At 46.3% G+C, this 487584-nt stretch overlaps 6 protein-coding genes, 2 long non-coding RNA genes and 5 other non-coding genes across 16 annotated transcripts; 9 read left to right on the forward strand and 4 right to left on the reverse strand.

The window, feature by feature from the left end:
• Positions 1–24270: 24270 nt before the first annotated feature.
• Positions 24271–98560, forward strand: LOC131585391 (uncharacterized). Its single transcript, XR_009278938.1, has 3 exons — positions 24271–24378; positions 51266–51404; positions 98465–98560. It is a non-coding gene; the product is annotated as an uncharacterized LOC131585391 (long non-coding RNA).
• TMEM132B (transmembrane protein 132B) lies at positions 95298–308751 on the reverse strand. The gene is made up of 9 exons (XM_058851528.1): positions 308659–308751; positions 247758–248637; positions 210876–211016; positions 159343–159529; positions 132570–132713; positions 107519–107724; positions 100087–100360; positions 98447–98638; positions 95298–97201 (listed from the first exon to the last, which is right to left on the reverse strand). The coding sequence occupies exons 1-9, from the start codon at positions 308741–308743 to the stop codon at positions 96047–96049; spliced, it is 3264 nt and encodes a 1087-aa protein (XP_058707511.1). The 5' UTR covers positions 308744–308751; the 3' UTR covers positions 95298–96046.
• Positions 308752–322104: 13353 nt separating this feature from the next.
• Positions 322105–360088, reverse strand: AACS (acetoacetyl-CoA synthetase). Its single transcript, XM_058851705.1, has 18 exons — positions 359783–360088; positions 356573–356676; positions 353453–353573; positions 350443–350556; positions 344111–344208; positions 340345–340459; positions 339756–339837; positions 339498–339645; positions 335279–335359; positions 334000–334124; positions 331241–331305; positions 330937–331059; positions 329535–329648; positions 329262–329387; positions 327673–327742; positions 326936–326994; positions 326002–326204; positions 322105–323426 (listed from the first exon to the last, which is right to left on the reverse strand). The coding sequence occupies exons 1-18, from the start codon at positions 359898–359900 to the stop codon at positions 323289–323291; spliced, it is 2004 nt and encodes a 667-aa protein (XP_058707688.1). The 5' UTR covers positions 359901–360088; the 3' UTR covers positions 322105–323288.
• Positions 360089–360135: 47 nt separating this feature from the next.
• LOC131585324 (uncharacterized) lies at positions 360136–365434 on the reverse strand. 2 transcript variants are annotated; one of them, XR_009278928.1, is made up of 3 exons: positions 365149–365434; positions 364224–364350; positions 360136–361152 (listed from the first exon to the last, which is right to left on the reverse strand). It is a non-coding gene; the product is annotated as an uncharacterized LOC131585324 (long non-coding RNA). The 2 variants fall into 2 exon arrangements; XR_009278927.1 differs by having other exon boundaries at positions 364712–365379.
• Positions 365435–365475: 41 nt separating this feature from the next.
• On the forward strand, positions 365476–371806 carry BRI3BP (BRI3 binding protein). Its single transcript, XM_058851358.1, has 3 exons — positions 365476–365727; positions 366599–366701; positions 367349–371806. Exons 1-3 carry the CDS (start codon positions 365527–365529, stop codon positions 367765–367767), a joined length of 723 nt encoding a protein of 240 aa, XP_058707341.1. The 5' UTR covers positions 365476–365526; the 3' UTR covers positions 367768–371806.
• Positions 371807–372049: 243 nt separating this feature from the next.
• On the forward strand, positions 372050–390161 carry DHX37 (DEAH-box helicase 37). The gene is made up of 27 exons (XM_058851353.1): positions 372050–372240; positions 373093–373262; positions 374363–374475; positions 375047–375365; positions 375961–376109; positions 376369–376461; positions 376578–376674; positions 377703–377816; positions 378160–378261; positions 378733–378847; positions 379328–379423; positions 379760–379836; positions 380349–380487; positions 380709–380785; positions 381340–381572; positions 382040–382151; positions 382759–382865; positions 383242–383430; positions 384651–384775; positions 385010–385126; positions 385237–385409; positions 385790–385904; positions 386264–386401; positions 386639–386733; positions 387187–387260; positions 388903–389000; positions 389508–390161. Exons 1-27 carry the CDS (start codon positions 372138–372140, stop codon positions 389588–389590), a joined length of 3423 nt encoding a protein of 1140 aa, XP_058707336.1. The 5' UTR covers positions 372050–372137; the 3' UTR covers positions 389591–390161.
• Positions 390162–391818: 1657 nt separating this feature from the next.
• TRNAA-UGC (transfer RNA alanine (anticodon UGC)) lies at positions 391819–391890 on the reverse strand. The gene has a single exon. It is a non-coding gene; the product is annotated as a tRNA-Ala (tRNA).
• Positions 391891–392161: 271 nt separating this feature from the next.
• On the forward strand, positions 392162–392233 carry TRNAD-GUC (transfer RNA aspartic acid (anticodon GUC)). Its single transcript has one exon. It is a non-coding gene; the product is annotated as a tRNA-Asp (tRNA).
• Positions 392234–392538: 305 nt separating this feature from the next.
• On the forward strand, positions 392539–392611 carry TRNAF-GAA (transfer RNA phenylalanine (anticodon GAA)). Its single transcript has one exon. It is a non-coding gene; the product is annotated as a tRNA-Phe (tRNA).
• Positions 392612–392850: 239 nt separating this feature from the next.
• Positions 392851–392922, forward strand: TRNAD-GUC (transfer RNA aspartic acid (anticodon GUC)). The gene has a single exon. It is a non-coding gene; the product is annotated as a tRNA-Asp (tRNA).
• A 257-nt stretch (positions 392923–393179) lies between these two features.
• TRNAA-UGC (transfer RNA alanine (anticodon UGC)) lies at positions 393180–393251 on the forward strand. The gene has a single exon. It is a non-coding gene; the product is annotated as a tRNA-Ala (tRNA).
• A 2258-nt stretch (positions 393252–395509) lies between these two features.
• Positions 395510–396844, forward strand: LOC131585323 (polyubiquitin-B). Its single transcript, XM_058851359.1, has 2 exons — positions 395510–395700; positions 396074–396844. Exon 2 carries the CDS (start codon positions 396080–396082, stop codon positions 396767–396769), a length of 690 nt encoding a protein of 229 aa, XP_058707342.1. The 5' UTR covers positions 395510–395700; positions 396074–396079; the 3' UTR covers positions 396770–396844.
• A 3169-nt stretch (positions 396845–400013) lies between these two features.
• SCARB1 (scavenger receptor class B member 1) lies at positions 400014–419584 on the forward strand. Of its 3 annotated transcripts, XM_058851356.1 has the most exons (13): positions 400017–400240; positions 404098–404255; positions 405826–405967; positions 406407–406610; positions 406804–406899; positions 407486–407598; positions 409473–409639; positions 410248–410366; positions 411407–411480; positions 412261–412312; positions 412772–412918; positions 418470–418615; positions 418650–419584. In XM_058851356.1, the coding sequence occupies exons 1-12, from the start codon at positions 400121–400123 to the stop codon at positions 418587–418589; spliced, it is 1512 nt and encodes a 503-aa protein (XP_058707339.1). In that variant the 5' UTR covers positions 400017–400120; the 3' UTR covers positions 418590–418615; positions 418650–419584. The 3 variants fall into 3 exon arrangements, with proteins under 3 accessions (XP_058707340.1, XP_058707339.1, XP_058707338.1); XM_058851357.1 differs by lacking the exons at positions 418470–418615; positions 418650–419584 and adding an exon at positions 415198–415373 and having other exon boundaries at positions 400014–400240; XM_058851355.1 differs by having other exon boundaries at positions 418470–419584.
• The last annotated feature ends 68000 nt before the right edge of the window (positions 419585–487584 follow it).

The following is a 487584-nucleotide window of genomic DNA, read 5'->3' on the forward strand; positions in this document are numbered from 1 at the left end:
ACTACACCCAGAATAAGAATCAGCCCGGTGCAATATTGAAATGAGTGCCATTCTGGGTTATTTTGAATCAGACCATGATATGATTGAAATTCAATTACCTCTCCTGCTTTGAAAGGCCAGGTAGCTCAGACAACACAAAGTTAGACCATAAGGATTAAGAGAACAAAGAATCTGTGTTGGCTGTTGTTCTTGGTAATTCTCTTGTGGCTGGATGTAACCTATGCTGAGAGCCCTGGGGCTCCACACAGTAAATGTTGTTTGTGCCATGGTTGTGTTCAGATTTCCTGCTCAGACAGGCTGTGAACAGTTGATCTCTTAAGCAGCCAGCTCATTTTTGGTAGAACCAATGCTGTTTGTAACTCGCCCTGAATCTCTGATTTGTACTGAAAACTTGTTGAGTTAATGGCTTTAGATTTAGTTTGCATATTCTTCTTCTTCTTCTTCTGTTAGGCTGCATCTTCTGTCTGTGTTCAAAGGCTTTTCTCTTCTTTTGTCCTAATGTGAATCTTGCCATTAAAATGGGGTGTGGAGGTGTAGGGTGACAGCAGTCATGTGGTGTGAGCCCAAACCACACTGCTTTTATAACAAAATGTGTGAGATACTGAATGCTCAAAACTCCAGGGCTGTGGCCTCTGGCAGTGCTGGGTAAGACAAAGATCTAAGTCTGTTGGCCAACAGGATTCACTTTTATTTATAAGACAAATTGTTTTGTTAAAATTTTGCTATGACTTCTTCCAAACCAAAACATTTGGTTCAGGGTGGGACTGAGCCAGTGGCACCCTGCTCTCCTGGAAAATTCAAGAATCCTGAGGCAAAGTGTTGAGCTAGAAGAGAAATCTCCTTTCTCTTACACCGCTGTGCTGCTCTAAATCCAACTTGTCCTCAAAAGAATCCTTGTCCAGGAGTTCCACTCTGGTGCAGCCACAGGAGCCTGGCTGGGGCAGCACTTTGGAGCTGATTCTGTGCCTTTGTGACCAGAAAGAGGACAAGGCTTTACCAGCAGACTCTGCACAGCTCCTGGCAGCTCTCTGAACGCCTCTGGCCATGCTTGGCTGCTCCAGCTTCAGAGCAGGGATGATATTTCCCAATCATTCCTGACAGCAGCTGGCTCAGCAGCCTGTCTGGGGTGTGGGTCCTCCTGCTCTGATGTTCTCTGTCTCTCCCTGGACTCGGATTTCCCATCCTTCCACCCAATCTCTGCAAATTCCAGATTCCAAATCCTGACACGTTTGCACCAGGGTGGAGAAGGCAGAGCCCCAGTCTCAGTGTGGAAGCAGAGGCAATCTCGGGTTTGTAGCCCACAGAACTTGAAGAGAAAGCTTAAGCTGAGATTTGTGTTGCTAAGGGGATAATGCCTTTGTAGCAGATTTATTCTTTGCTTGCTCCTTTGGAAATATTTCCTAACTCACATTTTTAATATGGATTCTATTCCTTTCTCACACACCCTTTTAATGCAGAAATGTGATTATTGGTATTTTTAAAAAAATAATAACTTGTAATGATCACAGCACTATAATGGAAACAAACTGAATTTGAATCCCATTTTAGGGCTCATTCGGTGTAAAAATAGGCTTTAGGCATAAATGCAGCCTTTGCACATGCCCCCACACTAACAGAGATATAATGCAACATTTTGTTAATGACTCTAAAAGCAACTATAGCCAAATAAACCCCTTTAGGATAGAGAGATGTACATAATTAGGGTTGTAGATCTCAGATTATTCCATTTATCTTTGACTCCTTACGAGATGCATTGTCCTGTGCCTCTGCACTGAGTCTGGCTCCAGCTATTGCACAAAGGCAATTGTTATAAATGCCTTTGCCTTCTCTGGAAATTAGAATTCAAATTTTGTCCTTTCAAACACCCAGCAAAGAATGTCTCTGAAATTACCATTCAATAGGTAACATGGGATTATTGCCACATCCATTTCCTGCAGCTCAGCCTAAAAGCTGCTCCTTGGTCAGTTCAATCACCATTCCCCCTTGGAAACGCACAGCCTGTGGCTTGCTCCTCTCCCCGTATTACCAGAGCTTTTTATTTTTAAAGACAGTCACATATTCTGCAGCCCAGACTCATTGGGAGGCTGCTGTGTTGGAATAGACTGTGTTGTGGCTGAAAATTGGGAAAATAATAAACAGTGCTTCGCTCCAAGCTCAATAAGAACGCCTTGCAGAGGGAGCGGGACACAGGAGCAGCTTTCATTGGGGTTATTAAATTTAGATAGGATCTTAGGAAGACCTTGCTTCAATTTCCATCAGAGTCTGGCTCCTTCTGCCAGAAGTCACAGAAAATCTTCGAGAGCGAGAGCCTGAGCCGTTGTTTCGGAGTGTGAGCGTGTCGTAAGTGCTCCAGGTGATCTCTGACCCCACGTTGTGCTCAGCTCATTAGCACTGGCACCCAGGAGTTGCTTTCTATGCCTCAAACTGCTGTGAACAACAGATGAAATTGGAGCTTATTGGAATTCAAGTTTCATCACTCTTCTGTCCTTGGTTTTCTTTATGACCTGATGCTTCAGTAAGCTGCTTCCAAACACACGGGGGTTTTGCAGCAGCCACCAAGGCCCGTGGCATTGTTCTCAGCAGCCAAAAAATCCAACTTTCACGGGCTTTACCTGTGATTTACAGCATTTCCATCTATTTCTGAGAAATAAGGCTCAAAAGGGATCATGAAGAGAGAATTCCAAAGAGGATAGGATTCCACTCTCAACAGACTTCTTTTGCTGAGCAGATCCCAGTGTCAAACACACTCTGAAAGTTTCTGGTGTCTTTTACTGCTCTTTGTTCTTAGGCTCAATGAATGCATAAAACCCAGACAGGTATTCTCCTCTTCCAAAAACTCTGGGTGCACATCCAAGTGGACTAATTATCTCAAGAAAAGCATTGCTCCCTTTGTAGAAACTCCCAGCTATTGTTGGCAGACTGAGAAGTAATCCAGCAGAAAACTTCAGTGCAGCTGAATACAATTGATTTTGTTTCAAGGATTACAGGCAATTTAAGGCATGGCAGAAATGAACTTCCTCTTTTTTTTTTTCTATTTTCAGCTATATTCCAATTACAAAGTGCTCCTGTCCTGGCATGAACATCTGCATTCATTTGGCAAAAGACATATTTCTGATAGAACAGCAAATTCTCCCAGGGTATTAAAGCCCTGGTCTTTTTTTCATTCCCAAACTTGTACAGACAAGAGAGAAGAGGAAAATGATGTCATCTGTGATATTGCAATAATAACTTTTCGTCAGTTCTTGGTTCCTCTTGTAGGTTTAAGCACTGAGAAACCCAGCAGTGCCTCATGTCTGAAAAGCAACATTTCCACTGAGTGCAGGACTGGGAAGGACTTTGCATCCAGTTTCTCCCCCACAAAAATCCCAATATAAATACAAATACAATACAAATCCCAGTACAAATTCTTGAGCAATTTTTTGATGTCCAGGGGTACTTGTGTGAAGGGCCAGGAATGCTCAGTTCTCCCATGTGATAACTGGGACAGCCCTTGACTGATTTCAGCCTTTCTTTGGGTCAGTCTCCTTCATTAAGGACATTCATATCTCAGCTGAGATATGTGATATGAGATATGAGATATGTGTTTCTGTGAAACTCTGTCCCATTCCTGTGGGAATGAGAGAAGGTCGCAGCACTGGCACATTCCTCCTGCTGGGTGTGGATGAGCATCAGCTGGGAAGGTGATGTCCACAGAAAAACAGAATAATTCATTCTCTTTTCGTGGATTGGTATTCCCCTACAACCTGAAGATTTATTCAGAGGAAGGGAGGAAAAGGGAAATAAAAAAATCTTGGTTGCTTAAAAATAAATCGTTAAAAAATAAAAAACTTTTTAAAAATAGGAAATATCTGGTGAGCTCTAACAGCAGAACACAGCAGGGTAGGCATTAATGACCCATTAATGCACTTCTCAGGTGGTAAATGGCCCCATTAATGCTCCCTTGTCAGGTCAGCCTCGATAATTTATTCAAATTTACAGCCAGGGCATGGTGGAGGAGGGCAGCAGCCACAGAAATGGTGTTTGGGACATTAACACCACAGGTCTTGCTCAGAACGTGCCTGGCCACCCCTGTCCCCTCCAAAGTCCATCAGGGCTGAGCAATGAATCCCCCCTGAGGGCTCTGCAAGGATGATCTGCAGCTCTTTGCTGTGCTCTGCAGCAGTGGCAAACCATGGCTGGCCTGGGGATGCACATGAAATCCATTTGGGCTGAGGTTTTCCAGGAACAGGGATGGCTGACAGACACTTAGCACTCCCCCCCAAAACGAGCTCTTCTGCCAGCAGCAGGTTTGGAACTTCTGAGTTTAGATCAGCTTAGATTAAGATTTCCCAGATGAGCCCTGCCCTGTGGATCTCTTACTGTAACGCACACTTGGGATGTAAAATCCCGATTTTTATCAGTGTGTCAGCACTGTAGGTGACTGTTCCACCCCAAACCTAAACCATCAATCCCCAAATAGGTGTTTATACACGTGTGTGAGGGAGCTTTGGAGGGTAACCAGGAGAGCTGAGCTTTCGGGCCATCACATCCCCATCTTGTGCTCAGCATCTCTTTGTTCTCCTCTCCGTGGTGGTGGCAGCCAGGAGGGTGCTGTGACCCTGCTGGCATCTCCAGCGAGGTGACAACACCAGGATGGGCCCAGGGCAGCTCGGGGAGTGACACCCACACCCTCAAAGCCAGGAGGGCAAGCTCAGCTCCTTGGGGTGGGCAGCCAAGGAGAAAACAGCGTTGTCTGTGTGGGATTTCTGTCTGTGGGGGATTTCAGGCTCTGTCTGTCTGTCTGTCTGTCTGTCTGTGGGGGATTTGAGGCTCTGGCAGAGCTGTGCTTCCCCACACTGAGCTGTCCCATCTGCTGTCCAAGCAGAGAGCAGCCGTGGAGGTGGGAAGGGAAGCTCTGCTCCTCAGGGAAGCTGCTGGCCCCAGCTCCTGGGAGAAACTGTGACAGCGTGGGAGCTTCACCTCGTGTCCTGAAATGGGAAAGGAGCAGGAGGAAGGGTGATGGCGGAGGAGAAATGCAAAGAGCCAGCCCGGGGGGATCCTGGATTGTGCAGGAAACAGGATTTTCCCTGACCTCCTTGGAGCTGCTGCAGCTCAAGCGGAGCGGGATTCAGGTAGAAAAACCCCTCCACAATCCAGCCTGGGCCCACTCCAACTGCAGCCATCCCAGTGGAAGCCAAGAGGCAAATTCCCATCCTGCCAGCACCGCTAACCACCGACAAGGTGCCTTTTTTTAGGGCTCGGGGAGGGCATTGAGCCAAAGGCATCCCACATTCCTTCTGCCGAGCGCGAAGGTTGCCAGAATTAGCGCACGCAGAGTGCACGAGGAGCCACTTCCCGCTCGATCTGCCAAGGAGGCTGAGGGATCTGTGAATTCTGCTGGGGGAAGGAAGCACGTACCCAACATCTTGTCCATCAAAGCAGAAAACACCTCGGAACGGCGGCGGGAGCGAAGCAGCGTTTGAAACCAGCCGCAAATCAAGCCCCGAGCTGGCGCCGACAGCTCCTCGCCGCCTGCCAAGAGTGAAAAAGCAGCGCACGCCAGAGCCCAATCAAGCTCTTCAAATCCACCATGCAAGTGGTTCTTTCTCCGAGAATCTGAAATGCTGAGAGCTGTCTTGAGGGAGGCATTTCACACCCCTGCTCCTGGAGGTGCAGCAGCAAAATTACTTTAGCTGGGGCACGGCTCTTTATTCTGCTTTGCAGAGGTAATAAACATCAGCTGAATAATTTAGGCTGAAATAAAAAAAGGCCCCGTATTTTTTTTTTTTTTTTCCCTTTGACAAACAGTTATTTCTGTCACCCACAATAACCGTTTTTAAGGATAGCAGAGTGAAGCTGATTTTCCATTTATAAGTTTCATACTTTCTTTTGTTTAGAAGGCCTGATTTATTCACGTTTTTGCAACGTTTCACTGTGGTGGTATTTGAAGCCAGGATTTGAGGAAAAACATAATCCATTGGCAAGAAAAAGGAGAGAGGAGAGATGTAGCTATTTCTCAAGCAACTGGCCCATTGTTTTAACAACCAGGGGAAGAAAGGAACTTGATTTCTGACGAGAAATCTCTGATTTTTGTATATTCATGGAGAATATACACTGAGAAGTTCATGGAGGTAGAAGAGGTTTAGGGCCTACTTCTCACTCAGGTTCAGGTGGTCAGAAAGTTTCTCTGAGATAAAAGGATTAAACTTGTAAGAAAAGTGATGAAGGATCCAGGTTCACTGTGTCTGAGAGACACAACTTAGAGAATGTGAGACAAAGCAAGTTCAGAGGACATTTCTCTGGGCAGGTAAAATCCTGTGCCCAAACAGCAGAGGAGAGGTGTAGGCAGCTATTTGAAGTATGATGGGAAAATGACCATACACATTAATGTATGATGGACATCAAGGGAGCTTGGATGGAAAATATCCATCCAAAACAGTACAAAACCTCCTGTTCTGTTCCGGATTTGATCCTGCTTCACTCACTCCAGCATCCTTTCTTGCACTGCACACCAGAGCACGTGGGCTGTCACCTTGGTGTGACATTACAGCCAGGCTGGGGCTTGGCTTTGGCCACCCCGAGAGGATGAGCCATAATGATTAACATTATGTACTAATTCTTGGCTCTGCTTGTCCTGAAACTGATGACTCTGTGTATTCATCCCACAGCTTCTGGCGTTGGCTGTGACTTGAGGCCTCCTGGATGTAAACGAGAGCAGCTCAGGGCTCAGCAGTAAATATTCCAGGGCTCAGTAGTAAATATTACAGTGCATGGCTCAGTTTTTAGCTTAGGTGATACATGGCTGGAGATAGAAATGAAAAACTCGCAAAGAAAATGGGAATATCTGTTTGCAACGTTATCTTGAATTGCAGAAATCTAGTATCTTACTGCATCTTTATTTTCATGGGCATGAGCCTGGGGAGAATTTTCTTTCTAGGTAAGACCAACTGCTAGTGAGTCTGTATGTTATGGAAGTAGTTTCTTCACAACTGTCTTGCAATTGAAATGTTGTTAAACCATTGTCTAAATATAGACTAAAACTAAAACCCACAGCAATTTCTTCCTTTTATTTTTTCTTTCCCTGTGCAACACTTGGTGGTGTGGGTAAAAATCCCACCCCAGGTCTGCCTGCAGTGGGGTCCTGCCTTCTGGGTGAGAACAGCACTAGCAGGCAAAGCTGGGAGAGGGTGAATGATTGCTTTTTGGAAAAGCAGTGAAGTCTCCTGTCTGTGATGCTGAGTTTGCTGCTGCTGGGATGGTTTGTGATCTGTAGATGTGCTCCAGGAGCCCTCTGCAATGTAGTCAGGAAGCAGAAGGAATTCCATGGCATGCAGTCTGCAGCAAGGGCTTTAATCCATCCTGAAGTCACTTGAAGCTCTCTCTTTTTCCTTTTGATGTTCTTTCAAACATGAGCCAGCCAGCTGAACACACACACACACAAAATGTTAACTGCAATCTCTTGTGTCATGTCCTGTGGAAGTTTGGTGGCAAGGAGGCAGAGCTGGGGTGTGAAGGGCCTGGCTGGCCCTGTGCACACAGTGCCTGGCTGATGGCTGCCTCAGGATTTCAGCTTTTATTTTATTCATGTATTTGTAATCCTGCAGTTCTTTAGTGTGTAACTCCAAACTCCACGTGCAGTGTGAGCTGCTGTTCTCCCTTTTGGGTCAGACACAGCAATTCCTCTCCAGGCCTGGCAATCAGGGACACCTCAGTGCCTCAGGCCTGAGAGATGGAAACAAAAGGGAGCTGGGGGCAGCAAACTGGGGGTAAATTCCTTCATTAGCTGAAGCTGGAATTGTGGGATTAACCCCCAATGTGCAAATGGACCCCTTTTTTCACATAAAAGTGTGAAACCCATGACCTGTGGTCCATTTCTGGGTGCAGCCCCTGAGAGGGTTTGGTCTGCCCGAGACGTACCTGAAGGCCCTTCAATAAATACAAATAGAACTGCTTTTTATTCCCTAGATTTTGTCAGCCCTCTGTTTTTAGGTAGCCCCAAAAGGCACCATAGCCACAGAGTGGCCACAAGGCTCCCACTCCCAAGGGTCTGTGAGCCCGGGATCGCTGCACCCTGCGATTCCTGCAGCCTCACACAGCCCCTGGGCTCGAGGGGTGAAACGATGGCAGCAGAGATTTCTCTGGGTGCTGGCTGTGATCCTGGGACATTTCATTGTAAACTTGGCTGCTTGAATGAGCACGTGAGCCAGAATTCAGCCTCAATCCAGCCTGGATCCCCTGTGCACCCCTGCTGCCTCTCCAGGGCTGCAATCCCTCCCAAAGGTTTTTAGCTCGAAACACTTGAGGGGTTCAGCCCTGAACCCAACCCATAACCACCTGCCTTATTTTGGTGCCAGTAGACAAAAGAGAGAAAAGCTCTCTTTGATTATTTCTTTTTTCTTTTATGTGTTGCCTTGCAAGTAGTTTTCCATCCAATTAATCCCACTAGGTTTCTAATTGAAGTGGTGGTTTGCATAAATATTAATCAGTCACTAAGAAACATGGAGGGTCAGGGACAGGCCAAATGAAAGAGGGTGTTTGGTACCTACTCTGATTTATTTTTGCTGAGCTCTCCTACTGCAGAAGATGTTTAGATTATGTTTGTTTGCCTGGTGTGTTTTTGTTGAGTCTTATTGGTAACAGCAATACCGGTAAATAAATTACATGAGCATGTAACTTGTTCTTGTTGGCCCTTAATGCCATTTCAATGGGAAATAAGTGGCTGCATATTTTCTGTGTTGCTCTGGTCTCTCAGTTCCTCTCTGACTAATGAATGGGGAAATATTTCTTCACTCTCCCCAGTGTAATATGTTGTGAGGACAAATAAATTAAATGGAGTCTCTGTATGAGCAGTGGCCATATAACCTGCTAGAGAAAATTGCCAAGAAATGTTCTTGGTACTCACCTTGGCTGTGTAACTTGTTTGTTGCTGGCACAAATTCAGCTCCAAACTGAGACAGTTTCAGATGCTTTGCTCTTCAGGATTGTTTTCGTTTCAGTGGCCATGGGACCAATCCAACCACTTCATTAGACCCCTTTACCTTTGTTAATTCAGTTCTTAAAAATTTAGGAAAATGAAGGAACTACTTAGGAAGGTGAATTGACAATGAAGGCAAGGTACTGGCCAGATTAAAACTTCTTTCTTTGTTATGGATAATTAATTACAGGGGGATAATTTCCTGCACAGAGTGGGCAGGGCACTGGAATTGTGCCTTGCTCTCATTGTCCCTGTGCTGTCCCCAGGTGTCCAGGCTGGCAGCAGGAGGGAGCTGGGTGGGTGAGGACAGTTTGTGTTCTTCAGGGCTGGGACAACCTCAGCAGCAAGGGCAGCTCCATGTTCAGAAAAGCACAGAACCCTCCATCTGCCTGACAGCAAGAGAGAAAAGGAGCTCATTAAAAATCCTCCCTGGTTTGACACCTCTCTGTGCTCCTGGGACCAGGCTGCAGGGAGCTTGTCTCGCTGCCACGTTTCTGTGCAGTGGCAGGATGGCAGCAAGGGGCTGTGACATGCAAGGTGCAGCTTTGTCACAGGGAGGGACAGAGCTGGGTGCTCTGAGTCCAGTGATGCTGATTTTCTATGGATGCCTTTCAACAGCGTTGGACAAGGTGGAGAAAAGTGACAAAATATCAAAGCTGAAGCGTTAATACTGAAGTGATATCACTTTTCAATCCATGCTTGTAGTCCAGCACTGTGGGAAGTGCATTCCTATTGATGGATCCAAGGCACAGATCCCAGCCTTGTACCCATCTGGCTTTCCCTGCCATTGGAAGCTCAGTAAAGTTGCAAACACCGTTAAAATTAAGTTGCCAGAGGAAAATGTTTCTGATGCATCGGTTTTTATCAGTTACCCTGTGGTGACATCAGACAGCCTCGCAGGCAGCCAGGGAGCACAAACACAATTGGAAAGGGGATGGGGAAAGGAGTTTCAATTTTTCTTCCTCTGAAATGTAGGAGTTCTGGGGAAGCACAGACAGTTCAGAGATATTTGCCTTCCTTCAGGCGTGCCATCAGCTCCTGTAGAAGCTTCAAAACAAAACTCACCAAAATGACAGCACTTTGTTTGCTGCTGCACTGAGGAAGGAGGCTGTTCCTGAGGGAGCATTTTTTTAACATCCTTGCAATGCAAGGCTGGAGAGAAGCCTCAAACAATTGTGTGATGACAGCCATTCCACTCCTCAAACATGGGGATGCTCTTGTTGCCTGTCACCATGCAGCAGTCACCTGAAAGGCCATTAAAGTGGAAATTTTAGAAGAGCCAAAGAAATAAAGCCACAATATGATAGAGTTTGTCTGTCAACCTGATATCCACACACATACGTGTTGTGTTAAATCATTCTGTGCCAGAATTTGGCTGTTCAATAAAACAGTGTGTGACCATCATCAATAGACCAGCAGCAGTTTTCTCTTCCCCCCCTCCCTGATCACAGCTTCAGGTTATTATGGGAGCCCTTCACAGCTCAGCTGTTCATAGATCTGGGTAAGCTACCAGGTAATTTTGGTTTGGTTTGAGGTGCTGTGTGTAAAACCCTCCTACAAGCTGTTCCTGGCCCGTTAAACTCAGGCCAGAGCTGTCAGGGGCTGTTTCACCTGCGGTTCCAGCTCTGCACAAAAACAGATTCCCTGTGCATGCACTTGGGGAAGTTCACAGATCTGCAGCTATTTGCTTAATCAGGCCAGAACAGAATCTGAGCTGCAAAGGGAGCAGTTGTTCTGCTGGCTGGGAGAGATGAGAACAAGAGGAAAAGACAAAGTGTCAGCCTGCACAGACTGGGGACAGCACGGGGCTCCTGGGGAGGGCAGCTCCTTGGGGAACATGTTGGTGTTCCTGGTGAGAGATGGCTTGAAAAGCCTTTTCCCATGCCATGAAACCCTGGGACATCTGGAAAAGCCTCACTCTTTGGTCTTCATGGAAACATCTCTGGAGGAAGCACAGCAGCCTGGTCATGGGGTCACTCTCGAGGAGACCAAAGATCCAAATCCTTTAATCCTTGAAGAAAAGATTTCAACCTGGGTCTGCACCTGCTGCTCTCTCTCTCACATGCCCAGGGAACAATATCACTCCTGAAAACATTTTATGGCTTTGACAAATGTTCACTTATAGATGAAATATATTTTTGCCAAAAAAAAATAAAAAAAAAATCCTAAGCTCTTTTTCCCTTGGCTCTGCCGTTCTTTATTTTCTTCTGCTTTCATCTCCAAGCCTCCTACCCTTTTTCTGTCTTGTCTATTTTGATTCAGCCCATGCCCTGAATGACTCCTGTCTTGCTCTGTGCTTGTACAGTGTCTATCACCACGGCTTTCAATCTGTTAGCACCCAGAGGCATTAACATAATGCAGGTAATAAGGGCTAAATTTAACTTGCTCACAACTACTTTTACCCACTCTAATATGCATCACACCCTTCAGCTGACAGACTCAAATTGCATATAATAGCTGTCTGGCTACAGTACACAGACAAAGAAGGTGATAGAAAGCATTTGCTTCAATTAAAAAAAAAATATTTTTCCCATTCGGAAACCTCAGCTTCATTTTTTCCCATTGCTTTCAGAAGCTTCATGTCAAGATAGATTTTCCTTCCACTGATGACATTAAATCTCATGGCTGCTGTAAAATATGTTTTATGAGTTATTAAAGAGTGTTACAGCAGCTGAATTGGGCAATCATTAAATAAATATTGCTAAATAGTTTATTAAAAGAAAATTTAAGCGCTTGCCATTTTTACTTATCCTCCCTAGGACAGTTGATTTTATAGGTTTTCTTCCTTTATCTATTTTTATGATCTGGACTAAACTCTGCAAACTTCATCATTCATCCAAATATCTATAAGAGGTTTAATTGATGAAGATCCCATTTGAGTAAAAAATAACTAAACAGCAGTTCCTAATTTTCTGTGTTTAGTTCCATGAGTATCACAAACTGAGAGCTCCAGAAAATAAAACACTGAAGTTCTTTAGCCTGTAATTTTTCACTTTTGTAAGTTGTACTCACTGACTTAACCAATAGCAATCAAATTATGGATGGAAAAGTAGGAAAAAAGTAATTCAAGAAGCACAAAAAGACTGAGTCACGGGGAACAATTTGGACACTACACACTGGCTTTGGTTTCTTGGCAAAAATTTGTCCTCTTGCTCAGCTCAGCATTCGCTGTGCAGTGCCTGCAGTGAGCCCAGGACTGTCCCTGTGTGCACAGGAGAGGTTCTGCTGCCAAGTCAGGGACGGTCACTTCTTCAGCCCTGTGAAAACACCCCCTGTGCACATCACCCAGCTCCTTCAGGAGCCACGGGGAGCTCCCTGAAACAGGGATAACCCTCTGGAAGTGCCTCCCTCCTCTCTCCTGACTCTGGGGAAGGCTGGTGCTGGTTTGAGCTGGGTCCCAGCTTGGAGGACTCCAGTGCCACATCCCTGCCCTGCTCCCAGTGCCTGCCTGGAGAGCAGGAGTGATGCTTCAGCCTTCCTGAGCACATCCAACCTCCCAGCTCGCCTGTTCCGTGTGCTGGGAGCCTCACTGCCTGCACTTCACGAGCTTGGGAGCTGCCTGCAGGACTGCCTTGAGATCAAAAGAACTTCTTCAGCCAGGTTGTGTCTTCTCAGAGATCAGAGCAAAGCCCAGGAGCGGCCAGGTTGGTTTCCAGCTGCTGGAAGTGCTGAGCTGAGCTGAGCATTTCCCCAGCACTGTGAGCACTGCCCTGAGCTGATGAACAAACTGCCCATTGACATCAGGATACATTTCCCAGACCAGCAGCCACTTTCTGTGCCTGACAGACCCATCTGGACTGTCCCAACTGGCTTAATCGTCTGCTGCTGCCATCTGAAAGCTCAGGCAGTGCCACATCAGTGACAATGGGCTGGTAACAACCCCTGTGCTGCTTTCACAGCAGTGCCTCAGCACTAGGGCACCCAGCATCTCACCAGAGTCACCCAAAGATCTGCAGAATGCAGCTCCAGCTAGTGATTTTTTTGGGTTTTTTTCCCTAGGAATTCATGCTTATTCCTCAACTCTTCTTTCTGAAGCTCTCATGGCCGTGTGGTCCATTTGCAGCTGCCATCATCTTCGCTAACCCCATCTCTCCTTTGATTACATCAGTCTGTGGTGCTGAAACCTCTTAACATTTCCCCAAATCCCAACACACGGCAGCTGGGTCCATCCCCTTCATCCCCAGCTCCTCTTGTCCAGCTCTAACATGACTTAATCTCTCCTGGCTCTTTTCCATTTAATTGTCTCCATTTCAATAGGTTTAAAAATAGCTCCTGCATATTTAATTATGCTTCACTTCCCTCTGTTCCTTCCAGTGCATTCAGTCTCCAGTGCAGTGCTTTGCCTGCAGACAGAATTCCCATTTAGGCTGGCCCACGTTCAGCCCATTACACCCAGCCCATATCAACTGGAAAAGGCTTTTCTCTTGTAAGGCTGGGAGCCTCTGCAGCTCAGCATTGATCAAAATTAGGTCAACAATGTCATACAAGTGCCTTGCAGTTCATGGTAAAATTGGTCATTAAGAGCCATGAAGGCAGGGTATAACCGTGGACAGAGAAGCGGAGAAGTAATCAGAGGAATATTTCCCATTCCTCTTTTAATAAGCTATCATTTACCCTTGTTCTGTTTTGATCCCTTTGGGGCATATGTCTTGTGCAGGGAAAAGTGAAAAGAAATAGAGGGATAGAGGAAAGTAATAATGAAATAGCACATGTGTTTAAATATTTGCAGGAGAAAGGAAACAGCACAGAATTTCTCACTAAGTCTGTGATGAAGCAGAAGAAGCACAGGCTTGTCAAAGCAATAATTAAGTTCAGTTCCAGAGGGCTGTTGGTGTTAAATCTGCTGGGTTTTCTTGCAGGGAATGGTCTCTCTGGAGGGCTCTGAGACAGAAACCCACTGAGGTCAGACTTTCCCACTGACTCAAACAGTCTGAGAGTAAAACCCCAAAAGCAGCTGGAGCTTGGTCTGTGTCGAGGTTATCACCAGGATAATTTGACTTCTTGGTGTAACCCCTGTGTCTGTGGTCAGCTCCTGTTCCAGCTGAAGTAAAAGATGTACAAACAGCAAACAGGGGATGTGAAAAACATCCTTTTCCCTTTATTCTACAAACAATCCTGTGTTCATGAATCTATTTACCTCAGCACATCGGGATGCACGTCAGGGGAATTCCACCAAACACTTGAAGGTGCTGGAGGTGAAGTGAACCCTCATTTAGCTGTTTGAATATCCTCTGCAAGGCAAACACATTCATATTTCATGGCTTTGCAGAGCTCTGAGCCCCAGGTATTTGACCTGGCTCATCTCAGATGAGTGTAGCTCATCTGTTCTTGCAGCATCAATACGAGTGGCACTTTAAACACTGCTGGAGGTGTTTGTTTCCTCTGAGATGCACTCTTCATTTGCTGCATTAGTGGGAGATGAGTGATGGCACTTCTGTTAATGCAGGGATTGAGCACAGCATCGGCGTGGGGGAAAGGGGGGAGCTGAGACAGACTCTGGGATATAACAATATAATCAATATATAAACAATATAAATATAATAATATAATCAAAGCCCTTTATTATCCCATTGGATGAGTTCTCAGGGCAGAGAGAGGACTCCTGGGGGAGTCCCAGGCACCAAAGGGGCACGAGAGGTGGAAAAATAAAAAGATAAAAAGTCAGCAGCAGCTGAGTAACCTGCACCAGAAAAACCAAAGGGTTTTGTTACTGTTGGACACAAAATGATTCACAGACACTGCTGAGTGTGGGATAGAGGAAGAAGAAGGAACTTTATCCTGTCATTTCAGTATTTATAGATTCTCAACAACAGCCAGGGATAGTCAGGTTACCACCTTCCCAACCACACTGGTCATAAGACACATCCATCAAAAGACATTTCTTTAGTGGAATGGATAAATATCTATGTTTGTATTTACTTTCCTGGGAAAGTGTCTAGAAACTATGAAAAACAATATCAGAAGGCTTGATTCTCAGGGTGACATCTCACCCTTTTTGTCTTTAAAAAAGAAAAAAAGAAAAAGAAAAATGAAGAGAGAAAACAAACAATATTTTAAACAATTAAAAGGAAAATAACAGAGAAAACAAACCATGTTCCAAACAATATCAGGTTTTTAGTGTCAGGGTGACTTTTCTGTCCCATCCTGATGTGCTGGAGACACTGGGCACCCATCCAGGAGGCTCCATGGGCATGGCCTGAAACCTGCTGAACCCAATCAAAAGATGCTCATTGATCTCAGAGGATGATGAAGCAAGTTTGGAGTGGTTTTGTTCTGTTAAATTCAATTTTTATGATCTTGTCTTCTCTGTGTTTGAGCTGACACCGTTGGTAGGTGAGTGCTGAGCCTGGGGGATGTCGTGTCCATCCCCCCAGGCCTGGCAGAAACATCAGTTGGGTTTGGGATGCAACAAAAGTGGAGTGCTCAAGAGCCATCACATTTTGGAAAAAAAATGTGAGAAAATTAATGACAGACGATCCTTACACTTTTCTTTTTATTTTTTTTTTATTTTTAAGCAAAAAAGAATTTGAAGTAGAATTTGAAGTGCAAAACTTAAAAAATTGCTGCAATAGTATCAGTCTGCTCAAACTGCCAAGATGTGCAAAAGCTGGCGAGGTGCACACACACTCACACACACACAAAGACAAAAAAATTCTGCTTTTTTGTGTCCAGAAAATGTGTGGAGGGCCTCCATCCTGAAAAGATAATAACTGGGATGAATTGCTGATGCTGATTAATTAATTATCTTAAGAAATACTAAAGAGCACCCACATAGCTGAAGGTGTTGAGGGAAGCCTGTGACATAGATTTCCAATCTTTGACCTTCCTCAGGGGTCAGGCATATTCTAAACATTTCACAGGGGTTTCAGTGAAAGGCCTGAGGAGAAAAGCTCCAATTTCTGTGTTTGTGCTGCCTGTCTTGGGCTGTGCCATGGGCCTGGAGCAGAGGGGATGATCCTGGAGGTGCTCCAGGACAGAAAGATTAGGAGGACACTAAAAGAGTTTCATGGAATAAGGATTTTCAGTTGAATTTTGTTGGGCATTTTTCACCATTACTTGCTGACTTCTCCAAAACTTGAAGCTAATCTCTATTTTCTCTTCTGGCCCGTATTTCAGTGCTGTCACAGGAGGTTTTGGTGTCTCACTGTGCTTTTGCCTGGCTCTTGATGTCACTGAGGTGTGTTTTGGGGAGGGGACAGGCAGCAGAGCACCTTTGGGATGCCCTGGGTGAAATGGTGTGCTCTGGCTCCCTGCAGGTATCAGCACCATGGTGCTGGAAATGGAGTGGGAACCACAGGAAAGCAGATTGTAACTGCTGCCCTCTGCCCCACACAGCTTTACACACGAGATTTACACCGCTGGGGTTTTATTCCCTGAGTGATCATCCATGCCAAGTGGAGAAATGGCTGTGAAATGGGAGGGAAAGAGCAGAAAGCAACTGAAAATTCACTGGGCTGCAGCTCAAGGCTTTGGCCTGCCCATCCCCTGGATACCTGGAAATGTGAAGGGACAGAAAGCACAGCTGTGACAGAATCCCTTTATTCAGGTTCCAGGTGCCCTGGAGGGTGAGCCAGGCCTCTGAGGACTCAGAAATGCAAGAACTGAAATGTTCTCAGAGGAAGCAAAGCTGGCATTTGCTGTCCTGGTGCTTTGCCAAGGCTGAAATCTGATGCAAGCTCCATTGCTGAATTCAAGATCCTGGCTTTCTAATAATTTGGTGAAAAGCACTGCTATAGTTCCGATGTGTTGACATTAAATAGCTTTTGATTTCTGATTTGTTCCATGGTGCTAAGATGGTGCTGGAGGCAATTAGCTGCGTTTGGAAGTCGGGGAATGATTGATTGTTCTGCTCTCTCTCAGCTGCTTTGTGGGTTTAACTTTTATCTACAGTTTAAAATCAAAGGGTTTCTTTCTGGTTTTTTTTAAAATCAGTTTACAATCTGTTGGCAAAATGGCCCTCCATCTGAAAGGATCGTGTACTCTCACATAGCTGGATTAAAAATGACAATTATATTTCAAGCAAGATAATATTTTCCTGATTATTTCATTCCGGGGGAAAATATAAAAAGTCTTTATGGTGCAATTATCTGTTTTCATTCGACAACTTCAGAGCCTTTTTTTCATTTATAGAGTTCTTCACTCTGGCTCGGCTGAACAGCAATAGATCAGTATTTGTTTGATTTGGGTTTTAAGTGACTACAGGCTCTAAATTTACAAGTGGAAGAAGTCAATGAGGCTCTGTGCTGACTTAGGTTAGAATGAACACACAGGGACAGACTCTTTTTGGGTGTTTTAAGCCTATTTTCAAGCTGTACAGCAATCAAGGCAGTGCAGAACAGTTTCTTGTTCCTTTATTTGCAGAGCATCATTCCCTGAGCCTGATCAGGGTGTGAGAGGTGCTGACCCCACTGCAGGGTGCCTGTCCCAGCTCTTGCTGCCCTGCACCGTTGCAATATAAAGGAGTTTTTTCATGTAGAAAAGCTGCATTTTTATTGCTTAGTTCATATTTTTATAGGACCGTAGTTTTCATCGTGCCAATTCAGTGCCCAGGAGCTCTCAGCTCCCCTCCTGCAGCTCAGCTCCTAACGAGAACACCCCCATAAATTACCCAGGGAAGAGGGAGAGGCACGCACAGACAGGCAAGATGAACGGGGAGGAGGATCAGAGATTTTAAGGCCACGACAGAATTCTCTGTCTCATTTTGTGCATATTTATGACACAGAGATGGGAGAGGCCCACAGGGAGAGCACAGCTCACAAATCACATCCCTCAGCTCGCTCCAGAGTTCGTTAAAGTTCACTCGTGTCTCCTCTGCTCGTGCCCCATTCATCATCCCCGCCTCTGAAAACAGGGCTGAGCTCACATCCCACATCTGCAGTGGGATCGTGGCCATTCCCTCTCACCCTCCCTCCTCTTCCTCTCTGCCTGAGCCTCCCTCCTCCCCGGAGGGATTGGGAGATCACAGCTTGGGGACAGGAATGTGGCACCTGATGGAGCTTTCCCTCCATCAGGTTCTCCTCAGGGACCTGACCCCTGCCCCCAAAACTGTCCTGGGGGCTGTGGAAGGACAGAGCTCTTCTCTTTGCTCTTAAAACCCTCAGAAATCCTTAACTAATCCAAGAAATACTCCATCTGGAATTGGGTGATTGCAATATTTCCTCCCTCTGTGTTTTGACCTTGTGTGGAAGGGGAATCAAAGTTGAAAGTGTGGATTTTATAATATTTTTATAATTGACTTTTCTTAAAGAAACCTTTACTTTTGAATATGAAGGCTCAGACTGGGATTTTGTTTTTCCCCTTCTGAATGCAACAAACAGCAGATTTGAAGCTGGATCTAAGGGCTGCCAGTTTTACACTGATGGACATTTGCAGGTTTCTCTGATGCTGTCCCTGCCAGGGACATCAGGCCCAAACTCATGAAGTTGCCTCAAGTTTGTGAAAATAAACAGAATAAAGCAGATAGCCAGGAGCTGCCCAAACCTCTCTGCACTCTGCTCCTCTGCAGAACACAAATGCTACAAATGAAAAGCAAAAGTGCATGGGTTAAAAAACAGCCATTTGTTTTTCTCCAACACCTGCTGGCCACAAAAACTGAGATTCCCAGTTAATTTAATCTAATTAAACTTAATTCTGCCCCTGATTATTTGTGATTCTATCCAGAGTTTCTGTGTGGGTGTAGGAGCACTGCAGCTCTGCCCAGCTCTGCAATAAAGCTGTCTCTGAGCTCCAGCAGCTCTGGGAACTCCTCAGAGTGGTTTTCCTGCTTTAGCACAGGGGTTTGGGGCATTTTTTTACCAGTCCTCTGTCAGGTTAAATTCCCAGCCCATCCTGACCTTTCCACAGGAAGGGTTTTTTGGGGTTGCAGACATTATTCTCTGGCTGACATAAAGATTAGGTTCTGCTCTAGCTGGCTCTAGTGGCATCAGTATCCTCAGTGATAAATATTTTCGCTCTAATATTTGGGTGCTCAAGGTTCAAAAGTCCCTGCAAACCAAACAGAGGCTTGGTCATTATGAAGGTGTCGTGGTTTTAAACCAGTAACTAAAAAAAAATTACTTATTTCTTGCTGTGAGATATGGATTAGAATAAGAGCAAAACAGGCTTAAAACTTAAAAGGAATAAAGACAGTTTATTAACAAACTACAAGAATAAGAACACCAGAATAAACTTTCAGAAAACCCCTTTATCTCTCACTACTTGACCATTTCTTTGTACACATGATAACACAGAGACAAAAAACTTTAGAACTTTGGTGGTTAAAACCAGTTCTTATTCTTGTAGTTTGTTAATAAACTGTCTTTATTCCTTTTAAGTTTTAAGCCTGTTTTGCTCTTATTCTAATCCATATCTCACAGCAAGAAATAAGTAATTTTTTTTTTTAGTTACTGGTTTAAAACCACGACAGAAGGTAAGGAAAGCAAATCCTGAAAGAAATGGAACATGCTGATTTCTGCCCCAGCTGGGGCTTGCCTTTCCCAGCAGCTGCATGATTCCCAAGGTGGTTTTCTTTACCTCACCGTGTGTCCTGCCCTGGCTCCTGCACTGTGCTGGTATTTATAGTTATCAGAGATTATGGCCAAGTCTTTTCCAATTCAGCAGCCCAGCATGAAAGCCCTGAGAGAACAGGGATGGAGCACGAGGATGTAATGCCTCCTGATGGAGCTGGAGCTGTGGCATAACATCCTTAAAACCAAAACTCTTATAATCCAGTCAAATGTTTTTATTCCTTAAACATATCTGCTGTGTGCTACAGGGAAACGCTCTTGCTTTTAATATTCCTGCCTCATTTTGCTGTATTGATTTCATGGTAAGTTGCATGGCATTACCTGCAATTATTTGTCATTTTGCTCTTTAAAAAAAAAAATCATCCCAAGTCGTGGCCTGGGCTGCAAATGAGATGATCACTGGAGTGGAACAGCAGTATCCAAGTTACACTGGCTTGTGCTTAAGGGAATTCAACTTGCATATTTACAGCAGAGCCCTCCAAATTTCTGCCTAGTTTTGTTGGAGCTGGAAATGCTGAAGATTTTATACGAGAGGGGAAAAAAAAATATAAAGGACTGGTTGAAAAATCAGAAGCAATTCACTAAAATTCTTGTTAGGATTTGATCTCAACCCCCTGAAAATTTAAGAAGAAAAGTTTGAAAAAGGCAGAAGTTGTCACAAAATTGTTGGTAAAAATATTCAGAGGAAGTGTCAGCTCAGAATTCTGGATGGTGGTAATTTTCTCCCAAACCCAAATGTTTTTAGCTTTAAGGTAATGGTTTTGTTTTGATTAAAGGTACATCCATGGGCAAGGCCACTCCTAATTTCAGTGTGTGCCACAGAAATCCCCCCTGCTCCCAGTTCTTCCTCCCTCAGGCAGAACCAGGAGGTTTCCCACATCTAATCCCTGTTAGACTGCAGCCCAAACTGAGTCTGCACAGCAAAATAAATCACATTAACATGAGTTAATAAACCAGATTCATCAGCTGCAAACAACAAATACGCAATATGAACGAGGATATTGAAGTACACACGAGTCAGAAGTTAAAGCAGATGCTAAAATGCATTTTTCAGCATTTTCAGAGGTCTCACACAGGATGAGCCCTGAACTCCACTGCAGCAGAGGGGTGTGACCTCACCTACTCATTCACAGTCATGACAAGAAGTCACTCAATTTGATTTTGGTTTGATCATTTTTTAAAAAAAAATTATGCTAATCTTAGCAAACAGCTCTTTAATTTTTAGTATTCAGGCTTAATTAAAATGCAAAGGAAAGTTTAGAGGCAATGCCTCTCTCTCTCCCACGCCATCTACCACCTGCAAAATTTTATAGGAAAAAAGGGAAAAGATACCTGAAGTTTTTCAGTATTTCTGCTGACTGAGGCCCCAGGGCCCTGCTTTTTCACCCTGGTGTGGGTTTGTGTGACGGGCAAAGGGAACCTGAGAGCTCCTGCCACGTTTGTTATTGTTTGCATGGTTATTGTTTGATGGCTGGGAAGGTTTCTGGGCACTTGGTTGCACTTGGAGCAGGCAGGGATGGCACATGCACATCAGATTCAGAGAAGGATGTGTTTTGCTTCATCCTTTCTTTAACTTTTCCCATCCTGGTGACACATATTAGAGCTCAGCAGGAAATATCCGCCTTGGCTCTGCCAGTTCTGCCACCAGCCTGCTTTAAATCGGAAAAGCTCTTGGCAATGGGTCCCTCTTTGCATACTTTTAAGGAATAGAGTATCCAAATAGTAAAGAAATCTGACTCATGAGCAGCAGCAATGGAGAATATCAACTGACATAAAACAACAATGGCTTGTAAATCCAATCCTGTTCCCCCCGTGCTCTTCTGTTACACTGAGTTATGATTGGAAGTGACAGAAAGATGTCCAAATTTGTCAGCCCTAGTCCAGCATTCTTCAGTTCCTAAATATATCCTGCTACAAGTGATCTCTCCCTGACAGGAGGGATTTAAATAAAAATATTTAAAATGTTTTTGAGGAAATATTTGAAGAGTGCTTGTAAAGGCGTTGTAGAGATCAGCAGCGTTCATTTCCTTTGTGCACTACACAAGGCACCAGCTTGGCCCAGAATTAACTCCCAAATGTTCTGGTGACCTGTAGACAGCTCCAGAACAAAAACAGACTTGCTTGCATGAGGCAATAGATGACCCACTGGAGCAAAAACCCATTTGTGAGGCTCTTTGGGCAGCATTTTGGGTGGTGTGAGTCCCTTGGGAGTGGGTTTAGAGCCAGCTGTTCCTGTAATCCACAGCAAAGCAAAGCCTCATTCCAGTGGTTTTATGAGCCAGGAACACGGATCTGCTCTTTGTATTATTTCCAGTGACTCCTGTAGCTCTGAAGTGACATTTTTGTGCTGGTGACAATCACTGGGGTCACTCCTTGTGGAAATGTTTTAGTGCCAGCTGAGCAATCCTGGCAGGCTGGGGGTCCCAGCAGCTCCCCAGGCTCTGGCTCAGATTTTATTGCATTAATAGAGTTCCCTAAATTAACAATCAATACTTTCTTAGAGCAGTGAGATTCCTGCCTTCAGCCATTTGTTATGTATTGTGGCATTGCATGCTGACAGCTGGTTGGGTGAAGGTAATCACTTCCTAATTTACTAATCTTATCTTGAGGGGAAAGGTTGGCAACCTCAGATGGAAGATTAAAGGAGTGAGACTCCCAGAGATTCCTTTAGCTGGAGAAATTGATTTAGAGCATGCTGGAAAATCTTTCTTTTGGAAATGGAACGAGCAGGTGGCTGCAATTTATATAAATTAAACCTTGGGCTTGTTCCTCTGGCTTGAGTGGGTTTTTTCCCTGCTTTTAACAAAGCTACTGGTGCATAAATAGCGTTTGATTCTTTTTCTAAATGTTGGTTCTGTACAGTTGTTTTTAATCATTGAACCTTTTGGAATCAATTGTGGGATTAATCTAATTGCAGGTTCCTAATTCTGTGGAGCACAGTGCAAGAGAAAAAGCTTGTGGCCAGGGAGGGAAATCACAGCTTTGCATTCTTGTCTCATGCCACTTTTCTCAACCAGCCTCTGCTCTATCATTACAATCAAAATTCTTTATCCTGAAAATTGAGACACGAAATTTCTAGAGCTTAAAATAGCACTTCTGTAAGGCAGAGATTAGATTATGCAAAGTGTTAATGCAGCATTAACTGAAGAGTCCCAATTAAATAATTATAAATAGTTACAAGTCTAGTCTCTTTATTTCCAGAGCACTGGAGTTTAAAAGTTTTGCACTCTGGCAGCGTTCCTGCCAGTTAAGAAGGACCAAGACCTCTGCAGCATTTGCTTTTTATTTTTCCCTTTTATATTTCCCTTTTATTTTTCCCTTTTATTTTTCCTTTCTATTTTTCCTTTCTATTTTTCCCTTTTATTTTTCAATTTTATTTTTCCCTTTCTCTTTTTCCTTTCTATTTTTCCTTTCTATTTTTCCCTTTTATTTTCCCTTTTATTTTTCCCTTTTATTTTTCCCTTTTATTTTTCCCTTTTATTTTTCCCTTTTATTTTTCCTTTCTATTTTTCCTTTCTATTTTTCCTTTCTATTTTTCCCTTTTATTTTCCCTTTTATTTTTCCCTTTTATTTTTCCCTTTTATTTTTCCCTTTTATTTTTCCCTTTTATTTTTCCTTTCTCTTTTTCCTTTCTCTTTTTCCCTTTTATTTTTCCCTTTTATTTTTCCCTTTTATTTTTCCCTTTTATTTTTCCCTTTTATTTTTCCCTTTTATTTTTCCCTTTCTCTTTTTCCTTTCTATTTTTCCTTTCTACTTTTCCCTTTTACTTTTCAATTTTATTTTTCCCTTTTATATTTCCCTTTTATTTTTCCTTTCTCTTTTTCCTTTCTACTTTTCCTTTCTATTTTTCCCTTTTATTTTTCCCAGTGCCGGGGGACACCAGCTCAGCTGCCACACTTGTTCTGACCCATTTCATTCCAGCAGGAATTCCAGTCATCTGCAATATCATATTTCCTTTTCTGCAGAGCCAGGGGAATAAAAAATAACCAGCAGCAAGGGCTGTGATCTGTTTGTCCCCCACGAGTGTCTAAGTCATGCTTGAACAGTTATTTTTTGGCTGTGATGTGCCAAGTTAGCTCTGATTCACGCCTTGGCCTGGCAGAAGGCAAGACACTATTATTATTTTACTAATTACTAGTAATTTAATAATTACTAATTATTTACCTCAGCTGCTCCTTGCCTCATAATAATGCACTTCACAATTTTTTTGGGCTTCCTCCTCTCTGAAATACCGTTTTCCCAAGGCCAGCTTTGAGAGTGGAATCCCAAAATGTGCCCAAAGCAGGAATCATTGTCACAACCTTGCCACAGCCGGGACAAAGGGGAGAAATCCCATCTCAGAGGGGAGATGGGACAAAGCAGAAATGAAATTTGCATTTAGCATTAAGGAACGAGGAGGTAATTCCAGGTTGGTGGATAAAAGCAGAGGGATAAAGAGTGTTTGAACTCTGTTAAAGCAATCACACAGGCTGCTGGAACATTTGCTTGCTGGTGAGACATCTTGCTTAATTGCTGAATTGAAAACTATTTATAAAATGGCCCCATTCCTGGAGGCTCAGGTAAAGGAGAACAGCTGTTGTGCAGGAGAAAACCTCCCTTTTTTTGTGTGTTTTCAGAAGTTTCACCTCAGACATCCTGATGTTTATCTTGGTGAAGGCGTTGTCTCAAATAATGCAATCGGAGCAGGCAAAATCGGATTTTAGGCCTCCCCTCCTGGGGCTGTGGGAGCTGGGAAGGCAGGGATAAAGCAATGAGGTGTTTGTTCACTCAGTCCTGGCTGACATTTCAGTCAGGATGGATGAGTGAGTGTTTCCAAACAGAATCCAGTGGTTATTCCTGTGAAATGGTCAGAGCTGGGCAGTGAAGGGCACCCATCACCTTCCCTTTTGGAACACCACAAACTGCATTCTGACTCTCCAGGTAAATGCATTTAAAATGGCAAAAAGGCCTTTCTCAAGTCTCTACAATGGAAAAATTGATTAATCAAGTTAAAAAGTAGTGGGAGTGGGAGAAAAGAGGGGATCTTGTTTTGAAAAGCAATGCTGTCATTTCACTGAACTAGAATTTGATTGCTCTCAAAGCATTAAAACCTGTTCTTCTGGGGGGTGGATTCAGTTTTTTTAGTTTGTTTTCTTTTTCCCCAGATACCAAATATTCCTCAGGTCCTCTTATTCAGAATTTTCACACTATTTTCCAAATCCACATTCCTCAGGGGACTGCTGACCCCTTTCCTTCCTCCTTGCAGCTGGATCTCCAAGGGCAGCACATCTCTCTCAGCACATCCCTGCCCTTGACGAGGCTCACTCGTGACAGGATGGGGAATCTTGGCTCTGTCCCTGCTCCCTGCTGCTGCTGGGGTGTTCTCATCCCCTTACCCACAACTGGGGTCATTTCTGGAGGCTTTTCCTGCCTCTGCTTCTGCTCCCCAGCTGCTGTGGGAGCCTGGCTTGTCCCTTCCCTGCTCTGCCTCGCCTGCCCTTAACCCTTTAACCCTCACCCTAGGAATAAATCACGGTGGAATTGAGGTTTTTTGGGTCTGTGGGTGCTGCTGTAACACTGAGAGTGTGTGAAAATAGAGCACAGAAGGTGATTACACCTGAAAAATGAGATAAATGGTCTTGTTGGATGCAGCAAAAGACAATGCAATGATTGTGGGCTTTATAATTAAATTAACCCAGTGTAACTTTGTGATTTTGGGGGGTTATTTTGTGCAAGCAGTGAAATCGCTGCTGTTTGTTTCACCAAAACTTAGATGCTGCATCATCTTTCCCATTCCCCTCTCGGCAGGACAAGATAAATGCTCATAATGTTTTCTCTGGAGTGAAATTTCAAGATGCAGCAAAATATGCTTGAGGGCTGTGGGGCGATTGACCTCTGGAATACTGTTTTTCTGCCTGACCTTCTTCTTTTAAAAAAGAAAAAAAATCAATTCTGTTGTGTCTAAGCATCTCAAGTTTGAAGATCAACATTAGATTGTCATAATCTTTATTTAGTGCAGTGTTGTGTGGAGTTATTTGTTTAAAGCTGACGCTTCCTGACAGTATTAGGTTACATTTAGGGAGATTCTGTGAGTTGTGTTTGAAGCTGCATCTTGGATTTACTGCAGCTGCTGTAAATACCAGCTAAGCAACATTCATAAATTATGCTAAAGGTATTTCTCAGTTACATAAGAATTATTCTGCTACAGAACTTAATATCTGCCATCAGATACTTGCAGAGTGTGACAAGGCCAGGGGAAGCATGGCATTTAAAATCATATATTGAGGAGCTGCAGTTTCAGCAATATGAACACAAGTGTTGTGTTCTCTACACCCACACTTGGAACTGATTTTGCCAGTGGTGAAGCTGAGGCTGGCACAGCTCTGGAAGAAACTGGGCAGGTTTTGTAGCTCAGCTGGAGAAAGAGGCTCCCCAAATCTCTGTTCTGAACCTGATGTATTTACTGTGAGCACACAGAGGCAGCAGCTCAGCATTGAAACAAACAAACAAACAAACAGGGGTGAACTCAGCAGTGCTGTGGGGCAGAACCCAGCCTGAAATCACTGCACAGCTTCCCAAGGGTTTGGGGTGTGCATTTCCCCAAAGGAACTTTATGATCCCTCAGCTTTGGGGTGTGCATTTCCCCAACAGAACCTGTTCATCCCTCAGGTTTGGGGTGTGCATTTCCCCAAAGGAACCTGTTCATCCCTCAGGTTTGGGGTGTGCATTTCCCCAAAGGAACCTGTTCATCCCTCAGCTTTGGGGTGTGCATTTCTACAAAGGAACCTGTTCATCCTTCAGGTTTGGGGTGTGCATTTCCCCAGGAGAACCTGTTCATCCCTCAGCTTTGGGGTGTGCATTTCCCCAAGAGAATCTGTTCATCCCTCAGCTTTGGGGTGTGCATTTCCCCAACAGAACCTGTTCATCACTTGGGTTTGGGATGTGCATTTCCCTAGGAGAACCTGTTCATCCCTCAGGTTTGGGGTGTGCATTTCCCCAAAGGAACTTGATGATCCCTCAGCTTTGGGGTGTGCATTTCCCCAACAGAACCTGTTCATCCCTCAGCTTTGGGGTGTGCATTTCCCCAAAGGAACCTGTTCATCCCTCAGGTTTGGGGTTTGCATTTCCCCAACAGAACCTGTTCATCCCTCAGGTTTGGGGTTTGCATTTCCCCAACAGAACCTGTTCATCCCTCAGGTTTGGGGTGTGCATTTCCCCAAGAGAAACTGTTCATCCCTCAGGTTTGGGGTTTGCATTTCCCCAACAGAACTTGTTGATCTCGAGCAAGTTCTCCATCTGGAGCAGGAGCTGGTAGCCGGAGCCCAGGGCTGGGTGAGTGCCCATGGACCATCCTCAGCCTCCAGGGGCTGAAGCTCATTTCATGTTTAATATCCCTGGCACTGGTCTCAGCCTGGATTGCTGCAGGCACAGGAACACTCAGGCTGCTCTGAGTCGCTCCTGTGCTGCCTTCCCTGCTCATCCTCCCTTTCTGAGCAGGAAATGCCAGGAGAGAGCGAGCCTGGGCTCAGTTTTTGTGTGTGCAGACACATCTGGCAGCAGAGGGCCCCCAGATAAAACCCCCTGAGCTCTGTCCCAGAGGAGTGAAACAGTTTAATTTGGCTGCCCCAAGGCTTGCAGTGGCCTCAGCTCTTCTTCACAGGCCTGGGGAAGAGCCCTGGAACCCTGGTGGGATGGATTGTCCCGTTCTGGATGCTACAGAAAACACTAAAAAAATCCAGGCACCGGGTAACTGAGCTTAATAAAATACAATACTTGATACTTAATACAATATTGGGCCACCTGGGCATGTGCAGGGAAAGGATTTGCAAGGCCAAAGACACCTGCTAGTGGTGACAGGACCCCGTGACAGTCTGGGGGTGATGAATCCTGCCTGGCCCTCGATTATCAGAAAGAGCAGAGTGAAAATGAGCAAGAGATCGGAGCAATAATAGACTCTCCAGTGACACAGAAATGATGGCAGCTTAAAGGCAGCTGCTGGCTGGCTGGCCAGGAAAAGCAAATATTCCATAAATCACCTGGCTGCAGGGCTGGGCTGCAGGCTGCTCCCTCAGGCACTCTGCACTCTTTACTTCCCCTCCCACAAAAGCTGCAGTGATTGCACAAGAATGCACAATCCTCTCTTCTTGTCCATCCTTTTCCTTGGAATTTCCAAACACAGGTCGGTCTCTCCTCCTCTGCCTGCCCTGTGCTGCACCCAGAGCTCAGCACCGCGCTCCCCCAGGGGGACAGAGCAGCAGATCGGGGTCACCAGCCCCAGAGCCATCAAACCCCATCATTTTATTGGGATAAATGCCCTGGAGGGGCTGAGCTGCCTGTGCCTGCCCCTGCCAGAGCCAGGGGAGCTGGGATCCATGGATCCCTCATTCCTGCATTTCACAGGGAGAAATGGGATCCATGGATCCCTCATTCCTGCATTTCACAGGGGAGATCCATGGATCCCTCATTCCTGCATTTCACAGAAGTGAAATCCATGGATCCCTCATTCCTGCATTTCCCAGGGGAACTGAGATCCATGGATCCCTCATTCCTGCATTTCCCAGAGGAACTGAGATCCATGGATCCCTCATTCCTGCATTTCACAGGGAGAAATGAGATCCATGGATCCCTCATTCCTGCATTTCCCAGGGAGAAATGAGATCCATGGATCCCTCATTCCTGCATTTCACAGAGGAACTGAGATCCATGGATCCCTCATTCCTGCATTTCACAGGGAGAAATGGGATCCATGGATCCCTCATTCCTGCATTTCCCAGGGAGAAATGAGATCCATGGATCCCTCATTCCTGCATTTCACAGAACTGGGATCCATGGATCCCTCATTCCTGCATTTCCCAGAGGAACTGAGATCCATGGATCCCTCATTCCTGCATTTCACAGAGGAACTGAGATCCATGGATCCCTCATTCCTGCATTTCACAGGGGAGATCCATGGATCCCTCATTCCTGCATTTCCCAGGGAGAACTGAGATCCATGGATCCCTCATTCCTGCATTTCACAGAACTGAGATCCATGGATCCCTCATTCCTGCATTTCACAGGGAGAAGGGAAATCCATGGATCCCTCATTCCTGCATTTCCCAGGGAGAACTGAGATCCATGGATCCCTCATTCCTGCATTTCACAGGGAGAAATGGGATCCATGGATCCCTCATTCCTGCATTTCCCAGGGGAGATCCATGGATCCCTCAGTGCTGCATTTCACAGAACTGAGATCCATGGATCCCTCATTCCTGCATTTCCCAGGGAGAACTGAGATCCATGGATCCCTCATTCCTGCATTTCCCAGGGAGAACTGAGATCCATGGATCCCTCATTCCTGCATTTCACAGGGGAGATCCATGGATCCCTCATTCCTGCATTTCACAGGGAGAACTGAGATCCCTGGATCCCTCATTCCTGCATTTCACAGGGGAGATCCATGGATCCCTCATTCCTGCATTTCCCAGGGAGAAATGGGATCCATGGATCCCTCATTCCTGCATTTCACAGGGAGAAGGGAAATCCATGGATCCCTCATTCCTGCATTTCCCAGGGAGAAATGAGATCCATGGATCCCTCATTCCTGCATTTCACAGGGGAGATCCATGGATCCCTCATTCCTGCATTTCCCAGGGAGAAGGGAAATCCATGGATCCCTCATTCCTGCATTTCACAGGGGAGATCCATGGATCCCTCATTCCTGCATTTCACAGAACTGAGATCCATGGATCCCTCATTCCTGCATTTCCCAGGGAGAAATGGGATCCATGCATCCCTCATTCCTGCATTTCACAGAACTGAGATCCATGGATCCCTCATTCCTGCATTTTCCAGAGGAACTGAGATCCATGGATCCCTCATTCCTGCATTTCACAGGGAGAAGGGAAATCTATGGATCCCTCATTCCTGCATTTCACAGGGGAACTGAGATCCATGGATCCCTCATTCCTGCATTTCACAGGGGAGATCCATGGATCCCTCATTCCTGGATTTCACAGGGGAGATCCATGGATCCCTCATTCCTGCATTTCACAGAAGTGAAATCCATGGATCCCTCATTCCTGCATTTCACAGGGGAACTGAGATCCATGGATCCCTCATTCCTGCATTTCCCAGGGGAGATCCATGGATCCCTCATTCCTGCATTTCACAGGGGAACTGAGATCCATGGATCCCTCATTCCTGCATTTCCCAGGGGAGATCCATGGATCCCTCATTCCTGCATTTCCCAGAGGAACTGAGATCCATGGATCCCTCATTCCTGCATTTCCCAGGGGAGATCCATGGATCCCTCATTCCTGCATTTCCCAGGGGAGATCCATGGATCCCTCATTCCTGCATTTCACAGGGGAGATCCATGGATCCCTCATTCCTGCATTTCACAGAAGTGAAATCCATGGATCCCTCATTCCTGCATTTCCCAGGGGAACTGAGATCCATGGATCCCTCATTCCTGCATTTCCCAGAGGAACTGAGATCCATGGATCCCTCATTCCTGCATTTCACAGGGAGAACTGAGATCCATGGATCCCTCATTCCTGCATTTCCCAGGGAGAAGGGAAATCCATGGATCCCTCATTCCTGCATTTCACAGGGAGAACTGAGATCCATGGATCCCTCAGTGCTGCATTTCCCAGGGAGAACTGAGATCCATGGATCCCTCATTCCTGCATTTCACAGGGAGAACTGAGATCCATGGATCCCTCATTCCTGCATTTCACAGGGAGAACTGAGATCCATGGATCCCTCAGTGCTGCATCTCAGAGCTGCCCCTGCACCGAGGGAGCCACGAATCCCAGCTCAATAAAGGGACAAGAATTGAGTAATTAACTGCAGAGACACAACATGAAAACTTTGCAGTCCCTGTAAAGAACCAGGAGCCCTTTTAGCATCCTGTTCCCAGCGCTGTGGCTCCTGCAGCCCCGGGTGTGGCAGAGCTGCCCGGGTAAATGCCAGGACACACACAGATAAATGGGAGGAAAGGACGACACTCAATTATATTTACAAAGGGCCTGATCCCAGGCCCATTACAGAATCTTTCTATTAACTTCAGCACCGGCTTTGGACTGGGGCCAGGCGTATTTGCAGTGATTATATCAGTGTGAGAAGGAGAATTCGTGCAGTGCAGAGTGCTCTGAGCCATGGCAAAACCCTGTAATGTAGTTTTCCTATAATAAAAACAACAATAATTCTTCAGTCATAGCTTTATGATTAAACAACACTGAGGCTGGGCTTTTTTTCCCCCCTTCTTAATTTGCATAATTCCCAGGCTGCAGTGCAGAGAAACCTTTTGAGATATTAAGTAGATTATAAAAATGTCGTGTCAGATTTGAAACTGTCGCTAACACAGGACTTTTAATTATGAATAAATTAAAAACAAAAAAAGAGGCACCGCTTCTCCCGTGGCTGTGAGATTTTGTGTTATGCACAAAACACGAAAGCTTGGAAACGTTCAAAGGCTGAAAAGCAAAAGGGAGATAAGAGAATGGATTATTCTGGAAAACAGGCGAAAATAAAACTGATAAAACACTGCTATTGAAATGATATCTTTACAGGAGTCATTACAACAGAATTACTATTGTTGGAACGCAGATTTCTGTCAAGAAGTGACTCCTGGCGCTTGCAGCTGCAGGCGGTGCAGGAAATGCACGGGAGCTCCTCGCTGGCTGCAGGGGATGTTGGAGCTCAGGGATGGGGATGAAGGGGGGAATCTCTGGGTTCCCTGAGGCTCCTGGCTGTGCCCTGGCTCTGTCCTTTTGCTCAGGAAACATTTGTAATTGTTAGGATAACCTAAAGGTGATTAATTTAAAACCCCCAAATAAATAAAGTCGTTGGTGCCATCTCTTCTCCTGACAGAGATTTTTCACTGAGGCACTGAGCATTGGCAGCCCCACGTTCAGGTGGGAGCTGCAGGATCTGCTCAAGTGGTATTTCATGTTTAAACAGACTTAAATTTACCAGACCTAATGGATAACAATATTTCAAAAAGAGACTTAATCTATTTCATTGCATTTTATATTACTTTGTTTAATAAATCATCTTCCACTAGAAGCCCACTCTAAGATGAATTTAACAGACCTTATAAGTGATGGGTCAGTATCAGCTTTGTCATAAATTCATTTTTACTTTGGATACAGGCCTGGTGGGTGCATTGGTATTGCTTTATTTCAAATGATCCATAATTCACAGTTAACTTTGACTTTAAAATGTGACAACGTATTTCCTTTTTTCAAGAATGGGACTTTTCCCTTTAACTTTTCACCGAAGAAAAATTAATACCACTTTAATTAGAGGTTTAGATAATGCTAATTTCAATTTACTTTTCTTTGTTGCATAGGATGGCTTGAAATCCATCCAGCAGCAGAAAGAACAGGATTAATAATGAGCACTGGCAAAAACAATGCATGAAGGAACAAGGGTAATGACTGTCAATGGTTCAGGGAGCTGCAGGGGGAATTCGAGTTCCTTAATGCAGACAAAAATATTTGTTTCAGTTCTCTTATTCCTCAGCTGTTGGCTTTTGGAGGCATTTACAGCAAACTGCACCATTGCTGTGATTGCAAGGAGCTGAGGTGCAGCAGAAGGGTTGTACTAATTTGATAATAATAATATGATAATGATAATAATGAAGGGGAGAGAATTAACTGGGAAAATTCCGTCTCCGGGGGGCTGGGGAAATGGGCAGGGTGCAGTGTGGAAGGAAAGTCAGCTACAGGTGGAATATTGCCCTCAAGCATGTGCTGTACAGCAGTGAGGAATGGGAACAGGAATAAACGGGAAAACAACATCCAGAGACCCGGGTAAGGACACTTTGTCACAGCACAAAGTCACAAAAGTCACTGAAATGGGAATGTCCTTTCACAGGCTGAGTTCTGTGCCTGACGAGGGTGTTCAGGTAATTTAGAGAGCATTAATTACCACATCTGAGAGCAGAATGTGCTGCAGGTGCCCCCAGGTGAGGGGAGGGTGCCCATGGCACAGCTCACAGCTACAAACAGCCAGCCCCAAACTGAAATGGAAACAAAGCAAATACAGAGGGGCAGAAAAAAGCAAAGCTGGGAGCTGTGATCACCCTGCTGCACCTTGCTCTGCTCACAGCCACCCTCTCACCTGCCAGGTGGGCAATGGAAAACCCCAGAGGGATCTGTTCACACTCAGAGAGGGCTCTTGCAGGGAAATGTCTCCTCTGGGGTTGGGATCAGCTGTGCTGAGGCTCCTGGTGCCTCAGTGAGCTCCATCCCTTCTCCTCTCTGCTCTGCCCTGCCCAAAGGCAGCTCTGAGCCATCTCACGCTGTCCCAGCGTGGGAAAAGCCTTTGATGGTGGATGGTTTCAGGAGCTCTTTGATCACTTTTTGAGGTGGCAGCCAGTAGCACCTATCAGCACAGAGATGAGAGAATCCACATTACAGCTCCAATCTCTTTTTCAGGTCTCCTTTTAAAGGGTAATATATCTGCTTTCCTCTCTGACCTGAAACGAGAGTATTTTGAGGTTGCCTTACCTTGTTATCCTCTTTGGCTTTGCTTATCAGATCCCAGCCTGGGCAGGATTGTCTGAGCAGGTCTTTTGGAGGGTGATGGATGAGTTGCAGAGGGAAGGAGCAGGAATTTCCGAGGGGCTGGCCCTGCTGGGTGCTCTCCTGGCTCGGGCAGTGATGTGTCTGGAGCTTGGTCACAGTGTCCCAGTGTCACAGTGTCACCTGTGCCTGGTCACCGATGCTGAGCTCTCTTTTCTCTGCCATCCATCACCCCTGGCACATCACTGCCTTTTGCTTTTTGCCCCTTGTTCAAGGGCAGCCTTTTCCTGTGGCAGGGGAGCAGGGGCTGTGTCTTTCCTGAAGCTGAGTGAAGATTTGCAGCTTTATTCCTGAGCCTGTCCCATGCAAGAAACGTTCTGCTGTTGCAGCTGAGCCTCCTGCATGAGAAATGCATCACAAGCACAGCATCAGTCACTTTTCTGGGGGGGTTTTGCCCCAAATTCTTTTCTTTTCCAGGGGAAGGTTTGGCTGAGGTCAGGCTTTGTTAGCTGTGTTTGCTGGGATCCTGGTGAATCCTGCTGATGTCTTTTCAGGAGAACCTAAAACTGGTGCTTGTGATTTTTCATGTTTTGTATGAAAAATATAAAAGCTAAAATCCTGAGGCATCATTGCAAGAGCTCTGAGATGGATTTTCCCCGGTTTTCCTGTTTGAGTTGGATGCAGAAATACCTGGCAATGACCTTAGGTGCTCCCTTACTCAGGGCTTGTTTTATCCAGTGTTTGCACCAGCTTTTAATCCAACAACCCCAAAAATGCAGGACTTTAAAACCTAACTCAAGTTAGGAAAATCCCTTATCTTGGCCCAGGATCATTCCAGTCCTGTGATGACAGGATGCTGTTTAGATATTTCTGTTGTAGTCAAACATCATGAAAAAAAAAAGTGTCTAAGCAAACAAATAAACACAGAACCTTTATGATCCAACAAATAATATTACAAATATTATTTATATTATGTTATCTATGGTGTATTATTTATACATTTGTAGAAATACAGAAACTGATATTTCAAAATTCCCCAGGGAGTTTCAGGGAATGTGCTTCTTATCTTCAAAGACCTTTGAACAGAGCATCAAAACTGAGTCCCCGACCCTTTTCCATTTCCAGAAAAGTGTTGAGTTCAGATTCTTGGACAAAACCTCGGAGGTGCTGTTTTGTATCCCTGTCACATTTCAGACTGGCTTTGAATGTCATATTTAAACAGGAGTTTCATGTAGATTTGGGCTGGCTGCCATTCTCCAGGCAGAATTCTCAAGGATCTGAGAGGGAGGCCCAGTAGAAAGCTGCCAGGCTCTGTAGTTTTAATAAGTGACAGAAAACCTTTTTATTTTTGTAGCCTTTTGGAAAATTCAGACAACATTCTACAGCTAAAAAGTAAAAATGTTCTGCCTGATAACATAAACAATTGATTTTTCCAACTTTCCAGTTGTAATGGGGAGAAACATTTTATCAACAAGGGCCACGAGATCCTGTGGAGAACTTTTATTTAATAAATAACTCCTAAGTCAGGGAGGGTGAGGAAGGCAGGGATGAGATGTTGACAGGCTGGCACAAGTGCTGACCCGTGCTGAGGTGATTGTCATGCAGGAAAGCTTCAGAGCTTTTCTCTTTCATTAATATAAATCCAAAGCTCCTCAATGATTTCATCGGGATTTGATTATTCTTTGGCTGAATGAGCAGAGAACAAGTGATTAAATTAAATTCATTGCTGATTTTTAGGTACACAGCTTTCCTTGTGCATTGTCCTTCACTAACCACACTCACTCACCTCGTGGTGCTGGGCAAATCAAAAATAAATTAAACCAGAGAACTAAAAAAATCCTGTCAGTGGCTGGCGAGCTGCTGCATGGAGTTGTGAGTTGTAGCTCTGCAATTGCTCACTTGGGGTTTCATTGGGGTTTTCTGTTGTTTTCCCAATTCCAAAATCACTCCTGCCCTCTCTGGATTCAGTCTTTACTGGAAGCAAAACTGAGCCTGGAGATATTTGTACCACAACAGCTCTTTTTATCCCAAATCTCTCAGATATCTTGAGAGAACAGTCCTGGAAAGGAAAATGTGTTTCTAAAGTACAGGAATGGATATTTCAGACAGGGTGCTGATAATAATTACAGTAATAATAGTAATAATAATAATAATAACAATAATACTAAATTCCTTTTCTCCTGCCCCTGGGTGTTTAGGTAAAAAACTCAAGGGAATAAAAGTGTCTGTGGTTTTCTTTGGGGACTTTGTGGGATTTTGACCCTGGTGAGGCTGTGACCAAATAAAGGAAATTCTCACTCTGGTTATGTCAGTGGTGACTCTCAGCCTTGGACAGGTCTCTCAGAAGTTCTCTGCTTTCAGCTGCAGCTCTTCAAACCAAATGAGTGAATTTTACCTTTAATGGGCTATAAATGACTTCAGTGGGAAGTGAGGCCAGCTTGAAACCTGTTTAGAAATCCCAGTAGTGAGGTTCCACCAGCTCTCTTCTGAGGGACCAAACTGGGCCCTACTTGTAATTTCTCTTTCCTTGCCTCTTTTGGGCTCAGTTCTCTGTGGGTACAACTTTTCTCTGGTCTCTCAGCCTTCTTTGGGCTGAATTCTTCTGGGATCCTCCCTCGTGGGGAGTTCCACTTATCTCAGTCCTTATGATTGGAAGAAAACTCTCGAGCTCGTTAGAATCTTGTTTCTTGTGTTTATTGAAGGATCCTTACAAAACTTAACAGGTCTCTTCAGGCTGGTTACACAAGGTTAATCTTTGCAATTTGGTACATTTCTTTCTTCTGATGGTACAAACAAGGCCTTGTGGCACACTTCATGTCTGATACACAAAATGGCCCCGAACTGCGCAGTTCTTTTATCTTTATACCTATTTTTACCCAATTAACAATAGACACGTATATTATTTTTCTTAATGACCCAATGACCCATCACCTCTGTGATGCACTGCGGCATTTTCTATCCAATCACTCACTATTACCCAAAAACCCCCAGGAGAAGAACATGAAGAAGAAAGAAGAAGGACAAGGGACAACACCCTAAATCCTCCATCTTGTCTCCTGTTCTCTAAACTAATTTTTCACCCAGTGATTTAAGAAACTTTCTAATCTACACACCTACCTTTCTTATCTAACTTTAGCATTTGTTTTCATGTATCACTATGAAAACATGCTCATGAATTTCATATTATATGAAATTCAGTGTTTTCTTGAATCTTAGAACTAAATATTAAAAACAAGGGCACACAGTCTGTATCTCAGACTCCAACACTACTGGTTTTGTTTCCAGTGCCCAGGGGTGAATTTCCCTGTGCTCTGGTGTGTTGGACCCTGCAGGATGGTGGCAGCAGGAAGGGTTTGGTATTGCTTTATTTCAAATGATCCATAATTCATCGTTAACTTTGGCTTTAAAATATCCAGGAAGGACACAGGCTGTGGATTCAGGGCTTGGTCCTGATGGAGCTGATGGGAATCAGGTTTGAGGAGCACCTGCAGGGTTTGGGCTGCTCTGTTTGCCCCAGTGTTCATTTGCCCTTGTGTGCAGTAAGCAGTTTTTCACCTTGGGGTTTTGTGACATCTTGCCATGTCAGCAGAGCCAGGATTGATCCAGGAAAGGACATTTCAGTTATTTTTCCTCTGACTGTACAGCTCAGGAACCTGGCATTTCTGACATGAGTGAAAGATTAAAAAAAATGAGGAAGTCTACACTTTCACTCACAATGTGCTACAAACAGCAAACAGCAGAAAAAATTGACATATATTAGATTTCACAGTTAATCATATTCCTGGCTCTGTGCTCAGCCATGAAGAAACAACTGAGGATAAGGGTGACATAAATCAAATGGAATTTTGGCCACTCTGTACCTGTGGGACACAGGGGAAGGGAAGAGCAGGGGAGAGGGTGGGACATTTCCAGTGGGACATTTCCAGTGGGACATTTCCAGACTGGATTCTTCCCACTGTAGCTTTTGCTTCCTGGATTTGCAGGAGTGAGCTTGGGTCTCCCTGCAGTGTCAGTGCAGGCTGAACTTCACACTGTGTGATAAAAAGTGAGGGTTAGTTACTGGGAGAAAGGAACAAATCACATTTACCTCGTTCTGCTGCTGACCTTGAGAGCATCCCAAGGTATTTATAAGGTCATTTGGTCTCCCTCATTCCTTGTTTATCACCTCCTTTCCCTTTGCAACACAAATAATTAATAACTGCACTCTGGCTCCGCTGAGAAGTTTGGAATATTGCAGAGTAAATTTGTGCCCAAGGATGTTAATGCTGCAGTGCTGAGGGGCTGGGACAGGAATGGTTTTCTCACAGAATCGTGGTGTCTGTGGCATCATAATAATTATCTGGGCACCCAGGCATTGGTGTGAAAATCATTAGAATTTAGTTTTTTTCCTCTGGTGTGGAGAGTGGAAAGCATTTTGACAAGGAGCTGGAAGTGCTGACCCCAGTGCAGGTTCCACCTCTGGTGTGTGAACATCCTCCCCAGTTCTGTGTGTCAGTGATTTAATCAGCAGGGTGCTGTGATCTGTCCAAGGGGTGCTGTGATCTGTCCAGGGGGTGCTGTGATCTGTCCAAGGGGTGCTGTGATCTGTCCAAGGGGTGCTGTGATCTGTCCAAGGGGTGCTGTGATCTGTCCAGGGGGTGCTGTGATCTGTCCCAGGGGTGCTGTGATCTGTCCAAGGGGTGCTGTGATCTGTCCCAGGGGTGCTGTGATCTGTCCCAGGGGTGCTGTGATCTGTCCAAGGGGTGCTGTGATCTGTCCAGGGGGTGCTGTGATCTGTCCCAGGGGTGCTGTGATCCGTCCAAGGGGTGCTGTGATCTGTCCAAGGGGTGCTGTGATCTGTCCAAGGGGGTGCTGTGATCTGTCCAGGGGGTGCTGTGATCTGTCCCAGGGGTGCTGTGATCTGTCCAAGGGGGTGCTGTGATCTGTCCAGGGGGTGCTGTGATCTGTCCCAGGGGTGCTGTGATCTGTCCAAGGGGGTGCTGTGATCTGTCCCAGGGGTGCTGTGATCTGTCCAAGGGGAGCTGTGATCTGTCCAAGGGGTGCTGTGATCTGTCCAAGGGGTGCTGTGATCTGTCCAAGGGGGTGCTGTGATCTGTCCAGGGGGGTGCTGTGATCTGTCCAAGGGGAGCTGTGATCTGTCCAAGGGGAGCTGTGATCTGTCCAAGGGGTGCTGTGATCTGTCCAAGGGGTGCTGTGATCTGTCCCAGGGGTGCTGTGATCTGTCCAAGGGGTGCTGTGATCTGTCCAAGGGGTGCTGTGATCTGTCCCAGGGGTGCTGTGATCTGTCCCAGGGGGTGCTGTGATCTGTCCAAGGGGTGCTGTGATCTGTCCAAGGGGTGCTGTGATCTGTCCAGGGGGTGCTGTGATCTGTCCAAGGGGTGCTGTGATCTGTCCAGGGGGTGCTGTGATCTGTCCAAGGGGTGCTGTGATCTGTCCAAGGGGTGCTGTGATCTGTCCAGGGGGTGCTGTGATCTGTCCAAGGGGTGCTGCACATCTTGGGGTGCTGCAAGCAGGGGAACCCCAGGGGCTCCAGGCACAGCACTTTGGGTCCCCCTGGGGACAGGGGGTGACAGGAGCTGTGTCCCAGCCAGTGCTGAGGCACAATCTGCATCCAGGGCTGCTCCAGAAAGAGCAAACTCACTGTCCAAACTCACTGTCAGGGAGGATTTCTCATCTCTCTTTCCATCTCCTGGCATCCGAGGCAGCAGGAGCTCGGCTAAGCAGGTCATGGGTTTATTTAAGGGATGGGTTCCTCTGTGTCCTCAGAACATCTGGCTGAGCACATCTGTCCCTTTGCCAGAGGCTAGAGCTGGGCTTGCAGTTCCAGTTGTGAGCATAAATACAGCTCTAAATAGCATCTGGGCCCTGAAATCAGCTATAAACTACTGAATTGCAGGAATTTAGGGGGAAGGCAGCTTGACTAAGCTCAATAATCACCAATTCCAAATGAAACTCAGAAGGTAAAAAATAGACAAGAGAGATTGTGGAGTGGTTCTGAATTTCAAAGTAATTGTCATGAACACAAACTCTGGCAAGTGAATTCTGTTTGTGACTGAAATTGAAGCAAAATTAAAATTTGCTTCTAAAATGTGGATTCCTACAGCTTGCTCCATCCTCTTCCCACATCAATGCAACTTTCTGTCCTCAAGCTACAATCTTCCAAGCAAAGCAATGAAATAAAACTTGAGAGAAAAAGCTTATTTCTCTTTTTCCCAAAATCACAAACCCTGATTTTCAGAAGAAGAAGAACAAAAGCAATAGCTTTAGGACAAAGGTAGTTGAGATCAAATGAAGCCAATTTGAGATGTGATTAAAATTAAAAAAAGAAAGGAAGAAAGAGTGAAAAGTCATAATGAGAATATTCAACTTCTTTCCCAGAAGAAGGGTCAGTGGATTTAATGGAAAATATTTTCATTTTAGATCTTTGTGCATGGATATCAGTAATGCAGCTAAGCAGCAGCACCCACACATCATGGGGATGGCAGCAGCTGGGTAGAGAAACGCAGGAAAATTCTCTGTATGTGAAAGTTTGTTCCCAGTAATGTCAGGAAAACAAATCTTCAATCAGCTGTGAAGGAAAGGAGGAAAAAGATTTCATTTTTTTAGGGGCAAACCTATGAACAGTGCCATTAAAAGAAAGGTTTCCTACTGCTTATGCACAGTTTATGGAGATGGATTTTAAGAAATTAAATCTTAACTAGAAATATCAGCCATCCTTAAGGAACTGATGCTGAGATGCTCTTGTTTGAGCTTCAGTGATTCCACTAAAATTGTGGGTACTGCTTTAGTTTTACCCTGTGCTGCTGCCAGGGGAAGGAAAAGCATCTCCTCTGTTCCTCCTGCACTGCTGAGGAACAGGCAGTTCACAGAAAATCTCCTCCTGGACACAGCCAAATGGATAAACCTCTGCAGAATTTACACAGCCTTACAATATTCTGTAAAAAAAGCTGAATTTCTGTCGTGAGAGGCAGTGAAATATCAGAGATTTTCACTGGAGGTTAGGAAATGTGGCACCCATTGCTCTGAAGGACCACGAAGGAGTTTGTCTTTGAGCAGCTCTCCCTAAATCCTGGCTTATTTCCTTTTTCCAGCTGCAAGTCCCCGTGCTGAAGGTGAGGTAAATAAAATGTTTATTGACATCCCAATGTGCCCCTCTGGGATTTCCTGTGAACATTTGGGAAAGCCACAGAGGAGTCTCTGAGATCTCATGACATGAAAGAAGAAGTGATTTGAGTTGCAAGGTGTGATTCTATGGATGAGTGAACAAGCTTAGTCTGAACCGGTACCTTGGAAAAACAGCTTCTAAAAGCAATTAGTGATGAATTACTCTGAGCACTCAGGAAGGTCATTAAAGTGTGTTCCCGACATTAGAAGGAACAGAGAACATTCTCAGCTCAAAGACTGGGGAGGAAATCTCTCAAGTTTTTCCCAGCCAGGATTGTCAGCTCGGAAACAAAAACCATTCCCACATTTGTGCGAGCAGCACCGGAGTTCAAAGGGACCAAAACTCCAGAAAACAGCAAAGCTTTTCAAATCCTCCCACAGCTCTCAAGCATCGCATTCATCTTGAAAATATCTCAGGATTCTGAAAATTGAGGTCAGTTTTTCTGTGCCCCTCCAGCAGCTCAAAGCTCACCCACCTGCACCTTCCTATTTCGTGCCCACCTTGGCACTGCCCAGCCAGCGAGGAGAGAATGGGGAACAAAAACACAGAATAAATGAAATAAATCTTGGAAAAATAAATAAATAATCTGTGGAATGGAAGTTGGGGTGATGAGTTCATAAAATGGGCTGGGAGGGGCTCCTGGGGGGTTTGGAGAATGGATTCAGCTCACAGAAGTCACGGTGAAACGAGCTGGATGTGATTGTTGATGATGGGCTGCACACCTGACTGAAGATGCAGAATCAACAAGTTCACTGTGAATTAGCAATAGTTTTAATTAATTAAATTAATTAATTAAATCTATAATATAACATGGTGTAATATAATATGATATTCTATATAATATCATAATTAATACAATCACACCTCCTTTCAGTAGGATTTGGTTGTGGTAATTATTGAGTTAAGCTTAAAAGCAATCTGTGATTTGAAAGAAATTTAAAGTGAAGAGGCAAAACTAAAAGAAAATGCAGTTTCAAGGTAGATATCTCTCTAAAGCTGTGTTACCTCCCAGTCCAGCAGGCTGTAATGTTGAAAGGATGTTCTGACCACATAAAAAAGTTCTCATTCCTTTACAAGTTTGACTGAAATTGGCACAAAGAGAGGAGTGAATTTCCCCCCAAAGCTCCTGAGTGTGTGTAAACAACTCGGTGTCTAATTCCATTTGTACCTCTGACACTTGCTCTTGAAAGAGGCAAATTGGGTGGTTTTTCCTTAGGTAAAACACCCAAATAAATCAGTGTATGGAAGGCCCAGGGACAGGGGAAGGAATGAAAGCGAGATCCTTTGGGCTACAGAATATATGAATTCCTTTTAATGAGATTTTGATTACCAGCAGTAGTGCCTTGGAGCAAAAACTCCAGCAATAATCTCTAATGTATTATTTTGCAGGAGAAATTTAAAGATGATAATGTTAATCCAATGAATGTCCATTTAGGCTGGCTAATGATGAAACACTGGATATTGCACAGTGCTCACCAGGAATATGAGGAGAGATGTCCTTTATGGGATGATATAAAAAGAAATCAGTTTCATCAAGAATGCAGTTACTCACTTGGAAACCTTCTCATTTACTGACTCTCGAGAATCATGGGGGATCAAAAGCTGATATAATGAGATCATTTCCCCCAAGTAAAAATGCAATATGTGATTAGCCATTATTGACTATTACAGCAAATGAAAAGGACTTCAATCCCACATCCATATCCTCTCACATGCTGAGGTCTGCTTATAGAAAGAGGCCTATAAACAGAATTTTTTTGACTGGAGGATCTAAAGTCTTTCATTACAGAGTCTTATTTTTAATGGAAAGTGGTGTCATTATTGAGTACTGCTAGATTTTGAGGGAAAGGAAAGGAAAGGAAAGGAAAGGAGGAGGAAAGGAAAGGAAAGGAAAGGAAAGGAAAGGAAAGGAAAGGAAAGGAAAGGAAAGGAAAGGAAAGAAAGGAAAGGAAAGGAAAGGAAAGGAAAGGAAAGGAAAGGAAAGGAAAGGAAAGGAAAGGAAAGGAAAGGAAAGGAAAGGAAAGGAAAGGAAAGGAAAGGAAAGGAAAGGGAAGGAAAGGAAAGGAAAGGAAAGGAAAGGAAAGGAAAGGAAAGGAAAGAAAAGGAAAGGAAAGGAAAGGAAAGGAAAGGAAAGGAAAGAGAAAGGAAAGGAAAAGGAAAGGAAAGGGAAAAGGAAACTCTGCACGCCCTTCTCGCGTTCAATTCTAGCCTTCTTCTTTCTTTCGTCACTAGCTCTTCCTCGTGTTCTTCCAGTCTTTCCAAGCTGCCAAATGAAGTAGGAATACGAGGAAAAGACCACAACACCTGCCACAGTCCTGCCACAAGTCAACTCCCCAGACCATAGAACGAGCTGCTGCCACTTGCTGTGGCAGCAGCCGGTCCCAGACAGAAGCTGGAACAGGCCAAGGTGTGTCTGGGCACCCTGGGGGTGTGTGTGACATCCTGAGCTCTCTTTTCCATGGATTATGGTGTCCCCAGTGGCACAGGCAGAGGAGTGGCCAGGGGACTTTGCAGAAATGTTTGCTGCTCCTGTGATTTACTCTGATGGGGTTTATCTGCTGGAAAGGAGGGAAGCTGACAGAGTGTGCCTGTCAGAAGGCTCTGGGAAGGATGGGGAGCTCTCCTGGCAAGGCAGCAGAGTGGGAAGTGCTGCAGCCCTGCTCATTGCCCACATCACAGAGGCACTGCTGGGACCCAGACAGAGCCTGAGCTGCACACAGAGCTCCAGCTGCATCCCACAGCCCCAAATCCATCCACAAAAACACCTTCTGCCACAGCTCAGGGGGAAGGACTGTCGCTGCTGGGTGAAGATGAACTCAGAGACACAGCAAAAAACCCTCCTGTGCCTCTGGATAAATTAAAAACCAAAGGAAGACAAAGAAAAGCTTTGATTCTGTAGGCAGTGAATGCAGAAGGAGCGAGAGGAGCTCTGTGCCGAGCAGGAGATGCTGCAGGACATCAGAGGAGGCCATCAGTGATCTGTGACCACTGAAAGAAATGGAAATAATGGGAAGAAATAATGGAATAATAATGGACAGAAATGCTGGGGCAGTGGCCACGACATTCAGTGGTCAGGTCCCTGCTTCCCCTGAGAGGGGGCTCTGCTCTGGAGCTCAGGTTTGGGCTGGGTGCCCTCCCAGGCACTCTGCTGCTGCTGTTAATCCCATTTTGCAGCACTCTCCGGGCTCTCAGTCTGCTTTCTGCCCAGGTTTTAGCACGTGCAGTTGGTTTTGGCTGGAGAATCCTCAAGTGGGATCACACCTGCCAAGAGTGAGGCCGAGGCAATGAGCAGGCAGGTGCAGAGATGGGCAGAGAAATGAGGGATAAAACTGGAGTCAGGCACAACCTTGGCAGGTGGTTTTCTCCTAAAGCTCCCAGCCAGGGGCTGGAGATGCCTGCTTGTGATGTGGGGCTGATAAATGAGCCATGAGATAAATGATCTGGGCTGCTGGGGATGGGGGCTGCAGCCTGAGCTGGGCATTTTGCCTTTTCCTGCTCCAGCAGCTGGAAGTTGTGCATGGGATGGCATTTACTGGCAACGTCAGCTGATGTTTTTATGATATAATTAAATAGCAATTAACTTCCCTTCCTTCCTTCCTTCCTCTTCTGTCTTCCTACAGCACGCTGTGAATAGAGCATGGTGAGATCTATTCTTGGTAAAGCCCTACAGTTGTGCTCCTTTTTTTTAATTATTATTTTAGCAGACACTTTCTCTGCATAATTCCAAAATAAGAAGCTCCACAGCACGTATTTGAGGCTTCCAAAAATCTGATGTTGGTTTTCCTGGGTCAGCAGCAGTGCGTTAGTAATGACTGAAATAGATATTTGTTGGATTTTTTTGTTAATATTCTGTATCCTTTTACAAAAATAACAGCTAATTCATTGGATATTAACAGACTACTGTTTTTGGAATTTTGTTCTCTCTGTGAAATTAGTTTATTTGGGTTCACTTCCTGCCCAGTAGTGTTTGTGTTCAAAGTTGATGGAGATTTGTTGTCAGATGACAAATTTAAGGTAATTTGTGATGGTCAGACTGATTTGCTCATCTCCCACAAATGTTTCCAGAGATGCTTTTGTGTGTGTGTGACCTGAGATGCAGAACTTCACTCTTCCTGGACTTTATTCCTGGAAATTTCTTATCTCACAATTAGAAACAAGGAAATTTGAGATTATTTGTCTCTAAGACATTTAGAGTAAGATTGTTTGAACTAAGACAGGTACTTTCATTCTGAAAAAAAACTAAAAATAACACCAGACTGTGCAATGTATGAAGAGAAATGAAGCTCACTCACTATCACATCATCGAGAACCATCCCAACTGTCTCCTTTTCCCAAGAGTTAAATCCAAGCTGTTATTCCCAAACTCCCCTGGAGGCACTTTTGGTGTTTGGTGTCGAGGTTTCCTTTTCCATGCAGAATTCCCTCATCTCTCATTTGCACTTCTCTAACTGCACAACCCCTGTCCACAAGAAAAACATGAAAACAAAGAAGGTTCTTACATCCTCACCCTGGAGGGAAGAGCTGCAAAGGTAAAGCTTGGCCCAGCTGGGGCTCTGTGGTTTTCTTTCCCCTCTGTTTCAAAGTCGCATCAATTTCAAGTGCAAAGCATCAGTCCTGAATATTTTTAGCCAGAATAAGCTCGACATCAAACATTTCCAGCTAATTCACCTTTAGCAGTTTATCAGTGATAGCTGGTTTTGGTGCTGCATCCTGCCTGAAGGCTGGGTTTGGAGTCTCCTCTGTGCTGGGAACGAGGTTAAAATGAAATAAAGGGGCAAAATATCCTCAGAGCCCCTGGAGACTGAGCAGAGCCAGCTTTTTGGAAGGGTTTCTCCCAAAAAGAGATAAAAAGCACCTTTGGCTCGTGGCTGCACAGCTGGAAGAGCAAAGGGCAGAGGGGAAACTGAGGCACTGAAGCTCTGGTTGTGATTTTAGTCATCCCTGGGATTAAAAACTTCCCCAGAGGAAAAATGGTTTCCAGTTTTTTCTCTCAGCTCGTCCTTGAGTGCTAAAAGAACTTTTATTTTCCAAACTGCATCTCAGTGGAATGTGGGGAGGAAGGAAGAAATGCACTTCAGGTTCAGCCTCTGAAGGAAAAATGTCTGTGCCATGACTCAAAAACACGACTGTCCTAGACAGGTTTAGTGAGAGTGGGAAAAAAATCTTTCTTTTTGGTCGTTTACATTCCTGTTTTATGTCTGAAAGGGGTTTTTGTCTTCCTCTGCATCCAAGCATTTGGTTCCCTGTGTTTTTTGAGCTGAGCATGGTTTCAGGGAAGCCTTGGCTGTGGTTTTGTCTGTCACTGAGTGTTTGGGATTTCTCTGCCCCACCGTTCCTGCCATGGTCAATCAGCAGAGCCAAAGGCCTTGGGCACATCCGTGGATTAATTCCATTTCCTGCACGGGTTAGAGGGAGTGAAACAACAGCAGGATAATTCTGGCAGCTCTCATCACACCTTCAATCAGAGTGAGCAGAAATAAATATAATGTAGATTGTTCAATCAGACAAGAGCAGTGCTAATCCAGCACGAAGATTCCTCATTCCTTAATGACAATCACACCTTGCAGGTACCATGGATACATCGCATTACACTTGGGACAAATACATTTGTTTGCTCTGCTGTAATTTCCCAAATTGGCAGATTCTAGTGGAGGACAGAAATTATAGGTTAGGCAGACGTGCTGTTTAAGGCATTGTCCATGGAAATGCAAAGTGGAGCAGAACTGAAATGGGAAATTTTTTTAGCTTTGTGGAAATGATGAAATTCAGGGTGAAAATAATTGATTTAAACTTTTCTTTAAAGCTGCAATCAGGAAATTGAAATTTTTTTCCTCATCAAGGTTTTGTTTTGAGAAGATTTCCTTCTCTCATGTTTTCTTTTTCTCTTCTTTTTTCTCTTTTTTTTTTCTCTTTTTTCTTTTTTTTTTTTTTTTTTTTTTTTTTTTACAGTAAAAAAGGAGTAAATGAAAGAGCCAAAATAATTTCAGAGCAAAATGGTAAAATTTCAAAATTTCACTAGAATACTTTTGGAAGAAGCATTTTGGCATTTTCAAAAATAACTTAAATGTGAAATTTGGCAGAACATTTGAAATTTCCCATCACTGTTATGGTGTGGAATCAGCGTGTTAATTCTCTGAACAGATCTTATTAAAAATTTTGACTGGCCAGGTTTGATTTTGTCGAAATACAAAGAGAGAAAGAGATCCTTGACAAAATTATGTCATCCCAATCCCATTCCCCCGAGAATTCCTTGCTTTTCTAACCCTTCCAGACCTGGTATTTAACTCCCATTTCCCTTCCTCCCCCTCACCCACGGCTGTAGTTTGGCACCAGGGGAAAAAAAAAAAAAAAAATTAAAATGTTTGGGAGATGATAAAACTTTAAAAATCTGTTCATAGGAATAGTTCAGATGACAAGAATAACTCGGCACAGAATGTTCCTGAGTGCAGGAAACAGAATGCAAGTGGAGATTGTGGGGTTCTGGGATCAGGAGGAGGGATTGATGCTGGAGGGAGTTCAGAGGGAAGAGGGAGGACACATGAAAGGAATCCACAGAGTTTGGCTGCAGACAGAATGAAACACGGGTGTTTGAAGGGACTGAGCTCCACAGTGGAATTCTGAGTGCTAAAAAAAGGGGATTTTTCATGAAGTAATGGCTGTGGATTCACGCAGCACTTCAGGGAAATCTGAGAGCCCTGGGCTCGGGAGTGCTGGGGAATGAGCACACCCATGGAGCTCTGAAAGTGAGGAGCTGCTCACTTTGGTTTTCTGATGGGTTGAGTGGTCTGGGTTTCATCTGTTGCTCAGTTTTGGGAGGGATAAATGGGGCTGACGCCTCAATAAGCTTTTTTAAAATTTATAATTATTTTAATTGTGGAGTCTGTACCTCCATTAATTCCAAAGGAAACCGCTTTGGTGGGGTGGAACCAAAAGAGTCTCAGAGAATCCCTCCTGCTGTCCCAGAGCAGGACACCATGAGGAGCTGCATTAGGGATGCACAGGAGCACCTGAATTTCAGGATTTCCCTGGGGGATGGAGGTGAAAGCAACCACCTGCAGCCCATTTTAGACAGGAGAACACACCAGAACCTTCTGAGCTGCAGAGATCCTCCAAGCCTCGAGGACTTGACCTCAAACTGAGATCAGCATAATCTGCACTTTGTAGAGTTTCTGGGGAAGGGTTAACCCCCCTGACACGGTTATTCTGTTTATTGAGCCATCCATAAAACCAGAGAAAGCCCTGAATATCCTGCTGGACTTGTTTTTGTTGTCCAAACTGTCCCATCTGATTTTTGTGTGTGTGATGGACGTGCAGCTCTTTTTAGCAGGACATTTTCACAGGCTGGATAAGATAAAAACTTGCATTGCTTCAATGGTTGAATTAGCAACAATTTGGCAAGTGAAGGAGAGCAGCACTTCATTGTGAAAATGCTTCTGTAACCATTAGCAACTCTGATTTGGTGTCAGGCTTAACTGTTCCTTGAAATTGAAATGACTTGTCCTTGGAGATGCTGAATAATAGCAGGTGTCTCTGGGAGTAAACCATGCCTGTCTGCCCTGGAATTGTGTCTCGTTTAAAGGTGGAGGGATCCTTGGGCATGGTAAATACCGCAGAAAAAACACGTGCAGGAGGAGAGACAGCCCCAGATAAAAATATAAATATAAATATAAATATAAATATAAATATAAATATAAATATAAATATAAATATAAATATAAATATAAATATAAATATAAATATAAATATAAATATAAATATAAATATAAAATAATATATTTATATATAATATAAATATAATATAAAAATAAAATTATAATTATAGAATATAATATAAAAATATAAACAGGTTTTGCTTTGATCCTCCCCTCGCTTTCCCAAGGCAGAACAATGGATTCATTAACGAGGAGGGTTTAATGAAGGAGATGCAAAGTGCCTGAAGTCTCGGGAGAGAGAGATCAGTGGAAATAGGTGGGATGAGGATTTAGGAAATAAAGCAAATATCCAAAGGCACGCAGGAGAAACGCTGCTCTGCTGCCAGAACTTTCCATGGAAAAGGGCTGATGCCTTTCAAAGGGAAAGTTTTGCCAGGAAATTCCAGGGAAAAGTAAATTGCATTTACAATTCAGAGTAAAAGATAAACCACTGAACATGATATAATAACCACCAAATATAATAATATAATAACCACTGAATATAATAGTATAATAACCACCAAATATAATAATAACCACCAAATATAGTAATATAATAATCACCAAATATAATAATATAATAATATAATAACCATCAAATATAATAAATAATATAATAACCACCAAATCTAGTAATATAATAATCACCAAATATAATAATATAATAACCAGCAAATATAGTAATATAATAACCACCAAATCTAATAACATAATAACCACCAAATATAGTAATATAATAACCACCAAATATAATAATATAATAACCACTGAATATAATAACCACCAAATATAGTAATATAATAACCACCAAATATAGTAATATAATAACCACCAAATACAATAATATAATAACCACTGAATATAATAACCACCAAATATAATAATATAATAACCACTGAATATAATAATATAACCACTGAATATAATAACCACCAAATACAGTAATATAATAACCACCAAATATAGTAATATAATAACCACTGAATATAATAATACAATAACCACCAAATATAGTAATATAATAACCACCAAATATAATAATATAATAACCACCAAATATAGTAATATAATAACCACCAAATATAATAATATAATAACCACCAAATATAGTAATATAATAACCACCAAATATAATAACCACCAAATATAATAACCACTAAATATAATAATATAATAACCACCAAATATAATAACCACCAAATATAATAACCACTAAATATAATAATATAATAACCACTGAATATAATAACTGCTGGGAGCAGGACTCCAGGAAAATGGGAGTTCCACCTGTCTGGAGTGGAAAATGTCTGGAACAAACTGGGCTTGGGTCAAGGAGCTTTGGCAGGGCAGTTCTTGAGCTTCCACCTTTTCTTTTGTGTAGCACAGAAAACCTGGAAGTTGGGCAAGGAGACCAACTTAATGAGAAATGATTTGCCACAGATATGACTTCAAGTCCTTTTTATGAGTGTGTCTGTAGCTATCCTATCTCTTCTTCCTTAATAGAGGTCTCTCACCTCCTTAACTTTTACTGGGAAATAAATTTTTTGGAGGAGAATCAGCTTTTCAAATAAAAAAAAAATGAATTTAAGATGATGATTTTATTTTTTAATGCCCCAACTTGCCCGTTGAAAAGTTGAGAACATAATTTGTTAGCTAAAAGCTATATTTTCCTCATTGAAAAATGAGTGTTTGGCATCATTTTGGCTTGTGTTTTCATCCACAAATGGAAAGACTTCCATTGGAAGCTTTAGGGACAAAACCAGAAGTATTTAGAAGTTCTCTTGGAAAATGTTATGTGTTGCTTGGCCAGAAGTCTTATAATGCAATTAAGACAACTTGTTCAGGCAGAGAATTATAAATGCTGATCTCTTCATGGTTTTGTTGAATAATTATAATATTGCCCTGAGGTTACTGGTTAAGTTTAGCTAAATGTTTACCCTTTTCTATTTATTTCTTTTTTAGAATGAAACTTTCCAGAAATAGAGAGTGATGTCTAAAACGTGTTATCTTTAAAACTCTATTTATAACACACATAGAAGTGTATTTATAGCCTTATAAACGCATCTGGAAATAAACATTGTCCTGAAAAGAGCCCGAATTTGATTTATTCAGGGTGCCCAGTGAGGAGGAAGATGCATCCACACCCCCTTGGGAAGGCACCAGGGATTTCTCATCCTTGAGGAGCGGAGCCAAGGGCAGGCAGCTCCTGGGAAAATCAGGTGTGGAGCTCAAGCCTGCCTGCCCTTAGCTCAAAATCCAGGGGAGAAGAACCTTCCTGAAGGTTCTCTGGAGAGAATCCAGAGAGGAACCTTCCTGGCAGGTTTGGTGGTGGAGGATGGGACATTTCCCCCGTGCAGATCCAGGGTTGTGGCCATGGAGAAGGAGATGGGGGGATCAGGGGGTCACACACGGCTGGGAGAGGCAGAGAGGGGCAGAACATCTGCACAGGGCACCAAAATCATCATCACAGGAAAAGGAACCACAGCTCTCACTGCAGGGCACACAGAGGTCACACAAAAAAGGGATGGAAATGTGGGGAAAGGAAAGGAAAGGAAATGTGGGGAAAGGAAATGTGGGGAGGGGAAAGGAAAGGAAAGGAAAGGAAAGGAAAGGAAAGGAAAGGAAAGGAAAGGAAAGGAAAGGAAAGGAAAGGAAAGGAAAGGAAAGGAAAGGAAAGGAAAGGAAAGGAAAGGAAAGGAAAGGAAAGGAAAGGAAAGGAAAGGAAAGGAAAGGAAAGGAAAGGAAAGGAAGAATGGAAAGGAAAGGAAAGGAAAAAGGAAAGGAAAAAGGAAAGGAAAAAGGAGAAAGGAGAAAGGAAAAAGGAGAAAGGAAAGGAGAAAGGAAAGGAGAAAGGAGAAAGGAAAGGAAACAGGATAATGCTTGTGGTGATCTTGTCTGGCAGGTGTTTCCTTGGGGAAGGTCACGGGTGTTTGGATTAGTGGCTGAACACTGAAACAAAGTCAGAGAGCCTTGGCTCCTCTCCTCAAGCTGTTTCCAATCAGCTGGACATGTTTTCCCCAGCCTGTGGTGTTCTTTCATTTTCACTCTCACCTGCCTTGTGCAGATCTCTTGGGGAGGGTTGATTCAGGTGGCTTCAGCCTTGGCTGGGCCTGGAAAGTGTTATTGTAATACAAACAACAGCTCATAATGAAGAAATCCAAGATAATGATGTGGTAAAATTACCCTGAAAAATCTGTCCAAATATCAAGATAATATGGACAAGTGAGATGAAACTTTTTCAGAGAATGTGATAGATTTTTGAGAAGGAAAGGAAATGTCTTGTAAAGTCCTGTTTGCCATTCTTTAACTCCACAGCTGGCAGAAGTTTGGGCATCTCTCTCATGAGATGACACAAAAATGTCATAGACATGGCCAGCTGCAACCTGTGAAGTGAAACTCATAAAGTTTAGGTTACAGAATTTACCACACAGACTCTTTTATTTATTTTTTTCCTTTAGGTGTGTCTCACCTGGGGATCCTAAAGGAGAAAAGAATTTCTGGTGCAGATGGGAAGGAAGTCCTGGAATCCCAGTGTTTCCTGCAAGCTGAAGATCCTGGAGTGTGACTCAAGTCCGTGGTGCTGCAGCCCAGCACAGGGTGAGTACTGCACGTTCCCAGGCCAGCATGTGATGCTTTCCTAACCATCCAAGCTATTAGCAAAATATGAAGAAAAGAAAAGTTTAAGTTATGAAAGAAAATGGGCTTTGGATTCCTATTAACGATAAAATTAATTTTATACCCAAACCATTGGACAATGGCCCCCTGGAGAACAATGAAGAGAGTGCAAATCCCTCAGACAATGAATGTTGAAAGCTGCATAATAGTCTTATCATTTCTGTACAGCCTTGCTTGAGACAGCTGTAATTAATTATAAGAAAATGACAAATGGTCAAGGCTGTGCTGAAGGCAGTGGCCCTGGTACTTGACATTGTAATGCAACGGGGGAAAAGCTTGTCAAATCAAGGTTGTGCTAATTTATTAGGCAGCCATTTGTGTCAAGTTGAATAAAAGGGAGAAAAAAACAAGAGGTGAAAAGCAAATATGAAGTGTTTGGGTGGATTTTCATGCGCTGTGGGTTTTAAGAACGCCGTCATTTCGTTCATCTGACTTCTGCTCCAGCTCCTTGTTTCCTTGTCACTCTCACACTGGAAACCCAGCCAGCACTTTGAGTTTGCTGTACCCTACCGAGGCAAATCTTAGTTTGGGACTCCACTTCAATAAACTACAACTCCTTCCCACTCTATGGAGTTTAGATCTTGTCAAAAGATGCTTCAGAATTCTCCCTTCAGCTCCTGGGATCCCTCACACTGGTGGCTCAGGGAAGGGGCATCGCAGCCCAGCCTGGGCTCCTGACTTCTCATGTGCACTTTTTGCTTTCTTTCTCACTTTTTCCAGCCATAATTCCTAAAATCACAGCTTTCTGTTAGCTCTTCAATGCTTTGAATAGGATTAAACTGAAGCAAAAGATTAATGTTTGCAAGTAAACTGAAATTTGCTGTTTGCTTTCAGCACAAACCCATAGGAGAGGTTTGGGGGGTTTTTTGGAGTCACTAACAAACACTGGCTGCAGCCAAGTGAAAAACACGTGTCAGGCAATGTCCAGGAATCCTGGACTCCTTCCAGCATCAAAGTGCAGGCCTTGGAAAATGTCCTTGTGCTGCCAGTCCCTAGAGAGCATCGTGGTACTGCCCAAATGGGTTTGGGTAGGAAATGGGCCCTAAAAGGCTCCAAATCCCACCCTGGTGACTCTCCCTGAATATCAGCACACGGGCATTTAGCACAGATGCTGCTCTAATTATGATGCATCAAGAACTTTGTGTCAGTAGTCCTGAACTCCAGTCAGACAAGGGAGTGTAGGGGACAGTTGTTACAAAACCCAAGGATTCTTAGGAGATCTCTAATCTTCATTAATCTCTGCATTTGGGGTGGTTTTTGAAACTAGAAAACGCTGTAAGGATAGAAAAGAACCTTTGTAAATGAGAAAACACTTGAAATTGTTCTGTTTTTTTTCCCTGAATGTGCCTTTCTGGCTATTTAACCAGTTCACTCCCATTTGAGCACCCAGAGCAGGAGGGGTCAGACGGGGAGGATGCAGCTCTGCAGGTGCCTGCACCACTCATTAAATTGTGCCTGGAAGAGGTGATCTAACAGTGAAATAACCCCTCCTCCCAAAATCAGTCATTTTTTTATTGCTTGAGCAGTTGATTGCTGAGACTTGTGTGGTTTTGTAGCGTGGATCTGATTAGAGACACCTTTGGCTGAATGTTAAGCATTTATCTGCTGGGATGCAACTCCAAGCAGGGCTGTAAATCTGTTTATATCCAGATGTCTCATGGATGGCTGGCATTTAAAACTTGTTGGAGGTGGTGAATTGCCAGTTTGACATCCTTTGGTGTTCGGAGGATTCGTCTTCCACTCAGACAGGGCCTGGTGTGGGGTAATACAAACAACAGCTCATATTGAAAAAATCCAAGATAATGATGTGGTAAAATTACCCTGAAAAATCTGTCCAAATATCAAGATAATATGGACAAGTGAGATGAAACTTTTTCAGAGAATGTGATAGATTTTTGAGAAGGAAAGGAAATGTCTTGTAAAGACATTTATTTATTAAATTTATTAAAGACATTTATTTATTATATTAAAATATAATAAATATATTTTAGATATTTACATGTTTGTGTGTGTTATGGTGCTTTGGGCACACCAAACTGGGATGGACTGGTGGTGGCACAGCAGGGAATGGTGTCACTGGGATGGACTGGTGAATGGTGTCACTGGGATGGACTGGTGGTGACACAGCAGGGAATGGTGTAATGGTGTCACTGGGATGGACTGGTGGTGACACAGCAGGGAATGGTGTCACTGGGATGGACTGGTGGTGGCACAGCAGGGAATGGTGTCACTGGGATGGACTGGTGGTGACACAGCAGGGAATGGTGTCACTGGGATGGACTGGTGGTGACACAGCAGGGAATGGTGTCACTGGGATGGACTGGTGAATGGTGTCACTGGGATGGACTGGTGGTGTCACAGCAGGGAATGGTGTAATGGTGTCACTGGGATGGACTGGTGGTGACACAGCAGGGAATGGTGTCACTGGGATGGACTGGTGGTGACACAGCAGGGAATGGTGTCACTGGGATGGACTGGTGGTGGCACAGCAGGGAATGGTGTCACTGGGATGGACTGATGGTGTCACTGGGATGGACTGGTGGTGACACAGCAGGGAATGGTGTCACTGGGATGCACTGGTGGTGACACAGCAGGGAATGGTGTCACTGGGATGCACTGGTGGTGACACAGCAGGGAATGGTGTCACTGCAGCACTCAGACTGTGACACCAGGACAATTCTGGACGTGGGTATTAGTCCTGGTGTGGGACAGAGGCATCTCCACACCAGTGGTGACATTAAAATTGTCCCTGAAGTGACTGGTGAGCTCCATCGAGGTTTATTTCCTTCATCCAAGTTTTGTGACTGAAGATGATGAGCCTGTGACTTTATTTTTTGTTGTTGTTGAGGCTCAAGACATGAAAATGTGTCTGAAGTCTTTCATTTCCACCTATTGAAAGTGCTTTAAAAGGGAAGGAAACAAACAGATGGCTCTCATTAGCACAAGAGCGCTTTAATCTTTTGCACATTTTAAATTTTATTTCCCTTTCAGGGTTTGTAAGTAAATTGGTACAAAATTAAGACTTCAGCAGAGAAGAATTGAATTTCACACATTTCAGGCCCTGAGAGGAGAGGTGGACTCCATCCAAATGGTGAGGAGTGATGAAATCCTGGCACCAGGATTATCTGTGCTGCCCCATCCCAGGTGAATGAGACACACGAGGATGGAGTCACACATCTCACCCCAGCACAGCTGGGCACCTTACCCTGCCAATCCAGCCAACAGCTTCTGTTTGGAGCTGGAAAAACACAGAGAAACACAGAAAAATAATACAGAAAAATACAGAAAAATACAGAAAAATACAGAAAAATATAGAAAAATACAGAAAAATATAGAAAAATACAGAAAAATAATACAGAAAAATACTACAGAAAAATACAGAAAAATAATACAGAAAAATAATACAGAAAAATAATACAGAAAAATAATACAGAAAAATACTACAGAAAAATACAGAAAAATAATATAGAACAATACAGAAAAATATAGAAAAATACAGAAAAATACAGAAAAATACAGAAAAACACAGAAAAATAATACAGAAAAATACAGAAAAATATAGAAAAATATAGAGAAATAATACAGAAAAATACAGAAACATACTACAGAAAAATACTACAGAAAAATAATACAGAAAAATACAGAAAAACACAGAAAAATACAGAAAAACACAGAAAAATACAGAAAATGCAGAAAAATACAGCAAAATACAGAGCTGGCTGTTTTGAGGAGCATGAGCAGGAAACTGGTGCTGAAATAGAACCTGGGTGTGAATTGCCCAGGTTGGAGGGACACTGGTGGAGCTCTGCCACTCCCACTGCAAAATAATCTCCCAGAAATGTGCTGGGTTCTGCTTCTGTGTTACAGATAGAATATATAGAGATATATATAAATATATAAATATATATTTATATATATTATAAACTATATATATAAATATACATATAATTATAAAATTGTATATATATATAAATATATATGAATATATATAGATAGATATAAATATATAAATATATATTTTCATATATTACAAATTATATGTATAAATTATACATAAAACTATAAAATTGTATAGATATAAATGTATATATATGAATGCATATAAATGTATATATATGAATGTATATATATAGATAAAAATATATAAATATATATTTTTATATATTATAAACTATATATATAAATTATACTTATAAATATAAATTTGTATTTATCTAAAAATGTATATATATTAATATATAGATAGATATAAATATATAAATATATATTTATATATAATTTTATATTTATATATTATAAATTATATATATAAATTATACATATAAATATAAAACTGTATATATATAAAAATGTATATACATGAATATATAGATAGATATAAATATATAAATATATATTTTATATAAATATATATTTATATAATATAAATTTTATATATAAATTATACATATAAATATAAAACTGTATATATATAAAAATGTATATATATGAATATATAGATATAGGTATAAATATATAAATATATATTTATATATATTACAAATTATAGATATAAATTATACATATAAATATAAAAATGTATATATAAAAATTATATATATGAATATATAGATATAGGTATAAGTATATATTTATATATATTACAAATTATATATATAAATTATACATATAAATATAAAATTGCATATATGTAAACTATGTTAGAGATGAGATATCTCTACATACTTGTCTGTAGTGAAAGGAGGTTTGGGGTTATTTTTATACTTAAATATAGAGGTTTTTATAAAAGAATTGTGTTTAATTGGTCAGCAACTGGTCACTTTGGTCAGTATATTATAGATCTTTATGTGCTGGTGTTTCTTTGATATTGATTTGTTTGTATCTATTTTTCAGTGATTTAGGATCGTTTTTAAAAGTGTGAGTAAATGTCACAGCTTTAGGATTTTTTTTTTCTCATGAGAACAAACTGGTTTTTACTTTTATAGGATTCTGTTCTTAGGAAGAGTTGGTTTGGAAGAGTTTCCCACGGGTATTTATTAGGTTAGATATTAGTTTAATAGCAATAATAAGGTTTGATTTTGTCAGGTCTCTTACGAGATCTGCCTGAGAGCTGTTCTCGTGAACCTCCAGCTTCAAAACTTGGCATTTTCACCCCATTCTTCCTCACTTTGCTTAGAAAATCCTGGCTCAAACCAGCATCAGCTTTGGATCCAGCATCAGGTGGAGTTTTTTCCCAAATCTCAGTTGAATTTCCAGGGGATGGGCAGCATCAGGTGGAGTTTTTTCCCAAATCTCAGTTGAATTTCCAGGGGATGGGCAGCATCAGGCAGAGGTTTTTCCCAAATCTCAGTTGAATTTCCAGGGGATGGGCAGCATCAGGCAGAGGTTTTTTCCCAAATCTCAGTTGAATTTCCAGGGGATGGGCAGCATCAGGCAGAGGTTTTTCCCAAATCTCAGTTGAATTTCCAGGGGATGGGCAGCATCAGGCAGAGGTTTTTCCCAAATCTCAGTTGAATTTCCAGGGGATGGGCAGCATCAGGTGGAGTTTTTTCCCAAATCTCAGCTGAATTTCCAGGGGATGGGCAGCATCAGGTGGAGTTTTTTCACAAATCTCAGCTGAATTTCCAGGGGATGGGCAGCATCAGGCAGAGGTTTTTCACAAATTTCAGTTGAATTTCCAGGGGATGGGCAGCATCAGGTGGAGGTTTTTCACAAATCTCAGTTGAATTTCCAGGGGATGGGCAGCATCAGGTGGAGTTTTTCACAAATCTCAGCTGAATTTCCAGGGGATGGGCAGCATCAGGTGGAGTTTTTCCCAAATCTCAGCTGAATTTCCAGGGGATGGGCAGCATCAGGCAGAGGTTTTTCCCAAATCTCAGTTGAATTTCCAGGGGATGGGCAGCATCAGGCAGAGGTTTTTCACAAATCTCAGCTGAATTTCCAGGGGATGGGCAGCATCAGGTGGAGTTTTTTCACAAATCTCAGTTGAATTTCCAGGGGATGGGCAGCATCAGGTGGAGTTTTTCACAAATCTCAGCTGAATTTCCAGGGGATGGGCAGCATCAGGTGGAGTTTTTCACAAATCTCAGGTGAATTTCCAGGGGATGGGCAGCATCAGGTGGAGTTTTTTCCCAAATCTCAGCTGAATTTCCAGGGGATGGGCAGCATCAGGTGGAGTTTTTTCCCAAATCTCAGTTGAATTTCCAGGGGATGGGCAGCATCAGGTGGAGTTTTTCGCAAATCTCAGTTGAATTTCCAGGGGATGGGCAGCATCAGGTGGAGTTTTTCACAAATCTCAATTGAATTTCCAGGGGATGGGCAGCATCAGGTGGAGTTTTTTCCCAAATCTCAATTGAATTTCCAGGGGATGGGCAGCATCAGGCAGAGGTTTTTCACAAATCTCAATTGAATTTCCAGGGGATGGGCAGCATCAGGTGGAGTTTTTTCCCAAATCTCAGCTGAATTTCCAGGGGATGGGCAGCATCAGGTGGAGTTTTTTCCCAAATCTCAGCTGAATTTCCAGGGGATGGGCAGCATCAGGCAGAGGTTTTTCCCAAATCTCAGTTGAATTTCCAGGGGATGGGCAGCATCAGGTGGAGTTTTTCACAAATCTCAGCTGAATTTCCAGGGGATGGGCAGCATCAGGTGGAGTTTTTCACAAATCTCAGCTGAATTTCCAGGGGATGGGCAGCATCAGGTGGAGTTTTTCCCAAATCTCAGTTGAATTTCCAGGGGATGGGCAGCATCAGGTGGAGTTTTTCACAAATCTCAGCTGAATTTCCAGGGGATGGGCAGCATCAGGTGGAGTTTTTCACAAATCTCAGCTGAATTTCCAGGGGATGGGCAGCATCAGGTGGAGTTTTTTCCAAATCTCAGTTGAATTTCCAGGGGATGGGCAGCATCAGGGAGAGGTTTTTCCCAAATCTCAGTTGAATTTCCAGGGGATGGTCAGCATCAGGTGGAGTTTTTCACAAATCTCAGTTGAATTTCCAGGGGATGGGCAGCATCAGGTGGAGTTTTTTCACAAATCTCAGCTGAATTTCCAGGGGATGGGCAGCATCAGGTGGAGTTTTTCACAAATCTCAGTTGAATTTCCAGGGGATGGGCAGCATCAGGTGGAGTTTTTCACAAATCTCAGTTGAATTTCCAGGGGATGGGCAGCATCAGGCTGAGGTTTTTCCCAAATCTCAGTTGAATTTCCAGGGGATGGGCAGCATCAGGCAGAGGTTTTTCCCAAATCTCAGTTGAATTTCCAGGGGATGGGCAGCATCAGGTGGAGTTTTTTCCCAAATCTCAGTTGAATTTCCAGGGGATGGGCAGCATCAGGTGGAGTTTTTCCCAAATCTCAGTTGAATTTCCAGGGGATGGGCAGCACCTCTGAAGGACTGGGAGGTCGTGATTTGTTCAGTATTTAAGGCTGGGCCAGAGGAGTTTCCTTGTGGCACTGAGGAAATCCCAATGTTTGTGAGAGCAGTGGCACTCAGCTACAAATCCTGCGAGCAGAGGGCTGCTGATGCCTCCCCCTGTAAATAGAATTACATTTCTGAGGTTTGTTTTGTATGATAGAAATCCAGGTCCGATCCTCTCCTATTTATTTTTGGAAAAAAAAGGAGGAAAATTGGGGAACTGCTGGATTTGCAGCATCAGAAAATGAAGGCTCTTGGGGGAAAAAAGATTTTAATTCTGTTCCTCCTAAAGCAGGATTGTGTATAAAGTGGCTTTTCTACTTCCTAGGAGTTTTCTTGGTTTCTGAAAAAGAATGTTTATTTTTGGTGGCAGTGTACAGCATACTGATTAAAATAAAAAAATAAAAAAAAAGGCTTAACATTTCAGTTATGTTGAGGAATTTTGTTTTGAGCCTAACCTTTTCAAATAGTAGATGTTTTACCAGAAAATGGAATACATCTCATTCTGGGAAGTTATTTTTAAGTGGAAGAAAAAGGAGCATTCTCACTTGGCTAATATACAATTTTTCAGGTTTTCCTATGTAATTTGGATGAGGGAAAGTGCTTCAAAAAATAGTGTGACAAAATCTGAATAAGTTAAAAGGACTTGGTGTATTTCTCCTTGGCAAACTTTATTTTCCTTGATATTTAGGGAAAAAAAAAAAACACATGTTCTGTCCTAGATGCTTTGCATACACTTCTCAGGACAAAGTCAGCTGCTTTGTGTGGGCTCCTGGGAGGCCAGAGAAAAATCAGAAATTTCTTTTTTTTCTCTCTCAGGATTTCGATTCAGAATGATTCAGTCATGATTCACACCAGGAGAAATTATCTTTGCTGCCTTCTTCCTGTTAGTTTCGGTAGTTGAAGTCAGGTGTAAATGACTCTGCTGCTGGCATTTTTCTCCATGGGAGAAGTTCAAAAGTCACCTTGGCCGTTTCCTGGAAAAACCTGGGAGTTTTATGGATGCCGAGGGGTCTTTCCTGGACGATCCTTGGGCTTTATGGCAGCCGAGAGAGAATCCTTTTAATTTCTTATTCCTGATGCTCTACAAAGGTGAAAAGTCCACCCACTCTCCAGCCAATTTGTGCTGAAATAATCTTACATTTGAAAGCTCTTCAAGCTCTCTGCCCTGCAGCTCCCTGCCTCCATTTTTTTTAACCTTATTGCTTTTGTTTCATCTTTCCACCGCTTGCAGATTTATTGAGCGGGCTCGGAGGAGCAAAGAGAGGAGGAGGGACACAAATGAGATCCTTAAGAATCAGAATTTCAATTGAAAAAATCGATTTTTTTTTTTTCATTTTGTTTGGGAATTAAAAAAAAAAAAAAAAGGATTTTGAAAAATTTTCTTCCATTCCTCCTTCCCTGCTCCTGTTAACAGACAGAAGGAAATGACTTTGATTTCCTTGGAGGTGTCTATGAGCTCATGAGTTCATGAAAAGGTAACTGAGATGATGACACAAAAACCTTTAAGTTTAACAATTTATTAGACCTTCCCACAAAGGTCTGACTGTACCAGTTGTATTTGTCATAGATATTTATAGAGGGAATTTTTGGTGGAGTTTAAAACATGCCAAATCACAGACCCACATGTGTTTCAGGCACGCTTTATTGAGGGGAAAATGTGCCCCAAACTTTGCAAATGTCACAATATTTTGAACATGTTTTCCAGATAAATTTCATTTGTGAAGGGAATTTGAACCTTTATTTGAATATCACACTCGATAGAAACCATCTATGTTTCCTTTGACCTTACTGAGAGGAAAATCTGAATCCTGAAATCTGGGAAATGGCCAAAATCTCAACCCTGGAAAAGTTCTGGCTTAAGCAGCTGGGAATGGTGACTTGAGAGTCAGTCTGGAGCAGGATTTACAGCGGTGGCCTCGTCACCCTCCTTCAGTCATGGTCAGGAAATTTGGCACGGATGGTTTAAGGCAGGGCTGTGCTCACATCTGAATTGTTTGCTGCTGTCAGCTGGATTCCAGCAGGCAGCAGAGGAAGGGCTGGGGAGAGAGGCTGGAGAAATCTGAATTTGGGGCAGATTCCCTTTCACCTTTCCCCAAAACTCAGAATTAATTCCAGCCTGGATGGTGGGGCTGGCTGGGAAAACACTGCTGATGCTCTGGAGAGAAAAATGTGTCTGCTCATCCTCAGCCAGCACATCTGGGAACAGGAGCACTGGAAATGTGACAGGGAACACTGGAAATGGAACAGGGAACACTGGAAATGGAACAGGGAACACTGGAAATGGAACAGGGAGCACTGGAAATGGAACAGGGAGCACTGGGAATGGAACAGGGAACACTGGAAATGTAACAGGAACACTGGAAATGTGAAACAGGGAACACTGGAAATGGAACAGGGAACACTGGAAATGGAACAGGAAACACTGGAAATGTGAAACAGGGAACACTGGAAATGGAACAGGGAACACTGGAAATGTGACAGGGAACACTGGAAATGGAACAGGGAACACTGGAAATGGAACAGGGAACACTGGAAATGGAACAGGGAACACTGGGAATGTGTAACAGGGAACACTGGGAATGGAACAGGGAACACTGGAAATGTCTGCTCATCCTCAGCCAGCACATCTGGAAATATGGAACACTGAAGGAATGAACACTGGAAATATGGAACACTGAAGGAATGAACACTGGAAATGTGGAACAAGGAACACTGGGAATGTGGAACAGGAGCACTGGGAATGTGGAACAGGGAACACTGGAAATGTGGGACAGGGAACACTGGGAATGTGGGACAGGAACACTGGGAATGTGGAACAGGGAACACTGGGAATGTGGGACAGGGAACACTGGGAATGTGGAACAGGGAACACTGGGAATATGGAACAGGGAACACTGGGAATGTGGGACAGGAACACTGGGAATGTGGAACAGGGAACACTGGAAATATGGAACAGGAGCACTGGGAATGTGGAACAGGGAACACTGGGAATGTATAACAGGGAACACTGGGAATGTGGGACAGGGAACACTGGGAATGTGGAACAGGGAACACTGGGAATGTGGGACAGGGAACACTGGGAATGTGGGACAGGGAACACTGGGAATGTGGGACAGGGAACACTGGGAATGTATAACAGGGAACACTGGGAATGTGGGACAGGGAACACTGGGAATGTGGGACAGGGAACACTGGGAATGTGGAACAGGGAACACTGGAAATGTGGAACAGGGAACACTGGGAATGTGGAACAGGGAACACTGGGAATGTGGAACAGGGAACACTGGAAATGTGGAACAGGGAACACTGGAAATGTGGAACAGGAGCACTGGGAATGTGGAACAGGGAACACTGGGAATGTGGGACAGGGAACACTGGAAATATGGAACAGGGAACACTGGGAATGTGGGACAGGGAACACTGGAAATATGGAACAGGAGCACTGGAAATGTGGAACAGGGAACACTGGGAATGTGGAACAGGGAACACTGGGAATGTGGGACAGGAACACTGGGAATGTGGAACAGGGAACACTGGAAATGTGGGACAGGGAACACTGGGAATGTGGGACAGGAACACTGGGAATGTGGAACAGGGAACACTGGGAATGTGGGACAGGGAACACTGGGAATGTGGAACAGGGAACACTGGGAATATGGAACAGGGAACACTGGGAATGTGGGACAGGAACACTGGGAATGTGGAACAGGGAACACTGGAAATATGGAACAGGAGCACTGGGAATGTGGAACAGGGAACACTGGGAATGTATAACAGGGAACACTGGGAATGTGGGACAGGGAACACTGGGAATGTGGGACAGGGAACACTGGGAATGTGGAACAGGGAACACTGGGAATATGGAACAGGGAACACTGGGAATGTGGAACAGGGAACACTGGGAATGTATAACAGGGAACACTGGGAATGTATAACAGGGAACACTGGAAATGTGGAACAGGGAACACTGGGAATATGGAACAGGGAACACTGGAAATGTGGGACAGGGAACACTGGAAATGTGGGACAGGGAACACTGGGAATGTGGAACAGGGAACACTGGGAATGTGGAACAGGAGCACTGGGAATGTGGAACAGGGAACACTGGAAATGTGGAACAGGAGCACTGGGAATGTGGAACAGGGAACACTGGGAATGTGGGACAGGAACACTGGGAATGTGGGACAGGGAACAATGGGAATGTGGAACAGGGAACACTGGGAATGTGGAACAGGGAACACTGGGAATGTGTAACAGGGAACACTGGGAATATGGAACAGGGAACACTGGAAATGTATAACAGGGAACACTGGAAATGTGGAACAGGAGCACTGGGAATGTGGAACAGGGAACACTGGGAATGTGGGACAGGAACACTGGGAATGTGGGACAGGGAACACTGGGAATGTGGGACAGGGAACACTGGGAATATGGAACAGGGAACAATGGGAATGTATAACAGGGAACACTGGGAATGTGGAACAGGGAACACTGGGAATGTGGAACAGGGAACACTGGGAATGTATAACAGGGAACACTGGAAATATGGAAGAGGGAACACTGGGAATGTTGAATAGGGAACACTGGAAATGTGGAACAGGGAACAATGGGAATGTGGAAGAGGGAACACTGGGATGAAGCCCCCACAGCCCTCACAAGGAGCACAGCCGTGCTGGAGGAGCTTTCTCTGGCAGCGCAGGAGGAGGGAGGACAGGAGGAACCCTCAGCTCCTGAGAGCGCAGGGATATTCCTGCAGGGATACAGAGCACCCTGACCCCAACACTGCCCTGGCCAGGGGAACAGGGCATCACAAATGTGGTTTTGGCACGGGGCAGAGGCAGAACCGGGCAGGAGCAGGAGCAGCATCCCTGTGGCTGAGGAAAGGAGCCAGCTCAGGACAGTGCCAGGGGCAGCCACGGCGCCCCAGCCCTTCAGATCGCTCTAAAAAAAGAAAATTATACGTAAAAAATAACAATTTAAAAGGGCTTGTATTGAACCTGTGTTCAAGTTCAGCCCAAACTGGCATTAGCTGTTAGAACTTTTATTTCAGGCAGCATTTTTTGCAGTAGCGGGTCCCTGAGAGCAGGGACGGGAGGCCAGGGGAGGAAATGAGCACCAGGAACAAAACACCAATCCTACCTCGTCTGCAGGAGTTTTGAGTGTCAGAAAACAGCTCCAACCACATGTACAGTTTGCTCCATTGTCTCCAAGCTCACACTAAGCAGTGCATTGCAGTAATGTAATTTTCTGGGCCCACCTTTGTGCTGTGTCCTCTCCCAGCTCAAACATAACGTCAGTTATGGTTTGTGCTGGAGGCTATGATTACCCTCTATAGATAGAAATGTTCTATTGCCTCAGACAAAGGCGTTGAGTTCGTCCAGAGAAGTTATTGTTTGGAGGCCAAAATGTCTCCAGTTCATATCCTAGTTCTTGTTTCCATTATTGTATGTGTGTGATATTAATTTCTGTCTTTGAGGGAAAAAGAAACCCATCCAGTGCCCTGAGATGAGGGCAGAAATGAAAGGGAATGTCTGAGACATCTCCCCTGCCATAACTTTTCATCTTGGCAATTGCATATATTGAGGGGCTCCATTTAAATTCATAAATAGCTTTTTTAAAATGTTGGAAGGTATCCCAAATTCTGTCTGGGATAACTTTGTTTTCTTCACTAGGACAGGACTACTGTTTACCCTTGTGTTAAAAAAAATAAGAAATTAAATAATATTAATTTCCTATTTTCCAAAAATCCACCACGATGCAGGGAACCTATGAGAGAATTAACTTGCTGTGATGGGGCCTCTTCTAGAGGTTTAATCCAAACAAAAACAGAATTTTGCTACAGGAGTTGGTAAACAGAAACCAGGAAACAGAGAAGGCAAGTTCCAAAACAATTGCTATGATTTATATTTACTTAGGGAAATACATTATAGCCATCATTGCCTTTTATCTCAGCCACAGTGTAGAAAATTACCTTCCAGTGTCACAATTTATAAAATACTCCTGGAATGTTTATCACCAGTGCACAATCACAACAACAGCGGCAAATGGCAGGATTCTTTTAACAGCTCTGGAGGAGACTCAAGGAATCTGCACGAGAGGTAATTGGCAGAGATGGGGGAAAAAATCGTAATGAAGTTGTTGGAGTTACTTTCCACTAATAAAAACTCCATTACTTAGGGAACTCGAGACTTCCTGCAGAGGGTAGCGCCTGTGGAGAAGGTGTGAACACTCAGAGAGGAGTGTGAGACAGGGGTCCTGGAGCTGCTCATGCTGCCAGACTGAGCAGCTGCACATCCTCTGAAGTCCAGTCCCAGCTCCTTCCTCCAGCACACTCCCCTTGCCATCTCTCAGCCTTACTGGAAATAAGATTTTCCTTCTTTCCCCCCCAGTCATATTTGCACTTACAAGTTTGCAAATTTGGCCTCAAGTGTTGCGCCTCTGCAACACAAACCTCCCAGTCTGGCGTCCCTGCCCCTTCCCCATCCCCATTTAGCAAAAAACACACACCCAAAAACCCAGACTGGGGGCAGGGCCACCCTCCCCTGCCTCTGTGGATGGCAGCCAGGTAATTTATTTCAAATCACAGCATTTCAGGCAGCTGGATCGTGGCACTCAGCCTCCTTGGCATTTACTTTTGCCGTGGGTAAGGCAAGCACTGGAGGTAGCTGCTCTCCCTAAGGCTGTACATGGAATTAAGACATAAAATACCCTGGCAACGAGGAGTTCAGCACAGGAGACTCAGACACCCCAGCCTGACCCTTCCTGTTGAAGCCAGAGCGTTTGTGCTGCTGTTGGAGCTCAAGGCACAAACCCCTGGCCAGCCCCAGCTCCTGTCTGAGGCTGGAATTGCTGCCTGAATATTCTGTTCTCTCTTGCTTTGTGCATGGACAAGGCCAGGCAGAGCAAGGATTCCTGTTCTTTAATTATGGGATTCATGACAAGGGCTCCTACCTCGAAAAGTGCACCACAGCACTGGAATTATTTAAGTATTATCCCTATTTCTTCTGTTCCTCAGGAGGAATTGATGTGTTCAAGGTCAGGACTCATGCTGCATCGATTTCTTGCCAGGGGATTTAAGTCTTTAAGTGATGGATTGTGTGGTGAACTGATAAATTTTTTAAAAATTAGTAAAACTTCCCAGTGTAGCTTTAATTGTTAGGATTTTCTGAGAGGATACATCACAGCTCTGAGCTCTGTTACTGCTTCCCTCTGCAGAGAACATTTAGAAGGCCAAAGCCAGTGGCCTCCCATCCTGTTGGGGAGCCTGTGCAAGGTTTTGAAGAATTTTGCAGGAATTCTGAGTGTGGTGGGCTGGGTCTGGAGCTGATTTCCATCCTTTTCACCGCACTGGTGCCGCTCTCCAGAGATATCCTGAAGAGCATCCTGAGCTCTCCGTGGCTCTGCACGACCTGCCCCGCCTGGGCTGAGTTTGCAGCTCAGTTTTTGGGTGCTGGGAGGATTTGTGCACCCCCAAACAGGGCCAAACACAGCCTGAGAATGCTCAGAATGCTCTCAGGTGGAAATCAAGCAGGAGTGAAAAGCAAAGTCTCGTTCTCCTGCTCAGCTCCTCGCTGCTCAGCATTCACCACCACGCGTGGCACTGCTGAGGCTCCAATAAGATTTCATCACTCATGGTTTTGCTAAAAAAAAAAAAAATTCAAAAAATAGTTCAGATTTCATTAAACAATGCTGTGCAATGAATGAAAGGGTAAAATTCAGTGAGATGAACTGGGCTGTGTTTTAGGTGCCAGTCATCTCCAGAGCAATGAGCAATGTCAAGATAGATGGAATAGGAAGCACTGGAGAAATGTCACCACTGGCAATGAGACAGAGACTTCCACCTACAGAGAGGGATGTATATATTTGCTTTAGTGATGCCTAAATGAGAATCTCAGATTTAATTTCTCATAACATCATCAGGCAGATTTTGAAGGCTGATGCTGTTTTTTAGAAAAGGCTCATATCTCTTCTTCTGGAGGTGAGCAGCAAAGAAACCCTTCTGCAGCCTGCTCCTGTTAATTGTAATATTATTCACATGCTCTTGTAATTATTTCAGGATCTGTTCCAAATATTTTTTAGCTGGAACCTGATGATAATGAACTTGCAAGGCCTGTTTTCCTCCAGCTTGCAGTGTCATGCTAAATGGACTGCAACAAGAAGTGTTGCTGTGCCTGAGCTGTACTAGAGCCAGATCATAATTTGCAAATGTGTTTTTTGGGAGCTGCTGATATTTCTCACCACCTCCTTGCAGAGTGAGCAGAACACTTCCCACTGCTGAAATTGAAGAGTGAGAACTTCTCAGGCTGACAGTGACCAGCAAAGCATAAACCAAGGCTTTAAAAAGGCCTGGGGAGCCCAGGGCAATGCAGCTCCCTCTTGTTCTCTGGCAGCCGCTTGAAAATGCACCTGGTATTTTGGGAGGACAGAATATCTGCTTTCAAACAGAGACCCCACCTTTGGTATCTCAATTTCCCCAGAAAAAGTGTCTCCAAGCCCAGCAGTCATGTAATCACCATATTACTGCATTATTTAGTGCTTGCCTAGCCAAGTGGGTGCCTGTCTATATATAACTTTTTATTTTCTTTTTCACACCAGTTTCCCTCTGTTGGCTTAAATTAAGACAGAAATGGCGAAGAGTCGAAGGAGGCAGCTCAAGGATTAGAGCAGATAGATAGATTCATAACAGGGATGTTTCAAAGCAGATGGAGCCCAGGAGGCAAATCCTGAGCTGGAGCTGCAGCCAGGGCCAGGGGAAGGCAGGAGGGGAAGGTTCAGGGGTGCTTCAGCATCCTCAGGATCGGGGCACACAGGATGGGTTAAATTGGCAGCACTGCAGGAGCTCAGCTTTCTGCAAGGAGCCTGGAAAGCTCCATTTGCACAGGAGCATCTCAGATTCATTTGGAGGCAGGGTAATTATCTGGAATGTCGTCGGTTTTTTGTGCTTCTGAGGTGGTTGAGATCTCACACATTTCCAAAAAAAAATAAAAAAAAAATAAAAAAAAAAAAATAAATGGAGCCAGCCAGGCACAGAGAAAACAACTTGATTTAGTCTGGTGATATTTGCAAAGTAATAAAAGCAGCAACATTCTTAGGTGAAGTAATATAATTAACATATTCTTTCTGTGTGAGGACAGTGTGTTTTTTCTTGTAATGATTTGGGTTGCTTGATGGCAAAATTATGAGAGGAAGGTTTATTCTTGTTCTTCAAGGGCAACACTGTGCTAGAGTGAAATCATGCCATTATTAATTTTTTTTTGTCCCCCTTATCAGACATTTTATTGTTCAAGAAAAAATGTTTCAGGGGGAAAAAAAACCCAAACCAGTGTAACATGGGGTGAATGAACAATGCTGTTTGTGGAGATAAACACCAAACAGACAGAATGGAAATTAAACACTCTCATCACAAGTGGCACTTCTTTATGACTGGAAATGTTTTCTTCAGCACCATCATAGAAATTCCTGATGTCAAATATTAAAAGACTCCCTCAAAAATAAATTCCAGTCACTTTGCAGTTAGGTGTGGTTTGATGGCTCTCAGCACATGGTCCAAAAATGCTCTTTATTGTCACTAAAAGCATCTTTCCCATCAGCTTTTCCTGTGGATCTCACTCCCTGTCCCTGCAGTGGAGCCATGCTTTGGGATCCACCCTTCTGGATTTCAAATTTCCAGCAGGAAAAGCAGGAAAAGCAGATTGACAGCTCTTGTTTTCAGCACTGCTCTATTCTTAGAGAAGAGCTACATGAGGAGGATGAGTCGTTTTAAAGGCTTTGCCAGCAAATGATAGATCCTCTTCTGGGTCACGAATTCTCCTCACCTTGTGTATTAATAGGATGTGCCAAGGTTTTTTCCCCGAGTTCCCTTGCTTGCAGTCGGTGACATGGGGAACAGAGCCACAAAGAGCTGAGCATCTGTGACCCATATGCTGGGGAGGAGAATAAGGACACGGGGCTGGAGTCAGCTTGGCTTGGCAGGAACGTTCCTGCAGAGAATCCTTTGGGAATCCTGCAGTGGTGGGAATATTGGGAGGTGCCACGTGCTGCTCGTGCTGCAGGGCCTTTGGGGTGTTGTTCTAATTGGGAACGGCAGGAAGAATGACACGGACTCTCAAGGGACTCAGAACAGGAGAGAATCTCTAGTTTATTGCTTTAGCCATGTTATATAGACTAGTTCATGGGAAGTACAGAAAGGAAACTCTTATTGGTCAGTAAAGTACTACATTACCATCATTGGTCAGTGGGGTTCACCACCCCCTGACTTTCTCCTGCAAGGAAAACACGGGAACAGACAAACAGCACCTGCAGGCTGTTTTCTGTCTTTGAGGATTGTTTGGAATCCTCCCATGAAATTCCCAGGCTGGCTTCTCAGGCAGGGCTGGCAGGCCATGGGGCCTGCAGCTTGCTCCAAAGCTAGCCTCCACATTGGGGATCACCACACTCAAAGCTGGTTCTCCTCCACTCCAAGAAGCAGGAATTCACAAAAGCTTTTGGCAGAGGCTGTGCTCGCTGTGTGTGCTCGGGTGTGAACCCAGCTCCCCGCGGCGCTGATCCCTCGCCGTGCTCCAGGCGTTGGATGCTGCTCCTGATGAAGAGGAAAGTTCATTTTTGGGTGGTGCCTGAAGGGTCAGAGAGCAGCAAAAGTCCAGGGCACGTTCAGTGCCAGCTCTGCTCCCCCTGGGCAGCCAGAACGTTCTGTACCATGGAGGGACACAAACAGGGACAGGATTTACAGCAGGGCCACCCTGCAGGACACAGCCAGAGCACAGGGCAGGCCTGGGACCTGGAAATGTGAGCGTGTGGCTGAGCCACTTCCCAAACTTAATGGAACCAGCACAGTCTGCCCAAGCCAGAGGTTTCCTCTGCTAGAATATGAGATTTCCTGTACTAGAATGTGAGTTTTTCTGTGCTAGAGTGTGAGTTTTCCCGTGCTGGAATGTGATATTTCCTTTTCTGGAATGTTCTCCTGTGCTAGAATGTGAATTTTTCTGTGCTAGAGTGTGAGTTTTCCCATGCTGGCATGTGAGTTTTCCTTTTCTGAAATGTTTTCCCGTGCTGGAATGTGAGATTTCCTTTTCTGGAATGTTTTCCTGTGCTGGAATGTGAGTTTTCCTTTTCTGTAATGTTTTCCCATGCTGGAATGTGAGTTTTCCTTTTCTGAAATGTTTTCCCGTGCTGGAATGTGAGTTTTCCTTTTCTGGAATGTTTTCCTGTGCTGGAATGTGAGTTTTCCTTTTCTAGAATGTTTTCCTGTGTTGGAATGTGAGTTTTCCTTTTCTAGAATGTTTTCCTGTGCTGGAATGTGAGTTTTCCTTTTCTGGAATGTGAGTTTTCCTTTTCTGGAATGTGAGTTTTCCTTTTCTGGAATGTTTTCCCGCGCTGGAATGTGAGTTTTCCTTTTCTGGAATGTTTTCCTGTGCTGGAATGTGAGTTTTCCTTTTCTAGAATGTTTTCCTGTGTTGGAATGTGAGTTTTCCTTTTCTAGAATGTTTTCCTGTGCTGGAATGTGAGTTTTCCTTTTCTGGAATGTGAGTTTTCCTTTTCTGGAATGTGAGTTTTCCTTTTCTGGAATGTTTTCCCGTGCTGGAATGTGAGTTTTCCTTTTCTAGAATGTTTTCCTGTGCTGGAATGTGAGTTTTCCTTTTCTGGAATGTTTTCCCGTGCTGGAATGTGAGTTTTCCTTTTCTAGAATGTTTTCCTGTGCTGGAATGTGAGTTTTCCTTTTCTGGAATGTTTTCCTGTGCTGGAATGTGAGTTTTCTCGTGGTGCTAATTCACATGCTGCTGAGTGTGGGGACAGATTCTCCCCTGTGCCCCACTGCATTTCACCCTTTTAAATGATGGGATAACTGAGGCTGTCCTCTCCTCACCCCTTGGCACCACCAGGATTTTTCCAAGCGCTTCAGCTCCAGAGATGGAATTTCCCTGGTGCAATAATTTCCAGCTGGGGCTGATTTATGTTGGAACCCCCTGCCAGCCCCTCCTCAGCAGCAGGAACCAGAAATCTCACAGATTTATGGACTGCAATTTATGGATCACCACCTAAAACCTCTCTCCATGGAACGAGGGAGCTTTGGTGTGCCCGTGGATGGCAGTATGTGACAGCTAGCTTTTCAATTAAATGCTAAAGAAACAAATGAGTAATTAGCAGATAGATAATGTGAGTTAGCCCTTATGTTATACTTAAATTCTGTCCCAGTTATTGGACTGTAGTGCACTGTTGCAAAGAACTAAGCTGAAATCCATGCCCTAATTATTTGCTGTGATGTGAGTGTCTCAGCTTTTGTACCAAATGAATGTAGGTAAAGATAAAAACGTATTACAAAAAGCCAGGATTCTAATGTAAGATAGGCCACTGCTAATTACTGGCTAATCATTGTGTTAGAGTAATTATATTATGTGCTTTCAAAGCCTTGGTTAGTGCCAAGCTGAGCACTAGCATATAATTTGTCAGATAGGAGTTAATTTTTCTTGTTACCATAACAAGAGAGCATTTTCCCTTTCTTTCTCAATATTTTTCAGGAATGTGTGAATTTTACCACCATTCTAAACGTTTTTCCTCTCTTGTTAGTCCTAAGGAACTGCTGAACAAATGCTGTTGGGGTCTGTTTTAGGGCAGGGTTCCTTCTCTGCCACACTAATGGGAGGCAGCACCACCAGTCCTGTGGCTGATCAGTGCCATGGATGTGATCATTATATTTTTTCAATGTGATTATTTTCACTCCTGTCCTCCTTGCTGGAGAGCTTTTCTCAGGCAGGTACAATGGCAAGGAGTCCATTTTTTGCAAACCTCTCAGGCCTCTTTCTCTTGTCCCGTGCTTAAAACACACCCAGCATCCTTAAATACCCAAAATAAACACAGTCCTGAGAGCTGAGAGCACTAAAAGTCAACGCAGTATTTTTAAATAACTGTTTACCATGATAGCAATTATGGGAAGATGGATGGTTTGAATCTCCAGAGCAAGCAAATAGTTAGAAATAGCTATATTCTTTGCTTAACTTCTGTTCCCATTATTCCACAGACATGTGGAATATATCATTAATTTTAAAGAGGGAAATAAAACCAAATTGAAGGGCTTAGATTCAAAGGCAGCACCTAAGCATCACCATTTATTCTCTCTGTAATGGCTTGAAAATCTGTGTTGAGCTTCCTATGACAGAGCTGGCAGAAGAGTGCTTCCAATTAAATACAGATTTTGTGTGGATCAGATTTAGAAACTTTTACTAGTTGAAGGTGCCTGTTAAACTTTGTGGGGACAAATGGTTCTTGGATCCCTAAAAGTTACACTATATCTGCTTTTTATATATTTATACAGGCAGTTCTTTCTGTCTGGCTCACCTAATATAAAACCTATTTTTTTTTCCCTCTTCTCATTCAAAAATAATGATTTGATTTGGTTTAATTTATTTCCTGCAAAAATCTTTCTGTCTTTGACACGCTGAATCCACTTCCTGATTTAGACCTCTGTGATCCTGGAGACATGGCTGGCTTTTGCTACACTTTTTCCCAGTTACAGCTATATCTGAAAAGTAGCTGTTCTTCTGAGGATTTTTGGGAAGGTTTTGGGGCAGGTTTTCTGTATGTTGCTCGTGATGTCTAATTGGAAATAATCTTCAATGTCTGGCACTCTTTGATGAGGTGCTGCTCCCTTATTTTAGCACCTGGGAAGATGAAGAGCCCTTTTGGGAAGCCCTGACTGCTGATCACATCACAGGCTCAGATTTGTTGTTTTCCAGCCTGCAGCCAGTGAGAAAATTGAGATAATTACCTGTTCCTGGTATTAACAGTGAGGCCACCCTGAATGTCCCCTGCTGAGCTCGGTGTCACCTGCCCCTGACCCACACGGGACCTGCTCCCACTGTGGACAAAGCCACTGCAGGAATAAAGGAAATTAAAATAAATAATAAATAAATAAAACAAATCAATCAATAAAAATAAAGGCATTAATTGTAGGAATGAGAGCTTAGGGTGAGGGGAGCAGAGAGAGGAGGGGAAAAGGCAGGGTTTGTTCGAGCTGGTATCCAAAATCCAAACAGGCTGATGGATCAGCCAAGGAGCTGACAGGGGCTGCTGCTGCTGCTGGAGAATCCTGAAGTGTGATTTAGCTTTATCCACTCATAATGATCGATTCCTTTGGATCTGCCTCTTCCTGGATGATTTGTTTTTTGTGAGAGGAAAAGGCAGCTGCCTTTGGGGATGTGTGGAGAGCACAGGTCCAAAGTGATGTCCCAAAGGAGGCTTTTGGAGGCTGCTCCTCGCTGGGGGAGGTTTCCAAGCCCCCATGCCCAGGGTGATGAGGAGAGCTGCAGAGGAAGCTGGTGCTGGTGCCAAGGATGTCACTGGAGGTGTTCTTGTGGCAGGCAGAGTGTTGGAGCTCTCTGTGGCTGATATTAATGCCTCCACTTTGGGAGAGACGGGGCAGGATCCAGGCTGACAGCAAAATCCTCCCCCTTCTGCATGTGCAGGGTCTAAAGAGCTGCCTGCACCTGTTAATCTCATTAACAGGGGAAAATACCACACCAAACAAATCTGTGCCAGGAAATCTCACCTCTCTCTCGTGTTTGTGTTCTGGGCAAACATCACCACAGAGACACCACAAAGTTCCTGCAGAGACATCAGAACCACCCTCTGTGTTATGGGAAGTGTGTGATGAGGCTCAGGGACTGAAGGTTTGATTTTTTAAGAGCCAAACACTTGCCATTAAGTGTGTAGCCCCATTAACTCACAGGCAGGCGTTCAGCGCTGCCTCTTCCTCGCTCGACCCTGCTGATTGCAGAAATTGTAGCAAAACATGAAGTGGCTCTTTGTGGAAACAAAGGCAGGCCCCGAGACAGGCAGAGCAAAGCAGTGATTACCGTGCTGGGAAAGGCTGGGTTGGAGCCCTGACCTGCTGCAAATTCTCAGACAATCCTCTCCCACTTTGAGTTTCTATTTTCTGTCTTCCAGAGTTTGCCTGCCTGGATTGCCGGGCTCTGCAGGGCAAGGATTGGTTCTCATCATGTTTGCTCTGCCTTTCATAATAGAGTCTGGCTCTCAGGTGGCTGCTATTAATCATGAATTATGTATTAATGGTAATGCTGTGGAGTCAGCTCACACAATCTGATGATAAGTGACGGAGATGAGGCTCCCAGGCTGTATTTTACAGGTGTGTGAACTGTGCTGGGAGCGGCAGAGCTGGGGGATTCCAGGGCAGGAACAGCACAGAGGGAAGGCAGGAAAAGGGGCTTCATGTTTTATGTAGCCACTTTCTGTGCTCTGTCACTTGAAGAGGGGTGGAAGATCAGTTAATCCACTCTGCAAGGTCATTTTAATAATGATGGAGGGAGCAGGGAGGAGAAGGCGACTCCTGGGGTTGTGACTTTGAGGAGTTGCTCCAGTCAGCTCTTCTGGGTCTGGCTGTGGAGCTGCTGGCACAAACAGGGCAGGGCAGCTCAGGAATGGCCCTGGCACATATGGGAAGCTCTGGGGGGGAGACAAAATGCAGAGCAGTGTCTGGAGTTTGACACAGATACCGAAATAAGGGAAGAGAGAGGACACACAGCACAGGGGGAGAGAAAAGGAGAAACCTGCTCCTTGCTGTAGAGTCCTGACATCTGTGGGTAACTCCATCAAAATTCTGATTTAGATTTGGGTGTGAGTCTCCTTTACCGTGGAATTGATGAAAAGTATTATAAACAAGGAAAAATGTAACAATGAGCAAAGATGACAGCATTTAATACAACATGGAGGCAGATGCAAGGCAATCAACAATATTAGCAAGGACATTAACAGGATCACCTTTTCCTGGAAGAGGTGTCCTCTTTGACAAAGTGGCAGAAGATTTACAGCTGGGATGAATTCCCAGTGCAGGGCCCCAGAGCTTGTCCAGGATTTCCCCTGGAAGGGAGCTGGGCTGGATGGAGGAGCCCCTCAGGCTGCTCAAGTGCAGGAGAATGGAACAAAGCAGTACCTGGTGTTGAAAACGTTTGGGAACCCACAGCTGAGATTGTGCACGTTCTCGTGGGTCAGTTCAATCCTTGGCAAGGTGTGTATGAGCATATATAAAGATACATCCTGCAGAATTCACACCTTGACAAACTTCACAAGATGTATTTTCCAGATTTCTCATCCTAAATTCTCATCTATTCTTCATTGTCTTATTAACACTTATTCTTCTCCATATCTTTGGTACTATTAATACCATTAATACCACTATTAATACCAGGAAATTATCTCAGTTTGGTACAAGGACTGATGCTAACTCAAAGCCTGGGTTGTGCAGCCCTCCCAAGGAGAAGCAAGCCGTTCTCCAGCAGGACCCCATCTCTGCAGGGCTGCTGGGACAAACTGGGCAGGACTGGGGGGCTCTGCAGGACTCCCAAAGGCAGAATTTGGGGCAGTGGAGGTGCAGGACAAGCCCTGGAGCCTTTTCCCCCAGGGAAGCAGCGATAACCCCAGTGCTGTGCCCCGGCTCCAGGCCAGCCAGCACTCAGCAGCCAGCTGATGGCACTGTTGTTGCAAGGAAACTTGGAAAAAAAAAAGGGAAAAAAGGAAAGAAGTTTAAAAAAAAAAAAAATTAAAAAAGAAAAATTAAAAAAAAAAAAGCCACTCCAGAACTGTTTGGATGGAAGCTTTCCATTGAAAACAGTTTTGCCGAAATGGAAATGTTTCACGGCACATGTCTGTTCTCCATGAATTTTTAATGGAGAAAAATGTAAATTAATCAGTTTGACTTTATAATTGCGATACAGCTTGGTTTTCCTTGTCGTAGTGAGTTGCTTTATTAATTTATATGGTTACACAATTTCAATATAATTCTTAATTTTATAGGGTTTTGTTTTGGTTTTTTTTTTTTTTATATCCTAGCCATTCAAAATCTAAAAAAACCAAAATGGAATTGCATCGTGGAAAAGGAAGACACATCTTGATATTTTTAGAAAACAATAATACCAACAACTTTAAATTGATAGCCCAAAGAAAAACATCATACTTGAGGCTCAATGTGAGACAAAAAGATGTTTGTGAAGGGTTGGATTTTGTATGGGCAGGGTGCTGTGGGTTTGGATCTGCTCTGAGTGGGTTTTCTTGCCCAAAAGAAAGCACTTGAGCTGCTGTTCCACGGTGGCACGAGGGTGGTGGTGCTGCCCAGGAGGAGATCTCAGCATCTCCATCACTCCCTGCTGCCAGGCAAGCTGCTCTGGGAGCTGGCCAGGGCAGGAAACGGGGCAGCAACTTCAGGGAGTTGTTGCTTTTTTAAAAGGAAGAAGTCACTGCTTTTTTAAAAGGAAAAATCGTTGGTTTTTTAGGAGGAAATGTTGGGGAGTGAGCAAGAGCAGCTCTGCTGCTGTGGTGGAGGAGCGAGCGCTGCTCCAGAGCACCCACAGGACAGAGAATTGTCTCAGTGGAGAGGGAACACCTTCCCTCCTGTCCAGGATTAATTGAATCTTAAATGAATCCCCAGTTTATTCCTCTCTGGTGTGTTCTGGCCGGGGTGCAGAGCACAGGGCTGCTCTGCACAGGCAGGGGGGTTATTCAGGGACTGCTGAGCCAAACTGGGGAGCCCAAATTCCCCGTCCTGCCTGTGCAGGAGCTGCCAGAGCTGTGGGCAGCCCTGAGCAGGAGCTGCCCCAGCAGAGCACAGTGACCCTGAGATCCCAGCAGGACAGGGAGAGGCTGCAGGGGGAGCAGAAATGCTCTCCCCTCCTCGCTGGGACTCACTGGGGCCATGCCAGCCCAGGCTCTGGCCCTCTGGCCCTCCAGAACCACTCCTGGGAGTTTTCTTTATGGCACCCTGCAGAAACCCAGGCTCCTGCTAGGGCAGGAGAAATTCCAGTGGGACATTCCCTTTATTCCATAAGTGTTGTTCCAGCCCAGGACCTCTGGCTGTCCCAGAGGAGCACCACAGCTCCTGTGCTCCCCTCAGGGCTGTGCTTTTGCTCCTGCAGGAGCTGCTGGGAGCCCTTTGAGGATGCTCTGCAGTGAGGAGCAGCACATCCTTTGTGGATTTGTCTGACACAGCTACTTTGGTGACTGTGTCAACAGTGGAGACAGAACCAAACCGTGTCACTGCCTCTGCCAGCTCTCAAACAGCACTGCAGAGTCCCCTCTGCTCCCCAAACCAGGGAGAGAAATTCACACTGTAATATTAATAACTGTGGGGGCCTTTAGCCTTTAATAATTAACAAAGTGCTAACTGTAGCTGCATGTTCCTTTTTCTGATTCCAATTACAGAGCCATTTGGCCCAGGCTCAGCTGAGGGAAGTGGCTGAGCAGCAGTGTTATAACACAGACCCAGAGCTGAGAGAAATGGTTCTCCTTTGGCCCACACAGTAGATTAAATAAAGCTTTGGGCTCCAGCAGTGGAGTGCTACAGGTGCTACAGAAGAATAAAGCATTTCTGTACCCCAGCCAGTCCAAAAGAGGGACTGCTTTCAGTGCAGAGCCTGACAAACAGCCTCACCTGGTCTGAGGCAAAATGCAATGTTCCTTTCAGCAGGTGACAGCCCTTGACACTTTCCCCCGGTGCTGTGCTGAGTAGGAGTCCCCTGCTCGTATTTTCTGTCTGAAATAGAGATGCTAGTGCAGCTCTAAGGAGAAGTTCAGCATTTGGAAAGCCTGCTATGATCTTTGCAAGGTGATTTCCAAGCCTTGAATAAATGCTGTGTTTTGCTGCAGCACGGTGCTGTTCTGGCAGCGTTCCTGCTCCCCCAGACACTGCTGCTGGCAGAGGCCACTCAGCCTCAGTGCTCCTCCAGCCCTGCTTCCAAAGGGCTCTTATGCAACCAGAGGGGAAGGAACCAGAAAATTCCAAATTGTGGTTACCTAGCAGCTAAAGCTGGGTGATGGAGACTGCCGTGGGTTCTGTCTTCTGCCTCTGCTTGTACAATCTCACCCTTTCCTTTCCTTTCCTTTCCTTTCCTTTCCTTTCCTTTCCTTTCCTTTCCTTTCCTTTCCTTTCCTTTCCTTTCCTTTCCTTTCCTTTCCTTTCCTTTCCTTTCCTTTCCTTTCCTTTCCTTTCCTTTCCTTTCCTTTCCTTTCCTTTCCTTTCCTTTCCTTTCCTTTCCTTTCCTTTCCTTTCCTTTCCTTTCCTTTCCTTTCCTTTCCTCTTTCCTCTTTCCTCTTTCCTCTTTCCTCTTTCCTCTTTCCTCTTTCCTCTTTCCTCTTTCCTCTTTCCTCTTTCCTCTTTCCTCTTTCCTCTTTCCTCTTTCCTTTTTCCTTTCCTCTTTCCTTTTTCCTTTCCTTTCATTTTTCCTTTCCTTTCCTTTTTCCTTTCCTTTCCATTTTCCTTTCCATTTTCCTTTCCTTTCCCCCAACAAAAATTAAAACAATCACGTTCTGTTGGTGTGGATTCCCACCCATGTTTAGATCAGCTCAGGCAATTACAGAATCATGCCCAGAATTAATCAGAAGAAGCCTGGGATGGATCTTGTCACATCATGGATTTATTTTGAACAATTAGAGCTCTCAGTGACAATATCAGTCTTGTCTAGTTCTTGGTTGGGTCTCGTGGTGTGGTTTGGCCATTGCTGTGCTCTTCCCCAGCTGCCTGTCAGCAATTAATGAACCTCTCAGGGGAGTTCCTGATTTTCAAGTTGTTTTCTGACCACTTAAATAGGAGGAGTTGTGAGGTAATTCAGGAAATTCTCCTGAATCACTCCTGAGTAGTGAGGGGTTGTAAATGGGATTTTACCTGGATGCAGGAAGGGGAATTCACCTTCCTTTGCAAGCATGGGATTTTCAGTCAGAAGCTGGAATCAGGTATTTTGTCCCTATTATTTCTATTTTAGTTTTATTTTTCTAGATAACTTTCTGTATTTCATGGCCATCCTGTCTCAGTTTGGCACTGCCTGCAGGGTTTGTTCAGGGTCAGGCTGTGCCTCCCACGAGGGATCCCTGCTCACAGGGAAACAAATTGTGTTTGCCAAATGTCCTGGAAAGATTTGGGCCAGGAGAGCTCCAGCCATGGAGGAGAGCAGGAAAAAAGCAAATAAACCAAAGTTCCCAAAGGCATAATGGCAGCATTTCAGAAATAAGATATACTTCATTTTGGTGGTTCAGCTTTTCAGTGAGAGAACAGCATTTTCTGCAGAAATGTTGCTTGAAACTGAAATTTCCATTGGAAATCTGGCTCTGATGGAAAAATCTCTGATGGATCTGTGCTTGGTCCTTCTCTGTGTTTCTTAAAGAAGAACTGAAATCCTTTCCAGTTTCAACAACACAGAGTGCTGCTGGCTGGCTCAATCTGTAAATACAAATAAGAACTGCAAACCCAATTCTATTTTGTGGAAATATAAAAACCATTGGAATGGACGAAAATTCAGGATCTGGGAAGGGTTAAGCTTTGAGGATGATCTGAGGATTCCAAGAGGACACTAAAAATTTTTAGCACTTGTGCAGAAAGTGAAAAGAAAAGTTTTTCAGATGTTTTTTATTAAAAGAATTCCAGCAAGCTCTAGTTAGGAGAAGTGGGTTCTCATATTTATAGGAAACATCAAAATCAAGACAGGATTGCTTCACACATCTTGGATATTTTGGTGAAGATAATTTTTTGGTTTCTCCAAGCCTGTTCACCCATCTGTGATCTCCTCAAATGCCATTAATTGAAAATGTTGCACCAGTAGTGAGGAAAAAACCCAAAAAACCAACAAACCCCGATTGGTTTTGAGGGCAAAAGCAAAAGTTGTTTGTCAGAGTGATAGAGCAGAAGAAATGTGACTCTACAAGAGTGCAGGAGATAACAAAACTCAAGCTCAGAGCTCCCCTGAGTGCCCCAGTGTCCCTTTGCACAGTCCCACTGCTCCTCCCACCACTCTGGATATTCCCCTAAAACCCATCAAACCAGCCTGAAACCATTCTGAAAATGCTTTCTGTAGGAAAATACTCAACCAGCTTCATGCTGGGTGCTGTGGCACCAACTGTAAATAATAATTATGAGGAGAGGATTTAAAAAATCTCTGCAGGTTCTGATCAGGATAAAGACCTAGATTAAACTTGCCTGAAAAACTGGAGAACTGTGGTTAAATTCTCTGATATGCTTTGTTTTGTCGTTATGGCTGCTTGAATGACCCTAGATAAGAAGGGGATTAGCAGAAAATGCAAACCAGAGGGGGAAAAATTGCTCTTTAGGGGAAATTTGAAATTGTTACACCAAATTTACCCTTGGTAAGAGCGGAGCTGCCTTTAACCTTTGAGATATTTTGCCTCAGTTTTCATCCACAGCTTTTCAAAAGCCACAAGAAGGTGCAGGTCACCAGCAGGGAAAGGCAGGAGACTCCTGAGGAAAAATCAGCAGACATTTTTAAGATAATCAATGAAGAATAATCCATTTACAAGTCCCATAAAAATGCCCAGGAGGTGGAGAGTTCATCTTTAATACCGATCTCTTCTCCCTGCAGAATCTTGCTCCCACCTTATCAATATTTTAGGAAAGAAAGAGAAACCTTGTGCAGCTGCAGAGGCAATTTGGAGGGATTAAAAATTTATCCTGTTTTGAACAAAGCTTTCAGCAGGTGCTGGAATCACTTAATCACAGGTGGGTGACCTGCACAGCTCCCCTTTCCCAGGGCTGAAACTGGAGTGGAGATCCTGGGAATTCTTCTGTCGGAATTCCAGCCACACACTTTGCCTAGAACAGCAAAAAAAAAATAGGGAAAAGTGACATTTTTCCTTCTGGTTTCTTTCACTTGGTGATGGAAGAGAGTCAAGCAGGTTATATCAGGTTTTGGGTTTTTTCAATAAATAAAACAGCTGATTAACACCAGCTGAAACTCAGAATTTGGGCTCTGCAGGAAATTTGGACAATTCCACGTTGATTTTCACTCTAGAGTGGAAAGATCCATGTGGATGAGGAATTTCTCTCCAAAATATCCTCCCTCAGCAAGAATTTCATTGAAGTGAAGAATGAAAATAGGAAACCTCCAGCTGACACACAGAAATCAACCCAAAACTTTAATTCCTAAAAGCCTTTAAAACATATGGGGTTTTTTTTTCCCCATTGCTAAATGAAACCTAATTAAAACATTTCCAGTGTTTCTCAGTGAAATTCCATTGTGATTATGATGTGGAATGGAACATTTTGCTTAAACAAACCAGGGGTGGAGACTCCACCTGGGAGCTGGGGAGATTTTTTTCCTTCATTTACTTGATCTGTTTGACATTTGGGGCAGAACAAAACAGGGAAAACAATTCCCAGCTCAGCTTGGCCCCAGTGGAGCCCACAGGGAAAGAAATCCCTTCCCTAAACCCCAAAATGTTCTCCTGGCCAAGGGGAAATGCTCTGGGGTTCCAAAATCCAAACTGCAGATGGATCCAGCCCGGGGAGAAACAGACAGTGAAGGGGGAAAAATCCAAAATACAAAATGAATTTTTCAGTCAGAAGGTCCAACTTTGGGCAGAATTTGCCACAGGTAATAGTGGAAATCTATTCCTGACTAAACTGTGAATAATTGCTGCCAGAATGCCATCGTGGTGCTGATGAATATTTCTCCAACAGAAGAGAAACAGCATGTTGATTCTTGAACCACAGAAAGCTATAATTGTAATTTAAAATCTGGCGTGTTGTTTAAAATACTAAATTCTTTATCTTTCAGAATCTTTATAATTATACATCTAAACCATCACTCTGAATACATTTGCAAGTGTTGTTCCATTTTTAAGATCTTCCCCAATTTAAATATCAAGGCCCGAGAGAAAAATGAAATTAAAAAATCCTACCTGCGCAGAAAGCAAAGCCCATTCTGTTTCAAAGCTATTCATTCCTGTTATAGTTATAAGTAAAAAAAAAAAGAGTTACAAAATTATAACACTTATTTGAAATGTCTTTTCTCACACAATAGCAAATGTTCCTGCTCCTCCTCTCACTATAAAACCACCATATCTAATACCTTTTTCTCATGAAATTATAGAAGTGCTGGGGGAAAAAAACCCACAGAATATTAAAACTTCTCAGCTTCAGAGATGCCAAACTGTTATCAAGGACTGTGAGAGGGTATAAATTTTCAGAAATATTGAAAGGAGAGAGGGGGGGGAAAAGCCCAAGCTTTGACATTAACAAGATGATAACAGGCATTGGCTCTTGTTCACAGCCCAGAATTTCAGCAGTGAGATAATCAGGCGTTGCACTCGTGTGGAGATGGCTCTGCCATGGATCACACTCTGATCTTTGGCCTGGCTGTTATTATGTGGAGTTGTGCGCTGGAAGAGTTTTGACAGAAATAAAAACCCCCCGAGAGGGGTTTGAGGAGCAGGGGCTGTGGCAGGCAGGTAAATCCCAGCTCCCTGAACCAGCTCTGCTCCCGTGGGATGTGGGGATGTGAGCAGAGCTCTGGAAAACGCAGAGCTCTGAAAGCTGGGGAGGCTGCAGGATCCCTCTGCTGCTGATCTCAACAGGGAACAAAGGAATCACACATTGCTCTGCTCTACAAAGGGCTGTGGCTTCAAGCTCGGAAATGGGATTGCAGGCATGGAAGATGTTGTCAGAACTCGAGGGTTCATAAGATGATTTTCATGTCATTTCTACCAATGGCATCCAGGAGACAAAGAGCAGTGGGGAGAAGAGCTGCAGATGTTCTTTCAGATCTTTTTCCTGATCTGATTTCTGACCCCATGGGTTCTCTACAACCCAGGGCTTAAATGGGAACAGTCAAAACAGCGTTGGGTACCTCTTGTTGTAAATAATTGACACACTGGTGCATATTTGCATCTTAAATCAAAAATTCCTGGTCTTGAAAACTTCCTCAATGCAGCAACGCCTTAGTGATGCTGAGTTAATTAATAATGATGTGCATGCTCTGTATTCAGTGATTCTTGAGCAAGGAAATTCCTGGAATTACAAACCCCTAAAGTTTTCTCTTGCTGCCTGTGTTCTGTGTTCTGACAAAGCCCTGGGATGTGCTGGTCCATCCCTGCCCTGCTCCCCATTTTCCTTATCATTTATTTAATAATGATAGTTAATATTATTATTATTAATAATATTATCAGATACTTTATATAATGTATAATATATAATATGTAACATATAATGTATAATATACAATATATAATATACAATATATTATATATAATATAATACATACAATATATAATATATAATGTATAATGTATGATATATAATGTATTATATATAATGTATGATATATAATGTATTATATATAATGTATTATATATAATATATAATATATAATATATAAATATAATATATAGTATATAATATATAGTATATAATATGTAACATAATAGATCATATATCATATATTGTATATAATATATTATATATATGTATTATATTATATATATTCTATGTAATACTAATAACATTGATGATATTGATAATAATATATATTGATTATATATATACTATATATTAATAATATCATATATTGCTAATAATAATAATAATAATAATTAATAATATTTAAGTTATTCCCTGGAGAAGCCTCCTGTTCCCTGGAGGAGCAGTTTGGGTTTTAGCTGGGATCCCCCTGAGCATCAGCAGGGCTCAGTTTCTGCAGCCTGACCCGGTTATTTATCAGCAGCTGCAATTTGTGGTGCCCAGATCAGCGCCAGGAGCTGCTCCCAGGACGTGCCTGCAGACATCCCTGTGTTTTCCCCGTGGGAATTTCAGTCTCCCCTGGCCCAGCGCTCTGGATCCTCGGTTTGCAGGGCAGGACAAGGTGCAGCCCCTGGGGAAATCCCATCAGTGCTGGGGAGGAGCCTCGGTGCCACATTTGGGGTCAGGGATATCCCAAGGGATGTTCCTGTGCTCCTGGGGCTGCCCTGCCTTCCTGGCCAGGTGGAGGAAGAGAAAACACCACCACACTTTGCTTAAAGAGAAATTCCATCCAAGTTCTGGTGCACACAGTTCATGGGAAGGAATTGAGCTGAAATAGTCCTACAGTGACATGCCTGATTGCTGAGGAGAGGAGATGTAATGATTCTGGACAGCAACTGTCAGGGTTAAGAAAGTTATTTGTTCCATTGCTTTATGGCACAGACTAGTAGTATTTTATTGTCAAGCAGAATTAGTTTTATATCAAGAAGAGTGATTACTTGGGTTCACTGTGCTTGAGATTAAACTTGATGATTTCATGTCCATTATTGATTTAGGCTTTACATTCAGAGGAGTAGCGGTTTATATTTTACTTAAGGGGATTTGATCACAGTAGATGGAATCTTCAATGGTTTCTGCAAATAAATTAGTAAAGTTGCTGTGCCTTTTACAGTAACTGCAGAAGAAAAGTGAAAGGGGGTTTAGCTCAACAGAAAAAGTGCAGAAAGGAGATGCAGAATTGCTGCTGAGCTTTGGCAGAGTGCAGGGATGTGCTCACACCTCAGAGCGGGGTGCAGGGATGCAGGAAGCACCCAGAGGATGCTCAGTCAGCGGCACACGGCAGCTCCGGGGCCAGGTGATGCCAAAACCACTTTATCTCCTCTAATTTAGCCTGAAATTGCACCAAAGGAGAGAGGGACATCCAAGGAACATTTGCAGGTCAAAGGAGGGCAAGGTGTGGGCGGGATCTGTAGGAGGCAAATGTGCAAAGTGAAGAGAGCCTGTCACTGAAAATCTCCCCTCCTGAAACCCCAAAATCAGGCAGGGGCTTGGGACAGGAGGAAGCAGCCAAGGATCTGAGTCCTGCTCTGCTGCTGACGATCTGCAGCCAGGAGAAGACAGCTGCTTTGTGGCCAGCAGAGCTTTCCTCCAGCAGGACAGGGAGGATTTCATGGCAGCAGTGTCAGGAGCAGCCCGTGCCAGCATTCCCCAGGGATGGGGATGTCACCCCTGCCCCTCTGGGGGGCACAGAGCAGTCCTGGCAGTTTTATTTCGAGCTGTCCCATGCAGCCCAAAGCTGTGCCCTGCTGAGCTCAGCTGGCACACAGCTCTCACACCGTGCTGGGCTTTGGGAGCACCGAGCTGTCCCCACTGCCTTCCTCTGCCACCTCTGCCTTGTGCCTTGCCCTGTGGCCCAGGCACTGTGAAAATGCTCGATTTTAAAGGCATTTAGGCTCCCCTGGCAGTGCTCTGCACAGATTGTCACCTGCAGGGTTACAGGGCCTTGACCTTGCCAGCATCCCCCTGTCTGCAGCCAGGTGTGAGCCCAGATGGGCTGTGCCTCAGTGCTGCCTTCAGCCCAGCTCCCAGCAGCTCTCCTGTCTCCATCCAGGCCCAAAATCATCTGCTCCTACGAGATGGTGATTGAGGGAACAAATCTTGTTTGTGTTCTGCACAAACACCCCCTGGAACCAGCACTTGTTGCAGTTAAACATCCCCAGCCACCAGGATGGATGGATGGCAGCTGAGGCTGCCCAGGGCTCAGGTAATGATGTTTTCCCTTCTGCACCTTGGGTCACTCCCAGTTCTTGGCTCTCTGCGGTGTTTGGTTCATTAGGGACACAACAAAGCACATTTCTGCCTCGTCTGCAGTGTCCCCCAGGGTCAGCTCTTTACTGCCTCATTTTTTTCTGAGTTTCAATTAGTGCCCTTTGCCTTTTGTCCTTTTGCTGAAAGACACGGAGGAAAACCTGGCTCCATTTCCTTTGCTCCTTCCCCTGCAATAGTCACAAACATTGTTCAGGTTTCTCCTGAGAGCCTGAGCCTGCTGGAGGCTCACAGAGCAGCTCTCAGCTCTGCACATGCTGCAGTCCCTCCATCACCTCCGAGGCCATTCCCTGACTGACCTGTCTCACACTGGGGCACCCAGGGCTGCAAACACTTCTCAGCTGGGGTCTCACCAGTGCTAAGCAGCTTTTCCAGGCTTCAGAAAGATGTGTCCATTCCAGTAGAGAGAGGAAAAATGAGGAGGGAGCAGACGCATGGCTTTAAAACTTATGGGACGCGTTCACTGAGATGGGTGTTAAAAAGCTGTTGCCAAGAGCATTTTTGAAATTATTATTATTTGTTACTAATATGGGAGTTTGTTTATCATTTCAGTTTCTCTGTCCAGTGAACTGGTTCATATTTAATGGCTCACTAGGTTGTGCCTACAATGGAAATGACAGAGCATGTGTTTTCTGATTTAGGTGTATGGACAAGAGCCCTTTTTTGCTGGAAAGAGAACAGAGCTGCTCAGCAGCGAGTGCTGCTGGGGAGGGCTGGCAAAGTGAGTGGCAGGTGTCTGTCACAGTGCTCTGTGCTTGATCCAAACCCTGCCAGAGCCACCAAGCTGTGCCACAGACGGGCAGGACAAGGCCATCAAACATTTGGGATGCCGTGGGGGACGTCACCCTGTGGCTTTCCAGGGAGGTTTCACCTTCTCCCCACCCTCAGGGCTCCTTAAAGGGATTTGGGTGCTGCAGGAGGTGTCACAACGTGTGCAGGTGCCAAGGAGTGTTTGGAAATCTGAGCAGCTCTTTGCTGCTGCCCCTCTGCCAGCTGGGCTGGAGCCAGTTGTTATCTCTGCTCAGGGCTCTGCTCTCTGCTCATTTCTCTCTCCCTGGTGCTCCCCATCCCTCCAGCAGCAGAGGGGCCACGGCTGATTCCTTTCTCTGCAGCCTGGGGAGGAGCTGGCACAGCTTTTGTTTGGGAGTTCACTTTTTTCCTCACTTCAAAGCCAAACCTTGAAGACAAGCCAGGTGTTAAAGCAGGCAGAAACAGATGCAAAGCACAGAGCTCTAAGTAACGAGGAGATGTGGCCCATCTCTAAAACATTTCCCCCATTCCCAAAAACCCCCACCCTGTGAATCCATCCTTCTGTTTTCTTTCTTTCCACCTGCAGGTAATTGCATGATGTATCATTTACAGGGGATGATGCTGTTTCTCAGAAAATGCCAACCATTCCCAGCTCCTGTACTGATGTTGCTGCCTCAGTGTTTCCAGCTTGCATTTTTCCTGCCTTGGCAGGAAGAAAAACCCCGCTTGTCTAGTGATACATGTTATTACCTTTCACAAAAAGAATTTCCAAAAATGATGGCAGGAATTTTTTATTTTTTTTTTTTTCCCTTTCCTTCAAGTCCATGGAAATTGCCAATCCTTTAACTGCAGAAACACCTGAAAGCTACATAACCTGCAAATATGAGGCATTTAAATGTGAGTCACAGCAGCTTTCCTAGCACAACCTGTCCTCTGGCTTGAGTTTTTGAATCTGAGGGATGTTGTTTGTTAGAGACTACCCCAGCTCTTAGGGAGAGGGGGATTTCTCCCAGGGAAGAGTCCTTGCTAAAACAACAACCTGTGAGCATAAGCAGCAGGGGATTAATTGTAGGGAATAAATCCAAATTAATGATCAGTTTGGATGGTCCCAAGGGCTCGTATGAGGCCACATCAAAAATTTCATCTTTAAAAACGGTGGAAGGCGGAGGCAGCCCCAGGAGTGTCTCAGGGCAGGGACACTGCCAGCTCCTGGCAAGCAAAGGGAAGCAGCTCCTTTCCAAACCCCAGCACACTCCTGGTTTTTGGGTTCTTGCTATGCACAGAGCTGCCTCAGATCACTGGAATTCTCATTTAAATACATCCTCGTGAGTTCCAGTGACCAAGGGCACAGCAAGGGAAGACACAGAGTCAGGGACAGCTGTGGATCCTGGCTGTGCTCAGAATTTGTGAGCACAAATTCTCAGGAATTTGTGAGAATTTGTGTGTTTGCCTCAGAATCACTGAGCCAAGTGTCCTCCCTGGAATGAACTTTGTTCCAAGCAGAAGCAGAGCCTCAGGGATGCCTGGCTGGCTCCTGGGTGCCTGAGAAACTCGGAAAGGAGGGCCTGGCTGCTTTGTGGGTTGTTTCTCAGCAGCACAGGAGGTTTCTGTGCTTTGGGCAGGGTTTGTTGTCCCCCTGTGCACAGGTGAGTGCCCTGGGATGCCCAGCTCCTGCCTATGGGAGAATATCAGGAATTATTTCAGCTGCTGGGAACCCTGCCAGCTCCCCTTGCTGATGCTCTCTCTGCTGGGTGTGTCAGTGGAAGGAAACACAGCCAGAGAGGGTGAACTCCTGTCAAATTAGGGGATGTCCTGGGAAACATTGGCTTTTAGGAGCCTGACCTAGAGGAAAGCAGCTTCTGTGGGGCAGCAAATTAAATGGCTTTAGCAATGTGCTCAGGTTCTTCTGGCACAAGCCCTAAAAGCCTGAAATCTTTTGCTAGTCTGCCTTTTGGTGATGTGATGTGTGTGGTGGTGCTTTTAAAGCATTTGTTAAGTTCCAACGATGCATTAGAGATGGCTGAAAGCCAGAACAGAGCTCGAACAGCTCTGTCCTGCACAGGCCAGCTCTGAGAGTGAACACAGGCACCTCACACCACCATTCCTCACTTTCTGAGTTTATTTCCAGTAAAGCTGGACAAGAGGCTGCCCCTCCAGGCTTTCACAGGAGGAGAGGAGCAGCAACTGCATTTCTGTGCTGAGGCACAGCCTGTATTTCCCCAGCCCTGCTGCAGACTGGCTTTGCAGGTTGCTGTGACAGAGCTGGCACTGCACAAACCCTGCTGCAGCTTTGGGGTCCTTTACTGACCCCCCTCACCCTGCTGCAGCTTTGGGGTCCTTTACTGACCCCCCTCACCCTGCTGCAGCTTTGGGGTCCTTTACTGACCCCCCTCACCCTGCTGCAGCTTTGGGGCTTTTTACTGACCCCCCTCACCCTGCTGCAGCTTTGGGGTCCTTTACTGGCCCCCCTCACCCTGCTGCAGCTTTGGGGCTTTTTACTGACCCCCCTCACCCTGCTGCAGCTTTGGGGTCCTTTACTGACCCCCCTCACCCTGCTTTGGGTCAGGGCTTGGTGGCCACTGCCAGGAGCCAGCAGCAGTTCTCAGGTTGGATTTTTTTTCTCTCTGAATCCTGACTTTTCTGCTGTTCTTGTGTCACACACAGGGACCTTCAGGACGCTGAAATAACATCAGTTTAGGCAGAGACCAAGAAACAAAGAGCCACACCATGGGAGTGTGTGTGTGTGTGTGTGTGTGTGTGCCCTGGGTTTTGTTTTCTGTGGCACCATCACACCGTGATCATCACTCAGTGGCACCAGTCTTTGCTGAAATGGCTGAGGACTTTTCATTTAAAAACCATACTGATTAAAGAAAAAATTCCTACAGATAATTCCATGGTATAAAGAGTGTATTCTTCTCTGCCTACCACAGGTTTAAATTGGAGGATTAAAAATATCCATTCTTCATTTCCACTAAATCCTAAGCTCCTTATTTGGCTTTTGTATCATCAGATCCCATTGTTTTTTAAATAGACTAACCCAGGATTATCAGAAGGAATGAGACAAGGCTTCATCTGCATTGGTTTGGAAATCCTGATGCTGATACATATGTTTTTGGAAGCAAGTAACACTCTGATGCCCTCTGAGAGCTTCAGAACAGGTCTCAAAACATCACCCACTTTGCTTTAATTTCTTAAGCCAGCTGCCTCTCTCCATAAGAGCTCCATTTTATTCCCTCAGTAACCAAACTTTTGCAGTAACTGGCCAAATGGATCGCTGGAATGGAAAGGGAAAGGAATTCAAAGTTATTCTGCAAGGACAGCATGGGGAGAGTGCAGAATTGCTGATTTTTCACTCTGGCTGTGCTTTCAGTGCCCAGAATCTCCTGAGCCTGACAAACCCTGCAGTGTCCCAGCCCCAGGAGCTCTGGGCAGCATTTGGGGCTCTCTGGAAGCAGCTGGAGGTGCTGCAGAAGGGGCTGGGGCTGTGCAACACCAGCACTTCCCCAGCCTCAGGAGCCAAACCCCGCTGGAATCGTCTGTCCCAGCTCAGTCCAGCTCTAACAAGAGCAGTGGGAGTTTCAGCTGAGGCAGCCTTCAGGATTTGGCCTATTTAATTTGTGACAAATACCACTCTGCAGGTCTCCTGCCTGCCAAATCCTCAGGGCTCCAGTTTTTGGAAGGAAAAACACACTTGTGTTTGTTGGGCTGTTTCTCTCCCACATCAATGCAGGTAATTATTTCCAGTGCACAGGTAATTATTTCCAGGTATTGGTAGTTCCAATGCACCCCTTGTCAGGTGTTTTGGGCAGCTCAGTGTGTGTTTGGATAAAATATAACTAATGACAGCTTTTCTCTAAAAGATTTTGATACTTTCAGTTATCCTGAACAGAACTCTGGGTGTGAGAAAAGCCACTGGCAGCCCTGAGATGCTGCTATGGGGATGGGGTGTCCCAGCAGTGGCCAAACAGGGGCCAAGCAGAACTGCCAGGACACAAAAAGTGTCATTTATAGGAAACATTTCTTATTTCAGTGTTTAGAACACCAAGTGGGGACCGACTGGAATCTGTGCCCAAAGAATTGGTTCTCTGAGGAACTTCCTAAATCACATTTTTCAATCCATTTGTCCAATAGACTCTATATAAAAACACATTTCAGTACATTAGAAATTCCAATAGTGCTCATTAAATCATTCAGGTGCTGTGAAATTGCTCCCATTATGCAAAGGCAGCCCTTGGCTTGGCAGTGGCTTTGATCTCAGGTGTGGGTCAGCTGGAACCAGCAAAAGGATGAAGGAGGCACCTCCTGAGGCTGATTCCCAGTGCCTGGAGGAATTGCTGAGCTGCCAGGAGCTCTGGGTTTCTGGCTCTGCCAGAATTTCCAACACCTGGAGCGAAAAACTGAGGCTCAAATTCCCTTTTTTAGCATTAGCAAGACTTTCCTGCAGCTCTTACACCGTGGTCAGTGGTCACTCAGGAATTTTGAGGCTCTTGGAGTCTAAAGGGAACTTTAGAGAATCCAGAAGAATCCAAAGTCTGAGCTGTGGTGATTCCCACTGGAGAGCTCAAGGGACAGGTTTGGTTTGTCACCTTTTCCTTTGCACCTGAGCGTGTTCCCTGCCCATTTGGGATGTTCACTCTTCGCTCCTGGTGCAGGGGAAGGAGGACAGAGCTGGAGCAGCCTTTGGAGGGAGCGCTTGGCTGTGAAATTCAGGGATTTGTGTTGCTTTGGGGAAGGAGACACACGAGAAATGCCCACACTGCTGGCTGTGCTGGTTCCTGCTCACCTGGCAGGGGACATCACCCTCATCCCAGCCAGCAGCTCACCCTGAGCAGCAGGAACACAAAATCCTTTAGGCAGCCTTAAAAAAAAAAAAAAGCAACCAGGTGAACATTAGGTTTATTTCTCCAGCAAAATCTGTTTCTTTCAGTCTTTCATTTGCTTCTCTTCTGAAGACTCAAGTCTTTATTTCAGACATCTGCCTATAGAAAATAAGTATCTTTTTTAAAGGGCACATTAAAAGATGAAAACTGAAGCTTGAATAACTTAATCAGCATACAAATTACACAGATATAAAAGTTCTGTTTCATTGTCTTAACTTACAGTTTATTTTGTACAGAATTCATTATGTTATACATCTAAGACTTATTATATTGTATAAATATCTGGGGTGTGATGTATATACATATCCAGTGTTATAATTCAGCAGTTAATGTATGCATTACATACACTATCGTGTATTTCAATGTAGTGCACATGATTTATATTCCATAAAAGAGCACATCCGCTATGAAAAATCAGCATTTCATTCGGAGGGGTTTAATTCCACCTTGCAATACAAGGGTTTTCTCCATTTTATAATGGACTCTTTGCACGGTGTATGGCTGTAAGGTCTTGTTGTACATTCCCCAAGATGAGTTAAGAACCAGCAGCTCCAAACATGAACGTGGGAGGAGAGTGGGGCAGGGTCCCAGCCAGCCCCAGGGGTGGGGCAGGGTCCCAGCCAGCCCCAGGGGTGGGGCAGGGTCCCTAAAGGGTGGGGCAGGGTCCCTAAAGGGTGGGGCAGGGTCCCCAAGGGGTGAGGAAGGGTCCCTAAAGGATGGGGCAGGGTCCCTAAAGGGTGAGGAAGGGTCCCTAAAGGGTGGGGCAGGGTCCCTAAGGGATGGAAAGGGTCCCAGCCATCCCCAGAATGGGGCAGGGTCTCTAAAGGGTGGGGAAGGGTCCCTAAGGGGTGAGGAAGGGTCCCCAAGGGGTGAGGAAGGGTCCCTAAAGGATGGGGCAGGGTCTCTAAAGGGTGAGGAAGGGTCTCTAAGGGATGGGGCAGGGTCTCTAAAGGGTGGGGAAAGGTCCCTAAGGGATGAGGAAGGGTCCCAGCCAGCCCCAGGAATGGGGCAGGGTCCCTAAGGGATGGGAAGGGCACATCCCCAGGGGTGAGGAAGGGTCCCCAGGGGGTGAGGAAGGGGCACAGCCCCAGAGCTGGGCACTGGGGATGAATTAAACAAAAAGTTCTGCACACTTGAGAAGCTGCAGCTGCTCCTCCCTGCTCTCTGCCCCCCTGGCTCAGGCTGGCAGGGGCTCAGGGCTGGCAGCCCCTGCCCCCCTGTGCTCACGGGGCTGTTCCTGGGGGTCCCCCAGGGATGAGTTCACACCTCCAGAGCCCCCAGGGTCCAAAGTAAGAGAGGATGTTTGTTTGGTATTAAATTACAGGTATTGCTTCCCTAGGCACCTACTGAAGCATAATTAATGCTAATTAATTGGACAGAACAGTTCCTATTTTTCAGGCAATTCTACTTTCCTGCATACATACTTACATACATACATTTTGTGCCTTTTGATCACTTGGCTACCATTGCTTTGTTCTCTCAAAAGCAGAGACTCTTTTATCAATGTGTAAATGCTGTTCAGTTAACAGCAAAGTGGAATTTTCTATAATCCATGAATAAAATATTGGATTTAACAGCGTCACTGAAAAATATTTAGGTGAATGGGAAAATGGGGGGGGGGGGGGGGGTGTTTAAAATAATTCAGAATTTAATTTACTTAAATTTAGAGTATGCCATCATTTTGAAATTAAAATTTGAGATATTTAATTTAAAAGGAACTGATCAACTCAGAGCTGTTTTGCATCAAATATATTCATGTTGAATATATTTTCCTTTCATCTTACGAGAAGCAGCGTAAATGCTCAAAGCAGGATAAATCCAGAATAACTCCACTTTATTGGTGTTAGCCCAGTTTTACTGGAAATAGAGAGTTCTCTCTTCCCACTTCTTTTCTTTTTTTTATATTGCTTTTTTTCCATGGTTGTATTGCCATTTTCCATGTAAGAGCTTTCATGTAATGACACGTGATGGAAAAGAAAAAGAAAATTTGTGAACCTGCAGATCTTTCTTTTCCCCCCCATTGCAAGATTTGGGGATTGGGGTTTTTGGAGCTCAGCAGGAATGGAAGGAAAGGTTTCCATGAGGAAATGGAGCTCAGTGGGAAGGAAGGAAAGGTTTCCATGAGGAAATGGAGCTCAGTGAGAAGGAAGGAAAGGTTTCCATGAGGAAATGGAGCTCAGTGAGAAGGAAGGAAAGGTTTCCATGAGGAAATGGAGCTCAGTGAGAAGGAAGGAAAGGTTTCCATGAGGAAATGGAGCTCAGAGCAATGGAAGGAAAGGTTTCCATGAGGAAATGGAGCTCAGTGAGAAGGAAGGAAAGGTTTCCATGAGGAAATGGAGCTCAGAGCAATGGAGGGAAAGGTTTCCATGAGGAAATGGAGCTCAGCAGGAATGGAAGGAAAGGTTTCCATGAGGAAATGGAGCTCAGAGCAATGGAGGGAAAGGTTTCCATGAGGAAATGGAGCTCAGAGCAATGGAAGGAAAGGTTTCCATGAGGAAATGGAGCTCAGTGGGAAGGAAGGAAAGGTTTCCATGAGGAAATGGAGCTCAGCAGGAATGGAAGGAAAGGTTTCCATGAGGAAATGGAGCTGAGAGCAATGGAGGGAAAGGTTTCCATGAGGAAATGGAGCTCAGTGAGAAGGAAGGAAAGGTTTCCATGAGGAAATGGAGCTCAGCAGGAATGGAGGGAAAGGTTTCCATGAGGAAATGGAGCTCAGCAGGAATGGAAGGAAAGGTTTCCATGAGGAAATGGAGCTCAGTGGGAAGGAAGGAAAGGTTTCCATGAGGAAATGGAGCTCAGAGCAATGGAAGGAAAGGTTTCCATGAGGAAATGGAGCTCAGAGCAATGGAGGGAAAGGTTTCCATGAGGAAATGGAGCTCAGCAGGAATGGAAGGAAAGGTTTCCATGAGGAAATGGAGCTCAGTGAGAAGGAAGGAAAGGTTTCCATGAGGAAATGGAGCTCAGTGGGAAGGAAGGAAAGGTTTCCATGAGGAAATGGAGCTCAGAGCAATGGAGGGAAAGGTTTCCATGAGGAAATGGCTCCGTGCTCTGCTGTGAGACCACAGCACACAGAGAGGTTTGCACTCAGGCTCAGCTGGGCTCTTTGCCCTCTGCACCTGCCAGCAGCAGCTTGGTTTGATTTCAAGACTAAATCAATTTGTGGTCAGTTTATAATGTGCAAACAACAGTAAATAGGGTTTTTTTTGTTCTGCTCTCTGGTTGGGCCAAATACAAAATAACACATTGGGAAGAGAAGTTAAATTCTACAAAAGGGTTTGGTTTTTTGTTAGTTACAATGATCATTGCAGGAATTCAGCTTTCCTTATTTCCTGGATCATTGAGAGGGGAGAGAACATTTGTTAAACAACCCAAGACTTCATCTGACACACAAGTGCTGCATCCCTTATGAAACAGAATCTGTGCTCTATTATTTTCTCTCCTCCAAATTAGATTAGAACAGATGCCATCCCTTCCCTGTGCACTTCAGTGCCAGCAAAAGTAAGTCTCTACTCACTTATATAAGTCTGGTGTCCTCACTTTTCATCTCAGTGTTAAAATTCCTGTATTTTGCACAAGTTACATTAAATATGCTCCCGGTTGTGAATTAGGACCCAAACTCAGAATTTCCCAATTTTCTGCTTTGTTTGAGTATCACCACTGAAGTACAAATTCCAATCTTGCTTTGATCTACCTAAAAGATGGGAACTCCAGTTTGTAAGGCAGCTGTCATTTGGCTCTTGTGGTTATTGCACAGGATCCATCACAAGAACGTGTGCTTTACTGGGGGGGGTTTAAATATTCTGTGGATTCAGGTTTTTCCTAATTGTAATTTTCAACTTATCTCAGTCATCCTTCAGTAAAAAAATACATGTGATACACATGAAATGGCAGCTTTGAACTTCCAGCATGTTTCCCTTGATAAAATTGGATAGTTCCTTGTGTGACTGCAGACCCAACGTGGCTTTTCTTTTTAATGAACCATGGTGGAAAGTTTTTCTCTTTAATGCCTTCGTGGCATTTTAGATGTTTTAGACAAGTTCTGGGGCTGTTGAGCATGAACTTCTCTGGCCTGCTGAACTCTACCACCAATGGATTCACTGGTACAGCGTGACAGTGACTCCAAGCTTTGCTCATTTCCTGGGAAATTTCCTCCCTATTTTATGTTTCAATACCACATTTGACTTTCTCAGACAATAAAATGTCTTGTCAGCCAAGCTACTGTTTCAGCAAAGCATTTCCCTTTGAAGAATGTGCTGGGTTTTTTTTTTACAGGTTATTTTTTTCATATTTGCAATGACAAAAGTGAACCCGGGGCTACTCCTTGATTTTTATTTTCCAGGGTTTATTATTATATTTACAGTTCCCTGTAAGAAGACACAACCCTTTCCCAGTAAGAGTTTTAATTCCTTTCTATGTTTCAAATACTAACGACCCATATGGAAAGGAGGAAGATAACCAGCAATGAAGGAGGTATCTCTGGGGGGCTGAAGCAGATGAATAAAAAACTCAAATCATTATAAATATTACTGTACTACACTTTGGTACAACCAAAAAAAAAAAAAAAAAAAATCAAACCCCTTCAAATAAAATATTTAATGTTCCCTAAGTCAAATAAAATTCACAAACAATATAAGAAGAAATTAACCACATGGGGGTTTTTATATCTGTAAAAAATAATAAGACTAGTTGGCTGCATTGCACATAGGCAATAAAATGAGATTCATTCCGATCCCTTTTTCCGTGAGCCTCCTCTCAGGCTGTAAGCAAGAAATGTCCACTGTGCTTTACAAAGGACGACGACTAGAAAAAATCAATGCAAACAAACATCCCTTTCTTTTCTGATTTACCATTTATCATGAGAGATGGCAAACAAATGAAGTCTCCTGTGAGCCGGAGCGCAGTTGGATTAGCATTTTGCTAGTACCAGGCAGTATACAAAAACAGCCATCGTGTGTGTGACACCTCCAACACCTACAGGGAGCTGTTTTAGGGGCACATCCTGGTTTGTGGTGAAACAGGATTAACTCAGCCAGCCTCTTGGACCTGCTCTCTGATATCAGGTTATCATCTCAGTACCTCCAGGGTTGGACTGTCTTGTTCCTATTGCTGACTGGACTGACTGCTCCACCATCCATAAACAGAAGGCATAAAGGTGATTACAAACATAAGAAAGTAGTTTTACATATTGTCTTGCAGTCTTTCCATATAGTCCCTAAGTTCCTTGGAATCGCCAAGATTCATATCTTGGCATACCCATTTAATATTATCATCACTGTCAAATAGAATTGAGTTGGTGTAGGGGCCTCCATCCTCCGGCAGTATTGTTGTATATGAAGTGAACTTTACTCGCTTCTGCTTTGGCCCAGAAGGATTTATAGGTTCACTTTTAACTTCTTTTTCACAAAGGTACTCAGAAGATCTGAGGATATGATTGTGAAGAGTCTTCTGAGAACTCCCATTAAGGAGAAAGTTGCTTTCTTCAAACTGCATCCCTCTGTCAATCATGGTAGTGCACTCCTCCGACGGGAGCGAAATGTCCACTGGGTTTTCCAGGAGCTCCACCTCATTTCCAAGCCAGACCCAGTCATGGGAATGGGGGATGTTGCCTTGCTCACTCACAGCAAACCTTTTGTGCCTGTACTTCCAAGCAAATGCCACACAGTTAATCAAAAAGACCAAGATTGCCAAGCAGAAAACACAGAGCAGCGCGTACATGCCGATCTCCAGGTCTGTCAATCCTCTGGAAGTCAATGAGAGATCGCTGGGATTGTTTTCTCCTGGAATTTCTACTTGTGTAGGGAAACCTGTGAAGGCAGTTGGGTTGTTTTGAAGCTGGCCATCCTCCAGGGACTCCTGATCAACGGGAGATATGAAAGTTGTGCTTTTGTTTGCATTGTCCTCAGGACCGGACACATCCTCGTGGTTTTTGGACCAGTCTTGTGCTGTCCTCTCTTGTTCTGCAGCTTTCTCTATAGCGTTGCCTGCGTGGCTTTTGAAATCTTTCTCCAGGTCATCGATGTCGTTGGTGCTCCCTTTTTGGTCCAGATCTTTCTGGCCAAACTTCACCTTGACGTTTCCTTTCCCGACAGCCAGGACGCTCTTGCGCTTGGTTTTCTGGCAGGTCTCGCTGATGACCATCTCGATTTTAATCAGAGGCCCCTGCCCGTCCCCTTCGGCCACCACGACGGGCCAGAGGGACTGAAGGCTCTGCTGGGAGGACACCACCATCTCATCCAGGGACGTGATGGAGATGGAGAAGTCCTTGGAGTCGTAGATGTCCAAGGGCGTCACCGACCCGTCGCTGAACAAAACCCAGGCACTCACCACGGCCTCCTGGAGAGGATGAGGGGAAGAAAATACGAGAGAGAGAGAGCACAAATCAGACACTTCGTTGTTAAACTCTGAAAAAAAACTCTGAGTTTTGCTTTGGGGTCTCTTTTTGGTTTGGTTTTTTTAAAGAAAATGGAAATGTCTACTCTGCTTCTCATTTTCTTGCAGGCTTGTGTTCTCTAGACCATTGAGGCATTTACCTCACCTTCAGGAACTATCAAAGAAACACTCAGATAAATTTAATAAAAATGCTGGAAAAAACAACTGATGATTCTTTTTTCTCAGTCTGAAGTGAGAAGCCTCTTTTGAATGCCAGAACCTCGTGATGAAAATAATCATATTTCCAGCATCACAGTCAATTAGGTTTATAAAGGACTTTTTTCCCCAATTCTTTTGGAGAATTTCTCTAATGCTGCAGTTCCAGTGCTGTGTGTAATAGAAAGAGCAGAGCTGGAATGTGTCAGGCCAATGAGCCCATCCAGCCCATGGAACAAACTGGGAGAACACATCTCAGTGCAGTATTTTGTCTTTTCTGTCATGCTTTCAAATATTCTGGACTTGCAATAGGCAAAAGTGATTGTGGTTTTTCCTGGGAACTATAGAAACAGTCATAAAAAACACAATTCTTATGTTTTGACCAAACCAATTTGTCTTCTTACTGAGAATTGCTAGTGCAAAAAATAGAGTTACACTTTTGTGCACTGATGTAGGACCACAATTCTATACAATCTATTCAAAAACCACATACAGAATTCACTCTGTGGTCTCATTAAAAGCTGTTTAATTCCTCAGACTATATGGTTCAAAGTAAGCACAAATTCATCAGTTTTCAGCAAAAAAAAAAAAAAAAAGTTGTGAAAAACTTCTGTACCTGCAGCCAGAGGTGGTTTTGGCTGAGCTGACTTTGTGAGACTATTAAGGAACGGCATTCCCAGCTCTGCTTGCCCAGCCAGGCTGTATTTTCCCCCAGCAAAAGTGGTTTTTGTGGCACATCCGTGCTTTGCTTGGCACTGTGCACTCCCAGACACGTCCATCCCTTTCCCTGTGCTGTGCAGGTCCCCAGAGAGTTTAAAGGTCCCTGTGAAGGGCTCTTGGCACCGTGGGGTTGGTGAGGAAAATGAACTTTACTACGAGAAGTGGCTGCTTTTCACAGCCACATGGTCATTACAGCTGCTGCCTAAAATTTCCAGCAAATGACTCTGGCAGAGCAGAGGGAACACATCAATAATTTGATGTATTCTTTTGTACCTGTTTGGGGCTGCGCAGGATGTCGTGGGCAGAGGTGGTAGCAACGAGGGCTCTCTTATTTCCTTTGCTGCTTTGGAAGGACACAGACAAGCCTGACACCAGCTGCACCCCCAGCTCTGAGATGGTCACCCGGTCATCCAGAACGATCACTGTCTTCTCTGCCAGGATGGAATCCGAGAGAGGGGACAGAACCTGGAAAAGAGAAAGGAAACACCTTGTGTGAAACAGCCATGAAGTATTGCAGAGCAAGGCTGGCCTCTAACCAACACTCCAGATTAATCCTGGGTTTGTCACATCCGTGTCCAGGCCAGAGCTGATGTTTCCCCTGACATATTTCACTCCTTTGCCGCTAAATTATCCAGCAGAATAATTTAATAAAACAAATAATTTAATAATTATAATTAAAACAAATTAAATTAATTAAAAACAAATAATTTAATTTAATAATTTAAAAAAACAAATCACTCCAAAATTGCAGCTTAATCTTGACAAAATATATATCATATAGAATAAATTTAAGGGATTTGTTGGTGTTTTAAGACATTTTTGTGGGGTCTATAAAACTGCCTGTGAATGCAGTGCAGCACAGGACAGAGTGTAAGACACTGATTAACACTGGAACTCAGGGAGGGATAAATAAGTGTTCAAAGCCTGGCTGATAGGAACTTGGCCTGTTGCCTTTCTAGGGACAGAGGACCTGAATGAAATGAAAGTGAGACTTGCAAAAGAACTTTGAAAATCCCACTGGGTGCCTGCCTGCATTTGTCAATGCCAAAACATTCCTGCCAGTTGCTCTGAGACCTCGTTTCCAGCATGCTCAGAAAGAGACTCATCTTTATCCTGGTGACAGAAACAGCTGGTTTGAGCCCAAAATACTGGAGGTGTGATTTGTCTAAAGCAACAGGAGAAACCTGCAGCACATCTCCCTGCACTGGAGCTTCCTGCTCTTCTAGAGCCACTGGAGAGAAAGAGACATCTGAAGGGCAGAAATCCCTTGAACTTTCTATCCCATTTATTTCAGAGTTGAAGGGAGCTGAGCCCTAAATTCCCTGTTTGTGTTGACTCCAGAGTGTGACCAGAACATTACAGGTGTTTGCAGGCCCTGAGGAGAGCCCAGTGCTTCTATTCCTTTATTTTGATTAAGGAAGGTGCAAGGATTTGGACACAGAGTTGGGTGGGAACACAAACACTATGAAAGGCATCCGAAGATTATTTTTGTGCCCATGGTTTGTGATCGATTTTGGGAACATAAAAGGACTAATTTTATGTTTCTCAATAAGAATTTAGCTTTTTTAAAGGCTAAACTAACCAATCATATAAAGGTGCATGTAGATATTTGGTACAATTTCCCAACAGTTATGTTCCTATGGTCCCACTGAAGTTAAAAGGAGCTGCCTGTGTGCCTCTTGTCACCTCTTTCCCCAGCCACAGAAACCTCCCTGTGTTCCAGTCACACCACGATGGACAAATCCCTTCAAAAGCTCCACCTAAGGGCACTTTGTGAAAGTGACAAATAACCACAATGAAAACCCATCCAAACTTCCTTTTCTCTTTAGCATGGCCATTTTTTCAGCTGGGTTTTCTTTCTGAGATCAGTGAATTTTCCCCAGCATCCCCCAGGGTGTGTGTGTGAGCCGTACCTGCACGGTGGTGATGCCCTGCTCACGCCCAGCCAGCACTCGACCCTCCTGGAGCTTGGCAACCTTGGGCTCTTCCACCTTCATGAAATCGGCCACCAGGTCGGTGATGTCGAACTGCCACTCCGAGCCCAGCAGGAAGCTCAGCTGGCCCCCAAACTCTGAGGATTCGGCCACAAACTGGGTCAGGACCCTCACCAAGGCGTGCTGGTACTGCAGGGTGCAGCCTTTGCCTTTCTTCTCGTCATCCTCCTCATCCTCGCTGTCGCGGGTGGGCCTGTGAACACATCCAGCTTCGTTACTGCCCCAGCTGCACCTCGCTCCCATCACTGAGGGGATGTGAGACAGGAGAGCAGGGCTTGGGTGGGCAGCTGAGGAAATCCTGGGAGAGCTTTGTGCAGCTTTTTGTGCCATTTCAAAGCTACCATCGCTCCCTCCAGCGTGTCCTTGGTTTGTGTGGGACCTCCCAGCAGTGTGCAGATGTGTTCCTGTCATTGCTGGGATGGAGTGGAGCCCCTGCCCCTGCTCCAGGCAGCAGGGAAATAGTGCAGAGGGCTCAGGAAATGTTTAGGAGAGGGCAGCTGTGGAACAAAGCCCTGTGGCAGCTCATCAGGGGTGGGAGAAGGTGTTTTACCATCTTTTAACATTTGTATTTCTGTGCTTTTCCCTCCTGTAACAGCTCAGGGTTTCCAGGCTGAGGCAGAGCCTCCACCTGGTGCCCATCCCTGCTGTGCTTTGTTGATTCCTCTGCTTTTGAGAGCACACCTTGACTCCACCTCACATCTCACACAGCTCATGCACTGACCTCAGGAGCCTTCCAAAAACCCAGATTGGGCATTCAGGCTCCCACTCAGGGCAGGATGCTCAGATTTCACCGTGCAGAAACACCTGCAGCATCAGACACACTTCCTTCAACATCTTCTATCTGTCCCCCTCCCAAAATATAACCTGTGAAATAAACCAGCTTTTCCTAAAGCTCAGAGAAGGCACCACAGTGATTTGTACGTGATAGCTCTGCTGTCACACCTCACGGAGTTTTGTCTGCTTAAAGGCCCAGTTTACCACCAATATTATTATTCTTTTTCTCTTGTTTATTGCCTGGGACAAACACATGGATCCTCTTATCTCTTCCAAGTCAGGTATTAAGCAGTGGGTGGTCACACTTTTACTCATTGTGCCCCCATGCTGTGGATTCATTGCTCAGAAATAATTTCCCTCCCTCCTGTATTTATTGAGCCCGAAGCCACCTCTACATCAAGGGTGGGAAATACAGGGTAAGTCTCTCATTTTTCAAAGTATTGCAGGAGGTAGTTTTGTGGTTACTGTGTCCCTTTATCTTCTCCTTTGAAACAGCAGCTATGAAAAACTATTATAAAACAGAATTGTTTTTGTTATAAATTGGTTTATGACAAAGTTGGCAGCCAGTAAGCTGAAAACATATCTAAGAAAAACCCTTGTGCTCTTCAAAATGACTGAGTTACAGAACCTGATCCACTGGAAATGCATTTTCAATGCATCACCTGTTTGCTGAGTATTTACATTCAGCCTCAAGTAAAAGGTCTGTGGTACCTTTTGGTTTTGTGTGTGTAAAACAAGTGTCCATCATTACCTGCTGAATGAAACATCACTGAATAACTGGAATTGTTAGGGAAAAGGCTACTAAAATAGGATTTAGATTCCCCAAAGAAATTAGTCTTACAGAGTCAGGGAAACTTTCATTTCTCTCCTTCCCAATGCTGGTGGCAGTCTGGAGTCAGCTCAGTTGGCAAAATGACCACAAAGAAAGTTCTAGAAGGGAGAATATTCATGAAGCTTTTATGCTCCACAGCCATCTGTGCTGTAAAGGAATTCATGAACTCCTTCATGTTCCCACTTTCAATTTATTCCTGTGTTCTGACCCTCTTCAACCCAGCTAAGCCACGTCCCAGCTCTGAACAATCTCAGACTTTGGCAAAACCAAGTTCAGCTCTGAGATTTTGGGATTTTCCCCTCTCTTAATAACACAGACAGTAACGTTAGTGCCTGTGCAGAATTGGAGCAAAATGTGCAAAAGCTGCTCAGGCAAGGGGTACTTATGGGATTTGGGGCAAAAGAGCACAGAATTGATGGGATCCAGCCTTGGAATGGGAAAAGAGACCCAAAACCCAGGAAATGTTCCCACATTCAATATCCACAGCAGCATCATTTTCCACAACTCCCTTTCTGTCCCTCACACACAACCTGATGTTTGTCCCTGCCCAGGGCAGGGGTTGGAACAAGATAATCTTTATGGTCTCTTTCAACCCAAACCATTCTGTGATTTGATGTTTTATTCAGATCCAATGAGTTGCTGTTATATTTATTTATGTGTTTGTTTATTTCTACTTTTGCTGTTTCAAACTTTGCCCCGCTGGATTGTCCAAGAGGAAATCCATTCAAAACAACTGGAGGGAATTCTTTTTCAGCCCCAGCTCATAAATATGAGCTGAGGAATGAGCAGAGGGAAGGATTCTTGCACAGGAGCACAGAGGGAGCGCTCCTGTTCTTATTTCCAGGACTGTGTGGGCAGCCAGTATTTACCACAACAAAAAGATGATTCAAGTCCAGTCCATTCCTTGGGGTATCTTAAATGCAAAGGCTCCATCTCAGCACAAAAACACTTAGAGATGTTTATGTACTTCTCCTCAGAAACATGTTTTCTATGGCAAACAAATGTGGAGCATCAGAAAAGCCTCTCCAAAGCCCAGAAGGAGCAGGGCACGTTCATTGTCAGTGCAGAGGAGAGGGAGCTGTCTGAATTTTCAGTACAAGCTTGCAAATCTGCTTTGTCAATTCAAGTTCTTTCTGGTTTTTTGTTTGCTTGGTTTTGGGTTTTTTGATTTATTTTTTTTTTTAAAGGATATAATTTTTCCACTTTAAAGCCACAAAATCAAGATTTAGGCAGTAAGCCAGTGTTTTGTCTCCATGCATGCAACAAAATGTTTGGGATCCAGTGAATTGCACAGTTCCCTTTAAACTCCTCATTACAGTGTTTTCAGTGAGCTTAAAATCCTTCATTAAGCAGGGAGCTCATATTCTGCTTAAGACAGGTCCTGCTGAATATAAGCTATTGCTGCATATTGTGCTTTTTTCCCCTTGGTCATCTCTGAAAATCTCTCAGAGTTCATCTTACCCTATTTCTTGCTGCTTGGCAAACTTGCTTGGAAGGTTTGCTGCTTTTCTGGAGCGAGCCAAGGTTGCCAGAATTCCATTTAATTTACATTTCACAGAGAGAGAGGCTTTGCCAGGGAGCTGAGTTAAAGCAGCAGCCTGTTCCAAGGGTGCCTGTGAGCACTGATCTCATCAGTGATCTGTCAGCTCCACATTACAGACATTGTCTCTGAGCAGTTCAAGTGTGTCTCTTTTCATCTGCACCCCTCTCTAAACAGGCATCACCTTCTTTTTTTCTGTTAAAAAAAAAAACCCAACCCTTAAGAAATCGGTTTTGCTGGGTTTGGATTTGAAATACTCATTGCAAAGAGTCGTATATTTAAAAACATTTGCAACACCCCTAATTGAAAAAAAGAAATCTCTCTGGGATACAAATTACAAAGCACTAGAAGTTGATTTAGTGGAAGCTACAGAAATAAGCTGCACATAACTCCACTCACAGTTCAAGAAGAAAAGTAATTTGGTGCTTTTACAGATCTTGAAAATACAGCCTACCTATTAACAAAAATCTCCAAGGCCTTTTCTCCATAGGACATTAAAGTCAATTAACTAAAGGAGCAAATTTACAGCGTGTTCCAGCTTTGTGCAGGTGCTGTTACCCACAAATGGAATGGTTTCAATCCAGTGTCACATAATTTGCCCTAAAGCACAGCTTTACTTCTGAGGGCCAGCACTCACTGAGGGTTCAGCCAAAGCAGTTTATTTTGTCCTGCTTTTAACTCAGGCCAACTTTCCTGCTTTTGTCTCCAGAACTGGACAGGAGAGAGCTGCTCAAAGCCCAATAAACTCTGCCTGAAGTGAAACCCATGCTGCTGGTGTTGGGAGCCTCCTGAAAACAATATCCTATCCCAGCTGCAAATATTTACTGAAATTAAATTTCCAGTTTGTTCTGGGAGACTTTAGCCATGCAATTCTTATTAATGCAAGCTGAAGCCACTCATGCCATGTAAATATGTGTGCACAGAGCTGGTGCAGGAACCTCAAGAAGAAGGTAATTATTTTGCAGATGCACGAGGAATAGAAATAAATGTTCTTGTTAGACTAGCAGAGTCTGCCTGGACCTCTTCTACACTCTAATATTTGACTTTAATTTAAATATACACCTACTGTTTGCTGGGGCTGGGGGTTTGTACAGCCTGTGCTGCCTCAGACACAGCTTTTCCCTGCATCAGGAGATGATTTTGGAGCTGAATTTCACCTGCCCAGGGAGGCTCTTCCTATCTGCAGCAGCTCTCACCAGAGATCAAGTTCTCCACTTGATAATATTAAAGATTTGCCATATACTGCTGGCTGATCTGGTAAATTGCATTGCTGCTTTTACACTGGGGAGATGAATTGGGTTTTTTTTCCAGTTTCTGACACAAAAGCAGCCTGTCTGTTCCTTTCTGTTCTCCAACAAGCTCCTGCTCTTGCAGCAGCTCAGACCAGCTAAAAACCAACACAGCTCAAACTGTGCATGGGGAGTTCGTAAAAGTTCTATCAAGACCCTGTTTTCTTCACTGCTTTGTGGAAATTATTCAAGAAGTCAGATAGGCTAAGATGTCTGTAATCACACTTATTTTACAATGACAAACATAACGGGGTTTATAGGGAGAAGCAAACATTTCACCAACAGCCACCTCTGGAAAGAACAGCTGGGATCTGGGCAATAAACTCCTCCTCAGGTCTGACACAGAGCTGCATTCAGATGAAGAGCAGCTATGCTGATGCACAAACATTTCTTTTGTTAACAGCACCAATAAAAACGTTTAAAAGATCATTGTAAGCCCAGTTCTCTTTTGCCATCTGGCTCAGCCCCTCAGACTGTGGGAATGAGGCCCTGGGGCAGCCACAGGAGATGAAAGGAACTCTGGAGGTTGCTCAAGTGTCTCTGCACAATCCCTGTAAAAATACTCCAACATTTTACCTGCTGTATATTGAAGAATAACTTTATAGCAATGTTTGGTTCCTGCTGAGAAGACAAGGAGTGGTGTGAGGACACCAGCCCTGCAGGACAGGAGGAAAGTGGAAAATTATTTTGTTTGTGGTGAGGTGAGAGAAGCCACACTGCAGTCCTGCCATGACCAGAACAGTGACACAGCTCCAGTTGATTTTTGGGCTAAGTTTAAGGTGCCTAAGCCTGTTGTCAGGGACTTTGGAAAGAGTTCTTCAGTTTCCTTCAAGGACAAATATCAAAAACCTCATGCAAATTGCCAATATTGGCTCTTACATGAAGGTGAAGTTGAAACAACACAATGCTATGGCTTCACCTGCTGGGAAATGCTTGGATTTGGGGTTTTTGCAAAGATAAAAGCACCCTGCTCACTCTCAAACCTACAGCTCCTGACTGCAGTCCAAATGTTTTGAGTGCTTCAGCTTATCACTTCAAAACTCCTAAAAACTCCCCCATGTTTAGGATTTTGGGAAACACATAGGAGGTGGAGGTATAAGCAGATTAAAAAGTAAAGAGAAAAGTCATAATAATAAAAAAGAACCAAAATGAAAAGCCACTAAATCTCAGGTTAAAACCATCCAAATCTAAAAATAAAGGAAACGTAAAAACCTTATGTGCAAAGTAAATGTCAGAGTGAGCACAACTAAAGCTGGCTCTGAGCTATTGATTCAGAATAGGGCTGCAAAGTTAAAAAGCCCACATGAATGCTCAATAAAACAGGAGATCATTTCTTTCCCGTTGAAACCTTTGCTGTTCACGTGGGCACAGACCTTGCAGGGGTGTCCACACTTTCCCTGCTCCACGGAAGATGCTGGCAGGATCTGTGCCAGCAGCTCCAGGGCAATCCAAGCAGCAGCAAATGCTTTGCACCAAAACTCTGCAAAGCTTGCCAGCTTGCAAGCAGAGCAGACTCTCAGACCGTTCCCTTCATTTCAGCTGGCCAAATAAATCAGGAGACACCAAGGGGGAAATTTCCAGCGCTGCCTGTAGCGGGTTTGAGAGTGCCCACGACTGCTAAGCAGGGCTCAATGTCTGCTCCTGCAATAAACACCAGCCTAATCCTGCAGCTGTTTGCTCAGCAAAAAAACCCTGCTTTTAGCAGGATCTGTGCCTCAGGGGTGGGACAGCACAGGCAGGAGGAGGGAGGTTCAGTGAAGATTTAAGCAGTCAGCTTCAATCCGTTCATTCCTCACCCAGCGCTGCTCTTCCTGCCTCAAAGAGCAATGCTGCCTTTGCCACTGAAGCAAACACTCTGATTTCTCATCACCTCTTCTGTCATAGCCAAAAAAATACCCACACAACCAAGAGGTCAGTCACTGCCCTTCTCTGGAGCTCATTATCTGACTGTCCTGCAAATTGGGTCCTATTCTCCTACCCAGTTCTGTGCCCTTATGAAGTGTTGGCTCATTCTCCTCCACTGCTGTCTGGGCTCTCCAGGCCCTTCAGCAGCTGAGATGTTCTCCTGGGCACTGGAGAGTTTCAGCTGGAGCTGCCACAGTGTTCAGCACCCCTCTTGCTGCTGCCAGCAAGGCTTTTTCACCAGGTTATAAATCCCAGCTTGTGGCACGCCTTTTCCCCACTAATATTTCTCAACTTCGCCTGAAATCCACCAACAGAGCAGCGTTCCTGGAAGTTCTTAATCTTGCAAATGGTGTAAATGATGGTTATTATAGAATGAGCATTTTCAGCAGGGAATGGTGGGATCAGAGCTCAAAATCCCCACTCTCTTCCCCCTCCTTTTCTCCCTGTCCACTTTGGACATGGTCTTCAGCAGGAGCTGTTTCTCACTTAATTCAGAGCTGCTAAGGAATGCAGCAGCCAGCTCTGCTGTTGGGTACATCTGCACAGCCTGAACAACCACCCAAAGTCATGGAATCACAGCAGGTTTGGGCTGGAAGGGACCTGCACTGGCCACCTGCTCCAAGACAGAGGCAGTGACACCTGGACCCTTCCTGGGCCCTGTTGTTTGTCACAGCAGACAGGATTGAGGTCTGGCAGTGCTGAATCTCTCTCTCACACACACAGGGCTGTGTTACACCAACAGGAGAGCCCCAGCTCCTTCTCCTCAGCTCTGCACATGGGAATGTGTGACACAATGTCCTGAGGTTGTGTGGAATTGATTCATGCTCCAGGCAAAGGCACTGACTTTTAAGCTGTATAGATCAGGATAAAATGCAGCGACTGTTGGATGCTTTAATGAAGGCTGAGGCAGGCTGTAAAGCTAATGGCAAACAGGAGAGTTTAGATTCTGAGGAATGCTCTAAAATTGGCTGTCTAAAAGCAGAGCCCTGGGCAGGTGTGCTGTGAACATACCTTTTGTTGGAGGTGACAGGAATCCTCCAGCCTTTGATCTGGCTGAGCTCTGTGTCAGAGATCTCAATCTGCAGCGGGAGCCTGGGAAGCCAGACCGTCACTTCCAGCTGGGTGGTGAAATGCTGGTAAGTGAAGTTAACAATCGTATCCACTTTGCTCTTCATTTCCTTGCCATTAACGAAGATGGAGTCACAGCTGTCAGAAACCTTAAAAAAATATACAAAGAATTAGGAAATGAATAAAAGTTCCTGGGGAAGAACAAGGATGATACATCAGTCCTAAGACAACACTGCAAATGTAAGTCATGCATATTGCATTTTCAGTTTTCTAATTAGAAGCAAACAGTGATAAATGGACCCCAGGGAAAGAGTTGTGCTTTCCTCAAAGGATACTACTCAAACTACAAAAATAATTTAATGATGTTATATAACCTGTGTGAATCTTTTATATTAGGCAAATTAAACTCTTCATGAATCAAATTCCATGTGCATCAACGTTTATGTTTACAACTTGCTTAAAGAACCAGGAAAAAATGGGGCCATATGTTAGTAAGAAAAAGTCTGACTCAGAACCATAAACCAGAATCCTTTCCCTTTTCCTTGAGACAAAGATCCCCTTATGGCTCATGAGCAGAAGTGCAGCTGAAGCATTATTTTTTTAGAACTTCTCAGTAATTGTTTTAACAAAATGCATTCAGAGTTGCTTCGTGGCATTCCATGAAATCACTGCTAAAACGAGCTGTGTACTACAGCTCATCTTCCCTCTGGGTTCCAGGGATCTTCTGGCACAAAACCCAGGTCCTGAGCACAGATCTTATTTCTATAAAACCATGATGTAGCAGCTAATTCCATCTGCATCCTGGAAGACAGGACTGTTTTGTCAGGAAAGGGTTCCTGACACATTTCTATGTGTGTGTAGAGTTTTAGATTTCACAGACAAATCCACAGCAATGTATAACATTCATGTCCAGTATTTGTGTTTATGTATAACATGAGTTCTACACCTGCACACTGCATTTTTTGCTCTGTGTCTGGTTTCATTCTGTTTTGAAGAGAGGGAGGTGTACAGAGCCCATGAAGAGTGGTTTCCATGGTCTGAAGGCACAGCTGGTGCCGTGTGGTTGTGTTCCTGAAACGCACTTTGTCCTCCTGTCAGGACTGCTCTGTGTCACTGGGATCCAGGGGGATCCTCCCTGAGCCCGTGGTTCAGTTCTGGTTTCCTGGAATTACTGAGATAACTCGTGTAGGCTTCAGTGGGGAATACACTGAAACACGGGTTGAGTTCCCTCTGCAAACCTCTCAAATCTTTTCAGATATTAACAGGGATTAGGGGTTACTGAGCCAAGAAAAATTAGAGAAAAGTCTCTGGCAGTTGCTTTGTTTTGCTCAAAAAAATATGCAATATTCAGATATGAAGTAAAAGATCTGTCCTTCCATATTTACCATTTTCAAGTCAGTTTCTCAGATCCTTCTCAAGGTTCTGAAAGTACAGTTTCTGATTTACAAAGGAGCTAATCCAGGTGATGAGGCATGGGGCAAAGGAAACTAAGTCACTCTTCTGGAGAGAATACTCCCTCCACATAAATGCTTAATGAGCAGAAGAATATAAAAATAATAAATCTAGATAATCTGATAAAGAGCTTAAAATGGACTTCAGGCTCAAGAGTACCACAAATGATTTGGAGCAAACTCGGAATCTTTTTTTCCCTCCCTCATAATGTGTCACGAGTGTCTCTGGAAAGTTTAAGCACATTAAGCAAGCCCATTAATTGAATGAGCAGTTGAGATTCTAAACCATAAAGCTTACATCTTGGGAGTTATGTGAGAATTAATACAAGACAGAAATAATTAAGAAAACTCAAAGAGGGAGGGATAAACATCAAGGCTGGATCAGGGGAATAACTAATATCTGACAAGACAGCAGCTAATTTTTCAGATTCTCTTCTTGCTGCATCAAATGTTCTTGTCAGCAGGCAAGAAAGGTGCTAAATTAGGGAACTGAAAGATGGACATTAATTGTAGCTATAAAAATATCAGTCTAGGCTTACAAATTCCACAGATTTTATGTCTAGACAGAGGCATCCAGTCATTTATACACTGACCAAAAGGTAAGTACAGAGCAGGATATATAACCATGCTGTAGTTCACCCAGTGTTCCTGTGTAGCATTCAGGATTCACTGAAGTGTATCTTCCAGAAAATAATCCTGCCTGGATAAGAAAACTTGAAGAGAGCCACTGTTGTTTCAGTTCTCTATCTGGAATTTCAGTTTACTCTATTAAGTACAAGCATACCAGGTAATTCAAAGGAAAATCCAGCTGAATCCTGTGATAAAGCAGGATAAAGCTCACATGAGGAAGCCTCTATTTCACCCCCACATATTTAATTACTGCCAAGTTTCTTTCATTAACCTCACTAGAGCTGGTGTTAGAAAGTAGACTTGGCTCATCTGAAGGAAATGAGAACCTTGAGCATGGACAGAAAATGTCCAGCGCTCCTTTTTCACCTGGGACCCCTTCAGAGCCAGGACAAAGATGTGATTCCATCCTGGGAGCTGGGATTCCAGGCCAGCAGCACCGTGATGCTGATGAGGGAATGAAATCACCTCGGGCCCTGGGTTCTCTGTGGCCTGCAGCAAGGTCCCCCTGCACTTTCTCTGCTTTGGAGTCTCCTCCACACCTTCCCAGGCACAGCCTGGCTGCCAGAGGGGCTGGAGATGCTACTGGGGAGGAGCTGCTCCCATGGAATGTGCAGGGTTTGCCAAGGGGCAGCGCTGCCTGAGCAGGTGACTTCACACAGAATTCTTTTGAGCTGCTGCTGCTTTTGAGGGAACAAAGAGGGAAAAAGCTCTTAAATCTCTCCTGCAAACATTACACAGCGAGAAGAATCAGCAAAAGCTTGGAATGGCACCCTCTCATGTGAAATGCAGGGAGCAAGGCTGTTTAAAGCAGACTGTCCCCATCCATTGTCAGCTGCCTGGCAGCTCCAGAAAGTTCTGTTTGAGACAGTTTGCAGGGGAGCAGGCCAGCCACCGTGTGCTCACATATGCAGGTCAAGAGAAAGAGGGCTGCAATTAACCTCTCTGGGCTTTGAAGCAGGTGGTTGGCTCCAAACCCCACAAGTAATTGTAAAAAAGCACAATTTGCCCTGTACAGTCTGTGACAGCCTCCTCACTTTAGGCTAATCCAGAAGAGAGGGAGATAGCAGCTGAGGAGGAGTAATTGTGAAACCATTTGATGTTCAGGTCACAGAGGTCTCTGCACCCTTTTGGGGGAGCAGGTAAAACACAGGGAATGTGAAGTGACAGGAAAACAACTGATGTCTGCTTGTGGCTCATCTCTGAGTGCAGGGTCTGCTCCCAAGCTCGTCCCTCACCCTCAGCTTCGCTCCCAGGGGACAGGACAGTCACAGTCCTCATGGCTCTTTATTCTTCAGGAGTTCTTGGTCATGCTTAGACCCTGCTGGGCACAACCATTTGTGTCCACACCCTCTTGTGTGGGAGAGCAAGAGGCTTCAGCAGAGATCTGGCCACAGGGGAATCCATCTCCTGTCTCAGGGCCTTCCCAGCCCACACCTCATCTCCAAGTTCATCTTTCTTCACCTCCAGGCAAACACTTGTCACTGATATTTACATACATCTGTGTATGGACATGGATAATGAATTACAAAGGAGAACTCCTACCCAAAATAATGAATTCTGTGTAATTCAGTGCAAAGCAAAAGTGACTGAGAGGATATAAGTGTGAGACCTAGCACAGTGCAAAACTGTCCTGTGGCACTTTTCACCTGTGAATATTTGACATAAACCCCAAAGGGATGGTGCTAATTTTACAGCCAATTTAAAAAACCTGAGGCATACACCATGTGCATTAGAATTTGGTCTAACACAGAGTCTTTTCAGCTGAAAAACTCAGCCTTTGGTTATCCAGTCAGGTCCCCAGATGATTTAAATATGAAGTTCAAATTCACCCTTGAAAAGAGGTGCTTGCTGCCAAAAGACCCTTCACCAGTGCTTCAGAAACACTGGATTTACAAGAGGAGGTTTTTGCTCGGTGTCAAGATCTCCTGGTCTTTACAAGCAGAGTTCAATGGGATGGGCATGCAGACTGGAGTGTTGTAACCCTGATTCTCCTCACTCATTTCTCATTCCTTGCCTGCCTGAGCCCAGAGCGGGGCTGGCTGCAGCCCTGCATGCCCTGCATGGCTGCCCATGCAGCAGAGCTCTGGGAGCTGCTGAGGAGGGCAGGGCAGGGCAGGGCAGCAGAGCACAGCCCAGCCAAAGGGTGCAGGATATAAAGGCTCATTATTGTACCTGAGGCTGCGAAGAGAACAATTCTAACAAGATTATAGAGAACAGGGTGAGAGTGAATGGCTCATTCTCATAATAATCTCACAGTGGTGATTCTGTGGTATTGCCTGAACTCTGCCTTTCCAACCTTTCCCATGCCATTGTTGCTGACATTGTTGTTACCACATGAGGAAGGACTTGCTGAGCTGTTTGCTCGCTCCTCAAACCCTTTCACTGTGTGTTTAACTTCTGCCTCTTGCATCTTTTTAAATGGCTGCAGCATGGCCGGATCATACTCCTGTCTGCTTTGGGTAACTTTCTACTTTATTTTTATTGTTGCTATGTTTGCTTTAGAAACCACAGAAATCTCTGAAATCACTTCCTCAGCCTGAGGAATCTGGCCTAGGCTTTGAGTAACAGCTGGAGACAAAAAGAAGGATTATTCTTCCCATCCTTTTATTTCTCCCTCTACCCAAGAGCTGCTTACTCCCACGCCTTCCTTGGCTCCTGTCCTCTTCTGCACCTGAAGACATTGCTGCAGCCTCTCCTCGACCAGCAAGGGGCAGAAAGATGTGCCTCATGTCTTGAGACAAAACAAACAAAGGCCATTCCCAAACCCTTTTCTGATAAAAAATGCTGGGTTTATTTTAAATTCAGAATCCTGCCTGACAGCAGCCAATCTAATAAATGTCAGGCTTCTTGTTTTGGCTGCAGCTGTGTGTTATGTCATGACATGACAATTATCCAAGTGCACAGGATTCGCCCATATTCATGTGTTGAGTGATAAAATCAAATTTTTGCATCAGATTTTGTTACCCTTTTAAAACTGAAACAAATTGGTCATTCATTGTTTGAATTCCAGCTCTGCCCCTGCCCTGGCACCTCTGCCCATGCTCCTCACAAACCACGCTGGACCTGGCCTCACAAGGATCTCTTTCTCTTCCACAAGCACTTTTCCTGCATTTTTCCATGCAGATAATTCTCACAATAGTTTTGTCTCCCCCTGCCCCAGCTCTGTGCACTGGGGTCTGCAGATATTGGCTGTGAGCAATTTGAGGCAAATGGTAGATTAAGAACATACAGAGTAAAGGATGGCAAATGGCATAATGCTGGAATTTAAACTAATAAAACAAGAGGTTTTATTCCCTTTTAATCTTCCACATGTGCAGAATAATCTTGGAAGTGTCATTTTTGAAACAATTTTTTCCCGTTAATTTGTTTTTATTGGCAAATCAGTTCTCCAAGTACTGTTCTCTGAAATAGCTGCTGTAGTTTCAGATAGAAGTGTTGGCTTTAGGAATCCCCTGAGATACATTCTAAGGTTCCTTTCCTACTTAGAAACGATAGCAAGAGTTTAAGTCGAGTATTCCCCATCCCATGTGTTCGATATGTGTTTGTTTTTCATCTTATCATTGAATAATAATGTTACCCAGGAACAGGATACAAACTACTCACTTACAAACAGGATTAGAATGATTTCCCCCATCCCTACCACCAGCTTTCACTGGAGAAAAGGTAAAAAATGAGACATGTCAAGGTGAGCCTGAAGCAGTTCCAGTGCTCTTCATGCTAAGTAGTCTTTAATTGCAACATCCACCAAGAATTAAATCACATCCTTTGCACTGAAACAGGAGCTGTCCTTAATCTTGCTGTTTGGGGAAATTGGGATTGAGGCAGGGAAGTTTGTTCAGCCCCCTCAGCACTGTGGTATCCTGTAAAAACAGGCTGGTCACATCATCTGTCAGCAGCAACAGGGCTGTGTTTGGCTTGGTTATTTTCAGCTACATTTGCTCTTTTTCTAATTACCCAAAGGTTAGATCTTAAAGCTGTTGAAATCAATCCAAAGGAATCAAGTGGAGGATGATGAGTATCAGAGGCCAGCACTGGTTAGGCATTTCCCAAACTACACAATCAAATCCCTTGGGAAGTCCAGGCCATTTTGAAATGATCATTTTGTAATGGTCTCTTCCCTGTTTTATTGTTCTAAAGGAGTAAATCAGGAGATCCAGAACTCAAATCTGGACTTTGAGTGTCTCTAAAGAGGGACAGAAGCACGGGTTGGCTTGTCCTGACAGTGAGGAGCTGGAGGGAGCACACAGCCCCCAAAATACACCCCCCAAAATCATCCCCACGGCTGCAGTGAGCTGCAAGAACATCCCAGACACAGGCAGGAGCAGCACAGCTGTGTTTGCCACACGGGACCTGTCCTGCAGAGCACTTCTGGCAAAGTGCAATCCGTGATTTACGCTCAGGCCTGACGGTAACAAGGAGCTGGAAGCAAGATTGAAAGGAAGATCCTTCATCCAGGAAAGCACAGATCTGGAAAAGCAGAAAATTGACTGAAGTGCTGCGTGTCCAAGAGGCCAGGAAAGCTCGATGGTGTGAGCAGCAGCAATGGGCACCACAGAATTACTGCCAACTCCTTCTTCCAGCCTGGGAGCTTCTGCTCGTTTTCTCTGAGGATCAGCCTTTAACACTGCTGAGGAAGAGAGGCAGGAAATTGAGGGAGGAGGGAGATGAGCCCAGGTATAGCCTGTGATGATGTGTGTTTGAAGTTTTAGAGTGGTTTTAGCATTTAACCCCCATTGAAACGCACTGAACTAGAGGGAAGGACAGCATGGCAGACATTAACATTTGGGTTTAACAATGCAGACAATTGCTGAGGCTTAGAAAAGGTGCAGTGATCCATGAATGCACGATGAGAGTTTAAAAACCTGCTCAACGGAATGGAGTGTGCACTATTCAAAAACTGTTGATCTGTGCAAAATTATTAAACGACACTTGAGATGTGCCAGGATTCCAGTCCCAGCGCAGAGCAGCTGCTCCTGTTCTCCTTCCAGCCCCTGCAGCCCATTCCTGCTGGAGAGAGGAGCTTGGCAGGGACACAGGTGGAGAGAGGAAGGTGATGATGTGATGTGCACTCAGACTGCAGCTGAATTCCAGCTCAGCAGCAACCACTGAGCACCCACAGCAAGGGCAGAGGCTCCAGCATCTCCTCCTTACTGATTATGGAGAGGCAATACTGAAAGCTAAAGGGGATGCCAAAATGTTCTCTGCTTCATGTAATCAGATCCTTGACCCATCAGCTGAGCTTTTAGTTGCAGGTTTTCCACAAAAAAAAAATCAAGTTGAGGAATTCTGTTGGAATTAAAAGTCACTATTTCTGCTCTGCCCACTGGTTTCTGATTACCATGTGCAGCCTGAGAAAGAGAGATCATCTGCATTCGGTGAAATGAGAGGAGACAGGAGAGGAGAGCCTTGTTCAGGTACCTGGGACAGGCTGTGCTTGGTCCCCCAGGATTGTCACCTGCCCTGCAGATAAAGAAATGCTGCTCAATAGCAAGAAGAAGTGCTGGAGGTGCTGCTGTCAGTCTGAGCAAGGCATTCTGCAGTGGGGACAGGCTCTGCTGTGATGGGTGAAAGGGAGCAGGGATGGCACTGCAAGGGGACACTGCCTGCCTCTGAAATTTCATCCAGCCCTCGCTGAAGTAAGTGAGAGACTTTCTCCTGCTTTACTGGCCCCAGACCAGGAGCTTTCAGGGCTGTGAGGACTTCACTGTCTATTGTAATGCAGTGACAGCCAACTGTGACACAAGCTTGGAACAAAGACTTGTAGGCAGTGTGGTTTTGGAGGCTCAAGTTCTCTGGTGTGTCACACTTCAAGTTGTTTGGACAAACTGCAATTATCCCTTGATGGAGCAGCAGTTCCAGTGCCAGGATGCAGCAGAGCAGGTGCACATGAAGTAAGTTCAAGCTCATTTCAATCTCAGCACAGTCTGTGTTTAGGGAAAGCTTCAGGAATACTTTTTTCCCCATTCAATCACTACTTTTGTTGATAATGAGAACACATGGAGCAGAACTCAGAGCAGGATCTCCTTTCTTCCTTATCCACTTGCAATCAAAATCGTGTCAGTCCCATTCTTGCTGGGTGAGTTTCTGTTTTTCAGAGCAGTCTGGCTCCTGCTCGCCTTGTCACCGTGATGCAGTGCCTCTCCTGGGCCAGCATCCTCCCCAGCCAGGCCTGCTTATCTCCAGACACACATCTTCATTCTCCCTCGGAGATAAAGCAGCTCTCACCAGCACAAATTCCAAGCACACACTCTCGTCTGAGGTGGATTTGTTTAAATATTTTACCCTTTCACTCGTTGCAGATAAGGCATTACCAGCACTTGTTAGTTTATGTAAACATCCACATTCTTCATATTCATCAGCTGCTATCCCAGAAGGGCTTAAGAGCTGTTTATGTGGTGAAACCCCAGCAGATGGTACCAGCTCCTTCTTGCACCCATCTAATTGCAAACACTGAACCTGCTCTGTAAAAGCTGTTAATTAGGTGAAAATAACACATATGTTTGAGCTATAAGCTAAGGTGGGTTTTTTCCCCCCCTCTCTGTTTTCCCCCAGTTGAAATGCTCACACAAATGGGGTTATAAACTGAATATAAACCAATAATCTGCAGATGGGTGAGAAAAGTAAGGGGGGGGGGGGGGGGAAATAGGCAGCATCAGATGTAACGTTCTTTGTAAAATAAAGGGCTTTAAAAGTCATTTTTAAAAAACAAAGTAAACTTAGTGTTCATGACTCATGGCTGTAATCCCTGTGACTGAAATTTAAGATCTAAGGCTCCATGAAATTAAAGAAAAAGAAACAATTACATGCATATTCATTCAATTTCATGTATTGCGTATCCTTCAATTCTTCCAACAAAATTTTAACGGGGGAAACAGGGGTTTCTAAAGGCTCTGTTTGAGAGAACCCTGGTGTGCCTGCTGGCTTCTCAGCGTTCCTGGGGAATGCAAATATTCCACAGGTGTGACAAGAGAGAGCACAGAAAGCTCAAGGACAGGGAGTGTGCAGAGCCCTCGTGGCCCAGTGTTGGAGTCTGAGATACAGACTGTGTGCCCTTGTTTTTAATATTTAGTTCTAGGATTCAAGGAAACACTGAATTTCATATAATATGAAATTCATGTGCATGTTTTCATGGCGATACATGAAAACAAATGTTAAAGTTAGATAAGAAAAGTATAAATGTAGATTAGAAAGTTTCTTAAATCACTGGGTGAAAAAGTAGTTTAGAGAACAGGAGACAAGATGGAGGATTTAGGGTGCTGTCTCTTGTCCTTCTTCTTTCTTCTTCATGTTCTTCTCCTGGGGGTTTTTGGGTAGTAGTGAGTGATTGGGTAGAAAATGTCACAGTGCAGCACACAGGTGTTGGGTCATTGGGTCACTAAGAAAAATAATTGAGTTGGCATCTGTTAATTGGGTAAATGGACATATAAAAGACCTTGAAGAAGATCTTTGTTAGCCATTTTACCCCTTTTCCATCATAGTGCACATAGGTCCCTTGTAATGCTGATAAGAAAAAATAAACAACTGAGACCGAACGAGAGAAAACTGCCTCCCTCTCATCAATCTTCAGTTCAAAGGGAAAAAGAACCCAAATCTAAAAGTCCAGTAAAAAGACAGCCCAGGAGGGCTCAGCCTTCCCCAGCCACACCAGGGCCAGAGCTGATGCTTTAAGCTTTGGCTTTCATATTTTCCAGATTCTGTACTGGTACCTAACTCTGAACTTCACATGGAGCATCAGCAAGTTCTCACAGCTCAGGCACACACAACAATCCTTTTCCAGCCCCAGAGCCAAGGGCACCTCTGCAGCTTCAGCCCCAAAACCAGCAGCGAATTGAGGAGAGCAACCTGGGACTGCATCACCTGCAGCTGGAACTGGACAATTCACCCCAAAATGGAAATGGACCAAAAATGATAAAAAACTCCTGACCCAGGGCCCATCTTCTGTCCACCTTGGGTCCATCTTGGTGCAGCCAAAGCCAGGCTCTTGCACTGCCCAAGGTGCATCCTTGGAAGGGCTTTTAATAAATCCCTGTTTTATTCCTTTAGCTGTGTCCAGCCTCTGCTCCAGGAGCCCCTTGAGGCATCAGTGCCCATCAATCCCTGTGCTGCTCCTGGATGAATCCTGCAGGAAAAGGAACCCCAGGTGCTGCTCCTGGATGAATCCTCCAGGAAAAGGAGCCCCAAGTGCTGCTCCTGGATGAATCCTGCAGGAAAAGGAGCCCCAGGTGCTGCTCCTGGATGAATCCTGCAGGAAAAGGAGCCCCAGGTGCTGCTCCTGGATGAATCCTGCAGGAAAAGGAGCCCCAGGTGCTGCTCCTGGATGAATCCTGCAGGAAAAGGAGCCCCAGGTGCTGCTCCTCCCACCACACAGAGCATCCCTTCCCTAGGGGTGCCATGGGAACGTGTGCCAGCATCCACACCGTAAAGCCCCCAGGAGCAGACAGACAAGCTCTAAAGCTTGGGAGCTTAACAGTATTAAGAGGGATGTCTTAAGTCATGAATATTTGCCACACTAATCTAGCCTTTAATCTTCTCCCAGTAACACAAGGATACACCATCCTTATCCCAAAGGATCAACAGAAAAGCAGAAAAAAATCCCCAGAAAGCTCTTAAGTACACAACAGCACACTTTTGTTTTGTAAAGAAAACTCTGGTCCTATGCCTAGACCGTGCTGCATCGACATTCATAAGTCTTCCCAGTTAGTTTTTAGTCTCTGAGCAACAAATAATTCATTAATTAGTAAAAAAGGGAAAAAGGGACTTTCAGACAGCCAACCCAGCCAAGAAAAGCAGCCCTTGAACTGCATTCATTCAGCCAAGTGCTTCAACAGAATTATTTGGAGAGAATGTCAAGAGTCTTTACCTAAAAATTACTTTTCTTCTCTGGTCTTCTGAGACTGGACTAGAGTGGACTGCCTTGTTCATCTGCTCCAGGATGGCCCAGAGGATAAGCTTTAGGAGAGGCTCCCTGGTCAGAAAAGGGCTCTGGAATTTCCCTCTGGACTGTGCCAGGACAGCACTCACAGGGAATATTCCTGGGTACCCACGCAGGAAAACCAGGGGAGCTCCTCTGGATGAGAGACTGGAAAGAAAAAGTCCCCGTGTATCAAAAATACAGAAAATCTGATCTGCTCCCAGCCTTTCTGTTTTGCACCTGGAGCAGGAGTGAATTGTCCCTGTGATGCAGAGAATGGAACAGAACAAATCCTGCAGGAACAGCCCTGTTTAGGGAGAAAGGTCAGGGTGATCTCTGCTCTGCTTTCTCTGCTCTTTCTCTGTCATTGTGGCAGTAAAGCCAAACTCCAACAAGGGTGAAAGAATCACATCCCAGCCTCTGCAGAGCAGATTATCTTAATAATTACAAACAATTATTTATAATTACATATATTTCTAATTATAAATGTAATTATACAGCCGTAATTACAAATACCTGGTGCAAGTGTAATATAAATGTTTGGCTACTGCAGGACTAGCAGTGAATGAGCTGCCCTGAAATGGGAATGTTCTGTCACTGCTGTGCACTGATCTGTGTCCCCATCCTAAAGCCCTGAAGGTGAGGGGACTCTGACATCCCCTAACACCTCCCACATTTATTTCCCCTTGCAGTGACAATTCACTCCTGCTCCAGGTGCAAAACAGAAAGGCAGCTGGGAGCAGATCAGATTTTCCATATTTTTGATACATGGGGATTTTTTCTTTCCAGTCTCTCATCCAGAGGAGCTCCCCTGGTTTCCCTGAGTGGGTACCCAGACTCTGACATCCCCTAACACCTCCCACCTTTATTTCCCCTTGCAGTGACAGGCTGGAGCTGTGGTGCTGACCTCGAGGTGTTGGGGACATGGCCTTGCCAAGGGTGGCATCTTTCCCTGCACACTGCTGCCCAAATCCCTCCATCCACGCCCCGCCTCCAGTCACTGAGGGTGTTCACATTCCTCTGGAGGTTCTCTGCCAGTCATCCCAGTGGATTTTACAACAGAATTCATTGGCACAATCCTTCTTTTTCCCAAGAAGGGAGCAGAGCCTGTCAAACCCCTGAGCAGGAGAGCTGAGGACATGTCGTGGGGCTCAAGGGGACACGGGTGGCCTCTGGACAGGTGGCCCCAAACTGGCAGCATGGGGGTACCAGGTCCAAAACTCCCAAAATCACAGAAAAATTCCCAAAATCACAGCAAAATTCCCAAAATCACAAAAAGATTCTGCTGGGGGCTGAGACCTCATGGTTATGAGGGTCTGCAGAAAACAAGACACTTTTAAGGAGAACTTTTAAAAAAGCCTAATCACAGTGAGAACAAATGTTAAAATGCCACACTCTGGGTGACACAAAATTTGCCTTTTTTTCCACAGAGTTCTTCAGAAACCACAACTTATTGAAATCAATACTTTGCTATTGACTTTCACTTAAAGGCAGAGATTGAATTATCAGAAAATTCAGTGCAGAGCTACCTGACTCCTCCACTGTGCTCTTCAGTGGATCATTTGTAATCCAAAGCCTGTATGACACAGGCAGACTGGGCTTCTCTCTCATCCAATAACACCCTGTTAAAATCCATTTACAAATGAGTTGGCCTCCCTATCTGTCAGTCTTTCTGCCATGGACTTGTATGAACCCTGTCCAAATGCCAAGACAGATCTGTAAAGTTCTTGAGTTTCCCCCTCGAATCTGGGCAGAAACAACCGTGCCAAGCCATGCATGAAAGGTAAGTGACAAACTGCCATAAGTTTTCTGTTGTACTTTAGGGTTTTTCTCTTTTTGTTTGTTTTTCAACATCTTCCCTTAGGGCTGTGTGGATACAGAAAAGCCACAGTGAAAGAAGAGAAAAACATGGGAAGAGGAGGAAAAGGTTTCTACCTTCTCTTCATCACAAGAGAAGTTTATGTAAAAGTTTTGTGTGACATAAAAATATATCCCTAAAATCACAGAAAACCTGTACATCTGACCTTTTTACTAGAAATTATGAGTTCTCTTTTCTAACCAGAAAACTTACAGGTGCCACACAAACAGAAAATACTTCCAGCTTGTGTCTGGAAAGGAAATTATGTCATTAAAAATGGTGCTTTGTTAAAAATCCCTAGGAGAACAGACAGGAAAAGCCAGTGTTAAAAATACCCAGAAGAAGAGGCAGGGAAAGCAAAATGAAAACAAAGCAGGCAGAACACAGAGCAGGCTGAGAGCAGCAGAGAATGCACCTGAATGAGCTGGTCAGCCTGGGCTTGGGGAAAAATGCAATTTCCATGTGCTGCAGGCTCGGGTCCATCAGCCCAAGGTGAATTCTTTGCTGTGGTTTCCACCCCCGCTGGTTAAAGAGACTTTCTGTGAATTTTAGTCACGCTGGAAGCCCCAAGAGGGATTGCTCAGAGGGACAAGATCAGAGAGCAACCACAGAGGTGCAATCCAGGTGTGAACATTCATGCACAGATACAGAAATTACTCCCCCATGAAACCCTAGGTCCCTCTCTTACTTTCATCTCCTTGCTAGAGCTACAAAAGAACAAGTTAATGTGAAAAGCAGATTTAATTTCTTAATGAATGCACATTTTTTCTTTGTACTGCTGTTCTCTGGAGACACTTCCACCCCCATCCATACAAACCAAACAGAGACAATGCAAACCTGTGCTGTGACTGTCACATTTCTGCCCAAGCAGAACACAAGTCCTGGGCAACATTTGCATCCCAGGCATCCCTACTGCAGGTGCTTCACTGTGCTTTTATACTCTGTGCAATCAGCACTCAAGGCTGAATAGATTTTGCCTTTATTTTCTAGAAGAAACTCATCCTCCCTGTCTTCTTTTAAGTTTTTTCTTAATAGTAGCTTCTCAGCTGACATCACGTGGATTTTTTCCCCGTGTTTGTGCTGCAGGTGCACTTTGGAGGCTGTGGTAGGACAGTTTTCATCTCCTCCTCTGCAGCTTCACTCCTATTTTGTCCTGAAATCTTCAAATAGTTCCTTGCCTTGATCTCCCACTTCTGTGGCAAAGGAGGGTTTGGTGAAGTTTTGGTTGGGAATTTAACCACACTGGCTGCCAAACCCATACATTTCTTTCTGTCCATTCACCTTATTCCGAGCTCATTTCATATTCTCACCAGGATTTCAAGGAGGGCTCATTCCATAAGGAAATCCTCTCTGCCTGCAGCAGTCTCATCTCCATGGCACAACAGCCCCTGCAGCAGGCGGCTCTGAAGTCAGTTTGTGGTGACCAAAGCTGTCAGCTCTCAGAAATAACTCCATTCAAGTCTGCTTTTATGGCAGTCAGAGATTATTGCACTTGAGACAGGAGCCTTCTCTGTGGCACTGAGATGTTTGCTTTGCCTGTTGCCCAACACTGCATCCCCTGCAGCTGCTGAAGGTCTCCAGCCCTCGGTGAGCTCGTGCTCATCTGCACTTATTGATATGAGCCCTTCTCATGCTGGTTCTGCCTTCCAGTGCCCACCCCGCTGCATTTCATCTCTAGCCACACACTCAGCTCCAAGGGGATGATGCAGCAATTATTTTATTCAAACCAGAATAACCAAAACTCATTCGGTGCTCCCACACTGCTGGAAAACACCCTGGCACTGTGAGGGTGCATCTCCCACAGCTGGCAGCACCTGCAAGGAGCTTCCAGGAGCCACAGAAAGGATTTGCTGCAAAGATTTGTTTCTCACGAGGTCAAAGAGCCCCACAGTTGTGGCAGGTTGTACTCGTGGCCATCTCCTGCTCCTGGAGAGCAGCACACACACGGTGCCTGCAGCTACAGGGCTGAGGAAAGGCTGCACTGACATTCTAGGAAGGGATGAGCTGCTCCAGGAAAATTCCTGCTTTACAGGATACCTCCTGTTTCTTTTCCTTATTTCTCTACTTACCTGTCAGTCTCATCTCAGCCCTCTTTATTTAGAATCACCTTCATTTTCAGGTACCTTGAGCTTGCTGCAGCTCCTCCTGAACTCCCAGTGACAGACAGAAGAGGAATTATGTGAAAGACAGGCAGCAGCAGCCCCTTCAGGACCTCTTCAGTCTCACCAAACAAAATCCCTGACTCACACAAGGTCAGCAGCCTTCTCCAAGGAGCCACACTCCTGTACAAAACCATCTGTGCATTCCTCAAATGGGCCAAAGCTGGAGGCATCTTCTTATAAGAATTAAGGGGATCAAAGTTGGCAATAATATCTTTTTCCTCAGCAGAACTGGTTACACAAGATGAAAATATCAATAATAACATAAGGCGATGAGACAAGCCACGCTGTCAAGTTAGTGAGGAACAGAAGGTCTTAGCAAATGGCTGTCTGTGAGACTTCAAACTCACCAGCAGCACTGCAAACAACAAACAAGCTGGGACTTCAACAATTCCAGTGGCATGGTGTCCACAGCCAGAAGAACATCCCCACTGTGCTTGCTCTGGGTTTGCTCAGTGCCAGCACAGAGGAGAAGCCTCTCAGGGTCTCTGTGGTGCTGCATCTCTCCAGCTCCCCAGGGAAATGGGATCAGGCCCAGCTGCAGCCCTGGGGTTTCTCTCATGAAGAGCCCAGAGATGTCCCTGGAGCAGGGCAGGAGCAGGGTGACACCAGGATGGCTGTAAGGAGACACAGCCCTGCTCTAAGGACACAGGAATTGCTGTTTCCCTCCTACCCTTTCTTTCCTTCAGTGTCACTTTGCCCCTGCTTTTTGTCCTCAGATCCTCATCTTCATTTCGTAATTTTGAAAACATTTGCTTGGCATTTATAGTGCACAAAGTGTGCTTAAAAACACAGCAATGAAGCATTTACTCCAAGGAAGGATTTTCTCATTTCACTCCACTAATCCCTCATGCTAAACTCACTGCAGGTTGGGGAAATCTAAAAGTCTCCAGCTTCTGTGTGGCAGGAACTATTTAAGTCTGCAGATTTCCAGTATGGGTGTTTTGAAATCTTTTATATGTGGGGTGGCAATAAAAGATGTGAAGAGAAAATCTCCCCTGGCAACATGTACTCTTGAAAGGCCCTTTCAAAGCAAACATCCCAGCAGTAAGAAATACTTCAGCACGTTCCCATCTTCCCCCTCCCTCCCTCTCCGCCTCCCCAGCCTGTGCTCTTTGCATTGGAATAATAAATTTCTTTGTGCCCCATCTCACAGAAGTGTTTCACATCACCTCTGTGCACTGGGCTGGGGAAGACCTCGCAATCTCAGGTTATTTTCTCTCACACAGCTCCGCGAGTGTTTCGTGTTTCTTTTGCAGAGTTATCAGCTGGCCGTGTAACGTTCAGTTTTGGGGGGGAAAGATGATTGTATTCTGAAATACTGATTGCATCAAATGGCAACTAGATTGTGAGACAGTAATCATGCTGAGCTCAGGCGATTAAAAACTCACTTGGAAAATTGGTGCTTGCTGAGCCTTTATGGAAAGAAATGAATTAAGAAGGGAAACAATAAGGAAGGGCATACATTAATTTGGCTCTGCAGTGCATAATGCTGATTGTAAGAGATCTAAGGAAGAGCTGAGTGTCTTAAGGAATTCCTCTTCTGTTTTCAGAAGGAAACCTGAGAGCCACCGGAGAGGGACTGCAAATTAAATCCTCACAGCAATCTCAGAAGCAGCACATAAATAAACGATATAAATAGGAGCTAGCATTTCCTGCTAGGAACTTCTCTTTTGTGACAATGCCTCTCACACAAAGGAGTCCCTGTGCTGGCAGGGAATCTCCAGCCTCTCTCCCTGGCTGCTGCTGCAGGTGCTGGGTGTTTGCACCAGGGCTGAGGTGAATATTCTGTATTTCTGGAGAGCTGCAGGGTGGGCACTGTGTGCTGCGCTGGCACGCAGGGCTCAGCACACTGCGGGCACTGCGGCGATAATCCATGCAAATAAACACCCAGATCTGTGCCAACAAAACAATGTTCACTTCCCAGCCTCCTCCTGACACCTGCACCACTCCAGCTCTCTCTGCTCATTATTCCTCTGCCTCACAAGGGACTTTGGGCCGGGTGTTGGAGGGAGATTTCACCCTGCAGGCTCCGTACCCACACCCGTGGCCTCGGACACACCGGTGCCTGACTCTGGTTCTGTACCATGTTTGCTTTGGAATCTGAACTACCATATTTGTGAGTGAAATCAAGATTTTGTCATTCTGCTGTGCACAGAGCCGTAGCACATGTGAGCTCAGAGTGCTGATCAGCTGTCTGACACAGCAAGGTGGCTGAGGATGCTGCTGCTCTCCAGGGCCTGGGCTCCAGGAGATGGCACTGCCCCAAGGCTGGGAGCTGACTGCTTTAACACAAACACCACACATATTTGTTCTGGAATCGTGGAGCACTTCCAGGGCTTTTCCTCAGGAGAAATTCATCAAAGGAGTAAAACTCAACAACTTAATATTAACCAAAAGTCATTCATTTTCACAGTGGAAAGCTGCTTAATTCCCCAGCCAAGAGTCACAGAATTCCAAATCTGTCCCTCAACTTCTGGTTGAACAGATGCAAACTTTAAAGTTTAATCACTGCTTAACACTTCTGATATTTGTGAAGATATACCTGGACCATTCTCCAACAGCCTGGCTCGACTCACAAAAACAACTCTAGCAATTCAAGAAGTCTTAGATGTGGGAGTAAATGTCTTGGTACAGTGCCATGAGTATAAATCAGACCTTAATAATTGACAACACAAAACAAAATGCTAAATCCTGACATTTAGTTAACCACTGAAGCCACTGCTCTGACTGAAGCTGAGGGAGCCTCTCCCTGGAGTGTGGAATTAATTGGGAGAAGAGAAAAACCACACCCCAATGCAACTCTTCCATACTTCAGGTAAATGGAAAAAGAAATCCATTTTTAACTTCACTTTGTTCTTCATCCTCATTTAATGAGTTGTCTGATTCATTAATCCAGCATTAAGTACTATTCTTTAAGGCTGGGTTTCCCCACTCCCCTCAGAATCCCAGATACACCCCAACCCAACCTTTGTGTTAATTCTCCTCCTGTTCCTTATCCTGTGAACACCAAACCAGTTTTCACTCTGAATTCCAGTTCCATATAATGAGAACACAAAAATACAAATAATTAAAAACCTAGCTAGAAAAAGCCTGTCTTTGCCCAGAGAGGAGAAAGGGAGCTGGTTACTGTCAACAGTAGGTGCTGCTTCTGTCAAATAAATTAACTGTACTTCAAACTGATGGAGCTGTGTCAGCCTCTCCTCATCTCCAGCTCCAAATCTGTATCTCCAGGGAGTGCATCTCAGAACACGTTACTAAAACACAGGTGTGGGTGAGCTAAACCACAAAAATAAACACCCAAGCTGCCTTCAGAACCCACCTGTGACCCACAGAGCAGGGGGAACACAAAGCTTTGGCTGCTGCCAGTTCAAATCACTGCTGAGCTGCCTCAGGGTTGCAGACAGGTAGAGATATTATAAAAGAAAGGTCGTGTAAAATATGGTTTGGGCCCTGCTGCTGTAGCTAAACTAACAGCTAGCTTGTAAGTTCCCATGTGACAAAATCAGAGGAATGAGAATCAGTTTGTATAACAATCCATTCTTGTAGAGAAAAATAGGTTGCACCTGTAATAACAAAAGATCTGTCCCATGAGAATCCAGGAAGAAAATATGTAAACTAACCAAAAATAGAGATTTGATGGATATACACACGGGCTATTTACCAGCGAGTAAACGGAGTTTCAGTGTATTGTTAGCTAATTAGATTTATCACGGTGCCTTCTGATATTTCCTATAAATATGAGCTTTGTGAGTAAAGAATTGGCTTTTCTGCATGAAGGGATGGAGTCTGCCTGTTCCTACTGTGACAGCTCAGCACGGGGTCTCTGGAAATGAGGGTGCCTGCAGTGGGACCAGTGCTGGGTGTGAATTTTCAGCTCTGTGGCTGCTCCCCCAGCCCTGCCCCAGCTCAGGAGGGGATGCTGTGATGCTGTGGCACCCGTGTGCTCCCAGCCCCACTTTCCTCAGAGAAAGGCTTTGCTCTCCTGGCAGGGCTGGCAGCTGATGGATGCTTTCACTCCCACACCAGCAAATCCTGCCCTCTGTAACGCCCCTGTCACTCCGTGCCCGAGAGCACAGCCTGGCCCTGGGCTCTGGGTGACAACAGCAACCTGAATTCATTTGCCCAGCTGGAATGATGGTTCAAGAGGTGGAAAAGCCTCAGAGTCCTGAGGTTCACATAGCTGCAATTGGAATATTTAAATGGCCAGCTAGGATAACGTTTACAAAGCAGAGTTTATGTCCTATGGAATCTAGAGAAAAAGCCTGTAGAAGTTTGTCATTTTTTCCCAACAACAGCTATTTATTGCTGCCTTTGTTGAGCCTGGACTGAGTTATTTATTTACTCTGTGCATTTCTTAGTATAAAATATTCAGAGTTTATCCTAAGCAATGCCGTGGTTTGGGTAATGATTGTTTCCCAGGACTGGGATCCGTGCCCTTTGCATTTCTGCTCTCAGAGCAGCCAAATGCTAAGCCATAGAATTGTTTTCTTCCTCTGAAGTAGCAGCTGGTGCCTTGGAAGACACCATAAGCATCTCTGCCGAAATCTGTGTAATTGCACATGTCGGTGTGGTCTGTTCTGAACGAATCCTTCTCCCAGACAAAACACTGTTTTCTCAAGCTGGCTTTGAAGACTGTGTATGTTCAAAAATAGCTTCAGGAAAGCACACACATATATTTTGCTATAAACTGTGTACAACGTGTGCTGTATACAGATTATTAATTCCTCAATATGTGATTTTGTGCGACTGCCTCGCTGCCATCGTTATTGCTATACATGGAGCTGGTTTGTGTGCAAATATAACTCTAAACACAAAGTTTTAGCTTGGCACAATCCTAAAACAATATAGATTTCCACCTGTTGCTGTGTAACGAGAGTGTTTTAAGCTAAATCTTTAATATGCAGTAAGTGGCTGTGGTCCTCTGTTCTGATCATACTTTGTCAAGCTAGAAAACTAATTAGCAGAATCTGGTGACCTGGATGTCAGAACCTCTGATATTTCAATAAAGAGCACAATCCTTAATTCAACAGCAGACACATTGTAGAGAGATCTGATGTGCTCTCCTGCCCATCCCTAATGACTCATAAAGATGAACTTTGTATGGGGACACAGAGAATGTGCTTTTTATCCAAAATAACCAGAAATCATAAGAAGCTCTAATTTATAAGTTTGATGAATTGCAAACAGCTCGATGATAATTCATTATCACCCTAACTTAGGCATATCTGACTATGGAGACAAAAGGCAAGATGTTAAACAAGACAATTCATTCTCACCCTGGGACAGGAGCGTCCCTGGCATCGCCACGGCCCTGCTGAGACAGAGACAGCAAAGCCAAGAGCTAAACCACAACTCTGAGAGCTAAACCACAACTCTGAGAGCTAAACCCCAACTCCTCAGGCCCACAAAGACTCCTCAGCTCCTCACAATCCTCCTGCTCAGCTGAGGAAGATTCCCTGGCACGGAGCTGCCACCGACCTGGGGCTGCTCGCTGCTGGCTCCATCCCTGCCACTACCTGGTGACATTCAAAGGATGGCATGGACAGGGAGAAGGACTCACCAAATTAAACACTCACCCTTCAAAAGCTTTTTCAGCCTCACAGCCCCAGCCCAGCCCCTGCTCTCACATCTCCAGGGCTGCCAATCCTCGGCCATTTCACTGAAGAAAAAGATCACTTAGAAAATAAGATCTAGTTCAAAATTAATAGTGCAACAAGCCAAGTGGCACCAAAGTAAATCCATCATATAAACAAGCAGAGAGGATTTTCACTGCTTCCAGAAAGAGTGTGGCCTCCTGCAGGAAGGTAATTTCTGCACGAGTGACCAGAAAATAAAGCTGTTGGGTAATACAGTGATAGGTGCTCAAAAATATGATAGATGGAGGAACAAGATTAGCTCTGCTTTATGCACAAGTCCATTTCATTCTTGATCACATATTTTAATGGCAAAGCAGCTGCAGAACTTGCGAATTACAAGCTCTGGCTTTGTTTCCAGAGCTGCTGCATAAATAGTTGTATTTAACAACTCCAGGCAGGCGCTTCCTTCTGTAAATTGTCCTCAGAATGTGCTGTGAGTCTGCAGCAAAGAATTGTTCTCAAAAAATCAGTGTCATCTAAATTGGAGAAGCTCAGTGTGTCCCTCCATTTCCCTGTTTGCTTTTTGCCCCTGGATCCTTGCAGCAGTTTTTGTGCTGGGGTTGGAGATCTCTGTGCCCAGGGCTGTTGGACAAGGTCCTCAGTCACTCATTGCTTTGTCTGGAAGAGGGAAGAACTCTCCTCAGATTTAATCTATTTCAGCTATTACCTTTCCTGTCTTTGTTACACTGGTTTTTTTCTACACATTAGATAAAGCCTGGCTGGCTGCTGCCAGGAAAATTAGGTCTTCTATTGTTTTACCATTAATTATGGAGAGTTCAAGATAAGGTTTGTGTTCGAAAAGTAGAGGGCAGGAGCAGTTTGAATTTTACTTTCATTATAATTAGACAGGAAATTATGAAAAGGTGAAAAATAATTCATTGAAGAGCTTTCCTCCAGCAAGATAACAAGGAAGGCACATTCTGGCACAGATGGAGTTCACAGGATAATATTGAACACCATTGTTCTCAGCGTGCTGTGCTGGGCACAGGAATGCTCCTACTGCATTCATGTGGGGCAGAAATGGGCAGGGGGAGGCCCCTGACTCCCTGCTGTTCTACTGAGGGCCTTTTCTCCTGCAAAAATAATCAAAATTAGGCTAAATGAGTCCATGGTGTAAGGCATTGAGTGACTACAGAGATTAACTGGAACACCCAGTCACTTTGTGTGTAACTTGCAAAGGACACGGAGTTATGAGAGATCAAAGGATGAATTAATTGGGCAGCTGTCTCACGTTCACTTACTGAGATAAACAGTTGGACTAAGAAGCTGTCCTCATTAGAATTTCTCCATTTGATGCTGATGGTGATTTTTACAGCTACCACGAAACTCCAGAGTCTTCAGAATTTTCCTTCATGTGGAATTACTGCAGTTCAAGCTTTTAAAAGCACTTTTACAAAGGAGGGCATGAACCTCACCAGGAGCTTCCAACTAAAGGCTGGCCATGCCAAAGCCCCTCAGGGTCCATTTCCTTCTACAAAAAACCTTCTGGAACCAACTTCTGCCAAGTTCCCACCATTTCTTTCCTTCCAGCTTCACAACCTGATGTATTTATTTAGGGTTTGCAGGAAAAGCAGGACACAGGGAGAGAAGTCCTGGAAGAGAGGAGTGTGTGGCAGAAGACCACTGAGGTTATTGAGGTGAAGATGAGGATTTTTGGCCATCCAGATCCAACAGAAGCTTTAGAAACCATATAATGCAGATGGAGGAGGGGAGAAGGATTCACTTCTTTCCTTGTTGGCAGATAAGGAAACAAGATTCCAAGGGGAATGAGTGATTTACCCACAGTCACACAGGAAATCAGCAAGAGATATGGAAATTAATGCTGAGAAGCATTTCAGTGCCTTAATCATAAAGTCAATCTTTTCCCTCAAATGCCAACAGCATTAAATGTTCCTTTTAAATAATGGAATAAGCATAAGACTTCCATTGACTTACAGGAATGTTTCCATCAAAATATTTTAGAGGGCAGCCAGTTCCATGGAAGGGGACTTATGTCCAAATCTGGGAAGCAGGGATTGGGATGAACTAAAGCAAGTTCTGCTCTCAGGTTCCTTTGAGGATCATATGCTAAAAATGCAAGGTCCAAAAACCCCAGGTGTGTTTTATTATATTTACCAGTAATTAGGTAGGCTTTGGGAAAAGGGGCTGGAATATTCTCTGGGTGGGAAGCTGTTAGGCTGGGGGATAGAGGATGAGGACAGGGAAGATTCACATCTCTGGCACACAAATAAATCACTTGCTCATCTCTTGTGCCTTTGCCCATCTCAGGTCGCTGCCCAGAGAAACACATTTTGTATAAATACATAAGAGCCAGGGTGGAAACCTGTTTTTATTTAATCTAGCTTAATGTCTTAACTGAAAATAATGATGTTAGAGCAATGATCAAAGAATTGTCTCATTAATTGGCTATTAAATCATTAGCTATTAAACAGAAATAAAAGGTTAAGAATGCAACGCTCTATTCTGCCCAAAAGAATACAAATATGTCTCCAGCATCAAGGAAACAATAAAGGCAGAATTAATAGTGAAAAGAAGCTTAAGATAAGGCAATTAGATCCAAAATGCCTGACAGCTCTCATTAGAGGGTTTAGCACTACAACCTATATGGAAAAGGCAACAGAAATTCAGAAGCAAAGTCAATATTGACTTTACCAAAGGGGCTTGTAAACGCAATATGCATTTTTCTGAAAAAATATAGGCACATAAAGCCTGCACTAAATTTTAACTCAGCTAATTAATTGTTATGGATTCAATCTTGCAACCAATACATATATTTGCAGTTAAAAAATTATGCCTTCGGTCTCAGTAATTTGTGACTGAAATTATGCAAGTATGCTGCAATTTTCACAAAAATAACATTACTCCCAGTTTGTATCACCAGGATGAGGCAACATCAACCCAGCAAAGACCACGTTCAGTCCTCTTGGGTTTGTTCATTATGTCAAAATATCTGAGAGACAGGTTTCAGGTCTGGGAGAGGGTCCCAGGGGAATTGCCTACTGCCAGTGATTTGAGACCCAAATCATTTCCTAAGGCAGGCAAATGAAGACCTGAATTATATCAAATCATTAGCAGCAAAAAAAAAAATATTAAAAATAATAATAACAATAAAAAATACAGTGTATATCCTGTCTGGTTCAGTCCAGTACTCTCAAAGTACAGCAAGTCCTAGAAACTCCATTAATAAAAATAGTCCCCACACACCATCTTTTGGATCTGGTTTTCTGAAGTGCAAAAAGAAGACAATTTCAGCAATAAGTTGATGATCCAGAACTTGATGCTTGAGTTTATAATATCCAAGTCATTGTTCATGTTTATCAACTGATAAATAATAGTCACTAATCAGATAATAGCTGTATGCTACACAGAGAAATAAATATAAAAAACAGCAATATTTATCACAGCAGTCTTTTCCTTTGACAATTAATTTACTCATAAACAAAGATATTCATCCATGTTCCTCTGGTAACGACCTTCAAATAAATTTGGTTTCCAGCAAAAGGAAATGGGATTTTTTTCTTTCCCTATCTGATACCTAAGGGAAAATATGGAGCCCATAAATAATACCAAAAACCCCCAACCTGCACAGAATTCTCTGCAGTCCATTTTTAAGTTCATTTGAAACAAGAACACCCCCAAACCACATAAAAAAACCAAATTAATCTATTCAAGATATTCAAAAGCACCTCTTTTATGCCTACAAATAATAATAATAATGAGCTAAAAGCTGAAAGCCATGCAATGGTGTCAGAAGTCAGGCAGGCAGAGTCTTGATAAAGTCACATTAGCACAATTTTCATTGCCATGTCAGGGACACAGAACCACTTGAACATAATATTTTAAAAACCCCCACTAAAACACAGCACAACGTTGTTTAAAAGCTCGCAGCTCTCATTTCAAGACTTTTTGGAATACAGTTGTTATTTCCCATTCCTGTCAGCGCTCCAGATGTTGGGGATCTTTAATTGTAAGGAACTCTTGAGTGGTGATGCAGCCAGAGCACGAAGGGAAGTGCCTGCCCTCTGTGCCAATATTCTGCATTATTGCTGCTGGTGAACAGCCCCAGGGGAGCACAGACCCCACTGGGAGGAGCTGATCCCTGCCTGGGATCATCATCATCATCATCATCACATCCTTGCTCAGCAGCACTGGGCAGCAGAGGAGCACTGGGCAGCTCTGCACCAGCCCTGGGGCCGACCCTGCAGGACCTCCCTTGTCACCAGCACCCTCCACCACCAGCAGCCAGCACTGGGGAACGACTGGCCTGTGGAAAATCCCAGTATGGGGCTGCTGGAGGAGGAATAAATCAGATAAACTGCATTCTCCAGCTCATGCAGGGGCCTCACCTTTACGACGTCTTCGTCAGCAGATCTGCACTCGGTGGAGTCCGAGACGTCGACCACGGAGCCGTCCTCCTGCACTGCCACCACCTTGACTGGAACAGCCACCATCCTGCCCGTGAGGATGGCTGTGTTGAGGATTTCTGTGTCCTGGGGCACACACAAACACAGCACAGGCATCAGAGGAGCACAACACCACGGGAATGTCCCAGGGTTCACCACAGAGCCACGGGGATGGGACCCATCCCTCGCACCCCTCCAGCTCCCTGCAATGTTTCAGCCACTTTCTCAGCCAAAGGCTGCATCAGGACCACCAAAGCCTGGCTCTGACAAACGTGGCTTTGCTCCTTTTGAGCCCATTCACAGGTTTGGCTGAGGGCAGTGGGATCTCTGAGCACAGCCCTGCTCAGTGGGATCTCCAGGACAACTCCTCCCACTCCTCTGCCCCAGCTGGTGCTGGTGGTTTGGAGGTGATTATCCAGCATCTCTTCCATCCTGTTCCAGCTAACTCAGCTGTGAGTTGGCCATTTATTTCCATAAATACATCAGGAGAGAAAAACTGTGCATCCATATACAATTTTTTTAGTCTTTCCCCAACAAAATCCCACCTAGAGATGCTAAACCACATTTCTCTGCAATCCTGATGAATTCACAGTGCTGGCACTCTAATGACTCCATTAACACAGCCTTCCTTGGTGTGGCTGCAGCTTGATTAATTACTCCAAATGAGTTTCTACAGAGGCCCCTGCCTGGCATAAGCAGGTACAGGCTGGAGAGGAGCAGCCTCTGCAGAAGCAGTGCTGACTGCCAGCCCAAAAGTTGACACAAAAGCAGGGTAAGGAATGATCTGGGATTTCACAGGGATTCATTCTGGCCCTCTGGAAAAGCCTGGGATAGGAAATACTGCTCTGAATCAATCCCCTTTTCATTTCTCCACTTCCATAAATTAGCTTGCCAGTTGATTGGGGAGGGAAAGAAAATAAAAAAAAAAAAAGTTGCTTCGAACTAATCTGACTTTAAATTCCATTATTAGAATTGGTGGAAGAAGGAATGGATTTTAGTGAAAAATTTGATGGCAGCTAGCATTGGGAGATATATCCACTATCATTTACTCTGGCTGCTGCCTAGATTGATAGAGAATAATGGGCATTGACCACAAGCTAAGGACAGCTGGAGAAGACCAATAAATACTTGCAACTAAGATGTATTATTAATCAATATTCGGAACCTTCTACAAAAAGCGCCCTGAATTAAATGAGCTGCAGCACTAATAACAGCAGTGCCAGCTACCTCCGAGAGCCTACGAGATGTTTATGGGCAGCCACGGCCCAGAAAAGCATCGAGCACACACTCGAGTCCATTTCTGATCAGAACAGCACTAAAAGGACGTGCTCAGCCTCACACTCAGACTTCAATGTGATTTAAGAGTCATCCTGAGCAGAGAAGCTTTTTGGAAAAACACCTCAGGAAATAAGTGCAGGCTTTGCTCTGTTCTCTGCGAGGCACAAACCAGATGTTTGCCACACTAAATGACTGTCTAGTTTTTGTTTCTGCTGAATGGGCTCATTTATAACCAGCTGCCAGCCAGGAGAGAGGGACACTGGCAAAGAGATGAGTATGTGACAGAAGTGGAAGTGTGAGAACACAACTGAGAATCCTTTACAAAGACTGAGATTTGAACAAGGCAGAGGAGAAAATGCACTGCCAGGTGAAAGAAAGCACTTAGGTGCATCTCTGGTGGAAAAAGGTTTTATAAGACAAAGAGAAACTGAAGGTAATTCATCCACAAGTCAGAGAAGAGGTGGTTGGATTTCACCACTGAACACATCCCATATATCCTAAGCCCTCAAATAGCAGATATTTGATGAAGACCTGGTGGTCCTGTGTCAAACAGCTCATGAAGAGCATTTCTCCAACATCCTCCAACAACAGATGATCTTCAATGCAGCTGGGGGAAATCTATCTTGGCCAAGGTCACAAACAATGAGCACACGACCAATTCCATTTCCCAGCTCTGTGTTAGCACAGCTGTGAACTCCTCCAGGGCTTGTGTGCAGCCACTGCCCGACCCAAAGCACTTCGAGCCAGGGATTAAAGGCTTCTCTGGACTCTGCTGGACTCGGAGCCAGCTCCTCAGCAGCCCTGATGGATTTGTCGTTTGTTTTTTGTGCTGTTTGTTCTATCACCCGGCTGTTGACCAGCCTGAGTGGCAAAGCACAAACAAGCCTCCAGCCTCCTTTGAAGTCTAAGTGCTCTTTAGCTGCCAAAGCTGCAGGCAGGCTTTGATGCACTGAAGGACAAAGTAAAGTTTCTAAAGGCATTTGCATTCCTTTCATAAACTCCTGGTGAAGATGAGCAGGAGAAGAACAAGCAGCAGAACTGTCCTGAACTTTCCCAGCACATACAGAACCCCCCGTGCTAATTAGCTGGTGCAGCCTGACAAACCCTGCATTTCACTGGTAAGCAATTCCACCAGAGAAATCAATATTTCAGATGCCTGATGCCTGGAGTCAGTGTTACACAAATATAATGGGCTGTGTAAAGGCCTTTTTAAGAGCTGGCTATTTATAAACTGCAAAAATATATTTCCTCTGAGGAAGAAATATGAACTAACTGACTGTCCAGTAGCTTTATAAACAGACTTTTTAGTGCTTCTTCAACAAGTCATAACATTTCATCTGAATTCTGTAAAGCTTGGTTTCCATTTCCATGGTAGGGTTTACTGCAGGAAAAGAGCTCCTAAACTTTAGCCCCCTGTGCTGGTGATTACTGACAGCACCTGCAATGTAGAGAGGGGTCACTGTGCTGATTTACTTGGGAAAGTTCTCCCACGTGGCACAGGAAACATCAGCACCAACAGCCAGGGACCACCAGCACAATCCTCTAACTCTGGGCACTGCAAGGTCCCTGGGGAAAAACTGGGAATCCTTTCCCATTTCCTTTGTTGAGGGTTTCAGCTGTCAGATCTTGTCCAGCTCCTTCAGCTCAGCAGCCTGGGTTGAAGCTACACATTCATATCACAGGCTCCATCCAATAATAATAATAATAACAATAATAATAACAATAACAACAACAACAACAACAACAACAATAATAATAATAATAATAATAATAATAATAATAACAATAATAATAATATTGTTGTGTGTGCTTATCTGCAGCTCTCTCTGTACCTGAATGTATTTGCACTTCAGCAGAGCTCTTCTTAATTACAACTGTAACCTGCTAATAGCATTTCTTTGTTGTCTGAAGGAATCTACTTCTTATGCAGCCCAGGCCAAATTAAAATTTAATACAACATCAGGTCGCAACAGAACTAGGAAGCAAATGACAGCTGTTTAATTAAAACCTAAAGCTGATTAGATGGCACTACTGAGAGAAATACTCAAGAGGAAGAGCTGAAAACTACTGGAACTCAAGGCTGGGATAATGGCTTTATTTAAATATGAATAAATGCTGCACACAGCCCTAGTAAATGTTTGACAACTGGTGGGTTTGGACAAATGTGGATGCAAAGGGAATGGGAGATGTGTCAGGAGTCATGGGAGAGCTCTGGCTGCTGTTCCCTGCGGATGGAGCTGGGATTCCTGAGAATGAGCAGGGATAAATCAGCTGAGGAACTCCAGACATAAAGTTCCCAATAATTGTCCTTTAAACACCACCACAGTGACCTGAGTGCTCCTTAGGCAGGTGATTCTGTGGCAGCTCCCCCAGCTCCCTTAAGCACCACCACACAGCACTTCCACCCTCTTTGGCTGAAAAATAAAGACATGGAAAGAAATGGATCCTGTATCTCCCAAGAAAGCACCTGAGGAGCCAGGAGCTGCTCCCAGTTGAGCTGCTCCCAGTTGAGCTGCTCCCAGTTGAGCTGCTCCCAGTTTAGCTGCTCCCAGTTGAGCTGCTCCCAGTTTAGCTGTTCCCAGTTGAGCTGCTCCCAGTTTAGCTGCTCCCAGTTTAGCTGCTCCCAGTTGAGCTGTTCCCAGTTTAGCTGCTCCCAGTTGAGCTGCTCCCAGTTGAGCTGCTCCCAGTTGAGCTGCTCCCAGTTGAGCTGCTCCCAGTTGAGCTGCTCCCAGTTGAGCTGCTCCCAGTTGAGCTGGTTCCTGCCCCTGGGAGCAGCCAGCACCCTTCCCACCAAGGCTGGCAGCCCCAGCAGCCCAGGCTCCCCTGACAGGAATCATCCCTGTGATTAATGCACGAGCTCTTCTAGAGGTTAACAAAACATGCTACAGTACACTAAACCCAATAAACACTCAATTGTAAATCAGGAGGGAAACCTAAAGCCAACCCTATTCCACTGACAAATGCTACAGTTAAATGCCTTTTGGCATTTAGCTGAAATGACTGTCTTTAGTGAGGAAGGCAGAGAGCTGGAACATTTGTCTGTAGAATTGCATTCCTTCATTATTATTTCTTTCCCCAGAGTGTAGCTCACGAAAATACATTTGTAATATTAGAAGGAGTCTTTTAGGAACCAGTTCTTCTGCCTGGAAACGGCATCTCTTAAAAAATGTAAATTACAGGGCAGATTGTGACGTGTGGGCTGGGCTAGGGGAGGGTTTTTTATTTGATAAATTATTCACCACCTTTTGCTTCAGATCAAAGAGCAAGGCAATATAAATCCATTAAGCAAGCTTAATATATAAATTAGATGCTTTGCTGAAATTATTATAATCCACAGCAATTCTGTACTTTTCCCCCCTTGTGGCTGAATACCATTTTAGGTTTCCAATGCATATTAATGAAGCCTGGGTGTGAGAAAACTCCATTGTGTCAGGTGAGATGTAGCATTCTGTCACCCAAAGGCAAGAACAAACAACTGGGGTTACGTGTTTATGAAAGATTAGAAAATATAATCTTGCAAAGAGATGACATTTTCTGACCTTTTTTCCTTCCTCATTTCCTTTCCTTCAAGCATCATTTCAGAGCAGCCACTTGTGGAATCTCCTCTTTCCTGAGCTCTCAGGTGGCAGCACGAGTTCCCCTGCCCTGACCCCACCGTGCTGCAGGAGGATCATTCCCACTGCTCTGTTTCCTCACCCCAGCCTGCAGCATCACTGCCAGGAGGGGTCATCTCTGCCTTTGATGGACAATCACAAGCTCTGCAGCCTCTCCTGTCCGAGCTCAAGGTCATTCTCCATCTCCTCTGGTTACCTGCACAAAGGGGTCCCCAGGGAAGGACAGGCAGGTGCAGGAGTTCTGCAGGAGGAATTAATGCAGACTCCACCGAGCTCCTAATCACTGCTCCTCACTCAACAATGGAAGCAGCAGCCATTAGCCTAATTGAATATTATTCTAGATGTGTATCAGTGCTGCAAAAACAATTTGCTTTAGCACAAAAAAGCACGATCCAGAGACTCCAAAGTAGAGTCTCATTTCAGAACTTGTCTTTTTGCCATGGAGACACTGAAGGAAACTCTGATCTTAGCAGAGTGAACCTGACACACACAGACAGCGGGAGGGGTGATTCTGTCTTGGAGCTCATGGAAACTAAAGCTGAGGTTTACTCCATTTCATGTTTTTTTCACAAAGGAAACTCAGCTCATTGTGAGGTTTATGTAGGATGAATAAGCAAAACCTGCTGCTGAAGGTGAAACCTGATTAGACACACAGAGACTGTCATTTCTGTGACCTGAGGCAGTTTGGGGTTTATTTTTGTAACTCAGAACAGATCTGCCCCCATTAAGCAAAGGTTCAGAACACAGCCTGGTACACTTGGCAGAAATAATTGCAACCTGTCAGGCAGACTCCTCTGTGCCTTCTGCACGAGCAAAGCCCTTTCCTGAGCCTGGGCTCAGGTTATTTCTCTCCTCATGTCCAAACATGCTTTGTGACACCTCTCAAACACACACCTGAGGCTGCAGGAGCTGGGGAGCAGCTATTGTGTACCTGATTTTAAACATCTGCAGAGAGGACAGCCAGCAAGAGCTCCTGGCTCGTGTGTCAGGACCTTTTAGCCAAGAAACACAAGGTCTAAGTCAGCCTAAAAGTCTGGTAAACTCTGTCAGTCATTCACACTGGAATTTATGCTCTGTTCAGAAAGCTGTGCAGGATCTGAATGTTCTCCTGACACACTCAAGCCCATCCTTCTCAACAGCAGGTGACTGGGAACCACTTTAAAGCATATTTAGAGTTTCACAGTTCATTTAAAGATATTGTTTTTTCCTTTTTTGTTCCAGAAAAACATAATCATGTTCTGACTTAATAAAATTGTGGCTCTCCTCCCACTGAAATCAAACAATATCCCCCTGCAAGTGGACACACAATGGGCAGAGCTCTCTACTCAAGAGCAGGGAGTGTACAAACTGATCAGCAAAGGATTGTTTCAAATGGCCACGAAATCATTAATCTGAACATTCCTCAAAGGCATTGTTTTCTCCACAGAGAAGTCTAAGGAGGCCATGCCTTGCCATGGAACATAATTACCAGATCACCTTGAGTACCATCAGCAGTCACAGATACAATTTTCTGCCTCTGTGTGTTTGTCCCACAGGTTTGATAATATGTGATGACATCGGGGATGGCTGTTTTGAAAAGTTTCCTTCAGACACATCTCTAACTCTTCTCCTGCTCTTGACAATTTCTTTCAGACTGGGCTGGAGGGAGGTTTTCTAGAGGGAATTCTCTGCCACTGGTGCTGTGGGAGAGCTGGCAACTCAGTGGCTTGAAAAGGCTTCAGTTTCACAAGCACAAAACTGCAGACACTGAAACATAAGGTTGTGGATCACGTGAGTTTAGCGCCGCAATCTGTGTGCTCATCTTCTTCCACGAGCACTACCTGGGCAGAAATCCATGTCCTTCTGTAATAACAGCTGTTTAATGCTACAGAAGGATGCACAAATTAATTACAGCTTGTCTACACCACATCCCAACATGCTGCAGGAGCATCAGCACGAAGGGAGCGTGGTTCTCCCCTGCTCTGGACACGGTGACTTGTTCCCCTCAGCCATTCCCAGTGGCTGTGGCTTAGGAAAAACTATTGATGAGCAGGAAAAGATCCATGGGAAAGCAACCACTACATTGTGCAAAATCCTCTGAGTTCTCCTGATAGGAAACAGCTGCCCAGCATTCACTCACTGGGCAGGGGGTCAGAAGAAGTGGATTTTATGTTTTCCCCCTCAGCACAGCTCAAATACATTAACTGTATTTGAGAAGTGAATTATGGAGTTCAAAAGGAATAGAGTTCTGTGAGATGCTCACATTCATTGTCCTGCAAAAGGAGGATTTAATTATCCAAACAACACAGATCTGGCAGGAAAGACCTGTGCCTTACCCAGAGAACTCCTATTTTTTATTCTTGCAGTCAGGCTGTCCTGTAGTTCCCAATTTCAGCTCTTTAGCTGATTTCCTTGCACAGGGCTGGTGTGACACACTCCCCCCTGCAGGACTGGCTCTCCCCAGAGCCACTCAGCCTGCAGCCAGTGATTCATCCCTGCCACTCCACAGCCAGGACAGCACCACAGCTGCTTTGGAAGATTTATCTCTCTCCATTGCCTATTAAAGGGCTCAGATGTCTCTTTATACTTGAAGTCAAGAATTAGAGGAGAGAATCTCTATCCCTGGACGCTTTCAAATCTATAAACACTCAGTACCTACACACAACTGTTGGCTCCTTCACTCCTGGCAGTTAAAATCATTTTTACACCCCTGCACGATCCACGCAGTGACAGACTCACAAATGATGCACCTTTTGTCTGCTTCACTTAATAAAGTTCCCCACTGCTGTTTGGGATGCAGGGGGAATCAAAACACATCTGTAACCAATGCAGCATCAGCCTTTTCTATCCTTCCACACTCAGAGCTTCCTGCTGCTTTGTTCCCTGATTTTGGGAGCATCCATGAACTGCACACTGCTCATCCCTGCTCTGCCACCCCACTCAGATGAAACCTGTCATGTCAGCAGCACTGAGCTTCCACCTAAACAAACACTGAAGATCTCACCTGGCTGTGCTTGGCACTGCCTGAGAACGCTTTTGGTTTGGGGGAAACAAATCAGCTTCTTGACAAAAATCAAAGAGTGTAAAGAAGACAGCTTGGAGAATATTTTCTTTTGAAAAAAAACCCTAAAATTAAAAAGTGGGATTTTTTTTCAAATCGGAGCATTGATTTATTTGAGGTGAGTTTTTGAGAGTTTTCTGACTGATCTGAGAACTACTGGAGGATTTTTACTTCCTTCCTCTGCCTTGTCTTGGCTTGAGTTTTGTTCTTGACTTTAATTTCAGTCTGCTCACCTTGAGTGACGTTCCACCTTGTTCTGACATGTCCCTGTGTCTGATTATTTCTTTTCCTGCTCAACTTTTACAAAGAACAACCTCTTTTTTATTCAAGTTCAGAACAAAATCCCTTTTTTGTTTTCATGATTGAATTTCTCAGTGAACTCTTGTGCAGTGTATTTATTTCCTGCAGACTAGGACAATATCATCTGTGTTTCAAAAGCTGAGCTGCTGCTGTCAGAACATCAATATTTTTCCAGGGTCCATCAGTTTTTAGGAAACACAGACCCTCAAATGAAAGGATGTGTTAAGAATCTGTGAGAAGGTAATAAAAAAAGAGACTGACTGGAGGTAGTAACTACAATAAAGACCAAGTACCCACACAAATGTAAAACTTCAGTGAAATCAGCACCAAACAATTGGATTTTTAATCTTTTCCATCTGTTCTAAGAATTAGATAGAGTGATTTATTTAAGCTAGTGTTTCTAGTATCAAGTCTTCCCACAATATTTCCACACCAGTTCTCAGCTCTGCCAAGGACAACAGGACAGTTATTTTCATTCTACATCTAAAATAACTGAGGCCACCAGGCCAGTGACAGATGAGGATATATATTATATATATTATATATATTCCATGTTCCCAGTCCCAGGTCCATGCCTGTTCTGTGGTTACACTCAAACTTGCTGTCTCCAGGCTGTTGGTTCTGACCAATTCCAATACCAATTTCCACACCTTTCCTATTAAGTGACATTATTATATATTATGTTATTTTTGCATAACAAGTAAATGAGGATTTTATTGGCAGCTTCCCTGAAATTCAGCTGTGCAACAAAGCAAATATCAGTGACTGCAGTAGAAGGCTCCAAATGCAGCAGCAGATGAAAGGAAAGGAAGAAATGCAGTATTACCTGCCACCCTTCTTAAGTGGAAAATAATAATGGGATATGAGTTTATAATGCCACTGGCAGCTGCAGGAAAATCACAGACTCTCTTAATATGAAACAATTGCAAAGTGTCCCCCTCTGAGGGGGTTCCAGTGCCAGCTCCCAGCTGGTTTGAAATGGGGCAAGGGAGATGACAGCAATGTTTCTCAGGAATAGACAGTGACAGAGTTATTGGTTTTCAATAGAAGCATTCTGTAAACAGACAAAGGTCTCCCACTCGTTATTCTATGGAGGCAAATAAATATCAAAATCACAGCACATTTCCTTGATAAAGGATTTTAACACTGGTCCCTTCTTCTTACACCTCAGCACCAAGCTCAGACCAGGCTGGCATTCCAAGGTGGTTTCAAATTTTTTCATTTTAAGCTGTTTGTAAACGATGTGAAAGAGTGGCTGACTTGGTTTTCAAACAACAGGCACTGAGGGAAAGTGAAAAAAGACTTCTGTCTTTGCTTCCAAAGTACTGTCTTCATAATTAGCCTTTAGAAGTCATTAAGATACAATTTAAATTCACACCTCCCAGTCTGTTTCTTTAGAACCTGTTCCACTATGAGAAATGGGAAAAGCACTGATTTTCCAGGAGGATAAACTGGGTACAGCAAGAGAGGGAAAGGAGAATTCCCCAATTTGTGTTGAAGGACTCATCTACAAGAGCTTTGTGAGTGAAGGAAAGCCTCTCCCATTTTCTGCCACGTCCCTAAGGAGTGACACAGAAATACACCCTGAGCTGCAGACAGAAATCAGGTCAGCCCTGCTGGACTGCTCAAATAAAAGGAATATTTGCAATTCTCCTCCATTAAGGATATTTATCTCCCTTAAAACTGGCTGCGTTAAGCATTCATTCTTTACTTTCCCTCTGAAAATTGGCAAGTTTTCAAATGATAATAAATTTCTTTCTTTTTTGCACTGCCAGTTTGGAGCTGTTGACTGCTGTAAGGTGGGAGGAGGGCCAGGGTGAGGCCACGTCCCTTCTGTCCTGACAGGGTGCCCTGGGTGCACATTGCTCCTGCTAAATGGACAGACAAACACAGCACAAGATGCTTTTTGCAGAAAACACAGCTGAAGAAAACATCTGGCTCTCTGGCATTTTGACACATCATTTTAGCAAAGAATTGATAAAGGTGGACAAAGCTCTGCACGTAAAGTCCTCCAGAAACCTGACACAAAATTCCAGCTGCAAACACAATTACCACACAGGACAGAGCAAGCTCTCCTCACCTTCCACCTCTGAGCCCTTTGGCTCCTCTCCTTGCTTTTCCCCACCTTGGAATATTTATCATTGTCCTCTCCTCCTGGGGATATTTCACCCTTGCTTGGCACAGATGTGGGGCAGTAATTCTCACAGTTTGTTTTCAAAGTGTTCCTCCAAAAAGGGAGGCTCTTACCTAAATCAAATTAGACACGGTGATTAAAGGATCTCATTTAAATTACTGCATTTTCAATTTTTCCAGGCAATAGGAATGATCTGGCAATGGATAAATTGGACCTTGACACACAAATCACATTTCTCTATATCTTTGGTCCTTTGGTACGATGCAAGAATTTTCCAAAAGCCCAGAAATTACTGCCAGAAGGTTCCTCTACCAAAAAAGCAAAACAAGGTAATCAAACATTTCCCTCTGCATTCTCTTGTGTTCTTGCAAGTTTGTTTTCATGGCCAATATGACACAAAGTGGTCAAGCAGGGCCAAGCTTCTCAAGTCACAGCAACTACATCCAACACACCTTTCTATTTGTTTTTGATTTTTGTGTCAAATGACTCTGACATTCAGCTACCTGCCCACCAATTCCACTCCCTCAAATGTGCCACTTCAATGCTGGTTTTATTCCTCTTTGTTAATGAGAGAAGTTGTGCAAGTTGTTGATTTCGTTTGGGATTTTTCTCCCAGCAGTGTCGCAATTAATTCTGGTACACAGATCCAATGCAACCTGACAAAAGCCATTATGGAGAACAACCTGGAATTAAAACTGCACTTCTTCCTAAAGACAAGATGTGACAGGAGAGGAAGGGAAGATGAGGGTTCCTGGCCAGGCCTGGGACACGATGGGCAGGAGAACCCCTGAGGCAGCCAGGGCTGCTCCCTCCTCTGCAGCAGCATTTCTGCTTTGGTTTCCTTTGCTTTTCCTCTTTTCTTGGGCAAGAATCTCAAAACCAAAGTTTCAATCTAAAAAGCCTCACTCCAGCAGACACTGCAATTCAGTCCAGAGGGGAATAAACCTATAATCTGGGAAAATCAAGGCAGAGGAAAAGACTTCAGACTCTATTAAGCATAGCTGGGTGCAGCTGCTGTAGTCTGTATTTCACCAACTTTTGTGATAGCTCTTCCCACTTTTCCTGCATGGTCTCTTGGGGTAAACAAAGCCAGAAACCCTGCATTTGACAGAAAAAACATTGACATGAAAGGTGGGCTGGGATATGATATATAAAGATTTTGCTATTTTTACATGTGCAGTGATATTTAGAAAGGTTGGGAATGATGTTTAGATCTCATTTATTTCTGGTCAAATGGATTGCCAGAGGATTTTTCTGACAGTGGCTGTCTACAGTTCCATGGCACTGAATATACAGAAAATGTGCGAGGTCCTGGGATTTCATTCACAAAATGCTGCAAAATGAATTCAGCTGGGGTGGGAGCTGCAGCCTTTTTGTGTGTGTGTGTGATTTTCAGAGCACAACAGCCCTGAGAACTCACCTGTCTCTCCAGGGCAGAGTCACTGCAGATTGATGGAGAGTTACAACCACCAGCCCTGGGTTAATTTTACAGCTTGTCCTCACCTCTGCAGCACCAAGGGAAAAGGGGCAATGTGTGATTTCTGCTGCTCCAAGGGAAGCCCCCATTTATCTCTCCAAGAGCCAGTGTAACTTTACAGGGAGTTTCTCACACTAAATGTTCTGACAGGCCTTTCACCGATGACTACAACTTTATATTCAATATTTTGCTCACGTGCCCGCAAGGAACAGTACAAACATGATTATACATAAAAAAAAAAAAAAAAATCCACAATGATTAATTGAGTAGATTAACCTCTGAAACACTTGGACAGCTGTTTCAACATGCTGTCTTTGAGGGCAATATGCTGAAACAGCTGTTCTTACACATAAGGTAAAACTGTCCGCTTTGTTTTGCAATGTGAACACTCAGGGCCTGTTTGGTGTCTTGGTGACTTTAACCCACACCTGGAGCGTTGCCAAGGTTCTGTAGAACTTGCACACATCCCTTTTTTTATCAGCTTATTAGCAGCTTCACCAATGTCAACTCATTTGCTCAGCAATATGCTCAAACCCAGAGTCAAGCGGCTTTCTGTCATCTTTACACAGCATCTACACTCTCTGCAGCAAGATCCTCCCAGAGTGCATGAATGAATTTGATTATTTTTTTGTATGTGGTTTTACAATAGCACAAGTGTTCCTTAAATGGAAAGCATGTGCTGGTTCATGGAGCTTTCTCTCCTTGTTTCCAAGGCGACTCAATACACAGCCACATGCAAACACACGTGCGTGCTATTAATATTCCTTCTGGAGGGGGGAAATATCTTCATTTATCAATGAAACACTCAACAGCTTCTGTAGGAGTGAAAGACTCAGACAAACTTCTCACAGAGGAATTCACAGCAGGAAAACATTCAAGGAACTCTTCCCTTTGTACGCTTAGCCACGTGTTTTGGAAAGTTTTTGCACCAAGATCTCCCCTGGCCACATAAACCCTGAGTCCACCTTGGCACGTCCTTGTGCTGCAATCAAGCTTTCAGTCCAGCTCTTCCAAAGAGAAAGAAATGATCTGGGAGCTTGGGTAGCACATTCATGTCCCTGGATTCCCTCCTGTGGAGAAGAAGCTGATAAAAAAGTGGCACTTTGTGCTTCAGGAGAGGCTCTGCAGCTTGGCCAGAGCCGAGAGCAGGAGCTGCACCTGACACCTGGCACTGCACCACGGCTGAACCTGCAAAATGAAACTCACTGCACAACAAGTCAGCTTTGGGCACAGAAATGATTTGTCATGCTCAGCACTCCGTGCTAAATCACATTTATACCCTCTAATTCTCAATTGTAATCCTCTTTGGGACTGGCTTAATTGTTCTGCTTTTAAGAGCTGGGGGTCAGGTAGAGCCACTGAGTGCTGAGTGAAAACTGCACAGTCTGTGCCTGCCTGACTCTGCTGCTTATCAGGGAGGGGAGATGGACAAAGAAGGGAGGCAGCTGGAAATGGCAAGAGATGCTTTCAAAGAAAGTGCTTTGAAGCGTTGTTGGTTCATTGTTGTTTCCATCTACCTGGTTTTTCCCCTGGCATATGAGGCCTGATGATTGCTGTCACTGCCTGGGAGGTTGGACTTGGCATTCCCACACTGCTTTGTTGGGTTTCAGAGCACATCAGACCTTGAACCAGAGCTGGCTCTTGCCTCTCTAAATACCCCGTTAATGACAGAAGAATCTGGTCTATCCTCAGGGGTCAAGTGCCATGTCCAAAATAAATCCCACTTGCACAGTACAGCCCAGTATTTGCAATAATGCCAAATCCTGTGGCAGTGCAAGCTCAGGGCAAGGCAAGTTCAGGCAAAGGGTGTCCCACAAACCTCCTTACAGCAGGGATTTGAAGGGACATAAATGTGATTTACCTGCAAGCTTAAGAGCCAGCAGTTGTGCTGAAATGGGTCACTGCTTATACTGAATTCAGTTCACTTTGGGGGTTGATTTTACAAACAGCTGGCTGTGATTTATGCTATAGGGAATGCAGTAGAATTCCAGTGACATCAGCACAACACCTTTGCATTTCACTGGGAACCTGGACCTCTTTTCCATATCTGCATACAGGATGTTCCTACTCTTTCACATCAGTGTTTGAAGCTGTGCTTTACACAGCTCTGCTCTGGAAAAAGATTTGGGTTTTATGTCACCTCTTGTTTGTAAATGAATTTTTAAAAAGAGGAAAATCTTCAGTGGATGCTATGAGAAATCCCTGACTTCAATGGGAACTCCACCATCCTGTACTAAGGAAACAGTTTATGAACCCAATTCCCTTAATTCATGCACTCCCTAACTTTTCAACATTGCTCCCATTAACTTGCACACCATGTAGCCTTAATGATTTTAGGTTACATTTATACTACATGCTTCTATTTATAAATGGTTTATAAGGGAGGCTAATCAATATTTAATAGACATTTTAAGTGTGCAGCAGACACGAGCAGCATGTGTTAGAGAAGGTCAGAGGCACATCAACAGCAGGGCTAGAAACACCTATGAGCTCTGACTTGCAAATAACCCCCTGGGCCAACAGGATTCTGTGTTAATAGCAATTATCCAAATAGTAACAGTCCCATTAATAACTGAGTCTTTGTAAAGTATTTTAAATGAAATGCAATTACACAGGGAAGCAGTTCCTGTGTGTGAGGTGACCTATTCCATGGGAGAAATCTGTGGGTTGGGATTTAAATGCCACTCTTCTCCCATAAGCTTGAACTAATACTGTAACATTTCCAGTGTTAACAATTCCAATGCAAACACCATTACAGTGTTATTTTGGGATCTGGGCATTTTATCATACATCCTTGGGGTGAAACTCTGCTTTAAGACACATAAATTCAAGTCTCACAGGAGCCCAGAGCTGCTTGCTGTGCATATCTGTGCATGTAGGAGGCTACAACTTAGCCTTTTTATTTACAGAGCCATTAATTAAATTACTGCAATTAAATATCAAATCAAATTGCATTAAGATAATATTAAGCACACAGGAAGTCAGAATCAGAACTTGTATTAGGGTTAATGGGAGCTGTACGTGGATAGTTTTTAAGGCACTCTCTATAAGCCAGATCCCAAAGGATGCAGCTGACATACACAAAACCAACACTTTATGCAAATATTCTTTCACAATGTCCTAGTTTTTGCACCATTCCCAATTGTTTGTGTGGGTTTCCTGCTATTTTCCTCTTCAGACAAAAGCAGGATGGAAGAGCTTTATAAATGACATTTTCTGCTCAACTCAGAGCACCTGAGAACCACAAAATTCCCAACTCACAATTAGTCCACAGGGCACAAACCTCAGTAACAAATCCACCTGAAATTATCATGCTGCTCCTTTATTTTCGATCTCTTTTCTAATTAACTGTAACAGTAATAGAGATTTCTGAAAAACAATAATAAAGAAAATAGAAGTCAAGGGACTCTAAATCCTGTTTTCTACTTTGTCACACCCACAGAAGTGAGCAGCAGCTCCAGGCAGCAGCCACATTCCCCAGGCAGGGAAATCTCTCTCTGCAGAGGTCCTGCCCTGCCTGGAAAATGCAGGGAATCCTCCCCAAAATGTTGGTTTTTCGCCACAGCAATGAAGTGGGAGGACATTGCAGCAAACTGACACTGAGTACAACCACAGCCCTCCTCAAGGATCCAAACTTGCTGCTGGAAAATCATCACTTACACAGAAAATGTTCCTGCAGCAGGCTCCTTGTAGATTCTTGCTGGATTCTGAACTTAATGGTTTTACAGCAGAATTAAAAAAATAATAATAATAAAAAAAATGATGTTTGCTTATGCACTGATCAAACTAGCACAGAACTCTGTGTGCCTGTATTTTCAACTGGAGAAAAAAACCTGAGAAGATTCAATATTTATGTAATGTTTTATGGAAGTTCAATAGAAAAATCCAATATAATTTCCCAATTAAAATCACCTGCTAGTTGACTTACATCCATTACTATTATCTCAAGCCACTGTATACTGAACCTATTCACACAATAGTGTTATGTGAACATGCACAGGTTAAAAATTAGTAATTACTGTCTAGACAATTCACTGTTAGCTATAGTTGACTGAATATAATGAATAATTTATTTGATTAATTTTGTATTCCTTTTCCTCTTTGTGAATTGATCATGCCCATGGAAAACCTGCAAATGTACTCATTTATCAGAGTTATTTGCTGTGAATAATTCTTAGCCTGAACATTTTTCCACAAAACAAACTATTCTTACTTGTGGACTGAAATTCACATTTTGGGATAGAAATTATGGAGACCACTGTGATTGTTGTTCCTTTTTTCTTAAGCAGGTCATCATGGAAATATCAGCAGTGATAAAATGCTTTGACAGAAAGAGAACCCAAACAGTTTGATGCTCATTTTCTTGTATAAGTTACATAATTAAGAAAACTTATGCAACTGATAAGCAATAGCTAACACTTAATTTTAAACTACAGATGAAATGGGAAGTCTATCATCTTTAATTTGGGTTGAAAAGCCCACAAGGAAAGGGGAAAATAAGAAATAGCAGAGCTGGGAAGGCTGGAGGAAGGACTGGCAGTGTCACGGGGCCATCACACCTCACAGGGCTGGAGGGTTGCTTTGAACAGAAATTGCTGGGCCCTAGAAACCAGATAATGTTCCAGGGTAAATATTTGATTTGAGCTGGCAATCTAGAGGCAAGAGACTCAACAGCCATCACAGCTCCCTGTTCTGACATGGAATTTAATAGCGTGCTTTTCCCTTTGAAATTTGCTCTTCATTAGGTGAGCTTGGAAATGGAGGCTGAAACAATGAGGGGCTTTGACTGTGCAGCAGATCAAATGCATTTTGACATCCACACACTCAGGAATAAATGACACACTAATGAGACACAGAGATCAAATGCTCTGTTTGCCACTCAAATCTGCAGCAATATGAGGTACATCAAGGTTGTTAACCCATGCCTGGCACTCTGGGATGCTGCAGGGTCCAAATGGCCCCACATTTTCTTTCTATCAAGCTGAATTCTCATGGCTCCTCCTCTTTTACAGGGCCAAGCCAACACTATAGGAATTATCAGCTCCTGGCCACAAGGAAACAAGAGGAGGAGGAAGGGTATGTGAAGGAATGGGGATGAATGAAGTTTGATTTGGGGGTTGTACTTTCTACCTTTTTCCCTCCAATCTTTACAAAACCTTACAGGGACACAGCACAAGCAGCAGCAGCAACCCCTGGCTGTGATCGGTGTGTCAGGACAAGGAATTGAGGAGGGCAGGAATTGAGGAGAGCAGGAATTGAGGAGGGCAGGAATTAAGAGAGCAGGAATTGAGGAGAGCAGGAATTGAGGAGAGCAGGAATTGAGGAGAGCAGGAATTGAGGAGGGCAGGAATTGAGGAGGGCAGGAATTGAGGAGGGCAGGAATTGAGGAGAGCAGGAATTGAGGAGAGCAGGAATTGAGGAGAGCAGGAATTGAGGAGGGCAGGAATTGAGGAGAGCAGGAATTGAGGAGGGCAGGAATTGAGGAGGGCAGGAATTGAGGAGAGCAGGAATTGAGGAGGGCAGGAATTAAGAGAGCAGGAATTAAGGAGAGCAGGAATTGAGGAGGGCAAGAATTGAGGAGAGCAGGAATTGAGGAGGGCAGGAATTGAGGAGGGCAGGAATTGAAGAGGGCAGGAATTAAGGAGAGCAGGAATTGAGGAGGGCAAGAATTGAGGAGAGCAGGAATTGAGGAGGGCAGGAATTGAGGAGGGCAGGAATTGAAGAGGGCAGGAATTAAGGAGAGCAGGAATTGAGGAGGGCAGGAATTGAGGAGGGCAGGAGTTGAGGAGGGCAGGAATTAAGGAGGGCAGGAATTGAGGAGAGCAGGAATTGAGGAGAGCAGGAATTGAGGAGGGCAGGAATTAAGGAGAGCAGATTTGGGTTCTCTCCCAAGCTCCAGCACAGCAGCCTCACCATCACTGCTCTCATGGCCCTGAGGTTTTGGGCAGTGATATTCCCAGCTGTGGAAAGCAGCTGGAATGATGAGAGTTGTTGCCATTCCAATGCATTTACCAGCCCAGAATTCCAAGATCCCAGAGATGATGCAAAACTCTTTTAGCTTCTCCCTGTCCTTGTTCCCACATTTGTGGGATGCCAAAATTTCACCCCTCAAAACTCTCTGGATCTGTTTCTTCCCCTCCAACCACAGCAGTGGCTGCATTTATGGAACAGCTGGAATTTGCAATGCCTGCTCTCCCTGCCCTCCCCAGCACTGCTGCCTCTCTCCCACCCCACGAGTGAGTGTTCTCTTCTGCCTCTGATGGATTTTGAAAGATTCACCAAAAAAGTGCCAACCAGCACAAAATGCAGCTTGGCCTCAGCCCCACAGGCAGATCTGGGAAGTGCTAATTCCCAAACTCCAGAACTGAGCAATGCAGAATATCCCAAAGCTGTCCCAAGGCTCCGGGTTGGAGTGCCCTGATCATTTAATAAAGCTGCAGCTTAGCATTTTCACTAAAGCTGAGGCACCTTTGCAAGAAATTTCTTCCCCCACAATAGCTGTCTATAGCTGTGTTACAACTTCCAAAGCCCTTGGATTGCTGCTCTGCTCCATCTTTATGCTGCTATTTCAATTTAATTAAAAAAATAGAAACTACATGAAAAGTAATTCCTAAGCCTAACTATATTGGGGCCATGTAAATCAGACATAACTACACTGAGGTCAGTGACAGCTTTGAGCAGGAGCTGTGCAGAACACAAATGACTGTTTAAAAAGGAAAGCTTTCATTGCAGCATGTACATAAAAAATACTGTATTACATATACACATATACACACAATACAAAGTTAATTTATGTAGAAAGGACTCGTTTTGCTGTACATAATAAATGCAGGCTGACTACCAAATATTCCTAATAATGCTTCCTCTCCAGCTAGCAGAACAGCTCAAAAACAAACATCATTTTGTTCATGTGTGTCCATTATATTCATGTGCTGATTTAATTAACAGTAATTTCAGTATCTTGGAGATTTCTTCTCTGTTTTACAAATGATGCCCTTTTGATGAGGGTTTTACAGGCAGGTCAGCTGTGGACCAAGACTAGAATGCTAATTGGCAATAAAACCAGAGTGAGCACGCTGCACAAACTTACAGATCAACCAAATTATTGGGGAATTCTTAAGGAACACCAAGAGTTTTGTAGGCAGACAAAGTAAAAGCTTTGTACTTTTTCCTCAGTGTGGGTCCTGGTAATGCTGTGCACTGCTCCCAGCCCTTTGGGAGGCTCAGCTCATCCCTGTGATATCTCCCTGTCAGGAGGGTCACTGTCCTCACTCCAGCCCTGCAGGGGCTCCCACCACTCCTCATCCTCTGGCAGGAAATCCCTCCCTCAGAAAATCTCAACTCCCATCAGAAAATCTGTCATAAAAAGAAGCAAACTTAAGGGAGCAGAGGTATCCCCAGCTCAGCAGAAGACACCTCTTAGCATTTCCCTCTGCACATTTATTATTGGAAACACTTACTTCTAACAAGAATTTAGTGCCTGTGCACCCTGGAGAGGATTTTCTAGGAATAGTAACTGTCCACATGGCTCAGAGAAACCTGAGATCATTCTGGCTGCAGGAGTGGCTGCATGTCCTCCTACCCTTGATAAATGTTACCTCTTCCAAACCCAGCTTTATTTAGAGCCCCCTGCCCAAAGCTGCTCCAGATACTCCTCAGTGGGTTCCAAACCACAGCTCATTATCCAAAGCAGGCCTGTGTGGTGCAGAATTGAGGCACCCTGGGTGTGATCTCTCTGCAGAGCCCTGCACACACAGCAAGGCAGGGCAGGAAAAGCAGAGCCTGTGCCAAAAGGGTTAATCCCAGGAGCAGCCACAGCTTTGGGACAAGCTGGGGGACAGGACGAGGGGTGCCACCAGCAGGAGGGGGAACAGAAACCCCCCTTGTCTGACCCCAGTGTTGCTTGGCCATAAATGAGCTCCAAAACTGCATTTTACAGCGAGGACAAAGAGGAACAGCAAGGCCAGACTTAGGACAGCTTGGCCACACTTAGGCCACACTTAGGCCACACTTAGGCCATCATTTGTGAGATCAACACAGGGCTCCCATGGCACAGACAATCCTGCCCCATTCCTGTGTGGAAAATGCTCTAAGGACAAACAGGGGGTAGGAAAAGCCAGACTGCAGCGCTGGAACAGCCTTCATCCACAGGACAATCACTCACATTCATCCAAACTGCAAACAACTGACAATATGTGAGAAAATCACTGTAATTTGGGGAGATTCAGAGTGACTTCCAAGAGGTGGAATAGTGGGAAATGCTGCCTGGAGGACTCGATCCTAAAGGATCTGGAGCATTTGGCACCAGCCTGCTCTACATGTTCATTAATAATTTGGACTCTGATTGTAACGAGTATCAGCAAGTGTATCAAATTTCATGAAAGCAAATTATTGGTTCCCAGTGGAATAACATGGTGCTTTACTCAAGCAGGCATAAAACACGAGGATGAAAACCTCATATAATCTCCAGCTATTGTCATTCAATGTTTATCATCCAACACAGTAGAATACAATTCTTATCTTTGATGGATGTGGCACACAATAGCTGTTTTCTTGAGTGCATCATAAATATTAATAGTATTCACAGAGCTTCTTAAAATTTGTCATGTCACATTGCTTTCATGGAAACATTCAAAATGCCATTATTTTTGTCCCACCAATAGCAAATTTCCCTTTCGTTTCTTTCTTTTTCACTCTTGAAATTAAATGGTAGAGGATGTTTAACTGAGCAGAGGAAAAAAAGGGATAATGGTTCACATTGAGCCATTCCAAAAACCTACTTCAGATGCCCAGAATTAGACTGAAAGAGGAAAAAATGTGATATCCTTTGGAAAACACAGTCCAGTTAAAAATGAAACACTTGATGAAATTGAAAAGATTTGTCTGGAATTTCATTTTTGGAAGAACACTGAGGAATAATGCTGACATTACCAAAATGTTCCTAGTCTGCCATATTCAGAATGGGACATTTTCACTTCAGGAAGAAAAAGTGCTTTTTTCCTCCCAAAACAGAATATTTGTACACGATTGTGAATATCCTGGGCTGCATCCAGAGCAGTGTGGGCAGCAGGTGAAGGGAGACAGAGATAATTCTGCCCCTCTGCTCTCCTGAGATCCCTGGAGCTGCTCCAGGGCTGGAGCCCCTCTGGAGCCAGGCTGGGAATGTCCCCTGGACAGGAGAAGCTCCAGGGAGAGCTCAGAGCCCCTTCAGGGCCTCAAGGGGCTCCAGGAGAGGGACAAGGGATGGAGGGACAGGACACAGGGAATGGCTTCCAGTGCCAGAGGGCAGGGCTGGATGGGATTTGGGGCAGGAATTGTTCCCTGGCAGGGTGGGGAGAGGCTGGGATGGAATTCCCAGAGCAGCTGGGGCTGTCCCTGGATCCCAAGGCCAGGCTGGACATTGGGAGCTCCTGGGACAGGGGAAGGTGTCCCTGCCATGGCTGGGGTGGCACTGGGGGGGCTTTAGGGTCCCTTCCAACCCAAACCATTCTCTGTCATTTAATCAAGTTGAATCAGACACCTCAGTTCTACAAAGAAATGAGTTGAGCTGCTGTTAATCAGCTTTGATCACTAAAACAACATTTCAGGGTGTGTGATAACAATGCAAACTGAAATCCCCCAAAGCCCATGTGGGCATTCCTCACATCTGCTCCCAGAGTGCTTCAGTCAAAGCCTTCCCCTGATCAAACTCAATAAAACCTTCAGTGCTTTGTGTTTTGGTTGATGTGTTTCAAGAAATCTCTTCAAATTTCATCTTTCTCCATAAAATTCACCCTGTGGTTTTCAGAGCAGCCTGACAAAACAAAACCATTTCATTCTCTATGACAATTAATTTGGAGATGGTAATAATTGCACGAGATCCTATCTCTGCTACAGGGACATAAAACACTCGCTATGGGCATGGGAAATAAAGTAATACAAAAGAAGAATCTTTTTTTTCCTATTCTGTACTCTCTCCACAGTAGTTAATTTGCTCTGAGTATAAAATCAATCCTTCCAGTGTGGGATTTTAGGAAAGCTCGAGGCTTCAATCCCACTGCCATTAATCAGTGTTAAAATTCACACCAAAATCTGTGATCTGGGAGCCACAGATTCCAGTTTTATTTAAAAACAATGTTGATAATCCCTATAATATTTCTGGGATGAAGATCTACTCTAGATTGAATTTGCATTTAAATATTTTTTTCTGTGAAATGGTGAATGTTGGGAAGGACAAAATCCCATTCTGGGCAGGTTCCTTTGCATGCAAAGTACAACAGAAAGGCACTGTTAAAAAGGAACTGCAAAGCCAAAGGTCAGAATGACTTCAAGTAAGAAATATGCATTAAGTGCAATGAATAAACACATAGGGGACGATTTTGCACATAAATGAATTTAACCAACTTCTGAAAAATATGTAAATCATCTGGGTTTGCTGGAAATGACTGATCCTATCCTGGTTTTTATATTCCAGAATTAAGTGGGTTTGGTTTTTATGCCCAGCACCAGAGCAAGCAAAGGAAAAGCTGGTACAGCCTGTCATTTTCCCCTTTAGTTTAAGGTGCAGGTAAGCTGCTTTCTAAGTCTGGCTCAGCTTCCACCTTGGGCTGAGTGTGCTCCTTTAATTGGTGTCTGAATATAAATTCCATTAGCAAACCATGATTTCTGTAGGAAAAATAAATTCTTTCAAGTTTTTTTTCTTGAACAAATCAGCCAAGTGTTGCTCTCAGCAATCCCAGTTCAGCCTGAGTTACAGAAATGGGCACATTTAAGGACAATTTTTCTGGGTGTTCTTTATCCAACCTCCTATTTAAGTGATTCACAACATCAGGAAACCATTACTCGACCAACAGCTCCCAGTTTAGGGGGAGGAAACAAAATTCCTGAAGACACAGTTCAAATACTTGTAGGAAATAGAGAAATGTTTGGGGCTGAGGGGCACAGAGACCTGGGGAAATATTGATTGTTACATTTGGAAAAAGCTTTGGAATAATGACAGTCTGGGACTCACAATTCCATTCCTACACCAGAGAGGATTTGCAGCATGGACATCTAAAAGAGCAGCACTGCCAGTCACAGACCAAGCCATCGTTTTCCCAGATAAAAACACACCACCAGGTATTTTTCTATGATTAAATCTATTGTTCCTCAAGCCTTCAGCCTCAGCTGGAGCCTTCTTACAAAAACCAGTTAAAATAAATCTCTTCAATGTCTTGTTCTTTACTTTAACTAAGTTCCTGGTTGCCTGGAAACTCTGTAAAAAACCTGGATTTTAATTTTTTTCTCTTTTTCTTTATATTTTTGCCAAGTGTTGGTTAGATAACAGATTAATCAAATCACAGTTGTTTGTGACAGAAACCTGGATGACAGACTCAAAGCTGGGGAAGTGTTTGTTTTTTGCATCCCAGGAGTGTCAGACTCCACTGATGACCTTGCTACCAGCAACTCTCCACAACTATGGAAATTGCAGATGATGCCTGCCTAGATCAAGAGCAGTAACTGAGAATTACACAATTATATCATCACTGGACAGAACAGATTTATCTGTGCTATCAGTTTCTGTAATTAGCAGGACATCCACTTCCACTTTGCAAGATTATTATATCACATTTTTATATTAAGACAAATCAAGCTGTCTAGCTCAGATCCAACTTTAGAATGTTCTGCTGGACCTTCTGGATGCCTAAAACACACCTTCTGCTGCATCAGACATCAACCAGACTCACAACTCCCATCCTATTTCAGTGTCACAAGCCTTATTTTAAAATAATCACCTGCTGTGTTTAAAGTCAGCAATGGTAACAGCAGAAGAAGAAAATCAGATTTTCCCCCTGATATTCAGTAGCAGAACAAACAGAGGAAGCAAGAAGAGCTCTGGCTGTGCTTTCCTCAGCTTGGTCTGTTATTGTGTGGGGATCTCCAAACCTCCTCAGCAGCTCCCAGAGCCATTTCTAGAGATAAAATCTCTCAACAACTTTTGATCTCAAGAGGTAATGACAAAAAACTCAGATAAAACTAAATATTCCTTCCACTCTCCTCCAAAGAAACCTCCAGGAGTTAAATATTCCAGCTTCTAAGGAATCCTCCCAAACCTGCTTTTTTACCTGAATTAATTCAGCCTAAACAAAACAAGAGTTTAGGTGACAAAACAGCATTTACAGCCTTCAAAGCCACTCATCCCTGCTGCCACTTGTTCCTAAAGGTATAAATTCTACCTCTTTTCTAACCAAAATAGTTTTTAGAGATAATAAGTAAGAGCATTGTAAGCTTAAGTGTTTTGGAAAGTACCTTTAAGAATATAAAAGGGGACTTAGAAGTCATGCAGAAACAGGAAAAACTAAGTAAGTGTGACTTCATTTAATTTTCTAGTCTCATCAAGCTTAGTTTATTCAGGTCTGATTAATTAATGTCTGCAAAGAGTTCTGAAAATATAAAACACTACATAAATACTAAATAATAATAGAGTACTTAAGGAAAAGCTCATTTGTTAATTTGCACGGAGTTTTAGGAATTAGCATTTATTTATTTCCCCTGTGCAAGCAGGCCCGTTCAAACCCTTTTTTAGCAGAAAATACTTTGGCAGCTACAGGACGATGGATTTCATGTATTTTATGTGTTTCAAGTCACAGAAAATTGCTGAGACTGGATGTTTCAATTCCTGGGAGCTCAAGGAGCTGGGGAGAACTGTGAGGTGGTGCAGAAAGCAGGTTCTCCTTCAAAATGAAATTTTGTTTTAGTTTCTCTCATTATTGCAAAAGTTTTATTTATTTACATATGTGGAATTCACTGAATATGTCCATAAATACAACTGAGATTTATTATAGGAGGATCATTAAAATTGAAATGAATTATTTGAGAATTAAAGTTCATTTTAATTTGAAGGATTTTCCAGCTAATTTCTCCACTTTTCTTTCATCTCCTACATTCTTCAAAAAAGAAAAAAAAATGGGAATAGAAGAAAATTCTCTATTGACTTTTCTGTAATTTCTTCCCTATCACTGGGCTGCCAAGTGTAGCCTTTGGCAGTGGGAAATGGAAATTAAAATTATTTGGGGGCCTGGTTTCCATTACAAGCATCTTTCCTTGCTTCTGGTCATGCCAGTGGTCATGCAGAGGAAAACACCAATATTTTGCTGTTTATATATTGTAATAGAAAGAAAATCAGCACACATCGACTCAGACAGGAAGGGCACATGTTCATGAGGAAGCAAGCAAGAAAAGGGTGGGTGTTTCTGAGGGAAGTGCTGGAACATCCAGACTCTCTGGCTGTTTCTCTGGTTTTACACCTGAATTTCCCCACTGAAATCCTTGTTCATGTGTAAAGCTCTGGGACTAAAAAGCCCACCAGGCCCAAACACAGGTCAAAGGTCCCTTCTAGAAAAGGTGCCTCTGATTTTACCAGGAGATATTTGCATTTCTTAAATAAATCATCAGCTTCAAGCTTTCTGCACACATCCACCTTAAACCTGCAGGACACCTCCATCTTCAGGAAGTATTTTATCCTTTCTGTGTAACTCAAACCAAGCCTTTTATTAAACTGATACTTTGCAGCTCACTGGACTATTTGGCTCTTTTGGGGAAAATGAGCAGCAAACAGTCCAGTTGTTTGGTTTAGCAATGAACTTTCCCACACATGCAATGTTAATTTATTTCAATGTCCCCACTAATGGCAACATTTACCCTCAGAGCTGTGGCAGTCCCATTCTCACAGCACAAGACAACAGCTCCAGAGGAGCAATTTCCATGAACCAGGCCAATAACCCACAAACGGGAAAGGATTTTCACAAAAGACCCTAATGGTTTCCAAGGAGCCATTAAGGCACATCAGGTAAATAAAATATTATTGAAATGTATTTTTTTGCATTTAAATCACTTGCAGCAGGTGCATAGGAAGCAGCTCATAATAAAAAGGCTCCCATTCCCTGGAATACTAACGAGCATCAACAGAAACATCCAGGAAAAGGGAGGAGCAGTTCTTACCATGGCAAGGGGAATGATTCCTACAAAATCATTCAGGAAAAGGAACCAGCAGCAGGTTCTTACCATGGCAAGGGGAATGATTCCCACAAAAACCTCAGGAAAAAGGAGCAGCAGCAGGTTCTTACCATGGCAAGGGGAATGATTCCTACAAAATCATCCAGGAAAAGGGAGGAGCAGCAGGTTTTTACCATGGCAAGGGGAACAATTCCCACATTCAGGAAAAGGGAGCAGCAGCAGGTTCTTACCATGGCAAGGGGAACAATTCCTACAAAAACCTCAGGAAAAGGGAGCAGCAGCAGGTTCTTACCATGGCAAGGGGAATGATTCTTACAAAAACCTCAGGAAAAAGGAGCAGCAGGTTCTTACCATGGCAAGGGGAACAATTCCTACAAAATCATTCAGGAAAAGGGAGGAGCAGCAGGTTCTTACCATGGCAAGGGGAATGATTCCCACAAAAACATCCAGGAAAAGGAACCAGCAGCAGGTTCTTACCATGGCAAGGGGAACAATTCTCACATTCAGGAAAAGGGAGCAGCAGCAGGTTCTTACCATGGCAAGGGGAATGATTCCTACAAAAACCTCAGGAAAAAGGAGCAGCAGCAGGTTCTTACCATGGCAAGGGGAATGATTCCCACAAAATCATCCAGGAAAAGGGAGCAGCAGGTTCTTACCATGGCAAGGGGAACAATTCCCACAAAATCATTCTGGAAAAGGGAGGAGCAGCAGGTTCTTACCATGGCAAGGGGAACAATTCCCACATTCAGGAAAAGGGATGAGCAGCAGGTTCTTACCATGGCAAGGGGAATGATTCCCACAAAAACATCCAGGAAAAGGAACCAGCAGCAGGTTCTTACCATGGAAAGGGGAACAATTCCCACAAAAACATTCAGGAAAAAGGAACAGCAGGTTCTTACCATGGCAAGAGGAACAATTCCCACGAACATGGTTTGGCTGACGAAGATCTCGGACACCACGAGCTCGCTGACGGAGTCGTCCCGTGGATATTCCACCTGCCAGGTGATCTGCTGGGCCCCTGCCAGGCTGCTGGCATTGTCGATCTCAAAATCCATCTGCAGGATCTCGTAGGAGGTCATGTTTGCTCTGGAAAACAAGGCAGAATTCCCCACAACATCACTGGGATGTTGGTAACAAAATGGATTTTCATTTCTCTTCCCTCCTCACCAGTAGATTAAATTCAACGTGCAGAGTTGAGACTCTGAGAGAAACCTAAATAAAACTGCACATGGGCAACTGCAGAACTTTCTAAGTAAGATGAAACTGTATCTTTTAGTTTCCTGAAATGGAGGCATTTTTCCCATTAAACTCAGGCATTCATTCTCCATAATCACAATGAACTTACAGAATAAGCCACAAACCCTTGGAAAAGCATTGCACAGATGTCGCTAAATTATTTAATATACCATTATTATAATTTTGATGCTGCAAAACAACAGAATACTTGGCCATTCCTCATGTTCTACCAGAAATGAGCTCTTGTGGAGGGAAAAAAAAGTCTTTCAAACCCAAACTGGTCTTTATCTCAGTGAAAAAATGGATTTGCAGAAATTATACATGACAATAAATGAGGGGTAGATTATCCCTATTTTCAATTCATGACAACATTCTCCTCGTCAGTGGTGCAGACTTGTAATTATATGGCAATCATATATTTCTCATCTGGAAATAAAAGTTTAAAAGTAAAGAAATGGATATAAATGCACAGCATTGAGAACTGAATTTAAGAATTACTTCTGCTTCCTTTCTCAACAACAGCTCTTATCCCTTTCCTCAGGTCCAAAGCTATGCAAATATTAATAATTAATCCTCAGGTTAGAAAAACAAATCTTGTTTTTGTGTTAAGTGAAGCAAACAGACACCAAGATTTAACCAAGTGCACTTGGCGTATCCACAGCAAGGATCAGTTTAGAAAACAGACCTTTGCTCATCCAAACTTCCCCAAAAACTGACTTGTTTTACAAATCACACAAAGTTTACACACAAATATTTACAAAGAATACAGACAGACCCTGCAGTGTGGAGACCTGATGGAGGTCACAGGCACAGAGAGGGGATGGAAAGGCTCTGACTGCAGATCCAGCTCTTCTTCTCTTGGAGAAACACCTGATTTTATCGATACTCATTAAATTTTGGGGTAACATCTGAATTTGCTGTACATCAGCCCAATGGTACATTCATTATCTGTGTGTCCTTCCCCAAAGGAGCTGTTCCAAGAGCTGTGCTCACAGGAAGTTTCAGCTGCTGCTGCAGACAACAGGGACTTAAAACATCCTTCACATCTTCCCAAATGCACAGAGGCAGAATCTGGGTTTGCCATATGGTTTTGAAGGAGAATTGTAAAGGGGAAAAAAAAAAAAATCTGAGCAGGAATTATTGATTTTTGTGTTTTCTTTCTGACAACAAACAACCTAAACATATGCTTCAATGCCTGGAGGATAAATATTTTCCATGCTGACAGAAGATGATATCCACCTCCAGGCAAAACTAGAAGCTATTAAGGCATTTTTTGTGTGGCCAACCAGACAACCAGCAAAAACCTTTTAAGATAAATTTTATTACATAATAATAGGGATGTAATTAAACCATTTCTGTTAAAAACATAAACTCAGCTTCATAGTTTTCTGTGTATCACCTCCAGCTGTTTGTTCTATCTAAATTGCATAAAATTAATTTGCTCACAACACAGAACTAAAATTTAGATATGAGCTTTACACTAACTATGGATTTAGATATTTGGCCTATCAAGGTATTTTTAGGTCTGCAATTTCACTTCATTCTGTTCAGGCCAATAGTTGTTACTCACAAAGACAGCCAGGAGTGGTTTCAAATTGAGAACAAATCCACCAGTGGAGGATTTGGGTACAGAGACACCAATTAAATAATAGGTCAGGTTAGTCTGCAGTGATAAATCCATTCCATGGTCCCAGTGACTGGCACTTCTTTGAGTTCAGAGTTCAATTATTGCTTTCCTGTTTTTCTTTTTACCTATCCAGAAAGAAAGCACAATAGTGGGTTAATATTTTATACATAAAGCTCCCTCAGATGCAGCGACATTAACAGGGGAATTAAAATGAAGCTGCTCTCCCAGGTCTCCATCCTGCTTCCAAAGAGAATCCTTATCACCACTTGGAAAAACAACACCAAATTTGGTTTGTCAAAGGTTTTCTGCTCTGTCTCAATAGCCAATTAAGTATTATGACACATTAATATTGATTAAAGAAAGCTCCACTTCTCTCTTGGGCTCTGCTGAAAGAGATGGCCTTGAACCATCTTTCACCTCCAAAGCCCCCCCTGAGTGCACAGCTTTAGCAAACCAGGATTCAGCTTTCTGTGCTCTTATTCCCCAGCAGGTGAATGAATTTAATATAAAATCATGGTCTTCTTTTGTCCTCTTCAGAGACTGAGCCTGGGAGCAATGCCAGGTGCTGTGGTATCTGGGACACCGAGTACCCCACGGATGAATCCACCCTCTTTGTTCTGAGCTTCTTCCCAGGTTACAACTCTAACAAACTCATGATAAAACCTGAAAAGTGGATTTCTTTCATGTTCAGACTAGTGCTCACCTCCTGCCTGCTGCATCTCTTATCCTACAGAGGTTTCCTGGTAGAAAGGCTGGTATTACATTCATAATTCTTGCAATTTATTAACACTCCTCTGTAATACCATGTGGGAGACCACTGCCTTTTTCTGCTGAAATTGATGGAGGTTGCTAAAGTAAAACCAGAGATAAATTAAACCATAATCAAGACCTCAAATGTCAGCATTTACTTATGTCAGCTCCATTAGCTGATAAATTCCCATCCCAACACCTGCATTTCAATTTCTCTCCTGCCTGTGCAGCATTATCACTATAACCCTTTCTAAAAGCACTTGTTCCTGCTTTTAAAACCTTCAGCTCTTGGTGTGATTTGGATCAGAACCTCGCTCTTGGTAGCCACTGTCCATCTGCAGCTTCTTGGTGAAGACAAAATGCCAGCAGTGGCAAAATCCACGAGCAGAGAAGACAAGGACTGTAACTCATGCTGTTATCAGCCATTAAATCCCTCTAAACCAAACTTCATCCTAGCAAGATTTTTCAGCTTTTCCTGGAGACTCATTTCATTTTTCTCTTAAATAAGTTTGAACTCTTGGGGAGAGTCTGATGGAATCCAGGGACTATAAATCACTTCTCCCTTCTGTATCTTTCCACTCTTTTTAGTTAAATATTTCTATTGTCCAGTGAAGTTTTTTTCCTGGTTTAGGATTTTGCCAAACTCTAGTTTAGAGAAGCAATAAAAAAATAAAAAGTCAAAATTACTTTTATAAAAAAAGATTATTTCCTGCAAGCACAAGGAAAAGACCTTATAATTTTAGGCAGCTGGCATGCTTGCTAATAAGTCCATTTCTATGGAAATGAGTTCATAACTATTAATTTTGCCTGCTCCTGATCTATTCTTGATGAGCCTTTCAAATTTAGAAAAGCGCTTCATGATTCTCTCAATTTGGTAATTACTAACTCCCTTTGATGAATCCAGCCCAGTGTTTCAGACATGAGACATTCATTACACATTTTTCTCTCTGGTGAGAGGAGGAAAAAAAGAACCCCATGGGTCTTTTTGGATTTATTTCCTCTCACAAACTCCTGTAAGTAGGTCCTCTTCTTCAAATGGTGATTTATAATCCTATCTGCGTACCTTCACAGTCCTGCCTGTGCTGGGGCTGGAAGAATGCCCAAATCCTTGAGATTTCTGCACAATCTCCCATTGTCTGGCCTCGTATCTGTCTGATATTTCCACTGGGTCCCAAACAGCCCAGCCAGGCTTTGGCACAGCCCAGCCCTCATCCCACACCCAGCAGGTGGGAGCTGTGATCCCAGCCTGGAGCTGACTTTGAGCTCAGAATGGCAAATCCATCCCAAAGAAATGCAACCTCAGCTCCAACCAGCTCCAGAATAAGGGAGTTAGCAGGGCAGGAAAGTGTTGCTAAGCCCCAACAGACACATCCATGTAGTAGGTGGCTACAAGGAGCTGCAGTTCATTTTTACAAAATAAAAATCACTGTGAGGGTCCAGCACAGCTCTGATGGGAGAGGCTTTAACCAGCACCACGAAATCACCCGACACTGAAACAACAACAAACTGAATTTGTCTGAGCCCAGCATGGAATTATTGAATTCATGGAATGATACTCAGTGCCTGGCACCATGGCAGCAATAGCACAACTGCTTTGTATTTACCTTAAATAAACAAAATGATTGAGTGTTGAGGAAGATGTGCATTGCTCACCAAGCTGAAGGGGCTGCCCTGTGTGTTTGAGAGGTGCAGGGTGACATTTCAGAGCCACCCCCAGGCTCTGCTGGCTCCCACTCATGGGTCAGCAACAATTGAGTTGATAAAAGTCAGACCCTTCTATCACTGCACTTGGCTATTACAGGAAATCACGAGTTCCATTCACTCATAAAATAATGTTTTCAGTAAACAGCAATTTGGTTATGAGGCCCACAGCAGTGTAAACAATACCCTCAAAAACAGAGCAGATGTGAGGTATTGGAAAATAATAAATGTGGCGTATCGTGCTGCTTGAGAGTCTTTTCCAGGTTGATAATGGACAATTACAGCAAATTGTAACCAAATTCTATAAGAATTCAGTGACCTTACATTACCAAGGTACATTAGTTTATAAAATACCTCAGTAAAAAAGGTCTCACTCCTTTGATCCCAAGAGGATTAATTTTGTAATGATGGTTTACTGAAGAGCAAACACAAGTGGAGGCTTTTCAAAAACTGATTGGAAATGCTCAAGATCCTAATTTCCTGCAGAAGTCAAATGATGCAGCAGATGGCCAGGACCTGTCAGGGAAAAGATCCAGACTAAAGGTCCTGACCTCCTCCCCCTGAGGAAATGAAGATCCTAGCAGCCTGAGATGAAGGAAATGAAAGCAGATGCCTGGCAGGGGCAGCGTGCAGCTTCTGAGTGATGAAGATTTTCATGCTGAGCTCTGCCTTCCTGCCCAGGGAACCTCAGAACAGGAGCCTGGGGCTTCCCACAGCTCCAACATCCCCAGCCCTCCTCTCCAGGGTGGAGCACCACACACCAACTGAAGGATGTCAACACCCAAACCCTCTGCTCCCAGCATGAAGGATTCAGATGAGGCTGTAAGGACACAAAGCTGCTGTCTAACAGAGACCTTGCTTTGCTGTCCATATTCTCCCAAACATTTTTTGGTGCCTGATCTCGGTTTTCTTTCACTGCCATAAAAATTCATGCTCTTCACAGATGTAGAGTCAAAGAAAATGGCTACAGAGGATGAACCCAAGCTGCCAAATCCACTAAGAATGTATGGATTGACACAGCATGTTTTAATAATCCAGTAAAAGCCATAAAAACAACGAGAAAATATTTTTGTTCCAAACACGCCATCAAGACCAGGTATTATGATGTTATTTTGCTTAGCCAACATTTTCCCACAACTGAAAACAATAAATCTAGATAATGAGCAAACCTTTTAAGCTCTTCAGCTTCTCCACTGCCAATTCACAACTGTGCTGCTCACTAACAATGTGCAATAACTTCCACTTTATTTGATTTTATCAACATCATCATGACAACCCTGGAGACAACTGAGACAATTGCTTCAATTATTTTTATTTGCTTGCACCCTTGTGACAGTGCACAGAAATGCTTCTGGTAAAAGAGTCCTTAGATACTCTTTAAGTCAACCTTTAACAAAACAACTTTTAGGACTGAACTTGGGACGGGGGTAACTGGTGAGTTCTATTGGTAACATTTGTACCTTTGTCATTACTCTCCCCTTTTGGAACAGCATGCAATCTTTTGGGGCTTAAAAAAGCATTTTGATTGCACTGGAATATTTTTCTGACTACTATTTAGAACTTCTTTATTGCTGTGTTGTGTATTTCTTAAAATAAAGATTCTCTGTCAGGAGGAAGAGTCTTGTTGGGAAACATAACAAACACATCCAAGGCCAGGCTTTAGCTGATGTTGGATGCAAATATAGAGGGAGCTATTGTTGTTTAAAAAATAAGAATGATTTTATGATGAAAGACTTATGCTGAAACCTATCCAGTTAATAAATATCAACAGCCCAAATGGTGCTTGTAATTTTTCTTTAACTATTGAGAAATTCTTACATTTTTACATGCCATAATCACATGGTCTATTTTCAACGTTGCTGTGAGAGCAGCTAAAATATATTATAAAGCAAAGATGATTTTTTAAATAACCAATGACCGAAAATAATCAATTCAGTGGCACAAGAAGCTCTTTGCAGTGCAGGAACTCACATACAAAGCTCTCTGCAGACTCTCCAAAGGTCTCTAAAAGAGCCAGAGTGCAGCTCAGGGAGCCTGGATGGCCCAAGGGAACTTCAGCCAAGCTTTGTGTAAACAATGCAGCAAACATTTCACCTCAGGGGAGGAACAGGAGCATCCAGAGGCTCCATGAGATGGGAAATATTCCCTGGAAATCCCTGGTGACACTGGGCTGTCCATATTGCCACCACACAGGCAAACACCTGAGTTTCCTGCAGGTAATGAAGCCAAAAAAGAAAGTTCACACTTAACCCAGCTCCTCCCCATCCCCACACCAGGAACCAGCTCAGCACAGCTGGAGATGCTTCATTCAGAGCCTTCCTCTTCCCCAGTCAGCTGTGGAATGGGAGGCAACAGTTTGATTTCCCTGTGCCTCCTCCAGATTGATGGTGAGCCTCAGGAGGAGTGATTCCACACGGCAGCTCCTGCACGTGCAGGGCACGTGAGGCTCTGGAGTTTTGTATTTATCAGTAACCCCACAGCTTCCTCACCTTCCCAGGCAGAGATGAGATGGGGGAAGTGACCTGGAGACACCCTAACACACCTCAGATCACATCTCCAGCAAGATTCCTTGACATTCTAAGCACTTCAATATTTTAATTTCACTATTTTCACTATTAGCATGAGGTGATCAGACTTCTCCTTCTGCATCAATCCCATGAGAAAAGAAAAAGCCTACTCGAGCTAGGAGGAAGTTCCTTGTGATCCAGTTGCTGTTTTGGTGTCAGAATTACAACTGAAGCTGACAGCTGAATCTCCTTGGGGAGAAAAATCAACCAGAGGGGATCTAGAGATGCAAATTCCCCAGGCACTGAAATCCTGAATGAAAAGCAAAGGGAGCCAAGCTGCAGCCTGTGCCAGGAGCACACCTGAAGTGTGCAGGATACACCAAACAGACAAATGGGAATCTCCTCCTCAGTGTTCAGAGTCTCCTTCAACACTTTTGAACTTCATCCTTTGCTCAATGGGCACACTGTGTAAATGACTAAACAGCACAATGCCAAACAGCAAAAACAATGGGAAATGAAAAACCAGTCCACAGCTTGCTAAGGCTGCACAGAACTCATGTCTGCTGTAGAAGCTGCTGTGATGCCACCTGCATGAAATAATTAAAGAAGAAAATCAAAATAGGGGCATAGCAAGAATTATTTTATTCCTCCTACATTCTTTACAAGTTTAAGCACCTAATGAACTAGACTTGGCTTTCTTGGAATCCAATGTACTCTTAGATGGAGGGGAATGTGCAGGGTGTCCTGTGGCTAATTCACACTTGTGCTAAGAAATAAATGTCCATGGCAAGATGCTCAAAGTGAGGGCAGGGAGCAGGGCAGCCCATTAACATCACCACAAACGGGACCTCCTCCCTCCCTCCCTCCCCACTCCCCTGCCAGGCACAAAATTGTTTTATTTTAAAGGCTGAGAATTATGTTTTACAGAAGAATTAAGCTCTTTCTCTCGCTGTTGGTACCCACCAAACAGACAGTAAAAACATGAAAGTGAAACTGGCACAGAAACATCAGTTTCCCATGTTTTAATTAATAAACAAGATTAATTTATCCAGCTGAGCAAACACAGGGTGGCTCAGGGTCTGCATCCCGTGTATGAACAGAAAGAGCCATCTGCATTTAGTCTCTGTACCTCCACCCTTTGCTAGTTGAGCTTAAAATCCTGCTCTTCACACCAGAACTAAAAGCAAGAGGTAAACAAAGAGTTCCAATCTAAGTCACACTATTTTTATCCAAAAATGAATCCAAATTTTCCTAGTCATGCAAAGGTAACTCCAAATAACAAAATGCAGAGGGGTGGATTTAATATTTCTCCTTTTAAAAATCATTCCACAATTATTGTTTAATGGCAGGAAGGTGAGGTCAGCCCCACAGTCACCCCTGGACGTCTCCAGGTCACCTTTCCAAGGGGCAGCCAGGAGCTTGGCACGCTGGAAGACAAAGATTTCCCAGCACAGGGACAGCTCAAGGGGAGCTGCTGGGACACTGCTGAAAGCCAAGGTCATACCCTGAGCAAATGAGTGCAGGCACAAGTGAGGAAAAGTGAGGTTCATTCATTCAGCCTCTGAAAATGAATAATTTGGAAGGGAAGGGGAGAGGTGGTGTTCCACCCAGCCTGTCCCACCCAGTGTTTATCCCAAAATGCAATCCCAAAATTTGATTTCAAGGGATTTCCTCAGCAGTGAAGCCTTTAACAAGCTGAGATGGAGTGGGCTGTGTGTCCAAGTCACACCGAGGACATTTCCATCCCACCTCTTCTCAGGGAGCCTGAGCAATGACCCAAAATGGCAAAAATGACCCAAACTCAGCAGTGACAAAATCCCTGCTGTGGTGGATGTGGTGTTCCATTGGCTCCCTTGTTACCCCTGGAACAGTCTTGGTTTTGCTTTTTCATTTTCCTCGCTACTATGAAAAATTTCACCCAAGCAAAAACACCAGCTGTCACAAAGAACAAAGAGAAGGATAAAAGGATTCCTAGAAAAAGAAGGCAGGCTCCTGTAAGCGCTGCAAATCACGCTAAACTACATCAAATATCCCCAACATCATGGGTTAATGCAAAGCAGAATGTACAAAATCATTTTCCTTCTATTCCTCTCTTTTCTCAATCTCTCCAGGATTTCATAATCTCTTCCCTTCTCCCGCCCCCCTCCCAGCTCCCTTCCTCCCCATACAAGAATATGCTCAGCCCTGGAAAATTGTTGAGCTGAAATCCTTAGATTTTGTCGAGGCCTGGCATTCTTTGGCCAGCTGTATTTACACCCGTGGCTGCTGGGTAGTCATGCTGGAAGCAATTAGCTTTCATGCTTTTTCAATATCGCCTTTCAAAAACTTTGAGATCCCTCATCTCCACCGATTTAGATGTAGAGAAGCACAGAAAAAAAAAAAAAAAACAAAAATAAAGAAAAAAATTTAAAAAAGAGAGTTTATCCATATGCTGAGCTCCTTTAGTCTGATTCAAATGCAGCAACTTCAGCTCCCCAACACCTCATGAATGCCACCACAGCCACGTTCCCAGCCCAGCAGGGGAGATGCTCAAAGGCCATGGAAACCATCACCACAAGGCTCAAAGGCAGCAGCTTCCAGCACTGCTGGGCCCAGGGAAGGTTCAGCAGCCAGCAGCCATCTCTCATGGAGTGGGACAGGTCACCTTTGAGCACGTCTGTGGAGTTTAACAACACTTTCAAGTGTCTCCTTTATGTTTTTCTAAGAGGAAAATCTGTCACTGTTGGACTATTTAAAAAAAAAAAAAAAAGAGAGAAAAATAAAAAAGGAATGGAAAGAAAAACATAAGAGCGTAGCTAAATGTATACTGATTGCAGTAATTGCATCCATTCCTCTGCTGGAAAGTCTTGTATTGTATTTCTAATATGTGCTGATAAGTGCATTCACAACATGATTAACTGCCTCCAGACAAGAATGGCTATTATGTTTAACAGACTGATTAGCAAGTGACAGAGCTGCAAACTGTACTCCTGGTAAATTGGCTGCTTTTAAATTACAGCAACTTTTTTATGGTTCCATTTTTAAAATGCAGCGGCTTGTTACACATATGCAACGTAAATTCCTAGCTGACAGTAAGGGATAGAGGATACTGAGCTTTTAACTTTTCATCTTCAGATCTCAATTAAAGCATTGCTCATTTTCTTTTTAATTACACTGAAATCTGCACCGTACATGGCTCTCATCAGGCATCATCTCATTTTCAATACTGATCTCTCCAAAGCTGCCCTTAAACACAGGGACAGCGATTTCAGTCTGTCTCCTTCACAAGTTCTGCCTTATTTTTGCTGGTCTGTAAGCAGACAACTAAGATGGGATTTAGTGTGTTCTTCCCAGGATTTGGTTCATTCCCCATTCTCACAGCTCCAAGCCCTTTTCCCATGGATTCTCACCAGGCCCAGTGCCCTCGGAGCAAGGCAAAGGGAAGAGGTGCAGGGTCTGGCCCTGCTCAGCTCCTGAAGCTGAAGCACAAATCTCAAATCCTCCTCGCTTCAGACTGGCCACGGCATGAGGCTCATCCCTGCTACTGCCAGGACTGCTCCTGCTTCAAGTGAAACGAGCTCCTCATTAATTCCCTGTATTTTATCCCAACAAAGGGCAGGATTTGGGCACCCAGCTCCTTGCAGTGCTCCTGAAAATCCTGCCATCCAATGCACGGCTCTGCTCTTTTTGATTGCTCTTATTTTTATCTCTGTAATGTATAAGAGCAGCAGCCTTGGTCTGGGCCCCCGTGTATTTCATACAAACACAGCTATAGAGACAGTCACGACCCCAGAGAGTCTGCAGTCCACAAGACAGAGAGAAAAAAGAGATTTAACCATCAGCACCAATTTAAATTCATCCAGAAAGCACAAACCCTTTAAGTACAAATTTATCTAGAGACTTTCAAGCTCAATGACATCATGTACTTCAAACCAACTTATTTATAACATAAAGCTTAGTATAACTTGTAAGGAGATAGAATAAATCAATTTGCTCTATCACAGAACTTCATCAGATACAATACAGATGGCTCTGCTACCATGGTTAAAAATAACCTACACATTTTTAAATCAGCTCAAGGCATTTATCAAACCAGGAAACTGGTGGAGGAGGATGTTGTCTGGCTTGTACACAGGAATGGGAATATCCACCCAGCAGTTTGGGGCTTTTATTAATCTTATCTCAAGTGTTTATAATTTTATTCTGAACTGGGAGAATTCCGTTTCCAAAATCATTTATCTTTGCTAAATACCAGGACAGAGGAACCTGAAGTTGTCTATTGAATGTAGATTAAGAGGGGAGAAAATAATCCAAAGGGCAGCCTGATTGTAGAAGGGGATAGAAAACACTTGAGTAACAAACTCACTCTAAAGCAAACCTGGCTGAGCACCCAGCCCTTCCTGCTGGGTGAAAAAGGGTGCTGGGAATTACCAAACCCTGAGAGGTAATGATACAATAATAATACAATAATAGTACAATAATGTACAATAAAAGTACATTAATTGTCAGGGAGATGGCACCACAGAAGTGGCTGTGCAGATCTGGCATCCTCCTGCATGCTCCTCACCAGGTCAGCTTGTGATTCCCAGATATTCTGCACCAGGCAGGGAGACAGAGTGCAAAAACCCCACAGCCCTGCAAATAATGCTGCTGGATGAATGAAATTCATTTGTTTCTCAGCTTTCATCGCTCTTGTTCTCACGTTCCACCCACAGAGGGAAAATTAGGTGTTGGTGTTTGCTCAGGATTTATTTGCTAAAGGGTTCCCTGTGAGGTTTCCCAGGAGCTCTGTTCAGCTCTTCCCACTGGAAGGAAACCAGGATGTCCCCTCTGGAGAGAGGAGCCAGAGCCCCTGAACAAAGGGCTCAGGATGCCCAAAGAGCCAGGATCATTCTCTGTGCTGGGAGGCAATTCCAGTACCCCTGCAACCCCTGCAAAACGAGGAGGGAGAGCTCATGCTGTGACCACTTTTTTACTCTCTTTAAACCAGGTATAATAAGCTCCTGGGTCAGCCAGAGCTTTGACATCTGCTGCCTAAGATTTTTCTCCATAATGAGCTCCCTAAAGAAGACCAAAAGCCCTGGTAGCTCAAACAAAGGCGAATTCCATCACAATAAACCTAGAATATGTAACATTAAACAGGGAAAACTCCAAGCAACTGGATCAAACAGAAAGGAAATAAAAAGCCATGTACACAGCCCTCCCCCAGGCTGGTGTCACTGCAGGCAAGCCCTCCACACTCGTTCCCAGCTAACCTGGAGACTCCCTGGCCTGCAGCAGAGCCTGCCCCTCTCCTGCTGGTCCCAGAGAGACCCTTCATTCATCCCTCCATGTCCCCACAGCCACCTGTTCCTGCTCCCTGTGCATCCCTGCTTTTTTTCAATTTTAATTTAAAATTGAGAGGAGCATGTGAATAAAAGAGAAGGTATCTGAAGCAAAAACACAGATGGTTCTGCTTCCAGAGAAGTGCACAAAACTGAGGTTTATTACAAGCCTTTTATTTTACTTAGAGCCTTTTTATTTACTCTTCTTTCTCTCTTCTCTCACCTATTCATCTCCCCCTCAGAGTACTGAAAATTCAAGCTCCCGTTCTTCCAATTCAAATTCAAATTGAAACACACACAAGCACAGCACCGCTTTCAGCACAGAAGTTTGAAGGGTTTTGTTGCAGATTTTGGGGGCTTTTAAAAAAATTATTTTTAAGTGTCTAACAAGCCAATTAGAGTGGCTGAATCAGTACCTTTGAGATGAATACACAGGAAATGAGAGAACATGGCAGTGGTGACACATCTTGCAGCCTGAGCCCCCTGGAACATGTGGCATGTGCTATTTTATGTAAAATCTGTAACTTCCACTGTTTATCTCATCAAGAAAACCACTTTCCCCCCTTGCTTTTCCATTCCCTGAGTGCTTAATGAAGTGGTTTTGCTTTTGATGAAGGTAAAGGCACAGAGAATCTCTCCAGGAGGATTCCTGTGCTTTGCTCGTGGTCTCTGTGCAGGCACTCCCGTCCCTGGCTGCCCAGAGCCGGGGCTGCAGGAGCTCTCCCAGGACACAGGGCAGCTCCTCCCAGCCCTGAAGATGAGCATGAAGTTGTTTCATTTCTCTCAGGTCCCTGTTCAGCTAAACCCTCTGAGACCCCACTCACATGGCAACGTTTAATGGCTTTGTGGACTGGATTTCAGCTGTTCCAGTCCAATAAAATGAAATATTCCAGTTCAGAGCAAATTGCCCTGAAATATGGCAGTGCTTTAATATCATCCTGGCTGAACACTGAACACTTGCAGGGCAGCTGTGGTGTCCTGGATTTCCTGTTGGAAATCCTCTTGTTGAGCAGCTCAAGTTACCCTGGGAATGTTACTGAGGTGGGTCCTTCCTTTCTGTACCTTCACTTTTGGTCTCTAGCTTTTGGGGAAAAAATTATGTGCATTATAATTAATAAGAAAAGGAAAAAATAATTTAAAGCTAACAGGCATTGCAATCACCATAATAAATTTATAGGAAATACATTTAACTATTGCCATGGCAATCAGGAAACTGTTTTGTTATAATTAAAAGGATAATTACCTTTCTCTATTTTAACAAACTCATGAATTAAAAATTTAGGATAGCTTTGCCAGAGTAAATGTATCTGCATACATTACAAATAACATTCTCATGGCATTTTCCTCTTTAACTCATCGTGATTTTTGTATTTTATTTTATATGTTTTTTAGGTCTTTATGCCATGTTGCAGAATTCAAGGTTAGGTTGAATGGGGCTTGGAGCAACCTGAGATAGTGGAAGGTGTCCCTGCCCATGGCAGAGGGTTGGACAAAATCATCTTTAAGGTCATTTTCAACCCAAACCATTCTGTGATTCCAGAGTAAGAAAACTCTGAGTATCTTATTTACCCACAAATCTCCAGAACAAAGGAATCTCTGAAAGTTCCTTGGCTAATAATTTCAAATTACAATAACACAGTCAAATCCCACCGAGCCTGAGAACAAAGCAAGCAGAAGCAGAGCAAAGCTTTAGCTACAAATTGTACATCCAGCTCCAGAAATCAGGTTGAATAAGTCACTGTTATGTTTTGGTTTGTCACCTCTCATAATACAGCACCGAGCACAATTCCTTGCTGAGGAATGAATGGAACCCATTTAGAGCTCCTTTCAACAATGATTTTCTGTTGTTTGCAGGTGTAGGTCACAGGTGAGATACAGACCGTGATCCCTGTTGTTTGAAATATAGATCTCTCTAAACTGTCTCACAAAACAGGCACTGGCTGGGAAACTGCCTCTTCCTTCCATTTTTTGTTTGGAATAGAAAAAAAGGACATTTGCTTGTTACTTAGTTGAAATAAAGATGCTTCTGAAGACTGTAAAGGGAAAAAGAAATTGAAATTATAAGAAAACATGAGCTGTAAGGATATTTAGTATGTAATTATTTAAGTAGAAGGCCTTTAATAAACTGGATACTCAACCTCAGTTTACAAACTCAGTATTTAAAGACCAGTTCCATTTCTGGGGAAAAACAAACCAGGGGTGGTGTTGGATCAGTAATGTATTTTAGCATGGCTTTTCCTTTTCTACTGTAAAAATGTCTAATATTAAATGTACAGTATTAAATTGGAAAGGAAAGTAAACATTAGCCAGGGCAAAGAATGAGAAAAAAGCACCTGGAGAGATAATGCACATGGACTGTAGAGGATCACGTGGGAAACTGGAAATGAAGGTGGCACATCTCTGCTACAATAAAGTCAAGAGGTGCAGGGAGCAGCAGAAGAAATGGAAATGAGCTCCCAGATGGGATCTGGCAAGGTCTGGGGGAGACATTTCCTGGCTGTTCACAGCAGGGCTCTCCTGGGGGGCTCCTCTGGGCTCCAGCAGGCACAGAGACAACGCTGGGGCTCTTCTGGCTGAAGGATTTTAAACCCACACCCTCCTCCCTCTGTGACATTTGTATTTCAGGAAAGGTAAGGGAAGTTCAGGATGGAGAATCCAGCATCTTGGAAAACTCTACCCCGACAAATTTGGGTGGAAACAGGACACGGAGCTCTCTGGGAAAGCAGGCCAAAGGCAAACCTACAGACTCAGATTGCAGCCAGGATTGAAAGGTGATTTTCCAGCAGATCCAAAGAACGGATCAGCCTGAATTCCCTGATGACTGCCCAGGGCAGGGGGAACGGCCAGGCCCCCTGCAGGTGTGTGAGGAACAGGAACAGGAACAGGAACAGGAACAGGAACAGGAACAGGAACAGGAACAGGAACAGGAACAGGAACAGGAACAGGAACAGGAACAGGAACAGGAACAGGAATGATGAGACTGCACAGAGCTGCAACCAGAACTAAAGGCAAGCTGAGCCCTGCTGCTCTGCAGAGCAGCCTGGGTGCAGGGGTGCAGGAGATGAAGTGATGCAGGAGATGCAGGAGATGAAGGGATGCAGGAGATGCAGGGATGCAGGAGATGCAGGGATGCAGGAGATGAAGGGATGCAGGAGATGCAGGACATGAAGGGATGTAGGAGATGAAGGGATGCAGGAGATGCAGGAGATGAAGGGATGCAGGAGATGCAGGGATGCAGGAGATGCAGGAGATGAAGGGATGCAGGAGATGCAGGAGATGAAGGGATGCAGGAGATGCAGGAGATGCAGGAGATGAAGGGATGCAGGAGATGAAGGGATGCAGGAGATGCAGGACATGAAGGGATGTAGGAGATGAAGGGATGCAGGAGATGCAGGAGATGAAGGGATGCAGGAGATGCAGGAGATGCAGGGATGCAGGAGATGCAGGAGATGAAGGGATGCAGGAGATGAAGGGATGCAGGAGATGAAGGGATGCAGGAGATGAAGGGATGCAGGAGATACAGGACATGAAGGGATGCAGGAGATGCAGGACATGAAGGGATGCAGGAGATGCAGGAGATGCAGGAGATGCAGGAGATGCAGGAGATGCAGATGAGCAGCTGCAGGAGTGCAGCATCTCTGCTCCATCCAGCCCGTGCTTCAGAGCCAGCATTTGGCTGCTCTGCATTTCGGTGCTTGCAGCCTCCCTCATGCCACAAGGAACCAGAGAGGTCTCAGCTTTCCTTCCAGGGATTTGCATTAATCCAGGCATGCCTTCATCACCCTGCTTCTGCTTTAGAACTACAGCTTTGCCTCAGCAAAATTCAAATCCTGGGCCAGCACTTTATCAGGTGGCTTCAAGCTAAGGGACACTAAAGGACACCTGAGTCTGCAGCCAAGTGGCCACTGCAGGCCAGTGACCTCTACAGTATAAATAAATGTAAATGTAAATATAAATATAAATATAAATAAATATAAATATAAATATAAATATAAATATAAATATAAATATAAATATAAATATAAATATAAATATAAATATAAATATAAATATAAATATAAATATAAATATAAATATATAACCAGTACCCAGCCAGGCTGAGGGGAGGGAGAGCAGGAATCATCCCACATGGAGCACAATCTCCTGATTGCTGAGCTGCTCCTTCCTTCTGGAGCCACTGAAAATGAGGAACTGGATTTGGGAGGTCACAGCCCCACCTCATTCCAGCAGCTGGGAACAAAGGAAGACAAGGCCATGCTGAGCAGAGGAAGGAACAGGAACTGCTCCTTTTACCTTCTGCAGGTTTTTGCTGGTGTGGCTGCTCTGCCTGGGGGTGTCTCTGCCCTGCTGTGATCCCAAAGATCCCAGGGAAGGATTCCTGAGGGAGAGGAAGGTCAGGGAAAGCAAGCAGTGACACCCCTGGCCAGCCAGAGCAGCTCCCAGTGCAGGGACTCTGAGGGGAAAAAAGAGACATTAAAAAATAAAAAAAAAATAAAGTAATTTTAGTATCACTGAATAAATTTTTCTCGTGCAAAGATGCCCCTTTCCTTTCCAATCCCACATAAACTTTTATAATCCACAACATCCTCTGGCACGGACTCCCCCAGGGTGTGCAGCTGGTGAAGCAGCACCTCCTTTCACTTTGAATCTGCCAGCTGCCACTTTCAAGTGATATCACCAATTCTTGTTTGGAAAAGACAATAATTTCCCTATTCACCTGCCACGCTGGTAATTCCTCCAGACCTGGCTCATTCTCAGTGAGATGGGCATCTTCATGCCACTGGATATATTCCCTTTCCTGCAGGAGAACACAGATGTTGCCTTCCTAGCTGCTAATTTTTATCTTTTCTCTTAATTGAAATTACCTTCTGCATCCCTAATCTTATAACTGAATGTCCCATATGTTGGTTGTAGCGCAGCTTGCATAAATTCAGTTGAAGAAAGTTGGTAAATTTCTTTAAATAATAATTATTAGGAAAACAGCCATTAAGGTAAATTGAAACTACATTAGTTGGAAATTAAATTGTTAAAAATTATACTTTCTTTCACGTTCAGAAATTATGGCTGAATAATTCTTCAACCAAGCATTACAAGACAGGAATTCCAGGGCTCAGCACAAGGTAATTTTAGAGGGAAGTGGATATTCTGTTGTGACATAACATAAATAAATATACATGACTTAAACCTCTCTAACAACTCCTTAATAATGTGTATTAACTGCTTCGAGAAATTTCTTCAAGCAACAGTGGTTAAATAAATAGAAATAAATAAATAGAAAATGCTTTCAGATTTAAAAGTACATGAAACTCTGAGGATCAGGAAGGCAGGGACCCCTTCCCCTGTCCCAGGATGCTCCAAGCCCCAAAGTCCAGCCTGGCTTTGGGCAATTCCAGGGATCCAGGGGCATCCAGGGGCACCCAGGGGCATCCAGGGGCATCCAGGGGCATCCAGGGGCACCCAGGGGCACCCAGGGGCATCCAGGGAAGCTCCTCTGTGAGATCTGGCCCAGAGCAGCCCTTGCAGCACCTCTCAAGCATCATCCAGAGCTCCCCTTTCCTGCAGAGCTGCCCAGGTGTGAGGAGAGAATCCAGCCCCTGCTGCTGTTGAGTTGGGATTTTGTTTTCCTGGCAGCCCCACACCTTCCCTCCTCCTGCTCTTTGTCCCCTCCTCGCATTCTGCCTCACACCAAGTTTGCAAAAGCCTAGCAGCAGGGATAATATTTCTGTTTCCACAGCACTTGTCATTTATAATTCCTCACCTCTCCAAGGGTTTGGAAGCACTACCTGCTGTAAATACCAATTTCAATGATGTTTATTTTTTGTTACCATTACAGTTCTCCTTCTCCTCTGTGACTTTTTCCTTTTTTTTCCTTTCCAACCTCTTAAATTTCGTTTATTTTTTAGCTGTAGTATGTTTTCAAGAAAAAAAATCTGTATATTCTTTCAGATTAAGCCAGTCTTCTGCACTACAAACAGCAATTATTTCATGCAATACACACAGCAGCACACACTTATTTCTTGCCACCAAGTACCTGACAGCATTTCAAATGCTGGGAGAAGATTCTGCATTTAATAAATGGAAAAAACCTGCCACAGTTGATTTTATATAACTTATCTTTATAAGTTGAATCAAAGAATCCCATCCCACATCTAGACCAAGAAATTTGGCTGCCAAATATTTAAATTAAATGCCCAGTGGAGCTTTCTAACTGCAAAGCAGCAGCAGCTTTACTGAAAGAAGTAATGGTCAGACAGCCTGAGTGGGAACTTTTAATTGAGACTTATTAGAATTGGAGATTCAGGAAATGGAGGGCTGTGGATAATTTAGAAACAATTTTAAGAGCTGGAGGTTCTGACTGGCACACGTCACAGGCTGTCAAGGACTGGTGTCACTGCAGTTTCTTCCTGATGCCATCAGCCTGCACGAGCTCCACAAAGCTCTGAGCAACGGTGAAAATTGCAGCATTAAAAATGGGAATACCCCAAAAACCTCTTTGCTAAAGGGAAAACCTCTCTGACTTTTAGGATAGGCAATGAATTAATTTTTCTCTTTGCTCAGGACAGAGAGAAGCAAACTGGCAGGTCAAAGACCAAGGCAAGGCAAATGTTTTGCTTCCCCTGATCTGTGGCATTGGGATGTGCTGAGCCCTGAAATCAGTGGAAGGAGAAATCAGTGCCCAAATCAGCAGAACCAGCCCATGGCAGTGCCTCCTTCCAGGCTTGCTCCTCCATCCCCATCCCAGGACTAAACTTCTTCCTCTGGAACCTCAAACAAAAATCTGAGGTCCCCTCCTAGCCAGGCACAGGGACAGAGCTGGGCTCTTTAAAGATTCAACTCCACCAAGCCTGAGTGCCAGGGAAATAAATATATGGTATTTTAGAGGCACGGGACATAAATTCTGGCTTGGTTTAGAAGCCTGTGGGCAGTAAAGTGCTCTGCCCATTAAAACATAAATTATCATCTGAGTGTAGCTGATGAGAGGCTGGGACTAATAGGAAGTGGTGCTAAATAAGAATTATAGGAATGCTTTTCCCAGTCTGACTGCAGGAATTTACTCTCCTCCCTAGCACGCCTCAAGATGGCAGATGAAAATTAAGGCTGGTGTGTATGGGAGCTCAGAAGCAAATTCAAACACATCCTTATCAATCAAGCATCTTCTCAATCCCATCAGCTGTGACTGGAGAGCACCTGTTATCCCCAAACTTCCCAGTCTTTATGGAGGAAAATGCTCAATCTCAGCGTCGCCCCCCGAAGCAGGGAGCAGCAGCATTAACAGTAACAGGGGTGCACAAGGGAATGGAGCTGAGCTGGGCTCTCAAACAAATCATTCAGGGGCTGGCTCTGAATTTCCTGTGAAATCTGAGCCTGTAACACAACTGAAACCCTGGCCCTGTGCACAGCACAGCACTAAAGACCACGACAGACTCAGGAATTTCATCCAGAGCACTTCAACTTTTCTCTGCAGTTTTAGCCCAGACCAGCTCTGAACTCCTCCTCTGGGAATCAGGAAAAAGCGAGTGTAATAAGTTTGAAGTGCTTCATGAGCTCAAAACTGCCGGCTTATTTATGTTCTACAGATAAATCAATACATTCAGATAAAGCTTCTGATTGCCAGTAATATTTTCTTTTACTCCCGAATTTACCCTTTTCTCCAGATGCTCATTTCTCCAGAAACATTAACTCTCCTCACTTATTTATGGTCCCTCTCTGCCATTTTTTGCTCTGCCTCTCAGCAGGGCTCCCAGACCCACTGAGACAGGGCTCCTGGAGAATTCCAAGTGCTGGCAGTGTCACCAAGAAGGATTGCACCAGGTCCTGCTGCTGCAGCCCTGGGCATTACTGACAAAACAGGATTCTTGACACACATATCTATTTCTTAAATGAAGATTGAAAGCCAAAATAAATGGAATGTCAATGTTTAGGAGCAGGCAATAGCTATGGGTTCCCTGCACCCACGGCTCTTCTGACTGACTGGGGAGGAATCCTTTTAACTCCAGGTTTGGCCTCTTGCACCACAAAACTGAAGTTACTTAAACTCTGCTGGAGACCTATAAACAGCAGAAGAGCCACAAACTAAAGCAGATTACAATAGCTTCTTGTTTTTACCTTGCCAACAGAGTGATGGCCTATTGTCCATTCCAAATAAAGTGGAAAATCAGTCCTGCATTGAAACAGCAGCCTCTGCACCACGCAGCACAATTGGACTCTGTTTCCATCCCATCTCAGCTAAACAGGACTGGAATTGTTACACAAGTCCCAAGGTGCCCACTGATGTGAGATGTGGTTTTTATTTATTGGAGAAGACACTTGCATGCTCTGGGAAAAAGTTATTTGCTGGCCTTAAATCATCCATGCAGGAACAACTAAAGAAAGCCTGCAAATATATCAAGAAAGGATTTAGGATTGAACAGGGCAAGCCAGGAGTGAAGAGCTCAAAGAACAGGAGGGAAGATAGGTTTGAGAGCCAGGGGTGAAGAAATCCAGCTCTTTTAGGATGGAGGAGCAGTGCTGCCTGCAGAGCTGCCCTGGGCACTGCACAAAGTCACCTCCAGTGCCAGGCCAGCCCCAGGGGCACAGGGGACAGAGGTGCCCATGTCACCCCACAGCTGCAGGGGTGGCACAGGGGACAGAGGTGCCCATGTCACCCCACAGCTGCAGGGGTGGCACAGGGGACAGAGGTGCCCATGTCACCCCACAGCTGCAGGGGTGGCACAGGGGACAGAGGTGCCCATGTCACCCCACAGCTGCAGGGGTGGCACAGGGGACAGAGGTGCCCATGTCACCCCACAGCTGCAGGGGTGGCACAGGGGACAGAGGTGCCCATGTCACCCCACAGCTGCAGGGGTGGCACAGGACATGCCACCCCTAAGAGCACGAGCCTGGCCCTGGCATCATTCCCTTGTCATTAACTCATCCCCAGCACTTCATCAACTCCTGTTGTGAAGAAAGCATTGGGAGTGTGGAGGAATTGTGAAATTCAGCAATATCCAGGATCCTGAGTGAGGGAGACGTTGTTGTGTCTGTTTGCTGTGCTGAAGTGGAAACCCATATGTTACTCATATTAGGAAGATATTTAATGTATGCCCTTGGCAAATAACAGACTATGGAGCATCTCAAATAAACAGAACCATCACCCAAAGATGAGACATATTTCTGTTAAAATTTTAAAAAAAAAATGGTTTCATAAAAAAAAAAAAAAAAAAAGAAATAAGAAGCAGCTATTTACAGTAAATTAAAAAGATATCTATCAAATCTCACTTATGGTAATATAAAACTATTTCTGAACTTTAATTATTATGACAAACTGGTCTCCTGTGGCTTGTTCATTTCACGCAGCTAAAAAAAATTGTTAACAGTCTTCTAATTATATCAGTTTTCTGTGTTAAAAAAAACTGGCTCACACTTATTACTCCATCTAGAGAAGCTATGGATCATCTTGCTATTCACTTAATGCTTTCAATTTACATATCAGAAATACTAATAAGTGTGGTGTTATTAGATCACATTCCCTTTTGCTTCCAACCCAAGAAAATGGTTCATTTTGTTTGGCTGCCACAATTAAATTAATTTATTTTCCTATGGCATGGTTTTTGATAAGGGCCTTTATCAGAAGTTTGACTGTATTAAGCTTAATAGGACATCTCTCATTAAAATAAAATACGTTTCATTAAAATCAAACAATGGCTTTTCCCCCCCACCCCCATTTTGGCTTCATTAGCATATTTAATAGAGGAGATAATTGTGCTTTTCACTTGAATAAGAGCCTCAATCTGAAGGCCTGGATTTGTTTAAAATTCAGCAGATTATTTCAGCCCCACGTGATGAGTGGCAGTGCTTTGCCTGGAGGTGGCCAAGGCAGAAATCTGATAAAGAATTCAGATTGGGCACGTTCTGGGTCTGTTCCACATTCCCTTTCTGTGCTCCTCAGCAAAGAGCCCATGAATTTGCCCTTAAGTTCCTATAATATTTACAATATATCCAAATGATATCAATTAAATTACATCCTTTGACCCCCAGCAACCACTCCTGAAAGACACAGAAGAGTCTGTTTGAAAAGGAACTGCTCCATAACCTAGAAAATCAACCTCTAAACACTCTGTACTGGGAGATCTGGCTCCTGTTCCCAGCAGAAACCATCCCTGATGATCTTTGGGATCATTACTGCTTAGGCCTCCAAAAGGAACAGAAAAATACAAATAATTTCTCAAAAGACAAAAAATTCCCTACCTGAAAAAACCTCAAATTTCAGAAAAAGAGAGAGACCAAGGTTTTGACCTCTTGGTGTTTCATGTTCAGGCAGGGGGGACACAGCATCCCTGCCATGCCTGGCTGCCCCATGGCCTTTGGAGCTCCCTTTCCATTTCCACTCAGCCAGGTCCAGCAGATACTGACAGAGGGAGCAATAACATCCCCTGGGTTTGGCTTGGTGCTGGATAGGAAAGGAAAAGCAGCTTAACAAAGCCCTTGGGGTTGGTTCTGAGCCAGACAGGGATCCTCACACAAAGCCAAATGGCTGCTAGAGGGTCTGGGTGTAGGTGGAATTTGTGCCTCTCACAGATCAGCAGATGCTGCTCAGGAATCCAGCAGGAAACCCTTGGGACAGGGAACAGCCAGGGCTGCTGCAGATCCCTGTCAGCTCCACTTCCCATCCTTCAGCACCTGTGTGGATCCAGAGTGATTTTATCCTAATCACACAACATCCCTTACGATCATTCTTCTGCTCTCCTGGCACCTACTCCATTTCTTTTGTTCTTCTGGCACCTACCGTGTTCTTCTTCACAATTTTCTGTGGAAATTTGTCTACCCAGCTCTATTCCTGCCTCATATCCTCTTCAAACAGATTTCTGCTCACAGTTGAACAGACATTAGCTGCCGAAACAAAGCAGCAGCCCATATGTAAAGTTTGTTTATTTGCACCGTAGTGTCCTGTGCTTCAACTCAAAGCCAAAATGCCCATATGGCCACTGGAAAAAAAGAAGTGGGAAAGGAAAAAAAAAAAATAAAAAGGAGAGTAAAATATCGAGTTGTTTCTGCAGGAAGGAAAGGGGAGTTGTCAATACAGAAAGTGGGTTAACACCTCAGCAGTGTAAACACAGAGCCTGGCATTCTGCTGCACAATGCAGAGGACAGGAGCAGACACAGCAATTTCTTCTCGCTCCTTCCTCTGTCCTTCCCCTCTCTGGACCTGGCAGCCCTGCTGGGATCACAGAGAGCACCTGAGAGATCTGAGCAGCCCCCAGACAGCTCCTAAAGGCAAAGTGGCAGCCTGGGCTCGTGGCACTATTTATGTAAGGCAGAATTTCTCATCACGCTGCTATCAAAGGGCACACTTCATAAACTGCTCAGATATCACACAGGGTGCTGCCAAATAAAGAGGGTTGTCTTCAGCATCAAGATCACTTTTAGGGGAGAACTCAGGGTTTAAGCTAAACCAGAGCTAGGCTGAATTTTTACTCAGACAGCTGCTAAGATACACCCTTAAAATTCTATCCCAAAATAATGAAAAAACCCCAAATCTTTCTGGGTTTTCTGTATACCTGGGCATTTTTTAGGGCTGTCCCCAGAAGGACCCCAGTTGAAGGTGCAGCATCAGGACTGGAAATGCTGTGTTGGAGGGAGCCCTGCACTGGGGCAGCATCACAATCTGCCAGCCCCCGTGGAGAGAAGCTCGAGCATATGTTCAGTGCAGCATGAAAACATCTCTGATTGTCCCGGGCAGATCTGCCCACACGTCCTGAGCAGTGGGGAGCAGGAGATTGTGGCACGAGGCTTCTGTGGCTCTGCTGCTGCTGTCTGAGGTTATTATATTTATCATTTTCTGGATCATCACTTGTGCAGCTCTGCAGATCCAACGTGCTGGACAGGAACAGGAGTGTGGGGGTGTCCAGCGGGGCCTGGCACATGCAGGATGTTCCTCTGCTGCTGCTGCTGCACTTTTCTTTAGACTCATCTGAAAGTTATTTGCATTTTCACTCCTGCTGGTGTTTGTATTTGCTCCTGAGCCAGAGTGAATTCAGGTGCCCTTCCTGCCTGTCTGTGCAAGGTTTGATTGCACACAACCCTTGGCATTTCTTCGGGCAAACTTGACAGAAATTCCACAATTTCCTGTTGTGCCTTTGTTTCCTTCCCTAGGTGGTTCCTAAGCTCAGTTTTCTGAAGACAGACCAATAAATGTCCCAACTACAAAGAACCGTGCAAAGATTTATTTTTTTTTTTACTGTCATTGAATTTGAAAAAAGAAATGTTGCAGTATTTCTTCAGATCAGACCAGCCAAAATTAAAAATTTTGTGTCTTTCTTTCAAGGTCAGAACCTGTACATTCTAAAAAGCCATAGTAAAAATACCTTAAAAGAAAAGAACAGCTTCAAATGAGGATACTAAAAAGAAAATAAATGAACAAAACAAAAAACAACCCATCTATTTTTCCAGGTCTAGAGAAAACACGGGTCAAAAGTTTTTCCTTATTTATAGCCTAAACGGTCTAAATATAAAACAACTTTTGGCTGAAACAATAATTAACTTTTTTCAGTGAATAAATACATTTTTCTGCAGTTTCACAAATAACTACAGACAACTGAGGACTGATGAGACTGTTTCAAAACAAAGCAAGCAAACCAAAAAAAGCAAGGAAATGAGACTGAGCTTCTCTCCAGCTCCCACTCCACCACAGCAGTTCCCAACTCCTGCCATGCTCTCTCCATGCCAAATTTGGCAACCACAATAGCGAGAACATAAAGATATTTAGTGTCATTCACTTGCATTTTGAAATGAAAATTAACTTTGTAGCCGTCATCAATAGCTTCAGATAATTGAAACAACAATGGAAATGTTGATCTACAAAATGTGATTCCCCAAACCACAACTGGGCCAGGAGCTGGGGACTTCCAGCCACATTTCCGAGAAGAAAATGACAACTTCTGTTGTATCTCTAACTATTACAGTCTTACCTCTGACAGCAAAAATTAGCACTAAACCACTGTTTTACTTCCTTTTCTTCCCGAGAGGAAATGCCAGATCTTTTCCTGGTGTACACAGCATTCCCCTTTTTAGCGCTCATTCCATTGATTTTCTGAATCTTGGCAAGACACTAACCTAGTCTGTATAACCACAGGCTACAGTACTTCAACTGCCAGACATTAATACATCTGTTTTAGTCACTCATCCACCCCCAAAATTGACAGTTTGAAAAATATCAGCTTCTGATACATGAAATTTAACTAAGCCTGTGCAGCTGAATCAGTGAACAACGCAGATTTCCATGTTAATACGACCCTGCTCGACACAAAGCACTCGAGGTGTTTTATCAGTTTGTCTGTGAAAAGCATTCAATCTTTTCAGAGGTATAAAGCAGGGAAAGGAAAGCACATTTTGCTTAACTGTGAATCTCATGCATTGCTGAGATGCACAGCATCCATAAGTAAAATGAAATGGGTCTGTCAGGTGTGGATTGCAGGCACTGACCACACTCCCTTCTCTCTCCAAATGCTCCTCCAGTCTGCTCTCTGTAACACCTGGAGAAATAGAGAATGTTCCTCTGAGAGCCATTGAAAAGCCTACTAAAATAAACATAAAAATCTGCTCAAATGAGAACAAGGAACAGCCTTCACTTGTCACTCCCCCAGGCCCCACATCTCCGAGCTGATCCATCACTGCCCAAGTGGGAACTGCTCTCCACAGGCAGCTCCTGCTCCAGGCACACACCATTCCCAGCCCACACTGGCATTGATTCAAAGTTTGGTGAGGGTGTGAGAAGGAGAGAATGGGACACAGCTACAGAAACTGAGAAACAGCACCAAACAAAGCTCCCAGCTCAACCCAAACCTCCTCTACCACCAAAAATGGCCATCAAAAAAGGGTCATCAAAAATGCAGCTTCTCAGCAAAGATCACGTTCAACAACTGGGCAAGGCTGCAACAGGGCAGGGAGGCTCTGGGATCATAAGAAGTATTTGATAATGATGAAAATAAAAACTTAAGTGAAGAGGGCAAAGGAAACCAAACCAACCATCTTTTTCAGAAGTCTGTTTGAGGATGGTGAACTGATGCAGGGCAATCTGCAAGAGCAAGGAACAAGCAGAGCTTTTGGTGTAAGAAGTCAGAGAGGCTTTAAAGTAAAACCACAGAGCTGCAAATTATTGCAGAAAAAAGGGAAAAAAGACACAAATGCCTTGAGCAGTCACACAAAATGAGAGCAGGACAAAGGGTTGTGTGGCATCTTCCAGCATGCAGCACAAAATGCCATTATCTGAAATGGAATCTGGGCTGTCAGTGGGATCCCAGCACCTCAGGAAGAGCCTTCACTTTGGAGAGAAAGATCATCCCAAAGCAGGCAGGACAGACAAGCTGGAGAGGCTGGAAAAGAGGAGGGGTCAGCAACAATGGAGAAGGAATCTATTTTCAACACAGCTATGACCAACAATATTCTTGTTCAGTTGAAGGAGCTGAGACATTGACTTCAATAAAAATAAAATTTGGCCTTAAAGTTGCAATGAACTGTTTATTAATTAGTATGCCCCAAATGTTCAGAAAAGGCTATTATTTAAAGTGCATTCTTCCCCTCTCCAATCTCCTTTAAATGAAAGTTGATTGAAATGATGATAGGATTGAGAAATACAGACTCTTGCCATCTGAAGATGCTCTGTTACATCCTTTTTGCTTAAATTTCATCAAAAAGCTAGCACAAAAGGGATGTCAATGACACAAGAGCAGAGCCAAATGCATCTGGCTTTACTGAGCATAATTGTAGTATCAAGTGCCTTGTTGGGTTGTGTCTTTTAGAAACAAAAACAATCCATTGTGATACTTTAGAAAGGTTCCTTTCATCTGCATGGGACTCGTTTAGAAAGGATGATTTAAAACAAAAAGGTCATTATCCAATATTAGAAGTAACACATAGCAAGGCTCATTAATGCAGTGCACTGAAGTCTCAGTCTCTGCCATTCCACTGCACAGCTAAACTGGTGTAATTAAACCACAGCTCCTCTGTGTTATTTAGCAAAGTAACTAATTACACCGTGCTCCTGAGCTTTATTGTTCATTTGTAGCATCAGGCAGAAGCCTTTGCTGTGGTTCCTGAGGCTCCATTCCATGGGGCTGTGTCCCTGTGGTGCTGCCCTGTCCCTGCTGAATGTCACAGGCATTTCTGGACATCTCTGACATTCCCTGCACCAGCCCTGCCCTGCCTCACACTCCTGTGCCCAAGGCAGCCACTCAGCCCTTCAGGCAGCTCTGAAATACTCTGTGAGAGGGTTTATTCCACAGGGTGGGAAAGGCAGCACCAGAAAGGGTCTGGATTCATTCACTTACTGAAATTTAATTTTTTTTTTGTCCAGAAACATAAATGTCACCACAGCAGGACTACAGTCACTTCCAGCATCACTCCTTTGGTAGGTGTGGCTCTTCCTGCAATCCTATTATCCCCCATTGGAGAATACCCAGTTTTCTACAGCCTGCTTATGGCTGATTTAACTAAAGATGGAGAAAAGAGCCACAGGTAATGATAATTTTTTTAAAAAATAAATTCAATGTTCAACACCCCCTCTATCCCTGGAGATTTTAGGTCATGCTGGGGGCACATAGCTGTTCTGGAAGCCTCAGAACCAGAGCAGGGCTGGCAGGATTAGAGCTTCATCCCAGCCCAGCAGCTGTGAAAGGACTGGGAGTGCACAAGGTGAAAACCAGTCCATTTTTAATGGCACACTTAGACAAACACCCGACATCCCTGTGCACTTTGTGAGAATGGAAGGGGGAATCAAAAGCCCATTGCCCCAGTAATCTCAGATTCATGACCAAAAAATCATATTCACTAACATCCCAACAGATGAGACCAGAAATTCCTACATAAAATTAATCCAGGTTTCAGCTTTAGTCCCTCCAGTCTGGGAGATGCAGCGTTTGCTCTGAGGAGGAGGATGTGGTTTCCCTTGTTTTCCTGCTCCTCCCAGTGGCAGAAAGGAAAGGTCTGTCTGCTGGCAGCAAAACACAGATTTTCTTCCCTTCTCACTGGCCATTCCCAAAGTCTCCTTCAGCCAAAAGCCAGGAAGGGCTCATTGTGATGCTCTACATGGCCAGGATGAATCAGGAAAAAGCTCTTATATGACCATGAATTAATATTCCTTTGCCTTGAAAAGCCTGTGACTACATGTCAAATATAGCAAGAGTAGAGCTGAGGAAATAAAGGCATCAAAGATAGGGAAAACAGATTCAAGAAAGAAAGAACAAAAATCTTTCCACAGGATATTAGTTTTGGCTGAGAGGCTCATATTTGCTAGCATCTAAATCAGCAATTTGTATCTGCTTGTGCAGGACAAGAGATTCCATTTCACTCCCTCACAGCAGAGATTGAGAAGGGAAGCTGTTCCAAGCTGAGGGTGATACACACACACAGAAAACAAAGCCACACTGCCACCCCTCTGGGCTGTTCTGGTGAAATGAGAGGTTTTATAAATATATATGTGCTGAAATATATCCATATACTGCCCAGAGACCCTGCCAGCCTCCCTGCTGAATCCACATCAGCAAAAGGCACTTTGCAGGTCAGAGGAGGAAATGTCCAGCAGAACTTGTAAAGGATTTGGAGATCCTTCAGAAGAAATGACTGTAAGATCTGCTGTGGTCATTCTGGTGCACCATCATTCCTCTTAGGAAACACATTCTGATACTCCAACATAGGTAAAGAGATGAAGGATTGATTTATTTATTATTCAGCTAAACCATTTTCACCCAATAATTCAAAACTTAAAGTAAACAAAAATAGCTTTCCTGAACAATGCAACATTGACAAGAGAAAGACATCCTGTGAAATCTCTACCTTTCAACAACTGCTATTAATCCTGCAGGGCTGATTAGCACCAAACATATCCCACACTTGGCATCTCTGGCTAACTTTTGAGCTCAGTGATTCCTATATACCAAAATTTTACCTCTACAGGTAGGGTGTTGACTTATAATATCTTTACTTAAGCTGAAAAATGCAGCCACTGTTCAATCTGTCCAAAGTTTGCCACTCGTGACCTCAGACCTCTGTATTCCCCAAGACAAGAGAAATAACAAAATATGGGATGGCAAAAGACCACGTATAAGCTATTATTTGTTTTATAGTAATAGGTTGTTAGAGTCCTTCTTTCAAGGTTGGCATTTACTTTAATGAATCACCTTTCTCCACAGTTATTTTTAATGTACTGTGCCATGTTTCTCATGGAGCCTCTCTCTCTTTTTGCTTAAATGCCCTGTTGGCATTTAATTTACCGAAACGAAAGGATTATCACCATATCTTACAGTTAGATTGGGATGATTAAATGCCTACCACCATACTATTTTTAAGCAGCAGCTCATTTAGCCTCAGTGAATTGTCACATGTACAATCCAACTCCATTGTGTGTTGTCATTGGAGAAGTAAAATATTATCACTTCTAGCATAGTTTAGGACACTGAATTGACTCAGAGATTTCCTCATGCACAAGCAAGGACAAAGTAGGATTGGAGGTGACCCACTGGATCATCTGGGCCATTTGCTGCCAGAGCTGCATTTGTGAGCTGTGTTTTAGCACTGGTGCTGTGCCTGTTCTTCAGGGGCAGGGAATGTTCCAGAGCCTCGCTGCCAACAGGCACAAAGCTGCTGGACTGAAGTGGCTTCAGCTCTGCTGCCAAAATATAACACAACTCCCCCCAAAATGGCTTTCCAGTATAAAACTGCTTGTGAATCCTAAACACTCATGAAAAAGGTTGACATTTCAAACTGCGAGTGAATTCGTTCACTTTGAGCTGCACAAAGTGCACCTCTCACAAGATAAATCTCCAACAAATGCCAGCCCCAGCTATCTCTCACCTCAGGCAAAACCAGAGGCTATTAGAGAACCTGTCTGCATGCTGTTGGTACCACACAAAAACAAACATTGCCTTGGATTTTGTTCAGGGGAGCTCCAGAAACGCTTGGCCCTGATGCTGATGATAACTGCAAGCCTGCAGTTAAACATGGGCGCGTGTTTTCCTCACAGTTCTTTTCCACCTGGTCCTGCCCTGTACCAAAGTGTGACACCAGATTTCTACCACCAAAAGCCTGATCAAAAAACAAGAATTCAGGGAAGCTTTCCCACCAGCTTGGCTGGAGTTTGGATTAGGATCTTTGAAAGGAGGTCCAAACTCATCGAGTTTGGATGAATGAGCCACTTACTCTTGGCAATTCATGTCTGTTGCCACTGAAGATGAATAGATCACACGGACACAGGTCGAGGTGTGGTGAAGAGAAGAGAAAGTTTATTTTTCCTCCCAGGATTTACAGGTTTCTGACCACAGCCAGGGATTGGATGGTCAGGATAACACTTTCCCACTGCACTGGCCATGAGAGATCACATCACAAGACGTGGAACAGAAAGAATGTCCACATATCTATGTTTACAGTTCCTGTCCTGGGACAGTCCTTAGAAAACCATGTCAGCAAGCTCAGAAGCTGAGTTTTCAGGGTGACACATGTCCAGTCTCCAAAAACCACAACACTCCTTTTCCAAATGGTGGGATGGACTCTCCTCTCTTTCTCTGGCTTTCCTATCCTTTGCCATTGTCTCTTTTCAGAGTAAAAAAAGCTACAGAGCAGACAAAACTGATCATTTAGACAGCTGTCCCTCCAGCCTGGGCCCCAAGAGACCTTGGCACAGACCTGAACACAGCACTGCTGCTCCCTGAGCCCCTGACAGCTCCATCCCCACAGAGCTTCCCTGCTCCACACAAGACTCCAGCTCCATTATTCAAACACTTAACGCATCCTTTGCCTTACTGGTCTTGATAAGTCAGATTATCTCATTAGTGCAGACATTTCACTTTTCCTGTCAGCTTCTGATTTCGTTTCAGTAAGTGAAAGCAAGCTGAGGAGTTACATAAGGAAGGATTTGTCTAAAGAAGCTTTGCAGACAGCAATCCCTCATCTTGATAATTTTTAACAGGTAGTTGCTTTCTTTTTTTTTTTTCCCCCCTCCTCCTATCAGTTTCTCTTTTTATCAAAGTACAATTAAACAAGTTGACTGGCTTGCAAAGTTTTTATAAGAGAAACCCCACTTCTCTTGGATTTTTGGTTGATCTTTTCAAGCTTGTCCTTAAACAGTGCTTTTAAATGTTGTTGCTATTATGGAAAGAAAAGAGAAAGGAAAAAAAAGGTCTTGATAGGTTGCAGACATGGTCCTTGGAGGCTTATTCCCTACTTCAATCTCTTCAGAACTCAGCCCAACAATTCCTTTACAGCCAAGCTCTTTCCCCAAGGAACTGCAATATGCACGATATCTCTACTTTCTCCCCCTTTGTTCCCATTTCTATTTTCCACTTAAGCCCTGTGGACAGAAGCTTCTCAGGCACCAGCAGGAGGAGGCAAGGCAGCAGAAGTTCACACACCCTGCTAACATTTGGAAAAGAACAACATTCCCATGGCTGATGTGCACCACAACAGCAGTAGGCCAGGGCATAAAATTCTCACTTCTACAACAAAAATTGAGTGTTCTCCGTCTGAGCCATAAAAAAAATAAAAAATCCTTAATATGAAGCTTCCTCCTGGAGCCTGGCAGAATACCTCCTTGCCTTTTACACCCTCCCTGTCTTTGCCAAGTGCCCAAATCCATTACCTTGACAACACAGTGCATCACTGTAATAGCATGAGTCAGCCTCGCAGTCTTTGTGACCATAACAAAAGCAGATTCCCATCGATTGGCGTGGAGCTCCCTGTTCCAAACTATAATTTCAGAAGGATACTTGCTTTAAATCTCATCGCTCTGCGCTTTGAGTCTTGCCAAACTTGTCCATAGACCAAAACCAGTGGCTTGTTTTATGGTCTCATTTTAATGGGTTTGTCTGTATTCCAAGCCCCAGCAAACAAAACAGATCAAAACCTTTCCATTTAGGGTTCTCACTCACAGCTTCTTCCTCATCTCCATGTACCCAATCTTCACAGGCTGAGCTCCCAGAGTTTCCAAGTGATGGTCACAATGTTCTGCTCCAGACTAAAACCCAAGCATTCAGATGTTTCACTCAAAACCTTTGGCATCTGCACAGCTCCATCAAAGGCTTGGAGCAGTGAAGGAAGGGACGAAGGGGATAAACCAACATGACAGCACAACAGGTTTTCTATCAGAGAAACTACAGCTGCTATTGATCCAGAGATGGGGCTCTCTGCTGACCAGCACACCTGTGGCTGACAAGCCAAGAAAGCAAACAGGTTACAATAATGTCAAGGAATAATTGTCACCACAGCACACAGCAGTACATCTTCTTTTACAATAGCCAGGAGAACAGGGCTCACATTTCTTGTGTTTTGGTTTCCTTTTCTTGTCAACATCCGCTTCTCAGCAGCTTTGTTTATGGACATGGGGACACCTGTACTCTCCTGCTTTGTGCTACAAGAGGATATTCCTGAGCCTGTGGATGCCAGGCAAACAGCAGTGTCCTACTGGAAACACTGCAGGGAAATGCACAGCCCCCATTGTTGATGAGAAATCTGATTGCCATGGGATGTCCTGAGCTTTTCCCTGTGCCTCTTTGGGACAGCATTGGAGCGTTCAGCCAGAAATTCAGAGGTTTTCATTGGATTTCTCATCACAAAGAGATGTTTCTGCTAAGCCAAAATCCACTTTAAATCAAAAATCCTTGCAGGAAAGAGGGTCAGGTCACCTCAGCAGTTCCCTAGGGCTGCAGGGAGATGGGAAGAGTGCAGGGCCAGGGAGAGCCTGCAGCAGAGAGCACACACTGCCCTGGCACAGCCTCACAGGAACCCTCGATGGGCATCACTGCTTTGGGAAGGGGGAGGACTCCTCCTCAGGTGTCCCAGGAGATCCCAAATATTTCACAGCCCTCAGCCTTCCATCTGTTCCTGAGAATGGGATGAAGGATCTAATTAAGGGGAGATTAACATGATAGGCTTGAGGCAGCAGAGTCTCTGCTGGAGAAAACTCAGTTACCTGCTGGAGCTCTCTCAACAATTTAATGCAATAGCAGAGAATGGTGAAAGGCAACATAATTTCCTACAAGTTTTCAATAATGCTCCATGTAATAGAGCAAAGGCCCTGTCCTGTCCTTAGGGGAAACAATGAAACTCAGAGAAAAAAATGAAGGAGAAAAAAAGATAAATCAAAGCTAGACACAAATCAACTTCCAGCCCAGAGTTTTGGGCTACTTAGTGATATACAAGTAAAGCCAAAGCATCGTGGCCCATGCAAAGAAAGAATGTTCCTGGCAGGACCTCAGTGACCCAGCACAGCACATGTTCCATCTCCAGAGCACCAGGACACCAGTGACCAGGCTGCTCTGGACAAACCAGCCACTGCCAGGAAGGACTCAGAAGTTCTCCAGTCAAGCTCCAGGGATGAATAATGGTGATGCCAATGAGGATCATGAGGCAACACTGCAAGGGAATAAAGCCCTTCAGTAAAAATGAAAATAATTACATAAGTGACCAGAAGACAGAACTACTGAGGGCCTAGTAGAACTTTCTGCCGTACTGCTGCAAACTTCAAGCAGAGTTAGGTACAAACATTTCTAAAAATCTCAAGTTTATGTCCATTTTTAGGCAGAGGAAGAGAGTGTCCATTTCACAGCGTTCCCTTGGTTGTTTCTCTTTCTGTGGCTATCAAAGACTTCAGGTTCAGTTGGAGCTTTGCTGGGGAACTGAAGCCAGCACTTGGAACTGGTGTTTTAGATTCCCTCATCTGAGGACATGGTCCAAGCCTGAGTCAGACCCATGGGTGCTGCTCTCTGCCTGCCTGAGGAACACAAACCATTCCCCCAACACCCTCTGAGCGTTCAACTCCCTCTGATCACTGTGCTCCTAAGTCCCTTGGGAGAGAAGCAGATGTTAATATTCCCATTTTATGACTAGAAACTGAGGCACAGAGAGGCTAAGTGCCTTGGCCAGAGTCTCTGAGGGAGCATCTGGTTCAGCAGAGAGCTGAGGCCCAGCTCCCCAGCACCAGGCGAGCAGCCAAACTCCTGGAACAGCTTCTGTCAGGAACAATTCCCATATGGAAACATGCCACCAACACAAGGACAGCCTAATTACAATTAAAAAGGAATCTTCCCATACACAAATAGGGTAGCAGCGCTCAATGTATATTTAACCCTTTCCAGCACTGAGCGGGAAGGCCCTCACCATCCAGAAGGGCTTTGGGGAGCACCTGCTGCCAGCAGCACAGCATGGAGGGCACAGCCACAACCAGGGATGGTTTTCTGCTCAGGATGGTCCCACACCTGCCAGGCAGCCTCGCTTTTCCCTCTGCTTGGAGCCACACACCAACCCCATCAGAGAACTGTGTCCCAGCACAGCCCAGCTCACACAGAGCCTCCTCTCCTCCTGCCCGCCCCCATTTCCCTGCAAACACACTTGCTCGCTGTAGTTAAATCCCCTCTGTGCTTTCCCTCGGAAGGAAGGATTTCAAAATTTGATTTGTTTTAGTCACTAAGTAGTGTGTAGTATTCCCAGCAGATCCTTTAGCTGACAGGGTTTGTAGCTGTCGCTGCTTTGCTGTGTTTTATGGACAGGGCCCAGCACAGCCCCAGCCGCCGTTGAGAGCGGCACACATCAGTCTCTGCCCCGCGTGGAGCGGGGATGGCTCTGGCACCAGGGTTACACACAGAACGTCCCTGCAGGCAGAGCACTCGCTCAGGGAGGATATTAACTCACCCCAGCACAGCGTGAGACACAAATGCCAACAATCCCTGCAGCTTAAGGCACGGCTGGTAAAGCATTTGTGCGGATCAGAGCCGGTTCACGCCACGGTGGCCTCGCGTGAGGTTCCCCAGGATGACACAGGGAGTGTGGCAGTGCCCACCTCTTCACCTCCTCACACGCCTGTGTCACCCTGAAAACTCAGCTTCTGAGCTTGCTGACATGGTTTCCTAAGGTCTTTCCCAGGACAGGAACTGTAAACATAGATATGTGTACATTCTTTGTGTTCCACGTCTTGTGATGTGATCTCTCATGGCCAGTGCAGTGAGAAAGTGTTATCCTGACCATCCCATCCCTGGCTGTGGTCAGAAACCTATAAATCCTGGGAGGAAAAATAAACTTTCTCTTCTTTTCACCACACCTCGACCTGTGTCCGTGTGATCTATTCATCTTCAGTGGTAACACACCTGCTCTGGCCTTCCTGGGGCTTCTTCCCAAACCCCAGGCTGGACTGCCATCCAAGGGATGCTGCAGGGCTCCTGTTCTGTGCCTTCCCCTCACCTGCACCCTCCTCACCTCTCCCCACTGCTGGCCAAAGCATGTGATGAGATAGAAGGTTTGCTAAAATCCATTTCAACTGTTTCCTCGACTAAAGACACAACTGGGCAGTCCTGACTGGCCACCAGGAGTCAAAAGGTGTTTCACCAGCACAGCAATGGGATGGAAAAGCTGCAACAACCATCTCAGACAGTGCTGAGGAAGAGCACAGCCCACAAGGATGGTGCTGCCCCAGCAATGCATAAAAAGTTCATCCCAGAGCGTGATCCCCCATTGCAGGCATCTGGAGATGGCAAACAACAAAGAAACACAAAGAAAAGGAGCTGGAGATTTGAGCCAGTGTTCACCCAGCACATCAACCCATCTCCCACAGCAAGCATGGAATAAACCCCTGTATCAGGAATTACAAGAGCTGTTGTACAGTCTCTATCCTCACACTTCCACGGGGGAATATTTCACCCACATAACGCTGCATTCAAGGCTGGCAGCAGAACCAGCAGTAGGATTCCTTGCCCAAAGTCCTTAACAAAGTTTGCTGTCTTTGAGAGTGTATTTTGTAAATTCTGTTCCACCATGCTCTCTGCTGAGCATCTGTTCAAAGGGAAAGGCAGGGTGTCTGACAAACTCCAGGACTTCTGACCTTACAATCCTCCAGGTGCCTTCTATTACAGCCACAAATCCAGACAAAGCCACCCCCGCTGCTGCCTTGCACTGAGAAAATGTAACTGGACAAGAGAATTGCAGGTTATTCCAGTTCCCAATGAAATTAGCAGGAGTTTTTTCACTCACCTCCTTAGGAACAAAACCTCTCTGAATAATTCCTGCCTCCCACCAGTCTGCTGCTCAAAAATCTTTTTGGCTGGGATTCATCAAAGCAAGCCATAAAATTTCAGTGAATTTAATTTATCTTTGGGTCAAGAGTACAGCACCTTAAACCCCCAAGACTTTTACTTTATTTTCAACAAAATTAATTTTTCAAAGCATGTAATAAGGTGAAAGTAAGACCTTTCCAAGTATCTCTGCCTTTAAATTTTGTGTTGTATCATCTTCATTAGCATCTGTCACATTACACCCAGAGACAGAGTTTACTGTGAGTGACAGAACACGGCAAGTCAGGACACGCAGGTGTGTGACAAACAAAATCAGTGTAATCATGAGGCTCAGAAAATTGCTTTTAATGTTATGTTTATAGATGTAATTCTGTAAAATTACCTGGGCAGGATATAGAAGGATTTTGCTTTACACAACTGCCTGGAAATCCTAAAATTGCAGGTATAAAGGTGGGACTTCACTCACATTTTACTGCAAGGACATAATGCAGAACGTAAAGATGTGTCAAGCAACAAAGTGACATTTCAAATACTGGTAAATAAAATGACATTCAATTCTTTCCAGTCAATGGTGGGAAAAGGTTTTAAATACAAGTGAAGAGTTGAGGAGGTGACTGGGAACAGAACCTTCCAGCCCATCCCACAGACTGTCTAGGACCTACAGCAAATATGTTAAAAACATTGCATTTGTAACTAAAAATAAAATGCCACTTCATTTGGTGGCTGTGAATAGTGATTTTATACAGTGCCATTAAAAGTAAAATTCAAACAGGAGGAACTGCTGAGTGCTGCTAAACTGCAGAATTTTTAAGTTCTTTTGAGGCAAGAACATGTCAATCTTTTATATGTCTGCAAAATGCCACGAACATCTACAGAAGTCTATAAATCATAAAGGGAATAATACAAGCAAACAGGAATTATGGGATCTTATCTCTCTGGCAGATTTTGCCCTATGGATAAAGTAGCTTACAAAGCAATAATGGAATATTATCAGCAAAATAAAGTTTTAGTGGCTTTTTATTCTTAGCAGCATTTTCCTAGCACCATGTCAATAGAAGCGAAGCTTCATCTGGGACCAAAAAGTTCTGATTTGCATATGTTATCATGCAAAATGAGATTTTCTTCTGCCCTTGCCTTCAGAAACACTGAGCCATGCATAAGATCAGATCACAAAATTAAAACAATTTATTGTACTGGAAGTCTCTTCTGTTAGTCTTGGCCAAGTTCCCAGTTCAAGTGATTAGTGAAAGCACAGAAATACTAATTAGCAGGGCAGGCTCCTCAGAACCCGCCCCCTTTGTGTTCATGGGGTATTAACAGGTAGACTAACCATGCTCATATCAAAAATTACTGTCTGCTCCGTCATTAATCACCAAGACAGGAAATTCAATGAGAGCTTTCAGCAGACAGATAATTTGTGCCTGGAGTTGAAGCCCTCCCTCCCACAGCGTGGTCCTTCTGCAGGGGCCCCGAGAGCATCAGCAGCATGCAGACATCACACCCTGCACAGGCAGGAGCCCACCCTCAGCCTTCCTAAAGCTCTAGCTGCTCCTTCTTTGCTCTCATCTTTGGAGTCTCATTAAATTCTCAAGGCTTTTCATCAGTCAAAACCAGCAGAATCTTCCTTTTTGCATTCAAATGCAAGAGCGATCCTTCTGCAAATTCACCTGACTACAAAAGTCTGGGATTTCGAATGTAAATATTTGAAAAGAGGTGATAAAAAAAGTGACTTGTCAATATGCATCATCATCACTGCTCAATAAAACTCCTCTGAACACGAGTACCAGCACTGCCCTGGTGTTTTATGGTAAATAGGTGGCACCAAAGCTGAAATAACAACCAAATAAAGCTTTGATTAGCAGGAAACCAAACTGGATTAGCTGTGAAGTGTAATGGTCTTTCATGCCATCAGATAAAGAGTTGCTTCCTGGTTTTTGTCAAGCATCAGCTGCTGGTATGAATTCAGATTTTCCCTCTTGATCTCCCAAAATCAAATGCTTCCATAAACTTCAAGAAAGCCTCGTAGCATGAGATGACCAAAACCAAAACTTCCCACCTGCAAAAAGCGCTCAGGAAATAACATTAGAATTGTTATATAGAATATATCGTTATATAGAAAATAAATATTCAGAAAGCAATTAAAAGGCTCCTCCTGGACTGGGCCCTAACCCTGCCACATCCCAACTGCAACACTCACTTCATATTCCAGAAGGCAGCTCCCACATAATGGTTCAGCAACCTACACTGTTGCCAGGAATAGAAAAGTACAGCAGACTTAAGCAATTAAGTTTTTCTGTGCTATATAAGCCAGAGAAGAGCCATACAAAGAAAATAGCAGCACAGAAAATGAACAGGATGAATTACAGGCATCAGCAGTAACAGATAAAAGAATAGCTGCTTTCTTTCATTCAATAATGTATTTGGAGGAATAAAGCTTGTGCTGACAATGAAAAATGTAACAAGTGGGACGACAAATAAACGTGCAGTTAGCATTCATTTTGTCAGAGGGAGTCCAAAATTCAACTTAAGATTCACATTTTGTAGAAAATTTCTACCTAGGTCAAAGACTTATCCTACAATTTAAGGCCACAATAGACCTTGAAATTGAATTTTATTTGGAGTGGGAGGAGAAGATTGGGTTAAGGAAGGTCAGGCTTGCCAAAAAACATTTTAGTTTTGTATTTAACCATGAGTTATGGGGGGGGCCGGGGGGAGAAGAAAAATTGTAAAATATAAATGGGGGCTTTTGTGTGTTACTATGCTTTGTTAAAAAAAAAAAAAAAATCCTTATCTACAGTATAAAAGATACTGGAATCCAATCAAGTGCTCACAGCAGGAAGCCAGGAGTAGCACTTACAGAGTGCAGCAGACTGACATATAATCATGGCTGGAACAGAATTACAGCTCACAGAACCTCAGCGCTCCTGTTGATCTCTGCTGGAGCTTTGGGGTGGAGGAAGAGGTGGAGGGAAGAAGTCCAGCAGACATCCCCTCATCAAAAAAGGGAAACTAAAGAATTAACTGGTGCCAGCCCCAAAGCTTCACCAATTCACTCAATCACAAGAGGCAAAACCACAAATTGTCCCACTGCAGGTGATCAACTTCTCGTTCCATTCAGCCAGTTCCATTCAATTCCTGCTCCCACCCATCCAGTTCTCCAGCTCTTTATACTATTTATTGCTATATATATATATAAAAATATATTTTGAAAAAAGATCAGAGAGTTTTTTCTGTAAAACACCAAGAAAGGAGCCCTACAGTGGCTTTCAACCCTCATGCAAAGAATAAAGGTACAAATGCCTGGACAAATCAACAGACATCTGCTGGTATTTTCAGCTTCTAAGAAAACATTTGACACTTTTTTTTCCTCTCCACCACAGTATTTCCAGAACATGTCTACGTTCATCTGGCTTGGGGTTACCAGATATTTAAACATGAGTAATTGGAAAAGCTGAGCTAATGGTGGAGCAGCAAACAGCTGCTCAAAGGGGGCTCAGAGCTGCAGACACAGCCCTTGGAAATGCTTCTTTGGGATGGAGAATGCAGTCAGGGTTTGAACTTCTCTTTCCCCACCCTCTCATAATGCACTGGGAAGATAAATGCTCTAGGCTGTGTGGTGAGGAGCAGAGCACTGGTTTCTGCCCAAGTCAGATTCTGGGCTGGGACAGGTCCTGTTTCATGCAAGTGTCAACTTCTGGATGCTGGGGAACTGCAGAGAGCTCTCAGTGTGATATCCAGATTGCTGAGCACACTGCAGAGGAGCAGCACCTCCCATTTAGAGAAAAAGCTAAATAAAGGCACACAGAACAGAGAGGACAGCTGCTCCCTGGCCTCGTGAGCATCGCCTGAGGCTCTGGAAAAGCTCCCCAAAAGTCTGTCCCTGAAAGAAGCAGGAGTCTGCTGAGCCCTGGGGACAGCATCCTGCTCATGACTCCACACCAACACAGGTACCAGAGATGCCTTTTTGGAGCCCTGTGGTATTGACTAATAAACAGCTCACAGCAATAATAGGATGACAATTGGTAATCAAAGGAAAATATTCAGTATGAAAGAAGTCATTTTCTTCTACGAGGTGTTGTTAAGCAGCAGTCACAAGGTGTTGGTGACTGAATAAAATAACAGTTTTCATTTTTAAGGCATTCATAGTCAGCATGTTCCATACTCATCATTACCATTTTTATTAAAAAATAAAATAAAAATTTTTAAAAAACTGCTTTTCCTTTATGGCAAGGTTTGGGAATGACAGATGATCCATCAGCTTATCTGCTGATTTTTAATGACAGCATTTTGCATTCATTATTCCCTACTTAAATCACTCTTTTTAAAAGAGGAATAACTTATTTCCTCCTCTTGTCACTAGAGAAATTAACTGGTACACCATTAAGAAGTGCTTGTCTAACAAAAAGATACACCAGTGGCAGACTTAGAAAACCAGAATGGACATAAAGTGTCTGAGAGGGAGAGTGAAAATAAGAACCCATATATCCAAAAACCTCCACTATCGCCTCACTGCCAAGGTCAATACTTCCAGATTTAAATCTCTGCACTGAAAACTCCCAAGAGGAAAGATAAAATAATTCTTTTTGCTTGTGCAGGGTCGATCCCTCCCTCGGCTGAGGAGCTGAGGTGTGTGAAGCCTGCAGGGGAGGCAGGGTCCCCACTGTCCCAGCTGCCAGGAGCTGGGATATTTCCCTGGGGAAGCTGAGGCTCCAGCTCAGGCAGCAGAGCTGGAATCAGCTGTCAGGAGGGATGAGCAGTGCCAGCCCTGCTCCTGCCCACCAGCACAAAGAAAAGAACCCAAAACCTGCAGCACCCAAACCACGCAGGCAGAAGAGCAACCCCAAAGGATTCCAAATCCCAAAGTTCTCCCTGGGACTTGTACATGCCAAGCTTTTGAGCACAGTAAGCCCAAGAACTCCAGAAGAATCTAACCAGTTCATTAATTATACCAACAACAAAATAAAAGCATTTTTGCAAGATCAAGTTATTGGCAGTTGGTTTTAAGGAAAGCTTTTTTGCTAAAGCTTTAGTGATTTGCCTTAACGACTGCAATATTTCACAGCAAAGCCCTGAACAAGTGTCCTGGGAAAATGCACATGGACCAACCTGGACAGAGGGAATAAACACAGCTGCTGGCTGTGAGTTCCCAAGGACAGGATGCCCAAGTTTATAATAAAATGGTATTTTCAGCCCAGTGCCAAGGGGAGATTCCCCTGTTACAGGCCCAGGGAGAGCGGCTGCTGAACAGTCCTGGTGCAAAGTGTTTAATTCCCATTTAATGCTCTTCTCAAATAAACACTGGGGTTTACAAGAAACAAACAAAAATCACATGCTGACACCGACAAAAGCATCAGCCAATTTCATTTCTTTCATTCTACAAGAGTTTTTAACTTTTTTAGTTAACCATAAAAAACATAAACATAAAAAGTTTGTAACTTTTTAAGTTGTAAACACAGGTGAGGCATATTAATGGCAAAATGAGTGAAAAATTCTAGCTAAAGCAAAAAATAATTTATGCAAAGTTAATGCTGGGGTGTTTTATAATGTATTTGGCACGGATGATTCAAATAAATCAATGTAACAAACTTAATATTTGTCTGTCTAGCAACAGCACCTCCTAACAATAAAATGAGTTTAAGTTTTGGCTAAAAGCCTAATAAATGAGTTGTTAGCTTTTGTACTTTAATGCACTGGCTATTAAGTAAGCAAGTGAACACATCACGAATGGAATCCAAATGTGTGCAGTAGGCTTTGCTACAAGCCAAACTCATAAATTGGTAAAAGAGGGAATTAAACACACCTCAAATACCAGCTCCCCCATTTCACATTCATTCAGGAATTTTTTCCAGTCTATTATATCAAAGAACAATCCAATTATGGTACTTAAATCCCTGTGTACATTTGCTAAAAATAAATTCCTTAGCAACACTTGAAATACCCCCAGAAATGTTCCTGCTCTGGAGAAAATTCCAGTTTCTGATTTCCACAGTATTTCTGGTGTGACACACTAATGCCTGTCATTATACAGAACATGGCTCACCATCAAGACTTTTATTTTCTGCAGATTGGTGTCTCTAGCTGCAGGCTCTGAGTACCTCCTTTATCATCACACCTGCCACGCACAGAAACGAGGCAGCTACTTCAAGGCAAGTGGGTACTTAAGTGGCACCCTACATAAAGGGGCACTCCTGAGTCTGGAATAGGTCTGCAAGCTGTGATACATTAAAAAGTACAATATTTACAGAACAATCAGCTCATGCTCCTGTGGAATAAGGGTTTGGATCATGTCTCCTCTCTCCCTCTGGGTCTTCCATAAGGATCCGTGGAGATTTCCCATCGGTGAGGGGATGGGAGGTATCTCAAGGTGTTGCACAGACACCTAAACTGTGCAGACCCCACATTTATGAGATGAACTGTGCTAAGAGTTGTGTTTCCTGGGAATTCATCTCAGCAAACACCAAGGAAAAAGCTACTTCAAGCTATCAAGGGGAAAAGGTGATTAAATTATGAAAACAACCCCCCAAATTCCAACACAAAGCCATTTTGTTCCTGGAGTCAGGACATCTGTTCTGAGGGTGATGAGTTCAGCAGCCGTGGTTACCTGGGCTTTATCACTCACACTTCAGGTATCAATTAGCACAGCTGCAAAGTGCCCACAGAACTCTGCAAACCTCTAGAAACCCCCACAATTGGACAGATTTTCATCGTGGACCTCCTGAGGCAGCCCACGTGCCATCATCCCCATTAAAACACTCTGCACAGGGAAGAGCAGGCAGGAAAGCAGCAGAGCCTTGGAGAAGCCCATTGATTGTGAATATGTCATCATTCCCTTTGGCATGCAATGTGGAGAAAGCAAGCAAGCTCCAGTGGATGAATAACGATTTCAGCAGTCACTCACTCATCTGCATGCACTGGAAACTGGCTCCCAGCCTCCCTGCCACGTTCTTGCAGTCCTAATTATACAGACCACCCTACCCTGAAATTAAACTTTCCCAACTGTTACATCGATATTAAGCTTCACATCGAGGAATGATATACCCAAAACAGAGGTAATTAGGTCAAATTAAAAAACAAGCCTAATTTCAGAATTATTTGGTTTGCTTTTCTGTTGCACAGAATAGGGTTTGGATCAGGTTCTATGGACTGCACTCATGAAGAGTTTATTTAAGCTGCTCCTTTTGCATGTTCACCTCTGCACCAAGGAAGAGACCAAAAGGTCTGGAGTTCCAATGTTTGGGTTTTGTTGCATTTTTTTCCCCCTAATATTTTCTAATTCACCATAGACCCATTAAACAAATGCTGCCAGAATAAATTTTCTACATTTTTCTCTGGGTTTGCACAAAGCTTTCTACTGGTTTGGCAAGTCCAAAGATCATTATCAAACATTCATTTTCTAAGTAATTTTCCTGCCTCTGTTTGTATTGAGTTCTTCCAACAAGATGTTCCTTATTTTCCAGAATTTCCAGCCAACAGAACATTGACTTTGCTGGGGCTCCCTGCACTCCAGGCTGCTCCAGCTACCAAAGACACATTTGTTCAAAATTATTATTTTGGGTTATAACCCAGGATGGAATAAGATGGAACAAGAAGAGTGGTTAAGCCATCACCTTCCTGAGCTGGTGATCTGGGGCCAGGAGCAATTATCTGCTCTAGCAGTCACTGTTCCCTGTGACCCTGCTCTGCTGGAGGCTCTACCAGAGCAGCACTGAGCCCAGCTGAGAGAGAGGCACAAACAGCCACCCCAAAGAGCTGCCTGCCCAGGAGGGAATTCTTGTGGCTTCCAGGATATCAGGCTCACTACAGGATATGGACACAATTTCATTGTTCTTGGCCTTGAATGGAAAAAAAAGGAAAAAATTGAAAGAGGAAAAAAGACCCTCCAGAAATGATATTTGATCCTCGCACCACAGTTTTCTACAGTAAGCTGTCCCTCCTACTGCTCTTAATTTGTCTATTATTTTATGTCCTCTCTAAGCTACTGTGAGGTGTCAGTGCTTTCATCTAATAGGAACAGTGCCAAGCTGGCCTGGGTTCTTTCATTCAAAAAGGCAGAGATGTGAAGAATAAAGGTTAGTTAAAATTCTTCTAAGTCAGGTTTCCTTTGTGACTCAGTAGAGTCGTTTATGTTTGAAAATGTGTGTAGATGCTTCTCACTGGAACACTCTTTACACAAAGCAGAACAGGCTCCATCACTCACAATAGAGGTCACAGCCTGAAAACTGGTGCATTAAAGAGAAAATCCTCTTCATCAATGGCTCAGGAGACAGAGCTGTCTTGGGGGTGGCCAAAGGGCAGGAAATGAGCTCCTGCAGGATCTAAAGGCCATGGGCATCCTACATCCACAGCACATTTCTTTGCCGACCACACTCCTGATCTAAAGAAAGCAGCAAGTGCCTAAGAAGAGGAGGGAAACACTCAAATACACAGCACCACAGCAGTTGGGGCTTCTTCCCACACCTTAAGCACCCCTAATTTTTAATTCAAAGCTTTCCAAACCAGCTGAAGTCTGGCTTCATGGTAATACGGCTTTCATGGTGGGAAGAGTTCCTCAGGAGCTCCAATGTTCTCACCTACATCAGTCTGACAGCGGGTCACAGCAGTGGCTTTCCCTTCTCATCTCCCTGGCTTTCCCTTCCCATCTCCCTGGCTTTCCCTTCCCATCTCCCTGGCTTTCCCTTCCCATCTCCCTGGCTTTCCCTTCCCATCTCCCTGGGTTTCCCTTCCCATCTCCCTGGCTTTCCCTTCCCATCTCCCTGGGTTTTTTCCCCTTCCCATCTCCCTGGCTTTCCCTTCTCATCTCCCTGGCTTTCCCTTCCCATCTCCCTGGCTTTCCCTTCCCATCTCCCTGGCTTTTTTCTCTTCCCATCTCCCTGGCTTTCCCTTCCCATCTCCCTGGGTTTTTCACTTCCCATCTCCCTGGCTTTCCTCTTCTCATCTCCCTGGCTTTTCCTTCCCATCTCCCTGGCTTTCCTCTTCTCATCTCCCTGGCTTTTCCTTCCCATCTCCCTGGCTTTCCTCTTCCCATCTCCCTGGCTTTCCCTTCCCATCTCCCTGTCTTTTTCCCCTCCCATCTCCCTGGCTTTTTTTCCCTCAGCTCCTCTCAATTCTTTCCTGCTTTCCACACCTCCTCGTGTTTCTCTCCTCCCTCTGCTCCTCTTACTCATTCACGTTCTCGTACTCTGTGAACCCCGTGGCACCCAGCCCACTGCCTTTGCCTGGCCTAGAATAAGCTGGAGCAAGGCTGGCTGTCGGCAGCAGTTCTGCTCTTTTGTGCACAGCAGCACATGCAATTGATCTCCTGTCAGACAACTGCTGCTGCTGGTGGCACTTCACACACTCGGTGTCCTGGGGCCAGGCGAGCTCCTGTGCCAATAAACACATCGGGAAGTGTTTGAGTGCACGGCTTGATGCCTTCCCCAGCGTGGGGAATGCGCTCTGTGGTGTGTACAGTGCCTGCAGCCCGTCTCTCTGGGCTTATTTATCTTCCAGGAGCACCTCAGTGCAGCATCAGCCTGCCCTGTGCTGAACTGGCACTGGGTACAAGCACAGCTCAGCCTCAGGAGGCCAAATCCCTGCAGGGAATCAGCTCAGCAAAGCCCTGGGCTGCAGCAGCTCTGCCTGGGAGGAAGGGATTTGGAATCTCTGCCCCACAGTCCCTGTCTTAATGGCTTGGAGGCAACATCACACCCAAGTGTGTCATCCTGGAGCACAGTGGAGGGGAATTCAACACAGAAACGCCTCCTAAGAGCTCTGAGAGAGGATTTCCATCTGGCAGAGAGGGGCTGAGTAGCCCAGGAAGCCTCAGGTTCCAGGTGGAGCAGTTTTCTATTGCCTCATGAAGTGGGGACTGGAATGGGCAGTGGGGAATGTGATCCCCACGGGACAGGGACAGCAGCTCTGAGCTGCCACTTGTGCCACAAACTCTGCCAAAGTGAGCTCAGAGACGAAACAACCCCAGCTCTCCTTCTCAAGACACACCCAAAGCTTTGAAAACAAAACCAAATGATGCATCTTTGCTCAGCTGATCATCCATTCCTGTAACATATATTTACTTTAAATAAATATATGCACAAATCTTAACTGGCAGCAAATTTTACATCTTTCTTTTGGCTGATATTCTTGGTTCAAAGGGTATTCACAAGCACAGGAAAAGAAGTGAATTATTTGAAAACAGGAGGATGTATTTGCATGCCTATAAATACATAAAATTACTGCTTTTCTTGTTTTAAAGATACATTTCTTTTACAGTTTTATAAAATAAGTTAATAATTTGAATTCTGTAAACACCTCTTAAAATAGCAAAGAAACTGAATGATCATAATAGAATCTTAATTTTCCATTCAAGTTTAAAGACAGAAGATGTCAGATGTTAGAGCTGAGCTGGACTGCATCAATTTAAAAATATATATAAATTTCCAGGTAACAGAATAAATACTTCTGAGGACACCTGGAAAAAAAACCTTCTGAAGATTTCAGTCTTTCTACTTCTGCATGCTGAGTGCCCCTCATGCAAGTTTAATTTCTGCAGTGATGGATATCCTGAGAGACAGAAGCTGTATTATAGACATGAAGATAAAATAATCCCTAGGTGAGAAGAACCAGTTTGGTCTCAATAACGCTCTACTCAGCACTGCAGGTTAAATCAATTTTATTAACTTTGCTAGTTAGCATAAATATAACCTTCCTGATTAAAATACTAGTTTGTCAAGGATCAGCCTCTCCTTACCTGGTAATAATCCAATACAATTTAATGACTGTTCCTGAGGAAGGAAAATGATCTCTCAGGATATTCCCTTTCAGAGCTGTTGCAATTCTGGCCCAAGCTTTTGTGCTGGTGCCATCTCCTTTGCCCTGAACCAAAAGCTGGGTCACATGAAGTGTTTGTTCTTCAGCTTTCCAGCAAGGAGAACACCGAGCACCATGAATTATGTTCTGTTCTGGAGCCTTTCAAATGAGACCATGGAAACTCAGCTCCTGCTCAGCACTGATGTGAAATAACCTAATCCTGTAAAATGCTAAATCACTCTGGCAAAGCTCCTGGAATCCTGTTCCTCAGGATATCAGCCCTGAGTTATGGGGCACCACAGCTTGCCAAGATGGACCAGGAGCCCTCTTGCCCTGGTCCCACTGCAGGCTAATTGTGGCATGGTCCTGAAATGCTTCCAGAGAACTCTCAGGAGCAAAGGACACGAGAATTGCAAAGCTCCATCCATCTTTAGGCAAATGCAGGGAAAAACCTGCATGGTCTTTACAAAGTGGGATCTGTTTGCAGAAAACCTCCGAGGACTTGTGTCTGGTAGGCTCCCAAATTTTGGCTGTGTATTTCAAAAGCATTTCTTGCACTAATTCAGCATTGACAGCACTGGGTGAGATCCCAGCCCTTCAGCAGCTCAGCTCTTCTGCACAGAGGCCTGAAAACACCTGATTTTCAGCAAAGCCCACCAGCCCTGACTTCCTTGCAAACCTTCCTTCTCAAAGCAGAAATCCACACAGCTCCTTTCCCATGGAATGGAAGTGCTGGGTCCCAGCTGCAGGCACAGAGCAGAACTATTTGTGCTTGAAGAATAAACTGTTTCTTTTTGAACCAAAACACTGCTGCTTCAACTATCCCCATCAAAATGAGATTCTCAGAGCTCTGCCCCAAGGAAAGAGCTTGAGGGAGAAGAGATGCAAATGGCAACAACCAATCTCCTCACTCAATAAGCTACCAAAAAAAGTCCTTTGAGATAGCAAAAGTAAGGGCCAAGCAAGGCTCCACACAGATCAGAAAAGATGTGGGCAAATATATTGGTGTGTGTATATTTAAAATAAATCTCTTCTTTTTATGCTCTTTGTTCAACTGCATTATCAAAAAAGAGGTTTTAAATACAAGCTTATGGGACTACTAAAGAGGTGAATTTATGAATGTATTCCTAACAAAACACACTCTGGAAGGCTTTAATCTATGAATTGTGACAACCTTGGACAAAATGGATTTTTAATAGAATATAATGTAAACTGCCTGAAACACTGTGATAAGGAATTTTTTTTTAAGTAATGCACCAAAAAGGCAACGATGCACTCTGCATGAAAGGAGGAAAGGTCTTAATTTAAAGCATTTTAATGGACACTCCATTTGCGTAGGGAAATGTGAGAAATGGAGATGAAAAACTCATGATAGCAGTAACACTGCAGAGGGGAGAGGGAGAGAGATTAGAAAAGTAAGCAAATTTGGAAATGCTCCAGCTGATAAGCGGGGCTGAAAGGAAGGCAGACAGGATTAGAACATGTCACAGCCCAGAGTCACTGCTCCCCTTGCAGCCTTTGTGTGTCAGGGGCTCTCAGCAGAGCTGAGCCCAAGCCAAAGCCCAAGTGCAAAGCTGAGCTGATGGGGTGAAGGGCACTGGAGAGCCCAGAGCTCAGTCTGGGGGCTCTGCCTCACGGGGATTTCTCGGTGTCCCCTCACAAAGGCTGAGTGAGGCTCAGCCCCACCGTGAACTTGGCCAAATCTTCCCCAGAAATAAGTTAAGCTCGGCTCAGAGGCTCAGTGCTGGCTTAGCCGCTGCTCCTCTACCAGCTGGGCGAGTCAGCAGAAATGAAATTAATTCCAAGAATAATAGCATCTCCCCCAAGGTGGATGTGATTCTGTTCACTGCCACAAAAGAGGTGGGTCCTGCACTCAGACACAAACTGCCCTTACTGAAGCTCCTTGGACTGATAAAGTGAGGAACACATGAACCGGCTCTAATGACAGTTTTGTCACTTTGACCTTAATAGATGCAAGTTCAGGTCTCTGATCATTTAAATGCAACAAGAACTTCAATATAAACACTTGACATTCTTCAAAAGAAACAGGAGGGCCACCATTATGACCAAAAAGACAAATTAAAGGAAAGATCAAAGTTAAATATTTACTCTAAGCACTACAATATTTGCAAATCTGGAAATGATCTTTCAGCAGTTTCTATTTGCATACTTTAATTAATCCAAAAATATTAAACTAATCTCACAAAGGCAAGGGTCAAAGTATTAATTAACTTGAGATGCATTCCTTTTGTGCAATTTAACAGTTCAACACAAAGCAAAACTCAGTTTTAATAAAAACTAAGTTACTGTGACAGGTATAATTTCATGGATTAGTGAAACCACATACAAGGCAATAAGTTTGAGTGCTCAGGCTATTTTTTTTTTTTTTTGTCCAACTTTAAAAATAGTTCCTTCATTTTGATTTCAGTAACATCAGATGACCTTAATCTTCCTTTAACCTCCGTGTTTCATTTTCAGACTGATGGCTTTCCACCTTGCTCTGAAGGGAACAGAGGCCACAGTTGTTAGAGGCAAGAACCTGATGGGGTTCACAGACCCTGCCCAGCCACCTGCTGCCTTTTCTGGACTCCCTAAATACAGAGGCCAAGCAAAATTAATGGAATAAAATGTTTCAATGTTTATTGAAGGGCCTTCAGGTACATTTAGGGCAGATGAAGCCCCCCAGGGGCTGCATCCAAAAATGGCCCACAGGTCATGGGTTTCACACTTTTATAAGTTTGGTGCATTTGCACACTGGGGGTTAATCCCACAATTCCAGCTTCAGCTAATGAAGGAATTTACCCCCAGTTTGCTGCCCCCAGCTCCCTTTTGTTTCCATCTCTCAGGCCTGAGGCACTGAGGTGTCCCTGATTGCCAGGCCTGGAGAGGAATTGCTGTGTCTGACCCAAAAGGGAGAACAGCAGCTCACACTGCACGTGGAGTTTGGAGTTACACACTAAAGAACTGCAGGATTACAAATACATGAATAAAATAAAAGCTGAAATCCTAAAGCATCACACCACAGGAGCCACTGGAGCTGAGCCAGGCTGAGCTCCCTGCTGGAGCCACCGTGTCCCCTCCTGGCCCCAGGACAGGCACAAAGGTCCCCCCTGAGCTGCCACCCCCCAAAGGGACTCAGTGGCCTCAGCAGCAGCTTTGGGGGAGCTGGGACACCCTGCCAGAGGACAAGGGCTGGGAGACAAAGTGCCAAATGGAGCAGCCTGAGCTCTGCTTTATCAGCCCATGAAACCCCAGAAAATAATGATGGAAGGAGGCTGGAACTTCCTGCATCCCCTCAGAATTCTGACTTACAAATGTGCTTAGGAAATAAGAGGGGTCTTCCCCACCTCCCCTTCTGTTTTCTTTCCTTTTTACTTTTCTTTCCTATCAATTTATTTTTTCTTTAATTGAGGAACAAGTGCATGGAACAGCTACTGAAGGGAAATTGCCTGGAATTCATGCCACGAGGTTCTGTAGCACCTCTGAGACTCTGAGGAGGAATCTCCTCACTCCCCTTGTGCCCATCTTCTCCAGGCCAATGTCTGTGTCCCACTGTCACCTCCACTCTGCCTCAGCACTGGAGACACCCAGGCACTTTTCCCTCATTGTTCACCAGGCCTGCTTCACACAGCCAGGAGAACTCTCCTCAGCAGTGCCTGTTGCTAAAAAGTCATTAAATATCTTCCCATTTAATATCTTTCCACATTAAATATCTTTCCCCTCAACACTTCTATGGCAGGTGGTTGGATGGGATTCGTTTGCTTCTCAAATACAACTTCACAAACTAAACAGAGCAGAAACTCTCTCTGTACTCCAAACCTCTGACAATAACCTTCCTAGGTCTAAGCAATTACCAGCAGCTACTTTCTTCCCTTACAGGAGTTTTCAGAAAAAAGATGGATGCACAAGACTCTGTGAATAAAAATTTTGCCATAACGTTTTGTGATTTCCTAATTATTATACAGTTCCTAGCTAAATTTATGCAGGGTATACTTTAACTGTAGAGTAACTGCAGGAGACTGGGGAGAAATTGCTTGTTTTGTAAAATCCATAATTCTGACTAACAATTTCTCATTTCTTTTGAACCAGCTGGTGGGAGCATTCCCATCACAAATGTACAGTGCATTCCAAGGGTTCAGAGACACTCAGAGGTGTTTTTCAGCATTAATAAATAACAGTGAATAGCTGTTACTTTCATAGCTTTCAAATAAAGGCTCTATTGTCCTATATTGCTGTCGACTGCTCCCCGTATTTCTCTATTTTAGTTCATTTTTTCCTGTTGGCCCCTTGGCAACAGGAATTCTGCTGCCCTGCAGGGCCATGAAAAGCAGATGTGAGCCAGGAATGGGCGGCTGCCTCCGGTTTAATTCAATAACTGACTCCCAAAAGCTCGGGAGTGAAACAAAAAGGAGAACAGCTCTCATCAGATCACCTCTAGGTTTTCCAGGGAGGAATATTATGGCTCATGAGGGGAGTTTTGGTGTGTCTCTGGCTCACCTGTCCTCGGCGCCGGGGTCGTTGTGCACGCAGGTGAGCGTGGCTGTGGTGCTGGCGCTGTCCGTCTCCTCCTGCACACCCCACTGGTCGGCATCGCTGACCCTGATGTCCGAGATCTTCACCCCTGGGGCCGTCCTGATCCTGGGGGGGAACAACAAGGAGTGCCTTAGCTACAGACCTACACACAAAGCCCCAGATAAACCCGGGGGTGAAGGGAAACGCTCGCTCTCCCATCAGGAACAGACAGGTTCTGACCGCGAGTCACTCTGCTCTGAGAACATAAATCAGGCCCAAGCATTTTGAAGAGGTGAGGGATGAGTTTCATTATGTGCAAAACCAGTCAGCTTTAGCTGGAGCAATGTGGAGAGAACGAGAATGGTTTCTGCTGCTGTGGCACCAGTCTGATACAAATGAAACAGCTGTGATGAAGCATAAGGTGACTGAATTTGCTGTGTCTGTCCTGCAGTTTAAGATGGGGGAATAACAGCAATGTAATATAAAATACATCCTCCCACCTGCAAACCTTTGGGAGTGAGGTATCTCCTAATATTAGGGCCATCTGTGTGGAAAAAAATGAGTTTCATTGCTCAAAGACCATAATGCAGGAAGGAGAGAAAAGGAGCAAGTTATCCTGTCCTCCTGAAAGGAGTAAACTATCCTGAGGGAGGAAAATAATTATGTCATTGCACCAGGATCTATCAAACTGGGCACATCAGACTGCTGCTGCTGCTGAAAATAATATGATGCTGACATGGAAAACTTTGATTTCCCGAGCATGGCTAGAGTCTGGGAGCGGTGTGGTAGCTGGTAAATGTCACCGAATTTTTGGCTTAAAAAAAAAAAAACTTGCCAAAAATAAAAGTGCATGCTCCAGCGAGGCTCAGCGTTAGGAACAGATTGCTAAGGAATGGGAAACAAACTGCTTTTAATAGCAGGAACTTCATTTGTGCAGCTTGACTCCTGAAACAAGCCTGGGATTACAACAGGAGTGCTGCAAATATGCCTGGAGAACAATTAGGCAGAAAGAAACTGCTGCAGTGCCACGCTCGCCACCACTGTGACTTAATTAATTAAAAGCAAAGCCAAGAGGGACCTTTTAGTGATATGGTGGAATGAAACAGCACTGCTGGGACCTGGAGCGTTATTTAACAGTGAATTGTGATGGGTTTGCCCCATGCCTCATGGCCAGTTGGTGCTCATGTTACACCATTAAAAACTTCCTTGAAGCTCTCGCTGGGTTCGTGTGCTTGGATCAAAGGGAGTTCATGACTCCATGGGTGGTCTTTTCCTCCGAGAAGGAATTAATTCATCCTGCTTTTATGATATCCTTATTTTTGCCTGTAAGGCTTTACTGACTTGATGGGTTAAATCCATGCCTGGCATAACCAATGGGATGAAAACTATTCTCTGTAACAGAATTTTACCTGATATTTTTCTAATTGTCTCCTTCCTGCTTTTCCACAGGCATTCATCTCTCCCAACAGCACTCCTCAAAGCTCATGTGCCCTTTTCCTATCACCTCCTCTTTTTCTTTTTCAGCAGGACATTCACTTATTCCATAGTAATTACACTGGACCAAATTATTCCTGCAAGACACCTGCATGGCTTCATTTCAGACTGACTTGTAATTCACATGAGATAGAGAATTAGGCCCTCAGCAATGGATTCAATATTTTCTTTTATTAGACTTAGTCACTCACTTTTGAAGAGAATCATTAGGGCTTGACAAAAAAAATCCCAAAAGCCAAAAAACCCCAAACAAATCAAAGTACCACTTTTTAAATTTTCTCTTTCCCAGAAAAAAATTGTGTTTTTTAAAGAAATTCACCTCACCATTCTCTCAAGTTCTCACGTTTTTCTTGACAATGTGTCTGAAAACTTTGAACCTGACTTTTCAGCCAGGTCAAATCCTGGTTGATTAAAGGTTAATTGAAGGGCAGGAGATGCTGGGGGGACACGCACGCCAGGACAGTTGGATCTCATCCACGATTTCAGGATTCATCAGCCTTTTCCCATCTGCCAGAAGCTCGTTATGTCCTCCTACACAGCTTTTGCACTGCAGATATCTTCACCCTGCAGCAGCTACTTGTGTCTGTTCTGAACCAAATCAAGGGATGAAGAGGATGAGCAGCCAGAAAGAGGAGGAAGAGCTACAAGGATGAAGAGCTACAATGAGGATGAGGAGCTACAGTGAAGATGAAGAGCTACAATGAGGATGAGGAGCCTCAATGAGGATGAAGAGCTACAATGAGGATGAAGAGCTACAATGAGGATGAGGAGCTACAGTGAGGATGAGGAGCTACAGTGAGGATGAAGAGCTACAAGGATGAGGAGCTACAACGAGGATGAGGAGCTACAATGAGGATGAAGAGCTACAGTGAGGATGAGGAGCTACAATAAGGATGAGAAGCTACAATGAGGATGAGGAGCTACAATAAGGATGAGGAGCCTCAATGAGGATGAAGAGCTACAATGAGGATGAGGAGCTACAATGAGGATGAGGAGCTACAAGGATGAGGAGCCTCAATGAGGATGAAGAGCTACAGTGAGGATAAAGAGCTACAATGAGGATGAGGAGCTACAATGAGGATGAAGAACTACAATGAGGATGAGGAGCTACAATGAGGATGAGGAGCTACAATGAGGATGAGGAGCTACAATAAGGATGAGGAGCCTCAATGAGGATTAAGAGCTACAAGGATGAGGAGCTCCAGGACACAGTTCCTGCACACCTGGGCAGGATTCAGGACCCCTGTGCAGCTCCCCCTGCAGCTGCTCCCCTTTGCCTCCTCAGTGGTCCTCACACAGAGCGTAGGGATGCAAGATCTCAAACATTCCCTCTGCATTCCCAGCTGCTCCAACCCTTCCAAACCCCACAGGACCCCAAAACTCTGCCCTCCCTCTTGCCTCGACCCCTGAGCCAGGGAGCTGTGCTGCTCATCCTCGTGTGTCTGAGCGCAGGCAGGAGATGCTTTTTGCCATCAGCTGAGACTCCCCTGCTGGCCCAAGGCTGGATTTCCTTCAGGGTGACCCCTGACAGGAGGCCCTGTGTTTTTGGCCGCTCGCTGGGTGAGCAGGAAATGAACAGCGCTCGCTGCTCCCCAGCCACGTTTTCCAAAAGTGGCTCAGAATGCTGCATTTTAGGAAAAATTCCAGTCTAATCCCTTGCATTGCATCTGCTCTGGTGGGCTGAGACAAGATGTCATTTTGCATTTTTGGATATCAGTAGAGCCAGGAAGGTTGAAAGAAGGAAGAAACTACGTTCAGCTTCTCACTTAGGAAAAGTCAAGAAATTCAAATGAAAGCAGCCTACATATGGGAGGTTTGAGCCTACTGTTCCTCAGATAAGTGATTCATATCTTTAAATCTGCCCCCAAACTCCACAGGCACAAAAATTATTGTAAGTGTTGGGGACCAAAGCTTTGAAAAAGAGTAAGAAATTCCTACCAGAGCTGACATGAGCTGGAGAAAGGATGGTGAATGGCACGTGTGTGGGCCCTACGCTGTGCCAGGCTTCAATTAGAAGCTTGGGTGGATCATTTAATTTTCTTATACCTCCCTTCCCCACGAATAAAATACTGCAAAGTGTTGCTCTGCCAACTCAAAGGGAGCTGTAAGGATAAATGGAATTGCCTGAAAAAAATCTGATGTCCTTTAAATTTGCCAGATGACAAAAAAATTCTGCCATCTCTGTGCATGAGACTGTGGAAAGGAGCCACTGAAGTATTTCATAAAACCGTGACCCAATAAGCAACTGCTACCACTAAGATGGCTTAATTACTTTTTCAGTAAAGATAATTTTGAAATGAGAGGGCAAATAAAGAAAAAAAAGGAACAAAACATGACAGCCAATTGGAAATTTGGCAAAACAAACATTTCATTCCCATGAAATACTTGCTTTCTGAAAAGCAGAATTGTCAGACAGAAAAGTGTCCTGTTAAAAGCCCACCTTTAAAACACTGCAGCATCCATGGCATTTGAAAATGCAATTAGCAGGGATGTGAGGCAGGGATGCTGAGGGAGCTGGGCACAAATTCCCTTACAACAGGGCCTGTTTATTTGGGATATCTCTGCTTTAGGGGTGAGGGAGGTCCCACAGGAACGTGGCCTCTCCTTGCTGTCACTGTCCCTGTAAGATCTGCAGGGGATGCAGCTGGGGAGAGGTTCCAAAACTGCTTCAGAGTGAGCTCAGCCCCTCCTGCAGCTCCAAACTCCCAGAGAGAAGCTGCCTGCAATGTAGATTTTGGAACACATTTGGTAGTCCTGGCAGGACTTTCCCCTGAAGAATGTGTCCCTCTTTTACTGTGGAATATCAAGGTACAAACAGGATGGGCTGGGGGGAGCAGCATTCCCAACCTGGAACTCAGAAACTCTTCAGAAATGCAATCCCAGCCCAAAGTGTATTGAACCCTGTGAATTGAGAAGAAACTTAAGGGCTGCAGGAGGGATTTAAGCACAGAGAACTTGGTGTGGGGAATTCCACAACCTCCCCATCAATTAAGTGTAAAATCTGACAGGTAAATCCTTGCTTGTCACACACCCCAATCCTGGCAGCGGGAACTGGGAGGTAAAATCTTGGCAAAAAGAACTTTAAAATAGAAACAGAAGGAAACGATATTTAGGAAATAAAACAGAGATGTGCTCACAGCAGATGGGAAATGCTCAAAATGATGAGAAAAACTACTTTTTCAGAGCTATTTTAGAAATCCTCTTATCCCCTCCCCATTCCATTACAGGGGAAAGCATGATCTGAGTTAAATTCACTCTCAATGACGTAATAATAACAGTTATGATAAATTTCATTTGTAACTTCCAGCCATGTCTCTACTCAGCCCTTCCACATGCATTTTTAGCCCAATTAAAAATAAAGGCATTATCCTTTCCCTACAGGAAATCCAAGCTGTAACCAGTTTAGTCAACCTGCCCAAAATTATACTGTCTCTGCAGAGCCAGAATGAGAGTTGATCCATCCCAATTCCCAGCTAGACACCCATCCCCATCTTTAAGACAAAACCAGTGCAGAGCTGAGTAATCCCAAGCCCTCACAGAGCATTTAACACGTATGCTTGCACAAACAGAAAGCAATTAGTTCTGAACAGGGTCCCTGGGGAGTTTCTAGTTAAAATACATGTGTTTTAGGATACATTAAACCAAGCATTAGAAATTAAAATCATCACTGAACTCAGACAACATCTGGGGATTTCTGGGTGTGGGGAGATGGGCAGGGTTTCTGCAGAGGAAGGAATACAGGGATTCCTGGAGAGGTGGAGGAAGGAGAGGGAGCTGACTGGGAGATAGAAGCAGGTTCACAGTTCCCACATCCAGGGCACTCCGTGGCATTTGGGAGGGAGCCACAGCCAGCCAAGAGCTCATCCCTGAGAGCTGTGAAAGCAAAACCTTTTGGGAAATGCTCTTAGAGCAGAGCTGGAGCAGAGGGAGCTCCCCCAGGAGAGGCACCATCGCTCTTCCTGAGCCTCCTGGCCAGAATTCTTCATGGTAATGCAGAAATATGAGGAAAATGAGGTGATGTAAAGTCACACATGGCAGAACCAGGAATTAGACCCAGAGCTGCCAAGGAATATTTGGGAATCTTCACCCTCCAGCCAAGCAGCTCTCCTGGTCCTGCTGCAGACCCACTGACAACAGCCAGCCATGGGAGACCAGCCCCTGGCAAATGTCCTTTTTTCTGCTCTGAGTGTGTGAGTCAGGAATCCTGCACTGCCTCACCTCCCATGGAATTTACAGCAGCTCAGGGGATCAGGTCCTAAATCTTCACAAGCTAAGCAAGTGTTTATTCTTCAAAATATTTTCCTAAGAACTTTAGTTCTTTGTTCTTTTGTATTTTAAAAGACCTGTCACCGATTTATGTTCAAATTACTTCCCCATCAAATTCTCCCTAAAATAGCAGCACTGGGCCAGCTGTGTTTGCTTCTGCAATTCCATATTAATGTCACTAGAAGCAAAGTTACTTTTTCCAAGTATGTAAAATACACTTCAAAATACACAAAGATCCTGCAAAGACCTGATCCCTCTCTGAAGAGGTCACAGGAGTAGAAACACAAAGAATATTCTGCTTTATAGCAAAGTAAAGCAAGCGGCCTACGCAGCCCCATGGAGGGGTGTAAGTAGATGCTGAGCAGATGGCAATTTGGAAACAGCAACTGCCAGGCACCAAACTAAAGGAAACCCCAGGTAAAAGACTTTGACTGAAGGTACCAGCAGGCAAAGAGCTCAGCGTGGCCCTGGGAAAAAGCCAGTGCCAATAGGTGTTGCCACAGTCAAACAATGGTGGGACAAAACCCCCAGGTTTGCCCTTGGGGTTAAAGGCAGCTTAATACTCAGAGAAGTGCAGCAACTTCCAAAGTCAGCTTGAGATTTGTCCTCTGAATTTCATCCATGCTAAGAACTGCTCCAGTGACTGAGCCCTCAGTGCATAAATGGCTCAAATGTGTTTCCAAAACCAGCCCTGGGTGTGCTGTGCCCTGCCTGCCTTGGCCCCATTTGCCCCAAAACACCTCCCCAGGGCAGGCTCAGAGCTTTCCCAGCCCCACAACCTCGTGGGACTGTTCTGTGCCTCCTCACCTCAGCACTCTCCCACCTTTCCACCGTACAGGGAAATGTGCCTTTCCCTCCCTCGGCCATACCCCACTTCCCTCTGCACCAGTTATTTTTAAATAACCTTTTGTAGCTGCTGTATTTAACCCTGCCAAGCATTTGGGGCTGCAGCTTTTACTGTCACACAGAGCTCAACCCAACACTCTCTCAAGGAGGAAAGGCAATGCCAAAGCTCCAGCTAGGGCACAGCAGATAAAATAGGTTCAAGACCAGCACGGAGCAAGGAGGAACAAATCTGCTCAACACAAGTGGTGGCTGACAGAAAAAACAGCCCAATGACTCAGAGAACAGAAAACCCTCTGAAATTATGGAGGGGATCGATGCTGAAGATTTAGAATGATACAATTACCACTCTTCTATCCAAAAAGGTGAAGCTTTCAACCTTTTTTTTTTTCAGACATCAAATGTTTCAAATTATGTAAAACATCGAGCTCACTAGCATATTGGATTTTGAATAATGAAAAGAGTAAACAGGATTTTAATTTGGATTCTGACAGTAAGGTGCTTTCCATGTGATAAATTAACTATTAGGGAAGACAAATTAACACAACCACCCCTTGAGTATGATGGCTTATGATTTTGAGGAAGCTTTTACAGAAGCATGATAAAAATAAGGCAGGATGAAAAACAGGATATGACGATGGAGGGAGTATTTTACCAAAAATTCTTCCTCCTCCTTTTCACCAAACTGTGCTTATAACTTCTCTTAAAAAAAATACAGCAGCTTCTCTCAAGAGCCCCCCATTTTTCCTAAAAATGTCTCAACATTTTAGGAGAGCTCCTCAGCTGCTCTAGATGACCAGACTGATGAATTTTAAAGTGCTTGTTTAACACTGAGATGTTAAATTTGACATCTGTGAAGCAAGGTCACAAGAAGAGGCGTCACCCTTCCTTAGGATTTTTTTTGAAAGGGAAGGTGTCTTGAGAAAAATTTTCTAGGCATACGACTATGCTCATAAAAGCAGCAATCAGCAAAAGTTGATGTGATCAACTTCAAAGCAGCCAAGCATCATGTTATATTTCCATATCCAGAGGAAAACTCCCAAGTTTTTGTCATTTTTTTAAAGGAGAGAAGACATTTTAAGATTTCATCTTCACATTTGAGCAGAAGCTCCATTTTTCAATCTGCTCTCTCTCTCTCAGGTAAGCAAATACAGCTTAGATAAACAGCAGAAAGGCATCCTAATTGGCTTGAAATTAAAGCTATTAATTTTTATTCTTATTTATTCCTGTCACAAACCAGACCTGTTTTATATGGATTTCCAACACTGCTATGGAAACCTGAGAGGTTCTGAAGTCTTTATGTAACACGAGATGAAAACGCCGTCTCCCACAGTGAGCACTGTTTTCTTTGAAATATGTCAACAGTGCAATTTTGTCCCTCTGGGAGAAAAGGGGTTGCCAGGCACTGAGACAGGAGACATCAGGTCCAAATCTATTGACTCAAGACATGCTATTAACCATTTAACTCACTGGGCAGCTTCAAAATAAGGATGTTTACCCACCTTTGCTTGGAAATTCATGCAAGGAGAAAAAAACCCTACTATTTCTATGGAGACACCATGTACTTGTATCCCTGAAAATTGTACAGATACTGAATTTCAATATATTCCTGTAATTTTCCAGTAGTACTTCAAACTTCAGGTTAAAAAGTTGTGTAACAATTGGCATTTTCTTAATAAAATTAAAAGTCACAATTTCTTGGAGCACACTGAAAACATTGCTGTACCTTTGACATAGAATTCCTTTAATCCAAATATAAGCAAGTGTGGGTCTAGATTGTGCTGAAAGCTCCTGAGATCCAGCAAACTCGTGAGAGATGTTTGGGTTGCCAAGCCTGGCATCTCACTAGCCCAGCTCCAGAGAATCCAGCTACACCAGCACGGAAGGGGAGCAGATCCTCTGTCCTTTGCCTGCCTGGAGGGCAGGAAAAATTGCCCAGAATTTGCAAATAAATCCACAATTCCTAGAACTCACTGGACACTTTACACATTCAAGGTATCAAATAAATATGAATTAACCATTCCTACTATTAATCAGAAGGAGATGGGTCTTTTTCCAAGCCTAAATGATCCTTGTACTCCCAAAATCCCTTTCTCCTTAGGATGCATAAGCAGCTTGCAGCCTCCCCTGCAAGAAGAGAGATGTTTTCCTTTATCCCAGTGCCTCGGTGGAGTTAATTGAGCTGTGATGTGTGGATTGTTATTCCAAGAGCTGGGAGTGCCCTCACACATCTCCAGGACTGAACTCGGTGCCCTCTTCCCTCCAACACAACAATTTGTGCTAAACCTTCTCTGCAGAGAGGAGAGGTGAAAAGCTGGAGTGGTTTTCTGCAGCACATCTACAGAACAAAAATCAAAGCCCCTTCAGTCTCTTCAACCTTTCTCTGAAAGATCTAAAACACTCAGACCATGTCCTTTACCTTGAAACCAATGCAATGCTCCGAGAAATGAAACTCTTCCTTAAAACCTGGAAGTTTTAAAGGGGAATATGCATTACCAGCCTGAAGGAGTTCAAAGTATTTGAACTTGGAATTCTTGCAATCATGCAGAAACACAGCTTTGGAAACCATAATGGAAAAAATCAAAGGAAGGCAGAAGTTTCCTCCTGCAAAGACAAAGCAACTTACAGGTTTCTTTTTATTGAAAGGTTCCTTTCAGAGATCAGCACTGCAAAAACATTTGCAGCCTGAATAGAGTTCAGACCTCCTGGGAGACAAAGAATTTTTATAAAAGGGTCATTTTTCTGCCTCTACAAATAATAAAAAAAAAAAGCTCTGAAGGTCACAGATTCTGGAAGCACCTAAACAACAACAAAATAAAAACTTTCCATCCCTCTCCTTGCAAAAGCAGATAATGAGCTCCATGGCATTGGCCTGGTCAACAGGGACCAGGGTTTACAGCATTTAAAATACTCCATCACTGCAGCTGAATTTGCTCACCACACTCAGCCATTTCCTTTTAAAAGTTTATTAAATACAATAATATATTACTATAATTAATTCTCTTTTACCAGACATCAATATATATGACTTAGAGCCTAAGGAACCTTCCTGGGTTGCTTCAAGCTGCACCAGCAGAAAAATAAACTAAAAATGATCATTCAAAAGGGCAGATCTTTGAAAACTACACACACTTCTAATTCCACTGAACTCATCCCAGCCCTTGGCACATCCAGGAGTTGCTTGACAGCATGGAGTGGTCTTTAGGGGATCTATCCTACATTATCCCATGCTTGCTCAGCACTCTGAATACGAAAGCAGCACAGAACAGGTTGTTACCAGGACCTCCAGCCTGGCTGTGGCAAGGAGACACTGACCTGAGCACAAGGGATGGAGTTAGAGGGAAGTGGAAAAAAAAAAACAACACAGCAATGAAAATCCTCCCAGAATTAAAAAGACCACAAGAACTTTGCTTGAACTACTAGTTGTTGTTTTTATTGGAGTATTTTATGGGGTTTTATGTTGTTTAATCGAAGAAAGAAAATGGATGCCATAAAATATGCAGAGCTAACTGGGGCTGCAGAGTACATTGCTGAATATTGCTAGTAATGCCATTTCCCCTTCACTGTCAAAAAATAAAAATATCCTTCTTTATATCCCTGTCACATGGAACAGCAGTCCTCTCACGCTTGCCAATCAATCATCCTGGAGTGCACCTTTACCTTGAGCACTATGTGCTAGGATGGTGAATAAGGAAACCTTAGGAAATAATCTCCCTTTCCACAAGATAGAATTCAATTTCCAGTATAGCTCAGGCCAGTACTTCTCTTGAAAAGGTGGCACCATATATTACAGCAGAGAAGCATTTTTCTGCTGGTAGTGAAAACTTTAGTGAGCATTATGATTATGTGGTTTGTACTCCAGGCACCAATGACCACCGAGCAGGCGAATAACGAGCGAGTTCTGATGAGAACAGCCCTCCAGCTGGGATAAAACATCAAACACTTTTTTCACCCTGGGTTTTTTTTTTCCCTCCATTCTCCTTTCTTTACTATAAGATTTTTTTTCCCCCTAACCTGCAGACAATTCTCCAGGATTCTCCTCAGGAGTCAGCACTTTACTCTGGTGCTCAGGTAGCCCCAGTCAGCCCTTTGGCCATGGTGCCAACAGAATTTATCTTTGCCAGCTCAGTTTGGTTCCTTCAGAAGCTTCTGGAACACTCCCTGCAGATAGACTGAGCATTCACCAATGACACTTTGAATCCCCCTTTGGAACTCCGCAGTTTTGGGAAGGCTTTTGCAAGTCCTGAGCTTTGTCTCTGGTCTGTGCCCAGCTGTGCAGCAGAGGCTGGCTGGGCTGTAATCCACTGCAATAAAGTCCAGGGAAAGCCCCACCAATGGATGGTGCCAAGCCCTGTCTGCCTGGATTTGCCTGCAATCTTTCCAGCTATGAAGATGAACAGACAGTTTTTTGCCTCTGGATGCCCTGAAGCTCCAAGTCCCAGCTTTTGTTCTTCAGATCTGGCCAAAATATCATTCTGCAAGCTGATGCCTGACAGACAGAGCCCAGCAGCCCCAGAGCCAAAGATGGGCAAAGAGTTCAGGAGGATTCAGCCCTCCAAAGTGTGTTGCTCACAGTGCTGCGACAGCTTAGAAAGCTCATCCAGCCCTGCAAAGCTGTCAGGAAAATTTACCAGCCACCACACAAAAATGACTTGCAGTTTACCAGAGTGATTGATGGTAATGCAAGGAACTAATGGCATTTTACTTGCCTGTCGAAGGAAATTACTCACCCTAAACCAGCAGGATTGGGGAAGGATTCTTTATTCCTTACAATGATTTTTTAAATTAAACTCTGGTGTTCATAGGGCTGAAGATCGGTCACAGACAGCAGCTGGCTTCAGGATGGATTCCAACATGATCTAGCACGGACAGACAGGTCTGGCACAGCAATAAGCAGGGTGACAGGCAGCTGCATGCTGTGCTTCTGACTTCTTTTTACATTTGCAGATTTCAGGAGGCCAAATCCATTTCTAGATCATTAATCTCTAACAAAGACCTAAGTCCTGGCCCCGTGCATGTAATAAAAAGTTGGGGACACAACAGGACAAAGAGGCCATAACCAAAAACTGGAGGCTTCAGTGGCAGAGGAATGTGCTCCCAATTTGTCTCTGTGTTCAGAAGAGAATTCCAGGATTAGGGATTAATTATCTTCCTGAATCAGTAGAGGGATGGGACCATTCCCTCTTCAGCTCTCCCTTTCCTCCCTAACACCATCCTCAAACCTCCTTTATCTTTTAGCATTTTTCCTTTACCATTGCAGCTGTTGCCATCATGACTTCTCTGTTCTGGTTTCAGCTGCAGAACCAGCACTCCCCCTGGCAGGACAGCACATCCTCCACCACAGCTCAGTCACAACATCCTTGTTAAATGAGCTACTTCTCCACCTTGGAGGCAAACAGAATTCATTCAGGAGATTGCCAAGGGGGAAGGACTGAGAAAAGGTCCTTGAGCAGCAGCTGATTCTTACAAGCAGAAGCACAGGTGGCCTCAACACCCAGCACTGCCCTGGAGAACTTCTTCAAGACAAAAAGCAGAGGAAAGCCCAGCTCTTGAGGTTATGAACAAGCCAATCTCACAGCTTTGATTTTGGATAGCCTGTTTTCTTGACCAGTCTTTATGATTCAAACTCCTTACACATCCTCAGACACCAGATGAAAAACCATCCCTGCCAAAGGTCACAGTCAAAAAAGGGAGAGGAGGAACAATTCATGTTTTATGAAGACTGCACAGGCCTGGGTGCTGGATACCAAGAAGCCTTTTCAACTTTCAGCATGCCCAAGAAAACACTGTTTGCAATAACACTCCAAAACCAGGCTTTCCCACTGAGGGGGTTGTGGGGCACAGCTCTCAAAATCTAGGCACAATCCATTATAACACACTCAGTGATTTTCAGAGAAAAACACTCACAGTGAGACACTGTATCCAACTGAGCATTAAGCACTTCCCATTCCTGTTCTGCTTTCCCAATTCTACTAGTCCCTAACCCTGTTAGTCATGAATCCTTGATTAATGAGCCTTGTTTAGAGGATGTGAATACTGAAATTGCTCTGATATACAGGCTCTAACCACAGAAAGACAATCTAATTCAGCGAGGGAATCTGCTGTGCTTAGGGGGGATTCCAAACCTTCAATAAAGGAAATCAGCTGTTAAGTCATGCTAACAAGGGGCAGCACGCTGTGCTCTCAGCTCCCTGGTGCCATGTGATGGTCTCACAGCTTGGCATCTGGGGGCAAAATCATCTTCATGGGATAAGGATGTTTAACATCTGCTTGGAAATCCAGGGCTGGTCAAAAAAGGGCTGTGAGTGGAGCGAGGATGATGCCAGCGTGGTTTTACACCAGAATCCTTAACCAGGAGGAACAGGAACACACACACATCTCCTGAGCCTGTACAGCAAGGACCAATAACCCAGGGCTAAACTAATTATGGCTTGTTATGCTTGAGCAGGAAAACAGCAGCCGCTCCTCTCCTGCTTCAAGGGGATGTGTAAAACAAGTGTCTTCCTGGCTCTTCTTCCCTGTGCCTGCAAGGGAAGAGCTGTCTCTAGGGAGCCTTCAACTCCCAGGGTGTCCAGAGGAACAGATTTCCTCCAGAGCTGGGGACATGGGGACAGGCAGGACAGCTCTGCTCTCCAGCCTTGATAGCAGGGCTAGCCAAGGCCCTCAGCCTTCTTGTTGACTCTAACATAAAAATGTATTTCTCAGGACATGAAAAATCTGATATAGCAGTTTCCTTCCATCAGTTTATTTCATTAAATAATATCACTCAACACGTGTTCATGAATATTTGTAACAATTTGGGGGGTAGAAGGAGGGACCTTGGTGATACCTGAAATGGTTTATAAAATGCACCAAGATGGAGGAAATGTTCCTTGTTCTCCTACAGCAGGTCTTTCAGATGTGTTTCACAAGTCAAGTGCTCCTGACCAGGGGATTAATTCCTCAAGACAAGCCCTCTTCCCCCGAGCTCCTCCCCAGCTCTTCTCAGAAAATGACCTTTTCTGATCTTAAAACATCTTGAAAGAGACAGAAAGATTAATTATGCTCCTCCCTCCTTCATCTTCACAGAACATCCGAGTGGTTTCTACAGCTGCAAAACCTTTATGTCCACGGTCCTTTTGAGTGCACTGCTGAGATATTCAAAGACCCATTAAACCAAAGGGGAAGACCCATTCCCTGAGACTTTGTGTGGAAAGGAGGTGGGGAGGGAGGCTTAACATTATCTTCTACTAAAGTTAGAGACAGCTGGAGAAGATTTATTCATAATTCAAGCTCTCCCCTTACAAAAAGTCACCTGTTCTCGTGGTGCTCTGCACACAGGAGATGCTGCTGGGACTAAAAGGTTGAGAAATTCTGCCTGATCCAATGATTCTGCTTATTCCTGCAGCAGATCCATGGGATGAAGAAGCAAAATGGACAATTTTGCACCTACAAGTCACAATTGTTTTCCATTTGCAACATTAACAGCTGGAGCTGGAGCTCACCTTTCAGAGCAGTTTGCTGCATGGGTGATGTTTGTCAATTCCTGCCTGGTTGTGGTTGGAATTTTTTTTCCCCAGCAATTATTGTCACTGTATCAGACCTTAACCTAGAGCCAAGTGTGAGGCATCAAGGGACAGGGTCTTCCCAGCAAGTAATTGCTGATACAAACCCTAATTCTCAATTACCAATGTCAATAACTTGTGGATATTAAAAGGGGAGAGTGTTACTGGGCTGAGATTGCTTTCTGATCTCTGGACTTGATATCTGGACTATAAACCATCTGATTTGCTGAGAGAGAGCTCAAATTACAAAGTCACCATTCAAAAAATCTCTAAATATAAGGCTGACATCTGTTGATTTTCAGTGGTGCTGAGAGTGCTCCGTTCCTTCCTGGTGGTGTTGCCTTCCTGACTTGAATCTTCACTGTCAAGACATCGTCCTCAATTAACTTCAGGCACAACTATTCTCAGTCTTAACACTCTGCCCACCAGACTAGCAGTGGGTTTCAAAAGTGGGTCTGCTGTAATCTCAAGCTCATCTATCAGAAATACCAATATTATTCATATTTTCTATTTTTTTGGAACAGTGAAACCTCAGAAGTATCATTACATTCAAGTTTTGGTTTAGTCCTGGGAATATTTTATCTTATTTTCACTTGGGAAACTCCTTTCTTTACTGAATATTCTCACAGTGAAGATCTTTCTGCAACTTTATGTGAAACTAAGTAGCCAATGTCATACACAGGGTGCTGCAAAGACTAAATCTTGATATTAAGCAAAGTCAGGGTTTAATTTCCCTGCACGCAGCGGGTGAGATGGGGAAAGGCTAGATTTGCAGAAGGTAATAAGCAGTCACAGGTGAATATAAAATATAAATGCAAAATGCATTTCCTCATATTTATTGCATTTTTTACATCTAAATCAGGCAGATTTCATTCCACAGATTGAGACTGATCTGAAGTAATTTAGTGGGAGGCTGGTAGTTGAAACACATAATCACATTTCTAGAACAATGTAATTACATTGAATTTAATGTGATTTCCTGCCACAGGTTTAAAAGTGCAGCCTCCTCCACATTCTCAATTTATGCTGAACATGACACTTGATGTAAGACTACTTTCACATAGCCAGGTAGAGCATTGCATAAGGGCAGAAAGTACTCTGTGACCACTTGAATTCCCCATCAGACAAAGATGCCAGTCATGAAGCACCAGCAAGCTCAAATCTAAAATTTTAGGAAGATGCTGTTTCAGCAGATGATCATTGATTTTAGATTTCATTTTCATTAAATGGCTCACAAGGAACAATTATGCCCTCCTTATGAACTTGTGCACAAGTCTGTTCTGCTCTGTGGAGCGAAGAAATCTGATTGGAAGTTCATAGCAGAGGAGTTTTCAGGATTTTGTGGGTTGTAGATGTTTCAGAGAGTGCTATAATAAAGACTTTCTCTAAAGAGCAGGTTAATAAATGGATAGGGCAGGTCATACCTGTTAAGAACTGCTAGGAAATACTGGAGGGAAAACTAATCTCAACCTGAATGCAGACCAAGAGCTTGAATACTAAAATAAACACAAGGACAAAGGGCTGGAAATGTATCAAAGCTAGGAATAAAATAGCACAGTCATTGGTGTTTATTTAACTCCTACAAATTAGTTAAAAGTTGATTTAGAGAAAGTGTGCAAGCCAATGTATCAGGACAGCCCGTGCTGCCAAAGCACTGCATAAACAGGAGGGTTACTCTTAAAAATAAATAACACTAAGTTACAGCTGATCAGATGAAATTCTGCCTACTATGAGACAACTCAAAGAATCTCTTTGCAGAATAATTTCAAAGTTATACAAATGGAGGCATATTTACAAGCAATTTGCAAACAGAAAGAGAAATGAATACATTGATCAAAAATGCTTTTTACTGCTGGCAGTTCATTTGACTTTCTGTAGAATGCTTCAACATTTATATTCCTTCATTGGCATAAATAAGTATTGAAATATAATGGATAATGAAGCAGATGATAAAAGGCAAAGTGCACAGGATTTTTTTCCCCCCCAAGATCAATATAAATCTGAATGAAATAAAAGTTGAAAAGTGGGTTTTTAAGCTGGGCACTTTTATGAAAAGTAAACAAACACTGGATTTAAAGCAGTATAATTACTGATGAATCACAACACTATGGAAATGGCCTCAGAGAGCTCCAAATGCATTATACACTGTGGAGGGGGAGGAAGAACAAGGGGGAAAAAAGCCCCTAAAAGGAGACAACACTGAGCCCTCACTCAGCTCAACCACCCTGTACTGATGTCACAAAATCAGCTGCATTTAGGTGATAAAGCCAAATCTTGGGATTACCCCATGCATGGAAGTTTTCTTTGGCTTGAACAAGAAAACTCTCAAGGTGTGCAGGCTTGGAACAAACCAAGGAGACACCTCGATGTCTTGGAGTGGATTTTTGTCACTCCCTGCAGAGCGCTGTGCTGTGAAAGGCTCCCACGGCCAGCGACCGCGCTGCGCGACAAGCGCGGAGCTGCGACAAAACCAGGGCACGGGAAAGCTTTGTCCAGGAGATGACAACGTGTATTATTGATGGCTCAGCCACCTGCAGCCCTCAGTGCTTGGAGAGGATAATGGATAATGGTCCAGGAAGGATCTGAGGAGGGTTGAAGGCTGGTGTGAGTCCCACAGGGCACAGCAGGGCTCAGCCGCCACATGCACCCGCTGCCAACCCCACCACACAGCTCAGCTCTTCCTCCTGAGCCTGACAAGCTTCCCAACAGCTGCAGCATGTCCAGACTTCAAACCCTTTAGCAGGGTTCCTTCAAGGAGCTAATGCATTTGCTGAAATTAATTTTGGGCTGCAGCTCCTTAAAAGGTGCCCATTTCTACATCAGGCAGATTAGCGGCAGAGCCGGCTGGAAGCTGCAATCTTAATCAAAACCAAAAATGTACTGAGCAGATTTCCCCTTTTGTTTACTGGAAAGCCACTTTCTTCAAGGTCACTCAAGACAAGAGGCAGTTTGCTTAAACAAGAAGAGATTTGCCAGAGGTGCCCCTTTTCATCCCTGATCACTTCCTGCAGCTCAGGAAGAGAATTCTGCAAAGATAGACGGGAGTACAAGAGTGGAGTCAGAATTCACCAATATCAGTCATTCAGCTGCAAACCAGAACCAACCAGACACAAACACTTGGATCCAAACTTGGTCAAAAATGGTTAGAAATGAGAAACAATTCAGCTCCAGCAGGATTACCACTACATTAACTGGGAGGTCAACCCAACTTCTCAGAACTTCCATTATGAAACGAAAGGAATGCAAATCTCCTCTTACCCCATCACCACTCCAACAGTTACACATTCAGATTTCTTTCTAGAATAAGTGCAAATTTGCTTTGATTCTATGACATTTCATCACTTAATACATTTATAGCATGTCAAGGGAAAACTTGACTGAATTCACAATGCTGTACTGATTGAGTTCCTAATAGGAACAGCTGTCAGAAGGACTTGTAAGGATAAATTTCAAAATCACATTTCCTAGTTGGCAGAGGACTTTCTGCACTTTCTGTACCTATGTACAGAACTTTCTGGGACACAGAGATGGCCAGCCCCTCTCCCCAGTTTCCATCAGCCCATGACATGGCAGCTGATGCAGCCACACCAGTGCCTGCACAAAGTTTTTTCTCCAGAGTCCTGCACTTGACAGAGCTGTGGAGTCAGAAAAAGCTCTGCTGGAGATTCACAAAGAACCAGGGGGAAAGGAGTGAGAGATCAGTTGAGAGGAACCCACCAGAAGGTCCCCCAAATACAAACTACCCAAGCACAGAGCTCGGGTGGGAGCAGAGAACACAGGAGGCAGCAGAGCTGGAGTTCAGCATTTACCTGAGCTGAAAATGGGCAAAGATGACACAGAAAACCAACTCAATCCAAGTTTGAGCCCATGCCCCAGCCTCAGAGCTTCCTGCTCCTCTCAATCCCTACCTATGAATGGAAAAACATCTGGGGAGTTTTGCTCTTCTGGTCCCTCCTCAAAACCTTCACATTTGTTTAGAAAAGTCTTCAAAATAAAGCTTCCAAGGGAACCCCAGCATTTCCAAATTCTTCTCCCTCTTTGCAGAGACCTGCAAGGGCCTGAAGTGACCTACCCTGAGCACTCATGACCCTGTTTTAATTAGGCAAAGAGGAGGAAAAACCAGTGCTTCTCAATACTTGAAACCAACCAGTTTCAAATAAATATTTAAAGTTGTCCTGATTGTTAGATAAGCAGCTTCTGCAAAGAGATTGCAAACGTTGCAATTGTTTTGCCATACGGTCGCCAGCAGCTGGAAGCTTTGACATGCCCATTTCAATCAGAAATTTTCCATTTCAAATGCATTTGGCTGTTTGTTCATGGGGAGAAATGCTTCCCATTACAAGCCTTTCAGAAGACCACAAGGAGTGGAGCACAGGTGGCTTTTCTTAAAGTAGGGGCAAAGCATAGCTTTCTGTAAACATTCCTTTTGATCAGTAAATAAGTAAGAAAAGGTGCTGTGCCACACTTTCTGCACTGCTATTAGGCAGCTGAGGGGCTCCTGCTACACCAGACAAAGCCTTCAGTCAGCCCCACAGAATATTCCCAAACAAATGAAAAGAACGGTGGGAGGAATTCACTTTAAAGTGCATTCTTTGTACTTTCCTTTTCATTAAATATAATAATATGCAACAGCTCCTTGTGGTGTTGAACGGACAATACTCTTCACTCTTTTTTCATGCCAGCACTTCAACCACTTGTACTTACATTCTTCCACCTAATCACTACCTCGCTGTTGTTAAAATCCATCATGCACTAGGGGCCAAATCTTGAGGTCCCCACTCAAGCCCTCTCTTAAATGAGCTCTTAGGAGGATTTTTGCATGATTAAGCATCACAGGGTTTTTTCCCTAACTGATATTTGAATAAAGAACACAAGAATTGGCCTTGATCATTACCATAATGCTTTCATGTTTTCCACAATGCCACTCAAAGGCCTAAAAATATGGCATAGAAGCCCTGCAGGGAATTAATGCAAAGTGTCTGTATTTGCACCAGGAACCAATTGCTGAAAGGAAAAAAAAGGATATCTGAAATAAACCTGGAGGATGCATTAGCAGAAGCACTTGTGAGCAACTTGCCCTTTAAAGCACGCATGGGACAAATTCATCTCGAGAGTCACTTCAAAGGGAATGGTCTGTAATCAAAATTAATCACAATTAATTTGGCCTTAGGTTTCTGCCACAGAGAGCAGGCTCCTGCAGTCAGCGCTGCGGGCAGGGATCACATCCACAGCGTCCACCTCTGCTGATATTGCCAATTCTGCTCGGCTGGTGCCATCATCAAATGCTGCAACAGGATTCAGGCCAAATTTGCTTATCAGCTCTGAACCATGAGGCCAGCCAGCAATATGTGCTGAATGGCACTCTTTTGGAGGATGTCATCTTTCTATTTATATTACCTAATTCTTCTCCCCCAGCTCCCTGTGGCAAACCAACAGTTGAAATCAGCCAGTGGAAGCTAACAGGGTTATGTAAGTGTCCATTTGCTGTACATATGCTCTCCCCCCCAAGGCAGGCAATCACATGAGAGAGGTGCACCTTCCATTTTTGATGTCTAAGCACATCAGAGTTTTGGAGATGCTTCAGCCAGTGTCTCCACCCTTGCTGGGAGGAGCTCATGGGAGCTGAGCAAGAAGCAAGCAGCAGAGAAGTGTCACAGGGGCACACTCAGAGCCAGGAGAGAGGCTGGACACGGATCCTCATCTGCCCCACTAAACCAGGCAATGTCAGCTCCACACGAGGCTCCTCTCAAGGTATTGATGAGTAGACACAACCCTTAAATTTTTTTTGCCCAGGCTTAATCCCTAGCTCTGCCAGCACAAAAGCAAAACATTTCCTTGATATGGAAAGACGTAGCTTCTCTGTCTCTTCATCCCTCTCAATCTCCACCATCTGTTTCAAAGTAAACTGGGGATATGGACCTGGATAATTCTTTTGTTTCAAAAATATTTAACTTACACTTAAAAGGAACAACATTAATCCCTGTAATCCATTAATTATTGTACCCTTCACCCAAAGGTATGTAAAGATAGCCCAGACCTTGTAATATGAGGGACTGTTGGCACCAAATCTCTTGCTCTCTGGAAGTATCCAGGGTTTAAAACCTCAGGAAAACTGTCTAGGAAAGCTGAACTCCTCAACAGCAATTCAGTGTTAAGAATATGACATGAAGTTTAAAGTAGGCTTTTTAATTATGCATATTCACATTTTTTTGTTTGCTATTCTACCCTGAAATTTCATCCAAATAGAGCTCACCAATATACAGCCCTAAGGTTTTACCCACAGCCAGAATCTGTAAATTCAGATCCTACAAATGTTCAGTCATGTGAAGACAAAACTGATTCCCACTGCCCCTTCTCCTATCTTGAATGTGTATTTTGGGAGATTTATCTTTCCAGAATGTAGTAGAATCACTTCAAAAAACCCCCCAAGTTTTTGTATCTAAATTCCCATGACATATATCCAAGATATGTGAAATTCAGCAACAGCAACTGGAAATGCTGGATTCTTTTCCATGGAGCACTTGCTCCCTCCTGCCAGCAGATGGGCTCTGCTGAACCCAAAGAAGAAGATCCCAGCTTATGTCAGGCAACAACACGGCAGAAAAAGAAGGAGCCATCACAGCAAATGAGGAATGTGTCATTTTCCCCACCTTTTCTTGGATGGTGAAACAGAAGCACAAGGAAAGCAAGGAAATCACTCACGACCACAGCAAGAATAGCACCAAAGTCCCCAAGCACAGGACACGCTACATACTTGTAGTAACAAAAAATATATCTGTCACTGCATGTCACACGAGCTCATTCAAACTAAAAATTTATCACTTGCTTCGGACTCCAGCCAGGTGACAGCAAATATATCATGGAGCTGTCAGCAATCTGCTAATCTGGGCTGTGAAGTGTAGGAATACAAGAAGCTTAAAAATATACTGCTCCTTCAGAAACCATAAATTTTGCTGGCTCTTTCTCACATACCACTGGGTAATAGGTCTGCTCCAGCTCCTTCACTCCCACCTCCTGAACAGTTTCATTTTGCATGTCTATTTAGAGAGTGACAATCAGCCACACGAGGCAATCAGCCATGGGTAGAACTACAAACCACACAGAGCCTCTCTGGCTCTGGGACTGAGAAGAATCACCAGTGGCACATTTAACTGCAGAGCTGGTACAGAAATCCCAGGACAGACACAACTAGATTTTCAGAGACAGCTGGAATAAGATTCCTGCCCATCTGGAAACCTAAGCTGTTGTGCTCTTTGGAATAGAGAAGAAAGCAAAAAGAAGAGGAGGAAGACCTTTCCTCGTCCATCTGAAACCAAGCCAGGTGTTTAGGCTGTACATTTTTGGAGACAGTGCAGAGGATGGCACAGTCCCATGAGTGAGCACTCAAGGACTTCAGCTTCCCCTAGCTCATATATTGGAAAAAAATTCAAATTGAGGTCGGGGAAGGAGCTTTGATTGTAAACACAGGAGAAGTTTCAAAGAATACTTCACAAATAACAGCTTGTGACATTTCACACCGGGCACATTTCTGGGAGACTACAAACAAAAGCAAATTCCCTTGTCCAAGTCATGATGTTTTATGGGCAGCAAGCTCCCTAAGGACCACGTTACCCTGCTCAGCCTAAACTCTCTGCCCCTCCAGCCCTGTGACCTGGCCTGGCTGGAGAACACAGTTTGACTCTCTGCTCTTTGTGAAAATTCAGCTCCTTAACTGCATTTCTCTTCCACCAAACACCTTGGTGTACCTGCCATTCTTCATTTCCTCCTCCGGCCACAAACTTCAATTTTCTCTCCTCAGCTCTTAAACAGCGCATAATTACAACTAATTATCGATCACTGAGGGATTACTAGTTGACAAATCCAATTTCCACACTGTTCTTGAGCATGACTGACTGGGGCCTGGAGAGGATAAAGGTAGCAGAAGCTGCAGGTGTCTAAGCTGGGTGGCACCAGCGTTGTCACTGTCACCAGCACTAAACCCAGCGGGCTGAAGTGGCACCTGAAGGTGTTTAAGGACCTGTTACACGAGGTTCTATAAATCTACACCGAGTGACAGTCCTCATCTTGAAGAGATTTACAAGCCTGCAAAAGCTGAGCCTTTTACATCTGTAAATGTATTCAATTTGGCTGCATTTGTACCACTTTTGCATTCCATTTCTGCAAATATCCTCCCAAGCAAGCGAGCTGGCAGCGATGTTCAGAGGAACAGCTCATTTCAAGGCAAAAAACGCCGCTCAATTTTCCTCAGAGCAAATTTTAAATTTGCATGCTTTGGTGCACCTGCTGATCTCAACAAATTGGGTAAGGAAGGGAAGGGGAGCCCTGTGCAGTGCAGCCCATTAATGGCATTTGTGAGCTGCAGCAGGCCAGTTCCCCAGAAATCAGGAGTTTGCTGCCACGTGCTCTGGGTGTTGTACAATAGAGGCACTGTGTACACAGAGCCTTTAAGAAAAAAAAGGAATTAAAAAGAGAAATCTGAGAGAAAAATACACGGAGCTGCTCAAACATCATTGAACGGAGTAAAAAAGCAATGTTTTAATAAGAAGTCACGTGATGAATTTTTTCCCAGTTGTACTTCAATGGAGTTATTCACATAATTCAAGCAGACACAAATCCCAGTGTGAAAATATCTGTGCTCTTGTAGCCCAGTGGCAGCCCTTCCAGCATGACTTATAACAAAAGGCTGAAAAAGTCCACTCCCGTGGTACACACAAATTGGTTTATTATTAGAGCTCATCCAGCACCATTATTTTCTGACAGTAAATGTGTTTTTAACAGAATTGAAATTGCCGTGAAGAACATTTTTCTTGCAAATGTTTAACTTTTCTTTGGGGAAAAAACCACATTTTTGTTTCTCGTCTGTTTAACATTAAGATACATTTCCCTTTCCATTCTATTCCAAAGGAAGCACAACACAATTTAGAAAATACTGCACTAAATCTTCCTGGCTCCTAAAAGAAAAAAAAAACAACCTGAGAATAAGCTTTACATAAAGAAAGATTGCAAGTGCCTTACTAAGACTTTATTCATTAAAAAGGGCTCAAGTCTATTCTGCTTCTTGTCTATGGAAGAGAAATATGATTTTATTAAATGAAGCCCTTAATATGTTTGCTAAGACTCTGTCAGGCTGAACATTAACTACATTTCCATTGTTTTTCAAGTCCAAAACAGAAAGTTGTTGTGCTAAGAGACAATCTCACTTACAGCTTCTTAACCTTCAGAGCAGCAGGGAAATTTGCTTTATGAAGTGCATTAACAATATCCAGCTCACACATGGGGCACATTCATAATGAGAAAATGCAACAGAGCTCAGAAATTGTTTAAGGAGGGAGGGGGGAAAAAAAAGAAAAGGAATAAACCACAGTACAAGCATTTCATTTTGGGGTAAACTGCAGATCTGAGTCTGAGCCTGGGTGCACCCCAGGGTTGTGGACAGCCCTGCACAGCCCTGCCCCTCCTCACCAGGACACATCCCTGGGGCAGCCCTGCAGGCTGCTGGGGCTCTGCCCTTTGCAGGGGCTTGCACAGATGGAAAGTTCCTAAATGTCCCCCAAAGGAGGCATTTTGAGGGGAGGTGATGATTTGAGTCCTTTCCGAGGGATCACAGCCAAGACACAGCTCTTGCTCCCAGCCGAGGCTCCTGAGCCTTCACCGAGCCACGTCCTTCCCAAAGTGCTCCACAAAGCACCTCCCAAAGCTCCACAAAGTGTTCCTCAGAGCACTTCCCAAAGCTCCCCAAAGTGCTCCCCAAAGCACTTCCCAAAGCTCCACAAAGTGTTCCTCAAAGCACTTCCCAAACCTCCCCAAAGCACTTCCCAAAGCTCCCCAAAGTGTTCCCTAAAACCCTTCCCAAAGTGCTCCCTAAAACCCTTCCCAAAGCGCTCCACAAAGCACTTCCCAAAGCTCCACAGTGTTCCTCAAAGTGTTCCCCAAAGCTCCCCAAAGTGCTCCCCAAAGCTCCCCAAAATGCTCCCTAAAACCCTCCCCAAAGCGCTTCCCAAAACGCTTCCCAAAGCGCTCCCCAAAATGTTCCCCAAAGTGCTTCCCAAAATGCTCCCTAAAACCCTTCCCAAAGCTCCCAAAACGCTCCTCAAAGCACTCCCCAAAGCGCTCCCCAAAGCATTCCCTAAAACCCTTCCCTAAGCACTCCCCCAAAACGCTCCCCAAAGCGCTCCCCAAACCCTTCCCAAAGCGCTCCCCAAAACCCTTCCCAAAGCCCTTCCCGAAGTGCTCCCCAAACCCTTCCCAAGAGCTCCCCAAACCCTTCCCAAGAGCTCCCCAAACCCTTCCCGAAGCTCTCCCCAAACCCTTCCCGAAGCTCTCCCAAACCCTTCCCGAAGCTCTCCCCAAAACCCTTCCCAAGCGCTCCCCAAACCCTTCCCAAGCGCTCCCCAAACCCTTCCCAAGCGCTCCCCAAAACCCTTCCCAAGCGCTCCCCAAACCCTTCCCAAAGCGCTCCCCAAAACCCTTCCCAAAGCCCTTCCCGAAGCGCTCCCAAACCCTTCCCCAGCGCTCCCCAAACCCTTCCCAAGCGCTCCCCAAACCCTTCCCAAGCGCTCCCCAAACCCTTTCCAAGCTCTCCCAAACCCTTCCCGAAGCTCTCCCCAAACCCTTCCCGAAGCTCTCCCCAAAACCCTTCCCGAAGCGCTCCCCAAACCCTTCCCAAGCTCTCCCCAAACCCTTCCCGAAGCTCTCCCCAAACCCTTCCCGAAGCTCTCCCAAACCCTTCCCAAGAGCTCCCCAAACCCTTCCCAAGAGCTCCCCAAACCCTTCCCGAAGCTCTCCCCAAACCCTTCCCGAAGCTCTCCCCAAACCCTTCCCGAAGCTCTCCCAAACCCTTCCCGAAGCTCTCCCAAACCCTTCCCGAAGCTCTCCCAAACCCTTTCCAAGCGCTCCCCAAACCCTTCCCGAAGCTCTCCCCAAACCCTTCCCAAACCCTTTCCGAAGCGCTCCCCAAACCCTTCCCGAGGCGCTCCCCAAACCCTTCCCGAAGCTCTCCCAAACCCTTCCCGAAGCTCTCCCCAAACCCTTCCCGAAGCTCTCCCAAACCCTTTCCAAGCGCTCCCCTGTCCCTGGAGGCTCTCCCGGCTCTCCTGCTCCACACACGAGTCCGCTCTGCCCTCTCCTGGCCTGTGCCGGACCCGAGGGACACCCGAGCGCTGCCACCAGCCGGGCTCGGGCCATCCCCCCTTGGGGTACCCGCAGGGTGGCACCTCCCTGCCCACCCACCCTGGGGCATCCCAAATCCATCCGCCCTGCAGGACAAAACAGGAACGTCTCAGTGACCCCCTGGTCCTCACTAAAAATAACAGTTTGAGGGTAGAAGAGGCATTGCCTTCCTCCTTTTGGAAAGCATCTGCTCTTTGAGGTGTATCGCTGGAACATGAGCAATAAAAACAGTGACTTGTAAAATGAAAGCAATGACAGACGTTTCTTGTGCAAACACTGTGAGACATTACAGATAAAGTAACATTACATAAATAGGCAAAGCATTACAACTATTATCACCAACAACAGCACAGGGGACAGCAGTTCAGCAAAGGAAGTGAAAAATAGCGGATGTGATTTAAGAGGCAGAGAAAATCTGAGCCGGCAAATTGTAATTACTGCAGCTGAAATCCAGCCAGGATCCTGGTTGGCTGCCTCGAGGCTTGGGAATCTTTAAATGACCAAATAATTGGGACCTGGGTTTCATGTCCCCAGTGAGACACAGCCATTGATGTGGCCACACTAAGGGAGAGTTCCAGGAGAAGCACAAACACCGTCCTGCCTGGCACTCCTGACTGCAGATCCTACAACCAAATATTGACCTGAACCAGATCTGCTCTGCAAGGTCATTTTTCTTCCCACTGTGGTGCAGCTGCAGGGCTTTTTCATCCATTCTTCAGCTTCAGCAGCCTGTAAGCATCTAATGTCTAGTCAAAGGACATCATTCATCTGTTTTATGGTTCCCAGAATGCAAAGATATCTACCCAATTTCCTAAGAAACATTAATATTAAAGGATGGCTTTCTCAGCCCAAATCATGCAAGCTGAACAAAGTTCTCCTGACGTTTCATGACAAGGTGATTAATAATACCAAGAAGAAGAATGAAATGATACCAGATTATAAACTATTGTAAATCTTTCAGTCATCCCAGGAATAATGAATGTAGATTTCTTAGGAGAACAGTACAGATTTAAACAGAATCATTTTAGTTTCCTTGTCAATCAAGAGGCTATTTATGTAATACCAGAAAGAGACAATGAACTCCCGTAATCTTAAAAGGAGAGTGTAGCACATTTCTTTAAAAACAAAGGATTCCAAAGACCATTCTAAGCTAGAATTTTCAAAATTGTTCAAGAAAATGTTGCACCTTATTGTTGATCACTGACCTTCCCTTCTCCAAGCAAGAGCCACAATGATGAGAACGCAGTTGGACTTAAAATGCTCGAGTTGACAGGACCAACCTTGTTCAAACACTGAAGTTTAAGGGTATGGTCAAATCTGTCCTGGCCTAAGAACCCACCAGACCAAAATGCCCCAGATTTCCTTGACTTGGGTTTGCAAATGCAAACTCTCACAAGTTGTTCTACAAATGCTGTTAAATTTTCAACCCCCACCTCAAGACAAAGGTTATGGCCTTACTCTGCTCTTGGCTGCTTGGGAAACCCAGTGGCCTCTGACCCCTTGAGGCAGTAATGTCCTAGACATTACCTCAACACAATAATTAATAAGTAATAATACTGAATTTGAGCTCGTGGAATTTGCACAGGCTAAATGTTCCAAAGAAAAATGAATAATGCATGCAGAAGAGATTCATTTGGGGGAAAAAAAATGTAACTTCAGTTAGAAATAAAGCCCTGGTTGCCTTGGCAAAGAGGATTTAATTGCTGTAATCGCTACATCTCACATAAGGTCGCTGTTTGAGGGAGTCCACAGTACTGCTATTCATTCTGTGGCTGCTCTATGGCAAATAAAGGACTACTGGTCCCAAGAGCATCAGGGGAATAATTCTGAAAAGGTTTAAATTATTTTTAAAGGGTTATTAGCTTTGGCAAATGAGTCAAAAGTCATCTTAGCTGAGGAGCATAGGTACTTACACCACATTATGGAGATGACAGCAGGAAATGCCACAGTTAAGAGTTTTCTACTGGTGTTACTGTGTGCCATTAAAAACAGAGCTCCAAACATCACAATTCCCTCTCCATCTGTGTCCTGCCCACCCACCCACTCGGGGTTGCCACTGTCCCTAACAAATTTCCCAGAGAAACATGAAGCCAGGACACAGGCACACACACATGTGCCTTCACACAACCAAATCCAAGTAGTTTTACTGGCACAAATCCCAAGTAACCCTACGGAAGTCAATTAAATCACCCTTCTTTTCTGGGTAAGACTGAGAAGACTCTGGCCAGGCAAATTAAATTAGAGATGGGCCAGAGCCAAACTCTCAGATCCAAAGCAACCCAAAACTCACAATGCATTTGGATTCGGGTCCAGATTCTCACAATCTGCTACTGCTTCTCCCTCACCCTTTGCTACCTCCCAGGACAAGACAAGCTTTTCACACTGTCATCACTTGGTGCCATTTTATCACCATCCTCCACCAGGGATCAGCATCAAAGTGCTCATCCCTGTGCTCCCCGTGGCTGCTTGGAACATTTCTTGCCCAGACCCTCATTAACTCGAGCAGATGCTTAGAAAGCTCATGAACAAGGCATTACCTACCCCACACTTCTGCTTCTCTGCCTTTCCCACTTGCCATCCTCTAGGACCAGCACAATTAGAGATGGGGATTTAGTGAAAATGCATTTGAGGACTCCTTCATTAATACCACAAAAAGTTGGGCCACACAATGAGAAAAAAGGGAACTGAGAAAGTTCACTTGGCAGGACAATTTTCAAAAGGATGTGGTGGGGGGACAGGAAGGTACATTTTGGTCCCAGTGAGCCATTTAAAGGAAAGCATGGTGGGGGCAGAGGGAGGGTGACAAGTGTGCCCCACAAACATGGGGCTGCTTGAACATGGCTCTCCCAAGAGCACCCTCCTGGAAATACTGCTGCTCAGAGCAATTCCTCCTCTGCTGGGAATACCCACAGCATCTCCCCGGGGATCCTGAGGAGAACAGACTGGAGAGACATTTCCCTTTTGTTTAGGATGGAACCCCCACCGCAGGGTGAAGCACTGCTGCACCCAGGGCTCTGACACCCAGCACTCCTGCACCCAGGGCTCTGACACCCAGCACTGCTGCACCCAGGGCTCTGACACCCAGCACTGCAGCACCCAGGGCTCTGACACCCAGCACTGCTGCACCCAGGGCTCTGACACCCAGCACTGCAGCACCCAGGGCTCTGACACCCAGCACTGCTGCACCCAGGGCTCTGACACCCAGCACTGCAGCACCCAGGGCTCTGACACCCAGCACTCCTGCACCCAGGGCTCTGACACCCAGCACTGCAGCACCCAGGGCTCTGACACCCAGCACTCCTGCACCCAGGGCTCTGACACCCAGCACTGCAGCACCCAGGGCTCTGACACCCAACACTGCTGCACCCAGGGCTCTGACACCCAGCACTGCAGCACCCAGGGCTCTGACACCCAGCACTGCAGCACCCAGGGCTCTGACACCCAGCACTGCTGCACCCAGGGCTCTGACACCCAGCACTGCAGCACCCAGGGCTCTGACACCCAGCACTGCAGCACCCAGGGCTCTGGCACCCAGCACTGCTGCACCCAGGGCTCTGACACCCAGCACTGCAGCACCCAGGGCTCTGACACGCAGCACTGCAGCACACAGGGCTCTGACACCCAGCACTGCTCAGGGCAGGAAGGGCAGACCAAAAGCTGCAGGGAGAGCAGAGCCAGAGCACTCAGGGCTCTGGAAAGCTCCAGAAGAGCCCCTGCCCTGGTGTCCCCCGTGTCACTGAGCAGTGGCCCCACTGCAGGGGCTCTGGGGGCTCTGCCAGCCCGAGGTTTCCCATCCTGGCACTGCAGCGCTCCAGGGCTGCCAGGGAACGGTGCAAGCAGTGCAATAGCTTTAACTGTAAGCACCATTTGCTGTGCCTCAGAATGGCAGACTCATTTGTCACTGTTTTCTTCTCCTGCAGCTCTTTAGATTCATCTGGGATCCAATAACTTTGTTAATATGATTTCTTTCATAACCTGGCTGACTACAGCATCCAAGACAGACGTGGCAGCTATTTGAAGCATTAAATACCTCACACACAGCACAGCTCCCTGCTCTGCCTTGTCCAAAACCATTTCTTACGAGTCTTTTATTGACATAAATTGCAGGGGGAGCAGGAGCAGCACCCAAAACAAGAAGATATGCTGACACTTTTCTTGCAATATTTGGTTTCCTGCTCTTTCTGAGAGCCCTTCCTCCCCAAAGCTGTCAGCAAACTATCACACTGGCCTTCTTCTATCAGACCATGCAAAAACTCATGGGTAAACACAAGGACAAAAGCAACTCCCTGTTGCATCAGGGGGAACATGAAGAAATTGAGATCAATGTGCTCATTCAAAGCAATACTTCATCAGCTTCACGGGAGAGTAATCTGGTTTTTACCAGGATAAAATGACAGCTATGCATGGCCTAAAACATCTCAGGAGAAAAGGAAATTTCAAAGTAGTCACATTTTTCTACTTTTAATACTATTCATTACTCTGAATGTAATGAATAGAAGGAGAAGTAACTGCATCAACGACCGAATCACTGTTGTGTCTGACTTGTTTAAACAAGACTGTGATTTACTGCACTGCCAGCTAATGAAGAGCTGTACAAGAAGCTGATCAATGCCATCATTGTCTGGCAGCACAAAGCAGGGACTACTCAGCATATTGTCCAAAACAAAGGCTGCCCCCAAGCTCCCCGCCAGGGACTCCTTTACGAGGACACACAGTTTGCAGAGAGCCACAGTGTGCCCCAATCTTGAAATGATCACTCAAAGACAGGAACCTTTGCTGACCTGTGTTTCCAACTTGAGCACAAGGTAAAAAATAAAAGAAATGGATGAAGCAAATGCTTGTCTTACATCTGTCTTCCTTAAATTGCCCTTTGTGATACTGTGAACTGAAGGAGTTTTGTCACCCCAAGGCAGCTTTGTGTTCATTAACGGAGGTAACTGAACTCAGAGCAGGATGCTCACAGGCAAAACTCAGCTTCTAATTCCATCTTCTGTGGTTTCCCTTCCCATTTCAGAGCTGCACCAACATAAATCACAGCAAAGGTAAGACAGGATAGCCCCCAGCAAAAGCAGGTTCTGGAGAAGAGCAGTGGCAATGTCCTGAGCCTTTGTGGCCCCTCTGATGCAGCTCCTCATCCAAAGGGATCCCCACACTGACAGAGGATCCCCACAAAGCCAGGCTTGGTGATCCCTGCTCCAGAACCCCCTCCCAGGCAGGCTCAGCACCACAAGCTTGAGCTCACAGTGCCCTCGGTGGCAGGCAGTGCTGGCAGGGCTCTGCACACCCACCCAGCCCCGCAGCAAGCACCGAGCTCTGCACGAGCTGCCTGCAGTTCATTAGCAGGAGCTGCCATGGTGAAGCTGCTGGAGATGGGGTTCAGCTCACAACAAGCTTGTAGAACCTGAACCATTTAGAAATGTAAAATCTTTTTCCATTACCATCAACAAGGCAGAGTTTGTGTTGTCACGTGGCGTGTTGGCACCTTCCAGATCCATGGGAAGTGCTTTTCACATCCTCTGCAGAGCACAGCAATGCCTGCTGACGCTGGCAGACAAGAGATTGTCAGGGCTCCTCTCACAATCCTGTCCTGTCACTCTCGTGCCAAACGAGCTGGTGTCAAACGAGATGCAGAGCCAGTGGCACACAGCACCACCAACCCACAGAACAGCCACGAGAGCTGCTCGTGCACCCAACAACTTGGAATCTACACAGCTCCCTCTCTTCCTTCTGCCTTTGTGGTTCTGGATTTGAGACACTGCAATCTAATGTGCATGGCACTGCCGTGTCCCTGCTGCTCACAGGTGCAGATGGGCAGATGAATGAGATAGCTGAGGTGCTGGCAGGGATTGAATAGAAGGAGAAATAGGGTTTCAAGGCAAACCAAACACCTTTTCCAATGGGAAGTGGATCCTTGTTTCATTCCAGCTGTACTCAGTGTTCTAGCACACAACATGAAATATTCCCAAACCACCAAAATTCAAATTAACTGGCAGGCTCTTCACCTTCCCAGTGAAAATCACTGGTGGAATACACACACAGGCTAAAGATCTCTAATTAATCTAATTCTGCATTTTGATCCACCCTCCTCTCCAACTCTTATAAACATTTCCCCACTCCCATGAGAGAAGAGAACATCCTTGAGCCAAGGCTGTGGAGGCCAAGGGAAGGAGCAGACGGTGGGAGCACCTGCCACAGTCACCAGGACCCTGGCCCCATCCTCCTTCCCCTACCAACACCTTCATAACAGCACAGGAACTTGCTTTGGGCACAAAGCAGCACATCCAGGACCCCTTCTGCAGGGACACAGAGATTTCCATCAGGAAACATCTCAATTAAAAACCCCTGTTTTATCACCAAGAGGCTGCAATCCCATCTGGAAGCGCTTCCAAGCCAATATCCAACAATTCCCAGGGCTTCTCTCTGTCACTGGAGCTGCTGCTCTGCCTGTGCAGTGATCATGGACAGCTGATTATTGCAGCACATAGTTGACCTTTATCTAAAATGCCATTAAAAAGCTTTATTGACTGTAGTCATGCAGGGTCTTTCAGGATTCACTGGGTCATTTATTCCCTGTCGGAGATCCATTGCTTTCTAAGCTTTTAGAATTGCTCAAGCTCTAAGGAGGAGGAGTTTTTTTGTCATTTTGAACTGGTTTTAAGACTGTATGAGGGGGTGGTTTCTTTTCTTCTCCCTCTCCAGGGTGGCTAGGGCAGAGGAGGTTATCTTAAGGCACGTGAGGAGAGAGAAGCTGCCAGTGTGGCACAATTATTTCCAGGTTGCTTCATGGATACAGATGCAGCAGAGCCATGGACTGCCAGCAGCTCCCAGAAAAGTTGTTGGTTTTTTTTTCCTTTCTCAACACTTTGATTTCTGCTGAATGTTCATCCTAAAATGATGTTTCAGTGAATCATTTCTTTGTCTCTCCAGTAATAATCCCAGTGACAGTGCTTCCCCATTCCCACCAGCTTGCTTAGGAGCGATGAAGGCCATGTGGAGCCTCCTCCTCACAGGCAGCCAGGCTGCATTCCCCACAGTCTGTACTCTCTCATTTTCTATGCATTTCCAGATCCAAAACCTTCTGTTTTCTTTCCCTTGTTTGCTCTTGGCAGCTATTGGCAGGAGACATCCTCTTAATGATCTTTTTCTGGCCTTCTAGACGACTGCTCAGACTTCTCCAGATCTTTCATTATTAACGCAGAAGCCTTGTAAGTCACTTTTAATGGTCTCTGCAATTTTTATTCCTTAGCAGGAGACATCACCTCCTCCATATGGATATATGTTTATTAATATAAATCCTTAATATCATTTTGCCTAGTGAGAATAATCAGGAAGGGCCTCCTGGCATGTATTACACCTTGTCCTGGTTCATCCCCCAGTCCAAAGGCAATCTTTGCCCTGCTTTGTGTGGAGCAGGGCAGGGAGGAGTGGATAATCCTTCTCCTGAGGTTGCCAAGGCACTGAGTGACAGAGAGGTCCCTGAGCAGGGTCCTGCCATGTCCCTGCAGCCACAGCTCCACATCCTGAGCTGCTGCTGCTTCCCTTCCCAGCCCCTCGCTGTTATTCCTGGAATTTCTCCAGTCTCCAGTTCTGCTCTGAGCAGGGGTTGTTGGTGCTGGGGATGTGTAAAGGATGCCAACAGACCCACATTTTGTGTGTGACAATTTGCTGTTAATGCTCAGCTTTCAGGAGCAGCACTGACACTCACTCACTGACAGTTTAGATGGGGAGACTTGGAAAACAGGCCAAAAATCCATTGTTTACTCCTAAAGAGAATGTCCTCATTTCTTTCCTATAACCAAGGGGCAATTGTCCATTTATTTCATTAAACGTTCTCCTGCTGTACAAATTGAGTCCCATTTTTCTTTTAAATACATCCTCTGAGTCTCAAGATGGAGTTAAATAATAACAAACACCACAGAAGAAACAGAAGCCATTCCCAGTGCTATTAGATGAGATTTCTGTTCTTCCAGTTGAGCAGGAATTGTTTTCTCCTGTGTCTTTTATAACTCCTCCATGTATCAGGAGACTTCTTCTGTTTAGCAATTAGCACTAAAGTTACTGTTACCCCTTCTGTAGTCATGATTTCCATCTTTTCTTTCCTCATTTACTACATTTCATCTAAGTTTGTCAGTGAAGAAGGAAACAGAGATACTCCAGCATGTCAAAGGACAAAAAATGCCTGAAAATTTGTGACACTGAAGTCTGTGTGAGTCCTGCTGGAATCTCAAAGCTGTCCTTCATTTTCACCCTTATTTATTTTTTTTTTAACAAGGTGGCCCATAAAAGAGTTTAATCATGGCAACACAGCCCATTCCACCTGCCTTTACAGTTAAACTATGCTTAGTGACAAGCCACCAAACATAATGGGCAAAATTTATCTTCCCAGATGGTGAATTTTGCAGCACAGATCACACCAGCAAGGCCACAAATTAATCTCCAGTGTCACAAGCATTTCATGGCACACATGTATAGATCATCTGTCAACAGAGGCAGCAACACGAGTGGCAGGCACAGCAAAGGCTCTAAATGCACCCTTAGCCCAAATTCTGCCCCCTGACACATCCCTGGCCTTCACTGACACCCAGCCACCCTGGCTGGAATCCAGTAGGAAAAGAAACAAATGCATTTTATTTAAAACACAGCACCAACTCCACCTGAAATTCAAGTTATTGAGCGAAAACAACCGAGCAAGACTTTGCTCAAGGCAAGCCAAATCAGTTTGGACAGCTGGAAGGGGCTGGAGTGATAGCTGGAGCTTCACAAACAAGCTGCAGTGTCACCCTGTGAGTGACACGATGGGGAGGATGAGGATCTAACAAGCAGGTGTCTCTCAACACATTGCTGAATCAAGGAACTGCTTCCAACTGCTCTTCCGTTTCCAAGCTTGGTTAAGAATCACAGATTTCACCAAAACAAAAAAGAATCAGTTCCCATATGAGAATTGAAGTCAGTTCTGCTAGGAAAAATCCAGCATAAAATAAAATACTATGCAACACAGCATGAAATAGTAAAGAGGTGCATAAAATTGAGCATATCTGCTCCTTTGCATCCTGTCAGAGCTCAAGGCTGCCATCAAATGCTGTGCTGAGAATGACTTGGTTTTGATCTATCCTCTCATATGAGCCAGACCCTGCTACACTTACAACAGATATGATTAAAAACTATCAGTTATATTAGGCAAAAATATATTTCCCAAGGCAAACATTCACTTCAATGTATTTTTCTCTGGCTATAACACACACAAATTCTATGTATATAAGAACCTTCTGGTTTTTCACAGACATTAGCATTGAGCAGAAAGACAGGGAAAGCTGGTGAGGGAAACTGCATAAATTAGATGTAGACACTGTAGTGCTTCTCTTTCCCTCAGCATCATTCCCTGCCTTCCATGCAAACTTCAGCTGGAAAATCTCTCCCTGGACCCAACATATATCATTCAAACTAATCACAGCATCAGTTGCAAAGGACTCTTTCCATTCTGAAGGGCAGAATTGCATTCTGCCTCTCATTTTCAGCATTCAACTGAATGGGAAATAAAAATACTTTCAGGTTTCTCTGATGACAAGCACAATGCAAGCAAAGCCAAATAAAAACCCAGACAGGCTAGACTACAGAGAGCCAATAGTGAATTTTCCAAGGAAATATTTCTGGGCACGTAAAACATGCTGATTTATTGTAACAGAAACATTTCCTGGAGATGAACAGATTCCATACACTTTTCAAAGAAGGAAATCCCCATGGAAACCTGCCTGCCTTCCCAGCAGCTGGGGAGCACTGAGATGGACGTTCCACATGTTGGGAGAACAGCTGGCAGCTGGAGCCATGCAAATCCCATGGGCTGTGGGACAAGCTCAGGTCTCTTGTGGATCATCCCAGTCTGCTCCTTCATTTTCTGCTTCCCTGAAAACCCAGGTTAGTCACTTGCTCTGTGCTTCCAGGACCTGTTTTGCTTTTGAAAGACGGCATTTCAAGTGTCTCTTTTTGAAGAAGTTTTTGATTATTTCCTGGCCAGCAGAAATATCAAAACTTTACCCTTGCACCATTATTTATGAGGTAAATGCTATTTTAGAAATTCCAGTGGAAGGAAAACATCCTCGTCTTAGGCTGTGTCTAATACCTTGGGAATTTTATCTGTGGTGTGGGGAAGAGAACAAAACCCTGAGAATTAAGAGCTGAGGTTAAATCCTTGCAGAGCCTTAGGCAAATTCTATAATCTCTCTGCTATAGCACCGGGGATCAATAGATGCCTGCAGAAACCCGACTGCTCCGTGAGGCCAGTCCATCTACTGGTGATGGATGCTGGCCAAATCCATATTTAACAAATTAAAAACAGGAAATCCATGGAAAAGCACCAATAAGTTATGTTTAAAGGAAGACCCTTCCTGACCCAAACCTTTTAAAGTTTGGTTAAACCCCATTATATTTCTCACATATTTTCCCCTCTTAGCAGAGCTGTGCTGTGAACCACTTGTCCCCGTTCAGGCAGCAATCTGTAAGTTTATTAATATGCATGTGCTATTTCACAAATGCTGAATGATTTTAAAGTGCTGCATAAGGTTTGCTGTCTGTTTTCTCAACATCTGTCCCCAAAGTGCACTTCTGTCATGTTCTGCTCCTGTTGTTCCCGGATCAAGAAGTTGGAAGTAAGGCACAAATCTGCTCTGAGGTTTCCTTGCATGGGCTGCAGCTCCTCCTTTCCCAAGAGTCTCACATCCTTACAGCACATGACACTTTCCAATTACCTTTTGGCCCTTTTATTCCCCCAGTTTGGCTCACATTTCTCTCTGAATTTGGTCCCTGTGCAGCTCTGAACCCAGAGTCTGACAGCCAAGGACACAACAAATACACAGCACTAACCCTGGGGGTGGTGAGAAATGCCTGAACTCTCCTATTACAGACAGATTCACAAGGAAAGGTCAACAGAGTCCCCAAACTTAAAAAACAAAAATGGGCCACGAAACAAGCAATCAAAAGCTTGAATGATCTCACAGGAAAACTGAAGACAACTTGCAAAGTTTGGCCCCAAATCCTGGCTCTGCCAAAGGATTCCTACAGAGTCTGAGCTCATTTTCTCACCTCTCAGCTCCCCTCTGCACAATGCAACAAAAGAGTTCTCACCACATTTGACCTGTGCAAGATGTAGCCTGTACATTTTGGAAAGATGATGATAATAAAGTTGATAAAAACAGAGGAAACTTCACCAAAGAAACAGAAAACCCTCCTGCAAACTCTTCAGCAAAACACATCGCAGCTGTTGCCCTGGCTGACTTACAGAGGCAGAATTTAAGAGGCAGAATTATGACTGGAAGCAAACATTAAATTAAAACAAAAAATAATCAAACCAACATTTATAGCCCATGCTTTAAAATCAATGCCCATGTTCCAAAAAGTGTCATCCACACAGATAATTCAAGACTACTTACAGTTTTCCCTTACTAAAGAGGAAATGCAGAAGTTCTCTCATGAAAACATTAAACATAACCAAAGATTTACACCCAGCATTGATTTGCCCCTATCTGTTTTGCATACAATACATAAAAAATTCTCTTACCTTAATACAAACTGGTCTGCTAGTGAGTAATCAGCCAGGAAAACATGGAAGGTCACAATGTCACCCTCTCTGACTGGGCTGAGTGGCAAGTGAATAAGGATATTTTCATCCACCCTCAGTGAAGATTGCTTTAATTTGTCTTGATTTGGGTAAACAACGATGCTACCAATCCTCTCCATAGCTGACAAAGCTTGGTGTTCGTTCTCTTCACCTGCATGGATATTGTTTTCCCATTTTGCATCCTCTGGAGAGCATTCCCCATCCACTGAATAAATCTTATAGAAGAGCTCCACAGTAATCCCTTCCAGGGAGGATGTTTCCTCTGAAACCAGAGGTGGAGGGGAGCTGAACCAGCTGGGAGACAATTCCAACTCCACAACACATAATCCTAGGTGGCCTGTCAATCTACAGCTGGCCACCACTTCTCTGGACTCCAGGAAAGCAAACATCTTCACACAAGGCAGCATCTCCTCAGAGTCGTAGTCATCCCAGTCCTTCCCCGCAATATAGAACAAGGTTTGTATTTTAGGTTTGTTGGAATAGATTGAGCTGTTGATTATGTGGGATTTTAATTTCCAATTAAAAGTGAATTTATTTGTGAAACCAAAAGATGCAGAAGTCAGCATGAGGTCCAAGGGAACGGGTTGTTCAACAGAAAAGGGTCCGTACGTGGCATTTAGGACAGGTGGCTGCTTGGCTTTGTATATAAAGAATGAATCCACCCTAGACTGCAAACTGGAGTTCCTCATGATATCCTGGTTGGCTTCTTTGAGGAAGAAGAAAATATCAGCGTTGGAGACGTGAGGGCTCGCAGGGAGATACGTTGGCAGGTTTGAGAATCTCTGGATGCTGTCCATGATCCCTCCTCGGCTCTCCACCACTGCAGGCCAAAGAGAAAAGGAAACAGAAACACAACTCAAATGTTTGCTTAGCACGGCCTCAGTTTCTGACAAAAGCAATGGATTACAGGGGATCAATACTGCTGGCCACAATTACAGAACAATCTGACACAGGCACCATGGAATAACACTTTTGTTCAAAGCTCAGCCTGGAAACACTGCATCAGCTCTACAGCTCCCTTTCCACCTTCCCCAATCTGTTATCTGCTTGAAAGCCATTAATCAACTACTGGCTACCACAAAGAGAGGATTGATTGGCCAGATCCCAAACTAACTTCCAAAACTTTTTACTGGCACTCTATTTATTTATTTTTTTTTTATCATCAGATCAAACTTTCAGCTTCTCACCCCTGTTTCAATGTGCCTAAGAAACTGGCATATTGAATATTAGTAGCAGTAAAACAGAACAGTTTAAGCAGTAAAAACTGAACATTTTCTTTAATCTACCATCACTAACACACAAAGCAATGAAGATTGAACATCTGCATCACTCCCAATCCATTCTGCCAGGTCAGCAGCTTGGAAGTTAGTGAGAACCTGATAAAAACTTCATGTTCTTGAAACCAAAACTTTTCCCACTAAAATGTATGGGGTTTGATAGAGGTCTCAGTGGGATGGATTTAGAGGAAAGGTGAACCTGAAGGAGAGAAGGAGAAATCCTTCACACACAGAAGGTTCTCAGACACTTAGAAGGATTTTTTTGGTTTAATTCCTGAGGAGAATGGAACACATTCAGAAACCACTGAAGTTTCTCTCTAACACAATGGTCAATCCTCCAGCCAGCGCTGAGCGATTTTTCCCAGGAAAGAAAAGATTCCAGAGGGAGGGAGGGATCAAACAGACATCTTTGTTTGGGCTGATCTCTAATTAATAGTGAGATATATTCAGTCTGGGCTGTGATTCTAGCAGAAACAGTGGCTCTTTCAAACTAACAATTCGTACTCTCCAACAAAAAGCCGGTGAACCCGAGCTCCTGGGACTGCTCCGAGGAAACAAACACAAACCCAAGGAATTAAAATGCAGCAGTTCCATAATGCACAGAGATAACAAAGGCACAGTGACAGAGCCTAAGGTCAAAGCTCTCGTTGTCTCTCTGAAGCCCAGTGGTGATTTCAGTGTTTGTCAGGGCTGGGCAGAGCAGATACACAGCACACAAACAATTACACCTGCTCAAGCCAGATGACTCAGATACTTGCAGCCACAATTTAGCAGAGATAAAAGCTCTAATATTTAAGCTATTTTTTTCAGGTTGTGTATTTTTAAAGCCTACATTTATCAAAGACAGATTCTAAGGCAAATCCCATCCATTTGACTTTGTCCCGCTCTTGCTCTCAGCTGAAATTCTGCTCATTTGTTTTTTGATAGTTTGATATTATCTACAGGTGTTTAAATGCCTCTCATTTCACCACAATACTTTTGCCTTTACTTTTGCTGTATATTTACTTGTGTCAAGGGGCTTTTCTCAGCCATTGGAATATTCTTGGGAATGAGTAAACCTGCAAAAATATACAAAAGCTGCCAAAAAAAAAATTCTCAGCAGGAAACTCTCTACCAACAATCTCCTCTCTCAGCACTGCAGGTGGGGATCAGGTCAGGGCTTCCTCTCAGCTCCACAGGGTTATAAATCCAGATTGTGATATTGGCTTTTGCAAGTATTAAGATGAATGTTATGTGTTATATGCTTTTGCTATGTCTTTTTCTCCTGCTAGCAAATTTTAGGCGTGGGTCAAGAAGAATTTTAGACTTTAGGGGAATGTTCTGTACAAAGCAAAATAACCTCCAGGGAACAGATGATGTGGCCTAGGCTGCTATCAACACTGCCCACCTGTAGAAGAAGGAACCCCAGCCCAAATAAAAAGAAGATAAATGAGAAATTAAGAACAAATGCACGTGCTCTAAAAAGGCAGAGCTGGGGAGTGGCCACGCAAACTAATTCTTAGAAAAGTTTGAATATGCATTAAAACCCAACAGCACAATGGGGTAAAAGGGGTGTTCCAAAGATACCAGGTGTGCTCCTGGTAGCGTGCCAGGGCACCTGGCTGTTTTAACCATTTATTATCTTTGTCTCCTAACTGTCTTTTTATTTATATTAAACTTTTTATTATTTATTAAACGAGTGAACCTCGTTTTTCACAGCAGGCAAATGCAGCCCCACCTGGGTGTCCCCTGCCACCAGCCCAGCTCTGGAACAAACCAGCACAGCCCACGGTGAAATGCAGAAACCCAGGTGATGAGAAACATCAGCATCACACGTGGGAAAACCAATTTTCTAGTCAGGAAAACTGACCTAGGTCCTTCCCCTCCACATCTTTCATCCACCTGTGGATGATGGGCAGTGGCTGCTCTCCCTCCCCAGGTGGAAAGTCACCAAGGGACATTTTAGCTGCCCTGTTTGTGCTCTGTGATGTATTTATAGGGCACTATGACACATCCTGCCATCCTGCAACTTCCCAACTCAGGAGCAGAAAGTGGACTCTGATCCTGGGAAAGCTGAGGCAGGCAGGGAAGAAAAGGTATTTTTTTCTCTGCAAAAAATTCAAATGCAGACAAGCCCCTTTCTGGATTAATTGTAACTAAATTGAACCACATTTGAAAGTTTTTATTTATCATAAAAACGTGGCAGCTGTACAGATAAGCAGCCAAGCAGATAAGCAAGGAGCCAGAGCAGCAAGAGGACCCTCTGATTCCTGGAGCAAGAGCTAAAATCTCCTTCCCCCAAGGCACCCCAGGATGCAGAGGAGATTTAAACACTGACATAGCTGCAAACCAAAAACAAGACAAGGCTTAAATGCATTTGTGTTTACATTACAGGACTCCCACACACACTTTATGCAGATATTTTATCTCTCTCAGGCAGTGATTTACAGGAAGTTTAAAAGGGATGTTTTTCCCTTTCCTCCATTTCATTACAGTGGCAACTTTTCAGTGCCTCTGCTCAGAACTGGTACGAGGACTAGGATATCATCCTGCTGTAACTCAAACAAAATGAGATACAAATTTTGTCTGAAGGCTTATATGGGAAGTCATAAACATCAGTAGACAGGGCTGGGCTTTGTCCTAGAACCAGCCTGCAACAAAATATGATATCTGAATTTAGCAGCATTTTATGATGTTGTAGGAAGATCTAAAAAGAAATACTTCATATGATGGCAGGCCAACACCCCACCTTTTTAATTCAGCATGTCAGCACCATGGCATCAATCTCCTCACAGCAGCCATCAGAAACCAGACACTTTTGGAGCTTTCTGGTGTGCAATAATGCAATGAAAAAATCACCTGCTCCTTTAATAAGCAATCCAGCAAGATCAAAGAGGGCAGAACATTAGACCAGAACGTGGGTTAGTTCTAATTAGGTACCAAAAGAGAGCAAGAGCTGAGGAAAAGTAAATGGAGACCAAATGAGCATCCCCAGAGCTTTCTGACACAGAACAGCCTGGTTTGCTCAGCCTGCTGGGGCACTGGGGGTGTTGAGGGGAGATGTGTGGAAATCAAACACTGTTGGATGTCAATTGAGATATTTAGTTGGAATTTTGGAAAAACTTTGACCTTGTAACAGGTTCTCTCCAGGTGCCCCTTCCTGTGCCTGACCCTGCTCAGCTCAAATGAAGCTTCTGTTCTTTTCTCTTGATATTTTTTTTATCTAATCATAAAATTATCCATCATTTTTGGTTTTAATCTCACTTGACCCTGGGCTGCCGCCACAAAAAGTGGCACAGGACTAAAAGAGATGCAAAGCCACAGCTGCAGGTCAGACTGTGCAATAAAAATCTGCCATTCAAGGAACTCCAGATTTCATCAAAGCTACATTTCTCAGAATTCATGCTTTTTAATAAGAAATAAAACAAATATTCTTCTGGAAGGCAGTGGTGGCAGTGGCAGGGCGGTGTTAAAGACAATGCATCTATTTTAAGTTGTAGTAAGAGGAAATTCTTTTAAAACTATCTTTTTGTAGCTAAAAAGGAAAATAGCTCCTGATGGAACATAAATCGAAATTTCACACCTAAATCTTGTCTCTGCTTTAGCAAACTACTTAACAGGAGCCAAGTCTTCCATAAGCTATCAGTAATTCTGAAGCTGGAGGTGCAAGGAACAACAACTGTTTAAAATTGCAACTCTTTCAATATCCTTTTTCTCTGAAAACAAACAAGAAGCCAATCCTGCACCTGTGGAAAAACTGTGAAAATGTTAAAATTCATCTTTCCTGCAGCATCATCAGAACTGTACAGCGAGCTGATACAGACACTCCTCTTTGTAAAAGAGGAATAATTTCAAGTAATGTGGTGCCAGTAAGTGCTATGATGTTATCCATGACTCATAGAGGCAATCAATGGCTTGTCTGTACAGGAGAAAAATCACCAGCCCCTCCCAGCAGCCCTCACTGAAACACCATAAAGATCAAACTACACATGTACATTATTCCACTATAAAAATGGCTCTATTCATAATAATTATTTTGTCCTGGAATTGCAGGCATTAGCCTTGAATAAAAACACACTGTATCCCAGAATAGGCTGTCTACACAAGGAAAGCTATTCTGGAACTCATAAATGATAGGAAAATAATTCATCTGGAGCAGCTGTGTAGGTCACTGCCTCTGATACAGCCAGGGATGCTGCTCAGAGATCCCAGCTATGAGAAGCTGTGCAAGGGAGATTTGCCCTGGCCACAGCTGGGAAAGCTCTGACTCCTGAGCCAGGAGGAGGAGGAGGAGGAGGAAGATTAGAGAGTGTGGAAGTCTACTATGAGTTTATTTATCATTTGAGCACTGTGAGTAGGCTAAGCCTGGCTTGGAGAGGATTTTGGGAGCCTGGATGAGCACCCAGCTCATGCTCTCCCTGACTCACTCCAAGTGTAATGAAATGCCCAGGAAAGGAGGATGTCACTGTTTACTTCCTACATTCAGAGCCCATCCTGTGACTCATCTCCTCAGTTTTACATTCATAAGGAAAATGAGGAGAACCCTCCACAGTCCCCCTGAGGGGTAAAATTCCATCACCCAACTAAAGGAGGAAAAATTCCATCACCTTCCATTCACAAAGAAGCCTTACTCCTTTAATGTTTGCCTTGGTTATCCAGTGAGCTCCACTGGCACAGAAAAAGAGCCATAACGACAATTGGTGTTTTCAGCTGTAACAGAATAAATTGAAAATACAAATGATAATGAAAGAAAGAGTTAAGAGGGGCTCCCAGTATATTTTTAACATTAAAGTTAGACCAGAAGCTGTCAAGATATAAAAAATAATAGTGTGAGAAAAGATGATAAAATCCCTTAAAGCTTTTCTCATTCTCTCTTCCTCTTATCCTAATTTCATGTAAGGCTAGAACTTGATGTAGGACTTGCAACCAATTCACAGTCCTTAATTCAATCCTGATTGCACATTTGTGGAGACACTGATTTGCTTTGCAAAACATTGCTGGACCAGCAGCTCGTTTGGAAAGACAAGAAAAAGGATGCAATTAAGAAAAGAAACTTAATCCAAACATCTCAAAGTGAAGAGAGGTTAATTAACTTTTGTTGGCTTGGGACAGTGTCTCACATCCTTATCTCCAAATGTCTGAGTCAAACTTTCTGCTGCCCAGACTCCTCTGCAGCTGCACATTCTGGCCACTCTCTTCTGCAGCTGCCCCATCCCATTGCAGAATCCCAGGCACGCTCCAACCTCCCTTTCAGCAAATCAGGGAATGTGCAGAATTCCTCACCCTGTCCCAGCCCCTGGGATCTGCAGGGTGAGGGAGCAGCCCTGCCAGGAGCTCTGAAGGTGGCTGGGGCAGAGCTGCGTGCTCTTGGGAGCTCTTGGCTCCCTCTACACTAAAGCTTCTCCTCCAAAAAGTTTTTTAGAAGCTTTTGTGGCTCCCTCTGAACCTTGTTCAGTGGGAAACATAACAGAGACACCTGCTTTTATGGGCTGGAGTAACAGAGAAACCACATGCCTGTGTTTACCCAGCGCTCTGCTTCCAAAAAAGCTTTAAAGCAACATCTCTGGCCTCATAAATCTTTTGTCTACCAAAATACATTTTTAAGTGCGAAATTAAACCATGCATATGAATGAAATCCCTGACCAGGCTACACATTCAGCCATAAATTGTGTTATTGTGTTCCAAAGCAAGGCAAGTGCTTTGCCTGCTTGCCACTGCCAGCAGATTAAGTTGGATGGTGAAGTTTCTGAGCTGGTGCTTTCTAGAGTTTTTAGCTTGCCTGCATTTTGCACAGTCACCCATACTGAAAGACATATGTGCAGCAAGGCCACCTACAGATAGTAATAAAACCGTGCTGTCTGAAAGGCTGCCTATAAATCTTATTAAAGTAATCCCTTCCCTGAACCCAGATTATTACATTCACCTTTATGGTAGAATAAAAATTAATTTTCTCAGCTATAATAAGTGTATGATAAGAAGGCATCGCTTGGGACTAAATAAAGATTATAATTAACTCCAACTGAATAAATCTAAATTTAGCTTGGACTAGCAATTTGCTTTCATGCATTTTCCTCTACGACTGAGTGAATAGGTACAGAAGGATTAGCATCCCATGCCAGTTCCAGCACTGCTGTCACAGAAAGGAGTGGGACAGAGTGTAATCCAATACCCAAAAGGCCTGAAGATTAATTCAGGGTTCTCTATCAGCAAAAGTTTGGAAAACTGGAGAAAAACAAAAGGGCTCAAAATTGCCATTAGCCTGGCAAGGAAAACGTGAAGTGTTGGACTCCAGAGGGAATATTGCTCCCTCTGCTCCCTAAATCAGGCTTAGGCAAAGGCAGGAGCTCTGCCCCAGGCTGCTGAGAGCACATTTAGGGGAAGCTCAGGCTGTGTTTGCTGCATCTTGCTCTTTCCTACCCAGCATCTGCTCCTGGCTGCTGTTGGGAAGGGGCTGCTGGGCCCTGAGCTGCTACAGACACTCTTCATCTGCTTCCCCTCACCTGCCACAGGTGACCCTAAAGCAACTGCAAAACAAGATGCCACAACGTTAAACAAGGACATTCAAGCAAACAAAATAGGATGAAGTGAATGTGAATGCATCAGACAAATATTCCAAGCTTACCCTGACATTTTACTTAGTTGCAAATAAAAACCCTTAGAGCAGAGCTATACCCAGCAGATTAGAGATTTATCCTTTTCCAAGGAAACAAGGCTCTACTTATAAAGGGTTGAGGAACTGCCTCGTTAAGCCACTACCTCATTATTTGTGTTGTCTGGGAAGATGATAACAGTGTTATTACTGGGAAGGAGGAGGTCCAGCTTGTCCATCACAATGGCCCTGGTGTTTATCCTCAGCAGGGCACAGCCTGAGCAGTGAAGCTCCTGTGCCACCTCCTCCTGCCATTCCCTGCGAGCCCATTCCCCGAGCTGCAGCCCAGAATTCCTCCCCACATCACCCCAGCCCACCCTGGGGCACACAGAGCTGCTGTGGCTGCACACACCTCCCAGCAGGGAGGATGCTGAAGGAAGGATGGAAATCCTCTGTGAGTTTTCTCATTTATTGGGGCTGTTGCAATCGCTCAGGTTGCTCTGCTGGGCTGATCACTGGCCTAACTTGGCTTTTTTTAGTTTCCATAAGGGCTGTTAATACAGCAGTTAAAAGTCACAGGCTGCTCTTGGCAAGTTTCTCTGCATCTCTTACACAACAGCAACAGGGAAATTGTCCTGCCACTTACAATTAGAGGAATTAGTACAGTGGCTAAAGGTCACAAATTCATCAGCTGAAAGAACTGCACGACTGAGCTACTATTGCAAGTTAAACTGAAGTTTAAAAAACACCACGGAGGGGTTTTGTTCTGGTTACCTGGAGAGGAGAAACAACTGCTAATGCAGCTGCCAGCACTGACAAGCCCTGTGCATCCCTCCTGGCACCTGATAAATAAGGTTTGTCAGGGCCACTGGAGGTTCTCATTGCTAAGAAGAAGGTTAGGAGAGGGCTCCCTACCATTATCCAAAGCAAAACTCATTTTCCCTCAGAGATATTTCATAAACAACAGAAAATGAATACATGTATGGGAGTGTGTGGATATATTCGCCACATAACAGAGAGGCTTTACAAGGCAAACACATTCACTAAAGGCACCAGGTGATTGCAAAAGTAAATCTTTGAAAGATATGCTCTAAACCATTAACCAACTGTGAAATATTTGTATTCTGTGTCAAAACACCTAGACGTCACACAAAGCCAAGAGACTGACAGGAGAAAGGGCAGGATTTATGTTAGCTGGGCTCTATCTGTCATGGAGATAGGAAAGCTGAGAGAGAGTCCTTTTATTAAAATCACTCTCTGGCTGCAGATATTGATCTAAGCAGCTAAGGTTGGACAGAAATTGCATCCCCATTTCTCACCAAGTTCCTCCCTGGCACAGCAGGAAAGGACTGGGGTAAACACCCTCAACCTGCAGCAAATTCCCCCCAAAAGGATGGGCAGGGAACAAGGGGCACTGGAATAAACAGCATCCCACAACACCATGGCACAGCTGCCTTCCAGGAACCACAAAGTCCCTCTCAACTCCCACATTTTCAGGAAACCTCTTTTGCTCCCCAAATCACAAAGGCAGGTTGCCATTGCTCTTAAAACAATGCAGAGAAACACAGTGCTGAATGTATTTCTTGCATTCCCATTTTAAGGAGCAAATGTCATTTCAAAGGGATCCTTCCCTAAATCTGTTTCAGAATTTTCCATTTTTCCTCTAAGCAATCATTTCTCCCCTGGTTTGGGTGATGCCTGCCCCTCAGCCTCTGGAGGACACAGATTTTTGGATGTGCTTCTCTTTACAAACCCCAGCTTGTGACTGTAGTCAATGGCCTTGAGGATCACACCTAAACCCTAAAGGGAAGGAACTGGAAGTTCTGCATACTACAGACTTTCTACATTCCTTCATTTACACAGGTTTATCATTTTAGGGCACTTCTGATCCTCCCCATGTAAGCATCTCTCTTTGCAGATATTGAAAAATTCCTTGCATGAGCTGAAAATTGCAGGATAATAAAATGCTGATTCTCCAGAAGCACTGAAAGCAGGAAGGTTCTTCAAACACCTTTGTCCAGAACAATGGGCTTTCCCTGGATTCTCCATCCTGTTGATTCAAAGCCCTTGGAGGACACGAGCTCCGAACTGATGGGCCCAAAAAGCTGTGTGGAACCACAAAAGCAGCTTACAATAAACCCCCTGTAAAGTTATTAAGTTTAAAATTATTAAGAACAGAGATAGTTCCTGAATGCAGAGAAAATCCTCTGCCTCCCCAGCACACATCCATATCCCACTGGGACTGAAATCCCAGGGGGAGTCTGTGCCACACATGGCCCTGCTGGGGACCATGATAAAACAGAACAGAGACACCCACAGCAAAATGCAGCTGGGGTAGGAGCCCCACAGCTCTGAGCTCACAGCCTGAGCACTGGGAGCAATTCCCCTCTCCCTCCCCATCTCTGTTGGGTCACTCACTGGGGTGCTGACCCTGCCCACCCATGCTGGGTTTGGGCGCTGTCAGCAGTGCAGGCAGTGATTCCTGGTTAAACCTTTGCACTGTTTAGGTCTGTGGAAAGAAGTCAGCTTTCACTGAGGTCTCCCTGCTGAACTGCAGAGGTGCAGGCAGTTGCCTCCAGCAGGATTTGTCTCCATCCTGCAAACACACACGCACAGAGATCATCGCAAGCGTGTGCAGCTCGCTGCGTCAGGGAGTTTTCCCATTGGGAAATTGAAGCACAAGCTACACAATTCCAGGACACAGACCTGAGATGTCATGCAGCCTTTTAGCTGCTTCAAAAAAAAAAGCTCAGTGGCTTTAGAGATTCCCCACTATTAACTCAGAGATGTCTGGGCCTTTTTTCTCTGAACCCAGGCTTCAACCTGCACTTAGCATTGCTCTCAGCAGCAGCCAGTGTTACTCCACGCAGGCTCCCAGAGCAATATGTGCTCTCTGAATCCCCCAGGAGCAGCCACACAGGCCTCATTCTGCAGTTCAGCATCACTGACTTATCAATTCACGTCTGCCTCTCAAGGAACAGCACATGAAAACACAAATCCTTCCTTTCTAATGACAGCCTGCTTCTTTTTCCCTGCCCAAAATACCCAGAACAAAAGTTTCTGATATTTCTCCGATTTCTTTACTTAACTCAACATTTTATTTTTGGAATGACAACAGCCTCGAGCAACTCCATTAATTTGTTACAGAGCAAGAGAGCTTTGCATTCCAAGTGTGATTGCTGACCTGCTCCCCTGCTTCTCGAAACAGCCGTGCTCAAGCACATCCCGGTACCAGAACAAAGCAGAATTTCTCATGCTTGAATGCATTATTTTACTTTATGAATACACATTTGACATATTTTACAAATTTACGGCAGATGCTGTCAGAAAGGACAAAATAAGCCTCCCCCAGCAGCGCTTTTCTCTTACTACAGCAATCAAAGGCTGCAGCCTGTCACTCACACGTGGAGAAGGGCTCCTCTTGGGGCAAGCAGGAGCCTCACCCAGCAGCTCTTGGGTGTTTGTTTCTCTCTCTCTCTCTTGCAGATTTGCAATTTAGAGTTTGATTTTCTAAACACAATGAAAATTCCCAATAGTTCTGGAGGAGGCAGTTCAAGGAGATCTTGTCAAAATATTTGTGTATGAAGAGAGTGAAACCTTATTGTGACTTTCATGCTGTGAGGCACCACGTACAGTTACCTTGCTCACAGACAATTATTAACTTACAGGCAAAGAATAAAAACTCTTGAGCAGAACCCAAATCTGGATGAGGTCATACTTAGTGTGGTTCACTTATGTCAATGTATTAATGCAATAAAAGATAATGAGCATTAGCTGACAGCATTTTCAAACTCTCCAAGAGTCAAGAGGAGTAAATTAGACCAGATTTGAGATTGCCTGAGAAGACAAAAAGCTGGATCTAATTCTCTTCTCAATGACAGGGGAATTATAAAATTGAATAAGAGTCACAGGACATCACTATCACAGCCCAACGTGCCTGGGCACAGCATTTGGGTGTGCTGAGAAGGCAGCTTATCACAGCTCAGCATCAGCATCTGCCCATTTGAAAATGCCATCATGGGCAGTGACAGGGACAGCAAAAGAGCCGTGTTCACCTTCTGCTGCATGGCATCACCTCTAAACCTCTGTGTGGAAACATCACAAGTGCAGTTCAAGTTTGAGTCAATTCAACTTCAAGTCAGATCTTATTACATCCAGTACTGCTCACCTACCCACAGCCTAGAGAATGAAATTCTGCAGAAATTCAGCATCCAGGTCACTTCAGCACTCTGCTTTGTCTGGCATTTACATCTAGAGCCAAGCACATAATTCACACTGCATAATTTATCCATGGGATTTTGCCCATGGAACAGCCAAAGCAGATAACAATTTCTTCATACTTATTTATTTTTTAGGAAATTCAGTCAACTTCTCTGCTTCTGAACTCTGCAAAAAGATTATGAACCTCTGCTTTTACTCTTCCAGAGCTTGAGCTCTCAGCTAGCTGTGATCAGACAGATTAATTCACCTCTTGTTCAGTCTTCTGCCTTTAGCAATTCTTGTTTCCTGAGTGGAGGGAAATGTGTACAAGCACTAAATCTCAAACATGCTATTCTAACATTTGGATTCCATTATCCTAGAGATAACATATAATCCTATAATGATATGTAATAAATTAACATTTAATCTCATATCAGAGAGTTCAAAGGGATCAGAGCCAGCTGGTGCTAAAATAAGCATTTGCTGGAGGCTGAGGATGAGATGTAAGATCTGAGCTGCTCTCATGCTTTGGCTTGGCAAGAGAAGGATGGAATAAAGCCTGGACACGAAGGGGACCATCTCTGAAACCCCCCACCTGTGCCCATTCCCTGGCAGTGAAATCCTTTCAGGAGAGGAGGATTTCCCCCCTGAGAGCAGGGAAGGTGATGGGCACACAGGGGATGGGCTCTGGGGATTTGATCCAGTGCTTCACCCAGCCCCTGTTTGTCAAGGTCCCTTGAGATGTGGCGAGGCTGGGAACAAGCACCCAGTTCTCCAGCTGCAGAGAAGCACAAAAATCCAGTTCTTCTCCCTGGCCCTCCCTGATGCACATGCAGAACTGGTGGAGGACGTACAGTTTCAGCACAGAGAAGATAAAAATAATTTCTCATTTTATTTCCCTCTCACATGCCTTCATCACAGAGCTAATACACCAACCACTGCCCAATCTTCATTAATAATGACAGCTGTTAATAAAGTTGTATCCACAGAGACTTCCTTATTAAATGCACACAGTGAGTCTGGTGTGAGGGATTTGTTCCTCTGGAGACAGGCACAATTAAACCCCTGGGAGAAGACACAGCCTCCGAGCCAGCCGAGGGCTGCTGACCCAAACAAGAGCAGAGAGAAAGCTCTGATGGATTCCAAAGCTCCTCCAGCTTCCACCAAGCCCAGATTTCACTGAGAGGAAGGAGATAAAGAATTGCCTTTATCTTCCCAGGTGTTCCATGTCCAAGGCCTGGTACACTGCTCTGGAAAACTGCAGACCTTAATCTTTGTTTGTGGGCAGCAGCAGCAAAAAAAAACCACTGACATCAGTCAGATTCAGCTTTTGTGTCTGAATCCAAAGACACACTTCACTGCTCCATTTCAGACTGGAACACAGTGTAAAAAGACTCTGATAGCCAAGAGAGGCAAGAATCCATCAGACACAACAGTATTTTTTAAAATCTTGTCAATTCTCTTTGTTAGTTTTTAGTGAAGACACATCAACTTCACTGCCAAATTAACTTGAAAGCAAAGGCAGATTAAAAAAAGAGGGAAAAAAAAGAAAATTAGACAGGACAGCCAATAAAAATATACAGTGAGAGGAGTTTCACCACTTGACAGTGACCACAGTTTTGTATCTGAAGAAAACTTAATAAATAAAAATAACACAAAAATTTGAAGTGTTACAGAGTTATCTTTGCTCTGGCATTTAACACACATTTCTATTACCCTTTCTCGATTAGCCAAATGAAGATCAATGTATCTATAAAACTCAATGACATGTTAATGCAAACCTTAAAAAAGATAAAATGCCTTTTATCTCAGTCTTAGGAAAACCTAATAAAGAATTAACAGTCCATGAAGCTGTGGAATTTCACTCAAGGCTTTACTTTATGCCAGGACTTCCTACTCCATTATTTTTTAATGGACAGGTTTCCCCAGGCTTTGGGACATGTCAGTACAATTGTACATTGCCATTAAAATTGGTCCTGTATTTTCCTTCAGAGCTGGGATGGGAACTGCATTGTGGTATAAACTTAAAATACAGACAACACCCCCAATGGATCAGAAGTGCAAATCTAGAGCAAGTGTTAAATAAATATGGGAAAAAGTGTAAAAAGTAATGATTTTGATAATGATCTGACAATGAATGAATTTATGAAATAAAACTTCCACCTGCAGGGTGAGAGCACTTTGAATCAGAACTCATTTGGAACATCAGCATTTCAAATATCTATCAGAAGCAACAGATATTTTATTAGTAGATTCTGCCAGGAATCTACTAACATGACACTAGGTGTTGAATCTTTAAAGGGAAGAGGACAAATATTAGTGTAGGACTTTGCTCCAGACTGGTTCTCAGAATTAACAAGCCTTCAGTGAGTGACACAGGGAGCTGGGATCCACAACACCAGACACCCCCAGGCTCAGTGGGAAACTGGTCCCATCCAAGTTCCATCTACACTTATTTCTACTGACAAACACACAGCAGCAAGAGCACAAATCTCAAATTCCAGCACTTAAAAGACAAATCAAATCCAACACTTCTGCACACATTTAAAAAGTTGCCTGTTCTCAAAAGGGCCTGAACGCCTGCAGCTCCCACTGGGACTAAAGGAAATGCAGGTGCTTCCCACTTCTGCTAATTGAGGTGGGCTTGAGCTGGATGCCAAGGAAGGAATCGCTCCTTTCAGACACCCATGGGTGATCCTGAGGCCACGGGGCCCAGCTGCAGCAGGATGCTCGTCACGGGGGAGCTGCCAAGACAGGCACAACACAGAGCCTGAGCTCTGATACTCTTCAAGGCTGACAGGTTTGGCCTTGTGAATCAGCACAGGGAGAAAAGAGAAGCAGTAGGCAGGAAAAACACTCCCAAGGAAAAGCAGGAGGCAACAGTCCAGGAGAGAGTGATGGGAAAAGCAGTGAGCAAAGAGGAGGTGGCAGGAGCAGAAGTGAAGCTTGAGTGTACACAGACTGACAACTCACTATTTCCATTTAAAAAACACCCAAGCCATCAATGATTGGTCCAAAAAGCTAAAAGCCACTTTGAAACATTTCCTTCTCCTCTGGGATGAGGATGTCTTGCCCTTAACCCAGCTGGGTCAGGTAGAAAAGCTTTCCTGCCTCGAAGGTCCCTCCAGCACAGGATTCTCCCCCAGGAGCTGCACCACTTGCACCAGTTTACCTGGGACCCTCCTCACCTCCCCTGCTTCTCCCCCTGCTCTGGGAGAACAGCTGCTTCTCCCAGGCACTCTGAGATTAATTATTCTTGGCTCTTCTGCACGGTGCCTTGATCTGGAAAATTTATTTAGATAACTTCTCAGGCAGCATATTTATCTGCTGGCCTCAACATCTGCCTGAGCATAAAAGTCAACATCTGACCCATGACAAATGTCATGCCAGGTCGGTAGAAACTGTCCTCTGCCAACTGCACCACCCTTCTTCTGGTAGACTTGGGTCTCATGGCAAGGAGCCCGAGTGTGGTCCCTCCTCCCTCCCTCAGGGAGGTGTGGAATGAATTCCAGAGTGAGGAATCAGGCACAGGACAAGAGGAGAGGGCTCCTTGTCCCATCAGGACACAGGGACAAAGCTGTGCTCAGCCCTCAGGAACAACAGCACTGCTCTGTCAGTCTGATACAAAGAGATGAGACTCAATTTGGGACAAGAAGAAACACCCCAACCACTCCAAGTAGGGAAACCATCCCAATTTCTGCAGTGCCACCCCAAGCACCGAGGACATCAGACTCCCTCAGCACCCACAGCATCCCACCAGCACATTCCAGCCCTGTCCTGTTGGGAGAGGACAAGAACAAGGCTGATGTCTTGAGCCACAGGCATTTCTGCCTCTCTGTGCATGGATATGGAATAACAGCCCTGGATGCATCTTGCACTGCAAATTCAATTGTTGGCAAAAAAGATTATTTTGCCATCTTTACTCACCCATCCTCTCATACACAACAAGTACATTTGGATCAGCAAGGTGGGATGTTAAATTAATCAACAGGAAGCACTGCCTCCCAAAGGCAGTCTATTCCAGATCTATTCCTGGCCAGTCTTCAAGTAATATTCTTTTACTCATACACAAAATGTGTAAGAACTGCAAACACAAGAAAATACTGCTCTGTGCAGCAGGGTTCCAACCAGTATCCTTTGTTGCCTGATGTGGAAAATTCCATCACCAGACCCCATCTGACAAAAGTCCCTCCCTTCCATGAGCCACAATTTTCAAGAGTGCTTATAAAAGCCTACTGCAAGCTTGGAAAAACCAAACAAAGAGCAGAGAAATGAAGACTTAATAAAAAGCAAAAACTCCTAGCCCTTCCCTTTTAAATGCACTCTTTGAATCTCACCATCTCTCCTGAATTTTGGATGAAACTTAAAGCCAAATATTTACAGGCAGCCAAGTGTAAATGCCCCTCCCTCTTGATGTCACCCTCCTGGTCCTCAGTGCGAGGCTGGGCAGACAGAAACATGAAGATGGAGGGTGAATTAGCTCAGCAGGGGGAACTTGTCAGTCAAAGTTGCTAATGCAAGACCACAGCAAAACTTGGGTTTAACCTCAGCAGTGACCACCTGTCACAGTGTGGCACTTTGCTTGTCAGCAGCCTGTTTTCAAAAGAGAGGATGCTGCACATCCTGAAACTCAGTGAGGAAAAATGCACCTGTCTGCTGGGCAGCCAGCAAGGCTTCCCAAAGCCTGCAACCAAAGGAATTCTCAAATTCCAAGGAAATTATGGAGAAAAAAAATGTGCAGTATAAAGGGTTCATACAGATGGGGACTCCACAAAGTTCTCCTGTGCTCCTGGCACATCATTTCTCAGGAAAATTAGAGCACTTCTTGTATAACCACATCTGACTGGGGTACAAGGTTGCACATGAAGAGATCATGTGTGTTCTTCACATTTACCATCAAATTTAAAGCACTTCCACACAGGAAGTTGTGGTCCACATGGCAGGGAGCTCCCCAGCAGAAAATGGAGGTATCTGTGTGGGGATGAGGGATGGCCCAGAGGAGGTAACCTTCTTCCTCCTCTTCTTGGCTCATAGCTGAATTTTTTGGGGGTAACCTTCTTCCTCTTCTTCTTGGCTCACAGCTGAATTTTTGGGGGGTAACCTTCTTCCTCTTCTTGGCTCATAGCTGAATTTTTGGGGGGTAACCTTCTTCCTCTTCTTCTTGGCTCACAGCTGAATTTTTGGGGGGTAACCTTCTTCCTCTTCTTGGCTCATAGCTGAATTTTTGGGGGGTAACCTTCTTCCTCTTCTTCTTGGCTCAAAGCTGAATTTTTGGGGGGTAACCTTCTTCCTCTTCTTGGCTCATAGCTGAATTTTTGGGGGGTAACCTTCTTCCTCTTCTTGGCTCATAGCTGAATTTTTGGGGGGTAACCTTCTTCCTCTTCTTGGCTCACAGCTGAATTTTTGGGGCTTTGTCTCTCCATACCAGGAGCAGAGCAGAAGTTGACCTGGGTGCCTGACATGGGTTGCAAGCAGGTTTTGTCTCAACCAGTTTATTTACACTTAGACTCACCTTGATTTCCCTGTGACACTGCTGCCTTAGAGTCCCACTCTCTGAACATCAGTAACTGCAGGATTCACCAGAGATTATGTTTTAAACAGAACGTGTTTGAGGGGTTTTCAGGAGTATTAGTTTTCAGAAATGCTGGATGTTTATTCATGCAGTTAATTACATAGATCACGATAAAAACAAAAATGTCTGCTTTTTCTTCTAAGTGTAGGAATAAAAGGAAAAAGTTCAATTCTACCTAATCAACAGCCTTATCTTATTCTTTCCTCAGTGTTTAATCAAAATGTTTCCAGCATATACAGCTAGCAACAAAGACCCAAACAAGTTATTTTTCCTTAAGGAAGAAGCATTGCAAAACCCACAATGCAAATAAGCCAAGCTTCACCTTCTGAACAGAAAGACACCCCACAGCAGCAGGGAATTGAGTCCCAGGAATTTGGGTTCTGCCAGTAGCAGGGCTCAGTACTGGGGGTGCTGTGAGGGGAGCAGCAGTGGGAAGGGGCAGGGAAGGTGGGATCCCTGCCCTGGGAAGGGACAGGGAAGGTGGGATCCCTGCCCTGGGAAGGGACAGGGAAGGTGGAATCCCTGCCCTGGGAAGGGACAGGGAAGGTGCAATCCCTGCCCTGGGAAGGGACAGGGAAGGTGGGATCCCTGCCCTGGGAAGGGACAGGGAAGGTGGGATCCCTGCCCTGGGAAGGGACAGGGAAGGTGGAATCCCTGCCCTGGGAAGGGACAGGGAAGGTGGGATCCCTGCCCTGGGAAGGTGGAATCCCTGCCCTGGGAAGGGACAGGGAAGGTGCAATCCCTGCTCTGCCACAGCGATTCCCAGCCCTGGGACTGGGACTGTGCCTGTGCTGCCGCCCACAGCGCAGCCCACACCGGCTCCAGCTCTTGTCATTTTATCAATGGGAACCAGGAATTTGTGAAGAGCAGCTTTCACTGCACTTCATTATGTTTTTTAGCATAAACCAGAAATCGATTGTGTCTCGTTAATAAAATTCCACCACAACAAACTAATTAGAGAGCCTCATTAATTTTTTATGCCCGTTACTCCTGTGCATGAAGCCGCTGACCTTTCAGTGGCTGGTGTCGCATACATTACACACTTCATGTTTTCTGCCTTCTTTTCTGTGATTTACAGGAGTTGCAACACGTTTCCCAAAAAGCAAAGCCTGTTTTTTTCAGTGAAGCTCAGAGCTGGCTTCTCCCTCCTGCCATGTAATTCCTGTCACATCTGCCTAGTCCTGCATGGCCAAAGGATCAGGGAAGCAGAACATCTCCAAGCCACTTCCACCTGCAGAGCAGATGCAAGCAAAGCCTGGGCACACCTGAGGGTACAGGGGAACACAGGGATTCAGTGGGAATGGAGAAAAACCATCTCTGCAGGGACTGAGGATGTGCAGCCCCTGTCCTGCTCAGCCCCAGGATGATGCCAGCTTCCATCCCACACAAATACTCAGCCTGGTGCTTTCATAAAAAGCAGCCCAAAGGTCAGTCAGTCCATCCCAGAGCTGGCCTCAGCGCTGCCCAAAGCACAGGATGGAAGTGGCCATTAAATCCATAAAGCAGAAGTAAAAAAATTTAGGGATAAAATGAAATTTCTGCTTGAGTAAGGTCCCCTGGATCAGGCATTAAATCTGCCTGGTATCTCTTTCCTGTGTCATCACACACCTATTTTCTCCTTGTAAAGCACAGTATTGATTTTTACATGTTTTCATTCACACTTAGAAGCTTTCCAAGATTAGACTTTATTCTTCAATATTATCTGCTGAACAGTGAAACACTGGAACAGATTGCCTGGGGGCACCACAAGGTCTTCATCACGGGCAGGCCACAAGGACAGGCTGTTTGTAGGGGATTCCACAGGTAGAGCTGAGCTCTCCTTGGGACAGGGCTGTGCACAAAATGATCCTTTATGTTCCCTCCCAGCCCTGTTTCTCTACCAACACTCAACCAAAATAACCAGGGGAGTTCACCTGCCCTTTGGGACAGCAACAGCCTCTCAGCAGTGGGGAAGAAAAAAGGTTATCCTGCTTTATGTCATCCCTGGAAAATCCAGCTATCTCAGAGCTTATCTGTAAACCATACTCTGAATTTCTCAGACCTTACCAGACACTGCTGTGTATGGAGCAAAAAGAGCAGCGACTTCTCACAGCTGAACACTCATTTCCAACAGTATTTCCTGAGTCCAAGACAGTCTCATTCTGATACTGGCCCATGTTCACCATGGGCACCAGTCATGTTTGGAGGGTTAATTTGTTAAAATACAGCAAAATGGCAAGTACTAAGAAGCATTATCCAAGTGACAAGTGCTTATGCATATTTTATGAAGCATCTTCAACCTCAGTTCAATGTATCCAAGAATACTTCTGAAAAATGGCAGATTCTGGAGGGGATTTGGAGAGGAAATGACATATAGAATAGGAGGACAGATGTTGCTAATTTATGATGCAAAGGCCTTCACTGAAAAGTGCACATTTTGCTTAAGATTCTCTACAAATGCTATTTTAATGCTGATTTCCTCCTCTTTAGAATTTCACGAACTCTTGTCTGTAAGAACTTCAGCTTGGCTCAGAAGTTTAGCTTGGATCAAAAGCAGCATCTGTAACCAGCAATTAAACTGGGGCTTCAGTGCTGTGCATGTTTTTAAAGCATACCCACTCTTTAACACCACCACTTGGAAAAACAAGCCTGAGCTGTACATTGGGAATGTGAGAGTGCATTCTGCCTTTCTGTCTCCCACTCTTGCCAGTGTTATTGGGACTTTTTGACCCGGGACTAAACTCACAACAGCAACAGAGTAGGAACAGTGAGATGGATGGATGCTAATACCCAAAGAGGTCAGAAAGCAGGAGCTAGATCATCTGTTAAAAAGAGAAAAGCAGGATATATTGTCAGGCCCAAGTGCTTCATCAGTCATTCCCAATGCCTCATGCACACAATCTTGCTTTTCCCATCAACACCGAAGAGCATTTTCAACATGAGTCAGTTGCTTCTCCTCTCCTCCCTTTTTGTTCTACCTCAAAAGGTTTGGACTACAAAGGAGGAAGACGCTCATGTCCCACATGTACAGATCCTTTTCTGCTTACCAGCCCCTCCAAATGGATGTGTGGCTTCATGGCTTGTCTGCAGCTCTCCACAGACAACCATTACAGAGCAGATTATTTTCTACAAGGCTGCGACAGAGGGGTCTGTGAAATCCTCCTTGTGTGTAAATATCAGTTAAAAATAAAAAAGGGGAGCCATGCACTGACTTCTCCTTCTGGCATTCATTTCAGATACTGCTGGAACATGCCAAAGTGCAAATAAAAGGCAGACACCATCGTGTGCAGACACTTCACTGAAAAACCAACATCAATCCAGGGTTTTCGCTCTATCACAGGGCAATGTTTGCTCCTCAGTTAAGGCAGCATAATTATTTCACATAAGGTGACATTTAAAAATCACACACCACAAACCCCCACAACCTGACAGTTACGTAAGTCAGCAATCAAAAAATTTCAGGAATTGGGATTCCCAACCACACTGGGGATGGGAGCAGGAGGGTTCAGCTCCAGAGCTGGGACAAGGCAAAAGCCCAGAACTTCATCCAGCAGCCCAGGTGATTTGGGGTGCCTGAAGCTCAGCTCTTTGCTTGCACTGCACAACAGCACAAGCTGAAATCAGAGCCCTGCATTTCACTTCCAAGGGAGCCTCCTGGCCCTGCTGCGAGCCAGGAATGCCGGGGTGGGACCCAGGGAACAAGGAAAGGCAGCAGAGATGGCCGAGGCAGCGTGGGCTGCACCCATTTCCTTGGCACCACACTCCAACTCTGCAGTGAAGGATTCCTAATCCATAATTCAGTGGCAGTCTCTACGCCCATGGATGGTTGCAGCCCAAACAATTAATGACCGTCAGCGTTAAACGCTGCTGACGGCAGATCCTGGGGAGCTGCGTGGGGAAGGAAATGCTAATTATAAGCAGAGCTGATTTCTGGGCTTCCCAAAAGCAAAGAGGACTGTGCTCCCCCAGCAGCGCTGCCCATGGTGCACCATCCACCCCCAGGTGACACTGCCACAGAGCCAGGGCCACCAGCACAGCCCTGGGGATGAGGCTGGCACCCACCAGCACCAGCTGAAGGTGTTGCTGCTGCCAAGGTCCCTGTGCTGGTGGGGGCTCTGGGAGGGTCCCCAGGCTGAGCTCAGGACCTGGCCAGACCCAGCTCAGCCCTTGGCAGGCAGTACTTGATGCTCACACACACCCACGGTGCTGCTGGAGGAGAGTGATTATCCTGCTCAACACTATCTCTCCCATCCCAAGCACAATTTATTTACCTTTTTTGTTTTGTTTTAATCTGATAAGTTGAAATTTCAGTGCGCTTGTCTGCAAAAACACTGCATTACAAAGACATACAACAAATACCGACTGTTTATAGACTCTGTTATTTATTCCCAGTGTATCTTCCTACCTTTTACTGGCCACGTCTTTTATCAGCAATAACCAAGTACCTTTCAAGTTGACAGCCTGTTTGGTTTATGGCTGGAAAATGTATCCAAGTGTCTTCCAAGCCTGCTGCCACTTCACAGAATTCGAATAGCTCAATGAATGCTGTTTTTGCAAGGTTTCATTTAGATATTATTTACATTTTGCTTCTGTGTTGTTTGGGTTTGGTTTTTTTTTTTGTTAATCAGCATTGTCTTAGGATGGACTTTTTAAGGCCAAGCAAAGTTTTCAAAGTTGACAGTGTCAGTACCAGAACCAGGGCTCCCAGTCTACCTATCACCCAAAATTATAGTGTCTGAAAAGAAGAATAATCATAATCAAGAATTGTCCAAGCAATTTTGAGATGATAGGCCATTTCTAGTCAGCATTAAGGGTGCTGGACACAAGGATATAGGAAGAAAATCAGCTAATGAAGAGTGACAAAAGAAAAGCAAACAGTTACAAACTGACTTAGTGGCAATTTGCAGGGACACCCAGACTGCTGGGACCTGCAGAGCACATGCATTTCAGGGCAAGAGGAGAAAGCCCAATAAAAGCAGAGAGCACACGTGTGTTCTGTCTGGACACTTGGACAAGGACTCCAGCCATGTCCACTGAAACAGAGAAAATTGTTCCACTTGCACACATGACAAAATCAGCACTGGAGTGAAGGCCAGAGGCTCCTGGGGATGTGTGGTCACTCCCAGACCTGCTCCCCTCCCACACCCAGCTATCAGCTGGAAGGACTCTGCCCTCCTCCTCCTCCTCCTCCTCCTCCTCCTTCCCTGCCAGCCCTCCAGCTCCTCACCAAGGGCTTGCTTCACATCACTATTTCCTTTTGAAAGTGCTGTCTCTCAAGTAATAATCATATTTTTGTGTTTTAATGTTTTGATTGTACTCAGTCTCCTGCTCTGCCCTAAGCCCCCGCCAGGTTCACTGCAGTGACACCTTTCCCTTCAGATTCCCTCTCCAAGAGCCATCATTTCTCTCCCTAACTGAATTGTTGTCATGGAAATCATCATTCCTCCTCTCCATCTTCCTGAAAGGTTTTTTTAAAAACCATCCCCCTGCTCTAGCACCTCTCCAGCATCAGCCACCCCCCAGCTCCTCTCCGAGCACGCCCCAGCCCCAACAGCTCTGGGGAAGCCCCTCTCCCACCACCCCACCCCAGCCCAGGGAATATCTGGGCCCCAACACAAGGAATTACCTCCAGACCCCATTAGGGTGATTGCCAAGTTTGCCACAGCACTTTTGGTTTTCAGAGGTGCAGCCCCCTCGCAGCTCAGGAGCCATTAGCTCTGAAATGCAGGGTGCAGCCACCTGTTCCCTGTCTATATATACAGAGATGTGAACTGCTTGGGGATTTTGTATAAAAATGGTTCTGCTTACATAACAGACAGAAATCCTGCAGTCAAGAAATTCTCTTCTTCCAGGCTGGAAAGTTAATTACTGAAAATCACCTTTGATGAACTTCCAAGGCAAAGGCTGCTGTCTCCAAAAGCTGAGTTTGGCTGAGCTGGCTCCAGAGAGAGAAAGGAACAACCGTGCCCAAAATAAAACCCATGCAAGTCCTGCACTGGGCACCCATGGCCAGGAGCTGGGGGCCACCGTGAGGAGAAGCTGGGGCCACCAAACCCAGGCCACCTCCCTCGACTTCACTGGACTGACACAAAGCCAGAGGTGAGTGTGAGGCCAAGGACAGCTTTTGGCACTTCCTAATAGGCAGAGCCTGCACAGAGAACCAGGATTAAAATACCTTAAATCCCAGCTGGGAAGACACAAACAGGCATTCAGCCATGACTAATACCCAAATATTCTCAAGATGGAAAACAAGAAATTTCTTCCATGATCATTCACTGACAGAGTCCCATAAAGCTACTAATTAGAATGGTGTTTACAGTCCATATTTCATTTCATCTGATGTTTTTACTCTGATTAGTTATTCTATCACCTGCAGAGAGCTAGTTAGCTGAATGCAAAGATGTCATTGGACTTAATCAAGTAAAGTAGCATTTCATAGAGGGAATTCAGCTAGTTCCATCCTGCTCAGTGCTGTTACCCTGTTAATAACTTATTTTAAAATTAAAGTTGAATGAAAGCTAGGAAGAGTCAAGTTAGGCCAGTGCTTAGAAGAGTAACAAAAAAAAATGGGTGAGCTGCAAGACACAATTCTTTCTTCTGTGTAAAGCCCTCAGCCAGACAGCAGAGCTTCTGGAGGAATTACCAAACAAGCTTTAGTGGCCCCAGACCATCCCGTGCATCTCCTCGGAGCAGCAACGCTCCTCCCAGTGTCTTCTCACCCCAAGCCATCCAGACTCCCTGAACTGCTTTCAGATGTCAGATGTGATGGGAAGGTGTTCTCTCCCTCCCAGACAGGGTGTCAGAGATGTCAGTCTCTCACACTGTCCCACATCCCTCTGAGCCCTCCCTCCCCAGTGGATTCCCCACACACAGCCCTGCAGAATGGTTTTTTGTCACTGCATGGCACGATGTGTGTGCTGCTCACAGCCCACTGCAACCCTGCAGCCTCTGCCCAAAGTGCTGCCTCACTGCTCTTTGCTGCAATCCTCACCCCAGGCTATCATTTGGCCCTTTCATCCCTTGTTCCAGATCACCATTTCAATCTGTCTAGATTATTTTAAGAAAGCACTCTGGTTCTTCTTCCCTAAGCATCTGCAGTCTCTCCTGTCTTTACATCACCTGTCAGTTTAACAAACCTACTCTCCATTCCATTACCCAGATTGATAATGAAAATATTGAACAGAGATGGACAGAAGCCAGCCCTGCAGAGCCTCACAGATTTTTCTGGGAATTCAAGATAAATGGGCTGTTCCATAAAGCCCTCCCTCCTCTCTTCCCTCTGTTTTAAACCCCAGCAGCACTTCCATCATTATCTGTCTTCCAGGCAGCTCCCACCTCGCACACACACCTGACCCCCTGTCCCTCAGCACTGCATCCCTGGGGTACCTAAAGCTCCCAAAATGCCTGAAAATGCCTCCAAACCCAGTGGATGGGGAACTGTCCCCTTGCTGAGGGATGGTGGCACCTCTGGCCTTTCCCTGCCATGGAACCAGCACTCTGCCTGGGGAAAAACACAAATAAGCTTTGGCTTTAGAACAAAAATTGTTGCTTTTTTCCCTCCATTTAGCTTCCTAATCACAGTTAGCCAAGCTTGAAAAAGCTATCGTGCATTATGCAATAATCCACCCAGAGCAGGGGATTTTTGCATAAACTGCAGTGCTCTAATGAAAAGCATTTTCCCACCTCTGCCAAGGGGCAAAAAACCCCCAACCCACACAAAACAAACAAAACCTCTGTCCTCCAAGAGACTTTTACCAGTTCTTTGTTCCATTTGAGTCATACATCTAGTGACAATACTTCTGACAAAAGCAGAGCAGAAAAAGCTCAGTTTGTAAAGAGCTGAGCTGTGTTCACCTCTACAAAAGCCGTACACTGATTTGCCCCAAATTCCACTATAAAAACCTAATAAAGGCTGCTTCTCCAATTTAGGGGCTGGGGTTTCTTTTCTGAAGGAAAAAAAGCCATTATTTAGTTATTAGAGTGGAGAAATCTCTCTACAAGACACAGAGCGCTGAAATGTTCTAAAATTAATAAACTGCTCTACTTGGTGCATTTTAAAATTAGATTTCCTTTTTCAGAGAACCTGTATGCAAAGTTGCAGCCTGATGCAAATTGAAACAGTAATAAACACTTCAAAACCACGTTTATAATAGAAATGCTAACAAATCCTTAACTATAATGATAATGGCTTGCTAGGCAGCTCTATAATGTAAAATTAATCCTTAACATGTCTTAATTTTTTTTCCACTGGGTCATTTAATAATGTGATAACTCATTTCTTTCCTCTGCCTTCATCTCTCACATTGCCATGGAGACAATTGTGAATCAGATATAAATAAAAATACTCTAACACTGTGGCACCACATGTTCTTTTGATCCCTTGCCAACACGATTTTAAAATTACAGGAATTTACAGGAGCTCAATAATTAACAATTCATTTGCTAAGAAATCACTTCTTTTTAGCCAGTTTCCTGGTGATTTGCTAACTCAGGAATGCTCACAAACATGAGCAAGAAATTAAAAGTTGTGTATTTCCTTTCAAAGATCTACCTTGCATTTCAATCAGCAGCTCAGAGGAAAACAACTATTGCAGGCCAGAGCCCAGAAGACAACACTGCATTTCCTTCTGTGGTCTCATCAGTCTCGGTGTGATTCCTAATGGGAATCATTTTTAAGGTAATTTTTAATTGTTTGAGCTCAGAATTTACTTACAAGGAAAGGCAGGAGTAGGCAGTGAACAGGTTTATTGCTGGCCTCTATTATCTGAAGTGTCAAAGCGAGGCCACGGATCCCTGCTTCTGTATTAGTTTGTTAAGTACATACAGCAGCAGAAAGATTAAGATTAATTATGCATTAATGATCTTGACACCCCTTAATTGCTACCCACTGATAGAGGCCACAATCCCTGATATTATCCATGTTCTCTGGAATTCTGGTGCAGAGCTCTCCTCTGCCACAACACAGCCGTGGATTTTCTCAGGGCAGGGCTGGGGCCAGCAGCTCCTGGAGCAGAGGTTGCTGAGTTGGGTCCATGCTGAGGAGCCACGAGGAGGGAAGGTGGCCTCCAGCATCACACCCGGCCACTGTCACCAGATGTCCCCTGCAACAACGCCAGCAATGCCTGGGGCTTCACAATTAGGGACTTCAGCTTCTTAAAGAACTGGGGGCTTAAACATTTGAAGCCAAGGAAGATCTCACAGTCTTGGGTTTTACAAAGGTTTTCATGCAATTGCACCGTTTTTCTTTGCAGTACACAAAGCCCTCAGTTAAGCAGCATTATTGGACCATTTATGTGATGTTCTGCCCAGCCTCACCAGGTACTCCCAGCCCAGCATCCCCAGAGGAAATGTGCTTCTCTGCACAGCATTTTCCATCCTCTGCTGCCTTAGAAGTGGAAGGGCCAGCATGGGCTGGCCAAGTTATTAATCACTGCCATGTCTCTTCCACTAAAACACATCAGCTACAACTCTACAAATACCTCTGTGCATCACAGGGAAACCTCACGAACACAAGGTCTTGTAAAAAAGCCCCCAGCTCCAATAACTGTTTTGGCCAAAAGGATTCAAAGTGATTTAACAGCTCAAGTCTGACTCTCAAGAGCAACATAAGCACCTAAAGAGTTTAAATAATAGTGAGGACTCAATGGCTCAGGGCTTGCCTTCCCAATATAATTCTTGCTGTAACAGCTAATTATAATTAGTGATACATTGATACTAGCCCCATCCTTTTGGAGATTTACAATGATCTGCTTCTAGAGCAGGCTAGGGGAGAAAAAGAAAAATAAAGAAAAAGGAAAGAGAGGAAAAAAAGGTCACTCCTTCTTCTTATGACAGCTGCTCAGAGCTGGTCCATGGGGAAATAACACATGTCGACCAGCCCCACCAGCTGTCTGCAGCCGGAGAACTCCAGCAGCAGCTGCTCCAGCTCTGGCTCTGCCCTCTGCTCCCCTGCCCTGACTCACAGGTGGACATCTCCACCAGCCAGTGCTCCTAGAAATAGGACAGCAGAGCACCTGGGGCAGCCACCCTTTTTCTGTCAGCACCCACAGGGCAAAGGCATCGAAACCCTGCTTCCAATCCAAACCCAGAATAAGTGCAATCTGGATAAAACCTAGTAGGGAACCTATGGCTGGTAACCAGCATGGAAATATAAACACAGAGCAGCAATTTTGTATAAGGTGAATTCAGTGGTTTGTGCCTCCCTGCCACTCGATCTTGGTATTTTATCAAGCAAAGGCAGCTGGTATATTAGTGAGGGATAAAAATAACCCCAAAATGCAGGAAAACTGCCTGGTGCTCAGGCCAGCCCCATCAGCACAGGGCACGTGAGCAGGGACACACAGACCTGCTGCACATGGACACACCACCTTCAGCTTCCCAGGAAATGGCAAACAGCCTTGGGAGGGGCAGAGAAATGAAACTCAACTGAGAAGGCAAAAAGCAGGGACAGAGGGGGCTCTTCTTCACTTTATGCACAATTGGACCTAAATTATGTCCTCACTCTAAGCAGCCAGGAGTGGATTTGGGGGAAAATAAGTTACCACAGGGCTTTAGTCTCCTGCATAGCCCTGCTGCAGAAAAGCTGCACGACTTCCATATCTCTTAATGGGCTGCTTTTGCCTACTGCCTATGTGTAATTTCTCCCTTTCATCTGGCCCAGTAGTCTAAAAATAAAGTTAAATATAAACATCGACATCCATACCACAGTGTCAAGGCAGGAGGGAATTTTTAGTTGAGGGAGAGGGCTTAATGCACAAAATAACTTTGACATTTTGTCGTACTCGCTGAAAAACTCTTCAACACCTACAACCTGGCTAAGGCATTTGAAAACACAGATGATCTTCCAATCAATACCCAGCCTATCCTTGGGAGGAAAGCAAGGCAAAACAGTGCCACGTTATATATCAACTATCCCAGGCAGATAAATCAATAATTCATGATTTTTCCAAAGGCCAGGCTGTACCACAACCTTCCTCCTCCTTACTGGTGCACAGGACTCTCAATTAGCCTGGAAATATTTCCACACCAAAATGAACCCGTTTGGTGACCTGACTCAGCTGTGGTGTTTGCTGTGAAATTTCACAGTTAACCTCAGCTTCAACAGCAGGGACTCAGAATAAAGGCACCCCCTGAGGAAGCTCCCACTGATGGGCAAGATTGGCATTCCTTGGTCTGAAATCCCATCTGCTCCAACTGCTGAGCCTGGAAAAGAGAAAACCTAATGGAAAAATGTACCAAGAGGAGAGAGTTTTGGGGACACAAGAAGGAAGAAATCTCAGTCCTCAGAGATGGGAGGGCTGGAGTAAAAGTTGACTAAGTCAAGAGGGAAGACAGATGTGCACAGGAGTTTTTCGCCATCCAAACCACCCTTCTCCCATTATTCCTTGTTCCTACAGTTTGCTTTGAAAACAGTAATGCAAAATCAAGTTCCAAGTGAGGAGCTGCCATGCCCAGATGCAACTACAGGAAAGAAGAGAGAAATCATGAGGTATTCCCCTCCCAGAGCCTGTGTCTGCCCACAGGGAAGCCCATGGGACAGCAGGGCCAGCTCAGGGATGGAGCTGCCCCAGATCCAGAGGCAAACAGAGCACAGGGCGGGGAAGCTCCCACTGTGGAGCTGCCTAAATGTGCTTTAACAAAACAGCTTGGAGGGAGGACTGGTGGCATCCCCTGGCCCTGCTGCCCACCCCAGCTACTGCCAGCACTGCTGGGAAGCCAGCAGGATCGTGGTGGGCCAGGCAGCAGCAGAGGAGGCAGTGGAGCCATCAGCTGCAGGAGTCACCCTGGGCCAGGCAGTGGCAGAGGAGGCAGTGGAGCCATCAGCTGCAGGAGTCACCCCAGGCTGGTTTGGAGGCAGCCAGGCAGGACATGGCAGCCTAACTTTGCAAACATTATCTCTGCTTTACCAGAGATTAAGATGTGCAGAGAGGAAGTGCCCACTGAAATTCAGAGCCCAGCTGCTGTGCAGAACTGAACATACCTCTCTTGATCACAGCCTAATAACTTAAAACACAAGAGTATCTCCTGCTCTCCTCTGTCCAAATACCTCAGTAACCATTAAACATTCAAAAGGGAGCAGCAAAGCCTACACACCAATTAAATCGTGTTTCAGTAAAATACCATCTTTGTGATTGATGCTCTGTGAATATCCTGTGTGCTCCTTCTGTGGGGCTCTGCTTTTCATCAGCTGCTGGAGCATGGGGTTTATAACACACAAATTCTCACTCTTGTTAGGATTTTGCTGCCTGTGTTCTCTCACAACGGCTCCCCATATTTATTAGCAGTTTGATAACAGAGTGAAGCACTTGTGAAACTGGCCCCAAGCTCCGCTTGCTGAACTGTGAATTAACTGTAAATATAATTAGAGCTGTACCTCACACTCGGGACTGGGAGGAACAGGAGGTCTGCCCCAGAGCTGTTACTACGGCAGTACGCAAGTCCAGGGCTGATAAAAATAGCAAACCCCAGCTAAAAGAGCAGAATTAATTACATCAACTGTTAAAACAAGCCACACAGAGTGCTTGTTCCTCTGCTTCAAAATTAAGAGGAAATTCCTTCCTGCACTGTTTGGGAAACGATCAATGATTTGAGCAGCCACAGTCCCTTCTCGGTGCATGACGGATTTCCAGGAGGTCTGACTCCATAAAGCACTGCTCAGTCAGGGAGAAAGATTAAACCAAAATTTTCTTAGACACACAACCAAACAGATTTTCAAAAGAACCCATCTGCACCCTTTTAGAAAAACCCAGCCTTCTGGTAAGATGATGAACACAGCCATGGTGAGCATCCTCAGGCAGCTCCTCCCCAGCGAGGGCACCACTGCTCTCCTAAGACAGGCAATAAAAGATGAGCAGGGCTGCAATGGAAGGGTATAGAGAGGTGTGAGCTGTGACAGCTGAAAACCCAAGATATTTTCAGGAAATGATGTACTGGTGACCTTGTTGGACTGGAGGAGCCTCAGCAGGCGGGAGGGAAGGTGGTAACAGGGCAGCAAGGACCAGAGGGAGCAGAATCAGCTCAATTAGAGTGCAATAAATAACAGATGGAGTGATCCCAAAAAGGGATCTCTCAGGAAAACTGCAGAACAGCCCAAGTTATAGTTTGGAAGACTCAGTCTAGGGGTCAGGAAAGTTTTCCTGCAGAGAGCACAGGAACAGGCCCCAGGGAAGGGAATGAATCCCAATCCCAAGGAAGGAGGATTTGCCACTCAGATCAGCAAAACTACTGCTCATGTGGGGAACCGTTCTGCTCTGAGCAGGAGGCTGGAAACCTCCAGAAGATCCTCCCAACTGACATTTCTACAGTGGCATGAGATACAGCCTGTGTGAGATGAAACAAGGTGCATTTGGGAGGGCAGGATGCAGGAAAGCACAGGCCATGAAGTGGGAAGCCCAGAGGATGAGAAGCCTTTCTACCAAAACTGCACTTCTGTGGAAAGTCTGATCTTTAGCAGGACATCAAGCTGAGAGCCACAGCGAAGGGGAAGCACCCAGCCAGCACAGGAGTCCCTTCCCACTCCTGCTGAGGATGGAGGCTCCAAACCTTCCTCACCACGAGGATGCCCAGCAGAGAGATTCCCATGACCCAGTTACCTCCTCCAGCCCCCATCCCACAGCAGAAGCATTTCCCACCCCCAAGCTGCAGCAGCAGCAGGGAATATCTCTGGGTAATGCAAATAAAACCAACACATTGCCCCCATCACCACATTTCTGACCTAAATCTGTGCCAGCATAGGCAGCAAGGCCATAAATTGAAAAAGCCTTGTAACATAATGTCTCCTTGTGTTGCCTTCTTCCATAAACAAGTGAGATTTATGCATTCCTGGGGCTATTAACAAGAGCCATTTGTCTTTATTTCTGCATGTAACTAATGGAGACACCAGCAACATTGATGAGCCACGTGGGATTAATTAATAAAGCTGTTTTCAAGGGGGTATCTGTGCACTTGGTTTCTCTCATACTAAAGGAAACGTCAAAGTATTTTTTCAAAGCATAGGATGAAATTTCATTTAAGAGACCAATGGCCCATATGAGCACAATCATTACCCAGCCTAGCAAAAAATTATCAGTGTCCAAAAGGTTGATGACTTTCTCAAGTTTTCCTTAATTACTGCGTTTTACAGTTACTAAAGCAGCACAGCAAATCAGATCCAGCAAGGCCACAAAAGGGAAAAGAAGGGAAAAAAATAATAAAGAAAAAGCCAGAGGATCCATATGGCTCCACTCTTGAGCTGCTGATGACCAGAACCAAGGTTGTTCTTTTAGATACCCATTTCAAACCAGTCAGGATGAACCTGGAATTCAGGAATCTCCTCTTCCCCAGGAGAATCACACAAATCAGAATAAAGGCAAAAAGCTAAAAACCCTCATGGTTCTACAGTTAATCAAAGGTTGAGTGTGGCTTAGTATCCTGTAGTTTCACATTTCACAGAGATTCATCTTCCTACTGAGTGACCACTTTGGGACAGGGAATAACCAAATGAGGGGTGGAAGGACAGGACTGACCAGAAATATTGGAGACAGTTTAAACTTTGTAAATATGAGCTTTCACCAACACAACACAAACAGAAATGAGTCATTAACTTAATTCATTTTATGAAAAAGTTGAATAAAGGTTAATAGGAAATTAGTCATCTTTCCTTAGGTTTTCTCCTATCCATCCTACGTAATTTAATTAAAAACGTGCTGTAGAGTTCCAGAGGATGATTAAAAATAACCTCTCATTTTCTATTAAACTCCTTAGGTCTGTACAGGAATTCCTATAGAATCTTATTAAATTTCTGTTTACCTCTGCTGCATTTAATTTCTATTCTGCACATCTTTTCCTTAAGTCCAAAGGGATTTCATGATGGTGGTGGCTTATTAAATAAATATTCTTTCCCATGGCTGTCAGTCCAAACCTCAGGTCAGTGCTGAACACCAGTGTAAAAACTCTTTATAAAGCAACATTAGTAGCTTTGCTTTTCTGAATGGAACACAGGAAAAGTTGAAAATAACTTTCTCTACCTATCACTGCTGTAACTTTGCAAAAGAAGACCCATAGCAACTCAGTCACTCTGCAGGCTTCCAAAAATGGAAAAAAACAAAAAAATTCCAAAAAACCAAAAATGTTTTTTTTCCCAGTTTTCTGTTCCTGTGGAGCTACAGCACAGAGCTCTGCAACACTTACTAAAACAAGGCTAGATTGTTTTACAACAGGTAGGATATAATCAACAAAAGCAAAAAAGTCCAGAGCTTGCAGGCATTCTAAATCTATTAAAAATTATTTCCTTACTCAAGTACATCCCTCTTGCTGTCAGTCTCCCTGAAAATTTGATCCAGCTAAATATTCACTCAGCTGTTCCTGTGTTCAGTCCATCCACACTAAATCCAGAAAAGTCAGAGGCCCAGGAAGGTTTGTACAAATTCCACAGACCTATTCCAATTTTTAAAGGAGCAAATGACCAGCAAAGCTCACAGGCAGCAGCCACCCTGCTGCACATCCAGTGACAACAGAGAGGAACCAGCTCTGGGGCTGGAAGATGCAGCTTTGATATCAACAGACTCATCTGCAACTCTGGTCAAATATTATAAGTTTGGATTCACTAAAATAGGCTTGCTAAAGATCATAACAGGGCTTAGATGCTGAAATATCTTATTGGAGCTTAGTTTTTTCCATGGTGCTGCTTCCATCCCATGTGAGCACATCCGCACTTCCCAGGGCAGATGAGAGGTTAAAAATCCCCTGTGAGCACAAATTTTCACACGGGGTAGGAAGCAGACCTGGCACACAGCACATCCCCACAACCAAGGTTTCACAAAGAGACCCCCAGCAGCAGTGCCAAGGTCCTTGCTGGCCTCCCCAGCACAAGATTGATGCCTGGGATGAATGTGCTTTTTTGAAACTAATTGCACAAGAAAAGATTCTTTAATATCATGCAGCCGATCCTAAGGGGAATAATTACTAGGAGATAAAAAGAACAGAGACGAAAAAAAAATTAAAAAGACAGGTTCACAGTTTCTTCATTTCATTAGGAAAGCCTGTATATTTGACAGTCATCTTGAGCAGCATTCAGGAGGGAAGGGAGGAGCCAGTAAACATCCAGAGGCTGTAACACTGCAGCTCTGCCCTCAGGTAACTGCACTGCCATTAAAGACCAAATCTAATAAGAACTTGTTCTGTCTTGCAAGCCAGACAAACCTTCAATAATCAATTAAACTGAGATAAGACTGCAGCTGATTCCACGTACACGGACCACTCAAGTCCCTCATCAGTTTTCTGAGATCAATATTCATCAATGCACAGTGGTCAGGCACATATCCATCATCCTAAAGGTTGGCATCGAACACCAGGGCTCTGGGCACAGAACAGGAACCATCCCTCATTTCTCACTGCAAAGCCAAGCCAAGCTTTGAGGCACTTTGTTCCCCAGGAATGGTGAAGGACTGGAGAGAAACCTTTTTGTTTAGAAGGAACACCAAATTATCTGAAAGGGGACTGCACTGTTTAAGAGCCAGAATGAGAATCCCAACCATAATCAGTATGCAAAGGACCTTACAGCAGGTGTCTGACTGCCATGGACCCACTTTCCTCACGGTTTTATTGCCACTGAGCCTTGCCTAGCTTTCCATCCTAACACAAGATTTTCTCTTCTGAATAGAACGGAATAATTCCTAATTTGAATTCCACTGCACAACAGAAACAGCCTGTAAAACCTTAAAAAGAAGCCAGTTCCCTCTAGCAGAATAGAAGATATATTAGGCTCCAGGACTGTATAGAGCAGAACATAAAATTAAAATAACAGACATCATAGAGTTTGATAGCATCTTCCAGTCTCAAAGATCTCAAAATACATTACCAAGTGCAACAGCCATTGCTCTGCTAGACAAGTGCACATCTCCAAAGTGAATCACAAATTCAAGAGAGGAGCTGAAAAGTCTTTATGTAAATGGAAAATACTTTGTTGATCCACAAAACTCTACCAGCTCTGGGAGGGAGCACAGCAGCACAACACAAAGGTCATAACATTCACCATAGGTGTGCCTGTTACTTCAGCTCAGTTTGGACAGCAAATGAGTAAATTAGCATTTACTCTCTGACCAGCAGAGAAAGATCATCTCATAAATGTATTTTCATCAGCTTTATGTAATTCAGAATCTTCACTTTCTCTGCTCTCCCCAGTATTTAGTGCCTAAAGAACAGATTCTGTGGTTAAAAATTGGTATTGCTATAAAGCAATGTAATAATAATATCCTTTTTCAAGCCAACTCCCACAGCCTCCTCGCTAAATGGCTTAATTGAAAATTATAGTTAACAGTTGACTCAGTGTTTTTATTAGTGGCTACTTTTCCCCCTTTTTTTTTAAGTTTTAGTTTTTACAGAGATAAAAAGCAACAAGCACAATCTGTTCTAAAAAGTTTCTGAAGTTCCCAGTTCAGTGTTGCTGATTCAAAGCAGTTCAACAGACTTTTTTTTTTAAACTTATTCCTTTTTTTTATTATGTGCTTTTAAGAATAAGCTTGGTTTATCCTTTATCCTCTTTCTGCAGATACAGAGGAGTCAGATCTATACTCAGTATCCAACTTCCCCAAAGAAAAACTCATTCTAACAGATTTTTTTTTTTTTTAATGCAAAACCTAGAATTCAATTTTTAGGTCTCTCAAATACCTCCCGATGCTGATAAACAGAAGCATAATCCAAGCAAAATAAGTGTCTCAAATCCTCACAGCTAAATTCCAATTTCTGTGCAAATTTTAAACGTTGCCCTCCAGTTCCAAAGAGTTGCACGTTGCACAAGCAGATAGGAAAGGCACTGACCTGATTTGTTATGCCAAGTATATAAAGTGCCATAAAATACTGCAGAGGAAAGCTCAAAATTCCAGCACCTTCATAATCAATGGAAAAAACCACAAGACTCTCCCCAGCCACCAAGCAGGTCTCCAAACTCTGACATTTTCATTATGAAAGCTTGTTTTCCAAGTCATTAATTTGTCAGCATTTCTACAGTATTTCATAACTCCACAAGAGCAGCAAACTAAAGCATCTTGAAATCAAATGCCCAAAGATTTCCCATCCATTGCCACCCACAGAAAACAGCTGGGTTCCACCTAAATATCCACCAGAGCACAGTTGTGCCCTCAGGCCCCCGCAGGAAATAACGCCCCTAAAATCCAAAATCTGGGCACACTCTGCCTCCCCACTCAGCTCCAAGCAGCCTCTCCTTTCCCACAATGGGAGTAAAAAATATCAGCTTGAAAAATTCTGGTTGAATTTGGAGATACTGAGCTTTTAAGCATCCATGACCACATTGCAAAGATCCTCTGGTAGCAAAGCAAAGAAAATCAGCATCCTGCAGGACTGAGCTTGACTCCCAGAGCCAGGCAAGCTTTTGAAGATCCAGTCCTTATGCACTCATTCTGAGAAATGCCAGAAGCTAAACTTTGCCATATTTGAGTACAGGAAAAGAAGACTTCTCTGAGCAGTGCCTTACAGATTTATTTTTTCTGCTTCCCGTAAAATTTTCCACCAGAAAGTCCAGATTTTTATGATTTTTTTTTTTTAAAAGGAAGCTAACTCTTAAAGCTCCCAATATAGCCACTAATCCCTAACCAGTCCCAGAAGGCAATCTCTACCCAATGCTCATTTGCACTGGAGAGACACAAAAATTCTGCATTTTTCCTTGACTCAAACTCCTGCTCACTGGGAATAAGCTGGGCAACATAAGAAATATCCAGGTGGCAGACCAGAGACATGTGCAAGCTGAGGGAATCCAAATCAGGCTGGAGGCACAATGTGGAAAATCCTGCCTGTGGGAAAAGCACCAACTCCCTTATTTAACACTGTCCTTGTGAGTGACACCACAAAATAACCCAGGATATAGAAGATACATCCAGGAAGCTCCTCCTGCCAGGGGGGAATGGCTCATGGTGGGTACAGAGGAATGGGAAGGCAGGTTGTCATCGTGGTGGTGGCACAAATAAATACCCAAGTGGAATTACATACATACTAGAAATGGGTTTTTGCTTTTGTGATGCCCTTTGCCATTACAGTGCTGTAAGCACTTTTTGTGAACATAGCACTGGAAATACAGCTGGAAGCTTCAAAACCATCACTGTGACATCAAAGTGGCCCCACGTGGAACAGGCCTGACACAGCTCTAAATTGCCCAGCTGACATGGTAATTGCCTCTGCTAGGAGAGGGGAACTATCTCAACAGGAAGAAAAACTGATTTGGGTCAGGATTTTAAACCTTTCAGCTTCATTTAATCCCCATACCCCTCAAGTTAAATCCAGTTTATCAAGCCTCCATTCAGCACCTGGCTCCACACATTGATGCAAGGAAACACTTGTGCATTTTTTGCTGCAACAAAGTATTAAAACCACGTGATGTGGCAATTGAGACCATCTCTCAAAAGACTGCCCAAAATACTTGGGATTTCCAAGTCATCCATTCCTTATACACCCTGCACAGCAAAGACTTAAGCCCATATCACCTCAGAGAGGTTTTCCCCTTGACAGAGGGAAAACCACAATTGCCACGTGCCACAACAGCTGCTAGTTGTCCACTGAAATAAAAGGGAAAATGCCATTTCTGCTCCTACAGCACAGCTGTTACACCCCAAAGCAGAACACAACCCTCTAAGGTAATTCCCAGCAGTGCTACAGAAACACCACCCTCAGCAAATTACTTCTAAGGAGTTTACAGCCTTGAGAATACCAGAAGGAAAAAAAGAATAGAAAAAAAAGAAATACACCTAATTTCACCTGCCTGCACTGACACAAGGCACGTTTGTCATATTAGTGTGTGCATGTTATTATCTGGGGATGCATCAGAAACTGCTGCCAAGGTAACACGGATGGTAATAAACAGCAGCCAGGGGAAGCACACCACCAGGAAGACAATGCTTTTCCTCAGGTTATATTTTCTCTCCCCCTCTTACAGCCTCTTTGGTTATTAACATATCAAATATTGGATTTGTATATTTTGACACTTTTTGTGTTTTTTGAGAATTAAGATCAGAGTCTTTAATGGCTCTGCTAGAAGAAAAATTCTCATTAAGGGCTGAAGATTAAGTGCTCTGAGATTTCTCACATGAGGGACTCTCCAGAGGAGACATATTTGTGTGAGTCAACAGCATATGTCACTCTCAGAAAATAACGCATTTGAATGTGACCTTTTCTCTACTAGTTTTACTTAATGAACAAACAGAACAAGTCTTCAGCACTTCATTTCAGAAGGGTGCACGGCAAGGCATGGGTTAAGTTGATTTCCAGACTTCACCAGGACAGGCAGAGAACTTTCCAATTCTGGCACAGATCTGGGGGGAATGGCAGCACAGGGAAAACAAGAGGATTTATTTCCCTTTTTATGATAAGATGACAATTCAGGAGCCTAGCAGATCCTTAAAAAGAAGTCTCTGGTGGATGGATGCAAACAGAAATGAGCCCAGGCACCTCTGCTGCTGTTTTGCCGATCACATTTATATACCTGGCCCAGATCAGCAAAGGGAAAATTGAGTTCTTTCAGGGGCCAGATGGGCTCTCAGTCTCAGGTGTTGACAGTTTTCATTTCTTAACTGTTTTACAAATGAATGTGAATGTTTGGGGATGAATTTCCATTTTTATTCAGTGTATGAGAATGGCCTTGCTGGATATAGCTGTCTCACAGAAGAAGCCACTGCTTGATCATGGCCCCAGCTCATCCAAAAAAAGGCTGAGGTCTGTAAAGACTTGGCAGGGGAGCACTTGGGAAGGGCTGCTGCTTCCCCAGCCTCTCTTGCCTGTGTGCACTGAGTCAGATTCCCTGGCTTTTGTGGCAGCCCCTTTATTATTCTTATTATTGCTACTACTATTATTATTACTATTCCCAAGACAGCACCAAGAGCTGATACAATAGGAGGGAGACAAGCTGGGCTCTACTTTGCCCTGCTGAACACTAACATAATTACCCACATCCCAAGTGCACTACAGTGCCTTTGTGACTGGAAGTGATTCATGAGTCCAAAGGACCTCAACTGGAATTTAAATTCCCAGGGCAGTCCATTGGGTTTACAGACAAAAAAAAAAAAAAAAAGGAAAAAATGTAATAGTCTCAAAATGGGTACATTTGATCTAAATGTCTTGAAGAGACAGATATTGAACTCCACAGCACTATATTTAGACTCACTTTTCAAAGGATAAATGTACTTCAAATCTCTTCATTAGTTCCATTCTTCAGCAGTGGTTTATTCTGCCAAGGGCAAACCTGTCGTGCTTTGGGGAGGAGCGTGGTGGCCCCTCTTCCACAGCAGAGCTTAAGGGTCCCTTCCCCACCTGAGAAACATCCCCATGAAGACATGGCAGGGAGGAGGATATTGCTCTGCTCAGGGGATGGGTGAGGGCACACATGGGGTGGAAATCTCTGTGCAGACCAACACCAGGGCTGTGCCCAGGGCTGCCCCTCTCCACCCAGCAGGAGCAGGGATCCCACTCCCCTGTGCACAGACACCAGGGTCAAAGCAGGACAAACTGCCTCTGAAGCAGCCCACGCCCTGCAGAGATTAAACAGAGAACCAAGCCACCCTTTTAGGATGACTAATTGTTAGACAAGATACATCCCACATGTGGCACGCTCCTCCTCAGCATCATCAGCCCAAATTCAATATGCAAGGGGAAGCAAAAGGCACTGCTGTCCTTTGGCTACCTGTGAAAAGGCACGGGGCACTGATCCAGGGATGGATCTCCTCTGCAGAGCCAAGCCAAGCTGCCTCTGGAGTCCTGTCCCCACAGCAGAACCTCTGAGCCTGCCCCTGGAGCCCAGTGGCCCCTGGGGACATTCTGTGCAGGATCAGGGCTGGCACAGCAGCTCCAGCCTGGCTTGGAATGCAGGGCAGCTCCTCTCTGCTGCCTGCACACCACAAACACAAATCAACACCCACTGGGGTGGCTGAGGTCCACAGAGACCCTGCTGGGGCACAACCAGACCCTGCAGTGCCACAGGTCACCACAGCCCAAGGCCACATGGAGCAGCTGCCTCCCAGCTGCGAGGTGCCACACCAGAGCCTCTGCTGGCCACCTGGTTACCAAATTTCAGGGCATCCAGTTCAAACAGGTCAGGCATTATGTGGAGGAGCAAACACGACAGACTCCTCCAGCAGCTGCGTTTTACAGAGAGCTCTAAGTCAGCTCAGATTTAAGAAGCTGCATACTTCAAATGTCTCTGAAGAATACTAAAACGAAAACTCGGTCACACTGCACTGTGACTACTGTGGAGCACTATTAAAGAGAAGCTAACATTTGTTTTCAATTACCCAGCCTATATCTGAAAGACTAAAGTTGTCTCCAAAGGATTAGATAAATGTATGTTTACTGTGCACTTGTGCATGGAAAATAAAAGTTATCTGACAGTCATTTCCAAATACCAATATTTTACCAATATCATTATATCAACATCTAACGGGTCTCCCTGGGCTTCACACCATGTTAAAAGGCAATATTAGAAAGCAGAGGTAGCTGAACATTGCTCTTCAAGATATAGAATAAATGCAAATTAAAAAGCTAGGATCTTACTCCCGTATCTCCATTTGTTCAGATCACCTTGCCATTTTTTCTCAAGCTCTCCTGAAAAAATGACAGAAAGGAGGAAAGTTTGTGGCAAATGCAGAATGACATCCATAAATTTATGAACTAACTAGACTGACATTCAGTGCAATGCAAAGTGCTTTCCAATCAATAGCCATGAGCGTCAGTTCCCAGCGAAGAGCAGTCCTGTGCCCCCACCTCCCAGCAGCAACAGGCAATGCCATTTTCTGCTTAACTTCAATGTCCCCCAATCGATGGCATGGATGGGGCTGTGAGATCAGGAGCTGTGAGGTGGCAGTGGAGATGGGTGTGTGACAGGGCCAGCGCTGGGCACGCAGCTTAGCAGTGGTTCCTGTGTGCCCATCCCTGCTCCTGCACCCAGAGCAGAGAGATTCCAACAGCAATCCAAGTCCTGGCGCTGAGGAGCAGTAGGAATAATGGAATGCAAATTCAATAAGTGCTCTGCCTTTGCTGGGTGGTTTAAGGAAATTTAACTCCCTGTTCTCCGGAGCATCGCAGGAAGCAGCGGATGGTGTTGGATGACTCCAATGCAAAGCTCACTGTGCCTAAAAAGAGACTTGAGAAGAAGCCTGGGAATCAGAGGGTTTGGGCACAGCCCCACTCATTTGTCATCACTAATGGTTTTGCCTCTCTTTCTGCTGCGAAGTATCAGCAGAGAATAATCTTCTCCAGCTCCCAGAAAGGTTTGCTCAGGATTCACTCGGGATGGATTAACAGCACCAGAGACTGGCGTGAGTCCCTGGCAGCTGTGACAAACAAAAAGCATCGTGTTTGAGGGCTGCAGGGACAGACAGGGCTCTGGAGCAGTGCTCTGGGCTGTGAGCAGTGGCCCACACGGTGCTTGGCAGCCTTGCTGCCCAAACCTTCATCCACAGAGCTGCTGCTTACACTTGGATAAAGGGAGCTGTGTGACCTGCAGCTCTTGCCTCACACAGGAGAGACACTGAACACACCCCAGCAAGTGAACAGCTTGTTTAATATTTGGTTACTCCTTACATGAAGCCCTTCAATTAAAGATTTAATTCAGATTTGTTAGACACATATTAGGTGCTAAATTCCTGCTGACAAGTGCTAAAAGTGACCTGCAATGTGAACTACATAATCCTTCCATTTCTGTGTTGCCTGCAAATAGCCCCGAACAAGACCATGAGAAAAAATAAAAAAACAGCTTCTCAGTCTCCTTTTCAGCATCTGCTGCAAACAGGAGATTTCTGCTGGGCAGCTTTCCCACTCTGCTCAGTTATCTGCACCTTCCCTGCCCAGGACCCAGAGATCCCCAGTGGGGACCAAATGGTCAGCAGGGACAGGGTGGATTCAGCATCTCTGGAACACGCAGAAGGGATGCCTCAGAGTCAATCACTGAAAATCCCTCTGCATCAAATCCTGTCAGAGCAGTTAGACCATAAACTAATAACTGTCAATCTCCATTTGTTTGCAATGCTGTGAAGAAGGCTTTCATAATTCTCTTAGAGAATAAAAGAGACGCTCTGATTTTGTTTTAAATGGAAGCGTGTGATAATATTAGCTGCTGGTAAACCTCAAAGATAGCACTTATACAGCATCAGAAACATTTGCAAAGATGGAAAAGAAATATGGAAAGAATATGAAAAAGAAAAGAAAGACCTTAAAATCTACAAGCCATATTCTGCAAACTTTGGTGCCTCTGTCTAAGTACACTGCAAGATCTGTGCCTGTATCTTGATCACTCCAACGAGGCTACATGGTATAAAGGAAGTTACAAAATTTTCAAAGTGTATTATTCTTTTTCTTAAGGATTTCTATTTTTTTAAATGTTGAGGAGGATACAGTACACCCAGAAACTACAGTCTCCAGCTTGTACAGTTCCAGATGCCAGTTCCATCACACAAAGCCATGAAGTGCTTCTTAAATCCCACTGGAGTGTGGGCACATGAACAATGGAAAAAGGAAGAGGAGGGAGAGCACTACAGAGGAAAACCAATGCCCAGAGCAGGGGGATGATTCAGCCCCAGATTGCTTAGCTGCTAAGAGAGGCCAGACGAGCAGCCAAGTCTATCAAGGTTTCATTCCTCTGCTATATAAGGTGTCCATAATCCAAAATATTCACCACTGCTTTCACTTTTGTCACACGGGGTAATTGAAGGGCAGGCACATAAAACAAGGTTGGGTTGAGCAGGATGACCTGCTCCAGTCACAGCTGCAGGATGACTCCAGGCAGGGAGTGTGGTGCTGTGCAGGATTCAGGAGCTAAAGGCTCATCTCTTTCCCTGCCTCTGGCAGAGACCAAAGTTACTGCACATCTCTGCCAGTTCCCTCTACCTGCAGAACAGGGATAACTGTGCTTACTTTCCTTTTCCTGCAGGTTGAAGAGTGCTTTTTAAAAATAAACATGTGTGGAGAACTGCTGGTAGGAAGAACCATAAAAAAGCCCCTCTAGATAAAAATCTAAAGTACAGCAAACTTACTAAAACAGGATGCAGCCTTTTAGCTACAGCAACCCTGTAGCTTCTTTTCTCCCCAAAGTTAAATTGAGGCAATTTTCATGTATTTGTTAAATTGGCATGAAAACTAAAAGTGAGGAACAGTTTGTTTCTGCTTTGGAAATCTTTCTCTCCTGGTGTCCTTTGTTTTCTTGTCCATATCCAGCATCTTCTTCACTTTCAATTGTGTTATCACACGTCCATTCTATGTTTCCTCATTGAAAAGAAAAAACCATCAGTAGCAATTCAGCCTTCCTTTCAGGGTCACTTAAAGCACATTTCAGTTTCCCAACAGGATGCAGGTGAGAACTCCAGATTATTCACCTGTTGGTCCTGCAGGTGCTGTTTCTATAAAATTAAGTGCCTGTCTAATGGAAGAGGTTCCAAGAAGGATCTGGAGAGACTGTGTACAGCATGGTAGAGAAGACAGAAAATAAAATTACATCATCCTAAGGGGAAAAAAACCCAAGGAGGATCTGGAACCACCTCCTTTTAAAGCAAGGCAGAATTCTGCTGTGCTGAAAATACCAACTGGCTGCTTTCCCAGGTAAAATGCCATTGCATGAAAGAAAGAGTCAATTACTGCCTCAAGGAACCTCCCTGTTGAGGCAAAAAAGCAATTTCAGACAATGTGTTGAGCCCTCTCAGTGATTAGGAAAAAAGAGCAAGCTGCCTGTGTGTCAAGCCAACACACAGGAAACACAGGGAGATGTGGGTACATCTTTCACCAGAGGGTGGCAAAGGGGAGACACATCCTCTGCTCTGGGCTGCTCCAGCTCCTCTCCCAAGCCAAGCAACAAGGACCAGCCCAATGTACTCAGCATGTGTGAGATACAGAGAGTACAAAATACCTCAAAGGGATCAGCAGGGGCTCCCCTCACCATGCTCTGACCCTCAGGGAACGGAGCCTCTGGAAAGCGTTGGCCCCATGGTGGGGCCATTTGAAGCCACCAAGCTCTCCCTGTGGGCTCGAGGACTCCCCAGGCTCTCAAGGAGGCAGCTGAGCTGTTGCCATTAACTAACCCACACCAGCTCTTCTCCAAGGGCTTGGTGAACCCACCCATGCACCCATTGACCTAAATGCCAGGCAGGGATGCAGGGGAGGAGCGCCCTTGCCCTTGAATCAATCCCAGCAGATCCAGCTGTCAGCCCACCAAGGAGCCCTGGTGAGAATTTTATCTTCCTTCAACAACACTCAGCTTTTGTTAGAGATGAGAAAGGCCTGTTTTGTCTGCAAGAGAGGAAAAACCCTATGTATAGCCACGTGTATCTCTGTATGGTGTGTGCCTGAGTATATAGAATATACATCTACATGCACACACTTCACAGCTTTCAGAGAGCATGACAGCGTGTTTTCATATAGTACATCTGAAGAAAAGGTCTTGTATCAGTGCTACAGCAGAGAAAATTCCATCTTGAAAATAGAGAATGAAAGGAGAAAAAAATAAAAGAGACAGAGAGAATGTTTTCCTTCTTATCATGTCTGAGGAGCTTAACTATAGTCATGGGAAGAGATAAAACCCCAGACAGCAGAGTACTGTTCTGGAGACCACAATATGCATAAAAACTCCTGCAAACCCTTGTTAAATGTTCCTACCCCTCCCACCCTCCAGTCCATACCTCCAGGGTGCAGTTTTCAGGAGACAGAAAGATTTAATGTGCTTTGGTTAAACTAATTCCCTGGATTCTCGCTGCAGAGACTGTCATGACAGTGTGTTCCTCTGGTTTATTATATTAATAAGCAGAGTCATTCAGCACTCAACATGATGTGGCTCTCTGACTTGCACATGACTGTGTCCCCTAGCTGCAGCAATACAGAGGCCTCCCCCAAACCCTACTTGCAAAAAAAGGTTTGTTATTTTGAGGCAAAATAACCACAGCTGCTTACAAACAAGGATGCACATACAGCAGGTTTTAAGTGTGCAGAGGCAGCAGCTGAATTCACCCCCAGTCACCTCCAGTTCCCTCCCTGCTCCCTGCCAGGCTCCTTGGGGTGCTGGTGGTATCCCCCACATCCAAGCCTGTCCATCTCATCCTGTGCACCCAAGATGCATGTTGAGCATATTTTCCACTGATTACAGCCAAGTAAGAGTAAAAAAATAAGGTTATTAAAACAGTAAAAAAAATCTCTAACCCATGAGCAAAGCTCTTCTTCCTCTTCCTGGCTTGAAAAACACTGCAATCCTGGCCTGAAATCATATGAACTTCCCCTAAAACCTCTAATCACTGCTCCCTGCCTTTATTTCCCAGCTGGGAGAGGCGAGTCACGATGTTTCTGCAGCCCAGGAGGCACCACCCGCTTGGCTCTGAAGATGCCTCATGTGCAGCTCTGTTATCACCACCTTTTTCCGGGGTGTTTGGTTCAAGCACAAGCAGAAAGGAGACTGCACCACAGCTGCCAGCACTGCTGTGTTATCCATATGTAATCAATCCATGAGGACCCCAGCTGATATTCTGCTCCCCTTCCCATAAAGGTTTTCTAGCTTTCCCCTAAGGAGCAGCCTCAGGAATACGCTGTGTGGCAGAGATTTTATACCATGGAAATGATGGATATTGTGTATGTACTGATTATGTTGAACCCAGCTGTTTACCTTTGCTAGGACTGCAATTATTTTAACAGTAATTGTAAAAATAAATTGGGGAGAGAAATAGCAGGAACTTTCTAGTTTGGTTTTCGAAAGTAGAGCACTGCCAAGAGTGACCTGACCTCAGACAAGTCACGTGCAGCCATTTATTTTATATATCAACTGAGCTCATCCATGCATGGAAAACAGAGTGCTCTGTAGGGTTCTGAGCTCAAATGGGTCCCAAAAGGTTAAGAATTCAGCCCAGTCACATCTTCCTCATTTATCACCAACTGCTTAAGCTGCCACAGCACCCAGATCTTCCCAGCAGCCAATCAACCACATAACACTGACATCAAACCTGCAGAACACCGTCAAACTGCCCACAAGACAAGCACATTGACCTCTCCTTCTCAACAGGTTCACTCTCCTCCATACAAAAATTACAGTTTAGTCTAAACATTTTTGAAAGTATCCATTTTGCAACTGGAACAACCATTTCCCAAGCCCTGCACGCAGTTCCCCTGCTTCTCCTCCTCTCCCTGGATCGCAGACAGATGCCAAGCCATGGAAGTTATTCTTTCATTTACAGCATCTGGTTCCTTGGCAGACTCCTTGGGTAATTATGTTCATAGCTTTAAAGCTGTCTCTAGCTCTGCTTCATGGGTTTGCTGCTTTTGGCTTGTAGCAGTCACTCCTCATCTTCCCTGGCCGTCACGTGGGCTGAATGTTGCTCTTAAAATACAGGAATTAGACCACAGGTGTGTGTCTCTAACCAGAGCACAAATAAACAATACCCCATGTTGTTCTTTAAGCACAAGCACTTGTTTTACTGGATGGTGCTCCTGTGCCTCTGGAGAAACCTCAAACCCTTGTCCAAATCCCTCCCAGGACCACCTGGCTCACACCTCTCCAAACCTGGAGAACGTGTGGCTACAACCACAGCCAGGATGGGAAAACCCACAGTGTGACCTTTTCCTTTGCTCTTAGCTTAAACCTTCTCTGCCTCAAGTACAGAGTTATCACTGTGAGGCACAGAGGGACAGACATGTGCCAGACAGACTGACACAAGCAGCAGGAGCATCCAGCAGCTCTGTTCATTTACCAGGGCTGAGTGAATGCTGCCTGTGCTGGGCAGGTCAGAGGAGCAGGAGGGAAGCTGGATCTCTCAGTCCTCATGCCCAGCATCCAAAGGCCCCATCTGGAGCAAACAGACTGAAAATGCTCCCTCAGCACAGGGGCTGCAGCAGGGCTGGGCTCCCTCACTGCTTCAGCACAAACCTCTGTGCTGCAGAGGTGCCAGAGCCCCAGCACAGGGCTCATGGAAACAAATCATCCTGGGCAGGGAGGGACTCTGGGCATACTTAAGCTTTTTGAAGGAATAAACCCATAAAGAGAAAAGTACAACAGATTTAAGCATTTAAATGCATTTCCATAACTGTTTGTGATGATTCCCAGACAGCAGCCTTCATTAAGCTGGAGCTGAGGCTGAGAGCACCAATTAGCAGGATTTAAAAACAAAAAAAGGAACTGCTGCAGTTATCCCCAAATAAAGAGTATAGGCCCAGCCTAATCTTTTATGCCTGGCTTAGCTGGAAATGATGGGAGGTTAATGCTCCAGGAAGGTGAAGTGCACAGTCCTAGGGATGGGCAGCCAGTTTGGTTGCTCAGCACCATTTGGCTGCTAGGGGAGGGAAGATGTAAAATATGGCAGTTCATCCTCACATCCACTGCCATGAAAGCAAGGAAAGGAAGGAAGAAGAGAAATCCTGGCAAAGCACTGGTGGACACCTCCGTCTGTTCATCAAGCCCCAGGCAGCTGGAAGAGGAACACACTGAGAACTGCCCAGCAGGTTCCAGCAGTCACTCACACACACTTTAGGAGATGTTTGAGCTACTTTAAAATCACATGACAAATTAAAGTTACACTTTTTTCCCGTTCATTCTGTATTCTGTCACATTCTTTAACTTTATGCTGTGCAAAACAGTTCTACCAGTGGACTTTGACAGCAAGACCCCGCTTCATCCCCACTCCCCAGCTCCCACCATGGGAACTGCTTTCCAAAATGCTAAAATTCCTTATCCAGCTTTCCTTCCCACAGACTCAATCTGCAAAGCCTGTACATCAACTTTGTCCAGTTTAGCAGCAGACTGGCAGCAAAGACACTCAATAGTGCAAAACACAAACCAACAGGAAAGATCAAATCATCTTTTTAAAGGGTGAGTGTTATGGATTTTCATTTTTTCTGTAAGAGCCATGAGCAATTATTTTTGAGCACAGAGATCTTAACCATTCATTTATCCTGAGAATAAAAGTGGGAGCAGGGGAAATGATTGCTTTTTCATTATTTGTCACACTGCCAGTACTGAATCAAAGTCAGAGGACTGCCAAAAGATCTCTTTTGATCCAAATAACTATCATCCTCATAAACATTTCTTCAGGGAGAAAACCCAAAACCCCAGTCCAATCTTTCCACCATGATTCTAAAGATAAATACATAAACAACAACAACAACAAAAAATCCCTCTTCCTCTGTAAGTCTTTGCCATTCAAGCCAGGCACAAAAGATTTTTAAAAGGTTCTGTGGGGGGGATCCAGAACTGGACCAGAAAAAGCCAAACTTGAATACTCCCATCATCAGCCCAAGACTGTAACACCACTCACAGTGTGTTAGAGAGATTAAAAAAAAAAAAAATAATATATATATATAAAAAGATTTTACATCAGGAACCAATTTACTTTTGCTGCTCCACAGAGCAATCGTGCCTCAGGACCCACAGCTAAATGGCTGGAGCTCACATAACTGGAAGAGCAAAGAAAGCAGCAGAGAACTTTAATGGCTTATGAAATTCAATTGAAACTGATGGTTAGAAAAGTGAAACATTTAACACCCCACCAACTTAACATCAGTGTACCCATGTGCATGGACACACACGAACCCAAAAAGGTGGGAACTCATTTTCCACTCACCCACGTGTCCGTGACCCCCACAGTGCCCTAGGGAAGGAGATGGCACCCTCAATACAGGAGCTTAAACTATTTTAATTATTTTAACTCCTCCAGACCTTTTTCCACTGGAAGCTTTAATATAAAAACCCATCTTTTGTGAAAATGGCAACACATTATTATGACCTGCACCATTCATGTCTCTGAAATATTAGAAGCTGCATTCTGCATTTCAACTTCAGCTGGAACAGGAACTCAAAAACCCTCCCTGCTATTTGAGATGACTTTGAATAAACTGTTTGCAGCTGATGTACTTTTCCAGCACGGATCTTTTCTGTTATGAAGCCTGTCTCTGATGAACAATAGAAAAATATTGTTGACAGGGGTGTACTTTTCCATCAACTCAAAAATACCATTTTGCAGAATATTTTCACAGCTCAGCAGAAGGTGGAAAGAAAGACAATATTATGACTAGATAAGAAAGAGAGAAGACATTCGTTATAATTAGCTTATAGTATTTTTCTTGTTGGTTTTGGCTTGATTGAACAAAGTTCTTTACTAGTTAGAGCGCCAATCTGACTTACAAAGCCTTCAGGCAAAACTCATGATAATCAAAGATTAACATGGGTAAAAACAATCAGAATTTGGTCAAAACACTTTAGAACAATGCTTATATCCACAAAGCAACTAGAAGCACCAGTAATTTAACATCCTGACTTTGAAGTGCTCCCAGGTACACGGTTAGTCAGGTGCTTTAGGATGCATCAGCCCAGCTTAGAGGCAAGAAAGGAATGGCCACATCCTGGCAAGGGTCACACTGTCATCTGCTGAGTGACTCGGGGCACAGGGACACTGCTGCCTTGCAGAAGGACTGGAACATCAGGAATCACCTCACTGGAGCCTCCATCGTGCCCTTGCAGCAGGCAGGGACACGTTCATGTGGGCACTCCACACCGAGCTCTCTCCGCTGCGCTGCACCGGTTGATTCATGGGGAGGCTTTGATGTGCAAATTAATCATTATAACTTTTAACTGAGCTAATGTGTCATATGTTGCTAATTACACAATAAAAGGGGGGGTTGCAAATGATTTTAAATGCTTAACCTAATCAAGATGGCAAGTTGTGTTTTAATTACAAATTGTTGTGCAGCAGCAAAGCATCTGCTGCAGCTCAGTGGCTCTGGTTCCACAGCAAAGTCCTGCTGTGCCTCACTCGTGTGCCCAGCTCCAGCTCCCCCTCAAAGCCACAGGTGGCTGGGGCAGCAGGGACATCCTTGCAGGGGCGGTGGGGACATGCCACCACACCTGGCATGAGGAAACACCCACCCTGAACATCTTTCTCAGGTCATGTCTCACAAGAAGGGCTCCTTACGGACACCTTCGAGCTTGGCACATTCAAACCCCCCCATCTGCCACCTCTCTTAATGTGAATGAACATTTCCACACACAGGGATCAGTGATCTTCCTCCAGCTCGGTGTTTCTCAAATCACATAAGCAAGAATCAAGAGGCATCTTTGGAGCCTGTTTCCTCTATGCCCTCACAGTTAAGGGGAAAGGAAGAATAAAATGAGATAACTATAAATAAATAAACACTCCCGAACTTTGTAGTGCCTGGAGCAAGTTTTTACAACCAAATTAAAATCCCTGAATATTGTGGCCTTTAATGGAGACACTGATACAGCCAAGCAGCTACAGCATGGCAATGCACCTGCACAATGCATCACCTTGGGAATGTGCCACTGTGAGGTCAGTGACAAAGACCCTGCTCACCACCCGACTGGCCCTGCACAAAAACACCCACTTGCCAATAACTCTGCTGCTAGTTAACCAGAGTTTCAGTGAGGACAGAAGACCTCTGAAATGTATGGCAAAAGCATGGTTATCTAAAAAAGCAAAGACAGTCTATTGTTTCTTACATTATTTTTAACTTGATACAGCCCCTACTTGTCAAAAAGAGGGGGGAAAAAGGCCCCACAGCCTCTGAGAACATTAATCTGCTTTAGATTTTGCCCACAGTAAAGCAAAAACCTTCAGTATTTTTGCTTGGGTTTTTTTTGAACACCAGGGGGCTGATTACTGTGAAATGATCTTAGGCTTCTCCCACTAAGTGGACAGATGGATTGCTACTTTTGCAACTTCTTTTTGCAGCCTTGAATTCAGTTGCTGGCGGGAGGCTCCATTCCAGCTCTCCCCAGCATCATTTCTCTCCTTGCACTTGTCATCTCACTTCCCAGCCTGAGGCTGGGCTGTGGAAAAGGCTCTCTGCAATCACAGGAATGTGCACACAACCCTCTCCCAGCCTCAGGCTGGACCCCACTGTGTGGGTACCACACGGGCTCTGCACCTCGCTGGTGCCCACCCTGGGAACAGGGAATGGCACTCCTGGATTTTCATGCCAAGGTGGTGCTGGAGCTATGGAGACAAATACTGCCAGAGCTAGACAGACCAAAATGAGGTCTCTGCAGCATCCCAGCAAACAGCAATGCAGAGGGTTCTGCAAGGTGAGAAAGAAATAAAAAACACTGCTAGACAAAAGTCATCCCCTTAACTTTTTTTAAAAAGACAAATTTTACAAAGTGCAAACTGAAACTCTGCCAGGCTCCATATCCCTGCTTCCCTGACAACCACGGAGAGCTGTTCAAAGGGACTCACGAATGGTCAGGAGCAATGTGGGTCCAGCCAGCAGCCTTTGCCCTCACAACCCACCACTCCCACAGGCAAAACACCACAGGCTGGGAGAAGAACTCAGAGGAAACTCCTCAGCATGCAGGGAAGGGAACTGCTCATTCAGAGGATGCTTTTTGGGAACAATCCCCCAGGGACACTGCCAGACCTATCGGGCATCACCCCATTGCAAAGCAGGGACTGCAGCCCCTTTAAGATGAGGACAAGGGACAGAAGGAGGAAACACTCAGCTTGATCCGAGGAAGTGAAAAACCTCGGCAAAAGCAAACTGCCAGCCCCAGGAATGACTAAGCACAGAGCCAGGCAACGCAGAGCTGGCGAAGGCAGCCACACAGCACACACTCCCAGATCTATGCCAGCTCTGAAGGTATCTCTATGGGAAAACCACTGCTGGGGAGAAAAAGAAGAAAAACCAAACCTAAAAACAAGGACTCAATTCTTTAGCAAGCCACATGAACTGCCTGAGTGTGTTTATAAGCATCCCCACCTGTCTGTAACTGCAGCTGATGCACAGATAGCAATATATGGGTCAATAATGGTTTATCTAAAGATGTGTGTCAGCCCATCTCTCCTCTGCTCTCTGACAAACCTTTTACAAGAGCCACTTACTTTAACCCTGAATTATCTGCCTCTGCTCATCTTCAGGGAGAATCAGCACAGCAGAGAAAGAAGCAGGCAATTCCCTGTGATCTGAAAGCTCACTTTCTAAATCAAATCAATTTTTCTAACGTAATTTGCCTCAACTAAATCACTGACCCATGCATTTTCTCACTATCCTTTGACAAGAGCTGCACCAATTGAAGCAAAGCTGAAACACTTCAACCAGACCAATTCATAGAAGTCTTTAGAGGAATTCTTTCATCACTGTAATTAATTTTTTAAGTACCACAGTGGGATCCTCTGAATTCAAACCCAGTCCAAGGAGTAATGATTATACTAATGGGAGAAGCTGCGCGGTAAATAAATGCCAGGGCCCTACTGAAAGGGATGGTTTTCAATAGGAGACTGCCATTGAGGGAGGTAACTGTGTTTTGGAGATAATAACTCAGATGATGAAGTCCCACAGACTGGAGTCTGATACAATTCCCAGATCCTGCACACCTAAGGGATGAGCATTTGGACAGATGTGTGTTAGAGCTGGGGCTGCTGCAGCTCTCAGCCCTTTGAGGAGGTGTGGGGACAGAGCCAGGGCAGTTTGGGAACCCATCTGAGGGTCTGCTGCTTGGTGCAGGAACCAGAGCCATGACTGCCCTTTGGCTTTCCCCATCTGGATAAACACAATAAAGCCTTCTTACACGTTTAATGTGTCGGGCTGCAGTATGCTCAGAGAAAGGGAGGGAAGTGCTTTAACTCTGGATGAGCAGGAGGCTTCAAGGAGACACAGCTGAAGATGTACCCAGGAGCTGAGACTTGTCCCCCAGTCTCTTACAGCAGACTCCAATAATCTCATTATGACACTGTAATAAGTGAAATAAAGGTGCACAACATGGACATTTGGGGTTTAAAAGGGCATGTCTGAAGAACAGATCCTTGGTACAGTCCCTGAAAAGATGTCCCCAGTCCCGATGGCCTGTCCAGCTTCATCATACCAAGGATGAGATGAGATGGGCACCACCATCTGGGGTCTCCTCTCTCGGGCTCTCGTTGATTTTAGCAATAAAGAACAACAATTTCATCTCTTCATTTCTGCTTATGATTTCCCATAAAAACTGTAATGGGCTGGTGCAAATCAAACACAGCAAAAAAACCAAGTGCCAGCTCTGGGGCAGACAGAGAGCCCTTACAGAGAGCCTCAGCACTGCTGGGATGGGGCTTGGAGGAGCCAAGAACAAGCCAGGGCTGAGACATGGAGGAGGAGACTCATGCCCAGCACACCAGGGCTAACAGATTGGCCATGAACCTCAGCAACCTCTGTCCAAGGTGAGCCTCATTCCCTAAAGAGCAACAACCAGAACCATCAGCTGCCATCAAAAAATAACCCCAGGGCCCAGCTTCACCCAACACCTCTGCTCTCCCTGCCAGCAGGGCTTAGACTTTGGGCTACTGCCCCAGGGCACCTCATGGGGATGCATAGAGAGGACAGGCAATGGCTTCAATGGTACCCACTTTTTTTCTCTGAAGCCCTTTGAGATCTACAGAATGAATGAATGATAAATTATTAATATTTGAAAAGAAAAAAATGTCACAAGTGCAAAAAAATTCATGCTATCTTGTTTATCTCTTGTTTGTTTCTCCTCTTTAATGGAGTTGGGCCATTTTTGCACTAATACTCATGCTAATAACTTTCACGGGGCTACTCCTAAGCAAAAGACCTGAAATGAGTAACTGTGCTGCATTAAAAAAAAAAAAAAAAATGGAAGAAACCTTTGTATATTAATTCTCATGGCTGTCAGAGATGAGGATTTAATAATGTTAGTATCTAAGCTACTCTATTATTTCCAAACACCTTGGAGCAGAATGTCTTAGTGGGAGATGAATTAGATAGTGCAACTGTAACTGCCTTCTGAGTGTTTTCAGAGCATAGACTATGGCTCATCACCACGTGCATTTCAAGTTCTTGCCCTTTCTTCTCCAAATAACCTCCAGCTGTAAATGTATTTACAGGCTGGGTATTTACATGTCAGAGCCAGCTCCTTATTTTGAGCATTTCCCACTCACTGTTTAACCATTTGTCCCCATTTAATGGAGTTGCCTGTGTTTGGCATTGGATTGGTGATAGGGATGGGAACTCAGGTCATCCAATAAAGGATGGGATGAAGCAAAGAAGGAAAGCTGTAGGCGGAATACAGGAGAGGTCTAATGGGCTGCAAAGCTCTCTGCCAAGGGAAGCAGCAGAAGTCCTGCATCGCTGAAAACCAGCCACGCTCAGGAACAGGCTGTACCCAACCACCAGAGATGGGAAAGGCAGTTTATCTGCCAACTTTTCCAGCTCTAATTCCCATGATTTGGAGAGGCTGAGGCACACTGGCCTTTGAGCTTGCCCTGAGCAAGCTCTGCTGCTTCCAGAAGGCTCTTGCCACCCTCTCGGTGTGCCTCTGTCACAACCCTTTAAAAACCTGCTTCAGTGTGTGCATTGTGCCCTCTCTGCACCCAGTGAATGACAATCAGACCTTGTGTTATTGGTCCCTGCTACCCCCAGCTCTCTGAGTGTACTTGAAAAGCCCCAGTGATGTTTCAGACTGCTGTGGCCCCACAGCAGGGACAGAGGCACTGGGGATAGATGGCTGCTGTTTGTCACCAGACCACGTGAAAGACTCACACTCACCATAGACTTGCCCCACACAGACATCCAGACCAACTCCTTCCAAAACTCATCTTGGATTTTCACCTTCTTCAACCAAAAATCTGGGTACCAAGACCAGTCAGCAGCTACCAACTCTTTGCTGAGTTTCTAGTTACTGCTCATTGCATAGAAACCTGCTCCATCTGCTCAAGGGCTCCCTTTCAGGGCACAGGGGCTCTGTCTTTTCTTTTGGTGTGAGCTTCATCCTCTTCTGAAGCTGCAGCATCCATTAGACAGCCCTCCTTCCCCATTGTGGCGAAAGTCTTGCTGCTAAGCAAAAGCTGTGGCTAATTGACAACTCCTAAACTGAGATATGAAGTAGCTGCGTCTGTCACTCATGCAAACAGCAACAGCAACTCAGCTGCTAAATAATGGAAAATGGTTCATTTATCTGACTCAAGGAAGATCCTTTATTAAAGAAATGAACATCTCTGGTGCTACAGAGCCATGCCCTGATCATTCCTGCATCTTAAAAATCTAACACTGCCCATAAAATTCCTAAGTAACATAAACCCTGTTCCTTTCACTACTCTCCCAATCAGAAAAACTGGATTTAAATCACCTGCTGGCAGGTTTATTACAGGGCCCACAAGCAGATAAGGTCCTGTGCACCAGCCCTCTGCACTTAATGGGAAATAAATCTCTGCTTTGCCATCTGTTTTTGAAATGTTTCCATACAAGCTAAACAAAAAACCCCAAAGATATGTGCACCTCTCATTTAACCTTCTAAAGGATTTTATTTCTGAGGTAATGAGGATGACATTTCTCCCCTCTCTAGCAGAAATCTTTTCCTCCTCACCCTGATTCCCCCCCAGGGCTCCCTCAGCCCACAGCCAAACTCTGCTAAGGTTGTACGTGTGGATAAATGGGCTCAGCCCAGGGACAGCTGCTTGGCCAGAGGCACCATGTCCCACACATCCTGTGGATGACACCAGTGGAAATCACTTCTGGAGCCTCCTGAGACCCTTGGAGGAGGGATTGGGGGATTTTGATCCCTGCTTCTCCATTGAGCCCCAGTTTGAATTGCATCAGTGGAGTTTTAGCCATCATTTCTTTTAGCAGTGCCAAGCCAGAGCTGCCCAGCAGGGGTGGTTCCACAGCATCCCCTCCCCAAAAGGGACCTGTGGTCCTTGCACAGCCTCTAAGCACATGGCAGTGCCATCCCCAGGCAGGAGACAAGGCCACAACGAGCACTCTCTCCCCAACATTCAGCAGCTTTGTCTCTAAAAGCCCATTTTGTGCTGCTGCAGGGCTCCTTCCCCACTGCAGGGGAAGCCATGGGGCAGAGCAGCTCCTGAGGGCCAGCTGGTGCAGGCACGGTGGGATGAGCAGAGCCGCTTTACACGCAGTTTCCAATTAGTTTACTCAGCAGACGGCAGCCTCATGGAAACCCCTCTGTTCCTGGCTATCCCTCACCCCCCAGGGCATCCCTTTGCTCGCTCTCTCACTACCACCATCACCAAAAAAACAAAAATCAGGAAAAAAAACAGAGTTAAAATCAAATGCTACACTTCATTTTCTCTCCTTGCCTAAAGTTGCAAGAGACAAGATAGGACATAATCGCCACTTTTAAAATCATCTCCTATGACAGGCAAATTGATCAAGTGGAGAGGCTGGGCTGCTTTTGAACTTGAACAAACTGATTTTCCATGAAAGATGGTGTTTACATTGCCTCTCGATAGCCTGCTGATATATGCATTCCTCCCGCCATTTCCTCACCATAATTTGGGAGGAAAAAGTGGTTTTGGGGGTAAAAAAGAAGGAAAAAAGAGAAAAAGAAAAAAGCATGTTTCAATCTGGAGCACATCATAAATTCATGAAGCTTTCTGAATGCTGTCAGGAACAAACGTTTATGTAAACAAAGAAAAGCTCAAAGTGCATTGCGAGAGAATTTTTGGGTAGCGTGGAAAAAACATTAATATTTACCTTGCACCTGAGACTAAAGCCGATTGTGTGAGGTAGTGCCCAAACAGCAAAGCCTTTCCACAGGGAGCTCACCCACCACACACCCTCCAGCAGCCCTTGCTTTAGCTCCCATCGCAGCACTCTGTCACAGAGGGCAATGGGAATACCCAGACACCGAGCAATCCCCATCCTCCCCCCGTAAATCATCTCCAGGGACCTCTTTGCTTGTCATTTCTTCCTGCCCATCCTCACGTGGGAACCTCTTCCTCTGAAATGCCAGCTGGGAAACTCCCGACAGCATGAAATCGAAGCATCTTCCACGACATCTAGAGCACCACATGGTAACTCACACTCCACAGCCTCCATGGCACTTAATTCGAGAGGATCTGACAGCCGTAGTGGGGAAAGCACCACGTGCCAGCGCATCAGCGAGCCACTGACAGGGCTAAGAGCTAAAGCTCTGCCAACAAACCCAGTCACCGCTTGTCATTAACTAACGTTGGTTATATTTAGGCAAGGAGAGAATGGGGAATCGAGTTTAGTGAATTAAATTTGTTGAGCTGACAGTATTTATTTCGGTGGGATGGCTTCTCTTTCACTGGGAGGTTTATTAAGGCCAGGAGATCTTGGTTTTGCTTGCTTTATGTAGGATGTAGGGGGCTGTGCTCCTCTGAGACAGGGCAGGTCTGCAGCCACCTCCACAAGACACGGGGCTTGGTGAAGCCACCTCTCCATCTCAGCAAAACCTGTGCTTTGTACCAGCATCAACCACCATGGCCAGGACAAGCAGCACGAGCTGCCATAACCCAACATTGAGTAATGACACCCCCTCCTCCACCTTTCAGCCAAGGGGCCCTGCTGGGACACAGCCAGCACTGGCCTCCCGAGCAGCCTGGCTGCAAAAGACATTTCTGAGGAGCTATGGAGAAGGGCAGGAGGACCCTGACTCAGTGTGGAATCTCCATCCCACTTGCACCAATGGGAGAACCCTGCCCAGCCCAAATCCCTGTGCACCTCTGTGGTGCACGGACTCTTCTCCCCAGCCACTTTGAAGCAAAGGAGTCCTTGCCCAGAGACTGTGCCTTCCAAACTGCTGCCTGGCCTCAAAGAGCAACCAAATCCATGATGGCAAACCAAACACAGCAATTAAACAAATGGAGCCATCTCTGGCTCAGGAATGCATCCTTCAGCCAAAAAATCCTTCCCGAGACTCAAACCCTGTCCCAGCCTTGGCAACCCTCTGCTCTGACCTCCTGCAGCTGCTCCTGGACTCATACCTTCCTCGCCTCACTAAGCTGCTTTAAACACAGAGATAATAGGGCTGGGAGTGACTATCATTCCCAGCAATAAAATACAGCAAATTAATTGCACTTGATTGATTTTTAGATTTTAATGTAACTATTTTGGTATTCAAACCTCAAGAGACTCTATTGATCAGACAGAGTCAGGTGTCAGTGAACAGAGTTCTGTAACCAAGCCCCACAGACTGAAGAAAATATTCAAAACCCAAAACCAGTGAGACTTCCCCATTTTAAGTAGGCAAAGGAGGCTGCAGCACCAGCAACAGGAGATTTTGAAGTGAAAAATGCTGTGCAGGGCAAGTCACACAGTTCCCTCCTGCATTCCCAGGGAGCCCAATGCCAATCGCAGCAGCAATGCATAAATCCAGAGTAGCTCTACTGACTTCAGGGCAGCTGGTCTAGATTTATTCTGATGGGAATTAAATTCATGGTATCTGAAATATTCTGCTCTAATGGATGCTGGTGCAAAAGGCACTATAATAACTTCAGACTTCTCCCCCCCAGCCCACTATCCCCCACTTCACATCAGTTTGTACAGTAAAATTACATAAGATATTGAGATCTGCACTAATCTGGGGAAAATAACCTACATTTCAACAGTTTGTACGATCGTTTTCTGCAAATCCATTCTACAGTAGATAACACAGGTCTTTCATTTCTGTTCCTAAAGAGCCTCTAAATAAAAAGTGTCTCCATATTAGGTGGAGTGATACAGGGACACATAATAAAACAAGCATAATGTCTCTCCACCCACGCCCCCCCGGAGCCAGAGTCTAAAAGCAATCGCGGGTCGTTCCTCCCGCACAGCTGCCAGCAGCGGGAGCGCATCCCCAGGGGATGAAGGACACGCCCCGCTCCTGCCCTGCCCCGGCTGCGAGGAACGGAGCAGCCGCCGGAAAAACAAAACATCCAGGTAACTCATCCAGCTCGCTCACAGGATACCTATTCATATAACCTCGGAGACAGCTCCGCCGCCGCCAGCGAGGAAGGCGGCCAAAAGCCTGCCTGGATGCCAGCAACAAACGGGGGCCTGCTGCCAGCGAGAGACATCCTCGAGCTCAGCGTGAGCGGCCTCGGCTGCCAAGCGCACACGCACACCACCCTGTGCTCGCAGCCGTGCGAGCCAGCAGCCGGGCCGCCAGGGACCCGGGGCAGGACAGTGATCTCTTAATTGGACCTTCACAAAGCTATTTAGGGGACCCGCCTGACGGGCGAACCGATGCCACCCGCTTTGAAGAGGCTGGAGAAACTCAGCCTGGTGCATCGGCGGTGCCCGCAACGCAGCCTGCCCAGAGCCGGCCCCGGCGAGGGGGAAGGGAGGGAGCAAAGGCAAGTAAATAGAGAAAAATGGCAAGAGTCCAGAGCGAGCGTCTGTATGAGCTGGGAGCTTTGCGGAGATGGCAGCACCGCGGCATGACTCATGCAGGTGTCTCTCCCGTCTGCAACAGCCCAAACCGAGATGCGGTTCGTTAACCCCTGGAATCCAGAGGAGAAAGCCGAGCTGGATCGCGGCGAGCTGCGGGAAGATCGGCACAGCCCCGGAGGGAGGCGTTGCCGGGCTCTGCCACCGCTCGCCTTTCCCTGAAGAGCTTTCCTGCGATCCCAAAGCCGCTCTGCACACACAGACATTGCTGCGGTCCGCGCCAGGGGCGGGACGGGGCCGGGGAAGCAGAAGGATGCTACGGCCGAGAGAGGAGGGAGGAAGGGAACGCGTTCGCTGCTCACAGCTCGAGCTGGGAGCGCACTGCGAGCTCCTGACGCGCACACTGAGCACGGAGGGCTCAGAGCGGCGGAGAGGGATGGATACGTCGGTAGATTTGCAGCCACAAACTGTTTCAAAGTGGGTTTCCATATGTTTAAGCGCTCAGAGCGCTGGAAGAATTACACCCACAGCCCAATCTCACCATGGTAGCTACCCACACAGGAGGAGACGGGAGGAGGGGAGTATCAAGGAAAAGATTAGCATTAATATGTCAAAGCAATAAATAAAAAAGATTTAAAAAAAAAACAACCCAGCAACCTGCTCCTTTGCTGCGCCTAACTCTCTCCTCGATAAAGGAAAAGCCGCACGCCGCACAGAGCATCGCAGTGAGCACAGAGAGCCACCATTCCGCGGGGCAGCGCTGACCCACAGGCACCCTGTGCTCGGTGCCCCAGTCCCCGCAAGCTGCACCCCACCTTCCATGCCCTGCGCCCCAAACTCTGCACCCCGGTCCCCGTGTCCTGCTCAGGAGGATTTCCAGAAGCCACCGAGGCTGCACGCAGCCCGGCCAAGGAGGGAGATGGAGGGCAGGGCAAGCACTGTTTTTTGGGGAGAGCAGAGCGAGGACCCCCTGCCGTCCATCTCCTGCGTGTCCCCAAGGCTGATGCCTCCTTCCTAGCAAATTGTTCCTGCTCCTCCTGTAGGAACCTTTCCTAAAACACTTCCCCACCACAACGCCTTCGCTCTGCCCTCCCCAAGAGCGACAGCTACTGCTATTACGCCTCCCATGGATCACTGTTTTTCCACCTAAAATCCTTGCATTTAGGCATATTCCTAAAACCCCCGTGAAGTTTCCCCAGCAGCCCAGGCTTCACGCTACGGCCAAACGCGAGCACCGTCCCGAGAAGCAGTAAACGCAAACGAATCCCCGAGCAACTTCAGCACCGATGCACCTTAATTAATTTGCTTTTAACAACCCTTGTTTATTAGGAGCAGCATCTGCCAGGGAGCTCACGGGAGCACGCACAGGAGAACGTCCCCAGAGTGAAGTCCTGCTAAAGACTTTCCCAGGGGCAGCCTGGGGTGAGCCCTTCCCCAGCAAACCCCCGCACCTGGGACCCGAAACGCTGCTCTCAAGTCCAGCTGGGGTGGGAGGGGAAAAGAAAAAGAAAATAAGAGAGGAAGAGCATCTCGCATCCCCACTCCCTGCCCGGGCGCGCTGCCTCGCAGCTGACCGTGATTTGGGAATCCCACCTGAACCCAATCAAGGGCCAGACCCCGCTCCCCGCCTGCCCACCGAAACCGTCCTTATCGGAATTAAGCGCAAGAAATGTTACACAAGTATTTTGTTACCCAAGGGGTTTAACTCCTGCACATCTTTCCCCCCACCCGCGCCCGTGGAGCGCCAGAAAGAGCGAGGAGCATCAGGGAGGAACGGGGGTCGGCCGCCCCGTGGGAAACCCCAAATCCCACGACCCCTGTTCATCCCCAGAGCTCCGGCAAGCCCAAACTTTTCCCTTTTTTCCCCCCTAAATCGACAAAAACGCGCTGGCAGCGGCCGAAGCAGGCGGGCAGCCTTCGCGACACGCGTGGGGACAGGGGACACGCGGGGAGGCTGCGGAGCTCCACGGGCACTTCTTGGTGCGCGTTCCACCCGCAGCGCTGCCGCCGGGGGAGGGAGGGCTGCCGTGGGGGAAACGGCCCTAAATAACCCGGGGGAGGGAGGGCAGGTATAAAATAAACACAAACAGTTAAAAACAAGCACAAAAATGAACGCAAAAAGCAAAGGGAACAAACAGAACCACAGCAGCGGGGTCGCGGCGGTGGGACCGGGGTTACCTCGGCACAGGAGCAGCAGCGGCGCCAGGAACAGCGCGGGGCCCCGGGAGAGCATCCTCTTTGTTCCATGCCCAGAAGTAGTCATGGTGCTGATTTATTTGGAGAGGGGCGGCTGAGCGGGGCGGGGGGGCCGGGGGTGTCGCGCCGGAGCCCGTAACCACTCCCCCCGCTCCCCGCCCGCTCCGCTCCGCTCCGCTCCGTCCGGCGGCGGGGCCGGCGCCCGCCGAGGAGGGCAGGGGAAGGGGGGTCCCCGCTCCCCGCCGGCCCCTCTCTCACGGCCGCCCCCGCCGCATCGCCGCCCCCGCCCGCGGCGGCAGCAGCGGCTCCCCGGGGGCAGCGGGCGCTGTGCCGGGGCTGCGGCGGCGCGGCCGGGCCGGGCCGGGCCGGGCCGGGCCGGGCGGGGCCGCCGGGCTCACCTGCGCGGGATGGGAGCGGGGGCGGACCCGCAGGTGCCTCGCAGCGCCCCGGGAGGGGTGCGCGGTGACCGGGCCCGCGGGGGCAGCGAGCGGGGGAGGCCCGGGGTGGGTTTTTCTCGGGGTGGGTGCCGTGGCCCCGCGTGGTGGGTGCCGGGGCGGGCCCGCAGCGCCCCCGGGGCCGCGGCCGCTCCCCCGGCGCGGGGGGCCCTGAGGGGGGGGCGCGCGCCGGCCGCGAGCCTCGGGAAAGGGCGCGCGCGCCCCCTGGCGGCCGCCGGAGGAACCGCGCGGGGAACCGGAAACGGGAAAAGGGCGTCCCAAAAAACTGCCCGAGAGCATCCCTAAAACTGCCCGGGAGCATCCCTAAAACTGCCCGAGAGCATCCCTAAAACTGCCCGAGAGCATCCCAAAAACTGCCCGAGAGCATCCCTAAAACTGCCCGAGAGCATCCCTAAAACTGCCTGGGAGCATCCCAAAAACTGCTCGAGAGCGTCCCTAAAACTGCCCGAGAGCATCCCTAAAACTGCCCGAGAGCATCCCTAAAACTGCCCAGGAGCATCCCTAAAACTGCCCGGGAGCGTCCCTAAAACTGCCCGAGAGCATCCCTAAAACTGCCCGAGAGCATCCCAAAAACTGCCCGAGAGCATCCCAAAAACTGCCTGATAGCATCCCAAAAACTGCCCGGGAGCATCCCTAAAACTGCCCGGGAGCATCCCAAAAACTGCCCGAGAGCATCCCTAAAACTGCCCGAGAGCGTCCCTAAAACTGCCCGAGAGCATCCCAAAAACTGCCCGAGAGCATCCCTAAAACTGCCCGAGAGCATCCCTAAAACTGCCTGAGAGCATCCCAAAAACTGCTCGAGAGCGTCCCTAAAACTGCCCGGGAGCATCCCTAAAACTGCCCGAGAGCATCCCTAAAACTGCCCGAGAGCATCCCTAAAACTGCCCAGGAGCATCCCTAAAACTGCCCGGGAGCGTCCCTAAAACTGCCCGAGAGCATCCCTAAAACTGCCCGAGAGCATCCCAAAAACTGCCTGAGAGCATCCCAAAAACTGCCCGGGAGCATCCCTAAAACTGCCCGGGAGCATCCCAAAAACTGCCCGAGAGCATCCCTAAAACTGCCCGAGAGCGTCCCTAAAACTGCCCGGGAGCATCCCTAAAACTGCCCGGGAGCATCCCTAAAACTGCCCGAGAGCATCCCAAAAACTGCCCGGGAGCATCCCTAAAACTGCCCGGGAGCATCCCAAAAAACTGCCCGAGAGCATCCCTAAAACTGCCCGAGAGCATCCCAAAAACTGCCCGAGAGCATCCCAAAAACTGCTCGAGAGCGTCCCTAAAACTGCCCGAGAGCGTCCCTAAAACTACCTGTGAAAGCATCCCAAAAACTGAGAGAGCATCCCAAAAACTACCTGTGAGGACATCCCAAACAGTGTGAGAGCATCCCAAACAGTGTCAGGGCATCCCAAACAGTGTCAGAGCATCCTAAACAGTGTGGGGACATCCCAAACAGTCTCAGAGCATCCTAAAGGCAGCGCAAAGGGCATTTCTCTTCGAGGGGTGTCCATAGGGGTGTGCAAAGAACATCCCGAGGAGTGTGAGGATGTCGGGAGGAGCACGAGGCTGAGGAAAGGGAGCCTCGGGAGTCTGGGGACATCCCATGGATGTGCAAGGGATGTTCCAAAGGCTGAGGAGCGCGGCCAGGGCAGTGCCAGCCTCACCCCCCATCCCAGCGGGATCGCGCAGGGTGGCACTGTGCCAAGCATTGCTGTGCCCTCTCCCTCGGAATGCGAACACATCCCGCCGCTGGAGCTGGAATTCCACTCCAAATCCGCTCTAATTGCTGGGAGTTGTTACTGCGATGGCAGTAAAAGCAGCCAGACAGGGAAGGAAAAGGAGAGGGAGCACTAAACCCCTCCCCTGGGCTCTCCCGCAGTTTTGCAAACACGTCTCCGAGTTTGATTTTTTTTCTCCTCCCTGCATAAACAAGCTTTTCTGTAGTACTTGCTGTAATCTTGTTCGCTCCATAACCACTCCTAGGAATGTCATAAAAAATTTAGCTCTAATATTTTACCACTCCACACAAACATGAACGTGAATAAATGCTTATCTCCCATGTAGGGAAATGTACAGCAGCGTGAGAGCGCATGGGAATCACCCTCAGGCTGGAGGAACCAGACCCACAGAGGTGGGGGAAAACAAAACCCAGGGGAAGCCAAAGACCTGGCATCCTCAAAGAAGATAAAAGCAATAAATAAGTATATGAAAGGAATAGGAGGCAGAAATGAAGAGCATCTTGCTGTCTGCCCTCAGTGTTTGATCTAATAAAATACAACCAGAACGTGCAGCTAGTGGAAATCTGGTGATCCAAAATAAGGGAATCAGCTGCTTTAGACATCCCATTTCTTTTTTGGGGGGTGTTGGGTTTTCCTGGAGGTCCAGGGGCTGCCCCTGGCCCTTGAGGGGGGGTCACTGTGGGTCACTATGAAATAAATGTGCAAAGCTTTGTGCAAGGAGCATCCAAAGCTGTGTGTGAGCTCTGCCTTGTGGCTCAGCTGCATTCCCTGGAGACAGAGCAGGACTCAGGGGAGTTATGGGGGGCACAGGGAAGTAGGAAACAATTCCCTTGTGCAGCTCAGACCCAGTGCTGACCCTCAGCTGGGGTACCCAGGACCCTGTCCCCAAACCCTGCACACAGCCAAGGGCCTCACCTCTCCTTTAGGGCAGCACTGGGAAGCATTTAGACTTCACTCCATCACTGCTGCACATTTTAAAGTGGGATTTTATAGCCAAAATCCAAAGTGAGAAATCCTGCAGGCTGACAGAGTGCTGAGAGGGAAGTGATCCCATGTTGCCACTGAAGATGAATAGATCACACGGACACAGGTCGAGGTGTGGTGAAGAGAAGAGAAAGTTTATTTTTCCTCCCAGGATTTATAGGCTCCTGACCACGGCCAGGGATTGGATGGTCAGGATAACACTTTCTCACTGCACTGGCCATGAGAGATCACATCACAAGACGTGGAACAGAAAGAATGTACACATATCTATGTTTACAGTTCCTGTCCTGGGAAAGACCTTAGAAAACCATGTCAGCAAGCTCAGAAGCTGAGTTTTCAGGGCGACAATCCCACTTGCAGAGATCCAGGTGCATTGGCTGGGATGTGCTCATCCCCCATCCCGTTTGTTCCATGCAGAATTAGTCAGGTTCTTCCAAAACTTCCCAAAGTGCTGCTTGAGCTGGGTAGTAAAGCTGTAGTGATCCAGCATGTGCCTCCCAGCCTAATAAAGCTGTAAGATCTTCTCTGTCCCCTACAAAATGCTTTAATGCTTTTACTGCCTTTTAATGAAAGGTAATATTCTGGTACAAATGAAGTGGAAACATGAATCAAGTGGTGTCTGCAGACTGTAGGAAGGTTGCTTGGCAGTGCCCTCTCTCCTTCCCACACCTTTCCTCTTTTGTGTTGCAGGAAACAAACCAAAACAAAACCAAATACAAACAGCAATAAATTCCTTTGAGAGCTTTGGGCTGAACACGAGGGGCTGTGTACAATTTAACAGGTAAAAGGAAGATATCACAGGAAAAATGCATCAGAATTGGGGATTTTCCAGGTCAGAAAGCACCTTGTGGGGTGAGCCCATGTGAGCTGCTCCCAGGACAGGGGGTCTGGGGGTGCTGAGGTGTTTTGGGGAGCAGGGGGAGCAAACCCCTTGGAGACCCAGCTGATCACCAGCTACAGGGGCAACCAGGATCCGTTTGCCTCGCTGAGGTTAAAAGAGGAGGCCTGAAAAAACAGAAGGGGGTTATTGGGAGATACAAAAGTTACAAATCGAGGAAGATTTGCAGATAAATCAACAAAATAATAGCCAGAGGAAGGAGCACAGCTTCCTCACAGAGCAACAGGACAAAGAGTGCTCTTTGACTGAATTTGCACAGTTCATGCCGGGAGTTTCTGGTTTCCACATCACTGCTGAGCCGTCTGCAAGCTCCTTAGCTGGCTTACAGCATGGCTTGTCATCATCCCCTGTCTTCTCCCGGTGCCAGAGCATCAAAAGGTACGTGAGGAGACAGCAGAGCCGTAATCCGGGTCTCCCGTATGTGATCCTCAAAATAATTCTTTTCCCAAAGGAGATTTTCTTTTGAGTTATTCCGGTGGGATGGTGCTACACTTCCTTTGTGCTGGCGTGACTTTGCACACAGAGGCAACCTGTGTTATGAAAGGCTTGAAAGACTTTGCAGCATTACAGAAAGCTGTTGATTTTCACATCACTCATGTGTCAAAAGATGGGAGGTTTCGGGAATGCCCCTAGGAGAACAGAAAGAATGGGAATTTTAAAGATGTTTTAAAGTATTAGGAGGCAAAAAGCCCAGCTGGGAGTTAGGGGGAGGTAAGGATGGGGCTGGGATCCTGGGCTGTGTTTAGAGCCTGATTTCCTGGAGGGAATAAGGAGCTCCAGTAACCCCACAGCACAAGAAATTGATCATTTTGCACAAATGACGTTTCTTTGTCCTGTAACTGAGTGTGGAGCTTGAGATTTAAACCATGTGTGTGCAGAGAGCCAGAAACTGTCAGTGGGGCCATCTGAGGAAGTCCTGCCCCACTCAGAGCATCCTAAGCCCTGTTGTCCCACTGACCACCTCTGCTCACTGCAAGAGAGCGTTGGAGAAATCTCGGATTTTGGCAAAAATTAATGGCATCCACTTTGCAACGCTGAAAAACGCTGGGGGAATGAAAAACGCTGGGGGAATGAATCCTGGGGCTGGCACGGCGCTGGGGGCTGCTGAGCTGGGAGTTACGGCCAGCACTGGAACATCGCGCCCCGATACAAAAACTGGGGACCCCCGGGGATGTGTCCCTGCCTGGGGAGGAGCCGCTGTTCTCCTGGCAGCGAGGGGCCCGTGAATCACAGGTGAGTGATTCACCCTCCTCACGGCAGCAGCCAACCTGTGAGCAAGGCAGGAACTGAATCACAGCGCTGCTTTGCTGAAGGCTTTTTTTTTTTTCCCCTTTTAATCATCTTCTCGCTCATTATCTTTAAAGCCTCTTCCCAGAGGATGAGAGGGCTTCGCTCGCCAGAAGGGAGCGGGTTAATCACCCCCAGGAGGAAAAGCGCAGAGCAGTGGGAATTGTGGTGCCCCGCTGCCGCCGAGCACCTGCAGAGACTAAAAGGTGATGAATTGTCGTAATTTCTGCTTCCTTCTTCACCTGTATTTAATTAAATTGGTTTAAGGCTGGTCTGAGAGGAGACTGGCTGATTTCTCCCTGTGTGAGGAAGGCGGGGGATGCCCGGCAGGATCCGAGTGCTGGGGATGCTGCTCACAGCTCTGGGTACCAGCTCTGGGCCACCGGCAAATGCCAGGGGGGTTTGTGCCCCTTTCCCGTGTCTCTTCCTCTGCTTGGGAAGCACCGGAGAGGGAGAAGAAGCGCTCAGAGCCAGAGAAATGGGTTAAGCGCTTGTGGCAAGGAAAGGGCTGTGCTCCTGTGGCTCTGTGAGCCCGGAGGGAGCGCAGGAGAGCAGGAGGGTGCTGGGGGAGCAGGAGCGCACACCCAGGCCGGGGGACACACAGAAGTGCCGAGGGACACACGGAAGAGCCGGGGGACACACAGAAGAGCCGGGGGACACACAGAAGAGCCGGGGGACACACAGAAGAGCCGGGGGACACACAGAAGTGCTGAGGGACACACAGAAGTGCCGGGGGACACACGGAAGTGCCGGGGGACACACGGAAGTGCCGGGGGACACACGGAAGAGCCGGGGGACACACGGAAGTGCCGGGGGACACACGGAAGTGCCGGGGGACACACGGAAGAGCCGGGGGACACACAAAAGTGCCGGGGGACACACAGAAGTGCCGGGGGACACACAGAAGTGCCGGGGGACACACAGAAGAGCCGGGGGACACACAGAAGTGCTGAGGGACACACAGAAGTGCCGGGGGAAGCGTGTCCATCCTCCCTCAGGCTGCAGCCGGACAGGCTCCAAGGATGGCGCATGAAAACCCCGCTTGCACCGAGTCACAGAGAGCTCACCGGAGCTGCTCAGCCCTGGGGAAAAACGGAACAAAACCCCTAAAAATGGATCAGAAGGAGAAGGTGCGGTTCGTGCCTGGGGCTCTCAGCCCCACACAGCAGAGGGGGGTTCTGCCCTTGGCCAGGTGCACCAAGCCCCTCACATCCCACCCTTCCAAAAGTGCCAAAAGCAGCCCCCAGAGCTGTGCCCTGCTGCCCGGGGACACGGGGGGACACGGGGGGGACACGGGGGTGGGAGGGACACAGCCGAGCAGCCCCGGAGGAGGATGAGGAAGGCTCAGCCCCCAGCACCATTGGGACCAGCGGATGCGCTCCTCCTTTCCCAGCGGGCAGGGAAATCAAAATCAACCCAAAACACCGAGCGTCTTCCATGCGGGTCACAGCCAGGAGACTTCTCAGGTAGCTCCAGCACCGCAGAGCTGCTAAAACCAGGAGTCACACCGAGCTCCGTGCCTGCCTGCTCATTAAAACAGCCTTTGTGCTCCAGAAATGCATATGAAAGACGCACACAGGCCCTGTCACTCTTGCAGATTCCTTCTCTCATTCTCAGCTAAACTAAGAAATGCCTGGAGCCGTCAAAGGGGTTGTTTCAAAGGCAGCCCGGAGACAGAAAGGGAGCGAGCCGGCGCTGGAAAGCCTCGCTAATCAAGGCAGAGGGATCTGCCTGCTTCCCTCCCTCCCCGAGCTCCTGCTTTGAAGACCTGTCATCTGTGACGCCGCTCCGCTTCAACATTTATACTGAGAAATTTTTATTTTTTTTTTGCCTGGAATATATGTGGGTTTTGGGCCTTTTTTTTTCCTTTTTTTTTTTTTTTTCCTTTTTTTTTTCCCCTTTTTTTTTTCCTTTTTTTTTTTTTTTTTTCCTTTTTTTTCCCCCCTTTTTTTTCCCCTTTTTTCCCCCCTTTTTTTTTCTAAGCCGTTCCGCCCACCCTTCGCCTCTCAGCGGAGCTCTGGGATGTCGGAGCAGGAGCATTACAGAACCTAAAATAAAATAAATAAAACGCAGGGGAGGTGGCCCCGGTGCCGGGACCGTCCCCACCCAGGCCATCAGCCGTGTAAATAAAGGGATTTTTTTCACAGCGTGAGTGCCAAGCAGGCTGTGTGGAACACCGGGATCTTTGGAAATCCGGGTCTCTCTAATGAAAAGGAGGGACTTTCGCACCCAGGAGCACTACAAAAATTAATGGATATTATGACTATAACCACTCGAATCAAATGCAAAGCCACGTATCACGCAGCCCTTTTGCGATTTCCACAGCTTATTACAAGCCTGTTTACATCTGCCCCCGCCTGATTTAAAGCCAGCAGGAATAAAACTAATATTAAGTGAGCAGAGTGACTGAGGAGCAGCGATGCTCTTTGCAGGATTTATTGAAGCACAGTCCTCTCCTGATGCCGGGAGGATGAAATGCTGAGGTTGAGGTCACCAAATTCACCTTGGGTTTGCTGGGTGTTCACATCGGGACTGGCACATGGCTCCACCAGCTCGCCCTTACAGCGGTGTTTTATTCATTACTTACAGGGATTTCTAGTCTCTGGGCTGGTTTAATATTTTATCCTGTTTCCATCCAGGTGCAGGTCCCAGAGAAATCCAAATCCGGGGCTGACTCTGTTGGTGCCACCACTTCAGTTTGCTCAGGAGCTGCCCCGGTGCTGCTCATCCCTGAGATTTGGGTGTGATGCACACGACGTGCAGGAGGAATTTTTCATCCCAAATAATCGCTCCTGCCCAAATTAGCTCCCAAAAAAAGGTGGCTGAAAATCCACTGGGCCGTATGAGCCAGGAGCTGCTGCTGAGCAGTTCCTTAAGAGGAGCAGATCCGAGCTCTGAATGGCAAAAGGGAAATCTGGTTAAAAAAAAGGAGAAACTTGGGGTTATCCAAAACCCACAGCAAACCCAGCTGCTGGGCAGGGCTGAACTTGGCCATCAGAATGGCTCACACTGAGTTCTTGGGTTCAGCACAACTTTAACCCCTCAGCTTCTACCTGGGCTTGGAGCACTGCCCAGGTGGGATCCAGGGATCCCTCAAGGCTCCTCCTGCCAGCAACCACTAAAACATGGAATTCTGAGGAGATAAACTGACCTTAGGTCAGAGCTGACCTCTCTCCTGGCAGCTCAAGTGATTTGTGCAGGGCAGGGACTGCTGGCCCCGCTCTGGGTGAGCCAAGGCTGCACCTTGCTGAACTGCCAGCAGCAGAAACATTGATTTTTTTAATTTATTTTTTTTTCCCTGTTCTAATAAATGAGTGGGAAATTTCCACTCCTTGGATCAGGAGATGCTCTGAATATTTATGTTATTGTTCACCAATTGGAAAAAGAAAAAAAAAGTGCTATAAACGAACATATTTGGTGACCCACTTTGAGTGGCTCATTATGATTAGATCGAGCTAATTGCCAGCCTTGTATTTCATTTGGCAACTTGTTAAGCTAATTGAACAAAATAAAACTAATGAACAATTATAATGAAGTTTATAATTAGACCATTGGAAAAAACTCAGCGTGAGAATATTTAAGGCATAATGAATGTGTGGGAGGTTTGGGAGGGGGGCAGTAAATTATGTCACTCTCTCCCACCAAAATCCTTCTTCCCAAGTTCTTGGTGTATTACCTGTCCCCAAACCATATCAGTGTGGAATTTTCTTTATTATTAATTACCTTAATGCCTTTAATGTGCATAGATGGCATTTCCAGGGACCCTAAATCAGCCTGTTAACGAGGCAGCTCAGAGTGGCCATTATGTGACATCCCCAACTCCACCTTTACAAGTCAAGGTCTCCATTAAGGATGGGTTTGTAATCCTGAAAGTGAAAAACAAGCGTGTGGAGAGGAGTTCACACACCCTGGCAAGCTGATCTGTCAACACAGAAACCTGCTACAGGAGCCAGGGAGGCTGAAGGGGGAAGAACAGAAAGAAAAATGCTCTCTGCCTGGCTAGAGCCATTTTTTAAAAACAGTTATTTTTGTCTCATATTTGAATAAACCCATTCCAGCCCCTTTTCACCCCCTGCTGCTGAAGCACAGAAAATTAAATACCATGATAAGTCACAGAGTGACTTTTTGGAGTTTCAATTTACAGGTCAAGCAGGTACCCACCAAAACCTAATAGAATTGTCACATCAGACTCTGCACTGCTAAAAAACTTCTCTTCTTCCTGTTGGTACATGACAGTAATTAGTTCATACAGAACTCAGTGCTAACTGAGGTTTTGCATCAGGGAATAAAGGCAGAAGCCATTAAATGAGGGAGGAGACGTGTTCAGCCTTTTCTCCTGGATATCTGGAGGTGCCCCGTGGTTCTGGCACTCCAAAAGCAAGTTCTGGTGTTCAGCAGGAGCCCGTGGTGCCAAGGGCTACGTGCACAGGGCAGGGATGAAACAATGAGGAGCAAAGGGTGGGAGAGGAGGAGAATCAGCCCTGGAAATACAAAACCACTCAGCACTGATCCCACTCTCTGCCTGTACCCACCATAATCCCAGCGAGGGTAATGTTCTTCTTCCCATTCACAGAGCTGCTTTACTCTCACAAGAATTAAGATAATACACTGACTCAGGAAAAAATAAAAAATCATTTTTATGAGCTATCAAAATCTCTACTCCCCTCCCCTGTTTTAATTTGAGCTGCATTAGGAGAAAACCTCTGTTTTTGCAGTCATGTCTCAATATTTTTACGCCATTAGAACCAGCTGTCCTCTTAATGTAATTACAGGTTTCAGCAGGGGAGTGATCAGATCCTGGTAGCAGTGGGAGGTTGTAGCTGTCTGATGCTCTCCATGTTCCATCACCTTTCCATCAGCCTGGGGTTGGGTTTTCTTTGCAGGTGTTTGTTCACCTGCCAGCCTGGAGCTGCTGGCACAGCCCTTGCAGGGCTCCAAAAGCCTCTCCCCAGCCCCAGCTGAGGACAGAGGGAAGGGGCTGCCAGGCTGAGATCTCCCCCTCCTTCCCCCCTAAAAGCTCCCACCCCTGCAGGTTCCCCTCGGCCTCGACCAGTTACAAAAAGGTTGAGGAAATGGGAACAAACCCTGAAGTGAAGCGTGAAATAGGCTCCAGGATTCCGGATAGCCAGGGCCGTTTAAAGCCTTGCTTGGCATTTGCATTATAAGAACAAATCCTGTACAGGAATCTCTCCCATGCTTTATAGTCCTGCATTAATTCATGAAGTGTCATGTATCTAGCATATTTTATTATACATGAGAACCAGACAAATTAAAATTCTCAGCTGAGTATCACTCAAGGCCACCTCCTTCAGTGAAGTGACACTGCTTTAAACTCAGCTCACCTTTTCAAACCAAGTCAGTTAAACCAGCACAAAGTCTCAACGTTTTCCTTACATTTTCTTCACCATTTATTTCCATTTAGCTTTAACCTCTTTGTAGCTAATAGAAGGTGAAGATAAATACTCTCCTGATCCTTGTCAAAACACAGGCTGCAGATCAATAGACTGGGAATGCTAAAAGCAATCAATGCATTTGTAAAACAAAAAGGGATTAGGGCAGAGGAACTGGGTGATGGTGGAAGGCCCATCCCAACCCAAACCATTCCTTGATTCTACAAAATATCCCCTCCAGTGGCTATCCTGCAGCAGCCAAAACTTAACTCCCTTTAAATCTCCAGAAGAGGGAACAAAACTGGAAAAGGGACTTTTCTTTTTTTAGATTCCTCATTAGCGATGTGAACCTTCTCACATTAGTGATGTACACTTTAATATCCAATTGTAAACTAATTACTGATCCTGGAGATGATGGTTTTTTCCCAAGGAACATTATCCTTTCAGCTGGAATCTCAGGCTGAATGCTGATAAGCCTCTTGAACTTTGCAAAACCACTTGTCAAAAGCAGTAGGACGAGAATTCGTTAAGGCCTTCTAATTAAGAAGTACAAGGCCCAATTAAGCTCTCACTAATGCACTGCACAGCCCAGTTGGTGTGCTGAGGATTTTCCCACCCCCAGCAGAGCTGGTTCCTCACTTGGGTTCATCTCCAGCTGCTGGGTTGGGAGAATTCCCCTGGTCCTTGGAAAGAAGGTGGCCAGCTGGATCCTCAGCATTAATCCTTTGGGACATCTGATTGGAACTGAGACTCCCTGACAGCGTTCCAGAGCTGCTTCCCTCTCCTCCCTGTGACAGCCTCTCCCATTTGCACACAGATCATGCACAGCAAAACGCTCAGGCTGATGTTGATGAGCTCATTATTTGACTCCAAAGAGGTCCCCAAGTCCCAGCAAGGAAAATGTGTGTGCTCCTCTCAGCCCCCACCCTGCTTGGATTTCTGGGAGAACATAGGTTAGGACATGGAGCTGCCTCTTGCTACAAAAAAAAATGTGGAAGAAAATTAAGTTACAGCTTGTTGCTCTCCAAGACCTGGCAATGAACGAGCTAAAAATACAAATGAGCTAAAAAAATCTCCCTTTTGAAAGGAGAATTAACCAAGTGATCTTGGCTTTCTCCTGTTTTGCAAGGCAGCAGACTGGCACCTCAGGAAACGCTCACAAAGTGAACATTTTCAATGGAGAAATTGCTCAGTGCAGAACTCCAGAAGGAGCAGGAAGAGCAAAGTCTTTCTCTACTGAAACATCTCTGATCTCGAAGGTTCCCTACACACCCCAGTTTCCCCCAAACCCAAAAGCTCTGGCTCAAGAAGTCTCAGACCCTGCCACTCCTCCCTACTGCATTTTAAACCTAATTTTAATGCCCATTTGCCTGTGTGAGTGACTGCTCAGCTCATAAATGAAATACTTTACAATATGTATGCACTAAACTGGAATACAATAATGGCCCCGGGGAAGTTGCATTCCATCAGGCAATTACCTGTGTTTTTAAAATCACTGGATAAGTAATCCACACAACCCATTTCTCTTGCACATAACAATAAAACATTTTATCAGCTGTGCCCTGCTCAGGCTGCTGGGTACCAGCTCATTTTATTTCATTGAGAACCACCACGAACCAGGGAAATTAATTGAAATCATAAGGCAGTGGGAGAGGGGAGTACCTGCTCTAACAGGAGCTGACAAAAGCACTTTTGCAAGAGGGGAGTGATAAAACCACATCTCCCAAGGGCAAATGGGCTGATTCCATCACATAATTCAAGAGTCACTCTCAAATTTGCAGAGGACTGAGTGAGGAATGCACGGAGCTCCTCTGCTCTAATTGCTTTGCTGTTGAAGTCAGAGCTTGAAGCCACTTCCAGAGCCAGCTCTATTTGCATGCCACACATCCCACTGAAATCCACACATGGAGCTTTCCAGGCAAAACACTCTGAACCTCAAATTATAAATAGGCAGAAGGAAAAGAAAAAAAAAAAAAGAAGAGGGCTGTGCACTCAAGGTACAACAGCTACATCCCAGCAGCCCTAAGGCATCTCCATCCTGTGTTTCTGGGGAAAACCTGAGAAAAACTGTAATTTTCAGGGCAATACAGAAGGAAATCTCTGTTTTTCTTTGTAACTGATGTCTGGGAAAAGCTTTGCAACATCTGACAATTACAGGAGATCAAATTATATCCATTAATTTAACTTTCTCCAGCGTTTCCAAGATGATAAAGAATTAGAAAAAGCAGCCTCCAGGCATTGTATATGGTCTTAATGTATCTGTGCTTCTAAACTATCTTTAATTAATGAAATAACCCAAAATTACTTATTAATAAGGGTCCGTGGGCTTTGTAAACCTCAGACATTTTGCATGAATTAAAGAACAATATAATGAAGTTTTAATGAATACAAAGTCACAGTTAATGTAAAATTTATATATAGCAAGCCAGAGGGGGAAGGAATTTAAAAGTACTTTTAATCTTAAGTTATTGGCAGTTTGATAGCTCCTTTTTATACTTTTCTAATGGGTGCTTGGTATTTTTATTATCACACCTGCATGGCTTGACTTGGTAGAGCAGAGAAAGTACCAGCACAGGAAGTTTTGGACTAAGTTGGACTTGGATTAAACCCATTAAAATCAGTAACAAACAAAGCTAAAATATTATTGCATGACAAAAGAAAAAGACAGTAACAGCTGAGAGATGTAATATATAATTATTATATATAAAGAATTGATTCCTTTTAATTAATTATCAATGCTGAATGCATTCAACACAATTTTAAGTACAATACTATTTCACCCACAAAATTCAAATAGTGCAGGAGACACTGAATGCCAGAGGGTTGGTACAACTACTGCAACTGTATTTTATGTAAAACAAAACACTTTAGTGCTTCCATTTCACTGTTTCAGTAAGCTCATTTTAATTACAGTATTTTTCCCTTTAAAAACCGGAGGGTTACAGACCTAGAAAAGGGGTCTCTCACTTTCAACATGACATTTAGTAAAAAAAGTTACAAAACCCATCAGCTTTTAATAAAGAAACACCCTGGAATTCCTCAGCTAACCTTTGAGCCTTAATAGAGGACTTCAACCAAGGAAGCAAAATGTCTTCTTCAACCATAATTGTGTTAATCCACAGTAAGGACAGTAAATTCCATGGAAAGAACCTGGAGTTACCCCAGGAATGAGGAGGAGGCAAATGCTCCCTTCACCTTCTGAGCCCCCAGAAGTCTCTCAGCCAACAGCTTGAAACAATGAGAAGGCTACAGCACAAAATGAAGCAGCAATTACCCTCAAAGGTACCATGAGATATTTCAAGACTGAAATGATTCTGAGTCAAGTCAGATCAGGGTTTAGTGCATTATGATTTGGCTTTATAAAAACATCTTAATGCACACTACACAGAGAACACTTGCATGGTTCAGGGACAAGGGGTTAAAATCACTGTGTACCCCTTACAGGGGACAAACACAGGGATTAAAAAAGGTTGCTAAAAATCCAGTAAATAAAAAAAAGAAAGCAAACATTTAATGAAAGAAATATTCTTCTATCTGTAACATTTGGATGCTACCATTTGATGGGCTGCTGATGTAAATCTAACCAGAAAAGATGCACTCATATATATAAAAATCAAAACAGGCAGGTTTCTCCTTCCAGGCTGGAAAAAACTCCAAAATATATGGCATATTTAACCAATAAAAGGGAGCTAAGCTTTACCCAAGCCTTTCATAATGCACTTCATGAAATATTTTTTCCTCTTAAAAGAACCACTGGTATTAAATAGAGCTTTTCTTTACATACAGTATTGGTATATACAAAACAAATACAGAACAAAGACAGACACAGAAAAGACCCAAAAAAAAAAAAACCCAAACAAGTGACTTTAATAGTCTTGAAGCTCAGGAATATTTTGGTACAGGTCCAAAGCCTCTGGGTTTGAGAATGCTCCCCGCTGCTCAACTTCTTTCCCTGCAATTATTTGCTTCACAGCAACTTCCACTTTCTTCCCATTTACCGTATACTGAAAAACAAAACCAGCAAAGATAAAATTACATATTTTTTTTTTCATGTAGTGGCTTTATGAGAATATTCATGAAACCCCCCCACCAGTTCCAGAACTCTATCAAAATTTAGCAGAATGCCTTCTCTTTTGTTACACTTGAAGCACTTTCTTCTGAAAATCACTTGAAGAGTAGGTAGAATTCAAAGAGTTTGTGTCAGTTTATTACTCCTACTGGCAATTCTGTGAGAACACGATCAAGCTCCAACATAAAACAACAAAACCAAACCAGAATCATGGTATAAACACCAAGAATATTTGGGTTTTATGTTCTGACACATCCAATGTTCAAACCATTTTTAATTTTTTTAAGGGTGGGCTCAAGAAACAAAGCCCAACTGCACTGGGCTTTGGAAGAAGAAAACCATGATTTTCTCATCTGAAATGGACAGTTTTTTCTAAAAGGGTGAAGTGAAACTCTGAGCTTCAATGGTCCTCTACAGTTAAATGTTTCAAAACCAACCCTAACAAAATAAACTGTAACCAAGAGCAGCTTCACCTCCACTTATGAATCACACAAATTCTATTACATTGTGTGACTCAAAGTAAGGACCCTGCAGAAAAACACTCGAATTCTTCTCTTAGGATCACAGCACTGTCATTTCTGACCCAGCAAGGAGGATGTGCTCCAGTGTGAACAGGAGCAGCCGTGGCCCATCCTGGGTGATCTCTGTTTTCAGAGGCACCAAGGCTTTCTGAGCTCCTGCCTGCTGCTGGTACCACTCAGACACTTTGGGGTGGCAGCTTTGGAGAGCTGAGACACAAATAAATCCCTGCTGAGTGTTTCTGCCTGCTCTGGGAACAGGAGCCCACCTGCTTTCCTGCTCCTTCTGCTGGTGAGGAACCCAGGCTGGTCCTGGCCTCCCCAAGCCTCTGAACCTCCTGAGCTCCAGGCACCACCATTTACCACTGGAGATCTTTCAGAGCCAGGTGAAATAATCCTCAGCTAACTCCTGCAATATTGTCTCAGTGCAAAAAAAAACATAATCAAACTTTCTCTTACTACATCTGCTGAAGTCATGTGTAACCCCACCCTCCTGAGCTACCTTCATCTCTCTCCTCAATAATCAACAACCTAATTCTCACAGGTGCCAGAAAACACAACTCAGCTCAGTGGTGTGCAAGGGAACTGCCCCCTTTAAAAAAAGATAAGGCTGTTCAAAGCAAATGAGTTTACTTTAATCAGTAAATCCTGTGGATGATGACCAGAATGTTTATCTGGTCAGGACAGAACTAGACATTCACACTATGTTTTAAATACTGAATATCCTACTAAAACCATGCTTTGTGCTACTAAATCACCTCAGCACAGCTGTACTGTTTCTACCAGAATACAGTGTCAGGATCAGATTATATTTTCATGTAAGGATTCAAACACATTTCCAAAAGTAGCAGAAAATAGGCAGTTTCCCTTCCAAGCAAAACTTTTAAAGAAAGATGTGAGACAGCTTTGATCACTTCACCACTGTCAGATTTATCTGAAAGGTAATTAAAATTCACTCAATTCAGCCAATGTGTGAACTAATTAATGATCTAAGCAGGCTCTCCTGAGGGGCAGCCCATCCCAAACACCTCCCTGCTGCACATTCAGGTGATTCACACAGTTCACAAGTTCAACACTGCACACAGAAGCTGAGCTGCAGCCCAGAAAAATGGGAACTTCAGGGAATTTTACACTCATGAAAAGACAGTTTGAGCCAAGGACTATCTGCCAACAGCATCCTGAAACAAAATTAACTCAGGAGATCAGGACCAGATCCCTCAGTGGAGCACAGAGTATTCCTGAACCCTACAGCACTTCCACATGGGAACCTGCACTGGCAGGAAAGGGGTACCAGGATCAAATGATGGCTCTCAAGTCTTTTTCTCTCTCAAGTCTATGTGCAAGTGGACTTGGGGAAAAAAAACACACTCTGCACCTCCATTCTACTGCTCAGAGTCATTGAGGAGACTGTAACATCTGAGAGGGCTGTAAAACAGACATTCCAACCAAAGAATTCACACAAAGAGCTCGAGCAGAACCGCTTCAAACTGAGCATGCAGAACCTTCAGCTACACAAATTTTTCCCCCTGAACAAGCACAACAATTTCACTTTAAATCTTGTTACAGTTAAGACAGTGATAGAGCTACATTTGCTCAACAGATGTAAAAGTGAAATGGTTTACAAAATGATCTTCTGAATTCGCTGAGTGCTCTCAGCTTTCCTAAGAATGTCACTCCTAACAGGAAAACAAACAAAATATGCTTATGGATAGCCTGAAAAGCTAAAGTTAAATTACCTTTTTAATATTTTCTTTTAAGAGGTTTAAGTACATATTACTGAGAAAATGCAACCCATTTAAAAAACAACACTTAGCTGAAGAGGAGATGAAAAGATGTTGCTAGGCAACATAGACAAACTATTTATAAAGCTCGAATACACTTTTGAGATGCTAAAATTTCCACGTATGTGGGTTTGAAGAGCAGTGACAACTGCTCCTTAATTACTATTCAAGGTGACAAAGAAAACAGCAGGCAGCCTTTTCCCTGACATACCGGGATGCCTTTGGTTTCCAGGATGAGGCTGGGGACGTGCCTGGCGGAGAGCGCCAGGCGGATGGCGTCCTGGATGCGCTTCACCAGGCTGCGGCTGAAGGCGTGGCTGGAGGCCATCTTCAGGAACAGGATCACCCTCTCCTCGCCGTCCTTGTTGTACTGAGGGACGCAGAGGCTGTCAGACACCTCCTCGAAGGCTTCCACTGCAAATGGAATCCTGGTTAGAGCTGGGTTTTGGAGGCGCGGTTTGTGCGGTTGTGTCGGACGGAGCAATCGTGGGCAAACAGGCACCCTCTGCCCGGCTCATCCTGCACTGAGCTCTGCTCTGGGGCTTCAGCTTTTATGTGAAAATCCAGCTTTAAGGATCAGTCAGGTCCATAACAAGAATTTGTTATTACTTTTGGGACAGATGAGGTTTTACACAATGCCATTTTCTCTGGCTTTCCCCACTGCAGCGCACACAGGACACAAAGTCCTGCTGAGACGAGAACAAGGAGGCAACAGGTCCTGGTGTCTCAGATTAGCACCTTTGCAGGGACAGTTTCCCCACCTGTCACAACACAGTCTTTGAAATACAAAGCACAAGCTCAAGAGCTACTTCTAATTATCAGGAAAGGTACAATAAAAACAGTGTCAAGAGCTTGCCTTCAGGGGAAGAAAAAATCTTGACAGATTTGGGAAAAAAGAAAAAAACTGCCCATAAAATGTTGCTTTTGTATATCCCAACAAGTCACCTCCCACCCTACAGATACTTCAGGAAAGCAACCAGTTTAAAAATCAAATTTTACCAATACTCACATACTCTGTACTGCCTCACTTGAAAAACAGCAAGTTTTTTTCTTACTTAATCTTTCTAAACAGCTTTGTAATGCTTAAGTTTCAGATTTAAGGCAACAATGTCAGAGCTGGAAGAGGTAGAAAGGTGATTTCATACCTATGTTATAGATTTCAGAGCTTCCAAATCTTACTCCATTTGGATTTAATGTACCATCACTGAAAAATCACAAAGAAAACAAAGAAACATTAAAGAGTGATTACAGCTTGATCAAGAGGAAAAATTGATGCAATTAACCAAGTCTCTCTAGTGAAAGCAAAACCACATTAGAAACAGAATTTTAAGAGAATTTGAGTCAAAAAGACATTTTAACTCATTAGAATGAATCTGTAAAGAAAACACAACATTATTAGTTTACTCAACTTTATTTCTAACAGCAACTTTGAAACGCAAACAGTAAATTCAGCCTCAATTGTGATCCTGAACATCTGTGATCACTGACACAGGCACAATTTAATACCTGACCTTCTGTAAGGAAGTTTTTCTGGAAAAAACAGTGGTGGCAAAGCCAAGATCACAAAACAAGTTCTCCAATTCACCCTGGACATGCTGCACACTCAGTCCAAACTCCTGTGACCATTAGCAACCATGGAACACAAAACCAAGTCCAGTACAGTCTTTTGTTCATAAATACAAAAGTAGAACCCCAAAATGAGCTCCCTTCCCTCAAATCCAGCTGCTCTGATTAATTTAAGGCTTGAAACCCACAATATGGGACTCAATAAAATTAATATAAAGCTAAGAAGGGTGACAGAATCATGTGCATTTTACTCCTAGGTGAAGACTGCAAATTTTCACACTTGTTTCCTCCCAACACTCGCAGCAGAACACTGTACCTGCGACCCAGCATGACAATTCCTCCAGTCTTGGGGTTGATTTTGCAGTAATCACCGTGGGCCCAAACACCTGGTGGGGAATGGCAAAAGGTTAAAGCAGCTGATTTCTTCATCCAGGCACAGCAGGATTGGTAGATTGTGTAACTCAGCTGGCATTAACTGAGTGAGATACACAGAATTACAGCTGATGCACTCTGAGAGCTGCCCCCAGCCAGGGTAACAGCACAAACAACCCACACCACATTTACTGGCAAGAACCAGCACACCCAGGAGCAGCTCAGAAATTAGGATCAAACCCCAGGTTATCATCTGATTGCTTGTCTGCATGACTACATGGCATTCCTTAAAAAAAACCCAGGGAATAGCTGCTCTGAACACCTCATTTTGAATTACTGGAAGCATCTTCCACAAAAGTAACAACATTCCCACCTTGATTCCTGTCTTTCTTGATCCATTTTTTTATTAAGTACAATTCTATACAAGAAGCTTTCTGGGCTTGTGCAATAGGTACCAACAATTCTCAAGGGAGCTTTTGTGCTTACTGTTCTTGATTTATCTTAATGCAAAATCAGGTTGGACTTTTCATTATTATTTCAGATTGATACTGCCACAGCAGCCTGCCAAAACCAGAAGTACAACCCAAATTCTACTCAAGTTTTTTTCTGAGGAAAAATACCAACCTCAATTATTTGCACATAAGACCATTTTTCAACTTAACTGTTACCATCTCAAACCCATTTAAAAGGGAAGACAGAAAAAGGATCCAGACAGAATCTCAGTGATTTCAGTCTTAAAACTGTCACATAGTTTTTTGGTTTTTTTTTATTTCTATTTACTGCTGTCAGGCTTACATGCAGACTGCAAATCACATTCCTCAGTTTTCCTGTATGATTATCTACTGCTGCACACCCTGACTTTTCTTGTGAATACACTCTATTGTTGCTCTTGATCAAAAAAAAAAAAGCTTCCACATGCAAAAAACAGCAGCTGGAGATTCTGCTCCTAAAAAAACCCTGCTCCAGAGGCACCAGGGATTTTGGCACTGCTGTGCCACATCAGGAGAAGCTCTGGATGAGCAGAGCCCTCCACAATTACTAAGAAAAGCCTCTGGTCCACAGGTGCCTGTTTATTCTGTGGAAGGTTAAGGATGCAGAGGATGCATGTCTGAGACAGAATGTATTTAATAGACATTTAATAGATATTTAATCCTCATGTTAATGGGCATGGGGGCCTGGCAGAGGTGCAGCAGCACTCAATAGCTGATTGCTGCCTGACCTGTTCAGCACAGCTCCCACCTGGGCCAAGCAGTCTGTGCCTGCACTGCAGACTGGGACAGGCAGATCTGCCCCAGGAGAGCAGCAGCAAAACTGCATTGGAGCTTTGCACAGATCCTTACTGCTCTTATTTGGATCTCTGCTCAAAACAGCATGAGAAAACAGAGTGAGGTATTATGAAACACTGTGGAGTTCTCCCCCTGGAAATTGGGACTCAAAGCTGCACCTGTGGCTGTCACTGGGCAGTGACAGTAAATAAAGCAGTAAATAAACCTTCCTTACAGTCTGCAGCATCCAAAGGCCTCCATTACATACCTGGGAATTTGGAAAAATAAGCCTTTCTGTATTTGCTTCCATTCTCATCGTTCCAAAAGTGTGTGGGCTGACAGGGAATGGGCTTGATGCAAACCAGCTCCCCACTTTCACCCCAGACTGGTTTTCCTGTTGACAAAAATAAAAAAGGTATTTTCCACAGTTCCTTTCTGTAAATAACAGAATAATAAAGCAAAGATCATCTACAATTATTAGTTGTTAAAGTTAAGATCATCCAGCTACTGTATTTCCACAGTATTTTGGGATCATAGTTACCTTCATCATTCCATGCTTCTACAGCCATTCCAAGATTTCTGGCCTGAATTTCTCCTTTGTAAACAGGAACTGTAACATTGTGACCCATGAAACATGAAATTATATCTGTACCACCTACAATAAACAAAAATCCATTTAGAATATACAATATTTTTTGGAAAATGCCAGCCTGAAAACTACATAGGAACTCTGGAACAGCCAACTGCTCAACCTTTGCCAAAAGCTTCTGATGCACACTAAGCAGCAGAGAACAAACAGCATGATCTAGGATGTTGTGACTTTTATTAAGAGGTTTTCTTCCTTACTTTATATATCTTGTTATATGTGTATGCCTTTCATGCAGAACTATCCCTTAAGGCATAACTTTTCTCCTTTCAACAGTCTCTTTAATCTCATTTAAGGAAATTTCCATTTACAGGAGAGAGAAAATAAACAGGCCCTACTTTACAGACTTGAGATATTTACAGAATTACTTAGAAATGTTTTCTTGTTTGTTTTCATTAGTTTAAAGTAACCAGTCAAGCTATTCCACTGAACATTTACTTAGCTTTTATACTTTATCAGCAAGGGAGGAAGGGAGCCAGGCCTGCAGGATGAACAGTTATCTTAAGAAAAATAGATACTGTCAAAGTGCTTACTTAACTGGAATATTTATAGTCTTTCTAGGACTTCATGGAAGAGAATGAAGACACAAATCAATCATGTTAGCTTTTTTCAAAAATAAGCTTCTGCATTTGAGTCTATTCATGTCTGTAGTAGCAAGTTCTAGATTCAGCACTACTCTTACTGAGCCCAGAGTCAGAGATAACTTCAGTAGCAGAATAGTTATATTCTAAAAATCAAACTGAGTTAAAAAGCCCTTTGAAAAAGTCAGTTCTTGTTACAAAGCAACATGAGTGCTGTGGTGGACCTTATGTGAACAGAAGTTGCCTCAGCCAGCACTGCTCACAACAAACTGCACAGCATGGGGGCTTGATATTTCTCTAATTATATAATCCACAAAAAAATCCGTCTGCAGTGCCAATTACTTGGCACAAAAGAACTGAAATGGGAACTCTCCAAGAGGTATTTTCTGCTAAAGTCAGCTATATGCAGAACAGTATGTTCTGTAGGTTAATAGACTCTTTGCTTGATTTCACCCTGCCACCCCTAAGGACAGCCAGTCAAAATAAATGATCATACTTAAAACCCAAACCATCCACCAAAGACACTTTGGAGTGCCTGAGTTTCATTATGGCACAGTGAATTATGCAGAAAAACCTCTGCACTAAAAAGACAGCTCATTCCAGTTTAACTATAACCAATCCCAAATGATCCAAGGGCTGAAGCTTCCCAAACAAGCAGGAAGGAACTGCACAGGCAACCAGAGAATTACTGAGATGCTGCAGCATAAAAGCCTCACCTGAAATGGATCCCAGGAGGACACTGCTTTTTATGTGTTTGTAGACATACTCATAGCTCTGAGATTTGAGAGGTGATCCTGTGGACAGGATGGTGTGGAGTGTTTGGAGATTGTGGGTTTCACCTTAAAAAGGAAAACAACAACAACACAGGTTAAGGCAGATTTTTTTCCAAGTGTTTGGAACTATTTGTCACTACAACCCAGAATAATTGCATAAAGGACTGTGACAGGATAGGGAGCCAGAACCAGGAGAGGAAAGGTGGGAGGGAGGACAGAAGGGATTCACCAGCTTTTTCAAGCTTACATGGTTTTAAATTTTTCTCTTCTAGCACAGCCAGCCACTTTGCACCCGTTCCAAGGATGGTGATCCTAGAGGGGAAAAGAAGTTTACATGTTTTGCATATTTAAATATGCTAAGATTCTAAAGACCTGCAATTCCCACTGCAGTGAGCAGAGGCTGTTACACACTCTGTACGTGGATTAGGCAAACAATGCAGCCTCTTAGAGCTTTCCAAGTGCAAGGCACAACCTTTTAAACCATCAAAATCAGTCAGATCAAATGTCATCTCTGCAGCTCTGAAACTTTTAACTTCATCTTTAAATATTAAGCAAAACTTTCCCATCTCACAAAGACATTCACTTACATTTACAGGAATTTGTAACTACAGAACACTCCAAAGACATCACAAAACTTTATTAAGTTTACTTTATTAATGGGCCATAGTTTTCCATGAGTGCCTTGGTACAGTCTTACACAGAAAAATCTTTGCCATTTCAAGGCAGAGTTTGACAAAAATTATTTTACTCTGGGACAGCAACCAGTTATTTTCTGGAGATACCTGTTCAGTTTTCAGTGGTGAAAGCTTGAGCTGCCAATGCCTAAATGAACAGGAAACTCAGCCCAAATGAACAATTCAATCCTGCCCTTGCAAAGTGTATTTAGAGCCCTTCAATACAATAGAATTAAAACTTGAAACAAAGGCTGTGTTTCTTCCATCTGTCAGGGGAAATGCCAGTTTAATGCTGACATTCAGGAAATCCTCTTACCTGGCTCCTGCTGATTCTTCTTATATTTCAGCAATAAACTGAAGGAAATGCAGAGAGGGATGAGGATAAGGGACACAGCCCAAGTGCACAGAGCATGGGCAACACCAACACAGCTTAAATAAGATGCTGCTAGGTTGGGTTTTCCTCCAAAGGCAGGATGGGAGGTAGGACACTGTTCCAGGCAAGGAGAGTGGGATATTTCAACCCTCCCAAAAGGGATCTCTGCCATGCTGGTGGAAGACTCCCCTCAGGTAGGAACAGGCTCCTTGCACAAACACATCAGTGCACAGAGCAATTTATCAGGCACGTGGGAAGGGCACCAGCAAGGCACAGAGTGGTTTGGACTGGAAGGAACCTTTAAGACCATCTAGTTCCAGCCCCTGCCATGAGCAGGGAACCTCCCACCATGAGAGCCCCCAGCCCAGTGCTCCTCAGTTACCCTGAACCCCAATCAAGTGAACTATTTTTACTCTTGTGTAACATCTCACTTTCCTTCCATGCCTCAAACCAGCGCTTATTTTACATTAGAATACAAAATGCTTCTCTATTTTAAGCTCTTTGACACTTCCTCTACAGCACATGTAGAGCCAAATCTCCCTTTAACTCCTTCCAAATGCTACATAACTGCATTTAGTCACCATCCACCAATTCCCTTGCACAGATCATTAATGGATGTCCACTTGAGTCATTCTTGCCACACAGGATGAGATATCCTGATGATACCCTGAGAATATGCTCTCTGAAGGAAAGTGTGGTGCATCTTCACAGAATAAGGTAATCTTCACATGTTGGAGCCTTTTTTTTTTAACATATTTAACATATGAGTGAGCTGGGAACAGACTGCATGATGAAGTACCACCCAGATGGCCACCGCTTTTAGCGCCAGATTACAAAAGTGAGACATGCAGACACATTTATCTTCACTTGCTTTTGGCATGTGGAAACAATGCTTAAAAATAAGCTGGGTTGTTTCTCAATTCTATTTTTTTTTTTTCTTTGCCTGTTGTTCTACCAAGGTTTCTTTAGGGGGTAAAGCATGGCTGAAGTTTGTGGGTTTCTTTTGTGGTTTGTTTGGTTGGTTTTTTTTACTCTCTCAATACAGACTCAAATACCAAGCATTTTGACTTGGTATCAAGCTTCAGTTATAATAGCCAGAGACAAAATGTCAGTCTTTAAATATTACATGTCACAAAAGACAGTGAAGTCTAAATTATTAATCATGCAGAGTCAGAAAGCGAATCTTTTGTCATCCACTTTCCACCACAAACAATTTTAATTATCAATTAAAAATGACACTCCTTTTACTGGTAATAAAATTCAAATTTACTCCTTACATGCAGCTGGCAAAACAGGAAAGTTACAAAATAAACTTAAAAAAAAAATCAAAGTTTAACAAAGTGTACAAAGCTAAATGCAGTCACAAGGGTTTACAGCTGTTTATCTGCTACCTGCCATTTCTCTAAGCTTCAAGAAAGGGTGCTGTGAGCATTTTCAGGCACAAAAAAATGGCATAAAACAATTACTGAACAGCTTATCAGCATGAATTAGGCATTATAGATTAAAAAGCAAAATATGAAAATATAAGCAGCCCTGCTGAGCCTTTCCAGTCAATTTGTGTCTTTAAGTCAAAGTTCTATGTTAAAATCTTAGGTTGAGCTGCTTGAAAAAAAGAACTCTTATTTACTAAAGTTCTGAGTGTGCTGAGAAATTGCTCTTCAGATTGCTCCCAATTACTGCCTTTTGAAAAGGCTGCTCTTGACAACTATTGAACCAAAAGTCTTTGTTTGCCTGGAATTCTAATACCTGACTCCAATTTGAAACAATCAGCTCTTTGTCTCTCCTCCTCTCTCAGAAAATGTTTTAGTACAAATTTTTAAAAGCAGTTCCACCCAAGGCTGAGCCAGAAGATAAACTGTGTCACGCTGTGCACGAGTTCCTGACCAAGAGAGCTCCACCTTCAGTGAGATTGTGGCAGGAGCCAGTGCCAGCACCCTTTATCCAACCCTGGATACATACCCCAGTCTGTCAGTCAGGTCCCAGAGCACATTTGGGGAAGGAACTAGAGGAGATCCATCATACAGGACCACTGAAGCTCCTGTAGCAAGTGCAGACACCAGCCAATTCCACATCATCCAGCCGATCTGGAGGAGAGAAGGAACCCTCATGAGTTTGTCACTGCCTGCAGTCCTGGCAGCCCCAGCACAGCCCCAGCACTGCTGTCTGCTGGCACAGACATTTCACCCGATTTATATCTTTTTTTAACTCAGATGGGACAATCCCTTGCAGTAAAAAAAATTAACACACAAAGTGTATTTGTGGATTTGTGTGAAAAGTTGTCCCATCTTCACAGGAAAAACAGGAGCTACAGGCAACTCTAAAAGGATGCAGTGGTGCAGCTCTGGGCAGAAACTGGACCAGAGGATGATCCCTGCCCTCAAGCAAGAGCTGCCACCTTCCCCTCCCCTTCCCTTGCCTCAAGTTTTCCTGCTGTTAAAGCCACACCACTGATTTTGTCTGATCACATCAGCAAGCAGGGCTGAAGCTCTGCTCACCCCATCAGCTGCATGTTCCTGCTGGATGCTCATCTAAGTGATCCTTACAAACACCTAATGAGGTGGGGATTCCACAGCTCCCTGCACACACAGCTCTAAAGCCTGAGTCAGGAGACAGGACAACTCTGAGACAAGGCAATTACCATGATCCCTCCATGGAGATATTGCAAACTGACTAGTCATGTTAAAGTTCAGAAGGGAACTCATGAGGAAAGACATCAGCCTTTTCTAACTGCCACAGTCACAGAAGGCTTAGGAATCTTTTTTTTTTTTTTAATCACAGCATTAGAAAAAACAGCCCCCACCACATAACTCCACACAGGTGAGGTTTACCCCCTTTCCTTTATCAAGCTTAGAGCTGGGCAGCTTCTTTCCTCCAAAACACAGACAAATTCTCATCTTCAGTATGACCTAGCCCTGAAGGAAGGTGGAATCTGATTTGGAGGTGATATTGATGAGGCAGCTTGATCAATAAACCTAAGAGACTAAAAATCAATCCATTTTCCTCACCAGGTAGGTCAGAAACATTTAACATGGGTTTGACCTTTCATCAGAAAGGTCCCTGTTGCATTTTATTATTTCACCTGATTTTCTTTTTTTTTAACTCAGGCGGGACAATCCCTTGCAATAAAAAAATCTAACACACAAAGAAGTGTACTTGTGGATTTGTATGAAAAGTTGTCCCCTCTTCAGAGGAAAAAGGACATTACAGTGTTTTTAGAAAGACCTCAAGCCCCACTTGCCGTTGTGTAGTACATGATCACATCATTGCTGCCCATGTTGCCATGAAGAATGTGTTCCTTCAGGTGCTGTATTAGGGTACCCTGCAAAAAGAGGGAAAGGAAAATACAAGATCACAGAAATGAAAAGCAAGACTCTGACAGCACATTAAGACTTAAAAACCACTAACACAGTCAATAGCTTGCAGGCTGCACTTCAAGATTAAAGCAAGTATTTCCTTTAACTACAACTGAAGTAAATCCCAGGGCCCACCTAACAGCAGCAGCAATTGCATTCTCCATTTTCTCACATAACTTTTCAGCCTCCCTCATTAGACCTCAGCAATTCCCACTGCACATCACTTTTAATCCATGGAATAAACAACTCCCTTCCCTTCCAGCTCCACACAGCCATCAGAGTTGCAGAGTACTCCACGCAGACCCTAATTTTAACAGCAGGCTTTCAGCAGTCAGATTTTCCAAGAGAAGCCCTTTGACAGTTTCATTTTCAGTGTATTTGGGCAATGGGAGGAGTGAAGGACAGAGCTGCCATAAACTGCAGCAGCTGCTGAACATTAGCACCATGTGCCCAAATTATCTTATCTATTAACATCTAGGAGACAAAAGACCTGACAGTACAGATCTCTTGTAAACACTGGAGTGGCTAGAAATGTGAAATGTCTCACTGCTCAGAGCATCAATATTAATAATGTCCTGGAATGTATTACTTCCTTTTGTTGGAAATGCTGCTAAACCACCTTCCTGATCATCATTAAAGCAAAACTTGCTAGGATAAATAAATCTACAGACTACTTCATTAAGTCACTTCACTGCAGTGACAAATTAATGCAGCCAATGTGAAAATAAAAAATGGTTTTTTGCATTTATGCAAGGAGTCACAGTGAAACTATTAACAGCCTCATAAGCATGAAACAAGATTTACACTGAAAGAAGACGGATTACAGATAAATATTCGAAATGAAAAAAGAGAGTCATAAAACTGGCACATGCTTCAGGAGGAAAAGCAGAAAACATTAAATAAAAATAAAGGAGTAAATCTTATTTTCACTTTGCTGCTCAAAGGAACCAGGTCTGAATTCATCTGCTGCTGTCTGAACACCCTCAGCTGTCACAACGCTGCCATCTAGCTACAGCTGCCATCTTCTACAGCTGAAAACCACCCAAAAACCTGGGATTTAGAAACACTGTGTCAAACTGAATTGGTAAGGTTGCCAAAAGAATTGCAGGTGTTTACATAATTACTGCATTTATGAAAGAAAGCACATTGTCCCTGCAGGAGATTCTGAAAGAGCCACACAAAGCAGCAAAATTAAAAGTCATATTCAATTAAAATAAATACCAGTTCTCTCTTTCCTTAGTTTAGTTTTCACTACTTCACAGTTTTGGGACCAAAAGGGGATTTTTAACAATGGTTTTAGTTATAGGCTATGAACAACTTCCCTGCAAAACCTGGTACATCTCAGGCAGGAAACAAAAGGACTCTGGGAGGAGGCAGAGCTGTTCTAAACTCACAGCCCAAAATGCTCTCTTGAATTAATTTATAGGACTCATTTATTTCTAGGACTTTCACAACCCCCAAGATAAACCCCAAGAATTTCTCACTTCACAGCAGACCTGGCAGCTGATGAAGCTCTCAGTTCTGCTGGGGAGCAGCACGAGGAGCAGCCCCAGCACAGCACTCACACATCTGAGAGGAGCAGAGCAGCTCCTCAGGGCTGGGCTCAGAGCAGCAGCACTGCTCTCCAGTGGTGTTCAGCAGAGTTTGAGCATGGAACAGCCCCAGCACAGCAATTTCACATCTGAGAGGAGCAGAGCAGCTCCTCAAGGCTGGGCTCAGAGCAGCAGCACTGCTCTCCAGTGGTGTTCAGCAGAGTTTGAGCATGGAACAGCCCCAGCACAGAAATTTCACATCTGGGAGAAGCAGAGCAGCTCCTCAGGGCTGGGCTCAGAGCAGCAGCACTGCTCTCCAGTGGTGTTCAGCAGAGTTTGAGCATGGAACAGCCTCAGAGGGATTTACCTGTGGCTACACCAGGAATCTGCAGTGGTGCAGAGGTTTAAGCCCAAGCCTTGCAAGTCCTTGAGATGGACAGACGTGAGCTGAAGAGGATTTTATCTCAAAATTCTCTCCTTAGATAGGTGGGAGTAACTGGAAAGGGGCTTGATATCAACGAGGCAAGAAGAAGAACCAATGTTTTTAGGACTAAACAATTACTATTGTATTTCTGCAGCACATCCAACTGGTCAAGATCACATAGCTTTTCTTCCAAGATCAAAAAAAAGCCTACTCCTCTGAGTCACCATTTTTAAAATCATCTCCCATGACCTGGCTTAATTTTCTTTGTGTGTCATTTCACTGTGTAGCAAGAAAACAGAGCAGAAGCATCCTGCAGAACTAGATAAACTGAGTTGTGAATTTAAAGTAAGCTGCTATTGGCATCTAAAATCAGAACAGTAGCAAACCAGCATTGGAGCATACTATAAATAAGCAATAATTGAAATGTCTTCTCCAAAATGTCATCTCTTCTTGCTGTTTTCGCTGCCATTTGGTTTAAACTAAGGCTGGAAAATAAAACAAAGACAGTAGGCTAATTCTGCTTTTTTAAAAATCAAATCAATGCAAGTCATCCTATTAATTCCATTGGAAACAAGATTAAGCCAAGAATAAACAGACAAACCCAATAAAGTGTGTAAAAGACATCTAAGAATTTATTTTGCATGGACTTTATAGGCCCTATTCAAACACTGAGGTCCCTAATGTAACCATTTGCTTTTCAGCCAGATGTGTTGGCACCAGAAGAGAAATCATCCTGCATCACAAACAGAGCTGCTCAGTGGGAACAGAATCATCACAAACAACAGATCTTATTCATCCATCCATCCATCACCTGCTCTCCTCCCCAGCAAGGATGAGTGGTCTGGACCTGAACTCTAAGGTAGCTCTGCACATGGAGATTCAGGGCAAGCTAACACAGGTAACATGGGAAAAGAGAGAACTTTGCAAAAGAAAAATTCTATTGTCTGATCTACAGCAATTTTTCGTCTCTACTGTTTATCACCCATCACTGAACAAAACACCTGTCCTGTTTTTGCTAATCCACCTCTGCAAGTATTTAACCAGTCTAAAGCCAGCACAGCTTCAAAACAGCTGTCAAACTTCAAAACCCACCTCCTTTCTTCTTCACAAACATTGGATTTGTGTCCCAAAGGGACCATTTTTTATCTCATGTGCTGCCTGGGAAGTTCTCCTACTGATTGAGAAGATATAAAGCAGAATGTTTACAGGCAGCAGGGGATTTGTCTGTGGGCAAATCCTCCAGTCCTTGCCATCAAAGAGAGGCAAGAACACACACACTGGGGGCACAGCATCAAAGGATCCTGCCCTCAGGCCAGCCAGCCCTGCAGGATGCTCCTCCTGACTCCAAGAGCTAACAGCAGAAATGAGGGACTGGCTAAAAGCTGTGCAGTTCCATTTATACACATTGGTACAAATGCCAACACATCCTGCTTGCCTTAAATGGGGGAAAGAAACTGCCTTCTATTAAGGATTACAGCAAAATTAAAGTTTTAACAATGCTGCAGTCACTTCCTCTATTTTAAGAGCTTTATAACATTGACAGCAAGTGGAAAGCATGAAGGCAAAGGTCATTCTGGCACCAGTATCAGATATTATCTTTAGCCATAACAAGACACTGCCTCAAGCAGTTTCCATACAATGCAAAACCTCCACTCAAGGAGATTCCAACTCTCTGGCTTACTTCCTTAAAGGATTCATGAGGATGACATACTCTAAACTGATAAACATGAGGAATGTTCAAGGTCAAAAATTATCCAGATAAGAACTGCAAGATCCCTATGGGCCTCAAGCTAACAATGTCCAAAAATCAGTTGCAAATACCCAATTCAAGTTCTTTGGTTTTTCTTCAATTATCAGTCAGACCACTTGAACTGCTGCTTTTGTGAATGACACTTGCTCCCAGGAAACCCCTGAAATCTAAAAGGTCTCCACACTGACTTCTAAACCAAAGCATTTTATATCCTTACCAATCCTCCACGCTTGCTTTCAAATAGCCACTAACAAATAAAAAGGTTCACTGTCAAGTTACTGAGAAACTGTCAGCAATCAATTCTTCCTTAAAACATATCACAGTGTGATGCTGTTAAAGGAAAAATGTAAGGCAAGCAGTTAAGCACAGGCAGTGCAGCTCCAGGAGGGAGGACATACCCCTGCTGAGTGAACCATGCATTTTGGTGCCCCTGTGGTGCCTGAGGAATACATGATAAAGAGAGGATGGTTGAAAGGCAGCTGCTCAAACTCCAGCTGGGGAGGCTGGTCTCCTTTCCCAGTGGCAAGGAAGTCTTCTAAAAAGACACTGTGTAAGAAGGAAGGGAAGAAAAAAAAAGGAACATTTCAAAACTTTCTGAAAGCATTACCCCAGCCCATGTGTAAGATCACCTCTGTACCCAGCAGTGTTCCCATTACCTGTTTGGAATCTTAGAAATATCTATGACTTCTCTTGAAGATACATATGGGATCACCACCACTTTTTTTAGGTCTGGAAGCCCTGGAAGAAGGAAGAGCACAATTATTTCCTACATTCAGTTACATAAGCAAGCTTTTCTGCCTGATTGAATCATACAGTGCAATGCACTAAGTAACACAAATAATTCTGATGCGCTGAGTATTGAAACCCCAGAGGACTGAGTTGTTACCCAAGATATAATTTCCTCAATGCTGCTAGCCTTTTATGTGCAAGCTCTAGTGCTGTAATACCTCCCCCCACTTGTCTTCAGCACTTTGCTTGAGCTTAAAAACACCCTCATCAGCCCCTGTTCCCCTGCTTCTACAGTTGGCTAATTTCTGATGATCTATTAAAGTTAAGCAAGCAGAAGATAATTAAAATTACAGAAAAGACCATTCAGCTTTTACCCAAATCTCTTCTGAAAACCTCAGTGGCCTGTAGAGAAGTAAGCTGTAAAGAAGCAGCTGTAAAGAAGGAAGGACAGCAACAAGGAGTGGCAGTGCAGGCTCTGAGTGCTCACAGAACCACAGGTGGGATGCAGTGAAATACCTTTTACCACCCTCAGCAGCTTTTCCAAGTGGTTGTGCTCTTTGCCATTGTATATAACAGCTTCGACAGAGAAGATGAGCTTAGGCTGAATTTGGGAAAATCTGTCCAGTACACCCTAAAGAAAAAGAGAAAAATGTGTTCAAAATGTGAAATTGACTGCTACAGTTAGAAATTTCAAGTTTCAAAACAAGCAAGGATTAAGGACAAGAATTAACAGGAGAGTTGTTAAAAGACTGCCTGCTTGTCTTTCACTCACTCAAGATCTCTGAAGCACAACAGGTTTGTAACAATTTTTTATCACCCCCAAACACATCAACCAATGATAAAACCCCCACAGATCACAGAACTCCCTTTATGGAAGGGCCAAGCTCACAAAGCTCTAAAAAATCACCCTGCAAGGCAGATTAGATTTATGTAAAGAGGACAAGCAGCTGTGATGTGAGCAGGAACTGGGCACCTGATGTCCATGAAGGTGCACAGCATGATGTCCTGCAGGAAGGAGCTCCACATGCCCCAAGCTGCTGTGACAGAGCATCAGGGCTGGGGGAACAAGCACCAGTCTTGGGGGAGAAGCATTTATGTGGTGAGGTGGCCCCCACATGAACTGGAAGCTTTGTTTTGCCACCACTAACAAAGGTTTTTAGCAAAATAAATTGATGTTGAACACACACAGACTACCAACAAAAGATACCACAGCTCCTTTAGAATCTCCATAGCACAGCACATTCAAATGCTAAATTTTCAGGTGTCTCCTCCAGTTTACACTGTGTTCAGGAATTTATCACAGCTATCATCCTATTTGAGATTAAAACCCTTCTGGCATTTACTTTTTCCCATGTACACTGCATGCAGCAGGCTACCAGAAATGGATCTTTTTGTATTCAACAGCAAGAAGCAAATCCTTTCAATAAAAGCTCTCAGCACACTGATGTTCAAACCTCTCTAGCTCCATTACTTGAAGCATTAAGAACTACAAGATTACACAATACTGTAAATTGTCAGCTAAGTGTTCAAGAACAATCTCCTAAATCATGTTGCAGAAATCAGACTTGAGTCATCTGCTTATTCTTCCCAGCATTCTTTATTCTTCTGTTTTCTATTTTGCCCTCTACATTGCAGCCAAAATGAGAAACAAATTATTACCAAATCAGTAGATGAGAGCAAAAACATCACAATCAGCTCATCTCTGTTACACTCCTTTCCAAGCTGGGCTGCTCAGAATTGAAAAAAAAAACTGCTACAAAAGGACAGGAGTCCAGTCCTGAAAATTTCTGCATGTGTCTCTTCAGGTAAGGTATAGGGATATGGCTGAACATAAATGTATTAGCTGAGAATATCACTTAACTGCTTTCCCTCATATTTCCTTTTCCTTGCTCACATTGTAGGAAAATACAGTGACAATGCACTGACATGCACATAGTAATCTACCAATTACTTTAAAGCAAAAAATCACCAGAATCTCTTCTGGTAACAGAAGAAGTTTTCAAGAAGGCCCTAGTGTGTTACCTAACAAACTCAGAAATGGAGATTTAATTAATACATTACAGTTATTCTCTAAGGGAGGGTAAAATGAAGTCAGATTTCCTGCTGCTTTGGTATAGTCTCATACCTCCTCCTTTGTGGCATTTCCCAGGAGCAGACCAAGCAGGCAGACACGTGCTGGGTACATTTATATGTGTGTACACACCCTCATGCTGAGTGCAGAGCACACACATCCCATTTCCATGCTGCCTGATGTTTAAATATTAAGATCAATGAGCACTAAGGATACTCTAAAGAGAAGAATCAAATCTGAAGTGTGAATCAGAAGCAGAGATGGGCTCCATTTCTCAGAGTCCTACCAAATCTGCTAACACACCCAGTTAGATTCATTAGCACTGGCAGGATCAAATCCCACAGGGCATTCTGATATGATACAAAGGCAATACAAACAGATGGAACATGTAATTGCTACACTGCAGCTTTAATCCAACCAGACAGCTCAGCAAGGAATTCCTTCCACAAAAAGCTCAGGTGTAGCAGATATGGCTCATTCTTGTCCACGAGGCTCCAGTTCAGTCCAAAAAATTGTGCAGGGCCCCACAGATGGAGCTGCACTGAGCTCACCAAAGGCTCCTCAGCCAGTTCTGGGAGCAGAGCTTCTCTATAAACTTACAAATCCAACCATTTCTCATGCACAGGCCACCAGTTCCCCATTAATTTATGGAAATGGATAACGGGGAGTAGAGAGATGAAGCAGCAGCTGCCAAGAGTGGCGTTGTGCGTGGGAGGCAGCTCAGTGGTTCTCTGACAGCAGACTTCCTCAACGCTTGAAGCCTTTGGAGGGATGGCATTCAGAGCCTGCAGTGTGTAGGCAGCTCTGAGGAGTGACATTTCTGAGCTTCACAAAGCACATACACACTATTGGACTTCAAATGTTGAAAATGCTACGCGATTTCTCCAAGCACAAAAATCCTCGTTTGTATTAACAGGACTAATGCAACTTCACAAAAAGGAGGAATAGCTTTTCCTCAGGGTAGAAGCCACTGTCTCTGAAGGCCTCTGCTGATCTCCCTCAGGATTTTAGGATTTTAATTCCTGCCAACACATGCTGCCAAAGGAAAATAAATGATATCGATGGCACTGCAGCTCCAAGGCCGAGCTATCATTAAAAAGCTATCACAAAAAACTAAAAGCTGGGCACTGCAAACAACAGCACACCAACAAGGACAGAAAACATACCAGACCTTCGTAATGCAAGTTAAGTGAACAATTTTCCCTCAGATAAGAAATCGAATCACACTGCACAGAAAATACTCTATACCATCATTTTCTGAGCAAGCAGAAAATATTTGTAGAACAGATTGATCATTACATGCTGTAATGATTTTTTTAATCATTTTTTTCCCAATGATACACTCTCAAGTGTAAGAGCATGGAATGCTGCTGCCCTCTAGTGCTAATCCAGGAATGATTATTCCATACATTTTCCCAGCCACTGGGGTTTAACACCAAAACTGAGGGTGTTATTTAAAAACATTGTTCTCCACACTGTGCAATTAAAAAAAAACAACTCTATTTTTCATATATAAACTTTTAGATAGAAGAAAGGCTTACTACCCCCTTAGAAGTGATTTAGATCTGTTGTTGATGTATGCAAAAAACTTTGCAAACAAAGCAGAATATATTCCCAAAGCTTCCAGGTCACACCCGTTCAGATGTCGATATCTCACACGCAGCAGCATTTATTTCTACACTAAAAAGAGTTAATCAGGTTAGTGATATTAGAATGAAATTCCTCACTGTTGGCAAATGAAGCCTTGTGGGAAAAGCAAGCAGGGTGGTGCTGAGTTCACCCTGACAGGAGGCCAAGGATGGGACTACTTAGGTAAGGAAACTGGAGTGTGGAAAGCAGAGTGTGGCTAAGCAGCCTGGGGCAGGATTTGGGAAGAAGAGCCAAGCCTCAGACAACTCTGTTGCACTGCTGTTCATTTGCATATTTAATATAATAAAAGCTCACCAAGACCATGGAGTCCATCTGAAAATATCCCAACAGTGAGCAGCTAAAGCCACTCAAACCAGCAAGCTGCTAATCAGCAGCGACAACCGAAAGCGAGCGGGTTTGCGCAGCTCGCGGCAGCTGGAAAAGCTCCGGAGCGCCAGGGCTGTGCCAGGAGGTGGCAGCAAGACTGGAGGGAACAGAACCCATCTGGCACCTGAATTCATCACCCTCACCTTGGTCTGGGACACAGCGAGGCTGTTGTGCACAGGCACTGAGGTTACTCACGTTAATGCCGAAGTCTGGGGATGTGGAGCTCCAGATGGCACCGATGCTCGCAGCGGCCAGCATCGCTTCCACCGCGTGGATGCCGTTGGGCAAATAACCTAGGGCAGAGGTGGAATGGTTACAGATGGAACAGCACTAAAAAAAAATTATGTAATGCATACAGTAAACAGGTTTTAAAAATGCAAAAATCCTAGAATGAAAACTTTAAAAGTTTTCCACACAATCGATGTTGTACCTTGGAGCCAAATCGTTACACAAGGAATTAGTAATAAATGCATTTACAAAAATAATTTGTATCAGGGTTTTTATCTACAATATTGCTCCCAATTTACAAGTGTTCCTGCTTAATTAATAAGCCTTTCAGGATAAGAGGGCAGCACACTGAGAAGAGTAACTTGGGAGAGAAAATTAATTAATTGATTAGGGTACACAGACTAAGAATACAGCAGCATTCAGGGAAATAGAACAAGACTGCAGGAACAGCCATTAGAGAAAGAACCAGTATCTGGAAGGAAAGATTATAAATAGCTCAAGAGCAGATATTCAGCTTCACAAAGCTAAATGTTGTCTGGTAGACAGTGCCAGAATCTCAAACACAAACAAGCAAAACCAGTGTCTCAGCTGATAAGGGAGTAACAGAGTGGGACAAGCCCTGGAACATTCCCACACAAATGTGGCTCTTCAGGTTCCTCTCATTAGCTTGCAGCAAGATTTCAAGGTTTAAATTCAATTTATCACGACATATAGAATAAATTAATGTCAAGAAAGTCAGATTTTAGTTTCAGTGAGCTCAATTTCAGCAGCTCTGCAGAAGGTGCTGGGTGGTTGAGCCTGACTCTGCACTGCTCAGAATCCAGCCCACAAATAAAAACGTGCAACTGGAATTCACAAACTACACTGAGGTGGATCAGGAGTTTCAGATCACCTTTCTTAAGCAACCAAAAAGCTGTCCAAGTACGTTAAAAAAGCACAGGATGGGTCTAGTTGCAGTACTCTGGCATTTAATTAGAATTCTACATTTGGAAGCAAAACTTAAACGGCAATAAAAATGCTTTCCAACCTGTTCAACAGCAGTGGTGGGCACTGAGACCTTGGACTGCAGGTGCACCCTGAGTATCTACAGACATCAAACACTCACCAGTGCCAGGCACTTCTCAAAGAAAGATATTTATGGATGGACATTTCAGGACAGCAACTAAGATCACACATCTTAACAGCAATTTCTGCCATCTTAATATTACCAAGTAAAAAGATACCAAGATGGGTTTTTGTGAGGTTTTTGCTACATTGCTTGGAAAAAAATTCCATCCTTTTTTGACTTTTTATAAAGTGAACTTTAAGTCTTAAACTGAGATTCTTCCTCATTCAAAAATGAGTGAAAAATCAGTTTTTTAAGCCAGCAGTGCCACTGCAGTTACTGAAAGCTGCTGTGCTTTTGGGAGTAGTAACTTTTAAAACATTATGACTTAAAGCATTTTGAATTTAATAAAGCATTATGATTTTAAAGCATTATGACTTAAGCCCAACAATGTCTGGAAAACAAACAGCTGTGAATAAAAGCCCCATGCCATGTTAAGATAGAAATTACTCCCTAGAACTGCCTACAGCTTATAGTGGTTTGTTCCATGAAGTTCTTAAGCACAAAGTGCAGCAAAAGCTCATGCCCATAAAAGCATTATTTATTTTGCTATTTTTCATTTGGGGTCAAGGCTTATACAAGGCACAGTATCCCAAAATCTCAGTGATTTTTCTTGTAAGATAAATATTCCTCCCTAAATAATTTGAAATATATGAACCAGAACAGACCAAAATGTCATTTTGTGTGACGAAAGCAGTTCTTTAATGCCAAATATTTCCACTGAGCGCTTCTTGGATGGGATCATCATGGGGCCAGAGTGCAAAGAACACTGAGAGATCTCTCCCCATGCTCTGGAGCAATTGTTACAGTTCTAAGCATTCTCCATTTCACCACCACACACAAAAGCCCTCAAGGCAAGATCACAGGTCTCTACTGATTACTGTGAGCCAGACAATTAAATCATTACTTTCATTTGTCAGCTGGCTTTGAGGTGGTGGTTGAGTTTTGGAGGATCCCAGCCAAAAGTGCCCAGAGGTACAAAACATGCAACTGACTCTGCATTTCTGTGCCTTCACCTGATCCCAGAAGCCTTGGTGCTCTCTGGGATCTCACAGATTTATCCCAACACCACCACAAATAAAATATGGGTCTGTTCTGGCTCTCCAAACAGCAGAGTAAGGACTCATGTTCCTTTTCTCTCAACAGCTAAATGACACAAACTACTTCTCCTGCCAGTCTATCGGATTGAAACTGGATTCTCATTTAGAAATAAGTAAAATTAATTTTTTTCTTCCGCCCACATCTGAGATTCTCAGGCTGATCACAACAACTGCCATGTCTGTAAAGCTCCCTGCATTTGACTGTGCCCCTCGAGATACCAGCACACTCCTCAGGGTGCTCAGTGGGCTGACACAGGTCCCCAGGGTCTAAATCTGGAGAAACAGGAATGTTGCTGACAAAGAGGATGAAAAAGACAACTTCTTTAGCTGGATTAACATCAGGCAGGAGTCACAGAGCCTGTGTACAAAAGCTCTGTATTATGGAGGAATAATGGTATTGCTGATTTAAATATTTATCATGTTTGCTCATATATTTAACTAGAGTCTCCATGATCCTTAATATTTCAGCTAAGGATCAGAACTAGGATTTGTCAGCATGGGGAAGGCTACAGAAGGTATTTATCTCTGCATCTTCCCTTTACCCCTCTCTTGAAGGTGCTAAGGTGGAAACTACCTTCTGTCACCAGAAAGAAAGGGTTTTCCTGCTTTGGGTGACCTAGAAAGCAAATGAATGAAGGACTCAAAACAGGAGCTGGGAACACATCAAGCAGGAATATCAGAGTATGACACACAAGGGTCCCAGCAGCACTCCTTCTGACTTATAAAAATGTGTACAGTCTCCATAAAAACAGAGAAATGGAAGTTTTACCTGACATAAAACCTGCTGTCATTGTGCCAAGTGGCATTTTAAAAACACTGTCTGGATTTTTTTTTTTAAGAGGCACTTACAGCCTGATCTGCTCAGGACTAAGTGCCTCAGCATTTTCTGTCAGTTGTTATTTGCTTAATCTAGCACACACCAAGATTACACTTACATGTGCTCATTTACGCTGCAGCACTTTACCAACAAAACAGGTAAAAACTGTAGTCCAAAAATTGGATATAATTATGTTTGAAAACTGTGGCAAAAGTCTGATTTCTCAGAGTGCTGAGAACATGTTCCATGAAAGCACCTAATGCCTTCATCAAGTTTAATAAAGGTTTCCTCTTGGAAAAAGAGGCACCCAAACATTCAGTTTGGAGGGAAATAAAACAAAATCAACAACTGAACTGGGACCCAGCATCAAAGGTTTTTTTGAGCCTTGAAAGAACACATCAGGAAGAAGGAAAACAGGGAGCAGCAACTAAAATATCTTCTCAACATCTTATATTATTGAACTACACCATCTCTCAAATTGAACAGAATTCCAAGACCAGACTCCCATTTTCCCTTTCCAGCTTTTCATACTCCTGTAGGACTTGCAAGTGGCCACCCTGCCTAACACGACTGTGGCCTGAAACTATTAGTACCCCACTAATCTTCTTACAAAGCTAGCTTTAAAACCCACGTAAGCAACCAGGGCTAATACAGTTGCTATAGATAAAATAGCAGCTTTAGACAATGGAATTCATGGATGTTTTGTTGAGGATGTTTTTGTGTGAATGCATGGGGAAGATCAGATTGCCTTTAACTGCTGACTTGTAACAGAGCAAAGCTGGCTACTGGGATAGGATAGAAGCAACCTATCCAGAGAGGAGAAACATCCTCTCAGTTGTATTTTATTCTTATTTTAGACATTGTTGTTTGCCAAACAGAAGGGCAGTGGGAGACCAGGAGTACCTCATGTGTGGATGTGGGCAGCTTGCAGTAGGTGTTCTGTGCCTCACCCAACTGTTCAAGCACCACTGACAGTACTGCAAGACATCTTCAGAGGAAGAAAGATGTGTTTCACAACACATCTGCTTCAATTATGCTCACTATTAAGTGCTCTCAGTGATGGAAAGGGAAGACTGGAATGAAATCAAGCTGGAAAAGTGCTGACACCACTGCCTGTCCACCCACACTCACCCACCTCCAGCTTCAACATACTATTACTGTCATGATGCAACCATGAATTGTATTGAACAAACTAGGGGGTATGTTAAGTATAATGAGAAGTTAAAGCAGTCTTGTCTTAGAGGCAGCAAAGCATGGAGATGAAATTCACAGGAAAACAACAGTAATAGTCTCATGTGTAATTCTAACAGCTCAAATTTTAAGAGAAAGTGTCAACAAAGGGTGTCAGAACCTGACAGGCTGACTACACGTTAGGCAGCCGTAATGAAGTTCATAGAATATCTCCTTTCTATTTAAAAACTGATTTTTCAGAAGCAGTAGAAGCATGCCCTGTGCTACCACTATGAACCACAGTGGGAATTGCCTTTCCCTCTGCCATCTGCTCAAAATTCTGGGACAAATTACATCCCTGGGAATTCCGGCAAGTTTTGGATAGCCTGATTTTTGATACCACAAGTGGGTGTAAGACTCCAGCTTCCCCACCCAACACTTCATATCTCTTCCCCAACTCAATTTGGGAAGCTCCAGCCCCTGACTGCAACGTTACAGTTGAGTTCTTCCAAGGACTGCCAATATCCCCAGGCATAGCAGAGAAACAGAGGAAAGAAGACCCCATAGAGACTAAATCCCCATCTAAAGAGACTTTATTAATACCTTAAAAAAGTATCAACTATGCTTTTTAATTTAAATGAGAGGTAAGCCAGCCACCAAAACAAGAAAAATTCAAAAATCAGCCAGCCTGCAGTGCTAAACAAGACAGTCATTAACTAAAAGGAACTGTTACTAAAATTGTAATTGCATTATTAGCAGCACGGGCTAGAGCTGTACATATTTCAAGACCATGTTTCCTCCAGCCACAGAGTACATTTTCCCCGCTGTAGCTGCTCAAGAAACAGTCAGGTATGAACATGACAGCATTAAGATTGAAAATGGAGATAAAATTAGAGCATCTCCATCTTCATTCAGACAAACCTTCTCAACTTCACTGTATGGTTCATACCTAATTAAGGATTTAGCTTTAATTCCGTGTTAAAAACCAAGCCACCAGCTGTGATAATTTCATGTTTGGCTGCCAGTTCCAGAGCATACTCATACAATATGCAAGAAATGAGCTCTACTGAGTAGATTTACATTTCCAGGTCATAGTTGTGGGTTTAAAATTTGGTTTTCGAGACACAGGTTTAAGTTTGTAGCATGCAGAAAACACATCAAGAGTTTCATCACTGTGTGATGTGTGGGTTTGCATCATGTAAGAATTTACACACACTTATTTAGGATAATGGCCAAGTGCTGCTCAAAGAACATGGGATTCCAGCAGTACAATGATACAAACACCAGAACTGCCAGGTAGGAGCCAAGGAGTTTCCAGGATATTGCAGGTCTGACTTGCACTACTCTGACAAATTAAAGAATATCACAGAGCACAAAACAGAGGTGAAGCAGCTCAGCTGGAAGATCAAACCCAGCAATTTAAAAATAAATGAAACTCCTTCCCAAGCCTGGACTGCACACTGGACAAGCTGTTCACAGGACAAAAACCTGTTTATACAGAAAAACACACATGACAGTCTCTTGACAGGAAATACTGCTGCAGATGTGGTGAGCTGCTGAAAGGATCACAGGGTTCTAACTCCAATCTCTGCACTGCTGACTTGAGGAGTTACTGCCCAGCAGCTGCTCACTGGCACATTCTGGTGGCAGGACAAGTTCTCTCCTGCACACCTGCAGCTCAGAGCTGGCTTACCTGGGGCCACAGGGCCAGCAACTGCCAGTGCCACCAGGACAACCAGCCTTGGACCATCGTTTCCAGAGTGCCCCCACATCAATCTCCCAGACCTTGTGACTCAAAGCTCAGCTAGAGGCACAGTCTCCATCACCTCTGCTTCCACAGAATTTCTGAAGCACATCTTGGTGAATGAAGTATTTTCCTTCCTCTTTCAGTGCTAGAGAACCTGCAGGCTAATCCAGGTTCCTTCCCTCTAGAAATGCATTTCCTACAAATGTAAATACAGCAGCACAAGAGCCTTCTCTTTAGAATGTTTATGTGAATTTTTCTGTGAAACACTCTTTCACAGTCACGTCTCTGTAATTCTGACTACTCACTCGCACGTTTCAGGAAAAAAAATCCCACCTCCTGTCCCTTGAAAAAATTACTCACCCACAACTCTGTCTCCTACTTTTATTCCCATCTTCCTCATGGCTGCAGCATACAAAGCTACAGCTTGTCTCAGTTCTTCAAAAGTAACTTTCAGGATTTCTTCTTTGCCTTCCCCTGAGGAAAGAAAATTACAGCAATCTGTCAAAAATCAGGCATTGCAACAAGAGTCTAGTACAAACAACTAATCCTAGAAGGATAGAAAGTAGTTCTGAGAGAACAGCTTCTATTAATATTTGTATTTTTGCTTTTTAAGTTCCTCTTATGCTGCACCAAGACCTCTTCTTTTTAATGGGAATAGAGTATTAACCAGTGGTATTTGTTCAAAAGGCATGAGGGCATTTATAAAGATAAACACGTCTGCAGAAACACAAACTATTCACTGGAGAAAGGTGAGCTCTCAAGGAGGATTCGTGGCAAACAGATTGCACTCACAAAGGCTAATTTCCACCATGGTAAGAACCTCATTTTCCCTTTTTGCTCAGTTTTCTCATCAGGTCTAGGAAGCAGCACCAGCTTCCAAGTTCAGGTTTTATTACAGCAAGTCAGTGACTAGGAAATCATACACATCCAGACCTGACTTCTGATGTGCTTTTGGAACATCTGCCTTTGCCAACGTAGCAGAAAACAAACAAACTAAACTGGACTCAATTCACCTCTGACAGGATCTGCAGGGTGTTTTCCCTATTGTACAGAAAATCAGGTGTTATATAAGCTGTTAATAAATCACTCGTGAAACAAAACAAACAAACCTAAATGTTATGAAAGCAAAAATCTGTCCCCCTTCAAGTCCCTTCCTGCATTTGCTCAGTGTGACTGCTGCAAATGTGTGGCCTGTCCTATTTCCAGTGTCCAGCACTTCTCATGAGGACACACATGCCAAGGATGCCACAGGAAAGGTGAGTGCACACCTGCTCCTTTCAGAACAGCTGCCCTCAGACTGCCTTCAGCAGGGAATGGTATTTTTTACTCTTCTGCCTTCTTAGACCTTCACACTGATAAATCTGGACTTGCACAGAGCAAGGGAGCAGGTGATGATGTAAAACAACCCAAGTCCTTGTTATGTGCAGTTCAGAAGCTGAGCAGGGACTGCCAACAGAGCCTGGGTTCCCACAGAGCAACAGGAAATGAGACAATGATCTTGCTCCATGATTGAAGCCCCAGGAGAAGGGAATCACAAAAAATATTCACCCTGGGAGCCCACAACAAGTGAAACTGTTTAGGAAAGTTACATTTACATTCCTATGCCTTGTAACATCCACAAGGCTCCCACAGAATCATCCTCAGTGAACACAAACCTGAGCCAGGCCCCCAAACCACCACTCTGACCTTGCAGCAGGGAGTTATCAAAAAATACTCTGACTTAAGAGGTCTTAAGAAGATTAAACACAGCAGAAGGTCACAAAAGAAACGCAGGTGGAAGTCTGCTCACCACAGAGGAGACAATTGTTCATTTCAGCACTCTTACAATAACAACTAGGAAATAATTTTGTTCCTTTTGCTATCACCACCAGTGAATATGTGACAAAGCAGTCTCTGATACACCCATGACTTCCTAACAAAAAGACCTACAGAACAATGTAATCCCATGTCAAGCCAAGCAATTCACTGAATTGATAATAATTCCTGTGACAATGTGAAGTGACAATATTTAATTCCACTTTCTCAAGTCACATGTATAGCTTTTAACACTAACAAATCCATCACATCAATTCTCCATACATTTGGAGTTGACTTATTAATCAATGTCTGGCATTCAGGTACAAAATGTACTCAACTACACTGACTTTTTTTCCTCCACTAAATAATACATAAGAAGTTTTCTAATGATCTCTGAAACTCTGAAAGTGATGACTCCAATTACTTTAAAGCCAGCTTTTGGTTACAAGCCTCATTTCCATCACATTTTACCAGATCAATTCTTACTCCACCAAAACTGGGTCACAGATTTCACCATCCTCTTTGAACTGGTAATTTATTTTAATATATATGAGATCAGGTTTCAATACCTCTAACCAGTGAAATGCAACTGGTAAGTATTTCTCCAGCAATAAGCTTGCAGAAGGTGATTGTTGCCTCACAAAGCTGTTTAAAAACAGTTTATTTGTAACTCAAAAACTGAATCCCACGTTGCTGAAATCAGAACCTAAGATTTTTAACACCTACACAATCAATGCAGATTTCTGCACTGTTTTCTCTACTGAGGAGCTGCAAGGCTTCATTGATGAGATATGAAGAAGCATCACTGCTTGGTCAGTCTCATGATAAGGATTAGGCCCAGCAGAAGAGAAGCCCCAAATGCAGCTCCCTCACACACCTGCACAGAAGCTAATCCCACCCTACAGAGATCAGAGCTGGTTTTTAAAGTTACCAAAGTCAGCAGACAAAAAAAAAAGTCCCTTTTCTGTGTCTTATCATGACCATCCCTATGAGCGTATACAGATTTTACTAGGCTCAAATCCTCAGCTTAACAAAAATTAAGACTGAGATTTAGTGCTCCAGAGAAGTAAAACTCCAAATCTTCCAGGCACATAACTTGTTTCTGTGGTGCCAAAAGCAGAGCTAATTTCTGCCAAAACCCTCTGTAGTTCTCAGTATTCCTAAAATAAAAGGCATAGGAAGAGGGTGGGAAGGACATTATCAAGATAGAGTGCCAAAATACTTCCTGAAGGCAAGCAGTAGGTGAGTGTTTATGACAAATGTGAAATAATATCTCAAATACCAAGTGATGTTAAACACAGCATGACCTCACTACCTTAATGCAGCTGAACACATTCTAAAAAAACTCCATTTAGCTTGCCAAGGATTTCCTGTATCTATATTCCCAGAGCATGTTTTGCTCAGTTTTTGGGGTTTTTCTCAGAGCTGTATCACAGATTGTGCAGCATTACTGACTTTATTACCCTTTTTTCTCCTCATCCAAACCAGTTTATTTCCATGTTTCACCATGGAATGATAAACAAGGCCTAGTCCTGAGAACAGCAAATAAACACAAGGCATTAAATGTCCTTACTTGCTGCATACAGTGCAACCTTGTCATTGTCCTTGTGCTTCAGGAGATTCTCTGCATAGTTCAGTCGGCTGCCCTTAAACCACTCCGGGACATCTGCGATACTTTTGGATGTATCCACCACCTGAAAGAAATACATCAGAACTGTAATTAAATTGCTTTTTCACTGCACTCTACAGAAGTCAGCTCCTCAGTTCTGAGCTCTCTGCAGACTCTGTTAAGCAAGAAACATTTCTCCCAGCTTACAGACACTGATCCTGTAAGGAGAGGCCTGGAAAGTTTAATTATTTGTCAACTGTCACAAGCAAACACGTCATTACAACAAAACCAGGGAAAGTTCCTTCCTGACAGTTCTACCTTTGGACCAGCCTTTAATACCCAAGTAAAACAAACCATTGTGACTACACCCAGGGCAGGAGAGCCACACAGACCTCAGGAACACCCCAAACAGGGACTGAGCAGCAGCACAACTCTGTGCCAGCCCAGCCTCCCTCTTTGGAAGGTGTGAGCATCCTCTCTTCCCCACCACAAGTGACAGAGACCAACAGCAGGAACTCACACAGTGGTAATTCAAAATAATTAATTGTATAGTCAAATGTAACTGAAGAAGTTCCAGCTTTTTATTCAGGTTCTCAACTTTTTTAGGATTAACAGGCTCCAACAACCTAATAAACCTGTATTAAATAACTCCTCACTTAGGACTAAGATACGCAAAGAATTGAAAAATGCAATGAAAACTCATCAAAAATAGTCAGCTGAAACAACTTCCCCCCATCTTCAACTAAATAAGCCTCAAAGGATTAAAATACCCCTTCATAAGTCATAGTTAAGAGAAACTTTAATAATGCTGATAGGTAAAGAGCCCCTTAGCATTAGCCAGAGGCCTAAATTCCTTCCAATATGTCCCTCTGCTTAGTGATTCAGCTGCTCAGCAGCACATTTATTTGGAAATCTTTAAATAGAAACTTTATTTTATAGTTGTGTTTTTGAAAGCTTCAGGTTATACCCTCAGGTTCTCTCCCATGGATTGCACACACATTACAGAAACAGCATTCCTTCAGCTCAAGTGAAAGGCTCTTCTGAAAGCCAAGCAAGCCCCAAAACACATCCCATTCCAGAAAACCCAATGGTTTTGGGCTTTGAGAGCAGTGTACAGATTACTGGAGGCAATCTTAAAATTAACTTTTAACTTAAAACTCATGTGGAAGTGCACTACTGCATTATTTTATTTCAAATATATTTTCTAAAAATGACAACTTGGATTTCTTTGCTCCTAAAAACTGGCAAGAACTGAGTTATAACATTTATATTTTATCAACTCAGGCTGCACAAATGATTTTTATACTAACATGCATTACTGCAGCAATTAGAAGCTGCTCTTAAAACTGACTCATTTCTGACTTCCTCAGCTTGAAGAAAAGTGAGCAGAATGTTTTCAACATTTTCCAGGACAAGATCCAACATAACTGGTTTTTTCTGTAGTGGAAAAAAACCTTCACAGTGGTCCTAAGAGCTCCACCAGCACAAGGAGCTGGACTCATACTCCAGTATTTTCTCCCCAGGTAACACCTGGGAGCCCAGGTTAAGCTCAATCTTTGGCAGTGGTACTTTGTTAGATGAACAACCTGATCCATTCCTTAGAGGCCCCTCCACAGCACCAACAGCTGTCAGGTGCTTCTCATAGCAAAAGGGGAAATTCAGACACATCCTGCATTTAAAAACAGCTGCCTGTAAGTTGACATTCCAATGCCAGGGCTGCCCTGCCAGCACAGCTCTGCACACTGAAGAGCCTCTGTTCATTTCACAAGTGACAGATGTCAACTGCTGCAGAGCGACACCAGCACTTCTACATCACATACTTAAAGCCTTTACTAGGATTAAATAAAATCCTGGCTGGTTTTATTCTATGTACACAAGGTTTTATTGTTTTTCTTAGAATGACCTGTGGAAGTAGAAGCTGGTTCACTGCTTGGGAACAAAAGAGTCAACTCTGTTCCATAAAAAAATGTATTTACCTCAAAACATAATGTTTACTTCCAGCAGACAGCCAGGATTAAGCTGTAAGACATTTCAAATCAAACTTTTCAGCCCTCTAGCTACCACAGACCAGCTCAGTTACTCTGACAGTTCCCAGAGTTTGAGCTGGCATCTACAGAAAATGTAAAGTTCAAGTGTTTGTAGTGCTCAGAGCACACACTTCAAAGCAGGCTAATTTTACACTCTTGCTGCATTCACTCTTCTGAAGGGTGGGTCACATTAAATAAAACACCCAAGCACACAGTCCCATGGCAGGAATAAACCACCTGATCCATCATATCAGTACAGAAATCAGTAAAACAGCAAAGTCAAAAACTTAGCAGTCCCCTCTGCAGGACTGCCAGTACTCAGAAGTCTGGAACAGAGGGACTCCAGGCATTAAGACAAGTCCACTCCTCCCTACTAAATCCCAGGAAGGTTCCACTGCATCGAGCTGTTTGAGTAATTAGCCCAACATCCTCCTCAGATGGAAAACCACAGGGAGATGTTGACATCCTACACCAGAACTATATAAGGGCTCCATTTGCAAGATCTGCAGAGTCACCTTTCTTCCAAAGGAACTCCGTGGCACTGTCTGGTGCTCCACCTGTGCCTGTGTTCAATCACCACCGTTCCCTCAGAGATATTTCAAGCCTACACCTGACTGCAGAGCTTCCATAACCAGTTCTAGAAAGCCAGAGTGTAACAGGTGTGCTTATCAGGTAAGCTGACTCAGGAAGGCAAACATGAACTTGACAGAATGCCAGCATTTACAAAACCAGGGTGATATCCCACCAGCATGATCCTAAGGCAGAAGGCAGTACAGTGGCAGACTCCCCACGAGCACCTAGTGACAGGAATCACAGGAATGACAAAGTGTGCAAGAGCACATGGCCACAAGGACACTACAACAAAAACCCGAGGGTTTCACTGTCCTGAAGCGTACCAGCAACAGAACTATCACCCCCCAACACCAGGAAATTCAGGGCTAGGCTGATGCCTCATATCACTTGCCAGAGTCAAAGATAAGAGGTCAAAAGATTGATTGTAACATCAGTTTATTTCCCCTTTGTGTTGCACTTGCTGTAAGATAAGCACTGAACTTACCTCGTCATAGAGGCGAGAGCAGACGATGTTACTGTACTTCCAGAATTCTGCCCAAAAGTCTGAGTAGGACTCCACTGACCACTGGTATAAATCATCATAGTTGGCTGGAAGTAACAGATATGTGTCAGCATTATGCAAAGAATTACAGGGATCTACACAAACTACAGTTAGGGATATCCTGGATAAAGAAAGTCTGTGGTTAAAACAATGAGGAAGATAAATCTGACCACAGATTAGATCACTTCTGCTCAAAGCAAGTGACTATAGAGCCAACAGAGAGCCTACCTGGACACCTGAACAGATGGCATCACCTCACCTGACTGTGTTATGAGCCATTTTCCACCCCAGAGACAGTGACCTTTCCTAATAACTCCGTGCAATATCTACACACACTCCCCTGCCATCAGTGCAACTGAAGATTAAACAAGTCCTGCTTGTTGACACTCCCTATCTATCAACACGATACTTTCACACAGCAAAAGATAAACAAGGCTTCCTGACAAGGGACATTTGCTGAAAGGTCCCAGTCTGGGGCCAAAGGCCTCTGAGAGCTCAGTGACACAGAGATTAGAAGCGCTTGTTATCCAGCCGTGGAATCAACATCACTGTCACAGAAGCACAGCTAATTTTCAGTCAATATGAAGTCTGACAGACTGCAGCTCGCCTTTGCATGCTGAAACAGCATGAATGAAGTCAAACAAGATGTTTACTAGCTAGATAGTAAAACCATGACCTGTCACTAAAAACATGGAAATAAGCAGTTGAAGTCTTACCTGACAGTGAGACACATGAAGCAACCTGAAGCACGCATAACAGACTGCACAATTCAAACTAAATGCTGAAATTCAGTGTAGAACAGTTCTAGGTATGAATAACTGAAGCCAATTCCTCATCACAAGCTTGGAAGTTACATTTCCTCATCAGGTCCACAGCACCTGAAGCTGTGCCAGCAACCAATTAAATGTTTCTGCCATCACTAAGTTTCCTGCTCTGCCAACTGCTCCCCATTCGATGCTTTCAGCTAAACCAAAGGCATTTTCACCAATTATCTCTGGTTTTTCAGCCTATTATCCAGCCAATTGCTGCAAAAGTCATCTGTGCAACCCCTCTTCTACAAGGACATCTTCCAGCTTTTTAAAAGAAAAGCATTCAAAACCACCTCTGCACTGTTACTCACACTTAGGCACTACTTAACTGTTTCCCTACCCAGTCTGTCCCTTCCACATCTTATCCCCACATCAATCCTCTCCATCAAAATTAGATTATCCTCTAAGTATTATTGATAGGCAAAGACTCGTCACCATAACACAGATTTTATCTACACATGGCCTAAATCCCAGCCTCTACACACCCTTTTTACACTCCAAGGTTACTCATCACATCAGCTACACAGAGGTAAGACTTGACACAAGAAGAATTCAAGTTTCCACCTCCTCCTTCAAAACCCAGTTGGGCTACCTGCTCCACATCATTTGATATGTGCAAGAAACTACAGGTTTCTAATTTTTCTAACTAATTTAGCTTCTTACAGCACAAACAGTTTGTTCTGGTTTGTCCATACAGTTTGTTCCAAATAAGCTTCAGCATGCAAGTCCTTCAGGGCACAGGCAGCAGTCAAACACTGCATTTTGTTACATTTCCAGGGCACAGCAGAGCCCATTGTCTAAGGGACTGTACTGCCCTCAGCTCTCCTCAGAGAGGTCACATCTTAATGCTACAGAGAGCATCCATTCTTTGTTGTGAACAGCACTCAAGCCAATGAGCACCAGTGCAAACCTAATGGAAGCTGACAACAGCTTCTAGACATACACAGGAATCCACCTTCCAATAGAGAAAGACACTTCCAAGTGGGATAAAGAGAGTTCTAGTTGTTTCAGCCATAAACACAGGCAGCCCATCTGAAACTGCACCTGCTCTTGATCATATGGGTACCAGTTACATCATTCCACTCAGGAGTTGCCTAAACCCCTGGATTAACTTGCTTCTCATCCAGCAGGAGAGTTCAGACACTACACACCTGGATTTCAATGGGAAATCACCAGCAGTCAAAAATAATGACCAGGCTTATCCATGCAGTAATCAAGGTGAGTTTTTGTTTCCTAGACATGAGCTGCCAGAAGCACTATTGACAAAGCCACCACTCCAGAACGTGTCTGCTCGTACCACTGACACCAATACCTGACTGACAAACTTCCAAGCCACTTGCCAAAACTACTCCTTTCACCCTCCATCAGATAAATGATTATAGCAAAGCTACACAAGCAACCTGGGCCCCAAATACTTAGTGAGAACGATGTAAAATGAATTAATCAGAACTGAAGGGTTCGACCTCCACATGCACTGCGGTTTACCCCATCCACGATGTAGCTGAGCACCACTGACTCCCAACAGCCTGGAATCACGGAAACCTACAGGCAGCAGGTATGGAAAAGACAACACTCTGAGTTGGAAACACCTCTGGACACCAAACCCCTGCTCAAAGCAGGCCTCATTTCTGAGACAACAGGTTGTTCCCAAGTCAAAGAACCACACACCTCTTCACAGCCACACAGGTAATTCTGAACAAGCACAAAGTAGGGATTGCAGTTCAAGGGCTGTGGCAGATGCACAGCAAAACCTCCTTCCCTTCCACCACTGAACAAGCTCATGCATCACCATCATTCACCTCCCAGTGTACCTGAACATTACAAAACACATACTCTTCATAATGAAACACGACCATAACTCCACTCTCACACGCCTCCGCTGCTGAAGTATCACGCTAAGGCTCACACTGACCCCAGCCATGGCGACACTGATCCCCGCCTTCCCCCATTCCTTTAAAACACCAAATCACTCCAGCGCCGCTCCCAGAGCTTCCCGCACACGGAGCCCGGGCAGGTAGCGCTGCCTGGGCTGACATCCAGCCGCAGCAGCGGGCACAGATAAGGCTGTTTGCCTTTCCCATCTGTACATAGCTTCACACCAGCGGCTGCCGCCCCGGAGGCCTCTGGCCGAGGCTCAAGCAGAGCATCCCGCCCGCAGCTCTGTGCCCACTGCCCCGGGGGGTGCCCGGGCACGCAGGGCGACTGAGACCCGAGGGGCACACGGATGAGCCTCACACCTACCGCGGGCCCACCGTGAAACCACCCCAGGGAGGCAGCGCCTGCCGGCCCCCACAGCCCGAGCACGGCCCCGGGAAGCGCCCGCCTGCCCCCGCCTAGCGCTCACCCAGGCGGAGCCCACAGCTGCTAGCCACGGCGGCGCGGAACCGGTCCATGTGGGTGTTGCGCTTCGTGTCAGGCTCCCACATCACCTGCGACTCCATGATCTCGGGCTCCCGGGACATGGCTGCGGCAGCGGAGCGAGGCGAGCACCGTCCGTCCCGCACAGCCCGAACCCGCACAACCCTCACCGCGCCCCGGCGCTGACTGCGGCCCCTCCTCCGTGCGCACGCTTTAAAGGCGCTGCCGGGCGTATCACTCCGTAGCCTTCCGCCGCAGAGAAAAGTGCGGGGCGGTGCGCCCCGCCCCGGCAGCCGAGGGGGCGGTGGGGACACGGGGGAGCGGGGAGCGGGGGCCGGGGCTGGGCGGGGAGGGGACGGACCCGGGAGCGCGGGGAGGGCGCGGGCGCTGCGGGATGAATGGGAGAGAGGCCGCGCCGTCCCTGTCACCTCTAAAGGTCACCAGACACCGCGTCGGCACCGGGAGGAACCATCGCTAAGCGCTTTTCACCGGATCTCCGCAAAATCACCGCCGCTCTGGTTGTTTGTTTGTTCCCCAAGGAGGCCTGAAGAAGTACCAACAAGTGTCTTTGATCCAAAAGTGAGGCAAGAAACGCGTTTCTCCGTGGCCTCGCCATCCAACCTGCGTTTGTGTAACACCCGCAGCCTACACAGCTTCCCCCTCGGATTAAAACTTATTCTTGCTTCCCTGCTTTCTAAATGAGGGCTCTGCTGGTCACCATCGGGATTTTGCAGCAAATTATTTCAGCCGGGAATTGGTGGTAATAAAGCGCTTAACAATGTGCATGATCTTTAAGGGTCTTTTAGAACCTAAACGACTCCACGATCCACGCTGCTTATGTAACTCATTTTCAAGGTCATGGTTTTGCTTCTAATTCACGGAAACCTCAAAAGTGAGAATTTGATGGGGAATTATGCAGGCGTACTGTGTATGAAAGCAAAATATGTGTTGTAGATTGCATGCTTGCTCTATGTGTCATTTGAATTTTTGTGCTACCAGAATACAACTCCTGTACTAAATCTGCAGGCCGTGAAAATGTGGTTTAAACAATCCACAGTTTTTATTTGCCTCGAGACAGACCTTAAATCTGGCATATTTTTAAATAAGTCTCCCTAAGGGCCTCGGGGAGGTGGAGGTGGAATGGGGACATGTTATCTGCTCGATGTGCCTCCCTCGCCTTGGCAGCGCTCAGAGGTCAGTGGAAGTGTGAAATCCATGGCCAGACACCTGCCAAACACAGAGATAAGGGAGAAGGCAGGACGGGAGCTCCGGTGTCCAGGTCCCAGAGGGTTCAATGGCCTTGGGATCCGCAGCCTGTGGTGGGGAACGTGCCTGGAGAATCCATCTTCCTGCGACCTGCAGAAGAGATAACTGATGTTGGTTGTCTGCGTGTCGTGTACCAGTGGATGTCCCCACACAGGTTAACGCTCTGGTAGTGTCATAAACACCTTCACAACCCAAAAGGGGCAGGAGGGTTTTGCCTCCCACACCAGCACAGACCTCAGACCTCTGGGCAGCCCCTCTGCACCATTTACCCCTGGTGATGAACAGCCTGCCCTGCTCTGGGGTGAGCTGAGGGCCGGCTGTGGGACACGTCGAGAATTACACCTGGTGGATGATGCCATCTACGGCTGTGGTGCTCCTTGCCAGGACTGGAAGCAAAGCTGTAATTTCTTATTTTTACTGAGGCCACCCCATGTACAGAGAGGGCCACAGCTCAGGAAGGTGAGGCCGCCTACTGACCCCTGTCTTGTGCCCAGTTCTGGGCCTCTCAGTCCAGGAAGGACATCCAGAGACAGGATGGGAGCTGGGGAAGGGGCTGGAGCACCAGGGAAGGCTGAGGGAGCTGGGAAGGGGCTCAGCCTGGAGCAAAGGAGGCTCAGGGGGCCCTTGTGGCTCTACAGAACTCCCTGCCAGGAGGGGACAGCCGGGGATCGGGCTCTGCTGCCATGGAACAGGGACAGCAGAGGGAACGGCCTCAGGCTGTCCCAGGAGACATGTTTAGGTTGGACATTAAGAAGAATTTCTTCCCACAAACAGTATTTAGGTACTAGGATGTACTTCCCAGCGAGGTGGTGGAATCCCCATCCCTGGCGGTGTTTAAGGAAAACTTTGACACGGCACCGAGGACTCTGGTCTGGCTGACAAGGCGGTGTTGGGCGGCAGGCTGGCCCCGATGACCGCAGCAGCCTCTCCCACCGGAGCGATGCCGTGACTCCGGGACTCGGTGACTCGGTGGCTCCGTGCCCCGCCCGCCGCCGCCGCGCCCCTCAGGGCCGGGCGGGCCCGCGCTGCGGACGGATCCCGCGCGGGCACGGCGGCCGTGACGCCGCCGCGTCTGATTGGCTGCGGCGCGCCTGGCCCCACATCAGCCCAGAGCCCGCTCTCCTCGCGGCCGGGCCGACGGGGGAAGAGCCGACGCCGGCAGGGACCAATCAGCGCACAGGTTTCTCAAGCCCCTCTCCCTGCCGGCCAATGAGCGGCCGGATCAGGGGGAGGTGTGCCCAATCAGAGGAGCGCTCTCATTGCTCTCGGCGGGAGGGGCGGGGGTCCCTCCGTGACTCCCCTCAGCGATGCCGAAATTTCCCAGTTTAGGATAAAAAAGCACAGAATCACTGAATAAGTTCGGCTGGAAAAGACGTCTGAAGCCATCGATTCCAGCCTGTGACTCACCACCACCCTATCAACCACACCATGGCACTGAGCGCCTCATGCAACCTTTCCTTGAACACCTCCAGGGCCGGTCATTCCACCCCCTTCCTGAGCAGGCCATTCGAATGTCTAAAACACCCTTTCTGCAAAGCGTTTCCTCCTAAAAGCAGTACCGAAACTGCCGCTTTCTGCCACCCAAAGCAACCTCCAGTCCTAAAAAGAAAATGAGCAGCTATATCATCTGAGAAGGGACCCAAAAACCCTCTCGCTGAGCTGAAAAAGGTGTAATTTAGAAAGGACTGACCCAGTTACAGCTCAGGGAGGAAGGGGTATGATGGATTTGCTGATAAAATTGGGCTTTTAGGAAAGCCTGATTGCACTTTCTCACTTGTTAGCAGCAGTTTTATTATCATATCCTTACTTAAGAGGGGGTTATGCATCCATGTTCCCTGCTTTCATTCCAGTTTTCCCTTACCCAAAGCAGTTTTTCCCTCTTTCAAAAGTGACTTTGGAAAAAAGGGAAGTAAAAGAAGGAAAAATGAGCAAACCATTAATAAGATAATGGCATTAAGAAGACTGCAGTGACTATTGCAATTAGTTTGGAGACTAGATTAGGATAGCCAGAGGAAAATAGCCTGAATGAGATTAACTGGAACTGTCCATTTTCAAATCTTTTTAAGCCTTGCCTTATGCCTGCTAATAGTAATAATAGGGTAGAAATGAAATCATGTTTTCTGCCTCAGATTAGATTAGGGGCGGTTCAAAAGATGCTTCAGAGCTGATGAGCAGCAATAATGCTGCTGATATCCCATTGTGGGCTCTGAGGTAACCTGGAGTCACCTGTAAGACTAAATTGACTGGTGAAATGCCGGGATCTATGAGATAAAAGTTTTGTAATAATACCTCAGGGCGATCTCTGCAATATGCTGAGGCCTGACCATGATCCATTGAACCAGCTGGATTAGGAAATCTAAAGATTTTGGAAAGTTTTTTGTTAATCCTATATTCAGAGCATCAGCCAGCTGGTTAATGAGTCTGGATAAGAACAATAAACTTCTGACTCATTTGATGAACATGACCTCTGCAACCTCTATATGGCGTTAGGAGTAAAAGTAACCAGAATCAAAATCAAAGGTGTTTGCAGAAAAAGAAATAAAAGGAAAAGAAGAAGGGAAAAAAGGGAAAAAAAATAAAAAGAAGAAAAGAAACACATTGCAAGAAAAATCTCATGGGGAGGACATTAAGGAAAAAAGGTCTAAAATGACAAATGGTCATGAAGATAACAGATTGAGGCTATGAGATGAAGAAAAGACGGAAATATAACAGTGAGTGAGGTTAAAAACTGCTCCACAGTAACATCAACTGGCTTTCTTTAAGGCCATGACACTTTTTTGAGCATAATGATGATTTTCAAAGAGAGAACCCTGCCATCTGCTCAAACTCAGACACCTAGAAGCCCCCAATTTTTCTCCAAACACTGTTCAAATTGTTGTCAAATCCCTGTCTCTGAGTAAGACAACTTCCCCAGTTTTTAGAGCAGATGAGGAAATAGAGAAGCACATTCATGCCTCCTCTGTACAGTGAGACCCTCACCAGAGGACCTTTCTAGAAACCAAGAAGCTCTCCTCACCAAGAAGCTCAGCGTGGCTGAATTCTGTGTTTCATGCCATGACGCAATGTATTCTTTGAGCGGACGCGATTTCGTTTATTTAAACGAAGAGGGTGAAATACCACGTAATTTCATAAGAGCTGAGCATTGGGAGAGATAAATGTACCTGAAATAGATTCGTTGAGGTCAGGACATCAGTTAAACACCAGGAAAGTTTCCCAAATTATCCTGATCTTGTGCAAAGCCCAGAGCGCAGGCCCTCCAAGGCAGCCGCTGCCACGGACTCTGGAACTCTGTGAAGAACAGATGGGAAGAAACAACAGGCACTTTGAAGAAGGGATTTTGAAGGGATTCCACCACAGAAATTCACACAGAGAAATAGGAATGTTCCCAAATTTGCACAAACAAGACCCACTGAACTATAAACAGCACAAGGGGGCACAGACAAGGCTGGGAGTAAATCAAGGAATTACACCAGGCACAGTAACATGGCAGTCTCATGACAATTAATTATCACCAAGGCTTTTTGTACCATGAGGCTCTTTACATGCAAAAAATGCCTCAGAAGCTGACATTTAGCGTGTGCTCAGAGTATAAGCAGAAGGTGGAATTGAGGGCATATAAGCAGAAACCTCATAAGAACCTCAAAAATACCTGTCATCAGTTACCATCCTGTTCTGGAAGACGATGAGGCTTCAGAGTGTACACAGGTATCAACAGATCAGCAAATCTTAAATGAAAGCACCCTTTATAAATATATAAAGCATCTATATCCCGCTGATGTCAAATCCTAAGTACCTTCCTGGATGTGGGCCCAACCCTTCCAGGGCCAAATAGAAAACGATGCTGAAAGGCCACTCTGCTAAATATGAAAATAAGTGCTTTGGCCAGACTAAAACTGGGAAAAAGGCCATAGCAGAGATGTCTATATTCTAAACATCTACTCAGCTACCAGGCTTAGGCTGAGCCACACGGTTTAAACATCAATGGACTATAAAATCAGCTCCGGCAGTCTCTTATAAGAGATACTCCAAACCCCAAATCATCTTTGTGGCCCGTGCTGGACCTTGTCCAGCAGCTTTATCTCGTACCCCGGAGCCCCGAGCTGGGCACAGCACCTCAGCCGCGGCCTCTCCGGGGCGGAGCAGAGGGGCAGGACCCGCTGTCCCGGCGGTTCCCCTCACGGCCATTCCCGAGCTCCGGGCGCTTTTCCCTCTCCAGGGCGGAGCAGAGGGGCAGGACCCGCTGTCCCGGCGGTTCCCCCGCGGCCATTCCCGAGCTCCGGGCGCTTTTCCCGTGATTTCCCCGGTCGCTTTTCCCGTGATTTCCCCGGGCGCTTTTCCCGTGATTTCCCCGGTCGCTTTTCCCGTGATTTCCCCGGGCGCTCGGGAGCCCCGCCCGTGAGGGCGGCGTTGCGGGCCGCGGCCGGCGGGGGGCGCTGCGGCGGCGGCGGGCTTGGCGGGGCGGCCATGGCGGCGGCGCGGCGGGTGCAGCTCCGGGGGCTGCTGCTGCTGCTGCTGCTGCTCCTGCTCGGTGCGGCGGGGCCCGGAGCTCGGGCCGCACGGGGCCGCGGTGCCGACCGCCAGAACAGCCTCCGCCGCGCCGCCAGCGGCCTCTACCAGGGCGTCAGCGGCCTCTTCGGCGAGGACAACGTGCGGGCCCTGCAGAAGGTGAGGCGCCAGTTGCTGCTCGCCCCCCCCCACCCCGCCACATCCTCCCTTCCCTCTCCCGCGCTTCCTTCGCTGCTTCTCCCTCCTCCTCGGTGCTCCGGCGGTGAACGGGCCGCTCTCGGGCCGTGCCCCCGTCGCCCCCCGGTGCGGGATCGCTGCCGGCGCGGCCGTGGCCTCGTCCCGGTGCGGGGCGGCCGGAGCGCTGCTGTGGGGAGGAAAGCGGGAGGCCAGGCTTGCGGCAGGCTGGGGAAAAATAGCAGCTGAATGCTTAAATAAAGGTGGTTTTAGGTGGGGGAGACGGCCAGGGCCGCTCGCTGGCGGTGAGGAGCCCTCCTGCTGAAATCCGGTCTGTCTGCATCAGCAGAGCATCCTGTGCTTGTAGGGCCATCGGAACTTGCAGGAAAGCAGGCGTGAGGGAGCTGTACATTCCTCTGATCCTGCTTTCCTCAGGCAGTAGGGAGAAATAATCATTTTTATTGAATTAACCTTTGAGTACACCTGAGACATTTGCGTGTGATGCTGGGGACATCTCTCAGTTGCTTGATGAAACTAATTCTTTGGTTTGCTTTACCGATTGTTGGTAATAGTGTTTTCTCTGAACTTCAAAACGATAGTAAAGCCAATAAAGTGCATTTTTAAGTCCTGCCAACGTATACATTTACATGCCAGAATACCTACAATAACGATAATTGCAACACATAAATTCATCACAGAGTTAAAAAAAAAATCAGATTTACAATCTTTCTTGTGGGGACTAGGAAATAATCTGCAATTCTTGCTTGATGAATTATAATTCTACTCACGACAAATAAGTCTCAAAGTGTTACTTTAGGAATTGAGGATTTTTTTAATTTTCAATTTTATTTCTCAGTTTTTCTCAAGGTTGACAGAGAGGTTTGTGAATGGGGTGGATGTATTAATGGACACATTCTGGAGAATATGGACTGATTTGTTAGATGTTCTTGGAATTGATGGTAAGTGTGATGCCTGCTCACCCTTGAACTGTCTCAGCCTGTATCAGTGTTTACAAGCAAATGGGAAAACAAATACATTTTATCATGCTGCTTAAACATCCATCAGTGGTGTCTCTCTCTCTGCTTCACATGGCTTTGATTTTCCTGTTAGTATCTTCAAACAAGAGGACTGAACCCCACCATTCCATTTCAGTATGTGTATCTACAGGATGTGTGTAGAACGAATGACAAGTCACACTTGGTTCATCGTTAAATGGATTCACACAGCCAGGAACAATGCAGGGAAATCAATGAGCACTAGAGAAAGGAAAGAAGCAGTTGAGAGCATTTAGAATGTGGCTTGCACAAAGCAGGATCTGTAGCCCCAGTATGAATTTTGACCTCAGGCTCTACAGTGGTTTGTCTTTAAAGAGCCTTTAGGACCTTTCCTGGAATGAATTCAGTCGAATCACTGGAGCTGAGCCAGTGATTTGAAGAAGGTTCATCCAGAAATAGGTGAAACCAGCTTTATCCCTTACTTTAGAAAACACAGCTGTGACCCCACTGCTGTGGGGCTTTGACCCTTTGGAGCTGTGCTCGTGTTTTTGCCCGCTGCCACCTTCAGCCCACGCTCATTAACATCCTGTACATTTTCCTTTGTTTTTCAGCCTCCAACCTGACTCATTATTTCAGCCCAGCAGCGATTGCCAACAACCCGACCCGCGCCCTCCTGCTGATCGGTGCCATTTTACTGGCCTATTGGTTTTTATCTCTCTTCCTTGGATTCTTCTTCTATCTCCTGCACATGCTGTTTGGCCGCTTCTTCTGGATCGCCAGGGTGGCCCTGTTCACCCTGTCCTGCGTGTACATCCTGCAGAAGTACGAGGGTGACCCGGAGCACGCCGTGCTGCCGCTCTGCTTCGTCGTGGCCGTCTACTTCATGACGGGCCCCGTGGGATTTTACTGGAGAAGAAACAGCAACAGCAGCCTGGAGGAGAAGATGGACCACCTGGATAGTCAGATCAGACTGCTGAACATCCGCCTTTCCAGGGTGATCGAGAACCTGGACAGGGGCAGTGAGCAATGAGCCGGCCCCTCCTGACCACTGTACACCAGCTCCGGAAAATTCCTAAGCACTGTCTCATCCGAAGTTACAAAGCAACAAAACATCACATGGTAAAAAGTGTGCAAAGTTATAACTTTTCATCATGTCTAAGACTAATTTATCTAGGTTAAACACTCAGCTGTTAGACTTCTAGGAGAAAGAAAAAAAACATTTACAAAATTCAGCTGTATATTCAGAGTTTTATCCAGTTACTAGAATTTTCTCAGTAGATAAACGCTTACTTTTACAAGCATTTAAAAACATCTTTTGTAAAGTTTTTATAAAAGCAAATTGAGTAGTCTTTCAGATATTGAAATTGAGTTAAACATATGCAAATTTGACACTTTAACGGTTAAAAAGAAAAAAAAAAAATCTCAAGCTACCAAGCACTTCCATTGAGAAGTAACTGCTGTGGGTCCATATTTTTTCTTCAGGGTTGTGAATGTTTTTTGTGTTTTTGTTGGCTTATTTCGTTGCCTTGAAGTTGCCTTTCATAGAGTATCAGATGAGGAATTTTCTGGTATCCAGGCCAAAAAATTCATACCATAGCTTTTAACAGGAGGTGGGAATGAGGGAGAAGGAAGATCTGAAGTCCTGAAATGCCAGTCCAGTGTGAGGAAGCGCACGTGTGGAGTTTTATCATTGCATTTCATCCCGAGAACTTTAATTTGTTAGTGTCTGGAAGGAAATCTGGTTTAATAAATTGGCACAGGAGGAAGATGTAGCGTGACAAATTGTAATTCATATTAGACCTGCATAGTGGAGCATTTTCCAAGCTTAATTGCGTAGACTAAAACATGATTTTTAATCTCAGGACCCACGTACTTTCTCAGAAAAGGCAGCAGTTAAAACACGTGCAAATGTATTGTTGCTTAAAGCTTTCTCAGGACCAATAAGCGGCAATAAATTATCTTCAGGAAGATCTGGATTTTTTTCTAAAATTATAATAGTTTTATAGGAGCTTTTTGCTTGGAGTCTGTGTCCTCATTAGGCTTTGGGAAAAGCGAGTCACCTTTCAGAGGAGGGTGTAGGAAACGGTTCTCTTTCAAAGCAGTGGAGCTTTGGAGCAATTTTATTTTGCAGGATTTCTGTATTTCTTAGAGCTAACGAGCTTGGTAGGGTATCACTGGCTGTGCTGGCTTACTGAAACGCAGTGAAACAAAGGTAACCTCAGGGAAGGAAGTCTGGAATGTGGTTTCACTTGGAAACAGCAGCATCCAAGGACACAGATGTGTGTGGAGGGAGGGGAGGCATCTACCCCCTAGTGATGAGCACAGTTCTGATACCCCCAGGGGTAGGATGGAGCACAGCTGAAGCACTCCATAGGGTCCAAACCAACAACTACATCAAAAAAGCGCAACAAAAATTGGTCTGTGATGGGGCCTGGCTACAAAGCAAAGGAATGAGGAGGAGGAGGAGGTTCCCCAGGTGTGCCTGCCAGTGCCAGCTCCGGTGGGACAGGCTGGGGCAGCTGAGCACAGCTTGCTCTTCCACTGGGCGAAGCTTTTGTTGGATGTGATGCTTAACTGAATGTAACTGTGGGGCGAATTTATTTTTCTCTTTTCTGCTGAAGTTTAATGTTCTTCTTGAAATGTGTGTGTTACTTGCCTAACCTCTTTGGGTCTGTGTGTGACATTTCCATGGAGGTTGTTTTTAAATCCATGTTAATGGCCTTTACTCCTGGTGATCACTTTGGTTCAACACGGTTGAAGTTCATATGCACTTGGCACAGTTGGAATGCATTTTAGTTTTTTATGTCACCTGTAAATCCCCCTGCACCCCATTTATTAACAAGTACATGGTTTAGAGTTGTTAAATAACTGGTTATCACAACTTGAAATCTTTCCGGTGAACAGATAGGGACTATGGCAACAAACAGTCGACTTTGTCAAGCTGAAAATGTAAATTACAGTAAATTCCTTTTTCCAGCTCATTTTCCACAGTATTACAGAGTCTTCCCTGTAAACTCAGTCTCCCTGCTGTTGTGCAGAGAGGACTGGGCTAAAACACCAACCTGGAAATTAGGAATTGACTAGTAAAGCTTGTCAGGTCTTGATGTGTTTTGTCAAATTTGAGACCTGAGGACCAAAGTTTGCAAACCTTGCTCGTGTGAGCGGCTCCATCGCCTTCTTAGGACAATGTGCATGGGTCAGTTTGCATAGATTGTATTTTGTGTAATCCATATTTAACACTGAAGTTAAAAATACTGAGTCATTTATATATTAAGAGTTGTCTATGATAAAGATTTCTTTAAAAGTATTACATAAAAGTTAATTTGGATTATAGTTTCTCCCTGTCTCGCTCTAATCATTTAACTTAGTTTTGTAAAATCAGCCCTCCTTATATTATTACTCTTAATTTCAATCACCCTGCTGCTTGAAGAATGGTATTTTTATATTTACTTGCATCCCATGTATAGCAAAATGTTATGTGAAAAGCAGTATATATAAAATTGGGTATTTTTAATCAGTATTTTTCCCAGCACTCAGTTTTCACGTTAGTCAAATTCAGAAGTAACGATTTTTTTAAAGCACAATCTAATCTTCAATATATATATATATATAAATATATATATATAAATATATACTTTAAAAATGCTGTGTATTTTTAAACATGCACTGTAGTGAAAGCGCTTTTGGGGACATGAATGTGGTATTGTATTTAATCTCTTTCAACTTTTGTAAATACCTTTTACAAGTGTTTTCCATACTGGGCCATCTAGTTTATCCATGGAGGTTTTTGCTGTTTTTTAGAAACCCGTGCCAGTGGCTGCGCTGCTTTTGTATCCCCCAGGGACGGGCAGGGCTCTGTGGCACCCCGGGGACAAAGGGGTGACACCTGGGGGTGGCACAGGACCACCCTCAGCAGGTGACACCGCCATGGGACAGCCCTCATCGCTCCTGCTTCTTGCTGTGACTTCACGGAGCAGGGGAGCAGCTCTGCCACCACTGGGACAGGTGACACTGGGACAGGTGACACGGGGACAGGTGACACAGGGACAGGTGACACAGGGACAGGTGACACAGAGACAGGTGACACAGGGACAGCTCCCTGGCTGCTCCCACAGGATGGATCCCACTCCAGACCTTCCTACAGCCACTGGAGAAACCATCTCTGCGTGAGCAGCTGGCACAAGCCCCGAGGATGGGCTTTGGCTGCCCGGGATTGGGAACTCCCTGCTCTTGCCAAGCTTTTCACCTGCCTGCTTTGGGAGCCAGCCTCTGGAACAGTTTGTCCCGTTGTGGCAGAGCGGCTCCTCCGGACGCACACGCCTGTAGATAACCGATGTGTCCTGTGGAATGTGGCGCTTTCCCAGTGGTTTTGGGTGTGTACAAACCTGGTGTAGCTCAGTGCTGTACTTTTGGCGCGTCCTTCACTTCGTGATTTGCTTCTCAAGACTCGTTGCATCGTCGGTGTGGAAAATAGACCAGTATCAACCTTAGCTCTTCGGTGGTGTGGAAGTGTTTAAGTGTGGTTTGCCTCACATACTGATCTGTATTTGGCAGCTAATGGCGTTAAGTGACCATGAGTTCTCTTTGTCTGGGTTGGAAAATAAAAGGTTTTATTGTATCCGCATGTATTTTAAACTTTTTGGATAATTCCATCGACCTGTGATGACAGCACATGTAAAAAACGACCTTTTCCTTTTATTCAGAAGTTATATTTGCTGTGGTAGCACTTGTTGTTGGCACTGATGGTAGTGATTTCACATCCTGTTTTGTACATCAGGTTTCATGATTACGGTGTTTAAGTTTGTACAATTGTTTATGTAAAAATGATTTGGTCTGAAGAGATGCTGTGTATTCACTTCTGATCCTAGACGAGATCCTACTGGTAATACTGTTAAGTAGTTACAACTGTACCAGACTTATTTTTTACAGAGCTTTACATGCCTTTATTTATTCTTTTATCGGACCATCCAAACCATGTACTCCGTAGTTCAGTATTTGTAGACCAGTTTCACAAATCAACTTAAGGTATTGTGGCAAAGCTTCGAATAAATGTTTACTGAGACTTTGCACTGAGCTGCGAGTGCCTGCTGAGGCTGTGAGGGGTGGGATGGGATGGGGTGGGATGATGGGGTGGGGTGGGATCGGGGGTCTCGGTATGTGTTGGGGGGTCCCGATCCCGCGGTGCCGCCCCGCGCCCCTTTTCCCGCCCCTTTTCCCGCCCCCTTTCCTCGCCCCCTTTCCCCGCCCTCTTTTCCCGCCCCCTTTTCCCGCCCGTTTCTCCGCCCTCTTCCCGCCCCTCTTCTCGCGAGACCGCGCTTTCCCGGAAGTGGCGGGGGCCGCACGTGGTGCCGGTCCCGGTGGTGCCGTGTCCCCGTTCCGGTTCCCGTTCCCGTCCCCGCCATGGGCCGAGCGCGCCGCCGCCACAACTGGAAGGCTCGGCTGCCGCAGGGCCCCGCGCCGCCGCCCGCCGCAGAGCCGCTGGAGCTGCCGCTGGAGCTGGGAGGTGCGGCGGGACCGGCGCGGCTCTTCCCGCGGGCTCTGTTCATTACTGAGAACTCGGGCTGAAAGGGAGCGCAGAGCCGCTGGGATCGGCTGTCTTAGATTACGCCAGGTTTCTGGCACGTCCTTGCTCTGTATACCGATTACGTTTCTCTCGGAAGCGCTGCTGTTGTTTTTAAAGCTCCCCAGGCCGGCGGTGGTCCCGTCCCTGGCTGTGGCGCTCGGTGCCAGGCGGGGCAGGCTGGTGCTGGGTCACAGGTTGGGCTCCATGGTCTCGGAGGTCTTCTCCAGCCTCATTCTGTGCTCTCGCTTTTTGCTCTGTTACAGCATTTATTGCCTGCGGGGAGTTCTGGAGCTGGACTCCCAATCATGACCCTCAGTGGTTCCATTATCTATGAAACCACCAGCTGAACACGTTTCTTATGTTAAACATTCGCTTTCTCAAATGTTAACTTTTTAAAAATGGCGTTTGTTATTCCATTCTGACTATTCACGATTTTTTAATGCAGTTTTTTGATATTAAAAAGTCACTGCAGCAGGAGGCTGGGGAGACACCCCAGAGCACACTGTGTCCTGACCCTGGGGAATTGAGTAAAAAGGCAGAAATTGCATAATGCTGTTACATAAATCATTGAAAATCACCCTCAGGCCTATAGAAAGCTCAGGGTTCTTGAATCCCCCGTTTCGAGGTCTTTTGCCCTTGCTGATGTTGCAGGATTTTTTTTTTTTTGGCTGGGCATGAGGGTTGTGTTTGTTTGAAACAGCTAAATCTGGCTTAGTGCTTGATAAACCTGCTAAGCAGTGTGCTGAAAATAATCCACCTGGCAGCAGTGAATAATCAAAGCCTTGCCCTCAGATGGAGCAGCGCTGAAGGGAATTGATCAGAGCAATGCCCTGGTCCTGCCAGCGAAAAAAGCCAAGAAGAAAAAAGTGCCATGTGTTGTGCAACAGCAGAAGAAACCCCTGAGCAAGAAACAGAAGAAAAACCTGCAGAAAGTTTTGGAGCAGAAGGAAAAGAAAAAACAGGTATGTTGCTGTTTCTGGCAGCAGCAGGTCGGGCTCTTGTTTTAAAATGATGTTTTGACATTGGTGTGTGGGGAGGGTGGGTGATGATGAGGGGCTGCTGAGGGATGTGACCTGTCCCTGGGTGATGATGAGGGGCTGCTGAGGGATGTGACCTGTCCCTGGGTGATGATGAGGGGCTGCTGAGGGATGTGACCTGTCCCTGGGTGATGATGAGAGGCTGCTGAGGAATGTGACCTGTCCCTGGGTGATGATGAGGGGCTGCTGAGGGATGTGACCTGTCCCTGGGTGATGATGAGGGGCTGCTGAGGGATGTGACCTGTCCCTGGGTGATGTCTCAGGGGTGTGCAGGTGCTGAGGATGCTGTTCCAGCCCCTCTTTGCTGGGCAGTGTGGCAAAAACGCGTCACCCATGGGTTCCTGAGAGCAGCTCCAGTGGGGAAGGCGTTCCCTGCCCTCTCAGTGTTGCAGGAACTCTTCATTTTTGGCTCCAGGTTCCTGTTCTGACCAAGTGTTGTGCAGTGCACCACTGGCAGTCAGTGATGTTGTTGCATTTTAAAAGCTCTGTGGGTCAGGGTGAGCAGCAAACCTAACACTGTCAGCTCTCCTGAAATGCATCTTGTGTATCTTCAGTGTGGAAATAAGAGCTTTTCTGTCTTTGTAAAACCTTCCCAGGCAAAGTTCCCGGTCCTGTTAGTGTCTGAATCATGTTTTTCACAAGGGAGCTCTGGTTTTGGAGGCAGTTTAGAACTGGCTGCCTGACCTCCTGCTGGTGCCATATCCCACGTGAGGGATTAGAGGGGAGGCTCCCATTGCTCCAGGCCTCATTCCAGTGCTTTAGTTCAAATCTATTTTCTTTGCTGCTGTTCTCAGGGTGCAGCTGAGCTGCTCATTGCACTGATGTCAAGTCCCCATTTCTATTTTTGCTCTGGTACAGGGCTGAAACCTTCACCAGGGAGGGCTGACCCTGGAGCAGCAGGAAGGTTTTACAACTGCACAGCAGCATTTGCCAGAGCACACCTTTTAATGCTCAGGTGCAAATCTTGAAAAGAAATTATTTCCTGGTCAAAACAAGCAATGATTTTGGTTGTTTTCCCCAAACAGCGAGCTGAGCTGCTGAGCAAGCTGAACGAGGTCCAGGCTTCTGAGGCAGAAATGAAACTCCTGTACACAACTTCCAAACTGGGGATTGGGGAGCGCATGTATCAGCCTAAAAGGTAAAGTGGTTTTTGGGTAGAACCCTTGCATTTCATCACTCTATTTGAACAGCAACATATTCTGAGCTTTCCCTTTATTTTTCTTCTTCTTCTTGGTGCAAACAGGTTCTTCAGGATGGATGGAGTTAAATAATTTGCTATTTATATCTCATAATGTTATGGTTATTTTCTTGTATGAGAGGATGAAAGATCTTGGTCTTTCATACAGGGTGAGGTGGGTGACACAAACTGCAGGCTTTTAGCAATTATGCTAAACTACAGAATTGGTGGATAAACATTTACTTGTTTTCTTGTACTGGAAGACATCTACTGATGCTGACCATACTTGCTTGATTTATCAAGAGATGGATTTACCAAGAGCTGCATTTGTAGATTAAACTACAGAGATGCCTTCAGGAGAAATTAATAAACTCCAGGATAGAAAATTAGGTACAAATCCCTCAATCAGATCAGCCAAGGCTTTACCTGGCAGAGTTGTGAAAACCTCCAGGAGTGGAGATCCTGGTTTTTGGGGAGGTTGTGTCTGGTTTGAGGTGCCAAAACACAGTTGACATGCAGATTTTGTTTCCAGGGTGACACAGGAGCCAAGGACTGATGTCCCTGAAAAGATCAGGAGCATCAGCGGTGCAAACAAGAGAAGGCACAGCTCAGCTTCAGAATCAGAGCCTGAGGAAGAGCCCAGCAGCTCTGAGGAGGAGGAAGAGCAGAAACTAGCCACTGAGAAGTGCTCAGGCAGTGCTGTGAACGCTGCTGAAAAGGCAGAGGGAGGAGTGGGGAAGGCTGAGCAGCCTCCAGCTGTTCCCAGCAGCCCGGCTCCCCAGGCAGCCCCCAGCAAGGCACCGTGCAAGCCTGCAGTGTTTGTCCCTGTGGACAGGACACCTGAGATCCAGGTGAGGCTCTCAGCAGCACCCTCCTTGCCAAAGGGGCTGGAGAGGATGGTGTGTTCCAGCAGCTGGCTGCACTCAGGGTCCTTGTTCTGCTGCAGCTCTGAGCTTTAATCCTGTCTGGTCCAGCAGCAGGAAAACTCTGTTTGTTTTAGGGTATAAGCATTTATCTTTAGTTTTACATACAGAATCTATTAACAGTCCTTTATTCATGTAGGATTTATGTAGGATGGTTTTGCCCCATTTATTGTGGGTAGGGCACCCTGTGGAAACAGGAAAAGCTCTGCATGAGTCTTAGCAGATGAGACAGTTGTGAAATGAGTTTTCCCTTGAGGTGCTACATTAAGAAACTCAAGGGACTCTGAGGTTTCAGCAGTTCAAGTGCAGGGCTTGCTCTCTGCTTTCTGGGAAGCTGCTCTGGTGACTCTGGTGCTCAGACGTGCTCGTGTGGTATTAACTGGTTCAGAGCTTTCCCAGTCCTGGGCCTGCAGAGCTGTTTGGGGGTTTTATGGTCTGGGGAAGATAACAGCTTTCAATCCTGAGGAAAACAAAAACGGAGTGAGAAACAACACAGCTAAAAGATGTGTTTTACACTGTTTAGGAAGCAAGGCTAAAGCTCCCAATCCTTGCTGAAGAGCAAGTGGTCATGGAAGCCATTAACGAGAATCCCATTGTGATCATATGTGGAGAGACTGGGAGCGGCAAAACCACCCAAGTGCCTCAGTTCCTGTATGAAGCTGGATATGCCAGGTAGGAATTGGATTTTATATGCAGCAAATGGAATGGCAGAGACAACATTTTGGGAAAAGCTTTGCTGTAATCCATGCATCTACAGACAGAAGGGAATCCCAAAGCTTCCTGTCTGTGTTTTTATTCCAACTGTGACTAGGAGTGAGGCTGTGTGGCTGATGCCACTTACTCTAAGCCATTAGTGAGAGATGCTGTTGTCATTTTTTAGGCTGTGTTTAATTGAATTTAGGTTTAATCCTTTTCTTTTCCCCACCCTTAGTTCCGACGGCGCCATCGGGATCACGGAGCCTCGGCGCGTGGCTGCGGTGTCCATGTCCCAGAGAGTCGCCAAGGAGATGAACCTGTCACACAGGTGAGCTTCAAAAAGCCACCAGACCTTGCTGGGAGGTGGCACTGAGATGTGAGTGACACGGATTTTCTGCTTCTCCCCACACTTCTTGCTGTGGCTGCCCTGGTGTTTCCCCACAGAGTGGTTTCCTATCAAATCCGATACGAAGGGAACGTTACAGATGAAACACAGATCAAGTTCATGACGGATGGTGTGCTGCTCAAAGAGATTCAGAAGGTAAATTGCTATCCTCAGTGTTGTAAAAAGGGAAATCTTTTTATTTCTGGATTTATTTCTGGGAGGAGAGGCCAGTGTGGATTTGCTGCCAGTCTTTGAAATCAGAATCCCTTTCAGCACCAGAGATTAATTTCATCTCTACCCTTGAGATTCCTGCTCTGGTCCCTAAACTAACCTAAAATAACCTAAAGATTGTCTTGCTGGGTAAAATGAGAGCAAGAGACTTGGGAGCCAGGCTGCTTTGTGTAGGGTGAGTGCATTAAAGTGTGTGAGAAATCCAGCTGTGGATGATTTGTGTATTGTATATTGTGGATGTGCTTGTGTAGCTGTGTCCTGATTCAGATATCCTTGCCTGAGGCCTCCTGGATTGTATTTCTGCTGCTACTTGTTGCTGTGGGATTTTGGTTTCTTTTCAGGGCTGTGTTTTCTCTGGGATACTCCCTCATGGGGAGTCTCCCTTATCTCAGTTCTGTTCCAGGAAAGATTCTCCAAAGCCTCATTTGCTTCTTGTGTTTATTAATACATAATTAAAAGACTTGGCAGTCCTCCCTGGACTTTCTGCACAAGTTCAACCCCCCATAGCCTGGCTCAGGTTGGCTTTAATAGCACAAAATGGCCCTGAAATACGCAGTTATTTTATCTTTATACTTATTTTTACTCAACTTTAGACACGTAAATTATTTTTGTTAGTGACCCAGTGACCTGTGTGCTGCACTGTGGCATTCTCAATCCAATCACAATTACTACCCAAAAACCTCTGGAAGAAGAAGATGAAGAAGGAAAAGAGACAACACTCTAAATCCTCCATCTTGTCTTCTGTTTTCTAAACTAGTTTATACTCTAACTTTTTTCACCCAATGACTTAAGAAAACTCACTAATCTACACACTTAGCTTTTCTATTTAACTTTAACAATCGTTTTCATGGTGTTACATGAAATTCAGTGTTTTCTTGGATATCAGAGGCAAGGGCACACTCTGTGCCTCAGACTCCAGCATCCTGTGGTGAAATCCATCTCTCTCTCCTCAGGACTTTCTGCTTTCAAAGTACAAAGTCATCATCATTGATGAGGCCCACGAGAGGAGCATGTACACGGATATCTTGATTGGCCTCTTGTCTCGCATCGTGCCCCTCCGGCAGAAGGTGAGAGGGGCAGGGCTCCTGCTCTGGATGTGCCAGGGAGGGGATGTCACACATCTCTGACTCCCTGAGATGTGGAATTCCATGGAAATCTGACAGAAAAAAACGCTCAGTGTGAATGTATTTGTGTTTCTGTATGATGAAGAAGCACAGAGCCTACACCAAGGGGGAAATAGCACGTGTGACTTTTCAGGCAAAATCCAGTTCATTTGAGACTTGCAGTGCCACAGGACATGTGTAGATAATGGAATTCAGCAGCCTGGGGGAAGGCAAGGTGTTGATTGCTGCCCTGGCTGCAGCAGGGCTCAGGAGGAGCCCTTGGGGTGACAGATTTGTGTCCCTGCAGAAGGGGCTGCCCCTGAAGTTGATCATCATGTCAGCGACCCTGCGAGTGGAGGATTTCACTGACAACACCAGGCTGTTCTCTGTCAAACCTCCTGTCATCCAGGTACTGTTCCCCTCCCCTGGGAGCTGAAATAAAGGGCAGCCTTTATTAAAACAGCTACAAAACAGGGGCTCTCTAATCTTTCCAGCTGAAATCTTTCAGATACCGATTTAAAAACAGTCGTTTTGTTTAGGCTATTGTTTCTTTTGGGACTTGGTGTTTTTCTTTCCACTTTTATCAGAAAACCGCCCTGGCAGGATCTGATTATCTTGAAAAACTCCTGCATTATGGTTCAGGAGAACTAGAAAGCCTCGCTCTGAGTTGATGATGTGAGAGGGAGAAAAGCTTTGGCTTCTAGCACGGTTTTGTGGTGTTCAGAGCAGACAACACCAGTAATTTCTGTGGGCTTGCTGTTTTGTGGGGTACCAGTCCCAAGAGGTGAACAGAAATACGGGGTGAGCTTTTCTAGCTGTCCCATGAACGCTGTAATGGTTTTATAATTAATAAATACCTTTATTGGTGTTTCCTCTCCAGGTAGATGCAAGGCAATTCCCTGTAACTGTTCATTTTAACAAGAAAACCCCCCTGGATGACTACAGTGGGGAGTGCTTCAGGAAGGTGTGTAAAATCCATCGGATGCTGCCTGCAGGTGAGAGAACTTCACTGCTGAGAACCTCTGAATTCCTCATACTGAGCAAGTCTAAAGTTTTAGTGTTGTTTTTTGGTGGTTTTTTTTTTGTTTGTTTGTTTGGTGGTTTTGTTGGGGTTTTTTTCTTATTTTTTTCTTATTTTTTTCTTATTTTTTTCTTATTTTTTTCTTATTTTTTTCTTATTTTTTTCTTATTTTTTTCTTATTTTTTTCTTATTTTTTTCTTATTTTTTTCTTATTTTTTTCTTATTTTTTTCTTATTTTTTTCTTATTTTTTTCTTATTTTTTTCTTATTTTTTTCTTATTTTTTTCTTATTTTTTTCTTATTTTTTTCTTATTTTTTTCTTATTTTTTTCTTATTTTTTTCTTTTTTTTTTCTTTTTTTTTTCTTTTTTTTTTCTTTTTTTTTTCTTTTTTTTTTCTTTTTTTTTTCTTTTTTTTTCTTTTTTTTTTTCTTTTTTTTTTTTTTTCCTCTTGCAGGTGGGATTTTGGTGTTTTTAACAGGCCAGGCAGAAGTTCACTCTCTCTGTAGAAGATTAAGGAAAGCATTCCCATACCAGAAAAACAACACTGCAGGTAATGCTACAGAAACTGTTAAACTTCAAATTCATCCCGCTGAGAAGTGAGCTTTGCATCTAAAAATGTGAACTTTTTTTTATTTTAAAACCACAAAACACAAGGTTTGGGGAAAGGGCTCGTTGTGGATCGTTGTCATGACTGATGATAGATTTTGGGCTGGTTTGAGTTTGGGAAAAGGTCCCTTCCAGTTCCCCTCTGCCTTCAGTGTGATCCTTTTATTTCTTCCACACTGCATGCCCAGAAAGGCTGGGAGTGGGACCAGACTCCTCCCAGTACCTTTTCCAAGAGGAAATCATGCTCAGCTAACAGCTTTTCCACTGGCTGCTCTTGTAGGAGGAGAGGATGACAAAGAAGACTCGGTGGAAGAAATGAGGAAATTTAAGAAATCGAGGAAGAGGAGGAAAGTTCTGGTAATGTGTGATGGGTGGAATTGCTCCAAGAGGCAGGAGGGAGCAGGTGCCTCCCTGCAAACAGCACTCTGGTGTAGCTGTGCCTCTCACCAGCTCTTCCAGGCTTGCCTGGAGCCCACACAGGTCCCCTAAGAGTCCCAGCAGTGCTGCCCACAGTGCTGCAGAGCGCTGAAACTCGGGATGTTATGGGCAGGAGATTGGTTTAGTTTGAGTACTGACCACTAAAACTCTCATGGAAGGAGGCTCCAGACTTGCTGGCACCAGGGCTGCTCCTCCTCTCACCATTTGTTGTGCAGAATTTGGACTGGGTTATCTGTTACCAAGGAGGGTTTTTGGTTTGTGCCAGTGCACTTTGGTAGCAGGAGATGTTACACATACACCGATGTTTTACACACCCCTCTGTCACCTTCAGCTCAACAGATCTTTGCAGTTTGCTCAGCTTTGCTTCCAAAGCAACGCAAAGTACTGTTTGTGCCCCCCTCTTCATGTCTTATTTCCATCTTTTCTCTCAGACACTCCCCAAAATTGATCTGAACAATTACTCTGTGGTACCAGTGGATGAAGGAGATGAAGACGGAGACATTGACAGTGATGATGATGCTGCAGGCTCTGATCTTGACCTGGATTTAGGAGATGGAGACTCAGAAGAAGGTTTGGCACATAGGAAAGAAAGAATCCCTGTCTCATGTCACCTGTGGGATGAGTGACATGAATTGGTTGTGCTGAGCTGCTGTGGCACCTGAGCAGCCCCGTGCCATGGGCAGGCTGCTGAGCTTTTCCAGCTCCAGTATCAACCCATTTGCTGGTTTTAATGGTGTGGTTTTTGTGCAGGTGTTGTTGGGGCTGAGCAGTGTTGGTTTGTTTCCCCACAGATGAGAAATGTGATTCGTCCCTGCCCCTGTATGTGCTCCCACTCTATTCCTTGCTGGCACCGGAGAAACAGGCAAAGGTAAAGGATTTATTTAATGAGCAGAAGGTCTGACAGATCTGTGTGAGCTAAAATTCCCACCTTGGACTATCTGCCAGCTCGAATTGCCCAGTGGGCAGGTTGGGATGGGAATGGGGCAGGCTGGCTTGGGCTGTGGTGTCCCTAAAGTGCCACTTGAGCAGGGTGGGAGAGATGATCCCTGCAGGATCTCTGAATCCATCCTGGCCCTGGGCACATCGAGATGCTGCTGCCAATGGGCAGCTTGCAGAGATTCCTGTGTTCCCTCCTGTCCCTGGAGGCAGCAGCAGTGCATGAACACCTCTCAGTGCTGCAGTGTGCTCCACCTGGAGCCCCTGTGCTCATTTCTGAGGCTTGGACAAAGAGCTTCAGAGCTGGAGACACGGGGTTGGGTCTCTCTGGCCTCCCCTTGCAGTGCTGTATGTGCTGCCATCCCTTTGCAGCCCACCCAAGATGACCCCGTGTCCCTCCCGTGTCCCTCCCGTGTCCCTCCCGTGTCCCTCCTCTGTCCCTCCCCACTGCTGGCACTGCCTCTCACACCCTCCTGTCCCTTGCAGGTGTTCAGGGCTCCTCCTCCTGGCACCAGGCTCTGCGTGGTGGCCACCAACGTGGCTGAGACATCCCTCACCATCCCAGGCATCAGATACGTGGTGGACAGCGGGAAGGTGAAGAAGCGTTTCTACGACAGGATCACGGGGGTCTCGTCCTTCAGGGTCACCTGGATCTCGCAGGCCTCGGCAAACCAGCGGGCTGGCAGGGCCGGCCGCACCGAGCCCGGCCACTGCTACAGGTCAGCCCTGCTGGGGACGAGCAGACACAGCCCCAGGGGTCTCTGTGGGGATTTGGCACCATCCCACATCCCACTGCCCCTTCCACTGATGTCGGGATGTTTTGGGGTTGTGTCGGTGGGAGAGGTGAAGCCGAACGTGAGCTGTCACCGGTAGTGTTGGTTTGAGTTTGGCTTCTCTTTCTGAAAACTCCTTATTTTCATGGCCAGATGGGATTTCACCATGGCCAGATGACATTTCACCATGGCCAGATGACATTTCACCATGGCCAGATGGATTGAACTCTGAGCTGAGTTAACTTCTTGTGAAAAAGGCGAATGCCCCAACCTGTAAATGATGATATGATTATGTAAAAACTATCCACAGCTGCCTTTTTCTGGCTTTTTTAATCCCTTGCTAATTTTTTCCTGCATATCTTTTGTGTTAAGATTTCTTTTTAAGAATCTGAATAACACTTCTGGCCCACTAGGTTATACTCTTCAGCAGTCTTCATGGACTTTGAGAAATTTTCTGCTCCAGAAATAATGAAGCGACCTGTAGAAGACTTGATTCTGCAAATGAAGGCATTAAATATAGAAAAGGTGAGATTGAAAGGGCTTTGTACTGCAGCACCCATTAAAGTGGTTGCCCTTAGGAGCCAGAAACAAACAGAAATGTATTTTATTGGCATTGCTTGCAGCTGTGACTTGTGGTAGAAATTAAGATCTTGTGAGTCCATTTTGGTTCTGCACACTGCAGAAGCTGCTCTGAATTCCTCTAGGCCTTAACAGACATGTTTGTTCAAGTAGAAAATGCTTTCTTATATTCTTAGAGGTTAAAAAAAAAACCCTGTCTGACCCTGTTTTTTAAACAGGGTTTTAAAACCCCTATTTTGGAGATACTGGAGCTCTTCCAGAAAGCACAACACTTAAATTTAGACCTGGAGGCAGCCTGCCCTAGGCGGTGCCTGCAGTCAGTGGCAGCTGAGGGTGATTCTGGTATTCCTGTTTCCTCATGTTTTTGTTCCAAGCATTTCCTGCCATTTTGTGTCCTTTCCTTTCTCTCCTGGCAAACATCCTGAATGTTTTTCTTTGGCACACGTGAGCAGAGGGGAGGATCTCCCTCCCTTGCAGGGCTCCTTGCTGCCTCCAGGCTGTTTCCCAGCCCGTGTCAGTGATGCACTGAGGGGCTTTCCTCTTCTTTCCCCAGGTAATCAACTTCCCATTCCCCACACCACCTCCCACGGAAGCACTGGCAGCAGCTGAGGAGTTGCTGATAGCCCTGGGTGCCTTGAAGGAGCCCCCTATGACAGGAAGGTAATTCCTGTGCTTCCCTGCCCTGCTGAGCCCATGGGCTCTGCTGTCCTCCTGCCTCCTCCTCCACCCCACATCCAGGCACGTCCTTTGGCACAGAAGCTGCCATCAGCTCCATCTCTGGTTCCCCTCCTTGTTTCACTGGCCCTGGCTGTGTTTGGGAGGGAAGAACTGTGCTGGGAGCCCCGTGCAGGGCTGCTGGGAGCTGTGTTAGGAACAGGAGCCTTTCCCCCAGCCTTTGGGACCATCACATAACAAAACCCGAGAATCCATTAAATTAGTTTATTAATCAAATTAATTGGGCTGCCAGAACCAGGAGCACAAACTTGTTCTAATTCAGCGCCACTTCACTACATGAGCTCTCTTTCCCATTCCCCAGGCTGAAGCAGCAGCTGGCAGCCAAGCTGAGCTGCCCCATCAGTCCCCTGGGCCGAGTCATGGCCACTTTTCCCGTGGCCCCCCGCTATTCCAAGATGCTGGCATTGAGCAGGCAGCACGAGTGCCTGCCCTACAGCATCACCATCGTGTCTGCCATGACCGTCAGGGAGCTCTTTGAGGAGTTTGACAGGTGAGTGGCTGCTGCTGGGGGCCGTGTCCCTGTCCCTGCCGTGTCCCTGTCCCAGCCGTGTCCCTGTCCCTGCCGTGTCCCTGTCCCAGCCGTGTCCCTGTCCCTGCCGTGTCCCTGTCCCAGCCGTGTCCCTGTCCCTGCCGTGTCCCTGTCCCTGCTGTGTGTGTCCCTTTCCCTGCTGTGTGTGTCCCTGTCCCAGCTGTGTGTGTCCCTGTCCCAGCTGTGTGTGTCCCTGTCCCAGCCGTGTCCCTGTCCCAGCCGTGTCCCTGTCCCAGCCGTGTGTGTCCCTGTCCCAGCCGTGTCCCTGTCCCTGCCGTGTGTGTCCCTGTCCCTGCCGTGTGTGTCCCTGTCCCTGCCGTGTGTGTCCCTGTCCCTGCCGTGTGTGTCCCTGTCCCTGCCGTGTGTGTCCCTGTCCCAGCCGTGTGTGTCCCTGTCCCTGCCGTGTCCCTGTCCCAGCCGTGTCCCTGTCCCAGCCGTGTCCCTGTCCCAGCCGTGTCTGTCCCTGTCCCTGCCGTGTCCCTGTCCCTGCCGTGTCCCTGTCCCAGCCGTGTGTGTCCCTGTCCCGGCCGTGTCCCTGTCCCTGCCGTGTGTTCCTGTCCCTGCCGTGTCCCTGCCCTGCCGTGTCCCTGTCCCTGTCCCTGCCGTGTCCCTGTCCCTGCCGTGTCCCTGTCCCTGTCCCAGCCGTGTCCCTGTCCCAGCCGTGTCCCTGTCCCAGCCGTGTCCCTGTCCCTGCCGTGTCCCTGTCCCTGCCATGTCCCTGTCCCTGTCCCAGCCGTGTCCCTGTCCCAGCCGTGTGTGTCCCTGTCCCGGCCGTGTCCCTGTCCCAGCCATGTCCCTGTCCCAGCCGTGTCCCTGTCCCAGCTGTGTGTGTCCCTGTCCCTGCCGTGTGTGTCCCTGTCCCAGCCGTGTCCCTGTCCCTGCCGTGTCCCTGTCCCTGCCGTGTGTCCCTGTCCCTGCCGTGTGTCCCTGTCCCTGCCGTGTGTCCCTGTCCCTGCCGTGTCCCTGTCCCAGCCATGTCCCTGTCCCTGCCGTGTGTCCCTGTCCCAGCCATGTCCCTGTCCCTGTCCCTGCCGTGTCCCTGTCCCTGCCGTGTCCCTGTCCCTGCCGTGTCCCTGTCCCTGCCATGTGTGTCCCTGTCCCTGCCGTGTCCCTGTCCCTGTCCCTGCCGTGTCCCTGCCCGTGAGCACAGCACTCACAGCTGCTTTCTGTGCCTCTTGCAGGCCAGCTGTGAGTGAGGAGGAGGCAGCCCAGCTGAAGGGGAAGAGAGCCAGGTTTTTACAGATGCAGAAGGTCTGGGCTGGCCAGGGCGCGATGCAGAAGCTGGGGGACCTGATGGTGCTGTTGGGTACAGACCCTGATTCCCTTCATTCTGTCCCCCTGCTGTCACCCTGAGCCCTCAGCCTGGCACAGCAAAGGCTCCCTGGTGCTGCAGGACTGAGCTCAGCAGTGTTTTCCAGGCTGCTCTCTGGGCAGCCTCTGCTTTCCCAGTGCTCTGAAATGCACACACTGCCTGGGACAGTCCTGTCCCAGCCTGGCTTTACTCAGGAGAAGTGATCAGCTGCTGTCTGTCCTCCCCCAGGAGCAGTGGGGGCCTGTGAATATGCCGGCTGCACCCGAAAGTTCTGCGAGGAGAACGGGCTCCGCTACAAAGCCATGCTGGAAATCCGGCGCTTGAGAGGGCAGCTGACCACAGCAGGTGAGAGGGGCTGGGAGGAATTGCTGTGTTTGTTCTCTTTGGGGGGTTGGCACATCCACAGAGCTGATTTTTTTCCTGTTGCACCTTCCCTCACCTCGTTTTCCCCGCAGTGAACGCTGTCTGCTCGGATGCTGGGCTCTACGTTGACCCAAAGATGAAGCCCCCAACAGAAGCTCAAGTGACCTACCTGAGGCAGATTGTGCTGGCAGGGCTGGGGGATCACCTTGCCCGAAGGGTTCAGGCAGAGGAGCTGCTGGATGACAAGTGGAAAAATGCCTACAAGGTGAGCAGCTGCTCTGGGCTCAGCTCCTCCTCCCCTGGGTGGCAGAAAGATTCTTCTGTGCAAAGCCCAGGGTTTCTGGCTGGGTGCAGCACTGAGGATGCCTGTGCTGGCTTCCTGCAGCTTCTCTCTGTGGGATTTAAGTTTGCAGTGTTGCCATTTCCTGGTGTTCACATAGGAAATGTTATAAAAGAGCTAAGAAGTACCATTAGTTCATCTTGTAAAGTGCTTGGTGTCCCAGGGAAGGTGGAGCAGAAAATGAGTACACCTGATGTGATCTGGTGACAAATGTACATCTGAGAGACTGAAATGAGACGCAGTGAAGAAATTGAACTGTCAGTAACTGGTCTTAACTCTGCTTCAATCTTTGTGCCTCCTTACAGACTGCCCTCCTGGAGGACCCAGTGTTCATCCACCCCAGCTCAGTCCTCTTCAAAGAGCTCCCGGAGTTTGTGGTGTATCAGGAGATTGTTGAGACCACAAAGCTGTACATGAAAGGTGAGTGCTGTGGGCCAGGTGAGGAGCTCAGGAATGCCTTGGCAGTGTTTCCCCTCTGTGGTGGTGACTCCTGGGGTTTGGATCCTAGATCTGGATCAGGAGATAAATTGGCCTTTTTTTATTTATCTGACAGAATTGGCTGGAGCAAAGCTCAGCTTCTGAAATGTCTGCTTTGCCCCAGCCCTGCCAACCACAGCTGCTGAGTCTCTGAACAGATTTTTTTTTGCGGCATAAGTTTTCAAGTTTGACTTGAAAAATGGACAAATAAATGTGTGGAGATGAGATCCTGACCGTGGGGCTGGCAGTGAGCTGTGGCCCTTGGCACAAAACCTGCATTCAGTCGTGTTTTCCCTCCTCAGGTGTGTCTGCAGTGGAACCCGAGTGGATCCCTGCCCTGCTGCCACCTTACTGCCACTTTGGGAAACCTCTGGAAAACCCTCCTCCCTCCTACTGCCCTGGAACGGGCCGAGTCCGCTGTCACAGACCCAGTGTCTTCTGTGAGTGTCCCCCAGGAGCTGCTCTGAAACTCCTGCAGGGCTGTCCAGAGAGCCCAGCAGCGCTCTGAGCTCCTCCATGGGGTTTGTAGCACTGAAATTTTGGCATTTCCCATTGAAATGGTGGAGCCCCTTGGGAGGGCTGGGTGGGGCTGGCAGTGTCCTCCCCACTTCTCTTGGCTCCTGTCCTGTCCCACCTCCTGGAGCCTGGAGGAGACCTGGGCTGCTCTTTGTTTCCAGACCGTGTGGGCTGGCAGCTGCCTGCTGTGGAAGTTGATTACCCCGCAGGAATTGATCGCTACAAACACTTTGCCAGGTTCCTGCTGGAAGGAAAGGTGAGTGTGTTCCAGCTGCATCGTTTTCCTGACGTTTTTAGCCCAATTTTTTGGAGGGGATGAGATTATGGCTTCATTTTTTTGTGTCTTCCCATCCTCATCACTTGCTGGTGGATGGAAGAGTTTGTTGTGGTTGATGAGGTGGGGGAAGATATCTTTAAAACACAAAAAAAGCATGACAAATCAGTATTTCAGTGAAAGACACCCCCAAATTTGAGTCCTGTTTTTGCAAAGTCAAAAAAGCTAATAGCCCATGTCTTTGTCCACCCTGAGGCAGAAGAATTGTCCAACAAGCCAGTCAGGACAAGACTTAGGAGCACATGGATAGGAGGAAGATGGGGATGGAGAATATGATGTGGAAATCAGTAGTAGCACAAGTTCATTGATGGTTCATATATCATTTATAATTAATTTACCTTGCTCATTCTATAATTGTTGTAACAAATCTTCCAGGTCATTAAAAAGCTGGGTTCTTACAGCAAGTGCCTGCTGTCCAGTCCCCTCATAATGCTGAAGACGTGGTCCAAGTAAGTTGTTAAAAACAAATTTCAGGTCGTTGTCTCCACCAAACACTTTTCCCTTCCATTCCAAATTGAAAAATTTCAATGCTGAGAAGGGTGTTGGAGATGGAGATCTTGGCTGTAGCTGCAGGGAGAGGACAGTGAGTTTTCTCCCCAAGAAAAGTTGTGTCCCAGGAGAGCTGGTGGTGGTGAGGGCAGCGCAGGACATGCAGCCTGCTGGTCACTTCTGGTCACTGCTGGTCACTGCTGGTCACTGCTGGCCACTGCTGGGCTCTGCTGGTCACTGCTGGTCACTGCTGGGCTCTGCTGGTCACTGCTGGCCACTGCTGGTCACTGCTGGGCTCTGCTGGCCACTGCTGGTCACTGCTGGGCTCTGCTGGTCACTGCTGGGCTCTGCTGGGCTCTGCTGGCCACTGCTGGCCACTGCTGGCCACTGCTGGCCACTGCTGGGCTCTGCTGGGCTCTGCTGGTCACTGCTGGGCTCTGCTGGTCACTGCTGGGCTCTGCTGGGCTCTGCTGGTCACTGCTGGGCTCTGCTGGGCTCTGCTGGTCACTGCTGGTCACTGCTGGTCACTGCTGGTCACTGCTGGGCTCTGCTGGTCACTGCTGGCCACTGCTGGTCACTGCTGGGCTCTGCTGGCCACTGCTGGCCACTGCTGGTCACTGCTGGGCTCTGCTGGTCGCTGCTGGGCTCTGCTGGTCACTTCTGGTCATTTCTGGCCACTGCTGGGCTCTGCTGGCCACTGCTGGGCTCTGCTGGTCACTTCTAGTCACTTCTGGTCCCTGCTGGGCTCTGCTGGCCACTGCTGGGCTCTGCTGGTCACTTCTAGTCACTTCTGGTCCCTGCTGGTCCCTGCTGGTCCCTGCTGGGCTCTGCTGGCCACTGCTGGGCTCTGCTGGTCCCTCCTGGTCCCTGCTGGCCACTGCTGGGCTCTGAGCTCTGCCCAGGTGCTGCTCACTCCTCTGAGCAGTGACAGGTGAGCACTGCTGCCCTCTGTGCTTTCTTTTGGAATTTGGCTGCTTACTCTGCCTTTATTTCCTTTCAAAAACCTCTTTCCAACAGACAGTGGGGTTTGGGATGACATTTATTGCCCTGTGACCCTCCAAAGGCTGTCAGCTGTCACTCCCTTCCTCTCCCCTGGTTCTCTCATTTACCAAAATGAACTTTCCCAGAGTCTGCTCTGGCTTTTCCTGGAGCTGACAGGCACAGGGATTTGGGAGGGCGTTGTGAAGAGTCACAGATGTTATCTGAGGGCTCTACAATGCCCAAGGTTTTCCTGCTTGGGTCAGTTCAGAGCTCAGCACAGCCCCTGGGGACTCCTTTCTGCTTTATCTTGAGGAGACATGAGAGCAACCTGCTGCTGCTTTTAACCACAAGAAATCGTGGTGGGGGGAGGAAACCACTTGTAGTGAATTTTCTTCAGCCAGTGGCACATTTCTGTGTGCAGAGCTTGTGTGTTTAGCCTTTTGAAAAGATGTAAAGTTCCTAAAGGTAAGCTGGATGCTCTAGCTCTGCTGAACTGTTTTATTTTTAAACATTTTTTAAACATAAATTTTAAATTTATTTTAAACATAAATTATTTTAAACATTTAAAACATAAATTTTATTTTTAAAACATTGTTTTATTGCACCATTTCCTTGATTCAGACTTCAGCCCAGGACAGAAGCCCTCCTGCAGGCTCTAGTTAAAGAAAATTGTGATAATCGTAACGCTTTGCTGGCTGCATGGAAGAAAAACCCTAAATGTAAGTGTTCTGCTTGCCTAATTATCAGTCACATCAGTGGAGTGCCTCGAGCACTGTTGAATTATAACTTCAAAAAATGGACTATTTCACTTGTTAAGCTCCAAATATTTCCTGGTTTCTTACCGGAAGCAATAATGCCCTGTGTTTGATTCTTGTGAAAAATGACAGAAAACACTTCAGAAAGCAATATTTATTCGTGTTATAAGATTTATTTTTTTTCTGTAGATGTAACCACAGTTAAAATGTATTATACTATGGCAGTACTGTCCATGGAGATACTGAAATTTTTCCTGGTAAAATGAATTTTTTTCAAGATTGGGTGCCAGATTATAAGAATTCCTTCACGGAAGCGGCAGCAAAGTGCTGCAGTGATGGCTCACAGAAATTGCTGTGCATGGAAGCAGCCAGGCTCCAGCAGCATCCCAGCAGAGGGATGCTGGTGCAGGCTGAGCCCACAGGAGATCGTTTTTCCAGCCAAATTCTGAAACTGCTCCTCTTCCCTTGCAGATCTGCTCGCAGCCTATCGCCAGTGGCTCCCCGAGGCCATGCACCAGGAGCTGGCTCTCAAGTGGCCACCTGTAGCCCTGTGACTCCTGGACTCCTCTCCCAGGTGTTTTGAGAGCTTTCCAAGGGTTTCCTTGGAAATCTGAGACAGATGGACTCACCAACTGTAGCAGTACCTTTTTGTAAATAAACCAGATGTTCTGTTTTCCCAGAAGTCCTGCCAGCTCTTCAGCTGGTAGTTCATAATATTAATGTTTGGATAATTTTATCCATTGTATTTTATGGATTTTCTTGTTTGGTTTTTTTTCCTGAAGTTTCTCTTTGGACTATATTAGTCATATGAACTGTAATAAATATGTAAAGTTCTCAGTCTGGATGGGAGAAATGTTTTCTGAGTGGGATGCTGCAGTGAGCAGAACATCAGAGCTGTGCAGGCACATCCTCAGGGGTGCCAGCTCAGGACAGGGAGCACAAAAATGAGGGGTTGAGATAGGAATGGTTTTGTTAGTGCTCAGGAACACAGAATCACGGAATGATTATATGAAGGTGCTTTATGAAGAGCTCAAATCTGACCTGGCTTTGTTTTGAACATGTTTTATATTCTATTGTTATATAACTTACATATTAATTATTAAACTTACATTATTCTATTGTATGCAGTGATTTTACCCAAGCATGGATTTCTCGTGATCCCCCCAAACCCCTAACATGGTTCCTCATGATTCTTTAAACAATAATTCTATCTACTCACATCTAACAACTGTATCATTTATCATATATAGACCACACAGGTGCAGTTTCACCTGATCTTAGCAAGCACAAGGCCTAACATTTCCCAGGGTCTACTTTTAACACTTTTCCCAGGGCTTGCCAAGCCTAACTTTCTTCCTAACTCCCTGAATTTTCTGATTTTAAAATCTTTTACTATCAGTTTAATTGGTGAAGGGAAGAAGCTTGAGTTTACCTTCAGCTGACCCACCCAGTGCTGCTGTGACATTGTGACATTGCTGCAGGAGAAAGCCTGGACAGGGACCCTCCTGTCCCCAATTTCTGAAGGAATCTGGCACAGCCCCACTGCCTGCATTGTTACCTCTGTCTCTCTTTTCTTTGCCTCCTTTGGGCTCAGTTTTCTGTGAATATAACTTTTCTATAGTCTCCCAGCCTTCTTTGGGCTGAATTCTCTGTAGATACAACTTTTTTATAGTTTCCCAGCCTTCTTTGGGCTGAATTCTCTGTGAATACAGCTTTTCTATAGTTTCCCAGCCTTCTCTGGGCTGAATTCTCCCGGGATCTTCCCTCGTGAGGAGTTCCACTTATCTTAATCCTCATTATTTGAAGTAAACTCTCGAGCTCGTTAGAATCTTGTTTCTCATGTTTATTGCAGGATCCTTACAAAACTTAACAGGTCTCTCCAGGCTGGTTACAAGGTTAATCTTTGCAATTTGGAACATTTCTTTCTTCTGATGGTACAAACAAGGCCTTGTGGCACACTTCATGTCTGATACACAAAATGGCCCCGAATTACGCAGTTCTTTTATCTTTATACTTATTTTTATCCAATTAACAATAGACACGTATATTATTTTTCTTAATGACCCAATGACCCATCACCTCTGTGATGCACTGCTGCATTTTTTATCCAATCACTTACTATTACCCAAAAACCTCCAGGAGAAGGACATGAAGAAGAAAGAAGAAGGGACAAGGGACAACACCCTAAATCCTCCATCTTGTCTCCTGTTCTCTAAACTACTTTTTCACCCAGTGATTTAAGAAGCTTTCTAATCTACACACCTACCTTTCTTATCTAACTTTAGCATTTGTTTTCATGTATCACCATGAAAACATGCTCATGAATTTCATATTATATGAAATTCAGTGTTCTCTTGGATCTCAGCACTAAACATTAAAAGCAAGGGCACACAGTCTGTATTTCAGATTCCAACATGCATGTGTGTCCATAATTCCCACTGCTCCCATGCGCTTCAGGGGAGAGGCCAGGACACAAGTAAGCATTAAAAAGATGTAAAGCTGCAGGAACAGCAGCGTTAGGTTTGAGGCAGAAGGGAAGCAGCCCCTTGCAGTGTGTTTACAGTGAAACTCTGCAGCAGTGCTGGGTTTGGGATGGTCCTGGAGGCTCCTGGCAGGGCTCCTTCCTTTAACAGGAATTGCAGCACGAGTCTGCAATCTTTGCTAAGGGGAGGGGAAGAAAAGCAACAGGCAGATATCGAGTGTTTGGGGGAACTTCGGATCCTCTCGAAAACGGGGCAGGAAAAAGCAAAAACCACCTGTTTGGTACGGCAGGGGCGAAAAGTGGAGATGCCGGGGATTGAACCCGGGGCCTCATACATGCAAAGCATGCGCTCTACCACTGAGCTACATCCCCTGGTACAGTCAGAGCCTGTGCAGGGCTTGTACAGCGGCAGCAGCAGCCGCGCACCGGCCCTGGCGGTGACACTGCGGTGACAATGTGGTGACAATCTGGTGACAGTACGGTGACAATGTGGTGACAGTGCGGTGCCCCCTGCACCCCGCTCCGCCCCGCTCCGGGCCCCGGCAGCGGCAGCGCCCGCGGGAGCGCAGCGGGACAGCGACCGCTCCACCCGGGCCGGGCCGTACCCTCATAGAGTAATGTAAAAACCGTACTAACGTGCCCGTCCTCGTTAGTATAGTGGTGAGTATCCCCGCCTGTCACGCGGGAGACCGGGGTTCGATTCCCCGACGGGGAGGTAATGTAAATTTTGTCCCCGGGTGCCATTTTTTGTGGCCGGCCCGCGCAGGGTTTGTCTGTGGTGCTGCCGCGGAGCCCCCGCCGGAGGCGGGGACAGAGGCGGCAGAGCCGCGTTTTGTGCCAGGGGCGGGGAGCGGGTCCGCCGTGCAGCCCGGGCTGTGTGCGGGACCCCCCGGCGCTGCCGGGCCCGGCGGGTCCCTGGCGGGAAGGTGAGGATGGATCTCTGTGTATCCCGAAATGGAGGAGAGGCACGGGGGGCGCAGGGCGGGGTCGTATCCACGGCCAGCGGTGGCGTTCTTGCCCGCCGAAATAGCTCAGTTGGGAGAGCGTTAGACTGAAGATCTAAAGGTCCCTGGTTCGATCCCGGGTTTCGGCAGAGAGCTTTTATTTTTAATTTTTTTTTTTTTCATTTACCATCAGAGCGGTTCCTTTTGCCGCCGAGCGGAGAGGGCGGGAGGTGCTGCCCGTGCTTCGGGCGGCTGAGCCGGTACCAACGCAGGCGCTCCCGTGTGTGGGGCTTTTGTGTCAGGAAGCGCTTCCCGAAGCGCGGTGGCTATGGGTCCCGCGGCCGCCGCTCGGGCTTGACCTGGCCCGCGGGGACCCGCTCCCCAACCGTCCTCGTTAGTATAGTGGTGAGTATCCCCGCCTGTCACGCGGGAGACCGGGGTTCGATTCCCCGACGGGGAGGTTGCCTGTATTTTTCTTCCTCGCTTTTTTTTTCTTCTTCACGCATGATTTCTCTGGTTTCCGACGGAGCAAAACCATTCAGTTTTCAGTGTGCGCACCAGCGCTTTCCTGTCTTTCCGAGGGCTGCTCTTGGATCGCAGCCGGCTCTGTGCACAGCAGTTCCCGCAGCCCTGGCGGAAGCTCTGTGCGGCCCCGCTCCGCACCGGGGCCGGCGCAGCCCGGACGTGGCCGGCGGGCAGAGACCGCGGTACGGGCAGGGGGATGTAGCTCAGCGGTAGAGCGCATGCTTTGCATGTATGAGGTCCCGGGTTCAATCCCCGGCATCTCCAGGTGGATGCTGCTCTTTTTCCTGCTTTTTGGGGATGTTGTGTCCCGCTAAAGTCACCGCGTTCCGGTAAGCAGCAGCAAACTGAGCGTGCGGCCGAAATGAGCCCACAGTGGCACTTCCCAGCAGAGGAAAGTGCTGGGTTTTTTCCGCGTTTTGTTCTCCTCAGGCCCGTGTGAACACACACGGCTTTCGTGTCCCACTGGGTGTCCCATCTGTGCTCTAAGGTACACAGGAGGCCTTAAAAGAAGAACAAAACACCAAACCCCAACATGCAGGGGGACAGTGGCCACTCATCCCAGCCTGGCACCAGCAGCCCTGCAGCCACACAGCTCAGGGGCTCTGCTCCACATTCCCAGAGCCAAGGGAAAGGACAGAAGCCAGCACAGCACAGCTGACTGCACTCCCTGGCTATGCAGTGCCCACTCCCCTTGGCAGCGTGAGCGCCTTGGGAAGAGCTCTCAGGGAAAAACGCCCTGCTTTGATCTGCTTGCACTGGCTGGGGAAATTCAGTGGGGCTGGGAGGGCTGAGGGGTTTGGTCCAGAGAGAACAAGGCCCACGCAGAGCCTGAGAGAAGCTTTGTTCTACCCAGCTTGGAGGCAGCTGTTCTGTCTCACTGCCTGGCTACCAACAGCAGCAGGAGCTGACCAATGACAAATGCAAAGTGACATTTCCTGCCACAGTGGCTGAAAATCTCCTCATGCTATTTATTTACTCATCTTACTTCCAGTTGTTATTTTGAGCCAATGTTTGGCTGCAGCGCTGCTAAGTGTGAAGATTCCTTGTTGTAAATTACTCCCTGGATCTCCCTGGCAGCTGTACGTCTGGAATGTGCCCTGCATGTGAAAGTAAGACACAGTTTGTAGTAACAGACTTTTTGTTATAAAATACTTCCCCATGTCCCTTTCTGATGACCTTCTGACCAGTCCTAAGTGCTCACCTTGTAACTAAAAGAACAGCTTAACATTATTATTCACTTCCTGCTGAGGAAAGGCCTAAACCTGGAAAGCTTCTCCAGTTTTTAATGTTTATGCACTCCCAATGCACACAGTGTCAGCCACTGAGCACCAAGAAGTAACCAAAAGACTTCTGTGGCTTTTTTTTCCCCATCTAAATGATCCAAGTGTTTGAGATTATTATCACTACAGCTGTGGTGAGCGTGAATACAGACACAAAGCAGCAGAGGCCAAAGAGCTCCCCAAAGCATTCTCCTCTTGTAACGGCTCCATGTGTCAGGCACACATAGACACTTTTCCTCAAAACACAAAGCTGTTGCTGAACCTCTGCTCCTTTCCTGCTGGTGAGCAACCCTGGCTGTTATTAGTGTCCTTTCCATTTTCCTGGGCGCTGCCAAATGAAGGATTTTGCAGGCAGATCGAGCCGAATGGCACTGCCGGGATCTTGCAGACAAAGCTCCATTCTGTTCCCAGCTGCTGCCTGGAATTGCTGTGCAGTTTGAGTAGAATGATGTGGGAGCTCTCACAGTGCAGCAGAGAAGGTGCTCTCTGAGAACAGAATAAGAAATAGGCATTATTATTACTATTATTTCTAATTTTAACGAGTTATAAATTCCATTACAGCTCAGGTACATACTCCACTTTATGTGCACACAAACATACACACTCTCATTGATTATCTCTCAGGCACACCACGTGCAGGACTTGATCTCTTTATCCATCAGCCTTTCTTTGTCCCTCACATCCCCTCTCCCTGATCTCCATCCCCCTGCAGCCCCCCTTTCCTGGGGTGGTCGCTGCCATTTCAGGCTGCTCCAAGCTCGGCGGGTGCCCCAGCATCACCAGGGCAGCCAGACCCCTCCTCTGCCCTGTCCCTTGTCCCACGGGAGCGATGGGGTCTGGCATAAACCTGTCCCAGCGGGGTTGTGCCCGGGTGGGTGACGGACACCACCCTGCCCCACCACAGGCAGAGGCCTCTCACACAGAAATAACACTCGAGGCGTCCCTGGGGATAAAGCAACGAACTCCTTCCCTCAGGAGCCCCCTCACGGTGCCGCCGCGGGCAGAGCCGACCCTCGCTCTGGCCCAGGGGTGGAAGCCAAGGAGGTGTTTTTCAATCAGGGGCGCAACTGCAGGGTTTAAACCCCTGAGCACAACGAAAGACTCCGACAGAAACTTTTATGGCTCCGACTTGGGGTCGCCGACATGGCCCAGCCGCGGCCCCGCTCCGAAAGCTCCAGGCCGGGTTTTCCCGCCGCTCGCCGGCCCGCGCGCGCCAGCCTCAGCGAACCCGCGCGAGGCGCCGATCCTTCCGCGCCGCCCTCTCACCCACGCAGGAGAGCGGAGGCGCGCGGCGCGAGGGCAATAGTGCGCGGCGGAGTGATTCGAAGGCGGGGCGGGGCGCCGGGCGCCATATAAGCACCGAGCGGGGGGATGCGTGGCGCAGTTGGCGCTAGCTGAGCTTTGTGGTGTCGCTGTGGCCGAGCAGCGCCGCGGTGAGAGCTCGGCGGGGAAAGGGCCTAGACGCGGGCTGGGCGGGAAGGAGGGGTGTGTGCGCTGAGGAGCTGCGGCTGGGGGCGATGGCGGGGGGAGGGCTGGGACGTTGCCTTCCCTCTTTAACGGCAGCACCGCGAGGCGGTGGCGGAGCAGGGCGAGGGGCCCCTGCCAAAATGGCGGTGGCGCAGGCGCAGCGGTGCTTCAAGATGGTGGCGGGCGCGCGCCTCGGGCGGGAAGGGGAAGCGGGTGGAGACCCCGCCCCTCCGTGGGTGTGGTCGGGGGCTGGCTGTGACGTCACGGACGGGGGCGCAGCCCTGGGTACGAGGAGGAAGAGGAATATCACTAAAGCACAGCGGGTTTTGCTTCTTCCAGGGAAAAATGCAGATTTTCGTGAAGACCCTGACTGGCAAGACCATCACCCTTGAGGTCGAGCCCAGTGACACCATTGAGAATGTCAAGGCCAAGATCCAGGATAAGGAAGGCATCCCTCCTGATCAGCAGAGGCTGATTTTCGCTGGGAAGCAGCTGGAAGACGGCCGTACCCTGTCTGACTACAACATCCAGAAAGAATCCACTCTGCACCTGGTGCTGCGCCTGCGGGGTGGAATGCAGATCTTTGTGAAGACCCTGACTGGCAAGACCATCACCCTTGAGGTCGAGCCCAGTGACACTATTGAGAACGTCAAGGCCAAGATCCAGGATAAGGAAGGCATCCCTCCTGACCAGCAGAGGCTGATTTTTGCTGGCAAGCAGCTGGAAGATGGCCGTACCCTGTCTGACTACAACATCCAGAAGGAATCTACCCTGCATCTTGTGCTGCGCCTCAGAGGTGGGATGCAGATCTTTGTCAAGACCCTGACTGGCAAGACTATCACTCTGGAAGTCGAGCCCAGTGACACCATTGAGAATGTCAAGGCCAAGATCCAGGATAAGGAAGGCATCCCTCCTGACCAGCAGAGGCTGATCTTTGCTGGCAAGCAGCTGGAAGACGGCCGTACCCTGTCTGACTACAACATCCAGAAGGAGTCAACTCTGCACCTTGTCCTGCGCCTGCGGGGTGGTAACTGAACCAGCAGGTTGTTGCTTCCAAATAAAAGGTTCCCTGCACTTGTTCATTCCAATAAAGCTGTTGCATCCGTGAAAGTTTGTGTCCCAAGTTACATTAACAGTCATTCATGACATTGCCTGACTCCAGCTCTCTAATAAACAATAATTATGTAGTTTCCACAGACAAAGGAGTTGCAAAACTGTCTTATGCAAGGCCTCCACATGCCTGGTGATTGTAGCTAATCCCTTAGCCGTGGTTTTCCTGGGGTTGTGTAAGTGTTCTGATACCTGGCTGGAGCTCAGTGCCCGCCTGCAGATGTTGTGCAGCTGTGGGCATTGTGTAAGCCGGGATATGCAAGGGGAAGCTGTAGATATGCCGGAGTCGGAAGGCTTTGAAACAGCTCTTGGTTGCCCAGCAACTGCCCTTATTTTGGGATTAGTGGAGGAACAGCAGAAGGGTGATCCTGCAGCTCTGTCACAGCCTAGGGTATCAGGATGCGACTGCTGGTCCTGCAGCCCTTGAAAAGTGGGGTGGGAATTGTAGATCTCATCAGTTACAGGGTGGACTTGTTTTTTTGTCAAGCTTAATGACATGAGGCAAACAGTAGTTTCAGATGTACTTACTGGAAATCTGAATGTGCTTCATTCCAGCTGTGCCCCAAGTGGAAACGCTGCTGAGCTGAGCTGTCCCAGAGCAGTTCCTGTGTGCTGTAGAAGCCCTGGCAAAAGGGAAGTTCTCACGGAAGCATTTGTAGAGGTTGCAGGAGGGACTGATGAGTTAACCATGGCTGTGCTGGGGGTGTGGAGAGGGAAAAGGGAGAGTAAAACAGGAATGCCCTTTCCAGGAATGGGGACATGGACTCACCTGGAAGGGGATAGGTGGGAGCTGGATAACGGTCTGAGCTGGTGACTGGCTTCAGGGGGGCCCCAAAGGGATCTTGCACTGCCTGGGTGGGATAGCAGGGTGTAACTCGGGTAACCCTGGTTGTTTTTAGTAGTGTGGCCTCTAAGGAGCAAGTTTGGAGCGCTGAGGTCTGTGGAGGAGAAAGCATTTGAATATTAAGGAGCTAAATCCTGTGTGGGTGGGAGCTGGTGCTGTGCCATCCTGGACATCCTGTCCTCCCCCAGAGGAGTGCCCCGGGCTCTGCCCACGCTGCCCTGGCTCCTGAGCTGAACCCCAACAGCTGCAATGAACAGTTTGCCATTGCGTGGGCTTTCTGTCCTCTTGGGACATCAGAAATCACAAAGTGAGCATCTCTTCAGCAGAGCTCCTTGAACACAGGTGCCTGCTCAGCCAGGGGAGGGTGTCACTGCAATGCAGGGAGCACAACTGCACGTGGTTCTGATTCGAAGGCAGCCTGACTGCCATCAGGGGAGAACTGCAGGAGGACACGGGGCGTTTGATGAATGTCAAAAGCCTCCAGAAATGACTGCAGAGCTGTGTTTTAAGAAATCCTTTTTGATGTCTCAGTAAAAAACCTTTGCAGTGGCATCTTTAAAAACCACGGTGCTGGGCATATCCGTAATGGCCTGGAGCAGGCTGCGGGAAGCCTGGAGGAGAATCCTGTGCTGTGGTCTCGTGAGCTGGGTCAGCCTCTGCTGACCACAAAGGGAATGGCATCAGGTTGTGTCAGGAGGGTTAGAATATGTGTTAGCAAAAAGTTCTTCCCACAAGGTGGGCTGAACAGGCATCCTGGGGCAGTGGTCACAGCACCAAACCTTCCACGGTTCAAGATGAGTTTAGGCAACACTCTCAGGCCCATGGTGGGATTTTGGAGCTGTTCTGTGCAAGTTTTTGACTTGATCCTAGTGGGTCCCTTCCAGCCCAGGACATTCTATGGTTCTGTGACCTCTGTGGGTTGCTTTGCTGGGTTTGAGGAACCTCAAGGCTCGCAGTGCCAACGCTTCAGAGGCAGCACCCTTGAGCACAGACCACAGCTGGGGTGGGATCGACCACGGAATAACAAAATTTGATGAGAACAGCAAAGCATGTCGAAAACTTTAAGGTTGTCTTTTGTTCTAACCGTAGCAGAACATGCTGTTCCAAAGATCTTCTCACGGTTGCATTGTTCCACAGCGCCTCAGGGAATCTCCTGGATTTTACTGGGGTTTATTGGGATTTGAAGAAAAATTCCTTTCACAGCATTTTTTTGAAAAAAAAAAAAAAGATTTAAAAAGTAAAAGAAAACACAACGCCTACTTTGTGCTGTTCTGAAGGCATTGCTGCTGGGAGAGGGGACCCATCCCACAGCGGAGACCGGCCAGGATTGAACAGAGACATTGGTTAATTGATCTGGTCATTAAACAGAGACAATTATCAGGGTAAGAGGTTTAGAAGGGGGGAAAACCACCACAATTAAGTGTAAAGATACAAATTCAAATGCTCCACCGAGGTGGGGGCCCTGGCAAGAGGCAAATCCTGTGCTGTGCTGGGCCCTGCCATGAGATTGTGCCTCCTCTCATCTTGTGTGTGGCAGGTGGAAGCTCTCCAGCTTCCAGATGTGTTAGCTCAGCTGGGACAATGGGATGTTGCATGTGACTGATTTAAAACAGGCTCTCACAGGCTGGACTCTTTATTTTCTCCTGCTTTCCAGATGCTTCTGGGGGTGAGTCTCAACGAGGCTTTTGCTCAGGGCCATGTTCAGATGCACAAGATAGACAAAAGACCCAGTTCCTTGGAAAAGCAGGGTTGGGTTAAATGCAAAATTAGAGGCAGGTTAAGGGGTGATGGATATTCACTCCTCAGGCAAGACATTTACATTTGTATATATATCCACATGAATACAAACACGTTTATGTAATCTTTGTCTAGCGTGTAATGACAGAAGGAATGGCTTCTAACTGAAAAAAATAAGTTTAGATTAGATATTAGGAAAAAAATCTTTACTGTGAGGATGGTGAGGCACAGGAACAGCTTTCCCAGAGAAGCTGTGGCTGTCCCATCCCTGGCAGTGTCCAGGGGCAGGTTGGATGTGGCTTGGAACAACCAGGGATACTGGAAGGTGTCCCTGCCCATGGCAGGGGGCGGGACGAGATGATCTTTAAGATCCCCTCCAACGCAAACCCATTCTATTCCACAACTGCACGACTGAGCGATATTTTACCTATGTGCACATTTTCCTGCTGTCCGTATTTTAGCAGTTTTCCCGTTTTTCCGCGGACACACGCGCTCACATCCACGCCTCGCTCGGGCTCCCATTCCCGTGGTGCCGCGGGGGGCGGGGCTGGGGGCGGAGCCTCCCGGGGAAAGCCCCGCCCGGTGCCGCCTTGGCCCCGCCCCCTGTGCCGGGCCGGGCCGGGCCGGGCCGCGGGGCCATAAAGCGGCGGCGGGACCCGCTCCCGGTCCCGCTTCGCTCCCGGCTCCGCCCCGCCATGGCCGTGGCCCGGCGCAGGCTGTCCGTGGGGCTGGGGCTGGCCGGGGTGGCCTGCGCGCTCCTGGGGGGCTGCATGCTGCTCCTGGGGCCCGTCATCATCCGGCAGCAGGTCATCAAGGTCAGCGGGGCTGGGGGGGCGCGGGAGGGGCCCGCTCGGCGGCCGTGAGGAGCGGGGTCTGTGGAGGGGCCGGTGCGGAGTGCAGGGTGCGGGCCGAGGCTGGAGCCGGTGCCGGTGTCGGTGCGGGCCGGGGCCGGGGCTGGAGCCGGTGCCGGTGTCGGTGCGGGCCGGGGCTGGAGCCGGTGCCGGTGTGCTGCGGGCCGGGGCTGGAGCCGGTGCCGGTGTCGGTGCGGGCCGGGGCCGGGGCCGGGGCTGGAGCCGGTGCCGGTGTGCTGCGGGCCGGGGCTGGAGCCGGTGCCGGTGCGCTGCGGGCCGGGGCTGGAGCCGGTGCCGGTGCGCTGCGGGCCAGGGTTGGTGTCGGTGCGGGCCGGGGCCGGGGCCGGTTTGCTTTGTGCAGTGCTGTCCGCAGAGCCCGGAGCTGGAGGTGGCAGCGTCGCTGCTGCAGCTCCGAGCAGCCTCGGGCTCCTAACTCAGGGGAAATGCGGCCTTGGGGTGTTCCGCCTTTGGCGATAGTAAATTTGCCCGGAGTAAGCAGGTTAACCACCGCTGGTTAACGAGGGCTCTTTGCATCACTGGAATTGCACGCAGGGCTGGGCAGAGCATCACCCGAAGCACTGATGCTTCCTCCCTTCCCTCCTGCCTCTACTCGAAGCACCTGCTATTCCTTTCACAAATAGAAGAGCAGAATACCGGGCTGACACGTGCTCTGGTGAGATGCTTTCCCAACAGCCTGGTGTTGGGAAACAGGATGATGTGCAGGAACACTCCAGAGAAGCCTCGAGCATGGAACAGCCTCCAAGTTATCCTGTCTCCTAGACTGAAAGCCTGAAGAGTTGTTTCTCTGAAGACCTGTTTTTATCCACAGGAGAGGTCCTGAGGCTGAAGAGGGTTTGTCCCCAAAATGTGGGGCTGTGGGTGGAGTTGTTGGTCTGTTCAGTAAATGCTGTGCAGTTTTATGAACCAGCACTCCTGTCCCTGCTGCTGGGACACCAGTTATCCTGCTGTAATGTAGAGCTCATCCCCACATTTAGCCAAACCTTTTTCTCCCTGTCCAAGGCAGATGAGCCTTGGCCTTTCTCCAAGCTTCCACCTACCCAGGTCAGCCCCTGAAAATTTGCTTCTGATGAAAGAGGTGAGCAAACACCTCATAGCCAATGGCTGGTGCTGCGTGTGGCGCAAAGTCTCTGCCGAAAATGACCTACTTAAACATCCCCCTTGGAAGTGCTGCTGTCTGGGCAGAGCCAGACAGTCCTGTAGATTAAACACTAGAAAATCTTTGTTCTGTTCCAGGACATCAGGAACTGGTACCTGTAGATAAGAGGCTGAATGGCCCCTGTAGAACAGAAATGACATTTCTGTCCTCTTTTTAGCTCTTCCTGATTTTTTCAACCTGATTAATTAAGTCCTAGTAATTTACAACAAGAACAAAAGATGAGGAAAACCTTTGTTTTTCCTCCCTTCACCTCAAGCCCTCGGTCTCACCATCTTCAGCATGACACAAAATTGCCCTGAGCTCATATTGTTTCCATTTCACATTAAGCATAATAACGGAGTGATAATGGGTGATGAGAAACCTTGAGGCCCTTACTGAAACTCCTGTGTTGGTCTTCAGAGTAGTGTGGGTAAGAGGAGCTTGAAGGGCTGGGGTTGGGCAGGCAAAGGCTGGTTTGCCCATGCTGAGCTCTGTCAGGACGGTGTATAAGTGCTCAGTTGCAGAGAAGTGGTTGTTCCAAGGATGTCTTTGGGTGAAGTCTGCAGGGAAAGACACAGGAAGCAGGGAGCTTGGAGCCTGTCTCCTGCCCCGTCTGCACAGGGCTGCCTGTGGGGTTGGCCCTGCAAAACCTGGGGAACATTGCTTTTCTGCGAGCATCTGGAATGCCACAGACCTTGCTGCCGAAGGTATGAGCTTGCACACAGTGAGGCTGCATCAGCTCATCCCTCTGCCACCCCTGGCTGCTCCACTTGGGACCTGCGATGCTGCCCTGGGTGGCAGGAGCCAGGAGCAGGTGACAGCCCTGTCCTTGCTGATGTAGCAGGGTGAGGAGGAGGCTGCTGAGAGGATGTGGAGGGTGAGGTCTGACTGACACCCGGCTTAACTGCTCCTCCCAGTCTGCAGGGGAAACCTCAGCTCTCGGTTTTCCTGAGCAGGGTGCCTCCCTCCTGGAGAAGCAGGATCTGGATGCTGTGGTGGAACTGCTGCTCTTTGGCCCCATCTGGAGCTGATGGGCAGTAACCAGTTCCTTTCAGTTCCTCGGGAGCAAAGATCAGTCTGGTCAGGAGGGGTCAAACATCTCAATGACCCTTTGAAACCCATCTAGTTGACAAATATTTTTATTTCAGATGCATGACCATGTTTGTTTTTACCTAAAAGTAGTTTAATTTTAAGCCTATCCTGTTGTGGGGATCTTAGTAACACCTGTGGAGTACCTTGAGCTGCTGTGCCCGTGTGTGAGGGAGCTGGGAAAGGGAGCTGGGATGTAGCTCCATCTGACTGGGTACTTATTATAAAAATAAATGCATATGCAACAAGTGGTCAAGCGAGTGTAGTACAGAACAAGCTGTTAAAGGGAAACAAGATGTTCTTGATCACAGTAAAATCGACACTTGGGAATCAGGGTTGTAAAATAGACTAAATAAAAAGTTGTCCTATTACTGCTTTTTTGCCATGAAATCATTGAGGCTGGCAATTTAGAGCAGCATGTGGGCATGGAAGTGGTGATGGGAAGGGTTTGCTAGGTTAGATGGGTTACACAGCACTGTGGAGATGCCTTTCCAGGGCTAGGGCTTGGATGAGGGGCTTGCAGAAGCCTGCTGCTCGCAGGTAGCTCAGCCTTGCCGTGAAATGCCTCAAGAAAGATGAGGTGTTGTGGGGGGAAGCCTCTGGCACCTCAACTCCCTGTGTCAGCAAATATCTGCCCAGTCAGAGTGAGCTGCTCCAGGGCAGGAACTGTGGGGCTGCTGAGCTGCACCAGCATAAAGCCCATGTCCCTCCTCCTGTTGGTGGATCAACTCCACTTCCATAAGCTGGCTGGGTTACCTAAGCAGGGAGAAGGATTTGTGCTTGCAGAAGAAACGATTATGGTGGAACACATCCAAAGTAAATGTTCAAGAAGGAACAAGCTCTCGCCCCTACTGCAGCACCCTGGAGGCAGGGAGGGAGCAGAGGCAGATGTGCCCATGTGCCAGGTCCTGAGCTGAGGAGAGCTTAAGTTGTCTTGGAGCTCCTGCAGGCATTTCCCAGCACACAGGATAGTGATATGGGAACATGATTGTGCCTTGCCTTTGACCTGCCTCATGATCTGCCGTGAGTCAATGCAGGTTGGCAGCTGAGAGGAGGCAGAGGTGTCCTGTGCTGTGCTGTTGGGACACAGCTGGGTTGCCATCACAGTTCTCCATCTTTTTTTTGGGAATCTAGTGGGCTCTCCCTGCTGGTACTCAAACAGTTGTGTGGATAGCTGTGCCACTTCTCTGTGCTTGCTTTTAGCTGTGTGGAGCTGCCAAACCCGTGAACAAAGGCCTTTGGGACAGGGTTGTTTCTGCCAGACAAGTAAAACAGAGTAGTGAATAATTCAGAGCCAAGTCTCATCAAAACACAAGGAAGCCCTCTGGGTAGGATTAGAAAAGTTAAGCCTGAATAAATAAGCCAGTAGACATCCTGTGGCATAAACCTGATGCTTCTGTACACTCAGGAGTTTTTACTGTAGATCTAGCTGGATTTCAGTCTGCCTGATCCTCACACACGTGGATCCTCTGGAGAACTTCTGTTGTAGCTGCCACCTTGTTGAGCTGAGGGTGGATGTGTTCATCTGCAGCCACAGAGCCCAAAAGTTGTGCCTCCTTTTTTTCTTTCCTTACAGAACGTCAGGATCGACCCCAGCAGCATCTCCTTCCAAATGTGGAAAGAGATCCCTGTTCCTTTCTACTTGACAGTGCATTTCTTTGAAGTGCTGAACCCCCAGCAGGTCCTCCAGGGAGCAAAGCCGGTGCTGAGCCAGCGTGGACCCTACGTGTACAGGTCAGGTACCAGCTGTGGTGCAGCTTGGCATGAGCCTGCCCACTGTGCTGCCTGCCAGGCTGCTGGCTGGCTCCTCTGGCAGCAGGACATGGCATCAGCAGGCTTGGTGGGAGCCCAGGGACACTGGATTTTGAAGTGATCCAAATGGGCTCTAGTTGCTCTGATCTTGCTAAGACACACAAAGGATCTCTGGTCACTGAGACAGCGAGATTGGTGGGTGCTCCACTGAGTTGTGGAGCTCTGTCTTTTTCTGGGGCCTGTTGGGCAGGCAGAGCTGGGCTGATGTGGTCCAAACATGGGTATCAGTGGTGGTAGTGGGTGATCCTGCCTTCAGAGTGCTCTTCTTTTATTTTCATTGTGCATTTAAGAGCCCAGCTCTTGAGCTGGATCAAACTTCATGGGTCAGCCTAAGTCCTCATCTAACCTGAGCCCCAAAATGTGCCTAACGTGAGCACCCTGGTCATGGGAGCCAGTATGGAGAGCAAGTATGGAGCACCAGCACTGGGTCAGACCCACACAGCAGGGCTCAGTGTGTGTGCCATGGCTGAGGATGGTGGCTGAATCCCCAGGTGCTTCTCAGCACCTGAAAGAGGAAGCAGTGATTGATGTTGAGTGTGTGAACTTCCACGTAAGAAGTGATCTTCAATATATTAGTGCCTACAGTAATGTGGTGAGGTTGAATCAGCAGCCTAAGCAAGCTCATGTGGGAAGATTACTGGTTAATCCAAAGCTGAGCAGAGTGCAGGGGGAGCCTGCAGTTTGTGTGTGCCCTCGTTTCCCCTGGCCTCAGCAGGTCCCCCTGTGTGGTTTCTGTATGTTGCCATCACATTGCTCTCCTGGCTTGGGGAAAAGCTTCACTTACTGTAAATGAGAATAAACAAAGGGGCAAAGCTTATTAGTGTCCTTGTGTTCCTGCTGAGCAAGATTAGTGCCCTTCCCTAATGTGGGCTGTAAAACACAGGCTCCACAGTGAAGGACTTTGTTTTTGCTGGTGAGTTGAGCTTCAGTTCCTCCAGGAGCAGTAACAGGCTTGTGATGGCTGCAGAGCACTGCAGCCCCCATGGGGCAGGGGCTGAAGTCCAGCAGCACTGGGCAGTGTGCAGGACGTGGATGGCCTGAAGGAGCAGGAGGGACACGAGGGAACCCAGGAGACATCGGGGAGAAAATCAGTGTGGGCTCACTGGCAGAACATGTGGCATCTTGGCTGGTCCTCTCCTGTTTGCAGGTTGTTCTGGTGTGGGAGTTGCTGTGCCTCTGCGTGTCTGAGCACCTCTCTGAGGTGGCTGGGCTTTCCAGTGGCTGTAGGTGAAGCAACAGAGGAGACTTGTGCTTTTGTTTTATATTTCTTGGGTACTGAGTTAGGGAGAAACACTTTGTGTCTGCAGGAGTCCAGTCTTGTCAGGGATGCCTGGCTCCTGGGCTGCCCTCTCCTCCTGCCAGACCCTAACCCTGGTTGGGGTGGGAGGTTTATATCTGTTCCCACACTGCCTCCCCCAGCAGCAAGCCCAGGCCTGTGCAGCTCCTAGGCTCTGCCAAGGGATGGTTCCCATCATCTCCCATCTCTTTGCAGGGAGTACAGGCGTAAAACAAATATCACATTCAATGACAACGATACCGTTTCCTACCTGGAGTACCGGAACCTTTTCTTCCAGCCACACTTGTCCAATGGCACAGAAGATGAGTACATTGTTGTGCCAAACATTTTGATGATGGTAAGTGCTTCTTGCCTGGATGGGTTCCACCTTCTGAGCTTGCAGGGAGGGTGGTGATATCCAGCACTGAATTACTGAATCACTTTTTTGTGGGGCTCAAGGCTGATCAAGCAATGAGGTGGTTAAGCTTATATAATGTAATTTTCTGCTTTCTGGGTGTTAATTGCTCTGTTAGGCTGCTACTGTTCCAGAACCGCAGTGTGCAGAGCAGCTGGTCTTGAGTCTGCAACCTCATCTGAGCATCCTGTGGGGAAATCAAGCCTGTGAGCCCTCAACTGCTTTCTTCCCCAGCTGAGAATAAATTAAGAACGTCAGTCTGTCCAGAGGATTCCTCTGGGGCTATAGATGGGAGCAGCAGAATGATTTTGGTTAGCAGCAAAAATGCTTCATCCTTCGTAAAGGTGGGGCTCTCATCCCAGGGGTTTGTTTTCTTTCTCAGGGAGCAGCTGTGATGATGGAAAAACTGCCAAAGTTTTTCAAGATTTTACTGAGTGGAGCCCTGGCTGGCCTGAAACAGAAGGCGTTCATGAACCGGACGGTGGGGGAGATCATGTGGGGGTATGAAGATCCCCTCATAGATGCGATAAATATGATTGTTCCTGGCCTGATGCCTTTCAAGGGGAAGTTTGGACTATTCATAGATGTAAGTGTTGTTTGGGAATGCTAAAATCCCAGCACTATTGATCCTGGGGACAGCTCAGACTCTCAGCTGAGGAGAAGCTGAGTAGCTGACGGTGTGGGGGGCACCCCCAGAGCTGATGGGGCACCCAGAGTCAGGAACACTTTGCAGTCTTGCTGTGAGCAGTAGATTAAACAATCTTTTATTCTCTCTGCAGTTCAACAACTCCAATTCAGGACTGTTCACAGTAAACACAGGCATGAAGGACATCAGTCAAGTTCACATGGTGGATTCGTGGAATGGGCTAAAGAAGGTGAGTGTCTGGCAGCAAACCTTGAATAATGGGGAATGCCTGATTTAAAGCAGGGTAGGCTGAAAGCTCTGTTGTGTGGGGCTCAGGTTTGAAGACAAGCTTCCACAGGACTTCAAGTGCTGCAACTTCTGCTCTGGCAAGTTACCAGGAGGCAGCCACGTGGCAAAATGCTTTTCATCTTGCGATTGCATTAAATTCATCTCCTCATGGGTTTCACTGGCACTCCCTTGCAGTGCTGTTGGAACTGGTTGCCTCTAATGGTTGAAGTCTCAGGCTCCTGTGGCCTGTGCTGAAGGTGTTAAATACTCTTGTTAAAGGATGCTTTACTCTCTTCCCTTGTGGAATTCTGCTCCTGGCTAAAATCAGCTGAACACAGAGACCAACCCCTGGGGGCTGGTGGTTCTTGTCGATTAATTGGGTGGATGTTTGGCTCACAGAATCATGGAGGATGGAAAATATGCTCAAGACAGGAAAGATCTTTGATGCTGCTATGGAAGCACTGTGGTGTGGTGGACATTCCTTGCAGGGGTGAAAGCTGACTCCAGCAAGCTCATCCTTCTGAGTTCTCTCTACACTTGTCCCACAGGTGAACTACTGGCGCAGCAGCCAGTGCAACATGATCAATGGGACAGCGGGGGAGATGTGGCCACCGTTCATGTCCCCCACCTCCCTGGAGTTCTACAGCCCTGATGCCTGCAGGTGAGGCCAGAGCTGCCAGCCTGTCCCCATACAGGTGGCAGGACACGCTGCACCCATCCTGCACACCTATGCAGTGACGTGGAGGGCTCAGGATTTGTTCCTGTAGTTAAAGTTCAGCTGCAGTTTGGGTCTGTGTTATCTGAGCTTTGCAAACAGTGTAGTTTTCTCATTGTCAGTATCTTGTGGTGTCCATAAATACCTTCCAGATCACTGGAGAAGTCCATCTTACCCACGTTTAATCAGTACAAAATAGCCAGATGTGGTTATCTAATGGAGATAACATGTGGGCAGTTAGAAAGAGAAGTAAGGATTCTCAGAGGGAAATGCAACTGTAACTGCAGGACTCTTTCAGCTGACTAAACTCTTGGAAACATTATGTCAGGGGGGAAATTTGTGCCACCATTTCCAGGCTCTTTCTTCTTTTTTATTTTTTCTTTTTTTTTTTTTCTCCTTCTGCTTTAGTAAGACACCCTGACCTTAGCTGATCACACAGGGCTTAAAGTACCCTACAGAGCAGCCTGTGTGCCTGTGCCTGAGGCTGGAAGGAGGGGAAGCAGGCACAAATCCCCTGTTTGTAGCTTGGGGAAGATAATGATAATTCTGCCTTTGTAGATAGTGCTGCAAAACAAGCAAGTGCTCATTTTGAATCGAGAGCAATGACCTCTTCAGTGAACAAACAGACAGCTGAGCCAAGCAATAGCACAGGGATTCCTCTGCACAAGGGACAGCAGCAAACACCAAAATGACCCGGAGCCAGGAATTTACAGGGAACTTTAAACACATACCTGTTCCTGTAAAACTACAGAAACCTCGGGAACAGAGAGCATGCTTCCAGACAAGGCTTCTAGAGAAGTGGAGGAAACCAAGCTTGGTTTCTCGTTGGCACAGGAGGTTCCTGCCACACAGAACTGTGAGGAAGTGGCTCAGCTTCTCAGTCAGTTCTGTCTTCTCCCCAAACCTCTGCCAGTGTCCACACAGTCACAAACATCAGCTGGTAGGCTGAGAGCATAGCTGCCTTTCTGCAGGGCAGGCAGGGCCCATCTCCTGTGCTCTGTGCATGTGAAGTGCAGCTGATGCTGAGAGGCAGATAGTAAGGTTTTATCCTGCTGATGTGCTACAGCAACCTCTGCCTCGTTGCAGCAAGGTGAGCAGAGCCAAGGGGCACGTGTGAAACTGCTGAACATGCCCCAAATCCCCCATCCTTAGTGCCAGCATCAGAAGGCCTCTGTAGGAATGAGAATCCCCTTGGCCTGCCCAAGCTGTTCTGGCAGCCCACTGTGACCCTCTTACCCATTCTGTGATTCTCTGATCCCTGCAAACCTCACTCAAGTGTGAAGGGAGAAAATTTTTGTCCTGGAAACTTGCATTAAACCTGGCCAGCAATATTGCAGCCCAACATCAGTAGCCTCTGGTAGCAAGAAAAAAATGTTGCTGTGTCACGTAGGGAAATTTTCCACTGCCTTGGCAGTCTGTTGCAGGAGTTGGCTTGTGAATTTATCCAGTCCCTGCCCTGTAACGGAGCACCTCGGAGCCAAGGCTTGCATAAAGTGGGTATTATCTCTTGGAGAGCAGCCCTGGGGATTACTACATGCCTTTAAACAAATCTCAGCTGGATATAGCAAACAGACCTATAAGCCTGTGGTTTCTCTCCCTAACTCTAGTCCTGACCAACCCTTTAGATGTACTTAAAACATGGAAAGCAAAAGGCCTAAATACGCACTCCCCATTCCCTGAAGCACTGCTCTGAGGGTTTATCTTCATCTCAAAGTCTAAGTTACATTGCAACTTCATCTTATCCAACCAAGATAAGAACCCACTTCTGGGCTGGGAACCTGTTGGCTAATCCTGATCCTTCTCCACCGAAACCCTTCCAGATCCATGACACTGGTGTACGAGCAGTCTGGGGAGTTCAAGGGTGTGCCCACCTATCGCTTTGTGGCGCCGAAAACCCTCTTTGCCAACGGCACGGACTATCCACCCAACGAGGGCTTCTGCCCCTGCATGCAGTCTGGCATCCAGAACGTCAGCACCTGTAGGCTCAGTAAGTCCTTTCCCCCCTGGCTGTCCTTAATGGACCAGTATTAAATCTGAGATGAAATACAAGCTTGGCTGTGCAGAAAACCAGCTCTAGTGCCTGCTGGGATGCTGAAAAGTACTGGTGGGCACTGTTTGCAATGAGGGAAAGAGGGAAAACCCTTGTGCCTGAAGTTCCTTCAGTGCCCAGCCCTATGAGAGGCTGGCATTTGTGGGAATGCCCAGGGATGCAGTGGGATCATTACAAGCCCTGGGCTGGTGGTGGGAGCAGGGGACAGGCAGCCCCCCACAGCTGCCAAGTTAAATGTTGAATGTTAAAGCTGCTTTGGACACCCAGTGTGCATCACACAGGAGTGACAGTCCGGACTGGGCGTCCCAACTCGTGTCTGGGAGCAGGAAGCTGCCACACCATGGTGTGCTGGGAGAGACTGGGTGGTCTTAACCCTCTCCAGTCACTGGAACGACCCTGCAGAGAGGGAAGGGAAGGAGGCTGCTGGTTGGGAGGAGAAAACAGAAAAGCTGTTCAAAACAAGTACCACAAGGGCTTAAAAACCTCAAAAAAAGCTCTTGGGTATATGGGTGGAGAAGCTTAAGGTGTCTTTTCATCTCATGCAGATGCACCGATGTTCATTTCCCACCCTCACTTCTACAACGCTGACCCATCCCTGGTGAGCGCAGTGGAAGGCCTGCACCCCAGCAAGGAGCAGCACGGGCTTTTCCTCGATGTGCACCCCGTGAGTGAGCCCACCAGGGCCTCCCCTCGCCCCAGGGACCAGCCCAGCATGGGGGGACTCTGCCATCAGCTGAGTGGTGGCACTGCTCTGCTCTCGTGGCGCTGATTCGAGCAGGTTCCATAGTGCAAAGACTGGCGAGGACATGTGCAGATAAAACTATCAAAGCCATAAACTAATTGAATAATTAGCCTGGCTTCTAGAGAATTGCAGAACTAATTATAAACATAATTGTTTTGATAAGCACGGTGAAGTTCTTTCCACTGACTCAGGCCTATAACACCAGGAGGTGTATCTGGCAGCAGCCCAGCTATGCCCCAAATCTGCAAATGCACATTGCCATGAGAACTGCCTGGCAAAGTCTGAAGACCACGCTGTGGCTCAAGCTGGCACCTCCATTTTTGGGCTGGCTTCTTCCACTCTGTCAACCTGCCCATCTGGAACTGACTGCTTTTGCACTGGGCTGCTGCTGTGTTATACCCCTCACGTACCTGCAGCATGGGGGTGAAGTCACCACTCCAGAGGGGGTGATTTGGGGTGTGCTGAGGTATCATTGTCCCAACTGCTGTTGGGAAAGGGACTTTGGGATTTTCCACCTGCAGCCTGTATTGTGCATGGTCAGTTTTTCCAAATGTTCAGTGATGTTTGCTCAAGCAAAAAACCTATTTCTCTCTTGAGGTAAGGTAAACTGTGTCTTATCTAAACATTGGGTTATGACTGCTTTTCTTATCGCAGTTATGAAAATCTAATTAAGTTTATTACAGTATCAAACATCTACTGATAACAGTACAGTTAACTATACTCTTATCTAGCTGCAGGCTGCTGACTACAAACAGGGGATGGTCCAACAAAAATTCTCTGCTTGTAAAAATGTGTGGCAAAACTGCAGAGTCATGAGAAACCAATGTCTTAATGGGTGTCAACAAGACCAGCTTTGAAGTGTGATGTTTTGGTGGTCTTGGAATGTTGCCTGGCAGAGTCTGTTGGTCCCCACGGAGTCACTTGGAAGTTACTGATGAACTGGTTGTTCCCTTCCTCTGCAGATGACAGGCATCCCCATGAATTGCTCCATCAAGCTCCAGCTGAACCTGTACATAAAGGAGGTGTCTAATATAATGTAAGTTATAGAAATGGACTAGGACTCCTAGGGATGTCCATCTGCCTTCCCTGAGCAGGGAGCTCTGCTGATGCTGAGGTTGCTGCAGAGTTTACTCTCCCCAAAGACAAAGCAGCTTTTCCATGACCAGTTGTCCTATTGCTGGAGCCAGCTGGTTGAAACATCAGCCATTCCAGTGACCACAAGTTCCATCCTTTAGAGTGGCTGCCTGTTTGCTCAGCTCAGGCAGTGTCCCTGAGGAGCTGCTCACCTACACTGAACTGCCTCTCAGGAGTTACCTGCAACATGGAGAGGCAAAACCCACTCTGCCTGCGGGGCAGAGAGTGCAGCCTGTGTCCAAAAGTCACTTCCAGCTCCATGGAAGCAAACAGGAGATCTCTAAATACCAGCAAGGGTGGGAGCGTGCTTTGCTGCTTGGGCTGAGGGGCAGATGTCTGCAAACAGCCCCCAGGGCTCCAGGTGAATGAAACATGAGCTTTACCATTCTGGTTCACTGAATTTCCCATCCCTGGAGCCCAGGTTTGGGATGGCACTTACTGCTGTCCTCGGGCAGTTAAGCCCCCATGGCAACACGAGCTCTGCTCTTGCATGAAAAGCACCTGGTCCTCCAAGGTGGGAGCAGCTCACTGGAGCAGCAGGGATTGCCACCTCCTTATGCTGCTTTCCTGGCAGCTGTCAGTCTGTCAGACATGTCCCCTTAGGAAGAATTATGGTGCTAATTGTGACCTGATCAACCATAAACCTAAGTGTGTGCTTCTTTTTTAATTTTCTTCTCCCCAGTCAAACAGGGAAGATTAAGCCAGTGGTCCTGCCGCTGCTGTGGTTTGCAGAGGTGAGCTGCCTTCCTTGGCCTGATTCTGCAGAGCCTCTCCTGCTTCCCCATCACCCACTGCTGGGGAAACTCCACTTGGGATAAAGCTTTAAGCCAGCCAGACTAATTAAGCACCAACAGAGGGCTTTTCAATACTTGGCTATGCCATTAATCCCTCTGAGCTGAACAAACCCTGCACTATACTTGGTAAATCTCTGGCTCTGCCCTAGATGTGGGGTTAAATAGGGCCCTGGGCAGAGCTGCCAGCATCCCTGTCCTCATGTGGGCCCAGGATTGCAGTCTCCAGCTGTGGGTGCATGTCCAGCTGCCTCCCACTGTTTAGTGAAAGCTTTTAGCCTGACTGACTCTTCCATAAATTCCCTAATTTACACTGGGAGGTGGTGGGAAAGGAATCATTCAGGTCTGTCTCAGCCCTGGACGGGAGGGAAATGCCACTGACAGCTCTGCTTTCTCGAGCAGAGCGGATCCATCGAAGGCTCAGTCCTGAAGCAGTTTTACACCAACCTGGTGCTGCTCCCATCGGTGCTGGAGTACCTGCAGTACATCTTCCTTGGGCTGAGTGTCCCACTCATTACTGCAGCAGCTGTGCTCATGGCAATGAGTAAGGTAAGAACCCACAGATGCCTGGTGGGAAGCGCTGTCAGTCAAATCAGACTCAATCAGATGTAGTTTGGGCTGACAATCTAACATGTCTGAGGAAACATTGGCTGATGCCACCAACAATCTCCTAATGGTGCCAGCAGGTAGCAGCAGGACTTCCTTAGCCATCTAGAAATTGGGCTGCAAAGAGATAACATGAAGCATTCCTGGCTTTTTTGGTGCACAGCAGTGATGAAAGTGGCTTCCTGGAGGAGGAGGAGGTATTTCTCAGCTCACACAGCTAGTGAAGAACCAATCCTAGTTTATCAACCCAGCCTCCATTGAAGGCAGCAGCAGCAGCTCTGTGCCATTGCACAGATCTGCATCTCTGCAGGCTCCCAGCATTTTTCCAGTCAGCACAGAGCCTTCTCCAGAGGATGGAGCTATCTGAACACAGCCTGTTAAGTGGAATGCAGTTGCTGTGTTCTTGCAGCAGGGACACAGCCACTGTGGCTGCCTCAGCCCAGCACAGATTCTGTTTCCTTGAAACACACTTGATTTCTGTGCAAACTGCTCCAGAGGGCTCTGGAAGTGAAACCCTCAGAGCCTTTGTGGATCTGGGTTTACTGAGAAGTGAAGACCTTTGAAGGCTGCTGGGAGTTGGTAGCAGGATTGTGGGGCAGGCAGTGGGGTGAGGCTGAGCTGAGCTGTCAGGACTGAATATAAAACAGCCAAAACACTCAGTGGAGATCTGTGGCTGTGGCTCCATGGTGATCTGGTAAACACTAAACTCTCTGCAAGCTTTAGTTCTGGAAGTGGAGATCTAACTTCCTACCCTAACCCTGGATCAAAGGAGGCTGGTTTAGCTTTGCACTGCAGTCAGGTGGCTTAGGCTGGCTCTAAAGCTGCAGAGGTGAAGAGGCTGCTTGTGGGGATAAAAGGCATTGCTTGGGATGAGAGCAGACTGAGGGGAAGCCTGTGTGAGGGGCTGCCTTTGCTCAGCAGGTTCCTGCCCTTCCTGAATCACCCACCTTAAATGGTGCCAGGGTTCTCAGAGTACCACGTAATTGGATTTTAATCAAGTCTGCAATTACTTAAGTGACTTAAACACATGATCCCAAATCCCCTTGTTCCTCCGCACACTTCCCTGCAGGGTGGGTGTGATGCTAGGGCCCAGCATGGAGCTCAGAGCTCCCCACCAAACCCTTCCTGTGCTCCCAGGATGGTCCTGGGGTGAACTGCTCCCTTCAGCACACGTGAGTGGTTGCTGGCAGACAGGCTGCACTCTGCTACATGACCCCAGGGGCTCTGAAAAATGGCTGGGCAGCTATTTCTAACCCCTTATGCAGCCCTGAGCTGGCATTTCCTCTTTGTGCAAGTCTTAATTCCTGGTATCAAAGAGATTTAACCATGCTAGAAAGGGTCAGGGAAAAAAAGCTGGATTTTAAACTCTTTCAAGCCAACTGAATATCTGCTTGTGGAGTATCCCAAACCCAGGCATAAGCCAGCTGTACTTCTGTGCTCAGCCAAAAGAGTCATGAAGTGTTAGGACTAAAAAACAACGGCAGGAAGTGCCTGACTACCTGGAAAGTGATTAAAATACCTCAATGACCTTACAAATCTCTAAGAAAGCTATACAACAACACATGAAGGTCTCCACCTAATGAGTAGATAAAAGGTTGTACACTGGAAGACAGCGATTTGCAGCCAAGGTGTGTTCCTCATTTGATTGAAGTGTTGCTGATCAAGCCCTGATTGCTTAATCGTGCACAGTTCTGCCTCCCGAAGTCACAGGCGATGTCAGAGGGGACCCTGAGCAGGGACATTGTCCACACCTTCACGTGTCTGCCAGCGTGAAGGTCTCCCTGAACCCAGCTCCTTTCCTCAGATGTCTGGTGTGCTTCTGGAGGGAGCAGTGTGCTCTGTAGCCAGTGCAGATCAGGTAGTGTGAAACACTTTCAATCTTAGTCTAGTTCATAGTGCAGCCAGTTTGAAATGCATCTGTTGGACTCACAGCTCTAAAAAATGCATCATCTGTACAGGTGTGAAATACCCTTGTAGCTCTCTGCAATTGTGGCCTAAAGCCTGTGTGGTGGCACTTTCAAAAGGCAAACAGACCATTTTCAAACTGGCTTGACACTGAACAAAATCATAAATAGGACTTAGTTTAATCTAAATTTCGAAATCTTCATTTATAACTAGATTCTAGTTAAACAGTGATTTTTTTTTCGAATCTCCTCCGAAAATTGGAACCCTGGTGAAATTCATGTCCAAGTGCACCATAAACTAGACTGATTGTCTTCTAGGAAAAATGCTCTTTATTTTGGAGTAGCAATAAAAAGAGCTCAGACAGTTATAAGGCAAACCAGGCCATCTCTGCCAAAAATCTGCCTCCGATTAAGGGCACGGTGATGCAGGAAGCCAGACTGTAGGTGGGTACCCAGTCAAGGTAACATGCTTTTCTCTCATCCTGATTTGATTAAACTTCACTTAAAACCAATCAAATTAAATGTTTGCTGTCCACATCTCCCACACATGCCCTCCTGGCAAGCTTTGCTGCAACGGTGTCGTCCCATGGCTTTGTTTGGGGCAATTTAGATGTCTTAATGCACTTAACCAGGTTGCAAGCACGTGCTCTTATTGTTTCTCCTGGTGTACCTGATCAGTAGGTAATAATGTCAGCAGGGATCTGGGGAAAAGTAGGATTGGTGTGAGGAAATGCTTTTCTTGCCTGTTTTCCCCCCCCATCTTGGAGTGTTTGAGTTCCAGAGGTAAGTTTTTTGAATGGGTAAAAACTTGTGGGGTAACAGAGATCAGTCCACTGGTGGGTGTCACCCCTCCCCTGCATGCAGGGAGCCTCAGCAGAGAGGCTTTCAGGAGGGAATTTCTGATGTATAAAAATATCTGGGTTTGTATTACAGGAGCACAAAATCACTGAGTCGTTGAGGTTGAAGGGACCTCTGGAGCTCATCTATCCCAATCCCTCTGCTCAGGCAGAGTCACCTAGCTCAGCACCATGTCCAGATGTCTCTTAATGTCTTCAGGAATGGAGATTCCCCAGGGCAACCTGTTCCCGTTTTTACAGTTTTCACAGGAAAAAAAAAGAAAAAGAAAAAAAAAAAAGTACTTCTTAATGTCCAGGTGGAATCCCCTGTGTTCAAGTGTCCCTTTGCTCTTGTCCTGTCCCTGGACACCACCAAGAAGAGCCTGGCTCTGTAGTTACACCCTTCCTTCAGAGCCTTGTTTTCAGTGGTAAGATCCCCCTGAGCCTTCTCTTCTTGAGGCTGAACTGTCCCAGTTCTCTCAGCCTCTGCTCACATAAGAGACAATCTGGTCCCAAAATCACTTTGGTGGTTCTTTGCTGGACTCCTCCCAGTAGCTGCATCTCTCTTGTCCTGGGAGGCGCAGAACTGAGCGCAGTACTCCGTGCATGGCCTCTCCAGTGCTGAGCAGAGGGGAAGGATCACTCCAGGACCTGCTGGCAACACTCCCAGTGCAGCCCAGGAATCAGCTGGCTGCCTTTGCTACCCAGCCATGCTGCTGGCTCACCTGCAGCTCGGTGTCCCCAAGCCCCTGAAGTCCCTTTCTGCCCATCTGCTGCAGAGCTGGGTGACCTTTAGTGTGTACTGGTGTGTGGGGTTGTTCATCCTGAGTGAAAGACCTTGCACATCCTCTTGTTGAAGCTCATGAGGTCCTTCCAGTCCCTTTCTCAGCCTGCTGAGGTCCCTCTGGTGTACCAGCCACTCCTCCAGTTTTTGCAGCTCATTAATAAAGATGTTTAACAGGCCTGGACCCATATTGACCCCTGGTGTACACTGATGGTTACTGGCCTCCAGCCCAACTCTGGGCATGGCTGTTCAGCCAGTTTTCAGTCCCCCTCACTGCCTGCTCATCCAGTCCCTACTTCATCAGCTTCCCTGTAAGGTTTTCATGGGAGATGGCACCAAAAGCCTGGAGTCCAGGTGGACAACATGTACTGTTCTCCCCAGTCATTTCATCATCGATGATCAAGCACAGTTTCCCCTTGATGAAGCCCAGTGTCTGCACTTGATGATTTAATTGTCCTTCATGTGCCTGGAAGTGGTTCCTAGAATTAGCTGCTGCATCACTTTCTCCAGGATGAAGGGAGACTGACTGGTCTGTAGCTCCTGAGGTCTTCCTCCTTGATCTTTTTCAAGATTGAAGTAACTTTTGCTTTCCTTCAGTCTTTGGGCCAGGACTGGTCAAAGACAACAGGGAATGGCCTTGCTGTGACATGAGCCCACTCATCCCATCTTGGTCCGTGGATTTGTGCATGTTCCTTAAGTATTCTCTGACCTCATCCTCTTCCACCAAGGGTGCATCTTCCTCGCTCTGGATTTTCCCTGGTTTCTGGGGTCCCCTGCCCCTTTCAGCCCCAGGCCCTCATGGTTCCCTCTTCTTTCTTTTGTCACCTGGGTACTTAGAGAAGCCTTTCTTGTCTCTGACATCCTTGGCTGGATGCAGTTCCAGCTGGGTTTTGGCTTTCCTGTCTTCATCCCTGCATGCTGGGAGAGTTTCCCTGTGTTCCTGCTCCCACCTTCCATACATCTCCTTTCTGCATTTGTGTTTGGAGCTCCTGGTTCATCCGTGTTGCCCTGCTGGCATTTTTTCCTGGCTTGGGATGCTTGTTAGGGTGGACTGTTCTTGAACTTGGAGGAGGTGTCCTTTGAATATTAACCATCCTTTTTGTCCTTACTTTATCCCCTCACCTGAGGCCTGTAGACACTTTTAGAATCATAAACACATTAAGGCTGAAAATTCCTCCAAGATCTTCAAGTCCAAACTTCACCCAAATACCACCATGCCCAAAGAGTCTCCAGGTGTTCCTGCTGGTGTCACTGGTGCCCACACTGGAGCAGCAATGGGCAGCAGTCCAAGGCTTAGACAAGCCTCACTGTTCCTCCACCACACCCCAATCCACGTCCCCAGCGAGCAGAAGGCTCTGGGTGAGGGGCAGGTTGGTGTCTCTGTCCCCAGCAGCAGGAAGGGACCCGCTCCTGTCGCCTGCTGCTTCCTCCTGAGGTTCTTGCATCAATTAGGGTCAGGGCCCACGTGGTCTGTTTGAAGGCATATCTGGCTCCTGCTCAACTTTGAGGGTGGTGAACCTGTTTTGTAGGTGTCAGTGTAAGAGTTCAGGTGAGGAGGAGCCGTATTGGAGCCAGGGGGCACCGGCTTCCACCCTTCCCCAGAGGCTGCACCTAGCGTTATCCCAAGAATGAGTGCTGCCTGTGTGTGCTGCAGCCTGGGGGTCTCCAAGCCCTCCTGTCCCTCTCCCTTCCATCTGGGATGCTGTGCACTGTCCCACAGCTCCTCCACACCGCTCCTCAGGCTGGGTGTTTGGGTGGTGTCACGGGTGCAGGTGGGCAGGAATGGAAATTATCTCCTTTTGGTGGGGCGAGAGGTACAAAAAGGAGGTACAAAAAGGAGGTACAAAACTCTTCCATTTAAGAAAAGGGCCCTTGGCAGCTGAGAGAGGCTTGGGGTGGGCATGCCCCGGGTGGGGACGTGGTGGCACCGCTGGTGTGGCCAGGCTGTGACCTCTGTCCCTCCCCTGCAGAGAAGCACCGCGGAGAAGAGCCCCCGGCCCCTCGGCACGCAGAGCAAGCCTCTCTCCTCCGAGACCACGCCGCTCCTGCATGACACGGACACCCTGAGCCAGGATGGTGTCATGGCCTGAGCCTCACCCTGCACTGGGACACGCTGCCCACTGGGACACGCTGCCCACTGGGACTCATTTCCCACTGGGACACGCTGCCCACTGGGACACAGCCACGCTGCAGGTGACACCTGCTTCGGATCCCCAGAGCTCTCTGGAAGGTGAAGCCCTGGACAGCTCGGCAGAGAGCCTGCACAGCACGGCAAAGCCATGGGATAATCCTGCTGCTCAGCATTCCTGCTCATCCAGAAACCTCAACCCTTGTCCCCAAGGGCCCGCCTGAGCCACGGCCCTTCTCTCCGGTGGAATGAAGATGGTTGCTGACTGATCCAAGAAGTTATTTGCAATTTAAAACTGCCTATTGCTAGGGATAAAAGGCACTTTAATGGGAGCCTTTAAAATAAATGAGGTTTGTATAGGTAGCACTGATGGGATTTAGTGATCTTTTTAAAAGCCACTGTTCATCTCACCAAATGGGGCACGCTGTCCTGGAGCCACTCACAGTTTTATTGCCACTTGATGTAACTGGACTACACTGCAAATCATTTCTGGGTGCTGTCACTTCAGTGATGTCTCTTCCCACAGCAGCTGGAGCCTGCCTGGGGCTGCTCCAGCCTTTGCATGTGTTGGAGAGTATTGGTGACTTCTAAAGCCCCAGTTCTGTGTCGTGACCTTGTGCTCCACAGCAATTCCAGCTCACAGCCCTGTTACCTAATCTCTCCTGGCTGGAGGTGACAAGGTGAGCCTTGGCAGGAGCTCGGTGGCACATCTGAGCTGTCACTCAGCTCCTGGCAGTTGTCCCTGTTCAGTCTGAAGATCAGCTCTTCTGGCCATGGCCATTGGCACTGGGAGGCCATCAGTGGCTCTGGTCACACTGCCTGACCACAGGAAGGGGGAGGCTTGACCCTGTCCTTCTGTTAATGAAGATATTTGTGCTTTTGAGGAGGGATGTGTGCAAACATGAAAGCAACAATGGCCTTAAGCAGAATTTGATTAAAGTATTGCAGATTTCTGAAGTGGTGTGTTGGGTGACCTGGGGGTGGGTGGTCTTGGGTCACACTTCTGTGGGAAGGAACCCCAAAGCCCAGGAATATTTTTGGAAAATTACTACTCTGTAGTTGTCTACCACACCTGCCTTGCCCAATTCCTGCCAGGAGCTTGGGAAAACCAAAGAGGCCAGTACTGGAGCATCTGGCAAGGATGGGACAGAGAATCTCTGCCCTGGCTTGGAGCAGAGGACTCGTTGCACTGTGTGTGACATGGATACTCATGGGGTCTGGAAACCTTTGTCCAGACAGCCCTGTGACTAAGCAACACTCTTCTCTTACACCTCCATTCCTCTTACCGGGCAGGAAGGGCACAGCACCCAAACCCAATTGTTCCTGGGCCAGTGCATGCCTTGCTGGCCATGTCCCAGTGCTGCCTGAGCGTGGAAACAGCAGTGAGAGGTCACAGCAGGGAAAGAGAGGTGGCACTTCGGTCCAGGGGCTGAACTCCCCTGCACACTTGGAGTGAGTCTTGCAGGTTCTTGTGTCAGGAACCACGCGCGGGCTCCCTGCGAGAGGCTTTATCGGCATTGCGGTGCTGAGTGCAGCCGGCCGAGCGAGCAGAATGAAAGCGGGAGCGCCGCTCTGAGCCCGGGGCTGGCCCGGGAGCCGCGGGCATCTCTGCGGGGAACGGGAACGGGAACGGGAGCGCCCCGGGCTGCAGTGCGGCACCGACACCGCCCGAGGGCGCTCTGGGGCTGCGGACACTGCGGGACGGGGGACAGAGGGACGGGGGACAAGGGGGACAGAGCAGGGGGGACAGAGGGACAGGGGGACAAGGGGGACAGAGGGGCAGGGGGACAAGGGACAGGGGGACAAGGGGGACAGCAGGGGGGACAGAGGGGCAGGGGGACAAGGGGGACAGGGGACAAGGGGGAGAGAGCAGGGGGGACAGAGGGACAGGGGGACAAGGGGGACAGAGCAGGGGGGACAGAGGGACAAGGGGGACAGGGGACAAGGGACAGAGGAATAGAAGGGACAGAGAGACCCAGGGGGACAGAGGAACAGAGGGGACAGGGCTCTTATCCTGGGGGACAGAGGGACAGGGCTCAGCTCCTGGGGACAGGGCTCTGATCCTGGGGACAGGGATCAGATCATGTGGACAAGGCTCTGATCCTGGGGACAGAGGGACAGGGATCAGCTCCTGGGGACAGAGGGACAGGGATCAGATCCTGGGGACAGGGCTCTGATCCTGGGGACAGTGGGGCAGGGATCAGCTCCTGGGGACAGAGGGACAGAGCTCTGATCCTGGGGACAGGGCTCAGATCCTGGGGACAGTGGGGCAGGGATCAGATCCTGGGGACAGGGATCAGATCCTGGGGACAGAGGGATAGGGATCAGCTCCTGGGGACAGGGCTCTGATCCTGGGGACAGAGGAGCAGGGATCAGCTCCTGGGGACAGGGCTCAGATCCTGGGGACAGAGGGACAGGGCTCTGATCCTGGGGACAGTGGGCTGCAGGGCACAGTCAGAGATGCTCAGCACTGATCCCCTGGCCCGAGCCCCTGCCGTGTGTCCGTCCATCCACACGCAGCGCTCCACTTGCTTTCCCCCTGTACTTCAGTCACCTTGTTGGCTGCTTGTGAATTTTCCAGCTCGTTTTAAAATGCTTCTCACAACCCCGAGTCCTTCCCTGGCCCTGACTCACTCTCCCTTGCCAATTCCCTTTGTACACGGCGTTCAGGGCTGTCACAGCCCGAGGGCCCCTGGTGCTACAGCCTCCCTCCCCTGTGCCAGGCCAGGTTGAAATCATTCACCGTCTCCCAAGGATTTTAATTGGCCCCACAGGCTCAGTTATCATTGCAACAACCTCGATTTGCTGTGGGAGCCGCCTTCCACCCGGCACAGCCATGGGAAATGCACGAGTCATCTCCATCCACGAGGTGCTTCATCACCAGGGAGGGCATTGGCAGGGCTTGGTGTCCACTTCCCCCTCGATGTGACAGAGACTCCACTGTCTCCTCTGGAACAGAGAGAAAAGAGATAACACATCCCTGTCCACCCACACCGGGGCAGGGTGTTTTTATAAATGCAGCACAGGGGCTTTTCCCATTCCCTGTATCCACCTCTACCTCCCTTTCCTAAAACACCCCCAGGCTGGCCATCCTGTGGGGCTGCAGGGGTGAGGAGGAGGTTCAGACCCTCCTACACCAGCAGCAATCTCTGTGTTATCCCCTTCACCTGTGCCTCATTGCTCCCAGGTGTTCATCGTTAGCTGTGCTGGTTTAAAACCCTCTTGGGCAGAGAAGGTTCTGCTTTTTGCTCCAGCAAGGCTCTGCTGTGGTGTGTGTTTGCTTCTCCTCATCCCATCCAGCTCTGTTCCTGAGTGGTGGCTCTGGTTCCCCTGCATGCAAGGCTCCTCCAGCAATGACCAAGGTTGGTGCTGGGGTGGTTTTGGGCAGATGTGTCTCTTGGGGCAGAGATCTGGTTCTTGTTGCTTAAAAAAACTCCTAAGAACCAAACAGAGCACTGTGAAACTGCTGCAGTTACAGGGGTGGTACGGTGGTGTTTGATGGGCAAGTGTTTTTCTTCCTGGAAGCTTTGTGTCCCTGCAGTGTGGGACTGCAGGACCCAAAATCCAGGCAAGAGATGCCTGGAGGAGGTAGAGCGACTTGTGGTACCCAGTTTCTCTTGTATTTGGCCACAATGAAATATTTCTTGTCTGGAAGAAACTAGCTGGAGGGAAGACAAGCAGCTGATGTGGCTTTGGAGGAGAGCCTGGGCTGTGCCTGGGCACTGCAGGGTTTGTCTGTGCTCTGTTCTCGTTGGGTTTAATCCTGGCTTGGGCAGGACTTGGGATGGGTACAGATGGTTTAAACCCATCACCCTCCTGTGTGCACCTCGGGGTTCAGCCTGGGCTGTGCTCCCCAGGCTCTGTGCTGGTTCAATCCCTTTCTCGGGGTGCTGCAGTGCCCAGCAGCCCTGGCCCTGCCCTCGGAGCTTGGCCAGCTCTGCACAGCCCTGGCTCTCACCCAGCCTGCAGAGCTCTGCCCCTGTCCCTCCCTGGCAGCTCAGGACAGGGCTGGGTGACCCCAGCATCGCCCCCAGTGTGAGCCCTGCCCTGGGAAATGTGGAAATGTGTGCAGTCCCACAGCGGGTGTGTGATTGTGCAGAGAGCAAGTGCAGGCTCTGCAGTGAAGCCTCGGGGGTGTGGTGGATGTTGGTGCTAAAATTCGTGGTGCTTAATGCCTCACTGGAGGAGTGAGACTAAATGTCCTTCCACCTCCTGCTCCTGAGGACACAGGAGCTTGATTTTATTGCCTTGCCAGTCACCAGAGTGAGGGCTGGGCCATTTCTGGGAATAAGCCTGTCTGTGCACAAGCTCCTCCACCCAGGGCTGCCAGAAATCCTCCTGCCCTTCAAAATGGGAAACAAAACCCTCTGTTCTTTTTGCTTTGAGCTGTTGCTTTTACTGAGGTGTGTCTGTGTCCTGGCAGTGCGAGCCACAGGCTCAGCCCATTGTGCAGAGCATTGCTTTGGGGTGCTCCATCCTTGCTGCTGTGGGCACAGGGCTTCTCAATCACCCTTGTGCCACCTTCTCTCGGCTGTGATGTGCCAAACCTCAGCTCTGTTGGTTCTGTGCTCAAACCAGAGCACAGCCCCACGTGGAGTCCCTATTTCCCTTCCCCAGGCTGTGTGCATCCACATTGCAGCAGGGATTTCCCCCTGAAATCCAGGCCTGTGGGGCTCAGAGGGGTGATGTGCAGCCTGCTCAGATCTGTGCTCCCTGTGTTTGGTGGCTCCCTGGGAACAGGAGTTTTAGCAAGAGAAACAATTCCTAAAAAGGAGCAGTCAGATGGAAAATTGATACCAAATGGTGCTATCAGTCCCTGAGGAACAAGGTTTGATCCCTCAGCCTGTGGTTCCTGGGTGTTGGGACAGAGGCACACAATGCTATTTTAGAGGAATTTATTTTTTTTTAAGTTTATTATTTTCCTCCTTATGTAAGTTCCTAATTTTCTCAGATATGAGCTGGCTTCAGATTTGATGCTGGTGGTACAAGATGCTGCTTTGGGTATGTGTGGTGTCTGCAGGATGAGGAGGGTCTGAGAGCTGTGCCCAGCCTTTCTCCAGCTGCTTTAGGGGTTCTGCAGGAGCAGGGACCATCCCCAGCAGCTGACACCACATCAGGGGCTTTGCCAGCCCCACGGGGTTGTTGTTGTCCTCAGGTGGAGACAATCTTCACCCCAAGGGCTGCCTGCCTGGTCCCCAGCCTGGTGATCCTTCCCATCCTCGCTGCCTGTCCCTGTGGATGCTGAGTGTTCCTGGGGGTATCCAGCTGTTCCTGGGCTTCATAACATTGCTGTGGAAAACCCCACCTCCCTGTGTGCTCCAGCTGCTTGCTGTCTTTTCCATCTAATCCCTGCACCAGTTCCTGCAGGAAGCTGCCCCTCAGCAGCCAGTGCCACAGACAGGAGGCTTCTCCTGGTGCCCAGGAGCTCGAGGGTCACCGTGTCCCACCAGCCACAGTGGCTCTGCACAGGCCTGGAAGCTGTCAGGGCACAGAGCTGAGCTTTGCAGCTGAGCTTCCAGGGAAGGAATTTCCAGCAACTGCAGATCCATCCCCAAAGACAGCATTTCAAGGAATTACCCTCTCCCCCTTGCTGCAGACTTCCTCTGCTTTTCCAAGTAAGTCTCTGGCTTGGGGCCATTTTTGTGGTAACTGGAGCAGAGCAGATCCATGGGAACATCCGGGGCTGGAAGTTGGTGTTTTCCAGGTTCTTATCTGCATTAAGTGTCCCCAGCTCTGACACTGAGCCCCTCTCCCTGTCTCCCTTGGGAGCACTGAGTTTCCAGAGCTCTGGATGCCTTGAGGAGCAGTAAAACCATCTCTGGTGACACAAATAAATGGGGGATTAGGGTTTTATTTGAGCACTGCTTTAGCAAACAGCGATTTCTGGTGCTGCTAACTCAGTCCCCTCCCTCCTGGCAGGGCTGCCCCAGGTCCAGATGTGCTGAGCATCCTGAGGGCTGCCCTGTGGGTGACCAAACAGCTTCTCTGCCCCCAGAGACCAAGTGGCAGTCCCTGCCTGCCTGCAGAGCTGCCAGACAGCTCATGGTGGTGCTTCCCCCCTCTCCAGAAGATGCTCTGTTTACGAGGTTAATTTGCATGCCCTGATGGGAATAGGGAATGGTTTGGGGGCTCTGGAGGAGGTGACCCCTCTCTCTGGCAGCCAGAGCTGAGGGCAGGGATCACATTCCCCCTCCCCACCTGCAGCACTCAGTGTCCTGGCGGGTGCAGCCCTGGAGACATACCTCGTGGATTTTCTTCAGCTCATAAATACTTCCCTGCCCTCCTCAGTGCCCCTAGCAAATAAATTATCTGAAGCTACATTTCCCCATTTCAAAGCCTTGTGAAAGAAACCAGAGGGCTTAGCAGCCCTGCCTGGCTGGAGTGGTTCACATACCATCCACCCATTTGCATTTGATCTACTTCATCCTGTGTTAAGTAATCCTTGAAAGCCCAGTGAGCTGCAGGCCCTCTCCGTGCCTGTAAATCACTGGGGCATGTCACAGGCTGTAAATGAGCAGGGTGAGAGTGTGGTCCACCCCTTCATGGGATCCAAAACCTCCCCCTGCCCCAGAAAAATCATCCTGGTTAAATCAGAGCTTCGGCTTGCTGGCTTGGGACCACCACAGGGTGGGAGTGTGCCTGGTCCCCAAAGGTGTTTCCATGTGGGACTGGAGCAGGATGCTCACCTCGAGGGGCAGCTCCCTAGGGGAGTTTGGGGATGGGTTTGGTGTCTCCTGGGTGCTCCCAGCTCAGCCCTGCTTGTGTCCCCCAGAACCTCCCTGAGCCACCCATCAGCTGGGGCTGCCCTGTGGCATCTTCTGCACCCCCTGCCCTGCTCAGTTCGTTTTCCATCCCTGGAATTTCCCGGGACAGAGAAGGATCTCTGCCTCCCCCCAGCCCCTGCTGGTCAATAGGGCTTTAAACCATGGAACCTGTGTGATTCCACAAGTCCCTCTTGCAGCCAGGCTATGGCTCTCTCCCTTGTAATAAATCAAAGATTATTCACTTCCCCATCGCCTCCCCTCAAAGGTTGCTATTGCTCAGCTGTGGCCTGACTTTAATTACAAATTAAGAGCAGCAGAGCAGGCACTAGGTGCTGTTAATTGGCTTTCCAGGAAAGGTTTCACGGGGAAAGCTGAAGGCACCAGCGATTGATCTGCTTGGTTCCTTGTGTACAGTAGCTCAGCCTGTGCCAGGCCCCAAATTCAGCAATCTGGGTGTCATTTTCCCAAAAACTGCAGCCAGCCTCTGGGCTCCAAAGTCCTTTTCCCCTGCTAATTGAAGCCTCAGGGGCTCAGAGCCACCCTGCCAGCACTGGGATGGATTTTTAGCTGCTGAGAACAAATTCCAGGGGAGGATGCTGAAATAAAGCAGATGGGCTGATTCTGGAGGTCAGAGCGAGGAGAGGATGCGCTGCGATGAAAACATCCTTACTGCTCCAGCAGCTGTCAGAGCCCAAACAGATGAGGCGAGGTGCCCAAGGAGTGTGCAGGGATCTCATTTACCTGGTAATTAATGGAAATCGTGAAACAAATCAACACATGCTCCCTGTGGAGAGCTTCCCTCTCTGGTTTCCAGCTGCTGCGGGGCTGGGGCAGGCTCTGTCCCCGGTGGAGCCCGGGTTACCTGCGGCTGTCCTCACCTGTCCTCACCTGCCCTCTGCCCCTTCTGGCACCGCTGATGGCTCTGCCCGAGGCTGGGGCACTCAAGGATGGCTGTGGATGAAGATGTCACCATCAGCCTCATCCTCCTGCTCCCATCCTGCTCCACTGAACGTGGCCCAGGTGATTTTTCCATCCCACCTGCCTGCTGGAGAGAAACCTCATCCCATTGCAAAACACCCTGCTGCTTTTTCTTGAGAGTTAATCAATTTAGCTCGGTTTAAATATTAAAAATGCTGTTTTCTGGGTTAGTTGTAATTTTTTTTGTGTGTGCTCTGCAGGGCTCTCAGGCAGGAGCGGGGATGCTCAGCTGTGGTTCAGGGATGTGAGGCAGTGCTTTGGTTCCCCACCTTCTCGTTTATTCAACGAGGGTTTTGCAAAACAAAGTCTTTTGAACAATTAATGCCAATCAGAGTCACTGACAGCCCAGCCCCTGGAGCACGGGCTGAGCTCTGGGTGTCTGGGCTGTGCCTGCTCGTGGGGGAAAAATAACCCCAAAATAGCACAGGTGAGCACATAACTCACCTCGTCAGCCTCCTGCCAGTAGTTAGCAACTGGCAGGATGCCTGAAGCATAAGGTTTGTGATCCCTTCCAAAAATTGCATCTGAATGTTAAGTGACGTATAGTAAATGCCAAATCCCTTTTGAATCTTGCTAAAAATCTCGGTTTAAAATATGCAAGCGACCTTTCTGTCTTTCTGAAAAGCTCTCTGCTTCTGGAAATTTAAAAAAAAAAAAAAGAAACTAGACCTGCAGTGTCTTGCTTCTGGATAAAAATGTATATTTTGGGGTTGTGTGAAGGGGCACAGATTCCCTGTCTGTAACAGAGGTGGGTCAGGGTCCCCTCTGCAGGCTGGACTCGAGCAGATCATTGAACTGCTGTAATAAACCTCTCCCAGATATCCTGACAGGAGAAACTGCAGAAACTGTCTGAGGAATTGGTGGGCTCCTGCTCTCTTTGATATCCCTCACATTATAATTAAGAGATAATGTCAATAGAATAAAACATTGTCTCAGGATAATGGTCTCCTGCTGCTACAGGAGCGTCAAGGTGAAGCCAAATAATTTATCACAAATGAATGTTGAGGCAAGTCTGGGACGTTTGTTTTCACAGCAAGAGGCATTAATCCTGGAACAACAATATTCCAGTGCTTTTATTTCTCCTGTGCCTGGTGATTGATGCATCATCGTGCCTGAGAGCCAGGGCTGCTGAGCCATGGGCTCTCCTGCCAGCTGCAGTGACCAGGGGCATTTGGGCTTGTTGGAATAGATACCAGTAAATCCAGGAGTGCTGGGCTGGCTCAGTGAGCACCAGGGAGTGGCATTTTCCCTTCCAAAAGTGAGCAGGGCTGTGTGTGGGCTGGCTCTGCCTGTCCAGGCTGTGTTTTGGGGCTTGCTGCTTGTTCATTTACCATGCAGGGCTCATGTCAGAGGCAGTTTCACACGGCTTTAGAGGCTTTGGGGATCCCCTTTTGAACGTGGGGCAGCTTTATGCACTCATTGAAATACTGCTGAGTATAAACACAACCTCTTCAGACACATGGGGAGTGTTTGTGGACCCAGATCCTTCAGCTGGGGCAGCCTCAGCCCCATCCCTGGGGAAACCTCTGCTGTCTGCAGAGCACCCACTGCAATTCCTGCTGTGCTCCCACCCTCCGTTTGCACTGGGAGAAACTGTGAGGCCAGCACTTGAAACTGGATATGTGTGAGTGGCAATTAGACTTGAAGCAAAGTCCCGGGAGGGTGTGCATTAACTCAGGATTTCTTTTTAATTTTTTTTTTATTTTTTTCTCCTCCTGGATTTGTCAGTGGAGAGAATTACACATCCAGCAAACATTTGGGCTGCAGAGGAACACGAGTGCTTTGTGCTGTCTCCAAGTGCCAAATCTGTTTTTGTGAGGCAGTGCTGGTGCCTCCTGTTGGCAGGAGCACAGCCAGGTCTGGGAGGGGACAGTCCCCTCTGCCAACACTCTCCACAATTCTGTCACCCTCACAGGGGAGGCAGAGGCATTAGGCTGGAGCAAAGCTCTTTTGTACACAGGGTGGTCCCAGAAGAGCTAATTGGAGGTGATTTTGACTCATTATACACTCTTAAACTTACTGTAAACTTAAAAATTATGTACTTTTAAATCGTGGGCTCCTTGCAGTACTCTGAAGGGATCTGAGCCCAGTGGCAGCAGGCTGTGGCCAGATGAGCAATTTGCTCAATTCATTGGTGCTGTGAATCCTCCAGTGCAGCATTCTGTACTGAGAGGCCATCAGCAGCTTGGCTCAGGACAAGGACTGGGATGCACGTGGATTTTTGGGTGCAGATTCTGCCTTTTGAAGCTCTGGGTGGTCCCGGTGTCCCCGCAGAGCGCAGGAGCTGCTCCCTTGCAATGACTCCCAGATGTGTCTGACCACCTCAGCTGAGCTGGCCAGGGCCAGTGCATCCTGCTGGCAGCTCAGGGGCACATTTCTGTCTGATTTTTACTGTTTTCTCTCATTTGCTGCCTGTAGGAGGGGCAGGGGTCATGGAAAACTCTCTTTTAAGAGGTGGAATGGTTTGGAGCGTGGCTGGGTTGTGCTGCCCAGCAGCTTGCACCAGGACAGACCCAGCCTTAGAAAAAAAAATAAAATTAAATTAAAATCTTCAATTGAGAATCCCAAATCTATGCATTTGCAAGAGGGTGGTGGAGGCAGAACCAGTTCTCTGTCTGGGACTGAGGGCACTGAATCAGGAGCTTATAACTATAATTACACTTGTGTAGCATTGGGCAGGTTAACTAAAAGAGGGAAGAAACTGCATCTTCTGGGCTGGTGTTAAACTCTGAGGCCAGGGAGCTCCAGATGTTTGCAGAGGAACAATTTCTGTCACCTACTCACCCTCAGAGAGGGGGCACAGGCTAAACTCAGATGTGAGGTGGGCACTGGAGAACAGCAGCAGGGGAAAGCCTTGCCCATCCAGCCCGAGGCATCAGGAGCTCCTGCAGCATGGCCAGATGGTGACTGAGGCAGGAACTGACTCATGCCAAGTGAGGGATGCTCAGGGCAGCCTCAGCACCTTGTGCTGGCCTTGGAAGGAGCCTGTCAGGGTCTGTGTGTGCAGAGCTGCTCCTGTGCCAAGGGCTGTGCCTGCTGCAGGCACCAATGAAGATGTCAAGCTGCTGCAGAGCGTGGGGAAATCAATCACAGCGTGATTTTCCTGCCCACAGCATCGAGGTGTCTCCTGCTGCAGGATGAGGGGGAGCCTGGGCAGGGGTGGGTGGTGATTTTGGATTTGTGCTGGGAATGAGGGCTGCTCCTGCAGCCCCTTCCCTTCGGCACTGACCCCACAGGAATTTGGGATGTGACCAGCAGCTCACCCTGGTGGGTTCTCTGTGGGCTCAGGATGGGCACAAACAGCAGCTGCTCCCAGCTGAGGCTGTGTCCCCTCTCCTTGGCTCTGTGCAGAAGGAGGGCACGGCCATGAGACACTGCCATGGCCTGATAGTGAGCAAAGAGTAAAGGAATAGGTGGAAAACCTAAAGTGATGAAGTGCTTTGAGGCAGCCCTTTGCTGTCAGTGTGAAGCAGCAAGCCCTGATTTAAACAGCCCCTTCAGTAACTGACCTACACCGAACAAATCCATTTACAGACTCTTGTTTCTCCTCGCTGTTTAACTACCAGAGTTCAGAGACGATTCCTTAAATGTTAATGGTGCAGGAATTTGGAAACTTTCCCAGAGTTGCTAGGGGAGCCGTGCAGGAATATGTCTGCTGTGTTGGTGCAGTTCAATTTCCTGCTGAACATCAGGCGGGCTGTTCTCGCCTACTGCTTTGTAATTAAAGTGCTGAAAGACCATCACTCTCTGAGGTTTGCTCAGCCTCACCCCGGGGTGAGGGCCAGCTCGGTGCCCACCTGCAAGGAGGACAGGTTGCAAAATATTTATGGATCAGCCCCAGCCTGCTGTCATCCTGCTGCTGCCATCCCAGAGCTTGAATGGGGCTGGGGACCCTGGAGTGATGGATAAACCCCATGGTCCCACTGTGCTGCTGTCCATGGTGGGGTCAAACTGGGGTTTGACCTCAGGGGACAAACTGAAGGTTTGCCCCCATCCCTCAAACAGCTCCTCCACAGGGCTCAGCATCAGGAATGTGGCAGGGGACAGTCTCCCAGCGTGGCTGTGTGTGACTCTGAGCAGCAGAGTAAGTTTGGGTCAAACCCAGGAGTGTGAGAGCTCCTCAGGACCCTTTTCCAGAGGAGTTTGGTACAGGCTGCTGGGTTCCATCAGAGCTGAGCTCAGGATGATGACCCTGAAGGGTCATTGTCTCACTGAAATGCACCAAATCCCTGGGGCTGGAGGGCAAAGTCCCACTCTGGGCATGCAAAATCTCTTCATCAATCCCCCTGCCCAGCAGAGGGGTGTCTGTGCTGGGGGCACCCTCCATCCCTGAGCTGCTGGCAGGGTCAGCAGTGCCTCCCATCCCTGCTGAGATGGGGACACCCCCAGCTTTGGGGCAGCACCGGGGGAAGGAGCTCACCACGGGCATTGCTGTGGAAAACAAGGGCTTTAAAAGGAGCCAGGAGCGCTGAGCTGGCGTGGCCTCCCCCAGCTCTTTTGTCTCTAAACTTGGATCTGACTCTTTCCACCATCTCGTTAGGAACAAGTGCTTGGCCCAAGTCTCATGGCAAATTTTGACATTTTAAAAATTGATGCCTTTTTCTGCTCATAACTTAAGCTGTCTAGTTTATCAGAGACATATGGAAAGTTTATTACATTCTTATTACAGATGCAGCCAAGTGAGCTGACTAATGAATGTGGTTTTATTTTATTTTTTTTTTTAGTTAGGACTTGGCATGGAAGGCCTCCTCCAAAGGGGATCTCTTTGGGTCAAGAAATAAATCCCCAGAAGGGTTTTTTTCCGCTCTGTCCTAACAGTCCAGCTTGGCAAAAGCCACAGCATGATTTGGGGGGTGGAAAGTGAGGCACAGGCGGAAATCAGGGGTTTGCAGGAGATTTATTGTGTTGCCCCATGACAATCCCAGCAGCATCTGGCAGTGTGGGACCCTCGTGCTGTGGGCAGGGAGCAGGGATGGGATAAACCGTGCAGATTCCCAAGAAAAGCAGAGTTTTGTGGCTTACAACAGCTTGGGGCTTATCAGAAAGGAGCAGGGGTGCTGCTGTCCTTGGAGGATGGGAGCAGCTGAGGGTGTGAAGTCGTGTGTGGTTTTTGGCAGCTGAGGGAAGTGTGGAGCTCCTGCGATGCTGCTTTGGGTGAGCTCAGCTGGGTGCCAGGGGCTGGCTGTGCTCAGACCCCACTGCTGGGGACGCTCCTGTGCCCTGACCCAGAGCTCTGCCCCTGTTTTTAGGTTGAAAACAGCGTGTTTCTGTTCTGTTGCTGTGCATGGAGAGGCTGGTTTCTCCTCCTGTGTGTCTTCCCTCCCTTTCGGTGCCAGGTGTCCCCAGAGGGTTCAACCCACACCTCTTCAGAGCTGATGCTGCACTTTCACATTTTCCAGCACGAACTTGTGCTCAGAGGATGCTCCATCCCTTCCAGCAATGCCTTGGCAACCTGAGGGCTGATCTCCCTGGCTTTTAACAGCTGTGGGCACAAATTTTAGTTTTTCCCTGGTAGGAACCACTCGCTTTGGCTTTGGGCTCGTTTGATTCATGAATTTGCTTGGTTCTAACTTCTTGTTGGTTTTCCACTACTCACATCATCCGCCCGTGCCTTCCCTCTGCTGCTCCGTGGTTTATGGAGCCTGCTGGGACGATGACAGCAGCGCTGCAGAATGCAGGGTTTGGCTGGGCTGGTGTACTTTTACTGCCTTGCATAATGCAGAGATCTCCAGCCCAGCTCCCAGGCTCGTCCTGCATTACAGCTCCGCTTTTGTGGCTCCTTCCATCGCCTCATCTGCTGCTTGTGGCCTTTTCCACTCCCCATCTGCCCCTTCACAGCTCTCTGCTGTGCTCCTACCATCTATAGGCAAAATCTCTTCCTCTGACTCACAGCTCGGTGCTCTCCTCCCTTTGGGCAGCTGGCTTTGGCACAGTTCCCCCTTGCTGTACACATTGCAGGGGGTAGCACACCCAGGACACTTTTCTGGGACAGGGTTTTCCTCACAGCACACCAGGCACCAGCCTTCGCTGCTTCTTCTCCTGTTTACTCCTCCTACACCTACATCCTGCTTTTGTGGGGCACAAGAGGGGTGTTCCCCTGTGGAGCCTGGTAAATCGGCCCTGATTCTGGCCTGGGTCTCTTTGGAGACCACTTTTGGGGCTTGGGATGTGTTTGTAGGTGTGGGAGCTTCCCTGCAGGGCAAGGTGGGGATGTTACACCCTGTTATCTCCGCAGCCCTCGCTCCTTGTGGCTCCTGGAGCTCTGGCTGAGCCTGGGCTTGCTCCGCTCCTCATCCGCGCTCCTCATCCGCGCTCCTCATCCGCGCTCCTCATCCGCGCTCCTCATCCGCGCTCCTCATCCGCGCTCCTCATCCGCGCTCCTCATCCGCGCTCCTCATCCGCGCTCCTCATCCGCGCTCCTCATCCGCGCTCCTCATCCGCGCTCCTCATCCGCGCTCCTCATCCGCGCTCCTCATCCGCGCTCCTCATCCGCGCTCCTCATCCGCGCTCCTCATCCGCGCTCCTCATCCGCGCTCCTCATCCGCGCTCCTCATCCGCGCTCCTCATCCGCGCTCCTCATCCGCGCTCCTCATCCGCGCTCCTCATCCGCGCTCCTCATCCGCGCTCCTCATCCGCGCTCCTCATCCGCGCTCCTCATCCGCGCTCCTCATCCGCGCTCCTCATCCGCGCTCCTCATCCGCGCTCCTCATCCGCGCTCCTCATCCGCGCTCCTCATCCGCGCTCCTCATCCGCGCTCCTCATCCGCGCTCCTCATCCGCGCTCCTCATCCGCGCTCCTCATCCGCGCTCCTCATCCGCGCTCCTCATCCGCGCTCCTCATCCGCGCTCCTCATCCGCGCTCCTCATCCGCGCTCCTCATCCGCGCTCCTCATCCGCGCTCCTCATCCGCGCTCCTCATCCGCGCTCCTCATCCGCGCTCCTCATCCGCGCTCCTCATCCGCGCTCCTCATCCGCGCTCCTCATCCGCGCTCCTCATCCGCGCTCCTCATCCGCGCTCCTCATCCGCGCTCCTCATCCGCGCTCCTCATCCGCGCTCCTCATCCGCGCTCCTCATCCGCGCTCCTCATCCGCGCTCCTCATCCGCGCTCCTCATCCGCGCTCCTCATCCGCGCTCCTCATCCGCGCTCCTCATCCGCGCTCCTCATCCGCGCTCCTCATCCGCGCTCCTCATCCGCGCTCCTCATCCGCGCTCCTCATCCGCGCTCCTCATCCGCGCTCCTCATCCGCGCTCCTCATCCGCGCTCCTCATCCGCGCTCCTCATCCGCGCTCCTCATCCGCGCTCCTCATCCGCGCTCCTCATCCGCGCTCCTCATCCGCGCTCCTCATCCGCGCTCCTCATCCGCGCTCCTCATCCGCGCTCCTCATCCGCGCTCCTCATCCGCGCTCCTCATCCGCGCTCCTCATCCGCGCTCCTCATCCGCGCTCCTCATCCGCGCTCCTCATCCGCGCTCCTCATCCGCGCTCCTCATCCGCGCTCCTCATCCGCGCTCCTCATCCGCGCTCCTCATCCGCGCTCCTCATCCGCGCTCCTCATCCGCGCTCCTCATCCGCGCTCCTCATCCGCGCTCCTCATCCGCGCTCCTCATCCGCGCTCCTCATCCGCGCTCCTCATCCGCGCTCCTCATCCGCGCTCCTCATCCGCGCTCCTCATCCGCGCTCCTCATCCGCGCTCCTCATCCGCGCTCCTCATCCGCGCTCCTCATCCGCGCTCCTCATCCGCGCTCCTCATCCGCGCTCCTCATCCGCGCTCCTCATCCGCGCTCCTCATCCGCGCTCCTCATCCCCGCTCCTCATCCCCGCTCCTCATCCCCGCTCCTCATCCCCGCTCCTCATCCCCGCTCCTCATCCCCGCTCCTCATCCCCGCTCCTCATCCCCGCTCCTCATCCCCGCTCCTCATCCCCGCTCCTCATCCCCGCTCCTCATCCCCGCTCCTCATCCCCGCTCCTCATCCCCGCTCCTCATCCCCGCTCCTCATCCCCGCTCCTCATCCCCGCTCCTCATCCCCGCTCCTCATCCCCGCTCCTCATCCCCGCTCCTCCTCTCCAGCGGCTTTTGCATCCTTAAACTTGGATCCTCACTCCAGCAGCCATCTGGTGTGCTTTAGCCGTACAAAGAGCCATTGTTTGCTCCGGAATCCGTGTTCTGGCGAGGTAGCTCTGCTTCTGGAGCACTCTGAAGGCTCTGCCAAGGTCCTTCTGCTCTGCTGGCAAGTGCAGGTGTCTTTGGAGCAGCCTTTGTCCCTGACAGCGGCACAGCTTGGATGCTCTTCTCGCTCTTCCTTGCCTAACCACAATCCTGAGGTTTCCCACAGTGAGCCTGCAGTGAGATGTGCTCCTGTTTTTTGTCAGGGATGGGACCTGGGGCTGATCCTTCACCCTCTTTCAGTGTGAGCAGTGTTCTGGGCTTTGGGCTTGAAATGCCTCTTTTAGCACTAAACCTTTTAATGTCCTTTAGCATGGAATCCTCAGGGTCTCGGTCAGGATGCGTTTCCCAGAGCACATCCCTTGGGGGAAGCTGTGTGGAGAGGAAAGCAGAGGGTTAAAAGCAGAGCCCTGCTGCCAGCTGGGGACACTGGTGCATGACAAATGTGGCGTTTGCATTTCCCTCTGCAAAGCAGCCCATAGTCAGCCTAATTTCGGAGAGAGCCGCCTGTGAACCCGAGTGACTCAGAGGGATTTGTTGTGTGCCCCGGCGGTGTCTGCGGCAGGTTTCATTTGTAAATGCTGACACATGGCATTTCCTCACCGTCTCGTTGGGAAGGGCGGTGTGTCTGCCGGCACTTCCAATTTGTCACTGTCAGGACTGGCCCCATCTCCTGCTCGTCTCTGAAATGCCTTCTGATCGCTGCTGAGGCACTTATTGGCATATAATTTATCATTTAATATTACCAGAAGGGTTTCTTCTGCAAACATCCCAGAAATGATTACCCAGATAATGTTTGGTAGCTCTTCCTTTCACCTGCAAAAACCTCTTGGTGTCTGTTTGCTGCTCTGCCTTAGTGCTGGGGAGAAAAACTGCCCTTGATGCGACATCTCCATCCCCAAAAAGCCTTGATTAACACCCGGCTGAGGCTGCCTGAGCACAGCAGCTCCCTGTGGCCGTGTGCTCTTGCAGAAGATTTTGCATTAGGGATTCTTTCAGGACTGCACTGTTGGCATCTCTCATCAGGCAGCTGGGGAAAATGTTTCCCCAGATCTTATTCCTCCCTGTGGAGAAAGGATTTGGGGGTGAACAAGGGGCACTGTGGTGCCTGGGCACTCCTGGATGGTGCAAGGGATGCTGAGCCCCCAGGAACAGAGAATTGTCAGCTTTGCTCGTCACAGTGGTGGCAGCTTGTTCTTGCAGAGGGTGCTGAGGTGCTGCTGGGCACTTGGGGAAAGCAAATCTGTCCCCAAAGGCTGGCACAGAGAGAGGGCAGAAGGCTCTTGGGCTGCTGTCCTGGCTCAGACCCCTCTGGAGCAGCAGAAGGGGCTGGTCCTGAGTCCCCAGCTCCTGCTGGAGGTCCCCAGGACCCAGCTGTGGGTGTGGTACCAGGCAGGAGGAGGCTGCTGGTTCACACACAGCTTTTCCCACCTCACAGCCAAAGGTGGGATGTGGGGGCTGCTTTTGGGGCTAAACAACAGTGTTTCTCAAAAGGGGGATTGCCAGGATTCCTGTGGCACATCCCTCGGGGCAGGGCTCGTGTGGCCCCAGCACAGCCCCTCACCTCAGGCTTGTTTTGGCTGCTGCTCTCTCATCTCCTCAGCCCCAGCCAGGCAGTCCCAATCCCAGCCCGTGTCCTGACTCGCACAGGTCAGCTTTCCTTGGAAGCTGCCTCATGGTTTTATAGTTCTGCTTTATTAGAGACATGAAAGTGATTTTTGTTGTTGCTGGTTTATGAGCCAGACTTCAAAGAATGCAATTACGCAGACCGGGTGAAGACCTGCTGGTATCTCATGGAAATCTGTGGAAAACCACTTCCCTTCAGAGCTCATTCCACAGCAAGGCTGCACTTCTGTTATTTTCATTGCATTTGCAGATTTCTGAGGGAGATGTCAGTCAGACAAGGTCTTTGGTGACTGTGGTTAATTGTTCCTTGGCTGGCCATCCTCACCCCCCGTGACATTACAGTTGGGTGATGGCTTTAGGGCTGGAGAGCTTGAACTTCTGGGAGACAAAAGAGCCCCTGCTGGGGAATCACCTCAGAACAGAGAGGAATGGCTGGGAAAGGGATGTTTTTACCTGCAGAAGCCGGGCAGTGTTCCTGCTGCAGGCAGAGTGTTGTACCCACAGTTCTCTCCCTGTCTGCATTGCCGGGGAAAGGTGCCAGCTCCCCATCCTGCCCTGTGCAGCTGAACATGGCACTGCTCCTGCTGGGTGTGGGGTTGGTTCCCTGCAGGAAGAGTCCAGGCTCAATAACACCTCAGGAATATTTTTAATTGCAGAAGGATTGTGCTCTCCAGTGTCACAGCTCAAAAGCCAGCTTTCCTTGTGGTCCCTGAGCTTCCTAATGAAGATACTCCCCTAAAAAATCCCCATTCCTATAGCAAACCCTGGGCATAGGGCAGCTTCCCAAAAGCAGACTGGTCTCTTTTCCCCTGGCTTCATTCTGCTCCTTCCCAAGCCTGTAGGTGTGGGGATCTGAGCCCTTTATCAGCTCCTGTACACCAGGAAATTTTGTAAGTGTCTGGGAAGACCCTGAGGCTATATAAAAGTTCAGCTCGTGATTCATTTCCTTCCTATTCAGGGATAGGCTAATTTGAGAGTATGTGCTAAACATTAATTACCTTCCTTGCCATGGTTTCCTAGTCAGGCATCCTTTCCCAGATGACTTTCTGCTCACTCAGGTCCAAGGCCATAAAAGCTTCCCTATTAGGAAAGGAAATATTTTACATCAGGTTTATACTGTATGCCTGAGGTCATCAGAAGTACAGATGGAGTGGCAGAAATACACACTGAGCTCTCCTTCCTGCATGAAAAATGAATCAATAACTCATCGATTTAAATTAAAATGTCTGCCTTGCAAAATGCCTCCGAGTGCTAATATTTGTAGCCCCCGTGTTTTGCAGCGGTGATTGGAAATCCACTGCCCCTGTAGCACGTGCAGGGATCCATCTCTGCTAACAGCATGTGATTGCTGACACCCAGGAAAAAAAAAACCTGCCTTCCCTTCCCCTGGAAGGATCCAGCAAGGTGAACTTTTGGAAATTGCTTCTCCTGGCACATGAATTATGTATTGAACAGGTGGCAGTCAATATATCTGACTTCTTCATGAGGTAATTAAGAATAAATGTGGGAATTCAGGCAGAACCGTTGCCCTGTGCAGGAGGGGAGCGGAGCAATGTGTAGCCAGCTCTGGAGGGAGTGGGGGAAGGGGTGGGGATGCTGCAGGGATGCAGGGAGAGCACAGCTCAGGGGATCTCTGCTGGTGCCATTGCCTCTCTCTGTGTCCTCCTGCTGCTGGCCTGAGCTGATGTTTGCATTCCCACCTGCCTGCCCATGGTGGGGATATCCTGCTTTTTCCTTCATCCATTGGGTTGTTTGCTGCTCTGGTGTAGCTGGGTGTGCTGCCAGCCCTGGATGCTGAAATGAGCCTGAATCCAGCTATGGATGGGGTTACTGTCCCCAGACTGCTGGGTTTGGAGTGCTCAGTTATCTTGGGATAGCATTAACCTACATTTTAAAAAAAAAAAATCCAAGCATTTCACCCTGCTCAAATTTCTTCTTGTGAGCTAATTGAAAAGTAGCTGTATTAGTGAACGCATCCATGGTCATTAGCAAACAGTTAAGTAACTAATTTTAAAGATTTATGGTGTTGGTAGCAGGTAAATTATAGTCTTCAGAGAGTTTTCTTGCAAATGAGCTGAAAATAAGGTTTGTTCTAGCCTCAGGGAAACATAAAGGAAATGCATTTAATGACCACAAATTGTATGTGCTGATAGTCTCAATAAGATATTTAATGCCTGCTTGAAATTTTAGCACTTGGAAAAGCACAACAGCCTTTTAACAGCATGGGTTACATGTCCTCTCCACCCTGGCTGGTGTAGCTCCAGGATCTGCCATCTCCTGGGGGAAGGATTTCCCTCTCCTACCTGCTTGGGCCAAAGCTGTGATGCATTAAAACAAAGCGTTGGCCTTTTGTTTTCCAGCTTTGGTTATAAAAACCTGCAGGTCTCCAGCCGTGCCGTGGATGAAGGGCTTGGTTTTGGAGTTAGAATAATGTTTAGGTTGGCAAGGGAAGCTCTGAGTGTGAGTGCAGGGGAGAGAGATGCTCGCTGGAAACTTCTCTGCTCTTTATTTCTGCTCTGGGCAGCCCTCACTGCCCACCCTGACAGTCCCTGTGGTGCTGCCTGGGCTCGGGGTGGGTGACACGAGGTGGGAGTGGGGTCTCCTCTGGGTCTGCTCCCTCCCAGCCTTGTGGCAGGGAATGCTCAGAGCTGCCCAGAGCTGTCACTTTGGCTGCAACCCACGCATGGGCTCTTAAATCCCCAATTCTGATTTTTCTCCCCAAAAATCCGTGCATGAATAAAAGCACTGAGGCAAATAATGAACAGCTCTGGGTCCAGAGAAGCCATAGATGGTCCTAAATGATTGAAGAAGGCAATTTCCCTAACGGAGCTGCGGGCCCCTGGAAGTGATTAGTGCCTGAGCAGAAATGCATCACTTAGCTCCTATTATTTAAACATAAGATACTTGAGCAAGCACACAGAATGTTGTTTGCTGTAAATTCTTTCCCTCATTTGAAGGAGCCGTTATTTACACATGCAAGTGCTGGCAGTGTGTGTGGGAGCTTCCTCGCCTGCTCCTGGACCCACATGGAATATAAATGACCACGTTTCTCCTTGGTAGCAACGGCTCCATCTGAGGGCTATCTTCCCTGCATGTTAACTGTTAATTATAGGTTACATTTATATCATTAAGGTTTATCTGCAGTCCTTTCCTTCCCCCTGTTAAATCACTAATGCATCTTGCACGGCTTAATTCCCTTGCTTTCACCTCCTTGTCTGTGCAGGGGGTGGCAGCTGCAGGGGGAGATGCCTGTGGTAATGGGAGCAGGGCTGGGATCATGGAATCCAAATTCTCTGGGTGGCTCTGGACCCTAAAGACTGAGTTCCAACCTCCTGCCAGGGGCAGGGATGGCACCCACTCGACCAGGATGCTCAAAGCCCCGTCCAACCCAGCCTTGAGCGCTTCCAGAGATCTTGGGGGATGACCCAACGTAGCCAAACGCTTGGTGGGACGTGGCACTGATGCTCTGGGCTCATTTCCACCATGGGGAAGTGCTGAGAGATGCTCTGAGAGAGAGAAAACATTCTGCATGGCTCAGGCTTCAGTGGGAGCCCTGCTGGGGAGCTGGGAAAGCTCTTGCTTTCCTTCTTAATGAAGAGGTGATTCCTAGGCCTGGGAACGTGCCTGACTCTGGCAGATTATTCAATAAGCAGCTGGGGAAGATGCCTCGGGGGATGCAGGGCTCCTCTCTCCCCCCAGCCGCAATTAAGCTCTTGTCAGCCTGAAGCTGCTGGGGGGAGATGGACGGCGCTCCCGTCCCTCGGCACCTCGGCTGCTGCTTAAACAATTTGTATTTCTACTCCCCATTAATTGGTGTAAGCCCTGGCAGGGGCTGCTCCCCACCCTCCTGGGACAGGGTGGGAGGCTGCTGTGCTGAATCTTCCTTCTCCCAGGGAATCAAAAAGCTTTTCATGCCTTTATTTTTGGTTTTTGCCTGGTTTTTGGTGTATCACGAGAGCTGTGTTTCTGCAGAGGGTTGTGTGCTCCCCAGCATTGCCATGGATTTGGGGTGTCAGGAGCCTGGCCACAGTCGTGTCCTTGCAGCAGGGCAGATCCCAAAGCTGTGGGAAGCCAGGGATTCATCACTTGGCTCTCTGTTTGTGTGGTGCCTGTTTATCTTGACCTGCAAACAAGGTTTTCCTGGGGAAGAGGTGTCTGTTCACCCTGTCTCCTTTTCTTTCCTCACGGTGGATTTCTGCCATGCCTGAAAACCTGTTCACATAAAGACATTAAAGGGAGCAAATTATTTAAGAGCTGGGAGCATGGGTGGGTGAGGCAGCTGAAGGCTAGAAATGTGAGTTCTGGCCATTAAGCTGCATATCATGCTTAATATAGCAGGTGATATCTTCAGTCTCCTCACAAGCTCTGTGCAAGAGCCAAGAAACAGAAACTGGCTCTTGTCAAGAAGCTCAGTTTTATGAGATGCTGCCTTTAAGTGGATTCCTTTGATTGTGTGGCCTGGGTTCTGTGGGTATTTGCTGGAGGAGCTGCTCCCATTGCAGTTGTGTCCATGGCAGTCTCCAGGCAGAGGCTGCTTCTCCTTTCCCCCACACCTGGCCAGGTGACAGGAGCTCTGGGACACCCCATGTGCTCTCCAAGAGCTCCTCCATGGGCTGCAAGTGCTTCTTCCCCAGGATGTATTCAGGGCACCAAGCTGTGGGAAAGGGCTTGGGATCATTGGAGGTTTAAGAAAATGAACCTCACCTTCCAAACGCTGCTTTTTTGGGTATCCCCTTAAGTCTCCTGGCTCTGAGTTGGGTTGAGCCAGAGGAGCACTGAGCTGTTGGTTCCCCAGAAGCCGAAGGGCTGGCCTTTGGCTATTTCCAGGTTTTCCAGATGTGTTTGTGAGAGCAGAGAGCCCCTGGGTGACTCTGCTGGGAGCTGTGACAGCCCGTGATGGTCCTGTGTGGGTACAGAGGGGGCATGGGGGATGTGAAACGAAGGCCCCAGCCCCAGCAGGACCTCCTGAGGCACACAGTTAAACCCTGCAAACCTTCATTAAGATTTTTGCTACTAAAGGGAGCATAAAAACTTCGAGCAAAAACATTTCTAAGCGTTAATAAACGGCGAGGCGCTTGTGAGGTGACTGCCCCAGGAAAGGGGGGCTGCCCAGGGAGCTCTGCCTGCCTGTCCATGTGTCCTGATATTTTACAGGATAACTCTTACCCTACAAAAAGCCCTTTCCTGCAGCTTGTAACTCCTTGAAACGTTTTGGCGCTGGGCTCTGCCGAGCGCTCCGTGCATCGTCGCTTCCACGTGTTTCCTCCACCCGTAATTCCGTGTATGATTGCCCCTGGGTGCCAGGGCTGGTTAAAATATTCCTGCCTGGCACACGTGTGATGCAGCCTGGGAGATGGGAATGTTCCAGAGATGGTGGCAATGCAGCAGGAGGCGCATGAAGCAGTGACAGCAAACCTAACGTGTCAACCTGCAGATTTTCCATCCAGAGCCACGCTTGGGGCTTTTCCAGCCCTCGCTGATGTTTCCTGAACCATCCCCAAGGCCTGGCCTCAGCCCCTGCCTTCCTCCCTCATCCTCAGCTGATGTCTTTATTAGGGGAATGCCTGAGGTCAGAGGTATTCTCTAATCCAGCTCCCTGGCTCTTCTCACCGCTGTTTTTTCCCTCCATTTGGAAAAGGGAGAGGGGGGGTGAGGCTGGAGGGCTCCTGCTTCAGTCTCACCTTACCACACCTTTATTGGATCTGTGCTTAAAAACCCACAAGTTCCTTTCCCCTTCATAAGCTTTTCCCTTTTTCAGAGAAACCTTTAACCCTGGGGCTGTGCCTGGTGGTCCCTGGGATGCTCCAGGGTGCATTCAGGGTTATTTACACCCTTACCTCGTGTGGGATGCCAAGGCAGTTGTTTTTCTTAGGAATTCAGAGCAAAAACTCCCCCAAAGAGCCAATTACCCCTATTTACACCACACTGCTCAAAGGCAGGCTGGGATCACTTAAACCAGCACCAATCATTTTAACATCCTTCATCCTTCATGGCTCTGGCACAGCTGCAGGCTCCACCCCAGAGCAGCACCAGCTGGATCCAGGCTGATGCACAAATCATCCCTGCTCCACTCCTGCTTTCCACAGAATGGCTCAGAATTCACGGCATTCTCTGAGTTCTGTGGTTACAATTTTTGGCCAATGTGCCCAGGACTTCAAAAGGGTTTTTTTCCCTGGGCCAGGAGCTCTGCTGGCTCTCCCACTGCTGCTGTGTCACTGAGTCCTGTAGCTGCAGCCCTAAAAGAGGTTTCTTTTCAGCATTAATAGATTTTTTTTGATTGTTTGTTGCTGTTGCTCTCAGGAAATCATGAAATTTGGTGATTGACGGAGGAGCTGGAGGAAGTAAGAGTCAAAAACGATTAAAAGGTGGTGGTGGGAGCAGCTCCAGTACGGATGCACGGATAAAGCAAAGCCCCAGAGAGACAGACAGGAATTTCCTTTGTGCAGTTGAGAGCAGGAGCTGGCCCCTCTGCTTTTTAAATCATTTTACTGTGGAGATGGAAACGCACAATCCCACAAGGTACAGCGTGGGGGGAGGAAGAGAGGGGAGGCTGCTGGTGCCAGGAGGCCAAGGAGAGGGGCAGCTCTCCCTGGGGACACCAGGAGCAGGATGAGGGGGATGAGGAGCAGCTCAAGCTCCCAGCTGGGATGATCCAGCAGGATCCAGCCCGGCACAGGCTCTGCACAGCAGCTCTGAGACAGCATCTCCCATTCCCAGGGATTTTCAGGTTGATTTTCTCCCTTTTCCCAGAAGCTGTGCCTTCCCTTCCCATCATCAATCATTTGGGCTGGGGATGGGAGCTTTATCTCTGATTTAGCCCTTGAAGAGGGTGTCATAGCTGTGGTGTTGGTGCAGGAAGCTCTTTGGGCTGGAGATGGGAGCTTTATCTCTGATTTAACCCTTGAAGAGGGTGTCATAGCTGTGGTGTTGGTGCAGGAAGCTCTCTGGGCTGGGGATGGGAGCTTTATCTCTGATTTAACCCTTGAAGAGGGTGTCATAGCTGTGGTGTTGGTGCAGGAACCTCTCTGGGCTGGAGATGGGAGCTTTATCTCTGATTTAACCCTTGAAGAGGGTGTCATAGCTGTGGTGTTGGTGCAGGAACCTCGCCTTCTGCTGCCAATACCCTGGCAGCAGCTGCTGCTGCGAGAGGTTCTTTTATTTCTCCTAATTTCCCAAGATTTCCTGAGGCTGTGTTGGGAATGCAGGAGCTGCTTTGAGGCACAGGCAGTGGTGTTCACCAAACCAAGCCTGTGTTTGGGGTTTGGCAGCTTTGAAGCCTGGTCATCTCCTCTCGGTATTTGCATGTAAGAAACAGGGAGAGCAATTTTTTATATGGGTGGGTAATGGGGGAGTGGTTTTAAATCAAAAGGGAAGATTTATATTAGATGTTAAGAAGAAATTCCCTATTCAGAGGGTGGGCAGGCCCTGGCACAGGTGCCCAGAGCAGCTGTGGCTGCCCCTGGATCCCTGGCAGTGCCCAAGGCCAGGATGGATGGGGCTTGGAGCAAGTTGGGATAGTGGAAGGTGTCCCTGCCATGGATGGGGTGGGACTGGATGAGCTTTAAGATCCCTTCCAGTCCAAACCATTCCATGATGTCCACCCCTGATGGAGCCAAAAGCTCACAGGATTTGGCATTTGGTGCCTCTTTTATGCCCCATCTTTGTGTCACCTGTGAGAGAATGAATCCTCTTCTCCCCAAAATGATGCTCCTAAATTTATCCTCATGTCCCTTCTGTGGGCACAGGGCTGCAAAACCCAGACAGAGCTGCTGGGCCTCTCCTGGAGCAATTCCACTGCATCCCCCCTGCTTTCCAATCATCCCAATTCCCCAGCACAGCCGTGCCTGTATATTGGCTTAACGTGTCACCAGTGTAATATCCGTGGTGCTGATTAAATTAAAGAAAGGTTTCCACTAAAACTGGGATTTGATGCCGTGTGTTAATCCCTTTTTCACCCCCCCAGAGATGTGATGGGGAGTGTGGTGGGTGCTCTCCTGCTGTGTGCAAGGCTTTTCCCAACACTGGGGAATTAAGGTGACAAGAAAAGATGCTGCACACTTTGGTTAGTCAAGGAAAAGGAACATTTTATTTTTTTTTTTTCCTAGACAGGAAAATCCCACTTTATACTCATCTCTGGTCTTCAATTTAACAAGATTTTGCTCATTTATCTCTTCAGAAAGAAATGATCCTCTGGGAAATATTTGTTGTGCTGGCTCTTCCACGGTGCTGAGAGCAGAGATGAAGCAAAACAGTAGAGATATTTTTTTTTTAATTTATTTTTTTTATGTATTTTTTTTTTTGATCCCAGGAAAGCCTGGGGATTTCTTTATTCATGGGGAATAAACTGGTCCAGGATGCTGATGTTAGAGCGTGGTGTGAGCTCCTGTCCTGCACCCACGAGGCTGTCGTGGCTGGGTTCTGCTGCAGAGGGAAAAACAAAACCCAAAGGTTTTCCTCCATCCACTCTCTCAGGGGGAATTTCCATCCATGCCCCACTCCTGGGGAAGCAGCACTAAAGGATTTTCAAGCACTTTGAGAGCTCCTGTTAAAAGGTGCTATCAAAATGAAAAATGTGATTTTCTCCGAGCGGCCCCACCTGTGGCTCATCCATCTCCATTAGGGCAGAGACTCACAGTGAGTTATGGGAAGTCCTTGTTAACCTCAGGGGAATTTGGTTTTTTTCCCCCTAATTTTGGGGGTGTTTTTTTGCTTTCTGGGCAGATCTAGCAGGGGATTCTCATAGAAAAGAAAAATGGTTTAATGTTAATATGATGCAGCGTTTATTGAAAGGAAATATTTTGCACTTCAGAGAATCTATCAAAGGCATGAATTTGAAAACAAGCAAAACTCCTTTATATGACCAAGAAAATCTTGTCAATGCATTATCTGCCTGTGGTGGGGAGCCAAGTTTGAAACTGGGCTCTCACCAATGTGATTGTTTCCATCCCCAGTCAAGAAAAGAGATAAGAGCTCTAAAAAAACCACCCAATTTAATAAAAAATCAACATTTAGCTTGGCCTCACAAACAGAAACCTCTCTCTTCTGCGAGACCACTTGCTCCCCAAGACACTTCTGACCTCAGGGGGATTATTTTTAGCTGGTTTTTAGGCTCCTTTCCCAGCAGATCTGGCCCCAGAGCATCTCTGGGGAGTTTTGGTGCTGCTCTGCAGGCAGGGGAGCAGCTGGGGCTGGGCTGGGCCACTCCAGCAGCTCCTTGGGGCTTCTTGCTCTGGCCACAAAGTTCTTTAGCTGATGGCTTTGGAATGCTTTTCTTCAGTCTTTGAAGCCCTTCTGGAAGGGTATTGAATTTAAGCAGGGTTTTGCCAAATCAGTGCAGTTTCCTGAGAGCTTGGAAAGAGTTCTTGCTTTTTTTTTCTGCCTGTTAGAAAGAAATATTGTTATTTTCTTCAGAGGAAGGGGGAAAAAAAATCTATAAATTTATGCATATAATAAAAATATAAATATAAAAAATAATAATATAATAATATTATAATTATAATAATAATATTATAATATTATAATTATAATTATAATATAATTATATTTATAATTATAATAATATTATAATTTAAATAATATATAATGATATAATATAAAAACATATATAAAATATAATTATTGAAATATAATATATAAATTATATATAATGTAAACTATAAGAATATATAATATAAACTGTAAAAATATATAAAATATATAACTGTATAAATATATAATATACTATTTATATAGAATATACAGGTATAAATATATTTGTAAAATATATGATACTTATATATATATTATATATTTATAAAAATATAATATTAAAATATAAAAAAATATATATTTTAAAAATCTATAAATTTCTGAGTTTTGTCTGAAATGTGAAAACATGCTGTTTGTCCTTACTGCTGGCTATGGTGAAAAGTTTAATTTAGGGGACAGGGAGAAGTCACATCCCTGTGGTGCTGGTGTGGGTTACCCTGGGACATACACACACCATATTCCACATTGAGAGGATGGAAATCCTGGCCTGGAAACCCTCCTCGTGTCCCCCTGACACCCTGGAATGTCACAAGAGCCTGAATTTAACTTCAGAGTCCTCTCAGGCGAAGTAAGAGCCCTTTTATAGGGAATGGGAAAAGTTCAATATGTTGTTGGGTTTACAAGGAGTCATTAAATATTTGCTGCTGGGCTGCTGTGGGTCCCCATTCTGTCTCCAGCTCGCTGTCAGGGCTGTTCAAAGGGACAGAAATAATCCTGGAGGGGCTCACAGTGGCCCAGCCCTGCTGGGGACAAACCCCTCTGGCTTTGAATTTTTGGAGGGATTTTGTCTCCCTGGGTTTCTGGTTCTCCCCTGCCGTAGAGACCTGGCTGATAAAGCAATAACTCAGCTTTATTGATTATGTCAAAGGCAGTAATTCAAGAAAGCTATTTAAATTCACAAGAGGAAGCTATCGCAATTATAAGTGTCTGCAGCAGATTATTAATCATTTTTGTTATGGCTATCAAGCCACGAGACAGACATTTTCTGTAAGGCTTACGTGAGCGCCGGCTTTTCAGTAATGACTTGGGTTTTGCTCTCTTATTGGCTCATAATGCTGAATAAAAAATAAGCAAACTGCTTTTTTTCCTAAATCGATGTGTGTAAAGCTTTATAGCATATTGCTATAGGGGTGTATGAACTTCCAGTAGTTTAAATTCATGTTCTGTTTAATCCAGCCAAATACCAACAGTGGCTTTGTACTCCCTTTCCCTTTATTCCTCCGGAGTTATTCCCAAAATAACACCGAGACTTGGAGCAAAGCAAGGTGCTCATCCCTGGAGTGTTCCAAAGCCACACAGGTGTGTGCTTAGGGTTTAGTGATGGGTTTGGTGATCCTGGACCTCTTTAACAATCTTAATAATGGATGTGAGAAGGGAGTGTTATGTCCCTGGGCTGGTTTTTGGGATGGATCTGGGGCTGGGGAAGGGCTGAGCTGGCTCTGGTGTCTCTGGGGAGGATGCTGCTCCAAGCAATGCCCTGCTCCCCTCTCCCCATCTCCTCGCTCAGGCTCTGCCCCTGATGGATGGTTCTGGGGCTGGCTCAGCTTTCCTGTGAATATCCAGCTCTTCCAGCCGGGGAAAATGGGCTTTTACACCAATCCTGTAAATTATTACTTACCTTTGGCTACCAGTGAGCCCCAGAGCTGATAACACCAGCAGCTTGGGCAGCCTTGGCTCAGGGCCAGTCCCCATTTCTACTCTGGGCAGGTTATTTTTTTCAGCAAGGCAGTTAAGCAGAACATTCCTCTATAAAAAGCTGCAAAAGAGATCAGAGCAGCTCTCCCTCATCTTCCATCTCCTCTGCTTAGTGACCTAGAACTAAATGTTTTATTATTAGAAGAAAAAAATGTAATATGTAGTTATATATATATATATATTCAAGGCAGGTTTTTGATACAGGGTTTTGGGAGGGCAGGATGAGAGGTGATGCTTGCAAGGGTCACTTGCTGAAGAGGATGAGGGGCTCAGAGCATCCTCTCCAGTGGCTGAAGAGGTGTGAGGTCCCTCTGAGTCACTTCCATCTGCTGAGCTGGCACTTGGAAGGAGCAGCCTTGGATTGGGAAGGTGAGGGTCTGGTGGGGACCTCCCTCCTGTGGAGATGTGAGGAGAGCCCAGGTTTTGATGATTTCTCCCTTGTTTAGGGGTGGGAGTTGCAGGACAGACAGGGGAATGTTGTCCTGAGTGACCTGAGCAGGGAGACCTACTGTCCTCCAAAATGCAGCAATACACCCTCTTGGCACACTTCCTTTTGCCTCCCCTCAAAGTTGGGCTGGTTTTGATTAAATACCTCATCAAACATTTATTTTGCCTGAAAGGAAGCTTTTGTTCTTGTTCTGGGGCCTTTCAGTTATAAAAACTTCAGCCAAAATCACTTAATTAAAAATGTGCTTTTGCTGCTCTGGCTGTCTGGGAGCTGCTCCGAGGTGCAGAACGGGGTGTCCACAGGGATAACCCAGCCTGGATGTGCCACCTGGGAGGGAGACAGGACTTTGGGGAGCAACAAAGCAACAAAAAGCTCCTCAGGGCCCCAAAAATGCCTCCAGCAGCAAGAACTCTTCTGGAATCATAGAACACCTCAAGCTGGCAGGGACCTGTAACCATCCTTGAGAGCAGCTCAGTGGTGAGAGAAGATTCTTCCTTTTGGCTCTCATTTACCCTCAGAGTAAAAAAAAGTGATTCATAAAGTGGCCACATCAGCTCAGGTCACTAAAGGATGACCAGGAGCAAAAAGAAAACAAAGTTTAGTTTAAACCAAAGGTCTTTTTTGGTGAAGATGCTCTGCCAACATCCACGGTCCCCAGGGACTGGTAGGACTTTGTCTTCCTCTCTTCCAGCAGGATCAGCTGCTCCAGGGATGACGAGTGGGCCCTTCCCCAGGCTCTGCTCTGCCTCGTGTACCTTCGGGGAGCTAAAAATGGCAAGGGAGAGGCGAGATGTTCCTCGCCTTGCTGAGCGCAGGGGTTTTATTTTCACTCCACCAGATCAGCTATAAACAGCTATTAGAGATTCTCCTGCAAGAGTCCAAAATGCTTTGGGTTCTGTCCCAGTTATGGAGTATAGAAATAATTAATGCTGTGATAGCAAATGATAGGGAGAGAGGTTTTTTCTGGGGGAGTTGCCCTGAAAATGTGTTTTGATGGAGGAGCTGGTGCTGGCATGTCCTGGCAGGTTGTGCCATGGTAAATTCTCAGGCTTTTCCATCTTTCAAATCCTAATTTTCCAAGGAAACTTTCCTTTTTTTTTCTTGGTGGTTCCAAATTGCCCAACAAGGTTTCATCCAGGTGCAAAGGGATGCAGGGTATTATTCATTAATCTGCAGTGGAGATGGAGTACTCCTTTGGAATACTTTTAGTTTTCTTTTCTGAAATGTAAATATCTCCTCAATAAATGGACTTGCTTTATTTTGGCCGGTGTTTTTGGTTGGTTGGTTCATCTTTCTTTGCCCTTTTACACCTCTTGGCACAGACAGGGGTGGGTTGCACAGACAGGGAGGAAGCCAGGCTGAAAAAGTGCTGTGATTCCCCTTTTCCCTTTTGTGATGCTGGTGAAACTAACAGCCAGAGCCTCTGCTTTGCAAGCAAACATCTCAGAGCTGATGGATGCTGCCATTTCACTCTGCATCACTTGGACCCTATTTTTATTTGTGCTGTACAACCTCTCCCTTCCATTAGCACCGATGTTTTTAGGTCTCATTTTCACAGAAATGTTGATGTCCTGGCCCCCAAAAGCAGCGATGCTTTGGGCTCCTGCTCACTGCTGCTGTCCTGGAGGAGCAGCCATCCTGCTGGGATGTGCAGATGGACACGTGGCACTGCCAGCCTGGCACTGAGGTCGAGGTGGGAAGAGCTGGGGTGAGAGTTTGCCGTGGCTCAAAGGATCTGGAAGCCAGGCAGGAGATGCTCTGAATGGACTGGGCACCAACTGCGTTTTTCTTTCTTGTGTCTCATGTGAGACAAGGTCTTGTGTACAGGCTCTGCTGTGCCAGTTCTGAAGATGTAAAAAAAAAAAAAAAACCACGAAAAACAACAAACCAACCAGAAAATTTACTGCAAACAACCCCCAAACAGTCTGTTCGAGCTGGAAATCTTCACCGCTCGCTTGATGTGACCTTCTTGGCTGTGGGGAAGGGAAAGCAGGGTTGTGTTTCTCATAAATAGCATCTCGTGGGACAGCAGGAGGTGTGGAGGGAGAGCAGCCCAAGGGTAACCCCGCTCCACACAGCCAAATTCCTGCTGGGCACCTCTCCCACCTCCTCCTGCTGCTGGCACATCCACGGCAGCACCTCGGGCTCCTGGGCAGGGGGTTTGGCAGGTGTCATTTGTCACTCTGTGTGTCATTTGGGGGGTGTCTGCTGGCAGAGAGCTTCAGCCAGAAGGGTCAGAGGGGGAAAATGTGTGGGGGATCTATCCCATGGTGGTGGGAGGCTTTCTGTCACCCCAGACAGAACGTGGAGGGGCAAACTGAGGCAATGATGTCCTGCTGTTATTGGGAGCTGAGAGACACCCAGATCTCAGATCTGGTGATGTCCTGCTGTTATTGGGAGCTGAGACACCCAGGTCTCAGATCTGGTGATGTCCTGCTGTTATTGGGAGCTGAGAGACACCCAGATCTCAGATCTGGTGATGTCCTGCTGTTATTGGGAGCTGAGAGACAGCCAGATCTCAGATCTGGTGATGTTCTGCTGTCATTGGGAACTGAGAGACAGCCAGATCTCAGATCTGGTGATGTCCTGCTGTTATTGGGAGCTGAGACACCCAGGTCTCAGATCTGGTGATGTCCTGCTGTCATTGGGAGCTGAGAGACACCCAGATCTCAGATCTGGTGATGTCCTGCTGTTATTGGGAGCTGAGAGACACCCAGATCTCAGATCTGGTGATGTCCTGCTGTTATTGGGAGCTGAGAGACACCCAGATCTCAGATCTGGTGAGCCTTCCCTGTTCCTTTTCCCTCTGAGAAACAATGGGAAAGGTGTAAAAGGGGAGGATGGCTCTTTAATCTGAGCAATGCTAGAAATGTCTTGTGTTCTGTAGGTTTTAAGGAAAAGAACACATTCCTTCTCTGCCCTTCTTGGCTCTCAGCTTGTTCCTTATGTCTGCACCCCCTGTAAGTCTGGCCTGTACACTGCAGACCATCCCCAAACCTGTGGAAAGCAGATTTGTCTGGGAGAGCTGACTGGATCAGCACAGGGACAAACCCCCTGGGATTTACCCCAAGATGAATGACTGGGCTCCGTGGCCCAATCTGGTATTTTTATTGCTCTCCTGAAGCTCCAGCAGCATCTTGGGGATGAGGAGGGAGCAGGCCAGACCATCCCAGGTACATCAGATGGCCAGAGAGGTTTCAAGGGAGATGTGTAGCCAAAACTGTGGCTCCAGGCACCCCAGGGCTGTCCCAGGGCTGCGTTCCTGCCGGTGCCTGCATTTCCCTTTGGCAAAGCGACAGGGTAATTAATTTCAGAGCCATTGTGCCGCAGTGGCAGGCACTGATTTATAGCCCAGGGAACAGCTTCTGGTTCAAAGTGCACATCCGTTGTGTTAATGCTCCATGATCTTTACCCCCGTGAGGAAATGGCAGAGAATGAGGAGATTATTGCCACCAGACTGGGCTCTCGCTATTACCATGATAAAGCCGGTGCAGATGAAGGGTGGGTCGTGCATACAGAGCAGCTTCCCTCCCCTGCATCCCGGCTCCAGAGGCTTCCCCAAGGATGGAGCTGCTCAGGGAGTGTTGCTCACACAGTCCCTGCTCCCAGCTGCAGCTTGGGCCCCTTTTGCTGCTGGGGTTTTATCTCCTCCCCATCAATTTTTATTAATTGTGCTGCTTAAAGGCTCTTTTAGAAAAGGACTGTGATGGGACAGACCAGGAAATCCTGGCTCCTCTGGGATCAGGGGCTTCCAAATCCCTCCTTTTCCCAAAGGAAAGGCTTGGAGGGGCAGGTGGATGAGCAGGGTGTGAGGGGTGTTGCCAGTTCCTGGGCATCTCCTGCCAGGAGCCACCCCAGCCCTCAGCTTCACAGTCCAGCAGCTTTGGAAACTGTTTTTCCATGTGCAGTCTGTGAGCTGGGCCAGTCATTCCCCTGGCAGGAAAAACATCTCTTTCCACAGGATTGATTTTCTGCTGTTTTCTGGGAGTGATTTCATCCCTGAGATCTGGTGAGGCAGGCAGGCAGCGCTGGGGTCCTGGGAGCATCTCTCCATCTGCCCCAGCTCTGTCTCACCTTCCCTGTCACCAAGCACTGACTGATTCCAGACCCACCAAACCTTTTGGGGGTTTGCCTTTCCCCCCCTGCTGAGGATGCTCTGGCTTTTTGCTAAGTGGTGCTTGGGCAGGGAGAAATGCTGCGTTCCCTCTCAGGACCTGCTGCAGGAATCTGGGCAAAGGATGATGATGTCAGGTCTGCAGGGAAGGTCTTTTTTTGGAAACACTCATCAACCCCTGTCTGAGGTTTCCTTTGGGAAAGATTTGTGGCTGCACTGGGGTGATTCAAGGTAATTTACCCCAAGGATCAGCTCAGATCCTGGGTTGCTTCAGCTGGGCTTGGCTCAAACACAGAATATATGGAACAGGAGGGCTCTGCAAGCTGCTGGGGTTTTTAGGTGTTATTCTAATACTAATAATTAATACAGTGATGTGTATAATCCTGTGCACGGAGAGTTGAAGCATTCCCTAAAGCTTCTTTGGATCATAAAACTCCTAATCAAATACAGAATAGATCCCTGCCCTCTCCATAGCTTTAATCCTGCTTCTCTTCCAGAACTAAACAGCTTTAAATTCCTCAGTCCCATGTGTATTCAGCTGCAGAGGCAAAAACTTTGCCATTTTTAAATCCTCCCTTAGTGCCAGGCCAAAATCTCTGCAAACACAGACTCCGTAATCCTCGCTAATTTATCAAAGGTGCTCCTGAATGCTAATTTTCCTGTGCTGTGCTCTGGATCAGAATTACAATTGATTGACTATAAAATGATAATTATACACTGGGAGCTTTGCATTGTGTAAACACCTTAAATTGATTCTCCTGCCCTGCCAACAGGGAAATTCTTTCCATCACGTGCTGACTCTATCTGAGATCGAAATGATTCTGCCTTTTACAAACTTTCCTACCATGTATGGATTTTCTGTTTAAAGCAGGCAGCGAGCGTGCCTTCTCCTCCCTGCTGGGCTGCTGCTGGAGTGGCAGAGTCTCCCTGGAAACAACTCGAGGAAATGGAGATTTCCCAAGGGCTGGGGGTGCAAAATAAGGTCCCTGTGAGGACTCGTGGCTGCAGGGGTGACAGATAAAGCAGGACAGAAGAGGGTAAGGGAGTTCAGTCAGAAGGGACCTATGACAACCATCTGCAGTACATCCCTTTGCAGGTCCCTGCTCATCCAGGGATGCCTTCCCCAGGAATTCCCTGGTTTTCCTCCAGACTCCCATTTCCTGTGGACATAGGTCTACCCTGCATTGAATTAGCAATTTCCGCTGCAGAAGGCAGCTCTTGACTTCAGATGTTTTGGGAAAGGTTTGTTTTACATTAATATTCTGGCTATAAAAAGAGTCCCACAACCATAGTGACGAAGGGGAAGAGCCACTCTTCGATTTCTTGACACATCTGTGTTCTCAGTGTCCTGCAATCTGTTTTTTGACTTGAGCATTAGTTCCCGTTTCCCATATTTCAGGGAGGGCCTGCTCTGTGAAAGGCATCAAGAGGCATCCCCAGACAGCCAAACCATCTGGAAAACCCAGGAACCTGGAGGGAGCTGTCTTGACAACAAACTTCCCTTCCCATCCTCCTGAGTGCTGGCCCTGCCAAAGGGAGCAGGCACGGAGCTGCCTCTCCCCAGCTCCTCCATCCATCCATCCTGGCCTGGGGAAGGAGAGGCTTTTCCCCTTCCTCTAAGAGGATGTTAATGCTCCACTCGCAGGACCACGCAGTTAAATCAATCCTGCAATGGTGTGATTGATGTGATGCACGTGCTCCACAGCCTTTAGTGAGGATGCTGGGCTGTGGGGGGACCTTGGATGGCACCAGAGAGTCAGGCCTGGCGCAGAGTTAATGTCCCAAACCAGTGTGACCCTGCTGCCAGGCAAATAAACACGAGGGCAGACCCCCTTTGCCTCTCCCTCTCCTGTTTGCTCAGACCCCCATCTGTCTGTGTCAGTGGTGGGAGCAGGGGGATGGAGGATGAGCCTTGGGGGTGGATGTTGGTGCTCCAAAGGCCCTGGTGTGCTCAGCAGGGCACCACCACATCCCACTGCCACAGGGAGCAGGGGCTGAGCTCCAGAAATGCAGGACCAGACTGAGAGGAAAATTAAGAAAGGAAGATGGAGAGGTGATTAAGTCTGGCTTATTTGCTGTCCCCAGGGGCTTGCACTTGCCTTGGGCCACCCCACAGGGGCACCAGGGGATTTCTGGTGGTTTGCTCAGCCTGGAGGGCAGGACCACACGGTGAAGGACCTCCAGATTTCTTCAAGATGGATTGAGGGGTTTTTAAACCACTGCACATGTCCTGAGGTGGTTTCTGACTTTTCTGTGGGTGGGTCACCTCTGGGGATGGTCAGAAATAAATCCAAACCTCCTGGGCATGGGAGGCTGCTGGGGCAGGCAGGGACATCCCAGGGAGCACCAGCACAGTTCTGGAACAGCAGCTCCTGGAAGTGCTCAAACTGGCTTTCCCCTAAGAGCAAACCCTCATGCTTCTGAATTTTTGGAAATCTATTCCTCAGTTGTTCCCTTAAGTATTTATTGGATGTCTTCCTTTTTCTTTCCTTTTTCTTTTTTTTTTTTTCTTTTTTTTTAAAAAAAGCTTCTTCATCCAAATTCTTTGCTCTGTTATTCCTCCGAGGATCATGTTTGCATTTGGCAGGGAGGGAGCTGGCTTGGTTAAACATAGACCTTGGTGAAGTGAAGCCAGAGGGATTTCAGAGCTCTCTGTACCTCTCTCTACTGCTCAAAATCCTCTTCCTTTCTGTCTTACCCATGTAGGAGACTTGGTACACACAAATGCTGGCACCCTGCAGGCTGGCAATGGCTCTGCTCCCAGAGTTTTCCTTGCAGGAGTCAGGCAAGGGCTGCAGGGCTTTGGTGTTTACTGAGGGTGCAAACAGCAGTGCCCCACAGTCTGCTCAGCTCTGGGGTCTGGGACAGGCAGATCGCTCCCACTTAGTGCTTGTGTTAGCTGGAGGAGGGATTTTACCCTTTAGCAAGGATGGTTTTGTCCTCATCGCTTCAGAGCCCCTAATCCAGGCCTGTCCCATCCTCTGCTTTCCCTGTGACTGCTGCAAAAGCTCCTTGAGCAGGGAAGAAACAGCCCCAGCTCCTCAGAGATGGAAGAGGTTCCTCCTGAGAGGAGCACTGGAGGCTGGGGGAGGAATATGAAGAATTCAGGATGAGCTGGCAGAGCCATGGTGGTGGCCAGCACTGCCAGGCTGGGATCCTCAGGGCCCTGAGCACCAAGGGGCTCATCCCCTCTCCCCTTCTCCAGGATTGCAGTGGGATCTTTGTGGGACTCCCAAAAAACCCCCTAAAACCCCTTGCTCCCCCACCACTATCGCTGTAGTCAAAATAGAGTGATTTCTGTCCACCGTCCTTTCGTTGTTGCAGGGAGTTTCAATATGGGGCAGGCCTGGTTTTCCTTTCACCTCCTTCAAATGACTCATCTTGAGCTCATCTGGTGTCCCTGCTGCAGACTAATGATTCATAAGGACAGTAACCCAGGGGGAGCAGAGGGAGAGGAGCAGGATTGCTGCTTCCAGGGGGAGGGAGGCTGGTGGGCGAGTCACGGCAGGATGCAGCACGCCGGGCGCTCCGGGGAAAAACCAGGGCTGGGAAGCTGGAGAGAGGCTCAGCCTGTCCCAGCAGCCTTGGCAGCCCCAGGGAGCTCCAGCTTTTGCTCCTTCCCGAGCCAGTTATTCAACAGTGTAACACCTGGTGTGGGATCAAGGAGTGTTTTAATCTACTTTTGGGAAAGGTTGTGGGTTTCCATCTCTGCCTGCTGCCTAATTCCACTGTGGGTGCTGTCAGAGTGGGGTGCCTGCTGCTCCCATGGCTGCAGGAACTCCTTTGCCCCTCCAGGTTTTTTGGGCACAACTGGGACTTTCAGGGAGCGGTTTTGGTGACCTGGCCATGCCAGAACTGCCACACCACATGTCCCACCACAGCCCTGTGTCACCAGCAGGCAGCTGCTGGGTGGCTCTGCTGTGGGCATTGCAAGGGCTGCTCAGGGATTGTTCACCGCCCAAGCTCTGCGGCAAATTAAGCACAAAAATAGATTTTTCTTTTCATTTATCCTGACCAAAGCATTAGAGAAAAGTGACAGAGTGCAAAGGGGGGGTCCAGCAGCATGGAGCTGGAGGCACAGCACCGAGGAGGGGGTGACATGGAGCAGTCAGCCCCAAATCCCAGCTACCCAACGCCCAAGTAAGGGACAGCCCAGAGGGTGGGTACAAAATGCTTCGGTGCCATGAAGTGCTTCTGAACCTATTGTCTAATTCCCCCAAACTTTCCCATTCCCAGCCTGGGAGTGAGAGAACCAGGGGGGCTCCAGCACCCCTGGGAGGGGGAACAGACCCATACCAGGGTGGGAAGAACAGCTGCAGATCCCTGATTCCAGCTGTCACAGCCACAGGCAGATAACTCCCACCTTGCGAGGAGCTGAGCAATGTCGTAAGCCTTTTGGGCTCAGGGTGCTTGTGGTGGGGATGAATTTGGCCCAGAGATTTCTGTTCAGCTGCATTGAGTTATTGGCCATCTGGCTCGGCGCGCTGTAATCCGCAGCTTCTCCAAGCCCATATGGGAGGCAATGTTTTTTTTCGCTGTGTATGTTATATTTCCCAGAACGTATGGCCCATACATTTAAAATATTTGAGCACTGCCTCCTGCACTAGCAGATAATCTGGAGCTGTGACACCAGAGATTTCTTTGGAGGAGAAGTTATTTCCCGGTGTTTTAGGCAGCTTTAAAGCACAATCCTGGGAAGGGAGTGTTTGGCTTCGTGCCCAGTGCCCGAGCTGGGCAGCAGAGGGTCCAGCAGTGCAGGCACTGCCTATGCCTGCTGTCCTGTGCCAGTGCTCTAATAATAATAATTATATTCTTTTTATACCCTTTGTCCGTTTGCAATGATCTGGGGACCTCAATTTCTGTCTGTTTGTGACGTGCCTGCCCCTGCATTAAACAGGGAGGTGACACCAGGCCTGGGAAAGGGTCTGAGCCCGGGGTCAGGCAGATCCTCCTCCTTCTCCATCTATCAAAGCACAGCTTTCCTGCACTCTGCAGCCCCATATCCCTGTGCCCTGAGACAAAACTGTGCCCCCAGGGACAGGCACCACCAGAGCTTGGTGATTGAGGCAGGCTCGGGGTGTTTGATCTGTCTGTTTTGCAGCTGATGTGGCAGAACACCGTGAGCATCATTCTCTGGAAGGCCATAGCTCCAGACAGGGCTCTGATAAAGACCAAGCATTTAATAATATGTTCATGGCATAGTTTTATACCCAAAATACGTGGTGGTGTGCTATGCAGCTTAAGTGTAAGTGAACAATATCATATTACTTTGAATATATGGACAGCTTAGCTTATGAAATGTATAACTCATCCGGTGTATGGAAAACCAATACATCTTCCATATGGGCAACAAATCAGAGATGATTATCCCTGGGGAAAAAAATGGCCATGCTGTATTGAGCATTTTGACTTGGAGTAGACACAAGTTTTCATTCCTGCTTCATGACTAAATTTCCTAAGCTGAACAGTCAAATAAAATGATCTCATTCCCTTCTCTGTGCCATGGCACAGCTTTGCTGAGAGCTGTTTGCTGGAGCAGGCTGGGTTCCAGCTGCAGGGGTCAGTGGGATCACTGCCATCAGCCCCTGGGTTGGGTTTGGCCAAGGGCAAAGCGTTGCTGGTGGCTCAGAGCTGCCTTTGAGGCACCTCTGGCTGCGCTGGGGTGAGGTCTGAGAGCCACGGGTGGGGAGAGCTGAACTCCCACAAAATTCAGAGCTCTTCCCTGAGGATGCCATTCCCTGAGGATGCCATTCCCTGAGGATGCCATTCCCTGAGGATGCCATTCCCTGAGCACTGGGAGGTGCTGCAGGGTGCTGGCCATGCCCTGCTGACCGCTCCAAGGGCCGCTCGCCCACCGTCCCTGCGCCTGCTGCCGGCATGTAAATATGTCAAGCTCAGGAGATGATCTTGTTATGGGAAGATTATGCTAATGAAATGTTTCCTGAGATCAAACTCATTTTGTGTTCAAAAGCATTAAAATAAATGGCTTCTAATTGAATCTTATAAACGGTCCCCTCCTGATAATGAGCCGCTATTAATTATAATTGAAGGAAGGCAGAACACAAACACAGCGGCAGCATGGGGGGAGGTGATGGCACGCTGGGGGCAGCTCTGTGCTGCCCGTCTGGGAGGGGTCCTGACCTTCCCCTCCATCCCTCCCACACTGCTGGCACCGTGGTCCCTGGGGTGACACACGGGGACTCGGCCAGGGACATCTCCAGCTGCCTGTGGACATCCCAGGAAACCCTCTTTGGGTCTTTGAGGAAGAGTAAATGTGTGCACTGAGCTGAATGCACCATCCTGCAGCCTGTAAAATCTCAGTCCTTTATTACAGTTATTATTGTTACTATCCTTTTTTCCTCTCCAAAGGCCCAGGTCCCTGCCAGGCACAGCGTGTGCTGTCCAGCCAGGGTGACCTCATCTGCTTCGAAGCACAAAATGGGCATCTGAGCTCAACCAAAGAAAATTTACAGGAATTCATCTGTCAACAGGGACGTTTCCATTTAATAAGTGCTCAGTTTGAGATCACATTAGCCCTTCAATTATTTATACGCTGAAATTGTACAACTTCTCCGTTCAGGTCTAAAAAAAGAAGTAAATGTCTTTTGCTTTCCTTCCAACAGAGCTTGTCAGCTGAAACTTAGCAGGAACACGGCAGGCACCCCTGCGGGGTGCTGGGGGTGACAGCCTCACGACAGCAGGGTTTGGGTGCTGTGAATATGGGCTGGCCAGAAAATCCCACTGAGGATGCTCAGCCTTTGTCTGCTTCTTGCAACGAGTGCCTGTGACTGCGGGCTGGGGTGCTCTGGGGAGGGTGGAAACAGGCCCTGGGGCATCCTTGGCACCTTCCTCCTTGTTTTTCCCACTTTGTTGTCTATTTAAAGCACTGTTCCCTCTGGCATGTCTCTTCCCACACGGTTGTCCAGCACAGGGATGGTGGGTGGGCGGCACAAGCCAGGCTGGGATTCGCTCTGCCCGCCAGGCTAATGCCGCTCCAGAGTCACTAATGGCCTTTGCTTTTATGTCTCATCTGCTTGAAGGGATTAAAAGGGAATAATTAAATAGCCAGCAATAGAGTCATCGATAAAATTGCACTGGTAATGATGGGAAAAAAGTACCACCAGGAGAAGACAAAGCCGGGCTGGGCTGTGCGCAGCGAGGGAGGGCTCCACAGCCTCTGGTTTTTGGCAGAAATCATTAATCCAGGGCAGGCTGTGCCCGAGGAGCTGCTCGTCCCCCCGGCACGCCTGGTGTCCGTGAGTTTGGCTGCTGTGAAATCGATGAGACTCACATTTCCCAGCCCGAGCAAGCCCGGCTCATAGACAGCGCTAATGCCGCATTTAAAAATCCCACCAGCCAAGGGGAAAGAGAGGAAAATTCCCTGGGCAAGGAGGATCTCCCCCTTCTTGCTGGCAGCATCGTGTCCCCGGGGTGGGGGTTAATCCACTCGGGACACACCGTGGGATGAGGAGGGGCTGGGTCCAGGGATGCGATTTTCAGAGCTCAGTGCTGCTGTGGGTTGAATTTTGCTCCGTCCCAGCACTGACTCAAACCCACCGCGAGCTTCTCTCTTGGAAGCCTGTGAATAAACCAAAAGCAGCTCCGTGAAGCCAGTGGTATTTTCTGGGTGCTTTCCTGCTGCACACAGCATCCCGTGTTTGTTTTCCCGGCGGTGGAAGGGATGGTGCGATGTCGTGGTCCTCGGGTTTGGGGTGAAACCCGGCTTTTGGGGGAGAAAAGGGATGGGGGAAGCTGCTGAGGCAACTCCATCGTTTGTCTGTGGTGTTAGTAGGGATTTCCCTGCTGTTTTACAGCTGGGAAAGCCAGCACTAATGTGCTAATTAGATTTAACACCCGAGCTAGAAACGTGGCAAATTAGCCAAAACATCAGAGCGTTAACCCCACAACGGGGCTGGCTTTGTGCATCCTTCCCCGGAGAGAGGCAGGAACACGGCGTGGATCCCCGGCACAGCTTGCCTCGGAAAACCCCGAGGTGTTGTGCTGCTCCTAAAGCTTATTGCTCCACTTTTGACACCTCCTAATGCAAATCCCTCCGTCGGGATGAAGCTCTCCATCCTGAATCCCTTTCCTTTTCTCTCGGTGAATGAGAAAGGTGGGGAGAGGAGGGCAGCAGCTTGTGCTTGTCACACTCATCCCCATCACTGATATTCCACAGGGGGAAAAAACAAATCCCTGCTGGGACTCTTACCCAGCTCCCGGGGGGAAAGCAAAGAGACCCCACCCCAGCAGCACAAACAAGAGACAGGAGAGGGTTTTTTTTTTAAAGCAGCACATAAAATCCCGCCGTGCACTGAATCAGCTGCTCGTTTCAACAAGATGTGGCAGGGACGGTAATTGTATGTTGAGTGCTCTCCGGTTGATTAAGAACATATTTATTGAAGTTTATCTACTGTAATATGTATAAGTCTCTTATTAGATAATTGCTAAACCTCAAACACCTGTTTAACAGATCATATATATACCCCATTACATAGTTGTTAAACCACACTGGTTTTAATTCATCAAATGCGAATGTGAAATCCATTCTAAATTAAATTCATTTTGAGGCACTTTAAAGGAGACATTCCTGGCTTCCCTTCTGCAAAGGGGATAAGAACACCATATTTCCTGACAGCAATGATGTTTCAGGACAGCTCTGTTCTCCAAGTGTCCTCTTTTTTTTTTGGGCAAGCAACTCAATGGAGATGTGCTAAAAATGCCCTCAAGTCTTTTCATTAAAAAAACAGAGTTTAAAAAGTTTGATGTTAAACCCAGGGGTGCCATCACTGCTGCTGTCTGGGGAAGGGGAAAGGTGGTGGGGCTGTGGGCAGGCTGTGTGAGGGTGGGGTTTGCTAAATTGGGGTGTTTTGCTTGGCTCCGTTGGCTTTTTGCTCCAAATCAGCGAATTCCCATTTCAGCCACTTGCTGCTGATTCACATCCCTGTGAGGCCACCAGTGCAGGGCAGCCCAGTGCTGCTGCCAGAGCCCCCTGCCCATCCCACCTGGAGGATCATCCCTGAGCTTTTATTCCATGGTTTGGAGCCCTTAATTCCTCTGTGCAGCCCTGCTCTCCTGGAGGCTGGGCTCTCCCTCGTGTCCCATCACACCGGGTGAATCCCTCTCCCCCCAGCCCCTCGGTGCAATCAGAGATCTTTGCTCAGGCAGAGATGATCCTTTGTTTTCTTCTCTCTTTATTTAATTGTCCCGTGGGGGAATCGCTGAGTGCCCTTCATTTTGTGTTGCAGAGCTGGGGTTGACACGCTGCTTTATTAGATGAGTAAGGGTAAAGCCTTGGAGACGCTATTTAAATAAGGGAGAAATCTCACTGCCGGGACAGGAATGAACAAATACACACTGGGCTCTGGGAACTCGTTTATTTCTGTCCCAGTCCTGTGAAAAATTCTGCCAACCTGGATTTTTTGTGTATCTCTGCAGCAAACTGGGCTGAGAAGCTGCAAAGCCTCCATGGACACACGGTCCCCATCTTTGGGGCATTTTATAGCAAGACGTTGAGTGATATTTATAATCAGCATCAGGCTGCAGCCTCATGACCTGGCTGGGTGATGCTTCACCTGCTCCTCCTTTTTTTGGAGCAGGCAGCCCCCAGTGTGGTTCCCAAGGGCAGGGAGAGCTGTTGTGGCTCAGGGGCTGGAGCAGAGATGGGTGTGGGTGCAGGAGGAAGAGGCTGGAGGTTGGAAATCCCAACCCAGTGTCCCCATTGCTGCATTTCTGATGGCAGCTCATCCCTGGGGATTGTGCCCTCAGTCCTTCCTCCCCTGCCAGCTCCACGGGCAGCGAGAGGCCAGGCTGGTACCCAGCTCTGCTGCGGCCCCTGTGCAGTCATCCAAGGCTTTGGATGCTTTATCAAGTGTTTCAGCTCCAAAGCCAACATAAATCACAGTGTTGGCAGGCTCTGCCTCTCCGTCTCTGCTGTTATTTTCTGTTCGTGATAAAACAATGTGGAAAGGAAGCACGCAGGCCAAGGGGAGGGGGAGCAGAAACAAGATCCCTTATCTAATGCATGCCTGAGCTGCTCAAATGTTTCTGTATCAGCAATTATTTTGCCTGGCTTTGGGTTTTCACAAAGCTCTTGAGTCTTACAAATGCAGGCTGAGATCACGTTGGCAAAGCATGGACCCAAATTCTTCCCTTCTCTCGGTCGGCCTTAGAGGAGACCCGTGAAACATCTCACGTGCACAGCACTGAGGAAACGAGCTGGGAGAGAGGATTTGCTGGGATCTGGGGAGATGCTGAGCATCTCCAGCTCTGCCCCAGAGCTCCCAACGCTGTCTGGAGTCACAAAAAGCTGGGCAGGATCAGGCACCTTGAGGTTCCTGACTGCTGGGAGCGGAGAACATTCCATGCAAACAATTGGAAATGCACAATATAGGAGGGCACTGCACTGTGTGGAGGCTTGCAAAGTGAGTAACCATTATTGGGATGGTTTCTGTGCACAGCCCATGGCTGATGGCCCAGTTTAGCACATGAGCTTATAAACTTCTTGCTAAGTAGAAGGAAATGGGGGAAAAAAATACCTCACTATTAATGGGAAAGGAATAGTATCTTTTAATCTATGTCTAAAAACACCTTGAGAGTTGCAGGTATTTGCTACAGTCCAGCTAAAGCAACATCCAGTGCTCAGAAAAATAACATCCCCAAGCTCTGCTCTAGCTCTCGTGTTGATTTTGATATTTTTAATATTGCATCCAGACAACAGAGCCTGTCAACCACCATGCGAAGTGTTCATTTAACTAAGCCAATTTAAAATGTGTAGCAATTATGAAGAGATGGGCTCAGATGAGTCAATTTGTCTCAAGTGTTTTCTAGCTGAACTTAATAATATTGGAGATGTGAGAGAAATTGGAAAAAAATTCACCCTCTGTGTTCAATTCTTTTGAGAAGTCGAAATACCTAATTCACTCTGGCAAATGATAAATGTTCCTCCCCTCTTCTAATTACATCTTGCCTTAGTCACAGCGGTCTCTAGTAAATCTCCTTTTGAGACTATACACTTCACATACCGTCCTTGGTGGAAAAAAAAACCCCAAAAGAAGGGAAGAAAGGAAAAGTTCTTGATTAGATTTTTTTTCTTTTTTTTTTTTTTTTTTTTTTTAAGAGCAATTCATTGTGCTCACAGGATCTGGAATTGGCTTTTCATGTTGCTAACCCCCTTCTTTGGCACCGCTCTTTCATGTGTCACGTCCTAAAAAAACCCTGAAGTTTGACTGAGAAAAGAGGAGTGGAAGCTGTTGGGTGGGTGTCCCTGTGGGGAGCTTTATAGGCACAGATGGGAGGGACAGCATGTGCACACACATTGATTTTTGTGTTGGTGGTAGTTTAACTGCTGGGACAAATAAGCATTTCCACACCCAGAAGATGCTCTTTGCTCACAAGCCTTGCTTCACTGTAGGTGCAGTTGTTCTCCCTTATTTGAAATAGTCACTGGTTCAAGACACATTCAATTTCAACACAATTTTCCCAATTAACAGGAAATTAAAATTATTCAGCCAATAAATACACCAGTGTAAGAGCCAATTTTGGTTCACTGGTTGTGCTGCCAGGAGGGAACCTGCAGCCCTGATGGCCAAGCCCTGCCCCTGCACATCTGCCTGCAAAAACTCTGCCATTTGCATTGATTTCAAATTGCTTTGGGCTGAAATGTCCTTTATCGATGTCATTCCTCTTCCTCATCTCTTGCTTGCTGTAGATGGTCTCCATTATCCTGTGGTTGCAAAATTTTCCAGCTAACATGCTGCTCTTAAAATGTTTGAGTGGCTTCATTGCCTTGAGTGGGTGGGAGGTGGGTTTTCCACAAGGGCAGCCCCACACAGAGATGAACCTGCAGGGAAAACAGGGATGGATTTATTCAATTTTCCCATCAAAAGCCAGAGCTGAGGCTCACTGGTGGAGCTGAGGGGTGGGATCCCCTCCATGGGGTTTCCAGCCACATGCTTTTGGTCTGACCTTCTTTTGAGTGTGGCTGCAAATATGAGCAATATTTTGTCTCAAGGATGTTGCCTGGAATGGCAGAAATGAACTGGAAACTGGGATTTACAGCTGGATTTAACAGCAGATTTTGGGGGAATGGCTCCAATGGGTGTCCATAAAGCCAGCTGGTGTTGGGGACAGGGAGAAGGCAGGGAGAGGGAAGCCACGCTGACCCAGGAAAGTCTGTCAGGTGTCCAATTGGGATTTTCTGGACTGGAAAATGTCCCCAGCACTCCGTGTGTTCCCTGCCCTGGCTGCAGAGCCACTTCTGTTTGTACCCAAGGGTGGCAGTTTGGGCACATCAGAGGAGCTGCTCTTTTTGCCTTTGGAGTAGTCTGGTAAAATAGGAAATAAGGACAGAATGAGTCCAAAGGCTCGTCTTGGTGGGAGGGTGTGAACAGCTTAAACCTAACAGGGCCTGGGAAGGAGATGCTGATGGATGCTCAGTTTCTGAACTGCTGCCCATCATCTTCCAACCCTCTCTTCCTTCTGTCTCTGGAGCTAGGAACAGCCAGTGTTCCTCCAGGAGGGAGAAAAGAGGGCTGGCAGCCCTTTGGTGCTGCAGTGGAGGCTGTGCCTGTCCCCAGGCTGTGCAGGGTGAGCCTGTCACACGTGGGAAGGGACCCTGTGGTTCCCAGCCCATCCCATCCCACCCCGACACAGCCAGCTCCGATCTGGAGGCGGAGACAGAAAAGAGGTTTGGAAATCTGCTTAGAAGTCTGGCTCGTTAATACCCTGCCCAAAGCTTTTATCAAATAATTAGCTTTTGTGTTGCACTTCCCAGCCAGCGATAAATAAATAAAGATGCAGATAAAGTGAGTGTTCCACTTGAGCTGTGCTTTTGGAAATGGCTCCTCTGACCCTGCCTGAGGCCACTTCCCCAGACCCCTGGACTCGGTCTCTGGCCCCTTGGCACGGGACTGATAAGAGGCACAGGGATCTGAGTGACTCCTTCTGGATTTGACAGACCTGAGAGAGCCCTGCCTGCCTTGATGTGATGAATTTTTGGTCCAGATGATGCTGAGGTGTGCTGTCCCTGTGGCCATGCAGTGGTTTGGCAAGAAGGAGGGATGTACACCGTGCTGGTGGCAGTGCCTGCATCCTCCCTGCATCTCTGGTGCTGGATTGAGTTTGGTCCCCTCAGTGCTGGGGAATCCCAGACCGTGGGGCAGCTCTGCTTGATGGGAGAGCTGGGAACATCCCAGCTGGCCTGTGATGCCACAGCCTGAGCTCCAGCAGGGCTGGTCACAGCTCCACAGCCTCCCTGTCCTCAGGACATCCCTCCTGCTGCTGCCCTCAGCCCCACCCCGCAGCGGATTGAGCTGGGACTGGGAATGTGCCGAAGCTGCGGTTGCTGTTTGGACTGTTTATCTTGTTTGGGCTAATTATGCCAAGAAAGTCATTATAATTTTATGCTCTTTGGATTAACGTTTTTGCCCAGGGCCCCATAATTAGTCTATGGTTTGTAGCTTAATGATTCTGAGCACAGTCAAGGCGAACTTTCTAACTGTAAATCAGGGAACTCGGGATGTGGGCACCAACAGGGCAGCGGACCTGCCCAAGAAATGAGCGTTTTTCTCCCTGTTCTGAGCTCAGCATTCGGCTGCTCAGCACCCGTGAGCTCACACTCCATCCTAACGCAGCCAGGATGCTGCTGAGGAATTGCAATGAGCCCCAGCCCTGCTCTGAGCCTCTCCCAGGGTGTCTCCTGCTCTGTGGGGATCCCATGGGGTGTTAAACTAGGGGGGTCCTCAGCCCTTCATCCCTTCAGCTGGGCGCTGCTGCACAGCCCTCCTGCTTAGGGGGCACAGAGCATCCCTCAGCTGCCCAGGGACACGGCTTCCACTGCATCCCTGGAAGTCTGCCCAGCTCTCTCTGAGGGGCAGGCAATTTGGATAAGGATAATCTCTCCTTTAGCTCCAGCTATTAGTCCCTTTAAGCATATTTTCTTGCTTGATATGCAGTGGCCAGGGATGTCCATGCTGAAGCAGAGTGGTTTGGCACGTGGGGGTGGAACTGGAGGTGGTGGGGAGTGCAGGTTTGGAAGGACTGGGGCACCTCCAACCTTACCATGGGGTTCACTGATATTTTACAGAGCATTGATATTCTTGATATCCTAAACAAACCCATCATCCAAGGCACTGAACTCCTAAAAACCTGTATGTCCACCTTCTCAGGCCTTCTTGCTGAGGGGTATCGATGGAGCCAGAGACCCCAACCCATCCCTGGAATCTGCTGTCATCCTCTTGGATTTTTATTTATTGCTCCTTGGGCTGGGGATGAGCTCAGAGCCACAGGAGCTGCTGAGTGGGCAGGCTCCAGTCGGCTTGACTTGACAGATTGTTTGGGTCAAATCAGAAGCTCCCGGGAGAGTTTTGCAATTTCTTTTCCACTGGAAAATGTCATTAATTCATTGCCAAATTGTTAAAAGAATCAGGGTCTCTGGTTTTAACTGGAGGATATTCTCCTGATGAATGTCATGGCTTTCCTTGAGCACAAGTCCAGGGAAGGGTAAAGAGCCAAAGCCCATCGCTTGCAGCACCGGGTGTCTCATCACTCATGTTCAATTTCCACTGAGAAATCTTTCCTTGGAGCTCAGGGCAGGCTGGGAGCAGCACACCAAGCCCTGCAGGGGCTCATGCCCGGGAAATATCACTGTCCTGGGACAGTCTGGCCCCATGAAGATGCTCCTGAGCCCCGCTGAGCTCACAGCAATATTCACAGAGGTGTAAAAAGCACTTTGCACCTGCAGCCCCTCCACCCAGTGCGGATCTGCAGGACCTGGGAATGGCAGGGGTGGTGGGAACTCTGCTTTTCCCTGGGACAGATGAGCTGCCCTAAGTGGATGGGGAGTGTGAAGGCTTTAGCAGGAGAATAAATCGCAGTGAGGTGCGTGTGAAGAGCAGCTATTGGATTTTGTGCCGGGCTGATTAAATTTTCATGCCGTTTTCCTAAGGCTGTCTTAAAAAACAAAGCGTTCCATAACCCAGGGCAGGGATGCAGGGAGGGGAGAGGTGTCTCACTTCACTGCCAAGCCTTAACCTCAGGCTTTTCCCTTTCATCTGCCGGGGAAGCTGGGCTTCCCCATGCCTGGAGCTGGGCTGGGGTTATCTTGTGCTGGTGCCGGGACTGGGACACCAGCACAGCGCTTTGGCAGTGGGATGGAGCAAGAGCCAGCCCATACAAGTGCTGGGCAAGCATTTCACACCATCCAACAAGCCATGCCTTTATAAAAATAATTAACCCCCAGCTAATCCACAGCCTGGGAGCTGCTGGTAAGGGAGAGACTCCCAAGAGCTGAGCCTGGCAGCCCCATGGCCAGGGACTCCACAGTGCTGGGCTGTTCTTCTGCTCCGCATTTCACCCAGGCTCCTTCGCACTGAGCTCTGCTGTCTCTCCTTCCAGCCGTGGCTGCATTTCAGGAAGCTAATGAAGTGCTGATTTCCCTTAATTGGACCTCTCGAATTTGCTGATCACTCGTAAAGATTTCAGGTTAAAGAGAAAGCCTGTGCCTGTTATTAGCGGTGCTGTTTCCCATGGCCGGGGCAGGAAGGTTTTGGAGCATCAGCTGCATTTTCTGAGCTCGTTTGTGATTTACTGTCCCCGGGTGCTCACCAGGACAGGACAGAGTCCTTCAGCGAGACAAACATCGGTCAGACCGATCTGTGGAGGTGCCTTGGTTTTTAAGTGGGTTTCCTGTGGCTCACCTTCAGCTCAGAGCCGAGCACCGCAGCCCTGATAAACCCACGGGGTGTTCCAGGATGACACTGGGGGTTTAAAGGTGTCACTGGGGGTTTAAAGGTGTCACTGGGTGTTCCAGGGTGGCACTGGGTGTTTCAGGGTGTCACTGGGTGTTTCAGGGTGACACTGGGGGTTTAAAGGTGACACTGGGTGTTTCAGGGTGTCACTGGGGGTTTCAGGGTGTCACTGGGGGTTTCAGGGTGACACCAGGTGTTTGTTTCAGGGTGACACCGGGTGTTCCAGGGTGTCACTGGGTGTTCCAGGGTGACACCAGTTGTTTCAGGGTGTCACTGGGTGTTTGTTCCAGGGTGACACTGGATGTTTTGGGGTGTCACTGGGTGTCAGGACCTGCTGAGCTCCCAGCCAAGCTCCTTGCAGAGCAGCCACTTCCAGCCCATGAGAGGCAGCAGGGCAAGGGTGCTGTGGCACATCCCGGGGGTGTCACCATGGCTGGGGCCATGTGCTGCCACCAGCCTGCCCAGCAGCAGCAGAAAGGCGTTCAGAGCCCTCCCTGAGCTGGTGCAGTCGCTCTGGGAGGCTGCAGCCCTTCACTGCTGAGCTGGTTAATGCCAAGAGAAGGGCGCTCTGTGTCACAGGGATGGTGGCACCGCAGCGCTCCCAGTTTCCCTGGCCTGCCCTCCCTAAGTGCTGTCCCTGGCCTGTCACCTTCCCCCAGGCCAGCTCCTGCTGCTCTCCAGGGCGCACAGAGAACGGCAGAGGTTTGTTTGGGGTAGGATGTCAGCACATCACCAGCACAGGAATCATTCCAAAGGAGGGCTGAGGTCAGATCCGTAGCCAACATCTTGGCACTGGCTTTGAAAGAGGTCTCTGTGCCTGGTGGTGCAGGGTTGGGCGGGGAAAACCACACGGTTTAACCAGCACGGAGTGGGAAATGTGATCCTCCCCCAGCTCAACTGGGAAACAGCATCTTTGGGGAAGGGCAGCGTTGCCTTCCAGTGGTGAGCTCCATGACAAAACGTGTTCGTGCCACCACCACGGGGCGGCCCAACCGGCCGAGGAAAGAAATCCGAGTCCCAGCTATCATTCACAGGAACTGCCCGTCCTGGGAAGTGACTTTTGGGAGGAGGAATCGTGCTTGTGTGAGCGTGGAGGAGCCCTGTGGGCAGCCAGGCAGCTGGAGCCCAGCCCAAGGCACAGCTGCAGGGAGTTAAGTTACTCGGCTTCCAAAATCACATTTTTCTGTGGTTCCCTCATTTGAGTGAGGAATAATGTCGATATTGTGAACAGAGCTTGTCTGGGAGCTCTTGGAAAAGCAAACCTATGGTGAGTGCACTTGTTCTGCTGGTGGCACTTTATGGGGTGGCAATGGCACAGAGGGCACAGCAGGCACGGTGGCATCCCAGCTGTGTGCCAGGCTCTGGAATTCAGCTGGGCACTTTGCAGGGAATGGAGTCTGGGGTTAGAAAGCCAACTTTAAACACAGGGCCAAAATCAGAGCAAACCCCCAGAATGCACCCTGAGATGTTTTGGTAAGAAAAGAAGTGTGGGAATATGCAATGCCAGGGGTAGTGCGAGTGCAGAGGTGCCCCAGGCTGCAGTGGAACACAGCCTTCACACACAGCAGGGGGAACCAAGCCATGATGTGACAGGGGAAGCTCTGTGCACGTATTGTCACCATGCATGAGGAGAAGATGCTTTCACAGTGCCCGGGAGGGCATCGGTGGCAGCGGGGATGTTGGCTCAGAACAAAATTATTTTGAAGGTGGATTTATACAGCTTAATCCCCAAACTCCTGTGTTGTACATGCAGCAGCCCAGCTTTACATCTGTCAGGCTGCCAGCCCCTGGGGCCAGCCGGGACAGGCTCCTGTGCACAAAGCAGCCAGGCTGTGCTGAGGGTGCAGAAGCCAGCTCACAGGACATTCAGCATTTCTGTCATTCCAGAGATGCCTGCAAGGTTTCAGCCAGACCAAAGGCAGCCATGGCAGGGAAACCAGCACACGAATATTTCTCATTCCAGGCCCTAACCCAGGCTTGTTTTAACCACTCTGTGCCCATTTCTCACCGGGGCAGAGCCCATGGGAGGATGCTGTGGTGCCCTCAGTGGCACTGAGCTGGGGGTGTCCCCATCCTGCTGCTGCTGCTGGTCATCTCCATGGATAGTTTCCACCTTCAAGGATTGGTTCTACATTTGGATGAGGAGGAAACCCACATGTGGACACGTGTGGTGCCTTTCCCATCGCTTTGGGGAGTGCCTGGTGGCCACAGGAACCAGGAGCGTGTCTGCACCCCATCACTGGGTTCACAGCTCAGGGAGTTGGGGCAGAACTCTCCACCCAGCACTGGTCATCATCTGGAGATGGGGTGAAGGCTGGGTTTCCAAACACAGCAATCCCTTCTGCCACCTCCTGCATTCCCAACCACTTCTTGTTTCACAGTGTTCCTGTCCTGGCTGCTCCCTGGGTGCAGTTCCTGTGATCCCCAAAAACCTGTGCTTTACCCTGGGCTGCAGCAAATACAGGCCCTTGGCAATAAGGGATCACAAGCTGATGGATTAATTTGAGCTCAGTTTTGCCTGGACTGACCTACTGGCTGTGCCCAGACTGGCGTTAAGAGGCCACTGAGGCTGGATGCAGATGCTCCAGAAAACCTTGGCTTTTGAAAGCAAACACAACAGCATAAATGTCCACCACAGGCACAGAGCTGTGAGGCGAGGAGGAGGCTCTGGTTCCTATGCAGAGTGAGTGCTACCACTTCAAAATTAAATGCAGTTGCCATAGAAATATTAATTGGGAACAAAATCTGAAGATGACACTTAAGCAGAAGATGGAGCGTTACGGAGAGATGAGGACAGCGATGAAAATAGAACAGTTAAAAGGAGAATTCTTCAAAGGAAGTATCATGTAGGTGAATATTTAATGCACAATCAGCAGGCCGCCACGTCAGCCGTGCTTTTAACGTTGTAGGGCAAAGGATGGGAAGAGTTTGCTGGAGGACACAGCACCCTCCTCACCAGCAAAGGTCACAGGACACCTGAGGGGGGAGTCTGAGGATGGATCCTGCGCTGGCAGCAGGATCCTGCTCTCGATGGCAGCAGGACTGGGATCCAGAGCAGGGCTCTGTTGACAGCCCCTGTGCTGCTCATGGTGCTCGCTGGCTGCTTTGCAATCAACCCATGAGCCACAAGTCAGACGAGGCACATGATGGACATCTCCTCGCAGTCTGGGTTCTCTGCCCCTGGGCAGACACTGGCAGGAGGTTCCCAGGCAGTGCATGGCTGGCTCTGAGCCTCCTCCTCCTCCTCCTCCTCCTCCTCCTCCTCCTGGAGCATTTGCATGGAGAGCAGGGAAGAGCTCCCAGCCCTGCCAGACAATGCAGGGGAACCGGCTCTTTCCAAAGAGCTCCCAAACCGTTGCTTGGCCTGGGATGTTTGGGAATTTCTGTTTGAAACACCCATAAGCAGAGAGGTGTTTTGAGGTGAAGCAGGGCTGATGCAAGGCAGAGTGAGGACAAAGTGTCCCACTGAGCAGAAATCCTGCTGGGACCCTTCTACAAAGAGTTTGCCAGAGCTCTCCAGGGAAGGATGGCTGCTGGGCCACCTCTCCTTGCAGCACTAGTGTCACTGGTGGGGGAGAAGGACATTGCTACAGAATAAAATCCTGATTTAATTTTTTTTGTATTAAAAAAAAAACCAAACCCAAACCAAAGAGGTAGATTATGGTAACACCCAGCCCTTCTTTCAGGCAGCCCTGTGACAGGAGAGCAGCTCCATTCTGCCACCCCACTCTGTTCTCACTCTGCCATCTCCAACCCAACAAGCAGCAGCTCCTGTTTTTCCCAGAAGCAGCCTGCTCTTCCAGGCTGTTTTCAGCCCCACATCCCTTTTCCCCCCTCTGCTTCGTCCCCTGGGGGCTGTGCTGTGGGACCTGCATTCAGGAGACGAGGATGGAAACCTCTCACACGGGGTCCCACAGTGGTGACAACACAGAGCTGGCAAAGCCCAGCCACCGTCCCTGGGGCAGCAGGGCAGGGACACAGCGTGGGGCTGGCACCTGGTGACAGCCCAGAGGGGGCTGGGAGCTGGCAGGGTGCATCCATCTCTGCTCTCTCTCCGCTCAGAAGGAGGGAGGATTACAACCAAGTTGTACTTTTCCCATGAACCACCTCCCACTGTGTTATGCTCTGAAGTTAATTGCAAATGAGGAGATGGAAATAGCTTATTTTGACTTTCCTTAAACAGTACTTCAGTGAATTTTTTTTTCCTTATTTTTTTCTTCTGTCTCGAGAGGCAGTCCTGTGTCTATTGGAAAATAGCAATTATTTCGGTAATTCCCTAGAATTAGTAGAATTAGTTGAATGGGTAATATTTGAAGTGAAATGCTGATTAGAAATACACTTGACGTGGAAGCTCCATGAGCATCGTGGTGGAGCTCTGGGGGCTCCTCCTCCATCCCAGGGCATAACAAAGCTCAGCTCAAGTTTCTTGGGGAATAGTCAAAGACGTCTCAGCCATGGCCACCAAAGATGCTGAAACTGCTCTCCTGTGAGGACAGGCTGGGAGAGTTGGGGTTGTTCAGCCTGGAGAAGACTTTGTGGAGAACTTAAAGGCCCTTCCAGAGCTTAAAGAGGCTCCAAGAGAGCTGGAGAGGGACTTTGGGCGAGGACATGGAGTGACAGGAAAAGGGGGAATGGCTTCAAACTGAAAGAGGGCAGGGCAGGATTGGGCATTAGGAAGAAATTCTTTACTCAGAGGGTGGTGAGGCCCTGGCACAGAGAAGCTGTGGCTGCCCCATCCCTGGAGAGGTTCAAGGCCAGGTTGGACGGGGCTTGGAGCAGCCTGGGACCGTGGGAGGTGTCCCTGCCCATGGATGGGGTTGGACAAGATGAGCTTTAAGGTCCCTTCCAGCCCAACCCATTCTGTGGGTCAGTGATTCCATGCTGGGGGGCGAGGCTGTGCAGCCAGACGTGCTTGGAGATGCAGGGGAGATGCACCATTGCCTCCAGGATGAGCCCAGGGGCTCTGCAGCTCTGGCTGAGACACCACAGCAGGGGATGGGCCCAGATATTGCTTCCAAAAAAAGAGGAGTGAAAACACCTCAGTGACTTTTCTTAGCTGGAATGAGGTTGCCATGGTCCATCCCAGGCACCTCCTGCAGCATGCAGGGCACAGTGCAGGCCTTGGGAGATTTGGTTCTGCTAAAGATTTTGGGGTTCGTGATACTTCATTAAAAAAAAATAATTCCTGTGGTATTTTTAATAGCCTGCTGGTTTAACTCAATTATGAGAGCATAATTAACTTGCTGAGATGAAGCAGGAGATAAACCTTTGATTTTTTTTTTTTTTCCCCCTCTTGAAGGATGCTGCAGATAGATTTTGAACTTTGTATTCAATTACTTAAAGGAGAAAAAAATTAACAGGTTTCTGATGAGAAAAGCATACTACCTCCTTCATAAAGAGAGATTTATTAAGGATAGTGAACGAGTGTACCTCAGGGCTCAATCATCTACTGGGTTTTTTTTTTTTTCAAGGGGTGATTCAATTACTTTAAGATGTGTTGCCTAAAAGAACAAACCAGGCTCTGTTACTTGGCAAATTAATCAAGTTCCTTTAGTGGTTTCTCTGGGTTAATAATTTCATTTAGGCCGCCTTCTGTTTCGTGGTTTCATCCCTACCAAGAAAACTCTCAAACGAGAGGGAGGGGGAGAAAAAAGTGCTATTTGCTTTCTGAACAAGGCAGCAAATGCCACTGTGACAGGGAAAGTTTTCCCCAAATCAGCTCTCTCAGAGGTGCCTGTGAAAGCAGCAACTGGTTGGAAGAGATTAAAAAAAAAAAAAAAAAGTAAAAAAAAAAAGTGTTAAGGCTAATATTTTCACTGTGCAAAAAGGCCATTTGGATTTGTTGTCATCTGTGAAGGGCTGTGGATTTTATTTGTAATTACTGTGAATGACGTTCTCTGGCTAGCACGAGCCAATCCTGAAAATGTCACCGATTTTTAGCACATTTGTCTCTTTGAATATTCATAGCTCTGCTATTCCATACAGATGGAGAAAGTGCCACAAGGGAAAAGAGGAGTTTGTGAAACTGGGCTGTCCTGCCCTGGTGGCTCTGGTGTTCCCCAGAGCCCTGCCCTGGGCATGGCGAGGTTGGGCTGGGACAGATGTTGGCTGTGCCCACCACTCCCATGAAAAAACACCATCAGACAGAATTTTTGGAGTTACCATCGAGTGACTTAGATGGGATCTTACAGATCATCTGCTTCCAACACCAGCATTTCTCACAGCACGTTTTCTCAGTGGGAAGTTAACAGCTCCCACTGCCTTTGCCTGGAGGGCAGAGGATGCTCAGCAAATACAGGTCCCCTGGCACATCTGGGCTATCCCTGGCTGGCTGTTCCCAAACTCCATCAGGGAGACTTTTGGAAAAAGCTTTAGGGCTATTTTTTTTTCACCATAAAACATCTTTATGAAAGGCATGCGCAATTCTGTTTTATTTTCCCATTGGTTGCTTATAAACAGAATTAAAACTTGAGTTGTGGCCTGGGCTGTGTGCACCTCAAACATGGGCCTTCAGATGCCAAATTCTGCATCCAGCATTTTGATTGAGGGGAGCAATGCTCAGAGTGACCTTTCTGAATAAAACCACGACTCCTACCAACAGCCAGGGCTGCTTAGACATCACCCTGCTCTGGCAGAGCCCAAACATCACCTTCAAAATGGGGAAATCAGGGAGTCCCAACCCCATTAGCCCTACTGAGGTGCCTCATCAGGGACCAGGGGGGACGTGCCACCCTCCCACCTACGACAGGGACATGATGCTGGTGTCAGGGCTCACTGCTTTTCCTTTGGGCAGCACTCTGGCCATGATCAAGTTAATGCAGGGAGCGGAGCAGTTCCCAGCAGAAGAGGTCATCTGTTTCCTTTCAAGGGATTTGGCTCCGGTTTCATCGTTTCATCATTTGGAAGAACAGTGAGGCCCTTTTATCAGGAAGGGCTTTCAGGGAGGGGGCATGGCAGGCTGGTCTCTGCCTTCCTTGTGTGATAACTCATTTTAGACCCTCACATAAAACCTGTGCTCTGTTTTATGGCTCGGGAAAATGCTCCAAGGGGGCAGAGCAGAGGTTGGGGACGCACTGGAGCCGCCCTGACCCCAATCCTCAGGACCTGGTGACTGCAAACACCGGCCACGCTCCACGCTGAGCACCTCACCACTTGTCCAGTGCCATGGAGATGGCCAAATTGTGCTTTTCCCCCTTTATTTTCCTTGTAATTGCTCTTTTCCAGGCCACAGCACCCGCTGCTACTCTTAGCCTCCACCTCCAAAAGGCATTTCTGGATAAAAATGAGAGTGTCGGTGTGCTGAGGTGGGGTGGATATTTTTAGAGCAGCTGGCAGACTCTGCAGAGCAATTATGCTCCAGGTTCCCAAATAGCCCTGAGCTCTGTCCCTGGCTGAAAACACCCCCTGGTCCATTTGTCCAGGGCTGGTGTGGGTCAGGGAGCTTTGCAGGCAAAGCTGAATGCTGGAATTAGGCACAGCTGGAGCTCGAGTGAGGTCAGAGCAGCCCCTCACCCGGCTGCCTGAGCACATGGCAATGGCTCACAGATGTTGCACAAAGCCCACCTCTGGGAAAAAGGAAAAAATAATAAAAAAAAAATCTCTGATCTTATCCTTGGGACTCCAGGCATTAACTTTCCCTTCTTCCCAGCCTCCAGGCAGACAGCAGGGTCTTGGTGCTGCTCGTGGAGCATCCTTGGATGGGGAACTTCTGTCATGCCTGGGTGATGGTGGCTTTTTGTGCAAACAACTCTCGGGTTTTTTTAATGCCTTCACACTTAAATTTAATGTGCTCATCCCAGTGTGCCAGCAGCTGCTTTTATGCCAAGAAAAATTGGTACATTTTGAAGGTGTTGGATGCTCCTTTGCTGGGGACACTCTGAGGTGCTTGTGGGTGACAGAGCTCCCGTTCTTTTTTAGGACAGTAATTCCCCCTCGCTGTCCTCTGGATGGAGGCACAAGAGAGCAGTCCCAAATCTTCTGTTATCCCTTTTTGGCAGCTCTCCAGAAGCATCACTGCAAATTTGACCTGTGATGCTCAGCCCTGGTCCTGGCAGTGCCCAGGAGGGTTTTTCATCCTGCACAGGAGGAAATTTCAGGCACAAGGTGTTGGCAGGGGGCCAAGGGCAGGGCAGGGACCCTTGAATCCCACAGTGTTCTTCATCCCTGGCTCCATCTTTTCTCCCTCCAATTTCCTACAAGAGCTGATTTTTCCACTCGAGGAAGGGAAGCAGCGTTCTTGCCTCAATTATCACCGTCCTTCTCCTCTGATCAGGGGATTCCTGAATCAGGGGTGGCCCTGCACCAACCCTTGGCTCCACTTCTTCCCCTCTTTAATCCCTGTTTGGAGGAGCCCTGGCTGCTCCTGGCCCCAGATCCTTCCCCAGATTGCTGCCCTCTCCCCATCCAGAACACACCACAGCACTGCCCATGGAGCTCCTTTTGCTCCAAGGTTTTTAAGACATCCAGGAGGGCTGGGTGTCCCAGCACTGCCTCCTTCTCCCCAGCTCTGCTCTGCTCTGCCTGCCAGGCTCTGGTTCCTGCAGTCTGCTGGAGGATTTATTGCTGGGGAAATGCAGTGCTCTGACTTATGAAAGCAGGACATTTGCTTGGCAGCTCGAGAAATAATGGGAAATCCATTTAATTATTCCCCAGAAATGCTGGGATTGTGCAGATGCCGAACTCAGGTTTAATATAATTTAGATAACTCATGTCTATAAACATGTCTGGCTCTGGATGTGATGTTCAAGCCATGGATCCAGGCTTGTGGTTTTTCAATTGGAGCTTCAAGTATCCAGCAAGGACGGGCTGATCCCTGTTCCTGACCCCACTGGGTACCACCAGACCCCTTGGTTTGGGTTTGGAATGCTGAGGAAGATGTTTTCCTCTGGTTTGCAAGAGTTTTTCACAAGGATGCTGTGGGCCTCAGCACCGGCACTGATGGTGTCTAATGGAACAGGATGGGAAAGGGGAGGAAAAGCACCTGCTGCTGGTGATATCAGTGCTCAGGGGTTAAAATGAGCCCCTTCTTTTGTGGGAAATCTCCCTTTCCTCCCTGGCATTTGGGAACAGCCAGACCACCCTGCCCTGGGTAGTTTTGTAGCCCAAATCCTTCTCCAGGGAAGAGCGTTCAGCATCTCTTCAGTGGCAAACAAAGGTGGCTGTCCTGTACTAAATAGTTCAACTATTACCTTGCTTTCCTCCACTTCTTCCTGGGCTCTTCCCTCCCCTCTGGGCACTGTTTTTCACACCTTAAACCCCTCCTAGCACTCCTGTCATGGCCTTTCAGCCCAAAACACCAGAGCAGGCTGGGATGTTACTGATGAACACCTCGGCCGGGGATGCTGGAGGAGCCGGCAAATCCCCCCAGGATCCCCCGCAGCAGCGGCCGGTCCCAATCCCCGGCAATCCGGGCTGTGATTCATCCCCTCATTTGGAATTTGGGTTGTGCAATCCCATGCAGGAACCCTGAGAGTGACACACATCACTGCCGAGTAATTAGACCGAGCGCGCACACACACACACACAGAGGCACAGCAGTACTGATTTCTGCATTAGCATGATAATGAATGTTCTCACTAGAAGCTTGTAATTATGTTTCCTCTTTTTTTTCCCCTCCCCCTGAAAGTATAATTAATTATGAATAGAGCCAGGGTTTGACGCTAACGCATATTTTTAATTTTTTTTTTTTTTAAATCCCTTTTGGTTCTATTTCTGCCCTATTAAAAATTTATGAAGGAGCCAGAGGTAAAGTCATTTTCCCAGACAGTTACTTCTATAAATTCAATGGGAATAATGTTTAAAAAAAAAACCCTAAGTAATAATAGAAGGCAGGAAGGGACTTTGCAGAGGTTTTTCTCCCCTCTTTAGGCCATCACCCAAGCAAGATGCTGAATTTGCCTGTTGAAAGCCACAGTCCATCCACAGCAATCTGGGGGAAGCTGTCTGTGGGCATGGATGTGCCTGTGGGTACCACGAGGTGACAAGCAGCCCCCAGAGGTGCCAACCCTGCAGGTCCCCTCCCTGAAGCTGCTGCAGCCAGGCAGGATGAAGGTCAGAACAGGGTGCTGTTATTAGTTGGAAAGAGAAGAAAAATAACCTGCAAGCACTTTCAGTACCTTGGGAATGTTATTTAGGAGTAGGAGATGCAAAGCCAAAAAGTTCCAAGGAAGTGCTTGTATTTTTCATTTGGCTCACAAAGATAAACTCTCCAGGGATTCCAAGCCCGGGGTGTCCCAGGTTTTTGGATGCAGGACAAAGCTCAGGGTTTGCTCCCACAGCTGTGATGGGGTGGCTGCTTCCAGCAGGGCAAGATGCTTCCTCCCCATCCTTTCCCTAGAAAACCTGTGTTTAACCACACCATGCCTTGGGGACAGAAAGTGAGAAAATGGGTGAAAGCAGCTCAGCGGTTTGGGGTGATTGCTGTGAAGATGTAATGATAGAGATAGGGACCGAGGGTGAGCTGTTCACTGCATTTCCATCCTCCCAGGCATCCCAGATGAGCCCCTTGCAGTGCCACAGGCTTTGCCCCCTGCTGCTGAAGCCTGTTGTGCTTCTTCCTCCTCCTCTGCTGGTTGCCATTCATACCACCAGCCTTCCCTTGCCGTAGGTGTGAACTGTTTTTCTTTTTAAATTGCATTTATTCTAACAAATGTCTCATGCAAACACAATTGCAGGTTTGCTAGAGGGAGATGCTATTTGCAGGCAGCCTTGCACAAAGGCAGATTTATTCTCCTTCCATTCATTTGAAGCTAAAGTAATAGCTCTAACTACATCTGACTTATAATAAGCGCATTCCTGGGAACAAACCTGTACTCTGCATGTATTTCCCTCTTTGTCAGCTCCACCTAGGCACTTTTTCTCCCTCTCTTTTTTATTTTTTATTTTTCCTACAATAACAAAATCAGAGCCTTGTCAGTTGAAAGTTTATATGCCCTATTTATAGCGCTCTGCTGTCTCCCAGCTTTTATGTTCCAGCATAAGTAGCTCTTTACCCTCTGCTCACAAGGAGCCGAGCATGAGCCTGAACAGAGTCTGGATCTCCATAATAGCTCTTTTATCCTTCCCTGAGGAGGGGAGCATGCCCTGCTCTCCATGGAGCCACCTGTTTCAGCTCCAGCCTTGTTGGAGGGGAGCACCCATCCCCACGGGCCAGAGGACTCTGCCCTGTGTGTTTTGGTAATTCTTTTGGTCAGGATATCCTTGAACTTGGGGGTGTTTTGCTGGGCACCAGTGTGGTTTGCTGTTTGCAGCTGTTGAGCATCTCTGGTCACATCCTCTGGCCTGTGATGGCTGGGAAGCACCACCAAAGTTTGGCACATGAAGTTGCCATCTCTTTGATGACTGTCATTAAGAGTATGAATGGTTTTCCAGGGAGCTCCGACAGTATTTCAGTGATTTCTGTGTTAAGCTGATACTTGAATGCAGTTTGTGTGTTTAGGAGATCCAGAATCTCCTGTGGCTGCTTGGCTTGCCATGGTTGGTTCCTGAGCTCTGTTCCTCATCTCCAGGTGATATTTTGGGACAGGGTCTGGCAGAGACACTGAGGGAGGGCTGGAGCAGCTCCCAGCATGGCATTGGCTGAGATGGGGAGCAGAGATGATGGTTTGAGGACAAGTCAGAGCCACCAAAACCCTCAGCAGCCTTGCCACCCCCCTCAGCCCAGTATTCCAGCTCTCCTGGGTGCTCCCAAACCTCCTGGGCCAGCAGGATGATTCCAGCAACTCAATCTAGAGGGTGCCATCCCTGCCCAGGGTGGTGGGGTTGGAATTAGACCCCTTTAAGGTCCCTTCCAACCCAACCCACTGTGTGCAGCAGCAGAGCTGGCTGGAGGCAGCACTCACACAGCCCTTTCCCCTCTCTCAGCAGAAGGCACAGTGTCTCCTCTGTTACCCTGTCCTCGTGGCACGTCACTGCCACTCAGGCAGGACTCTCCATCTGTTCCAGGCGGAAAGATTAGGATAAAAGGGGCTATTGTGCTCTTCTCCCTCCAACTAACTTTATTCCTGGTGAAGGGGAAATCTACGTGCTAAAAAATCCCTGGGTGAGAGGTCCTGCTTGGATGTTTACAGGGTAAACAACCACTACAATTTAAAATTGCAAAATAATAATAAAAGAATGTTTCAGGCAGAAGCACAAACAGAGAGCCAGGGCTGGGGGAAAACAGCTCTGCCACAGGCTGGCTCCTCAGCAGGGCTGTGCTTCTGAGGATTCGTCCTGTCTGTTAAATATAGCTGATGAGCTGTTCTTGAATCGCACCTAATTACATCTCCTCTCCTGCACGCTGGCACTTCCCAGCTCTTTGGAGCTACAAGGAGCTGGATGATTGCAGCTTGAACTCCTCAGGTGGAGCGAGACGCTCATTTGTCATCCCCTGTTTGGCTGTCTCGTACTTGGGAGGAGGGAGATGAAAAGTTGAATTCTCTGGGAAGGGAGGGGGAAAAAGAAAAAAAAGAAAAAAAAAAATCCTTTTGAACTCTTGGCTCATTAAGATGTCAAAAGGTTGGGTGCCCTGGCAACTGCTTCGTCTCTCTAAGCAGGGCTTGAAATTCCTGCAGTCATCCTGCAGGGAATTTGCAGGCGCTTGCTGGGCTCCTTGTTCATGGGAAGATGCCCATAGCTCTGCTACAGGATTCTCCTGAAAAGCTGCTCTTTTTAAATTAAATTTAAACAAGTCCAGGTTTCCTAGCTGGGAGCAGCTGCCCCTTGGGCACCTGGGTGTCTGGTCCCACCCTGTGTCACCTCATCCACTGCTCCATGTGCCTCTTCCATCCCTTTCCATCCCCACTGAAAACACCAATTCAGGGTCATTCCTGTGGGCTTCACCGGGGAAAAGTCATTGCCTGAAAGGTGTTTGGATTTCTTTTAGGGACTGACTTGCATGCAACAGTTTGGTTTTGCTGAGTTTGGAGGGTTTTTTCCCAAGATTTTGCCAAATTTCAGCCAGCTGCTCTCTAGCCTCTCCATCCACATCCTGTCTGGCAAAATTTCTACCACATTTTTTCTGGCTCCTCCTTGGGCTGCACATCCTATGTCTTGTTAAAAGATTTTTCTTCATCCCAATGCAGGGCTCTCACTGGAGTTTAAGTGACTACAAAAGAGGGAAATATGTTCTTCCCAGTTCCAGAAAATACCAGATGTCTTAAAATGAAAAAACTCCAGAAACAAAATTTCCCAGTTACTACATATTGCAGCATATCCAAAGTAGGGAAGCAGTTTCTCAAGGGTGGCATTGGAGGAGCGAGGAGCGGATCTGACTCCAGCTCAGCTTTTTTTGGCAAAGAAAACCCTGCTATCCCTGCAGGGCCAGAGGCTGGAAGCATGGGGAATCCTTTGGGATCCTGCACCAGTGGGTTATCCCCTCCCATGGGAGTTATCGCTCCAGGGCTGCCTCAGTTCCCCTAAAACCACCATGGGAAAAGGGGAAGAAGGTGCAGAGTGATGCTGTGGGGTTGGAACACTGGTGCAGGGGTACCTGAGCCCCTCAGGGAGGGACTGTCCCATGTGGATGGTGTCAGGGCATTGCCACCAAGCCAGGCAGGCTGGTGAGAGTCCTCCTCTGTTCTGCTGAGAAAGAGACAGAGCTGTCATTACAAATGCACTTCAGATCTCTTCCATGGAGGAGGAAAAGTGCCAACATGACCAAAAATATGCATAAGAACAACTCACTGGTTAGAAGTGGCCTGGCTACCAGTTTCAGTCTCAGGGGTTCAGCTTTGCTGTGGGAAGCCCTCATAGTTTTCTACAGCTTTGCACATTGCCAAAAATATGATGAAACCAGAACTGAATGTTTTTTTATGTCTCATTACAGTAAGCATCATAAATTATTCACCCGTGAGTGAATTCAACCACATTTCTTACTCAAAAGGAGCTTCCTTTCCTCTTCAGGGGCTTGGAACTCAGAGCCTCTTGGGCTGGTGGTGGATTTCAGGGCTTTCCCACCTGCTGCTGCCTGAACACGTGGGGACATCATTGCTGGCTCCTCATTGACATCCCCCTGCCCCTGAGCCGACTGCTTCCATGGCAGGAGCAAACTTCACTTGGGGGTATGGGCAGAGATGGGGCAGGAGAAGGTTTTGGGGCAGGAGAAGGTTTTGAGGCAGGAGAAAGTTTTGGGGCAGGAGAAGGTTTGGGCAGGAGAAGGTTTTGGGGCAGGAGAAAGTTTTGGGGCAGGAGAAGGTTTTGGGGCAGGAGAAGGTTTTGGGGCAGGAGAAGGTTGGGGCAGGAGAAGGTTTTGGGGCAGGAGAAGGTTGGGGCAGGAAAAAGTTTTGGGGCAGGAGAAGGTTTTGGGGCACGAGAAGGTTTTGGGGCAGGAGAAGGTTTTGGGGCAGGAGAAGGTTGGGGCAGGAGAAGGTTTTGGGGCAGGAGAAGGTTGGGGCAGGAGAAGGTTTTGAGGCAGGAGAAAGTTTTGGGGCAGGAGAAGGTTTGGGCAGGAGAAGGTTTTGAGGCAGGAGAAAGTTTTGGGGCAGGAGAAGGTTTTGGGGCAGGAGAAGGTTTTGAGGCAGGAGAAGGTTTTGGGACAGGAGAAGGTTTTGGGGCAGGAGAAGGTTTTGGGACAGGTCTTGGCAGGCAGTGGGGATCCCCATCCCACCACCCCCAAACCCTGAGCCCCAGTGCCAGATCCTTCTAGAAACGCACGTCCTAGGACAATGTCAGTCTAATCAGCGCCCTCTTCGTTAGCAGGGTCCTATAATTAGAAGCAGCAGCCAGCCATCTGCTTTTATCTCGCCACATCACACGGTGCCTCTCCTCTGTCCCTTATTACCGGCCATCATTTGAGATCAACGTTTCCCTCCACCCCCAGTGGTGTCTGATCTCACTTTCATTATTGCTAATGACCCGTGCTGGCAGCGCTCTGTGGTGTGCAGCGAGAGCCGAGCGGGCAGCGCTGGGAGTGCTGCCCAAAGCCAGCTCCTCTTCCCTGTCTGCCTGCCCATTATTCCCTCCCACGGGGTATTTTTGGGGTTTCACAGTCTTGCCAGTGGACCTTCCCCAAATAGCCTCTGCCTCGTGCCAGGAATGGGCCCTGGGGCTGTGAATAGGAAAGCTTTGGGGGAAATATTCCTGCTTGCAAATATTCTGGGGGTTTTCAGCTTGTAAAGTGCTTTCACAAGTTTTCTGTTGCACCCCGCTGCCAGTGAGGATGGCATCTACCAGGACATCAAAAAGACCACCTTGTCCACACCCAGCAGCTGAGGGCTGCAGGGTAGTCAGACCTTGGAGGGAAGAAAGGAGAAAACCTCTTTTTATGTATCTTTAAATTCGGTGCCTAGACAAAAGCATAAGACATATAAATGGATTAACAGCCATGGTTTATTAGCGCTCCTTAATTCACTTCACAGGGCTGAGGGAAAAGTTATTAGCAGATGTATGGCCAGTAATAAGCTAATTATAACCCTGTCAGATCAGAGATTTGAAGAGGTGGGTAGTTTTGTGTGTGAGATAACTATAATTGTCTGTTAAAGATTATGAATGAATATTGATTTAATAAAGCTGTGGCCATTTATTTCTGTGGTAAAAACTAGTTTTTCTGTGAGCTGCCCCATCACCATGGGAGGCAGCAGCAATCTGCTGGAGGTGTGTGTGGGGGCAGCCAAAAATGCACGTGGGACTGGTCACTGAGCCTGTCCTGCCTGCACTGTCCCCATCTCTGGCTTTGACAGGGACAGCTTTGTCCCTTGGCTCAAAATTGTGGTGCCTCTTTGCACCACAGCAGCTCAGCCCTGGGGTCACCATGCACCTGTGGGAGGGGAGAATGCATTTACTGCTTTTAGCTGGATTTAAAACCTATCTGCATTTATCTGCATTTAAAAGCTGATCCCCTGGGAGGGACACGACCCTTTTGGGGTCCTGTCTGTCCCCTGATGTGTTGAAATCTCAGGCAGCCCCTGGAGAACTTGCGAGGAGTGATGTGAGGGTGATGATCTGTGATGTGAGGGTGATGATCTGTGACGTGGCAGATGGAGGGTGACCCACGGCTGGCCCTGGCACAGGGTGTCCAAACACAACCCAGAGCCAGGGAGGGAATGGGACAGCTCAGGGCCACCCAGCCCAACCATCTGGGAGAGGGAGCCAAGGAAATGGCCAGAGAAAGAGGAGAGGCCAAGCCTTGTGGCCAGAGTCAGGACTGGCTGGGAAAGCAGAACTTGATTGCAATTGCAGTGTCAGGGTGCTGAGGGGCAGTGGTGGGATCACCCTTGCACCTTGGGGACAAAGGCAACCTGGTGATGTTTGAATCGTTTCCCAATTTACAGCCACCATCCAGGATCACTTCATTTTGCTCTCTCTGCACGTAGCTGAGTGCCACTGACTTTGGGATATTTCGCATTCCATAATTTGTTTCTGTAGATTTGTTTTCATTGCCAGCTTGGAGGTGAACACAGAAAAAGGCGGGACTGTTGTGTGGGGAGCGGGTGTGAGACCCCAGGACACCAGCTGCATCCTTGGGTTTTGCCTTTCCCCTTTCTCCAGGGAAACATGCAGAGATCTTTAGTTTGGCTGTTTTTTTTTTCCTGAGACACTTCCCTAAGGTGAACTCCATCCCTTCACACCACCTGAGTCCCACCGAATTCCTCTCATGCCTGGAGCAAGTAAAGGCAGGTCACCAGGGCGGTGGGAAGGTGCTTTGGAGGGAGCTGTGTTGCATCATGCAGGGCAGGGTTGCAAACCTCCTGCTGCCTGCACCCTTTGCCAGACCCACACCCCAGCCCCTCCCTAAGACCAGGAGCTCCAAGACCCCTCATCCCTGTGCTGGGATGCATGGTTGTGGAGGGAAAACCCCTGCCAGAGTTTTCATTCTCGTTGGTCCTAATGGGCTGATGCTCTAAAAGTCAATTACAGACTGACTGAGGCTAAAGGCTACAGCTTGCTTTAGATGTAATCACTTTCCCCTGAAGCTTTCCATGGTTTCAAAGGGAGGGTGGCTCCTGTTTTGCATCTCACTTCTTTTCCTGGAGGAGTTCGGGTCAACCTAAGCAAGAAAACGCCCCAATTTTCTTGCATTTGTGCCGGGCATGGGGCAAGTTTAATGCAGACCATCTCAAATATCTAAGGCAGGACTCCAGTTTTCCACTGAGAGCTGAAATCCCCATCTTTGCTGCTGGACGGCTCGCATTACCATTTTATCTGATGGAATAGCTATCAACGGCAGCTTCCAAGTGAAACGCTAAGGAAAATCTGTGTAAGCGATCTGCAGCCCCGCAGCACAGATACACCGTGATTACAGCCACAGCCAGGCTCTGTCTCCCGGATTTAATGGGAGTGTACGTGTCCAGCTGTGGCACAGCACCCACACCAGCAATCCCTCTGCTCCGAGTGCTCCAGGCAGGCTCACTGCGGGCTTTGCTCACATGAAACCTCAGCTCCCAGAGCCTTGAGATGCTGCCACCATCTCATCTGTGATTTCTCCAGCTCAAGAAGCTTCCAGCTTCCACCATCGCCAGGAAAAAGCTTGAGAACCAAAAGCCTCAAGGCTCCAAAAGCCAGAAATGTACAAGGTAATCATCCCCACTGTTCTAAGAGCAGTGCCACTGCAAAAAGCCCATATTCCCACTGCAACACCAGCCTGGTGATTCCCTTTGGCACCAAGGCCTTCTGGACCACAAGAGCAGGCAAAAAAAAATCCATCTGTGCTCTGGCAGGATACTCAGTGTTGCTGGAAAGTGTGTTCAACCCTAAGGGGTTTATTTAAATACATTTGATTCTAATGTTGTTCTAAGGTCACTGGGATATAAAAGCCTGGCTCCTGTAAAATTAATGCTCTGAGTGTTTTTGCTGTGGTACATACAGGATTTGCCTTCCATTCATTAAGTGAAACGTCACAGATATTAAAAAAAAAAAAAAAAGCTCAGAAAATGTTAAATGGCTGGAGCAGAGAAACCCCGCAATGCAACAGGGATGAATTTGGTTCTTTATCTACCAAGATAAACATGTTTTCAAGAGAAAGATCTGATCTGCTCCTTTGCTTTCACAAGACGCTGTGGATAAACCGAACACTTGAACTGCACCAAAGGCGCTGCCCTGAGCCAGCAGACACACAACAGCCACAGGCACAGGAGGGCAACTTTTCCTGCTTTTTCTGACACGTCAGGCTCATTTCAGGCAATTTGCCTTGTGCTCCTGGTGTTTGTGCTCCTGGTGTTTGTGCTCACACCGTGGCGTGCGCCCCTGCTTATGTATCGAGTGGGGTGACTTGAGGAGACTGAGTCCAGGCCTGGGAAAGTCTTTGTGCCCTGCAGCAGCGCAGCCGTATTGGGGCAAGGAATGCCGTGAGCTGCCCGTTATCCTGCTCTCCTGCTTCCAGGGAAATGCCACTGGCGGAGATGCCGGGAAACAGAAGTGAACTGCAGGGAGGCAGAGCGGCAGGGAAACCGTGCATGTCCGCATCACCCTGCTGGAGTGGGGTGGGAGATGTGGGGGTTTTTACAGCTGCTGGAGCAGTGGAGGTTTGCAGGATGCTTTTCCAGCTGTTGGGGTCATGCATCACTCGTGGCAGGGAGAGGGGGTGGACTCGCCTGGGGAGGGGGCACCCAGCAGTGGAGCAGGAACAGTGGTGGCTTAGGAGATATGACCTTCCTCATCCCCCCTAGGAGGATGGAGGGGAAGAAAAAGTATGAAAAAGCAAGATATTAGTTAAAATCTGTCAGTGACCTGGCTTGCCTCAGTGCTGCTTCCTGTGGGCATTTGCTTGTTAAGTTGTTGAGGTTTTCCTGCAAAGAACCCACCCTGAGAAGATTTTTTATGAAATCAGGACCACAGCACGGACACTAAGCCAGTGCTGGGAATGTGTGTCATGGAATCTTCTCCTGAAACCCCCTGCCTTCCTTTTGCGGGAAAACTGAAGTTTCTTAACTATGTCGCTGTGGGATGCTCTGGACAATTGCCGGGGGCTGAACCTTTGGCAAGATTCAGAAAGCCAAGCGGTGCCCGACCCCTTCTAACGAAGTATCCAAAACACCACCGGCATGAGGGGATTGTCGGCCAGCTCACACGAGTGACAATCCCTGATTTGCACCAAAAACATTATCAACAACACGCAGGGACACTAACGCGGCCCGTCTCACCGGTAAAGCCGGGAACACCGGCGGTGCAGCCGGCAGCACCGAGGTGGCACCGATAAACCACTGGCAGGGGTGCGGCACCGATAAACCACTGCCAGGGGTGCGGCTGATGGCAGCGGCACCGGCGGTGATGGGATGAGGCGGGGATACAGGGGGTGACGGGGATACAGGGGGTGACGGGGATACAGCCGGTGGCGGGGATGAAGCGGGGATACAGCCGGTGGCAGGGATGAAGCCGGTGGCGGGGATGAAGCCGGTGGCAGGGATACACTGGGGACACAGCCGGTGGCGGGGACACAGCCGGTGATGGGGACACAGCCGGTGATGGGGACACAGCCGGTGATGGGGATACAGCCGGTGATGGGGATACAGCCGGTGATGGGGACACAGGCGGCGGCGGGGGCACAGCCGGTGGCAGGGATGAAGCCGGTGATGGGGACACAGCCGGTGGCGGGGATACAGGCGGTGGTGGGGACACAGCCGGTGATGGGGATACAGCCGGTGATGGGGACACAGCCGGTGATGGGGACACAGCCGGTGATGGGGATACAGCCGGTGATGGGGACACAGCCGGTGGCGGGGATACAGCGGGGACACAGGCAGTGGCGGGGACACAGCCGGTGATGGGGACACAGGCCGGTGGCGGGGACACAGCCGGTGGCAGGGATGAAGTCGGTGATGGGGATACAGCCGGTGATGGGGACACAGCCGGTGATGGGGATACAGCCGGTGATGGGGACACAGCCGGTGGCGGGGATGAAGCCGGTGATGGGGACACAGCCGGTGGCGGGGATGAAGCCGGTGATGGGGACACAGCCGGTGATGGGGATACAGCCGGT

This window comes from Poecile atricapillus, chromosome 16 (assembly GCF_030490865.1).
Source record: "Poecile atricapillus isolate bPoeAtr1 chromosome 16, bPoeAtr1.hap1, whole genome shotgun sequence".
Lineage (NCBI taxonomy): Eukaryota > Metazoa > Chordata > Aves > Passeriformes > Paridae > Poecile > Poecile atricapillus.

Excerpts from the sequence above, each read along its gene's own strand:
- BRI3BP (XM_058851358.1), top strand. The coding sequence starts at position 365,527 with ATGGCGGCGGCGCGGCGGGTGCAGCTCCGGGGGCTGCTGCTGCTGCTG. Across the intron at positions 365,728-366,598 it reads ACGTGCGGGCCCTGCAGAAG|TTTTTCTCAAGGTTGACAGA; the intron begins GTGAGGCGCCAG and ends TTTATTTCTCAG. Across the intron at positions 366,702-367,348 it reads AGATGTTCTTGGAATTGATG|CCTCCAACCTGACTCATTAT; the intron begins GTAAGTGTGATG and ends TTTGTTTTTCAG.
- TMEM132B (XM_058851528.1), bottom strand. The coding sequence starts at position 308,743 with ATGACTACTTCTGGGCATGGAACAAAGAGGATGCTCTCCCGGGGCCCC. Across the intron at positions 159,530-210,875 it reads GACCCCGGCGCCGAGGACAG|AGCAAACATGACCTCCTACG; the intron begins GTGAGCCAGAGA and ends CTTGTTTTCCAG. Across the intron at positions 97,202-98,446 it reads TCCTGCGCAGCCCCAAACAG|GAGGCCGTGGTGAGTGCCTG; the intron begins GTACAAAAGAAT and ends CATCCTCTCCAG.
- SCARB1 (XM_058851357.1), top strand. The coding sequence starts at position 400,121 with ATGGCCGTGGCCCGGCGCAGGCTGTCCGTGGGGCTGGGGCTGGCCGGG. Across the intron at positions 406,611-406,803 it reads AGTTTGGACTATTCATAGAT|TTCAACAACTCCAATTCAGG; the intron begins GTAAGTGTTGTT and ends TTCTCTCTGCAG. Across the intron at positions 412,313-412,771 it reads CGCTGCTGTGGTTTGCAGAG|AGCGGATCCATCGAAGGCTC; the intron begins GTGAGCTGCCTT and ends TTTCTCGAGCAG.
- DHX37 (XM_058851353.1), top strand. The coding sequence starts at position 372,138 with ATGGGCCGAGCGCGCCGCCGCCACAACTGGAAGGCTCGGCTGCCGCAG. Across the intron at positions 378,262-378,732 it reads TCAAACCTCCTGTCATCCAG|GTAGATGCAAGGCAATTCCC; the intron begins GTACTGTTCCCC and ends TTTCCTCTCCAG. Across the intron at positions 385,127-385,236 it reads AGGGCAGCTGACCACAGCAG|TGAACGCTGTCTGCTCGGAT; the intron begins GTGAGAGGGGCT and ends TTTTCCCCGCAG.
- AACS (XM_058851705.1), bottom strand. The coding sequence starts at position 359,900 with ATGTCCCGGGAGCCCGAGATCATGGAGTCGCAGGTGATGTGGGAGCCT. Across the intron at positions 334,125-335,278 it reads TGATCATGTACTACACAACG|ATCGGCTGGATGATGTGGAA; the intron begins GCAAGTGGGGCT and ends TCTCTCCTCCAG. Across the intron at positions 326,205-326,935 it reads CTCTGAAATCTATAACATAG|TGGAAGCCTTCGAGGAGGTG; the intron begins GTATGAAATCAC and ends TTCCATTTGCAG.
- LOC131585323 (XM_058851359.1), top strand. The coding sequence starts at position 396,080 with ATGCAGATTTTCGTGAAGACCCTGACTGGCAAGACCATCACCCTTGAG.